General features: G+C 44.5%; 25 protein-coding genes across 35 annotated transcripts; 11 read left to right on the forward strand and 14 right to left on the reverse strand.

Moving 5' to 3' along the window:
• The first annotated feature begins 2,409 nt into the window (after nucleotides 1–2,409).
• LOC306973622 (saxitoxin and tetrodotoxin-binding protein 2-like) lies at nucleotides 2,410–7,700 on the forward strand. Its single transcript, XM_079570591.1, has 6 exons — nucleotides 2,410–2,579; nucleotides 2,763–2,905; nucleotides 4,630–4,724; nucleotides 6,936–7,064; nucleotides 7,415–7,528; nucleotides 7,614–7,700. The coding sequence occupies exons 1-6, from the start codon at nucleotides 2,460–2,462 to the stop codon at nucleotides 7,655–7,657; spliced, it is 645 nt and encodes a 214-aa protein (XP_079426717.1). The 5' UTR covers nucleotides 2,410–2,459; the 3' UTR covers nucleotides 7,658–7,700.
• A 13,147-nt stretch (nucleotides 7,701–20,847) lies between these two features.
• LOC306973614 (uncharacterized protein) lies at nucleotides 20,848–100,972 on the forward strand (the record flags this gene model as incomplete). The annotated part of the gene is made up of 26 exons (XM_079570581.1): nucleotides 20,848–20,955; nucleotides 21,024–21,166; nucleotides 24,528–24,613; nucleotides 24,854–24,982; nucleotides 27,141–27,257; nucleotides 27,328–27,383; nucleotides 27,454–27,599; nucleotides 28,443–28,528; nucleotides 28,613–28,741; nucleotides 33,831–33,956; nucleotides 65,683–65,738; nucleotides 65,842–65,987; nucleotides 66,829–66,914; nucleotides 66,999–67,127; nucleotides 67,575–67,700; nucleotides 86,874–86,929; nucleotides 87,514–87,659; nucleotides 88,042–88,127; nucleotides 88,212–88,340; nucleotides 88,484–88,609; nucleotides 99,499–99,554; nucleotides 99,625–99,770; nucleotides 100,229–100,314; nucleotides 100,399–100,527; nucleotides 100,671–100,796; nucleotides 100,890–100,972. 26 exons carry the CDS (start codon nucleotides 20,848–20,850, stop codon nucleotides 100,931–100,933), a joined length of 2,799 nt encoding a protein of 932 aa, XP_079426707.1. The 3' UTR covers nucleotides 100,934–100,972.
• Nucleotides 100,973–102,207: 1,235 nt separating this feature from the next.
• psmb4 (proteasome 20S subunit beta 4) lies at nucleotides 102,208–111,051 on the forward strand. Its single transcript, XM_079570590.1, has 8 exons — nucleotides 102,208–102,372; nucleotides 103,352–103,478; nucleotides 103,556–103,635; nucleotides 104,911–105,057; nucleotides 106,343–106,424; nucleotides 110,554–110,670; nucleotides 110,749–110,837; nucleotides 110,929–111,051. The coding sequence occupies exons 1-8, from the start codon at nucleotides 102,230–102,232 to the stop codon at nucleotides 110,939–110,941; spliced, it is 798 nt and encodes a 265-aa protein (XP_079426716.1). The 5' UTR covers nucleotides 102,208–102,229; the 3' UTR covers nucleotides 110,942–111,051.
• Nucleotides 111,052–111,816: 765 nt separating this feature from the next.
• rfx5 (regulatory factor X, 5) lies at nucleotides 111,817–125,587 on the forward strand. The gene is made up of 11 exons (XM_079570600.1): nucleotides 111,817–111,875; nucleotides 114,930–115,060; nucleotides 116,960–116,993; nucleotides 117,073–117,155; nucleotides 117,285–117,407; nucleotides 117,569–117,694; nucleotides 117,812–117,878; nucleotides 117,956–118,154; nucleotides 118,871–118,953; nucleotides 119,950–120,057; nucleotides 123,954–125,587. The coding sequence occupies exons 2-11, from the start codon at nucleotides 114,954–114,956 to the stop codon at nucleotides 124,938–124,940; spliced, it is 1,917 nt and encodes a 638-aa protein (XP_079426726.1). The 5' UTR covers nucleotides 111,817–111,875; nucleotides 114,930–114,953; the 3' UTR covers nucleotides 124,941–125,587.
• Nucleotides 117,903–316,683, reverse strand: LOC306973624 (uncharacterized protein). 3 transcript variants are annotated; one of them, XM_079570595.1, is made up of 6 exons: nucleotides 316,596–316,683; nucleotides 305,066–305,140; nucleotides 304,556–304,710; nucleotides 300,638–300,730; nucleotides 300,576–300,591; nucleotides 117,903–117,929 (listed from the first exon to the last, which is right to left on the reverse strand). In XM_079570595.1, the coding sequence occupies exons 1-4, from the start codon at nucleotides 316,636–316,638 to the stop codon at nucleotides 300,662–300,664; spliced, it is 342 nt and encodes a 113-aa protein (XP_079426721.1). In that variant the 5' UTR covers nucleotides 316,639–316,683; the 3' UTR covers nucleotides 117,903–117,929; nucleotides 300,576–300,591; nucleotides 300,638–300,661. The 3 variants fall into 3 exon arrangements, with proteins under 3 accessions (XP_079426721.1, XP_079426720.1, XP_079426719.1); XM_079570594.1 differs by lacking the exon at nucleotides 117,903–117,929 and having other exon boundaries at nucleotides 300,562–300,591; XM_079570593.1 differs by lacking the exons at nucleotides 117,903–117,929; nucleotides 300,576–300,591 and having other exon boundaries at nucleotides 300,618–300,730.
• LOC306973428 (uncharacterized protein) lies at nucleotides 134,515–141,261 on the reverse strand (the record flags this gene model as incomplete). The annotated part of the gene is made up of 3 exons (XM_079570351.1): nucleotides 141,008–141,261; nucleotides 139,562–139,657; nucleotides 134,515–135,626 (listed from the first exon to the last, which is right to left on the reverse strand). Exons 1-3 carry the CDS (start codon nucleotides 141,171–141,173, stop codon nucleotides 134,515–134,517), a joined length of 1,374 nt encoding a protein of 457 aa, XP_079426477.1. The 5' UTR covers nucleotides 141,174–141,261.
• On the reverse strand, nucleotides 144,097–146,436 carry LOC306973429 (uncharacterized protein; the record flags this gene model as incomplete). The annotated part of the gene is made up of 4 exons (XM_079570352.1): nucleotides 144,097–144,827; nucleotides 144,896–145,055; nucleotides 146,024–146,203; nucleotides 146,412–146,436. The coding sequence occupies 4 exons, from the start codon at nucleotides 146,434–146,436 to the stop codon at nucleotides 144,560–144,562; spliced, it is 633 nt and encodes a 210-aa protein (XP_079426478.1). The 3' UTR covers nucleotides 144,097–144,559.
• On the reverse strand, nucleotides 146,448–147,846 carry LOC306973430 (uncharacterized protein; the record flags this gene model as incomplete). The annotated part of the gene is made up of 2 exons (XM_079570353.1): nucleotides 147,673–147,846; nucleotides 146,448–146,665 (listed from the first exon to the last, which is right to left on the reverse strand). Exons 1-2 carry the CDS (start codon nucleotides 147,833–147,835, stop codon nucleotides 146,448–146,450), a joined length of 381 nt encoding a protein of 126 aa, XP_079426479.1. The 5' UTR covers nucleotides 147,836–147,846.
• LOC306973617 (uncharacterized protein) lies at nucleotides 151,502–172,085 on the reverse strand. 2 transcript variants are annotated; one of them, XM_079570585.1, is made up of 3 exons: nucleotides 171,900–172,085; nucleotides 157,076–157,189; nucleotides 151,502–154,007 (listed from the first exon to the last, which is right to left on the reverse strand). In XM_079570585.1, the coding sequence occupies exons 1-3, from the start codon at nucleotides 172,033–172,035 to the stop codon at nucleotides 151,963–151,965; spliced, it is 2,295 nt and encodes a 764-aa protein (XP_079426711.1). In that variant the 5' UTR covers nucleotides 172,036–172,085; the 3' UTR covers nucleotides 151,502–151,962. The 2 variants fall into 2 exon arrangements, with proteins under 2 accessions (XP_079426711.1, XP_079426710.1); XM_079570584.1 differs by having other exon boundaries at nucleotides 157,058–157,189.
• mindy1 (MINDY lysine 48 deubiquitinase 1) lies at nucleotides 175,215–189,420 on the reverse strand. 2 transcript variants are annotated; one of them, XM_079570587.1, is made up of 12 exons: nucleotides 189,323–189,420; nucleotides 184,341–184,602; nucleotides 182,123–182,329; nucleotides 181,680–182,050; nucleotides 180,312–180,369; nucleotides 180,169–180,239; nucleotides 178,947–179,105; nucleotides 178,768–178,870; nucleotides 178,118–178,260; nucleotides 177,852–178,025; nucleotides 176,775–176,921; nucleotides 175,215–175,462 (listed from the first exon to the last, which is right to left on the reverse strand). In XM_079570587.1, exons 2-12 carry the CDS (start codon nucleotides 184,444–184,446, stop codon nucleotides 175,394–175,396), a joined length of 1,608 nt encoding a protein of 535 aa, XP_079426713.1. In that variant the 5' UTR covers nucleotides 184,447–184,602; nucleotides 189,323–189,420; the 3' UTR covers nucleotides 175,215–175,393. The 2 variants fall into 2 exon arrangements, with proteins under 2 accessions (XP_079426713.1, XP_079426714.1); XM_079570588.1 differs by lacking the exon at nucleotides 189,323–189,420 and adding an exon at nucleotides 188,859–189,032.
• LOC306973618 (uncharacterized protein) lies at nucleotides 198,076–204,295 on the forward strand. Its single transcript, XM_079570586.1, has 4 exons — nucleotides 198,076–198,381; nucleotides 200,058–200,213; nucleotides 202,236–202,895; nucleotides 203,334–204,295. Exons 1-4 carry the CDS (start codon nucleotides 198,207–198,209, stop codon nucleotides 203,954–203,956), a joined length of 1,614 nt encoding a protein of 537 aa, XP_079426712.1. The 5' UTR covers nucleotides 198,076–198,206; the 3' UTR covers nucleotides 203,957–204,295.
• On the forward strand, nucleotides 206,597–216,452 carry bnipl (BCL2 interacting protein like). The gene is made up of 9 exons (XM_079570589.1): nucleotides 206,597–206,802; nucleotides 211,983–212,066; nucleotides 212,176–212,328; nucleotides 212,480–212,668; nucleotides 213,438–213,540; nucleotides 214,158–214,289; nucleotides 214,395–214,481; nucleotides 216,090–216,188; nucleotides 216,313–216,452. The coding sequence occupies exons 1-9, from the start codon at nucleotides 206,670–206,672 to the stop codon at nucleotides 216,329–216,331; spliced, it is 999 nt and encodes a 332-aa protein (XP_079426715.1). The 5' UTR covers nucleotides 206,597–206,669; the 3' UTR covers nucleotides 216,332–216,452.
• On the reverse strand, nucleotides 219,269–236,599 carry cdc42se1 (CDC42 small effector 1). Its single transcript, XM_079570598.1, has 4 exons — nucleotides 236,373–236,599; nucleotides 235,021–235,125; nucleotides 232,262–232,335; nucleotides 219,269–219,331 (listed from the first exon to the last, which is right to left on the reverse strand). The coding sequence occupies exons 1-3, from the start codon at nucleotides 236,502–236,504 to the stop codon at nucleotides 232,273–232,275; spliced, it is 300 nt and encodes a 99-aa protein (XP_079426724.1). The 5' UTR covers nucleotides 236,505–236,599; the 3' UTR covers nucleotides 219,269–219,331; nucleotides 232,262–232,272.
• On the forward strand, nucleotides 250,750–252,913 carry mllt11 (MLLT11 transcription factor 7 cofactor). Its single transcript, XM_079570599.1, has 2 exons — nucleotides 250,750–250,921; nucleotides 252,698–252,913. The coding sequence occupies exons 1-2, from the start codon at nucleotides 250,772–250,774 to the stop codon at nucleotides 252,785–252,787; spliced, it is 240 nt and encodes a 79-aa protein (XP_079426725.1). The 5' UTR covers nucleotides 250,750–250,771; the 3' UTR covers nucleotides 252,788–252,913.
• cart4 (cocaine- and amphetamine-regulated transcript 4) lies at nucleotides 265,832–271,161 on the reverse strand. Its single transcript, XM_079570597.1, has 4 exons — nucleotides 270,860–271,161; nucleotides 268,109–268,186; nucleotides 266,334–266,473; nucleotides 265,832–265,890 (listed from the first exon to the last, which is right to left on the reverse strand). The coding sequence occupies exons 1-3, from the start codon at nucleotides 270,986–270,988 to the stop codon at nucleotides 266,366–266,368; spliced, it is 315 nt and encodes a 104-aa protein (XP_079426723.1). The 5' UTR covers nucleotides 270,989–271,161; the 3' UTR covers nucleotides 265,832–265,890; nucleotides 266,334–266,365.
• LOC306973431 (uncharacterized protein) lies at nucleotides 288,753–299,808 on the reverse strand. Its single transcript, XM_079570354.1, has 2 exons — nucleotides 299,733–299,808; nucleotides 288,753–291,335 (listed from the first exon to the last, which is right to left on the reverse strand). The coding sequence occupies exons 1-2, from the start codon at nucleotides 299,735–299,737 to the stop codon at nucleotides 288,785–288,787; spliced, it is 2,556 nt and encodes an 851-aa protein (XP_079426480.1). The 5' UTR covers nucleotides 299,738–299,808; the 3' UTR covers nucleotides 288,753–288,784.
• A 13,338-nt stretch (nucleotides 316,684–330,021) lies between the features above and the next one.
• On the reverse strand, nucleotides 330,022–369,020 carry LOC306973380 (uncharacterized protein; the record flags this gene model as incomplete). Its single annotated transcript, XM_079570306.1, has 23 exons — nucleotides 368,096–369,020; nucleotides 366,686–366,746; nucleotides 365,574–365,723; nucleotides 363,321–363,470; nucleotides 363,037–363,122; nucleotides 361,253–361,402; nucleotides 359,900–360,246; nucleotides 359,383–359,522; nucleotides 359,059–359,159; nucleotides 357,632–357,778; nucleotides 357,112–357,246; nucleotides 356,812–356,886; nucleotides 356,644–356,732; nucleotides 355,962–356,096; nucleotides 354,348–354,416; nucleotides 353,919–354,058; nucleotides 353,520–353,674; nucleotides 353,161–353,441; nucleotides 352,975–353,083; nucleotides 351,337–351,639; nucleotides 348,848–349,042; nucleotides 333,528–333,652; nucleotides 330,022–330,814 (listed from the first exon to the last, which is right to left on the reverse strand). The coding sequence occupies exons 1-23, from the start codon at nucleotides 369,002–369,004 to the stop codon at nucleotides 330,022–330,024; spliced, it is 4,845 nt and encodes a 1,614-aa protein (XP_079426432.1). The 5' UTR covers nucleotides 369,005–369,020.
• A 4,529-nt stretch (nucleotides 369,021–373,549) lies between these two features.
• On the forward strand, nucleotides 373,550–382,848 carry vps45 (vacuolar protein sorting 45 homolog). The gene is made up of 15 exons (XM_079570648.1): nucleotides 373,550–373,786; nucleotides 374,560–374,694; nucleotides 374,768–374,828; nucleotides 374,960–375,039; nucleotides 375,108–375,176; nucleotides 376,489–376,626; nucleotides 377,271–377,381; nucleotides 377,458–377,592; nucleotides 377,663–377,776; nucleotides 378,975–379,142; nucleotides 379,702–379,860; nucleotides 380,693–380,800; nucleotides 380,881–381,002; nucleotides 381,208–381,339; nucleotides 382,660–382,848. The coding sequence occupies exons 1-15, from the start codon at nucleotides 373,694–373,696 to the stop codon at nucleotides 382,739–382,741; spliced, it is 1,707 nt and encodes a 568-aa protein (XP_079426774.1). The 5' UTR covers nucleotides 373,550–373,693; the 3' UTR covers nucleotides 382,742–382,848.
• A 798-nt stretch (nucleotides 382,849–383,646) lies between these two features.
• LOC306973612 (uncharacterized protein) lies at nucleotides 383,647–400,733 on the reverse strand. Of its 2 annotated transcripts, XM_079570577.1 has the most exons (10): nucleotides 400,247–400,733; nucleotides 397,653–397,817; nucleotides 396,103–396,710; nucleotides 393,956–394,153; nucleotides 393,549–393,830; nucleotides 392,643–392,978; nucleotides 391,480–391,872; nucleotides 389,680–389,944; nucleotides 384,720–384,961; nucleotides 383,647–384,567 (listed from the first exon to the last, which is right to left on the reverse strand). In XM_079570577.1, the coding sequence occupies exons 2-10, from the start codon at nucleotides 397,813–397,815 to the stop codon at nucleotides 383,809–383,811; spliced, it is 3,246 nt and encodes a 1,081-aa protein (XP_079426703.1). In that variant the 5' UTR covers nucleotides 397,816–397,817; nucleotides 400,247–400,733; the 3' UTR covers nucleotides 383,647–383,808. The 2 variants fall into 2 exon arrangements, with proteins under 2 accessions (XP_079426703.1, XP_079426704.1); XM_079570578.1 differs by lacking the exon at nucleotides 400,247–400,733 and having other exon boundaries at nucleotides 396,103–396,705; nucleotides 397,653–397,791.
• A 14,734-nt stretch (nucleotides 400,734–415,467) lies between these two features.
• On the reverse strand, nucleotides 415,468–433,570 carry LOC306973432 (uncharacterized protein; the record flags this gene model as incomplete). The annotated part of the gene is made up of 11 exons (XM_079570355.1): nucleotides 433,311–433,570; nucleotides 432,904–433,094; nucleotides 431,256–431,402; nucleotides 425,871–426,011; nucleotides 423,089–423,205; nucleotides 422,912–423,010; nucleotides 419,843–420,100; nucleotides 417,803–417,900; nucleotides 417,581–417,722; nucleotides 417,409–417,482; nucleotides 415,468–416,380 (listed from the first exon to the last, which is right to left on the reverse strand). The coding sequence occupies exons 2-11, from the start codon at nucleotides 432,928–432,930 to the stop codon at nucleotides 415,468–415,470; spliced, it is 2,016 nt and encodes a 671-aa protein (XP_079426481.1). The 5' UTR covers nucleotides 432,931–433,094; nucleotides 433,311–433,570.
• A 1,693-nt stretch (nucleotides 433,571–435,263) lies between these two features.
• Nucleotides 435,264–441,100, forward strand: LOC306974303 (GA-binding protein subunit beta-2-like). Of its 6 annotated transcripts, none has more exons than XM_079571494.1 (10): nucleotides 435,264–435,571; nucleotides 437,302–437,412; nucleotides 437,539–437,706; nucleotides 438,352–438,546; nucleotides 438,630–438,662; nucleotides 438,711–438,777; nucleotides 439,155–439,343; nucleotides 439,418–439,515; nucleotides 440,305–440,617; nucleotides 440,716–441,100. In XM_079571494.1, the coding sequence occupies exons 2-9, from the start codon at nucleotides 437,305–437,307 to the stop codon at nucleotides 440,569–440,571; spliced, it is 1,125 nt and encodes a 374-aa protein (XP_079427620.1). In that variant the 5' UTR covers nucleotides 435,264–435,571; nucleotides 437,302–437,304; the 3' UTR covers nucleotides 440,572–440,617; nucleotides 440,716–441,100. The 6 variants fall into 6 exon arrangements, with proteins under 6 accessions (XP_079427620.1, XP_079427621.1, XP_079427622.1 ...); XM_079571495.1 differs by having other exon boundaries at nucleotides 438,732–438,777; XM_079571496.1 differs by having other exon boundaries at nucleotides 438,732–438,777; nucleotides 439,155–439,328; nucleotides 440,716–441,099.
• Nucleotides 441,101–444,819: 3,719 nt separating this feature from the next.
• On the forward strand, nucleotides 444,820–449,663 carry LOC306973433 (uncharacterized protein). Its single transcript, XM_079570356.1, has 7 exons — nucleotides 444,820–445,129; nucleotides 445,640–445,714; nucleotides 446,266–446,331; nucleotides 446,401–446,580; nucleotides 448,379–448,444; nucleotides 448,523–449,218; nucleotides 449,299–449,663. The coding sequence occupies exons 1-7, from the start codon at nucleotides 444,970–444,972 to the stop codon at nucleotides 449,625–449,627; spliced, it is 1,572 nt and encodes a 523-aa protein (XP_079426482.1). The 5' UTR covers nucleotides 444,820–444,969; the 3' UTR covers nucleotides 449,628–449,663.
• Nucleotides 449,664–450,191: 528 nt separating this feature from the next.
• LOC306973715 (uncharacterized protein) lies at nucleotides 450,192–452,974 on the reverse strand (the record flags this gene model as incomplete). Its single annotated transcript, XM_079570718.1, has 3 exons — nucleotides 452,724–452,974; nucleotides 451,677–451,733; nucleotides 450,192–450,739 (listed from the first exon to the last, which is right to left on the reverse strand). Exons 1-3 carry the CDS (start codon nucleotides 452,899–452,901, stop codon nucleotides 450,192–450,194), a joined length of 783 nt encoding a protein of 260 aa, XP_079426844.1. The 5' UTR covers nucleotides 452,902–452,974.
• Nucleotides 452,975–455,899: 2,925 nt separating this feature from the next.
• On the reverse strand, nucleotides 455,900–466,129 carry lrp12 (low density lipoprotein receptor-related protein 12). Its single transcript, XM_079571446.1, has 13 exons — nucleotides 464,947–466,129; nucleotides 464,794–464,850; nucleotides 463,919–464,051; nucleotides 463,535–463,652; nucleotides 463,352–463,418; nucleotides 461,543–461,781; nucleotides 460,077–460,226; nucleotides 459,740–459,961; nucleotides 459,360–459,626; nucleotides 458,022–458,224; nucleotides 457,806–457,938; nucleotides 456,648–456,956; nucleotides 455,900–456,582 (listed from the first exon to the last, which is right to left on the reverse strand). The coding sequence occupies exons 1-13, from the start codon at nucleotides 465,029–465,031 to the stop codon at nucleotides 456,250–456,252; spliced, it is 2,316 nt and encodes a 771-aa protein (XP_079427572.1). The 5' UTR covers nucleotides 465,032–466,129; the 3' UTR covers nucleotides 455,900–456,249.
• An 858-nt stretch (nucleotides 466,130–466,987) lies between these two features.
• Nucleotides 466,988–484,142, forward strand: LOC306974270 (uncharacterized protein). Its single transcript, XM_079571448.1, has 2 exons — nucleotides 466,988–467,106; nucleotides 481,532–484,142. The coding sequence occupies exons 1-2, from the start codon at nucleotides 467,102–467,104 to the stop codon at nucleotides 484,068–484,070; spliced, it is 2,544 nt and encodes an 847-aa protein (XP_079427574.1). The 5' UTR covers nucleotides 466,988–467,101; the 3' UTR covers nucleotides 484,071–484,142.
• Nucleotides 484,143–487,976: the final 3,834 nt, after the last annotated feature.

Consider the following 487,976-nt stretch of genomic DNA (forward strand, 5'->3'; position numbering starts at 1 on the left):
TGAAGGTGTGAAAATGACCTTTGAAAAATATGTGGAGTTTCTGACTGACCACTGTCTTCTATGCTACTAAAAGAAGAGCCGTGTTTTCCCGAACAAAATCATCTTCATCATGACAACGCACCATGTCCTGCTGTAAAGAAAACCTCTGCATCACTGGCTGCTATGGGCATAAAAGGAGAGAAACTCATGATGTGGACCCCCTCCTCCCCTGACCTCAACCCTATTGAGAACCTTTGGAGCCTCAACAAAAAAAACTTCTATGAGGGTGGGAGGCAGTTTTCATCCAAACAGCAGCTCTGGGAGGTTATTCTAACATCCTGCAAAGAAATCCAAGCAGAAACTGTCCAAAAACTTACAATTTTAATGGATTTAAGAATTTTGAAGCCGCTATCACACAAGGGCTCCTATGTCAAAATATAACTTGACCTGTTAATATTTTTTTGATTGAAATAGCTTTTGATTTCAGTAAATATGACCTCCTAATGCTACAAATACAACAATTGACCATTTTCAGTTAATTACAAGCTTTAAAATGTATTGAAACGATGAGTTGCATAATCATTTGGAACAGTGGATTTTGAGGTTTTTACTATATTATCACTAGGAAATTTTTCCCACCACATTTAAATGATCCTCTACCAGTTAAAGACTTAAAAATTATGCTGACTCTCATTTGAGTTGACAATTTAGAAAATCTTAGAAAAATGGCTTTTGCATAATAATTTGGAACGCAGTGTATAGGCAATATAGGCGCGGCGCTTGTAGATCTTGCATTGTAATAGTCTACAACATTTTTGTACAACCTCAGAATAAAAACGTGTTGCAGTTCAGACAAGAAAAGTAAAATTAGCTACACAGCCGCTTTTCATTTTTGGAAACAGATTTCCCTCTGTTTATTCTCGCAACCTGACCACGACCCAAATATCATTACCAATATTTTTGGATGATTCGTAACCGCAGGTCACCGCAGACATCCACTCATCTCAGATCAACCGATCACCACTGGTTCCTACCCTCACCTATGGTCATGAGATCTGGGTAATGACCGAAAGGACAAGATCGCGGATACAGGCGGCCCAGGTATCTGTTTGGGATGCCTCCTGGCCGCCTCCCTCTGGAGGTGTTCCGAGCATGTCCTATTCACCTTATTCCGCCCCGCCCACTTTTGCCTCTTTTTGCTTTGTCTCGGCACTCCCGTTGTCCTGACACTTCCAATCGAACGCGAAGCCCGTTCATTTAAACGGAGAACAAGGGAAAATATTCTCCGCTCAAATCTGATGTTTAGTCGATTGATTTGTGTAAAATGTCCAATGTTCATTTGCACCGACATGTCAACTCTGCGCCGTTTCTCAGCGCGGCCGAAAAACGGCTTTGTTTTCATGTAGTGACTGATTTTATCTGGACTTCTCCAGCCCCGTATTAACAGATAGATTGATTGATTGATTTGAGATAGGAGAAAAGGGGCGGGCACAATTAATGGCGGCGCCCACGTGAGCCTCCAGAATAAGGTGAATTGGGAGGAGGAGCTTTGGACAGACCTAGGACAAGCTGGAGGGTCTAGGGCTGCATCTAAAAAGTACAAATAAGTCTAGGAACCTTCTTATCATTGTCATCGATCACCGGCCCCTTTCATTACCTTGATGGACAGTAGGGCTGGAGGGGAACTGTTTCAGGGACCATAGGGTCTCTTCTCTTGTTTGCAGATGAGGTTATCCTGTTGGCTTCATCAGGCCAGTGCTCTCAGTGTACACCTGAGTGTTTGTGTACTAACCATCTCTGATGACCTTCACTTCTTTTCCAGGGATAAATGAGGACACAACCTGGACAAGGGGTAGACCTCAACCCTGTACACCAGGACCTGGACGGAATCCAGACTTACCCAGGACTAACCCAACACCAATCATGAACTAATCAGGGACTTAATGTGACGCACACAAAATGTGCAATAACATTTTTTATGTTATTTTATAATCAGAGTATTTTTAGTTAGTAGAACTTCAGTTAACAAGGGACTTTATAATTGAATGTATTAATGTCTTTCTGTGATTCTGAGGTCATTGCAATATTGGGGTGCGCCACAAGGGGGCAATGTAGTGAGGAAACAGCGGAACCGCCAGGTGGGGTCCTTCTTGTCAACACGTTTGCGGCCTTCCCTCATACATGAAGCGAGGCTGCATCGAACAAAGCTCACTGCCTCTTGTCTCATCATTTCTTCCATTTATTCAGATGGTTCTTCTGGTGCGGGTCTGCCCCCTAGACCGGACCCGTAACATTAACCTGAACTGACCCTGGGCTAACCTAAAAATGAACCAGGACTAACTTTGGTCTATCCTTTGCTGGATCTGGTCCAACCCAGCCCTTGGTAAGTCGGTCAGTGACTCTGGCCCTTTGGACGGTCTCTTATTGGCGGTTGGGACAGATTTAAGAGCTGCGATTGGCTGGGTTCCCAGTTTGTCGAGATGAAGTCCACACTGAGAGTCCTGATTCCAGCCCTGCTCTTGGTCTGGGCCCAGGCCAACGACAAAGAGGCAGAATGTAAGGACCTCAAGAAGACCATCCACCCTGACCAACTACACAAGGTAAACCAGGACTGCAAAAGCTGTCTGCATAACATATACACACTGGAGAAAAACGTTTTTTAAAGGGAAATTTGGATGTATTTGGTCAAATGTACCACTTTAAATCAGTGCAACTTTAGGCAACTGTAATTGCTATTGCTTTGCTCTAATCCCAGTCTAACCAGTGTTGACCTGGTCCTGCAGGTGGAGGGGCATTGGGTCCTGGTCTGGGCGGTCAGTGATGGTCTGAAGGGTCAGGCTCTGATCCCAAACGTCACCAGCCAACACCTCACACTGCGTCTGCTTGACAACAAGACCCTCCACTATGACGAGAACAATGTCTACAGGTACTCAATCAGGACCCAATCAGGGCTAAACCAGTTTTTCTATAGCCCAAGGAGCTGCCTCACAGGGCTGCACAAACATTAAAATAATGTAACCAAAAAACAACAACAGGCCAATGTCCAAGCAACTGTAGTGTCCAGGATAATGTCCAAACAGATGTAATATCTAAGTAAACAGTAATGATAAAAAAAAAACAATACGAAAAAAAAAAAGAAACCTTGTGGAGAACAACAGGAGAGATCCACCTCCATGGACAGACTATATATTCATATAGGCCTGTACACAGTATAAAGATTCATATAGATATTCAGTGTTGGATTATTTTTAAACAAATGTAACTTGTATGTTAAATTGTTGCCTTGCCTCTTGGCCAGGACACTCTTGGAAAAAAAGATTTTTAATCTCCATGAGTTTTATCCTGGTTAAAAAAGGGTCAAATAAACAAATAGACCCAGGGCTGATGGGAGTCCCTCTGCAGACAGGGCTGAAGACAGACTATAGACAGACCCAGGGCTGATGGGAGTCCCTCTGCAGACAGGGCTGAAGACAGACTATAGACAGACCCAGGGCTGACGGGAGTCCCTCTGCAGACAGGGCTGACGGGAGTCCCTCTGCAGACAGGGCTGAAGACAGACTATAGACAGACCCAGGGCTGAAGACAGACTATAGACAGACCCAGGGCTGAAGACAGACTATAGACAGACCCAGGGCTGAAGACAGACTATAGACAGACCCAGGGCTGAAGACAGACTATAGACAGACCCAGGGCTGAAGACAGACTATAGACAGACCCAGGGCTGACGGGAGTCCCTCTGCAGACAGGGCTGAAGACAGACTATAGACAGACCCAGGGCTGACGGGAGTCCCTCTGCAGACAGGGCTGATGGGAGTCCCTCTGCAGACAGGGCTGAAGACAGACTATAGACAGACCCAGGGCTGATGGGAGTCCCTCTGCAGACAGGGCTGAAGTCAGACTATAGACAGACCCAGGGCTGACGGGAGTCCCTCTGCAGACAGGGCTGAAGACAGACTATAGACAGACCCAGGGCTGATGGGAGTCCCTCTGCAGACAGGGCTGAAGACAGACTATAGACAGACCCAGGGCTGACGGGAGTCCCTCTGCAGACAGGGCTGAAGACAGACTATAGACAGACCCAGGGCTGACGGGAGTCCCTCTGCAGACAGGGCTGAAGACAGACTATAGACAGACCCAGGGCTGACGGGAGTCCCTCTGCAGACAGGACTGAAGACTGTTGCAGAATGTCTTTGTTGGTGCTTCGGTTCTTGTTGTCCAGTCTCTGTTGGATAGGAGTTCCCTATCCCAATCCGTTCCCTATCTCCAGCCCTATGCACTTGGGACTGCGGGATACTGATGTCCGGTCGGTCAGTATCGCTGGAGCATCAGTAGGCCAGCAGCAGGGCATCTGAAACAGAGGCCGAAACCCAAAGGAAGTGGAAGGGGGGACACCATGTGAATAGCACTGATGAGGTCTGAGTTAATGCTGAGAACACTGACCCGCTGTCTGCATCAGGACCAGTTCAGCAGGGTCTGAGCCTGTGTGACACTGGATGATACAAACTAACACAGTGAAAGTGACTCTTCTTAAGACGGTGAGGTGTCTCTGTGATCGATGCAGTACATGTGTTGGTTTCTCTGGAACAGACTGAGGACACACACAGTGTACATGTGGGTTATAGGGCATTAACACAGAAGCTTGTGTTGCAGGGCTCAGAAGTGGAACTGCTCTCACTTTGTCCTGAACGCCACGGTCGTCGACGGCAACGATGAAGACGACTTCAAACTTGAGTCTGATGGAGGAAGTGAGTCACACGCCTCACACACCCAAACACCGGTGCTCTATGCACTATTATCAGTAACATAGGACTCAATAGATAATATAATATTCTTACGATTTATCAGGTGGGACACTGAATTTTAATAATGATCATTTTGAATGGTTCTGCGGCTGTTACATCACTTGCTGGGGCGCGGCAAACCATAATCTACTGCTAAGTCATACAAAGGTGGAGGTACTGTATGTACAATGGCGTAGCAAGAGATTTGATCACTATGTGCTCAGCATCATATTGGCCAAGTGGGACTGTGTATTTTTGTGGAGAATCGTGTTGGGTGTGTCTTGTTTTTTTATTTGTACTTCTTCATATATTTTTTTTTTTACAATCGCTCTAATTTGAAGTTTTTCATCAGCTTGTATTCCTGATTGAAGTTTTGAATGTCTTGTTTACTCTGAACTGTTGATTACCATTTAGCAACATTTCAACATTAAGTCACTCTTTGAAGTTTCTAAGTTCTTTAGATTATTCCTCGCTCACTTGCAACAAAAATCAGTATGATTAAGGCACTTTCATTATTCATCCACTGTTCTGTCCCACTTGTTTTTAGTCTTTACCAAAGCCCCAGGTTTGATATGACACAAACATGTCTGACAGCTCCTTATGCACCAACAGAACAGGCCGTATCACACACAGATCCATCATGGCCCTGTCACTATAGTTGTTCTAATTAGGGATGCACCGATACCAGTATCGGGTATCGGGCCGATACCACCTGCTTGTACTCATACTCGTACTCATTCATGAGGTCCCGATACCAGAAACCGATACCATTTGACGTGCGGCCAGCGCAGCTCCGAGGCGCAGCTACGAGGCGCAGCTCTCAGCTGAGGAGAGAAGAAGCAACAAACTGTAGAATTGTTTAGTGTAAATCCAATAATCCACATAGAGCTGACTTTATTCCAGACTGCGCTCTCTAAACCAGAGTCTGAGCTGGATTTAACCAGAGCTAATGTTGTTAGCGCTGCAGCGTCTGCAGTGTTTACAACATACAGGCTAACGTTGCTAACGCTAGCAGTTTTGGCCATTCTGACGCCGTTTTATGCCCAGGGGTTTATTCATCTGAAAAACTAACCCAGCGACTAAAAAGTCCTCAGAAAATCCAGATTAAAGACATACAGCATGTTTATATTGAGGGAAAATGAGCTGCAGCAGAACAATGAAAACGCTGTAGCTTCTCGCTAAGTTACTACAAACACACGAGAAAATCTACAGGAGCTGAAGTAAAGACGAAAAGAGACCATTTAAGAAACATCTCAATACTATTGTTAAATAAAAATACATACATGAATAAAGCACAGACATTGAGGAGCTTTTGGACATGGACTTTTCTGTCTATGATGGACAGTGCAATAAAAAATTTAAATTATATTGAATGAAAATACAATAAATAAATAAATGGCATCAGCACAATTCTAATATAACGGCTCTAAAATGTGTCGCCGACTTTACTTAAGGAAATGTACATGAGTAAATTTGCTAATTACAAACCAATCTGCTGTGAAAAAAGTAAGAATGTTGAAGAAAATGCCTTGTACTCGTATCGGTATTCGGTATCGGCGAGTACTTAAATCAAAGTACTCGTACTCGTATCGGTTTTAGAAAAAGTGGTATCGGTGCATCCCTAGTTTTAATGGTTAATATTATTCATAACCTCTTAAAGGAACAGGCCACCATTTTTCCACACTGAGATATGTTCTTACCTGAGTGTGGTACCTTCCATCTCCACCCCAAAGGAAATGTGTAACTTCTGTGAATAAAATAGATGTACTTTGTGTTTTGTAACTTAATTCTTCATAATGATTCCCTTTTCTTTGAAAATATTAAAGATGGTTTACTTCACACACCTCTTATTTGAAACAGGTCCTTAAGAGAAGCCATGAAGGCCAAACGTAGAACAAGAACATTCTCATCATGTGACCTCTGAAACATAAATCAAAGTTTTCCGCTCAAAGGGTTACTCAGTACTCAAGTAACATTATAGTACTTTTTTACGCTTGGGGAAATATTTGAACCACAACTTTTTACTTCAACTTGAGTGAAATGATTTTTAAGTAGCTCTTTTTTACTACAGTCTTCAGAAGGTACTTTGTTTGTATAAATATACTGTGAGTAAAGCTTTAGTTTCACACGTCTGTGAAGGCCTGTAAGTGGTCACTGTGCACTCTTGTTCTGAAGTTGCTGAGTTCGAGGGGAAGGAGGGCCCGCTCCCGGATAATGTGACCCTGTCATTCCATGCGAGCTGTGCCGAATGTCTGGTTATGGTCTACAGGAGCAACTACTGGGACAACTTCCTCCTCATCTACAGTGAGTAGCTAAACGGCTTTGAAACGTTTTATGATCGCTGCTCTCCATCGTCGGGTTGAAAGGTCGAAGGTTGTGATGGACGAGTGAAGTCATGTGACACTTCAAGGCTTTCCCGGCAAAAAGTCAAAGCTTCAGACCATTGTAATGCCCTAAGCAAGAATGTTAAATGGTAAAGCAATCTGGTCATCTCTGGTCAAAGGTTGTGATCTCTGTAACTCGAGCATCAAAATGATTTCCAAGTTTGAGGTGGCGTTCATGAGCCACCTCATTACGAGAGCACATGAAGGCAGCATTAGACGGGCTTTTCTCCCAGCTGGTTCAGACCTGTTTCAGACGTTGGTTCCTCTCAGGGCGTGAGGGCCATCACACAGACGTGGAGCCGAAGGAGAAGGAGTCACACCTGAAACGGGCCGAGTGCCTGGGCTTCCCCACAGAGCCGGCGTTTGTGTACGACGGACACTCAGGTCAGCATTTACAATCCTTTCCAGACATTTGACAGTTGACATTTAGGAAATCCTTTGACCTCTGTGGGGACATGTTGTGTTGCAGAGCTCTGTCAGAAGACGTCTCCTCCGGCAAACGCCGAGTCCTGAAGCTGGAAATAAAGCCTTTAAACTCCCACCTGTCTCATCTGTTCTGACTGAAAATACAAAAGACATTTAGACTCAGCATGTTCTTGGCGGAACAATTAAGAATGAAGAAGATCAAATGGTGAAGCTGAAGTGTGTATAACTTACACCAGAAGAGGGACCGTCTCCCAACTCAGGCTTTATCTCTGTTACTACAGCATCCATCATTATTATAAATGTAAATGAAAAGTAGAGAGTGCAGATCAGATACTTTCAGTGTCGAGTTCATTTGAACAGGGTCAGAGTTGAGGCCTGTTAAAAACCAAAGCTTATTAATGAAGCACTTCCGGCCTTCAGGCTTTAACAGCTGCGACAGTGGTCTGGACCAGAGTTTAGAGCCGTCAAGCCACGAAAAACAAAGACATACTGATATGTTTCTCATGTAAGTGGATCAAATGATTTGCTCAAGTCTAATCCAGATGCTTCAGAAATGTCCATGTTAAAAGAGAGTCAACATATTGGTGGGGCTATTGCACACTGTGTCCGGTGTACATGTTTTTACTATTAGATTCAATGGGAGGAAAAAGTATGTGATCCCTTTGGAATTTCTCACATTTCTGCCTAAAGAGGTCATAAAATATGGTCTGATTAAAACCACAAGAGTGAGTCCACAGTGTCTGCTTAAACTAACACCAGCAAAAGAATTACATCGTGTCATATTTCCATTGGCCAAAACATGTAAACATTCACAGGACAGGGAGGAATAAGTAAGTGAACCCCCTGGCTAAAGATCCTCTAAAAGCTAATTAGACAAATGTATGCAGACATTTCGAGTCAGGTGTGAGCCAGCCTGAGGTCCAGTCACTGAGGTGTGGCTTAAAGCTGCCACTGAAACACACACAGTAGTTAAGAAGTGTCTGATGTGCACCAGGCCTCGCTCAGAAGAGCTCTCTGAAGACCTGCCATCAAGAATGACTGATTTGTATCAAGCTGGAAAAGGTTACAGAACCATCTCTAAAAGTCTTGATGTTCATAAATCAACTACTAGGCAAAGCTTTACCTAAACTGAGCTCAAACTGCTACATAATGTCATTTAAACAGCAGACTATAACTTAACAATGCATTTACCCTCAGCACAATGATAAAAGAGCATAAAGATTTAAAATAACTATAAAAATGACAAATACAATGACAGGAGCAGTGTTAATGTCGTCGACTAAAATATTTAGTCTTAATTTTAGTCAAAGTGATATTTTTGACGACTAAAATTGGACTAAAACTAAATTAAAAGTTTCTCATGAGACTAAAACTGTGACTAAAATGTCCAGATATTTTAGTCGACTAAAATAAGACTAAATAAAAATGAAAAGGAGAGACTAAAATCATCCAAACTTCTATTGAGCGTCTGAAAGAGCCTCAGATCATGTAAATTCTCTGCTAAAGGATCAGCTCTGAGCTTTGTTCATGTGGAGCAGCTCCATGAAGCAGAGGAACAACATTAAATATGATTATAATGAATATTATCAATATAAGTCGACTACATTAGTCTTAATTTTACTCGACTAAATTGACATGAAATTTAGTCGACTAAAACTAGACTAAAATTTAAAAGTTTTTTTTTACTAAATCTTGACTAAAATGAAATTACATTTTAGTCAAAGACTAAAACTAAAACTAAACTAAAATATGTGTCAAATATGTCAAAATGAACACTGGACAGGAGGAGTTCAGCCGTCAGGTGAGGTCAGGACGTGGATCTGTCCGGACTGAACCGGGACTGACCTCTGAGCGGTTCAATAAAATCAATGTGTTTTTGTAGGTTAAATATTAACGGGCCCCGAGCCCTTCACCTGAGGCGCCCCTGAACTGTGACCCCCGAGCTTTTCAATCACTCCTCCTCACGCTTCGGTCCAGGCCACTGTCCAAGGTAAAGAACCGGCCAGTAGTGGATTTGTGCCAGTGGAGGCAGAATGACCGGAGCGATACAAGAGCACCACCTCATGATGTCATCAGGTGATGCCATCTGCAGCTTTAGGGGAAGAAAAGACGGCATCTTAACCTCTTAACCCCCACCGCAACCAAGCACCTTTTCTCCAGTAAAAACCTCTCGAAAAAGTGTCAAAAAAGCAACAAAAATGAGGATGAAAATGCAACAAATAAGCAATAAAAAAATGTCAAAAGATCCATTCAGATTAGTTTTACAGGTCTTAGCTTTCAAATGAGGTGCTACACTGGCCCATAGGCTGTAAGCTTTCAGATTTGGGTAAAGCTGAACAGGAGAAAGTGCACTAGGTTAAGCTGGGGTTAAGAGGTTAAAGACAGGAGCTGGGACTGACTGAGATAATAAACAGGCCTGTTTCATGCTATAAGAAAACTCCTGTTTGACTGAGTGGTTTCTCTCGATGCATGTATGTTTGTACTGTGATAAAAGCTGAGCTACAATCAACAAATCAAATACGAGCTCAGGCCTTGGTGTTTTCTAAATGTTGGGACACAGGATGGACAATGATTGGACAGCATCTTCACTGATAGACTCATACACTCCACTTCCCTCTACAAAACAAGCTTCTTAAAGCATTTGGTGACATTTGAGGTCAAAGCCATGGGACGTAGATCGTTACTGGCTGTGGCACCAGGTTTTTTAGGAATGGGTGTTATGTGGGATCATTTCCCCAAAGCTGGCACTTTCTGTATATTAAGAGAACTAGAGGACACCAAGCAGCTGCAAGTTCCTCCTTCACTCCGGTCAGCCTCCAGGATGTGGAGGACAACTGACATTGTTCCAACATCTCTGTTGTTTAAAAAGCCCAAAAAGTAGTGGCCAGCCAGGTGACGTCCTTTATGGAGCAGCACATCCCAATCTAGCTTTCAAAAATGAAACGGCTCTTAAGAGAAGATAATCCTTTACTGATCTCACATCTCGAGAAAATTCACTTAAATTCACCCCGGTGTGCAAAATAGACAGGAAATATGCAGATAGTTCAATAGTAAAAGAGAGTTATGGACAATGAGTAAAAGCAAAGGGGCAAAAATATAAAAAAAAATAAAACAAAAAAAAATGAGAATAAACTATAACAAGTAGAATATCAAGGTACAGAGAATATTGCATGTAGTATTTTCATTGTGGTCAGAGCCGGTGCTGGCCCTTCTGAGGCAGTAAGCAAAAATCCACTTGGGGGCCCTACAGTACTCATCCCAAGGCTATTCAACGAAGAGCGGATAGCTGTTCGTTGAATAGCACAGTGGAACTGTTCTCAGTAGTGCAGGCCCTGCCCCTGGGAGAACCACTATCCACTAAGCCACTGTCAGAGTTTTGGACCACACTGGTCTATTGTACCACACTTTTTAAAATGGCAAATGGTCACATTCTGTCACCTCTGGACCCTGACCCACTGTTTGGGAGCGTTTTGAAGCTTTTCGTTGTTGTAGCTGAGCCACCGGGGCAGATGCTGTGCCGGCCCAAAAACAACAACAAAAAAGAAGATGGTATGTCGGCCAAAGATGTAAGCAAGTCACTAGCTTGATTGTGAACTGGAGCTACAGCAGCTCTGGGACTTTTACAAAGACACACTTCAGTGTTTCTTTACCTAAACACCCAGGATTAAAGTGACGAGAAAACCTTTATCAGAGGCTGAATCTGCACTGGGAATGTGTTTGGGCCTCGAGGATGAATGTTGTAGCTACGAACACAAGCTGACGTGCGGCCAGAGCGTCAGTGACATTTGTGACAAGCGTCTGACTTCAGGTAAGCACATGTGTCTAACTACGGGCTTTAGGCGCCTTTTTGACGCCCGGGAAGCGTTTGGCTACCACAGAGTCATAAAAAGTCCTGAGCAGAGACCTGACAGACACTTTGGCCCATCTTGTAAAGGGCGTTTTTTCTGTTTATTGTTGAGGTGAACACCCAGGTGCTTGAAACTGTCCACCTCCTCCATGTCCTCCCCTGGATGTTCAGTGCTGTGTGCGGTAGTGGCTTCCTCCTGAAGTCGATCACCATCTCCTTACTGGTGTTCAAGCACAGGTGGTTGCGCTCACGTCAGTCCACAAAATCCATGATAACTGACCGGTACTCCAGGTCGTTCCCCTCAGCCCATGATAGCAGAGTCGTCGGAGAACTTCTGCCCTGAGGGCCCCGGTGCTGCAGACGACCACCTCAGACTCACAGCTGCGCAGTCGCACATACTGTGGTCGGTCCGTGAGGTAGTCGATGGTCCATGCAGTAAGATGTTCATCCACTCCTGCGTCCTCCAGCTTCCCCCGCAGCAGCGCCGGCCTGATGGTGTTGAAGGACGTGACCCTCACAGCGCTCCCGTCGGGCTCCAGGTGGGTGAGCGCCCTCTGCAGAAGGTAGACGACAGAGTACTCCACGCCGACGTGAGGCCTGTATGCAAACTGCAGCGGGTCCAGGGTGGAGCTCACCACAGAGCAGAGGTGGGTGAGGATGCAGGGGGGAGTCCATATGGTGGGGGCTGGATCGTGGGTGCAGGGGGGTTGAAGGCAGGTGAAGGTAGTCAGGGAGGGGGGCAGTGTCGCCTCTAGTGCCCACTATGCATTAAGGAACAGGCCCGTTTGGCTGATGTAGCCAATACAATCTGTGACAGGCAGAATGACCTTCCCTACGTTGTCACTTATACTATAAACATAAATATATTTAGTTTACATTCTCTGTAAAAGACACACACTAAGCGACACACAATCGTGAAGTGAAATGAATTGTCTTCAGACACTGGACAAAAAGCCCTAAAATCCGGGAAGATTTAACACAGTATATGTCCGTATTTGTCAAAGACCCGGAGAATATCCAGAGATATGCAAGACGTATCTTCGAGGTATGTGAACAGGAGTTTGATGAAGGTCAGAGAGACCGAAACGTCACTGTAATAAAAGCCACGTAAAAGAGAGAGCTTCTACTCATCAAGCACTATCTAAGATTAGCACAATAAGTATTTCAAAATGGATGGATGGAACACAGCTTCACTGGAGGATAATGTGTGTTCATAATGGAGGGTGTGAAATGGCACCAAGATCAGAACTAAGTGAAGTCTTTAGTTTAAATTAGGACATTTTTTCTATGTCATTTTTTTTAAATTCAACATTAACTTTCAGTTTTCTCATCCAACACATTTCCAGTGCTTGAAGCCTGCCACATGTGTTCAATACACTGCTAATCTTTCATGAGAAAAGGATGTTTATGTACTGTATGTGGTAAACAATGCATTACTTTGTAAAAAGTGTTGAAAATCACCTCTGTCTGGCTCTTCTCCCTCAACTGCAGTGGTGTCATCTCTTCTTCCCTGCACACCACTTCCTGTCTGCCAGTACCCTGTTAAAAGACAAATATGGTGAAGTTGTGGCTCATTAGACAGATAAATAGTATTTTGCATAGGGGGAAAGGAATCATTTTTGTACAGCACTTTTCACAGAACACACCCAAACGTACCCTCTCACCACCACCGTCAACTTACTCAAGCTACCATATATTTCCGCATGGTCTTCCAACCTGGTACAATCCCGCTCCAGCTGCTCAGCCTCTGACCCCTGGCTCGAACAGGCATTGTGAAAGTGGCATGGCCTGTACATAAGAATAATCATTACATTCTAAAAACACAACAAACAAGATTAAAAACTAAAGGCAGATGATCCAAACATCTGTTGGGACATTCATACTTTTCCCTCCCAATGCACGGCCTTAAAGGCCAGAAAGGCTGATTTAAAACAGTATGACAAAAATATGATTGAACTTCCTGTCCTAAATGGTCACATTTATACAGCGCCTTTCTACCTACTTTTGAAGCACTAAAAGCGCTTTACCTCAATGAATCACTCACCCATTCACATTCATACACCTGTGTATGCAGACACTGGAGGCAAGGTGGGGGAAGTGTTTTGCCCAACGACACGATGACAGTGCGCACCTGTCCGAATGGATCTAAACACATAAAACAAAACAGGCTGATACAGTATATAACAACCCTTTAGTTTTCTTGGCTGAAATTGACATCCACCCTGGTCCTCATCCATGTGTGGACAACATTCAGATCCTCCAAAACTTTTGTGGCAAAGCAAATATGGACATTATTAATAGTAAAAGCATAAACAGTAAATGATTACAAGATGCAAACGAGATTGAATGCAGCAAGAAAGTGCAATGTTTTTGGCACTTAGGAAATTAGGTAAGAAAATAATGAGTAATACTTATTATTACCAGGTTTGTGCTGGTTTGACACACACAGTCTGTCTCAGAGACACACACACCAAGCAGTGTAAATATTCACATTTTTGGGTGCAAACATTAATGTCTGGCACCAAATGCAGTATTAATATTACCATGTTGTTTTGTAAATGACATGACTCAGTCCAAATGATTAAAATAGACGGCGATGCAGCACAATTTAGTGGCAAACTAATTTTAACTATAACAAAAAAACAAAAAACGGTTAGCTTATCTTTAGCTCATTTATTAGAGTGTTTTGTCTGATTGCTAGCGACACAGAGCCAATATCCTCAGTGAAGTAAAATACTTACGTAAATGCCATCCATAGGTCGTTAGATAAAGCTAGCCAAAGTTTAAAGTCTACATGTTTGTAATCTAATGTCAGTTCAAATACAGCTGCTCTGTGATGCTCTCAGAGGTCTGTTAGTCCAAGAACACACCAGGCAGGTCCGGGATCACGTTATTGAGAAGTATAAAGCTGGGTTAGGTTCTAAAAACATTTAGAAGCTTTGAACATCTCTCAAAGTACAGTTAAATCCACCATCCAGGAACGGAAAGAGTCTGGCATCACTGCAAACCTACCAAGACCCGGCCGTCCTCCTAAACTTACTGACCGAACAAGGACAGCACTGACCACAGCTGTTGCCAAGAAGCCTATGATGACCCTGGATGCTCTCTGCAGTCCTCCGCAATCAAGTCAAGCTGTTATTAATTGAACGATAAGTCTATATAGTAATTATCGTGAATTATCGTTTTTTTAGTCATCAGTTATTCATGAGAATAAATACTATGATGAGAAAAGACAAAGGGAGTGAGAGATATTGTACATCGTGCCACAACCCAATTATACAATTTTTCCCGCTCAAACTTGGCTGTAAATACTGGGGCTAGCCCACAATTATAGCTTTGCCCGCTAGCCTGTTAGTTTATTTTCTCAACAAACTGAAAGCTGCAGACACAACACAGTCAGGACTTACCTGTACCATGTCATAAACCTCAGAAATGTGAGCCAAAAGGGATTTTGTAGACAACTGAGAGCAGCGAGGGAGATGTTTTCCATTAGTGTGTATTGGGGCCTCTGACCCAGTGCAAGGAAAGTTGCAAGTGTGTTTTTTTGGCCAGAGACACCATGGGTAGATGAAAGATCATCCCATTAAAGGAATAGGCCACCGTTTTTACATACTGAGATATGTTCTTACCTTAGCTTAGACAAGTTCATTTGTACCTTTCTGATCTTCCCCCGTGCCTTCAGTCACGTAAACACAGCACAGACGGCGTTAGCATTTAGCCTCTCCCTCTCTCCTCTATAGCTCCAAACTAGGTCAAGATAGAAGCTACCAAGCTCTTTCCCCTTTTTAATATGGTTATAAATGCTACACTACAAAGTATAATTACACAAAATTAAACAATGTGGATTTTCTATCGGATAAAAAGGGGAACTATATTGCAAGGCGTAATAATACCAGGAGTAGTTCGGCATCCGCACAGTAAAGTGAGGATATTTCTGTGCACCTGTTTATACACTGCTCACAAAAACTTAGGGCACACTCAAAAAACACAATGTAACTCCAAGTCAATGAAATTTCTGGGATATCAGACTGTCCAGTTAGGAAGCCACGCTTATTGTGAATCAGTTTCACTTGGTGTTGTGGAAATTAAACAGACAACAGGTGGAAATGAGCGGCAATTAGCAAGATCACTCCAAAAGAGGAATGGTTTTGCAGGTGGTGACCACAGACCATTTCCCTGTCTTCATCCTTTGTACTGTATTTTTGGAACACTTTTGCATTTGTCCAGTGTTCTCACCACTAGAGGCATCATGAGGAGCATCTACAACCCACAGAAGCTGCTCAGGGAGTGATGCTCATCCAAAATGGCACGTCCATTCATGCTGTGGCAAGAAGGTTTGCTGTGTCTCCCAGCGCAGTGTCCAGAGCATGGAGGAGATACCAGGAGACAGGCCAGTACACCAGGAGACCTGGGGGGGCGACCGAGGTCAACAACCCAGCAGCAGGACCGCTATCTGCTCATTTGTGCACGGAGAAACAGGAGAAGCACTGCCCGAGCCCTACAAAATGACCTCCAGAGGGCCACAAATGTGCATGTTGGTCCTCAAACGGTCAGAAACCCACTCCATGAGGGGGGTATGAGGGGGGTATGAGGGTGGTATGAGGGTGGTATGAGGGTGGTATGAGGGCGGTATGAGGGTGGTATGAGGGTGGTCTGAGGGTGGTATGAGGGGGGTATGAGGGTGGTATGAGGGGGGTATGAGGGTGGTATGAGGGGGGTATGAGGGGGGTATGAGGGCGTTGGGCCGGTGTTTACTGCCCAACACCGTGCAGCCCGATTGGCATTTGCCCGAGAACACAGCGATTGGCAGATTGGCCAATGGTGCCCTGTGCTCTTCACGGATGAGAGCAGGTTCACCCTGAGCACATGTGACAGACGTGACAGAGTCTGGAGACGCCCTGGAGAACGTTCTGCTGCTGCAACATCATCCAGCATGACCGGTTTGGTGGTGGGTCAGTGATGGTCTGGGGAGGCATTTCATTGGAGGGCCGCACAGCCCTCCATGTGCGAGCCAGAGGTTCCCTGACTGGCATTGGGGACCGGGATGAGATCCTCAGACCTATTGTAAGACCATATGCTGGTGCTGTGGGCCCTGGGTTCCTTCTGATGCCTGATAATGCCAGGCCACATGTGGCAAGAGTGTGTCAGCAGGTCCTGCATGATGAAGGTATTGATGTTCTGGACTGGCCTGCCCGTTCCCCAGACTTAAATCCAATAGAGCACATCTGGAACATCATGTCTCGGTCCATCCATCAACGCCACGTCGCACCACAGACTGTCCAGGAGCTGACTGATGCTCTAATCCAGGTCTGGGAGGAGATCCCTCAGGAGGACATCCGTGGTCTCATCAGGAGCATGCCCAGGCGCTGTAGGGAGTGCATTCAGGCACGTGGAGGCCACACACACGACTGAGGATGATACAGACTCGTTTGGAGGAATTTCTACAGAATTTGGATCAACCAGTGACCTGATTTGTCACTTTGATTTTGACCATAATTTTGGATCCAGACCTCCAGGGGCTGAGAATTTCATTTCCATTTATCATTCTTATGTTATTTTGTTCTCAACACATTGCCCTTCACTATGAATAAAGATTTTCATCCAAAAAATCAAATTGATTGACATTTAGGATGTGTTTTTTGAGTGTGCCCTAAGTTTTTGTGAGCAGTGTAGTATTAACCCCAGAGGAAGTACAGAAGTATTTATTGAGGTAAAAAAGTCACATAGTTCTGCTTTAAATGAAGTTTTGAACAAGTAAATAAATCTGGTTCTGAGGTCGGCCTGACTCTATGATGGTTCAGACTCAGCACTGTTTGGCTGCAGTGGAGCATTTCCACTGCAAAAGGACTGCAGTTGTTTCTCCCACAGATGAGAACAATGTGGACAAATAGTGCCTTTGGATGGAGGCTAGAGGCAAGGAGTAGAGGAAATTAGCAGCTAAAAGACGTGCTATGAAGGTAAGCTACATGCTAGCGGCTAAAAGCTGTCATCGGCTAAATCCCCTTTGGCAACAGCGGTTTCATGTTGTGAAATATTTAATCCACATGTCCAGCCTGTTTTAATGAGGGCGGTCCTCTCTCCTCTGGCCAATCAGAGGCCAGAGTCTTTTCACATCACTTTAGTGTTAAACTTGTACCTGGCTGACCTTGTTTGACCCGGGTCTGACCAGTGGAGACACTCGACTACACGGGTCAGACCTGGCACTGGGCTGGGCAGGAAGGGCCAGTGGAAAAGCTATTGTCATTTAGCTATTAACTAAAATATTGTAGCTTATTGTTTCCTTTATGTTTTTAATTTGGCCTAAATGCTTATTCACAAACTCAATGTGTAGGCTTACTTACATATCTACACATAGGCTACATGAAAAAAGAGTTGCCGTAAGAAGCCCCGGTGTAAAGGTTTTAAACTACCACCAATTTCAGGCTACCCCCCGGTAATTTGAAATCAGTTTCAAGTTACCCCCGGGGGTAAGATGAACGCGATTTCAAGCTACCTCCCCCTCTCAACTGCTTTCTTCATCCATAAGATACCTTACAGGAACCGCGGTTGGAGCCGTAACCTGAAGGATAGTGAAGTTTACGAACTAAAGCTAACCTTACCTTAGCCCAAACCTTAAGGATAGTGGAGTTTACGAACTAAAGCTAACCTTACCTTAGCCGTAACCTTAAGGATAGTGAAGTTTACAAACTAAAGCTAACCTTACCTTAGCCGTAACCTTAAGGATAGTGGAGTTTACAAACTAAAGCTAACCTTACCTTAGCCCTAACCTTAAGGATAGTGAAGTTTACAAACTGAAGCTAACCTTACCTTAGCCGTAACCTTAAGGATAGTGAAGTTTACAAACTAAAGCTAACCTTACCTTAGCCGTAACCTTAGGATAGTGGAGTTTACAAACTAAAGCTAACCTTACCTTAGCCCTAACCTTAAGGATAGTGAAGTTTACAAACTGAAGCTAACCTTACCTTAGCCGTAACCTTAAGGATAGTGGAGTTTACAAACTAAAGCTAACCTTACCTTAGCCCTAACCTTAAGGATAGTGGAGTTTATGAACTAAAGCTAACCTTACCTTAGCCCTAACCTTAAGGATAGTGGAGTTTACGAACTAAAGCTAACCTTACCTTAGCCCTAACCTTAAGGATAGTGGAGTTTACGAACTAAAGCTAACCTTACCTTAGCCCTAACCTTAAGGATAGTGGAGTTTACGAACTAAAGCTAACCTTACCTTAGCCCTATCCTTAAGGATAGTGGAGTTTACGAACTAAAGCTAACCTTACCTTAGCCCTAACCTTAAGGATAGTGAAGTTTACAAACTAAAGCTAACCTTACCTTAGCCGTAACCTTAAGGATAGTGAAGTTTACAAACTAAAGCTAACCTTACCTTAGCCGTAACCTTAGGATAGTGGAGTTTACAAACTAAAGCTAACCTTACCTTAGCCCTAACCTTAAGGATAGTGAAGTTTACAAACTGAAGCTAACCTTACCTTAGCCGTAACCTTAAGGATAGTGGAGTTTACAAACTAAAGCTAACCTTACCTTAGCCCTAACCTTAAGGATAGTGGAGTTTATGAACTAAAGCTAACCTTACCTTAGCCCTAACCTTAAGGATAGTGGAGTTTACGAACTAAAGCTAACCTTACCTTAGCCCTAACCTTAAGGATAGTGGAGTTTACGAACTAAAGCTAACCTTACCTTAGCCCTAACCTTAAGGATAGTGGAGTTTACGAACTAAAGCTAACCTTACCTTAGCCCTATCCTTAAGGATAGTGGAGTTTACGAACTAAAGCTAACCTTACCTTAGCCCTAAACTTAAGGATAGTGGAGTTTACGAACTAAAGCTAACCTTACCTTAGCCCTAAACTTAAGGATAGTGGAGTTTACGAACTAAAGCTAACCTTACCTTAGCCCTAAACTTAAGGATAGTGGAGTTTACGAACTAAAGCTAGCCTTACCAGATGAAAAGTTACGAGAGTTGTAGCTATTATTAGCAATTAACATCCGGGCATTTTCTATTTAACACAGCCGTGCCAAACAAACAATACATATTGCGGCGGGGGTAATCTGAAATCAGGGGGGGGTAACTTGAAATCAGTTTCAGGTTACCCTGGGGGTTCAAAGGGCTTTTTTATTCTCCCAGAGTCAGGTCTAAACACCGCACTTTTAGTAGATGGCGGTAATGCACCCTCACATTGGGTGCCATCTGCCACAAAAAGAAGGAGAATAAGAAGAAGGACTAAACAATGGTGGTTTGAACGAGGAGTCAATGAAGCAATTTTTGTGAAGAAAGTAAATCCCTCCGTGAACAGGAATGGCGGACTCAGATTTCACTTGTCTCTACTGTGCAGTAATCTCTTGTGGCCCGCACCTCGAGGGCTCTGTCATATTGATGAGGCTGCAAGGCAGGCCAGGACCGGTCAGCTCATTCAGCTGAGATTTAGGGTTGTTCAGACGGAAACTCAGATCTGAGGCGTGAGGTAGGTGTGTTTGTTTCGTTTGCACTCAGAACTACAAAGATGATTACCCACCGGTGAGAGTAACCGTTAACAGAGGGGAGGGACTGAGCCAAGCTAACTCCTCCCTGAGTATTTATCCGGGCTGCGAGCTGAGCTGAACCTCAGTGCGTTGACGAAGCCTTTTGGACGAGAGGCGAAACATTCGACACTTCAACTACAGAGTACAGAAGATGACTCAAGAACCTGTAAGTCCTGTACGATTGAGAGCCTACACAGACATTAGGACAATCACAAAAGATCATCTGCATAAAAATAACATGGTACATCTTTTGAAACAACCAGTAATTAGACCAAGTGGTAAAAGGTAGAGCAAAAACAAACAGGACCCACAACTGTGGATGGGTCAAATGCAGGGACTCATTTCTCTAGATTAATGATTTATAACTTCACTTAACTTACTCTGACAGGTTTTGTCATGAACATAAGACCTTGAGGACTGATCCAGAAAGTCCCATCTCTTTTTTTAAGCCAAATGATCAATATAAAGAAAGAAGAAGTCAAATCAAGTAGTAGTTCTGTGCCAGTTACACTTCACAAGAGTGTCAGTAATGCATGTAAGGGCTTTTGGACTGTAGATCTGATTTTGTTTTTGACTCTGATTTTAGTGCTGGCCTCAGCCCTCGGGTAGTTGGAAAGCAAATTCACATTTCTAAAGGGGTAGAAGGTTTGAGAATCATGAATGACCTAAACAGTCTTTGGGTTTTGCTGCTTCAATAGGTTTCTAGATGAGCAATTATTTGGACAGCCAATATTTGTTGATTCTATGTTTGATGATTTAGCGGTGCGCTTCCATGTCTGGCCTGAACCCATGACCTCAGAAAAGAACACCGTCAGACCCGGCTGTTGGTCCACCCCCTGATTGATCCGGCCTGTGGGCTATAAGTAAGTACTGCACTCGCCAGACTTCTGTCAGTGTCAAGATGAAGTCCCTGCTTGGAGTCCTCAGTCTGGTTCTAGTCCTGGTCTACAGCCAGGCCGATGAGCCAACAGTCTGCAACAAGACTCTGGGCCCAGAGGAGCTGCACAAGGTCAGTACCGGGGTTGGACTTGAACTAAACCGGGACTGGCCTTGGACTTTACCCGCTCTTGTGTGCAGGTGCATGGGGACTGGGTGCTGGTCTGGATGGTCTATGATATAAAGAGCGACGAGGAGGTGCCCTTGACAAACAGCTCCCACATGGAGGTCCGCGTCCAGCCCGACAATCACACCCTGGTCGTGCATGAGCGCAACGTCTACGCGTGCGTACTCCAGACTGACTAGTGCAACTGACTAGTAGTACTTTAGTAAATTTAATGGATTGACTTGATTTGGAAAAACACACACCTACAGTATCTATAAGGTCCCACAGCTGACAGAGCGTGTCAGAGCAGAGTCTAAGCCCTCAAGTCAAAGGAACTGTCTGTGGGCTCCGTGACAGGTTTATATCGAGGCACAGATCTGGGGAAGGGTACAGGAAATCGTTTCTAGCATGGACGGTCCCAAAGAACACAGAGGCCTTCATCATTTGTAAATGGAAGAAGTTCAAAACCACCAGGACTCATAGGTTCCCCAATTTCCTTAGAATAACTGGAGCCCTGTCAGAGTGACCATCAGGTTCTTGATCAGCTCTCTGACCAAAGCCCTTTCCTCCTGAATGCTCCGTTTGAGCAGACGGATAGTTCTTGGAAAAGTCCTGGTGGTTCTGAACTTTTTCCACTTACAAATGAGGGAGGCCACTGTGCGCTTCTGGACCCCCGACTTTTCTGTACCTTTGCCAGATCTGTGCCTGGGGGGAGGCTTATTAGATGCTTCTCTAGGTTACACATACATTCAATCCAGAAACCAACCAGATTCCCTAAAAAAAATGTGTCCTGGAGCGTTATAGAGGCCTCTCTGATGGAAAGCAAAGGTGCTGTGCTAACCACTGGGTCACTAAAAGGTTAAATACCCACTAAAAGATTTCTTTCCTGCATAAAAAGTTCCATCATGCACCTTTACCTTTTGACCTTAGCCTTAACTATTGTCAGCCCCATCTGACCTTTTTCCACTCATCTGTTGTGTGGAGAGTCCAACCATCTACTGTTATGCAACGATGGTGCAGTTGGTAGAGAGCGTCGTGATCGGAAGGCTGCGGGTTCGAATCCCAGCTCCTGAAGATGCCCACTGTCGTTGTGTCCTAGGGCAAGACACTTCACCCACCATCTGCGTACATTGGTGTATGAATGAGAGGGTGAGAGAATAAAGCGCTTTGGGCCTGACAAAGGTAGAAAAGTGCTATATAAGTTGAGTCCATTTACCATAATGCAGGGGGGTGTTTTGTATTCAGGTAAAATTTGGAAAATTAGAATATCGTTCAAAAGTTTGTTTATTTCTGTACTTCACCTTAAAAATATGAAACTAATATATGACATAGACTCATTACATGCAAAATGTCATGCCTTTATTTGTGATAATTTTGATGATTCTGACTTACAGCCTGTGAAAAAAAACCCAAATTCAAAATCTCAGAATATTAGAATTTTACATGAAATCAATGAAAAAAAGATTTTAAACAGACACGGTCCTCTGAACACTATAATCACGCATATGAAATAGTGCCTTTCTACCTACTTTTATGCACTCAAAGCGCTTTATACCAAGGAACCACTCACCCATGCACACTCTCATTCATTCACCAGTGTATGCAGACACTGGAGGCAAGGAGGGTGAAGTGTCTTGCCCAAGGACACAACGACAGTGTGCATCTGCAGGATTCGACCCTCCAATCCTACGATCATAGGATGACCCACTCTACTCTCTGCGCCACCGTTGCCCCAATATGTACTAATGCATAAGTACTTTTACTTGGTTTGGGCCCCTTTTACTTGAATTACTGACATGGCATGGAATAGCTGCATTCAGCTCTTCTGCATTGTTCGCTCTCATGTCTCTCTTCTTCACTGGCCAGTAAAGAAGGCAGTGTGGGCAGGTGCTAAGCCCTCCTGGAAAATTAAGTCAGCATGTCCATTGTCCATAAAGCTTCTCTGTTAAAGGAAGCATGAAGTTCTCCTGGTAGGCAGTTGCGTTGCCTCTGGACTTAATAAAGCAGAGTGGACCAACACCAGCAGATGACATGGCTCCCCAAATCATCACAGACTGTAGAAACTTCACACTAGACTTCAAGCATCTTGGATTGTGTGCTTCTCCTTTCTTCCTCCAGACGCTGGAACGCTGGTTTCCAAATGAGATGCAAAATGTTGCTCTGATCAGAAAAGAGAACTGTGGACCACTGAGTAACAGATCAGCTCGTCCTTTAGCCCACATAAGACGCTTCTGACGTTTGTAGGTCAGGTGTGGCTTAACAAGAGGAATCTTCCTTTTGAAGCCCATGTCCAGGATCTGTCGGTGTGTGAGGGCTCATGATGCACTGACTCCAGCCTTAGTCACTCCTTGTGAAGGCCCCCACACTTTTGAATGACCTTTTCCTGACAGTCCTCTCCAGACTGCGCTCATCTCTGCGGCTTGTGCTCATTTTTCTTTCACACTTTTTTCCTTTCACGCACTTTGAGAGCTGTTGGATGTTGAGAACTCTCAAATGGCCTGAACCTGAAGGAAACATTTACCACCAGCACCATATTTCTGCTTTCTGTGTAGGGTACTAGGGCCACCTAATGATGCCATCTCCACTGCGCTTCATACAGCCCTCACTCACCTCGAAACAAAGGACTCCTACGTTAGAATGCTGTTTTTAGACTTTAGCTCAGCATTCAACACTATAATCCCACAGCAGCTAATACACAAACTGCTCCACCTGGGGATCAACACATCACTGGACTTTCTGCTGGACTTTCTGATGCAGAGACCACAGGCTGTACGTGTCAACCAGAACCATCACACTGAACAATCTCTCTCTAAATGTGGAGAAGACAAAAGAGATTGTTGTGGACTTTCGAAGAGCACAGGTCCAGCATGCTCCTCTAACAATTAACGGTGCTGCAGTGGAGAGGGTGACCAGCACTAAGTTCCTGGGTGTGCACATCACAGAGAAGCTCTCCTGGACCATGCACACTACATCCCTGGTCAAGAAAAGTAATCAGCATCTCTACTTTCTCCGCAAGTTGATTCATTGAGGATGGACAACTACTGTACGACTGAGAGCCTACACAGACATACTTTCAAAAATGTTTGGTTTCATGTGGACATCACCCTCTTCTGGAGGAGTTTCCCCCGACATTTTCGAGTACCTCTGGAGGACAGCCATGTGACTAAAATAAGCCCGGGATGGAATCACAAAGCGTCTATCTAAAGAGTTTAGAATCTGCTTTCGGGAAACTGAGACAAACCTTTATCTGTTGCAGCTGAACCTGAGATCAGAAGCTCCACAGTCATGATTAGAGACATCGATCACTCAAATATTGGAGACAGAAGAAAAAAGAACCCTCAGCCTCTTGAGATTAGTTTATTACAGTAATCAAAACCTCAGTTGTGATTCGATATGGATAAACCTTGAAGCCCAAATGTGTATAGTATTAATAGCAGCATGTACAGTATATTGTAGCAGTGTTGTAAAGCAGGTTCATTCCTGTGACTTGTTTGTTCGTTTGCAGCGGCCATCTTGTTTCAAAGTGTTTGTGTTTTCAGCGGATCAAAATGTTTGACCTTCACCTTCAACCTGACCCTCCCCCAGAGCCACGAGGGACACAACCGTCTGGACATTTTGGGAGAAAGTGAGTTCGATGAGGCTCGGTTTGTTTGTGCAGGTGTGAGTGCGGGTCGTTCGGTTCACACAAACCCTCCTCAAATAAGTTCGGCAGGTCACCGGTGTGAGTGCACCTACATTATGAATGTAGTGTGAGAGAGAGGTTTGTGGTTGCAGAGGCCCATTACACCTCCATATGATGGATACTATAAAGTACCATGTTTTATAGATGCACTATTGTACTACAGATGTTATTCTTTGTTTTTAGCGGAGACCAAAGATGGAGTGGTGAAGCCGTACTCTGAGAAAGGCACCGCAGAGTTCTTCCCGACTTCAGACAACAGCATCGAGATGGTCTACATAAGCGAGATTTATGGATCAATCTATCTCGTATTCAGTGAGTCCTCTTTTGACCCACTTTAGACCTGCTTTATTTATTGAGCTTTGAATCAACCATGAGAGTTGCATTGAGATTACACTCTTCTATTATCTGAAGATAAATCTTCAAATCCAAACCGAGCTCACGCACTTTTTCCAAGTGTTTTTTTTAGGTTTGATCTGGAGTTTTTTTGTTATTGGACCAAGTCACATCAAGTTTTAGACATTTAGAGTAATTATGTACTATTATCCAGGTTTCAGAAGAAAGTTTCTGTAGCCAGATTTTGTCTTAATGTCTAAAACTGAGTGTGACATTACTTAAAATGCTTAAAGAAACTAAAACTAAAGTGATGTATTTTCTACCCCCTACTTGCTCCAGCAATGTCCCAATGTGTAGAATGACCCCAGACCTATTCACCACAACTGCTGCTAAAATCCTACACTGCAGTTTGGGTGCAAAGTGTCATCATTCTAGTCTCTTTAATGCTTGAACTATTTCTACTTCCGTTTCCTAAAAGGTGTGACAGGAAGGGTGATTTGAGGATGTTTTTTTTGTCTTCGTTAATAGCACAAGTTTTTAAACGGGGTTCAGAAAGTCTGCAGGACAATACTTAATAGGGTTGGGCGATGTCCCCTTAATTGGCCGTTGACGATGTTTACAGTGAACCATCGTGATGGACGATGATATCGTCCATTTTTCATTATAAAATATTTGTTTTAAAGACATTTACATAGCCTATATATATGCTGCATATTATTATTTATGCTAGGAAAATGTGAGATTGCAGGATAAATGGATCTAAACTAAACATGATCTGAACAGAGTCATGGAACACGACTTTTGCAAAAGAAATGCGTTCAAACTCGTGCGTAAAAGTCTGAGAGGAGAACGACTCATTCAGCGCGTGAACTCCAAGGCTCTTATCACACTAATACAAATGTAAATCGGAGCTTATTATTTGCACTTGCTCAACTTTGACGTAATGTTTAAGAAACAGTGGGTGAACGGGACAATATTTTGAAGTTTGCGTCGTAGCCTACATTTTTGAAGCCGCTCCACGCGCCGCCTGGTCCATGTGATCGTAACCTCGTACCTCCTGCACCGCCTCTTTCTCTCTCCTCTCTCTTTCTTCTCTCGTTCCTTCGTGAGAATAGTCCACGCGCTCAGCTAACTCCGATGTGAGAGCCATCTCATTTTAAAACGGTTTAAGTTTCAATACGCAGCAAAGCAAAACAAAACCACGCGCTGTTAAACTCTGAGCTGCAGAGAGAGAGAGAGAGAGAGAGAGAGAGAGAGAGAGAGAGCAGCTGCGTCTTTACGTTAATAATTACGGCTAACACATCGTGGCTTCTGGCAGGTACTGACACTAGCGCGCATATTAGTTACATCAGTGATTTAATTTGCAGTGCAATCCCTGTACAGTTTGAAGGTTTACAAGGCCCACAGAAGACCAGTGCGTGTTTTTGACAGGAGGGGGCGTGGCATCACGATGGTGGCTCTACATCGTGATGTTGCTCATCCATCGCCGATGGACGATGACATCGTCCATCGGCACAACCCTAATACTTAACATGTTTTCAATACAAGCACACTGTCAGCAAGAAACAAGGCAACGCAGTGATCAGCCTGTCTGTGGAAACTACACCTGTGAAAGCAACTTTATTAAAATAGGCAGTAAAAAGGTGTGAGCCCAAGACAGAACCCTGAGGAACTCCACTAGAACTCCCCGAAAGCTCTCCTAAGGGGCTGAGGAACGGACACACGTCTCTTACACTAAGATGCACATCTAAAACTCTGCAGGTCATTCATGTCTGAGCTGGCTACGAAAATTAACACAAAGGTCTGGCTATGGGAACAAGAGAAGACGTTAGTGCTGCTTTCCTGGAGTCTGTTGCTGGGTAAACCATAGAGATAAAAAGGAATAATAGCGATTGAACGTAACATATGCAGAAAGTTGGCAAGTCCAGGAAACCTTTTGTGGGCCTGCACAATGTATTTTTAGAACATGTTCAGACCTGGTTCAGACCTGGTTTCTCCCTTGGGGTAGGCACATAATAGCTTTATTGCTTCAGCCTAGTCCATTTTGAACCTTCATAATTGTAAAGTTATGATTTTGTAAAGATAAATGAATGTAAATTGCTAAAATAAACTAAACCAAACTAAACTTTGTCCTCAGGGAGAGAGGGACAGCACGTGGATGATCTGGAGAAGGATCATGAGGGGCACAGAGCGATGGCCAAGTGCCTGAAACTACATGGGGTGAACTTTGTGGAGTGGCAGTATAAACTAGCAGGTAACACTAAACTCAGTATCCACCGAAAACATTCAAAACATTTCCACTGACGTCTGTGTTTCTGTTTCAGATTTCTGCCACAAAAAGTCTGTGTTGCCAACTCTGGATTCAGATGAGCTGCACCAGGTTAGAGGCGGACATCTTGTTAAACACTGAACCAGGACTGAACCTGGACTGAACCTGGTCTTGTGTGCAGGTGGATGGGGACTGGGTGATGGTCTGGATAGGCTATAGAAAGATTCCAAATCAGGACAACCCATGGGCGAACCTCACCAGCGCCCACGTGGAGATGCGTGTTCAGCCTGACAATCACACCGTGGTCTACTACGAGCGCAATGCTATGTATGTGCTCCTGACCAACGACTTCATCTTTCGTCTTTGGGTCACTGTGATGTGATGTCGTTTATAGAAATCCTGCTGCTATAAACTGCTGCAGTTTGTCTGACAGTGATAAACAACTTTTCAAAATGATTTTGCGTAAAATATTAGGAATTTTCACATTAGCTTAGCCCTGCTTAGATGCTCATTTATGCTCTCTGTCGGAAACTTATCCAAAGACACATGTCTGACATGTCTGACTTTTTCTTTTGTAAATCAATTCGAATTTCCAACATTAATGCTATAAACGCCAGAAGAATGAGAAATAGAATTTTCTACACATTTTTTTTATTTCTTTTGCAAAGTCAAAGGTTTAAATCCATTTCATTCATATTTGGTAGCATTGCCTCTAAACTATATAACTTGGGGCAAATGTTTTGGATATCCTTCCACAATCTTCTCACAATAGTTGGCAGGACTTTTGGTCCATTCCATCTGGTTGTCCATTTGTAAGACCCATCTGTGCCCAAGCTTGTCTGGAGATGTTGCTCAAATACTTCCATAGAGTTCTTTCTTCATGATGTCATCTATTTTGTGAAGTGCACCAGTCCCTCCCGCAGCAAAACAGCCCCACAGCATGATGCTGCCCCCCGTCAATGTAAACTTCTGACTTTTGGAAAGCAACAAAATGTCTAAAAAATCTCTCATTCTTCAGGCATTTAGCAAATAGAAACATTTTTATAATTCTAATTGACCTAAAAAAAGTAAAAGTTAATTCTGGTTGAACACGAAAAGAGAAGGGAAGAAACCTTTGAACAGAATCACAGCTTCCTCTTTAGTGGAACTGACTAAACATGTTTTTTTCAGAGGAGGGAAATGCATTTCCTACAAGGAGAACCTGGTCCTTCCTCAGAACAGTGAGAGAATTCACCGCCTCCACATGGAGGGAGGGAGTGAGTTTGATCTACCTGAAAGCTTGTCTGAGGTTTTCTGGATGTGCTGTTGTACATGTTTAATGATGCTTCTGTGGTTTCCAGTGGAGAACACAGGCGGAGAGTGGAAACCGTACAATGACAACGCCACTGTTGAGTTCTTCCCGAGTTCAGCAAACACCATGGAGATGTTCTACAAAAGTGAAACTCAGGGAGATTTTCTGATCGCATTCCGTGAGTCCTGGCTCAGATTTGGTATAGTCCTGGTATAGTCCTGGTATAGTCCTGGTATAGTGCTGGTATAGTGCTGGTATAGTGCTGGTATAGTGCTGGTATAGTCCTGGTATAGTCCTGGTATAGTGCTGGTATAGTGCTGGTATAGTGCTGGTATAGTGCTGGTATAGTGCTGGTTTAGTCCTGGTATAGTGCTGGTATAGTGCTGGTATAGTGCTGGTATAGTGCTGGTATAGTCCTGGTATAGTGCTGGTATAGTCCTGGTATAGTTCTGGTATAGTGCTGGTATAGTCCTGGTATAGTGCTGGTATAGTGCTGGTATAGTTCTGGTATAGTGCTGGTATAGTCCTGGTATAGTTCTGGTATATTTCTGGTATAGTGCTGGTATAGTCCTGGTATAGTGCTGGTATAGTCCTGGTATAGTTCTGGTATAGTCCTGGTATAGTGCTGGTATAGTGCTGGTATAGTGTTGGTATAGTGCTGGTATAGTCCTGGTATAGTCCTGGTATAGTCCTGGTATAGTGCTGGTATAGTGCTGGTATAGTCCTGGTATAGTGCTGGTATAGTGCTGGTATAGTGCTGGTATAGTGCTGGTATAGTCCTGGTATAGTGCTGGTATAGTGCTGGTATAGTGCTGGTATAGTGTTGGTATAGTGCTGGTATAGTTCTGGTATAGTGCTGGTATAGTCCTGGTATAGTCCTGGTATAGTCCTGGTATAGTCCTGGTACAGTCCTGGTATAGTCCTGGTATAGTGCTGGTATAGTGTTGGTATAGTGCTGGTATAGTGCTGGTATAGTCCTGGTATAGTCCTGGTATAGTCCTGGTATAGTGTTGGTATAGTGCTGGTATAGTGCTGGTATAGTCCTGGTATAGTGCTGGTATAGTGCTGGTATAGTGCTGGTATAGTGCTGGTATAGTCCTGGTATAGTCCTGGTATAGTGCTGGTATAGTGCTGGTATAGTGCTGGTATAGTGCTGGTATAGTGCTGGTTTAGTCCTGGTATAGTGCTGGTATAGTGCTGGTATAGTGCTGGTATAGTGCTGGTATAGTCCTGGTATAGTGCTGGTATAGTCCTGGTATAGTTCTGGTATAGTGCTGGTATAGTCCTGGTATAGTGCTGGTATAGTCCTGGTATAGTTCTGGTATAGTGCTGGTATAGTCCTGGTATAGTTCTGGTATATTTCTGGTATAGTGCTGGTATAGTCCTGGTATAGTGCTGGTATAGTCCTGGTATAGTTCTGGTATAGTCCTGGTATAGTGCTGGTATAGTGCTGGTATAGTGTTGGTATAGTGCTGGTATAGTCCTGGTATAGTCCTGGTATAGTCCTGGTATAGTGCTGGTATAGTGCTGGTATAGTCCTGGTATAGTGCTGGTATAGTGCTGGTATAGTGCTGGTATAGTGCTGGTATAGTCCTGGTATAGTGCTGGTATAGTGCTGGTATAGTGCTGGTATAGTGTTGGTATAGTGCTGGTATAGTTCTGGTATAGTGCTGGTATAGTCCTGGTATAGTCCTGGTATAGTCCTGGTATAGTCCTGGTACAGTCCTGGTATAGTCCTGGTATAGTCCTGGTATAGTGCTGGTATAGTGTTGGTATAGTGCTGGTATAGTGCTGGTATAGTCCTGGTATAGTCCTGGTATAGTCCTGGTATAGTGTTGGTATAGTGCTGGTATAGTGCTGGTATAGTCCTGGTATAGTCCTGGTATAGTGCTGGTATAGTGCTGGTATAGTGCTGGTATAGTGCTGGTATAGTCCTGGTATAGTCCTGGTATAGTGCTGGTATAGTGCTGGTATAGTGCTGGTATAGTCCTGGTATAGTCCTGGTATAGTGCTGGTATAGTGCTGGTATAGTGCTGGTATAGTCCTGGTATAGTGCTGGTATAGTGCTGGTATAGTGCTGGTATAGTGTTGGTATAGTGCTGGTATAGTTCTGGTATAGTGCTGGTATAGTCCTGGTATAGTCCTGGTATAGTCCTGGTATAGTCCTGGTACAGTCCTGGTATAGTCCTGGTATAGTCCTGGTATAGTGCTGGTATAGTGTTGGTATAGTGCTGGTATAGTGCTGGTATAGTCCTGGTATAGTCCTGGTATAGTCCTGGTATAGTGTTGGTATAGTGCTGGTATAGTGCTGGTATAGTCCTGGTATAGTCCTGGTATAGTGCTGGTATAGTGCTGGTATAGTGCTGGTATAGTGCTGGTATAGTCCTGGTATAGTCCTGGTATAGTGCTGGTATAGTGCTGGTATAGTGCTGGTATAGTCCTGGTATAGTCCTGGTATAGTGCTGGTATAGTGCTGGTATAGTCCTGGTATAGTGCTGGTATAGTGCTGGTATAGTCCTGGTATAGTGCTGGTATAGTGCTGGTATAGTGCTGGTATAGTCCTGGTATAGTCCTGGTATAGTGCTGGTATAGTTCTGATATAGTGCTGGTATAGTCCTGGTATAGTCCTGGTATAGTCCTGGTATAGTGCTGGTATAGTTCTGATATAGTGCTGGTATAGTCCTGGTATAGTCCTGGTATAGTGCTGGTATAGTGCTGGTATAGTCCTGGTATAGTGCTGGTATAGTGCTGGTATAGTGCTGGTATAGTCCTGGTATAGTCCTGGTATAGTGCTGGTATAGTTCTGATATAGTGCTGGTATAGTGCTGGTATAGTGCTGGTATAGTCCTGGTATAGTCCTGGTATAGTGCTGGTATAGTGCTGGTATAGTGCTGGTATAGTGCTGATATAGTGCTGGTATAGTGCTGGTATAGTGCTGGTATAGTCCTGGTATAGTGCTGATATAGTGCTGGTATAGTGCTGGTATAGTGCTGGTATAGTCCTGGTATAGTCCTGGTATAGTGCTGGTATAGTGCTGGTATAGTGCTGGTATAGTCCTGGTATAGTCCTGGTATAGTGCTGGTATAGTGCTGGTATAGTCCTGGTATAGTGCTGGTATAGTGCTGGTATAGTCCTGGTATAGTGCTGGTATAGTGCTGGTATAGTGCTGGTATAGTCCTGGTATAGTCCTGGTATAGTGCTGGTATAGTTCTGATATAGTGCTGGTATAGTCCTGGTATAGTCCTGGTATAGTCCTGGTATAGTGCTGGTATAGTTCTGATATAGTGCTGGTATAGTCCTGGTATAGTCCTGGTATAGTGCTGGTATAGTGCTGGTATAGTCCTGGTATAGTGCTGGTATAGTCCTGGTTTAGTGCTGGTATAGTGCTGGTATAGTCCTGGTATAGTGCTGGTATAGTGCTGGTATAGTGCTGGTATAGTCCTGGTATAGTCCTGGTATAGTGCTGGTATAGTGCTGGTATAGTGCTGGTATAGTGCTGGTATAGTCCTGGTATAGTCCTGGTATAGTGCTGGTATAGTTCTGATATAGTGCTGGTATAGTCCTGGTATAGTCCTGGTATAGTGCTGGTATAGTGCTGGTATAGTCCTGGTATAGTGCTGGTATAGTGCTGGTATAGTGCTGGTATAGTCCTGGTATAGTCCTGGTATAGTGCTGGTATAGTTCTGATATAGTGCTGGTATAGTCCTGGTATAGTGCTGGTATAGTGCTGGTATAGTCCTGGTATAGTGCTGGTATAGTGTTGGTATAGTGCTGGTATAGTGCTGGTATAGTCCTGGTATAGTCCTGGTATAGTGCTGGTATAGTCCTGGTATAGTCCTGGTATAGTCCTGGTATAGTGTTGGTACAGTGCTGGTATAGTCCTGGTATAGTGCTGGTATAGTGCTGGTATAGTGCTGGTATAGTCCTGGTATAGTCCTGGTATAGTGCTGGTATAGTGCTGGTATAGTGCTGGTATAGTCCTGGTATAGTCCTGGTATAGTGCTGGTATAGTGCTGGTATAGTCCTGGTATAGTGCTGGTATAGTCCTGGTATAGTCCTGGTATAGTGCTGGTATAGTGCTGGTATAGTGCTGGTATAGTCCTGGTATAGTCCTGGTATAGTGCTGGTATAGTGCTGGTATAGTCCTGGTATAGTCCTGTTATAGTCCTGGTATAGTGCTGGTATAGTGTTGGTATAGTGCTGGTATAGTGCTGGTATAGTCCTGGTATAGTGCTGGTATAGTGCTGGTATAGTCCTGGTATAGTGCTGGTATAGTGCTGGTATAGTGCTGGTATAGTGTTGGTATAGTGCTGGTATAGTCCTGGTATAGTGCTGGTATAGTCCTGGTATAGTGCTGGTATAGTCCTGGTATAGTGCTGGTATAGTGTTGGTATAGTCCTGGTATAGTGCTGGTATAGTCCTGGTATAGTGCTGGTATAGTGCTGGTATAGTGCTGGTATAGTCCTGGTATAGTGCTGGTATAGTGCTGGTATAGTCCTGGTATAGTCCTGGTATAGTGCTGGTATAGTCCTGGTATAGTGCTGGTATAGTGCTGGTATAGTCCTGGTATAGTGCTGGTATAGTGCTGGTATAGTGCTGGTATAGTGCTGGTATAGTGCTGGTATAGTGTTGGTATAGTGTTGGTATAGTCCTGGTATAGTCCTGGTATAGTGCTGGTATAGTGCTGGTATAGTGCTGGTATAGTGCTGGTATAGTGCTGGTATAGTGCTGGTATAGTCCTGGTATAGTGCTGGTATAGTGCTGGTATAGTGCTGGTATAGAATCAGAATAGTTTTTATTGCCTGTAAACAGGTTCACAAACTTGGATTTTTTCTCGGTGAGGACGTGCAACATTAAACATAAAAACATATAAGACAGAGTTTAGATCAAGATGCGCAATAAAACTTTAAACTATAAGGCTTTAGGAGCATGCATAGAATATTAAAATAAATAAGATAAAACAAATAAGAGGTAAAATATGGTAGACGACAACAACTGTCATAGAACAAAAGGATTGGATTTACATATTGTGTAGGTGTATAAAGTCATACAGTGATAATAGAGCAGATTACAGTCTGTACTGGTTTAGTCCTGGTTTAGTCTTGGTATAGTCCTGGTATAGTCCTTGTATAGTCCTAGCATAGTCCTGGCACAGTCCTGATATAGTCCTGGTTTAGTCCTGGTATAGTCTTGGTTTAGTCCTGGTATAGTCCTGGTTTAGTCCTGGTATGGTCCTGGTTCAACTCTGGTTTGTGCCTGTTCCTCAGGGAGATTTGGACACCACACGAATGTGACGGATCTGAAGAATGATCATGAGGATTACAAAGCAAAGGCTAAATACTTCGGTCTGAGCGGGGAGAACTCCGTTGAGTGGAGCTACGACGGTGCGGCTGGTACTAAAACATTCACCTAAACAAACATACACTGAGGCATAATTATTATTACGCAAGTGAGTTTTCTGACCATATTGGGGGAGTTTCTGCGCATTTTAAAACTCCAAACTGTGTAAAACTGAAAAGGCTGTTGGATTGTCCCAGGTCATGGCAGTCTTTGTAACCAGAGGAACTGAGGTCAAAGCAGGTCCATGCTCTGAATGAGGGCCAGGATTATTCCCTCACACAAAATGGGAAGGAAGAGATTCTGAAAATCTCCTGATTGGAGGGATGCAGAGATTTTGAAATTTCCCCAAAACATATTGAGATGGGACACAGAACCTCAAACATTTTGTTGAAAATAGCCAACGGGGTCGTAAGAAGTTGACAAGAACAAAGACGTTCTTGTCAAGTATAAAGACGTCAGAAATCGATTTTCTATGCTGCCATTTTCAGCACCTGCAGGGTCCAGAAGTATAGTTCAGTGCTCAGAGACATTACAGAGAAAAGTGGAAACCCAACCACACCTAACTGCACAAATCACGCTGTCACTTCTATTTGGACGCTTGAAAGGCTTTCAATCAGATCACACGTGTCCACTTTAGATGGCGCTGCCAGTGTGCGATTCTGTAGAGAAAATCATTTCCTGATCATATACTTGTACTTTGGTGACAGTGGAATAGTTTTACCAGCCTACATTTCCCTGACACTTTCCTCTCTCCCTCTCCTGATATTATTTCAGTATGTGTTGGTTTGAGTGTGTGATAAAATCCCCTTTAAAACATGTTTGTAACCCAGTGCGTCCTTTATTGCCCGTTTTAATACGTTTATTGAAGCGTATAATTTCTCTGAACCGAATGCCTGGGCTCAGGAAAGGCATTTCAAACCACAGCTGCTGCTTGTCATGAAGATTTCCTTCTCTTCTCAGACACTGTTTCCGTTTGACTCTTCATGATGTAGTAGAGGTGGTTATGTTGCTCCAAATTCAGATGATCTATAGAGTTTTCTTGCATGTGTTTGCCCTCCTGCCTCCTCACGCCGCTGACTCACACCGCTCTTTTCACACACGCCGCCAGGCAACTTTAGACCGGGTCAGGAATGATCTAAAGATGAAGTCCATCCAGAGTCACTCTGATCTCATCAGTTCATTAAACCTTTGAAAACTGTCTTTAGATCATTCCTGACCCCGTCTAAACATTTCAGCTCATGTGTCGGTCAGTAGTGGTTGGGTTTCCACTTTTCTCTGCAGTGTCTCCTTATGCTTGCTTTTTCTCATGACAACGTTGCCTATTGACAACTAAACATTTGATGTTTATCTGTCCCGTCCCAAATTTGGGGAAATTTTGAGTCCTGCATCCCTCCAGCTTTTAACAAATAGTGACAATTGATGTATTTTCCTTCCCGTTCTGTGTGAGGGAAAACTGCTGCATAATAATTCTGCACTTGATTCAGAGCGTGGACCTGATTTGGAAACACTTCCTCTCATTACAAACTTCGTCAACACCCAGAACAGTTCAATCCAACAGCCTTTCAGTTTTACACAGCTTGGAGTTTGAAACAAACAAAAAGAACAATATGGCAAAAAAAACTAATTGTGCATACAGCGTGTGGAAAACATTCAAATCAATGATGGAAGAATTCAAAACATCTGTTTCTGTTTCAGGTTTCTGCGAGCCAGAGAAGGCTGAGTCTTGAACCAAGAAACTACACCCAAAATAAAGAGTTCCAAACACGCCTTGAGTCTCTCAGTGTTTAAGCCTCCGTAAAGAAATGTAAGAAAGTAGGCATTTGGTTTCCACATTTGTGAAAAAAAAAACAATCCCAGTAAGATTGTTATAGTCAGAGTAGCTCCTGAAGTAGATGTTCAGTGATACAGGTATGTCTACATGTCACTTTGTAAGAAAAAGTGCTAGAAGTCCTTATACCCTGGGGGTCGCGCCTCATTGAGGTGCAGGTAAACATCTGGCTGGTGCCACATTTCTGTGAGGCACATGAGGTCAATCTCCTTGTCGGTGATGTGAGCATGGATAATTAGGTGCTCCAACCTGCCTGGCTGTGCTGAGGCTTCCTTGTTGTGATTGATTGATTGATTGATTGATTGATTGATTGATTGATTGATTGATTGATTGATTGATTGATTGATTGATTGATTGATTGATTGATTGATTGATTGATTGATTGATTGATTGATTGATTGATTGATTGATTGATTGAACCAAATTCATGAACTGCCTCTAAAACCCTGAACTGTCACTCATAAAGGTGTTAATTTGAGTCCAAAGTGCCGTCATGCTAACCTGGCTAACGCCAGGCTGTGTTCGCTCAAATTATTTGGAGCCTGGGGACCATGGCCCAAATTTTCGCATGGATTTGGGAACCAATCACAGAACGAGGAGGGACGGCAAGATGATGACGTGCTATTCAGCAGACGGAAGCTTGTAGTTTATTTACGTATCCAACATGACAGCAGCAGACGCAAAGCTATCTTTCGACCAAGCTGTAGACCATGTTCTAAATAGTTTAGCTCGAAAGTTTATTTTAAAAGAAGAACAGTGTTTGGCTTTACAATCTTTCATCAGTACCAAGAAAGATGTTTTAGCCTTGCTTCCAACCGGATTTGGCAAAAGCCTAATCTACCAACTAGCCCCGTTAGTGGCTGAGGTAATGGGGTTTAGCAAACACCCGGTCGTTGGGGTGGTTTCACCATTGATAGCCTTGATGGAGGACCAGATAAAGGAGGCAGCAGAGCTTGGGATTTCTGCGGCACAGCTGGGTCCCGAGGCAGAAAATGCATCAAGAGTTGCCGGTACCAGGTGCCAAGTGCCAATGGGAGAACATGCTATCCACCGACATATACAGGATCCACCTGATGAGAAGTCCATCTGACCTATAAATGGTAAGTAGTATTTGTTAATATTATTGTCATTATGCCTGTACCTACTGTGGTTGTCACAATGTCACTGTGTGTTACTTTTCACTATCAATTTACAACTAAAGCTTCCGTGGCATAGCTTTCAGCTGTGTGCACACGGAGCATTCCCAATTAAAGATGTTGACGCTTGAGTGGGTATTATAACTAAACATGTGCAAGCGCAAACAATATCCAATGAAAATAACAATTTCTTCTTTCAAACAGGGGTAAGGCTGCGAAAGGACAGAAGGCCTTTAGGGAAAACTTTGCGAGGTTGGGAGAACTTCGAGCAATCGTAAAACCAGGTAGGTAAACCGTAACAATTAAGAGATCAATGTAACTTGTATGTGGTTCGACACAACGTTTCTAATACTTGGACACTGAAAACTTTGTTCATTATTCTTTTGACAAGCAACCAGCTTTATAATCATGGTTTTGGATCATCGCACCTCTCTCCCTATTGATTGTGCAGAGCTCTTAACTCACTGTCTGACATAAGACATTACAAAAAACACACATTGCAATAATCAAGTAATGCCTTGTTGTCACTTAAACATTGTTATTTTCGAAATACAGTTACAATATCATGCCGTGTATTCACCGTAAATAAACTATGCAGTGGTATGACTGTAATGCAAATGACTTCCATATTTCTGACTTATTGTATTTAATTTTTTTTTTTAGGAACACCGATATTGGCGTTGACTGCATCTGCGGATTTGCACTCAAGAGACATTGTCAGGAGACAGCTACACTTTCAAAATGAAAACAACATCATTGTTAGCCCCAATCGACCCAACATGAGACTGTCAGTAAGGCGACCTACAACTGATTCTCTGGACTGTTTGGACTGGCTGGTGAAGGACTTGAAAGAGAAAGGACTGGAGATGTTACCAATCACCATATACTGCCGGACAATAAACACACGAGTATTCCTCCACTTCAAGGCTGAACTTGGGGACAGTGCCTGGGTCAGTGAAGAGAAGAAAAATCTACTCATTGGGATGTTTCACAGCCATACTCTACCCGTGAACAAGAGCAGGGTACTTTCTTCATTGAATGGAGAAGGCAGCTGCAGAGTAACTGCGGCGACTACAGCGCTTGGAGTTGGCCTAAATTTCCCCAAGGTCTCCCATGTGGTCATGTATGGGTTAGCAGAGGACCAGAGGCCACTCTCCAGCAGGTTGGAAGAGCAGGCAGAGATGGCGCTCCCGCTCATGGTGTTCTTTATGCCAACAAACAGCTTGGCAACACAGACAAGGCAGTAAAGACAGTTCTTCAAGAAAGCCTAAATGGCTGTTTTAGGAAGGCACTATTTTGAGAAACAAGTGTCCAGTGTTGAACCAGGACATTCTTGCTGCACCTATTGCCATTCATTATGCAAGTGTCGCTCTGTAGCAAAACCCAATTACGAAATGCCTAAACAGATTTTAACACCTATCAGATGTAGACAAATCACATTGGATGAGCAGGGAGTGGTCAGAGAGCTTTTGGAGAAGTATAGGGACAGTCTAAGTCACCTGTACACAAATGCCTCATTCTGCACTGGTTTCAGCAATGTACTAATTCAGACAAGTCTTTCTGAAATATTTTTCATAACAGAAACTACCTGTGTTTGACATTAATCATGGCCAGGAAATCATACGAGTTGTTCACAAAGTATTTAAAGACTTTGATTTATGTGAGTTCCCAGACATTCCTGAAGAAACATATTTACCGCCAGATATTGACTTCACGGAGTACTTTGATGTTGCTGATGAGGATTTTGAAAATTCATTAAGTAGCATTGAGTCAGTCTTATCTATGCTTCAAATCTCAGATTAATTACTGAGCCACTGTAAATAACTGCTTTTGTAAATGTGTTTCATTTTGAATAAATATATTTTCTTAAACTTCATACATGCAGTTATGTGTCAATTAAAAAATCAGTAAGAAACACAGTCACAACAACTACATTAAGGCGTTAAATATATCTATAAAAACATATTTTTAAACGTCATACATGTGTAATGTGAATAAAACGTGAATTATTTTCAAAAAAACAAGTTAAAATAGACAGCACTATTAACACAATTGTCATTTGCTCAAGGTTTACAAAGGGACATTCATCGAGTTTGCTCATCATGCACTTCCACAGTGCCTTATGATCCAGCTTTGCCAATAGGTTCTTTCGGAAACCAGGGAGGGCAGCAGACTCTCGACCTCGTCTTTGTTTGAAAACCTCTGCTTCTTGCAGAGTGTCCACCAACGTGAGGATGCCTTTGGCCATGTCCACATGGCGATCACCACTTTGCCCAGATATGCCCAGCTCCATATCAGTGCCTGCCATCATTTCTTTTAAGACTCCTATAGACCTGCTTGTTCTGTCCGCAGAAGTCTCGTTCAGGTTAGGCTCCAGGCCCTTCAGGGAAGATTTCAGGAATCCATTCAAGAGCTCCAGATGTAAATCGAGTGGAATGTTTCTACCCTTGCCTCCCTTGGTGCTCCAAAATCTGTTCCACTTGAGACTGTGAGCAACTTGTGGAGACAATGTGGCATTCATTTGTACAGGAACTGGGTTTGTCTGCTTTTGAAGTGAGTGAATGTTCTTGGACAACCATCCATACGACAAGGGAACTTGCTCTTCAATATTGGTGTGGCTGATGGTTTACTTGCAGCCTCTGCAGCCTCTGTGATGTGAGGAAGAAGGACATATTTGTCCACGATTTCTGCAGTTACTCGGTTGAGCCATGTCCTCCTTGCTCCCGGAGAGGCCTCTGTAATGTTTTCCGGAATAAGGGACTTAAGACAATCTGTAAAGGAACAAACAAAATAGGGACTAAGTAATGCAGACATTTGCTATTGCCGATATTGAATCCGTGATCATGATGGTGCCAACATCACTGTGGGAGTTAACAGTTTATTTTACACCACAGGCAAAATTATGCATGACATAATAATCAGATTAATTTATTTCTAATTAATGGTTTACCTGTGACATGATCAAGGCCAAGATGCTCCATCACAGCAGCTAAGAGCAGAGCAGTCGTGTCCTTGATCACGAAGTGGGATGAGAAACTATGTCAATGTCGAGTAGGCCACATGCATCTTTTACTTGTGTCACAAAACGATCCCACTCGCTGCAGCTGCTTCACATCCTTTGTCAGGGAAATTCAGTGGTGGAACGTAAAGTAAAACATTTTCATAGTGACCTCTCTACGATGAAATGGTTTAGCCTCAGCTTAGACTTGTTTTTTGACCGAGTTCAATCTGTGTTTAGACCTGGTTTATTTCCTTTTTTTGATGCGAGTTAGTGGTTTAATCGTGTAGACCTTTTGTTTGATTCAAATGATTAAAAAAATCCTGCACATTAAACTCTTAAGTACTTTTACTTTTTACTTATAAAGTACATTTTACAATGCATACTTTTGAACTTCAACTTCAGTAAAAAAATCTTATCCGATACACACTTTTGGTCCTGTATCTAGACTTGTACTTAAGAATATCCACCACTGGGGGAATTGAGGAGATTAGACACTCACTCACTCCACAACAGTTAGTCTCTCTGTAGCCACTTCACATGCCGTGAGCTACACATGCACTCACTTACACTATGTTAAAATATGTTAGAATGTGAGTAAGCAATCAAACACCACATTCATACAGTCCATAGATGAAATTGTACCACACCATGCCAATGTCATAAACAGTATCCCCAGGAAGAGCACAGGTGAGTTCATGATGTCAGGACTGCGTTTCCCATCCCAGAACAAAGGACAGACAAGTTCATCAGAAACTGTGGGAAGCATTTAAGACACAAGAAACAACATACACAGTTATTGCTTTGCTGTTAAAGTGATTGAGGTGCTGAACAGTGTTCACAACCTCTCTTACAAAGACAATGTGTCAACTGTTACTATAACAATTAAAAAGTCTATAGTCCTGCCTCAACTTGGTCATTTTCATGAATAGAATGCCGTGGTCCTTGGCGGACTCTTTGAAGAAGATTTTGTGATGAATCTACATTTCAAATATACAAAACATATCCAAACATAAACAAGTGTAGTAACTGAAAGTCCATATATGCACTATTAAATTTTTTTTGCCAATAACCAAATAATCTAATGTATTTTTGGTTGTTTTTCACATGGTCTCTCACTTCAAATAGAAGTCGAATGGCACGCCAGTCCTCCAATTTGAAATACACCCCCTCCATTCGTTCCTCCTCAGTGTCTGCGTCTGCAAATCCCCACTGTGCATTACGGCCGTTAGCCTCTGTGAGACGGGCCCCTCCAATTAGCAAGTGTGGCCCCATCAGGGTCTTTGGGTCATAGTCATAGGCTTGTTCATAACAGAGTGTTACAGTTATTATGTTAAATTAACTTACTCTTGTTGTATTTATCTTAAGACTTCCACCAAGTCATTTCTCTTGTTCTCATCTTTGAAAAGAGGCCTAAGGGGAACTTCAGAGAGAGAAAATTGTAAATTAGAGATGTGTGCAAAATGTGTGAACAAAATGTAGCCACATTTGGATGTCCTGGTTGCATCTGACATCGGTTGATCGTGTTGACATTTCACTGGGATGTAGATGAGGAATGTGATGCACCACCGTCTCTCCAAAGCTTCAGAAACAGCCATGTGCTTGGTCATCATTCTAGTGGCAAGAACAATAAATTCACAGCGCATGAAAGCCTGGGTGCTCCGCTGTGGTAACTTCAGATTGTATTGTTGAAAGTCCGTTGTCGGTTTGATGTTGGAGATGTGCTGTGTAGCTATACGGTCTTTGACTGCAATGTGGTGTATCCAGTGTATACTTTTGTTGCTCCTATTGATGGACTGGTTGTGTGTATGCACAAAGAAATCCAGATTGTCCATGATTATTGAGTATGATGGCGGGCTGATGAGATGGCTGTCTTCCTGTCTGGGGGCTGGTGTGCTGTTTTCATCTGTATACATGCATGCCAGATGAAAAGAAATCAATCCATCTATGTACAACACATAAACTTATAAACTAATAATCAAACAAAGAATAACAGTAACTGTGTAAGTGTGTTTCATGTGGGGTACATTTCTCCCTTACCTGACAGAGGAAGGTCCTCCTGGCTTTGGGATGCTTCTACCAATTGTGTATCTGTGGCTTTAAAGCCACCTTGAAATTGTATAAACTCAGCCTCACAGCCAAGTGCCAACTCGTGTTGTTTCTTAAAGGGGGGGTATTGTGCAAAATCTACTTTTTCAAGCCTTACATCATGTTATTCTGTCATTCCCTCATTAAAAACATGCCTGAAGTGTTGCCTTGGCACATTCACGTATTTTTGAGTAATCTGTAAACACTCTGATGGCGGCCATTTTAGGGATAGGTTTGCCTGAGTCCTCCTAGGAACGCCCCCACCTCCTGGAGACGCCTCCGAGCTTTCGTCACCAGCCGAGTAACCAACCACTGCTCCTCAGCAGAACCCCCTCCCCACTGATGCCACAGACAGCGTGTGGAGGGGGCGTGTCTAAAGGCTCAGAGGTTCTTAAAGAGACAGAGGCCTATTTCAAGACATTCACTACAGCCATTTTGAGAGAGACATTTTATACAAGGCAGTTATTCTAATTTACTGCATTTACAGACCAACAGAAGGTTTGTCATCATTATAGTGTGATATAGACTGGTGCTATGGGACTGAAAAAAGCAGAATACCCCCTCTTTAACTCTAAACCTGAAAGAGTGAACAATATAAGACAGCTTATAAGCCTACACCTTTTCGGTTATGTTATGTTGAAGTATATTAAGTTCAATGTAAAATGCAGTACAGACAGACGAGGACCTGGAGTCTGTGGAGCAGCAAGTGATCCGTTTCATGACAAGTAAAGGAATCGAATTGGAAAGTGTGAACATTGAGGCCTGCCACCCGCTGCCTCGCAGAGACGCACTGAAACCAAGTATAATTCTAAGATTTGCAAATAGGAAACATAGAATTGCATTGCTCAAGCAGGGAAGGAAACTGAAAGGAAGGAATGTGCACATTAACGAGCACCTGACAAAAAAGAACGCAGACACTGCCAGACGGAAACAAAACAAGATACAAGCAACGTGGACATCCAACTGTCGAGTCTTCATCAAACTTAACGGACCGTCCGAACAGGCTAAAGTGCTTCAAATCAAGGAATGCTCCAAACTGGTCAACTACACATGAGGTAACACAAACCAAACATTCACATCATGACAGACAACACAACTAATGACTCATCTTCAGACAGTGAAGATCCAAGCGACATCCAGGAATCAGAGCTAGAAATATTCACAAGCCACTGAATATGCAACTTGATGTAGATCCAGACATACATTTTTACAAAAATATCTCCCATAACTGTAAATACTATCAGGACGAGCAGATCAATGTAGTAACAAAGGAAAAGCGCATGTCCATAATGCATCTAAATTGCCGTAGTTTATACACAAACTTTGATAATATAAAGGAATACGTAATTAAGTTTGACACAAAATTTGATGTAATCGCTTTATCTGAAACATGGATAAAGGAAAACAAATATGGATATTTTGAATTGGAGGACTATCAAATGTACAAACAAAATAGAAACAATAAAATTGGAGGAGGGGTTTCTCTCTATATGAAAAATGAACTAAAAGCCCAACTGGTCGAAAGTATGACAATAGCAGTGAATAATGTATTTGAATGTATCACAGCGGAGATCATTATGGACAAAAGGAAAAATATAACAATATCATGTATATACAAAGCGCCGGGTGCTGATATGGAAGTGTTCGATCGATTACATGGAACAGTAGTTTATAAATAAGTACCAGAAAGAAGTGTTTATCTGTGGGGACTTCAACATTGATCTTCTAAAAGTAAAATCCCACAGACCAACAGGAAAATGTATAGATACTATGTACAGCCTTTCTTTGTTTCCGATGATCACTCGTCCCACCAGGATTACTGCACTGTGCCACGTTAATCGATAATATATTTACAAATGTCTTGAAGCATAACAAGTGGAATACTGGTTAATGATATCAGCGACCATCTGTCAACAGACTGAAACAACCTAGATATGACCATAGTTAAAAAAGTAATATGTAACATAGCCAAGCCCTTCACTCATATTTGCAACACATCAATGCAATTTATAAATGTGGGGAGAGTCATCAATTAAATAACTACCGGCCAATATCTATACTACCTCAGTTATCCAAAATCCTGGAAAAATTGTTTGCCATACGGCTAAATGGATTCATTGAAAAACACAATCTACTTAATGATGGTCAATGCAGATTCAGAAACAATAGATCAACTGCTCTTGCTCTGGTGGATACTGTAGATAATATAACCGATAAAATTAAAGATAAAATGGATTGTGTTTATTCATAGACCTCAAAAAGGCCTTTGATACAGTTGATCACTGTATACTAAGGAAATTACTACAACTTGGGATAAGGGGAATCGCGTACAACTGGATAAAATCTTATTTAACTGACCGTCAGCAATATGTACAGATGGGAGAGCACATGTCAAGTCTGAGGAGAATCATTTGTGGAGTCCCACAAGGCTCAATATTAGGTCCAATAATGTTCCTGATATAAATAAATGATTTATGTAATGCATCATCAAAACTGAAATGTATACTATTCGCTGACGACACCACAATACTGTGCTCCTTTTGAGCCCAATTGAGATGAAATGTTTAAATAACTGTAAAAAATATGAATGTAAACAGCTCAAATAAACAGCCCAATCAATCAATCAATCAATCAATTCATGCTTGCTTTTGACCGAAAAGGCTATTAAAGAAGGTAGAAAAGGATTTAAGATCATTTAAACATTGAGGTTTATGGGGCGTGGTTTGAGTTCAGGCCTGTTCTTTGCATGTTGTCCATGTTTGGACCTGTTTGTTGTGGCCATCATTGTCTTTGTGTATTTTTTTACTCACTGCAAATTACTTTACTTTACTAAAGCATTTTATACTACTGCTACTAACTAAAACTAACACCCATAGAAAAGAACATTTCTTTACTCATACTTTTTGTATAACACTGTCTTTTGCCCTGCACTTGAGGGGCCCGCGGGCCGGGTTCGGGGCCCATTACAGTATCATTGCGTCGGACACGGGCCGGGCTCTGGCTTTCTTTTGCCCTGCCAATTAAAGCCATGTGGTGTGCAGATTTTTTTTAACCAACTTACTGGCGACATTTGAATGCAGCACCCGGGCGCTCTCCTCACTCCCTCTCTCCCTGCCCCGTCTCGACCCACCAACTCTGGCGAACTAAAAACAGTGGCCAACAAAAGGTCCGTGGCTCCGCTCCAGACGTGGCCACTGCTGGCACATCTGGCCCGCTCTGTGCCGACTGTCCCGGTCAGCAGCAGTGCAGCTGGACGGGTCATCGAGGACAGGGGGACTGGACTTGCCCCGGACCCTGTTGACGCTATTCTGTTTCTGCCTGTTACCAAGTAAACAGATTTGGTGCAGACGACTTTAAGCGGATCACTGTATCACAATGTAAGACAAGCTGTTATAGCTGGATATTTGATTGATTTTATTTTTGTAGCCTACATTTGGCTGCAAGTCAACTGTTCTGTTGCCGTGTGCACCGCAGAAGAAGTGTTTATTTACTCATACAATGTAGGTCAACTGTTGCAGCGCTGTTTAATCGGGGCAAGAGAGAGAGAGAGAAAAGTCAGGCCAGGCCGGGTTTGCTGATTCTGAAAATGTGTTGGGCCCAGAAATCAGGCCTGTGCAGGGCTCCATGCTCCTCTGCTCTTTAGGCTTCTTTTGTCTGCCCTCCACACCAGTCACAACAGCAGTCAGGAGCTACAGCGGACCATGGATGGTGAGGCTGCTGACGCGAGAATGTCAACATCAGACGGGGGAAGGAGACGCGGCGCTCCTGCAGACGACTTATCAACTGTTTTCAACAAAGAAACAGACTAAAAGCAGCGACTGAGAGAGAGGAGCTTCTGAAACAGGTGGAGGCGTCAGAACATGAGGAGAAACTTCAGTTGTTCAGCTAAACATGTGCTGCAAAAGCTACATTACTGCAGGACAAAAAGCACCTTTACCATATTTACCTTTAGGACACTGCAAAGCGAACACATTGTGTTAGTGTTTAAAACAACAGTAGCTCTCTCAGAGCTACATTATCATATCAATGAATTTAATCTTTATTAAGGACACATGTGCAAACACAAGATCCATAGTTAAATAAAAAATAAAGAATATGGAAATGTATTCAAATACTGCAAATAATGACAGCAACATTGACAGTAAAAAATATAAGCCCCATCAGTTCTAACTGTGGGTCACAAACAAGTCGGTAATTTCAAATTTAGAAGCTCAGCAAATGTTTGGCTGATTGGAAACCTGTAGAAGCTTAAACATGTGCAGATGGGTCATGTACAGTCTATTTGAAGTTATATCATAGCAATCAATAAAAAGTTGCCCGACCAACACAGGGTTTGCATTTTTGGCCCCCAGTCCACATGAGTGTGAGACCCCTGCTTTAGACGTAAGCTTCACTTACTCACTTACTCATGGGAAGGAGATGGACTAAACTTTTTAGGAACAATGTGAGAACATTTAAGAGGAAGAAAGGTCGGCCCATCACCTCTGGATAAATATATCTTGGACATTAGTATGTAAACTTGATAATGTTGTAGTTGTCGGTTGCTTTGTTTTTCTTTTGCTTTGTCTGGCAGTCTGTTGTTTTTGTTTGTTTTGTTCATTTTGTTTTATTTTATACATGTAAAATAACTAAAATCAATAAATAATATATAAAAAAGAAAAAAAGAAAGGTCGGTCCAGCTGTGATTGTATTTGTATTGACATCAAAGGCAAATTTTAAGCTGATGAGAAGAATAAACATTTGCGTTTGACAGAAGACTGAAGTTTGAACCGCTAAAGCCAAATAATAATCCCGCCTACGCTGGAATCTGATTGGCCAGCCCATCAGGGGGCTGCGGCAGTGTGTGGGAGTTCATTTGTTAAGAACAGTTCAAAGTCCTTTACCAAACAGGAATGTACCGTTTAAAAATGGAAATAAAGTGGAAATATCATTATGAAAATGCTATAGAAAGAAGAAATACTTTGTGGGTCTTTTCAGCCTGGATTTGAAATTCAGCAGAGTTGAGGCCTGTCTTAAAGTAACAGGCCACCGTTTACCTCCCCTGAGCTTAGACGGATTGATGTGTACCTGTCTGGTATTCACCCGTGCCCTCAGTCCCGTAAACACAGCACAGACGGCGTTAGCATTTAGCCGCTCCTCTCCTTTATGGACCCAAACGGGAGTGAAGTTAGAAGCAACCGAGCTCCTCCACGTTTTCCCTATTTAAATTAAAGCCTTTACCATCCAAGTTTAGTCACACAAAATCAAACATGGCAATTGTTCTAAGTGGATAAAAAGGGGAACTATATTGCAAGGTGTAGTAATTAGTTGTGGGGCTCGGTTGAAATGAAAAACAACAATTTTTTGCGCTAAAATTATTCAATACATAGATAGAAACATGAGTTCAACATAGGGCTGGGCGATATTATTATTATTATTATTATTATTATTATTATTATTATTATTTATTTATACAGGTGGTCTCTTGAGACTCAATGTCTCATTTGCAAGAGAGACCTGTTAAAACATACAAGGTAAATAACAGTTAACAATAAACAACAGTGGAACGATTAGACTATAACACAACACTAAAAAAATGTGTAAAACTTAAAAACAAGAGCAGTCACATGGAGGAAACTCCTTTACAAGGGATTTAAACTGATGGAAGGTCATGAGATGATCCACATAAAAGGTTTTCTGTGCCTCATTCCAGACATTTGGTGCGAAGTAGCAAAAGTCCTTCTTTCCCCATTCTGTCTTTACACGGTGAGACTCGAGAGTCAAAATGTCCTGAGACCTCAGCTGGTCAGCATCTGACCTGATATTTATAAGATTAAACAAATAATCAGGAAGGACACCAAGGAGAGCTTTATAAATAAACAGCAGACAGTGCTGCTCCCTCCTTCCTTCCTGCGTTTCCATCAAACAAAATGCGAATCTTTTCAAAATGCGCTAAAGCAAAGCGTATAACAGATGCGAATTTTACGTGTTTCCATCAAGCTGTTCTAGCGAATAACGGCACTGTTGTAACTATGGCAAACCAGAGCCAAAGATGGAGACCGGGCCACAATCTCATCCTCTGTCCACACAAACCTGTCCTTCTTATGCTGGGTTTACACATAACGGCGACCAGTCACGAATGCCACGAATCCACATTCGTGGCCGAGGATCACGAATGTGAGTGATTTGGGGGTAGAGGTTTCACGCGCCGCCACGAACTGTTGCGACCTGTTACTGCGTGTTACGATTAGCCTAATGGCACGAATTATTGCGCACGGTCACGAATATGCGTCCCGCACTGCTGCGCGCTGCTGCGTGTTATTGGGAATTGTCGCGTTCTGTCAAAAATCTGTCAAGAATTGGGCGAATGTGGACAAGATCGCTGCCGCGCACACCGGGTTGGAGGCGGAGCAGGGACGTCTCGCTCCGCCGTGCGCCCCTGACTCGTTGGGCTCAATAGCTGCACGACTTGGGCTGACTTTACTCCACAGAATAAGCATAAAAACACTACACTCACTGTGCACTCGATCTTCTGAGGATCCGTCGAACTTGCTGCTCTTAAACCTCTTTATCAATGATTCTCACTCGTCTGGTCAGTCTCAGCTCCAGTTGGAAACACTTTATAATCCACAAAAACTGGCCTGTCTCCACCTGCCCTGCGCCCATCGCCGCTTGCTTTACGTGTCTAAGGTTGTAAATAAGCCTTAACTTCTCCATGGTGTAGCTGCTGCAACCACGCGCTGTTGTTTTGGTGCGAGGCAGCGTGGGAGATGCATTCAGGGACCGCGGGAAAGGCGCACTTCTTACTGTCCCTTTTTCCCCACAAACGCGGGGAAAATCGTGACAAATATATAACAGTGGGCTTCTCCAGCGGGGGGGCAAAAGGGGTGGCAGGGACTGGCTCCCAAACATCAGGAGGAACGACCGCAGGAGGAGGAAAAGCCGGCACCTGAGGAGCGGCGGCAGCAGGTGCTGTCCCGGGCCTGGAGCGCGGACTGGCCGAGTGCGTGTGACTTTCCTTTTGCTGCTGCAGGTCCGAAAATGTACTTTTCGGCGTAGCTTGTGTTTCCATCAATTTTGTGCGTGAAAATAGTGATTCTGCTCAACAAATGCTGTACGAATGCTGTACGAATGCCCTCATGCTGAATTACGAAGCGCCACTCCTCATCACGAAAGGTAGCGCTCCGCTGCGAACTCCACGAACAGAGGGTGAATCGTGTCATGTCACGAACTGATGCGTTTTGTTAAGAATCCCATTAAAGCGCGTTAAACCCAGCATACACTGAGAAAAATAAAACATTGGCTTAATCTGCAAATTGTTTAGAAATCATTTACATCTGCATTTGACTAGTTGTTCATAATGATATATATTCATTAGTCCAACTATAAATGTTTCATCTGTAACTGTGAACATTTTAAATTGGTTCAACAAAAAAATGTTCGTAACTTGAATGTTCAAAGGTTAATTGAGTCAATTTAAAACTCTTCATTAGCAGATATGAGCCAATTTAATTTTTTTCATTGAACCAATGTACTTTTAATGGCTTAATCAATGCCATTTATTGATTTCATTTAAATTGATTAATTTCATTAAAACACAATTGGATTAATTTACTTTTTTATTGCCAAAGACATTGTATGTACAAATGCAAATTGCAATATTTTGTAATATGAGTAATGTAGGTACACACACATTTCATACTTTCTAATTTTTCAATTCTTGGCTCAAGGTTCAAAAACTGGTTAAACATTGAGAAAAAGTGTTAAAACTGTAGTATAATGTATTTAGCCACATGCATTTTCAAACACTTGCACAGCAAAACTGGATGAACAAGAATTTTCCAAAAAAACAACAACTGTGCAGCCAAGGTACAGCATACTAATCACTGCATCAGTCTCCCTGTGATCCGTGTTCATTTCTTGTTATCCAGTCCCATGAGTACCTTCAGGATGAATTCAACTGTGCGTTCACATTTCTTTGGGTACTTCATGTTGAGGCGTTATGAGTCCGAATTGCAAAGTCTTCAACCATTGAATGCAGATCTGTCACAATCTTCACGATGGGTGTTACGACGACTGCCATCGGCTCTTCCTCCACACGGAAATCTTGCTGAATCTGCAAAACATGAGGGGAATATCACATATTAGAATTGACAAATAATGTAGCCGGGTCTAAACCCGGCTAAACTAAGCCTTAACCAGGTCAAACAGAGTCTGAATGAGGCACTGGTATTTTAACTTTGTAATTACAGTATGAGGGTTTTGTAAATGACATTACTGCAGCTGTAGATAAAACTGAAAATACATGTATTAAAGGGGAGCTCTGAGAAAGTATGTAAGTAAGTATGTCCGCTCTCAAAATACCCAAATCAGTAATAAATGTGCACTTCATGTTAAACACAAACCAGAATCTTACAATATTTGAAATGTCGTTCACCTTCTCGTTCTATGAAAAAGCCTGATTTCCCTCATTTTGTAAACTAAAGATATAAAATAATACATTCCTATGGTATTTGTTAATTAAAATATAAAGAAGCATATACATACACCAATTTTAGACAAAAGGACTGGCTCCAGTATTTACATGATATTGATCTTTAGCAGGTATTGCACAGCACTACAAGAGAACTAATTTTAGTTTTTGGGTAAAATAAAAACATATTTCTCCTGCAACTCTAATATCTTCAGCTTTCAGTTCATTTTATAATATTTGTACAATACCCTTATTCATTTATTTGTTTCTTTGACAGGGACAGTTCAAGAAAACATTGCCAACTCAGTGGCCGATGTTATGTACACAACATCCAAAGGCTTATTTGCAGATGTTTTTCAAATGCATTATAGTACATGATTGGCTCTATATGGAGGGACTTCTGACTAGATTCTCCAAGAGTCGCTGCTCTTCCTCTCCCGTTATTTCCTCATCGTGGATTAGCAGTGTCTCGTCCAAATTAATGAAAAGCTTCCATGGACAGTGAATTACCCATGAACAGTTGAAGGTACATGTTAAAAACATAATATTGGATGTAAATACTTGACCGAAGAAAAAAGTTAGCCCTTAGCTTGAGCACAAAAACATCTACCACGATGGAACACTGTGTCCTTCAGTGAAGCCTTTACATCCAGTATGATGTTTATAACACTGACTGTCAGTAACTTACAGCCTGCCATGTAATCTAGAACTATTCATTTATTTGGATGAGACACTTTTAATCCTCCATAGGGAAATAATGGGAGAGGAAAGCAGTGCCTCCCAGAGAGTCCAGTCTGAAGTCACGTGTCACTTGTGTGAATAGAGCCCATTGTAAGCTCGCACACTTGTCAAAAAAGATCTATTTATTGGCTCTGATCAAATGTAAAACTACAAGATGCACATATGTTATGTAGGCCATTGATCAGGAACCCAGAGAACCAATAAAGAACCGATCAAATAGAGAAATGATTGATAGCACTGATGTTGCTCAAATCTGAACAGTTAAGTTTTGTAAATTATGTAAAATTGGCGGTTGTTAATACCATACCTAATATAATAAGATATTTTACAGTTAAGAGCACAAGCACTACAAAGACATGGTTATTTTCAAGCCCAGTCATACCTGATGTTCTTTAATGGCCGCGTCCACTGGAACAGCATCACTAACTTCAGTACACATGGTGTGTACCTGCATCCAGTGTACCGCTCATGGAAGCCTGTAAAATAATTATTGAACTGTAAACAAGTATGTACAGACATTGTAGTAATTTAAATATATATATATATATTCTTGAAAATGTGTTGGCACAATAAGGTTACATAACATTATGCCTTTCAAATAATGCATAGACCTACCTCCTCAAATGGAGATGACCAGCAAACAGGAGTCCTCGTCCTAGTGCTGGTGTGGGGGACGGCTCCTGTGCAGATGAGACACAGAAAAATACATTACTTAACTGTAAATGGTCTGTCATTTTTTCAGACTAAAATGCATATAGTCTTGTGAATTTAATAAATAAGTTACGAAAAAAAGTGCGACGCATATTAATGCTAAAATTATAAAAAGTACACAATAAAGAACAGCTGAACGTTAATTACATTTACTTGGTTCAGCTTTTTGAACAAACTGTTTTACAAATGACTTTTTTATGACAGTCACTTTTGGAAGTTGGGTCAAACATTTTCTGTCCTTTAATTGTAATTACAGGTCATATAATAGTGTTTCAACGCGATCTCCTCGTTTAGGGGCTCGTCTGTTGTTTATTATTCCATTAGGACTTTTATTTCTCAAACTCGTTGCTTCATGCGTGCTCACTTTGAGCTCCCTGTGGGGCAGCAGCAGCGGTGGAGGTGACCGGGGCGGAGGAGGCAGTGGGCGCGGTGATGTCGCTGCCGTTCGGAGGCGGCCAAGAGCGGAGTGGAGCTGAGCGAACAGGTGGAAGATGTTTCGTGTCGGGGCGCCTGTAGCCGCCGCATCACTCACCGACCCCGCGCACCTTTCCTCTCCCATGGCCCGGGAGAGCTGGCGCTGGGAACGTTCGGCCGCGCTCACTCGCTGTTTCCCCAGAGCCGCGCTCTAAAACCCTTTCCCCGCAGGCCGCGCTCACGTCCCGCGGTCTGTCCCTGTGCCACTCCTCTCTCCGCCCCACTCCAGCACTCACACTTGTTTCGCAAAATAAGCATGCACAACTTAAGCGCGAAGAGGAATAATAAAGAAAAAGAGTTCATGTTCTCTACAGGGACTTGGCTCCCGTCGTTCTCAGTGAAGAGACGAACAAAGACTCGATTCGTTCGTGAACGTCACATCACTGGTTTAAGCGCTTGCAAAACACGTTAAGGAATAATATTCATGTCAGCTTAAAGCACAGTAAAGGTAGATAGTATTTATTTTATGCGAGTTGCATTTCAAAGTCCAGGCGATGCAACAACACAAAATGGCGGCTGCGCTAACCCTCCTAAGTTAGTGTAATATCTAAATCATAAGGGTGCAATTGGTGTACCCAAAATAAAACCTTCAACCTAATACTCATAGCCTACAATATTTTAGAGATTTGATGCACAATCAATTTACTCAGTTTCAGTGCCAAAACATGTTCAATTAAAATTCAACTTCAGGAGAATTCTAGTTGACGCCTCTGTGCATACATACAGGACACATGTATTAAGTTTACAAGTCTAAATATGCTTTTAACTTACCTTTTCTCGCTGTAAAGTTCCAACAGTGGGTCTGGCCAGATCTTGAGTGAAAAGGTCTTGGCCACATTTGAAATCTGGAACACGTGGTGTGTCATCTTCTTCAGCGTTAATTGGTAGAGTCAAGTGCTGCGGTTGTCAGTGCTGCCCCCTGTGTTCGATGGCTCGACGAACGATTGTTCATTAGTTCAATTAACTTTTATAAATAACTGTCAATTTGCAATAGACCATTAGATGTACATACAAAAATGTATCAAAACACAATGTTCAATCTATATGGTTTTAATTGGACTAACCAATTTGATTTTCTTTATTTAAGCCAATAGCAAAGAATATATTGAATCAACAACAGCAGTGTTTCACTTTTTTCAGTGTAAGCAGCCATGTTACCATGGAAACGACGCTAGCACCAGCGTCTGTTTATTCGCTTCATGACATTTATTCGACAAACTGCGTTTCCATCTCGCAAAATACGCATCAACAGTTATGCGCACAAATCAAAAAACACCTCAAGCGAGCGGATAAACTTTTTATGCGAATTAAGAGTTTAAATGCGAAATTTGGTGTTTCCATCACTCGTAAATTATGCGCAACTTCGAAATGCGCATTTTAGTCCAGTGATGGAAACGCAGTAATAAGACAACAGTGGAACGATTAGACTATAACACAATACTAAGAAAATGTGTAAAACTTAAAAACAAGAGCAGACACATGGAGGAAACTCCTTTACAAGGGATTTAAACTGATGGAAGGTCATGAGATTATCCACATAAAAGGTTTTCTGTGCCTCATTCCAGACATTTTGGTGCGAAGTAGCAAAAGTCCTTCTTTCCCCATTCTGTCTTTACACGGTGAGACTCGAGAGTCAAAATGTCCTGAGACCTCAGCTGGTCAGCATCTGACCGGACATTTATAAGATTAAACAAATAATCAGGAAGGACACCAAGAAGAGCTTTGTAAATGAACAGCAGACAGTGCTGCTCCCTCCTGGCTTCTAGAGACTGCCAACCCACTTTAGCATAAAGATCACAGTGGTGGGTCCGATAACCATCTCCAGTGATGAATCTAATGGTTGAATGGAAAACTGCATTCAGAGGCTTCAACACAGATGCAGTGGAATGCATTTATATGACATCACCGTAATCCAAAATTGAAAGTAACGTAGCCTGGATTAACAGTTGTCTCTTGTTAGGGGGAGACAATTTTTGTTTCTGTAGAAAAAAGACAGCTTTGCTTTAAGTTTGTTCGTTAGCTCCTGGACATGTTTACTAATGAGAGCCTCTCATCGATCCAGATGCCAAGATATTTATAATATGGCACTTTCTCAATAATGGAACCGTCTAAAGCAGAGACTGACACGTTCTGTGACAGAACCGACCGTTTTCTAGAGAACAACGACAGAACCGACTGTTTTCTAGAGAACAACGACAGAACCGACCGTTTTCTAGAGAACAACGACAGAACCGACCGTTTTCTAGAGCAGTGGTTCTCAACCTTTTGGAGCCGCGACCCCCATTATAACAGATAAAGGGGTTTGTGACCCCCGCTCGGGTCACACCATGAGAAATAGGAACATTAGCCTACATAATTCTTTAAAAACAAAGAAAAAAAAAAAAATGGCTGAAATAAAATTCATCAAACTACGAACAAATAATGGCACTCTGGTAAAATAGCAAACACATGATACAATAAAACATTGCATTATATTTAAATTTTATCTAAGTGATCTGGCGACCCCCCAAATTTGTCTCGCGACCCCCTTGGGGGTCCCGACCCCCAGGTTGAGAACCACTGTTCTAGAGAACAACATGACGATATTAGACCGTCTTACGATCTCCAGAGCTGACGATCTGTCATTTTTGTGGGATCGTTGAATCGCAGTTTTAAGCTCTTCTGCACAGTTGACTCTTGACGGTCAGTGAAGCAAACCTACCCCGCTAACTTTCTGCTACGTAATGACGCACGCTAATGCGAGCGTTTAGCAGCGAGTCGCTCCCCTCCAGTCACAGGGAGTTCAGCTCCCCAATGGCCCTGTGAACGAAATGGTTCTTCAGTCGACTGGAACTGACCCGTGGATTCCGCAGTCTCCTCCCATGAAGAGCCTGTGATGGTGCGAAGGGTCCCTGGTGATTCTGACGGCTTTGCGTTTGAGACAGGTTGAGTACATCTCCTTAATAGAGGGGAGAGGGGATCCGCAGATCTGCTCCACTGCTTTCACGATGTTTTTTAATGTATAGATGTGGCCAAGTGAGGGCGATGGTGATATTTTTTATACAATTATGTTCGATCCATGACAACGCCACTGGTTAAACCAGAAACATTCTGTTCTATACACCAAAAGGCTACGCAGGTTCGTTGACTGAAGTGATAGAAACACACGATTACAGGACAGAAGTTTCGTTTCTTAGGTTAATTTATTTTCCGCTATATAAAACAGCATTTAAAATATCATTTCGACTTTGACAAAGTCAAAGGGTATAAACAAAAATACAATACAGCCCGTTAGTGAGTCCAGTGGTTACAGCTGTGCACCTAAGGCCAGTGCACACAGGAAAAGGGGGAGACTCCCGCCAGCAGAAGCCGAGACGTAGAGCGACAGCCGCAAATATCCCCGCGCCGCAGAGGACCACGATGCCTGCGCCACCATCTCGAGCTACTGCGCTCGACGCCCTCAGAAGCTCCGGTGCGCCTTACCGTGCCCAACAACAGTTGGAGCCCCAGTATCGCCGCCATGACGGCTGCGCCAGTGTGTGACGTCACGGGGTGAGGAAAGTGCGGATGAAGGAGTGGCCTTTTATAGGCAGGGAGGGGTACCGCACCCCGAGCTACCACATAGAGTTCGTTCTAAGTCTATTTTTGCTGTGTTGATTGTCACAAAGTAGAATAAATTAGTATATTCATTCAATCTTTTTTTCTTCAGTGCAATTTCAGTTATTTTTGCTACTATAAAAAAATCATGATAAAATCGAAATCGGGAGTTTATAACGTGTTTAAGTTCCTCCCCTAGTAGTAATATTACTACGCCTATACTACTATATTGCAAAAACAGTGGCCTATTCCTTTAAGGGAACGCATTTTACCCCCCACAAAAGAAAAAACAACCCTTGAACTAAATAATCCAATACATTAAGATGTGGGGGATCCCAGGGGGTTCTTACTGCATCTCTTTTTTATGTAGCCTATGTGTAAATACATGCAGTTTAGAGTAAGTAAGTAAGCCTACACACTGAGTTTGTGAATAAGCATTTTGGCTAATTTAAGCACATGAAGAATAAACATGCAAACAATATTAGTTTACACTGCGTTCCAAATTATTATGCAAATTTGATTTTTTTTTTTAAAAGGTAAAAAAAAAAAAACAGTAATAATGATTGATGGTATCGTGTCTCGGGGCTCTATGAATCACTGACATTAATCTCAGAGACCTGGGATGATTAGTTTTCAGGTTAAACCCAGTTAAGGGAAAAACTACTGAAAAAGGGTGTTCCACTTTATCAAGCAGATCATCATTTTCAAGCAATATGGGAAAGAAAAAAGATCTCTCTGCTGATGAAAAGCGTGAAATAGTTGAATGCCTTGGTCTAGGTATGAAAACCTTCGATATTTCATGAAAGATTAAGCGTAGTCATCATACTAATAAGAGATTTGTGGATGATTCAGAGCACACACAGGTTTGTGCAGATAAAGGCACAATATGGACGGGTTCTGCCAGACAAACACATCAGATTAAGAGAACAGATGCTACAAAGCAGCATACAGGTATTTGAAGCTGCTGGTGCCTCTGGAGTCTCCCGAACATCAAGGTGTAGGACCCTCCAGAGGCTGCAGTTGTGCATAAACCTTCTATCCGGTTAATTGAAGCTGAAGCAGAAACGGCTGCAGTGGCTCAGAAATACATGAGGACTCATTTTCAAACAGTCTTGTTCACTGATGAGGCCGTGTAGCCCTGGATGGTCAGATGGATGGAGTAGTGGATGGTTGGTGAATGGCCCCAATGTCCCAACAAGGCTGTGACGTCAGTAAGGAGGGGGCAGAGTCATGTTTTGGGCCAGAATCATGGGGAGAGAGCTGGTCGGCCCTTTTAGGCCCTTTGCGGATCCCTGAAGGTGTGAATATGACCTTTGAAAAATATGTGGACTTTCTGACTGACCACTGTCTTCTATGCTACAAAATGAAGAGCCGTGTTTTCCCGAACAAGATCATCTTCATCATGACAACGCACCATGTCCTGCTGTAAAGAAAACCTCTGCATCACTGGCTGCTAAGGGCATAAAAGGAGAGAAACTCATGATGTGGACCCCCTCCTCCCCTGACCTCAACCCTGTTGAGAACCTTTGGAGCCTCAACAAAAAATGCTTCTATGAGGGTGGGAGGCAGTTTTTATCCAAACAGCAGCTCTGGGAGGTTATTCTGACATCCTGCAAAGAAATCCAAGCAGAAACTGTCCAAAAACCCACAAGTTTAATGGATTTAAGAATTTTGAAGCTGCTCAAAGAAGGTCCTATGTTAAAATACAACTTGACCTGTTAATATTTTTTTTGATTGACATATCTTTTGATTTCAATAAATATGACCTCCTAATGCTACAAATTCAACAAATGACCATTTTCAGTTAATTACAAGCTTTAAAATGTATTGAAACAAGTTGCATAATAATTTGGAACAGTAGAGGTTTTTTTTACTATATTTATTTTTGAAAAAAATACTGTTATCACTAGGAAATTTTTTCAACCACATTTAAATGATCCTCGACCAGTTAAAGACTTGAACATTATGCTGACTCTCATTTGACTTGATAATTTAGAAAATCTTAGAAAAATGTCATTAGCATAATAATTTGGAACGCAGTGTATAGCTAAATGACCTGTGGACTCACAACTACTGCCTGATCGATTTGGATTTTAATGGTCAGATAACGATGCCGATATGAAGGGGGTTGACCTGGCCAATGGCCGATAATATAGGCCAATAGAGCCTATATCTAAACATGGCGACGTGTAAACAGTCAGCAACCTCCCTCTCTCTCGGTACGGCTGCATTTTTTGCCGTTTTCTGTGCTCCACATTATTTTACTGGATACTTTTGCACGACCATGCCGTGTTTTAGTAGGGATTGGTCGATTTTTTTTTGGAAAAGTGAAAAAAGAGCAGTTTATGAACTAAAGACATTTGAGACCGACACATTTCTTCTTCTGAAACAATCAAGAGGCACCAAGAGTCCCCGACACCTGCAGCACAGTGGAGGCGTCACCAGAGGCGCTGCAGGAAACAAAAAAAAAGGGACAAACAAGGAGGTATCCGGGCAAGACTCACAGCCAAGCCACACATGCCTTCTATCACTCCTATTGTTCTGGCGAATGTTCACTCACTGGAGAATACGATGGATTATATTTGCCTGCTACACTCTTCAGAAGATGGTGAAAGACTGTTGTGGGGCGGAGGGAGCTGCGCAGGAGGAAGAGGAGCAGTGCAGGACACCATGCTCTGAAACAGGGAGAAACCCAGGAGGCGCTGCACCGAGACTGAAGGCAGTACTCCGGTTTCCCCGACCTCCAAAACAACTTGCTGCTCAGGTCGGCCCACAGCGGCTCAGGACTAGCCCAACACCGAAGCCACATTTTGTTTTACAATTGCATAATGACAAATAAAGCACTTCCTTACTCTGCACTCTCTCTGTCTGTTTATTTTTGACACTGCAGAGTCAGAGCCTCCGGCCGCTCTGTGCTCTGTGCACGTACAGTCACTTACATTTCATAAGAGCTTCAGTAATGCATGTAAGGGCTTCTGTAGATTCACGTTTGTTTTTAGCCCAGTTTGGGCATGATCAAGGAACATGGGGCTTTCAGGCCAGTTTCAGCCAAATTTACTCTGATTTTAGTGCTTACACTGCAAAAAGTGGATTCTAAGCAAGTAAAAAATGTCTTACTTTAAGAAATAAGTTCTTATTTTTTCCCTAAAAAGTAAAGTCTTGCCGAGCAGTTTTTTCTTGAGAAAAATAAAATCTAGCCATTTCTTGTTCAGATATATTTGCTAAAAACATGCTAATTTTTCTTATAACAAGAAAGAAAAACTTTTTGAATCTTCTTCAGCTTTAGACAAAGAATATTTTTTCTTATTTTGAAGAAAAACTAAGATCACAACAACTCTTAATGTAAGAACTGATTCTCACAGAGAGATAATACATTCCATTCTTTAAAGTGGGCGGCTCGGTGGCACAGCGGTTAGAGCCTCAGCTTCACAGCTCGAAGGTCCTGGGTTCGATTCCCAACAGGACGGGGCCTTTCTGTGTGGAGCATGTTCTCCCCATGTCTGCCACTAAAAACATGTACAATAGGTGAATCCTCCAGCAGGTGATTCTGACCATCAGCCTGACTCCACATCATGGAGACGGGTCCTGGGGTGAGGGCAATATTTTCCTTAAATATTAGTATTTATTAAGAACATTTTGCTCAAAAATGTGTGTAGTTTAGAACATTTTACTTACATTTTACTAGCAACATTTAAGTAAAATACCCACAATTTCTCACTAAATAAGAATGTTTTCCTTAAGTTATTCCATTTTCTGAGGACATTTTGCTATTTCTAGCTATTTATTTGCTTAAATTTAGTGTTTCTTTCTTGTTTTATGATAAGAAAAATATTCTAGAAATAAGAATTCTTAGCAAAAAAAAAATGCTGACCCCATTGGCAGAATTTTTTCCTTAAAACAAGACAAAGTGTCATATTTTAAGATTTTTTTCCTTGTTTTTAGTTGGGCACTTTTTGCAGTGTATTTAAGTGGTAAAAGGTGTTAAAGGTTTGAGAATCATGAATGGATTTGGGTTCTAGTCTTTGGGTTTTGCTGTTTCCATTGCTTTCTCGTTTAGCAATTATTTGGACAGCCAATGTTTGTTGAATTTCTGTCTGATGATTTAGTGGAGCGCTTTCATGACTGGCCTGAATCCAAGACCTCAGAAAAACCCAGCCTGACCCGGCTGAGGAGCTGCCCTGTTGGTCCGCACAACCCCACCCCCTGATCGATCCGGTCTGTGGGCTATAAGTAAGAACTGCACTCGCCAGACTTCTGTCAGTGTCAAGATGAAGTCCCTGTTTGGAGTCCTCAGTCTGGTTCTAGTCCTGGTCTACAGCCAGGCCGATGAGCCAACAGTCTGCAGCAAGACTCTGGGCCCAGAGGAGCTGCACCAGGTCAGTACCAGGGTTGGACTTGAACTAAACCGGGACTGGACCTTAACTTGACTCGCTCTTGTGTGCAGGTGGATGGGGACTGGGTGCTGGTCTTCGCGGTCTATGATAAGGTGAGGAGTTATGTGGAGATGCCGAACATGACCAGCGTCCACATGGAGGTCCACGTCCAGCCCGACAATCACACCCTGGTCGTGCACGAACGCAACATCTACGAGTAAGTACTCCCGACTGACTAGTGCAACTGTTTGGGATTCTGGCTTTCAGCTCCGCACAGGTTTAAAGGCCATGTACTTTATTTCACTGACTGTCAAGTTGAAGATGTTTCTACAACTTGACCAGAGCCCACCTTTGGTAAATTTAATGGATTGATATGATTTGGAAAGACACATGCATATCTATAAGGCCCCATAGCAGGCAGAGCATGTCTGAGCAGAGACCAAACCCTAAATTCAAAGAAACTGTCTGTAGACTTCAAGACAGGTTTGTATTGAGGCACAGATCTGGGGAAGGGAAAAGGAAATTTGTTGCAGCATTCATGGTCCTGAAGAGCACAGTGGCCTTCATCATTCGCAATGAAAGAAGTTCAGAACCACCAGGACTCTTCCAAGAGCTGTCCGTCCGTTAAAAGTGAGCAATCAGGGGAGAAAGGCTGTGGTCAGGGAGGCGACCAAGAACCCGATGGTCACTCTGACAGAGCTCCAGTTATTCTGAGGAAATGGGAGAATCTTACAGACGGACAAGTATCTCTGCAGCACTCCACCATCAAAGGCCTTTATGACCACAAAAAACCTTATGACCTTAAACATTGCTTTTTCAGCCTCATCTGACCTTTTTCCACTCGTCTTTTCTGTAGAGTCTATGAGACTCAAGAAAGTCACTCAATTGGACTCAACCAACCTTATCTAATGCAGAGGGGTGTTTTGTATTAGATACCCACAAATGATCCCTCTGGCATCTTCCTCTTGCAAACCCAATGAAAGATGAGGGCACTGCAAAAGTAGTGTTTTGTCAGGATCCTCTTTCTGCTCGTATAGTAATAAATGCATGTGTGTTGTGTCAGTGTTGTAAAGCAGGTTCATTCCTGTGACTTTGTCGTTCATTTGCAGCTGCCATCTCGTTTCTGTGTTTTCAGGGGATCAAAATGTTTGACATACATCTTCAACCTGACCCTCCCCCAGAGCCACGAGGGACACAACCGTCTGGATATGTTGGGAGAAAGTGAGTTCAATGCGTCTGTGCCGGTGTGAGTGTGGGCCGTTTGGGCAGTGGGCCCCCCCTGTGACCGCACCCTACATTATGAATGTAGTTTTAGACAGTGGTTGGTGGATACAGAGGCCCATGGACACCTCCATAATGGATACTCTAAAGTACCGCATTTAATGGATGCACTGTTGTACTCAGATTTTGTGCCTCATTCATGTATATACATACTGTACATACACTCATCACACATATACACAACAGAACAATACATTATATGCTCTTCTATGTACAAAATATTACTCCCTCTGCATACTATGTAAAATAGACAAAAAAGTAACATAGTAATGATTAATTGCATAAATATTACAGTTACTCCAATGTAAATGCAGTCTAAATCTTTTGAAAAAACTGACATTGTGAATGTCTGAGATCAAGAATTGCAGAAATTAGTTCCATGTCATTTCTCTGTATCATTGTGTTCTCTGAAACAGATTTGTTCGACAGGCAGGTAACAAAAAGCGGCCTTCGGAATAATTATGAATGTCACTGAAAAAAGTACATTTATTATAAATAATTTCAAGTGCTTTTGAAATAATTACATTTTTAAAAGAATTTTATTAAGAGGATAAAAATAATGACATTAATACCTGTTCTGAAAAAAAAGTTTAGGAAAAGCTGAGCTGCTTTATTTTGTGCAACCTGTAATCTGTTTGTATTATTCTCCGTAGTTGTTGCCCAAATGATGGAAAATGAGTCCGGGTGACACAAAACTAACTTTTCCGTATTCTTATTGGTATGCATTTTGTGCAGTGCCAATTTGTGGCCATACTCCTGCCCATTTTATTCAATATTTGTTTTATCCTAGCATTCCAGGTCAGCCTGTCCACAGTCACGCCAAGCAACTTGGCCTCAGCCACTTGTTCAATAATCAAACCATATTGATAGGGTGAATTCAACCCATTTTTTTCTCCGTAATCTTACTTAAAATTGGCAGAACACTTATAGGTCTGCTATTTTTCCCAGAAAATGGTTCCTGATTGTTTTTGGGAAGAGGCACAATTTTAGCTTTGCCCAGTTAGCAGGAAAAACACATTGTAAACTTAAATTAATAATATAACATAAAGCCTGGAGGTTTATCTTTCATTGACTTTAATATGCTCTCTACTGTCGTCAGACTTATGCTCCGTCCACACCAAACTCGATTTGGGCGTCAAAAACACGCGTCACGCCCGTTGTTGGACGCCTGTGCTCATTCAAGTCAGACGCTCGTAACCAAGCGTCAAGACGCTCTCGACGCGCGTCAAGAGCGTCGTCGTGGAGCGCGTTGGGAGCCGTTGTCAGTTATCAACATGGATGACATAGAGATAGTGGCTTGGCTTTTATTGCTCCATAAAGCCGGACAACGTCGTCTACGGGCTCGTCGGCGCCGTGTCTGGATTCATGAGATCGTCCGAAGGCTTTCTCAGTTTGGCGAGTTTCACCATTTGGTCCAGGAGCTGCGCTCGCACGAGAGTCGCTTTCAACGGTACTTCCGCCGCTTTTAATCCTGGTGTTTAGATAAAGAAGCACTGATGTGTCTTTCTAAAAAATAAAAGTCCCAGAGCGGCTGTAGCTCCGGTTCACAAAGAAGCTACGTCCGTAACTTGTGACTTGTTGACATCTGTGGGGCTGGCGTAGAATCTGCCCCGGTGGCTTAGCTACAACGTACGTCACTATGGGGAGAAAGCTCCTGATTGGTCGACGCTCGCGAATTTCGCCAAAAAGTTCAACATTTCCCAACTCGAGCGTCGGCCGCGCTCGACGCCCTGGAGGCGCGTCAAACGCTCACCAAGCGCGAAAAACCTCAAAACGCGCCGCGGAGGAGGCGCGTGACGCGCTGCGGGACATCTTGACGCCCCCCGGAGGCGCGTCCTCCATGTATTTTAAATGTAAACCTGACGCTTTGGAGGCGCCAAAACGAGTTTGGTGTGGACGGAGCATTACTCTGTCAAATGTAAATGTACTTGATTTATTAAGCACAATTTTATCTTTAATTAATTGTCTTAAAAGATAAATCATGGTTTGACTTTGAAATCATGTCATTTTGTTAAATTTGAATTTCTTGGTAAAATAATCTCCTAAATAATTGGCTATATCAGCAGGTTTAGTCAAAAAGTGTCACCTACATCTAAAAATGTTGGCACAGATTTAGCTCTCCACCCTGTTCAGTGGTTTAATGTATTCCACCATTTATTTCTGTCTGATTTTACTTCCATTATGAATTTGTGTTCATAATAGATCCTCTTTTTTGTTCATCTAACCATGGAGAAGCTATATTTCTCACTGTCATTCGTCTTAATGGGGCCTGTTTGTCAACAATTGGCGTTAGTAAGTTTGTAAAGACCTCCAAAGCTAGATCAGGATCTGCTTGTGACCAGTCAATATTTCTCACATGGGCATGTTCATGAATGAGACCCATTGTTGTTTGTTTTTAGCGGAGACCAGAGATGGAGCGGAGACGCCGTACACTGAGAAAGCCACCGCAGAGTTCTTCCCGACTTCAGACAACAGCATCGAGATGGTCTACATCAGCGAGCTTTATGGATCAGTCTATCTCGCATTCAGTGAGTCCTCGTTTGTCCCAGTTTAGACCTGGTTCATTTATTGACCTTTTAATCAACCATGAGAGCTGAGATTACACTCTTCTATTATCTGGAGAATGGCCCTAATCTAAACTAAGCCCACCTACTTTATCCAATTTTTTTTTTTAATGTTTGATCTGGAGTTTCAGTTACTGGACCAAGTCGCATTTACATTTAGACATTCACAGTAATTATGTTTCTGTTAAGTTTCTGTAGCCAGTTTTTGTCTGAAAGTCTAAAACTGAGTGTGGCATTACTGCTTCAACTCTTTCTATTTCCGTTTCCTAAAAGGTGTGACAGGAAGGATGGTTTGAGGATTAGTTTTGTCTTTGTGAATAGCACACGTTTATCTTAAATTCGGGTTCAGAAAGTCTGCAGGACACACTGTCAGCAAGAAACAAGAACTCCACTGGAGCTCTCTTAAAGCTCTCCTAAGGGGCTGTTCATAGTTATGAAACGGCAGCGTCTCTTACACTAAGACGCACATGGTGTTCTCAGACCCCGGGACTAAAACTCTGTAGGTCATTTTCAGGGGCCGAACACACTGGCGACTTATTGTACGCTTATTGCACATGTGGAAAAATAGGATTGGTACAATTTTGAGGAATGCATCTTGTGCGTTGTCCCTGGAATGAACGTTCACTGTTTTATTCTCCGGTGAACGTCCATGAGCCAGAACAATAAAAGGCATGAGTGGCTTAGCTGTGAGTCTTCCCCGGATACCTCCTCATTTGTACCTTCCTTGTTTCCTGTAGCTCCTCTTATGACGCTCCCACTGTGCTGCAGGTGTGAGGGGCTGTTTCAGAAGCTCATAAGCTGCTGTTTGTTTACGTATAAAAAGCCGCTTTCTTCAGGACCATTATGGACTCTTTGCAGTAAAAACATCCACTGAGTCCCACAAAAACACAGCAAAGACGTACAAAAGTATCCTGTAAAACAATGTGGAGCACAGAGACCACAAATGCAGTTCGCAGAAAAAGGCAAAAAATGCAGCTGTACCAAGAGAGAGGGAGGTTGCTGCTTGTTTACACGTTGCCATGAGTGTGTGTGGGGTCTCACAGCCCCGGTCTGAACACTGATTCTAACTCAAAGTCGCAAATGATCATGTTTTCTGGTTTCCTAATGTACAATTAGTCAAACAACATTCTAAAATATTTTTTTATGTAAAAATGTTTTCTCCGTCTTGCACTTTTGTTGACACCTCAGTTACCAAAGATAGCAAGTTGGCGAATTCAGGAAACTTTTCGTTAGCATCAGATTTAGCTGATGTCAAATAGTTTGAAATGATTCATGTATGTACAGATCGATATTTAATTGAGATACACTTCCAATGGCCACGAAACCCCATCTTATAGTATGTTCAGTCCTGGTTTGTCTCTTGTCCTCAGGGAGAGAGGGACAGCACGTGGATGATCTGGAGAAGGATCATGAGGGGCACAGAGCGATGGCCAAGTGCCTGAATCTGCACGGGAACAACTCTGTGGAGTGGCACTATAAACTAGCAGGTAAAACTAAACTCAGTATCCACCGAAAACATTCAAAACATTTCCACTGACGTCTGTGTTTCTGTTTCAGATTTCTGCCACAAAAAGTCTGTGCTGCCAACTCTGGATTCAGACGAGCTGCACCAGGTTAGAGGCGGACATCTTGTTAAACACTGAACTCGGACTGAACCAGGACTGAACCAGGACTGAACCTGGACTGAACCTGGACTGAACCTGGTCTTGTGTGCAGGTGGATGGGGACTGGGTGATGGTCTGGATAGGCTATAGAAAGATTCCAAATCAGGACGACCCATGGGCGAACCTCACCAGCGCCCACGTGGAGATGCATGTTGAGCCTGACAATCACACCGTGGTCTACTACGAGCGCAATGCTATGTATGTACTCCTGACCAACTACTTCATCTTTCGTCTTTGGGTCACTGTGATGTGATCTACAGTATATCGTTTATAGAAATCCTGCTGCTAAAAACTGCTGCTGTTTGTCTGACAGTGATAAACAACTTTTCAAAATGATTTTGCATAAAATATTAGGAATTTTCACATTAGCTTAGCCCTGCTTAGATGCTCATTTATGCTCTCTGTCGGAAACTTATCCAAAGACACATGTCTGACATGTCTGACTTTTTCTTTTGTAAATCAATTCCAATTTCCTACATTATTGCTATTTGCTAAACGCCAGAAGAATGAGAAATAGAATTTTCTACACGTTTTTTTTATTTCTTTTGCAAAGTCAAAGGTTTAAATACATTTTATTCATATTTGGTAGCATTGCCTCTAAACTATATAACTTGGGGCAAATGTTTTGGATTTCCTTCCACAATCTTCTCACAATAGTTGGCAGAAGTTTTGGTCCATTCCATCTGGTTGTCCATTTGTAAGACCCATCTGTGCCCAAGCTTGTCTGGAGATGTTGCTCAAATATTTCCACATAGAGTTCTTTCTTCATGATGTCATCTATTTTGTGAAGTGCACCAGTCCCTCCCGCAGCAAAACAGCCCCACAGCATGATGCTGCCCCCCGTCAATGTAAACTTCTGACTTTTTGGAAAGCAACAAAATGTCTAAAAAATCTCTCATTCTTCTGGCATTTAGCAAATAGAAACATTTTTATAATTTTAATTGACCTAAAAAAGAAACACAAAAAGAGAAGGGAAGAAACCTTTGAACAGAATCACAGCTTCCTCTTTAGTGGAACTGACTAAACATGTTTTTTTCAGAGGAGAGAAATGCATTTCCTACAAGGAGAACCTGACTCTTCCTCAGAACAGCGAGAGAATTCACCGCCTCCACATGGAGGGAGGGAGTGAGTTTGATCTACCTGAAAGCTTGTCTGAGGTTTTATGGATGTGCTGTTATACATGTTTAATGATGCTTCTCTGGTTTCCAGTGGAGAACACAGGCGGAGAGTGGAAACCGTACAATGACACCGCCATTGCAGAGTTCTTCCCGAGTCCAGCAAACACCATGGAGATGCTCTACAAAAGTGAAACTCAGGGAGATTTCCTGATCGCATTCCGTGAGTCCTGGCTCAGATCTGGTATAGTCCTGGTATAGTCCTGGTATAGTGCTGGTATAGTGCTGGTTTAGTCCTGGTATAGTCCTGGTATAGTCCTGGTATAGTGCTGGTATAGTCCTGGTATAGTCCTGGTATAGTGCTGGTATAGTGCTGGTTTAGTCCTGGTATAGTCCTGGTATAGTGCTGGTATAGTGCTGGTTTAGTCCTGGTATAGTCCTGGTATAGTTCTGCTATAGTCCTGGTATAGTCTTGGTATAGTCCTTGTATAGTCCTGGTTTAGTCCTTGTATAGTCCTGGCATAGTCCTGGCACAGTCCTGATATAGTCCTGGTTTACTTGTGATATAGTCCTGGTTTAGTCCTGGTATAGTCCTGGTTTAGTCCTGGTGTAGTCCTGGTTTAGTCCTGGTATGGTCCTGGTTCACCTCTGGTTTGTGCCTGTTCCTCAGGGAGATTTGGACACCACACGAATGTGACGGATCTGAAGAATGATCATGAGGATTACAAAGCAAAGGCTAAATACTTCGGTCTGAGCGGGGAGAACTCCGTTGAGTGGAGCTACGACGGAGCGGCCGGTACTATAACATTCACCTAAACAAACATACACTGAGGCATAATTATGATTACGCAAGTGAGTTTTCTGACCATATTGGGGGAGTTTCTGCGCATTTTCAAACTCCAAACTGTGTAAAACTGAAAAGGCGTTTGGATTGTCCCAGGTCATGGCAGTCTTTGTAACCAGAGGAACTGAGGTCAAAGCAGGTCCATGCTCTGAATGAGGGCCAGGATTATTCCCTCACACAAAATAGGAAGGAAGAGATTCTGAAAATCTCCTGATTGGAGGGATGCAGAGATTTTGAAATTTCCCCAAAACATATTGAGATGGGACACAGAACCTCAAACATTTTGTTGAAAATAGCCAACGGGGTTGTAAGAAGTTGACAAGAACGAAGACTTGTCAACGTTCTTGTCAAGTATAAAGACGTCAGGAATTGATTATTTATGCTGCCATTTTCAGCACCTGCAGGGTCCAGAAGTATAGTTCAGTGCTCAGAGACATTGCAGAGAAAAGTGGAAACCCAACCACTATTGACTAAAGGTGCGTTCACACCAAACACGGCAAAGCATCAGGTTTATCCAGAATATCTTGCAACGAGTCACTTTCCGCGTGTGTTAACCTTTTGACGCGCCTCTAGGGCGTCCAGCGCGGCCCACGCTAGAGTTGGGAAACACTTTTTGGAGAAATTTGCGAGCGTCAACCAATTAGGAACTTTCTCCAACAGTGACGTACATTGTAGCTTCATAAGTTCATTAAACCTTTGAAAACTGTCTTTAGATCATTCCTGACCCCGTCTAAACATTTCAGCTGATGTGTCGGTCAGTAGTGGTTGGGTTTCCACTTTTCTCGGCAGTGTCTCCTTATGCTTGCTTTTTCTTCTCATGACAACGTTGCCTATAGACAACTAAACAGATCTTGTGACTGGCGCAGTCCGTGCGCAACTCTAAACGCAACGTGGTGCACGCGCGATCCTGCATGGGGCGCAGGTTTTGCGCTAAAGACTGCGGGAGAGGGCGTTATTTAAGAAAAAGAGGCGACTGAGGCCTGGTTCATTACAAGCAACAATTACAATGTTTACAATGTTGTTTACAATTGAAAACAAAAGCGAAATTGCCTTGAAAAGTCTGTTTGAGCGTCGGTTACGCACGGGTTTACTTTGATCAATGTGCACACCCCAAACACCAAAACAACAACAGTTTTCCATAAATAAACCACACATGCCTTCAGGTGCAACAACACCACGTCTAATCTGCGTTTCAAGGAGACTTTTCCATCGTGTGTCAGTCTTTACCTCCTGATGATGCTCCTTGTGCAGCCACAGTTCAGTCCAAAAGAAAGAAGCGCATTTTACAGGGCGCAGAGCAACTTTTTTTTTTTTTTTTTCAATTCAGCCGCTCCAAGTATCCTGCAGCTGCAGCGCAAATGTTCCAATATGCTACAGTTTTCTTGCAACTGCTGCATAACTCTGCAACTCCTCCACAGCCGATATGACAATTTCTGATCAATTAAATCCTTTACATTTCGTAACTTTGCGCATTCGAACGGTGTCCAGCTCTGTCCCCGCCCGCTCGTCTTGGATCTGCAGCGAGTGGCTGCAGCAGCGGAGGGACACTTTTATTTCTTTAATCTTCATTAAACATTGCGCTGCATTACGCATGTCACGCGTTTACAGGAGAAACCCCCCTCGCAACCCACCGCCTTCCGCAGGTCTGGGGAAAGCATGGGGAGGGGGCGGCACCACAACATCACAATGCGAGTCTGTCCCCCCCTCCTGTCCTGCCCTCTTTTTGCGCCAGGTATGAAACTGAAGATTGCAAGGAGCGCCACCGTCTGCGCAGTCGTCTGCTCTACAGCCTGCGCTATGAACCACAAGATCTGGCCCTTGATGTTTATCTGTCCCATCCCAAATTTTGCCGTTCTGTGTGAGGGAAAACAGCTGCATAATAATTCTGCACTTGATTCAGAGCGTGGACCTGATTTGGAAACACTTCCTCTCATTACAAACTTTGTCAACACCCGGAACAGTTCAATCCAACAGCCTTTCAGTTTTACACAGCTTGGAGTTTGAAACAAACAAAAAGAACAATATGGTAAAAAAAAAAAAAAACTGTACTAATTGTGCATACAGCGTGTGGAAAAACATTCAAATCAATTATAGAAGAATTCAAAACATCTGTTTCTGTTTCAGGTTTCTGCGAGCCAGAGAAGGCTGAGTCTTGAACCAAGAAACTACACCCAAAATAAAGAGTTCCAAACACGCCTTGAGTCTCTCAGTGTTTAAGCCTCCGTAAAGAAATGTAAGAAAGTAGGCATTTGGTTTCCACATCTGTGAAAAAAAAACCCATCCCTGTAAGATTGTTATAGTCAGAGTAGCTCCTGAAGTAGATGTTTGGTGATACAGGTATGTCTTTTATTTTATTTTATTTTTTTATCTTTATTTGAATTGGGACAGTGCACATTAATCAACATGTGTTTCTTCAACATGTAAATGTGCCGGAGTTAGCCATATAGGCTAATTTTCATCCGTAGTCCCAGTAGTATATCCGTAGTACATGTCACTTTGTAAGAAAAAGTGCTAGAAGTCCTTATACCCTGGGGGTCGCGCCTCATTGAGGTGCAGGTAAACATCTGGCTGGTGCCACATTTCTGTGAGGCACATGAGATCAATCTCCTTGTCGGTGATGTGAGAATGTGTCGCAGCAGATGCTTTACTTAAATAAAACTTTAGTTACTTTAATAATTAACACTGCCACCTTGGATTCTGGGCCCAAGGAACCACAAATATTTGCTTAAAAAGGTCACAGGTTCGATAGGAGCATGAAAGTGGACAGACAAAGCAAAAGTTATAATATAAAGTTGAAATTATTTTAGTTTTATAGGAAAGGCATTAATTTCAATTTATAAATCTAATTTAAAATCTTTTGTTATACACACACAACCGCATTCACACTCATTAATATCCACATCCACTCAAACAATGAATAAAATAAAACTAAACTTTATACAATAGTCTTACTGCACAATGTGGCGCTCAGAGCCAGGCTCCGCACAGTGGAGACCAGGATAGGAACGCAGTATTACAGCAGCCGTTGCGTATTCGGGCCACGCAGACGGCGATAGCCTTGTTACCTTGTTTGTGGAGGAGTGGTTCGTGAAACCAGCGGGGAGCGCACTCAGGTGCAGGAGCCCCTGGTCAGCTGAGTTCAGTTCAGTTCGTACACAGCTTTAACTTGTGCGCCGGGTGAGCGCTTACTTTAAAGGTCCTATATCCTGCTATTTTAGCCATTCCAACGTCAAGTATAGGCATTTATATGATATATTGTACCTCTACCATTATGGAGCACTCATTTTTGTGATAAATATAAGTGTTTTCTGGAGGTATTTTTCAAACCCGGAAGACAAAACACTTCGATTCAGTTAACTCCGCCCCCTCTCTCCGCACATATAACTTTACCGTAATATAAATAAACAGCAATAAGTGAAGTTACTTCAAGATGCAGTTATACGGAGTTGTCATCTGCAACACAGCTTCATAAATGGCTAACACACACAAGCTAATATGCTAACACACACAAGCTAATATGCTAACACACACAAGCTAACCTGCGTTTGGATTGACTCACCCTCTGGTCCATCACTGTTTACATTATGGGACTCGCATTGGTTATAAAAGTTAATCCACTTTGATTCTGGCGAAGGTTCACCAAACATCCATCAGAGACAGTCACAGAAAAACAATATTTTGGTGAAAGTCACTGAATCCCGGAGAAAAAAACAGCTGAGTGGCCTCTTCTTGAAAAAGGTTGAATAAACTCCCGTCCTCGTAGCCAAACGCGCTTCTTTTTCTCCGTCCGTGACATTATCGTTAGTTAAGAATAAAGAACAGATGTGTCCAGTTATAACGAGCTCCATCTTCAGCTGCAGCGCAAACATGACTGATCTGTTCAGACACGATGTGTTTGTTTTGGCCTCAGCTGACCTGGAAGCACCTCGGGCACGTCCTTTTTATTTTTTTTAATTATTTTTTTTATTTTTCTCTTTATTTCTCTCTTACGACAGAAATAATGAAAACGCTGTTTTACAAATTAATATCAGGCCATAAGCATAGAATTAACACATTACATTACAGACGTCGAGCACTTCCGTTCCGCTGTTACGACACAACTGAACACTCAGTCGTTCACCAGGAGAGGGAGGAGCAGCTGCTCAGAGAGCAGGATTCAGGAGGATTACTGAGAGCTGCGTGAATGAAGCCACAAACCACTCTGGGGGTGTTTTTGATAAGGAAATAGCATAACAACATGGCTAAAAGCTCCAAAAAGTCAATTTTGCATGATATAGAACCTTTAATCAAGCGACCAGCAGATCGAAGCGACCACGACCATATGAAAGGGGAGGTAGGAGCAGAATCCTATGAAAATATGACTTGTTTTAGAAGGAGAAGCACTGTGAGAACATACCGTCAACTGAAGCACTCATGACCCCTTTGCACAGCGCTACGCACAGCGAGGAAAAACCTCCACGCCACAGCCCACGGGGACGGCAGGTAGAGCACGCGCACGGCAGAGGCGTGAGCTCAGGAAGACGCCCACATGCTACAAACAACTAGCCTGGCTAACACCAGACTAAAATCACAAGTGATATTTAGTCTGGGCACCACCAATTCATTTTCTCGTAGGAGAGGTGTGGTTTACGATCGTCCATAGTCATATACCTGCTGTAAACCTTTGAGCTAAACTATTTTGAACACGGCCGAAAGCTTGATCGATCGAGAAATACCATCGTGTCTGCTGCTGTCATGTTGGATCCGTAAATAAACTTTTTCTTTTTTATCCGTAAATAAACTACAAGCTTCCGTATATCGAATAGCGCGTCATCATCTTGCCGTCCCTCCTCATTCTGTGATTGGTTTCCAAATCCAGGCGAAAATTTAGGACAGATCAAACTAGATTTAATGAATGAAAACCACACGTAAACTCACCAAGGACGCACACGGCGAGAGCGTGGTTCAGTTGCGCGGCCCCGCCTTGTGCAACTGAACGGCGTGTTTGGCGCGAGACGCCGGCCAAACGCAGCAGCTCCGTCCCCAGGCTAAGCTACGCGACGTCAGAGGCGAAACGGAGGGATGAAGGTGAGATGCGCCCCTGATATAGAGTCAGCTCTAGCGGTGATTGTTTGGCCAGCGGAAGTGCGTACTGCCACACATGGGTACTTCAACCTGCCTGGCCGTCCGGTCCTTGTAGGAGTTTCAGCTACTCAGTTACGTTTACTTGAAAGTACATGTACTGTCTTTTATTTCATTTTCCACAAAGGCTCAATCAGTAGTAGAAGAAACGTATTGTCCCCTTGGTAAAAATACACAAGGACAACAATGACCACAAAAGACAGATCCAAACATTGACAAAATGTAAAGAAAAAAACACGGCCCATCACCCTCATTATGTTAAAAACAACACACACTGACAGACCAGCTGTACAGAATAAAAAAGAAAAGTCACATATCGGCTACTTCATGATCTTTCCATCTTCTCTGTTTCATTGTAAAATGGCTTGTGGCACAAAAAAAATGGATGGTCCTGTTTTTAGACCGGGCGGGGCACCTGTGCCTTCGACCTGAGGGGAGCAGCTCAAAGTCTCTAAACAGAGGATGTTTTGAGTCCGATGGTATTTTATCTGCTTTATCTAGAGCTCGAGCTAGGGATGTCACGGTTACCGGTGTAGCGGTAAACCCCGGTAAAAATGTTGACGATAATAATTACCGTCCTGTTTTTGAAAAAATACATGGATTATGGATTATGGATTATGGCGCCCGCGGTTTAGGCTAAGTGTTGGCTAAGCTACAACCAAAACAAAACTTTCTCGAAGCTGGAATCATGTCCGACACGACAGCGCAGGATCTATCAAGCCTGAAGTCTGGGTATGTTTTGTGTATTTTAAGAAAGCTGAAGGACAGTTGATAGAGACAGTTTTCCTGTTTGAGGAGCGTGCAGGTAAAAGTGTCTCTAAAGCAGCAAAACTTCGAACCTCTGACTCACCTGCGTGACCGTCTCCCACAGCTCTATAGCAGTAAGCTAACGTTAGCGTTTTAGCTGAAATGCTGATGTGGGACTTTGGGTTGAGGGAGAATGTAACGAGTCGCTCCATAGTGCGGCTGCAGCGCCACCGCCAGCATAAGCCGTGTCCGGATACCTCCGCACAATGGCGCAATGCGTTACGGGGCTCCCAGTGGCAGATCGCAATAGATTCACTTTCCCCGCAATTTTATGAAATTAATAATGATGGCATTTTCCCAAATCTGCACAGTGAAATGTGGCATGGTGAGGAATGCAGGTCAATAGTTTGTCAACAACGCCACCTAGGATAGGCCGAGGACCCTGCACAAGGCAGACACAGGTTCGTTTTACCTTTTGTAAGTAGGGCAGAGACAAAACCTTTAATATAGAAATGTATATTTTTATTTAACAGTTAAAAGGCCAATGTTCTTTAAAATCGCACAATGGAACAAAATAAAGTCAACCCAAACAAAAATACAAAAACCATGCAACAAACAAATTGCAAAATAAATCAAACACCAGTTATATACAGTTAAAAATATACAATATGTACATGGAACTGTTCCCGTTGAACAGACGGGAACAGTTATGGGAACAACTGTGGGAAACTCGGTCGAAATAAATAAAACTCAAAAGGTTTTACCAAATTGTGTCATCCAAAGCAACAGGGTGGGAGGAATTTCGCTACTGGTAGCAGCGCGTAGATGGTGTGGGCCAAGGCGGTATCCCCAGCTGACGCGGGAGGTGCAGTTGGTCCCGCTATGGTGGAAACGCACCATGTAAGGACACCGTGGATTAGAATTTAAAAAAGAGGAGCCAGGCAGAAACCAGCAACTTACCAACAGGGAAAGCATCGGTCTCTAGACCCCGGCGGAGGCGCGCTCCCAGCCTCCGCAAACAACGTGCGCGATACGCACCACACTAAATAGGGAAGAAGGAATTAGGACGGGCAGGGCACGGCCAGACGGGTCAACAAGGCAAGACGTGCCGCTTACCCAAACGTCCCACGCTGATGGCACAACGAACCTTGTCGAAGCCTCTACGGGCCGCGGTGACACTGGGGAAGGAAGAACAACACTCGTAAGTGTCTGCCATGCACAGTACAGTGGCATGAGAAGCAACTATGTGCCAAACTCACCGGAGAGGAGTAAGCGGTGATTCCCAAAGCAGCAGCTGAATATGACAGCCGACCAGGCGTCAACATGCGCCAGAGCACTGGAAAGAGCACAGTTGAGCACCAAGTGTGCATGAATTGTGCATAACAGGCGGCATACAAAACTCACCAACGTAGAGTAAAAGCAGTAAGTACTGCACGGTGGCCACGGCGTGTGAAGCCACCGCAAACGCTTCCCAAGGCGCAACTTCGTGGACCCACAAAAAGACCAGCAAAGAGGCAAGAGGGATCTGATCCGCCAACCCAGGCCTAAATCACTTCGGGTCTCCACCCCACAATCAGTGCCAAGCCAGGTACGCGAGGAGGAGCGGGAGGAGGAGCACAAGGAGGAGCGCGAGGAGGAGCGCCCCCAAGAAACAGGTATGGGGAGGGCAGATGCCCTCCACACTGTCACAGAAAGCTCACTGGAAGGACACAAACTGAGAACAATTTTCCTGATATAGACGGTTTATCTAGTTCAAAAATATTCTTCTTCGTTTCTGGCGCTATAAATGTACATACATGTAATATCCTCGAAACGATCAGCAACACATCGTTATAGTTCCTTTACTTTGATGTGAAAAGTTGCACTTTTGATAAGACTGTTTTTTTTTTTTAAATGCAATAAGCACTATTAAACTTTTTTGAAACTATTTCAGTTTGTGTAGGACCATCAATGCTTTCTGAACATATTAACACACAAAAAGATACCGCGATAATACCGAAAACTGTGATAATTTTGGTCACAATAACCGTGAGGTAAAATTTTCACCGTGACAGCCCTAGCTCGAGCTAAATAAATGTCCTGCAGACCCTTCAGAGGAACGCCAAGGATTTTTCTTGCGACTGTACTTATTTTTCCCCGTGTGGCCCCGTACCAACAGACAATACAAAAAGTCAGAGCACTCACTCTCCACAAAAGTATTATAAAACATTGTCAACATGGTTTTATCCACCTGAAAGGACACCAGTTTCTTCACAAAATAGAGTCTCTGTTGACCCTTTTTTGTGATGTGGTCTGTATTTTTGTCCCACTTTAACTTGTTATCTAAGATCACACCCAGATACTTGTGCTCAGAAACGGAATCAATGACCTTGTGCTGTGTGTGGACTCCCGCCTGAAGTCGATGGTCAGACAGGGTCATGACGGTTGTATCATCAGCAAACTTCACCAGGTGCCTGCCAGGGTGGGAGATAAAGCACATTTGGGCAAGCCAGCTTCATTTTGGAGTAAGGTGCTGTGATGAAACTGAAATAGACTTATTTGGGCAAAACAAGGGGCGGAAAAAGAACACAGCATTCCAAGATAAACACTGGCTATCTAAAGTAACATTTGGCGGCAGTTCCGTCATGCTGTGGGGCTGTGTGGCCAGTGCAGGGACTGGGAATCTGGTTAAAGTTCAGGGTCACATGGATTCCACTTAATATCAACAGATTGTGGAGTAGAGAACGATGTCCAGAAATCACGGACAAAGAGAACTCTTTCTCCAACTCTTTCTTGCTTACATTTCTGGCAGTGAACTTTACAGAAGACATTCATACCATACAGCAGAACAACAACTCTGACAGATAACTTTATCATTCATCACAATGCTCCACTGTTAACTTTTCACTTTTTTCCGTTCCATCTTTTGTATATTGTACATTTGAATAATATTCTATTTTAGATATGGGTCGCTTTCAGTGTTGACATTTTGTTGCAGTGTTATCTCAGACATTTTTAATTGTAGCTTCAGCAGATGTGATTCCAGCCTCTGATTTTCTTCTACCTGTGTGTGGTTGTACGCACTTCCGCTGGCAAACCAATCACCGCTAGATCCGATGCTATATTAGGGGCGCATCTCACCTTCGACCTTCCCTTTCGCCTCTGACGTGACGTAGCTTAGCCTGGGGACGGAGCTGCTGCGTGTGGCCAGCGTCTCGTACCAAACACGCGATTCAGTTGCACAAGGCGTAAAGCCGCGCAACTGGACCACACTTTCGTCGTCTGCGTCTTTACATGTTGGCGTCTTCCTGGGCTCACACATCTGCCGTGCGCGTGCTCTACCTGCTGTCCCCGTGGGCTGTGGCGTGGGAGCATTTACTCGCTGTGCGCAAGCTGTGCGCAAGCTGTGCGCAAGCTGTGCGCAAGCTGTGCGCAAGCTGTGCGCAAGCTGTGCGCAAGCTGTGCGCAAGCTGTGCGCAAGCTGTGCGCAAGCTGTGCGCAAGCTGTGCGCAAGCTGTGCGCAAGCTGTGCGCAAGCTGTGCAATGCCGTCGTATTGAGAGAGGACCGGGCGAATCGTGTGAGGAATGCTTCAACTGACGGATCCTGTTCCTACTTCCCCTTTTTCATATGGTCGTGGTCGCTTCGATCTGCTGGTCGCTTGGTTAAAGTAAGCACCCATCCGGCGCACAAGTCAAAGCTGCGTACGAACTGAACTGAACTCACTGAACTCCCCGCTGGTCTCACAAACTCCTCCTCCACAAACAAGGTAACAAGGCTATCACCATCTGCGTGGCCCGAATACGCAACGGCTGCTGTAATACTTCGTTCCTATCCTGGTCTCCAAGTTGTGGAGCTTGGCCCAGAGCGCCACATTGTGCACTAGGATTATTAAATTTTGTTTTATTTTTATTCATTGTTTGAGTGGATGTGGATACGAATGAGTGTGAATGCGGTTGTGTCTGTTAACAAACGATTTTAAAGTAGTTATAAATTGAAAAAAATGCTTTTTCTATAAAACTAAAATAAATTCTATTTTATATAATAACCTTTGCTTTGTCTGTTCATTTTCATGCTCCCCTCGAACCTGTGACCTTGTAAACAAATAATTGTGGTTCCTTGGGCCCAGAATCCAAGGTGCCGTTGTTAATTATTAAAGTAGCTACATTTTTTATTCAAGTTAAGCCTCGGCTGCGACATGTGCATTAATTGTACCCCAAGGTACCTGCGGGGTGCCCCAAGGCTCAATTTTAGGGCCAATTTTGTTTTCATTGTACATGCTGCCACTGGGCTCAATTTTTAAGAAATACAACGTTCAGTTTCACTGCTTGCAGATGATGTACAGATCTACTTGCCTTTGGACCTTAAATGTAACTCATCTGCCACTTTATTGTCATGTCTTCAAGAGGTCAAAGACTGGATGTCGCTGAAATTTCTAAATTTGAATGAGGGAAAAGAGCCTGACCTCACTGGCTGTGCTCTTGGTCCACTTGCGTCCCACTGCTGTTCATCCGCCAAAAGTCTTGGATTTCATATTGACAGTTCATTTCAGTTTGAAAAACAGATCAATGCAGTAGCAAAAACTACTTGCCTTTAAACCAGTTTGAACAGGTTGTCCACGCATTGATGATGACTCAATTGGATTATTGTAATTCTTTGTATTTTGGTCTAAAGGTGAGTGCACACCAAACGCTTTTAGGGCGTCAAAAACGCGCCTAAAGCCCGTAGTTAGACACATGTGCTTACCTGAAGTCAGACACTTGTCACAAATGTCACTGACGCTCTGGCCGCACGACAGCGTGTGTTCGTAGCTACAACATTCATCCTCGAGGCCCAAACACATTCCCAGCACAGATTCAACCACAGAAATAAGTTTTCTTGTCGCCGCCTTTAATCCTGGGTGTTCAGGTAAAGAAACACTGATCTGTGTCTTTGTAAAAGTCCCAGAGCTGCTGTAGCTCCAGTTCACAATGAAGCTAAACCTCCGTGACATGTTTTCATTTTTTTTTTCTTGGCCGGTGTACAATGGAAACAGACGGCTTGTCGAGTTGCACTACTTCTCGTTGCTGCGCATGTGCAGAACTATCGAGTCATTTTACATTCTGCCATCGAGTTCCGCTTTTTCAGCAAATTTCATAAATTTTACTGTCGAATTAGGCAGTCTATTCTACATGCAATTAGTAAATGACGTAACTGCTAAAACAATTTGCCTTTAAATATCTGTCTGTTGAAAATATAGGCTTTAAAAACAAAAAAAGTACAAGTTTTGTCAATAATCAGAAAGCATGACTGTTTAAATGTAATAAAAGTTGCTGAGCAAAGAGTCGTCTGCTCTTTAGTTACGTAATATTATGCAAGACAAAGTTTACCAGCTGTTAATAACTCGTTTTTAATGAGAAACAAAGACATGTGCACATGCGCACTGATTCTGTCAGTGCAGCTTGACAAAGAAGTGTATTTTGACGTTACACCGGCATAGGATCTGCCCCGGTGGCTCAGCTACAACGTACGTCACTGTTGGGGAAAGCTCCTGATTGGTCGACGCTCGTAAATTTCTCCAAAAAGTTCAACATTTCCCAACTCTAGCGTGGGCTGCGCTGGACGCCCTGGAGGCGTCAAAAGCTTACCACGCACAGAAAGCTTCAAAACGCGCTGCACAGGAGGCGCATGACTCGCTGCGGGATATTTTGACGCTCCCTGAGGCGCGTCCTCCATGTATTTTCAATGTAAACCTGACACTTTGCCGCGTTTGGTGTGAACGCACCTTAAAGCAGTCATCGATTCACAGACTCCAAATGGTCCAAAATGAAGCTGCACGCCTGCTCTCAGGAGCCAAACCACATGGACACATCACTCTCACTGGTTACCTGTTGCTTTTAGAATCGACTTCAAAATTGTATTACTTGTTTTTAAATCCATCCATGCACTGGCACTGCCTTATTTATCTGAATTGTTGTCTTTGCCCCTCAGAGCTCTGCGATCCAATGTTTCCTGGATCGTCCAAGATCTCTTTAAAAAGTAAAGGAGATAAAGCTTTTGTTGCAATTAGGTCCCAGCACCCCACTGGAAGAGAGGGTTTTTTCCCTGTTTTTAATGAGGGTGGAACCATAGGCAGTTATTCATGTGCTTCCCAGTAAGTACAGAGTCCAAAAGAAAAAAAAAAGAGTCAAGGTTGGGATCGATCCAGCAACCTTTTTCCCGGATGGGAACCCTGCACTCAACCAATGAAGCTACCAAGCTGAGTGATCATCAGAGCTGATTTTGTATCATTTTGTAATTAGAGTAAATTGCCCAAAGATTTGTTGAGAGTATGCACCCTCGATATGTGAAGCAATATTTTGGTGAGACCCATATAGTACGAGGAACACAGAGAGAGGCGGACAGGAAACAGCCTAACTGAACTTCCTGTGATTGTACAGTCCAGAAAAAGCTGAATTTGCTGGCAAAAACGTCCAAATCATTTTGTGAATAAAGGGAGAAACTCTGACTGAGTCCAACATGCTGCCAGGCAAAGAACTCTGGCCATTTTCACGGAGGATGGGCGGGCCACTTACAAACCACTTAAAAGCCAATTTAAAGGCATTTTTGGCGATAGCGGCTGCCGTGCACACCATTAGGTCCAGGTCGGGAATGTGCACGCGCGCCGGATTGAGTCCGTCCCAATCGGACAAAGTCTGTGAAAGATATGAGGCTTTGAAATTTGCTGAAAATGGCCTCTCAGTTGCGGCCTTGACATGACCACGCCCAATAATGGAAAAAAAATTGAAATGATGATTTTGAAAGCCACATGGCTTTGGGACATTTTGGCCAAAATTTGAGACTTTTCATTGAAAACTCGGGGATCAGGGGCCAGAAGTTCAAGAGGTACGATTTTGAAGGTTTGAGGTTTGGGCCAAGATGGCCGACTTCCTGTAGCATTTAGGGCGGGGTCAAAATATGTCCTGACGTGGTCTATGTCCCCGGCCAATGTAAATTTTGTATGATGATTTTTTTTTGCGACCGGGCTCTCATTGACTCAATGCCTGCCTGTTTGAGGGCGCGACTGAGCCATCTTTTATTGTTTTCTCTCGTGGACCCCCCCCCCAAAAAAAAAAAAAAATTAGAGCTTGCGGAGCACTACTGTCTGACACCTGTTACTTGTGTATCGGTTCACGTTTGCTACGTGAATTCTTGCGTTTTCGTCCCCCGTTATTGATTTTGCGGACTGCGTGTCCGTTGCTCGGGCCTAATTATAAAAAACAATAACGCAGGCCACGGTGTGTGTGTGTGTGTGTGTGTGTGTGTGTGTGTGTGTGTGTTCAAAGTTCAATTGTAACAATTGTTAGGAAATAATATCTGCCATAGCACTAACTGGAATGCAAGGAAGATAACAACAAGTAAATATGATGACAGAGAAAGTACAGAGAGTACAAAGATGGCAACTAAGAAGTTACAGAAAGCGATGAGAAAGGAGAAAGTTAGCGCTCGCACGCCTAAACACGCTCACTGCACATACATTGTCACAATGTGGAGAACACCTCGAACCGACCTTGGGCGATTCGAGATGAACTCTGCAGACACACAGAAACAGATGCCCCCTTGCATGGGAGGTATCAGGGAGTCTATAAAAAGTGTAAGAGACAAAGCAGCGTCGGAGATCTCTCACATGGGGCCGCAGCGCTGTGTTGTCTCAACGTGGAACGACCTACTGCTCGTGAAGCGTAACTATTGTTTGTATTTACGTGTGATACCAATTCTCAATAATAATGAATGATTCTTATATCTGTTTAATGTCTTTATTTATCAACGGTATGATCCAAAAGAACCGGATGAATTGTTGGAGACGGGTAATACACGACTAGAAGGCTAAGAGATAATGTAACTAAAAGTCCAACACAATCAATACAATTGACCAAAACAATTGTATTTTTGGGGTCTGATAACTGCTTTTTAGATTAATATAGATTATTATTTCCACAGCCCTACTTTGTTCATTCTGTGTCTCGTGTTTTCATAGAAGGTTTCTTTAACCCCAGACCTCAGAAAAACCCAGTCTGACCCGGCTGAGGAGCTGCCCTATTGGTCCACTCAAACACCGCCCTCTGATTGATCCGGTCTGTGGGCTATAAGTAAGTACTGCACTCGCCAGACTTCTGTCAGTGTCAAGATGAAGTCCCTGCTCGGAGTCCTCAGTCTGGTTCTAGTCCTGGTCTACAGCCAGGCCGATGAGCCAACAGTCTGCAACAAGACTCTGGGCCCAGAGGAGCTGCACCAGGTCTGTATGAGGACTGGACCAGGACTAAACTAGAACTAAACCAGGACTGAAACAGGTCGAAACCAGAACTATACCACGACTGGACCAGGACTAAACCAGGACTTTACCCGCTCTTGTGTGCAGGTGCATGGGGACTGGGTGCTGGTCTGGAATGTCTATGATAAGGTGAAGGGCTATGAAGAGATGTCGAAGATAAACAGCTCCCACATTGAGATCCGCGTCCAGTCCGACAATCACACCCTGGTCGTGCACGAACGCAACATCTACGAGTAAGTACAAACTCGACACTGTAATCATTTGTTGAAATGTTTTGCATTTTCAGCAATATTCATGGTAAAATGCTAAAACTGCGCCACGTAACATACAATATAAACAGTGACCAGTCACTGCGGTCATACTTACAGTCAGGTCCATAAATATTGGGACATTGACTCAAATCTTCTGTTTTTGGCTTTAAAAAAACGGAAAAAAAATATTGATTTTAAATTAAACAAACAAAAATGTGCTTGAACTGCAGACTTTCAGCTTTCATTTGAGAGTATTTAGTAAAGGAATTACAAGCGTTTTTATGTGAGCCTCCCACTTTTCAGGGGACCATAAGTAACGGGACAAGTGTCTGCTCAGCTGTTCCATGTTCTGGTGTTTGCTCTTCCCTCATTATCACATTTATAAGGAACAGATGAGACGTCCAGAGTTCATTTCAAGTGTGATATTTGCTTTTTGGATACTGTTGCTGTTAATTATCAATATGAATTGAAGAGCTATAACCATCAGTGAAGCAAGCCATTATTAGGCTGAAAAATCCAAACAAACCCATTAGAGAGATAGCAAACATATAAGCCGTGGCTAAATCAACAGTTTGGAACATCATTAAAAAGAAAGAACACACAGAAAGACCTGGAAGACCAGGGATGACAAATGTGGTGGATAACTGAAGAATTGTTTCCCTGGTGAAGAAAACCTCTTTGATCTGACCTTTTTCACAGGTCAGATCAAAAACACTGTACAGGAGGTGGTGCATGTGAGTCAAAGTCAACAATCAAGAGAAGATTCACCAGAGAGAAAACAGATCATTAACCACAAGGTGAAACCACTGGTGAGCCTCGAACACAGCAGGCTGATTAGAGTTTGACAAAAAACATCTAAAAAGCCTTGACAGTTCTGAAACAACGTCCTAGGACAGATGAGACAAAGATCAACTTGTGCCAGAGTGATTTGAAGAGAAAAGTCTTGAAAAATAAAGGACCTGCTCATGATTGAAAACATCCACGTCCTCAGTGAAACATGGTGGTCAGTGTCATGGCCTGGGCTTGTCTGGGCCAATGGAACTGGTTCTCTTGTATTTGTTGATGATGTGACTGTTGACAAAAGCGGACGCCGCTTCACAGTGCAGATGGACAATGACCCCAAGCTGCTGCCAAAGCCACCAGAGAGTTTTTTTAAGGCAAAGAAGTGGAATGTTATTCAATGGCCAAGTCAATCACAATCAATGACCTGAATCTAACTGAGCAGCATTTCACCTTCTGAAGACAAAACTGAAGGGAAAATGTCCCTAGAACAAACAGGAACTGAAGACATTTACAGTGCAGGCCTGGGGATGAAAGCCAGCGTCTGTGATGTCAGTTACAGCCTTCGAGACTTCAGGCTGTAACTGACTGCAAAGGATTTGAAACCAAATATTAAAAAGGAAAGCTGAATGTCTGCAGTTTTGTTTGATTAAAAACATTTTGTGGTGGTTTATAGAGCCAAAAACATAAGAATTGAGTCGATGTCCCAATATTTCTGGATCTGACTGTAGGTGCAGAACAGTGCATTCATTCAAAGCACCAAACAATGTCAAAATTAACTTTTTTAATGCCTCAAAGAATATTCATAAGTCCAGTAATAATTGTAAACATGTGGCATTGCTATAATTTCCTTTTTTTGAGAATTTTAAAAGAAAAACGGCTTAATATCCAAGGCTTATGATACGCTATGCTAATATTAGCCACACTTCCAAACTTTACAGTTTTGACCAAATCGTTCCTTTCAACATGCTGGGGCAGCAATAGTCGTATCTGGGGTCGACATATTAGTCGGACGTCTCATTATTCCGAAAATGTTCCATTGAGTAAGGATTGAGAAATAAAATTAGGTTCAGGCAAGAATCCAGTGACCTTAAAGGAACTATACCTGATTTTACTTCTAGAAATGGAATGACATTTATCTTACCCTTTTTTAGTATAATATAGTAAACTCATACATTTGTGGGGAAATTTGATGAACTTTCGGGCTATTTTTCTCGCATTTTTGTGAAAATGATCCTGAAAAGTGACCCAGCAAGTTGTGAAATGTGCCGATAAACTTATCCCTGTAAAGAATTTGGATGCTACAAATATAATAGTAGTATATTACTAAGTTACGAATGAGTTTGGACCACAACTAACATTTTAGTTTTGTGGCTTCTGATTTCATTGCTTAGAATAAAAACATCAGGTAAAGGGCCTTTAAGGTGAGGGCCAGTGGTTGTATATGGCTCTGCTCCACAACACAGCTGGGTTAGGGATGTCGGACTAACGGCACCTCTGCTCAATGGGACATTTTCGGACTAATGGGTTGTCGGACCAATGACAACAGATGCATTAACTTTTAGAACATTATCCAGGGTTTACTAACATTCAGAGCTATTCAGTGCGAGGAAATGTTTTAGAATCCTCCTCTTGCAGACACAATGAAAGATGAGAAAGAAGATGATCTGACACCACAAAATAAAAAAAACTAACCTAGTGTTGGAGTGTGTGGACGACACCTTTGGGACCCGTAGCACCCACTTTTTCTATCCGCATTTAGCATTCAGCGGAGATGACACTTTTACGCACAAATGAATTTGTTTTATATGTATAGTAATATACATATAAAATATACATACTTTATATGTATAGTAATAAATGCTTGTGTATTGTAGTTGTAAGGTGTTGGAAAGCAGTTTTAGGTACCTGTTTTTAGAGGACTTCTCTTCTCTTCTCTGATTGTAATGATGCAATCATTACAATCAGATTGCTTGGAGCTCTGTGGGGTCTGTGGAGTCCATTCTAATTCATATAGTATAAGCCCATTCTAATTCTCATGGGCCTATACTTCTCTGTATAGGCCCATTAGAATTAGAATGCTTTATTTATTTATTCATTCATTTATTTATTCATTCATTTATTTATTCATTTTATTTTTTATATACAATATATATATATATATATATATATATATATATATATATATATATATATATATTTTTTTTTTTTTTTTTAAATCATTTTATCATTTCATTTCTTTATTTTTGTCAATGTAATCCATGTAATTTATTGCATCATTTGAGACTTTGTCATTCCTTTGCAGCAGCCTTCTTGCTTTAAAAGTGTGTTTGTGTTTTCAGTGGATCAAAATGTTTGTCCTACACCTTCAACCTGACCCTCCCCCAGATCCACGAGGGACACAACCATCTGGACTTGGTGGGACCAAGTGAGTTGAATGCGGCTCGGCCACTTTCGTTCTTCTCGGTTTGACAGAAACAGTTGTGCATGACGTGGTGAAAGTACAGTCTTATGAAAGCGTCGCTGCTCTTCGTTTCCTGATAAGTCCAAAAGAGATTTCAAAGGTTTCCTCAGCGGATCAGGAAGCAGCAGAGGCCGATGAACACGCTTTTGTCCTCCCTCCACCTCCATATAACGGAAACATGTGCCACATGTCATCATGTTCTTCCTCTTTGCTAATGTTTCCAGTGGAGACCAAAGATGGAGAGGTGAAGCCATACACTGAAAATGGCACCGCAGAGTTCTTGCCAAGTTCAGAAAAAAACACCATGAAGATGCTCTACAAAAGCGAGAAATATGGATCCGTCTATCTCGTATACAGTGAGTGGCTTTTTTCCTCATTTTTGTCGTAATGTCTTCAGTTATTTCCTCAACATGTGTCTTCAAACTGAGTATTACATGAGTTAAAGGAGTGACTGGAAGGATGTTCTGAGGATTGTTTTTGTCTTTGTGAATTGCATCAGTTTAGTTTCAATTGTGTTCAGAGACTGTGTGAAAGTCTGCTGGAATCCAAAAAACACATTTTTGCAATATGAACACATCTCAGCAAGAGATCGAGTAAACCAATAAAACGCAGTCAACAACTAACAGAGGAAACTGCATCTGTGTAATCCAGACCAACGATATTAAAAGACAGTAAAGAGATGTTAGCCCAGAGAACCCTGAGGAACTCCTCTGGAACTGTCCTCGGGCTCTGGGCCTGTTTACCCTGCTATGCATTCAAATTATGAATGATCCAGATGTCAGCCCATCGACCACAAAAAGGTGATATCAGAGCCTCATTAGAAATCTTTAATAAAGGTACAGCTCTTTTGAGATTATAATTAAAGGGTAAATAGTGCTTTTCTACCTTCGTCAGGCCCAAAGCGCTTTACAGTCAGGAACCAGTCTCCCATTCATTCACCAGTACACACAGACACTGGAGGCAAGTCGGTAAAGTGTCTTGCCCAAGGACACAACAATAAAACTAAAGGCTTATAAAGAAGTTTTACTTTTGAGAGCACACAAAGAATATTTAAAACAAAAATAAAATTTTTAATGGGTCTTATTATAGGATAAATTATGAATCTTTATATTAATGAGCAGAACTCTGAGCAGTTTTCTTCTTATGAAAGATTAGGAGACCTTTTATTATTTCCAATAAAATCGATTGAAATAGTTATCGTCAAAAATGAGTAAAAAACAAAAATCAAGCTTTTATTTTTTGTCCCTATCGGCCAGCCCTAGGTCTGGTTAAATCCTGGTTCAGTCCTGGTTTGTCTCTTGTCCTCAGGGAGAGAGGGACAGCACGTGGATGATCTGGAGAAGGATCATGAGGGGCACCGAGCGATGGCCAAGTGCCTGAATCTGCACGGGAACAACTCTATGGAGTGGCACTACCACGGAGCAGGTAACACTAAACTCAGTATCCACCGAAAACATTCAAAACATTTCCACTGACGTCTGTGTTTCTGTTTCAGATTTCTGCCACAAAAAGTCTGTGCTGCCAACTCTGGATTCAGACGAGCTGCACCAGGTTAGAGGCGGACATCTTGTTTTAGGAACAGGCCACCGTTTTTACATACTGAGATATGTTCTTACCTGAGCTTAGACGAGTTCATGTGTACCTGGTCTTCACGCGTGCCCTCAGTCACGTAAACACAGCACAGACGGCGTTAGCATTTAGCCTCTCCTCCTCTCCTCTATAGCTCCAAGCAAGGTGAAGATAGAAGCTACCAAGCTCTTCCATGTTTTCTATATTTATACTATATTGTAAGGCGTAATAATACCCGGAGTAGTTTGACATCCGCACAGTAAAGTGAAGATATTACTGTGCGGATTTCGAACTACTCCTGGTATTATTACGCCTTATAATGTAGTTCCCCCTTTTATCCGCTTAGAAAATCCACATTGTTTAATTTTGTGTAACTATACTTTATGGTGTAACACTTCACGTAACCATATTTAAATGGGGAAAACGTGGAAAAGCTTGGTAGCTTCTGTCTTCACCTCATTTGGAGATATAGAGGAGAGGAGGAGAGGTATGTATAAACGGTGGCCTATTCCTTTTTAAGGCCAGAACTAGGACTGAACTCGGCCTAAACCTGGTCTTGTGTGCAGGTGGATGGGGACTGGGTGATGGTCTGGATGGCCTATAGAAAGATTACGACCCATGACGACCCATGGGTGAACCTCACCAGCTCCCACATGGAGATACGTGTTCAGTCTGACAATCACACCGTGGTCTTTCACGAGCGCAATACTGTGTATGTACTCCTGACCAACGACTTTATCTTTGTGACTGGTCACTGTGATGTGATCTATATCCTTTTTTTATCTTTGCATTCATTAATGAGGATGTGTTTTTCATGGATGTATAAAGACCTGGATCGGCTGCTGTTTCATAAGGTTCTAATTTGGTGTAAAATATTATGAGTTATGAATGAAACATTTTCTCCCTTTCAAATATTTCAGTTGTGTGCCCCGCTTAAGTCCGGCGCCAGCAGAACAGTTACACTGATTGTTCTTTTCCAACCGTGTAGAGAGCGAGCAGAAGTGTGCATCTGAAATATGAGCCTTTGAACATGGGCTTCTGAACAGAATCACAGCTTCCTCTTTAGTGGAACTGATTAAACATGTTTTTTTCAGAGGAGGGAAATGCATTTCCTACAAGGGGAACCTGACTCTTCCTCAGAACAGCGAGAGAATTCACCAACTCCACATGGAGGGAGGGAGTGAGTTTGATCTACCTGAAAGCTTGTCTGAGGTTTTCTGGATGTGCTGTTGTACATGTTTAATGATGCTTCTGTGGTTTCCAGTGGAGAACACAGACGGAGAGTGGAAACCGAACAATGAGAGCGCCACTGCAGAGTTCTTCCCGAGTTCAGCAAACACCATGGAGATGTTCTACAAAAGTGAAAATTATGGACTTATCCTGATCATGTACCGTAAGTTCTGGTTCAGATCTGATTTAGTCCTGCAGGTTCAGTCTTTGTTCAGTCCTGGTTTATTTCCTGGTTTTGCGCTGGTTTAGTCGAGGTTCTGTCCAAGTATTGTCCTGGTTTAACTCTGGTTTGTGCCTGTTCCTCAGGGAAACATGGGAACCATACAGACGTGAAGGATCTGGAGAAGGATCATGATCAGCACAACGCAAAGGCTGAATACTTGGGTCTGAGCGGGGAGTCCTTCGATCAGTGGCACTACGACGGAGCGGCCGGTACTACTCCAATATTCACCCAAACAAACATATTCCAAAAACATATTCAAATCATTAAAACATCAGAATTAAACAAATCTGCTTCTCTTTCAGATTTCTGCAACATAAAGTCAGCACCGGAGAAGGCTGATTCTTGAACAAAGAAACTACTCCCAAATAAAGAGTTCTAAACACGCTCAGACTCTTTTTCTGTGTACGAGCCTCATTATAGAAATGTAAGAAAGTAGGCTTTTGGTTTCCACATTTGCAGTCGTGAAAACACAAATCATTACCAACGTTAGGGTTACAATGGTGTACATTTTTGTTGGTATAGTATAGGTGTTAATCTTGCTAAATTCTCTACATGTCACTTAAAGCAGTATTAAGTAACTCATGCCCCTAGAGGCCGTAAGCGCCACTGACAGAAAAGACAAAGGGATAGAGGGATATTGTTCATTGTGCCACAACTCAATAACACAATGGAGATCTTTTTTTTTTCACTCAAGCTTGGCTGTAAATACTGCTTAACTGACTCCCAACATATAAGACACACAGGCCTTGTAGAATGTGATGCTGGCAAAATGAAAGCATAAGCCTCAGTCCACTCATCCCGGAAGACGTGGTCCTCAGAGTCCACTTTTCTCATTTTTGACAACGCCATAATACATTCACGTCTCTCATGGTAAAGTGTGTGCGTCAAGTCGAAGTTTGTGAACCCTTTTGGACACAAGCTCTAGCAAAGGAGCCAAGGTAGACACTTTCGGCAAAAATATATATTATTTTATTCCAGTACTTTTAAACAAATCCGTTGGAGGTTCCGATAAAAGGGTCTCGGAGTCCAGACCTTTACCTCACTCCGCCAGTTGGGGACCCATGATCGAGATGGTGAAGAAGGTTGGACTGAGTACAGAGCCCTGGGGGCCCCACAGGTGACAGTATGGGGGTCTGGATTTTGCGCCCCCCAGAACGATGCACTGAGGTAGGAGTGAAACAGGTGAAGGGCAGTATCAGAGAGATCAATGTGGTGCTTGAGGCGGTGCAGGAGGATGTGGCGGCCGACTGTATGGAAGGAAGCAAAGAGGTTGAGAAGACAATTTGGGGTTTTTACAAGCTGTGAGCCATAATAATCAAATAAAAAAATAAAAACTCTTCCTCACCCTCCGCGGGCGGTCTCTTTTATTTTTTTATTTTTTCTCCTCCTGCTCGGGTCCTCTACTAGAGGCCTGGGAGCTTGAGGGTTCTGCGCAGTATCTTTGCAGTTCCTAGAACTGCACTTTTCTGGACCGAGATGCCTGATGTATTTCCTGGGATCTGCTGGAGCCACTCCTCCAGTTTGGGGGTCACTGCCCCGAGTGCCCCAACGACCACGGGCACCACTGATGCCTTTACCCTCCAGGTTTTCTCCAGCTCTTCTCTGAGCCCCTGGTATTTCTCTAGTTTCTCGTGTTCCTTTTTCCTGATGTTGAAGTCTTGGTGTTGCTATGTCGACCACAACGGCTCCTCTGCTCTTTGTCACCACCACAATGTCCGGTTGGTTCATTACCATTCTGTCCGTCTGTATCTGGAAGTCCCACAGGATCTTGGCTCGGTCATTCTCGACCACCTTTGGAGGTGTTTCCCACTTTGACCTTGGGGTTTCCAGCCCATACTCTGCACAGATGTTCCTGTACACTATACCAGCCACTTGGTTATGGCGCCCCATGTAAGCTTCCCCTGCAGCATCTTACACCCTGCAGTTATGTTCTTACACCCTGCAGTTATGTTCTTACACCCTGCAGTTATGTTCTTACACCTGCAGTTATGTTCTTACACCCTGCAGCATCTTACACCCTGCAGCTCTGTAAAGCTGGATTGTCTCATTGGCCTCTTTGCACAGTCTACACCTGGGGTCTTGTCTGGTGTGGTAGATCTGGGCCTCTACTGCTCTGGTGCTCAAGGCCTGCTCCTGTGCAGCCATGATGAGCCTCTGTGCTGTCCTTTAGTCCGACTCTGTCTAGCCATTGGTAGGATTATATATATATATATATATATATATACTGACTAATGCTAACACCACAACAAAATGGGTTGGATATAGTTACTTGAAAAGTGCCAGTCAGCATTAGTTTTTTTCCATAGTAATAGTGTTTATTGTTCATCATTTATTAATGGATTTGTTTGGGTACAGCACAGTCTCAGTCTCCTGTGTCTCATAACTGTACACAGAGAGTCAATGCAACATTACAGTCAACAGATATCGGCACAGTTACATTTGTTTAGTGTCTGTATGGCAGTTGGGAAAAAACGGTTCTTCAATCTGTCTGAGTTGGCTGACAAAGACCTGTAGCGCCTCCCAGAGGGCATGAGTGTGAACAGGCTGTGTGTGATCTGAGGTGAATTTCAACACTCATGTGATTTTGGATGATTTATTGATTCTATGTTGGAGCTTCGTGTGTTTTTGAATGACTGTCCAAGTTTCCAGTTACCAGACTATTATTGATGATGTGAAGATACTCTCAATAATGGCTGTATAAAACTGAAGGAGGTTGGTATGTCTGCATTACAGTTTTTCTCCATTGGTTTGGCTCATTTCTTGAAACAGAAATTAAATTCTCAAAACAACATGGACAAATCTCCAAATCACTTGGCAATTGTTCACAACAGAATTGAATTTCTCATTGATTTCATCAAATTGCAAATGTCTAAGTCCACGTGTCAATGTCAGTACATCTTTGCAGATGATTAAGTACATGTTAATCTACAATTAGCACAATTTCCAAGTGAATAGATCTTGTTGATCTAAACTGATTGTTGATTCTCAGTCTGATGGTTGTTGGCTCCAAAACGTGTCAGCGTCATTTAATTGTTTAAGTCGTCACATGCACAATAGTCTGTTCAACTGTCAAGATTAGTCATGAACACAATACCATGAATACCATATATGTTGTGAAACTCCAGCTTTATTTACAGCACAGTGTTTTTTGTTTGTGTGTGTTATCTCACAGTATGTTATGCTGAAGACACTTTCTTTTTAGTTATAGCAGACTTGCCTTGGGTTGTAGGTGAGTGCGTGTGGCAAAAGGAATCTGAGGCTCTGATGCAGTTGGTCTTCTTCAGAGCGTCTGAAGAAGACCAACTGCATCAGTCTAACGGTCGAACGTGCTTCGACCATTAGACCATTGACTTCTAAAGATTTTGAACCATTTTAGAACATTTGCTGAGACCCAGTGCAGCTCTCCTGACCCACCCACCTCTTACAAGTAACATTTTCTTTTTACTCTGATGTATGGAAGTGACTTTATTTGTGTGAATGATAATGTTTACAGTTTCCTTGGCAGGATGAGTGCAATGTGTGATGTCAAACCTTGGAGGCGACTCTAACCCTCTGATCCTATTTCTTTGTTGTTGTTGTTTTTTTGTTGTTTTTTCAGTTTTATACACAATTGTATTCTGTTTGCTAGAAAAAAAAGTGACAGTAACCATTGTCAATGGACGGGGCTAAGACTAAAAGGTGGACATGAGAAACATTTCAATGGTTTAGTTTCGTTTCGTTTATTTCAGTCAGTATCTTCACACAGACACGATTGACTACAAAACATGAAAACACTGAAACAATGACTGAAAAGGGTTTTGGCTGAAGTGAAACACTTATCTAAAGCCAAACCCTATTACAACTAAATAGCAGCTTAAAGCACCAAGCATACAGCAGTTTTAGCATCTGCAAGATGAGAACAAAATGATTATGTTTTTGTATAAATTGGTTACAAAGTTAATTCACACAAGTCACACATTAATCAATAGATTTGGCTCGAAGCAGTCAATTGTAATGTAAAGACACAATATAGAGAGTTTATATGTGAGTTAGCGCTAGTACCTTATAACTGCTAATTACATTAGATTTGAACATTTTTTTGAAAGCTGTTGAGTTTTTTAAGGTGTCATTCAGACTATTCCACACATTTACTCCTCTGACTGAGACACATCTGGCTTTGGTGTTTGTTCCAAATACACTTTTCTGATAAATATGAGTTCCTCTGAGATTATAGCCAGTCTCTCTGGGTTTAAACCTTTCTTGAATTCAGGAAGCTTATGGTTATGTACCTTATACATAACAATAGCTGTGCCAAGATCAACTAAGTTGGTCCTCTGCCAGCGTGACAAAACATCTAAACTATTAGGCCTGTAGGGCTTGCACAAGGCCACAGGGACAAAACATTTTGGGGGCCCTGACTGTTTAAATAGGGGGTATTATGCTTTTTCAAGCTTTACATCATGTTATTATGTCATTCCCTCATTAAAAACATGCCTGAAGTGTTGCCTTGGCACATTCACGTATTTTTGAGTAATCTGTAAAAACTCTGATGGCGGCCATTTTAGGGATAGGTTTGCCTGAGTCCTCCTAGGAACGCCCCCACCTCCAGGATACGCCTCCGAGCTTTCGTCACCAGCCGAGTAACCAACCACTGCTCCTCAGCAGAACCCCCTCCCCGCAGTGTCTAGCCCTAAGATGTAAACAGAGTCATCGTGGAGGATTAGCTTCATGTGTTGTGAACCGGAGCCACAGCAGACTTTTACAAAGACACACATCAGTGTTTCTGTTACCGAAACACCCAGGATTAAAACCGGTGACAAGAACACTTATTTCAGTGTCTGGTTCTGCGCTGGGCCTTGATGATGCACAGAGCCTCCGGAGAAAGCTAATGCTAAGCTAAACCTCGAGTCATCACGTGAAAACGAGAAATATGCACAAATAAAGTCAATAAAACCACCACACACATAAAGAACCGTTTAACAATGATCACACACGGAGCCTGGCTTGTTGATTTAGAAGTTTATTGCTCACATTTCATCTACAATGGGTCGTAGCCGAGTGGCTTTCTCCCGGAGCTAACAAGCTAGCCGCGACAAGAAAACGGGAAAATTCACTGAATACAAGCAGCATATTATGCATTGAAAACATCACTAAAACAGGCAACTGCTTGAAGCAGCCTTTATGATGATGTTATGGAGATGTTTAAAGCAGCATTAAGTTATACAAAGATTTCCCAAGATTTAAACATCTCCCGGGCACTGTTCAATCCATCATTCAGAAATGGAAAGAGTAAAGCACAACTGCCAACTTACCAAGACACGGTCGCCCATCTAAAATATTAGATCAAACAAGGAGAACACTGGTAAGATATACAACCAAGTGCCCCAAGATAACTCTGGAGGAGCTGTGAAGTCCTGCCGCTGAGCTGGGGGAATCTGTACATGGGACAACTATAAGTCGTATCTACACAAATCTGGCCTTCATGGACGAGTGGAAGAAGAAAGCCATTATTGAAAGAAGACCATAAGAAATCCCGTTTGAAGTTTGCTAGAAGTCATATGGAGGACACAGCTCCATGTGGAAGAAGGAGCTTTGGTCAGATGAGAGAAAAATGTAACTTTTTGGCCCAAACGTAAAACGTTATGTATGGAGCAAATCTGACACTGCTCATGGTCCTGAGTGCACCATCCCCAGTGTCAAATATACGGGGGGGGGGGGGGGGGAATCATGCTGTGGGGCTGCTTTTCCTCAGCGGGGACTGGGGAGATTGTAAGAATAGTTGAAGATGGATGGAGCCAAATACAGAGACATTTTGGAGGAAAACCTGCTGGAGTCACAAGAGAACTGAGGCTGGGGCGGAGATTCACCTTCAGCAGGACAATGACCCTAAACACAAAGATAAATCTACAATGGAATGGTTCAATAAAAACATATTAATGTGTTAGAATGGCCCAGTCAAAGTCCTGACCTAAATCCTATTGAAAATCTGTGGAATAATCTGAAAACTGCTGTTCACAAACGCTCTCCTTCTAATGTGACAGAGCTGGAGTTGTTTTGTAAAGATGAATGGGCTAAAATGTCAGTCTCTACATGTGCTAATCTTGTAGAGTCAAACCCCAAAAGACTTGTGCTGTTATTGCAGTAAAAGGGGGTTCCACAAAGTATTCATTCATGCTGTATGAATACTTATGCACGCCCCAATTTTCGGTTTTCTATTTTTTGAAAAATAACAGAATCATGTATCATTTTGCTTTCACTTCACAGTTGTCTGTTACTTGTGTGTGAACGTTCAGTAAAAGAATCAAAATAAAATCTTAATGTTTAGGGTTGTAAACATGACAAAATGTGCAAAAGTTCAAGGTGTATGAATACTTTCGAGAGGCAACTGTATCTCAAAAACAGTGGCCTGTTCCATAAACATCTACAAAGTAGCCAGCATTTCATTGCTTATTTTTTCATGTGTTTGTTGCTCTTTTGTTTCATTTCATCCTTGTTTTTGTCTCATTTTAGTCGCTATTTTGACTAAGCTTTAGATTTGGGTAAAACTGGATTGGTACAGGCGGGGGTTAAGCAGAGGGGACGGGAAGGCTCTGAGGTGGATGGTCGGGATTTATTAGTAGAAAATGTTTTGTCCCCGTGAGGAAACCTGCTGCTTCTGGTGGTAGGGGTGAAAGTGGGACCATTGCTGAGCGGTCGGTGGGGTAAACGGAAACAGCTGGAGATGTTTGCGTACGTGAGCGAGGAGCGTTATATTGTTGATCTCTGGTCTGAAGAAATCAATGAACCTGTCTGATTTTTATAGTCTATCTCTTTTAACTTTGTTAATATTCAACAATAATCCGTGTGCGTTAAAGTACTTCTGAACAGCTAAGATCATCCTGAAGCGACCCCGTGCCCTTACGCACAGTGTTATTATGGTTTAAATATTAATCCGAGCCGTGGACGTGCCTTGCCTTGTGTGACCGATGAGCCTTGACCTGCTGTCTCCAGCTCATCTACATAAAGGCGTGACTAAAATCAGTAGAATTTCAGATTTAAACAGGTTAGGTTCTCATCCAAATGTATTCTTTGATTATCCACTGCAGAAACAGCATTTTCTGTGTTGAGTTGGTCATAAGGAGCATGTTTTGTACTGATGGCAACAGATGTTAAACAGATGTAAATATACCGTACAAAAATATATAATATGTGAAAGTGACAAATGGTAAATAAGGTAAACCCGCTGGTTTCTCCTGGCACAGGTCAACTCAATACTGTCAAAACCTCTCTCAGTCCATGCGCTGCGCTTTGGATAAGTCATTAAAGCCAACGCACACCAAGACGCCATGAAACGCAGTTTCATCACATTTCTATAGAGAGGTGCGCTCTGTCGAGGGAAACACGGGTTTTTAGCCTTCTGCGGGGACACAGACAATGCTATGGACTGTAACAAACAGAGACTGCTCTGATCTTTGTTAAAAGTTACGAGAGACGCAGCGGAAAAAGACAAACCATCGTCAGAACTCCACCCTGGGAAGGTAAGCTTTCCGTCGCCAACTCGCTGTTAACCTGCAAAAAAAGAGCCACGTTTGCTCTCTCTCTTACAACACTGACCTGCGTTTGGCCTTTTCTGTCTGATAATGTGTTTGATAATGTGTTTAAAGCTGCACGGTTTGAGGAAAGCCTTTGAAGTGTCGTTACGCAGCGTCTTGGCACTTGGCACATGGTGCGCTACGTTGCGGTGCGCACGGCGCTGGCCTTTAAAAAACTCAGGGCTTGTCGGGACCCGTGAGGCTCCCCCGGCGCCCCTATGCAAGGCATATATTGCGTATGCCCTTTTTGCTCAAAAGAAAAACGTATGGTAAGTATTGCAAAATTTCACAAAAAACAAGCAAAAAAAAGATGTTGTTAGCATTTGGCCTCTCCCAGTATGTTCTTACAGCTCCAAACGGGTGAAGTTAGAAGCGACTTCCACGGGCACGCACAAAAACCAGACAGGTACACATCAACTAGTCTAAGCTCAGGTAAGAGCATATCTCAGTATGGAAAAACGGTGTTCCTTTGGGCAAAAGTTCCAGTGGACCCAGAAGTGGAGCAATGACATCATCACTCCATCATCATCATCATCATCAGATACAAATGTATAGATACTTGTGCTTGACTCACTGACAGGGGAGCACTGTTTGATGTTTTGAGAAAAGCCTGTTTGTCGCAGTTGAAGTTCAGAATCTCATCTGACATTAGTCCATGTGTGGATGCCTTTCAGCCCAGTTTAGCCAGATTTTAGTGTTTGACTAGGATCGTATGGGGTGAGATCTGTGCCTCCAACTGCATGTCAATTGGTGGACTTTGGAAGCAAATATTTCTTTTGAGAACCACTAACCAAAACAATTGCAGTTCTTGGGGTCTGTTAACTGCAAACATTCAAATTGCTCTCGGAAAAACCCAGCCTGACCCGGCTGAGGAGCTGCCCCGTTGGTCCGCACAAACCCACCCCCTGATTGATCCGGTCTGTGGGCTATAAGTAAGTACTGTACTCGCCAGACTTCTGTCAGTGTCAAGATGAAGTCCCTGCTCGGAGTCCTCAGTCTGGTTCTAGTCCTGGTCTACAGCCAGGCCGATGAGCCAACAGTCTGCAACAAGACTCTGGGCTCAGAGGAACTGCACCAGGTCTGTATGAGGACTGGACCAGGACTAAACTAGGACTAAACCAGGACTGAAACAGGACTAAACCAGGACTAAACCAGGAATGAAACAGGACTAAACCAGGACTGGACCAGGACTAAACCAGGACTGGACCAGGACTAAACTAGGACTAAACCAGGAATGAAACAGAACTAAACCAGGACTGGACCAGGACTAAACCAGGACTGTACCAGGACTGTACCAGGACTAAACCAGGACTAAACCAGGACTGGACCAGGACTAAACTAGGACTGGCCCTGGACTGAACCCGCTCTTGTGTGCAGGTGCATGGGGACTGGGTGCTGGTCTTCGCGGTCTATGATAAGGTGAAGGGCTATGAGGAGGAGATGCCGAACATGACCAGCTCCCACATAGAGATCCATGTCCAGCCCGACAATCACACCCTGGTCGCACATGAGCGCACCGTCTGCGCGTACGTACCCCAGACCGGCCATATGCTACTGTCCACATTTGACACATATGTTGCATATACGACTGTAGCTTTCTTTTAGTAAGTAAGTCACTTTTGTTTTTTATTCATTAATTGTTCGTAAGAGTAAATACTGTGCTAACAGAAAAGACAAAGGGAGAGAGGGATATTGTACATTGCACCACCACCCAGTTAGTGTTCAACTTTTCAAATTAATTCACAAGTTTATCAAGATATTTTGCAGAAAAATCGGAGACATTCACAACAGCGTTTTGCAGCATTAACTGCTTTCCTGTAGTTGCAGATTAGACGCTCACAACCCACACCTTAGTTAGTTAGTTAGCTAGTTAGTTAGTAACAGACACTGTTTAATCATTCCTGTGATTTTGATGAATATCAGACCACATTTATTGACCGATTTAAATGTGAGAATTTCCACACGGTGTTCTTACTGTTTCTCACCACTGTATACAACGGAGATATTTTTCTTGGCTGTAAACACTGGCCCACAGTTAGCTTTGCCCTATAGCCTGTTCTTCTTCTTCTGATCGTGATAAACCAAATAACAACGTTATTACGCAAAACATATTTATCGACAAACCGAAAGCTGTAGACAGAATAGTCGGGACAGTCAGGACTTACCTGTACTGCGTCATGAACCTCAGAAATGCAAACCAAAAGTTTGTAAATTAGACAACTGAGACCAGCGAGGGAGATGTTTTCCATAAGTGTGTATTGGGGCTTCCGGGTTGGTGGCAGGCAAAGTTGGATGTGTGGTTTTCTGACCAGAAACACCAGGGAGAGATGAAAGACATCCCTTTAAGGCTTGTATTAACTACCATCACATGTTACTCAAATCTACTTTTACGTCAGCTTTTTCGACCCCAAAGTCTCAATTGGACTCAACCAGCCTTCTCTAATGCACAGGGTGTTTTGCATTATACACAGCAAACAATCCTTCTGGAATCTTCCTCTTGCAGACACAATGAAAGATAAGGGAAATGCAAAAGTACTATTTTGTCCCCTCCCCTACAAAGATGTGTAGACATAGTTCATAGATCTGACCCCACAAAATCAATAAACCTAACCTAGAGTGGCACCTTTGGGACCAGTGGCAGCACTCACTTTTTCTATCCGGTGGCTTTCCTTCACAGCGGCCATCTTTTAAAAGTGTGTATGTGTTTTCAGAGGATTGAAATGTTTGTCCTTCACCTTTAACCTGACCCTCCCCCAGAGCCACGAGGGACACAACCGTCTGCAGATGGAGGGAACAAGTGAGTTCAATGAGGCTCTTAAATAAGTATGTGCAGACCACGGTTTGGATGGACAATGTGTCCTAACTGAGTAGATATTTCCCCATCCAGCTCGCTTCATTATGTTCGTAGTGTGAGAGAATGGCTTCTGTCCACCTCCAAATGACGGATACAATGAAGTACCACATTACTATTACCACACCGATGTCCTACAGATATTGTTCTTTGTTGTCAGTTGAGAACAGAGATGGAGTGTTGAAGCCCTACACTGAGGCACACACTGCAGAGTTCTTCCCAAGTTCAGAACACACCATGGAGATGCTCTACAAAAGCGAGAAACATGGAATTGTCTATCTCGTTTACAGTGAGTCCTGGGTTTTCTTCTACTTTTTGTCTTAATGTCTTCAGTTAATAGTTTAACATGTGCCTAAAACTGAGTCTGACATTAGTTAAAATGCCTGATATTTGAACCATTTCTGTTTCTGTTCCATATAACACTGTAACGAAAGAGGTTCTGAGGACTTTGTGAATGGCATAAGTTTAGTTTAAGCTGCGTTCATACACAGCTGTGTCTCTTGTCCTCAGGGAGAGAGGGACAGCACGTGGATGATCTGGAGAAGGATCATGAGGGACACAGAGCGATGGCCAAGTGCCTGAATCTGCACGGGGAGAACTTTGTGGAGTGGCACTACCACGGAGCAGGTAACACTAAACTCAGTATCCACCAAAAACATTCAAAACATTTCCACTGACGTCTGTGTTTCTGTTTCAGATTTCTGCCACAAAAAGTCTGTGTTGCCAACTCTGGATTCAGACGAGCTGCACCAGGTTAGTGGCGGACATCTTGTTAAACACTGAACTCGGACTGAACCAGGACTGAACCTGGTCTTGTGTGCAGGTGGATGGGGACTGGGTGATGGTCTGGATGGCCTATAAAAAGATTACGACCCATGACGACCCATGGGTGAACCTCACCAGCTCCCACATGGAGATGCGTGTTCAGTCTGACAATCACACCGTGGTCTTTCACGAGCGCAATACTGTGTATGTACTCCTGACCAACGACTTTATCTTTGTGACTGGTCACTGTGATGTGATCTATATCCTTTTTTCCTCTTTGCATTCATTAATGAGGATGTGTTTTTCATGGATGTATAAAGACCTGGATCGGCTGCTGCCCAGGCTTGTTGCCTCACTGATTAGAAACCACGCTGCTACAAACTTCATCTGTTTGTCTGACAGTGACCGACAAGTTTCATAAGGTTCTAATTTGGTGTAAAATATTATGAGTTATGAATGAAACTTTTTCTCCTTTTCAAATATTTCAGTTGTGTGCCCCGCTTAAGTCCGGCGCCAGCAGAACAGTTCCACTGATTGTTCTTTTCCAACCGTGTAGAGAGCGAGCAGAAGTGTGCATCTGAAATATGAGCCTTTGACCATGGGCTTCTGAACAGAATCACAGCTTCCTCTTTAGTGGAACTGACTAAACATGTTTTTTTCAGAGGAGGGAAATGCATTTCCTACAAGGGGAACCTGACTCTTCCTCAGAACAGCGAGAGAATTCACCAACTCCACATGGAGGGAGGGAGTGAGTTTGATCTACCTGAAAGCTTGTCTAAGGTTTTCTGGATGTGCTGTTATACATGTTTAATGATGCTTCTGTGGTTTCCAGTGCAGGACACAGACGGAGAGTGGAAACCGTACAATGACACCGCCACTGCAGAGTTCTTCCCGAGTTCAGCAAACACCATGGAGATGTTCTACAAAAGTGAAAATCATGGACATTTCCTGATCATGTACCGTAAGTTCTGGTTCAGATTTGATTTAGTCCTGCAGGTTCAGTCTCTGTTCAGTCCTTGTTTATTTCCTGGTGTTGCGCTGGTTTAGTCGAGGTTCTGTCCAAGTATTGTCCTGGTTTAACTCTGGTTTGTGCCTGTTCCTCAGGGAAACATGGGAACCATACAGACGTGAAGGATCTGGAGAAGGATCATGATCAGCACAACGCAAAGGCTGAATACTTGGGTCTGAGCGGGGAGTCCTTCGATCAGTGGCACTACGACGGAGCGGCCGGTACTACTCCAATATTCACCCAAACAAACATATTCCAAAAACATATTCAAATCATTAAAACATCAGAATTAAACAAATCTGCTTCTCTTTCAGATTTCTGCAACATAAAGTCAGCGCCGGAGAAGGCTGATTCTTGAACAAAGAAACTACTCCCAAATAAAGAGTTCTAAACACGCTCAGACTCTTTTTCTGTGTACGAGCCTCATTATAGAAATGTAAGGAAGTAGGCTTTTGGTTACCACATTTGCAGTCGTGAAAACACAAATCATTACCAACGTTAGGGTTATAATGGTGTACATTTTTGTTGGTATAGTATAGGTGTTAATCTTGCTAAATTCTCTACATGTCACTTAAAGCTGTACTCAGTAACTCATGCCCCTAGAGGCCGTAAGCGCCACTTCAGACAATGAGTAAAAAAAACTCAACATGCTACGATGTTGAGTTTTTTTTACTCATTGTCCGTGAGAGTAAATACTACCCTGACAGAAAAGACAAAGGGATAGAAGGACCATAGAAGGACCAAAATACTCACTGATGCGTATTGCGTATGTGCTACTGCACCGACCACCCAGACACATATTGATAACGCAACATGCACAATGACGTGAACTACTGTAGGCCTATGTTTGTTTACTTTCCAAAATACTAAGACACCCCATCAATATGTCTCCAGTCTATAAAGATTTATCTTATTGCTGGACATTTCAACTCTGTGCTGCTTCATGGCACTTCACGTACACAAATTCACTCACTGAACAGCCTCGCCAACACTCACCCTTAGCGTCCTGGTCCAGCCCGAAGCCTCTTCTTCTTCTTCTTCTTCTTTGGTTGTTTAACGGCAATCGTGCACTACCGCCACCCACCGGATGCCTTTATCACCCCTATCGAATGTACAATTCTAATAAAAGGAAACGTGGACAAAAAAAAAGATCCTCAACAGTGCTTTAGAAGTTTTCATTGACTATCTTTCATCCCTCTCTTGAAGCGACACTCTCCTCTCCAGACACATGATCGGGTCGGGGACAGGTCTCTCACCGTTGTCTGGGCCTACGGGCCTAACATCGGTGCAGAGTACCCGGCCTTCTTGGAGTCCCTGGGAGGGGTACTAGATGGTGCTCCAACTGGGGACTCCATTGTTCTACTGGGGGACTTCAACGCCCACGTGGGTAACGACAGTGAGACCTGGACGGGAGTGATTGAGAAGAACAGCCTCCCCGATCTGAAGCATGCACTGTCCCAATAAATGAAATTGTAACAACAACAACACCAACATAATCAAAATATAAATATAAATCACAATCAGAATAATAGTGGCTGTTAGTAATCTTTTTTTTCCAAATATAAATGAAATGAACATTTGTAAAATGTATTTGTTTACATGCGACGTATCCGCTGAACAAGAGGAACCTGCGTCACTTCCGGTCAGATCCAAGATGGAGTCGTGCGGAGGAAAGCTGAGTTTTTGGGAGAACGGGCCGAAGCCGGGGCAGTTTTATTCTTTCCCCGGGAACAGTGGCGGTGGCATGGCCGGGAGTGTTGGCTCTGGAGCGGCCTGTGGACCCGTCAGACACACGCTGTGAGTCTCACGCTCCAAATAATCTTAGAATGATATGTGGCTGCGACGCGGTGCTGCATCATCCTCACACAGACGGAAGCCGAGTCATGCTAAGCTAACGGCTAACTACACTTCTATAAGCTCTCAATTTAAAGACTAGCGACTGTTATGATCGGGGCTTACTCGTCTTAAGTTGTTATAAAATGCAAGGGTTTACTAAATCTCAGGGACATTTCTGGGAAAACAAGAAGAAAATGAAAAGCGAAACTAACCACCACATTAGGTCTGCCTTTCAGTTTACCCACATTGTTTGACAAGACTAGCTAATGCATGAGGCGTTGTGAAGAAAAGAAAAAAAACACTTTATCACAAATTATACATACAATTTCATTGAGATAGGGCTTTATATATTATATTATATTAATCACTAACAATACTAGATGCTGTTAACTCTCAGGCATAAACAATACAGTAAACCTTTGATCTAAAAGTGCATCATCGTATCCTAATATACCACACAGGCTGCAGTAAACATGAAGTATTAAATGTAACTCAATTTGCTACAGTTAAAAAATTGAGTTTTACAAAAATAGGGGGTAAATGCTAATACTCAGTACAGACGATGTTTATCATTATCTGTTAAAAAGTAATTATCGTGACAGCCCTACCTGTGTGCAGCTCTGATTTGACTTCAGCCACTGTTTCAGACCTCTGTTGAAGCTGTCCACGTAAGTCTGCAGTTTTAAGTCAGTGGGCAGAGAGTTCCACAGTCTGAATCCATTAAAGAAGGACTGTCCAAAAGATTTTCATGCGCTCTTTTAAACATGTAGCTCCTGTTCACCATCAATCACAAATATGCTTTTGCAATATACTGACGGACAAAACCAAGTGTATTCCCCTAAAATAGGATGAATATGGTGTTTGTAGGTCTTGTATTAGCCCACTTAGTCCTGCCATGAGTGGACTAATTCACTTGTCTTCCACGCCGTTTGTTCTGCAGTAACCCCATGGTGACGGGCACCTCGGTTTTGGGGGTGAAGTTTAACGGAGGAGTGATCATCGCGGCGGACATGTTGGGCTCCTACGGCTCTCTGGCTCGGTTCAGGAACATCTCTCGCCTCATGAAGGTAAATCTAACCTCTTCAGCTCTTCAAAACACGAGACCGCGTGCTAATGAGTGCATCCTTTGTGTCTGCACACACAGGTGAACAACAACACCATCCTGGGCGCGTCCGGAGACTACGCCGATTACCAGTACATGAAGCAGGTCATCGAGCAGATGGTGTAAGCTGCTTCTCTCTTTCAACGCTCAATAATCTACTCTGGCTTGTTTAGCAGCTCGACCTTTCTGTGTTGGGCATTGAAAAGAAAGTCATGTGTCCAAAGTTTCTAGACCAAAGCCATTTGACATTTATTGAAGTGTTAAGATTGAAAAGTTTATGAACTCAAAATGTAACCCAGTGCTGTGTAACTGTTACTGGAAAACAAAGCAGTGTGTGATTAAAAAAAAAAAAAAGCCTCCAAACACAAGTATTGAAAGTATTGTGACATAAAGTATCGATACTTGCTATTGCAGAAAAAAGTATTGCAATCCAAATCCAATCCGATATTTTCTCCCAGCCCTGGTGTAAAACCCCGCAGAGGCAGCCCTAATCGCTGCGTCCCTTTCACAGAGAAAGCTGCTTATGGCTAGGGCTGGGGACTTAAATTTTTATGAGAAGTACTTTAACAATACTTTTTCTAATACCTACGTAGATATTAAAATATTTGTCGTCTAGAACCAGAAAACGGAACAATATTGTCATAATTTATTTTTCACAGTCAAAGTGATATTTTTGCAGACTAAAATTGGACTAAAACTAAATTAAAAGTTTTTTAGGAGACTAAAACTGTGACTAAAATGTCCAGATATTTTTGTCGACTCAAAATAAGACTAAATGAAAATGAAAAGAAGAGACTAAAATCATCCAAACTTCCGCTGACGGTTTGAAAGAGCCTCAGATAATTTAAATTCTCTGCTGAAGGAACAGCTCTGAGCTTTGTTCATGTGGGAGAAGCTCCATGAAACGGAGGACCTTGATTAAATATGAACAAGAACAACAATATTAGAAAAATGTGTAAAAAGAAATTGGGGAAAAATGGGGCAAACATTGGGCAATTTTTTATTTTATTTTTATGTGGAAACTAAATGGGGAAGAAAACCTAGATGTTAAGATATACACAAAAAAAAGAAGGTACCTGCTTTTCAATACTTTTTTTTATACTGGTTGTAACTACATTTTTTGTCTGATACCAGCTTTGGATTCCAGGTTTTGTCTTTTTCTAATGAATTCACTTAAGTATAACCTTATTTACATGGAAATAAGCAAAGACTAAACCCGTGAACAGCTTATTTGACGCACGGAAAAGCTACCCATCCACAAAGTCCGTCTACTTCTGTCCAGGGCTGTAACAGAACACTGAACTGACATTACGGCTCAGTACAATTATCTGTCGGTTTAGTATTTCAAGAAAGAAGAAAAAAAGAAAGGTGTGTTGAGATGTCCTTGTGTTCCCCAGGATCGATGAGGAGCTCCTGGGCGACGGTCACTCCTACAGCCCCAAAGCCGTGCACTCGTGGCTCACCAGGGTCATGTACAACCGCCGCAGCCGCATGAACCCGCTGTGGAACACCGTGGTCATCGGGGGGCACTACAACGGAGAGAGGTAAGGGCATCTGAGGGAAACATCAAGGGGACTGGAGGCAGGGCTTTTTCGGTCACCGGTCACTGTGGTTCATGGTTTGCTAAAGTTACGAGCCACCAACGAGGAAAACTATGAAAACGTGTCAAACGTGTCAAAAATGTGACACAAATGCGGTGACTATATCTGTGAGCTCCAGTCAACAGGCTTTTAGATTTGGGTAAAGCCAAACTGGAGAAAACACGCTTGGCTAATATGGGGGGAAAGAGTGTCATAAACGCAGATGAAAACGCAAAAAAACCCATCACAAATCGAAGGAAAAGGGACCAAAACGGGACAAAAAAGACACAACGTGACGATGTGGTAACAACCTGGTCATAGCGGTCTTAGCTTTCAAATTAGGGATGTGCCTATCTTTTTTGAGCACCCGATCCGATGTTTTGACACTTCATGTTGCTGATCCGATACAGTTTTTTGTATTATTTTCTTATATAATATATATCATTATACAGTATATTATAGCCTATTGATGTTCCAGTAGTTTCACAATGTTTTTAAGAAGCAGGTGTTGTGCATGTTAGCGATAGTAGCCTAGCTTAGCAGTAGCATGAAGGCCGTGAATCTGTGGTCCTGGATCTGCTGTGGCTCCAGTCTGCAGTTTTACCAGTGGTATCAGACCCTACCAAGTCATCAAATCTGATCCAATACTCTCAAAATTCCCGGATCGGCTACCGATACCGAATATCGGATCAATACATCCCTAGGCTCGATAGGCAAGAAGCTTTCAGATTTGGGTAAAGACAAACTGGAGAAAATGTGCTCTGTTAAGAAGTTAACAATATAAAGCCGTAATTTAAAACCTGTCTCTGTTCATCATTTGGATTTAGTCGCTGAAAATATTGGCAATTTTATAGGAAAACATGTATTGGCAAACCTACATTTTTTCTCATATTTAGTACCAGTAACGTTCAAATTGATATCTCTAAATTTAAATCTTTCCCTGTTCACCGGCCTTGCCTCATCCTGATTAGAAGCCAGTGAAAACTAAACCAGCTATTGAAACTCTATGTAGGCTTACACTTGAATCAAAAGGAAACACTAGAATTGAAAAAGATGATTTTGCAGATGTTGGCACAACTTAACCGCTGTTAGCATAACATTAGCACTTAGCTTAGCTTTCCTCTGTTTTTTTTAGCCTTAATTCCATAAACTCCATCAAAAGGCAGCATTTGTCCACAAACCTTTGTTCTTCATATTCTCTAATGTTCTTTCAGAAATGTGTAATGCGTATGTCCCTCTCTGTCTGCAGTTTCCTGGGTTATGTGGACAAACTGGGCGTGGCTTACGAGGCCCCCACTGTGGCCACAGGATTCGGAGCTTACCTGGCTCAGGTGAGTCCACAGTTCAACCTGCCGAACCTTCAGGTCGCAAATCCAGCCATTTGAGAGGTCTATATCCAACTCGAGGTCCATATCCCAACTCGAGGTCCATATCCCAACTCGAGGTCCATATGCCGACTCGAGGTCCATATCCCAACTTGAGGCCCATATGCCGACTCGAGGTCCATATCCCAATTTGAGGCCCATATGCCGACTCGAGGTCCATATGCCGACTCGAGGTCCATATCCAACAGTCCATATCCCGACTCGAGGTCCATATCCCGACTCGAGGTCCATATCCAACAGTCTATATCCCGACTCGAGGTCCATATCCCGACTCGAGGTCCATATCCAACAGTCTATATCCCGACTCGAGGTCCATATCCAACAGTCTATATCCCGACTCGAGGTCCATATGCCGACTCGAGGTCCATATGCCGACTCGAGGTCCATATGCCGACTCGAGGTCCATATGCCGACTCGAGGTCCATATGCCGACTCGAGGTCCATATGTTGACTCGAGGTCCATATGCCGACTCGAGGTCCATATGTTGACTCGAGGTCCATATGCCGACTCGAGGTCCATATCCCAACTCGAGGTCCATATGCCGACCCGAGGGCCATATCCCGACTCGAGGTCCATATCCAACAGTCCATATCCCGACTCGAGGGCCATATCCCGACTTGAGGTCCATATCCAACAGTCCATATCCCGACCCGAGGTCCATATCCAACAGTCCATATCCCGACCCGAGGTCCATATCCAACAGTCCATATCCCGACTCGAGGTCCATATCCAACAGTCCATATCCCGACTCGAGGGCCATATCCCGACTTGAGGTCCATATGTTGACTCGAGGTCCATATCCAACAGTCCATATCCCGACTTGAGGTCCATATCCCGACTCGAGGTCCATATGTTGACTCGAGGTCCATATGCCGACTCGAGGTCCATATGCCGACTCGAGGTCCATATCCCAACTCGAGGTCCATATGCCGACCCGAGGGCCATATCCCGACTCGAGGTCCATATCCAACAGTCCATATCCCGACTCGAGGGCCATATCCCGACTTGAGGTCCATATCCAACAGTCCATATCCCGACCCGAGGTCCATATCCAACAGTCCATATCCCGACCCGAGGTCCATATCCAACAGTCCATATCCCGACTCGAGGTCCATATCCAACAGTCCATATCCCGACTCGAGGGCCATATCCCGACTTGAGGTCCATATCCAACAGTCCATATCCCGACCCGAGGTCCATATCCAACAGTCCATATCCCGACTCGAGGTCCATATCCAACAGTCCATATCCCGACTCGAGGGCCATATCCCGACTTGAGGTCCATATGTTGACTCGAGGTCCATATCCAACAGTCCATATCCCGACTTGAGGTCCATATCCCGACTCGAGGTCCATATGTTGACTCGAGGTCCATATGCCGACTCGAGGTCCATATGCCGACTCGAGGTCCATATCCCAACTCGAGGTCCATATGCCGACCCGAGGGCCATATCCCGACTCGAGGTCCATATCCAACAGTCCATATCCCGACTCGAGGGCCATATCCCGACTTGAGGTCCATATCCAACAGTCCATATCCCGACCCGAGGTCCATATCCAACAGTCCATATCCCGACTCGAGGTCCATATCCAACAGTCCATATCCCGACTCGAGGGCCATATCCCGACTTGAGGTCCATATGCCGACCCGAGGTCCATATCCAACAGTCCATATCCCGACTCGAGGTCCATATCCAACAGTCCATATCCCGACTCGAGTTCCATATCTCAACTCGAGTTCCATATCCAAACTCGAGGTCCATATGCCGACCCGAGGGCCATATCCCGACTCGAGGTCCATATCCAACAGTCCATATCCCGACTCAAGGTCCATATCCCAACTTGAGGTCCATATCCCGACTCGAGGTCCATATCCAACAGTCCATATCCCGACTCGAGGGCCATATCCCGACTTGAGGTCCATATGCCGACCCGAGGTCCATATCCCGACTCGAGGTCCATATCCCGACTCAAGGTCCATATCCAACGGTCCATAACCCGACTCGAGGTCCATATCCAACAGTCCATATCCCGACTCGATGTCCATATCCAACAGTCCATATCCCGACTCGAGGTCCATATCCAACAGTCCATATCCCGACTCGAGGTCCATATCCCAACTCAAGGTCCATATCCCAACTCAAGGTCCATATCCCGACTCGAGGTCCATATCCAACAGTCCATATCCCAACTCGACGTCCATATCCAACGGTCCATGTCCCAACTCGAGGTCCATATGCCGACTCGAGGGCCATATCCCAACTCGAGGTCCATATCCCGACTCGAGGGCCATATCCCAACAACAGTATTTCCTGTCTCAATGGGGTTCTATTTAGTGTTAGTGGTGCAGCTGAAGGCGAAACGTTCAACACGTACAGTACAGATCCGTTGTTCTTTATTAGGATCTCCATTGTCTCCGTAAAGTGTTGGCTAGTAGCCACCTTGATGATGAATGCTTCTGACCATGGTTACGTACGCATGCTGTATCCAAGACTAGGTGTTTTGCGTGTGGTCCATTGTCTTGGAGAACTTTGTCACCTAAAAATCACCTATAATACATCAGGATTTTTTAAAGAAACATTGTTTTACCTTTTTTTTTATACAACTGTTATACGCTGCTGTTCAGACTGAACTCTCGATCATGATTGGCCTCTATTGACTGAGAGCGGTGCAGTACTGCTACTGCTACCTCATTAATGTGCATGATGTCATCAAAAATGTGCATACCGGAATAATCTCGTCTGATGATCATAAGGTCGGGGGTTCAAATCCCAGCTCCTGCAGGTGCACACTGTTGTTGTGTCCTTGGGCAAGACACTTAATTTGGAGAATTTAACAGCCTATAGGCCAGGGTAACGCCTCATTTGAAAGCTAAGACCTGCAAAACTCATCTAAGCTTCTACCTTGTTTTTGTTACCCCGTTTTAGTGCTATTGCGTTTTTATCACAGGTTTTTTTTGTCACACTTTCATTTTTGAAGTGTTTTGGCCGCATTATTATCATTTTTTATGTGTGTGTAATGTAACTGTGATCAAGCCACAAAAATGACCAAACAAGTGAAAAGAGCAACAAAAACACAACCAAAAAGCACAAAAACGAAAATGAAAAAGAAGCTTAGATCAGTTCTTTGCTGTAAGCTACAGTCGAGAAGCTTTTCGATTTGGGTAAAGCCGATCTGTAGAAAATGCACTCCGTCAAGGCGGGGTTAAGCAGTTTTAAAGGAACGATGGCAGCTAATCAGAGATGTGGTAACTCTTGAACATGCTGTACAATGCATAAAGCTAAATTGAAGATGTATCTAAAAGTTTATAAACCGAAAAGTTCTAAAAGGGAAAAGTTTTTAGTGTTTTCTTTCTTGTATGAAATATCCCCGCGATGGTCGGTAGTTAGCGCATAGCCAATTAGCCTAGTTTTAAACTCTTAGCATTTGATTTTTTCAAAATGTCGATGCGAAATGTAAACGTGATTTTTATTCCTGGGGCTCATCAAAGGACCGGGACTGGTTTTTGAGACTGTTGAGCTCGATATCCAATCAGGAAACTGAACCTGATTGGATATCGAGCTCAACAGTCTCAACAACCAGTGTGCTACTGCGTGTGCGTCCTACATGCCATGCCTTTAACCTCTCAGCCCCCACTTTTCTTCAGCTTGACTTGAACTAAATTTTAAAGCTTCTTGGAGGGAAAAAAGTGTCAAAATAGCGACAAAAATGAGGATGAAAACACAGAAAAACAAGCGACAAAAAAGCATCAAAAGAGACGACTAAAGCGACACAAATGCTAAAACAGCGATTAGCAACAAATCAGGTGACAACAAAGCAAAATGGATGACAAAAAAGCGACAGAAATGAGATGCAAGGATGAAAACGCAGCCAAAAAAGCAACAAAAAAGGCGAAACAACAAAATGGGTCACTAAAAATGCAACGAAAAAGTGCAAAAGTTCAAATGGCGTTACCCTGGCCTATAGGCTGTAAGCTCCAGTTGAGAAGCTGTTGAATTTGGGCAAAGCTGAAGTGTGGAAAATGTGTTCGGTTCAGGTGGGAGACTACAACGCTCTAACTCTTGTTTGTTTCAGCCGTTGATGCGGGAGGTGGTGGAGAACAGGACGGACATCTCCAAACAGGAAGCACGAGATCTCATCGAGCGCTGCCTCAAAGTGCTCTACTACAGAGACGCCCGCTCCTACAACAGGGTCAGCTGCTCCTCCTGCCTCCTGCTGCTTCCTCCTGCTGCTGCCACCCTAAATCCACTGTCTATTTCTCCTCTTTAGTATGAAATCGCTATCGTGTCGGCGGAGGGAGTGGAGATCATCGGGCCGCTTTCATCTGAGACCAACTGGGACATCGCACACCTGGTCAGGTGAGGGTCAACGCTAAACTCTTTTTTTTTCCACTTCTCTCTGTGTGAAAACTTCTATTCGATGTTCTCATTTTTTGCATTTCTCCTTCAGTGGATTCGAGTGAAGCCCAGCCACGAAGACGGATTGAAATAAAAGAGCCCTCACATCCCTCTCCTGTAGTGTTCTTCAGATGTTCAATGTTTTTTTGTACAAATAAAATGCAATTAAATAACTGATATGAATGCAAGACTTTTCTTTTGAACGTTTCGCGACTTATATATTCTAACTGTGTTATGAAGGAAAGAGGATTTGATTGTTTCAGTTAAAAATCTATTGTAAAAGATGAAAAACCAATACATGGAAACGTTTATTTAATACGCTTTATCAAAAGTACTCTTGAACTGAAGTGTTTACAGCAGATGTTATTCTCAGTTGAGTGGTGTGATGGCACAGGTCCGATTGCCTAGATGTTCTCTAAAAATCATGAACTATAGGGTTCCTTCTGGGGCCAAAACTCCCCTGATAAACAGGTTCTAAATACATAGACAGAGTTACGCTTGTTTTAGGAATATTTAACAATCTCACTCAAGCTGGGTTCTTAACAATCTGCATAGCAAAGTTTATTTGCATTGCTTGTAATTTGAAAATGGGTGGAAGATTTTTTTTATCACCTATCAAAAAAACGGATTGATTGCAAGTCATACAATCGTGATTTCACAGTTGTCTTGATATTAACATTATCTGAACTGATATGAAGATTATAGATGATCGGAAAAGACCATAGACGTTGTTTTGGTAGTATGCCCAAAGAACAAAAGGCGTCGCCAGCTGCCGCGTGCCTGAGATGCTTTCACTTTGATGTTGCTAGGCAGATTAGAGCCGCCTGCGCGGTAACTGGGCAGACCAGCACGCAGCAGCCAATCACAATAATCCCTGCATGCCAGCGCCGTGACAGTTGGCCAATCGGGGCGCAGCGCGGGTTTGTAGTCAGGCAGACATAACAAAGCCGTCCAATCACAAAAAAATCTGAAGGGGATTTTTGCGCTATCTTGGCTCAGGTACTTTCTTTTTATTTTATAAATCAATTACAACAATATGACTCACAAAGGCGGCCACGTAGTAATAAAACCAACATTATTCAATCTGTGCGGGCCGTTCTAGCGCTTTAAACCCCGAGTGGGAACGTGTTATAAAGCTGTTTCAGAGCAGAGCTAGCCTCAGACAACAACTAGCCGCGGCTAAGCTAGTGTGCTACTTCCATGATTGTGACAGCGGCTCATAGCAGCGGTCTGACAGATGCGTAGTGCTTTTGGACCGGGACCGGGGAGCCAGAGGGCATATGCCGACTTCAGCTGCTGCCACGCCCGGTGCGCAGTCTTGGTCCCGGCCCGGTGCCTGTCATTAGCCCGCGTTAGCTTCATGGTTAGCCCCGTGGTTAGCCCGGAGCTTTGTTGTGACAGCTCCGGCCGGTGTGTAGTAAAAGCACATGAGCGGCGGGGTAAACACGGGCTCGGGGCGGACTCTCAGCGGGAGGAAGGCGGCTAAAGGCGGCTAGCTTCGTGTGGCTGGGTATAAATCCCAAAACTACTGGGACACATGTTTAAAGAACTGTGGTACATGTAAACCTGTAATTACACCGCAAAAAAGTACATGAAGCCAGGGCCTGTTCATGAATTTGATGACAGAGTAAACGTACACTTGGGGCCAATGTTTTTCTGCGCTTTTTCTGTGGGTTAAAAATGTGAAAACTAGCGCTTGGCTTGTGGTGATAAACAACTATTTTATGTTATTTTCAAATTGCAATTCAGCGAAGGACCACAGTCACCTTTGACCATCTTAAACACAAAAACTTAAAAACTAATCAAAGTTCAGTTTTATTCATGATTTACCAAATTTACCTTCATTTCAGGCTTGTTTCATGTTAAATTGATGGAAAAAACTTGAATTGTTAATTAACATCTGATTCAAGCTGTGTGTTGTTTGAGATTAACATTGGTAAAGCAGTGATATTTCTTGCAAGCATGAGCGTCACTAACCTTGTGTCACTGCATTCTCAGGTTTGTGACACCAGATATTTTTGTGAATACTGAACATAAAGACAAAGACAAACAAAACGTGACCAAAAGGTTCCACAGGACTCAAGTGGACTGCATTAGGGCCAAACCAGCCTCTCTTACTTTCTGTTTAATCATAAAGCAAGAGTCTGTTTTTTTATTTTTTTCAATTTGTATTAATTCAATCACAAATGCGAATTTGTACCACGTCACTGGAACGTGGACGACTCTCCCAAATTCTCATTCAGGAACTTTTAAACGCTTCTCTCGTGTAATGAAGTGATTTTAGACAGTCACCTGTTGATCTGGCGCTATTGCTCAGTTTTCTGTGTAACTTTTATTAGTTATTTTCTCATTTTCTGTCTCATTCCGAAAATGTCCCATTGAGTAGGGGTTGAAAAATGAAAATAGGTTCAGGCAAGAGTCCACTGATCTTAAAGAGGGGGTATTATGCTTTTTTCAATCACATAGCACCAGTCTATATTACACTACAATGATGACAAACCTTCTGTTGGTCTGTAAATGCAATAAATTAGAATAACTGCCTTGTATAAAATGTCTCTCTCAAAATGGCTGTAGTGAATGTCTTGAAATAGGCCTCTGTCTCTTTAAGAACCTCTGAGCCTTTAGACACGCCCCCTCCACACGCTGTCTGTGGCATCAGTGGGGAGGGGGTTCTGCTGAGGAGCAGTGGTTGGTTACTCGGCTGGTGACGAAAGCTCGGAGGCGTCTCCAGGAGGTGGGGGCGTTCCTAGGAGGACTCAGGCAAACCTATCCCTAAAATGGCCGCCATCAGAGTTTTTACAGATTACTCAAAAATACGTGAATGTGCCAAGGCAACACTTCAGGCATGTTTTTAATGAGGGAATGACATACAGTATTAACATGATGTAAAGCTTGAAAAAGTCGGTTTTGCATAATACCCCCCCTTTAAGGTTAGGGCCAGTGGTTTGTATATGGCTCTCTGATCCACAACACAACTGGGTTAGAGATGTCGGACTAATGGCACCTCTGCTCAATGGGACATTTTCAAAATAATGAGACGTCGGACTAATGGGTTGTTGGACCATGGCATGGCAGCACAGTGGCGCGCCGGTTAGCCCTCGTGCCTCACAGCTAACTGAGTCTTTCTGTGTGGAGTCCTCCACCAATAAAACATTTAAACATTCAAAAGACTAGGATGAATAAAGGCACCATGAGAGTGCAATTGTGGGACAACGGATGGAAACTAGCCCATCGCTACATTCCGGCGGGCGTGTTTACATGCATGAGTCTCCTGTATGTTCATTAACATGCACTGACTCGACCAAATTAACCAATAAAAAAAAGAACTCACAGTCATAACGCTAGGTCCCTGGTAACATTACTTTGTAATAGGGCTGTCAACATCATTCGCCATTAATCACATTAATTAATTTAATTATCCTATTTCAACAAAAAATATTTAAATTTTGTCCTTATATTCTGCTTCATGAAACTAAAAGTTTGCAGTTTCTGTCCAAAAGGTTCAGCACAAAAGAAAATGTCTCTAAAAAGTGAGTTCTCAATCCCAGGGTCTTCAGAAATGGCTGAAGATCCCGGTTCTCAGCTGTTGGGCTTTTCACATAAATATGAAACTGTGGATTTGGTCAATGAAATGCACAATCAGTAATCACATGCTTTAAATGTAAGTGTTTAATGTGGGATAAGTATTAAAAATGAATAGAATTATTAGAAAAAAATTAATCGTGATTAGTCGCATTTCACAAGTGCGATTAATGGCGATTAAAAAAATGAGTCTATTGACAGCTGTACTTTGTAAAGATGAGTGTGTTGTAAGTCAGGCCAGGCTGGGCCATACGTGACTCAACTGGACTAAACCAGGAAAATATCACAGGAGGCAAAGATCAAGATATAAATTCAATTTAATCATTCATTAGAAACCTGAGGGGCAATTTGTGACACAACCATACAGACCACAAATGTAAACTATAAAAGACAAACATTTATGCTTTACTCTAACCGGGACTGAAGACATGTTTCGGAGTCTTGCTATAATACCTCTGGTGTTTCGTGCAGATGGTGTGAGCAGGAGCGGGTCAAATGTCAGGGGAGGAGCACGCGGCCCCGCGGGGCGCGGTGGGTCTGGAGCCACCGGAGGGCGACACGGAGCCCAGCATGCTCCTGCAGAAACTCAAGAACAACATCTCGTAAGAAAAGATTGTGGACTTTAATTTTTTAACAAATGACTAACAAGAGCCAAACCAATCCCAGAGTCGAGGTGATCGATTATGTGTGATGTGAGATACAGCGGGAGGAAAGTGTAAATGAACGCTTTCTCACATTTAGACCTAAATTGGTCATATTATGTGGTCTGATCTTTATAATACCACCCAAACATTTTACATTGATTGATTTCTTATCATATTTTGAATGTCCATAAATGTAAACATTCACAGGACAGGGAGGAATAAGTGTGTACACCCCTTGAATCTCACTAAACTGCAACAGTTTTGTGAAGAGGAATGGTCCAAGATTCATCCTGATCGTTATGAATCTGAAAGCTGAATCCTTCATCTGAAAATGACTCTGATCTTTCCTTTAGCATTCATGTACATTATATAACTAATAAGCTTAACTGCTCGCTGAGAATACGATACCAATCAACTAACTGTTTTAAAGCACCGTATGAGTGGAATAACCTTCCAATTTCAATTTGCTCTTTGACTTAAGATACAGCCTTTATTGATCTCACAATGGAGAAATTGACTTGTCACATTCAGCTCTTAGAAACACTCTGCCTGTGCAAATAGGCAGAAAATGTGAGGAAAAATAAACAAAAAACAATTAAATAGTAAAATGGTGGTGTCATTTTACAAGGACTTTGTGGGGACAAAAGTATAAACAGTAAATGATAACTAAACAGACTAAAATGTTGAAGTCAGTATTAGCAGTGTGTTTATTCTGTTGTGGGATGAGTGAGACACCTTTGGAGAGTCTTGTATGAGTGAATGACTTGTGTTTGTATGAGTTATGCATTATATATTTTTGCACTTACCAGTATCGTAAACAAAGTTGTTGTTTTTTGTTTTCTGTTTTATTTGACTGCTGCTGCAAGGTCAATTTCTGTACCTGAACTCAAGGACCCCCTTGAAAATGAGATGGTTCATTTTAAGGGGTTATTCCTCTTCAATAAATAAATGTCAAATCATCTGCAACTACAGAAAAGCAGTTATTACAGCTAATACAGGGGTTCACTTACTTATTCCATGCTGTTGTGAATGACTCAGGTTTTTCTGCTAAATATCTTGATAAACTTGTGAGTTCATTTTTCCAGACCCTGAGGCAACACAACAGCCCCACATGATCCTCCTGCTCCAGACTTCACAGTGAGGAGAGGGTTGTGATGTTGGTGCTCTTCCATTTTTCCTCCACACATGACGTTGTGTTTTCCTCCCAAACTGTTCAACTTTGGTTTGCGAAAAAAGCTCTTGGATGCTCCACAGTTACTGGAAAAATATTCTATGAACTGATGAACCCAAAGTTGAAGTTTGGGCGGTAATACGTCATGTGTGGAGGAGAAATGGAACAGCACAAAACATCAGTCAAGATAGACTTGCTGTACGCCATTTTGAAGCACAGAACCTGGAGAATTCAGTTCGGATTTTTAAACTCTGCAATTGATTTTTGACAAAATGCAACATGCTAATGCTAACTACTGAATCACCTGAAGTAATAAAATAAAACTGGCCACTGCCGGAGTGGCCAAGTATTTATGTTTTTACAGGGTTATAGTCCAGGCATTTGGAGAAATATTGGTTCAAAATATCGGCCAATAAAAACACACATGAAAACTTGTCCTATGCCATGGTCTAGTATTCTGACTGGACTGTACACTGGACTGAGCACTGTTGGTCTACTCTCTATAGGCTTTAAAAATATGTTACAAAGTGTTACACATTTGGTTTATAACTTTTGGAAACTGGGCCGGTATTTTCTAGTTTCTTTTTCCAATTTATTCAGGGTAAAGTGTCATACTGAATCATCATACTCGTAAACCTCTGGTATCAGATCATTTGACATCGGTTAATACTGTAAATCTTTTTCAGGAAACAAGTCCAGACAAAAGTGGACCAGATCCTGGTACGTGCTCCTACTATTTCCACTGCTAATTTGATTTAAAGTTTGTAAATGTAACCATTGTTTACATCTTCTTGCTCAGACCGAGGTGCAGCGCTTCTCGGACAATGACAAGCTGTACCTGTACCTGCAGCTGCCCTCGGGGCCCAGCTCCGGAGACAAGAGGTGGGCTCCATGACTCAGCATTCTCTTCTTCACCAGGATTCAGACCTGTGTTTGTGTCCAAGGCTCAGTGTGAAACAGCGCTGTGATGTTCACTAATGCACAGAAATATTGTAATCTTTGTTTTTGTAGCGGAGGGGACTGCGGCTCCCTCAACACGGCTGACCAGCTCCACACCTGTAACTGGATCAGGAGCCACCTGGAAGAGCACTCTGACACCTGTCTGCCCAAGCAGGACGTCTACGAGACCTACAAGTGAGCGGACAGCCCGAGTTTAAGCCCTGGTTTAGTCCAGGTTTAGCTCTGATTTAGTCCAATAAACCAATAAATAGCTAAATGTTCAGGGGGTATAGTGGGGTCTAGTGTTCAGGGTGAAGAAGTTGGGCCTTGTTATTGACTTTTTCTTTTTTCTTCAGGCGTCACTGTGAAAACCTGCAGCACCGTCCACTCAGCGCCGCCAACTTTGGCAAAATCATCCGGGACATTTTCCCCAACATCAAAGCTCGGCGGTTAGGAGGGCGAGGACAGTCCAAATATCCTTCGTGTCAAACCTGCTTTCAGAGAAATCAGTGATTGTGCCATAAATAATCGGAATGTTCTGATCCATTATTCAGCATGGGCTTGTTCCTTAACGCTGTGGTGAATACGTACTGTTACAGTGGAATCAGGAGGAAGACTGTTCTGAATATGCCTCTGCTGCCAAACCTGGACCTCAAGAACGACCCAGTAAGTTCTTACTGCTTCACTTCAGTCGTGAGTAAGTCCTGGTTCAGTCCCGGTTCAGCCCTGTTTCTCTCCCTCAGTCGGAGCTGACGGAGCTGGTGCAGACCTATAAGCAGGAGGTGACGGAGGCGGCCTGTGAGCTCATCTGTGACTGGGCGCAGAAGATCCTAAAGCGCTCCTTCGACACTGTGGTGGAGATCGCTCGGTACCTGATCCAAGAGCACATCGTCAACCCCCGCTGTGCTCAGGCCGAGCTGGTGTCCAGCGCCGCACTCGCAGGTACTGTCCACCGGGGGACGCCGCTAACCTCACTCAGTCCTGGCTCAGTTTATTCTAGCCGTTCAGACACAGTTTTATTTGAAAAGAAATAGGAAGTTCACTAATTCTGGCTGAGTTTGCTAACCCAAACCCAATGTGTCACTGTAGGAACTTCTGCAGTTCTTTGCCTGGTCCAGACCAAGTTCAAGTTCATTTATTACTTCTATTGTGTTCATATTGTATTTTATTTTTGTATTTGAATATTAATTTAATATCTAAATGATACTATAAGGCCTTACACCGATGCATAAAAGAATTCAAGACGGCCATTCCCTGCCCTGAGGTACCCGTGGAGATGTATACAGAAGCATCAAGCTTTGTATTTCTCTATTACAGTTAAACTAGCCAATATACAGCACAGCAACATTTCAAAAAGTAGAAACGTCACTCCATTACAGCCTGACTATATAGCATGTTCTCCATACAGTTCAAATCTCTTTAGTGTGTGTTCCAGCGTCGCATCCTCTAAAGGAAGTCCTTCACTTTTCAAAGCTGCTTATCCCGGCTGGTGTTCGAGTGGACGAGCGCCGGGTGATGCTCTCACTTTGAAAGTCCAGAGCGCCTGTGCTATTGTATTCTCACAACGAGTTGTATTTGATGATTTCAAATGTTGAAGAATTGAAAGGCTGCTCACGGTTCAGAAGAAGGGTTGTAACATTGGCGTTATCTGTTTCCAGGAGGTCCGGCTAAACCCTACAAAGTGATAAAGAAGACTCCATCCATCTCTAAACCCGACTCAGACACGGGTTCAGAGCAGAAGGTAAAGCTCCTAGGCTCGGTATTTAAACTCCTGCTCCCAATAGTCCCGTTTTCAAACTTCGACCGAAGAAGCTTTAAACTGTTATATAGAAACACCATAGTTCAAATTCACTGACTCACAACACTTCCCTTATTAGGTTGGGACTCCCTGTCTGTTTCTATTGGCAGCTTTATACACCTGCTAGGATCCCATTCAGTTGATATGATCAACTCCCTTATCCCCATGCTGATCGATCCTGATGCAATGATTCAACTCAACTGATATTGATAACTTGACTGATATTCACAATAATTGTCGCCATAAAATGACATTTTCCTGCTACGTATTTATATCGTCAACATTTAGTTTTGAACATTAAAGGTGCATAATATACTGTTTAGACCTCTATTCCTCATGCCTCCCCATTAACTTAACTGACAACAGTCGAAAATATAATATTGCTTTGAGCCAGGCTTTTAGGCTGTTTTTTAGTAGAATTCCATATTACTGCGAGCCTTCTGGAGTCACCCTGAGTCACTAGGTGGTGGTTTCACAGCGATGTCATCCCACCATGAGGACCAAAGAGAAGTGCTTTCCTTGTCCTTTGAAGGAAACCTTCATATATATAGATATCATAGAATAAAGGCTAAATGTATCGTACGCACCTTTCTCGTTATTGCTAAAAAGTGGTGGAGATAAATGTCTTTGCACAATGTTTCAAAAACAGCGGGCTAAATGACAGCCCTACAGCACTGTCTGTTGGATTTTGGACTCTTTCTGGACAACTTTCTGTTTGAAATTGGAAATATTTGGGCTTATTATCATGAAGATTGGATGAGTCCTCTGTATTCAGAGTACTTGGCTTCTTTTCACCTCACTCTGCTTACGGGATGTCTATCATTAACCACAGTGCTCTGGCCAAACTAGTAAAAATATACTGAAAGGCAAAAACAGATTTCATCATCCATGTGTTGTTTGCCTTGTTTTTTTTAATTAGATTCGTTGTTATTTTTACAGAAAGATGGCAGCGACTCGTGCGCTTCATCGGTAAAGTGCGACCGCTTAAAACAATCGTCAGTTGAGCCGCAGCCCTCAGTGCGCCCTGCTGTGGGGCGCCGCCTGCAGGTACAGTACAGAACCGCAGCTGACCTGGTTTAGTCGCACTGAACTCTTCATCCCCACCGACCTCATATCTACTCCTCTGTGGAGATTTTCTTAGCATAACACAAGTTGAACTAAATATAGAAGTCTAGTGATTGCCAAAATGTCAAGGGATGGGTGATAGGTGCTTAATAGCAAGTGTAAAATGAAAAATGACTACACTATGTTCCAAATTATTATGCAAATTGTATTTTTGTGTCAAAAAGGTAAAAACATTTTATTATGAAACTCATGGATGGTTTTGTGTCTCAGGGCTCTTTGAATCACTGACATTAATCTCAGAGACCTGGGATAATTAGTTTTCAGGTTAAGCCCAGTTAAGGGAAAAACTACTGAAAAAGGGTGTTCCACTTTATTAAGCAGATCATCATTTTCAAGCAATATGGGAAAGAAAAAGGGTCTTTCTGCTGATGAAAAGCGTGAAATAGTTGAATGCCTTGGTCTAGGTATGAAAACCTTCGATATTTCATGAAAGATTAAGCATAATCATCGTACTGATAAGAGATTTGTGGCTGGTTCAGAGCACACGGGTTTCTGCCAGACAAACACATCAGATTAAGAGAACAGATGCTACAAAGCAGCAGACAGGTATTTGAAGCTGCTGGTGCCTCTGGAGTCTCCCGAACATCAAGGTGTAGGACCCTCCAGAGGCTGCAGTTGTGCATAAACCTTCTATCCGGCCTCCCCTGAACTGTTAATTGAAGCTGATGAACAGAAACGGCTGCTGTGGCTCAGAAATACATGAGGACTCATTTTCAAACCGTCTTGTTCACTGATGAGGCCGTGTAACCCTGGATGGTCAGATGGATGGAGTAGTGGATAGTTGGTGAATGGCCACAATGTCCCAACAAGGCTGTGACGTCAGTAAGGAGGGGGCGGAGTCATGTTTTGGGCCAGAGTCATGGGGAGAGAGCTGGTCGGCCCCTTTAGGCCCTTTTAGGCTCCCTGAAGGTGTGAAAATGACCTTTGAAAAATATGTGCAGTTTCTGACTGACCACTGTCTTCTATGCTACAAAATGAAGAGCCGTGCTTTCCCTAAAAAAATCCTCTTCATGCATGACAACGCACCATGTCCTGCTGTAAAGAAAACCTCTGCATCACTGGCTGCTATGGGCATAAAAGGAGAGAAACTCATGATGTGGACCCCCTCCTCCCCTGTCCTCAACCCTATTGAGAAGCTTTGGAGCCTCAACAAAAAAACGTCTCTGACGGTGGGAGGCAGTTTTCATCCAAACAGCAGCTCTGGGAGGCTATTCTAACATCCTGCAAAGAAATCCAAGCAGAAACTGTCCAAAAACTCACAAGTTTAATGGATTTAAGAATTTTGAAGCTGCTATCACACAAGGGCTCCTATAGTAAAATATAACTTGACCTGTTAATATTTTTTTGATTGAAATAGCTTTTGATTTCAGTAAATATGACCTCCTAATGCTGCAAATTCAACAAATGACCATTTTCAGTTAATTACAAGCTTTAAAATGTATTGAAACAAGTTGCATAATAATTTGGAACAGTGGATTTTGAGGTTTTTACTATATTTATTTTGGGAAAAAATACTGTTATCACTGGGAGATTTTTTCAACCACATTTAAATGATCCTCTACCAGGTAAAGACTTGAAAATGATGCTGACTCTCATTTGAGTTGACAATCTAGAAAATCAGAGAAAAATGTCATTTTCATATGTTATGTTATTTTGTGGGTATTAAAGGAGCTATATCATGCTATTTTAGCCATTCCAAAGTTAAGTATAGGCATTTATATGATATATTGTACCTCTACCACTATTGAGCACTCATTTTTGTGATAACTATAAGTGTTTTCTGGAGGTATTTTTCGAACCCGGAAGACACAACCTTCGATTCAGTTAACTCCGCCCCCTCTCTCCGCACATACAACTTTACCGTAATATAAATAAACAACAATAAGTGAAGTCACTTCACGATGCAGTTATACGGAGTTGACATCTGCAACACAGCTTCATAAATGGCTAACACACATGCTAATGGTTTTATTTATTTTTTTGGTAGGGACAGTGCAAGTTAATGAACAAGCCACACCGGATTGTAGCCTTAGGCTAATTTTCATCCGTCGTCCCCCATGCGCACTCTCAAACACACTCTCATACATCCTGACCTATTGTACATGTTTTTAGTGGTAGGGGAAACCGGAGTACCCGGAGGAAACCTACGCAGACACGGGGAGAACATGCAAACTCCACACAGAAAGGCCCCGTCCTTGGTGGGAATCGAACCCGGACCTTCTAGCTGTGAAGCACAAGCACTAACCGCTGTGCTACCGTGCTACCGTAATATGCTAACACACAAGCTAATATGCTAACCCGCGTTTGGATTGACTCACTGCTCTGGTCCATCGCTGTTTACATTGTGGGACTCGCGTTGGTTATAAAAGTTAATCCACTTTGATTCTGGCGAAGGTTCACCAAACATCCATCAGAGACAGTCACAGAAAAACACCATTTTGGTGATAGTCGCTGAATCCTGGAGAAAAAAACAGCTGAGTGGCCTCTTCCTGAAAAAGGTTGAATAAACTCCTCGTCCTTGTAGCCAAACGCGCTTCTTTTTCTCCGTGACATTATCGTTAGTTAAGAAGGAAGAACAGGTGTGTCCAGAGTAGGTAACGAGCTCCATCTTCAGCTGCAGCGCAAACATGACTGATCTGTTCAGACGCTCAGGGGATGTGTTTGTTTTGGCCACTGCTGACCTGGAAGCACCTCTGGCACATCCTTTTTTATTTTTTTAATTATTTATTTGATTTTATTTTTGACTCTTTGTTTCTCTCTTACGACAGAAATAATGAAAACGCTGTTTTACAAATTAAAATCAGGCTGTAAGCATAGAATTAAGACATTACATTACAGACGTCGAGCACTTCCGTTCCGCTGTTACGACACAACTGAACACTCAGTCGTTCACCAGGAGAGGGCGGAGCCTCAGAGAGCAGGATTCAGGAGGATTACTGAGAGCTGCGTGAATGAAGCCACAAACCACTCTGGGGGTGTTTTTGATAAGGAAATAGCATAACAACATGGCTAAAAGCTCTAAAAAGTCGATTTTGCATGATATAGGACCTTTAAGGGTCCTAAATTTGATGTGTGAATGCGAGAGTGCTGCATTAGAAAATGACTCTGCTGTTAGGGTGCTGAGGCCAAAATGTGGTATTACAGTGATGTCCCTCTGCTGTGTCAGGTGGAGGTGTTAAAGTCATAATGTGGTATTACAGTGATGTTCCTCTCCTGTCAGGTGGAGGTGTTAAAGTCATAATGTGGTATTACAGTGATGTCCCTCTCCTGTCAGGTGGAGGTGTTAAAGTCATAATGTGGTATTACAGTGATGTCCCTCTCCTGTCAGGTGGAGGTGTTAAAGTCATAATGTGGTATTACAGTGATGTTCCTCTCCTGTGTCAGGTGGAGGTGTTAAAGTCATAATGTGGTATTACAGTGATGTCCCTCTCCTGTCAGGTGGAGGTGTTAAAGTCATAATGTGGTATTACAGTGATGTCCCTCTCCTGTGTCAGGTGGAGGTGTTAAAGTCATAATGTGGTATTACAGTGATGTCCCTCTCCTGTCAGGTGGAGGTGTTAAAGTCATAATGTGGTATTACAGTGATGTCCCTCTCCTGTCAGGTGGAGGTGTTAAAGTCATAATGTGGTATTACAGTGATGTCCCTCTCCTGTCAGGTGGAGGTGTTAAAGTCATAATGTGGTATTACAGTGATGTCCCTCTCCTGTCAGGTGGAGGTGTTAAAGTCATAATGTGGTATTACAGTGATGTCCCTCTCCTGTCAGGTGGAGGTGTTAAAGTCATAATGTGGTATTACAGTGATGTCCCTCTCCTGTCAGGTGGAGGCGTTCATGAAGAAGCTGCCGACGATCCTGCCGCGCAGCTCAATCCCTGACAAACTCTCGGTGCGATCGTCGCCACCGTCTCTTGCTCCCAAAGATTCTGGGGCATCAGTGGGCGGGGCCTCAACAGTTGCTAACTCCGGAAATGTCGCTAACCCCGCTAACCCTCCTGCAGCTAATGCAGGGGGCGGGGTCAAGGTTATTGCCATGGCGGCGCTCCAGCAGCAGCAGGGGGCGCCTTTGCCGCTCATGATCCTGCCCCAGGGCTGCTTATCGTACGAGAGGGCGGAGAACATCACGGCCCCGCCCCCTAACCCCGCCGGCCCCCCTCCGCCCACGCAGCTCTGCCCGTCACCGGCCGCGTCGCACACTTCGGTCGTGCAGAAAGTCAAACGCCGTCTGGAGAATGCACCTCTTACTCTGAATACCGCTCCTCCTGTCAAGCGCAAACGAGGACGGCCCCGAAAACCTCGTCCAGAGGAGCTCACACCTCAAGTCTCGCAACTTCCTGCACAGGTCCCGCCCCCCATCATCACCTCGGTAACAGGCGGGGTCATCCAGAAGGCCACATCTGCAGCTAACATTGCCAACGTGGCCAGCCAGTCCTCCGGCGTGGTGGAGCTGCGGATCCAGGACCCGACCCTTGTCTTCAGTCACCTGCTTCCGGAGTCCCGGGGCAGCGTGGTGCTTTCTGCGCCGTTAGCCATCGAGGCAGATAAGCAGCAGCCCGTGCTGCTCCTGCAGAACCCCAACTGGGAGCTGCCCTCCAGACACATGGTCGAGGTCATACAGAAAGCACCGCGACCTGCAAACAGCGCTGCCAATCCAGTAACGACAAACCCAGCACTGTTAGCGGTGAATCCTGCCGCCATGAGCCCGGATCGAGAGGTGGAGCTGACGCTGACGCCCGTGGAGTTAGACCTGTCTGGAGCAAGCACCACGTCGAGCGACAGGCCAGATGAAGAGAAGCGTGAAGGCCGCTAAGCTTAGCTCTGCGCTCTAGACACTAATATTAGCAACGTGCTGAAGATGCTAATGTTAGCAGCAAGGTAAAGACGCTAATGTTGGCAACAAGCTAACAACGCTAGTGTTAGCAACATGATAAAGATGCTGAAGACACAAAACCGTTTTCTGTGAACTCACTATGACTGAGGTTTAGAATCAGGACTCGGGTTCAAATCAGTCACATAAAGGTCCTCAACTAACCAGGAAAATACTACTACTATTACTACTTCTCTGTGTACTTTATCATAGAGTGTCACTGCTAAAAAATAGGAATTGAAGTATCTTGACCTAAACCATCGTACTCTACTGCACATGAACTGTCTAATCTGATCCAGTACTGCTCCGAGCCTCTGACTCCAAGTACCAGTCCGATACCACAGGATGTCAATAAAAACCTCACGATAGCAGGCCTGCGCAAAGACGCCACGCCCCAGAGCACACAGCTCATTATGCAAAAAGTCAGCCAAAGTTCTGCTTCCTCTAAATATCACATAAAGACATCAAAGAGTACACAAATGTATGCTGTGGTTTGTAGACTTTGTAGTGTGTGCAGAGCCTCCGAAACAAAAGCATTAGCCACGGCACAGTGTACTCCAATAATGCAGCATGGCATCGGATTGGTATTGGTTCAGGTAATCACCGATACCAGAAATCGATAGTATCGGCATAAGCTCCGATTACGGGCACAACCCTTACGTGAACTGATTTGGGCCGAGCCACTTGTTAAACCTCAGTCGACTGGAGGGAGAAACCGTTTTGTGTTTCTGATGTTTGTTCGTGGGGGACAATGTTTTTTCTATTTTGTTGGAGACTGAAAATGATGGAGTTATATATTTAAATCCTACCACGTTTGGCGGAAATCCTTGTTTTGGACGAATGAAGCCGACGCCGTGTCTCTGTGAAGTCAGTTCTGTTCATCAGCACAGCCCCATTATCATATCTCATATGCAAATGTACGTATTCAGTCCTGGAGAAGGAATAGACCCAGGACTGAATCAGGTCCAGACCAGGACTGACCTGTGGACTACATTACCCAGGATTCATGTTGAAACAGCAGTGGCCTACACATGGTTTAAAATCATATTCATGAGCAGAACTGACTTGGAGTTTCTGTTTTTTGTTTTTTTTTGTTCTGTGATTTTGTTCTGTCCCTGAATGTTGCACAGATTCGGAGGAACTGGTTCAGACCGCCGCACAAATAATATCCACAAGATTTAAAATGACCAAACGAACTGACCTTTTGCACAACCCCGCCCCCAAAAACGCTCATTGTCCGATCATACCTCACAGCAACCGTCGCTATCCGGCATTCTCTGGACCTCCTGACATAGAAAATATAGAGAAGCGCAGTGTAAAAGTTCGACTTGGGTGTAAGGGCACAGAGGGCTTAAGCCTGAGCGGTCAGGGATAGGGCTGGGTACTGTTTAACGATACCAGTATGGTCAATACTACTGATATCGAAAGAATAAAAGGCATCATTTCTCCCAATTTGCCCCAAATTATTCCTTATTTTTCATACATGTCTTGACATTGGAGAATAGATACAGACGGCATCTCTGGAATCACTCATATACTCATATATATACTCATGTTTAAAAACAGTTTAGGGGGAAAACAATTTGGGGAAAAATCGAAACTTTCTCTAATTATCAAACTACTTTAACAAATGCTGAATTATGAATATAGTTTTCTACTAAATAAAGATACAAAGACATGGAGAGGAGCAAAGTGGTTCAACAGCCCATAAATACATAAATAACGGAGAATGCTAAACACAATGCTTCATGCTAGCATCATGCTAATGCTAATGGATAGCTAGCGCTGTGATAAAACATCCATATGGGCCTGATTTACACGTGACTTTGTTTATGTGTGATAAATAAGTTCATATTCCACCAGAAAATGGCTAGAAAGAGTCAAAGCCCCGCCCCCTTCTATGACGCGATGCCGTCTGTAAAATTGTGTTTTCTGGTTCTAGATCACAAATATTTTGGTAGCCTATCAATAAACGTATCATTCAGGTATCGGTATGACAAACCAAGTAGCCGATCGCTAACGTAGCGGTGCCCTCGTCACATCAGACGTGTGGGATAAAGAGGCGCACCAGCATTTGGTGCACTCGGTTTAGCTAGCTAGCTAACTTTACAATAATGCCCATGTTCTCGGAAGTGCAAGAGCATGACGGGTCCACTCGACTGGTTGGATTGCGGACAGCTCCAGGGATTTTTGTTTCTGATTTGACTTGAGGCCGGTGCGTTAGCCTCGATGGCTAGCTAACAGTGAGTAAGGGGGCGGGGTTTGAGCAAAAGGTCACGTGTTCTTGGCAGGGCGTTTGTGGATGTGTTTCGGCGGCGCGTCGTGGTTGGACGTGTTGGAGAGCGTTACGGGTTCGAGAGGCAGAAGCTCCTCTCGGTTTAAATCTCTGGTTCAGAAAAAGGGCAATAAGCTTCAGGTCGGATGGAGAACAAAAGATCCATTTATTTACAGCTAAAACAAAACATAAAATACAAGCAGATTTCAAAATAATATAAGAAGCTTTGTTCAAGATTCACTTTGAGAATTGAGTTTATTCGTTTGTTAAAACTTAAAGCACAAACAGAAAAACAAAACAAAATGATATTCATTTGAATTATCTTTGTAAGTGTGCATTTATCTGTTGTTCAATTTTAATTTGCACTAATTCCAGAAACACAATTAGCTTTTTTCTAAAGATCTAGCAGTTGATATTTGTTAAAAAAAAAAAGCAAACAAAAAAAAGAAAAGAAAAAACAACATATTTTATTCTCGTTCTGGGAAAAGCAGTGAATTGAATCTTCCTAGTTGTAAAGTCGCTCTATTTGAACGTTCCCAGTTTGTGTCTGTCAATGTTGAAATATTAGTGATTTTAAGAATGATTTCTGCTTTAAGATAAATCCAAACCAAACCTCAAAAAAAAATAAAAAATCCAATGTTTATTATATTAATATAAATTTATATTTTATTTTAACAACTGTTATGTTTTATTTGTTCGGAAATGCAGTTTAGAGACATGAGGTTTTTGAATAATGGTACAATAGGGAAAATGAAAGTAAGTTTGAACTGATCTATGAAACCAGGACTAGACCAGGATTTGACGAGGACTAGACCAGGACTGGACTGAACAGAGCAGAACTAAAGCAGGACTAAACTAGGACAAAAACTCGGGCTAACTTTGTAAGCCACGTGGGACTATACTTGACTAAAGTAGATCTGAATAGTTGAGGCTGTGGACTACATTACCCAGGGTTCTTAGTGACTGTTGGAGGCAGAGGTCGGGTTTGTGTGAATCACTGTGAAACTAAAGAAACGGGTCAAAGACAGAAACGGATCGGAGTTCGGGTCCTCCTTCCTCCCCTCGTCTCCTCTGGTCTCCTCTTCCCTCCTGTGGTCTCTTCCTTCCTCTGGTCTCTTCCTTCCTCTGGTCTCTTCCTTCCTCTCCTCTTCTCTCCTCCCCTCGTCTCCTCTCGTCTCCTCTTCCCTCCTCCCCTTTTTTCCTCTGGTCTCCTCTTCCCTCCACCTCTCGTCTCCTCTTCCCTCCTCTGGTCTCTTCCTTCCTCTGGTCTCCTCTTCCCTCCTCCCCTTATCTCCTCTGGTCTCCTCTTCCCTCCTCCCCTTATCTCCTCTGGTCTCCTCTTCCCTCCTCCTTTTCTCCTCTCGTCTCCTCTCCCCCCCTCCCCTTGTCTCCTCTCGTCTCCTCTTTCCTCCTCCTCTCGTCTCCTCTTCCCTCCTCACCCCCCTCGTCTCCTCCCTAATCTCCTCCTCTCGTGTCCTTCCCTCCTTCCCTCCTCTGGTCTCCTCTTCCCTCCTCTGGTCTCCTCTTCCCTCCTCTGGTCTCCTCTTCCCTCCTCTGGTCTCCCCTTCCCTCCTCTGGTCTCCTCTTCCCTCCTCTGGTCTCTTCCCTCCTCCTCTGGTCTCCCCTTCCCTCCTCTGGTCTCCTCTTCCCTCCTCTGGTCTCCTCTTCCCTCCTCTGGTCTCCTCTTCCCTCCTCTGGTCTCCTCTTCCCTCCTCTGGTCTCCCCTTCCCTCCTCTGGTCTCCTCTTCCCTCCTCTGGTCTCTTCCCTCCTCCTCTGGTCTCCCCTTCCCTCCTCTGGTCTCCTCTTCCCTCCTCTGGTCTCCTCTTCCCTCCTCTGGTCTCTTCCCTCCTCCTCTGGTCTCCCCTTCCCTCCTCTGGTCTCCTCTTCCCTCCTCTGGTCTCCTCTTCCCTCCTCCTCTGGTCTCCTCTTCCCTCCTCTGGTCTCTTCCCTCCTCTGGTCTCCTCTTCCCTCCTCTGGTCTCCTCTTCCCTCCTCTGGTCTCCTCTTCCCTCCTCTGGTCTCCTCTTCCCTCCTCTGGTCTCCTCTTCCCTCCTCTGGTCTCCCCTTCCCTCCTCTGGTCTCCTCTTCCCTCCTCTGGTCTCCTCTTCCCTCCTCCTCTGGTCTCCTCTTCCCTCCTCTGGTCTCTTCCCTCCTCTGGTCTCCTCTTCCCTCCTCTGGTCTCCCCTTCCCTCCTCTGGTCTCCTCTTCCCTCCTCTGGTCTCCTCTTCCCTCCTCTGGTCTCCTCTTCCCTCCTCTGGTCTCCTCTTCCCTCCTCTGGTCTCCTCTTCCCTCCTCTGGTCTCTTCCCTCCTCTGGTCTCCTCTTCCCTCCTCTGGTCTCTTCCCTCCTCTGGTCTCCTCTTCCCTCCTCTGGTCTCTTCCCTCCTCTGGTCTCCTCTTCCCTCCTCTGGTCTCTTCCCTCCTCTGGTCTCCTCTTCCCTCCTCTGGTCTCTTCCCTCCTCTGGTCTCCTCTTCCCTCCTCTGGTCTCTTCCCTCCTCTGGTCTCCTCTTCCCTCCTCTGGTCTCCTCTTCCCTCCTCTGGTCTCCTCTTCCCTCCTCTGGTCTCTTCCCTCCTCTGGTCTCCTCTTCCCTCCTCTGGTCTCTTCCCTCCTCTGGTCTCCTCTTCCCTCCTCTGGTCTCCTCTTCCCTCCTCTGGTCTCTTCCCTCCTCTGGTCTCCTCTTCCCTCCTCTGGTCTCCTCTTCCCTCCTCTGGTCTCTTCCCTCCTCTGGTCTCTTCCCTCCTCTGGTCTCTTCCCTCCTCTGGTCTCCTCTTCCCTCCTCTGGTCTCCTCTTCCCTCCTCTGGTCTCCCCTTCCCTCCTCTGGTCTCCCCTTCCCTCCTCTGGTCTCCTCTTCCCTCCTCTGGTCTCCCCTTCCCTCCTCTGGTCTCCTCTTCCCTCCTCTGGTCTCCTCTTCCCTCCTCTGGTCTCTTCCCTCCTCTGGTCTCCTCTTCCCTCCTCTGGTCTCCCCTTCCCTCCTCTGGTCTCCTCTTCCCTCCTCTGGTCTCCTCTTCCCTCCTCTGGTCTCTTCCCTCCTCTGGTCTCCTCTTCCCTCCTCTGGTCTCCCCTTCCCTCCTCTGGTCTCCTCTTCCCTCCTCTGGTCTCCTCTTCCCTCCTCTGGTCTCTTCCCTCCTCTGGTCTCCTCTTCCCTCCTCTGGTCTCCCCTTCCCTCCTCTGGTCTCCTCTTCCCTCCTCTGGTCTCCTCTTCCCTCCTCTGGTCTCTTCCCTCCTCTGGTCTCCTCTTCCCTCCTCTGGTCTCCTCTTCCCTCCTCTGGTCTCTTCCCTCCTCTGGTCTCTTCCCTCCTCTGGTCTCTTCCCTCCTCTTCCCTCCTCTCCCCCCTCGTCCCCTTGCTTCTTTGGGTGCAGTAGCTTATATTTGTTTCGTTTTGTGTAAGAACAGAACTCACTTTTCCAGCCGGACTCTCACTGTTAAACCTCCACAGACTCGACTCCCATATTTTCAGTTTGGAAAATGTCCAAATCCAAGCCACCTTTTTCTTGGTCCCGTTGGAGAAGTGAGTGAGAATATGGAGTCTCTTTAGGGACAAAATGGATGACGTACTATTCCTTTCTATGTACATTTGCTTTTCGAAACTTCCACCAATTGTACAAATGTCACGTTTGGTTCCCGGGGGCATGAACTGAACCGCAGTGTTTTGTCCTCAAAGAGCCTCCGTACCACGTTCAGCTCTGGATTTGTTTTGGATTTGTACAGTTTGCATGGTTTTGTGTCTGTTTTGGGAAAAGAACGGACAGCCTCGGCTTGCTTTGTGGTGTTTCGCACTTTATGGAGGATCAAAACCAGAGTCAAAGACGCACCTTCTGTTCTTGTGAGTTTCGTGTTCTTACTTTGTTCTGAGGCAAAAGTGGAGGTTCAGTGTAATATATTTTCATACGCATCAATAAAGCAAGACGCAAACACCCGTCTGTCTCATCGCCTTTTTGAAGGTCTGAACTGGGCCGGTAGGGATGGAATACAGGGGCTGGACTGGGACTGAAGAACAGCCCTGGACTCTGGTCAGCCTGGCCCAAATTACATACATATTTTAACCTCTTACCCCCCGCCTTAACCGAGAGCATTTTCTCCAGATCGGCTTTACCCAAATCAAAAGGCTTCTTGACTGGAGAGCGACACTGTAACGCCTCATTTGAAAGCTCAAATCTAGAAAAGTGACGGTAGCTTTTTGTCACGTTGTCGCTGCATTTTTGTCATGTTTTTGTTGCTTTTTCATTACTTTTTTGTGGCTTTTTGGCGTGTTTTCGTCACTTTTTCGTTGTGTTTTCGTCACTTTTTCGTTGTGTTTTCGTCTCTTGTTTTTCGGGGTGGGGGGTTTTTCATGTTGTTGTTTTTTCATCGCTTTTTTCATTGCTTTGTCGTCACATTTTCGTCACATTTTGTTGTGTTTTTGTCACTTTTTTGTTGCTTTTCCAGCACATTTTGGTTTTTGGATGCTTTTCTTTTAAGCTTTTAGATTTGGGTAAAGCTCGGTTTCGCTTGGGGGTAAGGGTAAGATAAAGTGAGAGGCCAGACCGGTGGCCCGAGAGCCAGTGGCCCCTCTGTGCTCCTCCAGAATGGACATGTGGCCAGTCCGCCCCTGATGGAGGACAAGTGCCTGTCCCATGGAGCAATTAGGACTTCAGACCAAAACACACTGTTCTGAATAACGAAAGATCTTTAAAAAAAAAAAAAAAAACTCTCTCGATCGGGTGTGGCGTTCATTGTCATGGCAAATGTGGCGGCCATCTTGTGATTGGCCAGTGAGGCTAATGCTAATAAGTTTGTCAAGTATGACATCTTCATCTCTTCCGGGTCCAAACTGAGAAACACAGCAAAAACACAAATCTATCTGAATCTCCTGCTGAAACAACAGAGAAAAGTCCCACTGTTTTACCCCTAATTAAAATAAAATATCTCACCATTTCTCACGGTAAATGAACATATTTTTAACTAGCCTTCATTGTGTATGGAAAAAAAAACAATTAGTTAAATAATGCCAGAAAAGCTTCACTAATGGAACTCCAGAGTTAAAGCAATATTTCTTTGTGATCAGATGTTTAGACAGAGCCTGTAGTCGGCTCTACAGCCGGTTACAATCAGATAAATCCCATTATAGTGAATTGGAGGTGGAGCAATGACATCATGCATAGATACAGACGGCGTCTCTGGAATCGCCCATATATTATAAATGGTCATGTTTGAAAACAGTTCAGGGGGAAAAAACTTTCTGTAGTTATTCAAAAAATACTTTAACAAATGCTGAATTATGAATGCAGCTTCCTACTAAGCAAAGATACAACGACATGGAGAGGAGCAAAGTGGTTCCACAGCCCATAAATACAAAAACAAACGAGGATCGTGCTAATGCTAATGCTAGCTAGCGCTAACTATGACTGCTGTTTTTTTTTTCTTTTTTCGCTTCTAATGAACAATCTGCTGTGAATAAACATCCATATGGACCCGATTTAGACTTGACTTTATTTGTTTGTGATAAATGAGGGCCACGCCCCCTTCTATGAGATGCCATCTCGTCATAGAAGGGGGCGTGGCCTCGCAGAGGGGGAAAATAGAATCTTTTGGGAAACACAATTTTTCACTCTTTTTAACCATTTTCTGGCAAAACATAAACTTCTTTATCACACACAAATAATACAACACACAAATACACATACAAATAAAGTCAAATCCATACGGATGTTTATTCACAGCAGATCGTCCAGTAGAAGTTGATGCTAAGTTGAAGCATCATCTTAGCATTCTTCGTTTTTTATGTATTTATGGGCTGCTGAACCACTTTGCTCCTCCCCGTGTCTTTGTATCTTTACTTAGTAGAAAACTATATTCAGAATTCAGCATTTGTTGAATTCAGATTTTTCTCTAAATTGTTTTCAAGCATAACCTATGTGGGCGATTCCAGACATGCTGTATCTGTATCTACAGGGTGCCTTCATGTTCTAGAAGTATATTTCAGTAGGCGGCGTTCACGATTTAAAATGTGATGTCATAATGTCAGGTGGGGGGCAGGGTCCACCAAAACTGAGAAATACCATATTTGTAAGAAATCTCCAAAACGAAAATGAGCAATTGGTTTTCCACATCAATATTTGACAGTGATTGGATTCACAAACATCACGCTCATGTTTTCTAATATCGTCCCCTTTTGGATGCTTTATGAGAACATTAGGTTGCATGTGCGGACTGAGGAGATAATGAACGTTGAGACGGTTTTTGTTTCACGTGGATTCTCCCAGGAATGACTGAGATATTAACTCAAAACTATGACAAAAAAAATCTGCAGTTACCATAGTTACCATAAACTTTTCAGTTGACCTCCACCTCAGTGTTAAAGGTGCTGATACATTTCTACAACTGTGATGACAAACGACAAAGACATTTCCAAAAAGCAAACGTTTCCCTGATTTGATCCATCCATCTTTCACCGGGACTGAATATATAAATGAAAAACAATCAACATATTTTTATGGATTTGTTTAATGAAGAATAAACAATTTAAATTGCATTCATGCCTCAATTTGAGCCACAAACGTCAGGCTAAAAATCAGAAGTTGGTATTTCCAAAAACACATTGGTGTAAGAACAGGGGGCGGTGCTTCTGGCGGGTCGCAATATGATCAATGAAAATGCTTTTGCCGATGTTTGGAGAGTTAACCAGATCAATGGAGTCTGGGGAGACGTACTGAATTTAGAGTTTGTTTTTGATTTGGGGTTGTTGTGACGCACCAGCTGAGCCACCGTTCTGGAGGATTTTGACAAACAGAACAATTCAAATAAATAACAGCTTCACACATTCCAAAAGCAAATGGAAACAAAACTAACACAAAAGTGTAACTCATCACTGGACGAGAGGTGTAAAAAACGTCACCAAAATGTTCCTGCCGATTTGGACGAAAAGGTAAATATGAACTTTAAAAACAGATTTTAAAAAACATACAGTTTAGACACTATTTCACAGTGTTTCATTACAAAAACCAACCGAAGAACGGGAATCTGTCCTGGGATGTTCATGTCGACGCTACAGATTTTTCCAACATCGATAGTGCCTTCATTTAGTCTTCAGGCCAGACGCTGCAGGTGACTGGGGAAAGCATATGTGAAGATTTCAATAAGTGCATGATCTTTTGCAAACGTCTGTCATAACGCTAAACTGTGCAGGTGCGGGGGGGGCTGTGGCCTTCTGTCCGGCCCACGTTACCCTCTCCCGCTGAGAGTCCGTTCCCAGAGCCGGGTTTCAGGAATCGTCAGAGGAGTCTTCGGTGTGGTCCGGGTCCGTGTCGCCCCCCTGCTCGTCCCTCCTCCTCTTTCTGGACAGCAGCGCGCTCTCTCCGGTTGCTCTGGCTTTGCGTTTCTTGCCCGTTGTCTCCGCGGCGTCCCGTTTGGGCGGCTCGCTCCGGTGCGTCCTCATGTGTCTGACCAGGAGGCTCTTTTGCTTGAACAGTTTGCCGCAGACCGGGCACGGCGAGCTCTCGTTGTGGGCTTTCATGTGCGACGCCAGCTTGTTCTGCGTGTCGAAGCTCCTCTTGCAGACGGCGCACGCCTGACTCGCTTTGCCGCTGCTCTCCTTCGGGGTTTTGCCGCTCTTTCTCCTGCTGCTGCGCTTGCGTTTCGGCTTCCTCCCGGTATCCGCCTGGTCCGCCTCCGCCCTCGCTCCGATGTTGAACGTCTTCCTCACGTTGTTGCTGATGATCCGCAGGTCCTTGTTCTGAGCCGAGCTTTCGGAGAACCGTTTCTCTACCAGTTTTTCCAAGTAGATCCTTGGCGTTTTGGCGGTCGTCCGCTCGCTGTCGCTGGGGTTGGAAGAGTCCTCGGTGGTTACGTCGTTGGTCGCTAAAGCACTCGCCCGCTTGACACTGTCGCCCGATTTTTGGCCTGAATTCAGCGTTGGGGGGACAGGGACTCGCAGCAGTTTCGGGGGGTGGTCCGGCGGGAAGGCCTCCTCTTCTTCAGACGAGTTCTCCGTTTCATCTGGACTTGGTCTCGGAGGTGAAAGTCCCTCGAACTCCCACTCCACATTGTCGTCCTCCTCCTCAAAGTCCTGGGGCAAAACCTGGGGCTGGTTCTGGGCCGGAGTCGGGTCCTGGTGGGCGTTCTGCTCTTGAATGTGCTCCTCCGGGTCGGGATTGGGGTTGAAGTCTTGGTCCTGGGGTATCAGGGGCGGGGTGATGCTCTGCTCCGTGGGCTCCTGCTTGATGAAGAGCAGCGTTAAAGCTTTGCTCTCGGGCAGCTCCTCTTTGACCCAGTCGCAGGGTAAGGGGGCGTTGATGACAGCAGCGGCCGGCTCTTCTTTGACCAGCGTTTGGGCGATGCTCACCAGAAGCTGCTCCTCCTTCACCGGGCCTTGGCCTGGGGTAAAAGAGAAACAGGATTATCACAATACTCACAATAATCCATTCATCCACAGCTCATGGATTATTGAAATAGCTGCTTTACTGATGGATGAGTCAAAAGTTTTGTTTTAACTTCCTAACCCCCGCCTTAACCAAGTGCATTTACTCCGGTTCGGCTTTACTCAAATCTAAAATCTCACATGCTATAGGCCAGAGTAGCGCCTCATTTCAAAGCTCAGACCTACAAGACTCATCTCAACGGAACATTTTCTGGCATTGTTGTCGCATTTTCTTTTTTGTGATCAAGTTTTTATTGAGTTGTGCGGGTTATCAGGTTTACATAACAATTCCACATGCAGCACAGATTTTTTATAGTTGACCTTCATGATGTTGTTTAGTGACCAACACACTCCGACCACAGCTCTGAGGGCCTGAAAGAACAGCTGAAATTATACTGAGAGTAGATTACACACAGGTGGCCTCTGTTTAACCGTTAGGCCAAGGAGTGAACATTCTGGAGTCATTAGGAATGTTATAAAGGCAACTTAATGCACTCAGAAAATGCTGTATGAATACTTATGCAAGCCCCACTTTTCGGTTTTCTATTTTTTGATAAATAACAGAATCATGTATCATTTTGCTTTCACTTCACAGTTGTCTGTTACTTGTGTGTGAACGTTCAGTAAAAAAATCTAAATAATATCTTTATGTTTAGGGTTGTAAACATGACAAAATGTGCAAAAGTTCAAGGTGTATGAATACTTTCGAGAGGCACTGTATAATTTAAGGAAATAAAGATACAGTAAGACAAGGCGGCACGGTAGCACAGCGGTTAGTGCTTGTGCTTCACAGCTAGAAGGTCCGGGTTCGATTCCCACCAAGGACGGGGCCTTTCTGTGTGGAGTTTGCATGTTCTCCCCGTGTCTGCGTAGGTTTCCTCCGGGTACTCCGGTTTCCCCTACCACTAAAAACATGTACAATAGGCCAGGAGGGCCTGGGGACGACGGATGAAAATTAGCCAAAGGCTACAATCCGGTGTGGCTTGTTCATTAACTTGCACTGTCCCTACCAAATAAACCATAAACAAACAACACCACACATAGATACTACACACTCACACATTCACTCACACCCCACATGTCCCACCCCTACTGTCCAGGCATGGTAACAAAAACAAAAAAGAATTGATCAAACACCACTGGTAGACAAGAGTGATAGACAGAACAAACATATTTGCTCATTTCCTCCGTCAGTGACATCTACACAAATAGCTTTGGATACACATAGTTATGCAACATTTATACTGTATTTGTAATACATATAATTATGTACTGTACTACAATCAAAGCATCAGGTTTCATACAGTAGCTGCATTTTGTGTAACAGGTTTGACCAACATGAGATATTTTGGCTTTTGGCGCCGTGGATCCGAGCTGCTGAGAGCTCCAACTGGACAATGTCTTTAAACGATGAGAGACGTTGCTCCACACTCAGGGCTTGTCTAAGTTTCCATCCACATGCTGTCATCTGTTTAGCAGCTGTGAGACCAGCTAGAATTTGGCGGCGTTCATTGATATTTCATTTAAGATTGGAAGTCTCATTCAGTAAGAGGAACCTCTGAGTGTGGGGCAATTCTCTTTCCATTAGGTTTGACAAAGCACCAGCAACATTTTCCCACAAACAGTGAACCTGGGGACACTCCCACACCATGTGAAGGAAAGTCCCAATGACCTTGTCTGAACAGAAGTCACAACAAGGATTGTCCTTAAGTTTCATCAGGTGCAATCTCCTAGGATAGAGAGAAGCCCCATGAATGAACTTGTAGTGGATCATTTGGTGGTTTGGGTTTCTCGAAGACAGAGACACATTGGACCAAATACTTGTCCAGTTCCACTCAGAGTGATCTTTTAGCTCTGTTTTCCACAAGTGTTCAGTAGGTAATTGTTTGTAAGAGGCTTTAGTGACAAGTGTACAGAGATCTGAAACAAGGCCATTGTTTTTTTCCCTGTGGTGAAGAGGGGATGGTTTTCTAAACGACATCCCCACGGGACGCCATGGGCACGCAGAGCTGCTCGTATTTGCAAGTTTAAAAAAAATGACGTTGCAGGTAATGTGAGATTTTCCTGCAAGTCTATGATTTCTCTTAGTCCGTTTTGGTCTGTTATTTTTCCGAGCGTGTGGACCCCCTGGCTTTCCCATGGAGAGAAGGAGGCTGTTTTTTGCCTATTAGCAATGAATAATTATGGAAAATTGGAGATTGTTGATAATAATTGTTTTTTATTTTCATGAATTGTTGTCGCATTTTCATCACTTTTCTGTAACTCTTTTGTAGCTTTTTTCAAGTTTTTGTTTGTCATTTTTGTTGCTATTTTGACGCTAGAAGTTTTTAGATTTGAGAAAAGCCAAACTGAGGAAAAAGTGCTGAGTTCAGGTGGGGATTAAGAGGTTGAAGAGTTTTGTGTGTCTGTGTCTCCACTCTTCCATAGTTTAAACCTGTTTGGAAAGAAACTTCCTCGCTCCTGTCCCCGATTAAGTCCCGGCCACCATCAGTGCAGTCTCCACAGGAGGTTCTTAGCTTTCAAATGAGGAATGCCCAGTTTACACAAACTCATGCTCATGTGCAGCTTTGAGCGGACCAAGATCAGCTGAAGAGATCAGACTTTAGTAGCTGGAGTCTTCTCCTCCTGCGTTCAGTCTGTCAGATGATACTTCTCAAACTCACAAATATCCCAACACACAAGCAGCTCCCGTTTGATCCTCGAGGTGCTCTCCTCTAATCTGACCAGCTTTTCAATAACGAGTAATCTGACGTGACGCTATTTCCAACGCAGTAATCACATTATCCAAGTCCCTGTACGTCACTATTTCGTAAAAAGATTCAGTTTTTCTTCTACGATATTGTGATTGAAATGACACGTTACACGTACTTTTACATACACTACTTTGAATAAGTATTTGTTTATTTAGGAGGGTCAATCATATATTTTCTATATTAGATCCTTAGAAAAATAAATTGTGACCTCTTGTACATGACAGTAGCTTCACCATTTGGCGTCTCGTACAGGCCGCTTTATAAAAACGTTCTTGATTTAGCTTTGAATTTTAAATGAGAAGGTAATGTTAGAATAAAAAAGCTAAAATGGGCATTTTACATTCAAACTAAAACAGCTTTATAATTGCAGCATTTTAAGCCTCTTCATAAACAGCAGCAGAGATGATAGTTTCAGCGTGATCTGAACTAAAGGCCTTGCAGGTGTACAGCTTATGTTATGGCCTGTATCAGAGCACATGGCTCAGTATTGTACAGTGAGTGTGACCCTCAGAGCGCCTCATCCCGGCTGTGGATCACACTCTGTCTGAGTCTCCTCTGTAAAAGCTAAATGAAGCTCTGCAAAGTAACAAGGAACCTTTCTCTGTCGTCATGTTTAGCAGCTGCTGAACATCCTCAGGGACTGTTTAGCTGGAGTAGCTTAGCGATAGCATTGAGCAGGAGCCGCAGCAGATTCAAGATCTGATACTCTCAAAACACCTGGATCAGCTCCCCTAATGAGTATCCCACTGCAATAGTTCTTTTGAACCGAGAACTGTCATATTCTCATCAGAGTTAAGTCATGTTGTTGGGGAATGATGGATCTGTGTGAGGGCTCCGGCCCGCTGGACTGATCTGTTACTACAACATAACTGTCTCTGATTACATGTTTGAGATGTTATGTTAGTTCACTTCACTATTGGACAAAGGAAATGACAGAAGAAGTCAACACTCCATAACATTCCATTGCACCGTCCTAGGTTAAATAAGAGGAAAACCTGAAAGCTGTCACATACTGTTGATGATCTGAATCCGCTCCGGCTCTGGAGGCTCCTCAGAGACCTGGCCCTCAGCTACAAAACAAACAGACGCTCCACAGTCAACTGGACAACATGTGACAACATCTCAGCCGTTAAACTCACCACTCAGAGTCTGAACAGCCACAATGTGTGGCACCTCAGGGGTCAGCTCAGGGGTCAGCTCAGGGGTCAGCTCAGGGGTCAGCTCAGGGGTCAGCTCTGGGAGCACTGCAAAGAGCAGACTAAATCAGGCTTAAACGTGGACTCAACAGGACTTTAACGGCACATCATGGACTCTCTGAGCTATAGCTCTATTTTATTGTGTTCACGTACCTTTTTTTGTTGCCAACTCTTGTAAAGTGTAACACAAGTGTAGGCCATTTATATTATTTATTATTACATGCTAACGGCGAGCTTCAAGAGGCGATTTGTCACTTAGTGGACAATCTGCGGTCAATCTGACTGTTAGTAAGGACACAATATGGACTTGACTTTCTTTGTTTGTGCTTAAAAGAGTCAAACAGACTGGGGCAGGTACCGTTAATCAATACAAGTATGGTATTGATACAATAATGTAGGTGTTACAGGTGTCGAAAGCAGTTCTGATGCCAGTTTCTGTCTGGAAAGTTTGCCCAATGTATTTTATGTTTTTTTGCCACAATTTCTTCAAATTAACCCCAATTTTTCCATACATTTCTCGACATTGGAGATGAACCCGATATTGTAAAATTGAATATATTCTAAACATTATTGTTCTGTTTTCTAATTCTAGACGACAAATATTAAAGGGGGGGTATTATGCAAAATCGACTTTTTCCAGCTTTCCATCATGTTATTCTGTCATTCCCTCATTAAAAACATACCTGAAGTGTTGCCTTGGCACATTCACGTATTTTTGAGTCATCTGTAAAAACTCTGATGGCGGCCATTTTAGGGATAGGTTTGCCTGAGTCCTCCTAGGAACGCCCCCACCTCCTGGAGACGCCTCCGAGCTTTCGTCACCAGCCGAGTAACCGACCACTGCTCCTCAGCAGAACCCCCTCCCCACTGATGCCACAGACAGCGTGTGGAGGGGGCGTGTCTAAAGGGTCAGAGGTTCTTAAAGAGACAGAGGCCTATTTCAAGACATTCACTACAGCCATTTTGAGAGAGACATTTTATACAAGGCAGTTATTCTAATTTACTGCATTTACAGACCAACAGAAGGTTTGTCATCATTGTAGTGTGATATAGACTGGTGCTGTGTGATTGAAAAAAGCAGAATACCCCCTCTTTAAGTGTAGGTCTCGAAAAAAGTGTTCAGGTATCGGTATCGAAAACCAAGTGCCGTTAAAGTACTGGTGTCTAAAAAAAACGAACAGTACCCAGGCCTGTGAAAGACTGACACAATCTCTAGCAGTTTATTGGAAATTGACTGGCAAATCAAAGAAAGACATTAGAATTGCCACTCTTTTTGCCCTGTTGCTATGCGGTTGCTAGGCTGTCGACGTCATGACGCCACATGCAGTGCGTCTCGCCTCCCCTCACATCTGAATACGCTGCTCTGACGACGATGTTGAAACACGGTACCTGGCGCCGGGGTGTAGAGCGCCCCCTGGAGTCTCTGCTCGTACGTAGAGACGAGACGCTCCTCATATTCTGAGATGGTTTTCTCCAAAAGCTCAAAGATCTCCTCCGCCGCCGCCTCCAGCCTCTGCTTCACCAGCTCCCTGAGCAGCACCGGGACACGACACATTTTACTCTTCCACTTCCACTTCAAGCCCCGTGAACGTCCTGTTTCAGACCCGAGCCGCTGCCCGGGGCTGGGCCGACACGTGTATCTGTCAAAAATATAAACAGATAAACGCAACTCGAGAACTGATGATGAGTGTGAGTGTTTTTGTTGGAGTCGCGGGCTGTTTATGCCGCCATTTTGTAAAGTCGGCGCCTTTGCATTTCACTTCCGCCGTCACTTCCGGTTCGACTTCAAAGAAAAATATAGGCTACACCTGTCACGTTCATAACCTTGTACAGAAGTATGAGGGGGAAAAGTAGCAAATTTTGAAACATGCAAATTTGTGAGAAAAAATCTGCACGAAAAAAGTCCTAAATTTGCTAGAAACAGCAGATTTGTGAGGGGAAAAAAGTTGAAAATTTGCCAGACTTGCCTGAAAAAAAAAAAAGAAGCTAATTTATGAGAAAAAAAGCAAAAAATAAACTTGTCAACATTGGTTATTTGTACTAGGGCTAGTTAGTATCACCACTCGAAGTATAGAGTTCAGCTGCTTTTATTTTGGAGGCTTAAAAAGTTATGCTCATAACCGAAACATCTTTGATTTTTTCAGCTCAATTATTTCCCCTCACAAATCTGCTATTTTTTGTTAGCAAGTTTATTACTTTTTCAGGCAGATATTTTTTTGTCATAATTTTTTTTATGAGATTTTTTTCATTTGGGGTTTTTACAAACTGAGCCATAATCATCAAAATGATAACAAATATCGCTATGTCCCTTTGCATGTCATGAATTGGAAAAGAATCACTATTGTTGCCCTCTGCGTTGTTGTTTTAGACCAAGCAGAGAGATGTTGAAAACTGTAATACCAAAATACCACAAGAGAAATGTAAAATGAGACACTAAACACTGATGAATTAGACCCAGTTCTTTTGCTCAGTGGTGGGAAGTATTAGACACTTGATCACAACAATGATCAACTTTAAACATATAAAAATGATGGGGTTCCATTGTATTATGGGGTTCCATAGTGTTTGAAACTAGCACTGTCTAGTAAAGTTTCTGTTCACTTTTTCTTGTCCGGTGTGCTGTTTATGCAAGCTATGCTACTATTTCCCCTCTTGCCAAGTCATGTGCAATTGGCACTTCTCCATTTACAGGCATCTTGGACAAACAACTTTAAAGGTCAGCGAGAGGCCAAAGTACTGAGCGAGCATATTACTATACTTATATTATTATACCCAGGCTGCTGTGTGCGCTCCGATCATTTTGAACAGCACAACAGTCTGGGGACCATGGCCGAAATGTTCGTATGGATTTGGGAACCAATCACAGAACGAGGAGGGACGGCAGCTGCTGTCATGTTTTTTAATCCAGCATGATAGCAGCGACTCCATATTTTGATCAAGCTTTAGACCGTGTTCTAAATAGTTTAGCTCGAAAGTTTACAGCAGGTACGTCATACGATGGCACGATTTAAACAGCTCTGGACCATCGTAAACCACACCTCTACTGTGAGAAAATGAATTGGTGGTCTCCAGACTAAATATCATTTGTGATATTTTGTCTGGCGATGCACCCCTGATGCACAGACACCACAGGAAAGCCACCATTTTACGCCACTGCTGCTTATTGGTTACCTTATCCACACACAAAAATACATCTTAAAAAATACACAGTGCAATTGATCAGGAATGCTCATAACAGTTTATTTTTTGAAAAGATTGGTGTTGACAAAACGCACAGTGCTGTCTTCATGAGTACTTGGATTATTTCAGATTAAGAAGGACGGTGAATCTGATTTAAATCTTTGACTTTGGCTTTATCTTGCACACACACAACATTGTCTTTGTACTGATAAAGAGAAGTTTTAATGTATCCCTCCAACACATGGAGGCACGGGGCACACAGCACATCACTGAAGGGTCTAAGCGCCCTGCAGGACAAAGAAAACACTCATCTGAAATAACCATACTGGTTTGTAATCTTACTCATGACACATGTTTTATTTTTGCGTTCACTTATATAGCCTTGCGATTGGCCTAGCTTTTATATTATCGTCTAAAAAATGGATTCTTTTGGGCATGTGAGAAGAAATGGGCACAGATTTAATTAATTAAGATTTGCATTTCATCAGAGGAAAGAGAATTGGAGATTCCTGAAGCATTTTGTTTCGCTAACTGCTGGTCAAAAAGTGAAGCTTTCAAAAAGTGCTTCACTGCGAGTCGTGTATCAGTCAAAGCTGCTCCGAGTGTTTCAGCGTCGCCTTGACGAGGAACTAAACCACAGATGTTTTCTGGTCCTTACTTTGGCGACGAAAACCACAAGTTCCCGTCCTGGAGCTGCCACCTTAACGTGGTGGAGGGTAGAAAATACTCTCAGCCATCGGCACCACGCGCTCAAGGACCCTCCTAAACCTTATAGGCACACGAATTAGCTCTCATTACAAAATGTTTAAATAGATAAAACCTCTACACCGCAAAAGGTTTCCTTCTCTTCCCGCGGGTCAGTCCTTTAAAGAGATGCAGTATTTGGTGCTGCATGGTGGCCATTCACCAACCATCCACTACTCCATCCATCTGACCATCCAGGGTCACACGGCCTCATCAGTGAACAAGACTGTTTGAAAATGAGTCTTCATGTATTTCTGAGCCACTGCAGCCGTTTCTGTTCATCAGCTTCAATGAACAGTTTAGGGGAGGCTGGATAGAAGGTTTATGCACAACTGCAGCCTCTGGAGGGTCCTACACCTTGATGTTCGGGAGACTCCAGAGGCACCAGCAGCTTCACATACCTGTTTGCTGCTTTGTAGCAGCTGTTCTCTTAATTGATGTATTTGTCAGAAACCGTCCTCATAAACGCTTTTCCTGTTCTTTACTAAGTCCTGCATTTGTGGCGCAGACACTTTCACCACATGAACGCAGTTAAATGGGAAATGACTCCTGTCGCACTCCCACAAAAAACTTCCTGTCCCATCTCAATCCCAGCGTGATGTGCAAAGAAAAATCTTCCCGTCCCGCTCCCGACAGAAACAGTCCCTGTCAATATTTTAAAATGTAGCTTTGAAGATGCACATTCAGGCTGATTTTGTCCCAGCACATGGTCATCCTCTAGTGTCCACTTCTAAAGCCTCTTTAGCCATGGTGAACTAGCCACTAGGTGCTTGTGGCTTACATGAGCGCGACGGTGTTGCTCCCTGAAGTCTGTGAAGAAATGGGATGTTGTAAATGTGTCAGGAAAGTTTGGAAAGACTTGGATACACAAAACTAACAAATCAAGATCTCCTCGCACCCCCTTTTTGAAACCATCGACCATCATCCGGAATGGAGGTTTTACGTCACGGATTCAGTGAGTGTGACGGACAATGATGAGGAAACCTTGGGACTTTCCTGTGAAAGGGTGGGAGCGTGTCATGTGGCGGCGTGGTGTGCCTCGTCCGCGGGCCTGCTCAGGTGGCCTTTGCCGGCGTGCATGGACAGGGCGTGGCGCCGCAGGTTGGACTTGTCGCTGTAGCGCTTGCCGCACTCGGAGCAGCAGAAGGTCTCCCCCAGGTGGATCTTCATGTGGTTGGCCATGCTGTCCTTGCGGTTGAACGTCTTCTGGCAGACGGGGCAGCTGAAGGGCCTCTCCCCCGTGTGGATGCGCAGGTGTGTCTCCAGGTTAAAGTGGGACTGGAACCTAAGGCGGACCACAGCGTCAGCTTTCAACACCGCTCTGGGGGTTCGAGTTAGTGTCAAGTGTTTTACCTGAGGCCGCAGAGGGGGCATTGGTGCGGTCGTTTCTGAGACAGGCCGTCGCCCCGTCGTTTACGCACTTTCCCCGGTGAGTCCTGGTGCGGCGCGGCGCCCCCCGGTGGACACAGAGGGAAAGCACAGTCCAGGGTTCGGTTCAAATCCAGCTCCTCGTCTGGAGGGAAGAAAAGGCATCACCCAATCAAGTTAGATACTGGTGTATAAAATCTGCAGTTGTGTTGCAGGCACAAATGATTTTTTTGTTTTTCTTTTAAAATAGATTTTTTTCCTTCTTTTTTTAATTGTTATATTGTTATCGTGATATTCCTCTTTATATAAGGATATACATCATACATTTCACTACAATGCACTGTGTGCCTCTGAAAAATGAAAAGTAAAATTTCTTATTTTTGTTTAGTTGATATGAATCAACTTTTAAAGCAGTACTAAGTAACTCTTGCCCCTAGAGGCCATAAGCGCAACTGCAGGTGTCGTAGCAAGTTACGATTTTATAACTTATTAATTGTCTTGGAGAGTAAATACTACGCTGACAGAAAAGGCGAAGGGAGAGAGGGTTACTGTGCATCCAATTACACAATGGAAATAATTTTTTTCACTCAAACTTGGCTGTAAATACTGTTTAAGTGGCGCTAGCCCGCAGATAGCTTCTTCTTCGTGATTACATTAGTGTGTATTGGTGGCTCCGGTCCGGTGGCAGTCAAGTTGCAAACATGGTTTTCTGGCCAGAGACACCAGGGGGAGATGAAAGACCCTCCAATCATCCCATAAACACTTGTATCACCCCCACAGGAAAAGGGTTTATTAAGGTTAACACATTACTTAGTACGGCTTTAAACTTTATATTAGGGATGTGCTGATCCGACACTGGTATCAGATATAATGCATTAGTCTTATATAGCGCTTCTACAGCCGAGCCAGGGAAAAAAATACAGTATCAGGCATCGGTTCCAAATATCCGATACTGAACCGATCCCTGCTTAGGCTGAAACCAATTTAAAACACAAACTGAAGCTCAGAGAATATGGCCGTGCTAGTCTCATTCTGAAGCTCTGAACCTGGAGAATGCAGCCGGTCAGTCCGTGCACAGAGCCTTTCCACTGCACCCGAGTAAAGTGAGCACACCTGTCCATACGTCCTGAGCCAGCCGCTCCTCTTTAGTGTGGGAGTGTCGGAGAACAGCGCCCCCTGCAGGAGGCAGAGGGACAGTCTGGATGTTTTGCAGTGGAGGGGTCCATGTCCCTCCGTCTTCAGTCTTCACAGAGACACCGCTCCCCTCCTCAGACTCGGGGACACTGGCCACACCTGTTTAAGCAAACATTCAGTTCAAATCCTTTCTTTCGATATATTGTAAATTTAGTCGACATATATGCTTATATAGTTCTTAATTAGATGTTATCTGAAACTACTCGTTTACAAATTAGTACAAAACAGAGGATTTTTTTTAATTATTTGCAGTAGGATGTTGTTTCCATTTGGCCTTTCAGTTCATTTCTATTCCGTTTTTATAAACGTCTGGAAATGTAGCCATGATTCATGACCAATTTATTTAGGTTTTAGTCACAAAAATGTAATGTCTGGAAACAGGCCAAACCAAAGCAGGCGATGTACCTGCTGCTGCACCGGGCTGTGTGCCGAGGGGGCTGCTGTTCCAGGGTGAGAGCGGCTCGTCTGTCTTCAGGCGGCTGCAGAGCGGCGTGTGGGTGACGTCCTGCTCCTCTTTAATGTGGGGGGCGTCACACTGGTCCTGCAGAGGAAACCCGCCGTCTGAGGGAGGAAAGCACATGCAGCATATTTATACAGCGAACCTCTTCACTGATACCAGCACACAAGAACAGCTGAAAGGTCGCACTGGAGAGTCAGTCTGCTCTTTAGGGCTGAAACGACTAATCGATTAATCGACGATTAATCGCTTATTTAAATAATCGACAACTATTTTAGAAATCGATTAATCGTTTTCTGTTTAACACAGACTCAAATGGAGCAAAAATTACATAAAAATGTAGCATTTTTGATGAAAACCTACTTTGTTTATATAGTTAGGGTCTGTGTAAATGTTTTCCATTGTAAATTTCATGAATAGAGCCTCCAACAAACATGTCTCTTTAGTTTACTCCATCAACACATCTTCAAGCAGCGCCACTTAAGCTACATGTGAGAATTTGTTTTGAAAAAATAACATTTTCCTACACCATTCACAGCCAAGCGATTACTCGATTAATCGTAAAAATAATCGATAGATTAATCGATTACAAAATAATCGTTAGTTGCAGCCCTACTGCTCTTGCACTACTCATTAAAGATTGAGTGTGAGTGTGAACTCTCTGATGAAGCAGATAGCCATTCTGCGAGCTTGGCACCTTTCCTTTCCATCCCGGTGGCCCCGATGATGCTTCAGGATAAATCTTATCTCCGGTTTTCTAGGGTTTCTGAGAGGTTTTTCAATCAGCAGTGAAAACCTAAAAAACTATTGATCCTGGAGCCTCTTACAGGCTGTCAGGACGGTGAGTAAAGGCGCTCAGCTAACCACATCCACGGGGTCACTGAAAGGTCAAATGCTGATTCATTTCAACTTTCTTTTTTTTCACAGTGCGCTTTTAGTGCAAACTATGGCTCTTGTGCAGTAGTTCTAAATACTTCACATACTACTTCACCTAATGAAACTGAACTTTTGAAAGAAAGACAGAGCATTAAAGGCGCACTGTGCAAATCCCCGATGCTCCATTTCTTCCTATACAACAGTAACTGGTTATGGGTAAAGAAGAGGCGCAGACCTGCGGTGTAGAGCGCCCCCTGTAGTTTCTGCTGCTCGTATTTCGAGACGAGATGCTCTTCATATTCTGAGATGGTTTTCTCCAAAAGCTCAAAGATCTCCTCCGCCGCAGCTGCCAGTCTCTGCTGCACCAGCTCCCTCAGCTGCACCGGGACACGACACATTTTACAGCTAGTAAAAGGAACCAGTCCTGGGTTTAATTCCTGGGTTAGTCCTGGTTTAAGTCCTGGGTTAGTCCTGGGTTCTGTTCCTCGTTCGGACTCGGAGTGTTGTTTCCAAAGACGCAGTGGAGGTTACTACTGCAGGTCAAAGCTTAATCATCTTTTAAATCTGTTTAATCACACATACTTTAGTCCAGGTGTAGACCCTGGGTTAGTCACAGGTTTTAGTCCCAGTGACCGGACTGTAGAGGTCCAGGAGTGGGTAAACGCCTGTGGTTGTTCCGCCTGTAGCCCGTACAAACCGGGCTAATGTTCAGTCTTCGGGTAAACCTCTGGGTCAGCTGTGGTCAGCAGTGGTCAGCAGTGGTCAGCTGTGGTCAGCTGGGGTCAGCTGGGGTCCGGCGGGTCCTCTTCACGCTGCTGATGTCTCACTTTAGCTTCACAAAGTCCTATATCCGTCCGTGTTTGGGTGTTTCAGTCAGATGTGGCGCTTCAGTGCGGAGGTTTGAGCCGCCATCTTGGATGTGTATCATGTGTATGTGCGACAGCGCGGAGAGCGCCCTCTGCCGCGCGGGAGGGACACGTCTGTCTTTAGTTGTTCTCATGGGGGTGCTTTACATTAGGGAAGAGGTGGGTAGAGTAGACAAAATATTTACTCAAGTAAGAGTACATATACTTCATTTTAATATTACTCAAGTAGAAGTAAAAAGTAATCAATCATATCAAATCAAAGTACTTTTTACTAACAGTAAAAAATACTATACTATTGCTTCATAAAGTTAACACTTAAAGTAAATTTAACTAAGTAATGGAGCTGGGACAAAATATCGGATCATATTGCAATACTTTCAATACTTGTGTTTGGAGGATTTTTTTATCCTGCACTCTCTTTTCCAGCACCAGCACTTTTTTACATTTTATGTTTGCACTTTTCAATCTTAAAGCAGCACTAAGTAACGTGTTTACCTTAATAAATCCTTCCCGTAGTCCCTGTGGGGGTAATACAAGTGTTTATGGGATGATTGGAGGGTCTTTCATCTCCCCCTGGTGTCTCTGGCCAGAAAACCATGTTTGCAACTTGACTGCCACCGGACCGGAGCCACCAATACACACTAATGGAATCACGAAGAAGAAGCTAACAGGCTAACGGGCAAAGCTAACTGCGGGCTAACGTCACTTTAAACAGTATTTACAGCCAACGAATATTTCCGTTGTATAATTGGGTGCACAGTAACCCTCTCTCCCTTCGCCTTTCCTGTCAGCGTAGTATTTACTCTCCAAGACAATTAATAAGTTAAAAAATCGTAACTTGCTACTACACCTGCAGTTGCGCTTATGGCCTCTAGGGGGAAGAGTTACTTAGTACTGCTTTAACACAATAAATTTGGTTTATAAACTTAAGGACACATTTCTTTTTACACATTTTCCCAATTACTTAGGATCGGCCCCTGACTGAGTATCGCGGATCAAATTGTGACTACACTGCGTTCCAAATTATTATGCAAATGACGTTTTTCTAAGATTTTCTAAATTGTCAACTCAAATGAGAGTCTGCATAATTTTCAAGTCTTTATCTGGTAGAGGATCAATTAAATGTGGTGGAAAAAAATTCCTAGTGATAATGGTATTTTTTTCAAAAATAAATATAGTAAAAACCTCAAAATCCACTGTTCCAAGTTATTATGCAACTCATCGTTTCAATACATTTTAAAGCTTGTAATTAACTGAAAATGGTCATGTGTTGTATTTGTAGCATTAGGAGGTCATATTTACTGAAATCAAAAGCTATTTCAATCAAAAAAATATTAACAGGTCAAGTTATATTTTAACATAGGAGCCCTTGTGTGATAGCAGCTTCAAAAGTCTTAAATCCATTAAAATTGCAAGTTTTTGGACAGTTTCTGCTTGGATTTCTTTGCGGGCTGTAAGAATAGCCTCCCAGAGCAGCTGTGTGGATGAAAACTGCCTCCCAACCTCATAGAAGTTTTTTTTGTTGAGGCTCCAAAGGTTCTCAATAGGGCTGAAGTCAGGGAGGAGGGGGTCCACATCATGAGTTTCTCTCCTTTTATGCCCATAGCAGCCAGTGATGCAGAGGTTTTCTTTACAGCAGGACATGGTGCGTTGTCATGATGAAGAGGATTTTGTTCGGGAAAGCACGGCTCTTCTTTTTGTAGCATAGAAGACAGTGGTCAGTCAGAAACTCCACATATTTTTCAAAGGTCATTTTCACACCTTCAGGGATCCTAAAAGGGCCTAAAGGGCCGACCAGCTCTCTCCCCATGACTCTGGCCCAAAACATGACTCCGCCACCTCTTTACTGACGTCACAGCCTTGTTGGGACATTGTGGTCATTCACCAACCATCCACTACTCCATTGAATTGATCATCCAGGGTTACACGGCCTCATCAGTGAACAAGACTGTTTGAAAATGAGTCCTCATGTATTTCTGAGCCCGTTGCAGCCGTTTCTGTTCATCAGCATTCAATTAACCGTTTAGGGGAGGCCCGGATAGAAGGTTTATGCACAACTGCAGCCTCTGGAGGGTCTTACATCTTGATGTTCGGGAGACTCCAGAGGCACCAGCAGCTTCAAATACCTGTCTGCTGCTTTGTAGCATCTGTTCTCGTAATCTGATGTGTTTGTCTGGCAGAAACCGTCCATATTGTGCCTTTGTCGGCACAAAACGGAGTGTGCTCTGAATCATCCACAAATCTCTTATCAGTATGATGATTACACTTAATCTTTCATGAAATATCGAAGGTTTTCATACCTAGACCAAGGCATTCAACTATTTCAAGCTTTTCATCAGCAGAAAGACCCTTTTTCTTAACCATATTGCTTGAAAATGATGATCTGCATAATAAAGTGGAACACCCTTTTTCAGTAGTTTTTCCCTTAACTGGGCTTAACCCGACAACTAATCATCCCAGGTCTCTGAGATTAATGTCAGTGATTCATAGAGCCCTGAGACATGATACCATCCACGAGTTTCATTATTTTTTTATTTTTTTTTACCTTTTTGACACAGAAATACAATTTGCATAATAATTTGGAACGCAGTGTAAAGTGTATCGTCCCAGCCCGACTGAGTACTACGCACCTCTGCTTTCAGGCCAACAAAAAGATCAAGATATCGAAGACCTAAAAAAATACATGATCAATTCCTTTTAAACTTTCAAGACCAGTGTTAAAAACATATTTCCATTTAGTTTTAGTATTTGTTTTTTTTAATGAAAAGTCCACAAACAAACTTTTCTTCCATAAGGCTCTTTCAAACGGTCATTGAAAATTCAGTGTTTTTGTCCCTTTTTTTTTTTTGAGGCAATTCGAGGAGGTTTTAAAAGTCTAATTAACAACTTATAACTTGGCTTTAGTTTCATTTCACAGAGCAAACTTCCTGGTAACTGTCCAACGTATCCAGAAAATCTCCGGGACCTTTTCACTTTTTGTCTGCTCTTTTTCAAATGTGAGCCTGTTGTCACTGAATGGTTTTATTGAAGTTTAGTTTTGTTACCGCCGACATGTTCAATCTAAACTTGCCAAGGACAAGGAGTTCTAAATTGACGGCAAATAAAAAGTCGAGGAACGGTTGGAGTCTGAACTTTATCACTCAAAATACAACCACAAATACATGAAATTATACCAAATTTGAAAATATTTAACAGGCAAAAGAACATCGTTAGCCCGATCTAAATGAGGAAAATTGGTGAATGTTTTCAAAAGATCTTCTATAGTAAGTTATTCCTCTGATCTGTGTCACTATAACTACAAAACAAACAAACCTTTCCGCTTGTTTCCATGCCCCGCCGCGCAGTTTTCACTACAAACAAACACAGCTGCACATGCTTCTTTTGGGACTCTTCCGTTGGATCAGATTTGCTCTCTGCATTTACTATCTGTTAGAGGTGTGTCGGAACCGATAACGTAATAACGGCCACGAACTTAATAAATGTGTCCGGTTTCAAAATGTAACAGGCCAATAACGTTGAACCAAACATAATAAGGAAATAAAAAGATCATCAACGGCTTTTTTCTTCCTAATAATGTCGTCTTAGTGTCAAATCCATGTTCACTTCTTTTCTTGCGCGTTTGACTCCACCCGTTTCTTCTCGTTCCCGGTCCATCGCCCTCATTTATCCAGATGCCCTTCCAGGTGCTGCCTCTGCTTCTTTCTCCCCACGAACCTGGCTCCGCAGATGAAGCACCTGTAGGGTGTCGTCTGGCCTGGGTGCGCCTTCTTCAGGTGCCTCTTCCAGTTGCTCCGGTGGCGAAACACGGTGGGGCAGTTGCCGCAGCGGAGCACGCTTTGATTGCTCCTCGGCGGCTCCTTCCCGGTCGCCGCCGCTTTGGTCTTTGCCCTGTGACACGCCCGGTGGCTGACCTCATCCCTCTCGTTCCAGAAGCTCCTGGGACAGCGCTTGCAGTTGAAAAGCCGGGCGAACGTCTCCACCTTGAGGCCGCGGAGGTCTTCCCCGCGGCCGATGTGCTTGGACCAAATGTGCTCCTCTCGTCTGATGTTTCTCGTGAACCTTCGCTTGCAGAAAGGACACTTCAGGCATTCTTTGTGGGAAACCAGATGCCTGCAGAAGCTGGGCCGGGAGTCGAACACCTTCTTACAGTGAGGGCACGGGAGCTCGTTCTTGTAGAGCCCATCGGGTTCTGACGACTCGCTGGAGGATGAGAGGAATGCTTCCTCAGAGTCCTGCATCTTCTCGGGGCTTGGGTGCTCTTCGGACTTGCTCATCTTTAGATCCATCTCCTCCGCTTCCAATTCCATCCTGCGTGCTTCCAGGTTGTTCTTCTCCTTGGCCTTCATGCTTTCTGGATGGATCAACAGGTGCGTCGCCAACAATCTCTCCGTCAAAAACCCAACCTTGCACAGCGGGCAGCTGAAAGCTTCGTCGTCCCTGCTTCCCTTGAGCGGTTTCTCACACGTAAACCGCCTCGTCTCTTGTGCCGCCGGTTGACTCTTCGGTTGGACGAGCAGAGTCTTGTGATGGTCCGTCCCCGGAGCTTTGGGTGGGTCTTTGTTTGGCCGCCTGTGCGCCGCAGAGACGTGAAAGCGCAGAGATGTCATCGTTTGAAACCTCTTGCCACAGATGGAGCATTTGTGTTCGTCTTTGTGTGTGAATTTGTGCTGTCTTAAGTCGAGCTCTGTGCAGTAAACCTGATGACAGATCGGACAGCGGTACTCCTTAGACAATAACTTCTCCACTTCTGGCACTTTATACACAGTGACCTTTAATTCTTTTGTTATTTTCCATTTGGGGTATTTGATGATTTGATGAACTTGGTTTCCTGACAGTGATACTGGTTGGACGTCTTTTTTAGCTTCATCAGATTCTAACCCTTTTGCATTCATCTTCTCTATCGAGAAGGTTTTCTCCAGGATTCCCGCCTCATTTGAAGCGCGACCCTCACGTTCCTCGACAGCTGTGTTTCCGCTCACGTTTTTGCCATTGTTGTGCATCTTTGTGTGTTGCTTCAACCCGTTAGTGGAGCTGAACGTGCGTCGACACGACGGACAGCTGTAAAGTTTCCTTCGCTCCGCTCGCTTCTTTAGCACTTCCTCGGTCGAGTGCAAAGCCATGTGGCGCCTCAGCGACGCCCTGGTGGCCGTACATGGACCGCAGACTGAGCAGCTGAAGGGTTTGGGAGTGTTCGCCGTTTGAGCCATGCATGGGTCGTTTGCTTCGTCCATAACGGGGCACATGTGGCCCGCCATGTGAACGTTGAGCTCCCTCGCCGTTGAGAACAGTTTATTGCAAACCAAGCACTGTATCCGTGCATGGGAACGGGCGGGAGGGGCAGAGGTGAGGGGTTCAGGGGAGGAGACAGGAGCAAAGGAGGAGAGAGGAGCAGAGGAGGAGAGAGGAGCAGGAGAAGAGAGAGGAGCAGGAGAAGAGAGAGGAGCAGGAGAAGAGAGAGGAGCAGGAGAAGAGAGAGGAGCAGGAGAAGAGAGAGGAGCAGGAGAAGAGAGAGGAGCAGGAGAAGAGAGAGGAGCAGGAGAAGAGAGAGGAGCAGGAGAAGAGAGAGGGACAAAGGAGGAGAGAGGTCCTTCAACTTTAGAGTCTGTTTGGGTCCAAACATCAGCTGCACATCTTTCCGAATGATATTCTAAAATCTTCAGCTCCATCACAGGATCCGTGTGCTCGCTTTTCGCAGGAATCAGATCTAAAAAACACAAATCATTCCCCATCAGATCCAAACTGTAACTTGAATAGTGTCAAAAGTTGAATCACAAAAGTAATCATGAGTCAGACGACTGCCTCCACGGGATGGGATGAGCTGCTAACCCTGCAGTTTGGAGCTCCAACATGTGTGGAGGACTGTGGCTGCCAGAACAATAAATATATAATTAAACAAAGAAATAAAATAAAGATCTAATTTGTGCATTTATTTATTTATTTATTTATTATTTATTCATTTCTGTATTTGTTTATTTTTGTATTGATTTATTTATTTCTGTATGCAAATCAGGGGGTGGGTCTTGAGGCCGCTGCTGTAAGCTCATTGGTTAATCTTTCTTCATACACACAGACTGATTTCAGGCGCCTTGTCCAGCACAGACACTGCCGAACATGAGCTCTGCTTCAGTGGCACAGATAGTAGAGCGGGTCGTCATGTGACCGGAGGATCGGCGGCTCGAATCCTGCAGGGGCACTCTGTCACAACGTCCATTATAATAAATGTATGCATTTCTTTGCAAATTTGATCTTTATTTTATTTATTCATTTATTTCTATATTTATGTATTGTTTTGGCAGCCCAGTCCTCCATAGCACAGGACCTGGCTGTAGGTAGAGGCAGGACCAGGTTTTATATCTCTAGTTTCAGTCGAACCTTTTACCCGGAGGCTTGTAATCATGACGACTCTTTCAATATGTAGCTTAGATCTAAATATCACAGACATATTTAGTCTGGGGACCACCAATTCATTTTCTGGTGGGAGAGGTGTGGTCCATAGCACGTGTCCATGCGTCTGCACGTCGCCACAGCCAATCGTATCAGATGACGTATGACGTACCCGCTGTAAACTTTCCAGCTAAACGATTGAGAACACGGCCTAAAGCTTGATCAAAATATAGAGTCGCTGCTGTCATGTTGAATCTGTAAATAAACTACAAACTACAAGCTTCCGCATGTGGAATAGCGCCTTGTTGTCCCTCCCCGTTCTGTGATTGGTCCCCAGGCTGTTGTGCAGTTCAATATGATTGGAGCACACACAGCAGCACGGGGGCTCCCAGGCTAGCTTAGATCAGTGGTTACATTAAAGCTGCACTAAGCTGTGTCTTTAGTAATTCAATAGGTGTCAGTATTGAACCCTGTTCTTTTTTTTCCTTTTTTTTTTTTTTTTGCGAGCTATTATTCAGGCATGAAAAAGGTGAGAAGTACAGTATATTCCTCTCTCAGGGAAATATTTTTAAAATCCATATCTTAAAGCAACAATCTGAAGTATTTTGAGATGCATTTTTGCCAAGCTTGGGAGAGCTGGAGAAAGTTCACTTTAGCCATGAGTCAAAAATATCATGGCCTCCTCACTTAGTGTTAAAGCTCTTTCATGTCAGCCTGTCACTGCTTTCAGAGTGGATTTTGGAAATCTTTGCTAATCATATTTTGTTTGGTTTTTATTTTTTTAAAGTTTAATTTTTAAATTCTTAGTGGAAAATGAAGCTACAGATATTCAATTGCATTTGTGTTAATTTGTTAATTTATCATGTGAAAAAAAAAATGTTTTAGGAGCTAATTTGTAGTTTAAAAAACTCTGCATTGTGACTTTATGCAAATGAGTGGCACCGCGGAGCAGAGAGGAGTTTGGAGCGACAGACGTTACACAAGGGAAACTCGCTTCGTAACCTCACACTGTGGCTGCTGCGGTCACTGTGCGGACCCGCTGGTTACCGGTGTGCAGGGCCTGTGCCAGGGCCATAAACAGCAGAGTTCAGCGCCTCAGACCTGGACACAGTCGGGCCGTGGGCGCGGGGGCGGAGCGGAGCGAGCGCGAGCTCCACCGTGGACCCGCCAGAGTTTAGACCCGCTGGTAAACTCTGACGGCGAGGTTTATATTCACTGATCCGCGGTCTTAAACCACAGATATAAGAAATCTGGCACCATAATGAACGAACGTAAATAGAACGGGAAAGCCGTTCACAGACACCAGAATGAACGCGTTCATGGTTTCGTTCATCAGGAGTAACACTGTGCGTTCAGTTCACGTTCGCCCAAAATATGAACGCGTTCATGAACTTTCGTTCAATGAACGCGTTCAGGTACATCACTGCCAGCCGAGTAACCAACCACTGCTCCTCAGCAGAACCCCCTCCCCACTGATGCCACAGACAGCGTGTGGAGGGGGCGTGTCTAAAGGCTCAGAGGTTCTTAAAGAGACAGAGGCCTATTTCAAGACATTCACTACAGCCATTTTGAGAGAGACATTTTATACAAGGCAGTTATTCTAATTTACTGCATTTACAGACCAACAGAAGGTTTGTCATCATTGTAGTGTGATATAGACTGGTGCTGTGTAATTGAAAAAAGCAGAACACCCCCTCTTTAATATTATCATGTTATTCGTAGTATTATCGTATTATTATCGTGCTCCTTTGAGACTTTTACGCAATAGTCTGAACGCATTTTTTGTTTAGTTTAGTTCTTTTAAGCTTGTAATCTCTTTCCTGACATAAATCATTGGTAAATTTAAACATCTAAAAATTGCACATAATGAGACATCAATGAATTAACGACGGATAAAAACAACTCAACAGATTTTTTTTATGACCCTGTCCGGCAAAATGACGGAGAGATGATCCTGAATGAAACCACTGGCTGAGATATTTGCATAATTACCTTAAATAAAACTAGTGAAGATTGAAATCTTATAGTGGAACACTTCACGTAACCATATTTAAATATAGAAAACGTGGAAGAGCTTGGTAGCTTCTATCTTCACCTGGTTTGGAGCTATAGTGGAGAGGAGGAGAGGCTAAATGCTAACGCCGTCTGCGCTGTGTTTACGTGACTGTGGACACGCGTGACGACCAGACAGGTACAAATGAACTCGTCTAAGCTCAGGTAAGAACATATCTCAGTATGTAAAAACGGTAGCCTGTTCCTTTAACACATACAACAGTTGTAAAAAATCAAGCTGTCAAGGGACCACTGTGCATGAATATATTCGGGCGTTCATTCAAATGACGCTGGTTTGTGAGTGAGTTGCAGAAGTACCGGGTTGGAGCCTTGTGCCTGCAGGGGGCGCCGCTGACTCTGGTGCTGAGATGAGCTCTTCTTTGTGTTCCCTTTTAATGTCCAGAAGCTCCGGGTACAACTCTGCGGCGCCACCAACGGCAGGGCGCGGGACTGCAGACACAAACAGTGAAAGGAGGGAAAACAAAAGTAAACTAAAGTTCACTTATTGATACAAACTAGGGCTGAATGATATGGACAAAGTCTCATATATCGATATTCACACCACATATCTCGATATATCTTTCAGCCCTAATACAAATGCATAATAATAGATTTAGAAACGGAGAAAGGGGGAAAAAAGAAAGAATAAACAGACTCTGTGGACAAGGACCAGATTTGTTTCCTTTCATCCAAGTAAAAGAACTTCAATTTAAGACATGGTTGAACTAATGATTGTGTAATATCTGGCTTATATTCATTTCAGTTATAATTTATGTCATTTCTTAGAGTAGTTGTATCATACAGTACTTTTGACTTCTTCTTCAGTAATATAAAATATAAGAAAAACAAATTACAGTCAATTAAAAACATCAACATAAAATGAATCAATTACAGTAAGAGGCAAGAGTGTAGATAAAATACTTTCAGTTATATGCCTTTTTAAGTCTTGTTTGGATTCACTCTGTCTTGAGCACTATTTCACTCTGTCTTGAGCACTATTTCACTCTGTCTTGAGCACTATTTTTAAGTCTTGAGTAGAAGTATTTTAAAGTAACATTAGTCTTACTTGAGTAAATATGTTGGCTCCTATACAGACAAGACGAGGAGCTAAAACATTTACTCAAGTAAGAGTAACTTTACGTATTAGTGACTTTACGAATAATCTGACCAAAATAATGACCCAAGTAAGAGTAAAAAGTACCTGTGGAAAATGCTACTCGAGTACAATACTGAGTAAAGTCTGATTTACAGTTTGAAATGATGAGAAACAAAACATGAAATACTGTGGAACGAGTAACTTTTTTTTAATTAAGAGTAATAGTATTCAAGTAGTGTTACCAGGGGCGTCGGACTGGGGGGGTAAAGGGTACCGAGTACCCAGGGCCCAGAGCAGGGTGGGGCCCTCAAAAATGCTGCAAAAAGCGTTATGTATTGTACTTTCTAAGTTTCCTCATAATTGATAAGATAAGAACTGAACATAATCGGGCTAAAATACAATGGTTGCTACACAGAATTTTGCACAAACAATAATGATTGTTATTATCTCAGGGCCGTGACGCCCCTTTAAAGAGCTTCTCACCCCCGCTGCTCGAGGCTTACGTCACTCACATTCTCTTTTCAAATCTCCCTCCAAATGGGCGTAGCCTGGAGGACTAAAGGGGACAGGCGGGGGGGTTAATGTTGGGCGGGTCTAGGCTATGATTGACACTTGACATTGGCAGTGACCAAGATGGAGGACGATCACAGCGACGTCAGCTCTACAGCTTCTGTGCGGTCTTGGGAGGTGGAGGACTTCTCTCCACCATCCTCACCGGAGGTTGAGAGAGAGGAGGCAGATAGCGGCCCTCAGCCCTATCAATTTGAGCCGCTAGCTCGCGAGCTAGCCCGCGCCACCGGGGGAGCCGATGCTGCGGAGGCTACGGAGGCAGCGGAGGCTGCGGAGGCAGCGCAGGGCCACAGAATGGGGCCTGTTTCTGAATGGTATATATATATATATTAGAGCGGAATAAAAAGTACGAACTGCTTGTTACAGGTCTTGAAAAGCTATCCTGTAGGGATCCGGATACCGAAATGCTAACCTGTCTGAATCGAACCTTTGACAAGAGTGGGCAATTATATAGCCTAACACATTCCCATACAATTTTAAAGTAACCCCTTTTGTTGCGGTCCTTTGCTTGACCTTTTTGTATTTGAATTTAATAAATGAACCCAGACCAAGATAAACTATATGTTGTGTTATTATATAGGTATAATATTGAAAACTCTGCCTCAATAGGTGCACCTGTGGTCACTGCACCTGTTTGTCCCCAAGGGAAAACGTGTGCTGCAAGGAGACCCCCAAGGTATTTTTGATAGAAATTATGTGCACAAAAGAAACATTAATTTAACACATTAACCCTACACTAAAGTCTTAGCCCTGATTTATTTATTTTAATTTTGCCTGTCAGGTTATGCGCAGATGTCAGCAGGTGGGTCATGCCACCTGCATAACCCAGCACCCCGGATTTGAGCCAGTGTCTCTAAATCCGTATGTTCTCCAAGCAGTGTATGCAACCTATGTGCAGCTGTTTGGAGACATGCCAGAGACCATGATCAACAGGTTAGTTTGAGTTAGAGTATGACAATGTGTTGGCTCATTAATTTAATAAAAACACACATGTATCATCTTTCTTACAGCTGTTACAGGCACCTGGCATACAGGAACTTTGTCCGGTGGTGCTGGGGTTATTTAGGGCAGCACATTCGTGTGGTCATCCCCTCCTGTGCGGTGACCAGGATCAGGCAGGAATTCCCAGAAGACGGGGAATATACTGGGTTCCTCCCGCCACTGGAATTTGTATAGTTGTATAGTTGTATAGTATTTTATTGTATATAGTTTTGCAGTTTTTGTTTTAAATATATGTGTTCTTAATCACCCCTCCTTGAACCGCCACCTTAACGTGGTGGAGGGGTTTGAGCACCCGAATGATCCTAGGAGCTCTGTTGTCGGGGGCTTCGTGCCCCTGGTAGGGTCTCCCATGGCAAACAGGTCCTAGGTGACGGGTCAGACAAAGAGCGGTTCAGAAGCCCCTTATGAGAGACCACCAGGCCCGGTTAGAACCATGAGGCCGTCCTTCCGTGGACCCACCACCTGCAGGAGAAGCCATAAGGGCTGGTGCAATGTGATTTGGGCAACTCCAACAGCTGCCCCCACGACCCGGCAACGGACAAGTGGAAGAAGATGGATGGATGTTCTTAATCAAATACAAATATCTGAAAAGACTTGCAGTTGTTAATTACTGGTCCATTAAAAAACATTTCTTGGTATCGATTTGAAATCATACTTTTATGCTTCACTTTTACAATCAATATCCATGCAGGCAGCTTTTTTACTACAGAGACAGCTTTGAGGTGCAAACAAGCATAAAGAAAAAAAGTTACATTTGATAACAAGTACTTATAACAGAAAAAAGTCCTTTATGTAAAATGAATAAAACATGTGCAAAGGAAACAAAGTAGACCTTGATTACATACAAATAAAAATAAAAAAAACATTCCTTGACTGTCCAAAAGATAAACTTACAAATTACTGTGATAATGAAGGTTGACTGTGGCTGATAAAGTGACACTGATGAAGTATTTGTAAATACAGAACACACATTGGCCTGCACACTCTGCACACAATCAAAACTTGACACATCTGAATTACATGTTCATAATGGACTTCATCATCACACCCTATTGTTCTATATGCGGTTGGCTACTGGTCCATCTGAGGTGCCGCACCCACCTCCCCTGCTCACTGAATGGTAATTATAATTGACTGGAATTTACGGATGGCTAAGGCCAGGCTAGCCCAAGACTAAATTTATTATTTTGATTGCAGCAAAACTACACCATTTGTCATATGCTCTCCTGTAGATACATGCAACAACAGATAATAGTTGCCTTTTCTGTTTTGCAAAAGCCTCAGGCAGGATATTCACGAAGATAGCATGTGCAAAGGAATCCATCATCATACTAGTCTGTTACAGCACTTGGCTGACAACTTTTTTCCTTCTCAAACACTGTTGGTCCTTATTGCCATTGACCACGCCAGATAAATCTGGAAAAAAACAAAAAAACAAAAAATTAGCATTAACAGTAATGTAATAATATTGTCATGCAAAATATAGAAGACAACACATCATTCCATTCTGGAAGGTCTTGTTACGCAGGACACTAATCGAGGTTAATAAAGGTTTGCAATGTGTACTTGCCATGTTTGAGCTTTGGGAAACTCCCAGCAGTTGTAGTGTGTGACCATGTTGTGCTTCCGTTGCACTGCAGCATCACAATTTGGGCCTAAAGAAGACAAACACAAAATGTAGTATTATTCACAAGTAAAATGTACACATTACACAAAATATTTTTATAACTTTATCTACTCATTACCTGGCCAACATTAATTTGATGACGATGATTTTGAATGTCAGGCAGTGGGATGCCACAAGGGTTGTGTGGTACAGATGGCTGATTTTCTCAACATCCACAAAAAATGTATGAATATAAAAATTTAAATTCCAAAAGTGAAACATTGTTATCTGTATTTTAAAAACACACATTTAAAAATTCTCACATTTCTCACCTTACACGACACCCGTTTGTCTGCTCCTTCAAAATGGGCACAAAGTGGTACAGGCACAGGTACTTTGTCAGAGTAGTCCTGATAGGGACGGGCCTCCTCTATCATGCTATTGAAAAGTAGATCCATCAGCTCTTCAATGTAGTCTAAAACACAACATTTATTTAAATCAACATTTATCCTAATAATACTTATGTGTCATGCTAATTTAAATAAATATGACATACATGAAGTAGGGTTGGTCTTCATGGCTCTCACTGTGTAGTCTCCACGTTTGAATTTTGGATACACTATGGCATACAGCAGCATATGTGACGATTTGCCTTTTTTAATCATAATCAATTTCACAAATAAACATTAACATGCAGTATCAATGTATTATTTTCTAAACATTTCAAAGCAATAAAATAACTCAAGTGAATATTTGTTGAACCTTTATGATTCATTACCTGGCCAGCATTCCTTTGAACAAGAAGCCCAGACTATTGAGAGAGAATCAGGCTATGGATGCCTCAGTATGCGAAGTGTGGTATTGTGGGCTCATTTTAGCTACATCTTTCAAATAACGTGGTGTAAACAAAATAGTAAGAGTCTCTCGCATGCTGCTGTGCCTACAAAGAATTATAAAGAATTACAAAGAATAATAAATTTATATCTGAAGTGTAAATACATCAATATAAATTAGATATTGGGAGGAGTAGTTGCAATTCCACATACTTGATTTTGGACGCACTCTTGCATCATCACCTGAGGAGGACTTTGATGGCGACCAGTAGAGATGGTTCATATAGATGGTTCACAACGCTTTTGTTCCAACTCGTCATTTCCTCCGTTCACCTTTTTTTGCCCAGCTCAGTTTTTTCCTATCCCTGGGACACCCAACACCCCAAGACAATAAAATATGTGTTTTAATACATGAGATATAAAATGAAATTACTGAAAAAATTAAACAATTACATGACTAAAATACACTTTGGTTAATGGTTAGCACTATAGCTTAGCACTATTCACCTTATTCTGGCCCGCCCACTTTTGCCACTTTTTGCTTTGTCTCGGCACTTCCGTTGTACAGACACTTCTGGTCGAGCGCGAAGCCCGTTCATTTAACGGAGAACGAGGGAAAATATTCTTCCCTAAAATCTGACATTTAGTAGATTGATTTGTGCAAAATGTCCAATGTTCATTTGCATCAACAAGTCAACACTGCACCGTTGCTCTGCGCTCGAAAAAAGGCTTTGTTTTCGTGTAGTGCATGCAGTCCCATGTTAACAGATAGGAGAAAAGGGGCTGGCACAATTAATGGCGGTGCCCATGCGAGCCCTCGGAATAAATAAGCTAGCTCTATAATCTACGTCATGTACTTGCCATACAAAATGACCAAATCCAAAATTTCTTAAAATCTGTATGCAGTACAGGTGCGTTGGTCACCTTATGTCTTCTTGAAGAATCTGGACCTGTGCCTGCTCACAGCCTCCTGTTTGTCTGGCCTCTCATATTGTGCACAGAGTGGTTCAGGCACAGGGACTTTTTCTGAATGCTCCTGATACAGGAGAGGATCCTCCACCACACTGTCAAAGAGCAGTGCCATCAGCTTGTCAATATAGACTGTAAACAAAGAATACAACGTTTGTCCTCGCTGACTTATAAGCATTGAACTCATTTTGTAAATGTGACATACATGAGGTAGGTTTCGTCTTCAGGGCTCTCACAGTGTAGTCTCCGTGTTTGTACTTTGGGTACACAATAGCATACCTAAGCACACCCTCTACTGTCGTTGCGTGAGACCTATTTGCATTCTCATTGTAATGCAATGCAGCAACTTGCAACCTGGGGAAAAAAAGTATATTTACATATATACACACAGAACATATATTTTAATACTTTCTGTAGGTATTACCGAGCGAACATTCCTTTGAAGGAGAAGCCCACACTTTTTGGGGAGAATCTGATAATCAGACTGTGGAAAGCCTCAAGGGTTGATGTGTGGTACACCGGACTAATTTTTTCCACATCCTTGACAAAGCGTGGGGCCAATAGAATGTCTGAGAGTCTCTCACACGCTGCTGTACCTACAGAGTAAAGCATTTTAAATAATGACATTTAGAATGGCAATGCTAGCCTGAAATCTAAAATACAATGGCCAAAGGGCCAGTATTGCTTGCTATACTTACTTGGTTTGAGCCACACTCTTGACCCTTCCCCAACCAGAGGCCCATGGAGGCACTGAGGGAACAGGACGTTGTCATGCGTGTGGACATTCTGCATGTGGTTCGCCACAGAAGTCCACTTGGCGACAGCCTCTTGTCCCGAGGAGGACGTAGAAGCTGACCAATAGAGGTGGTTTACCACGCTTTTCCTCCACTGGCCAGCGTCCTGGGTGCTCTTTCTCTTTCCCAGCTCATCCACTTTTTTCCCAATTCCTAGGTATTAAAATATATTGTTACTAAATGCACAATAACCATAATATTATACAGCATTACCAAAATGCATACCCTTTCCCATGTGCCATGGGTCAAAGTAGTGACGGATTTCCTTTCTTTCCTCCCGTAAAAACTTTTGCACGCCGGTGTGTCGGTCCGTCACAATGGCCTCCACATTGACACCCCTCTCTTCCAGCATGGTCAGACTCCGCACAAAGCCCTCCTTCTCCATGCGCACGCTGTTTCCAACCTCATTGCTCTAATAAGACAAAAAAAATAAGAATAAAGAATTCTATCATAATGCACAGTTATCCCAAATTACATATACATTTTTATTGTAATGTTTTACCTGGACTAGCTGGATGTCAATGACTTTGTTACACGTTAGATTCATCATGGTGTAACTGCCATACTTGGCTGAATGTCCTACACGAATGCAAGTTATACATTAGCTGACTTTTATTAATACTTCTGATAAATGTTTATGAAATGTATTTACCAGGTGAATCTGCCCGCATGTCCCCACCCAGTGACACAGAGCCGCTTTCAAGAGCCTCCCTGATGAGGTCATCCTGCTCCAGCTTCCACTGCCAGTTGACCGTAGGGATGAGGAACTTTGCCTGATGCCTATAGAAGCACTGCTCTGACAGGCCCTGAATATTGAAGGCCCCCAAGAACTATAAAATGAAAACATCTGTTATCAGCTGATAATATATGGAAAAATAATCCAAACAATTCAAATGTTTTTGTAGTACCTTTGAAATCTGCCTAAATGATGAGCCGGTGAACAGCACAGCAGCACAGAGCTGTAAGTTTCCAGCTGGGATGTTGTTCACCATGGGCTGACTGGACCACTGATTGGTAAACTCACAGCGAGGACACTGTTGCGTGACCCGAAGCAGTGTGCCGACTGTGATGGTGTCCACAGCACAGCGACTAGTGCAGACAGGACATCGCCTGAACAGCTCCAGCAGTTGGTCCTCGTGAACAATATATTTTTTGTCCTTGTGTGGAGGGACTTCAGCAGGAATGCTATATAAAAAAAAGAGGCATATGTCATCCCTCAAAAAAGTAGGACGCTGTATATATTTTTTCAATTAAAACTCTAGAATTTCTTTGTACCTTGAACAGTTCACAGTGCTGGCACTGTCATCAATGTGGAAGCTGGGGTCAGACGCTGACACCTCACACCTTCTCCTTTTTAAAGGTGTAGAGGCTGCTCTGGGACTGTCAGGGAGAGGGATTTCCATCAGGTCCCCTGTCCCACAACCGACGCTTGTGTAAGCGGTCCGGGCTTGAGTAGCTGTACAAAACACAAACAAAAAAAACACGTTTAAAATGGCAGTAATTACACAACTTGTGTCTAACTATAGAAAAAAAAACTAAAGTGGTGAGAGTACTGTTTAAAGGATAAATAGAGAGATCACCTTTGCTTCGCCTGCTCGGCTTCACATTGGCCTGGACACTTGCATGCCATGTAATGACTGGATCAGTCTGGCAACCAATTTCTCTGCTCACTTTTGGCTGAAAACATAAAAATAAATAATATTTATAAAGCGCACACTCACGTGACATGCACATAGATTGTAAACTTGTATTGATGATTTATAGGAAAACAACCTTGGATATACTTTAGAGTATGCCACCCTATAGCAGATAAACCAAATATTTGTATCAGGTTAATTCTGGCTACAGTCGCTACTAAAAACTTCCAAATGGTTTGGCATTTTGAATAGCTGCGTTCAAATAGGTGTAAACTTTGGTTCAGTTCAGAAAACTTGTCAACATGAACATAATTAGCAGAATTGATCCTACTTTGTGAACCTGTTCAACAACAATGGCAATAACAACTATACTGATTCTGAAACCACGTAAGAACAGCTCATATCTGTGACCACAATGACCACACGGTCCACCTGGAGTGGTCAGCCCTCTCCTCACTGACCACACGGTCCACCTGGAGTGGTCAGCCCTCTCCTCACTGACCACACGGTCCACCTGGAGTGGTCAGCCCTCTCCTCACTGACCACACGGTCCACCTGGAGTGGTCAGCCCTCTCCTCACTGACCGCAATCGAGCATCAAACGGGAGCATTCTAGCTATACGTTAGCTTAACATGCTAGCTTGTAGCTACTGTCAAAAGCTACAGTCATCGCAAAACTTAGATTAGTTTGGTGCTCACTGCTCAGACTCGTGCACATTTGCGCACAGTGTTGGCGTAACTTTGCAGACTGATGCATTAGCAGGCTGCCCCGGGCAGAGTAGACGCGCTTATAACCGGTGGCTGCTGTTCCTCAGCCACAGTGAGCGAGTGCGGGACACGTCGCCTGGAGCTGAGGCTGCACAGTCTATTTACACGCCATATTTTTTCAACATATCTACACGACTCATGTGATTGGTATTATCAGAGGCGAAAACGGCGAATTTGTTTGAGACACTACAATAACGATCTATTCTGACGTGCACATCAATATTCTATATACTGTACATGACTCAATCTGTGAGCAAAGTAGCTTCTACTGACAGAAATGACCGGGACAGAGTGAACCAAGTGCCTCTTTTTACAGCAGCTACAATCATTGCAATTATTACCAAATCCAAAATGGGTAAATCAGCATTATTTTTCTCACTCACCTCACATTGGCGCCCGAAATCGTCCTGTTGGCGGGGCAGCAGTGTCGGTGGGCTAAGGCTCAGTCGTGGAAGAGCAAGGGTGGGGACGGCCTCGCTCTTCAAACGCAGAAGACTAGCATAGCCCAGTTCAACCTCCATGAAGTTGGCGAAGGAATCGCGCGTAAAATGGTCTTTGCAAACTCCAGCCTGAGCAGGGAGTTCGCAGTTTTCCCCCAAGCCAATTGCGCGCGTCCACTGGCGCCTAATTTCTAAGTTCTGCGGAAACCTGTGCAAACCTACAGAACTGTGGCACCCCACTACGCTACACTTCCTCCCCATCCTAACACAGTACAATTAACACCTAACAATTAAATTATACACGATAGACCACTAAAAACAATACTAACAAACGCCCTAAGCTAAACTGAGCTAACTAATCTAACAATAAAAGCAACTAGTGACTACAACTACAACATTCAACAACTAACACTACTAAAACTATACAATTATCTATAATAAACAAGCTATCCTAATAAAATCTACCTAAATGCTATGATAACTAATCGCAAACCTGACAATCGATGAAAATATTCTCTCGCTATTCCAACTCCAACTCGCTACGGGGGCGTGAGCGAGACTGAGCCCTTTTATACCCCAGAGCGGCAGGGCCCGTGACATCATCTCTCGCCTCCTGACATCATCTCTCTCCCCTCCGCTAATTGGGTGCCGAATTCAAAAAATCAAATGCAGTACAGACAGTTCGCTGCAGATGGCGCCACACAGACGGTTTGGGACACAAAGACAGGATTTCAACAAATTTGCACTAAATTGTTAAAATAGTGACATATACACGTAGACAACACTATAAGATACCCATTTATACAACTTAGCTAGAAAAAAAAGTTGATTTTGGGGTTAGTTGTTCTTTAAACATGTGCCACATGGTTCAGCCCACACACCGGTGTTCAGCACCAGCTTCAGCTCAGCAGTGACTTGATGAGGTGGACTCTAATGTAAATGACACAGAGCTATGAGGAAAGACAGATATTAGTCTGGCCTCGCTCTATTGTGCTTTTATTTAACACTAGCCTGTTCTTGCGGAGCTGAGAGGAAACTTTCTGTCATAAATGACACTTAAACATGAGGTGAGGTGAGTCCTGCCTCTGAGACGAGGATGGTGCAGAGACAGAGACAGAGACAGAGCTCCTTCTCTCCTCGTTTTAACCTCTAAAGTTTCTCTTTCCTCATGTTTATTATAATTGAGCCTCATGCCAATACAGTGACAAAAGCCACAGGTCGCGCACGCCGTTTCCGCCGAATTAATGATGCTAATTATCCGCGCGCATTTGGAGACTCGCATTATAAATGCGCAGCTTTGGAGACGAGTTAACGTCCATCCATCCATCCATTTTCTTCCGCTTTATCCGGGGCCGGGTCGCGGGGGCAGCAGTCTCAGCAGAGATGCCCAAACTTCCCGATCCACACACACTTCCTCCAGCTGTTCTGGGGGGACCCCGAGGCGACACCAGGCCAGCTCGGAGACATAGTCCCACCACCGTGTCCTGGGTCTTCCACGAGGCCTTGTCCCACTAGGACATGCCTGGAACACCTCCCGCGGGAGGCGACCAGGAGGCATCCGAAACAGATGCCCGAGCCACCTCAGCTGGCTCCTTTCGACGTGGAGGAGCAGCGACTCTACTCCGAGCTCCTCCCGGGTAGCTGAGCTCCTCACCCGATCTCGGAGGGTGCGCCCAGCCACCCTGCGAAGGAAACTCATTTCGGCCGCTTGTATTCGCGATCTTGTCCTTTCGGTCATGACCCAAATCTCATGACCATAGGTGAGGGTGGGAACGTAGATCGATCGGTAAATCGAGAGCTTTGCCCTCCGACTCAGCTCCCTCTTCACCACGACAGACCGATACAGTGACCGCATCACTGCTGACGCTGCACCGATCCGTCTGTCGATCTCACGCTCCATCCGTCCCTCACTCGTGAACAAGACCCCGAGATACTTGAACTCCTCCACTTGAGGTAAGGACTCCCCACCGACCTGGAGAGGGGAAGCACCTTTTTCCGGTGGAGGACCATGGCCTCGGATTTGGAGGTGCTGATCCTCATCCCGGCCGCTACACACTCGGCTGCAAACCGCCCCAGTGCGTGCTGAAGGTCCTGGTTTGTTGAAGCCAACAGAACAACATCATCTGCAAACAGCAGAGATGAGACTCTGAGGCTCCCAAACCGGACACCCTCCGGCCCCTGGCTGCGCCGAGAAATTCTGTCCATAAAAGTAATGAACAGAACCGGTGACAAAGGGCAGCCCTGGCGGAGACCAACACGCACCGGGAACAGGTCTGACTTACTGCCGGCAATGCGAACCAAGCTCCTGCTGCGGTCATACAGGGAACGGACAGCCCTTAGCAGAGGGCCCCGGACCCCATACTCCCGGAGCACCCCCCACAGGGCACCACGAGGGACGCGGTCGAACGCTTTCTCCAAGTCCACAAAACACATGTGGACTGGTTGGGCGAACTCCCACGAACCCTCGAGCACCCGACGGAGGGTATAGAGCTGGTCCAGTGTGCCACGACCAGGACGAAAACCGCATTGTTCCTCCTGAATCCGAGGTTCAACTATCGGCCGGATCCTCCTCTCCAGCACCCTGGAGTAGACCTTACCGGGGAGGCTAAGGAGGGTGATTCCTCTGTAATTGGAACACACCCTCCGATCCCCCTTCTTAAAGAGAGGGACCACCACCCCGGTCTGCCAATCCAGGGGCACTGTCCCCGACCGCCACGCGATGTTGCAGAGACGTGTCAGCCAAGACAGTCCTACAACATCCAGAGACTTAAGGTACTCAGGGCGAATCTCATCCACCCCCGGAGCCTTGCCACCGAGGAGCTTTCTCACCACCTCGGTGACTTCAGCCCCGGTGATGGGCGAGCCCACCTCCGAGTCCCCAGCCTCTGCTTCCTCATCGGAAGACGTGACGGCGGGGTTGAGGAGGTCCTCGAAGTACTCCTTCCACCGCCCGACGACATCCCCAGTCGAGGTCAGCAGCCCCCCACCCGCACTGTACACAGTGTTGGTGAAGCACTGCTTCCCCCTCCTGAGGCGCCGGATGGTTTGCCAGAATTTCTTCGAGGCCGACCGATAGTCTTCCTCCATGGCCTCCCCGAACTCCTCCCAGACACGAGTTTTTGCCTCTGCGACCGCACGAGCTGCAGCACGCTTGGCCTGCCGGTACCTCTCAGCTGCCCCAGGAGTCCCACAAGCCAACAAGGCCAGGTAGGACTCCTTCTTCAGCTTGACGGCATCCCTTACTTCCGGGCGCCACCACCGGGTTCGGGGATTGCCGCCGCGACAGGCACCAGAGACCTTACGGCCACAACTACGAGCAGCCGCATCAACAATGGAGGAGGAGAACAGAGTCCACTCGGACTCCATGTCCCCCGCCTCCCCCGGAATCTGGGTGAAGCTCTTCCGGAGGTGGGAGTTGAAGACCCCACTGACAGAGGGATCCGCCAGTCGTTCCCAGCAGACCCTCACAACACGCTTGGGCCTGCCAGGTCTGACCGGCTTCCTCCCCTGCCAGCGGATCCAGCTCACCACCAGGTGGTGATCGGTTGACAGCTCCGCCCCTCTCTTCACCCGAGTGTCCGAGACACGCGGCCGGAGGTCAGACGACACAACTACAAAGTCGATCATCGACCTCCTGCCTAGGGTGTCCTGGTGCCACGTGCACTTATGGACACCCTTGTGCTCGAACATGGTGTTCGTTATGGACAAACCGTGACTAGCACAGAAGTCCAATAACAGAACACCACTCGGGTTCAGATCGGGGAGGCCGTTCCTCCCAATCACTCCCTCCCAGGTCTCACTGTCGTTACCCACGTGGGCGTTGAAGTCCCCCAGTAGAACAATGGAGTCCCCAGTCGGAGCACTATCTAGTACCCCTCCCAGGGACTCCAAGAAGGCCGGGTACTCTGCACCGATGTTGGGCCCGTAGGCCGAGACAACGGTGAGAGACCTGTCCCCGACCCGAAGGCGTAGGGACGCGACCCTCTCGTCCACCGGGGTGAACTCCAACACGTGACGGCTGAGCTGGGGGGATATGAGCAAACCCACCCCAGCCCGCCGTCTCTCCCCGCGGGCAACTCCAGAAAAATGGAGAGTCCAGCCTCTCTCCAGGAGTTGGGATCCGGAACCCAAGCTGTGCGTGGAGGTGAGCCCGACTATATCTAGTCGGTATCTCTCAACCTCCCGCACAAGCTCAGGCTCCTTCCCCCCCAGCGAGGTGACGTTCCATGTCCCGAACGCCAGAAGCTGTGCATGTGGACCAGGTCGTCGAGGCACCCGGCCTCGACTGCCACCCAGTCCTCTTAGCACCCGACCCCTACGGATCCCTCTGCGGGTGGTGGGTCCACAGGAGGGCGGGCCCACGTCGTCCCTTCGGGCTGTGCCCGGCCGGGCCCCGTGGGCAGAGGCCCGGCCACCAGACGCTCGCGTTCGGGCCCCAACCCCAGGTCTGGCTCCAGGGTGGGGCCCCGGCTGCGCCATGCCGGGCGACGTCTCGGTCCTTGATTGGTGTACGTCCATAGAAGTCTTGTAACGAGTTAACGTCGTTCTAGTGAAAGGTGGAGCTCGTGTCATTTAGTCTATTCCAACATAACTTTTTACAACAACAATTTACTGACTATACACTTAAAGGTAAAGGCTTCAAATATGGTGAGACTGAATCAGACTGAAGCCCTTGAGTTTCTTGTTCAGGCCTGTGGGCCACAGAGACATCCCATAGTATCATCATTTTTTTGTAAAATAGCATTTTAAAAGTCACACATGTGTTATTCTCAGCACAAATATCCCATGTCCCTGGTGCAGTCGTCCTGTTTAATGTGATGCTAATAATCATTATGCTCTACCTAAAACTAGCCATTTCAATTGGCCCAATGAAAGTAGATTATTCCAGCCTGATCTAAATATCTGTCACCACAGGATTAAAGGTTATTCAATTTCTGTAACTGAAGCCAAATCAGATGCAATTTCAAGTCAAACATTCAACAAAAACAAACAAACAAACAAACAAACAAACAAACAAACAAACAAACAAACCATGAACTAGAACCCATTGTATTGAATGTGTGTTTTTATATGAAGCACTTTTTTGGCCGACCCATTTTCCCCTTAGTTAAGGTATATATAATAAAGTTATAATAGAATATAAATGAACTGCACTGTCAAACCACTAAACCACTGTTATGTGGTCAAAGAACATAGAATATGAAATGTGAATTTTATATGGGGGGGGGTCCACCAAGATAGTTTGTACCCAGGGCCCAGAATGTGGTGCTACGCCCCTGAGTGTTACCACATGGTACTAAACGTCAGGTGCCATGTGGTAACACTACTCCAAGTACAATTACTTCAAAAGGTTACTCAAGTAAATGTGAGTACTGCAAGTTGAGCTCAGGGTCCGCGGTTTGAAATGAAAGTTTGAGCAAAGAGTGAAATGTTTAACGTTACGAACCCGGGGCCTGCGTGTCAGAGCGTCTCTGCTCCTCATAGTCCCAGAGCGTTTTCTCCAGAAGTTCGCAGATCTCCTCCGCCGCCGCAGACAGTCTCTGCCTCAGCAGCTCCCGCAGCTCCACCGGGACACGGGACATTCTACACTGCTTCCCCCGGGGTCAGTGCTCGGTTAGCGGACAGCAGAGCGCCACACACACCGGCGCTGCGGAGCCTGAGACAGACACGACCATACGACCCGCGCAGGGGAACAGAAGGAGGCGCCAAGACGGAGCCAGTTCCGGGATTCCAGGATCGATACCAAAGGATCGATACCGGCCCACGCGAATCAACTTTGGACCACCTGACGTAAATAGAACGTTCTGGAAGGACTTCTGTTGTTTTGTAGGATATCGATACCAAACGGCTACTTTTTAAGTATCGATATTGGGCAAAAAGTATCGATACTAATTTGCATATGTAAAAGGAAGGCGGGGCAGCAATTATCAACACAAAAGGATGATTTATTTCTTTGTTCTGAGCCAAAACAGTCACAACAGCAAAGGATTGAACTGAGCCGGGCTGATCATTCTGGCCTAGGTTCTGTTTGTCATTTAAGTGTTCATTTTAAATGTTGTTTAAGTATTTAATTTCACATTAGCCATAACCAGTTAAAGTAATATCATTTTAATTGACCAATTAATTATATAAAACAACCAGTTTTAGAAATGTATATTGATTGAAATACAGTCACCCATATGAACTGACCAGCATCGGCATCGACAAAAAAGACCCCAAAAGTATCGGTATCGTATCGATTCCAAAAAATGTGGTATTGCCCATCCCTATTGTTTTGTGTTTCTTCAGAAAGCATTTTGTTATTCATTTACTCATCCTTTTATCCACATTCTATCTGAACAAATGGGCCTGACCCAATTTTACACATTTTTACAGTGATACTCCCTCTTATGTGAAAATACAGTATTCATGAAATTGAAATCATTATATATTGTAATGGCGTATTTTGCATTTTTCTGTATATTTGCAATAAAATAATAATAAATGGAACGTAAATAAAATATGAATAATAATAAATTAAAAAAATAAAGAACTGCTCGCGTGGCTGTTAGCAGAAGAGTTAGTTAGAAATGAAAGCTTTGACTAAGAAAAATGCATAGATATAATGGGCCATATGCACAGTGACCCCACGTGATTCCGCCTGGACAGTCAGCCAGACGCTGTCCTTCCTGTCCAACATCTCTTCCCATTAAACATGAGCAGGTCCCACAGAAATGAAGCAATAGCTTAAGATTTGGTAAAGGACAGCGAGTAAAAGTTAAGATGTGACGGAGCAGTTTAAAAAATATTACATGAGACGTGAGGCCCCATTAGGCCCTTTTAGGCTCCCTGAAGGTGTGAAAATGATGTCTGAAAAATATGTGCAGTTTCTGACTGACCCCAACTCTATTAAGAACCTTTGGAGCATCAAAACATCTCTGAGGGTGGGAGGCAGTTTTCATCCAAACAGCAGCTCTGGGAGGCTATTCTAACATCCTGCAAAGAAATCCAAGCAGAAACTGTCCAAAAACTCACAAGTTTAATGGATTTAAGAATTTTGAAAGAAGGGCTCCCATGTTAAAATATAGCTTGACCTGTTAAGATGTTTTTGATTGAAATAGCTTTTGATTTCAGTGAATATGACCTCCTAATGCTAAATTCAACTATTTTCAATTCAATACAAGCTTTAAAATGTATTGAAACGATGAGTTGTATAATAATTTGAAACAGTAGATTTTGAGGTTTTTACTATATTTATTTTTTGAAAAATATACTGTTATCACTGGGAAATTTTTTCAACCACATTTAAATCAGTGGTTCTCAACCTGGGGGTCGGGACCCCCAAGGGGGTCGCGAGACGAATTTGGGGGGGTCGCCAGATCATGTAGATAAAATATACATACTTTTTTAGCGTATATTATAATATTTTATTGTCGCACGTGTGTGTGTGCCATTATATGTTCGTAATTTGATGAATATTATTTTAACCATTTGTTTTTTTCTTTGTTTTTTAAGAATTATGCAGGCCAATGTTCCGATTTCTCACGGTGTGACCCAGGCAGAGGGTCACGAACCCCTTTAACTGTTATAATAGGGGTTGCGGCTCCAAAAGGTTGAGAACCACTGATTTAAATGATCCTCTACCATTTAAAGGGACTACACGAAGTTTAAAAATGTTAAAATTAAGTATTTTCCTCCACCTACATGTTCCAGCAGTGTCCTAATGTGTAGAATGAGCCCAGACCAATGGCCGCTGGCTGCCCTGTTTTTTGACCACGACATTGGGGGCCGCCATTGCTGTAGTACCTCCATATCGCCACTGGTCCCCCATTCAAAAGCATTGGACTTTAGACACGTTAAAAACAACTTTAAAGCCTGGTCCCAAATTTTTTGGAATTATCTGGAGCTAGATATTCCTCCTGTGATAACGCTGGGCCAGGCTGGTTTTCGTAAGAAGATTTTTTGAAATCTCGTACTTAATGAGGGTCGGACTGTTAGCATTGGAGCAGCGCGAGCTACACATCACGCAAGGGCCGAGTCTACAGTGAAATTCCCGCCCTTATGTCCTTTTTAGGAACATGCTTCGTCAGAGCTCGGGAGGGGGAAGTCTGTAAATCGGCCATGATTTCCCCCACGAGCGTAGTCATTATGGTAAACGGGGAGGAGTGAGCAGAAGCTGTCCACATATGACCTGAGGTGGCAGTAGTGAGTATAAAATGGCGAACTTGCATCTAGCCCCTTTAAAGACTTTAAATTATGATGACTGTCATTTGAGTTGACAGTTTAGAAAATCACAGAAAAATGTCATTTAAAAAAAATAGGCACCAGTCCAATGCTATGCAATGTAAAACTAGCTCGTTTTGCCGCCACTATACGGAGGTACTGCAGCAATGGCGGCCCCTAGCGTCATGGTCGTGAATCTCTGCTACAAGCGGCCATTGGGGTGAGTCTTTATTATTGAATTTGTTTCCTTAAAAGGTACATTCAAATGTAATGAGCTTTACTGCTTACTTAAAAAACTCATTATCACAAAGGGTGAAGAAAAAATATAGATTTAAAAAACATTTCCTCTTTTTTGTGTTGTCAAGTACGGGTACTGTCTGTGGCGTCTGAGCTTGAGCACAGTGGAGAGGGTCTAGGACAGGGAGTAAAATAGTTGCTAAACTATAAAGTCAACCACTAACATACTCATTATTACTGTTCTCTCTTTGGAATCCTTTTGATGAAATGAAAAGTGAAAATGTGCCACCAACAGGACAGTGAAAACAGTTCCAAACAGTATTTAGATACCACTCTTTATTAGAAATCCTTTCAATGTGAAATCTTCCTGTGAACGGCTCCGGTTCGAGTCCTCAGAGCCTGTTGGCCGTCCTGTAAGCGCGGCGGTGTGCAGCTCATCTCTGCGCATATAAAGTAAGCACTTTTCAAAATAACTTAATTTTACCCAGAGTTCAACAGAAACTATAACAGAACACAGTCAGAGTCCTTCTCTCTCCTTCGCCCGCTGGTCGGCTGCGTCTGGCCCCGGACCTGGAAAACACGGAACCATTTAAACATCTGACCCTCTATTCATCCTCCCCTGCCTCTCCTCTTCCTCCTCTGACCCTCTATTCATCCTCCCCTGCCTCTCCTCTTCCTCCTCTGCTCCCTCTCCTCTTCCTCCCCTGCCTCTCCTCTTCCTCCTCTGCTCCCTCTCCTCTTCCTCCCGTGCCTCTCCTCTTCCTCCTCTGACCCTCTATTCATCCTCCCCTGCCTCTCCTCTTCCTCCTCTGACCCTCTATTCTTCCTCCCCTGCCTCTCCTCTTCCTCCCCTGCCTCTCCTCTTCCTCCTCTGACCCTCTATTCATCCTCCCCTGCCTCTCCTCTTCCTCCTCTGACCCTCTATTCATCCTCCCCTGCCTCTCCTCTTCCTCCTCTGACCCTCTATTCTTCCTCCCCTGCCTCTCCTCTTCCTCCCCTGCCTCTCCTCTTCCTCCTCTGACCCTCTATTCTTCCTCCCCTGCCTCTCCTCTTCCTCCCCTGCCTCTCCTCTTCCTCCTCTGACCCTCTATTCATCCTCCCCTGCCTCTCCTCTTCCTCCTCTGACCCTCTATTCATCCTCCCCTGCCTCTCCTCTTCCTCCCCTGCCTCTCCTCTTCCTCCCCTGCCTCTCCTCTTCCTCCTCTGACCCTCTATTCATCCTCCCCTGCCTCTCCTCTTCCTCCCCTGCCTCTCCTCTTCCTCCTCTGACCCTCTATTCTTCCTCCCCTGCCTCTCCTCTTCCTCCCCTGCCTCTCCTCTTCCTCCCCTGCCTCTCCTCTTCCTCCTCTGACCCTCTATTCATCCTCCCCTGCCTCTCCTCTTCCTCCCCTGCCTCTCCTCTTCCTCCTCTGACCCTCTATTCATCCTCCTCTGCTCCCTCTCCTCTTCCTCCCCTGCCCCCTCTCCTCTTCCCCCTCTGCTCCCTCTCCTCTTCCTCCCCTGCCTCTCCTCTTCCTCCTCTGCTCCCTCTCCTCTTCCTCCCCTGCCTCTCCTCTTCCTCCTCTGACCCTCTATTCATCCTCCCCTGCCTCTCCTCTTCCTCCTCTGCTCCCTCTCCTCTTCCTCCTCTGACCCTCTCCTCTTCCTCCTCTGCTCCCTCTCCTCTTCCTCCCCTGCCTCTTCCCTCTTGCTCCTCTGCTCCCTCTCCTCTTCCTCCCCTGCCTCTTCCCTCTTGCTCCTCTGCTCCCTCTCCTCTTCCTCCCCTGCCTCTCCTCTTCCTCCTCTGCTCCCTCTCCTCTTCCTCCCCTGCCTCTTCCCTCTTGCTCCTCTGTTGCATCCTCAGTCTCTGCTTTGATCCTTCCTCTCTAGTAGCAGTGTGTACCTGTGGTGTAGTAGTCGGTGCAGAACTCTGTTGTTGTTGTTGCTGTTGTTGATATTCTTCTTGCTGAAGTTGTCGGGCCAGTTCTGCGTCACTGAGAGAAACGGGGTCTCCCGTCTGCTGCTGCAAGGACACTGCCACCAGGTAATCCTGAAATACATAGAAATACACAAGAATACAGCATTGGCTCTGAACCAAAACTCTTTTGTATGTGTTGGGCCAAGACTGAAAACGCAGCTTCTACAAATGCATCAAAACAGGAAAATGGTGACAAAGAGGTTTTTAAACACAACAAATAAACAGACATTAAGGTGTACACACACGTGTAACCATTATTATTTAAATTGTCTCAAATAATAGCTCCTGACCTGACCCTCGGACTCGACAAGGTGTCCAGCCTTACTCGCTTGTTTCTCTTAATATTTGAAATATGTTTGAATAGTTTCGGGATCTCACCTGGTCAATCTGGCTCTGGGCCCCTGTGGTCTGGTTTGGGGATCTCACCTGGTCGATCTGGCTCTGGGCCCCTGTGGTCTGGTTTGGGGATCTCACCTGGTCGATCTGGCTCTGGGCCCCTATGGTCTGGTTTGGGGATCTCACCTGGTAGATCTGCCTCTGGGCCCCTGTGGTCTGGTTTGGGGATCTCACCTGGTCGATCTGGCTCTGGGCCCCTGTGGTCTGGTTTGGGGATCTCACCTGGTCGATCTACCTCTGGGTCCCTGTGGTCTGGTTTGGGGATCTCACCTGGTCGATCTGGCTCTGGGCCCCTGTGGTCTGGTTTGGGGATCTCACCTGGTAGATCTGCCTCTGGGCCCCTGTGGTCTGGTTTGGGGATCTCACCTGGTCGATCTGGCTCTGGGCCCCTGTGGTCTGGTTTGGGGATCTCACCTGGTCGATCTGGCTCTGGGCCCCTGTGGTCTGGTTTGGGGATCTCACCTGGTCGATCTGGCTCTGGGCCCCTGTGGTCTGGTTTGGGGATCTCACCTGGTCGATCTGGCTCTGGGCCCCTGTGGTCTGGTTTGGGGATCTCACCTGGTCGATCTGGCTCTGGGCCCCTGTGGTCTGGTTTGGGGATCTCACCTGGTCGATCTGGCTCTGGGCCCCTGTGGTCTGGTTATAGTCCGGGTTCTTTTGGAGCAGTCTGAAGTGGCTGTCGCAGAAGTTGCCGTCCCCCTCCACATTATGCAGTGACTCCCAGACCAGACGCTCCTCCGACAGAAAGCCCTGATCTGTGACCAACAGGTACAGGTGGCCCTGAAGGACAGGAGCAGACTGGGGTTAGACCTGCTTTAGACCTGGTTTAGACCTGGCCCAGCTCTGGCTCTGGCCTCCTCCTGGTTCAGTACCTGGTGTTTGATCATGGTACTGAAGTGGTTGTTCCTGAAGAACACAGAGATCTCCTGCTCATTGGCGGTGGTGGTGAGCTCACACAGACCGTGGTATGAGAGCTGGGACGCCGTGGACTCCAGGAACTGCTCTGCCACCAAACCTGAGAGAGGAGGACAGCGTCAGCACATCTGTGAACATCTGTGAACGTCTGCGAACGTCAGCAAACGTCTGCAAACGTCTGCAAACGTCTGCAAACTTGTTTTTATTTGTTCGGTTCCTGCTGTGACAGTGTGGTCTGTGATTGGATCCATATAAAACTTTGAGATTTGATTGGCTGTTAGCAAAGTTCAAGATGGCCGTGCTTTTGAATAGAAACAAAAAGTTGTCAGTTTTTTAAGTTGTCAAACATTCTGTTTCCGTTCGTCTTTGGATTCTTTCCACAAACAAATGGAGCCTGTCCACAAATAAAAGTACGGCATCTTGTATTCAGGACCTGTGCATAATATTTTTATGGTTTCTCCATCATTCAAAGAAGAGTTTTAGCCACACAATCATAAAACCTGCGCTAATTAGAATGAACAAGAATGTGAAAAGTTGTTTAGTGATAGTAATAGTATTAGTATTAACAGTAATAGTATTAGTAAAAGTGTTTGTCAAATCCTCTGACCTTCTGACACCTTGTTGTTGTCCGCTGAGTGTTTGCAGTCGATGATCTTTTCTACGAGCTGATTGTAGCTGAGTTTCCCCACAGCAGCCACGGTCTCCGGACTCTGAGGAGAGACCAGAGTTAGTCCTGGTCCAGTCCTGGTTCAGTCCTAGTGCGTCCCTGGTCAGGCCTGTTTGCACCTGCGGGTCGAGCAGCCAGCCGTGGTACAGGGGGATGTCCAGCAGGTCGAACACGATGCATTCAGGCGTGTACTCGAAGTCTGTGACTCCAGTGAAACGAACGTTCACGTCGAGCCCCGTGGAGAGTTTCGGCAGCACGGCCATGGCGTCGCTCATGTTCTGCAAATACAACACGAACCGTTAGGAAAATAAGAAGGGGAAAAACAGGGCCTTTAAAACAGAATCAGGCCAAATGGAACGACCATTACTATTTACAGTCATAGCTGTACTTAAAACATAACATGAAATAGTTTCTATTTGGCAACAATCCAACACAGATTAAAAAAGAAAGGTAAAAAGGTTGAAAACATAAAAAGACAAAACTTGGACAAATTGAAATTTCATGCACACACATTCCATTGCTCCCAGTTGTGCTGCTGTTCAGAAAAGTTTAGGTCGTTGGCCAAGATACAGAACAGAGATCCAACCTCTAAGCCTGACAGAAAACCTCTAGGTAAAGGTTTTTAGCCAAATCTTGTAAACAACAGTGTTAAAGCTGCCCTAAACTAACCCAAGTAGCAGAGGTATCAACAAACAGCTGAAGACGTCTTCAACTTTGTTCTTGTGAACAGTTTGGCTAATGCACTTTTATATATTCATTTGTTGCTTTTCGTATGTTTTACTGGCTTTTTAATGTGCACTTGTTTTAATCCACCAGGCCATCAGGAAGCTGAACTCCCTCCCATCCCTGCCCTCCCTGAGCTTCCACCCCACACCTGGGTTTGAGAGAACTTCTATTTCCATTCATATCAATGCATTGACAATGAAATTCTTTCCCAGTTTTGTTGTTAAAATGAGCAGTATTCCCCTTATTCCAGAAGTTTGCGTGGGCGCCGCTATGAATTGTGCCCGTCCCTTCACTCACATTAAGTTTACATAGGACTGGAGAAGTCAGTGCAGTGTTGACTTGTTGGTGCAAAGGAACATTGGACATTTTACACAAATCAATCTACTAAACATCAGATTTTAGCGGCCAACATCTCCCCTCGTTCTCCACTCCAAGTCAATACAATGGAAGTGCCGAGGCAAAAGAGGCAAAAGTGGGCGTGGTGGAATAAGGTGAATAAGCTGTACTGGTTTATTTGGTCAGTGTTGCCCCCCCACTCTCAAACACACTGGCATTCAACATGACCTGCTGCACATGAGGCACAAGCGCTACATCTTCCCATTTAGGAGCCGTTACCTGCTGAAAGTTGAGCTCCACCCCCACACCGCCGCTCTTCTCCCGGGGCGAGGCCGACAGCACACACTCACCTGAACATACACACAGGGCTGTGATTGGACCTGAGCAGAATGAATGCAGCTCACCGATTGGCTGAGACTTACCCAGGTGAGTCATGAGGTCCTCTGTGGTCACTACCTCAGTCTGTGCCGGCAGCTTTGCCTGAAAACACGAGACGGTCAGAGGGGGCAGAAGAGGGAGAGGAGAGGAGCAGAGGACGCAGAGGAGAGGAGAAGAGGAGGAGAGGGAGAAGAGGAGAGGAGGAGAGGAAGCAGAGGAGAGGAGCAGAGGAGGAGAGGGAGAAGAGGAGAGGAGGAGAGGAAGCAGAGGAGAGGAGCAGAGGAAGCAGAGGAGAAGAGGAGAGGAGGAGAGGGAGAAGAGGAGAGGAGGAGAGGGAGAAGAGGAGAGGGAGAAGAGGAGAGGAGGAGAGGAAGCAGAGGAGAGGAGCAGAGGACGCAGAGGAGAGGAGAAGAGGAGGAGAGGGAGAAGAGGAGAGGAGGAGAGGAAGCAGAGGAGAGGAGCAGAGGAAGCAGAGGAGAAGAGGAGAGGAGGAGAGGGAGAAGAGGAGAGGAGGAGAGGGAGAAGAGGAGAGGAGGAGAGGGAGAAGAGGAGAGGAGGAGAGGGAGTAGAGGAGAGGAGGAGAGGGAGAAGAGGAGAGGAGGAGAGGAGCAGAGGAGAGGAGGAGAGGGAGAAGAGGAGAGGAGGAGAGGGAGAAGAGGAGAGGAGGAGAGGGAGAAGAGGAGAGGAGGAGAGGGAGAAGAGGAGAGGAGGAGAGGGAGAAGAGGAGAGGAGGAGAGGGAGAAGAGGAAGCAGAGGAGAGGAGGAGAGGGAGAAGAGGAGAGGAGGAGAGGAAGCAGAGGAGAGGAGGAGAGGGAGAAGAGGAGAGGAGGAGAGGGAGAAGAGGAGAGGAGGAGAGGGAGAAGAGGAGAGGAGGAGAGGGAGAAGAGGAGAGGAGGAGAGGGAGAAGAGGAGAGGAGGAGAGGGAGAAGAGGAGAGGAGGAGAGGAAGCAGAGGAGAGGAGGAGAGGAAGCAGAGAGGAGGAGAGGGAGAAGAGGAGGAGAGGAGAGGAGCAGAGGAAGAAGAGGAGAGGAGGAGAGGAGGAGAGGAAGCAGAGGAGAGGAGGAGAGGAGGAGAGGGAGAAGAGGAGAGGAGGAGAGGGAGCAGAGGAGGAGGGGAGAGGAGCAGAGGAAGCAGAGGAGAGGAGGAGAGGGAGAAGAGGAGAGGCGAAGAGGGAGCAGAGGAGGAAGAAAGGGTCAGGTGGAGCAGAGGAGGAAGAGGAGAGGTTAAAGTAGGAAGAAGAGAGGTGGGAGAGGGTCAGATGAGTAAGAGGAAGGCGTCAGACGTAGCAGAGGAGAGGGTCAGAGGGAGCGGAGGAGGAAGGGGAGAGGGTCAGGTGGAGCAGAGGAGGGAGAGGAGAGGGTCGGATGGAGCAGAGAAGGAAGAGGAGAGGGTCAGATGAAGAGGAGTGGTACCTTCCAGCGCAGAAAGAGAGTGTTCATGATGGCCAGCAGGGGGCAGGGTCCGTTCTGGCTCTGGGTGACGATCGGCGTCTGTTTCTCTTTCCATGTGATCCACTTGACCAGGTAGAACTCCTGAGAGCCCGCTTCCGCAGCAGAGGGCGCACTGGGCGGGGCTTCTGCTGCAGGGGGAGGAGTCTCCACAGGGGGGGACGCGGTTGATGACACGGAGGGCGTGGATATGGCAACAGAGGGAGTGGCAACACTGGATAATGAAGACGAGAGAACTGCTGCTGATGTGGAGGGCAGGGCATCTGGTAATGCAGCGGCGGTGAGAGGGGCTGAGGTAGAGGGGGTGGAGGACGGTGCTGCCTTTCCCGTGAAATCTGAAACGGGAGATTTGCTTCAGTTTTAGAAGACGGAAAAATGGCGGTTTAAAGCAGGACGTTGGTTCCGACCTGTTTTGGAATCCGCTGCTCTCGGCGCGGGCAGCTCCGGGGAGGGCCCGCCCATTGTGGTGATGTCTTCCGTGGTGGTTACATCCTCCGTGATGTCATCATCTGTGATGGCGCCGTCGCTGAGGCTGGGGAAGGAGGCGGAGTCTGTGGAGTGGAGTTCGTCTGAAGGCGTCATGGCGGAGCTCTCCTCCACGCAGAGCCGCACCTCTGGGTCCACACGGTCAAAATACAAACTTACAGTGTCATGTGCACGAGGTCATTTAAATGTTTTGCCTCTCGTGGTAATCTTGTATATAATGAGCAACGGGCCTCTCACTGATATAACATTACTCATACCCCTCACATCGTATTTGCCAATATAAGTGAAAATAGTTTATTGTAACTCCCTCCAGGACCCACAGAACCTCAGACCTCTATTTTTATACATTATAGACAAACGTATGTAAAGAAGTGCACGTTGTCAGGTGACTCGCCCTCCTGCCCCTCGTCTCAGTTTGGAAATAGCTTCTAGTTTCCGTTGAAAGGATTTATAATGTTTTGGTCTTTTTGGGACTTCTATCCTCACTAGAGTTTTACCATTTCATTACCTAAATCTTCAGTGTGATCATTTGTTTGGTTTGTGAAGTTTATTTATGTCGCAGACACGACAGGAACCTCATTAACCTCATTTTAAAGCTGCCCAAAGTCATGACTGTTGGTGGAGTTGTGAACCCAGCTCTGCTCAGTTCATGATCTTTTTGTAAACTTCTGTCATAATGCTAAACTGTTAGCCGCTAACGGTTGCGGCGTCTTCTGCTTCGAACATTTGCGATCTCTTGTTCTCATGTTTGTGTTTACATGGTGCAGGGGGCATGTGGGGGTGAGGGCGGTGTTGGGGGGTGTGTTGCAAGGTTTCCTTCTGTGGTACAAAGTTGCTGCTGTAAAAAAAAGTCGCTTCAAAATTGTTTAGTAATTTTAGGAGCTGTCAATCGATTTTGTTTTTTCAAGCACGATTAATTACAATTGTGAAATTCGATTAATCGCGGTCAATTTTTTACTAATAATTATATTCATTCTTAACACTTGCCCAACATTAAACAGTTACATTTAAAAGCATTTGATTATTGATTCACATTTCATTAACCAAATATTCACAGTTTCATAATAACAGCTTATAACCGGGATTTCTTGGTCACTCGCCCAAGGCTTGATAAGTTACATTTTAGATGCATTTTCTTTGGTGCTGAACATTTTGGACAAAATCTGCAAATGTTTATGTTCATAAGGTAGAGTATAAGAACAAAATGATAATGACTGAAATAGGATAATTAGACAAGCCTTTTTGATGCATAAGTAGCTCTTTGTCGCTTTTGCTTCATAAAAATACCTCATTGTGTGAAAAGACTGGAGACTCCTGGCTTACATATGAAGTTAATACAAGTGCTTTGTCTTTCAGGTCATGTGTGTTTGGTCAAAACATATGATGCGATGCATTATAATCGTTGCAATTAATTATATTTTCGATGAGATTAATCGCTGTTAATTTTGACAGCCCTAGTAATGTTACAAATATTGCAGCATATTGTAAACGATAAGATTAAAGTGGTGAGTGCAATGAGGCGCTAGCTTTAATTTGGCAGAAACAACATGCAGCTATTGTCCTCTGTTTTGTGGCTTATATTGTTTAGTTCAAAGGCTTATTGTATTGCTAATGCGGCTACTGCATTGAATATTGAGAGCCGGTCTTGGCCCAAAAGTTCCGGGACGGTTTTTTCTGCCAGTCCAGCCCTGTTCTCATCCAAGAAGCTTCATCAGCACTACTGACCTTTGTGTGACAACAGGCTGTATAACATACCCTTCCAGTAAGAGGCGTTCAACTTGGTAGCAGCCATCTTTATTTTGGTTACAGCCTTCAGTATAAGGTTATTTAGCATATTTTAAATTCTATCTGATGTGAAGAAATGTTCATACAAGGTTAGCCTCTGATTAGCTAACAGATGTAGCACTAGCAGTTTGGTGCTGTCCAGACAAGAAGCTTTCAGATTTGGGTAAAGCTGCTCTGAAATGCATTAGCTTAGCAGTTAGCAGTCATTTATTGCTCTCTCAAATGTTAATACTCCTGGACTGGTTGAAAATGTGCATTGTATCGTGCACTGAATCTTATTTTCTAATCACAACTTGTAGATGATCCTAATGCTAACACTGTACCTATTGCTATGGGCCTTCGGCGGGCTCTCACCTGACTCCACCCTGGCCGTCGTCTGCTCCTCCCCCTTCGCACGGACAGGAAGTGCACGCGCTGTTTCGCCATGGAGACAGTCAGCTGACACCTCAGGGCTCTCCATGATTGGACGCCCTGTTCACCCCGCCTCCTTGTTTGAATGGTTTGGTTTGGTTGGTGGTGTTTGGATTTCGGAGGAGAAAGCAGGGGTCGGAATCGAAACGCGGAGATTAGCTTTCACCGGGACATAACCAGCGGAACAGCTGAAGGAAGGAAGAATCTAGAAAGGAAAAAGAAGAGAAGAGACAAACGTTTAATACAGAGCACAAAAGACGTCACGCTTTCAAACTGTTTTGACATTTCCTTTGAGGTCAGGTCACAACAAATACTGACAGTGAGACAAATCTCAATCTGGCAAAAGTCAGGAAAAAACAAGGACCTTATTAACTTATAAATAATCATAACAATGATAACGATGTGGAGATAAAGATTAGATTAACATTGAGCGGCTAAAAAGCTAAATACACTGTCTGCTTCATGGCAATCAAACATAAAAATGTATTATCGCTGCTCGCTTTGGTGTTGAAAGGTCAAAGGTTATCTCATCTCAGGAACGCGGGCATCAAAATGATCTCCCAGTTTCCCAGTGGAAAATACGAGATGAGGTGGTGTTCATTTTCTACTCGGCAACTGCTATTTACCACAATTACGAGAGCACGTGAAGGCAGCACTAGTTATCAGTCTGCAACACTCGAAGATGCTTTAGTCCACAACAAACCGAACTGAGCCCGCGACAGCAGAAATATTTCCCTCTGTCATCTCTGCAGCTGCTGGTGTGTACGGTTGCAAAGGTGCGGAAAATTCTCAGCCTTCATTATGTGCAACTTCTACAGAGGGATGATAGAGCATCCTCAGCTCCAACACCCATAGAAGAAGCGTGAGGACCATATTGTCAGGTCAAAACATAACAACATTCGACTTAATCCTCTTTCTACTGAGCACTGGGACAAACGGCAAAGTTTGATTGAATCCATCACACTGTGATGGAGTCTGTGTCTGACACACAGCTGCAATAAACAGAACAGACCTAAGTTATCCCCTTTAAAACAGGATAATATTGTAATACTGCACACACTTGGTGAATATACGCAAGATGGAACATGGAATTAGCCTGTTCCATTTAGTATCGACCACAACCTACAACACGGTCCTCTTCAAAGCCTGGTGTCAGACTTTCCCTCTCTGCTCTGATACATATTTCAGTGTATAATTGTGCATAATGTTTAAAGCTAGGATGAAAACATTCCTGTTTAGATCTGGTTTTCACTGCTAATTCCACATGTGAAATGTATTTGTACTTTCTATTTTGGGTTGAAATTGTATTTTCTAACATTGCATTTATGGAAAGCGCTTTAGTTCAGCAGGTGCTGTTGTAAAGCGCTTTACAAATAAAGATTGACTGATTGATTATTATCACTTTTTTTATGCTTCAGTTCATAACTGTAGAGAAACCGCCTTCAGTTGTGTTTATTCACATTAATTGACTTTATTCCCTTGGAAAATGTCCAACCCTACTTGTGAGTGGCGCCGCTGACGTCACACTGTTTGCTGAGCAATTTCACTGTCAAATGTCCATCTGTGCGTGTTAGGTCCCACTTTCAAAGGCTCCAACTGCTGCGTGTCAGACTACTTCTGTGGCCTGTGTTTGCAATATCAACAATGTAATAAGTAATGTTCCAAGTCAGTTAGAGAGCACAGTTTGCTCTTTTATTCATTAGCCTGTGGTGGACGTCACGTTAGCAACACTGGCATCAGAGCAAACAGATTTTATAGCCACAGACAGCAGCTGAGCAGTGGGGGACAACTAAATGGTTAAGTGCAGGAGAAATGTGAAAGTACAGTAGTCAGGTGATTTACTTCTAACGCCGGGCGCCGCCATGTTGATATTCTAACTCAGACTCACAAGATGTCCCCCGAGTGTCTGAGGAGAGATTCCATTCCACTTAAAATGTACAGGTCAGAACTCAGAAAATCCGGTCAAATAACAACAATACACCGCACTCTGACACAGGCAAGGCGGGTAAAATGTCTTGTTTATGGACAAAACAAGTGGAGAGGAGTCGGGATACAGGTTTGTCCCAAGACCGGTTTGGACAAGCACAAGTCTCACTAAACATGCCAATCCTCATCTGAAAGCTAAGCACCTCTAGAGTTACAGAGTGGTATGTGAAAAAAAAAACTATTCAGCTTGGGAACAATTCAGCAAAACTACCAGGTGACACCAGATAATATTGTTTTGTCAGGTGAAAATGTTCAAATGCTCAACGGTACTTAAAGTTCAGGACAATTTTTTTATTGGCAATATTTTCTAGTGATTGAAGGTAGATTTAATGATGATGATTAATAGTTTAAACAAGGGTTTGTCATTTAGAACAGTAGCTTTGTGTATGTATGTCGTATCTCGGGGTCTTGTTCACGGATGGAGCGTGAGATGGATAGACGGATCGGTGCGGCGTCAGCAGTGATGCGGTCACTGTATCGGTCTGTCGTGGTGAAGAGGGAGCTGAGTCTGGGGGCGGAGCTCTCGATTTACCGATCGATCTACGTTCCCACCCTCACCTATGGTCATGAGATCTGGGTAATGACCGAGAGGACAAGATCGCGAACACAAGCGGCCGAAATGAGCTTCCTTCACGGGGTGGCTGGGCAGTGGGCGCAGAACCTTTGACAACTGTGAAGACTACAAATCAATTGACTCCTGTTGCTGCACATGTCCCCAGACTCCTGATAATAAAACGCAAGTAAACTACCCATCTACATATCTTATCTTCCGTGTCCTTCCAGATGAAGGTAGAGATTTAGATGAATAAATAGAATAAACAGCTGTAAATGAATTTGCCATATTGTCATACCGTGATGCACATTTTTGTTCATATGGCCCTGCCCTAATGTTTAAATCAATAATGCCTCATATCTTTATGTACTAGTAATTCTGTACAATAGTAGGTCAGATACTGCAAGTCAAAAGACCAGCTGTATCTTCTTTGCCAGTTTGCACACATTTCTTTGAAGGATTGCAAAAATATCGTCTGAATATCGATATGGAAAAAAAAAATATCGTGATTCATGTTTGTCAATATCTCCCACCCTTAGTTCCAGGCATGTCCTATTGGGACAAGGCCTCGTAGAAGACCCAGGACATGCTGGAGGGACTATGTCTCCGAGCTGGCCTGGTGTGGCCTCGGGGTCCCCCCAGAACAGCTGGAGGAGGTGTGTGACTGGATCGGGAAGTCCGGGCATCTCTGCTGAGACTAGGGCTGCAACTAACGATTATTCTGTAATCGATTAATCTATCGACTATTTTTACGATTAATCGATTAGTCGCTTGGCTATGAATGGTGTAGGAAAAGTTTATTTTTTCTAATTTTTTATCACAAAAAGCTAAAGTGGAGCCGCTTGAGGACGTGTTGATGGAGTAAACGTAAAGTAAATGTTTGTTGGAGGCTCTTGGTGCTAATTCTGCTTCTGCTTGGATGAGACACAAACAGATGAACATGAAATTTACAATGTACAAAGTGTACTACATACACTTGCTATAAAAACAAAGTAGGTTTTCATCAAAAATACTACATTTTCATGTAATTTTTGCTCTATTTGAGTCTGTGGGAACCAGAAAACGATTAATCGATTACTAAAATAGTTGTCGACTATTTCAATAATCAATTAGTCGTCGATAAATTAAGTTGTTTCAGCCCTAGCTGAGACTGCTGCCCCCGCAACCCGGCCCCGGATAAAGCGGAAGAAAATGGATGGATGGAGCTTTGTGTATGTGACATTTTCCATAGAGGATAAACAAGTCAACAATATATTCTACATGACTTTTTTCTGGGTAAAGTATGCAATGACATGTTGAGTTCAGGATTGTGATGTCATATGTATCGCTAGGCTTTATGGGATTTGCAGCAACAATAAACTAAATGAGATATCAACATTTTAAATACTGTGGAGTTATAGTTCACATTACCAGCAGTGGCTCAGCAGCTGACAGACTTAATTCCACCTTTTAGCCTATAGTTTTTAGCTCCTGTTAATCTATGGAAAATGTTTGTTAGCGCCCACAAACACGGCAGATTTCCATGGTAAGTGAATTTTCCCAAACTCTAGAACTGACCAAACAAAAAACCTTATATCTGGAGGTCACAAACAAGACATAAATTCAATATTTAACCTTAAAGTTTTTGGTCACGTTATTTGCCACATTTTTGTCCCATATTTTATTTTATTTTTTTCATATTTTCACTGTTTTTTTTGGTCATGTTTTGGACGTCTTTTTGCAGTGTAATGTAGCTGTGATCAAGACACAAAAATGTGACCAAAAAATGTCAAATAAGCAACAAAAACACGATGAATACACAACCAATCAATCATAACAAGGGAGACGCTTTGAAGCTCCAGTCGAGAAGCGTTTAGATTTGGGTAAAGCTGGAGAAAATGTGCTCAGTTAAGGCGGGGGTTAAAATAAGAAGTCTTACATACCTAAAGCTCCAGACTTGTGCCGCGGATCCGAACCAAAGGCCCCGCAGGAGAGAATAACAACAGCCTGACCCGCCGTGCACGCGCGGACATTACCTGGAAAACATCTGTCAGCCGAGAGACAAGCCCCAACTTCCCCCGTGTTTGTGTGTTTGTTTGTTTCTTTTAGACGCTGAGTCAGGGGACAGAGTGGGGATTGTTCGGACCGAGGCTTTTATGGCACTATTCGGAATAAATTAACCGAAACAGGACGTGTCATTGTCCGCTGCTTCCTTCCCACAAACAAACTGCTCGGGCCAGAACTAAGCAGCTTTTCCAAACGATGCTTTATCGTTAGCCTAGCATTAGCGTTAGCCGAGCCCGTTTCAGCAAACAGGCGACCATTTAGAGACAACGTGGCGGACAAAAGGGGCACTCTGGCCCGGTTAAAGTAACACGAAGACCCCGGTTCGACGCCCCCGGCTTACCAGTCCCGGGCCCCCGTGATTCTCTGTGAATCTGCGTCGATCTGTCCGTGGAACAGCGCTACTGTTTACATTCCGCTGTCACTGCCCGGAACTACACAGGCGTCACGTCCGGGAGGTGGGGCTTCTGAGTTATAATATTTATATATATATATATTATTTAGATACATATATAAACCACTGCTATTGTCAGTAGTTAGCCCATAGCTGATTAGCAAAATCCAAGGCTTTGGTGGGCAACATGAATGTAGTTCTATAGTGTAGTTCTATGGTGTAGGTCTATGGTGTAGGTCTATGGTGTAGTTCTATGGTGTAGTTCTATGGTGTAGTCTCATGGTGTAGTTCTATGGTGTAGTTCTATGGTGTAGTTCTATGGTGTAGTTCTATGGTGTAGTTCTATGGTGTACTGCTATGGTGTAGTTCTATGGTGTAGTTCTATGGTGTAGTACTATGGTGTAGTTCTATGGTGTAGTGCTATGGTGTAGGTCTATGGTGTAGTACTATGGTGTAGTTCTATGGTGTAGTTCTATGGTGTAGTCCTATGGTGTAGTTCTATGGTGTAGTTCTATAGTGTAGTTCTATGGTGTAGTTCTATGGTGTAGGTCTATGGTGTAGTGCTATGGTGTAGGTCTATGGTGTAGTTCTATGGTGTAATTCTATGGTATAGTTCTATGGTGTAGTTCTATGGTGTAGTTCTATGGTGTAGTTCTATGGTGTAGGTCTATGGTGTAGTGCTATGGTGTAGGTCTATGGTGTAGTTCTATGGTGTAATTCTATGGTATAGTTCTATGGTGTAGTTCTATGGTGTAGTTCTATGGTGTAGTTCTATGGTGTAATGCTATGGTGTAGGTCTATGGTGTAGTTCTATGGTGTAGGTCTATGGTGTAGTTCTATGGTGTAGTTCTATGGTGTAGGTCTATGGTGTAGTGCTATTGTGTAGTTCTATGGTGTAGTTCTATGGTGTAGTTCTATGGTGTAGGTCTATGGTGTAGTTCTATGGTGTAGTTCTATGGTGTAGGTCTATGGTGTAGTTCTATGGTGTAGGTCTATGGTGTAGTTCTATGGTGTAGGTCTATGGTGTAGTTCTATGGTGTAGTTCTATGGTGTAGGTCTATTGTGTAGTTCTATGGTGTAGGTCTGTGGTGTAGTTCTATGGTGTAGGTCTATGGTGTAGTTCTATGGTGTAGGTCTATGGTGTAGTTCTATGGTGTAGTTCTATGGTGTAGGCCTATGGTGTAGTTCTATGGTGTAGGTCTATTGTGTAGTTCTATGGTGTAGGTCTGTGGTGTAGTTCTATGGTGTAGTTCTATGGTGTAGTTCTATGGTGTAGGTCTATGGTGTAGTTCTATGGTGTAGGTCTATGGTGTAGTTCTATGGTGTAGTTCTATGGTGTAGTTCTATGGTGTAGTTCTATGGTGTAGTTCTATGGTGAAGGGTATGGTGTAGGTCTATGGTGTAGTTCTATGGTGTAGGTCTATGGTGTAGGTCTATGGTGTAGGTCTATGGTGTAGTTCTATGGTGTAGGTCTATGGTGTAGGTCTATGGTGTAGGTCTATGGTGAAGGGTATGGTGTAGGTCTATGGTGTAGTTCTATGGTGTAGTTCTATGGTGTAGGTCTATGGTGTAGGTCTATGGTGTAGGTCTATGGTGTAGGTCTATGGTGTAGGTCTATGGTGTAGTTCTATGGTGTAGTTCTATGGTGTAGGTCTATGGTGTAGGTCTATGGTGTAGGTCTATGGTGTAGTTCTATGGTGTAGGTCTATGGTGTAGGTCTATGGTGTAGGTCTATAGTGTAGGTCTATGGTGTAGTTCTATGGTGTAGTTCTATGGTGTGGTTCTATGGTGTAGGTCTATGGTGTAGGACTATGGTGTAGGGCTATGGTGTAGGTCTATGGTGTAGTTCTATGGTGTAGGTCTATGGTGTAGGTCTATGGTGTAGGTCTATGGTGTAGGGCTATGGTGTAGGTCTATGGTGTAGTTCTATGGTGTAGGTCTATGGTGTAGTTCTATGGTGTAGGTCTATGGTGTAGGTCTATGGTGTAGGTCTATGGTGTAGTTCTATGGTGTAGTTCTATGGTGTAGGTCTATGGTGTAGGTCTATGGTGTAGGTCTATGGTGTAGTTCTATGGTGTAGGTCTATGGTGTAGGACTATGGTGTAGGTCTATGGTGTAGGTCTATGGTGTAGGTCTATGGTGTAGTTCTATGGTGTAGTTCTATGGTGTGGTTCTATGGTGTAGGTCTATGGTGTAGGACTATGGTGTAGGTCTATGGTGTAGGTCTATGGTGTAGGTCTATGGTGTAGGTCTATGGTGTAGTTCTATGGTGTAGTTCTATGGTGTAGGTCTATGGTGTAGGACTATGGTGTAGTTCTATGGTGTAGTTCTATGGTGTGGTTCTATGGTGTAGGTCTATGGTGTAGTTCTATGGTGTAGTTCTATGGTGTAGGTCTATGGTGTAGTTCTATGGTGTAGTTCTATGGTGTAGGGCTATGGTGTAGTTCTATGGTGTAGTTCTATGGTGTAGTTCTATGGTGTAGGTCTATGGTGTAGTTCTATGGTGTAGTTCTATGGTGTGGTTCTATGGTGTAGGTCTATGGTGTAGTTCTATGGTGTAGGGCTATGGTGTAGTTCTATGGTGTAGTTCTATGGTGTAGTTCTATGGTGTAGTTCTATGGTGTGGTTCTATGGTGTAGGTCTATGGTGTAGGACTATGGTGTAGGGCTATGGTGTAGGTCTATGGTGTAGTTCTATGGTGTAGGTCTATGGTGTAGGTCTATGGTGTAGGTCTATGGTGTAGGGCTATGGTGTAGGTCTATGGTGTAGTTCTATGGTGTAGGTCTATGGTGTAGTTCTATGGTGTAGGTCTATGGTGTAGGTCTATGGTGTAGGTCTATGGTGTAGTTCTATGGTGTAGTTCTATGGTGTAGGTCTATGGTGTAGGTCTATGGTGTAGGTCTATGGTGTAGTTCTATGGTGTAGGTCTATGGTGTAGGACTATGGTGTAGGTCTATGGTGTAGGTCTATGGTGTAGGTCTATGGTGTAGTTCTATGGTGTAGTTCTATGGTGTGGTTCTATGGTGTAGGTCTATGGTGTAGGACTATGGTGTAGGTCTATGGTGTAGGTCTATGGTGTAGGTCTATGGTGTAGGTCTATGGTGTAGTTCTATGGTGTAGTTCTATGGTGTAGGTCTATGGTGTAGGACTATGGTGTAGTTCTATGGTGTAGTTCTATGGTGTGGTTCTATGGTGTAGGTCTATGGTGTAGTTCTATGGTGTAGTTCTATGGTGTAGGTCTATGGTGTAGTTCTATGGTGTAGTTCTATGGTGTAGGGCTATGGTGTAGTTCTATGGTGTAGTTCTATGGTGTAGTTCTATGGTGTAGGTCTATGGTGTAGTTCTATGGTGTAGTTCTATGGTGTGGTTCTATGGTGTAGGTCTATGGTGTAGTTCTATGGTGTAGGGCTATGGTGTAGTTCTATGGTGTAGTTCTATGGTGTAGTTCTATGGTGTGGTTCTATGGTGTAGGTCTATGGTGTAGGTCTATGGTGTAGGTCTATGGTGTAGTTCTATGGTGTAGTTCTATGGTGGAGTTCTATGGTGTAGTTCTATGGTGTAGGTCTATGGTGTAGTTCTATGGTGTAGTTCTATGGTGTAGGGCTATGGTGTAGTTCTATGGTGTAGTTCTATGGTGTAGTTCTATGGTGTAGTTCTATGGTGTGGTTCTATGGTGTAGGTCTATGGTGTAGGTCTATGGTGTAGGTCTATGGTGTAGTTCTATGGTGTAGTTCTATGGTGGAGTTCTATGGTGTAGTTCTATGGTGTAGGTCTATGGTGTAGGTCTATGGTGTAGGTCTATGGTGTAGTTCTATGGTGTAGGTCTATGGTGTAGGTCTATGGTGTAGGTCTATGGTGTAGTTCTATGGTGTAGGTCTATGGTGTAGGTCTATGGTGTAGTTCTATGGTGTAGGTCTATGGTGTAGGTCTATGGTGTAGTTCTATGGTGTAGGTCTATGGTGTAGAACTATGGTGTAGGGCTATGGTGTAGGTCTATGGTGTAGTTCTATGGTGTAGGTCTATGGTGTAGGTCTATGGTGTAGTTCTATGGTGTAGTTCTATGGTGTAGGTCTATGGTGTAGTTCTATGGTGTAGGTCTATGGTGTAGGTCTATGGTGTAGTTCTATGGTGTAGGTCTATGGTGTAGGTCTATGGTGTAGGTCTATGGTGTAGTTCTATGGTGTAGGTCTATGGTGTAGTTCTATGGTGTAGGTCTATGGTGTAGGACTATGGTGTAAGGCTATGGTGTAGGTCTATGGTGTAGGTCTATGGTGTAGTTCTATGGTGTAGTTCTATGGTGTAGTTCTATGGTGTAGGTCTATGGTGTAGGTCTATGGTGTAGGTCTATGGTGTAGGTCTTTGGTGGAGTTCTATGGTGGAGTTCTATGGTGTAGGTCTATGGTGTAGTTCTATGGTGTAGATCTATGGTGTAGTTCTATGGGGCTATGGTGTAGGTCTATGGTGTAGGTCTATGGTGGAGTTCTATGGTGTAGTTCTATGGTGTAGGTCTATGGTGTAGTTCTATGGTGTCTAGATCTATGGTGTAGTTCTATGGGGCTATGGTGTAGGTCTATGGTGTAGTTCTATGGTGTAGGTCTATGGTGTAGTTCTATGGTGGGCCAAAACATTGTTCAGAAACTGAGCATTGCTCCCCTTGCTCTTTTCAGAGAGATTCATGTGACAGGTCTGGGGACCTAATCCCCCCAAAATATTGATCAGGTTTAACATTTGTCAATTTCTGTTTTCTTTCAAAAACGGTGCCTCATCAGAATCAGAATATTTTTCATTGCCATTGTTTTAGAATAGGTTAATAAACTAGGAATATTTCTCGGTGCAGACGTGCAAAACATAAAACACATAATTTAGCTATAAAACGTCAAACTATAAGGTTATAGGGGCATGCATAAAGAATATTAACATAAATAAGATCAAAATAAAAAGTAAAATATTGTAAGACGACAACATTTGACATAGAACAGTGAAATAAAGTGATAGCAGCAGATCTCAGTGTGGACACAACACAGTGCAACAGGGCAGATCACATCCATGAGTCTGTAACTGAGCTATCGGGTCTTGTTTTTGTTCACGAGTCTGATGGCGGAGGGGAAAAAACTGTTCAAGTGGCGGGATGTATGAGTCTGGATATACCGTAGCTCCTGCCTCATGAGTTCATTATATTCTGGAAAGTGAACCCAACCTAAAAACAGATGCAAGAACCTTACATTCTGTACTGAGTGTTAAAACAAATAATAAAAATGTAGACTTGCCATTCATTAGTGGCTATCTTTGCGATGTTATTGTTGTTATTCTTTGAATTGTCCCTCAATTTGATGTTCCAGCTTATGTTCTTGTTTGATTTGCGTCCTTGCGACACGTAAACAAGCAGCAACTTCCTCTCTCTTGGTACAGCTGCGTTTCTTTGCCTTTTTCTGCAAACCGCATTTGTGTTTTTTGTGTTTCACACTGTTTTGCTGGATGCTTTTGCATGTCTTTGCTGTGTTTTTGTAGCCTGGTAATCCCCCAGGCTGCTGTGTGCGCTCGAATCATTTGGAACTGCACAACAGCCTGGGGACCATGGCCAAAATGTTTGCATGGATATGGGACCAATCACAGAACGAGCAAGACGATGACACACTATTTAACATTCGGAAGCATTTTTTCAATATGAATAGTTTATATAGCTATTTAGTAAACTTAAATAGTTTATATAGCTATATATAAACTATTTACAGCAGGTACGTCATACGTCCTCTGATACGATTGGCTATGGCTCCTTGCAGACGCATGATAGACATTCGTAGCAGCCAATAAACAGCTATGGACGATCGTAAACCACACCTCTCCTACCAGAAAATGAATTGGTGGTCCCCAGACTAAATATCACTTGTGATATTTTGTCTGGCAATGGCCAAGCTAGTGTTTTTGTGGGGTTTGGCGGATTTTGTTTTACTGCAGAGAGTCCATTATGGTCCTGAGGAAAGCAGTTTTTTAAAGTAAACAAACAGCAGCTTATGAGCTAGAACATTTGGGCCCTACAAATGTCTTCTTCTGAAACACTGAAGAGGCACCAAAAGCCCCCCACACCTGCAGCACAGTGGAGGCTTCATAAGAGGACAGGAAACAAAAAGGGGCCAAACGAGGAGAAGATGGTGAAAGAGTGTTGTGGAGTGGAGGGAGCTGCACAGGAGGAGGAAGAGGAAGCAGTGCAGGACACCACGCTCTGAAGCAGGGACAAACCCAGGAGGCGCTTCACCGTTTCAGAGGATCAGAGGTGCACAAAAGGCACCCAGGTTTCCTCCGGGTGCAAGGGTTTCCCCGACCTCCAAAAACGTGCTGGTCAGGTCGGCCCACAGCGGCTCAGGACTAACCCAACACCTGAATGATAAGAATACCATGGTCTGGATGGACACTCGATTCTGATTGGCTGGAGGTTAAAAACGCTTCGAAATCAGACGGTTTACGCCCCTGTGTCGTCCATTTATTTCTGATCATGGACACCTCGTCGTTGATGAACAAATACTATATTTGAATGAACAAATATAGTATTTGTTCATTAAATTGAGGTTTAATTACTACACAGCTCACAAAAACGTAGGGCACACTCAAAAAACACAATGTAACTCCAAGTCAGTCAAATTTCTGGGATATCAGACTGTCCAGTTAGGAAGCCACGCTTATTGTGAATCAGTTTCACTTGGTGTTGTGGAAATTAAACAGACACAGGTGGAAATGAGAGGCAATTAGCAAGATCACTCCAAAAGAGGAATGGTTTTGCAGGTGTGACCACAGACCATTTCCCTGTCTTCATCCTTTGGACCGTATTTTTGGAACACTTTTGCATTTGTCCAGTGTTCTCACCACTAGAGGTATCATGAGGAGCATCTACAACCCACAGAAGCTGCTCAGGGAGTGATGCTCATCCAAAATGGCACGTCCATTCGTGCTGTGGCAAGAAGGTTTGCTGTGTCTCCCAGCGCAGTGTCCAGAGCATGGAGGAGATACCAGGAGACAGGCCAGTACACCAGGAGACCTGGGGGGGGCCGACCGAGGTCAACAACCCAGCAGCAGGACCGCTATCTGCTCGTTTGTGCACGGAGAGACAGGAGAAGCACTGCCCGAGCCCTACAAAATGACCTCCAGAGGGCCACAAATGTGCATGTTGGTCCTCAAACGGTCAGAAAGCGACTCCATGAGGGGGGTATGAGGGGGGTATGAGGGGGGTATGAGGGTGGTATGAGGGTGGTATGAGGGGGTATGAGGGGGGTATGAGGGGGGTATGAGGGGGGTATGAGGGCGTTGGGCCGGTGCTTACTGCCCAACACCGTGCAGCCCGATTGGCATTTGCCCGAGAACACAGCGATTGGCAGATTGGCCAATGGTGCCCTGTGCTCTTCACGGATGAGAGCAGGTTCACCCTGAGCACATGTGACAGACGTGACAGAGTCTGGAGACGCCCTGGAGAACGTTCTGCTGCTGCAACATCATCCAGCATGACCGGTTTGGTGGTGGGTCAGTGATGGTCTGGGGAGGCATTTCATTGGAGGGCCGCACAGCCCTCCATGTGCGAGCCAGAGGTTCCCTGACTGGCATTGGGGACCGGGATGAGATCCTCAGACCTATTGTAAGACCATATGCTGGTGCTGTGGGCCCTGGGTTCCTTCTGATGCCTGATAATGCCAGGCCACATGTGGCAAGAGTGTGTCAGCAGTTCCTGCATGATGAAGGTATTGATGTTCTGGACTGGCCTGCCCGTTCCCCAGACTTAAATCCTATAGAGCACATCTGGGACATCATGTCTCGGTCCATCCATCAACGCCACGTCGCACCACAGACTGTCCAGGAGCTACTGATGCTCTAATCCAGGTCTGGGAGGAGATCCCTCAGGAGGACATCCGTGGTCTCATCAGGAGCATGCCCAGGCGTTGTAGGGAGTGCATTCAGGCACGTGGAGGCCACACACACGACTGAGGATGATACAGACTCGTTTGGAGGAATTTCTACAGAATTTGGATCAACCAGTGACCTGATTTGTCACTTTGATTTTGACTATAATTTTGGATCCAGACCTCCAGGGGCTGAGAATTTGATTTCCATTTATCATTCTTGTGTTATTTTGTTCTCAACACATCGCCCTACACTATGAATAAAGATTTTCATCCGAAAAATCGAATTGATTGACATTTAGGATGTGTTTTTTGAGTGTGCCCTAAGTTTTTGTGAGCAGTGTATTTAGATTCAAATAGAAATATAATCTATATACTATAATAATAGCACTATTTTAATTTACTATAATTTTTTAATGTATGTTTTATGTAAGTTTGTTTTTTATATTAAAATATTTTTTTTGTGTAGTTTTCTCTTAGCTCCAGCAGGTGTCACTGCTCCGAGGCATTCGAGTTAGCTGCTCACGCTAAAGCTAAAATAAGATGCTAGCGTCTGTTGTACACTTTTACCTACATATATGTTTATGAATGATTAGCTGGGGGTGAATTCACAAGAAACTATGCACCTAATGTTGGTGTTTGCAGAAAACTAAAAGAAAATGATTTATTTATTCCTTCAACAGGAAGTGCCACCGGAAGTGAACACAACCCCGAGAGGTTAACAAAATGGCGGCGTAAACAATAAAATGTTGACGAGAGGAAAGACCGTTTCATCACTTCAACTGTCCACATAGAGCGGTGAAGTTCAGTTCAGGGTTGGGTTTACGTTGATAAAGGTTTGGCCGAGGACTGAGCTCAATCTGGACCAAAACAAAGGAAAGCTAGGCCCAGAAGTGACCATAAAACGAGATACAGAAGAAGACGACCGACATCAACGCACGGTGTGTAAAATGTGTCGTGTCCCGGTGCAGCTGAGGGAGCTGGTGAAGCAGAGACTGGTTGCGGCGGCGGAGGAGATCTTTGAGCTTTTGGAGAAAACCATCTCAGAATATGAGGAGCAGACCGAGAGACAGAGGACACTCCTGAAGCAACTGCTGCAGCCGAGAGTCCGCCTCAGCTGCTCGGGTTTGGACTTTTCCTCCTTCAGTCAGCGAGAGTTGTGTGCAGTGAAGTTTGGTGACGTGTGTCTGGTTTGGTTAAACCTAGCTGTAATCTACCTATTATTATGCACATATGTGGATGTTAACCTCTTAACTCCCGCCTGAACCAAGAGCATTTTCTCTGGTTCAGCTTTACCCAATACTAAAACTTCACTGCCTGTAGGTCAGAGTAACGCCTCATTTGAAAGCTCCATCCATCCATTTTCTTCCGCTTTATCCGGGGCCGGGTCGCGGGGGCAGCAGTCTCAGCAGAGATGCCCAGACTTCCCGATCCACACACACCTCCTCCAGCTGTTCTGGGGGGCCCCCGAGGCGACACCAGGCCAGCTCGGAGACATAGTCCCACCACCGTGTCCTGGGTCTTCCATGAAGCCTTGTCCCACTTGGACATGCCTGGAACACCTCCCGCGGGAGGCGACCAGGAGGCAAACAGATGCCCGAGCAACCTCAGCTGCTCCTTTCGACGTGAAGGAGCAGCGACTCTACTCTGAGCTCCTCCCGGGTAACTGAGTTCCTCACCCGATCTCGGAGGGTGCGCCCAGCCACCCTGCGAAGGAAGCTCATTTTGGCCGCTTATATCCGCGATCTTGTCCTTTCGGTCATGACCCAAATCTCATGACCATAGGTGAGGGTGGTGGGAGGGAACATTTCAAAGCTAAGACCTACAAATCTAGAAGGATCTTTTCCTCGCATTGTTGCCTCGCATTGTCACGTTTCGTTTTCATTGCTTTTTTGTCACTTTTCTGTTGCTCTTTCGTGACTTTTTTGTTCCATTTTTCCTCACACATTTTTGTCACTTTTTCGTCCCCTTTTTGTTGCTGTTTTGACACTTTTTCCAAGATGCTTATAGATGGTGTGCTGTTCTCTTTTTCCTCCACACATGTGTTCATAATGTTCAAAATAAAGACAAGCCAAGACATAAAAAGTGTGTCCAAACTTTGAATAGTTTGGGAGGAACACGCAACGTCATGTGTGGAGGACAAATGGAACAGCACCAACATCAACACCCTCTCCTCACTGTGAAGTCTGGAGCAGGAGAATCATGGTGTGGAGCTGTTTTGTTGCCTCAGGGCCTGGAGAACTTTCTATCATTAATGAATTCACAAATGTATCAAGGTATTTTGCTGAAAAAACTTCGGACACACACACAACAGAGTGGAATAAGTAAGTGAACCCTTGTATAAAATATCTGCTGATCCTTCTTTTGCAGCAGTAACTGCTTTCCTGTAGTTGCAGATCAGACATTCACATGGATCAGGATGAATCTTGGACCATTCCTCTTTACAAAACTGCTGCAGTTCAGTGAGATTCAGGCGGTGTACTTACTTATTCCTCACTGCCATGTAAACAGTAAAAATATGATAACGTAATTCTTCGGGTGGTTTTAGTTTAGGCAGACACTGTTTAATCATTATTGTGACTTTAATAAAGATCACATCACATTTTATGACCAATTTAGGTAAAAGTGTGAGAAATTCAAATCGGTGTACCCGCTTTTTTCTCCCACTGTATGAATAAATGCTGATCATCCAAATTGAATTGATTATTGGCATTTATATTTGAAAAGTACCATTAAAACAGACTATTTGGAATAGGCTATTTAAATTTGCCCTGAGCAACCATCTTTGATCTCTTCCACAGACCAGGAGGCTGTGGAGGCTGTGGAGAGTCCGTCTGAACCTCCTCACATTAAAGGGGAGCGTGACATCGTCAGGACACCGCTCTGCCTGAAGACAGACGAGGCGCTCTCAGCTCCTACATGGACCTCCAACACGAGCCCGCTCCAAACGCAGCCAGGTGCAGAATCCATTACACCGACTGAGGCCAAGGCAATCAGTCGACTTCTTTCTATGAACTGTGTTTCTACAAATAGCTCTCCCCCAATGTCAACTTAACCCTTGTGTTGCCTTCGCGGGTCATTTTGACCTGCTGGTATGTTCCGGGCATTTGGATGCAAGGTGACACAAGGGGGCGCCCTTCCAACCTTCTCAGTGGAAATGTGAGTTGACTTTCTTCAGAGTGAGACTTTAGGTCAGACACCATGAGTGACAGTAACATGACGCTAAATACAGTGAGCTCTTTGTTTCCAGTAAAAAGGCTGAGGCCTCATTGCTCTTCAGTCACAGACTGAGAAGTGAAGAAGGAAGTCATGGAGCTTCTGCTTTAGACAGAACTTCAGACTTCTGCTGCATGTAGGAGTCATATTACATCATATCAAATGTTGTAATCTGTAAAGCACTTTGTGATACCTTTCGATATGCGAAGGGCTTTATAAATAAAGATTGATTGATCATATTCTGAAACTCAAATCTGTAGTAAAAACATAATATATGGAAATAATTATTACAATTACAAAAAGAAAATTATTTGAAAATCATTTATCTAATCAAAAAAATAGTTTTATTTACTCTCATTCTAAAGAAAATAAAAAAAATAAAAAAACCCTAACCATTTGTATCTGCTGTAAAGTCATGTTGGTCCCAGTTCCTCTGAGTCGTGGTGGGTCCTGGTGGACCATGACAGATGTGGACAGGACTGTGGTAGATCTACTTTTACTTTGGAGAAAACAATTACTATAGTAATTGTTGAAAAAATGAACCTCCTTCTGTAACATCTGTCCACATCAGTCCTGCTGCACCATGACTCAGAGGAACAGGGTCAAACATGACATACAGCAGATACAAATGGTTAGGGTTTGTTTGGGTTTTCTTTTTTTAGAATGAGAGTAAATCAAAAAATGTTTTTGTTTTTATACAGCATTTTTGTAATTATTTTCCATATATTATGTTTTCACTACCGATTTGAGTTTCAGAATATGATCAATCAATCAACCTTTATTTATAAAGCACTTTGCATACCGAAAGGTATCACAAAGTGCTTTACAGATTACAACATTTGATATGATGTAATGTGACCGCTACATGCAGCAGAAGTCTGAATTTCTGTCTAAAGCAGAAGCTCCATGACTTCCTTCTTCACTTCTCAGTCTGTGACTGAAGAGCAATGAGGCCTCTGACTTTTTACTGGAAACAAAGAGCTCACTGTATTTAGCGTCATGTTACTGTCACTCATGGTGTCTGACCTAAAGTCTCACTCTGAAGAAAGTCAACTCACATTTACACTGAGAAGGTTGGAAGGGCGCCCCCTTGTGTCACCTTGCATCCAAATGCCCGGAACATGCCAGCGGGTCAAAAAGACCCGCGAAGGCCACACGAGGGTTAAAGCTGTGGTGAGCAACTCTGGTCCTTTGCACCTTTTGTTGAAAGGCTCAACATGAAGCACTGTCGGATCCCTTATATAGATAAAATCGACAAGATTTCATGGCCAAGAAGATCTGTAATACCGGTGTAGAAGCGATATAATTAACGTGCACTACAGCTTATTTTGACTGGCGTCAGGACGGAGAGTGAAGCTAATGCTACGCTCAGCTACAGCAGCATGAACATGACTGTGAAGACTTTAGGGATCAGGTGCTCAAACATTAAAATGAAATGAATTAATCTTCTCTATTGCTTGAGTAGATCATCTGGGCTTTGCAGCTTGGATGAATTTCGATGTACTAGTGATCCGTGGCATAGGGCTTAACATCAACAGGGCAGATAACCACCATGCAAATAATATCCCTTTCATCTGTGGCAGGTCAGGTCCATAAATATAATTTCTCACGTCTCAGACGAGCTCATCTACCGACATCTTCTTCAGCGTGTGTGCGTAACCGTGTGCTCTTGGTTGCCGTGGTACCGGTAGCAGGGAGAAGAGGGGGATGCTTTGAAAAAAGCAAACATTTTTTACAACGTAACACATATTTGGCTTTTCCAGGTGAGGCCGGTGTCCCCGAGTCTGAGGAGGGGGGTGGTGTCTCTGTGAAGGCTGAAGGCAGAGGGACATGGACCCCTCCACTGCACCACACCCACACTGTCCCTCTGCCTCCCCCAGGGGGCGCCCTACACCAACACACCCACACTGTCCCACTGCCTCTTCCAGGAGGCGCCCTACACCAACACTCCCACACTGTCCCTCTGCCTCCCCCAGGGGGCGCCCTACACCAACACTCCCACACTGTCCCTCTGCCTCCCCCAGGGGGCGCCCTACACCAACACTCCCACACTGTCCCTCTGCCTCCTACAGAGGGCGCTGTTCTCCAACACTCCCACACTGTCCCTCTGCCTCCCCCAGGGGGCGCCCTACACCAACACTCCCACACTGTCCCTCTGCCTCCCCCAGGGGGCGCCCTACACCAACACTCCCACACTGTCCCTCTGCCTCCTACAGAGGGCGCTGTTCTCCAACACTCCCACACTGTCCCTCTGCCTCCCCCAGGGGGCGCCCTACACCAACACTCCCACACTGTCCCTCTGCCTCCCCCAGGGGGCGCCCTACACCAACACTCCCACACTGTCCCTCTGCCTCCTACAGAGGGCGCTGTTCTCCAACACTCCCAGACTAAAGAGGAGCCGCAGCCCCAGGACGTATGGACAGGTGCGTTCACTTTGTCCCCTTCAGAACATATCATACAAAATAAAATAAGAAATATTCAGGTTGCTCTACTTCTGGGTCCGACAGAGCTTTAGTCACTATAAAGGGATTTTGCTGTAGAGCCGACTACAAGGCTCTTTCTAAACATACGTACATTTACTATGGATTTTCTTGAGAAAGCCTTTTCTGACAATAATTATTAGATTATTTTTTTCCATACAAACTTCAAGGCTTATTTTTTATATATATTTTTATCTCAGAGATTCAGATAAAGTTGCCTTTTTTGCATTGTTTATCAAGGGAACTCTCAACAGGTTGGACCTGGAAGTAGATTATTATTGTGTGTGATGTCACATTTAACAAATGTATTGTACATTCAGTTGTAAAAATGCCACTTAAGTGCATTTAATTACATTATTTTGCATCATTTTCTTTTTCCAGAGGAGTCGTTGGATTTGAACCAGTCCGCGGACAGCCCTGAGTCGCCCCATCCCCAGCATCAGCCTCAGCCCCATCATCAGCCCCATCCCCAGCCTCAGCATGAGCCCCATCTCCAGCGCCAGCCTCAGCATGAGCCTCAGCCCCATTATCAGCCCCATCCCCAGCCTCAGCATGAGCCCCATCCCCAGCGCCAGCCTCAGCCCATGCACCGTCCCGGTCCTTCAGCTGTAGTGACGTCCCTGTACCCCCCGGGGGTCGCTCTACCTCAGGCCCTGAGAAACCAGAAGCCTCAGAAGCGATTCCACTGCACCCTCTGCCCCAAAGCGTTTGCCTCTAACTTCCATTTGGTGAGCCACATGCGCGTGCACACCGGGGAGAGGCCCTTCGAGTGTCCCGTGTGCGAGAAGAGCTTCAGGGTGAAGGGGAACCTGGACCAGCACATGATGATCCACTACGACCTCAAGCCTTTCAGCTGCACCTTCTGCGGAAAAGCGTTCTCTCAGAAGTCCAACCTGAACAACCACCTGTGGGTGCACACCGGGGTCAAACCATTCAGCTGCTCAGTTTGTGGGAAACAGTACAGGCAGAGGTCCAGCCTGAGTCTGCACATGGCCTCACACTGAGGTCAGCAGGAGAACACTTTAAGCAGGTTCTCCCCACAGCTCCACCTTCAGGACCAGGTCCTAGGTTCGTAGTATGTCAGTGTTTTTCATAAAAACAGTACATGGGTTATTGATGCATGTAAATGACACCGCCCTGGTCTTTTTATATCCCAGTAAACCAAAGGTTTTGTGACAAATGGTTGCCAGGTCCACGGTTTTCCCGTAGAACCTTTTAAGCTATTCCACAGGTGAGAAAAACAGCAGGTTTTCACTGTGTTATTTTCTATGTAAAATAGTCAATATTTAGCTTATAGCAGAAATGAGCATTTCAAACAACAAACCCTGAAATCTACGGCTGTGAGAGCTCATAACCCTGAGCAGTTCTCTGACTGAATGATCCCTCTCTGATTCGCCCAGTGTTGAGTTCATTTCTTCAGGATCAACGCTGTAATGCTTGTTCACCACCAGATGGCGCCTACAATCCTGAAAGTGAGTGGCTACGTTTACATAGAGTGATGAGGCCCGAAACGTCACTTTTAATGGTGTAAGAAATAGATCAAAACAATTGGGCTCCAGCACGCAGGTTTCACTGTCTTTGGATGTGCGTGCCTATTTCCTTTTAGCCAATTACGGTTACATGGAGAACAACAATCTGATCATAATCTGATTTCTGGAGACAACAAAGAAGCCACACTAACAAAAGTATTTTTTGATTAAAATAAATAAATCAAGCACAAAAGTCATCCATGAAATAAATCTCTAATTTGTCGGTAGAGAAAGTACAGTGTGTCTAGTGGTTAAGGTGCTACACATATGCAGAATATTAGTCCATCCTCAGTGTTGCAAGTTCGAGTCCCAGCTCTGATTGTTTACTGTTCATCAATCATAATTCATTTTTAATAGAAGCTGAAGCACAGTTTGTGCTATTGGTCCTTTTCTTTAGTACTACAGTTACTACAGCAAGTATGAGCTGAGTGAGTTTTGGATTCTCCAATTTCTAAAGAGAATGTAAACACATCAGATCTGATTATTGAGTAATCTGATTCCTCTGACAGTGTAAATGTAGTCACGGACACACACTTTGAGGAATCATCTGCCCATCACTAAAAAGGGGCGGTCCCACATCGAACTCACTCACATTATAAAAAGCTAAACTGTATACAGCTGTATACAATATTTCTTACTTCATTTTCATCTTATTTTAATTAATGTCTGTTTATATTGTACATATTTTTTTATATATTCTATTGTTGTTATTTTTGTTAATAAAAACAAAGAATGAAACAGAGAAAGTCTGATCTGGTTTAGACTGCGGCCCAAATCCAAATTGAATTTGTAATCTACAAAGTGAAATACTGAATATTTCCTCAAATTATTGTTGAATAAACATTAAATAAGCCCATCCAAGAAGCAGATATTGTGAAAAAAGCTCATTGTCATTTTTGTTTTCATTCTTTTCCAGCATGTTAATATTGAAAGAAATGTCTACTCATGTACATTTGTTACAGTATCTGTACGAGTACTTCTACTGAAGAAAGAAGATTGAGCAGCATTAGTCCGTCTTGACCAGGGGGGTCCAAACTTGTTTCATGGAGGGCCAAACATTGAACGTGGGTACGTTTAAGAGAAAATGCACTAAGACTAGCCCAGGCCCAAACAAGGACTAAACTAGGACTAACCCTGGTCCTGGTCTAAACCAAGGACTAACCCTGGTCTAAACCAGCACTATCCCTGGTCCTGGTCTAAACCAGGACTAAGCCTGGTCTAAACCAGGACTAAGCCTGGTCGAAGCCGGTCTGGTCCGTGGGGCAGAAGAACCGGCTCGTGCGGGTTAATAATACTCTCGTGTCGTAATAAATGAATAGTTGCACAAATGCGCGCCACACCTGGACAGGTACGGGCACGCGCTGACGGTCACCATGGAAACGGGGCGTGTCTTTGTTCAGCGCGAGGCAGAGTCCACTTAGTCTGTCACCTGCTACTCCTCACGGCCAGGTACTACGACTGCTGGTACTACAACAAATACTACTAATACTGCTACTACGATTAAGTACTACTACTACTATCAACTACTACTGATACTACTACTACTACTACTACTACTACTATTACTACTTTTTGGAGGAAAGAAGATACTCCAGGTAAGTTCATTCCTTACGTTAAGAACTGTTTGAATCATTTGTGAATATTTCCTGTGAAGTTGTGGTTAAACTTGTTAAGTTTTGTCCTGGTTCAGTCCTGGTTCAGTCCTGGTTTAGTCCCCGTTAAGACTCTGTTTAGTCCTGGTTTAGTCCCCTTTAAGACTCTGTTTAGTCCTGGTTTTATTACTGAGTCATTATTGTTTTAGTCCTGGTATACAATCAGGAAGTGTTGCTGTTTCCTTGAGCCAATCATGAGTGTTTCTTTCCTTGCCCCTCCCCCGCCCTTATCCAAACAAAACCACCTGTAGTCAGTACTACGACTGTGTACCTGAGTGTGTAGAAGTATTTGTGCTGGCCATAGCAGTACTTTGTTTTGATATGAGAACTACAACACCATGCTCCTGTGAGTCTCTGAGCTGAGCCTCTGTCTTGTAGAGTGTCTTTCTTAAATAAACTGTCTTACAGAGACCACACTGGCCCCAGTCCTAATCATGTTTTAAACCACAGTGATGACCACAACCACAGAAGTGGCCACAGCCACAGAAGTGGCCACAGCTGCCCGGGGGCAGCCTGACGCACAAGTGTCCGGAATCATGGCTGACACAGCTCCACAGACTGCTGAGACAGACACAGCAGAAGAAGAGCTGGGAGGACCAACAGATGAAGAGAGTGGCGCCACACAAAGCAGAGAAGAGATGGAGAGCAGCGGCCCCTCACAGCGACCAGGTACAACAGGACTACTGCAGTACGAGGAGTGTACTATAGGAGCAGCCGTAGTCAGGGTTACGGTTAGCCTAAAACATAAATGTGCAAAAGTTCAGTTTAAGTTCTGATTTTCCTAATTTAAATCCATTTCGATTTACTAGCATGCTGTTAATTTAAAGTGAAATCTTGTATTGACTGTTGTATTCACATGTCATTACGGTCTTTCCTTTATAGTCAGGGGGAAAATGGTCAAATGTGACGCCTAAGGGCAGTTCTTTCTTATTTTTGGCAACATAGCTACTTATTACTTCATCATTACTTATTCCTTTCTTGTCTTCATGAATTATTTTGTAGATGTTGATGATAAAGTCAATGTCAATGATCATAAAGCAACGCAAGGTTCAATCTGAGCCGGTGGATTTTAGTACAAAATGACATTCTGCTTCCACTGTTTAGTTATTATCGTTATTATTATTCATATATATTCGTTATTATATCATATTCATATTTTTCATATTCATATTTCAACCATTTCTACACACTTGAGTTCATAGCGATGCCTTCTTATGTCACGTTCTCTTACATCCTCACAGCCCCGTTCACACCAGCTCTGATTTTCTACATTTGCAGCGGAGGGGTGTGCCTCCGGTAGTGCATTTACAAGGCAGTTAGGTACAGGATCAAGGGTTATAGGAACAGGCCACCGTTTTTCCATACTCCGATATCTTCTTACCTGAGCTTAGATGAGTTTATACGTACCTGTCTCTTCTAAGCTCAGGCAATAACATATCTCAGTTTGTCAAAACGGTGGCCTGTTCCTTTAACAGAACCGGTACCAACTGGCTCTCTTGCAATTTCCATCCCATCTCCTCTGGTTTTGGTAAAGTCGACTTGGTGATGTGTGCCTGGCACCGCACCATGTTCTGGTAATGTGACCTCAACAAATGGTATAAATGGTGTAAATGCGACACTTGTTGGGGGTCAGTCAGGGCTGCTAACTTTACCAAAGAACTCCACGTGAGCAAGGTGGAGGGATTCTTATGTAGTGCTATATAACTTCTCAGCAGATGCGATTTAGGAGGCCTCAAGCACTCCTTCCACAACAGTCTCAAGCAGGTCATCGTTTTTAACAAACTCCTTCCACGCTGTCTTTTTGGAATAACCAGAGATGACCCTGTGATAGCGTGGAAGTGCCTCTAAACATGTTTGGGGAAGGATGTGTCAAAACATCTCCCAAGGGGATGAACTTGGTCTTTTTTGTAGTGCCAGCCCACAACCATACATTGGTGGTGATTCTAGGAGTATCAAGACCTCTGTATCTCTAGCAGACACAGTAACGTTATCGACATACTCATTGAGATGAACTAAATGCAACACAATCCTTGTATCCGAAATCGCGATTTTTGAAATCAGCGCCCTTGGTAGAAGTAGCTATGTTGCCAAAAATATAGCCTGGACTTAGCCATCCATCAATAATCATTTCTCTACATGTTACGTCTGAAGAAGAAGAAGAAGAAGATCTTTATTTAGAGTCTGATCTCAGTGGCCGCGGTACATCGGTTGAATTTCAACCTACCATTCAGTGAGCGGGGGAGGCGGGGCTTGTAGGTGACGTAAAGCATTTGTGCTGCATTTGCTGGTTGTAGTTTGGCAATGGAGGCGGATACGAAAGTAATGGAAGCTCTTCAATCCGTTTTGGCTTGGAAATTAAAATTGAAGCCTTGGATTGAGCAAGGAATGTCTCCAAGAGTTATGATAGAGTCATGATAGAGTCATGATAGTTATGATAGAGTTATGATAGAGTTATGATAGAGTTATGATAGAGTCATGATAGAGTTATGATAGAGTCATGATAGAGTCATGATAGAGTTATGATAGAGTTATGATAGAGTCATGATAGAGTCATGATAGAGTCATGATAGAGTTATGATAGAGTCATGATAGAGTTATGATAGAGTTATGATAGAGTCATGATAGAGTTATGATAGAGTTATGACAGAGTTATGATAGAGTTATGATAGAGTTATGATAGAGTCATGATAGAGTTATGATAGAGTCATGATAGAGTTATGATAGAGTCATGATAGAGTCATGATAGAGTCATGATAGAGTCATGACAGAGTTATGATAGTGTTATGATAGAGTTATGATAGTTATGACAGAGTTATGATAGTTATGATAGAGTTATGACAGAGTTATGATAGAGTTATGATAGTTATGATAGAGTTATGATAGTGTTATGATAGAGTTATGATAGTTATGACAGAGTTATGATAGTTATGATAGAGTTATGACAGAGTTATGATAGAGTTATGATAGTGTTATGATAGAGTTATGATAGTTATGACAGAGTTATGATAGTTATGATAGAGTTATGACAGAGTTATGATAGAGTTATGATAGTTATGATAGAGTTATGATAGTTATGATAGAGTTATGACAGAGTTATGATAGAGTTATGATAGTGTTATGATAGTGTTATGATAGAGTTATGATAGTTATGACAGAGTTATGATAGTTATGATAGAGTTATGACAGAGTTATGATAGAGTCATGACAGAGTTATGATAGAGTTATGATAGTTATGATAGAGTCATGATAGAGTCATGACAGAGTTATGATAGAGTTATGATAGTTATGATAAAGTTATGATAGAGTCATGATAGTTATGATAGAGTTATGATAGTTATGATAGAGTCATGATAGAGTTATGATAGTGTTATGATAGAGTTATGATAGTTATGATAGAGTTATGATAGTTATGATAGAGTCATGATAGAGTTATGATAGTGTTATGATAGAGTTATGATAGAGCTATGATAGAGTTATGATAGAGTTATGATAGTTATGATAAAGTTATGATAGAGTCATGATAGTTATGATAGAGTTATGATAGTTATGATAGAGTCATGATAGAGTCATGATAGAGTTATGATAGTGTTATGATAGAGTTATGATAGAGCTATGATAGAGTTATGATAGAGTTATGATAGTTATGATAAAGTTATGATAGAGTCATGATAGTTATGATAGAGTCATGATAGAGTCATGATAGAGTTATGATAGTGTTATGATAGAGTTATGATAGAGCTATGATAGAGTTATGATAGAGTTATGATAGTTATGATAAAGTTATGATAGAGTTATGATAGAGTTATGATAGAGTTATGATAGTTATGATAAAGTTATGATAGAGTCATGATAGTTATGATAGAGTTATGATAGTTATGATAGAGTCATGATAGAGTTATGATAGTGTTATGATAGAGTTATGATAGTTATGATAGAGTTATGATAGTTATGATAGAGTCATGATAGAGTCATGATAGAGTCATGATAGTGTTATGATAGAGTTATGATAGAGTTATGATAGTGTTATGATAGAGTTATGATAGAGCTATGATAGAGTTATGACAGAGTTATGATAGAGTTATGATAGAGTTATGATAGAGTTATGATAGTTATGATAAAGTTATGATAGAGTCATGACAGAGTCATGATAGAGTCATGACAGAGTTATGATAGAGTTATGATAGAGTTATGATAGAGTTATGATAGAGTTATGATAGAGTTATGATAGTTATGATAGAGTTATGATAGAGTCATGATAGAGTCATGACAGAGTTATGATAGAGTTATGATAGAGTTATGATAGTTATGATAAAGTTATGATAGAGTCATGATAGTTATGATAGAGTTATGATAGTTATGATAGAGTCATGATAGAGTTATGATAGAGTTATGATAGTGTTATGATAGTGTTATGATAGAGTTATGATAGTTATGATAGAGTTATGATAGAGTCATGATAGAGTCATGACAGAGTTATGATAGAGTTATGATAGAGTTATGATAGAGTTATGATAGAGTTATGATAGTTATGATAGAGTTATGATAGAGTCATGATAGAGTCATGACAGAGTTATGATAGAGTTATGATAGAGTTATGATAGTTATGATAAAGTTATGATAGAGTCATGATAGTTATGATAGAGTTATGATAGTTATGATAGAGTCATGATAGAGTTATGATAGAGTTATGATAGTGTTATGATAGTGTTATGATAGAGTTATGATAGTTATGATAGAGTTATGATAGAGTCATGATAGAGTCATGACAGAGTTATGATAGAGTTATGATAGAGTTATGATAGTTATGATAAAGTTATGATAGAGTCATGATAGTTATGATAGAGTTATGATAGTTATGATAGAGTCATGATAGAGTTATGATAGAGTTATGATAGTGTTATGATAGTGTTATGATAGAGTTATGATAGTTATGATAGAGTTATGATAGAGTCATGATAGAGTCATGACAGAGTTATGATAGAGTCATGACAGAGTTATGATAGAGTTATGATAGAGTTATGATAGTTATGATAAAGTTATGATAGAGTCATGATAGTTATGATAGAGTTATGATAGAGTTATGATAGAGTTATGATAGAGTTATGATAGAGTTATGATAGAGTTATGATAGAGTCATGATAGTTATGATAGAGTTATGATAGAGTTATGATAGAGTCATGATAGTTATGATAGAGTTATGATAGAGTTATGACAGAGTTATGATAGAGTCATGACAGACTTATTATAGAGTTATGATAGTTATGATAGTGTTATGATAGAGTCATAATAAAGTTATGATAGTTATAGAGTTATGATAGAGTTATGATAGAGTTATGATAGAGTTATGATAGAGTTACGATAGTGTTATGATAGAGTTATGATAGAGTTATGATAGAGTTAGGATAGAGTTATGATAGTGTTATGATAGAGTTATGATAGAGTTATGATAGAGCTGTGACAGAGTTATGATAGAGTTATGATAGAGTTATTATAGAGTTATGATAGAGTGATGATAGAGTTATGATAGAGTTATGATAGCTGCTTCACTCACTCGAGGGCATTACATGTGTCACGACCAAACGGTAGCAAAAATCAGATCCAGTGGTTTCAAAGGAGTTCACCTCCCACCTGATAACGGAGCTCAATTGTGAAGGTCCAGACCCTTGTACGAAATGCAATGAGTACCAGAAACCAGGCTACCAAAAATCCGATTTTTTTGTTTTTTAAGTTTCTCCCCCAACTATTAGATAGATTGTTCATTTTCAAAAGTAAAACATCAAGAGAATGTTTATGATTTATATGATTTAAATGAGCAGGTGGGTGTGACCTGTCCCTGTCTCCGCCCACAGCTCCGCCCTCCTCTCTGCCGCTGTCCAACAACAAAACCAGGAAGAAGAAAGTCCTGAGCGCTCCGGCACTCAGCCTGTCACTCGGTCAGTCCTGCTTTAGTCCTAGTCCAGTCCCGGTCTGGTCGTGGCTCAGTCTCGGTCTAGTCCTGGCTCAGTCCTGGTCCAGTCCTGACTCAGTCTCACTCTCTTGCAGGCGGGGGCTCAGTCTTGTCTGAAGACCTGTCTGCGGTCTTGTCTCCGTCGGTGGAGGAGTTGGAACTGGACCTCGAGGCTTTAGAGACGCCCTCGGACTCAGAGTCTCTGGTGTTCCCACTGCCTGACCTGGACCTGGACCCGGATCTGGAGGGTGAGCTCTCAAGAAGGTCTGGGGTTCGATTCCCAGTCGATTTCTATTCTGTTTATAACATAAAGACGTACACGTAACCGTCAATAAGAGCCATGATAACCTGAAAGTAGCTGCTGGTTCCTGTGTGTCAGATGCCCTCCCTGTGTTGCAGAGGACATGCGGCGCCTGGGCGTGGGCTCATGTCTGGCCCCCACAAGACGCCGGCGCTCTTTGGGGTTGGAGCCTGAGGACACGGTGGACAGCGTGGGCAGCAGGTGGCGCTCTTTCACCTCCAATGGTCAGAAGATTCAGGTCAACATGAGCCTCATCCAGGATTACGTCCGGGTCATCTCCCACGGAGGTCAGACCTGAGGAGACCTTAGTGGTCCGGGGTTAGTCCTGGGTTAGTCTGGGCCGGGGTTAGTCAAAGCTTAGCCCAGAGGGTCATACGACAAAGCTGGTTGTGTTATTACAAAGCGTGTTATAAGTCAGTTAAGTTAACCCTGGGTCTGAGGCTTGTGAGGCGTTCATGTGAAACAGGAAGCGTCAGTGCCAAGTGGCCAATCACAGCAGAGACACAGATCATCTGAATATATAAATATAATATTTCTATCCCTAAACGAATATATTCTACAGCGCCATGAACCGCACAGCGCTTAAGGAGAATGTTCACATTTGTGAACAATCTTTAATGCAACAGAAATAAGCCTTTTTCATGTAGTCATCTACAATATGCGTCAACGACATACGGTGTATGTATAGTAAACGTTACACCACGATGTCACGACTTTAATCAAATCCATATGCACTTTCAAATAAAGACCTGCTGCTGCTCAAGATGCTTCCTCCTCTTCCCTTTCTTCTCCTCACTCCCTCCACACACTGCAGAGGTTGTCTCCTCTCATTGGTCGTTGGCCGTCTTAGTATCTAGGCTTGAACTTAACCTGGTCCAGAGCATGTTTCCATAGAGATCTACCCTGTTGCAAAGTTATATAGCTTTGTAGAACCACAAAACCAGGGTTAACCCTCTAATGCAGCTTTGTAGGGTGGTGGAATTTAAGATGAATGCTTTTACTTTAGTTCTCAGTTTAATATGAAGGATTGATTCCTGTATGTTTTGTTGTTGTCAGGTTACTATGGGAACGGGGAGAATGACATCATTGTTTTCTCTTCCTGTTATCTACCTGAAAACTCCATCAGCGAATACCAGCAGGTCATGGATCACTTGTTCAGGTGAGTACCTACTGTCCAGGTGAATCTGGGCCTGCAGACACTAGACGCTTTATCAAAGAACAGCTGAAAGTTCTCAACTCTTTTTCAATGAATGAATGAATGAACGAACGAACAGCTGAAAGGTCTAAACCATTTTGAATGTATGATTAGGGGAAAGATCCCACCTCTTTAAAGTGCATATTACAGACACAATTTCTGCTCAAACATAGTGATCACGATTATATTTAAGAATTTGTTAAAAATGTGTCTTCCTTATTGGACACTGACAGGAAGTGACACAGATAGAGGTAAACAATTTGAAACTGTTGCTGTGCCGACCATGTTATGTCAATGGGAAATAAGTAGCTTAAAAATATTTTTTTTTTGCACATTCCCTCATTTATTTGCTGCTTCACTAAAATAAAATGATAATTATTACAACAGATGTAATCCATCCTATAAAAAGTCACATTTTCAAAAGCATTAAAACCTGTCAAAGGCACTTTACGTGTGAACAGGGGAAAGATCTAAACTCTTCTTTTTCAATTAATGAACTGCTTTTTCTGCTTCTTTGTAGTGCTGGGAGGTGCAGTAGTAATTGTACTGCAGCGGTAGCAGTAACTGTACCTGTATTGCAGATATGTGATGGGCACGTTGGAGCTGATGGTGTCTCAGAACTATCTGGTGGTGTATCTTTGTGCTGGAGCTCAGAAGAACCAGGTCCCAACGATTAGCTGGCTCCGAGAGTGTTATACCTCCATAGACCGCAGGTGAGACCCAAGTGGAGCCATTTTGATCTCGGTTTCAGCCGCGTCGCTTAGTGGATTTGATCACGGAGTTGTTCTTGCACTTGACCCAGTTGTTGTTTGACCCAGACTCAGGAAAAATCTGAAGGGATTCCTGGTGGTTCATCCGACCTGGTTCATAAAAGCTCTCATCACCATCATCAAACCCTTCATCAGGTCTGATCCTTCACAATAAAACACCATCATCAAACCCTTCATCAGGTCTGATCCTTCACAATAAAACACCATCATCAAACCCTTCATCAGGTCTGATCCTTCACAATAAAACACCATCATCACACCCTTCATCAGGTCTGACCCTTCACAGTAAAACACCATCATCAAACCCTTCATTGGGTCTGTCCCTTCACAATAAAATACTATTATCAGGTCTGATCCTTCACAATAAAACACCATCACCACCTCCTTTATCAGGTCTGATCCTTCACAATAAAACACCATCACCACCTCCTTTATCAGGTCTGATCCTTCACAATAAAACACCATAATCACCTCCTTTATCAGGTCTGATCCTTCACAATAAAACACCATCATCAAACCCTTCATCAGGTCTGATCCTTCACAATAAAACACCATCATCAAACCCTTCATCAGGTCTGATCCTTCACAATAAAACACCATAATCACCTCCTTTATCAGGTCTGATCCTTCACAATAAAATATTATCATCACCTCCTTTATCCGGTCTGATCCTTCACAATAAAACACCATAATCAGGTCTGATCCTTCACAATAAAATATTATCATCACCCCCTTCATCAGGTCTGATCCTTCACAATAAAACACCATCATCAAACCCTTCATCAGGTCTGATCCTTCACAATAAAACACCATAATCACCTCCTTTATCAGGTCTGATCCTTCACAATAAAATATTATCATCACCTCCTTTATCCGGTCTGATCCTTCACAATAAAACACCATAATCAGGTCTGATCCTTCACAATAAAATATTATCATCACCCCCTTCATCAGGTCTGATCCTTCACAATAAAACACCATCATCAAACCCTTCATTGGGTCTGACCCTTCACAATAAAACACCATCATCAAACCCTTCATCGGGTCTGATCCTTCACAATAAAACACCATCATCAAACCCTTCATCAGGTCTGATCCTTCACAATAAAACACCATCATCAAACCCTTCATTGGGTCTGACCCTTCTCAATAAAACACCATCATCAAACCCTTCATTGGGTCTGTCCCTTCACAATAAAATACTATTATCAGGTCTGATCCTTCACAATAAAACACCATCACCACCCCCTTTATCAGGTCTGATCCTTCACAATAAAATATTATCATCAAATCCTTCATTGGGTCTGACCCTTCACAATAAAATACTATAATCAGGTCTGATCCTTCACAATAAAACACCATCACCACCCCCTTTATCAGGTCTGATCCTTCACAATAAAATATTATCATCAAATCCTTCATTGGGTCTGACCCTTCACAATAAAATACTATAATCAGGTCTGATCCTTCACAATAAAACACCATCACCACCCCCTTTATCAGGTCTGACCCTTCTCAATAAAACACCATCATCAAACCCTTCATTGGGTCTGTCCCTTCACAATAAAATACTATAATCAGGTCTGATCCTTCACAAAAAAACACCATCATCACACTCTTCATCCGGTCTGACCCTTCATAATAAAACACCATCATCACACTCTTCATCATGTCTGACCCTTCATAATAAAGCACTATCAGGTCTGCCCCTTCACAATAAAAGCAGGATGCTTCTCTGTTCAGCTCGAAGTTCAGTCGAAAGCTGCGGTTCGTGGACACTCTGCTGGAGCTGTCTGCGCTGGTGCCCACGGAGAACGCCCAGATCCCAGACTGCGTCAAAGAGTGAGTCCTGACCGCTTTGATTTAGTCCTCGTCTGGTCCGGGTTTAGTCCTCATCTTTTTCTTCATGTCCAGCACCACTTCTGTGTTTTCAGGGTTGATTTACATGTTCTCGTTTCTGTCCCAGGTTCGACCAAAGCTTGTGATGACCAAGACACGACTCCCTTTCGCACTTTTATTCTTTTTTATTTATATCGATCAAATGTGTTTCTACAGCAACAGTATTCACACAAAAATGCTGAAGAAAATAATTTATTCTGTCTTTGTCTCTTATTTTGGCGGGTATTTGTATTGTGACATGTTTAAAAATGAATGATTTTATCGGAGTGTGGTTTCGTCTTTTTTTTTTACATTTTTGCCGATATTAGAAAAAGGCTAACCACTCTGCCACAGAAGACATTTATTTGAATATATTAAACACATTTGAATCAGTTCATTTCGTCACAAACAAGTCAACGATATAGATTCAGTCAACATTTAATACATTTTTGAACAAGGAAAGAGCTTTGCCAAAAAGAACAAAAACGTTTGGGGGAACAGACAGGATGGTGTAGGTGACCTCTGAGTGAGAGGGTCAGCGAGGTCAGTCCGGGGTTAACCCTGGTTTCCCGGGGCTACAGTAGGGCAGATCTTTATGTTTTCATGTCCTTCACACTGGGATCTCCAAACAGAAGTTCTCCAGCCCCGTCAGGGTCGCTCGCCAACACGCTTGACAAGTTACATTTGATTTTTCTTTTGTTCTGAACAAGAGAGGTCTCCGAGAGGTCTCCGAGAGGTCTCTGAGGGGTCTCTGAGGGGTCTCCGAGAGGTGGTCTCCAAGAGGTCTACGCAGTCTCAAGCAGCTTTGACAATGTGTTGTGGGACGTTTCTGTGACGTCCCTGCAATGTCTCCGAGACCTGTCAAATACCAAGGAGATCTCAGAGACCATGCAGAGACCACATAGAGACCATGCAGAGACCAGATGGAGACCAGATGGAGACCACCTAGAGACCAGATGGAGACCACATGGAGACCAGATTGAGACCACATAGAGACCAGATTGAGACCACATGGAGACCAGATGGAGACCACATAGAGACCAGATGGAGACCACATGGAGACCAGATTGAGACCACATGGAGACCAGATTGAGACCACATAGAGACCAGATGGAGACCACATGGAGACCAGATGGAGACCACATAGAGACCACATAGAGACCAGATGGAGACCAGATGGAGACCACATAGAGACCAGATGGAGACCAGATGGAGACCACATAGAGACCAGATGGAGACCACATGGAGACCAGATGGAGACCACATAGAGACCAGATGGAGACCAGATGGAGACCACATAGAGACCAGATGGAGACCAGATGGAGACCACATAGAGACCAGATGGAGACCACATAGAGACCAGATGGAGACCACATAGAGACCAGATGGAGACCAGATGGAGACCACATAGAGACCAGATGGAGACCACATGGAGACCACATAGAGACCAGATGGAGACCAGATGGAGACCAGATTGAGACCACATAGAGACCAGATGGAGACCAGATGGAGACCACATAGAGGCCACATAGAGACCAGATGGAGACCACATGGAGACCAGATGGAGACCACATAGAGACCAGATGGAGACCAGATGGAGACCACATAGAGGCCACATAGAGACCAGATGGAGACCACATGGAGACCAGATGGAGACCACATAGAGACCACATAGAGACCAGATGGAGACCACATAGAGACCACATAGAGACCAGATGGAGACCACATAGAGACCACATAGAGACCAGATGGAGACCACATGGAGACCTGTTCAAGCCTCTATCGCATCTCCGCTGAAATCGAACATGTTTGTTTTCACCTGGAGACTCGCTTCATCTCCAGGGGACGTCTCAGAGACATCTCCTTGACGAGCCGAGTCTCCAGGCCCTTCAGCGCTCGTATTTCACAACTAAAAGGTCCCAGGTTCGATTCCCACCTGGACGGGGCCTTCCTGTGTGGAGTTTGAGAGTGTGTGGGGGACAACGGATGGAAACATGCCCTGTCCCGACCAAAGAAAGCAAAAACAAACCAATAATAAGAACATTTGGAACAGAACAGGCAAACCAGCTGGGTAAAAAAGAGAAAGCACAAGGACAAAATTCAAGTCATTATTCATATTTTTGTTGAAGTATCTTGAATACTGAATAAACAAAAGTGTCTTTGAAGCACAAGTCACCGCCTTAGCAACATACATACATATACTGAGCACATTTTCTCCAGTTCAGCTTTACCCAAATCTAGAAGCTTCCTGACTGGAGCCGACAGGTGGGTTTAAGGAGGAGGCGCTTCGGGTAGTGTCTTAAAGAGTTCCTTTATGGATTTTACAAAGTAGTGACATCATGTGCAAACGGTTATGGGTAGGGCCGGGTACCCGTGACGTTTGTTTCGATACCAGTATGTTAACGATACATTTTCCGATACTTGTACTGAAATATTTGTCATCGAGAACCAGAAAACAGAATAACAATGTGTGGAAGCTCTGCAAATTTACAACATGGGTTCACTTTCACGGGTTTTCAATACGGGAAATTGGGAAAAGATCGTGGAAAAATGTTTGGATTTTGATATGAAGATGAACTGTGTCTGGTTGCTCCACATGGGGGCGCTCTCAGCTCTCCAGAGAAACCCGGGGTGAGCTCCAGCTGATGAGAAGCTCTGGATGTTTTACCTCTTACCCAGAGACGCTCATGTGTGGGTTAGGATAAGCTCAGATAAGCTTTAGTCCTGTCTACTCCCCCGAAATGGACTCAAGCTACTTTTACAAATCAAGAAATTCATCCAAAAACTGGACTGGTCGTAATATAATAATAATAACAATAATAATAATAAAAATATTACTATTCTATCAAATTGAAATGTGAAATTCTGTATAAAAAGGCGTACAAATGGACATCAGTCTGGATTATCCGCGACAACAACAGGGGTGAAATGCATGATGGGAGCTGGAGTTCTCGGGCTGGTCGCTGGTGAGAAATGCATGATGGGAGCTTGAGTTCTCGGGCTGGTCGCTGGTGAGAAACGCATGACGGGAGCTGGAGTTCTCCTCGTTCCTCTGGGATTTGTAGTTTTCCACTGTTGTAGTTCTTCCTGAGACAAACCTCCTGGGGCTGAAACAGATCATGAAAGACTTGTTTAACGTGGGAAGTTTTCCACGGGAATCAACTGGAATTTTGTGAGAATAAACAGGGAATTAACACAACTGAAGGTGGCTTCTTTACAGACGGATGTAAACTGAAGCATAAACACAGGATTTGATCGTTATACACTGACATATCAATCACAGCAGAGATGAAACGTCTATACCAGGGCATGAACAGGACAGTGTTTTGGCCGATACAAAGAGGAGCTTTAGGAAACAGAACACTCATTCCATGTTTGGATCCATCAGTGGTAATAGACTTACCATTGTAATACAGCTGTGCAGCTTTTACAATATTATATGGTCTATAATGGAGGTCTGTTCTGTTTAACCTCTTAACTCCCGCCTGAACTGAGAAGATCTTTTTCCTCACGTCATCAGATTTTTTTTTCCATCATTTTTTTGTTGGGTAGTCAACTTTTTTGTCATTTTTGGGGTCTTTTTTGGTACAAATTTTGTAATTTTTTTGTCAAATTTTTATGACATTTTCTATTTTTTTGTAACATTTTGTCACATTTTTGTCATTTTTTGTCACATTTTTTATCCAATTTTTTATCAATTTTTTGTCATTCTTTTGTCACATTGTTGTCATTTTTTTGTCACATTTTTGTCATTTTTTTGTCACATTTTTGTCATTTTTTTGTCACATTTTTGCCACTTTTTCATCACTTTTTTATCAATTTTTTGTCATTTTTTGTCACATTTTTTCGTCATTTTTTTTATCAAATTTTTGTCAATTTTTTGTCACATTTTTGTTATTTTTTCGTCGCTTTTTTATCACATTTTTGTCATTTTTTGTCACATTTTTTCGTCAATTTTTTATCACATTTTTGTCACATTTTTGTTATTTTTTTGTCACATTTTTGTTATTTTTCGATCAATTTTTTGCCACTTTTTCGTCACTTTTTTATCAAATTTTTGTCATTCTTTTGTCACATTTTTGTCATTTTTTGCCACATTTGTGTTATTTTTCGTCAATTTTTTGTCACATTTTTGTCATTTTTTGTCACATTTTTGCCACTTTTTCGTCGGTTTTTAATCGCATTTTTGTCATTTTTTGTCACATTTTTTCGTCAATTTTTTATCAAATTTTTGTCATTCTTTTGTCACTTTTTGCCACTTTTTCATCACTTTTTTATCATTTTTATGTCTTTTTTTGTCACATTTTTGTTATTTTTCGATCCATTTTTTGCCACTTTTTCGTCACTTTTTTATCAAATTTTTGTCATTTTTTGCCACACTTTTGTTATTTTTCGTCAATTTTTTGTCACATTTTTGTCATTTTTTGTCACATTTTTGCCACTTTTTTAATCAATTTTTGGTCACATTTTTGCCACTTTTTCGTCGCTTTTTTATCGCATTTTTGTCATTTTTTGTCAAATTTTTTCGTCAATTTTTTATCAAATTTTTGTCATTCTTTTGTCACATTTTTGATATTTTTCGATCAATTTTTTGTCACATTTTTGTCATTTTTTTGTCACATTTTTGACACTTTTTCATCCATTTTTTATCAAATTTTTGTCATTTTTTTGTCACATTTTTGTCATTTTTTTGTCACATTTTTGCCACTTTTTCGTCACTTTTTTGTCAATGTTTTCTCACTTCTTAGTCACATTTCCATCATTGTTTTCGTCTCAGTTTTGTTGCTTTTTTCCAGAAACTTTTGGATTGGGGTAAAGCCAAACTGAAGAATATGTGCTCGGTTCAGGTGGGAGTTAAGGGGTTAATGCAGCTCTGTGTCAGACACAGGCCCCGCCCACTGCTCCTATTGGCCAGTGTCTGTCATGAACTGAGTGAGCGAGAGGTGAATTTAACCAATCACAGTGTGAGAAAACAGAATCATGATGTCAAACCTTGCTGTTTTGTCCCTGCCCTTATTAGAAAGAGGAGTAAGCTGAATGTAGCAGGATGATATGGTCCTCACATCTCTTGTGTGTGACATCACTCAAATACATGATTTATGGTTCAAAAGCATCATTAATGAATAACTAATAGTTCACTAATAGTTTATTCAACAAAAGATACAAACATATGCAACAACACCAGCCCACCCGCCGCCTCCGCTCAGCTGACTCCAACCACCTCACTCCCATCGCCCGCACTAACCGCCGGACCTTCGCCATCGCCGCCCCCACTCTCTGGAACTCAGTCCCACAGCCCATTAGAAACTCTGACTCACTACCAACCTTCAAATCAGTATCAAAACCCACCTGTTCAAACTAGCTTTCTCCTAAACCCCATTTTTGTTTTGTTTTATCCCTCATGTAAGCGCTATACAAGTCTGATGTATTATTATTATTATTAAATATATGTTTTTTCAGCCATTTTTCTATTTAAAATGTTGAAAGTCTATTGAAAGTTTCAAAAAATTTCCGGAAATGTATTTGCAACCCTAAGGTGGTCACACAGCGTCTAATCCAAGTCAAGTTATGAACATCCAATGGACTTTCTGATGCAGTTCATAATAAGAATAACAGCATTAAACACATTGAACCTGTTCATTTAGTCCATGAAGAAAGATACAGATTTGATACAGAGTCCAGAGCATGCCATGGATGTATTGTGGACAAACATTCTTAATCTGCCATCAAGGTTGTTTTAATGAGGAGCACGTTTTACTTCTCCCCTCAAGAGGCTTCATCAGCAACTAATGACCTTTTAGGGTGTACCCATTTACTGTCACAAAGAGACACACGCAGTACCCAGAGCAGGGGTGCTCTAGGTATGGGTCTTCATGGGCCTAAACCATCAGTGCGGTCCAGACGGTGGACTCAACCCCCCTGTCTGGGAAACACTTACACAAAACCAACTGACGCCTGCACCTGACTGCTCATTTTCATGATTCCGCAGAGATTTAGACTGCTGTAACGGACTGTACTGGAGGTTCACACTACGGTGCAGCTCGGGACAGTATCTGAGAGCGGCTGGAATCAACTCCCCTTTTTCATGATTACAGCTGCTTCACCTTGAAATCAACTGCGTCCTCTGTTTACTCTCTCCCCCAAGTCCAGACCACAACTACAACTGCACCGCCAGCTGATTGGTATATTCAGTCTACTGCTTGAAGGTCATACCACCCCCTAGCGGCCAGGGGCGACTCCAGAAGGTTCAACTATGCAGGGAAACCAATGGGCACTTTACACGTCTCAAAATCTACTTAAAAGCCCGGCTCCAAAGACATTTATTGTTTCTAAAAAATACAGTTTATTCCCATGACAACACGGAGAAAAATATTATAAACCATGCTGGTTTTATGTTATATCTATTTTTAAAGTTGTAGCTGTGGGCTCAGATTGACAGATTGTGGAGGTTTGTTGCTGGATTCTCTCTCGAATAGATAACATTATCACATCACACCAGGGGGCGTGGCCTCACAGAGAGGGAAGGAAGTACGTTTTGGGAAACACCATTTTCCATCAGAAAACTAGAATATCATTCAAAAGTTCATTTATTTCTGTAAATCAACTTAAAATGTGAAACTAATACATGATATAAACTCATTACATGCAGTGACATACTGTATATCATACCTTTGCTATACTTTTGATGATTATGGCTTACAGTCCATTTTTCAAATATTCTAATTTTAGGAGATTTTTAATTTGGGGTTTTTACAAGCTGAGCCATAATAATCAAAATAATAACAAAGAAAGGCTAAATATGTCACTTTGCATGTAACGAATCTGTAATGTATTAGTTTCCCAGTTTCAATTGAATAACAGAAATGAATGCACTTTAACGGTATTGTAATTTTCAGAGTTTTCAGAGTTTCGAATGAATGACAGACAGTGTGAATGTGTAACTGGTTCCTTAATGTAAAGCTCTTTACAAGTTGAGTCGTTTAACATTTACCTTCAGGCTGTTTGAAACTTCACTTGCACATGATTGTGTTGGTGCTTCAGTGTTTATGCGAAGTCGCAATAATAAAGTTTGTCCACAAGAGGTCAGTGTTCAGACAGAATGAAACAGCTCTGAGACTTCAAACCTTGCCAGACTCTTTTGCCAGGAAAGCCTTGAAGTGTTACAAGGCTTCACTCGCCCATCACTCATTCTCCCCATCTTTGTTTTGTTTGAACTTGACCATCTCTGGGATTATGAGCTAACGACTTCCACATTCTACAGGGGAGTCATTCACTTCCCGTCACCGTCTTAATTAACAAGAAATGATTAGCAGCTAAAAACACTGTTACTTCAGCAGGTGAATGACTCACTTGTAGAATGTGGAAGTCGTTAGCGTATATCCCCATTCCAGAGATGCCGCCTGTATCTATAGAGTAATCAATGTACGTGGGGAGAAGTGAGCAATGATGGTCTATACCAGGGGTGCCCAAAGTGGGGCCCGCGGGCCAAAAAACAATTCTGTGGCTTCCGGTTTATGGCTTTAAGGGAGTAGACGCGTGACGAGCGAGCTCCGGCAGAATTTAAGACTTTTATTACCTTCAGACCCCACACTAACCAAAAATTTGCGCCTACTGTTTACGCTAAAGATTCCTACCTTTTACCGAAGCCAAGTACGGATAAAAACAACCTTTCGAAATGCCACCTCCCAGGAAAACCGCAGATAAGGACGGAGCTAATGCTAAGGACGGAGCTAATGCTAACGGTGCTGCTGCTACTGCTAGCTTGACGATAGATGCCATATCCGCCCTACTCCAGAAACACCGTGAAGAGTTGTCTGCTGAGTTTAAGGCATCACTCACAGGGATTGAGACCAAGCTGGATCAGACCAAACTGTTGGCAGACGACCACGACCAACGCGTCTCCTCCTTGGAACTAGCCACGGATGACCTTAGTCAGCGCGTAGCGGATATCGAAGCTACATGTTCACTTCTACGCGAGGAGAACGACAAGCTCAAGGCTAAAGTTGTCGAATTAGAAAACCGAGGCCGAAGATCAAATATACGCATCATTGGCCTAGCTGAGTCCACAGAGACTGGACGCCCAACGGAGTTTTTCTCTCAGTTGCTCCAGGAGGTTATCGGGAAAAACATCCTTCCTAACCCGCCAGAGATCGACAGAGCCCACCGCACGCTAGCCCCCAAACCCGGTCCGGGGCAGTGGCCGCGGCCAGTCATTCTATGCCTCCACTGGTACCAAACGAAGGAGGCTCTCATCAGGGAAGCCCGCCGCAAAGGGAGATTCGACTTCCATGGCCAGCAGATTCGCATTGTGGAGGACTACAGCGCGGAAGTGATGAGTCAACGAGTGAAATACAAGGACGTGATGGCGGAGCTTTACAAAAGGGGGTTTAAACCTGCTTTGCTCTACCCAGCTCGTCTTCGCATAACCTTGCCGGGGGGAGCCAAGAAGCGGATAAACTCTGTGGCTGAAGCACAGAAGTTTATTGATGATCACCCGGGTCGCCAACTACACGATGTAGAAGTGGAGTGACTGACGCGTATTTCCACCGGACTGAGTCGTTGTGGATACCAGCTCAAGTACCGGTGAAGCATATTGTTTACTGTTTTGACAATTTAAATTTCACCGCTTTAACCATAAGTGACTGTTTTTAGTTATAAGCATTTTGGCATTGTTTTGCACTGTTCTCTTACATTGAAGGTCTGTTTAAGGCAAATGGCCCATTACAATAGCATTTCGGACTTTTATTGGGACAATATTTACTGTATCTGACATGTTTACTTCTATGGCTTATATAACTTTTCTCTGACACGTTTTTTTGTTTGGTGTGTGTGTGTGGGGGGGTTAATATTCTAATTTTGCTTATTGCTGGAGCTGCAGCTTGAATTATGTTTATCACTGGGGAGGCGAGTTTAAGTAGTCAGTTGGTTTATAGAGCTTGCTGCTTTTTTATTTATTTTTTACTACTGCAGCTGTCTTTTTTCGGGTGGGGTGGGAGGGGAGGACTGTCACTGCCAATGATCCTGTTGCATTTTGCAACTTTTTGGAAAAGTGCTGGACACTTTGCTTATTTAATGCTATCATTAAGCCACCATGACCTGTTCTATTTTTACGCTTTTATTCATGCTGTACAATGAACGGCCTTAATTTTGTGAGCTGGAATGTTAAGGGATTAAATCATCCTGTTAAACGAAAGAAGGTTTTTTCACACCTAAAGCAGCTTAAGGCCAAAATTGCTTTTTTGCAAGAAACCCATATTCGGAACTCAGATTCAAGTCGTTTGATGCGTTGGTCTGGCCAATGTTTTAATTCTTCATTTCAGGGCAAATCTCGAGGGGTCTCAATATTTATTAATCATGATGTTTCATTCGAACCACATGATGTGTCGTCGGATAACTATGGTCGTTATGTAATTGTTTCAGGCAAACTGTATAACACACTTGTGGTCCTGGTAAATGTATACGCCCCAAATGTGGATGATGCCAGTTTCTTCAATCGATTGTTTTCATTGCTACCAGACTTGAATGCTTATAACCTTATACTTGGGGGTGATCTTAACTGCTGGTTGGATCCAGCCTTGGACAGATCCTCTAACAATCCTGCCACGGCAAGTAGGTCGGCCTGCGCTATCAATGGTTTTCTTTGTGATTTTGGTGTATGCGACATTTGGCGTTTTTTACACCCAAGTACCAAAGAGTTTTCCTTCTTCTCACCAGTCCACCATACGTATTCCAGAATTGATTATTTCCTTGTTAATAATCAACTTCTGCCCTTGGTCAGCACCTGTGAATACCATCCAATCGTAATATCGGATCACGCACCTTTAACTTTCTCCCTGCTGATTCCTGACATTCCTCCTGGGTGTAGGCAGTGGCGTTTTAACTCCACTTTGCTGTCCGATGCAGAGTTTGTTAAGTTTATAGAGAACGAAATAACTTTTTTTCTTGACACAAATACTAATCCAGATATTTCCTATAAAACTTTGTGGGATGCACTTAAAGCGTACCTACGTGGGCAGATTATTGCTTACACTGTCCGAATGAAACGCAAATCAATACAGGAGCAAAATGAACTTATCCGTCAAATTGGAGAATTAGATAAACAATATGCTCAAAATAAATGCCCTGGTCTATATAAAAAGAGAGTCGAGCTAAAAACTAGGTTCGACCTGCTCACTACTTACCGTGTTGAACAGCTTTTATTAAGGAATAAAACTATGTTTTATACCTATGGAGACAAGTCTGATAAACTATTAGCCAATCAACTTAAGAGTTCTAGGTCCAAGCAATCTATTTTGGGGATACAGCTGAGCAGTGGTGAGATTACGTCTGACCCCTTGAAAATCAACACAGCTTTTAGAGAGTTCTATACAAAACTTTACACCTCGGAGACATTTGTAACTGCTGATACAATTAATTGTTTTCTTGATAACCTCAATATTCCCCAACTTTCCACAGATTCTGCTAAAAGGTTAGAGGATCCAATTTCTCAATTAGAAATCGTAAAGGCCATAACATCTATGCAGTCAAACAAATGTCCAGGCCCTGACGGATTTCCGTCAGAATTTTTTTAAAAGTTTTCTCATGCACTCTCGCCGCTGCTTGGCTCTGTCCTCTCAGAGTCTTGTAACTTAGGTCCACTTCCTGAATCCTTTACTGAGGCATGTATCACGTTAATTGCGAAGAAAGGTAAAGACCCAACCAGCTGTGCTTCATACAGGCCCATATCCCTCCTGAACACAGATGCAAAAATCCTGGCTAAAGTACTAGCTCTCAGGCTGGAAAATCTCCTTCCCTCCATTATATCAAAAGACCAAACTGGTTTTATTAAAAATAGGCAGTCATTTTACAATATTAGACGCCTTTTTGACATCCTATATACTGCACAGGAGGATAGGCCAGAATGCATCGTTTCTATCGATGCAGAGAAGGCATTTGACCGTGTCGAATGGCCGTACCTATTTGCCGTACTGAACAAATTTGGCTTTGGGCCTTCATTTACCTTATGGATCAAATTACTCTACTCTCACCCTAAAGCCATGATCCGTACCAATGGCCAGCGATCAAAACCTTTCCGTTTATATCGCGGCACCCGCCAAGGATGCCCCTTGAGTCCTATGCTTTTCGACCTAGCTATAGAACCTCTTGCTATAGCTCTTCGCACCTGTGACGGCATGTCTGGTATTTGGAGAGGAGGGGTAGAACATAGGGTCTCCCTCTATGCGGACGATCTTTTGCTTTATATTTCAAACCCAGGGGAATCACTCCCCACTGCTTTAACACTGATAAGTCAGTTTGGTACCCTTTCAGGTTATAAACTAAACGTCAGCAAGAGTGAGTTATTTCCTATAAATGAAAAAGCAAGGGCTCTAGATTTTTCAAACTTGAACTTTAAGGTTGAGCACAATAAGTTTACATATCTTGGGGTTACAGTTACCAAAAGGTACAAAGATTTGTTTGGAGAAAACTTTGCTGTTCTCTTGGATCAGACCAGGCAACTGACATCACAGTGGTCACCCTTATCATTATCTTTAGTTGGCCGTGTGAATTCTGTTAAAATGGTTATTCTGCCAAAATTCCTGTATCTTTTTCAAACACTGCCAATTTTTCTTCCCTGCTCTTTTTTTCAACAGCTTGACTCAATAATATCTTCCTACTTATGGCAAGGCAAGCGACCACGCTTAAGTAAAACTTATCTCCAGAAGTCCAAATCTACCGGTGGTCTTGCTTTGCCAAACTTTCGGTTTTATTATTGGGCAGCCCATCTGAGATGTCTAGTTCATTGGTCCTTCTATTACGAACAGCCTGAGCGTCCTGACTGGGTTGCATTGGAGTGTTCTTCAAACGCCTCTTCTCTTCTGGCTAGTGTGGGCTCTGCCCTACCTTTACCCTCCATTAGTCAATTTAATAACCCTTTGGTTAAACATACTCTGAAAATCTGGGGTCAATTTAGGAAACAGTTTGGCCTTGGCGGCTTTTCGCTTTGGAGTCCTATGTTAAATCCATCCATCCATCCATCCATTTTCTTCCGCTTTATCCGGGGCCGGGTCGCGGGGGCAGCAGTCTCAGCAGAGATGCCCAAACTTCCCGATCCACACACACCTCCTCCAGCTGTTCTGGGGGGACCCCGAGGCGACACCAGGCCAGCTCGGAGACATAGTCCCACCACCGTGTCCTGGGCCTTCCACGAGGCCTTGTCCCACTAGGACATGCCTGGAACACCTCCCGCGGGAGGCGACCAGGAGGCATCCGAAACAGATGCCCGAGCCACCTCAGCTGGCTCCTTTCGACGTGAAGGAGCAGCGACTCTACTCCGAGCTCCTCCCGGGTAACTGAGCTCCTCACCCGATCTCGGAGGGTGCGCCCAGCCACCCTGCGAAGGAAACTCATTTCGGCCGCTTGTATTCGCGATCTTGTCCTTTCGGTCATTACCCAGATCTCATGACCATAGGTGAGGGTGGGAACGTAGATCGATCGGTAAATCGAGAGCTTTGCCCTCCGACTCAGCTCCCTCTTCACCACGACAGACCGATACAGCGACCGCATCACTGCTGACGCCGCACCGATCCGTCTATCGATCTCACGCTCCTTCCGTCCCTCACTCGTGAACAAGATCCCGAGATACTTGAACTCCTCCACTTGAGGCAAGGACTCCCCACCGACCTGAAGAGGGGAAGCCACCTTTTTCCGGTGGAGAACCATGGCCTCGGATTTGGAGGTGCTGATCCTCATCCCGGCCGCTACACACTCGGCTGCAAACCGCCCCAGTGCGTGCTGAAGGTCCTGGTTCGTTGAAGCCATCAGAACAACATCGTCCGCAAACAGCAGAGATGAGACTCTGAGGCTCCCAAACCGGACACCCTCCGGCCCCTGGCTGCGCCTAGAAATTCTGTCCATAAAAGTAATGAACAGAACCGGTGACAAAGGGCAGCCCTGGCGGAGACCAACACGCACCGGGAACAGGTCTGACTTACTGCCGGCAATGCGAACCAAGCTCCTGCTGCGGTCATACAGGGAACGGACAGCCCTTAGCAGAGGGCCCCGGACCCCATACTCCCGGAGCACCCCCCACAGGGCACCACGAGGGACGCGGTCGAACGCTTTCTCCAGATCCACAAAACACATGTGGACTGGTTGGGCGAACTCCCACGAACCCTCGAGTACCCGATGAAGGGTATAGAGTTGGTCCAGTGTGCCACGACCAGGACGAAAACCGCATTGTTCCTCCTGGATCCGAGGTTCAACTATCGGCCGGATCCTCCTCTCCAGCACCCCGGAATAGACCTTACCGGGGAGGCTAAGGAGGGTGATTCCTCTGTAATTGGAACACACCCTCCGATCCCCCTTTTTAAAGAGAGGGACCACCACCCCGGTCTGCCAATCCAGAGGCACTGTCCCCGACCGCCACGCGATGTTGCAGAGACGTGTCAGCCAAGACAGTCCTACAACATCCAGAGACTTAAGGTACTCAGGGCGAATCTCATCCACCCCCGGAGCCTTGCCACCAAGGAGCTTTCTCACCACCTTGGTGACTTCAGCCCCGGTGATGGGCGAGCCCACCTCCGAGTCCCCAGCCTCTGCTTCCTCATTGGAAGACGTGACGACGGGATTGAGGAGGTCCTCGAAGTACTCCTTCCACCGCCCGACGACATCCCCAGTCGAGGTCAGCAGCCCCCCACCCGCACTGTAAACAGTGTTGGTGAAGCACTGCTTCCCCCTCCTGAGGCGCCGGATGGTTTGCCAGAATCTCTTCGAGGCCGACCGATAGTCTTCCTCCATGGCCTCCCCGAACTCCTCCCAGACCCGAGTTTTTGCCTCTGCGACCGCACGAGCCGCAGCACGCTTGGCCTGCCGGTACCTCTCAGCTGCCTCAGGAGTCCCACATGCCAACAAGGCCAGGTAGGACTCCTTCTTCAGCTTGACGGCATCCCTTACTTCCGGGCACCACCACCGGGTTCTGGGATTTCCGCCGCGACAGGCACCAGAGACCTTACGGCCACAACTACGAGCAGCCGCATCGACAATGGAGGAGGAGAACAGAGTCCACTCTGACTCCATGTCCCCCGCCTCCCCCGGAATCTGGGTGAAGCTCTTCCGGAGGTGGGAGCTGAAGACCCCACTGACAGAGGGATCCACCAGACGTTCCCAGCAGACCCTCACAACACGTTTGGGCCTATGTTAAATCAACTCTTTAAACCTTCTACAATGGACATTGGCTATCAGAGATGGCATCAGAAGGGTATCACTCGTTTTAAACATTTGCTCAAAGATGGCATCATTGCATCTTTTTTAGAACTGAGAGAGAAATTTAACCTTTTACAATCTGACTTTTTCCGTTATCTTCAGATTAGACATTTCCTTAAGCCATATCTGTCTAACTCTGCAATTACTCCACAAACAGCTACACTTGACAAAATTCTGTCATCAAAGCCAACCAAAGGACTAATTTCTAGGTTATATAATACAATGCTTGAACTTAAAACCCCCTTGATAGACAAATTTAAAAAAGCTTGGGAGGAGGATTTGGGCGTCAGTATGACCGAAGATGCTTGGGCTGGTGCACTCAAACTAGTCCACGATTCCTCTTTCTGTGCTCGCCACAGGTTAATTCAATTTAAAATTGTACACAGGGCACATATTTCCAAGTCCAGACTGTCTGCAATGTACCCTGAGATCAGCCCACTGTGCACCAGATGTAAACGGATGGAGGCCTCCCTCAGTCACATGTTCTGGTCTTGTTCGCACTTAAGCAACTTTTGGGGGACCATTTTCAGCACATTATCTCAACTACTGAGCTTTAGGCTCGAACCAAATCCTGTATTAGCCCTTTTTGGGGTTTTTGAAAATCAAACATGTCTCAGCGCCAACAAAAGACAGTCACTAGTCTTTGCTTTGCTTTTGGCACGCCGTGCCATTTTACTTAAATGGAAGGAGGCCTCCCCTCCGTCACACGCACAGTGGCTGCAAGATGTCATGTCCTGCTTAAAATTGGAAAAGATAAGATGTTCGCTAAAATAAACGCCTGGTGCCTTTGAGGATACTTGGGGCCCACTCTTACTTGCATTCCCAGCTCTGTGATATTGTACTTGTACTTTACAGTGCCTTCATTTGTTGGAATAGGTCTTGGTGTGACGCCATTGTTTTGGCAGTAATGGTGGGGGTTTTATTTTTTTTATTTATTTATTTTTTTGTTTTGGCCGGGGATTTTGTTTTTAATATACCATTTTTGTACCAAACACATGTGCATATGTTTCATCTTTTTAATATGTTAAAATTCAATAAAAATATTCTTGATTAAAAAAAAAAAAAAAAAAACAATTCTGTTGGCCCGCCAGAGAGTGACCTACTTTTGCGCCTCATCTGGTTAATGCTAACTCTCTCCCATTCATTCTCAATGGCAAATATGGATGCAGTACACTTTTTGTCCACCAGCGTGAAATTGGGGGCGCTGTTTCACTCCTTTCGCAAAGTTCAGGAGACTGTTCTGGTGTCTTGGTGTTTATCAAATCACAGCATCAACTTCCCCATTTTTCCAACTTTTTTTTTGCAAAGGTTGTTGACATATGACTTATAAAAGAATTGATGCTGAACTGACACTTTCAAAATGATATAATATTGCATTTTCTTTGACTTCAAGAAATGAATGAGGTAAAGTCACTGTAGGTACTGCAGGTGCAGGTGGTGTTGTTGTTAACATTTTGCACTATATTGCTACAATAATTGATTTTGTACTAAAACTTGGCTTTTGTAGCATGTTAATTGCATAGATAAAATTAAATGCAAAGGTATACCAAAAAAGAACATAAAGTAACTTTTATTATTTGCAGTTATATGTTTCACGCTTGACATCGCTGTGTTTGGCCCACGACCCTTAGGCACTTTTTCATTTTGGCCCCTCTGGTCTGTACATTTAAGTCTAAATTATGCACCTGACAAAACATCAGTCTTTAACATTCACACAACCCAGTACAGATGACAAATGAAGCCCTTCACTCACACACTCTCACACGCACGCACACACACACACACACACCTCTCACCTGTGTCAGCGCTATAAGAGGCTGCTGCGGCCGTTCACTCCTTTGACTCTCATCTGCTCCTTTACTGAGCCCATCTGCAACACAAACACACAGCGTTTCATAACTCAGGGTTAGGTCAGAGACAGGAAGTGAGTCTAAGGCACTTCCTGTCAAGCGCAGGCCCCAGAGGCTTATGTGAAATGTGTTGGGGGGACTTCCTAAGGCAAGTGGCTAATTTTAACTTCAGAGAGAAGTGGGCTGTGTCTGCCCACCCTCCCCTCGCTTACCACACCATAGGAGACTTCTTTTACTCCTTAAATACATCCTCTCAGTTGTAGTCTTAGTTTGTTAAACATTTAAGGTTAATAAAGTGATTAAGAACATGTCAGAAAGTTTATTTTGCTCTGTTTGCCTAAGTTATTCTATAGTTCAAAATAGTTCAGAATTGTGGTCTCTAGTGACCATCGACGTGTAAACAGTTGTACGGTGTGTAAAGGTGGTACCAGTGTTATGGTGACAATACGTTTGTTAAGTGTGACATCACACACAATAATACAAAATACAAAATGTTTAGGTCAATTAGAATTAAAAAATATATGTCAGAAGAATGAGAGATAGAATTTTTATGAAGGGGGGGCAGCATCATGCTGTGGGGTTGTTTTGCTGTGGGAGGTACTGGTGCACTTCACAAAATATGAGATCATGAAGAAAGAACACTATGTGGAAATATTGGAGCAACATCAAGACATCAGCAGGAAGTTAAAGTGGCTTAAGGAAAACAAAGTCAATGTTTGAAGTGGTCATCACAAAGTCCTGATCTCAGTCCAGTTGAAAATGTATGGGCAGAGCTTGTGGAGGGAAATCAGAAACGCTTGACCCAAGTTATACAGTTTAAAGGCAATTCTACCAAATATTAATGAAATGTATGGAAATCTTTGGTTTTGTAAAAAGTATTGTAAAACCATGTAGAAACCTATATCTCCATTTTTGGGGAATTTAGCAAAAATAAATATTTTTTAAAATTCTAATTGACCTGAAAAAACTGCATATCTATGCTACCACTTATGTAGCATTGTCTCTGCACCTTACAGGCAGCAATACTACAATAAACTCAACTCAAAACACCATTATAGAGAATAGGGCTACACTTCCATTGGACCCGTACATTGAGCGATGACATCACCACTTAACAGTCCCGTCATACAGTGTGTAAAGGTGGTACCGGTGTTATGGTGTCAGTTGTAGGGTGTGTATAGGTGGTACCAGTGTTATATTGACAGTTGTACGGTGTGTAAAGGTGGTACCGGTGTTATGGTGTCAGTTGTACGGTGTGTAAAGGTGGTACCGGTGTTTTGGTGTCAGTTGTACGGTGTGTAAAGGTGGTACCGGTGTTATATTGACAGTTGTACGGTGTGTAAAGGTGGTACCGGTGTTATATTGACAGTTGTACGGTGTGTAAAGGTGGTACTGGTGTTATGGTGTCAGTTGTACGGTGTGTAAAGGTGGTACCGGTGTTATATTGACAGTTGTACAGTGTGTAAAGGTGGTACTGGTGTTATGGTGTCAGTTGTAGGGTGTGTAAAGGTGGTACCAGTGTTATGGTGACAGTTGTACGGTGTGTAAAGGTGGTACCAGTGTTATATTGACAGTTGTACGGTGTGTAAAGGTGGTACCAGTGTTATGGTGTCAGTTGTACGGTGTGTAAAGGTGGTACCGGTGTTATGGTGACAGTTGTACGGTGTGTAAAGGTGGTACTGGTGTTATATTGACAGTTGTACGGTGTGTAAAGGTGGTACCAGTGTTATGGTGACAGTTGTACGGTGTGTAAAGGTGGTACCGGTGTTATGGTGACAGTTGTACGGTGTGTAAAGGTGGTACCAGTGTTATGGTGACAGTTGTACAGTGTGTAAAGGTGGTACTGGTGTTATGGTGTCAGTTGTACGGTGTGTAAAGGTGGTACCGGTGTTATGGTGACAGTTGTACGGTGTGTAAAGGTGGTACCAGTGTTATGGTGTCAGTTGTACGGTGTGTAAAGGTGGTACCGGTGTTATGGTGTCAGTTGTACGGTGTGTAAAGGTGGTACCGGTGTTATGGTGTCAGTTGTACGGTGTGTAAAGGTGGTACCGGTGTTATGGTGTCAGTTGTACGGTGTGTAAAGGTGGTACCGGTGTTATATTGACAGTTGTACGGTGTGTAAAGGTGGTACCGGTGTTATAGTGTCAGTTGTACGGTGTGTAAAGGTGGTACCGGTGTTATAGTGTCAGTTGTACGGTGTGTAAAGGTGGTACCAGTGTTATATTGACAGTTGTACGGTGTGTATAGGTGGTACCAGTGTTATGGTGTCGGTTGTACGGTGTGTAAAGGTGGTACCGGTGTTATAGTGTCAGTTGTACGGTGTGTAAAGGTGGTACCAGTGTTATATTGACAGTTGTACGGTGTGTAAAGGTGGTACCGGTGTTGTATTGACAGTTGTACGGTGTGTAAAGGTGGTACCGGTGTTATATTGACAGTTGTACGGTGTGTAAAGGTGGTACCGGTGTTATGGTGTGAGTTGTACGGTGTGTAAAGGTGGTACCAGTGTTATATTGACAGTTGTACGGTGTGTAAAGGTGGTACCAGTGTTATATTGACAGTTGTACGGTGTGTGAAGGTGGTACCAGTGTTATATTGACAGTTGTACGGTGTGTGAAGGTGGTACCAGTGTTATATTGACAGTTGTACGGTCTGTAAAGGTGGTACCAGTGTTATATTGACAGTTGTACGGTGTGTAAAGGTGGTACCGGTGTTATGGTGTCGGTGGCGTCCCCAGACCCGATGTGTGTCAGGTGGATGAAGTTGGTGGGTTCTCCGATCATACTGCGGTCGATCCTCCTGCGCTTCCTCTTCTGAAAAACAAAACTCGGGTGGTAACAGTAGTAGTAGTAGTGGTAATTGTAGTAGTCGTTGTTGTATGGTAGTAGTAGTAGTAGTAGTAGTAGTAGCAGTAGTAGTGTAGTCCTGTGTTTTCTGCCAACATTGTGTTTCCATAGTAACGTGTAATTTTGTGTTTATGGTGAGTCAGTGCTGGAGATTTCACAATTAAAGCCTCGGGATAAGGAGACGAGGAGAGAGGAGACAAGGGGAGAGGAGAGAAGGAGGGAAGAGACAAGGAGAGAGGAGACAAGGAGAGAGGAGATAAGGAGAGAGGAGATAAGGAGGGAAGAGACAAGGAGGGAGGAGACAAGGAGAGAGGAGACAAGGAGGGAAGAGACAAGGAGAGAGGAGATAAGGAGAGAGGAGATAAGGAGGGAAGAGACAAGGAGGGAAGAGACAAGGAGAGAGGAGACAAGGAGAGAGGAGATAAGGAGAGAGGAGATAAGGAGGGAAGAGACAAGGAGGGAGGAGACAAGGAGAGAGGAGACAAGGAGAGAGGAGATAAGGAGAGAGGAGATAAGGAGGGAAGAGACAAGGAGGGAAGAGACAAGGAGGGAAGAGACAAGGAGAGAGGAGATAAGGAGAGAAGAGACGAGGAGGGAAGAGACGAGGAGGGAAGAGACGAGGAGGGAAGAGACGAGGAGAGAGGAGACAAGGAGGGAAGAGACAAGAAGATGAGGAGAGAGGAGACAAGGAGACAAGGAGAGAGGAGACAAGGAGATGAGGAGAGAGGCGACAAGGGGACGAGGAGACAAGGGGAGAGGAGACAAGGAGGCAAGGAGAGAGGAGACAAGGGGAGAGGAGACAAGGAGACGAGGAGAGAGGAGACAAGGAGAGAGGAGACAAGGAGAGAGGAGACAAGGAGACGAGGAGACAAGGAGAGAGGAGACAAGGAGACAAGGAGACGAGGAGAGAGGAGACAAGGAGACGAGGAGACGAGGAGACAAGGAGACGAGGAGACGAGGAGACAAGGAGACAGGACACAAGGAAAGAGGACGGAGGAGTCTGGCGGTGATGTAATCATGGTGTGATGTAATCAGTGGATAATCTTCAGTTTAATCTGGCTCTGGATTCAATCAGACTTCACTAAAACTGGCCCAAACCTGAACCTCCAGCTCCGTCCTGTTTGTTATTCATCGTTTCTACTTCTCAGGACAGTTTTTTCAGTCTCCACGTGTACGAGCACCAGTGAAGCTGCACAGAGGGACAGTGGACTCACCGGGGGGGGTTTGGCGATGACGCAGCAGCTCATCTTGTGCCAGAAGTCGCTCATGTCGCCGCGCTCTGCCGCTGCTCGCTGATTGGCCGAGTGGGAGAGCGTTGCACCCTGGGAACTGTAGTGCTCAGGCATCAAGAGTCAAGACATGGAGGTCCAGAGAAAGTGTCGAGAAAGTGTCCCAAGAAGAACTCTTTGCCTCGGTGGGAAAAACTCCCCTCAGGTTGAAGTTTCAATACGCAACGTAGTGAAAGAGCACTCCGAGGTCCAGCTGAGGTAGTCCTACAAGGAGAAGGTCCACATGGAGTTCAGTCAGTGCACGGGCGAAGCTCCAAAGCAGCTTCGGGAACGTCCAGAGTCAGTAGAACTGTCACCCCGGAGTCAGACCTGAGGAGAGAGAGGTCCATCAGTCTCACAGTCTGTCCAAGCAACATCTGATCTACAGTGACCCACAGGAACCTCTGATCTACAGTGACCCACAGGAACCTCTGATCTACAGTGACCCACAGGAACATCTGATCTACAGAGACCCACAGGAACATCTGATCTACAGTGACCCACAGGAACATCTGATCTACAGTGACCCACAGGAACATCTGATCTACAGTGACCCACAGGAACCTCTGATCTACAGTGACCCACAGGAACATCTGATCTACAGTGACACACAGGAACCTCTGATCTACAGTGACCCACAGGAACATCTGATCTACAGTGACCCACAGGAACCTCTGATCTACAGTGACCCACAGGAACCTCTGATCTACAGTGACCCACAGGAACCTCTGATCTACAGTGACCCACAGGAACCTCTGATCTACAGTGACCCACAGGAACCTCTGATCTACAGTGACCCACAGGAACATCTGATCTACAGTGACCCACAGGAACATCTGATCTACAGTGACCCACAGGAACCTCTGATCTACAGTGACCCACAGGAACCTCTGATCTACAGTGACCCACAGGAACCTCTGATCTACAGTGACCCACAGGAACCTCTGATCTACAGTGACCCACAGGAACCTCTGATCTACAGTGACCCACAGGAACATCTGATCTACAGTGACCCACAGGAACATCTGATCTACAGTGACCCACAGGAACCTCTGATCTACAGTGACCCACAGGAACCTCTGATCTACAGTGACCCACAGCAACATCTGATCTACTAATGCTGTTCAGCTCAGCTACTGTTTCCACTATTACCAGTGCCACATGGGGACTGAGCGAGGACCAAACCAGGACCAGGTTTTACGGCCTAGAGACCCGTTGGAGACTTGAGTTGACACTAGTCACGGAGATGTGAGACCTGTCGGACAACGAGGAGATCTCAAAGAGTTGTGGAGCCTCTTTGAGATCAACACAGAACAGCATGAATGGATCTACAGTGAGCAGCAGATCTGAGCAACACATGGTGCAAATGGATAGAACCAGTTTAGCTTAGACATGGTTTAGTCCAGGTTTAGTCCAGGTTTAGTCCAGGTTTAGTCCAGGTTTAGTCCAGGTTTAGTCCAGGTTTAGTCCAGGTTTAGTCCTGGTTTAGTCCTGGTTCAGTCCTGGTTCAGTCCTGGTTTAATCCTGGCTCAGTCCAGGTTTAGTCCAGGTGTTGTCCTGGTTCAGTCCTGGTTTAATCCTGGTTTAGTCCAGGTTTAGTCCAGGTTTAGTCCAGGTTTAGTCCTGGTTTAGTCCAGGTTTAGTCCAGGTTTAGTCCTGGTTATCGTGGGATCATCTTCATTGTGTTTTGTGTACAGCGAGATGTAACATGTTGAATTCCTGTCTATGTCGGAGCCTGTTCATGGGGGTTACATCAGAGAAACACACGCAGAGACAGAGACATGAGGACAGAGACATGAGGACAGAGACACCAGGACAGAGACATGAGGACAGAGACATGAGGACAGAGACACCAGGACAGAGACACCAGGACAGAGACATGAGGACAGAGACACCAGGACAGAGACATGAGGACAGAGACACCAGGACAGAGACACCAGGACAGAGACATGAGGACAGAGACACCAGGACAGAGACATGAGGACAGAGACATGAGGACAGAGACATGACGACAGAGACATGAGGACAGAGACACCAGGACAGAGACACCAGGACAGAGACACCAGGACAGAGACATGAGGACAGAGACACCAGGACAGAGACACCAGGACAGAGACATGAGGACAGAGACACCAGGACAGAGACATGAGGACAGAGACACCAGGACAGAGACATGAGGACAGAGACACCAGGACAGAGACACCAGGACAGAGACACCAGGACAGAGACATGAGGACAGAGACACCAGGACAGAGACATGAGGACAGAGACATGAGGACAGAGACATGACGACAGAGACATGAGGACAGAGACACCAGGACAGAGACACCAGGACAGAGACACCAGGACAGAGACATGAGGACAGAGACACCAGGACAGAGACATGAGGACAGAGACATGAGGACAGAGACACCAGGACAGAGACACCAGGACAGAGACATGAGGACAGAGACACCAGGACAGAGACATGAGGACAGAGACATGAGGACAGAGACATGACGACAGAGACATGAGGACAGAGACATGAGGACAGAAACACCAGGACAGAGACATGAGGACAGAGACACCAGGACAGAGACACCAGGACAGAGACATGAGGACAGAGACATGAGGACAGAGACATGAGGACAGAGACACACGAGGACAGAGACACCAGAGACATGAGGACAGAGACACCAGGACAGAGACACCAGGACAGAGACACCAGGACAGAGACACCAGGACAGAGACACCAGGACAGAGACATGAGGACAGAGACACCAGGACAGAGACATGAGGACAGAGACACCAGGACAGAGACATGACAGAGACATGAGGACAGAGACATGAGGACAGTGACATGAGGACAGAGACACCAGGACAGAGACATGAGGACAGAGACATGAGGACAGAGACATGAGGACAGAGACACCAGGACAGAGACATGAGGACAGAGACACCAGGACAGAGACATGAGGACAGAGACATGAGGACAGAGACATGAGGACAGAGATATGACAGAGACACCAGGACAGAGACACCAGGACAGAGACATGAGGACAGAGACATGAGGACAGAGACATGAGGACAGTGACATGAGGACAGAGACATGAGGACAGTGACATGAGGACAGAGACATGAGGACAGAGACACCAGGACAGAGACACCAGGACAGAGACATGAGGACAGAGACACCAGGACAGAGACATGAGGACAGAGACACGAGGACAGAGACATGAGGACAGAGACATGAGGACAGAGACATGAGGACAGAGACACCAGGACAGAGACATGAGGACAGAGACATGAGGACAGAGACATGAGGACAGAGACATGAGGACAGAGACACCAGGACAGAGACATGAGGACAGAGACATGAGGACAGAGACATGAGGACAGAGACACCAGGACAGAGACACCAGGACAGAGACATGAGGACAGAGACATGAGGACAGAGACATGAGGACAGAGACATGAGGACAGAGACACCAGGACAGAGACACCAGGACAGAGACATGAGGACAGAGACATGAGGACAGAGACATGACAGAGACACCAGGACAGAGACATGAGGACAGAGACACCAGGACAGAGACACCAGGACAGAGACACCAGGACAGAGACACCAGGACAGAGACATGAGGAACTAGGGCTGTCACGATAATGACTATATTGACTAATCCTTCACTAAACAACAGACATGACACTTTTTGGGTTATATTTCCGTCATCTGTACATTTCTGTGAAAAGTTGGATTTCTTAAACTCAAGCACATTATATTTCCTGTTTCTTGCAGCTTGTGGTATTTTAAGATTTAGTACTTTTTGAACTTTTTTTTTACTGTCATTTTTATGCTTTAGAGTTGACCGTGTGTGTCCATTCAGGTCAGACATGTCCCACTGAAACCCACTAACAGATCATCTCCATTAGTGAGGCGTTTGTGAGAAATGAGGAGAATGTGGTCCCTCTGCGTCTGACTGACCTGGGATCAGCTGAGCCTGACTCACCGCAGCATCAGACTCACATCAGCTGATCCTGGTCCACCTCGTGACATCATCAGGGGGAACAGTGTTGGGATTCTTGGGGAGAAGGACAACAAAATCTGAAGTCCTTTTGATCGAAGCAGGAAAAGATCACGATAAATGATATTATTGAAGAAACACTAATTCAATTTTCAGCTTTTGGGCCAAATTAACATAAACTTTCACCTGGAAACAAAACTACTCTTCACAAAAACATTGATTATTGACTGAATGTTTCCCACAGATTGATTTGGAATTTGTCATTTCAAGGGCCATTGTTTAATATCCATTTCCTAACCTGATTTACTGAGCTTTGAAGGCGATATTTTTCCACATATTCCACAAGTTCCAAAATCCCTCTGCAAGTCTTTGTAACTAATAATTAAAGGTACATTATGCAACTTCTTACGGCAAAGAAAATGTGATATTTGTGCGTACTTGAGCTTGTAGTGACCCGGCGGCGGGTGGTTATGAGTGGTTACTTTCCGTCACGATATGTTCTTACCTGAGCTTAGACGAGTACCTGTCTGGTCTTTGTGCCCGTTTAAGAGCGTGGTAGCTTCAAACTTGACCCCGTTTGGAGCTATAGGGGTCTGTAGGGAATATGCTGGGAGAGGCTAAATGCTAACAACACCTTTGGTCGTTTTGCGTGACTGAGGGCACGCACAAAGACCAGACAGGTACGTATCAACTCGTCTAAGCTCAGGCAAGAACAGATATGGAGAAACTGTGGCCTGTTCCTTTAATGCCACAGAAACTAACTGTAAAGCTTGAAAAAAAAAAAAGGGGGGTGGGTGGGGGGGTTGTAGCTCAGACAGCAGCACTGAAAGGTCTGACCCTCACCCTCCTCAGCTCTTCCAAAGTGTCTTGCCAAAGGGAAGAGAGAAGGGAAATGGTCCAACTCTTAGGCCGACTATTTCCACTAACAACGAACAAAAGACCCTCTGTGAGACAGGACCAGGACCGGAGCAGGGCCGGAACAGGACCAGACCAGGACCAGGACCAGGACCGGAGCAGGACCAGGACCAGGACCAGGACCAGGACCAGGACCAGGACCAGGACCAGGACCAGGACCGTGTGTCACGCTTTGTGCTTTTCATAAAAGACTAAACGAACTTTGACCCGTCACTCTGGACCTGCCTGTTAATATTCAAACGGAGGCTCTGTGGTTCTCAAACTACACAGTGGCAGAGTGGTTAGCTTTCCTCCCTCACAGCGATAAGGTCCCAGGTTTGATTCCCAGACCGAGACCCCCGCCGATGTCTCTATCCACATTCCAAGTGTCGGATCAGACTCTTTGAAAACGGTTTCAGGACGACTGTAATTCTACACCGACAAAAAAAAAGTGAAAAAAATGGATGGATGTTTTTGATACCAGTAGTACCTAAACCTTTTCCTGGTACCGTCCTGGTATCGTTTCACAGTACCCGCCCAGCCATACTTTTCTTGTAGATCTCGTATCGAGCCATCTCCAGCACATCCCAAAGATCCTCAATGGAGTCAAAGATCTGGCCGATCCATCTCGCTGATCCTCTCTCCGTGAATCCTGCCATCGCCATCTTGGAATATGCCCGTGATGGAACAACCTGGTCATTCAGGATGTTTAGGTCGGCTCATAGTGTTTCTGATCAGAACACTTGCTTTACATCCAGGTAAAGGATGCTTCGTGTTGTTTGGTCAGACAAAGGTGAGGTCACTCATCTCTCATTGGTCAAACGTGGCTGGGTCCAGTAAACAAACCAGTCTGGCATCAAACACATGGAAGCATCCAAAGGAGGCACTGGAAAAATGCTATTGGTCCAGGGACAGCATTAAAGGAAGTGACTTGGTTGTTTGAGCTCAATTTTTTTTTTTTCCCACTCATTTTTTTCCCAATCTTAAAGGGACACTGCGTAACATTTGGACTATACCGTTGTCATCAACACAAAACATGCTCCTATTGACCAGCTGGACACAGACAATGCTATTACTGCAGTGGACAATCACAGAACCGAACCTATTGAAAGATAAAATTCGACTGCCTTTAGTCACATCTCCATGGCAACAAGCTGAAGACGTACCCACTCCCGGTACAGTTACAGACTTAGGAGAGCTGAGCCGTTTGTTTGTACATTTATGAAGTGTTTTTTTCAATTAGGAAAATATCTGTCATAGACACAGACGGCATCTCGTCATAAAAGGGGGCGTGGCTTCGCCGAGGGGGAAAATAGAGTCTTTACAGAAACACAATTTCCACTCTTTTTAGTCATTTTCTGGTGGAATATGAACTTATTTATCACATAAGTTAAGTCAAGTGTAAATCAGGCCCATGTGGATATTTTCTCACAGCAGATTGTTCAGTAGAAGTGAAAAAACGGCAGTTGTAGCTAGCACTAGCTAACCGTTAGCATTAGCCCGATGCTAACATGAAGCATCAGGTTAGCATTCTCGGTTATTTATGTATTTATGGGCTATTGAACCACTTTACTCCACTCCGTGTCTTTGTATCTTTATTTAGTTGAAACTATATTCATAATTCAGCAAGTAGTTTTTGAATAATTAGAGAAAGTTTAGATTTTTTCAAAATTGTTTTCCCCCTTAGCTGTTTTCAAACGTGACCATATATGGGCGATTCCAGAGACGCCGTCTGTATCTATAAAATAAATGCTTTTATGTATAATTTATTTATTGGGTAAAATTCTACGCAGTGTGGCTTTATTCCTTTGCCCTCCATTTTTTTCTTATTTTTGCTCCAATTTCTTTTCCCATTTTGTTTCCCTCCTAAATAATGTGGAGGAAATATCACTCATGTTTTCCATTCCATTCCATCCCATTATCGCTCTGATTTCTGATTTTCGACGACAAATCTTTTCGAGGTAAAAAATCATTCAAGTATCGGTGATGAAAACTTAAGCGATGGTATAAAAGGATAATGTTTCATATTCACATTAAATGTTCACAAAATGCCACAGAAACTAACCCTAGGCTTAAAGATGTCAGTAAAGCTCGGTTTGAAAAGTACTTAATCTTAATGGCCATATGTCCATTCTGGAAGAGCACAGAAGGGCCACTGGCTCTAGGCCCACCGGTCCCGCCTCAACCGAGCTTTACCCAAATCTAAAAGCTAAAAGAAATGCATCAAAATAGCGAGAAAAAGAGGATGAAAAGTCAACAAAAACATGAGAAAAACACACACACAAAAAACTACAAAAACGTGAGAAAAACACAACAGAAAATGATAGAAAAAATGATTAAAAAAACAACATAAATATGACAAAAATGTGGCGACGTGATGAAAAGTTTCCATCACTTTTGTAGGTCTTAGCTTTCAAATGAGGCGTTACATTGTTGCTCTCCAGGCGAGAAGCTTTTAGATTTGGGTATAAAAAAGTATAAAAAAACATGAATCTAAAAGGAATTCCGTGGAGTATGGCGTACCACAAGGTTCAATTTTGGGACCATTATTATTCATATTAATGATTTTGCTTCTGTTTCCACAACCACCTTTCCCGCTCTTTTTGCTGATGATTCCAATCAAAATAATAATAATAAAAAGTCGACCTGGGGAAAATGCACTCGTTATTGTTGTGGGGGGTCAGAGGTTAAAATATGTATTTGTGGAAGTGTCACAATCACGCTAATTTGGGCCAGGCTGGTCAGAGCCCAGGGCTGTTTTTCAGTCCCAGTCCGCCCCTGTTGATATGTATTGTCAAAACAAGAAGACTAAACAAATAAAATACCAAATCAGTGTCAAATCACAACAGAAGCTGAGTGGATTCCCGTGATGTGTTGATGTGGAGCCTGTAATGTTTAAAGTGCGGTGTGAGGAGCGGAGGAGGAAACGCAGTCACTCGTTCTAAAATAGTCATGAAGTCAATGCGAGCAGCTGCGCCGTGATAACTCTGCTCCGCATTATCAGTCTGTGTAAACGCTCTTCATGGTTCCTCTGTCCTGCTCCGGTGTGATCGCGGCTTAAGACTCTCAGGTTTTAGTCCGTTTGCTTTTTCCCCCCCTTCTGCTTATTAATCCTGCCTCTGTCCCAGTTTAGTCCTGCCTGTTTTAGTCCTTAGTTTACGACTTTCCTTGGTTCTGGTTCAGTCCTTGTTTCATGATTTAGTCCTGCTTCTTCTTTTTTTTTTCCTTTTTTTTTTCTTGCTCATTGTAAATTCCTCCACTCTTTGCCCTCCTCGCTTCCTCCTTGTGCCTCCTCGCTCCTTCTCGTTTCCTACTCCCCTCAAATGGAATCAAAGACAAATCTGAAGAAACATGATTGAAAAAGAAAAGAAAAAACTCACCTTAACCCGCGGCTGTGCGTGTCCCAGTCCGACTTCAGCCCCTCGGTCCCGGTTTAGTCCCTAGTTTTTTGGACCAGTTTAATCCCGGTCCGGTGCTTGTTTAGACCTCGATGGATTAGGCCGGGTTTGGGTCTTGGTTGGGACCCGGTTCGGTGCGGGTTTAAACACGGTTTCAGACCCGGCTTGGACCTGGGTTAGTCTTCGCTTTGGTCCGGGACTTGAGGCGTGTCTTTTCCGCCGTTTCCTCTCTCCTAAATGTGCCGTAATGTCACGGACCGGCCGCCAGGCGGAGCCAGAGAGCTGTCGATGCACTTTTTAGCTTTCATTTTTAGTTTTAGCCTACTGATATTATTATTACTATTATTATTATTGTTATTGTTGTTATTTTATTATTTTATTTTATTTTATTTTAATTATGTTATTATTATTATTATATCATTTTTATTATTCTATTATTATTATTATTATTATTATTATTATTATTATTATTATTATTATTATTATATGTTTTTTAATTATTTTATTTTATTTTTATTTTTATTATTATTATTAATATTATTATTTTTTTATTATTATTTTTATTTTATTTTTATTTTTATTATTGATAATATTATTATTTTATTTATTATTATTATTATTAATATTAATAGTATTTTATTATTATTATTATCATTATTATTATTAGGCTTTTTTTATTAGTAGAGCGTTTTCTTCCCGTTTTACAGTGAAGCATACATTTCACTAATATTAATTATTTATATATATATATAATCATTTTTTGTGACACAGCTATAGCGTTTATGTGCTCGGCCGGTCCTGACGTTAATAATTTATTTTATTTTTCATCTTTTTTATTTTTACTTTTTTTCGGCTAATTATTGAATTATTTAGCCTACTTTTATTCCTTTGTTATGTGGGCCTATTGATTCAATATCATTTATTTTTATTTATTTCATTCATTTAATTTGATCCTAAATATAACATACGGTCTCTCACCGGTCGAAAAGATCAACAAAAAACAAATAAAATAGAAATAGCTGTAAATGAATTTGAAATGAAGGGCGTTGGTCCGGATCGTCAAGTGTTCCGCACCGAACAAACCCCCGCTGCAGAATCCTCCTGCGCAATCACGGCGCGTTCAAAAACACGGTCAAGAAACGAGACATTTTAAGATAAAACACGATTGGGTCATTTGATAGAGATATGCGCTTTAATGGCGTGAGGGAAATGTGACGGATATAAGGTGGAAAAGGGCTAAACATTAGAAATTAAACCTTTTCAGTTTTATTCTGAAGGCGAAACAAGAAAAGGCTTCTCTCGTCTCAAAAAACTTGACGCACGCGCAGTGAGGAGTGAACCTGCCGCAGAATAAACCCGAACCAGGACTAAATCAGGACTAAACCAGGACTAACGGAACCCAGGACCAGAGCCGCGTTACCCCCGTGAATCCGGTGTAAAGGTGCGTAATTGTCTCCGTTTGATCCGGGGCCTGTGCCGGGTTTATGATGAAACCGCTAAATGCCGGCTCATGCGCGTGCAGTGGGGGCGCACCGGGACTAACCCAGATCTGAACCAGGTCTGACTGAACACATACAAGACCTTCTCTCACCCCCAGTCTCAGGTGTGTTAGTGGAAGACCGCGCTGGGCCCGGTGAGGACTGGTTCAGTGGGCTCGTGGGCGCAGCAGCAGCGGGCCTGAACCTGCTGTGTCATGGTTCTAACCGGGTTATAAATAAGATATGCACAGAAATATCCGAGCTGTGACGGAGCGGACGGGACCAGGGCCAGGACCAGGACCGGGACCGGGACCGGGACCGGGACCGGGACCAGGGCCAGGGCCAGGGCCAGGGCCAGGGCCAGGGCCAGGGCCAGGGCCAGGGCCAGGATCAGGCTCTGTGGTGTCGTTTAACAAGAGTGTTCTTTAACAACAGGCTACGATATGGAACTGACTCACGTGACCCTTCAAATCAACTGTCAAAGTTTTAATAACCTCCTGTCTCCTGGTTTCCTCTGTCCTCATCTCCTCTATCCTCATCTCCTCTGTCCTTACTCCTTGTCTCTTCCCTCCTTGCCTCCTCTCTCTTCATCTCCTCTCTCCTTGCTTCCTTTCTCCTTGTCTCCTCCCTCCTTGTCTCCTCCCTCCTTGTCTCCTCTCTCCTTGTCTCCTCTCTTCTTGTCTCCTCCCTCCTTGTCTCCTCCCTCCTTGTCTCCTCCCTCCTTGTCCCCTCTCTCTTCTTGTCTCCTCTCTCCTTGTCTCCTCCCTCCTTGTCTCCTCTCTCCTTGTCTCCTCTCTCTTCATCTCCTCTCTCCTTGCTTCCTTTCTCCTTGTCTCCTCCCTCCTCGTCTCCTCCCTCCTTGTCTCCTCTCTCCTTGTCTCCTCTCTCCTCGTCTCCTCCCTCCTTGTCTCCTCTCTCTCCTTGTCTCCTCCCTCCTTGTCTCCTCTCTCCTTGTCTCCTCTCTCTTCATCTCCTCTCTCCTTGCTTCCTTTCTCCTTGTCTCCTCCCTCCTCGTCTCCTCCCTCCTTGTCTCCTCTCTCCTTGTCTCCTCTCTCCTTTTCTCCTCCCTCCTTGTCTCCTCTCTCTTCTTGTCTCCTCTCTCCTTGTCTCCTCTCTTCTTGTCTCCTCCCTCCTTGTCTCCTCTCTCCTCGTCTCCTCCCTCCTTGTCTCCTCTCTCCTTGTCTCCTCCCTCCTTGTCTCCTCTCTCTTCTTGTCTCCTCTCTCTTCATCTCCTCTCTCCTTGCTTCCTTTCTCCTTGTCTCCTTGTCTCCTCCCTCCTCGTCTCCTCCCTCCTTGTCTCCTCTCTTCTTGTCTCCTCCCTCCTTGTCTCCTCTCTCCTTGTCTCCTCTCTTCTTGTCTCCTCCCTCCTTGTCTCCTCCCTCCTCGTCTCCTCCCTCCTTGTCTCCTCCCTCCTCGTCTCCTCCCTCCTTGTCTCTTCCCTCCTTGTCTCCTCCCTCCTTGTCTCCTCTCTCCTTGTCTCCTCCCTCCTTGTCTCCTCTCTCCTTGTCTCCTCCCTCCTTGTCTCCTTGTCTCCTCTCTCCTTGTCTCTTCCCTCCTTGTCTCCTCTCTCCTTGTCTCCTCCCTCCTTGTCTCCTCTCTCCTTGTCTCCTCCCTCCTTGTCTCCTTGTCTCCTCTCTCCTTGTCTCTTCCCTCCTTGTCTCCTCTCTCCTTGTCTCCTCCCTCCTTGTCTCCTCTCTCCTTGTCTCCTCTCTCCTTGTCTCCTCTCTCCTTGTCTCTTCCCTCCTTGTCTCCTCTCTCCTTGTCTCCTCCCTCCTTGTCTCCTCTCTCCTTGTCTCCTCCCTCCTTGTCTCCTTGTCTCCTCCCTCCTTGTCTCCTCCCTCCTTGTCTCCTCTCTCCTTGTCTCCTCCCTCCTTGTCTCCTTGTCTCCTCTCTCCTTGTCTCTTCCCTCCTTGTCTCCTCTCTCCTTGTCTCCTCCCTCCTTGTCTCCTCTCTCCTTGTCTCCTCCCTCCTTGTCTCCTTGTCTCCTCTCTCCTTGTCTCCTCCCTCCTTGTCTCTTCCCTCCTTGTCTCCTCTCTCCTTGTCTCCTCCCTCCTTGTCTCCTCTCTCCTTGTCTCTTCCCTCCTTGTCTCCTCCCTCCTTGTCTCTTCCCTCCTTGTCTCCTCTCTCCTTGTCTCCTCCCTCCTTGTCTCCTCTCTCCTTGTCTCTTCCCTCCTTGTCTCCTCTCTCCTTGTCTCCTCCCTCCTTGTCTCCTCTCTCCTTGTCTCTTCCCTCCTTGTCTCCTCCCTCCTTGTCTCTTCCCTCCTTGTCTCCTCTCTCCTTGTCTCCTCCCTCCTTGTCTCCTTGTCTCCTCCCTCCTTGTCTCTTCCCTCCTTGTCTCCTCTCTCCTTGTCTCCTCTCTCCTTGTCTCCTCCCTCCTTGTCTCCTCTCTCCTTGTCTCCTCCCTCCTTGTCTCCTCTCTCCTTGTCTCCTCCCTCCTTGTCTCCTCTCTCCTTGTCTCCTCCCTCCTTGTCTCCTCTCTCCTTGTCTCCTCTCTCCTTGTCTCCTTCCTCCTTGTCTCCTCTCTCCTTGTCTCCTCTCTCCTTGTCTCCTTGTCTCCTCTCTCCTTGTCTCTTCCCTCCTTGTCTCCTCTCTCCTTGTCTCCTCTCTCCTTGTCTCCTTGTCTCCTCTCTCCTTGTCTCTTCCCTCCTTGTCTCCTCTCTCCTTGTCTCTTCCCTCCTTGTCTCCTCTCTCCTTGTCTCCTCTCTCCTTGTCTCCTCTCTCCTTGTCTCCTCCCTCCTTGTCTCCTCCCTCCTTGTCTCCTCTCTCCTTGTCTCCTCCCTCCTTGTCTCCTCTCTCCTTGTCTCTTCCCTCCTTGTCTCCTCCCTCCTTGTCTCTTCCCTCCTTGTCTCCTCCCTCCTTGTCTCCTCTCTCCTTGTCTCTTCCCTCCTTGTCTCCTCCCTCCTTGTCTCTTCCCTCCTTGTCTCCTCTCTCCTTGTCTCCTCCCTCCTTGTCTCCTCTCTCCTTGTCTCTTCCCTCCTTGTCTCCTCCCTCCTTGTCTCTTCCCTCCTTGTCTCCTCTCTCCTTGTCTCCTCCCTCCTTGTCTCCTCTCTCCTCGTCTCCTCCCTCCTTGTCTCTTCCCTCCTCGTCTCCTCCCTCCTTGTCTCTTCCCTCCTTGTCTCTTCCCTCCTTGTCTCCTCTCTCCTTGTCTCCTCCCTCCTTGTCTCTTCCCTCCTTGTCTCCTCTCTCCTTGTCTCCTCCTTCCTTGTCTCCTCTCTCCTTGTCTCTTCCCTCCTTGTCTCCTCCCTCCTTGTCTCTTCCCTCCTTGTCTCCTCTCTCCTTGTCTCCTCCCTCCTTGTCTCCTCTCTCCTTGTCTCTTCCCTCTTTGTCTCCTCTCTCCTTGTCTCCTCCCTCCTTGTCTCCTCTCTCCTTGTCTCTTCCCTCCTTGTCTCCTCTCTCCTCGTCTCCTCTCTCTTCATCTCCTCTCTCCTTGCTTCCTTTCTCCTTGCTTCCTCTCTCCTTGTCTCCTCCCTCCTTGTCTCCTCTCTCCTTGCTTCCTCTCTCCTTGTCTCCTCTCTCCTTGTCTCCTCTCTCCTTGTCTCCTCCCTCCTTGTCTCCTCTCTCCTTGTCTCTTCCCTCCTTGTCTCCTCTCTCCTCGTCTCCTCCCTCCTTGTCTCCTCTCTCCTTGTCTCCTCTCTCTTCATCTCCTCTCTCCTTGCTTCCTTTCTCCTTGCTTCCTCTCTCCTTGTCTCCTCTCTCCTTGTCTCCTCTCTCCTTGCTTCCTCTCTCCTTGCTTCTTCTCTCCTTGCCTCCTCTCTCCTTGTCTCCTCTCTCCTTGCTTCCTCTCTCCTTGTCTCCTCTCTCCTTGCTTCCTCTCTCCTTGTCTCCTCTCTCCTTGCTTCCTCTCTCCTTGTCTCCTCTCTCCTTGTCTCCTCTCTCCTTGCTTCCTCTCTCCTTGCTTCTTCTCTCCTTGCCTCCTCTCTCCTTGCCTCCTCTCTCCTTGTCTCCTCTCTCCTTGCTTCCTCTCTCCTTGTCTCCTCCCTCCTTGCCTCCTCTCTCCTTGTCTCCTCTCTCCTTGCTTCCTCTCTCCTTGTCTCCTCCCTCCTTGCCTCCTCTCTCCTTGTCTCCTCTCTCCTTGTCTCCTCTCTCCTTGCCTCCTCCCTCCTTGCCTCCTCTCTCCTTGTCTCCTCTCTCCTTGCTTCCTCCCTCCTTGCCTCCTCTCTCCTTGCCTCCTCTCTCCTTGTCTCCTCTCTCCTTGCTTCCTCTCTCCTTGTCTCCTCCCTCCTTGCCTCCTCTCTCCTTGTCTCCTCTCTCCTTGCCTCCTCTCTCCTTGTCTCCTCTCTCCTTGCTTCCTCTCTCCTTGTCTCCTCCCTCCTTGCCTCCTCTCTCCTTGTCTCCTCTCTCCTTGCTTCCTCTCTCCTTGTTTCCTTGTAAGTGCTACGTCTCAGAGTCAGTTTCAACAGAAATATCTCTGGCCTCAAACTCGAAGTAAACAAACAGATCAGGTTCACCCTCGGGTCAGAGCCAGGATCAGGTCAGAGCCAGGATGCCGGGCGGGACTACATAGCTTGAGGACTATTGTACATGTTTTAGATTGATGGGGTTCCTTGCTGAGGCTCTGTTGTCTTGTGTTCCAGATGCAGAACACTGAGTTCAATTCCTTCCTGTACTGGAGGCAGCCAATCGCGGAGCTCGATCTGTCTGAGCTGTGTGAGCTGGAAGTGACGGACAACAAGCCGACCAATGAGAATGCAGCGCTGGAGAAGGCGGGGCTAGAGGAGACCCCGGTTAGTATTGGTTAGGTTAGGATTGATTGGTTCATACACATACACCTGGGGACGTCTCCAGCTCGTCTCCATGGAGATGTTGACTAAAGTCAGCAGAATTTGACAGGTTAAGTCCTCATCCAAATCCATTCTTTGGTTCCCCACTGCAGACATAGCCTTTTCTGTGTCGAGCTGGGAGGATGTTTTGTACTGATGGCAACAGACTAGTCCAAAATGTTACGCAGTGTGCCTTTAACCTCTTACCCCCCACCTTAAGCGAACACATTTTCTCCAGTTCAGCTTTACCCAAATCTAAACGCTTTGACCTACAAAACTCATCATGTTGTTGGGTTTTCATCTTTGTTTTTTGGGGCTTCTTTTCAAGAAGCTTTTAGATTTGGTTAAAGCCAAACTAGAGAACAAGTGCTTGGTTTAGGTGTGGGTTAAGAGGTTAACAGCATTACATAATCTAAACTGGCTGTTTTATTCTATCAGGTGATCCAATCTGGATTTCTGTCCCAGCTCTGATTAGTTGACGTTAGCATTAGCATACTTTTGCTAGCTGCTGCATTTTGCGCAGTGATTAAAAAAACATGTGCGGAGGCTAACACTCAGAGAAAATAATTCTGTTTAGTCGGTGAAAGCTTTGAAACTGTTGAGAGCCTGTCGGATATCCGTAGCCGATATCTGATATCGTATTTTTTACAGTATCGGCTCCGATATCCGATGCATCCGTAGTTGACGATTCTGTTAATGAAGATAATACTGTGCATACTTTTAATAGTAATGATGAGTCGTTAGTCAGACAATATCCAGAATAAAATAGATGCCATGTTTAATTAAAGGGTCCGGACGTCACCTGCATACCCTCTATACTTCCCTTATATAAACTACATACCCTCTATACTTCCCTTTTATAAACTACATACCCTCTATACTTCCCTTATATAAACTACATACCCTCTATACTTCCCTTATATAAACTACATACCCTCTATACTTGTCTTATATAAACTACATACCCTCTATACTTCCCTTATATAAACTACATACCCTCTATACTCCCCTTATATAAACTACATACCCTCTATACTTCCCTTATATAAACTACATACCCTCTATACTTCCCTTATATAAACTACATACCCTCTATACTTCCCTTATATAAACTACATACCCTCTGTACTTCCCTTATATAAACTACATACCCTCTATACTTCCCTTATATAAACTACATACCCTCTATACTTCCCTTATATAAACTACATACCCTCTATACTTCCCTTATATAAACTACATACCCTCTATACTCCCCTTATATAAACTACATACCCTCTGTACTTCCCTTATATAAACTACATACCCTCTATACTCCCCTTATATAAACTACATACCCTCTATACTTACCTTATATAAACTACATACCCTCTATACTTACCTTATATAAACTACATACCCTCTATACTTACCTTATATAAACTACATACCCTCTATACGTACCTTATATAAACTACATACCCTCTATACTTCCCTTATATAAACTACATACCCTCTATACTTACCGTATATAAACTACATACCCTCTATACTTCCCTTATATAAACTACATACCCTCTATACTTCCCTTATATAAACTACATACCCTCTGTACTTCCCTTATATAAACTACATACCCTCTATACTTCCCTTATATAAACTACATACCCTCTATACTTGTCTTATATAAACTACATCACTCAGACAAACATGAAGCCTCTGTGTCTTGACCTTCTTCTCTTGTGTCCGTGTTGCGTTCAGGAGCTGGGGGAGTTCTCGTCCTTTAACTTCTGGAGGGCTCCTCTGGTGAACGTGGACGCTCTGATCCACGACCTGGACCTGCTGCTGTGAACGCCCCCCACGACCCCCGCGACCCCTCCCCGACCCCCAGCCCTGACCCCGAGACCAGTCCTGCCGCCGGATCCGCGTCATCGCTCGACCTGGAACCAGACCCGTGGGGGGGGGGGGGTGCGCTGCGTTCATGCCATCTCGTAAACTCAAGGCAAAAAAAAGAAACACAAATAAGTGACACAAACTCTGACCTGTAGTCTTTCAGATGTGGTTAACCTCTTAACTCCCACCTGAACGGATCCAATTTTCTCCAGTTTGGCTTTACCCTAATCAAAAAGCTTCTTGGGGAAAAAAGCACCAAAACAGCCACAAAAAAGAGGGGGAAAAAAGGATGTAAATGTGACAAAAATTCAACAAAAATGTGACAAAAATTCAACAAAAATGTGACAAAAATTCAACAAAGATGTGACAAAAATGTGATAAAAACTCAACAAAAAATGTGATAAAAACTCAACAAAAAAATGGCAAAAATTCAACAAAAATGTGACAAATATTCAACAAAAATGTGATAAAAACTCAACCAAAAAGTGACAAAAATTCAACAAAAATGTGACAAAAACTTAACAAAAAAATGGCAAAAATTCAACAAAAATGTGACAAAAACTCAACAAAAAAATTTTGATTAAAAAAAAAAAAAACATAAAAAAGGTGACAACACAGCAACAACGCGAGGAAAAAGATCAGTTTTGTGGGTCTTAGCTTTCAAATGAGCCAAAGAGGACAGAATGCATTTGGTTCAAGTGGGTGGTAAAAGGTTAAAGCTGAACTGGAGAAAATGCACTCGGTTTTAACAGCAACAATTATAGGCATTTGTTTTTTGTAAAAAACATATTGCTTCTCAAGAAAGTCCCAGAAAATGTATAAAAAAGAAAAAAAAATCCAAGACTTTTGTACTTTTCAAACCCTTCCGCTCCAGTGTCCAGGCAGCAAATCCCAACCGTATTTTGTGTTCGAGGCCGTTTTCCTGCGTCGGAGGTCGGAACGTCTGAGTTTCCCAGATCGCATGAACGCAGCAGCAGTGCATGGCTTCGATGGTTTTAGGCTGATGTGCGGCGCGCTGACATTTCTGATGGTTTTATAAATGTACGAATGACGAAAGGCGTGGGTTCAGAGGTCATGTGGTCGACCGTCCACCGGTGGATCATGTTAAAGTATTTTTGTAACTGAACATTAGGATGGTGATGAGAATGTCGTCCTCGTGAGCTCACAGAGGTCATGTTTGCAGATGTTTTTACTGACATCCCTTGGAGCGAAGGTCATCATCACAGCTCGCTGAAAAGGTTTCACACACTTGGAATACATGGGAAAAGTACTTTTAAAGGATATTAAAGAGACACAACTCAGCACATCAGCTCTGTTAAAAAGGCCAGGCTTTTGTTTGGAACAGTGCTTCAGACAGTGCAGGGATATTAACATGCTATCCTCCCGCCAAGGATGTCACAGAAAAACCATCTCGAGCTCTATTTGTTGTGTATTATTGTAAGGTGTCAAAAGAGCGACGTTTTCTGATCCGGGGGCAGAACTCCATCCGACACCGGTGCCAAAAAAAACACCGCCATTTTGTCTGTTTTAAGTTTAACTGGTTTAAACTTTGTTGTTTGGAAGCAAAAACGTCTGAAAGGGACGTCTCTGTCGAATGCTTAATATTATTTATGTCATATTTTATTTAACTCCAAGCATGAGGTTCAAATGTCTGTGCCTTGTTCATGAAGATTATGATTTCACGTTGTGTTGTTGTCAATAAAAATAAAAGATTGTCCATTGAAATCATCTTTCCTGTCTTTTTGTAGCTGCAGTTGCAGTCTGTGCTCCACTAGAGGGCGGACTCCCCCTCCTCTGCTCCATCCAAAAGGGTCGAATCATTTTGGGGCCACATGAGGAACCTAGTTAGAGGGCCGCACCAACAATAACTAGAACTTGATTATGCTCAACTTTCTCTCATTTAAAAGGCACTCATTTCAATTCAGTCCAACTTTATTACGGACTCAAGGCACTAAATCAGTGGTTCTCAACCTTTTGGAGCCGCGACCCCCATTATAACAGTTAAAGGGTTCGTGACCCCCCGCCCAGGTCACACCATGAACAATAGGAACATTAGCCAATACATCATTCTTAAAAAAAACAAAGAAAAAAAACAAATGGCTAAAATAAAATTCATCAAACTACGAACATATAATGGCACTAGAATAGCACACACATGCAACAATAAAATATTATAATATACGCTAATAAATACATGTATATTTTATCCCCCTTGCGGGTCCCAACCACCAGGTTGAGAACCACTGCACTAAATGATATCTGGCACTTGCTTGATGGTCATTGTAAGTACTATTGCAAAAAAAACTAAATAGACTGATGTAAAGTGATAGTAAGGTGAACAAAAGGGCAGATAGACACAGACAGCATCGCGTCATAGAAGGGGGCGTGGCCTCGCCAAGGGGGAAAACACAATTTTTTGGGAAACAAAATTTGTTGTTTGTTTGTTTTTGACTCTTTTTAGCCATTTTCTGGCGGAATATTAACTTATTTATCCCATACAAATAAAGGCAAGTCTAAATTGGGTCCATACGGATGTTTATTCACAGCAGATTGTTCAGTAGAAGCAAAAAAACGGCAGTCATGGCTAGCGCTAGGCTAGCGTTGGCATTAGCATGATGCTAACTTGAAGCATCACATTAGCATTCACCGGTAGTTATGTATTTATGGGCTGTTGAACTACTTTGCTCCTATGACAGGCTATAAAGTTTATCCTGACTAGGAGTGTTGTCTTTCATTTACTCGTCACCACTTTGCTCCTCTCCATGTCTTTGTATTTTTACTCAGTAGAAAACTATATTCATATTTCAGCATTTGTTAAAGCAGTTTTTGTAGTTAGCATTTGTAGTAGTTTTCCCCTCAACTGTTTTCAAACCATGACCGTATGGGCTCTATGCACAGTGACCATGTGACCGCCGCCTGGCAGTAAACCCTGTCCACTCTCTCATTAGAGATCAGCAGGTCCCACAGGAATGAAGCTCAAGATCTGGCAAAAAATTTGGTTTTCTGATGTGACTGGAGCAGGTTAAAAAATATTATGTGAGACCAGAGGTTACATGAACCAAAAATTCTCCGTCATTTACGGAATATTTTAAGCTTTGACGGAAAATTCTGAAGGCCGTCCATCATTAGGAAGGATTGAAAATCAAGTGATTAAAATGTGTTCATCAGAGCGCGGGGCTCTCTCTAAACGCAGCTTCACTCTTTCACACCGCGTCGTGTCGTCTTGGATGAACAAGTTCATCTAGCTAACCAGCTAACTTTTTGGGCGCTAACAACAACTAGGGGAAGAAAACCACGAAGCAAACGTGGTTAAAGGCTAATAATATCGTAATAATATCGTAATAATATCGTAATAATATCGTTCTCATCTGGAGCCGCTCTTTAACTCTAACTCATGTCAGGACGAGCTCATGGATTTCTCTCCCTCGCTCTTTCCCTCAGCGTGTGCGTTTCTGTGTTGTGTTTATTTGCATTTTTGTCGCTCTCCTGACACTTTTAGATTAGGGTAAAGTGGAACTGGAGAAAACGTGCTCGGTTAAGGTGCCTTTGAGTTCAGGTCACGTGTGGCCGAGTGACCTCCTTTTGGTTGTGGGCAGAGCTAAAGCTACACACCAGTGTTAATTTTGACAACATATTTTAATTTAGTTTTAGTCTTAGTCTTTTGACGAAAATGTAATTTGATTTTAGTCTAGTTTTAGTCAAAAAAATATCTTCGATTTTAGTCTAGTTTTAGTCGACTAAAATTGCAAGTAATTTTAGTCGACTAAATTTAAGACTAATTTAGTCGACTTTGCTTTTATAATATGTATTCTAATCATATTTAATAAAGCTCTTCTGCTTCATGGAGCTGCTCCACATGAACAAAGCTCAGAGCTGATCCTTTGGCAGAGAATTTACATGATCTGAGGCTCTTTCAGACGCTCAATACAAGTTTGGATGATTTTAGTCTCTCCTTTTCATTTTTATTTAGTCTTATTTTAGTCGACTAAAATATCTGGACATTTTAGTCATAGTTTTAGTCTCATGAGAAAATTTAAATTTAGTTTTAGTCCAATTTTAGTCGTCAAAAATATCACTTTGACTAAAATTAAGACTAAATATTTTAGTCGACGAAATTAACACTGCTACACACTGGTGTGAAAGTCGCTCATTCACAAAATGGCGGCTTGCAGGTCCAACGCCATTTTACCGACATATCAGTAGTTCTTACTCTTAAAGCCTCACCACGTAGAGTTTTACACAAATACAAATGAAATACAAGGCCTGACATTACAGCTGAAGAGGGAATGTTTAAAATGTAGAGATACAGTGCCTCTCGTAAGTATTCATACACCTTGAACTTTTGCACATTTTGTCATGTTTACAACCCTAAACATAAAGATTTCATCTTGATTTTTTTACTGAACGTTCACACACAAGTAACAGACAACTGTGAAGTGAAAGCAAAATGATACATGATTCTGTTATTTTTCAAAAAATAGAAAAGTGAAAAGTGGGACTTGCATAAGTATTCATACAGCATTTTCTGAGTGCATTAAATTGCCTTTATAACATTCCTAATGACTCCAGAATGTTCACACCTTGGCCTAACAGTTAAATAGAGGCCACCTGTGTGTGATCTACTCTCAGTATAATTTCAGCTGTTCTGTGAGGGCCTCTGAGCTGTGGTCGGAGTGTATTGGTCACTAAACAACATCATGAAGGTCAAGGAGCACCAGAGAGGTCAGGGATAAAGCTGTGGACAAGTTTAAAGCAGCGTTAAGTTATACAAAGATTTCCCAAGATTTAAACATCTCCCGGAGCAACTGTTCAATCCATCATTCAGAAATGGAAAAAGTAAAGCACCACTGCCAACTTACCAAGACACGGCTGTTCACGTAAACTAACAGACCGAACAAAGAGAGCACTGGTGAGAAATGCAACCAAGTGCCCCAAGATAACTCTGGAGGAGCTGAAGTCCTGCCGCTGAGCTGGGGGAAACTGTACATGGGACAACTATAAGTCGTATCTACACAAATCTGGCCTTCATGGACGAGTGGAAGAAGAAAGCCATTATTGAAAGGAGAACATAAGAAATCCCGTTTGAAGTTTGCTAGAAGTCATATGGAGGACACAGCTCCATGTGGAAGAAGGAGCTTTGGTCAGATGAGACAAAAATTGAACTTTTTGGCCCAAATGCAAAACGTTATGTATGGAGCAAACCTGACACTGCTCATCGTCCTGAGTGCACCATCCCCAGTGTCAAACATACGGGGGGGAGCATCATGCTGTGGGGCTGCTTTTCCTCAGCGGGGACTGGGGAGATTGTAAGAATAGTTGTGAAGATGGATGGAGCCAAATACAGGGACATTTTGGAGGAAAACCTGCTGGAGTCAGCAAGAGAACTGAGGCTGGGGCGGAGATTCACCTTCAGCAGGACAATGACCCGAAGCACAAAGCTAAATCTTCAATGGAATGGTTCAATAAAAACATATTAATGTGTTAGAATGGCCCAGTCAAAGTCCTGACCTAAATCCTATTGAAAATCTGTGGAATAATCTGAAAACTGCTGTTCTCCTTCTAATGTGACAGAGCTTGAGTTGTTTTTTAAAGATGAATGGGCTAAAATGTCAGTCTCTACATGTGCAAATCTTGTAGAGTCAGACCCCAAAAGACTTGTGCTGTTATTGCAGCAAAAGGGGGTTCCAGAAAGTATTCATTCATGCTGTATGAATACTTATGCACGCCCCACTTTTCACTTTTCTATTTTTTGAAAAATAACAGAATCATGTATCATTTTGCTTTCACTTCACAGTTGTCTGTTACTTGTGTGTGAACGTTAAGTAAAAAAACTTTTAAACCATTCCTTTGTTTGTGGAGAGAATCCAAGTGTTTGAGGACACACACAGCTGGTAAAACCTGCCCAGGATCCTCAGCTCGCCCCCCCCCTCCGCCCGCTCTTTGCTCTAAATGCCACACCGTCGTCTGATCCTATCAATAAATGAGTAAAGTTCCTCTGAGTCACGGCGCTGCGCTCTGATTGGCTGCGCTTCCACAGTGTTCAAACGGTTCAGACGTCATTAATGATGTTTGTCATGTTGGCGTGGACATGTGGACAGCTCAGTGGGCTCTGCCTGAGGGGGGGGTTATATTAGTGACATCAGGGACATGTCTCCTGCTGTGGGACGAACGCGGGGACAGAGAAAACACTCCTGATCAGATTCTTCTATGTTTGTGAAGCGCATACATCAATTATCATGGCAGGTGTGTGTGCTTTACTGTGCTTACACGCTGGTATAACTCTGGCGTAAAGTGAAACACATTTCTGTGATTCCTCATGTAAAAGCTCTAACCTCCAGAGAGAGAGTGGCTTATGTTCATTTCCAAACTGTTTTAGCCTTAGGACGTGGCAGCCTAAAGTGTGCGGGGCATAGTGCTGATTATAGGCATTCTGTTGGCCATAAGTGAGGCGTCGCCCAGTGGGTCAGAGACTGACCCCATACAAGATGAAGTTGTCCTATATCACGTAAAATCAACTTTTTGGAGCTTTCAGCCATGTTGTTTTGCTATTTCCTGATAAAAAACACCCCCAGAGTGTTTTTTGGCTTCATTCTCCCAGTTCTCAGCAATCCTCCTGAATCCTGCTCTCTCTCAGCTGCTCCGCCCTCTGCTGGAAAACCACTGAGTACAGGAAGGGCACAACTTCTGTAAGTGCCTCGGGTCAGCGCTGCCCCTGCGGAGAAAACAAACGCACCCCCTGAGCGTCTGAACAGGTGTCATGTTTGCTCTGAAAGCTGTGAAGAAGGAGCTCTTTCTAACCTACTCTGGACACGCCTGTTCTTTTTTCTCACCTAACGATAATGTCGCGGAGGAAAAAAAACGCATTTGGCAACAAGGACTTTATTCAACCTGCCAAAGAAGTTGTTTTTTCTCTCCGGGATTCAAGCGACTCTCACCAAAATAGTGTTTTTCTGTGACTGTCTCTGATGGATGTTTGGTGAACCTTCACCAGAATCAAAGTGGATTCACTTTTATAACCAACGCGAGTCCCATGATGTAAACACCTGATGGAGCGGCCCGGACAGAGCCTGGCTAACGCCACAAGTGATGTTTAGTCTGGGGACCGCCAATTCATTTTCTGGAAGGAGAGGTGTGGTTTACGATGGTCCATAGCCGTTTATTGTCTATCATGTGTCTGCGCGTAGCCACAGCCAATAGCTTGTGTGTTGGCGTGTGTGTAACTGTGTGTTAGTGTGTGTGTTAGCGCGTGTGTAACTGTGTGTTAGTGTGTGTGTTAGCGCGTGTGTAACTGTGTGTTAGTGTGTGTGTTAGCTTGTGTGTTAGTGTGTGTGTTGGCGTGTGTGTTACTGTGTGTGTTAGCGCGTGTGTAACTGTGTGTTAGTGTGTGTGTTAGCTTGTGTGTTAGTGTGTGTGTGTGTTAGCTTGTGTGCAAGTGTGTGTGTTAGCTTGTGTGCAAGTGTGTGTGTTAGCTTGTGTGCTAGTGTGTGTGTTAGTGTGTGTGTTAGCTTGTGTGTTAGCTTGTGTGTTAGCGTGTGTGCTAGTGTGTGTGTTAGCTTGTGTGTTAGCTTGTGTGTTAGCTTGTGTGCTAGCGTGTGTGTTAGCACACATGCTAGCTTGTTTACAAAGCTGTGTTGCAGATGTCAACTCCTTATAACTACACTAGCTGAGACCCGGCCTTCGGCCGGGCCTCGCTAGTCTCCACATTTGATATTCTGAGATTATGAGTGATTACAAAGAAATGTCCAACCCGTCACACAGTTCAGCTGTAGACCAGTGGTTCCCAACCCATTCCAAAAACTATGGCCACTACAAATGTTTAAAATAATGAATGCTAAAAATAATTTCAAACAAACTGCAATTGGAGTGTTTGATGCACCCGTACTGCTTTCTTATAAACTACATCGACAATATGTTCACTAAACTCAGGGAATAGAAATCAAGAGACAGTGGAATAATTATGGATAAATATTAGGGGTTCAGCTCTAACGGTTTAGTTCACGGTGCAGGACCGGTGGTTTGGTGCATCCCGGTAGTGCACAATCCAAAAAATAATGAGTAGGTTTTGAAATGAAATAGCCTAATGATCGTTGTTAGACAGTATTTATAACCTTACAATAAAATTGGCAATGCTTTCAAAGCTGCTTTAGAATAAAATGTACCTCTGGGCTCACAATACGTGAAAGCAAAATAGAAAACAAATGGTACAGCAGCAAAGTTAAAAAAAAGAAAAAAACTACGCAGTGCAGGCCATGCGCTCATTAAGTGGTAGTTTCATTTTCGCTTTTACGCACACGGAGGATACATCAGTCGGAGCAGCGCGTGTGATTAGAGGCTCCTGTTTGAGCAGGTTTTGGGCAATGTTTTGCGTGTATTTTTTTTCGGAGACAAAGCTTTGGAGACGGATATGGCCAGGATTGGATCTTACGCATTTGTCTGCGCCTCTGACATTAGGCAACACTGGATCTATAATGAACCACAGCCTCGGTCACTGCAGGAGAGACTTAAAGAAAGACCCGCAGATGTGTTTTGGAGGATGTATCTGTACCTGTGCGGAGCGTCTGCAGGTTAGCGGTGAGTGACGATGACACACATCGCCCTGTTTGGATGCGCGCGCGCACACATACACGTGCGCACGCACACACATTCACGCGCGCGCACACGCAAGCACACGCGCGTGCACACACACACACACACACACACCGCCCTGTTTGGATGCGCGTACACGCACGGCAGTCAGATCTCGTGCACTCGCGTTGTTGTGACGGCAGGTTGTCCTCGGACAGCAGCACCGCGGTCCATATGGACCCGTGGTCAATGCCCGCGGGCGGTGGGACCGTCACGTGGGGGCCGGCCGCGGATGTAATAATAATAATAAGAGTAATAATGCATTAGTCTTATATAGCGCTTTTCCAGACGCTCAAAGTTGCTGAACAATTTGATGCATTATTCATTCACCCCATACTCGGTGATGATAAGCGAGGCACCCAGTCTGCGCACATCAGCCCCCACCACCAACCACGCACACACTCACTACTGTCGCCAGGCTTCCTGGTGTTCCCAAACGGTCTCCCATCCCAGTCCTAACCAGGCCCTTCCCTGCTTAGCTTCCGAGGAACGGTCTCCCATCCCAGTCCTAACCAGGCCCGTCCCTGCTTAGCTTCAAAGTCGATATGGGAAATAAACATGGCGGCGCCCAGGCGGCGGCCATTGAGATTGCGATTTCTATTATAGATTGTGAAGTTCACTTATTGCTGTTGTGTTTTTATTTCTACTACTGTTCCCTCTGTGACGTTGTCTCTCGTTTAGAAGGTTCGGTCAGGATGTGTCCAAACTCATTTCTTAGCATCTCACTTCTTCACAGGGACATGTTTATCAGCACATTTCACACCATAGGGTCACTTTTCAGGGTCACTCGTCTGTAAGTTCATGAAATTGACACAAATGCTTTACAGTTAGATGTTTCTTTGAGTTTACAATATCCAAAGGAGGATAAATAAAAAGTCCAGTGCCTTTAATACAGGTGTGATATGATGTGACAGCCTCCAGCAGCAGCTGCTGGTCAGTAAACCAACAAATATCAGCCAAACCTAAACATTACAATGGCAAATGAGAGGATGTGTCTTTTCTACGGAGCCCACCAGGGGACATCATGAGAAAATCAGTTATTGTGTTATTTTGCAATGCTTTGCAATAAAACTCCATTATTAATGCGAAATAACATAATCATATTTGGGGAGAGAATGAAGCTGCGACTCACTCTCATCCTCCACACAACATGGAGCATGAAAGGGGGAATCTAACTGATCTTTATTTTGAATCGGGTTTAAAATACAGAGAAATAAGATTATTGCAGGCAACAGACATAGTGTTAATGGGCTAAATGAAAGACTTCTAAAGAGGATTTTGCAGCAAAGGGGGCACTCAAGTGCAAGGAATCCTCCAACCTGGCACCTCTGGGTGAGTTCATAAGCACACAATTTGGTTCTGGACAGTTTCACGGATTCCGGTGGATGTACGCCAAGTGCAGAGTGAGAATCCTCAGGGAATGAGATCCAAAAGGTTTGTCCAGAAGGAAGGCCAGGAGACTTCAAAGAAGAAACTACTTTTCAGAGGACGTTCGGAGCCAAACACACTGGTGATGTATCGCACACCGCTTAATGCCTGGAAAAATAGGATTGGTTCTATTTTGAGGAATTCCTCTTGTGCGTTGCCCCTGGAGTCTTTTTGGGGTCAAGTTGAAGAATTAATAAGTTCAGCATTTATAGACTTAGTATAGACTTGAGTGCTGGTAATCTCCAGGCCAAAAGAGTGCAACGATCCAGGGGCAAAGGTGGTGATGGTCGTTTTCATACTCAGACAGGCCAAACCTTTTATTACAGCCAACGCTTCCTGACGGGATGGATGGAACCGCTGGAGCTTTTCGGGACAAACCTGGGGCCTGTCCACATGCTTGTGGCTAAGATGGGTAAGATACCCAAATATGATTGTGTTATTTCACAATAAATATTGCGTTTACTTTTATTGCAAAGCTTTGCGAAAAAACGCAATAATTAATATTCTTGTTATGTCCCCTGGCAGGCTCCGTACACTTCCTATTTATAACTAAAGGCATTTCTAATATCACACGCACATAAACCTTTGATTCTGTATCGTCAAAAAACAGCAATTTATCTCAAAAGCAAAATCCCTAAAAAAGAAAAAAAAAATGTCAGAAATAGAGAGCAGATTTATGAAGACGTTTTATTAAACAAAATCATGGTGTTCACAAACAGCACAAATGAAACGAGGACACCTTTAACATTGGAAACATTTATGTATTGTTTTCAGCAGTGGTCCTGTATGAGAAGAGCGCCCCCTTGGAGGAGCCGAGTTTAGTGGACAGTTCTTTATGAATCTTCAAAAAAGAAACAAAAATGAACAGTTACGGTGTCTGTAGCCTCGTTAGCTCGACTGTGGAGTCCGTAGCATAACTAGCATTAGCGTGATTAGCCGTTGCTATTGTTGTCAGCTGTAACAGTTTCGTCTGTGACCAGCAGGAGTAAGATGGCGGTCAGTAGGTTTGGTCAGTGTGAGTGTATGTGGACAGTAGTAAGATGGCGGTCAGTAGGTTTGGTCAGTGTGAGTGTATGTGGACAGTAGTAAGATGGCGGTCAGTAGGTTTGGTCAGTGTGAGTGTATGTGGACAGTAGTAAGATGGCGTCAGTAGGTTTGGTCAGTGTCAGTGTATGTGGACAGTAGTAAGATGGCGTCAGTAGGTTTGGTCAGTGTCAGTGTATGTGGACAGTAGTAAGATGGCGTCAGTAGGTTTGGTCAGTGTGAGTGTATGTTTGGTCAGTGTGAGTGTATGTGGACAGTAGTAAGATGGCGGTCAGTAGGTTTGGTCAGTGTGAGTGTATGTGGACAGTAGTAAGATGGCGTCAGTAGGTTTGGTCAGTGTGAGTGTATGTGGACAGTAGTAAGATGGCGTCAGTAGGTTTGGTCAGTGTGAGTGTATGTGGACAGTAGTAAGATGGCGTCAGTAGGTTTGGTCAGTGTGAGTGTATGTGGACAGTAGTAAGATGGCGTCAGTAGGTTTGGTCAGTGTGAGTGTATGTGGACAGTAGTAAGATGGCGTCAGTAGGTTTGGTCAGTGTGAGTGTATGTGGACAGTAGTAAGATGGCGTCAGTAGGTTTGGTCAGTGTGAGTGTATGTGGACAGTAGTAAGATGGCGTCAGTAGGTTTGGTCAGTGTGAGTGTATGTGGACAGTAGTAAGATGGCGTCAGTAGGTTTGGTCAGTGTGAGTGTATGTAGACAGTAGTAAGATGGCGGTCAGTAGGTTTGGTCAGTGTGAGTGTATGTGGACAGTAGTAAGATGGCGTCAGTAGGTTTGGTCAGTGTGAGTGTATGTGGACAGTAGTAAGATGGCGTCAGTAGGTTTGGTCAGTGTGAGTGTATGTGGACAGTAGTAAGATGGCGTCAGTAGGTTTGGTCAGTGTGTGTGAGTGTATGTGGACAGTAGTAAGATGGCGTCAGTAGGTTTGGTCAGTGTGAGTGTATGTGGACAGTAGTAAGATGGGTCAGTAGGTTTGGTCAGTGTGAGTGTATGTGGACAGTAGTAAGATGGCGGTCAGTAGGTTTGGTCAGTGTGAGTGTATGTGGACAGTAGTAAGATGGCGTCAGTAGGTTTGGTCAGTGTGAGTGTATGTGGACAGTAGTAAGATGGCGTCAGTAGGTTTGGTCAGTGTGAGTGTATGTGGACAGTAGTAAGATGGCGTCAGTAGGTTTGGTCAGTGTGTGTGAGTGTATGTGGACAGTAGTAAGATGGGTCAGTAGGTTTGGTCAGTGTGAGTGTATGTGGACAGTAGTAAGATGGCGTCAGTAGGTTTGGTCAGTGTGTGTGTAGGTTTGGTCAGTGTGAGTGTATGTGGACAGTAGTAAGATGGCGTCAGTAGGTTTGGTCAGTGTGTGTGAGTGTATGTGGACAGTAGTAAGATGGCGGTCAGTAGGTTTGGTCAGTGTGAGTGTATGTGGACAGTAGTAAGATGGCGTCAGTAGGTTTGGTCAGTGTGTGTGTAGGTTTGGTCAGTGTGAGTGTATGTGGACAGTAGTAAGATGGCGTCAGTAGGTTTGGTCAGTGTGAGTGTATGTGGACAGGAGTAAGATGGCGGTCAGTAGGTTTGGTCAGTGTGAGTGTATGTGGACAGTAGTAAGATGGCGTCAGTAGGTTTGGTCAGTGTGAGTGTATGTGGACAGTAGTAAGATGGCGTCAGTAGGTTTGGTCAGTGTGAGTGTATGTGGACAGTAGTAAGATGGCGTCAGTAGGTTTGGTCAGTGTGAGTGTATGTGGACAGGAGTAAGATGGCGGTCAGTAGGTTTGGTCAGTGTGAGTGTATGTGGACAGTAGTAAGATGGCGTCAGTAGGTTTGGTCAGTGTGAGTGTATGTGGACAGTAGTAAGATGGCGTCAGTAGGTTTGGTCAGTGTGAGTGTATGTGGACAGTAGTAAGATGGCGTCAGTAGGTTTGGTCAGTGTGAGTGTATGTGGACAGTAGTAAGATGGCGGTCAGTAGGTTTGGTCAGTGTGAGTGTATGTGGACAGTAGTAAGATGGCGTCAGTAGGTTTGGTCAGTGTGAGTGTATGTGGACAGTAGTAAGATGGCGTCAGTAGGTTTGGTCAGTGTGTGTGAGTGTATGTGGACAGTAGTAAGATGGCATCAGTAGGTTTGGTCAGTGTGTGTGAGTGTATGTGGACAGTAGTAAGATGGCGTCAGTAGGTTTGGTCAGTGTGAGTGTATGTAGACAGTAGTAAGATGGCGTCAGTAGGTTTGGTCAGTGTGTGTATGTGGACAGTAGTAAGATGGCGTCAGTAGGTTTGGTCAGTGTGAGTGTATGTAGACAGTAGTAAGATGGCGTCAGTAGGTTTGGTCAGTGTGTGTATGTGGACAGTAGTAAGATGGCGTCAGTAGGTTTGGTCAGTGTGAGTGTATGTAGACAGTAGTAAGATGGCGTCAGTAGGTTTGGTCAGTGAGTGTATGTGGACAGTAGTAAGATGGCGGTCAGTAGCAGCGCAGGAAGAAGCTGTTGCAGGCCGTTCCTCGCAGACAGTCACAGAGTCGTCCGATCCGTGGGCCGTGCTTCAGAGCGCAGCGCTCTCCCACGTCACACTGACACAGGAACACAAAGTCAATCCTTCAGTTTACATACATACACTTGTGTACACATGGGACATGACTGTGTATTAGACTAGTCTCTGTATTAGACTGTCTAGTTTCCCAATAATAATAATATATTTTTTTTAAAAACGCAAAAACAAGTTTTTCCATTTTTGTCATTCAATGTGTTAAGTCTATGACGCCTAAAACTGTAAAAACATATGAAAAACTGCAATATCAAAAAGCTCCATTTTCTTTCCAGATTTGACATAAGGTCAGTCAAAATCATCAGAAAATCATGAAATAGCTACAAAAAATAAAGAAACATCAAAACAGTATCAACTAAATAAGTGGTGTTTCCCATTTGATCACATTGCACTGGGTTAAAAGGGCCAGTCACAAGATGGCCGCCTGAATTGCCATTCATTCCAACATGTTACTGGTCAGGTCCTATCTAGAGTTTATTAAAGATCTTTGGCACCAACATTTACACAAACATGCATACATTTGCTCATGTGTAGCACACGCAAAAGCAGAGTCACACACGCGTGTTTTAGTCATGCAACACTCTCTCATTTACATATCAGATTTGGGTAATACATTTGGGGCAACATGCCATTTCCCAGCATGCACTTGCTGTTTAGCGTCTGTCTTGATAACTGGCCCCCGGTGTGTTGAGCGTACATATGAATATAGATTAAATTATATAATACTTTGGGGTAGGGCTGCAACTAATGATTGTTTTGGTAATCAATTAATATATTGATTATTTTTTCGATTAATTGCTTGGCTATGAAAGTTGTATGTTTACTTTATTAACATAAAGTTGGACATGTTGCAGTAAACTTAAAGTGAAAGTTTGTTGACGGCTCGTGCTAGACACAGACGGATATTTATGAAATTTATAATATACAAAGCACTACATATCCTAACTTTAAAAGTACATTGTAATGTTATTTTTGCTCTATTTGAGTCTGTGTTCACTAGAAAACAATAAATCAGTTACTAAAATAGTTGTCAACTATTTCAATAATCAATGAGTTTGGGATTGATTGAGTTGTTTCAGCCCTGCTTTAGGGGTCGTGTACGGAGCGTTTGCTCAGGTGAGCAGCACATGCTAAAGTGGAGCAGCAGAGTCAGTTAAGCACTTTTACTCACACCACATTGTGCTACGTGTCAGATTTGGGGCCCTAATACTGTGATACAGGAAACAGCACAGGGTAAATGAGGAGCAACATCCCAACAAAATAGCTTATTTTATTTTTCAGCTGGCCCCCTGCCTTGATAAATGACCCCCTTTGTCTAAGTATCTGTTACTAATCGGGCTAAAGAAAGGCTAAGCCGGGCTAACGCAGGGCTAAAGCGGGCTACAGAGGGATTAAAGTAAGACTAAGACCCCAGACTCCCTGGCCATGTTTTCTGCGTGTTTATGACCCTGCTCTGCATAAACGTATGGCCTTTATGACGTGTTTACATAGATTTCATTGAAGGTGAACAGGAGCGACACACTGAGCTGTGCGTCAGTGCTGTTTATCACACGTGCATTAAGCTCTGTGCCATACGTCACCAGTGTGTTTGGCCCCTAAAGCAGAGCGACCGCGGGGCCTCAGCGGGACTGTAGATATATATACAGATAAAGAGACTGACCCGGGGGATGACACTGGCCTTCTTCTGCACCGACAGCTCTCTGTCTGCATCATCCAGGAACTCATCCAGGACATTCACCTGAAACACAAACATTCATATTAATTCAGTTAGTCACTCACTGAGAAACCTCTGTCCCTCAGTCTGCGGTCAGAGAAGGAACCTCTGTCCCTCAGTCTGCGGTTGGAGACGGAACCTCTGTCCCTCAGTCTACGGTCGGAGAAGGAACCTCTGTCCCTCAGTCTGTGGTCGGAGACGGAACCTCTGTCCCTCAGTCTGCGGTTGGAGACGGAACCTCTGTCCCTGAGTCTGCGGTTGGAGACGGAACCTCTGTCCCTCAGTCTGCGGTCGGAGATGGAACCTCTGTCCCTCATTCTGCGGTCAGAGAAGGAACCTCTGTCCCTCAGTCTGCGGTCGGAGAAGGAACCTCTGTCCCTCAGTCTGCGGTTGGAGACGGAACCTCTGTCCCTCAGTCTACGGTCGGAGAAGGAACCTCTGTCCCTCAGTCTGCGGTTGGAGACGGAACCTCTGTCCCTCAGTCTACGGTCGGAGAAGGAACCTCTGTCCCTCAGTCTGTGGTCGGAGACGGAACCTCTGTCCCTCAGTCTGCGGTCGGAGAAGGAACCTCTGTCCCTCAGTCTGCGGTTGGAGACGGAACCTCTGTCCCTGAGTCTGCGGTTGGAGATGGAACCTCTGTCCCTCAGTCTGCGGTCGGAGATGGAACCTCTGTCCCTCATTCTGCGGTCAGAGAAGGAACCTCTGTCCCTCAGTCTGCGGTCGGAGAAGGAACCTCTGTCCCTCAGTCTGCGGTTGGAGACGGAACCTCTGTCCCTCAGTCTGCGGTCGGAGACGGAACCTCTGTCCCTCAGTCTGCGGTCGGAGAAGGAACCTCTGTCCCTCAGTCTGCGGTCAGAGAAGGAACCTCTGTCCCTCAGTCTGCGGTCAGAGAAGGAACCTCTGTCCCTCAGTCTGCGGTCAGAGAAGGAACCTCTGTCCCTCAGTCTGCGGTCGGAGAAGGAACCTCTGTCCCTCAGTCTGCGGTCGGAGACGGAACCTCTGTCCCTCAGTCTGCGGTCGGAGACGGAACCTCTGTCCCTCAGTCTGCGGTCGGAGAAGGAACCTCTGTCCCTCAGTCTGCGGTCGGAGACGGAACCTCTGTCCCTCAGTCTGCGGTCGGAGAAGGAACCTCTGTCCCTCAGTCTGCGGTTGGAGACGGAACCTCTGTCCCTCAGTCTGCGGTCGGAGACGGAACCTCTGTCCCTCAGTCTGCGGTCGGAGAAGGAACCTCTGTCCCTCAGTCTGCGGTCAGAGAAGGAACCTCTGTCCCTCAGTCTGCGGTCAGAGAAGGAACCTCTGTCCCTCAGTCTGCGGTCGGAGAAGGAACCTCTGTCCCTCAGTCTGCGGTCAGAGAAGGAACCTCTGTCCCTCAGTCTGCGGTCAGAGAAGGAACCTCTGTCCCTCAGTCTGCGGTCGGAGAAGGAACCTCTGTCCCTCAGTCTGCGGTCGGAGAAGGAACCTCTGTCCCTCAGTCTGCGGTCGGAGACAGAACCTCTGTCCCTCAGTCTGCGGTCGGAGACGGAACCTCTGTCCCTCAGTCTGCGGTCGGAGAAGGAACCTCTGTCCCTCAGTCTGCGGTCGGAGACAGAACCTCTGTCCCTCAGTCTGCGGTCGGAGAAGGAACCTCTGTCCCTCAGTCTGCGGTCGGAGAAGGAACCTCTGTCCCTCAGTCTGCGGTCGGAGACAGAACCTCTGTCCCTCAGTCTGCGGTCGGAGACGGAACCTCTGTCCCTCAGTCTGCGGTCAGAGAAGGAACCTCTGTCCCTCAGTCTGCGGTCGGAGAAGGAACCTCTGTCCCTCAGTCTGCGGTCGGAGACGGAACCTCTGTCCCTCAGTCTGCGGTCGGAGACGGAACCTCTGTCCCTCAGTCTGCGGTCGGAGAAGGAACCTCTGTCCCTCAGTCTGCGGTCGGAGACGGAACCTCTGTCCCTCAGTCTGCGGTCGGAGACGGAACCTCTGTCCCTCAGTCTGCGGTCGGAGAAGGAGAACCCCCTTTTGTCAGGATGTTTGTCTCATCTGTGTGATTCTGCTGTGCCCTTTGAGACAGAGACAGCTCAGACCTTTCACTATCTCCTCATCTTCCCTCGTCAGACTCTGCACTGAGCACACTCACTGCAGGACCCTGTCCTGAACAGCTGCAAGACCCTGTCCTGAACAGCTGCAAGACCCTGTCCTTAACAGCTGCAAGACACTGTCCTTAACAGCTGCAAGACCCTGTCCTTAACAGCTGCAAGACCCTGTCAGAACAGCTGCAAGACCCTGTCCTGCACAGCTGCAAGACCCTGTCCTGCACAGCTGCAGGACCCTGTCCTTAACAGCTGCAAGACCCTGTCAGAACAGCTGCAGGACCTTGTCCTTAACAGCTGCAAGACCCGGTCAGAACATCTGCAGGACCCTGTCCCAACAGTTGGAGGGTTTCGTCAGTCTCATGGACAATAATGCTTTAAGACAAATCTGCACAGTAAAAAAAAAAAAAGTATATATAATGTGTACACTGACATTACAACCAAGTTCTTGTTTGAATAGTCCTGGTTCAGTGCTAGTTCAGTCTTAGTTTAGTCCTGGTTCAGTCTTAGTTTAGTCCTGGTTCAGTAATAGTTTACTCCTGGTTCAGTACTAGTTTTGTCCTGGTTCAGTCTTAGTTTAGTCCAGTTTAGTCCTAGTTTAGTCCCAGTTTAGTTCTTAGTTCAGACTCACCAGTTCGGTTTGACTCATCCCCAGGACCGTTCCCACGGAGTTCTCGTCTTCCTGTGCCCGTGACCTTTGGCCTTGGCAGAGCACGGACAGACAGACGGACAGCATCACGGCCACGCGCACGGTCTCCATGGCAACACCGGCCCAAAACCAATAATCACACGATTTACTTCCAAATTTCCCCAAATCTCCAAAAACCTTGCTCAGGTTTTTCCCTCACCAACACTGAGGAGACAAAGGTTAGCGTCAGATTCAATGTAAAGTGAATGGAGTGGCTAACGAGAAGCTACAGGTGATTTAGCCTGGTCTGGGCAGGATTTGAGGACTCTTTGGAGGGTCCAGGGGTTTTATAGGCCAACTCTGACACAAGGGGCGGGGTTTGAGCGTTAAGAAGGGGCGGGGTTTGCATAGTGTTGACATAAACAGGAGGCGACGTCTCTCTCCCTCTCTCTCTCCCTCTCTCTCCTTGAATATGAATTCTCTTTGGGAGGGGGAGAGGGTGTGAGGATGGACAGTGGGGACAAAGATGAAGAAAGGAAGAGCTGTGGATCTGAACCAGAGCAGAAGTCAAAGGTCAGAGGTCGAGGCTAAGAGCTGGCTCAATATTTAACACCAACAAATGAGCTCTGACTGATTGAGGTCTGACTCAGTGTCGACGTGGTCCCGGTTCATAATCATTTATGTTTAAAAAGAGATACAGCATCAGTTGAACTTTCAGAGCCAGGCTAATGGTCAGAAACACCTGGCCAGAGGATGAGCCTATTGTACATGTTTTACTGGTATGGGAAACCGGAGGAAGCCTACACAGACGCGGGGAAAACATGCAAACACTACACGGAAAGGCCCCGTCCAGGTGGGAATTGAACCCGGACCTTCAACCGCTGTACTGCCGCGCCATAATCCAATGTTCTATCAGCATTTCAATGAAAATTGAAGCCAGGCGCACTACTAAAGAATGGCATTATATCAATTCTGTGGTTTCTCCATCATTAATATATTATATGATGATGTTTTGAGGCCATTGGAGGTGTGTCCCCCAAAAAGGAGAAATGTAGCTGAATTTCAGTTAGCATTTAGCTCACAGGACACTTTCAGACGCTAGTTTGTATTTAAAGTTAAACCTCCAAAGGTCATGGCATGAAAGATTTCTAACACGACTTTGACCTAAATGTGGTCGATGTTTGACAGCAGCTGAAAACATGTGGATCAGTCTTAAAGCAGTACTCAGTAACTTGTTTACATTAATAAATCCTTCCCATAGTCCCTCTAGGGGTAATACAAGTGTTAATGGGATGATTGGGGGGTCTTTCATCTCCCCCTGTTGCACAATTGCAACTTCGCAGCCTATGGGTCGGAGTCACCAAGACACACTATTCCCGAGGAAGAAGCTAACGTGCTAACGGGCAAAGCTAACTGTGGGTTAGCGCCACTTAAACAGTATTTACAGCCACGTTTGAGTTAAAAAAAAAAAAATCCATTGTGTGATTGGATGCACAATATTCCTCTGTCCCTTTGTATTTTCTGTCATTGTAGTATTTACTCTCACGGACGATTAATGAGTAAAAAATACTTGCTACTACACCGGCAGTGGCGCCAATGGCCTCTAGGGGCATGAGTTGCTTAGTACTGCTTTAATGTGTGAGGTTCGATGGCTAATGCTAACGGCCATAGGGAAAAATACATTGAGCAGGCTAATGCTAACAAACTCTGAAAAGTCTCTCGGGTTAGCCAACTTGCTAACTCCGCATATGTTATGATCAAACGCCTCCTTTTTATTTCTATGGGCACCGCCCTTTCAGTTTAATTTAAACCCGTTTTAAGTTATTGCTGCTACACAGTAATGAGTTACTAAAGAGTTTGGTGTTTACGTCATTTGCTCCATTAATTAAGTCTAGCTAACTTTACTGGTTCACCACCTGACATCAACACAACTACATGCCTCCGGTTTTTATGGTTCATTGGCAACAGAGAAACAGGATGCTATTTTTTTCTGTGAATTATGGTGCTTTTTTTAACAGAACAAATAAGGCCCGGGAATTGAATTGAACCCGGCACCTTCTTGCTGCCTGTTATGTTTAAGCTCAACACCAATGATCTGGACGGGGCCCGTTCGACAGAGGTAGATGCCACACTTATCTCTCGGCCTCTTTCGTCCTGCTTTAGGGAGAAGACCGCGGAGTCTCCATCAGTGACAGGTCCCACTGACTGAAAAAGTCAATCAATCAATCAAACTTATTTAAAAAGCGATTTTCATACTGAAAGGCATCACAAAGTGCTTTACAGACAAAATAAATAGATTAGTCAGTTAAAAGCTAAGCTAAAAAGGTGGGTCTTGAGCTGCTCTTAAAAACATTTTCGTTCTCTGCAGCCCTGAGCTCCTCCTCAGCCCTGAGCTCCTCCTCAGGTGGTTCCAGAGGCGAGGGCTGTAATATTGGAAAGACGTCTCACCATGAGTCTTTTTGTTGACTTTAGGAGTAACTAGGAGACCCCTGCCGGAGGAGCGAAGGGGCCGTGAAGGTTCGTAAGGTAAAAGCAGTTCTGAAAGATAAGAAGGACCAAGACCATTAAGACATTTAAAAAACATTAAAAGAACTTTAAGATCGATCCTGAAACACACGGGGATCCAATGCAGGACACGAGCTGCGGAAGTTTGTAAAAGTTGTAAACCTGATATCCTCTTTTTGGGAAGACCAGAATTGAGTCATCTCAAAGTCAGACCGCAGGAAACATATACCGTGGGAACCAAATGTCTTAGACCAGGGGTGTCAAACTCATTTTGGGTCGCGGGCCGAAATTCAGCTCCCACGGCGGGTCGCGGGCCACATATAAGAGAGAAAATGTTTCCAATAAATGAATTATAATAAGCTGTGATTTGATCAAAGCCCCAACTTGACTGTAGCTTCATCAATAACAACGGCCTACACTTGTATTGCACTTTACAAGCCTGTGTCACAAGTTCCTGAAAGTGCAGTCATTATTCATTCACTTGGTGGTGGTAAACTGTTATTGAAGCCACAGCCGCCCTGGGGCAGACTGTCCATTTACCACGTGGCTATATAATGTGTTGTTCATATCCTGAGCTCTTATTATGTCAGTGCCCTCTGCTGGACACGTGTGGAACTCTATCCTTTTATTTATTTATTTAATGCCCCCTAGTGGCTAGAATGAGCATTCTGGTTATTCTTTAAAATTCATAACTCCGCACAGTAATGGACTTACTTTTTTTTTTTACATACTTTGGAATTCATGCTCTACAGGGGACGATTAAATCATCTCGCGGGCCGGATCAGGCCCGCATAAAAAGACACAAATGCATTTTTTTCTCACTGTATGACATGAAACCAGAATTAACTTTTCTTTTTTAAGTCAATTACAATTTGAAAAAAATAGTTTCTATTTGCTAAATTGCAGAAGAATGACCAATAGAATTTTCTTTACGGTTCTATATTACTTTTTCCATGCCAAATATTTGTATAGCATTGCCTTTAAACTGTATAACTTGGGTCAAAAGTTTTGGATTTCCTTCCACAAGTAACTGAGCCACATTTGTAGCCACCTTGTGTGTCTATGCCTTTTCAGCTCTGCCCATACATTTTCAACTGGACTGAGATCAGGACTTTGTGATGACCACTTCAAAACATTCACTTTGTTTTCCTTGAGCCGCTTTGTAACCAGTTTGCTTTGGGTCATTGTCCGTTTGTAAGACCCATCTGTGCCCAAGCTTGTCTGGAGATGTTGCTCCAATATTTCCACATAGAGTTCTTTCTTCATGATGTCATCTATTTTGTGAAGTGCACCAGTCCCTCCCACAGCAGAACAGCCCCACAGCATGATGCTGCCCCTTCATCTCTGGGACACAGACCCCGCCTTCTTCCTGATCTGTATGATGGCTGGTCATTTCCATCATTGTTTTAACCAAAGAACCTGAACCTTCAAGTGTCTTGAAATTACACCCAAGGATGAACCAGGCTGCTTCTAAGGTCATGACATCATCATCAGGGCTTTCCCAAATAGTTTAAAGGTATAGTCATCTTAGTGCACATTTCTGTAGAAAGAAACAACAAATGTCTAAGAAAAATCTACCTCTGATTCTTCTGGCATTTAGCAAATAGAAAATAAATAAAAATGCAAATGTGTCTTTTTATATGTGTAAACATCTGGCTCCCACCGTACATACGCTCCACAGCGTCTTTCTGCTGCTCCTGTGTGGACTGAACTCCTGGGGTCAGGCAGTCCGGGTTCAGATCTGTCTTAATATGGTTTGCACTGATTGTCTTGAAAACAGCTGCTGTCTTCGTTGTTTCATTCTGAAAGGACAGATTAGACGCAGACGTTTAAAATGCTCTCAACAGAAATGGCTTACTCCATAGTTGTCTTACTCCATTGCATACCAGACAAGACAATGAAGGATCAGAGGAAGAGATGGAGAAGGTATGGAGGGTGGAGGATCAGAGCAAGAGATGGAAAAAGCCCAAACTGGAGGAGTGGCAACAGCAGATCCAGTTAGACATTGAAGTCAATTAAAGTGTCTTTCTAGGATCAGTAGACCCTGGGCTGATCATTAGCACCTCTCCCACAGGACTGTTCTGCTCCTGAGGAGGGGTCGTCACGGGGTCGTCACGGGGGTCAGGACGGTCTCCTGACACACAGGTGAGCGACATCATCCATTCAACTCATGTCACGCCGTCCAATCAGAGAGCAACAGGTGGACCGAAGGGGTCAAAGGTTAAAGCAACACATATTTGTCTGAAAGTATCTGGATCATGTTTCCCGAACAGTTAAAGTCGTCAATCTAACGATCTGTAGATTCAGAAACACTTACTTTAACAGACTAAAGGCAAGTTCATGTCCAAGCAAAAAATATATTTGAAGAAGTTCAAAAACTTGATCAGTTACGTAGATAACAGATTTGAAGTATTTTAAATTACATTTTTTACAAACACACACATGGACATCAACAAGTATCCATTTATAGCAGTAATAGTAGAAGTGAGAGTAGTAGTAGTAGTAGCAGATGTAGTAGTAGTAGTAGTAGTGTATTTGCAGTAGTAGTAGTGATAGCAGCAGTGGGGACAAGGCGTCTCCTTGGAATATGCCACATTTGATGGAGACTTGTGCAAGTGTTGCCATTGGCTTCAAGTGGTTTTCCACAACCTCATCGAGTTTGCAATGAAGGCTCTTAGAGTCCTGTAGATGTTGTATAGCTCCAGGCATTCAATGATCCAATAAAAAAAAAAAAAAACTCTTCCTCACCCTCCGCGGGCGGTCTCTTTTTCCTCCAAGCTCGGGTCCTCTACCAGAGGCCTGGGAGCTTGAGGGTTCTGCGCAGTATCTTTTCTTTTCTGGACCGAGATGTCTGATGTATTTCCTGGGATCTGCTGGAGCCACTCCTCCAGTTTGGGGGTCACTGCCCCGAGTGCCCCAACGACCACGGGCACCACTGATGCTTCACCCTCCAGGTTTTCTCCAGCTCTTCTCTGAGCCCCTGGTATTTCTCTAGTTTCTCGTGTTCCTTTTTCCTGATGTTGAAGTCTTGGTATTGCTATGTCGACCACAACGGCTCCTCTGCTCTTTGTCACCACCACGATGTCCATTTTGTCCGTCTGTATCTGGACGTCCCACAGGATCTTGGCTCGGTCGTTCTCGACCACCTTTGGAGGTGTTTCCCACTTTGACCTTGGGGTTTCCAGCCCATACTCTGCACAGATGTTCCTGTACACTATACCAGCCACTTGGTTATGGCGCTCCATGTAGGCTTTCCCTGCAGCATCTTACACCTGCAGTTATGTAAAGCTGGATTGTCTCATTGGCCTCTTTGCCTCTCATTTTTTTTCCTAAACTTATTTTTCATTTAACAGTACCCAGAACTAGTCTGAGCAGTAGGAACTACTGTATGTCCATATGGAGACTCCACAAGCTACAAAGGACGTGCTTACCATCGAGGCATACAAGTTGTACACAAAGTTGCCGGCTTCAATGCTCTGGTTTGGAATGTTTTATATAGTGTTTTTATAGTGTTTTATATAGTGTTTTTTATGGTGTTTTAAATAGTGCTTTTTATAATGTTTTTTATATTGTTTTTTTTTATCATGTTTTTGTGGACTGTAGGCCTCTGGACACCCCTGGTCCTCTCTGACTCCCGCCCGTGAGCAGCCATCTAAAGGAAACTGTGGGGACACAGGGCTGGGGGAGGATGAGGGAGGCGTGGGGGTGAGGCAGTGTGTGATGCAGTTCCTCTGATCTGAAATGGAAACCATTGAACTGTCCCCCGTCTCATCTGTGAGTCTAAATGTCTCCAAATGTCTCCGGGGGCCGACATTTGGACGAGGTCAGAGCGGAGAGACGCGGCGTATGCAAAACGCAGACCCTGAATAGAGGAACACGCATTCATCTTCCAAAGGTGAACACATCAGCGTTATCTCCAGGGCCAGCGCGCTTCCTGATCGCCGTCTGTCCGTGACGCAAACCCGCACCGTCCACAACTCCCACCACATTTCAATATCCAAGAGGCTGTGTTCACGCTTCAGAGTTTGATACAGAGAGAAAACAGCTTTCAGTAGATATGTCCAAACAGATTCATCAGTATTTGGACGGGATTGACTTTTGGACGCCTTTCAGAGAAAATAAGTGGACCTTAGTTCAAAGGCGCTGACAGAGGAGACGTTGAACTTTGAAAACAGTTTTTGTTTCATGAGGATTGTCCCAGTGATGATATTATTAACCCAAAACTAAGACAGTGGACTCTCTGCTTTAGACGAGAGCAACTCAGGCCGTGTTTCTTGGAGAATTTGGTTGTTTTTCTAAATTTCTGACATTTTATGAGTTTGAAGATGTTTCCAGCGTCCAGTCAAAATATTACAAAAAGTCAATCAATCAAATCAATCAAAACCTTCTTCATAAAGCGCCTTTCATACACAAGTGCATTTAACTGCACGCAACTGCATTTAAAAAGACATTAAACATTCGCCAGTCCAACTCTCCCAATATTTACAGGTATCACAGTCGTCTCATACACACACTTACACCCCCTGCCCGTCCCTCGACACCAGGCTGCCCAAACAGGGGCCCGTGGGCCAAATTTTACCTACTTTTGCGTGTGGTTAATACCATAGACTGTTAAAAAAAATGGATGTTTTCTGCTCACTCCTCCCCGTTTACCATAATGACCACGGCCGTGAGGGAAATCATGGAGGATTTACAGACTCCTCCCCCTCCCCAGCTCTGACGAAGCATGTTCCTAAAAAGGACATACGGGCGGGATTTTCACCGTAGACTCGGCTCTTGCGTGACGTGTAGCTCGCGCTGCTCCAATGCTAACAGTCCGACCCTCGTTAAATACGAGATTTCTAAAATTCATTTTACGAAAACCAGCCTGGTTTCATATCTAGCCTAGTCTAGTGTTGACAAAATTGAAACCAGGCGTTAAAGTTGTTTTTAACGTGTCTAAACCACAATGCTTTTCAATGGGGGCCTAGTGGCGATGTGGAGGTACTACAGCAATGGCGGCCCCCAGGGTCGTGGTCATAAAGCAGAGCGGCCAGCGGCCATTGGGTAATACTAACTCTCTTCCATTCATCCTCAATGGTAAATAAGGATGCAGTACACTTTTTGGCCTAATTGGGGGCGCTGTTTCACTCCTTTCACAAAGTTAAGGATACAATGTTGTGGTGTCTTGGTATTTATCAATCACAGAGTGTTGTTTGCAACTTTCACAGTTTTCCAACTTTTATTGCAAAGGTTGTTAACGTCAACAACAGTACATGTTAAAAAATGACTTATAAAAGAGTTGATGCTTAACTGACACTTTCAAAATGATCTAATGGTATTTTCTTTGAGTGAACGAATGAGGTAAATCACTGTAGGTGCTGTAGATACAGGTGTTTTATTTATATAGCATGTTATTTGCATAGATAGAATCAAATGCAAATGTAGGCTATCGAAACACACACACACACACGCACGCACGCACGCACGCACGCACGCACGCACGCACGCACACACACACACACACACAAAAAGCAAGTCCATAAGGCTGGGTAATAAAAAAGTCATCAATAGTTACAACAGTTTCACAGTTGTAATCCCGTTGCATTCCTCTGATAGTTAAAGGTGCATTCTGTAACTTTTTATCCGGAAAGTGAAGTTGATATCAGTGTGTATTTGACTGTCAGTGAAACAGTGGCTGTATGTGTGGCAGAGTGCCAGCAGGCGGGCACTGTGCCTCTGTGACGTTGCATCATCGAGCGCGCAACAATAACAGAAGCACGTTGTGCGTGTTCATCGAGGAAATGGTTATTTTTGCAAGAAAGATATATAAAAGATAAAAGTATAAATGCCACGGGAAATCTAACGGCGCCTGACAATCACACGTTTACAAGAGTCTCTACATCGGCAGCAGCGAAAAGCTCCTCACAGCAGCAGCCAGGGGAGAGAAACAGTTCTGTCACGGGTCTAAAGCTGAGTGAACACAGATATCCTTTTGTCTTATAGGATTTTTAGATGTTACATTGCAAGACATGGTGATTGTAAAATGAACGAGTCTGCACGGGCCTGGGCCTGTGGTTCAAAGTCTGAAGTCTGTCGTAGCATTTCAGGCTATGGATGAACTGGAGGCGCTAACTCTGTTTATGAGAGAAACTGGTGGAAAGTCAAACGCAGTCTGGTAATAGCAGGTGTTGATGCTTTTGGCTCTGGCGATGCTGCTCGTGTTATATTTTGTTGGCATTGTTGTTCACAGAGGTTGTAGCGAGAGGATATGAGGCGCTCTGTGTTCAAAGTCTAAAACATATAAACACTACAGTGTCTGTGTGTGAGACGTGACGGTCAGAATCCTGCAGTGACACCCTGGTGACTTTAGGTAACTTGTCATGTGACAGCGGCCCTTTATTTTTCCTGTCCTACTCACTGACAGGCTGTAAAAGCTGTATTTGGGGGCTTCTTAAGGTTAAAGGTCCCACCAGCACTGGCTCTAACTGAAAATAAACTGAAGATTATGCTGTAACTAAAATATATACACAGCTCTTTATCTTAGCTGTTTGTTGCACTTTTGTGAGTGTAACAACCACTGTTTGATTGAAGTGATTTTATAAATACAATCCAGAGCAATGCCTTCTGTTGTATTTATGTTCAGTTACTTGTAATAATTATTGCTTAATTTGCTGAAAATCCAATGTTAAAAGTATCGAATATCGCTCGAATCGTATCGGTCCCAAAAAAATGATATATCGTTTTAAATCGAATCGTTTGGCCTCAAATCGATACGTATCATATCGGTCAAAAAACGTATCGTTACACCCCTATATAGCGACATAGAGGACACCGTGATTGAAAGTCAAGGCACCATAACCATGTACATACAGTACAAATACAAACTTTATTTTCTGCCTAATAACTTTCCTAATACACCTTTAAAAGCACTGATTTCCCTCATGGATGACTTTCAAGCACCAAATCAGACTGCAGATGGAGTTCCCTTCTATATTTACCGCTGACAGAGCTGCTGATGGACCTGCTGATGGACCTGCTGATGGACCTCCTGATGATCCAGGCCACGTCTCGGTGATAATCAATCATCCGGAGCATATTTAGAAAGCTCCGCAGGCGGCTCCAGCTGAGTGTGAATCTGGCTCCGGACATGGCAGCAGACGCTTCACATCTGCATCAAACTCAGAGTCCGTCAACCGGGACAACGACGGGGCCGCAGGACGTTTGTGAACCACATGAAGGGAATCAAATGGAACTTTATTGGTCTCACACTGGAGGAATGTGTGTCACTTCAGTCACGCAGTACGATCCTGTTCACTGTGGCTGTTTCTTCTTCTACTAAAGTGCTCCGGCTGTATTTCCAGCTGGATGTGATTCTCTTCTCATCGACTCTGATCGTTTAAAAAAAAAAACATACCTATAACAACAATGCAGAACAAATGTCCCTATGGAGATTAATAAAGTATAACTTGGATCTACACTGACTTCTTACTACAGACTACTACAACTCGTTTTGCTTCAATGAAAGTTCCATATAATACAGCATTTGTTTCCCCCACTTCTAATGTGAGCCAAAGATGCCATCTGTGTCCACAGTGTGATCAATGTCCATCCATCCATTTTCTCCCGCTTTATCCAGGGCCGGGTCGCGGAGGCAGCAGTCTGAGCAGACATGCCCAGACTTCCCGATCCACGCACACCTCCTGCAGCTGTTCACCAGGCCAGCTCGGAGACATAGTCCCACCAGCGTGTCCTGGGTCTTCCACAGGGCCAGGAGGCATCCCAGCTGGCTCCTCTCGACGTGAAGGAGCAGCGACTCTACCCCGAGCTCCTCCCGGGTAACTGAGCTCCTCACCCGATCTCGAAGGGTGCGCCCAGCCACCATTTGTATCCGCGATTTTTGTTCTTGCATTCTTTCGGTCAGTACCCAGATCTCATGACCATAGGTGAGGGTGCAGATCCATTGGTAAATCGAGAGCTTTGCCCCGACTCAGCTCCCTCTTCACCACAACAGTCTGATACGACGCCGCACCGATCGCCATCCGCTCCCGAGACACTTGAGGCAAGAACTCCCCATTGAAAATCATTATGAAAACACAGACTTTTGCGGGAGATAAATATTGGAAGAAATGTTATCAATAGACGGGCAACAGGGTGAATGGTTCCTTGATGGAAAGCGTTTTAGTGCCTTAAGAGTGTGTTGTGATGTGTTAAAAGCCTTATATCTGACATTTGTTTCATTTTGTAGAGTACATAGAGTAACATTCTTTTAGCCCCATAAGTAAGTATCGTAAATTCTCTAAAACTGGCCTGTATTCCATTAGCGGCCGGGTCTCCGACAGAGGCCGGGTCTCCGACAGGGGCCGGGTCTCCGACAGGGGCCGGGTCTCCGACAGGGGCCGGGTCTAACAGAGGCCGGGTCTCCGACAGGGGCCGGGTCTCCGACAGAGGCCGGGTGTCCGACAGTGGCCGGGTCTCTGACAGGGGCCGGGTTCGCGGCTGGCGTTGGCAAATTAAAGCCGGTCTCTAAAACAGGCCGGAGCTTTTATTAGAAACTATCGCAGTAGAAATATTCCCCATGTTAGGAATTTGTCTCATACTCGTGTAAATGAAAACTCACGTGCAGGAAGTAACAAACGGGAACCCGGGCTGAGGGGGACGCTGCGGAGGAGCTGATCCGAGCGTAACTTTGTGTCATGATTTGTCTTTGTTCCTCTGTTTTGGTATGTTTTGTCTAGTCCTGTGTTTTATTTGACATGTGTTCTGTCCTTGTGATTTCGCTTTACTTCCCTCATTACCTGCCTGCCCCGCCCTGATGTGTTTCACCTGTGCCCCGTTTCCTCTTGTATTTACACCCCTGTGTTTCCCTTGTCCTTTGTCGCGTCATTGTCTACGTCAGCCCCGGTCCGTTTTAGTTTTGTCTCTGGATTTTGTTATTTTGGTTTGCATCATTCATTAAACATCACATTTTCTTCGCACCACCTCCTACCATGACACTTTGACACAGATTTAGCCACTTTTCAAACCTCCTGTGACGACCCTCCAGGGTTTTATTAAAGTCTCCATCACGTCTTCAAAGCACGTCCAGCTGCCACAAACGCTCCGTCTAAACTCAACTTTACACCAGATAACAACAAATAATCCAAGTCCGCAGTAAAAACGAAAGTAGAGAAATCTGGCATTGACATTAACGTTCCGCTAACAGCAGCGAAACACTTCCTGTTGTCCCGACAAAATAAACGGCGTCAATGCTCCAGCCGCTGGGAGTGTTTGAAATGTTCATTAATAAATGAACCTAATATCATAGGTTCAAATGGAAACAAATCTGTTTTTTCTTTATGTTCCTGGTCGTCCATTTTGCTCAAATAGAAATAAAGGCCTGTCTCTAATTGTGGCCTGGTTCCAATAAAGGCCTGGTCCTCGATGTGCTTGAGTAAATAAAGGCCCCGGCCTATATTAGAGCATTTACGGCATGTTAAAAAAAAAAAACTCCACATATTTTTCAGAGTCTAATAATGACTTAGACTCATGATGTAAAATGACAGGCAGGCAATGTTCATATTACAGAGGTTTCTTTATTTTGCTAGCATGTTACTATAAGTTAAGACATCAGTTTGTTGATTTCCATCACAGGGCGGCACAATTAGTTCACGTTTATGCTAAGTTCAGAACCAATCGTCCATAACTTCAGTTGATTTTCCAGTACGAGCTTTTTGTTACTTCAGTACACAAGACGTAGTAGTCACCATTCATTTGATAGGACAAGACAAGACAGCAGCTGTTTCAATGCCTGAAGCAGCACAGATATGAAGGGCACATTTTAGGCACTATTTAAATAAAGTTACATATCGGTCTTAAATAAAAAGTTACCCGCTAACAAAACGAGGGGATGCTAGGCTGCCAACAGTGGATGGAGCTTTAGACTGACGCTACACCGAGCTACCACAGCTGTGACAAGAATACGGCATGAGTATGTTTTGAAAGGTTGTGCTAAGCTAAAAGGCTAGCTGCCGCGCTGACCTCCCACACGAGCATCGGAAGGTTGGACGATGAAACCAGCGCACCAGGTACCAGCGGCACCGACATGCTGAAGCAGCGGAGATGCTCTGCATTAGGACTCATTTAGCATTAGACGCATTCATTCATGGTTGATGTTACCTGCGCAGACATGACAGAGCGCTCGAACCGGATGGCCCGGAGACCAGGGGGCGGAAGTGAGAGGTCAGAGGGCACAAAACCTAAACCACGCACTATTATATATACACTGCTCACAAAAACTTAGGGCACACTCAAAAAACACAATGTAACTCCAAGTCAGTCAAATTTCTGGGATATCAGACTGTCCAGTTAGGAAGCCACGCTTATTGTGAATCAGTTTCACTTGGTGTTGTGGAAATTAAACAGACACAGGTGGAAATGAGCGGCAATTAGCAAGATCACTCCAAAAGAGGAATGGTTTTGCAGGTGGTGACCACAGACCATTTCCCTGTCTTCATCCTTTGGACCGTATTTTTGGAACACTTTTGCATTTGTCCAGTGTTCTCACCACTAGAGGCATCATGAGGAGCATCTACAACCCACAGAAGCTGCTCAGGGAGTGATGCTCATCCAAAATGGCAAGTCCAGTCGTGCTGTGACAAGAAGGTTTGCTGTGTCTCCCAGCGCAGTGTCCAGAGCATGGAGGAGATACCAGGAGACAGGCCAGTACTCCAGGAGACCTGGGGGGGCGACCGAGGTCAACAACCCAGCAGCAGGACCGCTATCTGCTCATTTGTGCACGGAGAACCAGGAGAAGCACTGCCCGAGCCCTACAAAATGACCTCCAGAGGGCCACAAATGTGCATGTTGGTCCTCAAACGGTCACAAACCAACTCCATGAGGGTGGTATGAGGGCCCGATGTCCACAAGTTGGGCCGGTGCCCTGGGCTCTTCACGGATGAGAGCAGGTTCACCCTGAGCACATGTGACAGACGTGACAGAGTCTGGAGACGCCCTGGAGAACGTTCTGCTGCTGCAACATCATCCAGCATGACCGGTTTGGTGGTGGGTCAGTGATGGTCTGGGGAGGCATTTCATTGGAGGGCCGCACAGCCCTCCATGTGCGAGCCAGAGGTTCCCTGACTGGCATTGGGGACCGGGATGAGATCATCAGACCTATTGTAAGACCATATGCTGGTGCTGTGGGCCCTGGGTTCCTTCTGCTCGACCTGACTGCGGCGTTTGACACCGTGGACCACGCAGTTCTCCTCTCCCGGCTGGCGGAGCGTGTTGGTGTTCAGGGCACGGCCCTGCAGTGGTTCAGGTCTTACCTGACTGACCGGAGCTTTGCTGTCATGATCGATGACTGTTCTTCATCCTCTACCCCGCTGTCATCTGGGGTGCCACAGGGTTCCATCCTTGGCCCGGTCCTGTTCTCACTTTACATGCTGCGGCTCGGGTCCATCATTGCCAGACACAATTTATCATTCCATCTTTATGCTGACGATGTCCAGATCTATTTACCAGTATTCCCTAACACTGCCTCTGCTCTTGACTCCCTCCATAGCTGCTTTTCGGACATTAAACAATGGCTCGCGCAGAACTTCCTCCACCTCAACGAAACTAAATCTGAATTTATTATTTTTGGTTCCAAGGATGTTCCTCAGATTCAGTCGAGGGTTGTGGGTCCAGTCCGAGATGCCGTCAGGAACCTGGGAGTCATCTTTGACCGAGAACTAAACTTCAAACAACAGATAAATGCTGTGGTCAAGGCCAGCTTTTTCCAGCTGCGCCTTTTGACCAAGGTGAAGCCTTTTCTCTCACGCCAAGACCTTGAGAAGGCGACCCACGCGTTTATCAGTTCTCGGTTGGTCTACTGCAACGCTCTCTACTCTGGCCTCCCACAGTCGTCACTCCACCGGTTACAGTTAGTGCAGAATGCAGCAGCCCGTCTTCTCACCGGTTCATCCAGACACAGCCACATCACTCCCGTCCGCTCCTCCTTGCACTGGCTCCCGGTTCGTTTTCGGATTGATTTTAAAATGTTAACGCTTGTTTTTAAAGCCCTCCATGGTCTCGCTCCTTTATATCTGACTGAGTTGTTGACCATACATCGCCCCAGCAGAACTCTCCGGTCTGCCGATCAGATGGTTCTGGACGTGCCCAGGTCCCGGTACAAACAGTGGGGTGATCGTTCCTTTGTTGTTGCCACGCGCCTAAACTGTGGAACAGCCTGCCCCTCAGTCTGCGTGTTCTCACGGACCTGTCCCTTTTTAAATCCAGATTAAAGACTCATCTCTTCAAACTTGCTTTTAATACTTAGAGCACACTGAATTGTGTCTAGGTTGTAATTTTTTGGTGTTTTTAAATGTGTTTTATCTTTCTGTGAAGCACTTTGGTCCTCCTGGTGTTGCTGTAAAGTGTTATATAAATAAACTTTGATTGATTGATTGATTCTGATGCCTGATAATGCTAGGCCACATGTGGCAAGAGTGTGTCAGCAGGTCCTGCATGATGAAGGTATTGATGTTCTGGACTGGCCTGCCTGTTCCCCAGACTTAAATCCAATAGAGCACATCTGGGACATCATGTCTCGGTCCATCCATCAACGCCACGTCGCACCACAGACTGTCCAGGAGCTGACTGATGCTCTAATCCAGGTCTGGGAGGAGATCCCTCAGGAGGACATCCGTGGTCTCATCAGGAGCATGCCCAGGCGTTGTAGGGAGTGCATTCAGGCACGTGGAGGCCACACACACGACTGAGGATGATACAGACTCGTTTGGAGGAATTTCTACAGAATTTGGATCAACCAGTGACCTGATTTGTCACTTTGATTTTGACTATAATTTTGGATCCAGACCTCCAGGGGCTGAGAATTTGATTTCCATTTATCATTCTTATGTTATTATGTTCTCAACACATTGCCCTTCACTATGAATACAGATTTTCATCCGAAAAATCGAATTGATTGACATTTAGGATGTTTTTCGAGTGTGCCCTAAGTTTTTGTGAGCAGTGTATATCGGTGGTACATCCCGTGTAGGGGCTTGTCCTCCCAGGTACCGTCATGGGAGCACAAACCCCTACACGGCATGTACCACCGAAACATAACTGAAGTGGTGGACATCAAGAAATCCTACCAATGGCTAGACAGAGCCGGACTAAAGGACAGCACAGAGGCTCATCATGGCTGCACAGGAGCAGGCCTTGAGCACCAGAGCAACAGAGGCCCAGATCTATCACACCAGACAAGACCCCAAAGGGCCCAATGAGACAATCCAGCTTAACATAACTGCAGGGTGTAAAATGCTGGCAGGGAAAGCTTACATGGAGCGCCATAACCAAGTGGCTGGTACAGTATAGTGTACAGGAACATCTGTGCAGAGTATGGGCTGGAAACCCCAAGGTCAAAGTGGGAAACACCTCCAAAAATGGTTGAGAATGACCGAGCCAAGATCCTGTGGGACTTCCAGATACAGACGGACAAAATGGTAATGGCGAACCAACCGGACATTGTGGTGGTGACAAAGAGCAGAGGAAAGCTGTTGTGATCGACATAGCAATACCAAGACTTCAACATCAGGAAAAAGGAACACGAGAAACTAGAGAAATACCAGGGGCTCAGAGAAGAGCTGGAGAAAACCTGGAGGGTGAAGGCATCAGTGGTGCCCGTGGTCGTTGGGGCACTCGGGGCAGTGACCCCCAACAGCAGATCCCAGGAAAAACATCAGACATCTAATTAGCAGTGATCAGCTTTGAAGAGGTCAGGACACATCGATACTAGGGAGTGAGCAGGTTGTTAGAGACGCTCTACTTCAAAGGTGTTAACTCACAGGTGAGAGTACCGGTAGTTTCTGGGGAGGAGCCGGGCCTACCCCAACTCCTCCCTTTTGGTCTTTATCTGGGCTGCGAGCTGAACAGAACTTTAGTTCGCTGACGAAGCCTTTTGGATGAGAGGTGAAACGTTCGAGACTCCAACTGAATGAACATCAGACATCTCGGTCCAGAAAAGTGCAGTTCTAGGAACAGCAAAGATACTGCGCAGAACCCTCAAGCTCCCAGGACTCTGGTAGAGGACCCGAGCAGGAGGAGAAAGAGGCCGCCCGCGGAGGGTGAGGAAGGATCGGTGCAGCTCTAGACTCAACAAAGAAGGTTTGTCCCCGTTGTGTTGCCATACAGAGGGGAATTCAAGACACATTTTCATTCAAATGTATTTTTCCAGACACTTGTTTGAATGGATTGCACTTTGAATAGTTACGTTTTGTTTTGTTTTTTAATTTTGGTGAAATAGGTAAACCCCTCTTTGTCACATATTGACTATTTGGTTGACCTAGGGCTGGGCGATATGGCGATATTTTTTTTTACAAACTTTTGACGATGATGATTTTAATCGATTTAATTGGAAATAAACCTAAGAAGGTCTCCAGATCTTTCATATGAAGAAAACTGCTCAGAGTCCTGCTCATTAATATTAGGATTTATAATACAGCCTACACTCAGACCCATTAAAATGTTTTATTTCTGTTTAAAACAACCGTCTCTACGGAGACCATTGACTGTAAAAATAATAGACATCGTCTGTTCACTCCTCCCCGTTTGCCATAATAACCAAGTTCAAAAGGGACTCAATGGCGTATTTATAGACTCTTCCTTCCCTTCTCCAATCGAGCATGTTCCTAAAAAGGGAACAAGGGCGGGATCTTCACTGTAGACTCGGCCCTCGCGGGGCGTGTAGCTCGGTCGCCCGCGCCATAAGCTCTAATGCTAACGGTCAATCAAAGTCCGGCCCTCATTAATGTGCAAGATTTCTAAAACCTGCCTGGTTTCTTTAATTGTAACTAACCCAGCGTTATCACTAGCTGTAGAAAGTTTAACAAAATTAGAAACCAGGCTTTAAAGTTGTTTAAAACGTGTGTAAAGCCCAATGCTTTCTACAGTAATGGATAAATAACTAGCTTGTTCTGCCGGAAGCACCACTGCAATGGCAGCCCCTAGTGTAGTGACCATGAAGCAGCGCAACCAGCGGCCATTGGTGGAGACTATGGGGAAAGAGGCGGAGTTAAATGGTGCTGTCACCGCCTTGTCTCCATTCTGAGTGGGAGAAGTAAAGCGAGGACCAGACCCGGGCAAACTTTGTTTTAGCGGAGGAAAACACAACACACGGCCTTTGTGAAGCAGCAGAGTGGGTTAGGAAGTCGCTGGGTTCTCCTCTGGTGTCATTTCCGAAAACAGTCGCTACGAGTGGTCTGAAACGCTGCTAAATAGGCAGCACAGCGCACGTGGTGTTACGATTGTGCCATTTTCCACATGGTTAATTTAATTAATTTGATTTATCGCCTAGCCCTAGGTTTACCACATACACAACATCAACATTTCTCCAAATTATTACTTTTACAGCATGCCTTCATGGGGCACAAAGAATGTCGGGCCTTTGAGAAACGGTTTACAATCAATGCATGAACATTAAATCTCGGGAGTTCTCCGCAGGAAGTCGTTGACCTGAGCGCGCAGATTCGGGTCGCACACGCGCCTGTCCTTGTTCTTCTGTAAAATTTGAATGCTGTTGGAGCGCCAGTATGACTTGACTGGGATCTCTGCTGCCCTCAGGTGGTACAGCGTGGACGTGTAGGAGTCGTTCATTTTGAAGTAGAGAAACTTGGCGTAGCTGTTGTACAGTATTTGTTTGGACGTTGGCTCCAGGTCGCGGCGGAGCAGCTCGCTGTAGAGGAGCTCGGCGTCGGCGAGGCTGAGGTTGTACTTGGCGTAGACGTCAGCGAGGTCAATCTCCGTCCTGAAGCAGGAGTCTGGGTACAGAGAGATGACCTCGCGGAGCAGAGCCGCTGTGCTCTTGATCAGCTCCTGACTCACCGTCGCCCTCTGGTGGATCCTCCACATGTAGCACATGGCGAGGCAGGCCTTCAGGAAGCGGCTGTCGGGGCGTTTGTCCAGAGCTTTAGTGGCCAGATCCACCGCGGCCTGGACCGACACGGCTCTGCGGTACAGCTGCAGCAGAGGCTTCATGTGTCTGTGCATTCTGTCGGGACGCCCCAGGACCTTATCCACCAGAGCCTCGGCCTCAGGGCCCACCTCCTGACCGCTCCTCACGCGCAGCTCCAGGTACTCCATCCTCAGCAGCAGGTTCTCAGGGTCTCGCTCTGAGGCGTCTCTCAGCTGCGTCAGGAAGTCACTGCTCTTGTTCTGAGCGTAGAACGAAGCCAGGACATGAGTGCTGAGCCACTCCACTCGCTCCTCCTCCTCCTCCAGGGCCTTCTGGAACAGCCGCGCTGCCAGATCATGGTTCCTCCAGACCTCCATGTGAGTCCAGGCCTTTTCAGCGTAGACCTCAGGGAGCAGGTGGTCCCTCTCTGTGGGGTACTCCCTGCTCAGCTCCTCCACTCTCTGCAGGTACTCCTGGCTCCGGTCAGGCTCTCCTCTCTCGTGGTGAAGCCAGGCCAGGTCGCTATAGTTGACAAGGAGCGCGGGGCCCCTGAGGGCCTCAGAGGCGGAGTTGAAGAGGCTCAGGGCCTCATCAGAGCGCCCCAGTCGGGTCTGGAGGAATCCCAGCAGGTTGTAGATTTGTCCCTTCCAGGGGTTGCTCTCATCGGGGAGGAGGTCCTCGAGGTGGTCCCTGATGGAGAACAGGAGCTCCCGGCTGCGCTCCAGCTCCCAGGTGAAGTGGCACTGCAGCTCCTCGAGGTGGGCGCTCAGGGAGGACTGCTGGATCTCCGCTTTGATCGAGTCTCTGCCTCTCCTTTTTAATTTCTTTATGGCCTTTACACTGTTGTCTTTGAAGAAGGACTCATAATCGATGAGAGTGGCCTTCCTGTGGTACTCTAAGCATCCGGGGATGTCCTTCAGGTCGCACTGAAGGTGTTTGGCGTAGCGGTGGTAGAGCATCTGTGTTCCTGGTGGCTCCAAGCGCCTCTGCAGCAGTGTTTGGTACATCTCACCAGCTTTGGTGCGGTCATATTTACCATAAAGATCTGCCAGGTCGATCTCCTTCACCAGCGCCGTATGGGGGTACAACAATATCACCTCCTTCAGCAGAGCCACGCCTTTCTCCAGTAGGTGGCGCTTTGAAGCTCCGTCTCTCTGAAACAAGACTCTCCACTTGTAGCAGAGTGCGGCGCAGCGCTTCACAAAGCGACTGTCGGGGTGTTTCTCCAGAGCCTCCTCTGCCCAGTAGATGGCCACGTCCAGGGCTTTTGTTAAGCGGTAGAACCTCAGTGCAGGCTTCAGCCCGCTGTAGCTGCTGTGGGCGCTCTCTATGATGCGGGACATCAGTGCGGCCACCTCCTCCTCCTCCACGTGCTCCTTTCTCTTCACTCGCTGACTGAGATTCTCTGCACTCAGGTACATGTTCTCTGGATCCTCCTCATGAGCTCTCTGCACCTTCAGCAGCGCCTCTGGGGGAACCCCGGTCGGGCAGTGTTTGTGGGCACTCATGAGGGCGATGGCCTGAGAGCTGCGCCACTCCACACGCTCCGGCTGCTCCTCCAGCGCACGATCAAACAGCTCTGCGGCTTCTAGCTGCTGCGGATCAAACTTCATCAGAGTCCAGGCCTTCTCCGCGAGCACCTCAGGGAGCAGCGGGTCCTCTGAGGGGTCTGTGGGGTGGCCCCTCTCTGTGGGGTGGTCCCTCTCTGTGGGCCGGTCCCTCTCTGAGGGGCACTCCCTGCTCAGCTCCTCCACTCTCTGCAGGTACTCCTGGCTCAGGACAGGCTCTCCTCTCTCGTGGTGAAGCCAGGCCAGGTCGCTGTAGTGAACGAGGAGCTCGGGGCCCCTGAGGGCCTCAGAGGCGGAGCTGAAGAGGCTCAGGGCCTCATCAGAGCGCCCCAGTCGGGTCTGGAGGAAGCCCAGCAGGTTGTAGATGTGTCCTCTCCAGGGGTTACTCTCATCGGGGCAGATATCGAGGAGTTTCTCCCGGAGCTGTAGAAGTGTGACATGATTGGAGCTCAGGCCCCAGGTGAAGTGGCACTGCAGCGCCCGCAGGTGGCGCTCTGAGGGAGGTGCACTGTGGAAGGAACAGGGACAATTAGCAGAAGGGACTTTAACCCTAACTTAAAGGAAAAAAGGAAAAGTAGATACAGTAATTAGGCATTCTACAGAACGACTACGGGCTTCAGGAGAAGTAGAGAACAAGAGTCACGACTAATTTAGGACTAAACAGGCTATGTGTGGCTCTTTAAAACCTATGTGTGGCTCTTTAAAACCTATGTGTGGCTCTTTAAAACCTATGTGTGGCTCTTTAAAACCTATGTGTGGCTCTTTAAAACCTATATGTGGCTCTTTAAAACCTATGTGTGGCTCTTTAAAACCTATGTGTGGCTCTTTAAAACCTATATGTGGCTCTTTAAAACCTATGTGTGGCTCTTTAAAACCTATGTGTGGCTCTTTAAAACCTATATGTGGCTCTTTAAAACCTATATGTGGCTCTTTAAAACCTATATGTGGCTCTTTAAAACCTATGTGTGGCTCTTTAAAACCTATATGTGGCTCTTTAAAACCTATATGTGGCTCTTTAAAACCTATGTGTGGCTCTTTAAAACCTATATGTGGCTCTTTAAAACCTATGTGTGGCTCTTTAAAACCTATATGTGGCTCTTTAAAGACTCTGCACGGCTCTTTACAGTGTTTTTAAGTGATGAGTCATTCAGCATTGCGTACAAAATGGTGTTGGTGTATGTGTGATGTACGGTAGAGGCCGCGCACCTAGAGACGGAAGCCGTCACCACCACGCACTCTACCAATCGACATTAAAGATGGCGGCTGTCACCATCTACGATCATATAGTCCATCTCCCATTATAAGCATTTTTTAAAGACATTTATAGCCTTGCCGGATGAAAGGATCTAAACTAACCCTGATCTGAACAGAGACATGGAACAGAAATGTGTTAAAGGAATAGGCCACAGTTTTTACATATTGAGATTTGTTCTTACCTTACTATAGACGAGTTCTTTTGTACCTGTCTGGTCGTCACGTGTGTCCTCAGTCACGTAAACACAGCGCAGACGGCGTTAGCATTTAGCCTCTCCCTCTCTCCACTATAGCTCCAAAACAGGTCAAGATAGAAGCTACCAAGCTCTTCCACGTTTTCTATATTTAAATATGGTTACGTGAAGTGTTCCACTACAAAGCATAATTACCCTTTTATCCACTTAGAAAATCCACATTGTTTAATTTTGTGTAATTATACAAAACGTGGAAGAGCTTGGTAGCTTCTATCTTCACCTTGTTTGGAGCTATAGAGGAGAGAGGGAGAGGCTAAATGCTAACGCCGTCTGTGCTGTGTTTACATGACTGAGGGCACGCGTCTAAGCTAAGGCAAGAACATATATCTCAGTTTGTATAAACGGTGCCTTTTCCTTTTAAAACTCGTGAGGACGACTTATTCAATTTTAACGCAATGTTTAAGAAACAGTGGGTGAACAGGACAATATTTAGAAGTTTACGTTGTAGTTTTTGAAGCCGCTCCACGCGCCGCCCGGTCCGTCGTAACCTCGTACCCTCCTCTTTCTCTCCTCTCTTGGTCCTTCGTGAGAATATCCAAACCCATGCGCTCTCAGCTAGCTCTGATGTGAGGTCCATCGCGTCATTTTAAAACTGTTTAGCTTCCAGACGAAGGAAAGTCCTTCCTATTGGCCGACATCACGCTCATGTTTGTGAATATTGTCACCTCTTTTGGACGCCTTTCAGAGAAAATAATAAGACATGAGTTCATATGTGCTGACAGAGGAGACAATGAACTTTGAAACAGTTGCCGTTTCATGTGGATTCTTCCAGTAATGACTGAGATAGTAACCAAAAACGAAGACAAAAAAATCTGCAATTCGCCAGTTACCACAGTTACCATAGTTACCATAGTTACTGCCAGTTGCCCTCCAGCTCAGTTTTAAACCTTAGGCTCTTCAGATGCTGTGATGTCACGTGAACGTAACCTATTCTGTTTAAGCCCCGGGGACTATGGGTACTTTAAGGTGGGCCTGCACATTAGTTATATTTGTGATTTAATTTATTGTGCAATCCCTGCAGAGTGTGTGTTTACAAAGCCCACAGAAGATCAGTGAGTGTTTCTGACAGGAGGGGGCGGGGCATCACTGGATGGAGGCTCTACATGAAAAGCGCTTTACAAATAAAGACTGATTGATTGAGCGAGGATTATACGCAATGTGGCAATGTAATTCATGCTGTTAAAAACTGTTTTCCAGCGCTGTTTAGTTAAAGTGTACTGTACACCTCCTGACTTGGAGTAGGATGTAGGATTTAGGTGCACACCTCACGTATAGGCCTACGCTTTGATTTCGCCGTACGCAAGTCTGACAACTTCAGAAAGCATGAAGGGACTGACACTATTTCTGATAAAAGTCATATGATTTCGAAAATATTTCAATATACTAGTACCTTTAATTCATTTATTTATTATAATAGTATTGAAGAGGAGATATTCTGCTTTTTTCAGTCACATAGCACCAGTCTATATCACACAATGATGAGCAAACCTTCTGTTGGTCTGTAAATGCAGTAAATTAGAATAACTGCCTTGTATAAAATGTCTCTCTCAAAATGGCTGTAGTGAATGTCTTGAAATAGGCCTCTGTCTCTTTAAGAACCTCTGACCCTTTCGGACACGCCCCCTCCACACGCTGTCTGTGGCATCAGTGGGGAGGGGGTTCTGCTGAGGAGCAGTGGTTGGTTACTCGGCTGGTGACGAAAGCTCGGAGGCGTCTCCAGGAGGTGGGGGCGTTCCTAGGAGGACTCAGGCAAACCTATCCCTAAAATGGCCGCCATCAGAGTTTTTACAGATTACTCAAAACTATGTGAATGTGCTTGAAAAAGTCCATTTTGCATAAGGCAAGGCAAGGCAAGTTTATTTGTAGAGCACAATTCATACACAAGGCAATTCAAAGTGCTTCACAGTTGCATAAATATAAGAAAACAAATACAATCAATAAAAACATCAACATAAAATTAATCAATTACAGTAAGAGGCAAGAGTGCAGATAAGATTCTTTCAGTTATATGCATTTTTAAGTCTTGTTTAGATTTGCTCTGTCTTGAGAACTATTTTAAGTCTTGTTTTGACTCGCTCTGTCTTGAGCACTATATAATACCCCCCCCTTTAATAAAAAATTTATGAGCTTTGTTGTGTGTGGATGTCGTAGCTCTTTATAACTTTTATTTGGTTTGAAATGGGATGTTAAAGGCTGCAGAGCTCTAACCTGGCTAACACCAGACCGCTGCGTGCGCTCGAATTATTTCGAACTGCACAACAGCCTGGGGACCATGGCCGAAATTTTTGCATGGATTTGGGAACCAATCCCAGAGCGAGGAGGGCCGAGCTTGTAGTTTATTTACGGATAAAAAAAAAAAAAGTTTATTTACGGATCCAACATGACAGCAGCAGACACAATGGTATTTTTTGATCAAGCTTTAAACCTTGTTCTAAATAGTTTAGCTCAAAAGTTTACAGCGGGTACGTCATACGTCATCTGATACGATGATACGATTGGCTGTGGCCTCGTGCAGACGCATGATAGACATTCGTAGCGCCCAATAAACGACTATGGACGATCATAAACCACACCTCTCCTACCAGAAAATGAATTGGTGTTCCCCAGACTAAATATCACTTGTGATTTTAGTCTGGTGTTAGCCAGGCTAGCAGAGCTCTGGACTCTCTTGTATTTTATATGAGCCTGAACAGTAAAGGAAGTTTCTGTAAAGACTGACTATGAAAATGTTTTTGTAGAGATGTTTGACTTTTAGAAACACACAGCTATTACAAAAAAGCTACTCTAAGAATCTCCATCAATGTTGTATATCATCACACTTTTACTAAGGGATACAGTACAATTCAGTGCAATACAGCAGCTGTAAAACTTTATTTCTGTCTGCTTGTTTGGTTTCTGTGAATGATTGTTTTTGACGTGGACTTTTTTCACCTGCAGAGTCTGTGAGTCTATTCACCGTATTCCGCCCCGCCCACTTTTGCCACTTTTTGCGTTGTCTCGGCACCTCGTTGTCCAGACACTTCCGGTCGAGCGCGAAGCGCGAATGTTAACGGAGAACGAGGGAAAATATTCTCCGCTCAAATCTGATGTTTAGTCGATTGATTTGTGTATAATGTCCGATGTTCATTTGCACCGACATGTCGACACTGCACCGTTTTCCCTGAAAACGGCTTTGTTTTCGTGTAGTGACTGATTTTATGTGGACTTCTCCAGCCCCATGTTGATAGGAGAAAAGAGGCGGGCACAATTCATGGCGGCGCCCACGCGAGCCTCCGGAATAAGGTGAATAGTGTGACACTGAATAACCCTGAAGTTTAGCCAGGGGCGGAGCTAGACACTCCAATCATCAGGGGCTTAGCCCATAAAAAATTTTGGGTCGTGGACTGAAATCCACCTGCAATGGTGCATATATTTTCAAAACAGAAAATACAATAAAATAATAATGAGCAGTTTTTTAACAAACCCTGCAGGACTGTAGCCTCATAATAATAATGATGGCTTACACTTGTATTTTTTTATAGAAGTCTGTGCAAGCCGGACCACAGCCAGGGTTTCAGAAGTAATAAGATGAAATCATATCTATGTGGGGGGTCTGGGGGGGGGGTAATTTTGACTTTCACAGATGTAATTTAGTGCAATTTGGTGTATTTTAGATGAACATATTCTATTTTAATCTCTTGTTATACAATGATAAAAAAAATAGGCTAGATTTTTATTACTTTACTCTTAAAATACACAATTTTAAAACACTCACAATTTTAAGCTGGTAATACTTTTATTAATTTAATAATATTAATTCATTGCTGTATATAAATCTAAAGTCTAAAGGAAAAATAACAGAAATTCATCACAAGGATTTTTTTTAACAAGGACTCACTCGCGACAGTATTAGATCAAGCCAGATATAGACCAGGACTAAACCAGGATTCATTCAGAACAGAATCAGAACCATCAATAAAAAAAGCAAATAGCAGGACAAATGGCTCATATGAACATGGACTAAGCTAAAGTTGCACAGATTCTGTCCTAAACTAAGACAGACGGTACAAAATAAAGTCTAATTATTTTCTCAGAGCCACGTTTGAATCTGTGCATGTTGTGGAGGGCTGAAAAAACAATATCAACAGGTAAGCTAGATTTTTGGACAAGGTAAACTTGTGGTTTTAGTTGTAATTATGTCCACTTCTGAATGTGTTTGAAAATGATCAATTATCAGTTTGAACCCTGCCTGCAGTTAGGGAACCACCACTAAACTACTGGACTACTTTTAGGTTGGTGTTTGCTTCAGAACCATTAACCTAGGCCAGTACTGCAACTTGCACCAGATACTTCCAATGTATAGACACTTTATAGACACTTTCCCTTTTGACAATTGAACCCACTTTTCCCACTGTCACTGAACAAACTGCAGGGCTCTGAAGCTGCAGGCACTTTTTGCAGTGTCCTGTATCATGTCAGTAATCCAAACTAAAAACAAGCACTGAGCAGGCAGGTCTTGTCTGACTATTTCTTCTTCTTCTCCTCTTTCTCTCCTCTGCCTCTCCTCCTCCTCCTCTCCTCTGCCTCTCCTCCTCCTCTCCTCCTCCTCTCCTCCGCCTCTCTTCTGCCTCTCCTCCTCCTCCTCTCCTCTGCCTCTCCTCTGCCTCTCCCTCCTCCTCTCCTCCTCTGCCTCTCCTCCTCCTCTCCTCCTCCTCTCCTCCGCCTCTCCTCCTCTGCCTCTCCTCCTCCTCTCCTCCTCCTCCTCTCCTCCGCCTCTCCTCCTCCTCTCTTCTGCCTCTCCTCCTCCTCCTCTCCTCCGCCTCTCCTCCTCCTCTCCTCTGCCTCTCCTCCTCTCCTCTGCCTCTCCTCCTCCTCTCCTCCTCTCTTCTGCCTCTCCTCCTCCTCCTCTCCTCTGCCTCTCCTCCTCCTCTCCTCTGCCTCTCCTCCTCTGCCTCTCCTCCTCCTCTGCCCCTCCTCCTCCTCTCCTCTGCCTCTCCTCTGCCTCTCCCTCCTCCTCTCCTCTCCTCCTCCTCTGCCTCTCCTCCTCCTCTCCTCTGCCTCTCCTCTCCTCTGCCCCTCCTCCTCTCCTCTGCCTCTCCCTCCTCCTCTCCTCTCCTCCTCCTCTGCCTCTCCCTCCTCCTCTCCTCTCCTCCTCCTCTGCCTCTCCTCCTCCTCTCCCTCCTCCTCTCCTCCTCTGCCTCTCCTCCTCCTCTGCCTCTTGTGCCTCTCCTCCTCCACCTCTCCTCTGCCTCTCCTCCTCCTCCTCTCCTCCGCCTCTCCTCCTCTGCCTCTCCCTCCTCCTCTCCTCCTCTGCCTCTCCTCCTCCTCTCCTCCTCCTCCTCTCCTCTGCCTCTCCTCCTCCTCTCCTCCTCTCCTCCGCCTCTCCTCCTTCCCCTCTCCTCCGCCTCTCCTCCTCCTCCTCTCCTTTGCCTCTCCTTTGCCTCTCCTCCTCCTCCTCCTCTCCTTTGCCTCTCCTCCTCTGCCTCTCCTCCTCCTCTGCCCCTCCTCCTCTCCCTCTCCCTCCTCCTCTCCCTCCTCCTCTCCTCCTCTGCCTCAATTCCTCCTCTGCCTCTTGTGCCTCTCCTCCTCCTCTCCTCCTCCTCCTCTCCTCCTCCTCCTCTCCTCCGCCTCTCCTCCTCCTCTCCGCCTCTCCTCCGCCTCTCCTCCTCTCCTCCGCCTCTCCTCCTCTCCTCTGCCTCTCCTCCTCCTCCTCTCCTCTGCCTCTCCTCCTCTCCTCTGCCTCTCCTCCTCCTCTCCTCCTCTCTTCTGCCTCTCCTCCTCCTCCTCTTCTCTGCCTCTCCTCCTCCTCTCCTCTGCCTCTCCTCCTCTCCTCTGCCTCTCCTCCTCCTCTCCTCTGCCTCTCCTTTGCCTCTCCTCCTCTGCCTCTCCTCCTCCTCTGCCTCTCCTCCTCCTCTGCCTCCCCTTCTCTCCTCTGCCCCCCTCCTCTCCCTCCTCCTCTCCTCCTCCGCCTCTCCTCCTCCTCTCCTCCTCCTCCTCTGCCCCCCTCCTCTCCTCTGCCTCTCCTCCTCCTCTCCTCCTCCTCCTCCTCTCCTCTGCCTCTCCTCCTCATCTCTTCTGCCTCTCCTCCTCTCCTCTGCCTCTCCTCCTCTCCTCCTCTCCTCCGCCTCTCCTCCTTCCCCTCTCCTCCTCCTCTCCTTTGCCTCTCCTCTGCCTCTCCTTTGCCTCTCCTCCTCCTCCTCTCCTTTGCCTCTCCTCCTCTGCCTCTCCTCCTCCTCTGCCCCTCCTCCTCTCCTCTGCCTCTCCCTCCTCCTCTCCTCTGCCTCTCCTCCTCCTCTCCTTTGCCTCTCCTCCTCTGCCTCTCCTCCTCCTCTGCCCCTCCTCCTCTCCTCTGCCTCTCCCTCCTCCTCTCCTCTGCCTCTCCTCCTCCTCTCCCTCCTCCTCTCCTCCTCTGCCTCAATTCCTCCTCTGCCTCTTGTGCCTCTCCTCCTCCTCTCCTCCTCCTCCTCTCCTCCGCCTCTCCTCCTCCTCTCCTCCTCCTCCTCTCCTCCTCCTCTCCTCCTCCTCTCCCTCCTCCTCTCCGCCTCTCCTCCGCCTCTCCTCCTCTCCTCCTCCTCCTCTCCTCTGCCTCTCCTCCTCTCCTCTGCCTCTCCTCCTCTCCTCCGCCTCTCCTCCTCCTCCTCTCCTCCTCTCCTCCGCCTCTCCTCCTCTCCTCTGCCTCTCCTCCTCCTCCTCTCCTCTGCCTCTCCTCCTCTCCTCTGCCTCTCCTCCTCCTCTCCTCCTCTCTTCTGCCTCTCCTCCTCCTCTGCCCCCCCTTCTCTCCTCTGCCCCCCCTCCTCTCCCTCCTCCTCTCCTCCTCCGCCTCTCCTCCTCCTCTCCTTCCTCCTCCTCTGCCCCCCTCCTCTCCTCTGCCTCTCCTCCTCCTCTCCTCCTCTCCTCCTCCTCTCCTCTTCTGCCTCTTCTCCTCCTCCTCCTCTCCTCCTCTCTTCCTCCTCCTCCTCTCCTCCGCCTCTCCTCCTCACATCTTCTCTTCTGCCTCTCCTCCTCCTCTCCTCTGCGTCTCCCTCCTCCTCCTCTCCTCCTCTGCCTCTTCTCCTCCTCTTCTCCTCCTCCTCAACTCCTCCTCTCCTCCTCTGCCCCTTCTCCTCCTCTCGTCCTCCGAGTTCTGCTCCGAACAGGGCGCGCGCGGGGTGCGGTAACACACGTGTGCGCGCGCGCGTCTAAAGTCCGACTGACAGACAAACAGGAGAAGTTCAGGGAAGGGTAATAATTACAGCGTTATGTTGCTGCATTTGTTTTTTTTCTTCTCATATTGAACGAACGGGTAGGAATGTGTTTATAGCTTGCGGCCAAAAAAAAACAAAAACTTTCCTCTTTCACGGTTTCACTTTGCACAAACTGCTTTTATTTCAGATGTTCTATAGTCTAAACCGGGACTAAACCAGAACTCAGTCACTCACCTCATTCTGAATCCACGCTACAGCCAGAAGACTCCGGGATCACCTTAGTCCGGGGTCAGACCTTGTTCTAGCTTTGTCCAAGCGAGAATGTCATTTTCAATTACAGGGAAAACGAAACTTACCTGCAGGGCGTGTGCCAGGAGGAGGAGGGGAGGGATTAGGTAAGTATGTCTCCAAAAGCATGTGACACAATAGGAAAAGTGTTTTCAAAGTAAGCAACAGGCCTATTTATCATTATTTATTTATTATTTCAACTGTGCCCCCCCAGACACAGGAACACTTTCGACGTTTTTGCTTTATTTATAAAACAGTAGGACAGAGGGGCAGAGTGCAGTGTCATCAAAGTGCTGCTTCAGTATTTACACATTCATTACAACAATTTCAAAAAGCAAACATACATTCACATTCATTAAATATTCATTATTTAATTAATACAAAGACAGGAGTAAACCAGGCCTGGTCCCGGGGCGGAGGGAAGTGGGTTTACGGCGCCCTCTACAGGAGATTAAAGGAAGTACAGCACATTTAACGACAGGCCGAGCAGCACTTCCTGTTTAACTGATAGTTTACAGTTCACTCCAAACTGGTTTAACCCCAGGATCTTGGAAACGTCTGATCCGACAAAACAAAAATGTCCTCGACAACTGTGACCTCAGGGAAATGTTTTGTGACTGTGAGTAAATGAACATTTAATTGTTTTTGGCGCCATCGCATCGTGTGACCCTCAGATCTGGGACATGATTGTGGAATCAACAAATTAAATCTATTTATGCTTTGGCTCAGTCCTGGTCTAGCCCTGGTTCAGTCTTGGTTTAGCCACGTTTTTCCCCCTGGTTTAGTCCTGGTTCACTCCTGGTTTAGTCCTGGTTTAGCCCTGTTTTTATTTCCTGGTCTAGTCCTGGTTCAGTCCTGGTTCAGTCCCGGTCCTGTCAGAGGGGGTGTATCCATGGTGCGTTCAGGATCATCACAGTCAGAGTCCACAGCAGCGCTCGGACATCCTGCAGACAGTGAACACAACAGTTAAATACTGCGGTACTTCAGTGGGTCTGGTGGAGGTGGTCCTCTCTGGACCCACCCTGACCAGGCACTCACTTAGGAGTCTTGGTTAGATGGGCAGTGGGCAAAAGTTTTTTTCATAAATGTTTACTTTTACAATGTACTGAAACAAATGTTTCTGCTCTTCTAGGGGGAAATATCAAGTGTAGATCAAAATTAATGTTTGACAATTGGATTCTCATGGTCAAAAATGTACAATGTACAGAAAACATGGTGGCCATTTTGTTTTGTTTTCCAAGTGGATATCATACTTTGTGCTAAATGTAGTACTTGTATCACAAAGTGAATAATTATGTCACTAATCTGCTCCACTATTGGGCCGTGAGACGGAAGAATCCCATCTGAGCTAACAGCTAGCTCCGATCGATCACATGAAAACAATACAGTCAATAAAGCAATCAGCTGTAAAGCAGCCTCACCTGAGCTGTGCTTGTTAAATTTAGGCTATAGGGCCGTATATCTTAGCATAGAAAACATCATAGCCCTTAGCTGCTAGCACTAGCAAACACAAATAACTGGCCTCTGTTCAGGAGTGGTAGGGTGGATCTGAGCGTCAGCACTGGGGCAGACATAGTGTCGTCCATAGGTGTGTTAAAGATGTAAAACAGCAGAGTTAGCCCCAAACAGCAGGTCGGTCTGAATGCACGTCGGGCTAATCGGGGCTAACTGGGCTAACTGTCTGCTAGCAACAAACATGAGCAGCTAAAGGTCAACCAGAAATGGTGCACATATTGTCAACCCCCTGTTTAGCATTGTCCGACTATAGATGGTTTTCCGTTGACGTCACACTCCCGCACAGTTCCATATGGCGCCATCTTGTGTGTCTAGGGTCTAATTGTTTGTGTTACGGATCATTGATAATATGGTGAAGAAATAGTGCTCACACCTGTGTTGTGTGGGGCTGATCCCGACACGACGAAGAGAAAACGTCTCAATATCCCAAAACTAATTCATCACTAAGGAACAGAAACACAAAAACTTTCGTACGAGAGATTTAAACTATGGCCGCCGACCGCTCGTCCCGAGTGTCGGGTCTGACTTTACGGGGCAGCCTGTGCTCATTCCGCTCTGTGTCTGTGTCTGAGTCTCATGCCTTGGCTGATGTTCCCTGGTTCTGCCAGGGTCAGTCAGCTTTTATCTGACAGATAAAAGAGATAAAGTGGCGTCAAACAGATTTGACAACGGGGCTAGCTGCTAGCATGAAATAAAGCAAGTCTACGATGAGCTCGTAGACTTGTATTAGTTCATGCTGCTGCCAAACGCAAACCAGGGACAGTTAGCAGCTAGCAGAGAAATGAGACTCGGACAAATCCCGGAGGAAGCCCAGGCCGTCCCCATGAAGTGAGACCCGGCGAGAGCGAGGCGATAGCGAGGCGAGAGCGAGTCGGCCGGGGAGGCGAGAGCGAGGCGACAGCGAGGCGAGGGCGAGAGCGAGAGCGAGGCGAGAGCGAGGCGAGAGCGAGGCGAGAGCGAGGCGAGAGCGAGTCGCCGCTGCTACTCTCTTGGTTCATCAGGAGGTAAACGCAGCACAGATCGGCGCTGATACACATTATAAATACAGCCATTCCTCATTGTTTAACAGCTCACATGACGGCTGTGTGTTTGGTTCGATGGACACGTTTAAGTGCACGCTAAGGCCTACGTGTTTTACTGTAATGATCACCGTGCATGTGTACATCACCATGATGATGTTAGCCTCCCCATCACATGGCTCATTGTGAGTGAAAAAACACATTAGCAACTACAGAACGGCCGTCGTGGACACAATTATTCATTAAATGTGCATGCGAGTCGCGCATAAACATTGTCAAACGCCACACAAAATGGCGGCGCGGCGCAGAGGATCATGGGAACGGAAAACCATCTATACTTGACATGTAAAGTACTTAAGTCCTGGGTCAGTCCTGCTGTAGTCCTGGGTCAGTCCTGCTGTAGTCCTGGGTCAGTCCTGGGTCAGTCCTGGGTCAGTCCTGCTGTAGTCCTGGGTCAGTCCTGCTGTAGTCCTGGGTCAGTCCTGGGTCAGTCCTGCTGTAGTCCTGGGTCAGTCCTGGGTCAGTCCTGGGTCAGTCCTGGACCTGCTTTAGTTTTCCATCTGCAGTGTTGCCTGGTCATTTAAGGTTACATTCACTTGCTTGATAACATCATTGTGTTTTTCTTTGTCATAAATATTGTAGATGATCAGATGGATCTGTCACATAAACATGTCGGGAGTATTTCACAACCTGAGACTGCAGCCAAGTCACTACACAGACAGGATATATGGGGGAGACTCACTACACACTACACAGACAGGAAATATGGGAGGGAATGGTGGGAAATGGATTACAGAAACCTGTTCCCACCAGTGTGAGGACCAGTTTCTAACAGAAATGTGTAGTGCAAAGATGCTACTTGAAGAACATCTATTTGCTTCCTGCAGTAATGATTTGTTAAATGGAGATATTCCAGTGGAGGAGGTGAAGAAAGCCATTGAAAAGATGAAACCACATAAAGCTGTGGGAGTGGATGGTTCCTCCGTTGTTGAATCCTCTGTACAGGTTGGTATTGTTTCTCCTGAATAACCGGCTCTGTGACGGGTGGACGAGCAGAATGGAAGTGCATAGATCACATATATGAACTGTCTGCTGTTCCAGCTCGCATGCAGGACGGCAAAGGTACCTTTGTATGTTTTGTTGATTTCAAAAAAGCTTTTGATTGGTTTAACAGAGACCTTTTGGAATATAAGCTCCTTAAGTGTGGTATTGGTGGTAATTTCTGTAAATCCATTAAAGCTTTGTATAAGCAGCCAGCAGCCTGTGCTCCATTAGGTGTGAAACAAGGAGATTTGCAAAAAAATGTTAGATATCTTGAGTGATTGGTACTAAATGGAGACCTGATATAAATGGTCTAACTATAGAAGGCCTTACGTTTGTCAAACATTGCTGATGTATTCTTTTTTTTTGTTTTTCACAAGAATATGATGTACCTGATGGTAAAAGAGTACGAGCAGATTCTGCTCTGGGTACAGTTGTCAGTCTCACTATATTCACTCAGCTGTGTGACTCAGTGGTGGTTCTCAGCTGCAGGACTATGGGGTTTTCAGGAGGCTGCAGAGAGCAGCTCTGTCCAAAGCAGAGCTATGAGGTATTTCCTTGGCGTAAGTTCAGCCTAAGGCAGCCATAGAGGGAGACCTGGGCTGGGCACCCTGTGTGGTGAAACAATGGGTCGAAATGTTAAGACTTTGGAACCGTCTTGTTCAGTTACCTGAGGATAGACTCACTGGGAAAGTCTTTAATTGGGACAAAACTCATAAATGCCCTTGGTCTCTGGAGGTCCTTCAAATATTTACAAACAAACCACAGGCAGATGCTATCGGATCATTACAAGGAGCCTTGGAAAATGTAATTGTTAAGCAAACCTAAATTGAGAACTTGCCTTCAGATTAAAGAATGTTTTGAGATTTATGTTAAATGTAGTTTCAAAAGGACAGAGGTCTGTGAGCTGAGCTCAGAGCAGGAGTCCCTAACCCTGACCCTGAAGGTCATAATCCTAATCTCTTTTGTCTGGCAGAAGGTGATATGTTGAGTTGGTTATTTAGAAATGTTTTTTTTTGCTTGGCAACATATGTGGACAATGAGATTGAAAGCTTTGTATCCAGATTCTTCATTTTTCTGTGAAATGTTTGTTATATTGTTTATAGTGTCTTATAAGCCCATGTGGGCTGGGCACATGTGTGTGTGACATTTAAATACAACTGCACAGACAGGATATAAGGGGGAGGGACTCACCACACAGACAGGAGGGGCTGCGGCTGCTCTGACTCCGCCCCTGGGTGTGGTTGCTAAGGGCGTTTCCAAGGTAACCGCCTCCTCCTCCTCTCCATCGAGATCAAACGAGTCACTGGAGTTCAGGAACTCCTCCAACTCATCGTTACTCGCATTACCTGCAAAAAGTCCTGGGTTAGACCTTGGGTAGTCCTGGTTTAGTCCTGGTTTAGTCCTGGTTCAGTCCTGGTTTAGTCCTGGTTTAGTCCTGGTTTAGTCCTGGTTTAGTCCTGGTTTAGTCCTGGTTTAGTCCTGGTTTAGTCCTGGTTCAGTCCTGGTTTAGTCCTGGTTTAGTCCTGGTTTAGTCCTGGTTTAGTCCTGGTTTAGTCCTGGTCTAGTCTTGGTTCAGTCCTGGTTTAGTCCTGGTTTAGTCCTGGTTTAGTCCTGGTTTAGTCCTGCTCTAGTCTTGGTTCAGTCCCTGTTTAGTCCTGGTTCTGACCTGGTTTTAGACCCGGTGTAAGTCTGAGTACTCACTGTAGAAGCTGTAGTAGATGGTGGAGTTGTAGTCGTAGTCTGGAGTCGGAGTGAAGAAGCCCCGCCCCTCGCAGCCTGAAACAGAAGAGTCAGATGCCCTGTCACGCTCCTGTGTCAGAGGAAGTGCCAGAGGAGCAGCGTGTGGGGGTTCAGCGTGTCTGATGACGTTTCATTGTAGTAACTCACTGCAGTTACAGGACAAATCTCTCAACTTTCCCCCTGAGCCGACCGGCGACCGGCCTGGGCCGATTGCAGTCAGATTAGAGCAGCACAAACTGGGCTATCAGGCTGTCAGACAAAACGCCAACATGTCATATTGACAAGAGTCCAATCTTAAGCCTGGTTGGATTAGTCTTCACTTGTAAACTTAGTGAATGTTCACAGACAGAGGCAGCAGAAACTCGTAAAGTCACAGGACAGTCCAAGGGAAATGGGGACAACATCCACAGTGCTGGAATGAGTACACGATTATACGGCCAAACTATCACTTTCTTCAGCAGTCAAAGGAAAGCAGACGATCAGTCCGCTTATATGACCTTTGGCCCTTCACTCCTGCATTGAAGTAGTAGTCGCAGTAGTAGCTGGTGCCGTGCAGTTGTAAAGGGACGGGCCACAGGGTTCGCATCATTCTGTTTTCTTGCATATATATTTATTCATTAACATTCACTGTCCCAATAAGAAAAATAAAGTAGTTCTATCTTCAAAAAAAGTAGGAACAGTCCTCCTTGGTTGCCCATTGTAAACGTCCCTTTGTCCCACTGACCGGACAGATGAGCAGCTGAACTTGTGGTGAGATCAAGTGCACATTTGAAACAAAAGTGCTGCTACACAGGTCCCTAGAGCTTAAAGGAACAGGCCACCGTGTTTGCACTCTGAGATTTGTTCTTACTTTAGCTTAGAAGAGTTGATGCGTAACCGCCTGGTCTTTGTGCGTGCGCTAAGTCACGCAAATGTTGTTAGCATTTAGCCTCTCCTAGCATAGGGTGAAGTTAGAATCAGTTTAAATACAGTTACGTGAAAAGTTACACAAAATTAAACTTGTCGATTTTCTAGGCGGATAAAAGAGGGGCTCTATATTGTGAGGCGTAATAACACAGCAGCACTTCAACCCACGCAGTAAAGTCGAAGTGCTCCTAAGGTGTTATTACGCCTTACAATATAGTGCCCCTCTTTTATCCGCTTAGAAAATCCACATGTTTATTTACCTAGTAACCAGACTTGGAACGTTTCACGTAACTGTATTTAAAGAGTAACTTAACACCAAATCCACTTTTTTTTGCTGATAAACGGTCTAAATGGTTGTTGAATAGAGTTAACTACATGTCCCAGTCAATATGTTGACATTTGGTGCAAACTTGTTCAAAATCTCACATTAGTGTCTAAAACCGCATGGTTAACGCCCCTACTGGTTTCACGCAGCAACTACATTTGATATTTTGTGGTTGGAGGAGAGTGTGTCCACGGCGTCCACAAAACGTCATCAGTTCTGCCCGTGGTTCTGCCTCTGTGCCTCTGTGGCCCCGCCCACACACGCCTCCGCCTCCGCCTCCGTCACGTAGCAACCAGGACACGCGTCGCGCAGTCAAACCAGTAGATGGCGCCCCTGCGATGCTCACACTTCGGCTGAGGTGGTGTAGAGGAATAAATCCCTTAGAAAAGCTACCGTGCGATGCTCTCTCTGTTCGCAGTCACTGACAGCGAGCGAGTATCTACCAGCGGCGATCTTTTTTCTTTTTTTTTTTCGTAGGATAGTTGCTACTAGTGATGCGCGGGTTGCGGGTTCCACCGTCGTCTTTACAGCAGGTTTTTGGCGTAAATATACGTCGGATTTTCATAAAACAAGCAGCGTTTTGCAGCTTGTGATCCAGAGAACGCTTTTGTGGAGCTCATGTCTCCCATTTTCCAACGTATGTGCGACTGTGTGTGACTTCGCGTTAGGCCGACCTGTGCTCTCTTCCTCTCTCCCTCTTGCCCAGCGCTCTTCGGAGGGAGAGAGAGAGAGAGCGCGCGATGACACGCCGGTACTGTTCATACGGATCATATTTGTAACGTGTAATATTTATTGGTTGCGGGTGCGGGGCGGGTTGTAAAAATAGAACAAAGTTGCGGGGCGGGCTGGGTCGGGTTAGAACCTGCTCCAAATGCGGGACCCGCGGGTTGAAAAAAACCCTGACCCGCATCACTAGTTGCTACATCAAGCAATCACAAGTCATGAGAGTGCACCAACTCTCCTACGAAAAAATAAACCTTGCGCACAGTGGTGACAGCGGTAACAGCAGTCTGTCAGTCCTGTCAGATCCAGGGGCTTGGTCTGAGACTGTCAACAGAGCAGACCCCGCCCACACACTCACCCCCCTCGTCTCCCCCAAAGCCTCCGAGACCACCCCTTTCTCAGCACTTTTTGACTTCTGTTTGTGGGTGGGGAAAGGCTCTGCCACGCCCGTTTAGTTGCACTTTAAATAGGGAAAACGTGGAACAGCTTGGTCGCTTCTAACTTCACCCCAGTTTGGAGACCAGACAGTTACGCATCAACTCGTCTAAGCGAAGGTAAGGACATATCTCAGTGTGGACAAACAGTGGCCTATTCCTTTAATGTTGCTCCACGGACCATCAAGAAAGACTGTGAGGTGAAGCCAGAAGCTCTAAAATCATCTGCTACCAGTGTTCGAGTGAAGGCTCTGCGTCAAAGAGCAAAGGGTTGGAGAAGGGTTGGTCACCCGGAGGATCCGAGGATTTCGAAGGCTACATTTGATTGGAAGCCGTAACGGAGATAATCTGGAAGGTGGACAATGGAAGCAGTGGATGAAGCAGCAGTGGCAGAAGCTCACGTTCACGAGGTCTGGATCTGGACCAGGAAAAATTCTTGGACCAGGACCGAGAACAGACCCGGATCGCCGAGATAAAGACGCCGCTCCAGACCAACCGTAGATCATGAAACCCATAACTCACGACAGTTTCACCTCGGCCAGAAGAAACAAAGCTTGTGTTTTACTCTGACAGGACTGGCTGAAGACCCAGGACCAGACCAGGACGCAACTGCATGAACGCACAGTCCAGCACGGTTCACCGGACAGACGTATATCTCCTCTGAGTGCTCTTTCACCACATTCTGGAGCAGACGCTTAGCCGTGCCTCGGCCGTTTCCCCCCAGACTTAAGACAAATGTCTCCTGGAGGACACACAAGGACGCGGTGCAGAGGACGTACAGGAGAAGGAGACATCGCAGAGATTTATATTACGGTCCATGGGTCAGTGGGAGAGAACAGTGGACGGTTCAAGTCTCTTAGTGCAAGGCAGCTCCGGTGAGGAGAGAGGAGAGAGGGGGAGGAGAACAGGCCCAGTCGTTCATGTTCTGATGTCTCTCTGGGGGTTGCTCGGAGACTTACTGCTGTCCCTCAGAGGAGACAGGTTTGGGTTTGGCTTGTCCCGCTGAGACTAGAAGGAGACAGGGGTTAGAACAACAGAGGGACGTGTCCACAGGTTTATGATCCTCACGCAGGAGTGTAAACGTGAGCACACGCAGATCATTCTTCCCAATGTCCTCTGAAGTTGAAGTATGAGACACAGATTTTGTGAACCATTCAAAGAGTTGAATGCAGATTGTTCTTTTGTAGAGGATTTTCTTTTCCTGTAGGTGTTTTGAGACAGATGTGGGACCAAATCTCCGCTCCCACCCAGAACAGACCTGTGACTATCTGGGATTTAAAGGAACAGGCCACCGTTTTTCCACACTGAGATATGTTCTTACCTGAGATTAGACGAGTTGATGTGTACCTGTCTGGTCTTTATGTGTGCGCTCAGTCACGCAAAACGACCAAAGATGTTGTTAGCATTTGGCCTCTCCCAATGTATTCCTATGGCTCCAAACGGGGGTGAAGTTGGAAGCTACCACACTCTTCCACAGGCACAAACAAAGACCAGACAGGTACGGATCAACTCGTCTAAGCTCAGGTGAGAACATTCCTCAGTGTGGAAGAACGGTGGCCTGTTCCTTTAAGAGTTCGTCTTGTGAAACTATAAATAAACGACACATTTGACCTGATTCACTGCTCCGCCAACAAACGCGGAATCATTAAAAAAATCCCGCACAATTCTGCGGCAACACCACAAACCTGGCAACCCTGTCACAAGGTGAAAGGGGGGGGAGAGAAGGGAGAGACATTCAGCAAATTGTGAGAGGCAGGACTCAAACCCCCAACATGAAAAGAAATACCTTTAAACAATATTTCAACAAACTTTGACTTAAATAATGATAATGGCTGACATTTGTTTTGCACTTTACAAGCCTGTAAGGTTCCCCAAAGCGCCACAATGCAGTCACTATTCATCCGCTTCATACTCCGAAGGTGGTAGCTGCTAATGTAGCCACAGCCGCCTTTGGGGCAGGCTGACAGAAATGAGGCTGCCAATCTGTGCCATTGGTCCCTTCCACTGTGGCAGCTGTGCCTCTGTCAGTCTGCCTCAATGTCAGCCCTGGACAGTAGTAGTAGTAGTAGTAGTATAGTAGTAGTAGTAGTAGTAGTAGTAGTAGTAGTAGTAGTAGTATAGTAGTAGTAGTAGTAGTAGTAGTAGTAGTAGTAGTAGTATAGTAGTAGTAGTAGTAGTATAGTAGTAGTAGTAGTAGTAGTATAGTAGTAGTAGTAGTAGTAGTAGTAGTAGTATAGTAGTAGTAGTAGTATAGTAGTAGTAGTAGTAGTATAGTAGTAGTAGTAGTAGTAGTAGTAGTAGTATAGTAGTAGTAGTAGTAGTAGTAGTAGTAGTAGTAGTAGTATAGTAGTAGTAGTAGTAGTAGTAGTATAGTAGTAGTAGTAGTAGTAGTAGTAGTAGTAGTAGTATAGTAGTAGTAGTAGTAGTAGTAGTAGTAGTAGTAGTAGTAGTAGTAGTAGTAGTAGTAGTAGTAGTAGTAGTAGTAGTATAGTAGTAGTAGTAGTAGTAGTAGTAGTAGTAGTATAGTAGTAGTAGTAGTAGTATAGTAGTAGTAGTAGTAGTAGTAGTATAGTAGTAGTAGTAGTAGTAGTAGTATAGTAGTAGTAGTAGTAGTAGTAGTAGTAGTAGTAGTAGTAGTAGTAGTAGTATAGTAGTAGTAGTAGTAGTAGTAGTAGTAGTAGTAGTAGTAGTATAGTAGTAGTAGTAGTAGTAGTATAGTAGTAGTAGTAGTAGTAGTAGAAGTAGTAGTAGTAGTAGTAGTAGTAGTAGTAGTAGTAGTAGTGGTAGTAGTAGTAGTAGTAGTAGTAGTAGTAGTAGTAGTAGTGGTAGTAGTAGTAGTAGTAGTGGTAGTAGTAGTAGTAGTAGTAGTAGTAGTAGTAGTAGTAGTAGTAGTAGTAGTAGTAGTGGTAGTAGTAGTAGTAGTAGTAGTAGTATAGTAGTAGAGTGGTAGTAGTAGTAGTAGTAGTAGTAGTAGTAGTAGTAGTATAGTAGTAGTAGTAGTAGTAGTGGTAGTAGTAGTAGTAGTAGTGGTAGTAGTAGTAGTAGTAGTAGTAGTAGTAGTAGTAGTAGTAGTAGTAGTAGTGGTAGTAGTAGTAGTAGTAGTAGTAGTATAGTAGTAGAGTGGTAGTAGTAGTAGTAGTAGTAGTAGTAGTAGTAGTATAGTAGTAGTAGTATAGTAGTAGTGATGGCTGATGGGAAACGTGTGGGCGTCTGACATGAGCCACTGTACAGATAATAAACACCGGCCAATCCCAGGACAGGAAATTAAACAACTGTCAATCACACAGGGGCGGGACTAAAGAAACACGGGCCAATCACAAACCAAAACACATTGAGCTGTCAGTCACAGTGAGAGACGGCGTGAGCCAATCAGAGCCCGGGAAATCAAAACAAAGAAGGAACTGTCAATCACGGTCATCTGAGGCGGAGCAAAGGCCGACCTGCGGCCAATCACCGCACAGGAAATGAAGGATGATCCTGTCAATCAAGAACAGCTGTGAGAGGCGGGATCATGAGCTGTCAATCAGCGTGTGGAGAAAAAACATACTCAACGGGTGCATTTCAGGGGCAAAGCCATTGAATATTAGGAGATAGGAACTAGGAGGCAGGAGTTTGGATGTAAGAGCTAGGATGCAGGAATTAGGATTTAGAATGTAGAAGTTAGGATGTTGGTGTTAGGATGCAGGAGGTAGGATGTGAGAGTTAGGAGTCAGGATGCAGGAATTAGGAGTTAGAATGTAGAAGTTATGTTGGTGTTAGGATGCAGACGTTAAGATGCAGGAGGTAGGAGTTAGGATGCAGGAGGTAGGAGTTAGGATGCAGGAGTTAGGAGTTAGGATGCAGGAGTTAGGAGGTAGGAGTTAGGAGGTATTAGTTAGGATGCAGGAGTTAGGATGCAGGAGTTAGGATGCAGACGTTAAGATGCAGGAGGTAGGAGTTAGGAGGTATTAGTTAGGATGCAGGAGTTAGGATGCAGACGTTAAGATGCAGGAGGTAGGAGTTAGGATGCAGGAGTTAGGAGTTAGGATGCAGGAGTTAGGATGCAGGAGTTAGGAGTTAGGATGCAGGAGGTAGGAGTTAGGAGGCAGGATGCAGGAGGTAGGAGTTAGGAGCCAGTGGAAGCAGGAAGTGCAGCAGCTGGTTCTTGGATCAGACTCAGCTGGAGACGCACAACATTCACACGACACACTTCAACAGAACACACCACTATTACAACACACAAGACTACCACACACATGTACCACACACACGTACTACACATGTACCACACACATGTACAACTACACACACACGTACTACACATGTACTTAATACATGTACAACAACTACACACACGTGCACAGCCCCAAACAGGGCCGAACCCCAGGGTTCACACATGGAGGAAGAGCAGACTTAGTAGTTACAGCTCTGGATGAGTGAGTGAGTGAGTGAGTGAGTGAGAGAGAGAGAGAGAGAGAGAGAGAGAGAGTGAGTGAGTGAGTGAGTGAGTGAGTGAGTGAGTGAGTGAGTGAGTGAGTGAGTGAGTGAGTGAGTGAGTGAGTGAGAGAGAGAGAGAGAGAGAGAGAGAGAGAGAGTGAGTGAGTGAGTGAGTGAGTGAGTGAGTGAGTGAGTGAGTGAGTGAGTGAGTGAGTGAGTGAGTGAGAGAGAGAGAGAGAGAGAGAGAGAGAGAGAGAGAGAGAGTGAGTGAGTGAGTGAGTGAGTGAGAGAGAGAGAGAGAGAGAGAGAGAGAGAGAGAGAGAGAGAGAGAGAGAGAGAGTGAGTGAGTGAGTGAGTGAGTGAGTGAGTGAGTGAGTGAGTGAGTGAGTGAGTGAGAGAGAGAGAGAGAGAGAGAGAGAGAGAGTGAGTGAGTGAGTGAGTGAGTGAGTGAGTGAGTGAGTGAGTGCTCGGTCGGTCGAGGGGCCGATGGCGCAGATTGACCAGCCGCTTTCGTCAGTCTACCCCAGGGCAGCTGTGGCTACAATAGCATAATGCAATGTAAAGCGTCTTTGAGTGTCCAGAAGAGCGCTACATCAACCCCATGCATTATTATTATTATTATTATTATTATTAATAATAAAAATAATGACAATAACAATAAGACTTTGACACTACAGTAATGGCAGATTCAGCCTCACACACTTGAACACTTGTGCACACTGAGCTCTACTGTCCCGTCCCTGACCAGAGCAGCTAACACCAGCTCTGTGCTGACCACAGGAGGGCAACGTACTGGAGCAAGATCATATTGACATTTGTGTTTGGAAGAAGATGTGCAAATTTACAATATCGATATGAACAAAAAGGTTACAAAAACTGCTTGTTAAAAAATACAAATAAAATACACTTGAGTGTTTTTTTTCCTCTGCACTTTTTGAAGTTTGTTTGAGACAAAAATGTTTTTGAGAAACAGATCAATGATGTCGACACATTCTGATGGTTTATAAACATAAACATTATTTTTTGTCATTATCGTCCAGCCCTCATGAGCAGCTCTGAGTCTGAGCTAACCGGACACAGTACAGAGTACTACTACAGAGTACTACTACAGAGTACTCCTACAGAGGACTACTACAGAGGACTACTACAGAGTACTACTACAGAGTACTACTACAGAGTACTACTACAGAGGACTACTACAGAGTACTACTACAGAGTACTACTACAGAGGACTACTACAGAGGACTACTACAGAGTACTACTACAGAGTACTACTACAGAGGACTACTACAGAGGACTACTACAGAGTACTACTACAGAGTACTACTACAGAGGACTACTACAGAGTACTACTACAGAGTACTACTACAGAGGACTACTACAGAGGACTACTACAGAGTACTACTACAGAGGACTACTACAGAGGACTACTACAGAGTACTACTACAGAGTACTACTACAGAGTACTACTACAGAGGACTACTACAGAGTACTACTACAGAGTACTACTACAGAGTACTACTACAGAGGACTACTACAGAGTACTACTACAGAGGACTACTACAGAGGACTACTACAGAGGACTACTACAGAGTACTACTACAGAGTACTACTACAGAGGACTACTACAGAGTACTACTATAGAGTACTACTACAGAGGACTACTACAGAGTACTACTATAGAGTACTACTACAGAGTACTACTACAGAGGACTACTACAGAGGACTACTATAGAGTACTACTACAGAGTACTACTACAGAGGACTACTACAGAGTACTACTACAGAGTACTCCTACAGAGTACTCCTACAGAGTACTTAAGTACTACTTAAACTCTGAATTATTACTTCAAAAAAACACTGGCCGTGATGAATGAGCATTGATCTCCCGGGACACACACGACACACTTCCTGTGCCATGACTCAGTCACAGGATGAGGAGGCTCAGCTCCTCTGACCCTGCAGCTGATGAAGATGAAGATGATGATCAAATATAAACATTAATGAAGGGCAGAGGTGCTCAGACAGATTTAGGATCTTTTTTTACTCTGACACTAAAATTAAAATGTTAAGGGGGAAAAGAAGAAGAAGAAGAAGAAGAAGAAGAAGAAGAAGAAGAAGAAGAAGAAGAAGAGGAAGAAGCAGACGAAGAAGAAGGCTTGAAGAAGAGGAAAAAGAAGAGGAAGAAGGAGAAGTATAAGAAGAGGAAGAAGCAGATGAAGCAGACGTTGAAGAAGAGAAAAAAGAAGAGGAAGAGGAAGAAGAAAAAGAAGAAGGAGAAGAAGAAGAGGAAGAAGGAGAAGTATAAGAAGAGGAAGAAGAGGAAGAAGGAGAAGAGGAAGAAGAAGAAGAGGAAGAAGCAGACGAAGAAGAAGGCGTTGAAGAAGGAGAAGAAGAAGAGGAAGAAGGAGAAGTATAAGAAGAGGAAGAAGAGGAAGAAGAGGAAGAAGAGGAAGAAGGAGAAGAGGAAGAAGAAGAAGAGGAAGAAGCAGACGAAGAAGAAGGCGTTGAAGAAGGAGAAGAAGAAGAGGAAGAAGGAGAAGTATAAGAAGAGGAAGAAGAGGAAGAAGAGGAAGAAGAGGAAGAAGGAGAAGAGGAAGAAGAAGAAGAGGAAGAAGCAGACGAAGAAGAAGGCGTTGAAGAAGGAGAAGAAGAAGAGGAAGACGAAGTGGAGGAGGAAGAAGAATGGCGTGTGTCATAACTCTGCCCCAGCACTGACCCTGCCAGACTGAGCTGTGGACATGTCAGAAACAGGAAGTGAAGAGCTGGAGGTCAGGGGTCAAGATGGTCATGAAGAGCTCCTTTGATTTGGCCCAAACTCAGACACACGAACATCTTCATGATGAAGATCTCACTTGTGGAAGTGAATGTGGTTCATGTTGTTCCATCTGCTCCGATGCTGATGCTTGGGTTCAGAGTCGGAGTACCCGTCCAGCCAATAGGTAGCGTTCACGATTTAGAATGTGATGATGTCATAATGTCAGATGGAGGGCGGGGCCAATGCAACTCTAAGGGAGAAATGCAGTTTTTGGAAGAAATCTCCAAAACGAAAATTGACAAATGTTTTTCCTCTTCAGTATTTGATCGTGATTGGATTCACAAACCTGTGATATTATTATTTTGTCTGAAAGTCCTTTCTATTGGACAACATCATGGTCATGTTTTCGCATATTGTCACCACTTTTTGACATTTTTTGGAGATAATAATTGTACATTAGTTCATATGTGCTGACAGAGGAGACGATGAACTTTGTGACAGTTTGTGTTTCATGTGGATTCCTCCAGTAATGACTGAGATATGAGCCAAAAAACAAAGACATAAAAATATGCATTTTGTCAGTTACCATCGTTACCATAGTAACCGTCAGTTGACCTCCACCTCAATGTTAAACTATAGGCTCTTTAGAATGTTGTGATGTCACGTGAACGCTACCTATAAAAACAACAACAAGGCCTGTCAAATCTTCCAAACCGATGGCAGGTCATTCATTATGCAAATGAAACGTCGTCTGTGTGACTGACCAGTGTCGGTGTCAGAACAACCCTAAACGTAGCATGAGGGGAACATGGTAACTATGGCGACAGATCGTATTCTTGTTTGTTTGTTGTCTTTCTCTGACTGTACAGAGGTCATTAGCATAAGAGCTGCTGCACCACTAGGCCACCACATGCTGCAGACTGGTGCATCATGGGAACTGTAGTCCCTCCAAAGTCTCCCACAGAGGCACAGAGGTGCAGTTAGCGCTCCTGCTGCACAGTTAGAGGGTCCCTGGTTCAATCCTTTCTGTGTGGAGTTTGCATGTTCTCCCCGGGTCATTTTCTCTCTCCCACTAAAACATGTACAATAGGCCAGGATGAATGAGAGTGTGTGTGAGTGTGTGAGTGTGGGACGACGGAGGGAAATCAGCCCATGGCTCCAATCCAGTGGTGTGTTCATTCACACGCACTAACCACTATATAAATACCAGCCTTCATCTTCACTTGAAGAGGGTTTAACGAGGAGACTCTCACTCGTCCAGGTCTCCGCTCAAAAACGACACGACCGTCTCTCAACAGCTCACCCAGAAACACAAGCAGAAACATTCCACTGAAGCGTGAAAAACATCTGCACTTTGTTTGGCTGAGGGTGAAAGTGAGGATTCAATAAAAGCAGGAGCTGGAGCGCGATCATGTTCCCTCTGTGGACGTTATGTGTAAACTTCTGTCATCTCTTTTCTCAAACATTATGCTGGTGCTCCATGTGGATTTAAAACTGCAAATACAAATGCATTTGCAAAACAACAAAAGACGGAAAAGTTCGGCCCGAGAACAACCGTGACACAGTCCAAAATCTGAAACTGTAGCCACAAAATCTAAATCTGAAACTTTATCTCAAACTTTTCCTCACAAAATACTGACACTTTTCCCCTACTAAAATCAGAAACTTAGAAAAAAAAGACTTATTTCCACAAAAATGCAAAATGTGAAACTCTTCTCGCTCCACATTTCGTAGTGGTAGTAGTAGTAGTAGTAGTAGTAGTAGCAATAGTAGTTCAAAGTTACACATCCACACCATTGTCACAAGTCTGTTCTCCAACTCACTCTTTAGGAGTTTCCACAGAGGTAGGAGAGAAAGAAAAAGTACTCGTCATAAGAGGATGACTAGTACTGTAGTGACTGAAGTACTGAAGTATTCCAAAGTACTCACCCGTCGAGAGAGACAGGAGACCGACCAGGACACACAGGAACATGCTTCAGCTCCAGCCTACACACTACTGAGGAGAGGAGGCAAGGACCCGCACGAGGAGCGAGGAGGAGGGAGGAGACCAGGGGGGGGGGAGGGAGGAGACGAGGGGGGGGGGGGGGAGACGAGGGGGGGAGGGGGGAGACGAGGGGGGGAGGGAGGAGACCAGGGGGGGAGGGAGGAGACTAGGAGAGGAGGGGGGAGACGAGGGGGGGAAGGAGGAGACGAGGGGGGAGGGAGGAGACTAGGAGAGGAGGGAGGAGACGAGGGGGGGAGGGGGGAGACCAGGGGGGAGGAGACGAGGGGGGAGGGAGGAGACGAGGGGGGGAGGAGACGAGGGGGGGAGGGAGGAGACGAGGGAGGGGGGAGGAGACCAGGGGGGGGAGACGAGGGGGGAGGGAGGAGACGAGGGGGGGAGGGGGGAGACCAGGGGGGGGAAGGAGGAGACTAGGAGAGGAGGGAGGAGACCAGGGGGGGGAGACGAGGGGGGAGGGAGGAGACGAGGGGAGGAGGGAGGAGACCAGGGGGGGGGGGAGGAGACGAGGGGGGGAAGGAGGAGACGAGGGGGGGAGACTAGGAGAGGAGGGAGGAGACGAGGGGAGGAGGGAGGAGACCGGGGGGGGGAGGAGACGAGGGGAGGAGGGAGGAGACTAGGGGGGGAAGGAGGAGACTAGGGGGGGAAGGAGGAGACTAGGGGGGGAAGGAGGAGACGAGGGGGGGAAGTAGGAGACGAGGGGGGGAAGGAAGAGACGAGGGAGGAGGGAGGAGACCGGGGGGGGGGGGAGACGAGGGGGGGAGGGAGGAGACCGGGGGGGGGGGAGACGAGGGGGGGAGGGAGGAGACTAGGAGAGGAGGGGGGAGACGAGGGGGGAGGGGGGAAGAGACCAGGGAGGAGTGGAGAAGGGGAGAAGAAGAGGGAGGTGAAAAAAGGAGGAGAGGAGGAGAGAGGGAGGGAGGGAGGGAGGAGATGAGGGGAGGAGTGGGGAAGGGGAGAAGAGGCGGATGGGGAAAGGAGGAAGAAGAGGCGGGGAGCGGGTAGGGGTGCGCGGTGGGGGAGCGGGTGTGTGTGTGTGTGTGGGGGGGGGGGGTTCCCTGAGTGGACCTCGGTGCAGTTCACATACATACCTGCGTGTGACCCGTAGGAGGAAGGGGGAGAGTTCAGCTCGGCGGATGGAGGTGTTCTTCAGGTACAGTCTGAAGCCGGCGGAACAGGCCCCGTCCAGATCATTGCGGTGGAGCAAAGACACAGACGCAGAACACTTCTCAGCTTTCACGATCCAAACTGTGGTCCACAAAGATCCCCCACAGCTCCGGAAACACGAGGAACAAAAACAGTTGAGTCGTGAGTAAAAACCTCAGCTCAGGAATGAAGGCTCTCTGTCTGGGAGACTCTTATTAATTATTTAACAGAGGCGACGGCTTTTATTTTTACACGTTCCAGCGCATTTGGATGAAGAGCTGCTCTCAGGTGTGACCATGCAGCTGTCCAGATCTGATAAAGCCCTTCACGCAGATAAAGAACCCACATCCTGAGCGCCTGCATGCTCCTCGGAGAACATGCACGAGGTCGCCGAGGTCACACGCTTCTACCACAGCTTCATTCCATCTGAGGTTCAGCAAAAGACCTCACAGGCGTTATCGACGTCCACACTTGTGTCATGGTTATTGTGAAATGTTGAATCATTTGAGTCGCGGATACATTATCGCTTTACAGATGTGTTTTTTTAACCTCTTAACTCCCGCCTCAACCGAGAGGATCTTTTTCCTCACATCATCAGATTTTTTTCCATCTTTTTTTTGTTGGGTATTCAACTCATTTTAGTAACTTTTTTGTCATTTTTTTGTCATTTTTTGTCACATTTTTGTCATTTTTTTGTCAATTTTTGATTACATTTTTGTTGCATTTTTTGTCTTTTTTTTCAAATTTTTGTCATTTTTTTGTCAAAATTTTATCACATTTTTGTCATTTTTTTGTCACATTATTGTCATTTTTTGTCACATTTTTGTCACATTTTTGTCATTTTTTCGTAAATTTTTTATCATTTTTTTTGTCATTTTTTTGTCACATTTTAGCAATCTTTTGTCTAATATTTTATCACATTTTTGTCATTTTTTTGTCACATTGTTTTCATTTTTTCGTCAATTTTTTATCAATTTTTTGTCTTTTTTAGTCCAATTTTGGTCATTTTTTTGTCAATTTTTGATCACATTTTTGTTGCATTTTTTGTCTTTTTTTTCAATTTTTTGTCATTTTTTGGTCAAAATTTTATCACATTTTTGTCATTTTTTTGTCACATTTTTGTCATTTTTTGTCACATTTTTGTCATTTTTTGTCACATTTTTTTATCAATTTTTTGTCATTTTTTTGTCACATTTTAGCAATTTTTTGTCGAATTTTTTATGACATTTTTGTCATTTTTTGGTCATTTTTTGGTAATTTATTTTGTCCAATTTTTGTCACATTTTTGTCATTTTTTTGTCACATTTTTTTCATTTTTTTGTCATTTTTTTTTTAAATCTTTTTTTGTCTTTTTTTGGTCAATTTTTTGTAATTTTTTTGTCCAATTTTTGTCATTTTTTGGTCATTTTTGTCACATTTTTTCGTCCATTTTTTGTCCATTTCTTGTGACATTTTTGCCACTTTTTCATCAGTTTTTCGTCACTTTTTTGTCACTTCATTTCCATCATTGTTTTCGTCTCAGTTTTGTCGCTATTTTAAAAGCTTTTTTTTTCCAGAAGCTTTTGGACTGGGGTAAAGCCAAACTGGAGACAATGTGCTCGGTTCAGGTGGGAGTTAAGGATCATGTGCACTTCGGGACAACTTTATTGCCTCCTTTGTCCTGATGTGATCTTGATCTGGGCCTGGTGGGACTCGGAAGGTCAGCGCCTCTGTCATCTCGCTGACCAGAGCAACCTTTCCCTTTTGTCCGTGCGCCGCTCTGACATCTGGAGCTGTTTAAAGCAGGGCCAGCGCACATGTTTACTACAATGCCGCTATTTTTAGAGAGACACTCTGGAGGAAAACTGTAGCCAGGAGAGCGAGGGAGAGATTATAGTGTAAGTGGAGTGAGGAGGAGATTGGAGTGAGGCAGTGGAAGCGAGGGAGGGGTTTGGTCCAGGTCCAGGTCCAGGGTCCCACCGTGAGGAGCTGCAGCTGGTTCCACTCCCGAAGAACACGGAGGGGCAGATTGAGTTTTCCCATGTCCGTGTGAGAACAGGAGAGACTTTTAGCTTTAGTTTAAGCTTTCATTTTTATCTCAAGCTTTCAGCTGTTCCACCCCGCACACTCCGACCCTCTCCTCTGCCCCCTCTGTTCTCGCACTCGCCGCAAATTCAGGAGGGGGTGGCGACGGGGTTTTTGTCCTCTGAAGAAAACAAGGTCATTAGCATCCGTTAGCTCTAGTTAGCATCACAGTCAAAGCGGCATTAGTAACATTAGCCTCTCGTTAGCATGTGTGAGGGTTTAAACGTCCACGCCGCGGGGGGAGTGTGAGTGAAAATGGAGCTCAAGCTGACGTCAGGGTCGGGGCTCGCCAGAGACGGGCTCCACGAACTCGCTACACGGGAAAAAGGCCAGGTATTGTGTGTTTTATGAGGCCTTAGGTGTGGGCTAAATATGCATCATTTTCATTCCAAAGAGAGTCAAAGAGAATAATGATGTGGCATTGACTCTCTTTTGGACACAACCTTTTGCACTTCCTGTTTAGCGAATGTTAGCTAGGCCCGGCAAGAAATGGAGATATTTCAGGATTTTTGACATGGGGCCTCATTTCCTAGTTATCTTAAGTGTTTTTTTTGTAATTCATGCCGTTCTTATATTTGAAGAGTTACGTGGCGCTAGGCTAGTGCTAGGCTAGTGCATTTCTATGGTATCAGCTAGCCTGTACTAAAAACAGTGTGACCCGCTCCACAGAGCACCTGAGGCAAATCACTTATAACACCAGACTAACCATATATATGTCTGTGTCGATTAATTTGAACCATTTTGGATTTAAAATAACTTAAATTTGAGCAGCATCAGCCTCGTGGTTGTATAAGCTACGCAGCGGCGGAGTGATCTGCTAGAAAATAGTCCCTCAAAATGCAATCATTCATGTGATGCAGGTCAGTTATATTCCAAACATTACTCTATGGACACAGACATGTATATGGTTAGTCTGGTGTTATAAGTGATTTGCCTCAGGTGCTCTGTGGAGCGGGTCACACTGTTTTTAATGCAGGCTAGCTGATACCATAGAAATGCACTAGCCTAGCACTAGCTTAGCGCCACAAAACTTTTCAAACATAAGAACTGCATGAATTACAAAAAAAAATACCGCCAGAAATCAGCAACACTCTGGATAACTAGGAAATGAGGCCCTATGTCAAAAATCCTGAAATATCCCTTTAACACGTACAGAGGGGGAGGAGTGTGTGTTTGTGACCAGCGCGATATCGTCCAGATCGAGGCTAAATGGGTTACAATGTGCAATGGAGGAATGTATTTAAAGTATGCTACAAAGGGGATGCTACAACTATCGGGGCTAAAGCACCCGTCACTCCTGAAATGGTAAAAACCTTGGAGCCTTAAATGCAGCCAGCACATTTCTGTGGACCGGGCTGCTCTTGCACCTCAGGGTGACAGTCGTGGTTAGCGCTCGTCCTGGGTCACATTCTTGCATGTTCTCCACCGTGTCTGCGTAGGTTTCCTCTGGGTAAGCCGGCTTCCCCTACCACTAAAAACATGTACAATAGGTGAAGCCTCCAGCCCAGGTGACACTGAGCTGATCCACATCTGGAGCGGGCGCCCACATTACTTTTCTATGGTAGCGACCATTGGAATAAAAAGGAGAAGCGGCGTTTCCTAACGTATGCGGACAGTTAGCATGTTGGCTAGTTCGAGAGACTTTTCCTTCTAGCCCTTAGCATTAGCCAACAAACATGGCAAAGTATGAACAATCCAGATGTTTTCACCATCAAACCACATTTCGGTCGAAGCCTCGTTAGAAATGATCTATCAGTGGACAGACCTTACGACACTTTACTTTTGATACAAATGATCATAGTGTCCTCTGAGCTAATGCTAACTCAAATTCAGTTAACTCGGTCAGTTGCTATTGTAGCCACAGCCGCCTTGGGGCAGACTCACCATTTACCACATGGCTATAATGTGTTGTTTATACCCTGATCTCTTATTATGCAGTGCCCTCTGCTGGACACGTGTGGAATTCTGTCCTTTTTTTATTTATTTAGGGGGCAGACTCCGCACAGGAATGGGCCAGAGACTTACTTTAAATCATCTTGCGGGCCGCATCTGGCCCACAGGTCTTGTGGTCGACACATGTGGCTTTTATGATAGTTAAAGGTTACTGTAGGCAGGGAAAGGTTTTAAAATGTGCTTTTCTTATTAGTCAATCCTTTCTCTCTGTTCTTCTGTGCCACAGAGATGTTGAGCTTTGTGTCAGTGTCTGTTTCTCATGGATAGCCCCAGCACTGACAGATATTCAAACACGTGACTGTGGGATCTGCTGTGGCAGACAGTGGAGCTGAAGTGGGAGATTAATGTTGCAGAGTGTAAACTGTTATTACTGAAAACACCGCGTTTCCCACGATGCACCTCTCAAACTGTGTGCAGATTAAAGGATGAGACGAAGAGGCGTTTCCTGGAAACAACAAACAGACCAAGCAGATACTTTTCAGGCCTGGTTTTTGTTTTATTTACGTGGCAACGCAAGTTTATTTGGAAAACATGCACAATACACAAAGTTATTGAAAGTGCAGTACAGAACGAGGACATATGTAACAGAGCACATGAATCACACTTAAGAGGGCAGCGTTTAGGATGACGTAATGTCAATTCTCTCCGTCCCCCTCACTGCCACTGACGCTCTCTGACCCCTAATGCAAGCAGCGCTCACTAACGGCTCCAAAAACATTACAGTGAGCACAGTCAGCATCATCTTCTAAAAGTCTTTAACTGTTAGAGGATCATTTAAATGTGGTTGAGTAGTAAAAAACTCAAAATCTGCTGCTCCAAATTATTATGCAACTCATCGTTTCAATACATTTTAAAGCTCGTATTTAACTAAAAAATGGTCATTTATTGAATTTGTAGCATTAGGAGGTCATATTTACTGAAATCAAAAGATATTTCAGTCAAAAACACCTTAACAGGTCGAGTTATATTTTACCATAGGAGCCCTTGTGTGATAGCAGTTTCAAAATTCTTAAATCCATTAAACTTGTGAGTTTTTGGACAGTTTCTGCTTGGATTTCTTTGCAGGATGTCAGAATAACCTCCCAGAGCTGCTGTTTGGATGAAAACTGCCTCCCACCCTCATAGAAGTTTTTTTTGTTGAGGCTCCAAAGGTTCTCAATAGGGTTGAGGTCAGGGGAGGAGGGGGTCCACATCATGAGTTTCTCTCCTTTTCTGCCCATAGCAGACAGTGATGCAGAGGTTTTCTTTACAGCAGGACATGGTGCGTTGTCATGTGTGAAGAGGATTTTGTTCGGGAAAACACGGCTCTTCTTTTTGTAGCATAGAAGACAGTGGTCAGTCAGAAACTCCACTTATTTTCAAATGTCATTTTCACACTATCTGGGATCCTAAAGGGGCCTAAAGGGGCCGACCAGCTCTCTCCCCATGATTCTGGCCCAAAACATGACTCCGCCCCCTCCTTACTGACGTCACAGCCTTGTTTGGACATGGTGGCCATTCACCAACTATCCACTACTCCATCCATCTGACCATCCAGGGTTACACGGCCTCATCAGTGAACAAGACTGTTTGAAAATAAGTCTTCATGTATTTCTGAGCCACTGCAGTCGTTTCTGTTCATCAGCTTTAACCGTTTAGGGAAGGCCCGGATAGAAGATTTATGCACAACTGCAGCCTCTGGAGGGTCCTACACCTTGATGTTCGGGGACTCCAGAGGCACCAGCAGCTTCAAATACCTGTTTTTGTAGCAGCTCTTCTATTCATCTGATGTGTTTGTCTGGCAGAAACCGTCCTTATTGTGCCTTTATCTGCACAAACCTGTGCAGATCGAAGGTTTTCACACCTAGACCAAGGCATTCAACAATATCACGCTTTTCATCAGCAGAGAGATCCTTTTTCTTTTTCCTTATTACTTGAAAATGATCTGCTTAATAATGTGGAACATCCTTTTTCAGTAGTTTTTCCCTTAACTGGGCTTAACCTGAATTTTTTTTGTTTTTTTTTTACCTTTTTGACACTGAAATACAATTTGCATAATCCCTTGGAGCGGTGTATTGATATAATTGCTGTAATTTATCCTATTAATTGATGGGGAAAAAATCGACATCATAGTCGATTACATAAATATTCTATACCTGCAGCACTAGATGAGAGTGAGTCTGGACCTCCTGAACCACTGGGACCTCCACATGGCTTCACTGCCTCCGCGCTGTTTCCTTATTCTGTACATTCAAAAAGAGTCACACCCAAAGCGCTTCACACATGAACGGGAGGGGGTCCATTCACTCCATGCTGATAAGCTACATTTGTAGCCACAGTTTCCCCTGGGGCAGACTGATAGAAGCGAGGCTGCTCACATTTGCACCAACCACTCACACATAGGCATTGGGTGAAGTGTCTTGCCCAAGGACACGACGACAGTCTGCACCTGCAAGAGCCGGGATTCGAACCTCTGACCTTCCGATCATGAGACGACCTGCTCTACCATGTGCACCACTGTCGCCTTATTTAAAAATAAGGGAACAAAATAATCATGGAGTAAAGCTGGGAGTAGAGAGGGAGACTTACTTACTTACACTGTTGTGGTCCCATAATGTCCTTCTATTCCTTTTAGAGACTTTATTTTAAAGAGTTATTTTTAATGAGGATGACATTAAATGAATCACTTCCTAAAGCCTCGCCCTGGTTTAGGACCTCTCGCTCTTTCTGGACCTGGAACAGACTCAATATGATTTAAGAGGCCATCCATCCTATGTAGATGTTACATGGGGCCCCACAGAGTCATTGTGGATTCTTTCTTTGAATCACATCTTCGATCGGACTGTTAAGAGCTGAGATGTGATGTCATAACTCATTATATAGGACTGCAGGGGTGGGGCTTTTCTATTTTATTTTCTATCTATTTTCTGTTCAGTTGTAACTAATAGTTTGACTAGTCAATAAACAAAGTTGGAGGGAAAGGACTCACTGATGATTAGAAAACCTTGGTGCAGTGATGTTACAATGTTACAAAACAGTCCTTTCCTTTAAGCTCATGGAGGATCTGCAGCGTCAGCATTTGTGAGTTCCATTACACTCTCAAAACCACCAGAAAAAGGGAACTCTCTTCTGAAACTCCACAGTTTGTTCTTGTTCCGAGAAATGTTGGCCATTCCACGGAAAACATCCAACTGTCTGAGTGACCCCACACTTTTGGTGTTTGGATCCATCATTTTCCTCCTCAGTTATAGGCTTTTTTTTTTTTAGCCTCTTGTTTTTATTCCTAGTATGTTGCGTTTAGGGTTGCAAGATTGTGGGAATTTTCCATGTCGGATATTTTCCATGGGAACAAATGTGAAATATTAGGAATAAATCAGACTGAAGGTTATTCTTTAAGGGTGCAGTTCATAGTTTATTTATCCCAGCAAAATGTCATGTTGTTTCATGTTCATGCTCACTACTGCCACCTCAGGTCTCACGCGTCACTGCAGTCTCCATATTAAGCTCGTGCATGACGGCACTTCTGACCTGAAGTAACAGCTTTCTGAGTGACAGTGCAGGATTTTAGAGGCAGTTGTGGTGAACAGGTCTGAGCTCATTCTACACATTAGGACATGGAGGAACATGTAGGGGGAGGAAAATAAATGGTTTTAATGGAACCAGGATAAAATATATATATATATATAGTGAAACGTACGTAAAGTAAAAGATTATACAGAGTGAAGTGCTCAATTCATGTATTTCATAGGTGTATTTTATTAAAAGTCAAGTTCATGGTAAAATATGTTATTACACAATAGTATTTCATTTATTTTACTGTACATGTGAAAAGTGTATTTTAAAGAGGGGGTATTATGCTTTTTTCAGCCACATAGCACCAGTCTATAGGACACTACAATGATGACCAAACCTTCTGTTGGTCTGTAAATGCAGTAAATTAGAATAACTGCCTTGTATAAAATTGCTCTTTCAAAATGGCGAGAACAAATGACTTGAATAAGGCCCCTGTCTCTTTAAGAACCTCTGACCCTTTCCGACACGCCCCCTCCACACGCTGTCTGTGGCATCACAACAACACTCCGCTTGTCTCAACAGTATTGAAACTACGATCGGTGCATTTTAATTTTTATTGTTGGAAAGGAGCTACTGTTTATCACTTTGTGAACAATGGCCACACAGGATATTATTTGGAGACGAACCTTCCACACCGGACGCTTGGAAGGGGCTCTTGCCTGAAAAATAACTGCTGTTTGGAGGCTCTCTCTTTGCATCTGCCATGCCCTATGGATCTCTAACTATACCCCCATGGACGACACCAGGATCTGCAGGAGCCCATACGATTCAAAAGACGGACATTATCTGTGCAGGTGGACAGTGGTTTTTCGAGGTTACCCGTTAGCTTGTTATAATCGACTACAGCTCATTGTTGATGAAAAGTCTGCAATAAACCACAAATGTGTAAAGCCAGGCTCATTGTGTGATCATCGTAAAGGCTGCTTCGAGTAGTTGCTGCTTTATTGACGTTATTTGTGCATAATATGCTGCCTGTTTTCAATGAATGTTGTGAAGGTGAAGGTTGTTAGCTTGTCGCGGCTAATAGTGCCTTAGCTCCGGGAGAAACCACTCGGCTACGACTCACTGTAGATGAAATGTGAGCAACAAACTACGAAATCAACAAGCCCGGCTCCGTGTGTGATCATCATAAAGGCTGCTTCAAGCAGTTGCCTGTTTTAGTGACGTTTTCAATGCATAATATGCTGCTTGTATTCAGTGAATTTTCCCCGTTAGCTTATCGCGGCTAGCTTGTTAGCTCCGGGAGAAAACCACTCGGCTACGACTCACTGTAGATGAAATGTGAGCAGTAAACTACACAATCAACAAGCCAGGCTCCGTGTGTGATCATCATAAAGGCTGCTTCAAGCAGTTGCCTGTTTAGTGACGTTTTCAATGCATAATATGCTACTTGTATTCAGTGAATTTTCCCGTTAGCTTGTCGCGGCTAGCTTGTTAGCTCCGGGAGAAAACCACTCGGCTATGACCCATTGTAGATGAAATGTGAGCAATAAACTTCCAAATCAACAAGCCCGGCTCCGTGTGTGATCATTGTTAAACGGTTCTTTATGTGTGTGGTGGTTTTATTGACTTTATGTGTGCATATTTCTCGTTTTCACGTGATGACTCGAGGTTTAGCTTAGCATTAGCTTTCTCCGGAGGCTCTGTGCATCATCAAGGCCCAGCGCAGAACCAGACACTGAAATAAGCGTTCTTGTCACCGGTTTTAATCCTGGGTGTTTCGGTAACAGAAACACTGATGTGTGTCTTTGTAAAAGTCTCAGAGCTGCTGTGGCTCCTGTTCACAACACATGAAGCTAATCCTCCATGATGACTCTGTTTACATCTTAGGGCTAGACACTGCGGGGAGGGGGTTCTGCTGAGGGGCAGTGGTTGGTTACTCGGCTGGTGACGAAAGGTTGGAGGCGTATCCTGGAGGTCGAGGGCGTTTCCTGAAGGAATCAGGCGTTTTATCCCTAAAATGGCCGCCATCAGAGTTTCTACAGATTACTCGAAAATACGTGAATGTGCTAAGGCAACACTTCAGGCATGTTTTTAATGAGGGAATGACTTAATAACATGATGTAAAGCTTGAAAAAGTCCATTTTGCATAATACCCCCCCTTTAAGGTAACAAAGGTTCTCGTGGAACAAGGTGAGAGAGTAACCGGTTAGATCTGGTTCAGCGAGGACGCTGAGCTCCGGGACTGTGTTTTTACCGCTTATTACTTCGTATTAGAGTCGAGGCTCAGCCCGTTCACTACAAGGACTACTGTAGGCTGCCGTTTTGCTAACCTCGAGGGACGTAGAAGCTAGCAGTAGATCGCTACCGGACCGGACAATGAAGTACGGACCCCAGATGGTCAATGTGAGTGCCCACGTCGCCCCATTACCAGGACCAATCTAGTGGGATTAACACATTTACACAAGGTACTCTGCATGTGTTTATTTTTGCTCTCTGACCCGTGTTGTTTTTGGGTCTCCACGCTCACGAGCATCGATACAGGCCTGCAACGTAGGGTGGCTTAGGACTAGTTCATTAGCCAGTCTATTTTCACTGTTTGTTTGCCCTGTGAGAGTGGGGGGTTCATCTCGGTGCGGTTGGGATATTGCTGCGCTATTAAAGGAACAGGCCACACTGAGATATGTTCTTTACCTGAGCTTAGACGAGTTGATGCGTACCTGTCTGGTCTTTGTGCGTGCGCTCAGTCACGCACAAAGACCAAAGATGTTGTTAGCATTTGGCCTCTCCCAGTATATTCCTATAGCTCCAAATGGGGTGAAGTTAGAAGCGACCAAGCTTTTCCACGGGCACAAAGACCAGACAGGTACGTATCAACTCATCTAAGCTCAGGTAAGAACAGATCTCAGTGTGGAAGAACTGTGGCCTGTTCCCTTAAAGAGGGGTATTATGCTTTTTTCAGTCACACCAGTCTATATCACACTACAATGATGTCGAAACCTTCTGTTGGTCTGTAAATGCAGTAAATTAGAATAACTGCCTTGTATAAAATGTCTCTCTCAAAATGGCTGTAGTGAATGTCTTGAAATAGGCCTCTGTCTCTTTAAGAACCTCTGACCCTTTCCGACACGCCCCCTCCACACGCTGTCTGTGGCATCAGTGGGGAGGGGGTTCTGCTGAGGAGCAGTGGTTGGTTACTCGGCTGGTGACCAAAGCTCGGAGGCGTCTCAGGAGGTGGGGGCGTTCCTAGGAGGACTCAGGCAAACCTATCCCTAAAATGGCCGCCATCAGAGTTTTTACAGATTACTCAGAAATACGTGAATGTGCCAAGGCAACACTTCAGGCATGTTTTTAATGAGGGAATGACATAATAACATGATGGAAAGCTTGAAAAAGTCCATTTTGCATAATACCCCCCCTTTAATCAAATACCTGCTACTTTTTTTTCTTTTTGTAATTAAAGTGTTAATACTTTTTTAATACTTTACCTTATGTTTGATGTTAATTTACTTCTAAATCAGTCGCTTAAGTCTACATTAACATTTTTAAACTCCGTAAGTCCCTTTAAATATGAAATCTACATGAAATAATCCTTTTTTTATGGGGGGCGTGGCATGTGCAGGGGGGTCTTCGAGGGAAAAGGCTGGGGAGCACTGGTCTGCGATAGTGAATGACAGGTTAGGGACCAGGGAGGTTATTTACTTGTAATAGCTCATAAGCTCAGAACATGAAATAGTCGGACGTAGTTCTAAGAGTCAGTGCATGAGTCAGTGTGCAGTGTGTTCTTTAGTTTAAGGGCCTCCACTGTACCGTGACACAGCCCTCTAATGGTGCTAAGATCAGACATTCTACTGATGACACTTTTCATTTCAAAGTTGGGTGAAATTGTTGGGTGTGTGTTGCTGCTCTCTGGTGTAAAACAAAGGCCTCGCCCACCACTCTCTCAGGACCTGTGGTGTATATTTGACAAAGTGTAAGCCGTCTCCTGACTGGTGGCCAGGAGCAGGGCTGGGTACGACTCGTTTATTTCCGATACCACTCCGGAGTAAATGTCCGTTCCTATTGTGTGGATGCACTTATGTTTTTCCCACTGGCCGGACAGATGCTGTACATCTGTGATCTGGGTCACAGAGGTCAGGGGTCATGAGTGAGGTCACAAGGCTTCTTCTCAGCATGTGGACATGCCCCAGAGCATGATGGGAAAGTGTGTGCTCTCACAGACTGAAGCCTCAGGAGGATCAGGGCCCAGAGCGACCCCACAGCCGGGTTTAAGGTTCAGGAAAAACGAAGAGGCGGCAAAATGTCTTCTCAAGCATCTGTTTATTCTCCTCATTTCCATTCCTTACATTTACAAACTTGTTTTCCTTTAAGACTCACCAAATTCCCAGTGTTTTTGGGTTATGATAAAAAAAAAAAAACATAAACAACATATGGCCCAGTAGCTTTAGTCTAGTGAGATTTGGCAAAATCGTTATTGCAATTTGTCCCATTTTTGTGCAGCCCTCGTTAAAGGGATCATATGCAGCAGTCTTTCCACTTTGTCACAACAGAAAGGTGCACATTGTTCTCCAAACAAAACATACAGAACACACCGGTTTAGGAACAAGGCTGGTGTGTGTGGAGGTTTGAAAGTCATTCAAATCCTGCAAAAGATTCATCGCTTTCTGCTTCAAAAACTTTCAGAGTCTCAAGGGTCTTTGACTAGAGACCCTCCTGGACCTCTGATTGGCCTTCTGACTCCAGTCCCGCCTCCTCCGTCACCCCCTGGACCTCTGATTGGCCTTCTGACTCCAGTCCTGCTTCCTCCGTCACCCCCTGGACCTCTGATTGGCCCTCCGACTCCAGTCCCGCCTCCTCAGTCTCCTCCTGGACCTCTGATTGGCCCTCTGACTCCAGTCCCGCCTCCTCCGTCACCCCCTGGACCTCTGATTGGCCTTCTGACTCCAGTCCTGCCTCCTCCGTCCCCTCCTGGACCATTGATTGGCCCTCTGACTCCAGTCCTGGCTCCTCCGTCCCCTCCTGGACCTCTGATTGGCCCTCTGACTCCAGTCCTGCCTCCTGTGTTCCCTCCTGGACCTCTGATTGGCCCTCCGACTCCAGTCCCGCCTCCTCCGTCCCCTCCTGGACCTCTGATTGGCCCTCTGACTCCAGTCCGGCCTCCTCCGTCCCCTCCTGGACCTCTGATTGGTCTACCTCCATGACCTCAGGCCCATTAACCTGCTCCTGAAGATGTGATTGGCTCTCAGTCCGTAATCCCACCATTGTTTCTGTCAGACGCTCTGATTGGTTCTTTTCAGTCCTCTCGCGCTCCTGTCCGTCCCTCCATTGGCCCTCTGCTTGGAGCCCCTCCTCCTCGCACTCCTCTGCCCCCTCTGATTGGCCGACAGTAGACACAGGGGGCGCTGTTTGGATCAGGGCCTGGTGCAGCGACTGGTTTAGAGCGTGATGTGAGACCTCCGCTGTTTTATACCTGATCCCCATGCAGAGGAACGACCTGCGGCCACACAGAAACACAGTCAAGACACAGATTGGTTAAAAACACCCTTTTTCCTCCTCCTACTTTTATCTTCTAAAGGTCACTCTGGTTGTAATCTGGATGTTTGAAAGGTTTTCAACCAGCTCCTGCTCATGCTGCTTCAAGCACCACTTTTCCTGCAGGTAGGACTTGAGCCACTGCTTCAGCGTCAGTCTGAGAAAGCCTCTGTGCATGAACAGTGCGTGGGGAAAAACCCAATGTTCTTCCTGATTCTTTCATTGTGCTTTGGCGACACTTAACACCAACCTCGCCCCGCTGTCATCATCCCTCCTGGAGAGGCCGCCCCCGACACGGTCTCTCCCTCCCGGGCCTTATTACCCCCTGCCCCACAAACCCAAACATCATATTCTTGAGGCCTATTCCATATTATTTCAACAACACACGTGTGCAGCGCCCGTCTGTCCAGCCTCATCTAACACTTAATGTGCCTACACTGTTCTTCTGTGTTAAATTGTTTTCTTTTTTTTTAAATCATGTTTTACACGTATTTGTACATGAGTAATAGATTATTACAAAATGCCAGGAAAAAGCAGAATATGTCTCTTAACCTCCGAACCGGGCGTATTTTGTCCAGTTTGGCGTTACTCTACGGCGGGTGTGGTTGATTCCTGAGTATTGTCAATGTAAATGTGCACATGTGCGGGTGATGGGCGTGTTAGATCGGTGGGAATCAACGGCGATGTACGTCAGCTGGTCAGAGCGGCGTGAACGCAGCGAGAGGCAAACACACATTCAACTAAACTGTACAGATCTGAATCTGGAGCAACACAATCACCTCGCACCACGGAAACAGCGTCTGCAAAGAGGAAACCTTCAAGCCTTTCCCGAGCGCAGGCCCACACAAGGCTGTAAAGTCTCCAGTCAAGAAGCTTTTAGATTCGGATAAAGCTGGACTGGAGATAATGAGCTCAGTGAAGGTGGGGGGTAAGAGGTTAAAGAGAAATCGACTCCTAAAGCCGTATCAGTGTAGTCTTCTCTCAGGTGTTAATGCTGCTGGACCGGTTTCAAAAGCACATGTGACGTGACCCCGTTGGAGAGGTCAGGGAGGGTTCGGCCTGTTGACCCTGAGTGACCACCTGAGAGCGGCTGAAGTTTATTTCTGAATCTAAAACACAATGGAGCGTGAGTCACGTCCTGAGCTGAGGTCAGCACATCTGTTAAGTCCTGTTTGTCTGAGCAGGTGCCCGTTAGAGCAGAGGGCAGCTCTGACCGGGACAGGACTAAATACTACTCTGTGGGCTTCAGTGATGAAAGGGGGTGAAGAGCGCGGAGAGACACTCGGCAAATTGTCAGAGCTGAGACTAGGGATGTCATGATTCTAAATTTTGGATTCATGATTATGGTGAGGAAAATAAATGTGTTTATATGATTACTGAACTTAAAAAAATACAGTTTCTCAAATCCTTTACAATTCTGAAACGGGACATTATTAAAGGAATAGGCCACCGTTTTTACATACTGAGATATGTTCTTACCTTAGCTTTGACGAGTTCTTTAGGACCTGTCTGATCTTCCCCCGTGCCTTCAGTCACGTAAACACAGCGCAGACGGCGTTAGCATTTAGCCTCTCCCTCTCTCCTCTATAGCTCCAAAACAGGTCAAGACAGAAGCTACCAAGCTCTTCCACGTTTTCCCTATTTAAATATGGTTACGTGAAGTGGAGTAGTAGGAGTAGGAGTAGTTCGAAATCCGCTAGGCTAAATGCTAACGCCGTCTGCGCTGTGTTTACGTGACTGAAGGCACGGGTGAAGATCAGACAGGTCCTAAAGAACTCGTCAAAGCTAAGGTAAGAACATATCTCAGTATGTAAAAACGGTGGACTATTCCTTTAAATGAAATTGGCTCATTGAGTTGCCTTGTGCACGAAATGCGCAGCATTAATAAAGTTGCCTTGCCATTGACATTTATACAGTGCTGCGAGACTTCAGAGCAGTAGCAGCTAGTTAGTATAGACACTTTTGCTTAGCTTTAGGAAGCAGGTCGCCTAAATGAACATTTATTCATGGCATTACAAGAAAAAGTGAATTTTAGAGAGACGCGCAATTTCTCTGATGGAAACACATTTATTGTCATGTTAAACATAATTGAACATTCAGCCCCTGTCATCTTTTATTTTCATATAAAATAATGGCAAGGCAATGAATTCACTATAATTACAAATCAGCTGATTTCACAGTTTCTCTTTAGTGAAGCGCAGCTGCACATGGTTCTTTTGGGACTCTTCCTGTGGTAACATTTACTCTGCCACTGACTTCATGTGTTTTGGGCTGGATTGAACACCGGGCTGTTTCTTCAGCCGTGACCACGGTGTGCTAATACACTACAGCGTGAGGTCCTGACATGTGTACGATCGATCTATCATGAGACGTAAATTAAAGGAAAAAAACAAAAAACAGTTCATCTTGACATCCCGAGCTGAGACTCAAACCTAAGACGCAGAGGACTAAACCGTGTTCTTCCAGATGTTGTATTGTAGTTGTCTGTAGAGTGGTGCATTATGTAATATTTTCGATGTAGTTTGAATGGAAACGTTGTAGGCAGCACTATCAGCTGCACATCACTCACCCACTGCACTACATCTGTGTCCTTACACTCCTGTACTCTGGTGAACTTCAGACATGGGCCCAGTGAGAGTGGAGGAGTGTACTGCAGTAGTATTTACTGCACTGACCTGTGGATGAAGGTCTTGTCGGTGTTGAGGATGTGGCTGACCTCGCTGAACCAACAGGCCAGAGTCAGGATCAGGTCAGACTCGTTGCAGTCTGGACTCTGAGAGACCAACTGGGACCAGCGCACCTTCAACACAAGAGCCAACTGTTATTGTCAAGCACTTAACTCAAATACACCTCAACTCATTGAGGGTCACGGGATGATTTCAAGACAATATTTTTTACATTTCTAACATTGAATAGGATGTATTTTTGATTAAAAACATCATGTTTAGGTGCAAGTTAAGCCAAACAACAACATACAGTGTCCAAACATCATTCAATCAGATCTTTTAATTTTACACCTTAAATTATTATAAATGCTGATTACACTTTAAGAAGATTGTTCTGAGATGTCTGTTGAGTGTTTTTGGGGGTCGTTTGGGAACCCCTGAACTAAACCACTTCAACAAACAAAACCCGTGTGGCACGCTGGCGCCATCGTCAGGGAGAGGCAGAGACTGCAGCTCTTCTGATGAGAAGGTGATGAGCTGGAGATCCGATCACTCCAGGGCCGGTTCGTCTACAGGGCCCGAGGTCATGCAGGTCCAACTGTTGAACCCTCTCCCCAGGAGGAAGCTCAGCTAATGTGACAAGATCTAGATTCTTTTCACATTAGCTTACTTTATATAGCCCTTATAGCTTTACTTTAGGGATGCACGATAATATCGGCCACCAATAATTATCTGCATTTTTAACGCCATCCCCGATAAGCCGATAAAAAAACTCCAGCCGATAATTAGGCCCGATAATTATAAGCTCAAATTGCATTGAATCTGCGGCTCCAGCTCGCTGCCTTTTTTTTTGTTATTTTATTTTTTTAATGCTTTTATAGTATGATCCCCCGGAGTGGGGGGGCACGGGGGAAGTGGGTTATGTTACATCATTAAAAAATAAATAAATAAGTAAATAAATAAATAAATAAATAAATAAAATAAAAACAATAATAATAATAATAATAGTAGAAAAAAACAACAACAAAACAACCACAAAAAATAAAAATAAAAAAATAAATAAAAAAAATACATATATATATATATATATATATATACATATACATACATACATACACACACATATACATACATATACACATACATACATATACACACATATACACATATATACACACACACATATAATAATAGTAATAATAAAAATAATAATAGTAATAATATCCTCCGACAGCAAGTAAAGATAAAAGTAATTACATTTAGGCACCGGACTAGCAGACTGTAATATGTATGATATAAGTTATCCAAAAAACAAACATCAAAACAGCAGGAAAAAATAAAAAGATAAAATAGACCCAAAAATTAATTTAGTAAATAATAGTAAAAATAATAGTAATAGTAATAATAACAATAACAGTAATAATAAAGAGACAGAAAAAAACCAAAAAAAAAAACAAAACAAAAAATCACTAAATAAAAAATACAATGAATAAGTGATAGAAATGCCACACAAGAAGAAAAAAAATAAATAAATAAAAAACTAGCAGCATAAGAGTAACAAGCTACCAAACAAAAGTGGCAAAAATATGAATAAACAGACAGAAAAATTTATAAATATAGTAAGCTAAAAAAAAGTGGCAAAAACACAGCAATAGGGTGGCTAAAGAATAACAAAAAGGCCATAGAAGACTGGTAAACATATGTCAAAAACACAACAAGGGATTGGCCAAGAACTTAACAGAAATCGTTGATAAATGTGACGACAAAAAAACAACAACCAAAAAATAAAAAAATAAAAAAAAGGGGCAAAAAAATTGATGGAAAAAAATGAGGAGAAAGTGTGCTCGGTTCGGAGAGTAATAAAAAAAATAAAAAATAAAAACAATTAAATAAAAATTTAAAAAAAATAGTAGTAAAGAAATAAATAAAAATTTAATAAACATAAATAAAAAATAATAATAATAAACAAGATTTTTGGTGCTTAGTACATTGTTGTAGTCTTCAACAGGTCACCTATGGTCGCATATGGTGGTCACATGGTCACAGAGTCGGAGTTAAGAAAAAGGTCCCCAGAGATCCTCAAAAAGATCCAGCCTGTTTTTTACAGAGTACGTTTGGAACTCCAAATGTCGAGTATCTTGCAAAATTTGTTCGAACATAAAAAATGTTGGTGGTCTATCATGATTCCAACAAAGTAAAATACATTTCCTTGCTAGATATACAATAATTCCCAGTTGATTCTGTGTTACTGAGCTAATTTGTCTATCCGGTTCTATACCAAACAGGCATCTTATTGTTGATTTATCTAGGGGTCTTTTAATCGTTTTAACCATAAAGTCATGCACAGAGTTCCAAAACTCAGTTAGGTGTTTGCATTCCCAAAACATATGAAGAAAGGACCCTGTTTGTGTTTTACATCGATTACATTTTGAAGATAGATTTGGGAACATTCTACTCAGTCGTAGAGGAGTTAAGTATACTCTGTGCATTAGGGTGCATCAAAAAATATTTTTTTTGAATTTTGATATGGCTGGGTGCCAAAAGTGTTCCAATGTATGTTTTAACAACACATGCAAAATATTTTTCCAATACAACAAGGTTTAGGGGTGCCAACTCACATGTGTTTCTGTGGATAAAGGGGCAATGGTGCTAACCGGTCACCATAGAGCTCTGAGGTAATTTATAAGGTATTTATAAGTTTGTGTTGGGTATGTGTACTCTTATTACATATCATTACCATATCTGCAGTTGTTTCTTTGTATAATGAAATTATTTAGTTAAATCTAGTCATATTTAGAGGTATTTCGTGCTCACTACATCTAAGGTTAGCTTGCTAGCAACAGTTAGCTAGATAAGCTAAGTTACGCTAAGTTCCCTTTATTAATGTCTGTAGAGGAATTTGTTCTCTGCATTTGACCCATCCTCCATTTTAATAGGTAGGGAATACCGGAGTACCCGAAGGAAACCTGTGCAAACACGGGAAGAACATGCAACCTCCACACAGTCCCTCGGTGGGAATCGAACCCGGACATAAATATGTTAGCAAAGCTATCACGCTAATCATCAACGGTAATTTAGAGAAAATATCATGTTCAGAGTATTGGGGTCTCATATTTATTGAGTGTAGCAATGTAGCTGTTCAATTCACATTAATTCATTTGTGAGTGCAGTTACTCTGATAGTGATGTTATTGTAGATTCTCATTGTTATGATGAATTTGTCTATGTAGAGCTTAGATATGAGGCTTATGCTTGTATAATACATCATATTTGAGTGATGTTAGGTATGCTAATGTAACAGTAAATTATTGTATTCCACTTGATACTGGTGTTAATCGTGGGGCAGCGCCCTCTAGTGGCGGCAAACTCTATAAATAGTGGGGGCGACGTGAGCTCGGCACCATTCTGTCAATGCGCAGCCGAGGTAAGGTCACGGTTGTTGGGGTGTCTGTTTAAGTTGTATTTTTACATTTAATCATCATTTGTATGAATGTCGTATGATAGTAGAATTATTAAGGACATGTTTTAGTTATATAATTTCTACATTTTTATTTGATTATTTGTTAAACCACCACTAACGGTGTATAACGTGTACCCCCCCCCACTAGCTGCTATGAGTGTTGGTGTTCCAGGTTCAAGGCTGACCAGCCGTTTTTGTCTGTTGCACAGGTACATTTATTTATTTTTACATTTATTGTATTTATTTGACCATTCTGTCAATGCGCAGCCGAGCTGCTATGAGTGTTGGTGTTCCAGGTTCAAGGCTGACCAGCCGTTTTTGTCTGTTGCACAGATAAAGAACCCTTGTAAAACAACCCCGTCTCCTGACCGTTACTAAATAACACAACGCAGAGTCATCCACGTTACACTGGTGCCGTGACCGTTTTCTGTGACAACATCGAGCGGAGGTTAGCCTGTGGACACCGCGACGCAAAAGCCGCCCGGCAGTTACATCCAGGATCCAGCGGGACTTGCCAGCGCCAACTGCCCGCCCCCTACGCATCAACTCGGGGCCGCTCGGGCTGCTCGCTTCGGCCAACGTCTGGATCGTGCGTCAACTGGAGCGCGCGCCCTCGGAGCTACGCAGTACGCACCCGCCCTCCACGCATCAACCCGGTGCCGCTCGCGCTGCTCGCTTCGGCCAACGTCTGGGCAGCGCGTCAACTGGAGCCAACTGGAGCGCGCGCCCACGGAGCTACGCAGTACGCACGGACTCGTTGCAGCTCAGAAGAGGTGGCAGTGATCTGCATCGGTCCTTGATGCTCTCAGGTTTTACCATTGATGAGGTTAAATGGTATTTGCGCTAATACTGAATGACTTTATTTTATATGTGGCTTTGATACAATGAACTTTTTTTTTCCTTCTCCCCTACAATTCTGAGTGTGATTTGGGCCAATTTTGAGAACTATTTTAGTTTCACCTCAAGTTTTGTTTTGTGAAGTTTTATATTGAATCATGGAAAGTACTCCTGTTGGAAGAGGGAGGGGGCTTCCAGTCTACACCTCTAAGCCTTTAGCTAGTCTAGGCAGAGGTGCTCTTTTATTTTATCCAGAAGCATCCACACCAAAGCTGAGCAATGGTTTAAAACAACCTGGCAATGTTTCTTCTGTGAACCCAAACTGTAATGTGCGCCCTGATGCACAGGGAAATGAGGGTGTAAGTGAAAAGCTGCTAACTGATATAGCATCACACATTGGGCTTTCAATTGGTGAGAGTATTGCATCCTGCATTGAGTCACGTCTGAGTACTGCGCCTAGTGCAGTTGGGGCATCGTTAAATGACCCTTCCCTACTGAATGTCATTGTACGCCAGGACGTTAAAGAGCCTGTGAGTTTTAAAGGGGATGGTAATGACACATGTTCTGTTCAGGAGTGGGAGGTTATGATGCTGTCATATATGAAGAAAAGGGGCATCCCTGTGTCTGATCAAGCTGATGAGGTGCTGTTGAAGCTCACAGGGAGGGCGCGTGAAGTGGTTAAAGTGGGCATACGTTGTAAGCGTGTGTTGACCCTGACTGACGGCCCAGAGCCCATTTTTGAGATGTTAAAGCAGCACTTCAGTGACACACTGACCTCTAGTTTACCATTAGCTGACTTTTATGCGACAAAACCCCTCTCTGGTGAACAACCCCTTGACTACTGGCTAAGACTAAACAGAGCCCTAGAGGTGACTGAGGACTCTTTGAAAAGACAAAATAAAACTTTTGACTATCTATCCCGTGATTTGGCTGCCATGTTCATTCAGAACTGTCCTGATACTGAACTGTCACTCATTTTCAAGTGCAGACCACTGCAAGAATGGACTGTCGCTGATATTCATGACAAGTTGGTTGAGCACTGTAGAGACCATAAGCAGGCATCTAAGCAGAAAATAAACACTGTCTTGTGTTCGCAGCGCCAGGAGGTTGCTGCTCCTGCCCAGAGTGTGAATCCCACTAATGCAAAACCGTCACAAGCTGCTGTTGTGTCGCCGCCGTCTGCACAGCAGGCAGAGGGTTCACCTGACCGCCTGGACAGAGTACTTGCCCTGCTCGAACGTGTACTTGCTCAACAATCACAGCAGCCCAGATATGTCAGTAAGTACAATGCACGCGGCCAGCCCTCCAAAGTCAAGTCCCTAGCGCCCTGTGCCGTGTGCAGTGATAATGGCCACACTACTCAGTATCACTGCAAGTCCGAACGTCTGTGCTTCACCTGTTTTGCACCTGACCACACGCGCGCGGAGTGCCCAAATGCTGTCAGTGTTGTTAAGTCCACAGCGCAGCAGCAGGAAAACTAGCTGGCCTGCATGTGGGAGGGGCAAGTGTTAGGCCTAAAAATGATTCCCCTAATGTTAATGTGAGTGATGAAGAGGAGTTTATCTATCAAAGTATTTGCAAAGAAAGAGAAATGGGACGCACACCCATAGTTCAAAATGTTCAGAGACTTCAGCAGCATGATCAACTATTCTATGAGAATGTAACACTGAGTGGGAAAGTAAAAGTCTCTGCTTTACTAGACAGCGGTTCGATGGCCTGTACTCTAAGTGCTAGTCTAGTCCCTCAGTTGTTGCAGCAAGGTGTTATAGACCCCACCCTTGGTGAAACGGACGCTGTATTAATTGGATGTGGCGGGTCCAGAACTCTACCTGTGGGTGTGTGTGATCTCACAATGGAAATCTATGGCTGCAGTGTAATTGTCCCGACTCTTGTTGTCAATGGCCAGAGCGAAGATCTGATTGTTGGCAGTAACCTGTTACGGTACGTGATCAGTAGACTGAAAAGGGATTTCCAGAGCCAATGCCCTTCAGAGCTCACCTGCGGGAGTGATGCAGAACGGAGACTGTTGAGTTTAATGGCAGGAGTGGAAACTGAGAATGTCTTGGATGTGATCGGAACTCTCAAACTCAGGAAAGCTGTTACTCTGGAGCCTATGACAGAGCACCTAGTGTGGGCAAAGATGCAGTACGTGGACAAACAGTTGGCTGGTAGTGAAGTTATTGTTGAGCCAACAAGTGCTAAATCCAGTCCGAGAACAGTCATAGTCGGTAGAGCTGTTGCACTTTTAAGAGCTGATGGCTGGCTGCCTCTCAAAGTAATAAACCCGTCCCACAAATATGTCACTCTCAAACGTAATGCTAAGATAGCTGACGTCTCTTTGTGTGAATCAGTGGAGAAGTTTGGTGCTCAGTCTGTTCAGCAACAGGTACAGATTCAAAGTGCTAGATCAAATGTGCCCAGTCTTGTTTCAGATACCTCCACTTTACCGGACTGTCCCCAATTTAAGTCGCTGTGTCCTGACTCTAGTTCTCTCCAGTCTAAGTTAAGTGAGCTGGGTCTGTCAGACATTGATGTTGAGTCATGTCAAGTTTCCCCTGAGTACAAAGCTAAGCTTGCTGAGCTCATTGTGGAGTACGAGTCAATTTTCTCCAGAGACAAACTAGACTGTGGCAAGGCTACTGGTTATCTGCACCGTATCAGAGTCCTAGATGAAAAGCCTTTTCGGCTCCCATGCAGGCGCATACCACCAACGCAGTATGAAAAACTAAGACAGGCCTTGGATGAAATGGAGGAGCGTGAGATTATAAGAAAGTCCAGCAGTGAATTCGCGTCACCCCTCGTGCTAGTCTCAAAGAGATCAGGAGACTTGAGAATATGCAATGATTTCCGCTGGCTCAATGCGCGCACAGTAAAGGATGCGCATCCGCTCCCTCACCCTGCCGATGCCCTAGCTGCTCTAGGTGGTAATGCCTTCTTCTCAACTATGGACTTGACCTCAGGATACTACAATGTGGAAGTGCATGAGGAGGACAAGAAATATACAGCTTTTTCATCACCATTCGGATTGTACGAGTACAATAGGATGCCGCAGGGCCTTTGCAATAGTCCGGCAACGTTCATGAGGATGATGTTGAGCATCTTTGGCGACCAGAACTTTATGAGTCTTTTATGCTATCTGGATGATGTTTTAGTGTTCGCCCCAAATGAAGATCTGGCCCTCGAACGTTTGCAAATGGTGTTTGATAGGCTCCAGTGCCACAACCTTAAACTCGCACCAAAGAAATGCAACTTCCTGCGACGCTCCGTTAAGTTCCTTGGTCATATCATTAGTGCCAATGGTATCCAGTCTGACCATGATAAAGTTGCTGCCATAACCTCCTTAAAAGAGTCAGACCTTATGGAGGATGGCACTTCAGTCCCCTCACAGCGTAAAGTCCGCTCCTTTCTTGGTATGGTTGTATATTACCAGCAGTTTATTGAGAATTGTTCAGCCATAGCCAAGCCGCTGTTCCGACTCACGTCAGGGTCCAAAGGTCCACGTGGAGCTGGTAGAAAACGCCACCAGACTCGTAAAAAGTTAAGAACTGACGACTGGACTGATGAATGTAAGCTGGCTTTTCACAAACTGAAACAGGCCTTATTAGACCAAGTCGTTTTGGCGCATCCGAACTTTAACGACCACTTTTTGCTCTCAGTTGACGCCTCCACAGATGGTTTAGGTGCTGTCTTGTCGCAAGTTCCTCCTGGTGGCACAACAGCAAGGCCAATCGCATTCGCAAGTAAATCCCTCACTTACGCCCAGTCAAAGTATCCTGCGCACAGATTAGAGTTTTTTGCATTAAAGTGGGCAGTGTGCGATAAATTCCACCACTGGCTGAGAGGTCATAAGTTTACCGTGTGGACGGACAATAATCCATTGACATACATTTTGTCCAAAGCTCGTCTAGATGCGTGTGAGCAGCGGTGGATTTCTAAACTTGCGCCTTTCCAGTTCGATATAAAATACATCCCTGGTCCCCGAAATGTAGTAGCTGACGCCTTAAGCAGAGAGCCGTTCGTACAGTCCAGTGCATCCCACCGTTTAACAAGGGTACCATATAATGAGTTACTTGCTGAGGCTGCTGCTGTCGGTGCTAATGGCGTTCAAGATGCTTTTCGGTGGTCTGCTAACCCACCTGACATGACATCCGAGTGTGGCCAACCTGTTGTTCAAGGTGTGGCAGTTGCTAGGTCTGGCTCGTTATCATCGCTAGAGGTCGCTGCTGTGCTTAATGAACTTAAAAGCCGCGATTCAGACTTGTGCCCACACGCGTTGCTCCTGCCCCAGTTCACGCAGTCAGTCATGTTGCCCCCACAAATTGACTCTCAGGTTCTCTCCCACAATGAATTAAAGGACAAACAGAGAAATGATACAGATCTGAGCAAAGTCATTTTCTATGTGGAAAGAGGAAGGAGACCATCAAGGAGGGAACGTGCAAAGGAATCTGCTGGTGCAAACAAAATATTGCGGGACTGGGAGAAACTAACTATGAGAGATGGAGTACTATACCGTGTGACAAAGGATCCAGTCAATAAAAGAAAAACATACCTGTTTGTTGTCCCCCTCTCATTGCGCCACAAAGTGCTCAAAGGTGTTCATGATGAGGCTGGCCACCAGGGGCAGCAAAGGACTTTGTACTTAACAAGACAGAGGTTTCACTGGCTAGGGCTCTCTCGGGATGTTATGGACTATGTTAAACACTGCAGGCGCTGTGTAGTAAGCAAAACCCCTGAGCCTGAAGCCAGAGCGCCTTTAGAAAATATTAGAACCTCTGAGCCTCTTGAACTTGTCAGTATTGATTTCTGGACAGCTGAAGATTCTGCTAATAGGTCCCTTGATGTGCTTGTTGCAACAGACCATTTCACTAAAATGGCGCACGCCTTCTTGTGTCCTAACCAGTCAGCCAAAGCAGTCGCCCATCAGCTGTGGAACAACTACTTCAGTGTCTATGGATTTCCAAAACGTTTGCATTCTGATCAGGGAGCCAATTTCGAGAGTGCTCTGATAGCGGAATTACTACATGTTGCAGGCGTGCAAAAATCGCACACTACTCCCTATCATCCAATGGGTAACGGCTCGTGTGAAAGGATGAACCGTACTATTGGCAACATGATTCGAGCACTTCCACCAAGAGCAAAACATCGTTGGCCCCAAGCTCTAAAATCACTGACGTTTGCATACAACTGTACTATACACGAGACAACAGGCTATGCCCCATTCCTGCTCATGTTTGGGAGAGTTCCGCGCCTGCCAGTGGACGTTATGTTTGGCTCTGTGCTCAAGGATCCGGAGGTTGTGGACTATGACTGCTATGTTGAATCCTTGCGTCAAAACATGAGAGAGGCAATGGCAGTAGCACAGTCCACAGCAACAAAACAACTTCAGCGCCACACTGAACTGTACAATAAGAACGTGCGCGGTGCTCCTGTTGAAGTGGATGATCGTGTGTTATTGGCCAACAAAGGTGAACGTGGCAAAAGAAAGCTCGCTGATCGCTGGGAGAATAAAATCTATGTGGTGGTGGAGAAAAATGATGAGAGCCACACATTTAAGATTCAAAACCCGACAAATGGACAGATGAAAGTCGTACATCGCAATCTGATAATGCCAGTGAACTTTTTGCCCTTACCTGAAACCGAACTAAATAGCCAAGAGGAACAAATATTGTCCCCCGTATCGAGTTCAGTGGACCTCAGTAGGTCTACAGTCACTGATGTATCCTCAGAATCGGCAGAGTTTAGAACCAGAGCATGGGTGTCGGAGTTGCCATCAAATACGGGCAGTGTGACAAATGTGGAGGATGCTGTCCCGGACAATGTCCCTTTGAATGAGCCAGAGAGTGGTTCTGTGGACTCTAGCCTCGCACAAACCCCTGTCCCACACCCTGACCCAGAGACTACTGTGAACCCTGACTCTGACATGCCTATCGTCCCCACTGTGACTTCAGTTAACGCAGTAACTGACCATAGATCTAGAGCTGGACGTTTACTGAGACCAGTGACTCGACTTATTCAGATGATGCACCAAAAATCTGTTTCAGTCCTGTAATTTTTTTTTCGGGACTTTAGTAGTTTTCAGTACCCATTTTTTTTGGGGAGAGTTTTGCAACATTTTGGTGATGTTGCCATTTTGAGTTTGTACTGTTTGTTGTACAAGCGTGATTTTTGTTTTATGTACTTTGAGGTGTACCTGCAGTTACATTTACAGAATATGTAAGTGGGCATATTCTATTTACCCTATGTGTGTAGATGGGTTTTGGCCATTCCGGTCTCACACTGATCCCTCGGGGATAGTTTTTCGCTGGGTTTTGTAGCTGTGTCAGGTGCTCAACATAACCTCGCTAGTACGGTTGGGAACTAGAGTGCTTTATATGTTTCCTGTACACATAAGTATGGATTTTACACGCTGTTTTTTTTTGTACCCTGTGCAGTGCTGGTCTATTTTGTTTTTTTTTGTTATGGGTCAAGTGGAATTCAGCAGAGGGGAATGTAACAGTAAATTATTGTATTCCACTTGATACTGGTGTTAATCGTGGGGCAGCGCCCTCTAGTGGCGGCAAACTCTATAAATAGTGGGGGCGACGTGAGCTCGGCACCATTCTGTCAATGCGCAGCCGAGGTAAGGTCACGGTTGTTGGGGTGTCTGTTTAAGTTGTATTTTTACATTTAATCATCATTTGTATGAATGTCGTATGATAGTAGAATTATTAAGGACATGTTTTAGTTATATAATTTCTACATTTTTATTTGATTATTTGTTAAACCACCACTAACGGTGTATAACGTGTACCCCCCCCCACTAGCTGCTATGAGTGTTGGTGTTCCAGGTTCAAGGCTGACCAGCCGTTTTTGTCTGTTGCACAGGTACATTTATTTATTTTTACATTTATTGTATTTATTTGACCATTCTGTCAATGCGCAGCCGAGCTGCTATGAGTGTTGGTGTTCCAGGTTCAAGGCTGACCAGCCGTTTTTGTCTGTTGCACAGATAAAGAACCCTTGTAAAACAACCCCGTCTCCTGACCGTTACTAAATAACACAACGCAGAGTCATCCACGTTACATGTTAGGTATGAGGCTTATGCTTGTATAATACATCATATTTGAGTGATGTTATATATTGGGTATGTGTACTCTTATTACATATCATTACCATATCTGCAGTTGTTTCTTTGTATAATGAAATTATTTAGTTAAATCTAGTCATATTTAGAGGTATTTCGTGCTCACTACATCTAAGGTTAGCTTGCTAGCAACAGTTAGCTAGATAAGCTAAGTTACGCTAAGTTCCCTTTATTAATGTCTGTAGAGGAATTTGTTCTCTGCATTTGACCCATCCTCCATTTTAATAGGTAGGGAATACCGGAGTACCCGAAGGAAACCTGTGCAAACACGGGAAGAACATGCAACCTCCACACAGTCCCTCGGTGGGAATCGAACCCGGACATAAATATGTTAGCAAAGCTATCACGCTAATCATCAACGGTAATTTAGAGAAAATATCATGTTCAGAGTATTGGGGTCTCATATTTATTGAGTGTAGCAATGTAGCTGTTCAATTCACATTAATTCATTTGTGAGTGCAGTTACTCTGATAGTGATGTTATTGTAGATTCTCATTGTTATGATGAATTTGTCTATGTAGAGCTTAGATATGAGGCTTATGCTTGTATAATACATCATATTTGAGTGATGTTAGGTATGCTAAGATATCCAATCCTATATTGTCCTTGTATCATTTCATTCTCAGGCACTCTACAACACAACAAACGGGTGGCACGGTAGTACAGTGGCTAGTGTTCGTGCTTCACAGCTAGAAGGTCTTGGGTTCGATTCCCACCCGTATGGGGTCTGTGTGGAGTTTGAATGTTCTCCCTCTCCGTGTCTGCATAGGTTTCCTCCGGGTACTCCGGTTTCCCCTACCACTAAGAACATGTATAATAGGTGAATCCTTCAGCCAAGTGATTCTGACCGTCAGCCTGGCTCCACATGGCGGTGCTGCTGTTGCTCCTTACGGGCTGCCCCAGGGGCACTGAAAGATGGGTCAAATGCAGAGGACAAATTTCCCTACGTGACAATACCGTATACAAACAAACAAACAAAACCCCAGGATCCAGCTAAGATGCTGCCCTCACCAAGTGGTCCAAGCCAGACTAGCAGTCGCAGCCTGGTCTTTGTTCTGGGCCCTAGCAGCACCAGTGAGGATGGCATCATCACCGGCGTTAAGCTGTCAGATCTTGCAATGCATGCTTGCCAAGCGGAGGGTGTCCATTTTGGGAGCCTCAAAATCAGGACCTTCAGCGTGCTCTGGGCAGCTGAGTGTGAAGTGGCCGTGGATCAGCACCTCCAAATCCGAGGGCATGAAAAAGGTGCTTCAGCAGTGATGTGGTCGCTGTATTAGACTGTTGTGGTGAAGAGGGAGCTGAGCTCTCCATTTACCGATCGATCTAGGTTCCCACTCACTATGCTCATGAGATCTGGGTAATGACCAAAAGGACAAGATCGCGAATGCAGGCGGCCCAATTGAGCTCCGCAGGGTGGCTGGGTGCTACTTTCAAGATAGGGTGAGGAGCTCAGTTACCCGGGAGTCCTATTGGGAGGAGGCCCCGACCCAGGACACGCTCGAGGGACTATGTCTCTGAGCTGGCCTGGTGTCACCTATGGGTCCCCCAAGAACATCTGGAGGAGGTCTGTGTGGATCGGGGAGTCTGGGCATCTCTTCTCTGTCCATTGACTCCACGACCCGGCTCCGGATAAAGTGGAAGAAAATGGATGGATGGATTTTCCACTAGGGTTTGTTTTTTTAAGTGTCTCACAATTCAATGGGCGAGGAAAGCCCTTCTCTATGGTCCTCATGGAGCTGACATTGCTGTAGTACCACCCTCTGGTGACCAGGGGTGGTAAACAGGATTCTGTTTGGGACTTCAGACCACCCTAGAACAGCTTAAAAGCCTAGCAAAGATTTATATATTTTTTTCTATAACTCGCTATGACCCATGTGACAACGCGACATATTTTAAGGAACAGGCTTCAGAGAAGCATCCATGTAAGTTTCACAGATGACTCGGGACCAAAACTATGAGTGGGGCTGAATGGAACACCAGCTATCTCTTGTATATTATATCTATGGTAACAATAAAGTCAATTAGAAGACAACAAAAAATGTGAAGCATCATCCATTCCAACATGGCGCCCAAAACATTTTGTTTTGGATCTAACATGTCTGTCTGTGATTTCCATTAGGTGTTTGGACCAGAATTACACAACATATAAAACAGATTTTAAACAAACTTGATACAGGCTAGCCAACCTAGAAACACTAAAATGTTGGTGTGGATCCAACCCACAAGGAAGGTTCACAGGCCATGCGAGGATGTCCCATTGTCCTCCATTCATTTGACTATAAGCTGTTGTAAATGAAGAATCTAGAAAAGTAAATTCTAAGAAATTCCCAAAGTTTCCCAAAGGACAGACACACTAATGTTGCTTGAATTACCCTATAGAACATGTTTCTGTAAAAAATGTAACCTTATTTTACCTTTCTGTGTCAACCTTTTGGAAAATAGACTAAAAATTGCGCATTTTTCAATATTTTACAGAAGTTCATGTGCTAGTTGGTACCCCTAAATCTCAATGGATTTCCACAAAACTTTGCAAAAGTCATTTGTATATGAATAGGAACAAAATGCAATGCCAGCCATTTGATATTTTGGAATAAAAATTTCACCATGTAAATTTGATGCACCCTACTGTGCATGAATTTATAGGTCTGCTCTGTTATTTTGTTGCATGACATTTTTAAAAATATATTTTTACAGATATTGTTCCATTGCTGTTCGTTAAAATCTACATTCAAATCCTTCTGCCATACATTTCTCAGCGTAGCAAAAGATGAACCCTGATATTCTATGAAACATTTATAGATTTTGGATGGAGCTCGCTGCCTTTTGCCCCGCTCGTCCTGCAGCCCGGAGCTGCTGCAGACTCAGGACAGCACATTTACAGCAGCAAATATACGCTCTCCACGGCCGACTTCTGCACGGTTTTAGCTGAAAAATACGACCAGTATTCCAGCGAAACAGCTGTGCAGGCGCTCTCCGTGAAGGAAGAGCTTTTTGACTTTTTACATCGAAGATACTTCAACATTAGCACAGAGCGGGCCCTAAACACATGTATTATCTTCGTATTTCTGATAAAAGAAACACGATAGCCCCGCGATTGAAGCGCTATGAACAAGAGGAGTTTTACATTGATGAAATGAGCCACGCTGCTTGTCACAAATGCATAAATGAGCCCAATGCAGGAGAGAGTCTTGTTTTTGTGCTGTAGTATCGTACTATTAGTCAGAATCTGTCACAGATTTGGCATCACTTCTCTCTCATGTCAGAGACGCCTCTAGACTCAGTGAAATACTGTAATACTGTCTATATTCCAGTATTGTAAATAAGAATTCATTAGTATGATGATACTAGTAAGGACGTAGAAGTGGTGAGATGTGACACAGATGAACAGAGTCAGACCTGCTCAGATGATGGAACTGTAAAAAACCAGAGCTTTAGAAAAAGGTGGAGACTCAAACCCAAAGCAAAACTCATTATTTGATTTATATTTATACACCTGTACATTTGTTGATAGAGTTCATACATTTTGGGCAGAACTGTGAACTGTTACAGTGAGTTCTTGTCACAAAATGAAGTGCAAATATATATATATACACAATTATCAGTGTCATTATTGGTTATCGGAATCAGGACATGTGGAAAAATCGGTTATCGGTTCATATTGGCATTATCCTGCATCACTACTTTATTTTTGATGTTAATACTAGTTAATGTTTCAAGTTGCACCAAATAATGCCTGTTTTTTCAATATGCCTTCACTGATCAGATGAAGAATAGGTTCTATTGCTATTGTCAGTCCTTCCAGTAAATACCACCAAGACAGCAAGACGCTTCCTGGTCCTAAAATTGAGAAATGATCCGGTCGACCTCTAAGAAGTAGTAGTAGTACTAGTAGTAGTAGCAGCAGTATTACCTTGAGGAACTCCCTGACCACCGGCGCCACACACTGGTCAAGGGGTTGAACTAAGAAGCTGCAGCCCTGAGGGATGTACACGAGCTCTGTGTTCGAGCGCCGCAGAGGCTCTGTGAAGTCTGGAGTCATGTGACCGCAGTGCTCATCCAATAGGACCAGAGAGGGGGCGGAGTCTCGCAGATGAGGAAGCCAAACCTGAGAAATACGGAAAAGACAGTTAGTCAGACACTGGTCAGAACAATCACCACCAGAGATCCACCAGGCCTTCACTGGTGAATATGAAACTGCCTTCAGGGGGCGCTGCAGAGCTCCTTTCATCAGCAAACTCCCACATGGGGTTTAGGATGTTTTATATTTATGTGATCATACTAACGCTTGGTTCCTCTAACGGTCCAGACAGATGTGAGTGCATCATCGTACTGGCATTTACAGTAGGAGTCACAAGACCACTATGAGACCATTCACCATGAAAACAGTTGTTTGAAATGTGTCGGAGTCTGAGGGTCTGACTAGACTTTGGCACCAGGTGAAAGTGGTCCGCTTTGATTGAATTCAAAGACTTTATTTGTAACTCATTTGACATGAATCGAAATAGTTCATTCTCTCATCCTTGTTGTGGAGCGGGGGGTGGGGGGTAAGGGGTGGGGAGCACAGTGAGGGCTTCCTGATAGCCTGGTGTATGAAACTGTTCTTCAGTCAACTGGACGTGGCCCGTGGCTTCTGCAGTCTCCTCCCTGAAGGCATTGCTTTGAAGAGACTGTGATGGGAGTACATGTCCTTAACCTCTTACCTCCCGCCTTTAACCGAGCACATTTTCTCTCGTTCACTTTTACCCAAATCCAAAAGCTTCTGGACTGAAGCTTACAGCCTACAGGCCAATTTAACGCCTCATTTGAAAGCTAAGCCCTAGTTTATTTTGTTTTGTTTATTTATTGTTTTTAGACACGTTGTTTTTGTGGTTTTTCTCTGCGTTTTCATTAGTCTTTTGTCACTTTTTTCATGCTTTTTCGTCACTCTTAATGCGAGACACTGCAGGTGAATAGGGGAAAAAAATAAATGTAGAGATTTCAATTTGAATCTTTTGCTGAACATTACAGATATAAATATGAGAACAAAATGTATTGCACTTTTTCTGTCATTTTATGTTTTCACATAAAAATAAGGCATTTTGAGCATTAAAATGGCCAAAATTGCCTATATTTTGGGCAACGAAATCAAAATAATGAATTGAGCCAGATTACATTTTATGGTTTTATTTTATTGACATATTAGTAACTAAGATTTTTTCAGAGGGGATTTTGGATATTTTGTTTAGTTTTTCAATAAACTAATCATCAGTGAAAAAATCTGTAAAAACTCAAATTCCGCCTGTTTTTTTGGTTTCAAAGCTGAATAAATCAGGCTAGGAATTAGATATTAAAAAATCCCTCTGAAAAAACCTTCAAAATCTTGTTGTGTCTCAGCCTGTAAAGTTTGGAGTCTGTGGGAGCTTCTATAAGGGCTCAGGCTCTGCCCGAGTGCGGCTTCTCTCATTCAGAGAAAACCAGCCCTGAAGTTTTGTAGCGAGTGCGCATGCTCGGCCCGTTCTTCTGCATTTCCGCTCCAGCGTCTCGTAGGAGGAAAAACACCATATTTGGGTGGAAGCGTCATCACGGGGCCCCTAAGCAGGACACGTGAATGTAAAATCTGTCAATATTTATGAATGAAAACCCACGGGAAAGACGGCCTTTCTACGCGGCGCAGCAGCTACTTCCAGGTTGCCCATGCAGGATTATTCTCTGACATGAAAACTAAGATGTAAAGGGAGGAAATAGATAAAAATCTCCAATTCGACCACTGCGCGAAAAATCAATACTTTCACCTGCCGTGTCTCGCTTTAAAAGGGACTACACAGAGTTTAAAAATGTTAAAACTAAGTATTTTCCTCCCCCGACATGTTCCAGCCATGTCCTCATGTGTAGAATGAGCCCAGACCTGTTCACCACAACTGCCTCTAAAATCCTGCAGTGTCACTCAGAAAGGTGTTAATTCGGGTCCGAAGTGCCGTCATGCACGAGAAGCATATGGAGGAGGTGGCAGTAGTGAGTATAAAATGACCAACTTGTATCTAGCCCCTTTAAGTCGTGTATTTTTGTTGCTCTTTAGCCACTTTTTTGCTTTTAGATTTGGGTAACGTTAAACTTGAAAAAATGTGCTCTGTCCAGGTGGGGGTTAAGAGGTTAATGGAGGAAAGAGGGGCGCCACAGATCTTCCCATGATGCGCTGGAGTAGCAATACTTTCATAGTGGTTAAAGAAACAGTCACATATATGACCACTTTAGAGCTCTGAATGTACATCATCGTAATGAATGGACCTGGAAGGACCAGATGGATTGATCTTTATTTAACCAGGATAGTAGATAGATAGATGGATGCTTATGTGTGATCTTATGTTGTCTAGTAATGCTTCAGACACCTGATTGTGTCAGATGCCCTCCCGATGCCTGTACCTGCTCGGTCCACAGCTGTGCCCTCTCTCCCGGGCTGTAGCCCCCGTCTCTGGCATGGAGTATGATGTTGGTGGGGAAGCCGTGAGGCAGCGGAGGCAGGTCTTTGTTATAAAACAGCATCGGCGGAAGCAGCGATCCTTCATAGGTGCCGCACAGCAGCACCTCCACCAGAGGGAGCTCCTCTCTGCTGCCCCACACTCTCAGAGCGTCAGGGGCCAGGGAGGAGAGCGTCGTGGTGTCCATGAACACTGGGAATTCATCCAAACAGCAGAACCGAGGGGGAAGGAGGGCGAGGGAGCTCACCTGAAGAGAGAGCCGGACAGTCAGGAACACAACTGGAAGCATGGATGTAAAACAAACAAAACTAGAAATGCAATGGCTGCGCCATTGCGATTGACTGCGGAATTGCGGGAAGCGAATGCAGAAATTGCATAAACTGTTCAAATTGCATAAATTGCTTAATTTGCATAATCTATTTTGCATAAACTGGTAAAATGCATAAAATGTCATGTTGCATAAGCTGTATAAACTGCATGAAGTGGTAAAATGCATGAATGGGTTAATTTGCATAAATTATGTAAATTGCATAAACGCTTTAAAATCCATAAATCCTAAATGGCATAAACTCTAAAGTTGCATAAACACTTTAAAATGCATAAAGTGGTTAATTTGCATAAATTGTTAATATTGCATAAACTTTTAAATTCCATAAACTGGTCAAACTGTTGAAATGGCCTCAGTGCTTGATTGGCAGAAGCTGCACAAATGGCTGAAAGGCCTGGAGTCTCCCCATTGGCTGGATTCGCACATACACACTAATGGGCCAGGTCCACATACACACCAATGCAAACATTTCAAACTCTCGTATAAAAAAACTGGAAAACTGCAGAAGGCCAATTTTTTCTCAAAACCCACAAGTTGCAGAAGCTGAACATGCACAAAGTGCAGAAATTGCATAAAATGCAGAAAAAAGTGCAGAAAAGCATGGATTTGCGGCAGCCCCATTATAAGTCAATGGGAAAAATCTCCGACATTTTGGCCGATTGCGGAAAAAACGTAAGTTGCAGAAGTCCCAAAAGTAATAGCACCCTTCTCCTCAACATGCGGAACATTTTGATGCATAACTTGCATAAATTGCACAAAGTATGAAGGTGCTGAAAGCTGGAGAAAATCGGGAAAAAGATGGAAGAGGAATAATAATAAAGAACATGAAAACCAATAATTGACTGCGGAAGAATTTCACAGTCAATTAATAATAATAAAGAACATGAAAACCAATCAATAACAGAACATGAGATTCTTTTCATTCAAACTGCATCGACATAGCAGTTTTGTTGTATAATTTTCACGTCACTTTTGAACGAAACACATAAATAAAAAATATGTAGAGCCATTTGAGCCCACCGGTGGTAATGATGCCTCTGATTGGACCCCCCCCACCCCTTATTTTGCATTATTGGCGTTAACCTAATGTTAACCCAAAAAAAAAAAAAAGAAGCAAAAAACATCCATGACATAAAAATGTATAATAATTACCATGAAATCAGCCCTTTTTGAAAGCTAAGCCATTTGTTTTACACGGCCCTCTCTATCAAAAAATCCCTTTCAGAACAGAAAGGATGTCCAGTTTGGGCGTACCTTGTCCCAGGTGCTGGTGACCACAGAGTAGCCGATATCACGCAGCTCTTTGCTTCTGGTTTCAACTCCAAGATCATGCCTCAACAAGAAGTCCACAGCCCAGTTCAACCTGAAACGTGAGTGGTTAGAGCGGGTTAAGTCGTGCTTAGTCCTTTATCTAGTCGTAATTCAGTCCAGTGTTCAGACCTGGCTTGGAGGGGGGCCTTTGTTCCCAGAGTCCGGCGGCACAGATCCAAAATGGCCTCCAGTGTCACGACGTGGTTCTGCTCGCGCTCGGTGAGGACCCAGCGAGCCCCGGCCGTCGTGTCCCAACACCACCTGCGATTGGTCAGAGTCTTCCTCTGCTCGCGCGCCCATTGCCCGATCAGAGACGGCATGACTCCAAAGAGCTTCGAGGCGGACACGGCGCCATGAAGCAACGAATGGAGCAGCACGGAGAGCCGCGAGACCGCGAGAGGAGCAGCGGGCTGAGGAGAGAGGAGAGACCAGACCGGGGTGAGACCAGAAACCAGACCAGGGCTAACGATCGGGCTCCAATGTTTTACCTTTGCAAGAGGGTGGGAGGAGCCTCTCACAGTGATCGTCATGGCAGCAAGTGAGGACAGGCGGGCGGGTCGGTCCAGGGTGGTGATGGACAGGTGGGAGGAGCTTAGGCGTTCAATGGAGACGAACCCTCCCCTGCCCACGACAGAACTCGGATCTGAAACACAGGATAAAAAGATGAGGGAGAACATCTGGACAACGCAGAAAACAGGCTTAACTTTTCACACCAACCTTCTAATCTCCTTCAAGGTTGGGTGAAGGTCTTAACTCTTAATCAAACTAGTTTTCCTGTGACCACAGTGTGCTACAGATATCTAACCCATGTTTTAGCTTACTCTGCCTAACCCTAGTGCCAACTCTGTAGTGAGACAGCCCTCCCTCTGCCCCTCTCAGTTCGTTACCTTCCTCCTCGTACAGCTCCTCCTCGGCCCTGTCGGTCAGCAGACAGGTGTGCTTGGTCTTGTTGGACAGATGTCGGGCCATAGCATCCCCGGTTTGGCAGGAGAACCCACAGGTCAGACATTCCAGATTGCAGTCCAGTCTGAAACAGGTAAAACAGGTGAAATGAAGGTGGCAGCAGAAGTCCCCAAAGACTTCGACAAACATGTTCTGAAATGAATAGGATTCTTCTGTTTATTTAACAGTTCATAAATCAGTCATTTCTCTAATATTACAACATTTGAGAGTTAGTTTAGCAGAAGTCAAAAATATTTTACGTGAATGCAAAACAAGACTCAATTTTGCACAAGTAGCAGTACAAATAAGTATAAGTATAAGCAGCAGATGTTCAGAAGTTCAGGTTGTAATTGGCAGATGACGGGTGTGTTCACCTGGGACTGGAAGCGAAAACTTGCGGGTACAGCGGGCAACTCCTCTTTCCTGAGTGGTTACTATGGACACACATGAAGTTTATTAAATATGTCGAAAAGCTAGCGACAAGTTAGCAGTAATGTAGTTAGCGTTAGTGGTACTGGATCACTTGGTTGGCGTAGGTGGTTAGCGTAAGTGGCCGCACTCTATCATGTGGTTAGTGTAGTTAAAGTTCGTACTGGATCATGTGGTTAGCATAGATAGTTAGAGTTCGAGTTCGTACTGGATCATGTGGCTAGCATAGGTAGTTAGAGTTCGAGTTCGTACTGGATCATGTGGCTAGCATAGGTAGTTAGAGTTCGAGTTCGTACTGGATCATGTGGCTAGCATAGGTAGTTAGTGTTCGTACTGGATCATGTGGCTAGCATAGGTAGTTAGTGTTCGTACTGGATCATGTGGTTAGCATAGGTAGTTAGTGTTCGTACTGGATCATGTGGTTAGCATAGGTAGTTAGTGTTCGTACTGGATCATGTGGCTAGCATAGGTAGTTAGTGTTCGTACTGGATCATGTGGTTAGCATAGGTAGTTAGCGTTAGAGTTCGTACTGGATCATGTGGTTAGCATAGGTAGTTAGTGTTCGTGTTCATACTGGATCATGTGGTTGGTGTAGGTAGTTAGTGTTAGAGTTCGTACTGGATCATGTGGTTAGCATAGGTAGTTAGTGTTAGAGTTCGTACTGGATCATGTGGTTAGCATAGGTAGTTAGTGTTCGTGTTCATACTGGATCATGTGGTTGGTGTAGGTAGTTAGTGTTAGAGTTCGTACTGGATCATGTGGTTAGCATAGGTAGTTAGTGTTCGTACTGGATCATGTGGTTAGCATAGGTAGTTAGTGTTCGTGTTCATACTGGATCATGTGGTTGGTGTAGGTAGTTAGCGTTAGAGTTCGTACTGGATCATGTGGTTAGCATAGGTAGTTAGTGTTAGAGTTCATACTGGATCATGTGGTTGGTGTAGGTAGTTAGTGTTAGAGTTCATACTGGATCATGTGGTTAGCATAGGTAGTTAGTGTTCGTACTGGATCATGTGGTTAGCATAGGTAGTTAGTGTTCGTGTTCATACTGGATCATGTGGTTGGTGTAGGTAGTTAGTGTTAGAGTTCGTACTGGATCATGTGGTTAGCATAGGTAGCTAGAGTTAGTGTTCATACTGGATCATGTGGTTGGTGTAGGTAGTTAGCGTAAGAGTTCGTACTGGATCATGTGGTTAGCATAGGTAGTTAGTGTTAGAGTTCGTACTGGATCATGTGGTTAGCATAGGTAGCTAGAGTTAGTGTTCATACTGGATCATGTGGTTGGTGTAGGTAGTTAGCGTAAGAGTTCGTACTGGATCATGTGGTTAGCATAGGTAGTTAGTGTTCATACTGGCTCATGTGGTTGGTGTAAGTACTTTAGTATTTGTACTGGATCATGTGGTTGATGTAGGTAGTTAGCGTTAGTATTCGTACTCGATCATGTGGTTGTTGTAGGTAGTTAGAGGTTTGTACTGGATCATGTGGTTGGTGTAGGTAGTTAGAGTTAGAGGTTTGTACTGGATCTTGTGGTTGGTGTAGGTAGTTAGCGTTAGTGTTCGTACTCGATCATGTGGTTGGCGTAGGCACGGGAGCAGCAGGTTTGGAAATGGCAGCGAGCGCAGGTCACTCTAGTTGGAAAATGAGACTGGAAATCCTGGAACCCAGAGAGGCACTCCACACATTGGCTGCTTTCAGGGCTGAGGAAAACACATACAAGCGTCAGCAAAAACATGTAATACTACCAATGATGTTAGAGCAACTACTAATACTGCTACTGCTTCAGCAAAAGTACTGCTATAAAGGTTTTATTACTACTAGTATTACTGCCACCACCACCTACTGGCACTAGTGGTCATTTATTCTAATTTGTGTATTGCAACCACTGCCATTATTGTGTTTGTACAATATGACGTTTTTTTTTTTTTCTTTCAATCTTTCTTTCTGTGTCTGTGATGCCTATTGGCCAAGTTGCCATTCCAAAACAGGATTGGTTCTTAATTGAATGAAATACCTATGTGTTCTGCGAGACTACTAACTCCACATTGTTGCCAATGCCAGAATAGAATGAACACTCGATTCTTTTAAAGTGTAGAGTTTTTTATTTACAGTTTCAACAAAACTATGCATTTCATAAACTGAAGCTCAAGGGGCATCAAGATCAGCAAAATAAATCATAAAAAAATGTAAAGAGGCAGTTGTTTTTTTGTGTGGTGATAAATCAGTCAGTCCTGTTTTCAGCTTTACCTGTGGAGCTGAGCAAGGAGCTGCCCCAGACTCTCCACAGCTGACCTCTTACAGGCCTTCTGCTGCTTCGGGTGGACTTTCAGCACAGTCTGAAACACACCACATGCTTTTACCAAACATTTCAGGCCATAAAAAAAACAATGGAGGATACTATAAAATGAGACCTACTTTAGTGAGAGTTGCAATGGGCTTCGTCTGCATCGGAGACTCCGTAGGAGCCACTTGGAACGTCCTCACAGACACCTGCAAAAAAACAATCAATGAACCTGTTCCATCTGAGAAAGCTACAGTGGGACAAAATATGGTAAGACTTAAAGCACGAACAGACAGGGCTTATTCTGTCAAGCAAAGTCGGGGATCTTTTGGACCTGATTTAACTCAAGTCCAGGGTTGTCGAAGCTCAATGAAAAAGTTTTAGTTGACACACAGGGGCATAAGAGGATGGGAGGGCATCAGGTTCAGCCTCACCGTGGTGCCTGGTCTCAGTCCGCTGAGTTGGGCGGGTCTCACGTGTGTGCCGTGGTGCTGCTCCTGATGGTCCTGTCTATCTTTGGCCACATGAAAGTGGAGTCTGCAGCGGTCACAGCTGTATACCTGCTTCCTCTGGAAACACACAACCATATCAAGGGCTGCACAATATAAAGCAAACTTTATTTTATTCAGTGATATTAACTTGAAACTTCTGTAGATGTAAATGTGAAGTAAATGTATTGGAATGTTCTGTCATTTTATGTTTCATACAAAAACTTTTTTGCATTAAAATGGCCAGAATGGATAGATCCTGATACAAAGATTTTTCAGAGTGGATTATTTGAGATTATAATGGCATTAATAAACAAATAATATATATATATTTTTTAAATGAAGCCTGACCCGACCCAAACCCGATGCGTGACCCATGGGCCAGGGTCGCGCTAGAGCAGAGAATCTAAACTCTAGTGCTGGCTAAGACCTGGTTAAGAGCTGGTTTACCTCTGTCTAGTCTTACCAGGTGCCTGGCCACATGCTGCTGGTAGCTGCGCTCCATCTTAAACACTCGCAGACAGTACTGACACAGGAAGTGCCTGGTGTTTGCGTGAACCTCCTCAAAATGTCTCCAGGTCTGAGAGAAGAATGACGAGCGGAACCCACACAGCTGAAAAACAGGGCATCCCCACATTGTGTCAGCTCTCATTCATCCAGTCGTTTTCCATCATCAATTATCTACAATGTTTCTCCAGTGAAACTAGTTTGATCACTAGTTTGATGAATATATTGGTATTAGTTTTAAACACAGTTGCAGTGTGGTCATAGAAATAAAAAGGAGAAGCGTCATTTGTTCCTGACGCATGCGGACAGTTAGCAAATAAGCTAGGCCGGTAGGCTTTTCAGATTCTCTTAGCATGCTCAATGTATTTTCCCTATAGCTGTTAGCATTAGCTACCAAACATCTCAAATTATGAACAATTCCGATGTTTTCAGCTGTTGTCAATCCATCGACCACATTAAGGGGAGGCCAAAGCCTTGTTAAGAATAATTAAGGGTTGTACAGACCTTTGGAGATTTACCTTAGATACAAATCAGTGTCTAAAAGCGTCAAGAGTTAAATGCTAATTGCTAAACCACATTCACAATTCTGCTTTTTGTGGGTCGGATTCACTTATGCACATCCAATGGTTATTTTATGATATGTACATGATTAAGAAACCACAGAAAAGTATAAAAACACTGTGAAACATGTCACACTTCACTGTACTGTAGCCGCCTTCACTTTTCATACGTAGCGTTCGTTAGCGTTATGGTTTGAAGCAGGAGCTTTACGGTTCAGGATCCGAGCAAAGACTCTTGTGTAGTTTGGGACTGTTTAAATCCATCACTACGAGACGCAGGGAATTACCTTTCACAGGTATAAACTATAGTTTCAAGTTTATATTGTTATTTTGGCTGTTTGTTACAATCAGATTGGGTTAAAATTTGTTTGCCAAAACTGATAACCAATGTTTTATGATCATAATTATTCCTCCTTTCTCATGAGCTAATTTTGATTAACTATAAAATATAACATGTTCCATCCATTAAACAAAATAACGTAGCAGTCATGTTGATGTGAAGGCTGCCATCTACTGTTTGTATAGGTCAATTACATCCTGATTCAACATCATAAAAAAAAGTTTCAAATGTGCCAAGAAAAGTGTAAAAATATCAAACTGGGATTAAAAGCAATTCTTAATCCTCATGATCAGACTTAAATTTGTTGTTATGACGGGTTTTATCAGAAAAATACCAGACTTCATTATGTCAGTTCCACTACATTACATTGGTTGGCTTAATAACATACACCAGACCAAGATGGTGGCGTGCCGTCCAAACTTCGACAATGGTACGAAGCCACTAAGGCCATGTCTCCTTTTTATTTCTATAGTGGTGGTTACGTACCGCGCAGGCGTAGGGCATCTCTCCGGGCTTGTGAAAATCCTTCATGTGCAGCAGAAGAGACACTTCATCCTCAAATTCAATCTCACAGATCCGACACACCACTGAAAGCAAACATGTGCATCTGAACATTAGGAGAAAATGGTGATTTAACCTATTGTCAAGTCAACAGTAGTTTGGAGTCTGGACTTTAAGAATAGAATGGAAACTAGTTTGTGGTAAAAGGTGCTGCAGACATCATTTAATGTTTATGTTGAGGTTTATTTTGTAGCGCCTTATGAGCCATCTTTGTAAAATCCAAATCCATTTTAACCTGAGTGGACTAACCTCTGGACGAGCAGCTGTCAGGGCCATGAACCACCTCCAGATGGTGCTGTAGTTTGAGTGAAGAGAAGAACTGACGGAAACAGTGAGGACAATAGCCCCTAAAATGCTCCTTCATGTGATCCCTGGTGTGCTGCATCATGCTGAAACACAAGGTTAGGCCAGAGTTAGACCTGGGTTAGTCTGAGAGTCTGAGGGCGTTTCACACTGGCTCTGGTTAGGTCAACCCCAGAGTGAAACAGCCGAGAGAGACCCGTTTCAGCAGGTCTCAGAGCGGCTTCTCTCGCACTTTATCGGCCGCCTTGACACGACGGTCACTCCGCTTCTTGTGTGATGTGCAGGCAGCGGACTCTGAGGCAGACCAGTTTTGCTGTCATTCCTCTTATTTGAGAAGAATGGACTCATTTTTAAACGTCCTGTCACACGCTGCATGACAGGACGTTTGGATCGCTTCCAACATGTGTGAAAACGCCCTTGGACTGTAGTCTTGGTTCAGTAGTAATAGGAGTAGTCTCAGTACCTGACATTGTTGGGCAGAACCTGTGCACAGTGCATACAGCGGTACGTGGTGACGAGTCGCACTTGCTCTACAGCGCCCTCTCCTTCTGCACAGCCGTAGTAAAAGTCCTCCAGGCGAATGACCAGCCTCCCCACAGCGCCGCCTACAGTCACCTCTGCGCCACCGCCAGGGGAGGAGACTTCAGAGCGCACCAGAGCGCCAGGGCTGGGAGAGGGGCGGGGCCTCGGCACACCTGGACTCACAGAGGGGCGGGGCCTTGACAATCCTGGGCTCACAGAGGGGCGGGGCTCAGACAGGAAGTGCTCCGTTGCTCTCAGGGGCTTCTGCAGAGAGGACAGGTTTTTACTCTGAAAGACACAGGAAGTCGCCCAAACCTGGTTAAAATGGGAAGCTGAATGACAGACTCATTTGTACTCATTATGCAAAGTGACGTCATGCCTTTGTTTGTTATCATTTTGATTATTAAGGCTCACCGCTTGTAAAAACCCCAAATCAAAAATCTCAGAACATTTGACTATTTTAAAAATGGACTGTAAGCCATAGTCATCAGAACATCATTACTCCTGAGCTGCAGGGACAACAGATCCACATCAGGAACCACTTTCTTTCAGCTAAACCTTTCTAAACACACTGTGCTGTTTGTCAGAGTGAAGGTCGGTTACATAGTGAGAGCGCTCACTTTTTCTACGCTCAATCTTTGATCTGCTCCTCCGGAGCTGCCATCTACAGCCTGGAGTTTAGTAAACATTACAACAGCACGTAACTTCAGGCTCTGCGGGGCTTTCACTAAAGGTAAATAGCCGATGTGTTTCTTGTTGTCACTGCTTTTCTCTTTATCTAAGGTAATTTATTTATATCTGGAGACAAAAAGTACAGAAAATTGGCACCACCTCCAACCGGAGCTTTTCAGTCAGTACCAAGTGAGTCCTAGTGACAAATCAATATTTAAGATATATCGAGTTAACAAAATCTAAAGCAGATGTTTAAAAAGGTTTATCTTAAACTGAGCACTTTATTTTATTATCTCTTTATACATAAATGCTGCCCTCAGAAAAATATTGACCTATTTTATTCTATAAGCTATTTTATTGAAGATATTTTTTTTTTTTAAATGTACACCTTACGGAGCTTTGTGATAGTGTTTACATTTAATAGCGAGTTTTCAATAAAAATATTCAATCTAAATATATCAGGATGTGAGTTTTGGTCCATATCGCCAAGAGCCCTATCTATAGGTAGCATTTACATCTGAAGTTTGTAATTCTGCCTACTCCCTAGTGTCTGCCCTGGGAAGTTAGTGTCACAGTCCGGCCACAGAGCCCACTGGAGGATGGTCGAGCACGTGTGACTCACAGCAGCGTAGGAGTGGAAGGGCTGGGGCTTCGACACTCTCCGTTTCTGGTTTATGAGGTTGAGTTTCTCTTTGAGCCGGGACTTGACCCTCTCGTCTTTCCTCCTCAGCTTCAGGATCTGTAGGGCGGAGCTAATGTCCGAGCTGCACATCTGTCGAAAGCAGAAACGCGACAGTCAGGCTTTGTTAGAGCTTGAGAGAGATTGCTTAGTGACAGTGGAAAATTCAAACACCTGTGCACTGTCATATATACCCGCCCACCAATGGAGCTTATTGGACACAGGTGAAATGTCGGCTTTAAGTTAAAACAATAATCCGGCTGAATGGACTGATTTGACTTGCAATTATCTGAGTATCTTATCTTGTTTTGCAAAGTTCAGCAGCTCCGTAACAAAACAAATCAAAGGACACAAAACAAAATTTCAAACTAGATTTTGACACTGAAAGTAAAACTCAATACTCTATACAGACTTTGATACCACCGCATAAAAAGTTAAAATTCCCTTTTACTATATGGAAACTTTTGTCTCTTTTTCCATCTGTGCTTTTTACATTACATTACAGAACAATTCAACAACATAATAATTTATTTGGTTTTATTATGTTCTTGAAAATCATTGTTAAAAGATCCAATTTGTCTCGAATTAAACGCTTTGCAACTTCATCTACAATATTCATAGTCAAATGCTAAAACTATGTATCAACAATATAAACTATTAACAGACTGGATTTGGCCCATAATGTTCAATAGTGTCGTTAAATAGTGTTGTTTTAGTGCAGAACAGTGCAGAGCGCCAAACAGTGTTGAAACTGGCCTTTAAAATTCCTCAGAATAGATCCGGGAGTCAAATACAAACAGCAAACCTGTGACTGTACAGCTGGCATTGGTATCATTTTATTTTGTTGAGAAGTTTAAGAGAAAAACGGCTTAATGTTCAATGTTACCTGATACATGTAAACAAATGGACGCTGCTAAGCAAAGCCATAGAAATAAATGGGCCGCTAAGCTACTGTTGGCCAATATCCCAAATCCTACTTATTCATCCAAACGGCTGTTTCTTTTAACACGGTCTAAGCAGCAATAATCAGATCCTACACTCCCACAATGGATGCTTCTAGTTTTAGAATGTTATTCAGGGTTTAAGTGAGTTTCCTTCCTGCTGCGCACTGGGAGCAGGAGGATGAGGGTCGCTCTCTGTGTGCAGTCCGGAGGAAATACAGAAAGTATCCATAACATCTCAAATGAAGATCTAGCTTTGATGCCACTTTTAGTATCACAGAATGTATTTTTTTGACAACCCTAATACACACACAGGACAGACATGAAAAACAATTGTCCACTCGTCTCTCCACACACTGATTTTGTGTGTAACGCTCCTCATTTAGTTTGATGGACTGAAGAGCAAAGGAGTATTCAGTTTTCAGAACATGGCTGTTGTCTGAAACGATGTTCTGTTAGAGTACACAGCCTCATGCTGTCCATCCAGAGGCTGTCCTACAATCTTTCAACCGATTTAATCGATCGCAGTGACAGAAAGACATGTGTACCACACAGTGTTACAGCACTGCAGGACAAACTGCTAAATACAAGAACACGTTTATAGAGCTCTGAACCACAAGGTTAGTCGCTTCTTTTCACACGGTCCCACGTTGAAAGGAGATGTGAAAAGGATACATTATGATCTGAATGACTGAAGTCTAAGAGATTTGCTACACTTCAGCACTAGCAGCCATTTTAAATAAACTATACAGCCTTAAACATTGGAATTGAAATGATTGGACTCACACAGACAAAGCCTCGGAGCTCGGGCACAGGTTTGTATGGGCTCATGCAGACGGTGCAGTTGGGAGGTCGTCTGTTGCTCACTTCACCTGAAACAAAATGCACAATGTTGACCCTTAAATATACAACAACTGTAGCCACTGAAGGAGGTTAATGCAGCATATGTCATTTGGTTGTGACATAATCTGCTCTTATTTTGTGTAAACCCATGGGAGTGATGGGTCTTCAGTGTGGTTGTGTGGTCTTTGGTTTGTTTGTTGTGTTGCATGTTTGTGTTAAAGTCGTACCTTTCTGGACAAAAGCAGCGACAGCATCAGCTTTGGACTTCTCTGGGCGGGGTCTTGGTAAAGTCACATGTGGGCGGGGTTTGGGTTTGGGGGGTGGGCGGATCTTCGGTGGAGGGGGCAGGGTCTTCTTTTGAGGGGGTTCTCTAGCGACTGCAACAACAGAACACATATGTTTTTAAGAACAAGTGATTCAAGCGAAACAAAGCTCTCAGTCTGAAAACAAAGGCAAGGATTTGGAATATACAGTATGATATGACTTTAGCATCACTCTCTTTTCTCTCAACACATGGCACACTCCAGAGACAATACTGCTGTCCAACCACTAAAACATTTAATCGCGAATAATCTCATGAATGTCATAGTTACTTTTATCTATTCTAAATGTCACTAATAATCCTAATAATACTCCTATCAAGTTCAGAAAGGAAGCAAACATTTACCTGTCAAATGAATTGTTCTGATAATATTTGGCTAAGTTAAAGTCCAGACAGCAGGTTTAACAAGTGTGTTGACCAGTTGAGCACTTGTGCCAGCCCGGTGCAGTTTCCCCAAACTCACGCTACATCAGCTTCATCAAAACTGATGTTCCTTATAGGGATGCACCAATACCACTTTTTCTAAAACCGATACGAGTACGAGTACTTTGATTTAAGTACTTGCCGATACCGAATACCGATACAAGTACAAGGCATTTTCTTCAACATTCTTACTTTTGTCACAGCAGATTTGTTTGTAATTAGTTAATTTACTCATGAACATTTCCTTAGCTAAAGTAGGCGACACATTTAAGAGTAGTTATATTAGAATTGTGCTGATGCCATTTATTTATTTATTGTATTTTTATTCAATATAATTAGACAGTAAAGCCCATGTCCTAAAGCTCCCAATGCCTGTGCTTTATTCATGTATGTATTTTTATTTAACAATAGTATTGAGATGTTCCTTAAATGGTCTCTTTTCGTCTTTACTTCAGCTCCTGTAGATTTTCTCGTGTGTTTGTAGTAACTTAGCGAGTAGCTACAGTGTTTTCATTGTTCTGCTGCAGCTCATTTTCCCTCAATATAAACATGCTGTAAGTCTTTAATTTGGATTTTCTGAGGACTTTTTAGTCGCTGGGTTAGTTTTTCAGATGAATAAAGCCCTGGGCATAAAACGGCGACAGAATGACCAAAACTGCTAGCCGCGAGTTAGCAACGTTAGCCTGTATGTTGTAAACACTGCAGACGCTGCAGCTCTAACAACATTAGCTCTGGTTAAATCCAGCTCAGACTCTGGTTTAGAGAGCGCAGTCTGTAATAAAGTCAGCTCTATGTGGATTATTGGATTTACACTAAACAATTCTCCAGTTTGTTGGTCAAATCTGTCAGTCCGTCCAGTGATCAGCGTCTTGACTTTGTAGTTTAACCGTTTTCACCGGTTTACAGAGCCATGTTTACATGTCAGCCGCTCTGAGGTGATGTAGCGGAGCCTCATAAACACAGCTGCACAAAGCGGAGCGACAAGATACTGGCGCGGATAATGACAAAAAATATAGTTATTTACGGAAAATGAGTCAGATTTAACTGTTTCCCTTGGGCCCAGTCTAAACTTTAAGTAAATGTGCCCTGCTCATGTGCACATGGAGCTGTATCTTGTCATCCACATACCAAGCACTCACGAGGCTAAACTACGGCACCGTAGGCCTGATATGTGACTGTCTGCACCTGCTTTTTCATTCTAGTTTCACCTGTGGTTTGTCTTTTGAGACTTCAGTTAGTTTTTTAGTTGAGACTCTTGCTCTGGTATATAACTAGTTCCCTTTCTGGTTCAATTTGGTTTACTTAAAAGGCCTTTTTCTTTTTTTTGGGCAGTGATGATGACGAGGAGCTCAGACCTGCATCACGTGACTGTGGTATGGTGGTAATCCGGTTACCGCCCCAGTGTTAGCAAAATGAACCAAGTGCCATTTCTCTGACTCGCGGTCACATGATGCGGGTCTGTTTGACTGACAGGCCGCAGCAGAGCAAATTCAGACTTATTAGAGATCAACTTAGTTGGTACCCTGGGACCTACCTGCAGGTAAGAGCCAGCCGATCAAGGTCCTTCAACAACGTTTCCAACGTTTTCACACTGAAGCGTCACGTTTAATCTCATTCATTATTGCAATTCAAGAAAACACCCAGCGGTCAGCAACAACAGGCAGCTCTAAACCAGCACTAAACAAACAGGTCTAAGCAAGTTTCTTATGTAAATCAGAATTAAACCGGGCCCCACCTGTGAGGAAGGGGCGGGGCAGTCTGATGGATGGGCGGGGCGCATCCGGGAAGACGACGGGGGCGGGGGTCTTGGTCAGGTGCACAGACGTTAGCCTGGACTTCGAGCCGGAGGGATGAGCGCGAAGTGACAGCTCCAGACCCCCCTCCACTGCAGAGGACAGACTATTCAGAACCAAGTAGGACAGCAGAGCAGTAGTACTGTAGTAGTACTGTAGTAGTAGTAGTAGTAGTAGTAGTAGTAGTAGTAGTAGTAGTAGTAGTAGTAGTAGTAGTAATGGTACAGTGGACAGCCAAATAGGTAGTTAATTGAAATGTCATTTATTTTTCTTTAGTCGGGACAGTGCATGTTACTGATACAACACATGGGACTCATGCATGTAAACATGGCACGCTGGATTGTAGCCACACGCGTATTTGCAAATTGTGGAAAAAAATGGCGGGGGAAATGGGGGGAAACTGTAAAAATACTAGTTATAAAAATGGGGGGGGGGGGGGGGGGTTGGGGCAAGAAAAAAAAAATTGTTGAAAGGAAAAATGGAGCAAACATAGGAAGCAAAAATTAAGAAGTAGGGGGAAATGTATTTGCCCCTAGACTAATCAAAAGATACATGATTTGTTTTGTTTTTTTAGTACATAACCTTTTTCCCAATACCAGACTGGTCTCATTTAACAGGACCCAGCCCTAGTGCTAACCACTGTGCCACCGGGCAGTGAGGTGCTCTACTTCCTGTCATTAACAGCAGTGGTAGTTAAAGGAGTTACACCTGATTGTACAAAGAAACAGGGTCACTCAAATTTCAAATGTCTATTTTCTGGTCCAAACTCGTCTCAAACTTTCCTAATGCATTTACCACATCAACATTCGTCACAGGGACTGAGTTTAAAGCAGGTTTCACAACTTTCAGAGAGGAAAACTGTCACTTCACTGTAAAAATGCCTACTCGCCTGACATTCTATGACTGTTTAAAAGGCTTTAAAAATCAGTGTTTTTTGGATAAATGTCTGCTTTTACCATATACTAAAGGACTAAACTAATTTTATTCCAATAACAGAAAATTAAAAAATCAAGGAGAGCTCCTTTAAGTGAACTGTTAGTGAAAGTGTACAAACCTCCAGGCAGCATAGGGATGAGTTTCCCGTTTAGCCTGAAGCCCAGAGGAGGCACCGATGGCTGAAACACACAACATCAAGTACCACAACGTAAAGTACAAGCATTAGAGTAAAGTACGCAGTAAGCAAACCACACTTCTTAAGGCGAGACACTGCAGGTGAATAGGGGAAAAAAATAAATGTAGAAATGTCAATTTGAAACTTTTGCTGAACATCACAGATATAAATATGAGAACAAAATGTATTGCACTTTTTTCTGTCATTTTATGTTATATTTTGAGCATTAAAATTGGCAAAATTGCCTGTATTTTGGGCAACGAAATCAAAATAATGAATTGAGCCAGATTAAATGTTATGGTTTTATTTTATTGACATATTAGTAACTAAGATTTTTTCAGAGGGGATTTTGGATATTTTGTTTAGTTTTTCAATAAACTAATCATCAGTGAAAAAATCTGTAAAAACTCAAATTTCACCTGTTTTTTTGGTTTCAAAGCTGAATAAATCAGGCTAGGAATTAGATATTAAAAAATCCCTCTGAAAAAACCTTCAAAATCTTGTTGTGTCTCAGCCTGTAAAGTGTGGAGTCTGTGGGAGCTTCTATAAGGGCTCAGGCTCTGCCCGAGTGCGGCTTCTCTCATTCAGAGAAAACCAGCCCTGAAGTTTTGTAGCGAGTGCGCATGCTCGGCCCGTTCTTCCACTTTTCCGCTCCAGCGTCTCGTAGGAGGAAAAACACCATATTTGGGTGAAAGCGTCATCACGGGGCCCCTTAGCAGGACACGTGGATGTCAAATCTGTCAATATTTATGAATGAAAACCCGCGGGAAAGACGGCCTTTCTACGCGGCGCAGCAGCTACTTCCGGGTCGCCCCCACCTCACAGACAAAACATCATAAAATAAAGAACATCATTTTTATATCTGACATGAAAACTAAGATGTAAAGGGAGGAAAATAGCTAAAAATCTCCACTTCGACCACTGCGTATCTCGTCTTAAGGGAAAACATCATCACTTAAACATAATGGTAAAGGGACAGTTTGGTCTTTGACATAGAAACCAAGATGAAACCTTTGCTGTGGATTACTGACAGAAATGAGGGGGAAAAAATAGTTTCATTTCGAAATAAGACATTTTATGCATAAGAATGGCCAATTTATTTTGTTCATATATTTGTTACTATGACTTTTTTCAGAAAGAAGCTCCAGTCACAACACCATCATGAGAAAACTCCCCTGAAAGACAGGGCACTGCTTTATTCACCATCCTATGATTTACTTTTGTGGCGACAGATTGTGTGACTTGTTGGTTTGGTTTGGGAGAGACATTTTCAGCCTGACGTATAAAACATGTCCATATTTGAGAAGAGAGTGAGCAGCTGATTCCTCTAAAGAGAAGGATGGAGAGCGTTACCTTGAGGGGGGTGGTCTTCGGGGGAGGACTCAAGGGGCGGACCGCGTCAGGAGGGAGGGGAACCCGAACCAGGCGTGGGTCTGTAGACTCTGCAGGTTTATCTTTTCCTGGAGCCGCCCGGGCCTCACTGGTCACAGAGGACTTCATCTGGACTGGGACTGGAGCCGGGGTTGGGAATGACATATTCATCTGCTTCTTGGCAAATCCGGGACTTCGGAGCGGGTTTGCAACCGGATCTGGGTTTTTAAGCGGACTGAGGACTCGATTCTGGACTAAACCAGGAGTTTGGACCAGATTAGGTACTGGAACAGAGTTTATGATTGGACTGAGGACGATACCGGGACTCTGGACTTTGTTTTGGACTACACCTGGATGCTGGATGAGACTTTGGACCGACGCCGTGAGGTGGATGTTGCTGGGGGCCGTGGAGGGAACCAGGACTGTCCCATGACCCTGACTCTGCAGAGGGATCCGGACATGGGTCTGGCCCGAGTTCTGAACCAGAGCCTTTAACAGGGCCATGGCTGGGACTCGGACCACTATGGACTGGGCTGGAGTCTGCTCTGGACCTGAAGGCTTGGTCAGGACTATTGTTTGGTTATGATCAAGGTTTTTAATCTGCACCGGATAAGAGACATCCGTTGGACCCAACCCAGGACTTTGGGCTGAATCATTGCCCAGATTTGGGAGCTTAGAGCCAGGACTGGGCAGTGACACGTTGACTGGATTCATGGCGGGGTTAGTTTGGAACTCAGCTGGACTCTGGACCGGGTGTTTAGAGGTAGCTAGGACAGGACCCCCCGTTTGGTCTGTAGTTGGGTCTTTCTCAGTTTGTGGAGCATGGTGGCGAGTCTGGACTGGACTCTGGGCCGAATCGTTGACTGGAGCAGGATTTGGATCTGGGTTCATCTCTGAGTCTGTAGGTTTATCTGAAACAAACACATAAATATTGATATAAAACTTCACAACTTCTCAACTTTACATTGTCATCATTGGGCCCCCTCAGCCCTACAGAATCAGCAGCTGCTAATACTATCCTAGTAAAACCTTTTTAGTATCTAACCTAGTCCCACGCGGAGCCAGGCATCACGCAGACTGGTCAGCACTGATCATGTGGTCCAAGAGCGGAAAAGCTTCTCCTCACCAAGCGCCAAATACATGGAAATGATGAGACATGAGGCGCGGGGAATGACCACTGCCGAAAATAATTCACCCTCTCATGAATGATTAGTTCAGCTTAACCTCTTAACCCCCGCCTGCACCAAGCACATTTTCTCTAAAAGCTTCATGGGGGAAAAAAAGCGTCAAAATAGGCGAAAACAAGGATGAAAATAAAACCAAAAAGTGTAAAAAATGCAACAAAAAAAACAGATTAAACAAGTGACAAAAACATGATCAAAAAGTGATGAAAGCGAGAAACATTATAAGTGACAAAAACGGGCCGGAAAAGCAACAACACAATTGAAAAGCGACAAAAATATGTGACAAAAAGCGTGTCAAAAGCAGAACAAAAAAAACATTAAAAATGGTATGAAGAAGGCAATAAAAAATGACAAAAAGATAAAACAAAAAATAACACATTTTATGTAAATGTATGGTTTTCTTACAAAACTAAGGCATTTTATGACTTAAAATAGTAAAACACCCCAGATTTCCTTTACTTTGCAGCGTCATAATAGATGACGTGTGTCGCATCAGAAACCAGGCATCGCAATCATTTTGATACTCAACTCAGTTACAGGAAAAAACAGGTTTGACTCAAAGACGGTTATGTGAAGACCAGATTTGGTGCTGATTGGTTTAAACAAAATACTCTTAACCTCTTACCCCACGCTTGAACCGAGTGCATTTTCTCCGGTTAAGCTTTACTCAAATCTAAAAGCTTCTCGACCGGAGCTCACAGCCTATACGTTTGTTAAGTGGTGACGTCACAGCTCTACTTCTGGGGTCGTAGATGTGTGAGAAACTACAAAAAAGTATTATTTACTAAAATCAGTCCTTCCGGTTTAGTGGAGATAAATGCTAGCGGCGGAGCAGCTACGCTAACCCCGGAAGTACCGACTATACATTAATAATAATACTTTTTTAGCAGTAGGTGCTGCATTTTTGGCTAATGAGTCTGAGAATTAAGTATGTTCAGTCACTCCCCGTTGACTTTCAGAAATATTGATTGGAGCATTAAAGAGTTTTTAATGGGGTTTTTCTCGCATATTAGCTGGTATGCTATGACCCGGAAGCGGAAGTCGTGACGTCACACTGTGCCGGCGATTTTTCACTTTCTTTTTCATCTAATTTTTACCACTATTTTGCTGAGTTTTAGTCACTTTTTTCTGCAATTGCATTGCTTTGTCATCACCTTTGTGTTAATGTTTTGCTTCTCTTTTGTGGCACTTTTTATACTTTTTTGTTGTGTTATCATCCTTATTTTCTTCTCGTTTTTTTCTCTAGAAGCTTTTAGATTTGGGTAAAGCCAAACTGGGAAGAAAATGTGTTCGATTTAGGTGGGTTGTATCACAATACATATCGTATCGGGCCTACTGTATCCTGATATGTATTGGATTGCAACAAAACTGCATCGTCTCAGCTCTAGCCTCAGCAAGATTGTAAAAGAAAAAACGGGCCCTACACTTTTAGAACATCAGCACCACATGTGTGTCCATTTCTGACCGCTCCCTTCTCGGGCTTCAAAATCGCACCCAAAGCCCCAGTTGGAAGCTTGTGCTTATTGAAGTCAGACGCTTGTCACAGTGTCACCGAGCGTCAAGGCGCTCTGGCTGTGTGTCAGCTCAGAGTGTTACATCTTGGAAGCAGCTCTTGCCTGAAAAATAACTGCTGTTTTGCTACTGCCATGTCCTAGCCTGGCTATCGCTGCAAGTGATATTTAGTCTGAGGACCAGCAATTCATTTTCTCGTAGGAAAAGTGTGGTTTACGATTGTCCAAAGCCGCTTATTGGGTGCTACGAATTTCGATCATGCGTCTGCACGTAGCCATAGCCAATCGTATCAATTGTATCAGATGACGCATGACTTACCCGCTGTAAACTTTCGAGGTAAACTAGAACACGGTCTAAAGCTTGATCAAAATATGCCGTCACGTCTGCTGCTGTTATATTGGATCCGTAAATAAACTTTTTTTTTTAATCCATAAACAATCCTCCATTGTTTACATCTGCAGCATAGGATCTGCGGCGCTGGTGGCTCGCTCCAACATCACTGCTGGTCAAAGCTCAATAACTCTAGTGTCGGTCGCATTGGTGGCGCTGGGCATGTGTCAAAAGCTTCCCACGCATGAAAAGCTTCAAAACACTCTGCAACACGATGCACTGTGTGATCTCTCGACGCGTCCCTCGTGTATTTTCAATGTAAACCTGACGCTTTGGAAGCTTTCGACGCTTCTGGTGTGAAACCGCCATTACAGCTTCATCTCTGCCGCCATTCATCATGTTACACACGGGTGCTGAATATTTCACTAATTGACAATGAATAAGCATGGGAAACAGGCAGGTGCCCTGTTGTTATAGCCTGGAAATCTAAGGCTCGCTAGTGGACAAAACATTTGAAAAAAAATAGTATTGTAAAGGGTGAGTTTCATATTTTATTAACATTAAAACTACAATGTTAAAGTGATAGTCTGTAAGATTGTGAAATGAGGAGAGAGAGAAGGAGGTCTCAAAAGTAAAGAAACCAGCTCCCTCCCCATCACCACCTGATTGGACCTGACAGGCTGGTTCACAGGAAAGCTCGTCTCATTGGTCAAATGGGAGCGACATGAGAAAAAAATATAATTAATTTAAAATAGCTTGTGTTAGTCAAACTGCAGGCCCAGATGGTCAATTTATTACATTTGTAAAACATTTAAAGGGACTATAAGGATTTTAAAAATGCTAAAAGGATGTGTTTTCCTCCCCCCACATGTTCCAGCCATGTCCTAACATGTAGAATGAGCTCAGACCTGTTCACCACAACTGCCTCTAAAATCCTGCACTGTTACTCACAAAGGTGTTAATTCGGTCCGAAGTGCCGTCATGCACGAGCTTAATATAGAAGCTGCAGTTACACATATGACCTGAGGTGGCAGTAGTGAGCACAAAAATGACCAACTTGCACCTAGTCTCTTTAAACTTAAAGCCGATCACTTCAGTGGAAAGGCACCTGTAAACGTACTTATCACCGTGACTGACAGTCACATTTTCAAGTTGTTTACTTCCATTTGTCTGATTCACAGATTAATTATCCATCAAAACAACATATATTTAACGTGTTGCAAACTCACACAGATGAGAGCACCCTGCAGCTGAAGTTCAAACTTCACAGAGACGTTTTTCAACAGGAGCAAGTCTTAAACTCCCCCGTTTTTTCTCCAACAAATAGCTTACACTTTCCATACTGTTTTATGCTGTATGTTTTATGTAAATAAATATACTGAAGCTGCCTGAGGTAAACACTAACAGGATATTAGCATGCTAAGCTAAGTGGATGTGAAATGAACATTAACTTGCATGTATTACGTAACAGCTGAACAGAACATGTAAAATAAAGGTTTTAAACTGTTTACAGTTAATTAGCTGCATCTTAAGTTCGGTTTTAAGGCGAATAGCTCAGTGTTTTTGATGCACTGAGTTGTGTACTGTTGTTAGCTCCTCAGTTAGCCCTGGGCTGCAGACATAAAGTCACAGCTAACATGTAGCTAACTTATTAAACTCACAAATACCTCCTTCTAACGAGTGTCCCCGCGTGTACTCACCTTGTGTGTAATCCGGTTACGATTTAATCATTTTCTTCCCTTTGATTGTCACTTTAGATCGCACTAGCAGTTGTCTGGTGAAACATGCTGCTCTCAGTGCAGCTAGCGTTAGCTTTAGCTTTAGCCGGGCTCCACGCCAAGAGAGGCGCATACGGTCGTATCCCTCCGCTCATCTGCGGCCACATGCGCAAGGATACATTGATTTCGACTTCGACATTTGAAACGAAACTCTACATTTTTCTCTAAAATTATCAACACTACGGTGTGATTTGACGAAATACACCACCACGTCGTTAAACGGTGTAAAATAAAACCTCGAATATTATCATACGGTTGTTAATACTAGCTATGTCTGAAGGCTAACCTGGGCTAATATGCTTACCTGCTGCAATATAGATCCATGTGAATTTGTCTTCATGAATGCGTGAATCGTGTTTGTTATATCTATGTATTTACGCACAGTGATTTGACTCGGTAAAACAACGACCTTATTCTTGATTCTGTTAAAATACTTCTAAAATTCAGTGGATAATTCACTTAATAAATAGCTGAAAAAACTGATATGTAAACACGAATAATTTATCTGATATGGAAACATGTATGATTTATCTAAAGCACGTTCTTTCATTTTTATTTGAGGATTTGTGAAATAATTTAACTTTGGCCAAAAAAAACGTAAAGGAACCACGTGCGTAATGACATCACGAGACCGGAAGGAAGTGCTGTACTGTTTTTGTCAGAAGCGTCTCTGCTGGATTGTTGAATGATTGCGTAGTCTGCAGGAAAACATTTATACTCAGATTAACGTTTGTTTATTCAGATTTCACTCTGTGGAGCAGCGTCGGAGCCCAGCCATGAACGTGACGCTCGCCGTGAAGCAGTACGTCTCTAAAATGATAGAGACCAGCGGCTCCGGGATGAAGGTTCTGCTTATGGACCGAGAGACGGTGAGAGGCGAGCGGGGATAGGGGACCGACAGGCCGGGGGACAGGACTGGGAGATCAGGGAGGGAGAGGGGAAGGGACACTGGCTAATGGATTGTTTTCATTGTGCTTCACTTGGAGGGAAGTGGGTTAACTTGAGTAAACAGTGCTTCAGACAGTGCAGTTATGTTACCTACTAGCCTTCACAGCAATGGAGCTTGCTGGTGTTTAGAAAAGGTTAACCAAGTTTCTCCAGTTCAGCTTTACCCAAATCTAACAGCTTCTTGACTGGAGCTTACAGCATATAGGCCAGAGTAGCACCTCATTTGAAAGCTAAGACCTACAAAACTGATTGGGACTTTTTTGTTGCGTTGTCATTGCGTTTTTGTCTGGTTTTGTGGGGGGGTTGGTCGTTTTGTAGGGTTATTATTTGTGTTTTTGTCATGTCAATATCTCCCCTTTTGTCACTTTATAGTCATGTTTTTGTCGTTCTTTTGTTAAATTTTTTTCACACATTTTTGTTGTTTTTCATCCTTGTTTTCAATTGTCAAATCTTGTAATATAGATATGTTTTGTTGTTTTGTTTTTAATGTCACAAGATTACATTTTTTGTAAATATGTCATACACATGGCCCATTTGTGTCCCAAAAACGTGTTCAAATGAAATACTGGTTTAACTGGTAACAATTGGTATTTTACATAGAGCATGTCTTTGTTTTATTTTGTTCTCAGCAAGATCATCAGAAAGCAGACTACTCTTGGAATGGACGTTTTATTTGTTTATTGTGTTTCTTCAGACCAGTGTGGTGAGCGTGGTTTACTCCCAGTCTGAGATCCTGCAGAGGGAGGTCTACCTGTTTGAGAGGATCGAGTCCCAAAACCGAGAGCCCATGAAGCACCTGAAGGCCCTGTGCTTCCTCCGCCCAACCAAGGTACGCCTTAGGTCCTCCTGACCAGAGTCCTGGCTTAGCTCAGAGCTAACCTCCTACGCAATCGTATTTTCAGGAGAATGTGGAGCTGCTGGTTCAGGAGCTGAGGAAACCCAAGTACAGCGTCTACTTCATCTGTGAGGACTATTACTTACTCCATACCCTTCGTTTAGTCCCCAGATCTAAACGTGATGAATCTTTGACCGGGCTTTTAGAACTCACTTTAAATCTGTTTTAGACTTGGTTTTATTTCTCTTTGTCCTTCCAGTTTTCAGTAATGTGATCAGTAAGAGTGAGATCAAGGCTCTGGCTGAAGCAGACGAACAGGAAGTGGTGGCAGAGGTCCAGGTGAGTCTGGAGGTCAGCTGAGGTCAGCTGAGGTTATTACTTATGGCAAACGTTTCCTCTTCGTGCAGGAGTTTTACGGAGACTTCATCGCTGTGAACCCTCATCTGTTTTCCCTGAACCTGACTGGTGTGTGCAGGGTGAGTACAATTCCTCACTTCCGAAATACGCAAACACGGGGGAAATACTGCAGGTTGGGCCATAAACATGAAGTGTTTTCCAGCATTTGAAGCCCCGTTAAACCCCACAGTGACAGACAAATTATACACGTCCTTCTGGCGTCTAAAGGCCTTCCCAGTTCTTTTGGATTACTTTGAAGGGCTGAGTTGTGCCCGGAGCACATGGCTACTTAACATGCTTGAACGTACTTACGTACTTACAGCTACCAGAGCTGCAACTCTGCTTTAAAGGCTACATGGATGCACTTTCCTTTCAATAATGATGTTTTTAGCAGCCGCAGAGCCTCCTGAGTGTGCGTTGCGCATGTTAGCACTAGCCATGTTGTCATTAGCGAGTGTGTTGCGATTAGCCTGTGTATTAATGAAACCAAAGTTATAGCTGGACTACAGAGATGGTAATTCTACTTGTAGACAGTTCTGGCACATTTACACTGATGGTTATTTCTCAGCTTCCAGTTTCTCGCTCGTGTTTGCGCATGCGCAGCTGGCCTCAACATTGAAATGTCACGTATTTGGGACAGTAACACTCCCTTTTAACCCCCTTTTATGGCTCAAACCGCTGGGTTATTTTGACATGAACTTTGTTTTTAAAGCGGACATATCCTGTATCGTTGACTTATGGACCTGCTTTTTAGCTTTTATTTTTCACACATTCCATTATCAGCATGGAATGTGTTGGTCTTTATCTGGTTGTGTAGTTGCAGCTCACTCTGAAATTATCCATGTTTAAAGTAGTAGTAATTTGAACCGATAACCCAATCATTTCCAGACAACCAATACTGATAACCGATAATGACACAGATAATTATGTATATATATTTGCACTCTATTTTGTGACAAGAAATGAATGTAACAGCTAACAGTTCTAGTCCAGAGGCGTGTCCTGTGCTGCTGTAACCTGCCGCTGACATGAGAGAAGTGATGTCAAATCCGGGTCTGTGATAGATTCATGTTTGCATTGCACATGAAGTAGATAAGAAAACACCAAAGCAAGACATTCCTGCATTGGGCTAGTTCGTGCACGTGTGTGGCGGCTCATTTCATCAATGTATAACTCGTCTCATTCATATCGCTTCGATCGTGCAGCTATCGTCTTTATTTTGTCAGAAATACAAAGATAATACATCGGCTAAGGACCCTCTGTTTTACTTGAGCGCAAGTATTTTCAAACGGCTATTGATAATTAATCCACTGGCAAATGTGCACTTTAAATGCTTTGTTTTGAAACATATATGGGCCGTTGGTGGTTAAGCGCTGTGTGTTTTGTTGGCAGGGCCGCAGTTGGGAGCCCTCCATGCTGCAGCGCTGCACTCAGGGACTCACCGCAGTCCTTCTGTCCCTCAAGAAGTGTCCCATGATCCGGTACCAGCTGTCCTCCGACCTGTCCAAGAGACTGGCCGAGAGCGTCAAGGTAAAACACGCTTTACACTGACGACGATCACACAAGAACACACCGTCAAACCAACAGGCAACACACAACCACTACATAAGTCTCGCAAGAGCCTCCAGACCAAGACCCAACGCAAAACCTGCCCTCTCACAGGTCCATGAGCCTGAACAGGCTGTGTGAGTTCTTTCTTCATGATGTCATCTATTTTGTGAAGAGCACCAGTCCCTCCCACAGCAAAACAGCCCTACAGCATGATGCTGCCCCCCGTATTTCACAGTTGGGATGGTGTGCTCAGGCTTTTTCCTCCAAACTTGACGATGGACATTATGGCTATAATCAAACCTCAGAATATGTCTGAAAAAAATAAAGTTTTTATCCTTTTTCATTTGCAAACTCCAATCTGTCTTTTTTATGTTTCTTTTGGAGTAAGGCAGAGTCCCTCTCAGCCGATGTCAGACAGTGTGGAAAAATATGCAAATGTGCCTTTTTTTTAAGTGTATGTAAACATCTGGTTCCCGCTGTAAGTCTCGAGTGAGCCTCCCATTTCCTCAACTCTAAATAACCCGGTCCAAATGACTACTGCTGCCATATCCTAGAGTGTTGGAGGGTGGTTCTTTTGTTTGTAAAGTTAGTGCTTTAAAATGCAGTCTCTGTTTCCATCACAGCAAATCATCACCAAAGAGTACGAACTCTTCGACTTTCGGAAAACAGAGGTCCCTCCTCTTCTGCTCATTCTGGACCGAAGCGACGACGCCATCACACCTTTACTCAACCAGGTACCCCCCAATCAGGACGCCCCGTCAGCCACTCCTCTGTCCCCCAGTGTTTCACTTAACATGTTTCTCTGCTCAGTGGACGTACCAGGCGATGGTGCACGAGCTCCTGGGCCTGAACAATAACCGGATCGACCTTTCCAGAGTCCCAGGGGTCAACAAAGACCTGAAGGAGGTGGTTCTGTCTGCGGACAACGACGAGTTCTACGCAAACGTACGAAACACGCTCAGATATACTGTCCTGTACGCTCCGTGTACCTCCTAAATCTGTCTGTCTCCTGTAGAACTTGTATCTGAACTTTGGAGAAATCGGCACCAACATCAAGAACCTGATGGAGGACTTCCAGAAGAAACGGCCTAAAGGACAACAGAAGCTGGAGTCCATCTCAGACATGAAGGTAACTTCAAGGTTAACGCTGGGTAAATGTGGATTTATTGCACACACTGATCTGGACCTTGTTAAGTTTCTCATGAAATATGAAGTATGGCCCGACCGTTAAACATGTATTATTATAGTAAAGGTTTCAATCAGAAATATATCTAATAGAGGTCGACCCATATGGGTTTGTTTGAGGTCGACGTCGATCTGCACCAACCATATTTTGGCCAATTAAAAAAAGGTCTGGTCTATAATCTGGTGTATGAAGTTTTTAAATGTGTCAGTGTTGAACTGCGACAGCAGGGGGTGCTGTATGAGGAGCATAGGGCTGATTTATTGAGGACATTCATGTTTAGTCAGTACTTCAGAGGGAGGTCGTTTGAAAGACAAAAATCAGCAGCTTGCGAAACAAAAAGGGGAAGTTTCAATCTCTTATGGTTCTGAAATTATAAGCAAAAGTCTACAACATAAAATATCACTTTAGGTTCTGGATATATTGGCCTTTTTATCAATAGCCGATGTTATATATCAGGCCCTAATATGAAGTCAGTTCTCTGACCGATCAGGGGCTATGACGAGGAGGGAGGAGCAAGAAGGACAAAGACACAGATTTGGAAATACACTTTTAGAACGTAAAGAAAAGCCTTTTAGACGCTGATTGTGATGTGTGCCAGTGCTGCGTGGAGCATTTCCTGAAACTATTGTTTTTTTAGCTCGCTGTATGTGCAGTCCGGGTTTTAGGATGAGGCAGTGGTTCACTTCAGGTGGTGAAATAGGAGTAGAGTCCGGTTGGTGAAAGATATGGAGCTGCGGTGCGTAATGAATGGATGTCTGCCTTAGACTGGGCCTCAGCGCGGCCTCTGCAGCAGTTGTTGAGCTTGTCGCTCGGAGCCGGCGATTTCCTCAAACTAACTTCCCTCGCTGCATTCCCCCTCTGTACGGCAGGTACAGACCGAGTGTGGTGGTGCGTAATGTTTGATTTCTATAAATACCACCTTTGGCGCAGAACAGTTCGTAGGGAAGGTTTTGGCCTCCTTTTGTCCATACGTGAGCTTTATAAATGAGGCCCCAGGTCAGGAAGTCGTGTGCATATTTCAACTGAACACTCCAGCTCTGAGACTGAGTATAATATAATCTGTTGTCATATATACTATAATACTATAATCTGGGATTGAGAGTGACTGAACCAGGTGTAACCGGTGTGTTCCTGTGGGCAGGCGTTTGTGGAGACGTACCCTCAGTTTAAGAAGATGTCGGGGACCGTGTCCAAACATGTGACGGTGGTCGGGGAGCTGTCCCGGCTGGTCTCAGAGCGGGTCCTGATGGAGGTGTCTGAGGTGGAGCAGGAGCTGGCCTGTCAGGGCGACCACGGCAACGCATCACAGGTATAAACTCTCTACACAGGCCTGTCTGCGTCACCACGGCAACGCATCACAGGTACACACTGAATCAAACTCGCTACTTTGAACGCGTTTCATTCAGACATTCAGTGACTAAAGGGGCTGTACTTTGAGGTCGGAGCAACACAGAGCCTTTAAAGCAGTAAAAAGTAAAGTAACTTGTTTACTCTAATAAATCCTTTCCGTAGTCCCTCTGGGGTAATACAAGTGTTAATGGGATGATTGGGGGGTCTTTCATCTCCCTCTGGTGTCTCTGGACAGAAAACGTCATCATGAAGAAGAAGCTAACAGGCCGACATTATTTACAGCCAAGTTTGAGTGAAGTATATAATCTCCATTGTGTAATTGGATGTACAGTATCCCTCTGTCCCTTTGTCTTTTCGGTCAGCGTAGTATTTACTCTCACAGACTCATAAATTTAAAAATCGTAACTTGCTACAACACCCGCAGTTGTGCTTATGGCCTCTAGGGGCTAAGAATTACTTAGTACTGCATGGACGTTGTGAGGGCAGTTGCGTGAGCGCCCTCTCCTGTTGTGTTTCAGATGGTGCGTCGAATGCTGCAGAACCCACGAGTGTCGGAGCTGGACGCGGTTCGCCTCGTGATGCTTTACGCCCTGAGATACGAGCGCCACACTAACACCATCCTACCCGCCCTGAAGGGGGAGCTGGAGAGGCGGGGCACCAGTGAACACCTCAAACAGGTGAGTCAACATAGAGATGGGCAATATATCATCTTCAGCAGCCATTCGCAATGTCTGGGTCATTATTCGCTACTTGCGCAATACCATGATGCATTGCGCCTTGGGGGGATTCACTGCTGTAAACAATATGGCGGTGCGAGCTGTCATCGAAGAGACTATTATTAATCTTCCAAATACCATTAAAAAAAATTCCACTAAACCAAAGCTCATGAAAATCTGTGCCTTTTTATCTATTGATTTTCACAGCAGTTGTTTTCCATCATTGTTCGACTATAGCTTCACTCGCACTCAAAGGCCTCCAGGTCATGGTGCAAAGCATTATGGGTCATGTGCAAGTAGTGAATTCAAATATAATGTAGCAAATAAATGTAAATTTCTTTTCAAAATACTTATTTACAAAGTACTTGTTTTGTAGTCATGCTTTGGGGCCCCGATGTAGTGCCTCTGAGGAACTCTAGGGGGCCCCGACCCCACTTCGGGAACCAGTGGTCTACAAGATAACATTGAAATGATCAGCAATTTCAATGTTATCTCCATTGTGGAAGAAAAGTGGGGGGAAAAGTGAGGTGGTAAAAAAGGGAAAATATATACAAATATAGAGGGGTGATAAAAATGTAAAGAAAGATCAATAAATAAATTGGAGAAAAATGGGGAAAAGAAGTGAAGAAAAATGTTTCCTCTGCCCTTTTGTAGTTTGATTTGTTTGATGGTTTTCAGAAATATGGCTTCATCGTCCCCAAAAACATTGAGATATTCCCATTTTAGGTAAACGTGCCCCCTGTCCTCCTGTGTCATCATTCAGCATTTGGTGGATTCTCTTTTCCATATACAGATGGTTTCCCGCGTGGTGGACTTTGGTGGGAAGCGCGTCAGAGGAAGTGACCTCATCACCGCCAATGACGCCGTCGCCATCACCAAACAGTTCTTCAAGGGACTCAAGGTATGACGACGCCCGAATGTAGCGTCTGTGCCCGCGGACCCGTCTCCACTCACGCCCTGTTGTCCGCTGTGTGTTTCCAGGGCGTGGAAAACGTTTACACTCAGCACCAGCCTCTGCTGCAGGACACTCTGGACCAGCTCATCAAAGGCCGACTCAAGGACAGCCAGTTCCCTTACCTGGGCCCCAGCAGCCTCCGGGACAGGTGACACACACACTGGGATAATTGCTCGACTCTGGAATGGTTCGAGTTAGCATAATCTTTCACTTTCTCTAGATTTACATTGTTTTCTCCAATCCGTGTGGTCGCCCGACTCGACCCTGTCTGATCAACATGTACTCTTGTAGTTCTCCCGTGTCCTGTTGTACATGTTTGCCCTGACGTTACCGTGTGGTTGTTTTGCGCGCAGGCCTCAGGACATCATCGTGTTTGTGATCGGAGGCGCCACCTACGAAGAGGCTTTGAGTGTTTATAACCTGAACAGAACCAGCCCCGGAGTCCGCATCGTCCTGGGGGGCAGCCACATACACAATACGAAGAGGTAACTACTACTACTACTACTACTACTACTACTCAGTCATGCATTTTGCCTGTGCATATGACTGAAAGTATTTTATCTGCACTCTTGCCTTTTACTGTAATTGATACATTTTATGTTGATGTTTTTATTGGTTTTATCTGTTTTCTTGTAATTTTATGCAACTGTGAAGCACTTTGAATTGTCTTGTGTTTGAATAAGCCGAATGCCCGTCTCCACTGTGCATGTCTGGGTCAATTAGGGTCTTTATTTCGGCCCAAACAAAACCACTCCACCATTGAAATGTGTGAGCGAGTCCAGGTAGTGGAGAGTGAACACTGAAGTATATTGAGCCATAACCGTGACCCATAAGGCTGACGGGCATTTGTTTAAAGACTTTGAGTCTCAAGTGACATTCATGCAAATATTTATGTTGTCAATATATTAATATTACTGGTATACTATAGCCTGGCTAACACCAGACTAAAATCACAAGTGATATTTAGTCTGGGGACCACCAATTCATTTTCTGGTAGGAGAGGTGTGGTTTACGATCGTCCATAGTCGTTTATTGGGCTGAATGTCTATCATGCGTCTGCACGAGGCCACAGCCAATCGTATCATCGTATGAGATGACGTACGACGTACCCGCTGTAAACTTTCCAGCTAAACTATTTAGAACTCGGCCTAAAGCTTGATCGAAAAATACCATCGCGTCTGCTGCTGTCATGTTTGATCCGTAAATAAACTTTTTCTTTTTATCCATAAATAAACTACAAGCTTCCGTATATCGAATAGCTCGTCCCTCTTCGTTCTGTGATTGGTTCCCAAATCCATGCGAAAATTTCAGCCATGGTCCCCAGGCAGCTGTGCAGTTCCAAATGATTCGAGCGCACACAGCGGTCTGGTGTTAGCCAGGTTAGGTATACTACAGGCCGGGTAGAAAAAACACTTTCTCCCCATTTTGACCTTTTATTTTAGTTTTTTTATAAACACATTTTTCTCAACTTTCCCCCATTTTTTTCCACCATGTCTCCACATTTCTTGACATATTGTGAATTTGTATATCATATGTCTACTAGAACACAGCGCAGGAACAGGACTGCTCTGAGGTTCGGATTTAGCTACATTTCAGCACGCTATAACTATAACTTTCACAAGTTCCATTCCACTACATAAAAAATAAAGCAAGTTACTTTTTAATGTCATTCAAACAGGCATTAAATGAAACGAATAAATAAGTCAGTTACAGATGAGAATGAACTCAGAACACCTGGATGCGTTGTTGGGGATGTAAAAATGCGTGAAAACCCCGTCATTTTGTCGTTGTTTCTCCGTTTGCAGTTTCCTGGAGGAGGTGATGGCGGCGACGGGTCAAGGGTCAGAGCGGTCACAAGGCGGGAGTCGTCACAGCAACAGACGCTAACTCTCTCTCGGCCAATCAGGACGCAGACACATTCCCTCCCACCGTTCGTTTTTATTTATGTTTTCTGTGTGAACGCTTCGTGTATGAAAAGTTTATGGACTAAACTGTGAAAAATAAATGATTTTATCTGATAACGAAACAGCCTTTTATGTAAAGCTGTAACATCCACGTCACTGTCGGCTCCAAGGCCTCGTGTGAAGTGTTTAGTCTGAGCGGAGCATCATGGGTGGATTTATGGGGCCATTTACAAGAGACATTTCAATCAAACCATATTTCACCATTTCAGTGATTTATTTAGAGCAGCTCATTTCTTTACATCGACAAATGTACAGGATACAAAAGGCTTAACAACAGTGAGCAAAGAAACAACAGGAAGCAGAAACATATGTACAGAAATGACGGATAATGTATCGCGAGTCTCCACTTGAATATAAAGTCAGGATTCTGCGGTGACTTGACCTGAGGGGGACCCAGTGACAGCAGACTCTGGATTCCTCTGGGTTAGAGTTATTCTCCTTTTAAATGCAATATTTATATTTCAAACTGCAGACACTCATTTTTCAGTTCTACAAATCATATTGAAGAAACGATGTATTGAAAAATACAGATTATTTCTCTGGGAAATGTTTCAAATACTGAACCTCAAATGTTTTTATCCGGACGTGAAGCTTATGCGAAGTGTTGAGCTGAGTCAGTGTTTAGCCTTTTACGAACACTCACGATCAGGGAACGGACTCATAAACTCTGTGCCTCCTCCGTGTGTTTGTGCTTCACTTCTCTGTTTGGTTACGGTCCGCCCCAGACCAGGGATGTTATATCAGCGTTCTCTGTCACAATGACGGTCGAGGACTTTGCTGATTTACTCCAGTTGGCCTTGAGGAGCTGTTAAAGCTCCTCTCTCTCGTTGGTTCATATGCAGAACCCACAGGCTTTTTCGACGTGTGTGGAACATCAGCAGGAGAGGTCACAGATAAACCTGGTTGTAAAAGTCTTTTGTGAACGTGCAGCTCAACCAGGTCTAGCGCTCTGAGGTGAAGGCGTGGGTTCAGAGGTCACTCAGAGGTCACTCACAGAGTAAAGCTCCTCTGGCAGCTGGGACAGTGGATCTGCTTCTCTCCGCTCTCGGGGCTGATGAAGCTGCTGCAGGGGAACAGACAGTCAGGACAGGTGTGGCTCTGTGGCGACAGCTCCGCCCCCAATGCGGGCGCCGCCTCTGCCCGTGGCGCCTGCGCCCCGGCCGTAAGCAGCCCGTCCCCCGCGTGGTGCGCCTTGACGTGCGCCCGCAGCCGGTCGCTGCGGCTGAAGTCTTTGCTGCACAGGCTGCACTGGTAGGGCTTGTCCTCGTTGTGGATGCGCAGGTGGCGTTTCAGGTCGTTCTTCCGGCGCAGGAACTTTCCACAGACCGGGCACTTGAAGGACGAAGGCTGCTTGTGGTTCTCCGCGATGTGGCTCGTCAAGCTGGTCTTTTTGGTGTAGGTTTTTCCACAGAAGTGACAGGCCAGCGCCTCCTGCTGCCCGGGGGCAGAGTGTGCAGATGGGGTGATGGGTGCAGAGGGAGTGGGCAGAGGAGGGGCGGGGTCAGGAGGGTCCTCTGGGTGTGCAGAGGCAGCCAGGGGCTCAGGGGGCAGAGGGACATTGGGCACTGGCGCAGGCAGCTGCTTGGAGTGGGTGCGCAGGTGCCCTCTCAGGTGTGTGTTTCGGCTGAAGCCTTTTCCGCAGATGGGACAGACATGGCGTTTCTCTCCAGCGTGCAGCGCCAGGTGAGCCTTCAGGTCGCCGCGGCGCAGACTCTTGTTACAGATGGCACAGCTCACATACTCCCCGTCCTAAGCACAAAACCAGAAGGTTAGAGGTTTCACTCGAGTCATAACTGATCAAAGCAGGACTCGTTAGGACAGTAACTGGACAAGAGTTTTATTTTTGGAAAAAGGGCATTTATAAACAGATCAGAATGAAGATCCTTCGCTCCATGAGGCACCTTGTGTGTGAGGACATGGTCAATCAACTCTTGTCTCTCCGTGAAAGGCTCTGCGCAGAAGGAGCAGCTGAAAGGTCTGTCCTGGCTGCGCTGGTTCAGCTCCTTGCAGGTGCTCAGGTGGCGTTGGAAGTGCAGAGAGCGCATGAAGCCCTGACCACAGCTGTCACAGATGATGACCGGAGACAGGTCGCGCTTTGCACCCTCCGGAGCTTCCTCCAGCAGAGCCTCGTCCACCACGCCACCTGCAGGAGGGAGGGGGAGGATGTTTCAATACTAATAAAGTAGAGACTTTTTACAAACAGCTGGTATGTCGGAGTACTCCAAATATTTGAGTAAAGACATTCTACACTGTGATGTGCGTGGGTCTGGTTTACTGTGATGTGCGTGAGTCTGGTTTACTGTGATGTGCGTGGGTCTGGTTTACTGTGATGTGCGTGGGTCTGGTTTACTGTGATGTGCGTGAGTCTGGTTTACTGTGATGTGCGTGAGTCTGGTTTACTGTGATGTGCGTGGGTCTGGTTTACTGTGATGTGCGTGAGTCTGGTTTACTGTGATGTGCGTGAGTCTGGTTTACTGTGATGTGCGTGGGTCTGGTTTACTGTGATGTGCGTGGGTCTGGTTTACTGTGATGTGCGTGGGTCTGGTTTACTGTGATGTGCGTGAGTCTGGTTTACTGTGATGTGCGTGAGTCTGGTTTACTGTGATGTGCGTGGGTCTGGTTTACTGTGTTGTGCTTGGTTCTGGTTTACTGTGATGTGCGTGAGTCTGGTTTACTGTGTTGTGCTTGGTTCTGGTTTACTGTGATGTGCGTGAGTCTGGTTTACTGTGATGTGCGTGAGTCTGGTTTACTGTGATGTGCTTGGTTCTGGTTTACTGTGATGTGCGTGAGTCTGGTTTACTGTGATGTGCTTGGTTCTGGTTTACTGTGATGTGCGTGAGTCTGGTTTAACTGTGATGTGCGTGGGTCTGGTTTACTGTGATGTGCGTGGTTCTGGTTTACTGTGATGTGCGTGAGTCTGGTTTACTGTGATGTGCTTGGTTCTGGTTTACTGTGATGTGCGTGAGTCTGGTTTAACTGTGATGTGCGTGGGTCTGGTTTACTGTGATGTGCGTGGGTCTGGTTTACTGTGATGTGCGTGAGTCTGGTTTACTGTGATGTGCGTGGGTCTGGTTTACTGTGATGTGCGTGGGTCTGGTTTACTGTGATGTGCGTGGGTCTGGTTTACTGTGATGTGCGTGAGTCTGGTTTACTGTGATGTGCTTGGGTCTGGTTTACTGTGATGTGCGTGGGTCTGGTTTACTGTGTTGTGCGTGGTTCTGGTTTACTGTGATGTGCGTGGTTCTGGTTTACTGTGATGTGCGTGAGTCTGGTTTACTGTGTTGTGCGTGGTTCTGGTTTACTGTGATGTGCGTGGTTCTGGTTTACTGTAATGTGCGTGGTTCTGGTTTACTGTGATGTACGTGAGTCTGGTTTACTGTGATGTGCGTGAGTCTGGTTTACTGTGATGTGCGTGAGTCTGGTTTACTGTGATGTGCGTGGGTCTGGTTTACTGTGATGTGCGTGGGTCTGGTTTACTGTGATGTGCGTGGGTCTGGTTTACTGTGATGTGCGTGGGTCTGGTTTACTGTGATGTGCGTGGGTCTGGTTTACTGTGTTGTGCGTGGGTCTGGTTTACTGTGATGTGCGTGGGTCTGGTTTACTGTGATGTGCGTGGGTCTGGTTTACTGTGATGTGCGTGGGTCTGGTTTACTGTAATGTGCGTGGTTCTGGTTTACTGTGATGTGCGTGGGTCTGGTTTACTGTGATGTGCGTGAGTCTGGTTTACTGTGATGTGCTTGGGTCTGGTTTACTGTGATGTGCTTGGGTCTGGTTTACTGTGATGTGCGTGGTTCTGGTTTACTGTGATGTGCGTGGGTCTGGTTTACTGTGATGTGCGTGGTTCTGGTTTACTGTGATGTGCGTGGGTCTGGTTTACTGTGTTGTGCGTGGGTCTGGTTTACTGTGTTGTGCGTGGGTCTGGTTTACTGTGATGTGCGTGGGTCTGGTTTACTGTGATGTGCGTGAGTCTGGTTTACTGTGATGTGCGTGGGTCTGGTTAACTGTGATGTGCGTGGGTCTGGTTTACTGTGATGTGCGTGAGTCTGGTTTACTGTGATGTGCGTGGGTCTGGTTAACTGTGATGTGCGTGAGTCTGGTTTACTGTGATGTGCGTGGGTCTGGTTTACTGTGATGTGCGCGGGTCTGGTTTACTGTGATGTGCGTGGGTCTGGTTTACTGTGATGTGCGTGGGTCTGGTTTACTGTGATGTGCGTGGGTCTGGTTTACTGTGATGTGCGCGGGTCTGGTTTACTGTGATGTGCGTGGGTCTGGTTTACTGTGATGTGCGTGGGTCTGGTTTACTGTGATGTGCGTGGGTCTGGTTTACTGTGATGTGCGTGGGTCTGGTTTACTGTGATGTGCGTGAGTCTGGTTTACTGTGATGTGCGCGGGTCTGGTTTACTGTGATGTGCGCGGGTCTGGTTTACTGTGATGTGCGTGGGTCTGGTTTACTGTGATGTGCGTGGGTCTGGTTTACTGTGATGTGCGTGGGTCTGGTTTACTGTGATGTGCGTGGGTCTGGTTTACTGTGATGTGCGTGGGTCTGGTTTACTGTGATGTGCGTGGGTCTGGTTAACTGTGATGTGCGTGGGTCTGGTTTACTGTGATGTGCGTGGGTCTGGTTTACTGTGATGTGCGTGAGTCTGGTTTACTGTGATGTGCGTGGGTCTGGTTAACTGTGATGTGCGTGAGTCTGGTTTACTGTGATGTGCGTGGGTCTGGTTTACTGTGATGTGCGCGGGTCTGGTTTACTGTGATGTGCGCGGGTCTGGTTTACTGTGATGTGCGTGGGTCTGGTTTACTGTGATGTGCGTGGGTCTGGTTTACTGTGATGTGCGCGGGTCTGGTTTACTGTGATGTGCGCGGGTCTGGTTTACTGTGATGTGCGTGGTTCTGGTTTACTGTGATGTGCGTGGGTCTGGTTTACTGTGATGTGCGTGGGTCTGGTTTACTGTGATGTGCGTGGTTCTGGTTTACTGTGATGTGCGTGGGTCTGGTTTACTGTGATGTGCGTGAGTCTGGTTTACTGTGATGTGCGTGGGTCTGGTTTACTGTGATGTGCGTGAGTCTGGTTTACTGTGATGTGTGCGGGTCTGGTTTACTGTGATGTGCGTGGGTCTGGTTTACTGTGATGTGCGTGGGTCTGGTTTACTGTGATGTGCGTGGGTCTGGTTTACTGTGATGTGCGTGGGTCTGGTTTACTGTGATGTGCGTGGGTCTGGTTTACTGTGATGTGCGTGGGTCTGGTTTACTGTGATGTGCGTGGGTCTGGTTTACTGTGATGTGCGTGGGTCTGGTTTACTGTGATGTGCGTGGGTCTGGTTTACTGTGATGTGCGTGAGTCTGGTTTACTGTGATGTGCGTGAGTCTGGTTTACTGTGATGTGCGTGGGTCTGGTTAACTGTGATGTGCGTGAGTCTGGTTTACTGTGATGTGCGTCAGTCTGGTTTACTGTGATGTGCGTGAGTCTGGTTTACTGTGATGTGCGTGAGTCTGGTTTACTGTGATGTGCGTGGGTCTGGTTAACTGTGATGTGCGTGGGTCTGGTTAACTGTGATGTGCGTGAGTCTGGTTTACTGTGATGTGCGTGGTTCTGGTTTACTGTGATGTGCGTGAGTCTGGTTTACTGTGATGTGCGTGGGTCTGGTTTACTGTGATGTGCTTGGTTCTGGTTTACTGTGATGTGCGTGAGTCTGGTTTACTGTGATGTGCGTGAGTCTTGTTTACTGTGATGTGCGTGAGTCTGGTTTACTGTGATGTGCGTGGGTCTGGTTTACTGTGATGTGCGTGGTTCTGGTTTACTGTGATGTGCGTGGGTCTGGTTTACTGTGATGTGCGTGAGTCTGGTTTACTGTGATGTGCGTGGGTCTGGTTTACTGTGATGTGCGTGGGTCTGGTTTACTGTGATGTGCGTGAGTCTGGTTTACTGTAATGTGCGTGGGTCTGGTTTACTGTGTTGTGCGTGAGTCTGGTTTACTGTGATGTGCGTGAGTCTGGTTTACTGTGATGTGCGTGGGTCTGGTTTACTGTGATGTGCGTGGGTCTGGTTTACTGTGATGTGCGTGGGTCTGGTTTACTGTGATGTGCGTGAGTCTGGTTTACTGTGATGTGCGTGGGTCTGGTTTACTGTGATGTGCTTGGTTCTGGTTTACTGTGATGTGCGTGGTTCTGGTTTACTGTGATGTGCGTGAGTCTGGTTTACTGTGATGTGCGTGAGTCTGGGTTACTGTGATGTGCGTGAGTCTGGTTTACTGTGATGTGCGTGGGTCTGGTTTACTGTGATGTGCGTGAGTCTGGTTTACTGTGATGTGCGTGAGTCTGGTTTACTGTGATGTGCGTGGGTCTGGTTTACTGTGATGTGCGTGAGTCTGGTTTACTGTGATGTGCGTGAGTCTGGTTTGCTGTGATGTGCGTGGGTCTGGTTTACTGTGATGTGCGTGGGTCTGGTTTACTGTGATGTGCGTGGGTCTGGTTTACTGTGATGTGCTTGGTTCTGGTTTACTGTGATGTGCGTGAGTCTGGTTTACTGTGTTGTGCGTGTTTCTGGTTTACTGTGATGTGCGTGAGTCTGGTTTACTGTGATGTGCGTGGGTCTGGTTTACTGTGATGTGCGTGGGTCTGGTTTACTGTGATGTGCGTGGTTCTGGTTTACTGTGATGTGCGTGGGTCTGGTTTACTGTGTTGTGCGTGGGTCTGGTTTACTGTGATGTGCGTGGTTCTGGTTTACTGTGATGTGCGTGAGTCTGGTTTACTGTGATGTGCGTGGTTCTGGTTTACTGTGATGTGCGTGGGTCTGGTTTACTGTGATGTGCGTGGTTCTGGTTTACTGTGATGTGCGTACTGAAAACACGTTTGTTGTACCTGCGATGTGCGTGCGCAGGTGTAGCCTCAGGGCGTTCCTTCGGGCGAAGCCACGGTCACAAACACGACACACAAATGGTTTGACCCCGTCATGAAGCATCATGTGTCTTCGGACGTCGCCCTGCTGCCTGAAGCGCCGGCCACAGACTGAGCAGCTGAAAGGTCTGACGCCTGAGTGGATGAACATGTGGTACTTGAGCACCGTCATGGTCTTAAAGCCCTGACCGCACACGGAGCAGACGTGCAGCGGTTTGGACAGAGCACCCTGGGGAGGGGAAGAAAACATTATTAAGTTACGTTTTAAAACCACAGGAGACCTGTCCTTTCAGTAAAATGTCCTCCCCCTGTTCCTTCTTCAGCTAACTGATTCTTTTCTGTTATAAAGCTTAAAGAGACTAGATGCAAGTTGGTCATTTTATGGTCACTACTGCCACCTCAGGTCGTATGCGTAACTGCAGTCTCTATATTAAGCTAGTGCATGACGGCACTTCAGACCCGAATTAACACCTTTTTGGGCGACAGTGCAGGATTTTAGAGTCAGTTGTGGTGAACAGGTCATTCTACCCATTAGGACATTATTGGAACATGTAGGGGGAGGAAAATACTTAGTTTTAATATTTTAAAACTCTGTATAGTCCCTTTAATGCTAGTTGTGCAGCTTAACCCTTAACATTTTGGACTATACTACCCAGGGACTGTAGGTGGAAATTAGCACAAGTGCTATAACCTGGTACAATGCATCTCTCCCTTTGAGGTTAATGTATATTGTACACTGTCCCTGTTCAAATAAATAAATAAACTAAACATAAACTAAACTAAACTGTTGCGGCAAAACAAAACATGCTCCTAATGACACCGAAAATGCTGTTATTGCAGTGTGTAATAAAAGAATGGATTTGGCCATTTGCCTTTCGTCACATCTCCATGGAGACGAGCTGGAGACGTACCCACTCCCAGTAAAGTTTACAGTCATATCTTAGGAGGGGTGAGCCTCAAATGTTTGTATGTACATTTATGAGGTATTTTTCAATGATGAAAATATCGGTCATAAAATAAATGCTTGTATTTAAATTTTATTTATTGGGTAAAATTCACTTTTTTGTGCTTTTGGACTTTTATTTTTTGCTTACATTTTTTCATGCCAATTGAGTAACATTTTTCCAGGGGGTGTATTTTTGGTGACCTAATATAATTTTATGACATTTGTTTTTTTACCCCCATGTAAACACTCATGGAAAAAAAACTAACGGTACTTTGAGGGAGCTTTGGCACAAAAATGTGCTTTTAGAGAGCTATAAATCAATAAAGGAACAATATTTTTTATTATTTTGAAGGTCTGACTCTCCTCTTTTCATACATATAAAAATACTATTACTTTTTTACTTTTACTTACTACCCTTTAATTGCCAACTTTCTTCCCCAAAGCTACTATAGTGCATGTTCTAAAAAGTCTTTTCAAACTTAAAAAAAAAAAATCGCCACTATGTAAACAAATCCCCCAGCCAGACCAGAAATTCACCATTTTGCATTTAAAATAAAAAAATTACATGTGTTTTTGGAACATGCGCTATGATAACTTTTCGACAGAGTTGGCAATGGGTTAAACATTTTAAAAACTTATAATACTTGTATGTATGAAAAGAGGACAGTCAGACCATCAAAATAAAAATTTAAGTTTTGAAAAATATCAATTCTTCATTGAATTATAGCTCTCTAAAGCTCCCACAGCCTAACTGTTTTAAAGGTGAGATTAAGAGTGAAACAATGTTTACATGAGGTGAGTGGGTGTGGTCCCCGTACCTCCTCCGCGCTCTGCTCATGCGTCTTCATGTGCGTCTTCAGAGCCAGCGTGCGGATGAACCTCCTCCCACAGACCTTGCAGCTGAACGGCTTCTCTCCAGAGTGAACCATCATGTGCTGCCGTATCTCGGCGCTGGTGCGGCCCAGGCCCTTGCCGCAGATCAGGCAGGCCCCGGTGACGTCATCAGTGTGCGTCGCCATGTGTTCGGTCAGGAGGGACGGCTCGTAGAAGGTTTCGTTGCAGAATTTGCAGCGTGTCGCCGTTTCAGCCTCCGGCTCCTCCCCCTCTTCTCTCTCCTCCTGCTTCACCGTCACCACGCTGACTTCTTCAGGAGCTTCTACAGCGGCTTCTGCAGGAGCCTCGTCGCTGTGCAGCGCCTCCTGTGGGTCACCCTGCCACAGTGACACATTTTACACCATGACGCCACTACAAAAAACAAGGGTGTAGTTTAACCTGAGCTAAGGAGCAGAACGGATGGTGGTACCTGGGTGCAGAGCTTGGCGTGGTGGTGTGAGTGGTACCTGAGGGCAGAGCTTGGTGTGGTGTTGTGAGTGGTACCTGAGGGCAGAGCTTGGTGTGGTGGTGTTGTGAGTGGTACCTGGGTACAGAGCTTGGTGTGGTGTTGTGAGTGGTACCTGAGGGCAGAGCTTGGCGTGGTGGTGTGAGTGGTACCTGGGTGCAGAGCTTGGCATAGTGGTGGTGTGAGTGGTACCTGGGTGCAGAGCTTGGCGTGGTGGTGGTGGTGTGAGTGGTACCTGGGTGCAGAGCTTGGCGTGGTGGTGGTGGTGTGAGTGGTACCTGGGTACAGAGCTTGGTGTGGTGGTGTGAGTGGTACCTGAGGGCAGAGCTTGGCGTGGTGGTGTGAGTGGTACCTGGGTGCAGAGCTTGGCATAGTGGTGGTGTGAGTGGTACCTGGGTGCAGAGCTTGGCGTGGTGGTGGTGGTGTGAGTGGTACCTGGGTGCAGAGCTTGGCGTGGTGGTGTGAGTGGTACCTGGGTGCAGAGCTTGGCGTGGTGGTGTGAGTGGTACCTGGGTGCAGAGCTTGGTGGTGTGAGTGGTACCTGGGTGCAGAGCTTGGCGTGGTGGTGTGAGTGGTACCTGGGTGCAGAGCTTGGTGGTGTGAGTGGTACCTGGGTGCAGAGCTTGGTGGTGTGAGTGGTACCTGGGTGCAGAGCTTGGCGTGGTGGCGCAGGGTGAACTTGCGGTTGAACTTCATGCCACAGTTGTGGCAGCTGAAGGGCTTCTCTCCAGAATGGATCATCATGTGGCGCCTCACGTCGTTGCGCTTGGTGCCAATGTTCTTGCAGCAGATCAGACAGGTGCCGGGCGGGTCGGACAGGTGTGTGGTCAGGTGGTCTGTCAGCAGGCCCTTCCTGAAGAAAGCCTTTTCACAAAGAGAGCAGCCAAAAGTGCCCTCTTCATCATCCTCCTCCTCAGGAGGCTTCTCCGGAGACGCTTTGACCAGAGGCACCGCACTGCTGCAGATCTGCACATGCACCTGAGGAGCAGAAAAAACAGGTCTAAACCAAGACTAATCCAGGCCATAACCAGAGTAAAACCAGGACTAAACCAGGACTTAACTAGGGCTAATATAGCTCTACACCAGGACTAAAGAAAGGCTAAACCAGGGCTTTATCCGAATGTCCACACTATTCCCTATATAGTGACTATATAGTGGACACAGCATTTTGTAGGGGTGTCCGAATGTCCAGAGATAAAGTAATGCTCTCAAAATATCCCACAATGCATTCTGAAAAGCGACAGCGACAGGTCTTTGAAATAAACACAGCTTTATCGCCAAAATAAATTATTCCCGGAGTTTAGCAAACTTATACCACCTGTTGTGCACACATTCTGCAAGCGTCTGGACACCAGGCTGACTTTTTGTTTGGCAGATAAATAACAGTACATCAAAAACACTGATGTTTTCATTTAGTCTTTTGAGTAGCTGGGGCCGTGGGCTTTTTTTGGCTTTTCTCTTCAAAAGTGATCATCTTGATCATGAGAATGTGCTCCGATCACCTAGTCGTGCCTTCTCTAACTCGCCTAAAGCAGCTGAGACTCAGACCTGCAGGGTGGAGTTCCTGTTGAAGCTCTTGCCGCAGCCGTGGCAGCTGAAGGGCTTCTCTCCGGAGTGGATCATCATGTGCCTCCTCACATCGTTCTTGGAGCGCTGGATGGCCTTGTGGCAGATGAGGCAGGTGCCCGCGGTCTCGCTGATTATCACGTGGTTGGTCATGTGATCGGTGAGGTGTGTGGGGGAGTCGAAGGCCTGGGTGCAGAGAGAGCACCGGAACGTCGCCGCTTCCGCACGGGCGATCTTCAACATCTGCTGGGTCTCCTCACACACCTGCGGCACATGAACGTGAACACGACCCACAAAAGATCACCGAGTGCTACAAACATGTTCTGATCCAGTACATGTGGAACGTCTGGGTGTTAGTTTAGATGTTCCTCCTGGTCACTGGTGGTTACCTGAAGGTGTTGTCGTAGCGTGAACTTGCGGCTAAAGCTCTTGCCGCAGGTCTTACAGGTGAAGGGTTTCTCTCCGGTGTGGAGCATCATGTGACGCAGCACGTTGTTGGAGTTGGATTTCACCGGTTGAGCACACACCTGGCAGTGCGGGGGATCTCCACTCACGTGCACCACCATGTGGATGGACAGGAGAGAGCGCTGCGGACGAGACATCAACATGGGTAAGGTTAAAAAGGACATTGTACAGTGTAAATATGACAGCTTTACCGTAACTTATATTGTACTGGAAGTATCATTCATTAATTGTACTGGAGTATAAGTCATTAATTGATTAATTAATTGTCATTTTGCCAATTTTTTCCCAAGGTGCTGGAAAAGATTGCAGCTAATGTCTTTCTTGCAGTTCAATGACAAACTGCATCCACTGCAATTCGGATTCTGGCCCCAATATTCGACTGAAGCGGCCAATTGCTATTTATTGAACAACTTAAACTAGTAACTGACAAAGGCCAAATAGTTGGTCTTTTTAGATTTAACAAAGGCCCATTGAATCATAAGGCACTTTTGCAGAAATTATTCAGGTTGAATTTGGACAAAACAACACTACAGTGGTTCAAGGTATATTTGGAACATAGACAACAATGTGTAATAATTAAAAATGAAAATTCATCCTTTGCGACATTGAAAACAGGCGTCCCACATGGATCAATATTTGGGCCTCTCCTTTTTATACTGTGTATTAAGGACAGATTTACTTAACATCTCTTTGGGCGCTGGTTTCCAAATGCACAGCTGCAGCAACACCATAACTCTGTGTCAGCATTTATCACTCTATCACTTTATATCACTTCATCACTTTATACACCATATGTAAATCCAGTCCTGTTGTTCTATGTCAATTGTTGTCGTCTACCATATTTTACTTCTTATTTTTTAATCTTATTTATTTGAATATTCTTATGCATGCCTTATAGTTTAAAGTGTATAGCTTATTTTTATCTAAACCCTAACCCTCTCTGTTATGTTTCTATGTTTAATGTTGCACATCTCACCAAGAAAAAATTGTGAACCTGAAACAATGGCAATAAAAACTATTCTGATTCTGAGTATGGTTTCAAAACTCAGGACTAACCCTAAATGTGAGTAAGACAGTGTCAGTTTGTTTTGCTTCCAGGTCACATCTCCTGGAAGAACTGCATCTGACAATTGGTCAATTGGTCAAAACATACCCGGGTCAAAGAAGTTCAATATCTGGGCCTAATCTTGGAATCCCATTTATCGTTTGAAAGTCATGTCAAAGATCACAAGAACAGCCAGGGCAAACGTTTACAGCTTTAGAATCCTACAGGACTGTTTACCATTTCATCCGGCAAATGTATTTGTGCAGCAAAGATTTTCTCTCATCTCAGTTACTGTTTAACCTCCTGGTCACAGGCAACAGCCTCAACAATCAGGCCTTTACAACAGAGCATTCAAAATACGAGATAAAACATCTGTCAGAACGCACCACTGTAGAGGATTTCAGAGGTCAAACTTCCTTCACTTTGAACATTTCATAAAGTGATTTAAAATTATTTGTAATTTCAAATGAATGGAGAAATGTTTGCACAACCGAGGCCTTGATGTGCTCAGACGGTTCACAGTCCCACTTTGACCCGTGGGCGCCATCACACGAGGAGCTGCTAATGGAAATGTGGAGGTGCCTTTTGGAAAAAAGACCTTTGGACAGTCGGCCTTTACTGTCAGGTCTGGAACTCCTCATCTCCTGAGCTGAAACAGAACTTAGATCTGAGGGCTTGTAAGAATGAACTAAAGCGTGTTTTAAAAAGAGACCAAGTGTGAAACCATTTTAAGATTGCACTCAAATGCACTTCCTTTGTGTAAAGTCAGACTGAAATGAATGTGGCTGTAAATGTATTTTCTGTGTTAGCCTTGGCTGTAAATGTATTTTCTGTGTTAGCCTTGGCTGTAAAGGTTGCAGTGTGGTACATGTTGATTGTTCACACTTATGAAATAAATACAATTCAAACACCAAGATATTTCATAATACATTTGACCTTTGCTTGACGGCTGTGGGCTGATTTGAACATATGACACAGACTGATCTGGAGCGTGCTGAAGGCCCGCACTGCTACATGAGCACTCACTGTGGGGAGGTCCATGGCACACACGGAGCAGGTGAAGCTGCCCTCGTCTGCTGCCGTTTCTCCGCTCGGACGGTTCCTGTTGAGACACTTAAGCTGGTGCTTCTGCAGCGCGTGGCGGCGGCTGAAGAGTTTGCCGCACTTCTCACAGAAAAACGGCTTCTCTCCGGAGTGGGTCATCATGTGGCGCCGCAGGTCGCCCTGGTTCTGCAGCCGGGTGCCACAGATCAGGCAGTGCATGGGGTTCCCAGACACGTGCCCCGTGAGGTGCTCTGTCAGCTTAGGCCGGGTCGGGCAGCCCTGCTGGCACAGCGGGCAGGAGAACAGCGCGGGGGGCAGCTTCAGGTCTAAACCCCCAGGTCTGACAGGGTTCAGGTCTAAAGCAGGTCCTGGTCTTAGATCTAAGCCAGCGCTGAAAGGACTGAGGTCTAAGCCAGGTCTAACACAGTCCTGGTCAAAATCAGGACTAAGAAGGCTCAGGTCCAAACCAGGTCTAATATGTTCCTGGTCCACACCAGGACTCAGGTCAGGTCTGGGGTCCAAGGAGGGCTCTGTGGGCTCAGAGTCCGAGAGGCCGGTCTGCAGTGGGGTCCATCGTGCCGTCCACTGCCCTGAGGAGAGACCAGAGGTCAGCTGAATATGGTACTTGAGAGGAAACTTTACCCTGATCTCCCAGATAGGGCTTCATTCTGATTCATTGTGACAGACATTTCAAATTCAACTGCAAATAACCACAAATTAATGCTTTCCTCTCCACCGCCATTTAACACAAAATAGCTGCCATTTTATTCTTTTAAGTCCAAGCTCCATACAATGCTTCTACCACATGAGGCTACAGACTTGTCCAGAACTGAGACTGACCATAGATCTAATCACAGAAATTACTGCACAGCACTAGTTCCAAAAGTGTAATTGCTGGTAACAGAGAATCAAAGATGTTGCAAATGAAGTATTTAGAACTCAGCTAAATGTAACATGACAAGCTGCAATAAATATGTATTTGAACTTATGATTAACTCATTGACTGCCAATGGCGTCTATAGATGTCAATTAAAATCCAAATGTTGACTGCCAATGACGTCTATAGACGTGAATTAAGTTTTTCAATGGGAACAGCTACAGCAAAGCCTTGAGCATGTCTGGTGTTAAAATCTTAGTTGTAGTGCTGCCACCTAGTGACTCAATAAAAGAACTTGTAGTTCTAGGCGGCAGCATTGCTCTTTCGTTTTCTCAGCTTTTTGGTCAGACAACAGCATTTTGGGTGTTTTCACCTATTTTCTTACGAACAATAACTAAAGAATGGAAAGAGGTACAAACAAACATTTTTTTAAATGAAAGAAGAGAATCTAATCTTAGTTTTGGTGGGTTTCGTGTTGACATAGACCTAGACTTGAATTTTCTGTGGGTCTTGAAAAAACAGTCAAAATCCTGAAAAACAGTCTCTGGCAGTGGGGAGCTCTCTGATTTGAAAATGGCTGGCAGTCAATGAGTTAAGAAAAGTACAGTTTGGCGTCAGCTTTGTATATTTATCACACCAAGAGCGCAGCCTGTACCTGTGCACTTCGGGTCATAGGGGGCGCTCTCGTCCTCTTCCTCTTTGATATCACTGCTCCCCTGCTCCTCCTCATTACAGCTGTAGGGGGAGCTCTGCCCTGCTGCCTCTTCTAGCCGATAGATGGCGTTCTCCTCCGGCTCCTCCTTCAGAGCGAACTCCATTTCTACAAAACAAACCCGATCATCAGAGGGATTTCTAATGTATGAATAAGGTTTTATGGTTGTCCACATGAAACAAAACTGGCACAAATGCAGCACCAACTAACCAAGGTTAAATTATTTTCTCACTATAACCTCAAAAGGTGTTGTACTGGCTTCACCAGCACTTATTTAGGGAAAAGGGCATGAATTTTGACAATTAGTTCAGTTCTAGGGATCAGAGCCGATCCTGTATCGATTCCAAATATCCAAAACTGAACCGATACCTGTTTGGCATTTTGAAAACACTACTTTCACCAACTAAATGTATATGAATATGCTGTGCCTCATTTTAAAGCTCTGAACCTGGCTTTCAATCACCGAGTTACTTTCACTCTGCTCTAACACACTTTGGATCGCCGAGCAAAATTCCTTTGATAATGCTAATCACAAAACGAGTGTTGCCACAGATTACTTGAAAGGTAATATGATAACAGATTCCTAATTACTCCTTTAAAAAGTAACTTAGTTACTTTACTGATTACTTGAAAGTAACCAAGTTATATTGCAATTTACTTAATTAGTGTTTGGGTCTTGAAACTGGACAATGCGTATGGTCATATATTGCTCCAAGCAAGTGAGCAGGTTTGGCATCATTATTGGGACTGGGGAATAAAAAAAATAATAAGGCGACTAAACATGTAAATGTGGCACACATGAATGAGCTCCATAAACAGACTGTAACCCAGGTACAAATGAAAATCTCTGCGAAGATTTGACCGATTAACACCAAACAAAAAGTGTTGGATTGCCGTGCTCTTTCTGAGCCTCAAGTACCCACATCTGTGTGAAGTTTTTGTGAAAGTTCACACAATGAGAAGATATCCACACGTCCCCATCCAAACCTACACCGACGTGTCACATTACAACAGACGAGGGCAGCAGGATTCACAAATATTTGTACATCATCGCAGCTTCTTTGAGTTTTTCAGGGTAAAGGATCCGACAAAGATTTGAGATGGTACAATGGTGTTTAATGAGATGTTCTAGCAACTGGTTTGGCCTGTTCCCATCAATCCAAAAGTGTTCCTGAAACTACTCATTTGCAAATCCAGTGGCAGCGGCTGTGCAGTGTTCATAGCATTTCTGACAGTGCTTAAAGGCGCACTGTGCAACTTTTAAAGTGGAAAAAAAAAACCTCAGCGGCTTTATAGGAGCAGCACGGCACCTTTGCTTTCCCTCATAGTGGCCTTAATGACACTCCAGGATCAGTTGTTGTTTCACTTCAAGAGTTGCATAGTGCACCTTTAAGCACTGTCGGAAATGCCATGAACACTGCACAGCCGCTGCCACCCGAGTCACAGCCCGCGAATGTAGGTGCTCGGAAAGGCAAATGTGTGACATATTGGTGAGGACTGTCCCTGCGGGGCCACGTCCACGACTCCAAGAGAAACGGCAGAAGCGTAACCGCAAAAAGGGCCAGTGAGCATTAACATTACTGAGAGTCCTTTCAGACTAAGCGCAAATTGGTTTTAGCCATTGGATCTGGCAAAGTGTGGAGCTCATTCTACAGGTTCACCTCAGGGACACATAGAGGTCCTGTTGACTAATATTTACAAGAAAAAGCCCCACTAGTCCCGGTACAGGGAGAATCTTATGGGACTTTGCTGTTGGAGATTTACTGCAAACAGTGCCTCGCCCGGACATTAGCAAACACTGGACATGGACATCTCACATCATTCTAAACATTCTGTAGAGTACTTTTCCACAGGCATCAGCCCCTCCAAACCTCATCCATTATTCAGCCCCTCCGCAGTCACTGGGGCGGGGGGGGGGGGGAGGTGGGGGAGTGACCTACTTCCTCTGCAGCTGCCCCGAGGCAAACTAACAAAGACGTGGCAGCCATCTTGGGCATCCATGTGCACAAACATCGAACAATGAAACTACGTCCAAAAACCCGATCGTTTCCCCCGCGAAGGTGTCGCGCGGGGCCGGCACGAGTCCGCGCGTTTCGCTCGGGTCGCGTCAATTCTGCTCCATATATTTTTAGATGAGGAATTCCAGTCCGACCTCAGGCGCACAGTCGCAGCCTTCAGTCAAATGACAAAACGATCATTCTGAGCCAGATACAACCATGGAATAACGCAGCTTCACCGCATTTATTAACGTGCAGGGGTTTTTTTTGTATTAAGTTTACTCGCTTCAAATGTAAGGCGAGCAGATGTCCCGTGTCAATAGGCGCATTGATCATGACATTGTTTTTGATTAATACGGATCCACTACTTAACAATAAATAAATAATAATAATATCGTTTTCGGTTTACAGATGAGACCGTCGAATTCCAATGCCGAATCTGGAATTAATCAAAACCAATCCAAACTTTATCCCCTCATTTGCAATCCTGAATTGTGACCCTGGTGTACCCGAATCGTCCCGTCCCCCCCCCCGTGTTACCCCTGGGTGTAGCCCCGCTTTCGCCTCGGTTTAATCCAGCTCCTGCGGCTCCTGTCGGTGGTGGTCCCCGGGTGCGGAGCCGCCTGCGCCGCCGTTCTCTGGGCTTTTCAGCCTGTCCAGCCCGAGCTGCCGTCCGCTCCACGACCCTCCTCCCAAACAGCTGGAGCAGCGAACCCCACCGCACAGCCGCCTTTTCATCCGCTCCTTCAGGCTCCGCGCCCCCTTCGTGTTTTTTTTTTTTACCCCGGGGTCCTGGTCCCTTTTCAACCCGGTTCAGTCGCTTTTACATCGGAACCAACCCGGGCCAGAACCGGGACTCGGAGCGGGAGCGCTCTGAGCACAAACCGCTGCGGTACCGTTAGCAACATTAGCTACAGAGGTGTCACCAAAAAGTTCATTATGAGTTTAAACTTCTGCTGTGGCGAAAACACGAGCGGGACGGGTTTGTTCAAATGTGTTGAATGTGTAAAAGTTGGCAAAGTTAGTGAAAAGTTGAATCTCGTTTAAAAACTTGTAGTGATATTTAAAAACATGTTAGCATTTAGCGGCTAATCGTGTACACTTCCGTTAGCTGCCCGGCTAGGAGCAGCAGCGCCCCCTGCAGAGACGGAGGGAGTTTCCCCACACATGTATCAATAAAAAGCGTTTTTTTTATGCATAAAGCAATACGTTCCTGAAGTAAATGTACAATCAACATCAAGTCAAAGATCAAGACAGACTTAACTCTTGGCAAGACTGCACACATATATCTTTTCAGTTTAAGAGATTAAAAAAAAGACCATAAAGAGCTTGAAAAGTGTATTAATGTGTTCAATGTGTGTCCTTTTTGTTAAAATAAAATAATAAAGACTTATTATTTTCTGTCTGTATTCATGTAGTCTTTCATTTATTTCTGCATAGTCAGCGCTTTATTATTACCGCCTACATTATTCTTTTCTTGATTTCTCTCACCACATGCAAATTAATTAATTAATAGCGGGCTGGGATAGTTAGACTTGTGCACTGGGGGTCACCTAAATTCTATTCTCTGAGCGACTATACTAGTTTAATAACTATTATATATATTTTTACTTCAGTATTTGGGCAGCAAAAAATAATTATAAAGACTTTTTCTGTTAGTGTTAACCCAAAAATAGCATGTTGATTAAATATATGATATTTATGTAATTGCAGTGATATTTTAATAATTATCGCCAATGTATTTATTCATTCATTTATTGCTTTATTCATTATTTTTGGCAGTTTTGGTCCACAGACATCTGTATATTTGTGTGAATTATCAGATGAGGAAAGGTTCAAACATTTGTTCAAGTATAAGCCTTTTTATTTGGCTCAGTTTCTGTTCATCGCTTGGCTTCAGTGTAAGAAGACTCTTTGTTTCATGTATTTGGATGACTGCCAACTTTTCATTTTTGTGTCTTATAAGCCCACATGGATTGGCCACAAAAAAGGCTAAGTAAATCAACTGAAAAGGTAACATTAACTTTAAATTCCCATCCAGGACCGGCTCATTTGAATCTTACTGCTACTCCAGAGCGGCCTCTCCTGTACCAGGCGCTCCTTCTGATACCATCTCCAGTGTGCTGATGAAAACTAACCACTCTGCCATCAGGAGAACAATCTACCACTATTTAGTTCAAAGAAGAATTTTCTTCAAGCGAGTCACAGTTCAGGGTATCTCAGTCAACACTGTAACCTATTTATTTATTTATTTATTTATTTATTTATTTATTTATTTATTTATTTATTTATTTATTTATTTATTTATTTATTTAAGTGTAGGAGGAGGGTGCAGATATATTTAGTATTTTCACCTTTTTACTTGAATAATTCTTTCAATCACTACATAATACTTCTAGTAAAATTGTTTTTAATAGGCTTTTAGTAGTAGTAGTAATAGTTACTATAGTATTGTGGTGCAGTGTCCAGCAGATGGCGCTGAAGACTGCACATGAGCCTGACTGTGAACGTGAGTCTGTGCTGTTTGTAATGAGGATATGGACCAGGCTTGTTGTAGTTGGCCAATGCTCTGCCCTTACAGGAATAAGGTCCTAGGTTCAATTCCCAGTTTTACTTAGTCTCCCTGAGTGTGGGTGACTTCCTCTGTCAACCTCAATCTCAAACTGTTCTTTTCTTCTCTCATAAAGCCACACTGCGGAATATTCCACAAGAAGAGCTATAAAACTCAAACATATAGTTGTTTTTAGAGGTAATTTTCAACACTGAAAACATGTCAAATGAAATCTTTACAGCACCAGTGTCAAGAGGTCCAGTAGGTTATCTATAACACTTTGCATAGGTATATATATCAATAAGATGTGCAAATCTAAATCTACAGTGGCTTGCATATTTAGATTTGCAAGCCACTGTATAACTTTAACTTTTCGACATTTTGCCATACTCTTGACCATAAATTGATTGAAATTTTACATGAGAGACACACACTAAGTGACACACAATCGTGAAGTGAAATGAAATTAAAATCATACATGATTTAGAAAAAAAAAAAAGATAAATAAAAAACTGAAAAGTGGGAACTAATAGTCGTTCTGTGGACAGTTTCCCCCACCTGAGCTGTAGCTCTCTGCAGTTCATCCAGGGTCATCATACAACTTCTGAAGACAATTGTTTGCACCAAAAGGAAAGGGGGGGCCGGTACTTTTGCACATCACACTTTTCAAAATTATGTATACATTTCACTTCACAATTGTGTGTCACTTAGTGTGTGTCTTTCACATACAATTTCAATTAAATATATTAATGTTTACGGTCCATAGCGTGGCAAAATGTCGAAAAGTTAAAGAGGGGCCCACACTTATGCACACCACACCTTTTGTTTTTAAATTCAAAATGCTAAAAAAGCAGTGATTATTAAGATTTATTGACATACATATTTTTGGCAATCAGACCCCGGCTGTAGAGATCGATATATGGATTAAAGTAATGGGTAAGTTAGAGTTAAGGGTATCTTCCCCTGGAGCCTGGACACTCGCTGTGGTGAGGGAAACCGATGAAGGATGTATCAGGGTGAAGCCGTGGATGGAGTTTGCATGTTCTCCCCGTGTCTGCGCAGGTTTCCCCTGGTTTCCCCTACCACTAAAAACATGTGTAATAGGTGAATCCTCCTGCCAGATGTTTGTGACCACCATCCTGGGTCCCTGGGCACAGCACTGCCGCTGCCCACTGCTCCCTATAGGTCGTCCAGGGGCATCAAAGGATGGGTCAGCTGCAGAGGAATGGCCCTGTGAGCCTTAAAGCTGGTTATGGTGGTTTTCTTTAGATACAGTTATACCGACAAATGCTTTGTAAACAAAAAGAGGAATTTTGCCGTTTGTTTTCCATTGCTGCTTCCCCAGAGCCTTACAGCGGCGAGTGAATATGACGAACATCTGGGTAATGTCCTGTGGTTTGAGAGGTTAGACGTAACTACTAACCAGTAACTACTTCTTATAATGTAAAATAAAAAAAACATCGCTATTAAACTCTGTGCGCTTTGTCAGAAACAGGGCAGTGCTTCATTCGTATGTTTTCTTCATGCTCTACGTTCATGGAGACTGGTTACGCCATAGTTTCTTTGTTGGTTTGGTTTGGGAGAGACATTTTCGCCTTGACGCTGTGTTTTGGTGACGTGTGCTTAAGGGCAGGCGGGCTGTGAACCGGAAATAAATGACTCGTTTGAAGTCGTTTTAAGTCAATATTGCCCCTCACCATGTTTAAAGTGTTAAACAATGTTGTATGTGTGGAATAGATTATTACAAAATGCAAGAAATAAAGCAGAATATGAGTCCTTTAAAACAACTACTGTGCTGTCTATGTGTGTGTGTGTGTGTGTGTGTGTGTGTGTGTGTGTGTGTGCATGTACGTGTGTGTGTGTGTGTGTGCGTGCGTGTGTTTGTGTGTGTGTGTAATAGGTGCTAAATGTGGTGTGTTCCAGTCTGGTGTGGGCTCTGAGTCACTGCTGCTCATTTCTGAACTGACACACAAACAGCAGATTGAACGCACTCATGCAAAGGGAACACAGTACACACACACACACACACACACACACACACACACACGCACACACGCACACACACACACTGGCTTATGACACATTTACACACATTAAGCTCATGTTAAATACAGTTAGACAGCTAGTTGGAGAGTGCACCGCTCGGATGTGTCCTACATGTGCTGACCCTCATTCCACTACACACTACATTACCCACAATCACTCCCTTTTCTCATTTGCTGGTTTACGTTTTCATCAAGTACTTTATTTTCCCATCATACACTAATGATTTTTAAAATTAGACTAAAGACCCTCCGTTTGAGACCATTAAAGTCTTGATTTGAACAGTCGGTGAACAAAGTGCCTTGCTCAGGGGCGCTGAATGCCATCATACCCTCTGCCCCCTCTGCCCCAGTCCATCCTCTGAGGTGAGTCTGCGTCTCCAGATCGGCCCAGTCTTTGTTCTTCACAGCAACGGACCTAAAAATACACCCGGCGTGACATAAGCTCCACATGAATGTTTAATGCAGACTGACTCAGCAGGACCAGGACCAAGCCAGGACTGTACCGGGACTATACCTGGACTATTGTGCATGTTTTATGGATGTGGGCGTGGAGCGATTGGCAGATTTCTGTTGTATCCAGCCCTCTGATTGGTTGCTTTGTACATGAGTGCTGCTCTGTGATTGGCTGGCCATGAATATTTCATCAGAGCATGTGTTTCAGCATAAATTATTAACTCTGAGTCTGTACTTCATTATTCACACTCAGTTTGGCAGTGTTAACGCTGCTGCACTAACACTGCTGAACCACACACACTACAACCACGCCCTGCCTCATGTTCCCTACACCCTACACACTACAGCCACAAACGCCCAGCCTCATGTTCCCTACACTCTACACACTACAGCCACAAACACCCAGCCTCATGTTCCCTACACTCTACACACTACAGCCACAAACGCCCAGCCTCATGTTCCCTACACCCTACACACTACAGCCACAAACGCCCTGCCCCATGTTCCCTACACCCTACACACTACAGCCACAAACGCCCTGCCTCATGATCCCTACACCCTACACTCTACAGCCACAAACGCCCAGCCTCATGTTCCCTACACTCTACACACTACAGCCACAAACACCAAGCCTCATGTTCCCTACACCCTTCACACTACAGCCACAAACACCCTGCCCCATGTTCCCTACACTCTACACACTACAGCTACAAACACCCTGCCCCATGTTCCCTACACCCTTCACTCTACAGCCACAAACACCCTGCCCCATGTTCCCTACACTCTACACACTACAGCCACAAACACCCTGCCCCATGTTCCCTACACTCTACACACTACAGCCACAAACACCCTGCCCCATGTTCCCTACACTCTACACTCTACAGCCACAAACGCCCAGCCTCATGTTCCCCACACTCTACACACTACAGCCACAAACACCCTGCCCCATGTTCCCTACACCCTACACACTACAGCCACAAACACCCAGCCTCATGTTCCCTACACCCTTCACACTACAGCCACAAACGCCCTGCCCCATGTTCCCTACACCCTACACACTACAGCCACAAACGCCCTGCCCCATGTTCCCTACACCCTACACACTACAGCCACAAACGCCCAGCCTCATGTTCCCTTCACCCTACACTCTACAGCCACAAACACCCTGCCCCATGTTCCCTACACCCTACACTCTACAGCCACAAACGCCCTGCCCCATGTTCCCTACACCCTACACTCTACAGCCACAAACGCCCTGCCCCATGTTCCCTACACCCTACACACTACAGCCACAAACACCCTGCCTCATGTTCCCTACACCCTTCACACTACAGCCAACACACCCTTCACACTACAACAAACCCTACACACTACAGCCACAAACGCCCTGCCCCATGTTCCCTACACCCTACACACTACGGCCACAAACGCCCTGCCCCATGTTCCCTACACCCTACACACTAGAGCCACAAACGCTCTGCCCCATGTTCCCTACACCCTACACACTAGAGCCACAAACGCTCTGCCCCATGTTCCCTACACCCTACACTCTACAGCCACAAACGCCCTGCCCCATGTTCCCTACACCCTACACACTAGAGCCACAAACGCTCTGCCCCATGTTCCCTACACCCTACACACTACAGCCACAAACGCCCTGCCCCATGTTCCCTACACCCTACACTCTACAGCCACAAACACCCAGCCCCATGTTCCCTACACCCTACACACTAGAGCCACAAACGCTCTGCCCCATGTTCCCTACACCCTACACACTTCAGCCACAAACACCAAGCCTCATGTTCCCTACACCCTACACTCTACAGCCACAAACACCCAGCCTCATGTTCCCTACACCCTACACACTTCAGCCACAAACGCCCAGCCTCATGTTCCCTACACCCTACACACTTCAGCCACAAACGCCCTGCCTCATGTTCCCTACACCCTACACACTTCAGCCACAAACGCCCTGCCTCATGTTCCCTACACTCTACACACTACAGCCACAAACACCCAGCCTCATGTTCCCTACACTCTACAGCCACAAACGCCCTGCCACATGTTCCCTACACCCTACACACTACAGCCACAAACGCCCTGCCTCATGTTCCCTACACCCTACACACTACAGCCACAAACGCCCTGCCTCATGTTCCCTACACCCTACACACTTCAGCCACAAACGCCCTGCCTCATGCTCCCTACACCCTACACACTACAGCCACAAACGCCCTGCCTCATGTTCCCTACATCATACACTCTAGAGCCACAAACGCCCAGCCTCATGTTCCCTACACTCTACACACTACAGCCACAAACACCCAGCCTCATGTTCCCTACACCCTACACACTAGAGCCACAAACGCTCTGCCCCATGTTCCCTACACCCTACACACTAGAGCCACAAACGCTCTGCCCCATGTTCCCTACACCCTACACTCTACAGCCACAAACGCCCTGCCCCATGTTCCCTACACCCTACACACTAGAGCCACAAACGCTCTGCCCCATGTTCCCTACACCCTACACACTACAGCCACAAACGCCCTGCCCCATGTTCCCTACACCCTACACTCTACAGCCACAAACACCCAGCCCCATGTTCCCTACACCCTACACACTAGAGCCACAAACGCTCTGCCCCATGTTCCCTACACCCTACACACTTCAGCCACAAACACCAAGCCTCATGTTCCCTACACCCTACACTCTACAGCCACAAACACCCAGCCTCATGTTCCCTACACCCTACACACTTCAGCCACAAACACCAAGCCTCATGTTCCCTACACCCTACACTCTACAGCCACAAACACCCAGCCTCATGTTCCCTACACCCTACACACTTCAGCCACAAACGCCCAGCCTCATGTTCCCTACACCCTACACACTTCAGCCACAAACGCCCTGCCTCATGTTCCCTACACCCTACACACTACAGCCACAAACGCCCTGCCCCATGTTCCCTACACCCTACACTCTACAGCCACAAACACCCAGCCCCATGTTCCCTACACCCTACACACTAGAGCCACAAACGCTCTGCCCCATGTTCCCTACACCCTACACACTTCAGCCACAAACACCAAGCCTCATGTTCCCTACACCCTACACTCTACAGCCACAAACACCCAGCCTCATGTTCCCTACACCCTACACACTTCAGCCACAAACACCAAGCCTCATGTTCCCTACACCCTACACTCTACAGCCACAAACACCCAGCCCCATGTTCCCTACACCCTACACACTAGAGCCACAAACGCTCTGCCCCATGTTCCCTACACCCTACACACTTCAGCCACAAACACCAAGCCTCATGTTCCCTACACCCTACACTCTACAGCCACAAACACCCAGCCTCATGTTCCCTACACCCTACACACTTCAGCCACAAACGCCCAGCCTCATGTTCCCTACACCCTACACACTTCAGCCACAAACGCCCTGCCTCATGTTCCCTACACCCTACACACTTCAGCCACAAACGCCCTGCCTCATGTTCCCTACACTCTACACACTACAGCCACAAACACCCAGCCTCATGTTCCCTACACTCTACAGCCACAAACGCCCTGCCACATGTTCCCTACACCCTACACACTACAGCCACAAACGCCCTGCCTCATGTTCCCTACACCCTACACACTACAGCCACAAACGCCCTGCCTCATGTTCCCTACACCCTACACACTTCAGCCACAAACGCCCTGCCTCATGCTCCCTACACCCTACACACTACAGCCACAAACGCCCTGCCTCATGTTCCCTACATCATACACTCTAGAGCCACAAACGCCCAGCCTCATGTTCCCTACACTCTACACACTACAGCCACAAACACCCAGCCTCATGTTCCCTACACCCTACACACTACAGCCACAAACGCCCAGCCTCATGTTCCCTTCACCCTACACTCTACAGCCACAAACACCCTGCCCCATGTTCCCTACACCCTACACTCTACAGCCACAAACGCCCTGCCTCATGTTCCCTACACCCTACACACTACAGCCACAAACGCCCTGCCTCATGTTCCCTACACCCTACACACTTCAGCCACAAACGCTCTGCCCCATGTTCCCTACACACTGTTCTCTACAGCCACAAACCCGTTGTTCATGTGGAAAAAGAAGACCTTTATTTCTATAGCACCTTTCACAGACATAGTCACAGAGCACTTTAACATTCAGTCCATACTCGGTGGTGTTCAGTTTCCTCTGGGACTGACAGAAACGCTGTCTCGACTGCACACACCTGCACACATCTGCACACATCTGCACACATCTGCACACATCTGCACACATCTGCGCCAGCGGTTCGTCTGACCACCACCAGGCATTCAAGCACACACATCATTCATCCTGATCTATGTGGAGGTTGTTAGTGTGTGTTTGCGTGTATATGCACACATGTAAGGGTGTGTATGTGCGCGTGGGGGTGTAGGGGTGTGTATATGCGCACATGTAAGGGTGTGTATGTGCGCGTGGGGGTGTAGGGGTGTGTATATGTGCACATGTCAGGGTGTGTATGTGCGCGTGGGGGTGTAGGGGTGTGTATATGCACACATGTAAGGGTGTGTATGTGCGCGTGGGGGTGTGCGGCTGTGTATATGCGCACATGTAAGGGTGTGTATGTGCGTGTGGGGGTGTAGGGGTGTGTATATGTGCACATGTCAGGGTGTGTATGTGCGCGTGGGGGTGTAGGGGTGTGTATATGTGCACATGTCAGGGTGTGTATGTGCGCGTGGGGGTGTAGGGGTGTGTATATGCACACATGTAAGGGTGTGTATGTGCGCGTGGGGGTGTGCGGCTGTGTATATGCGCACATGTAAGGGTGTGTATGTGCGTGTGGGGGTGTAGGGGTGTGTATATGTGCACATGTCAGGGTGTGTATGTGCGCGTGGGGGTGTAGGGGTGTGTATAAGCGCACATGTAAGGGTGTGTATGTGCGTGTGGGGGTGTAGGGGTGTGTATATGTGCACATGTCAGGGTGTGTATGTGGGCGTGGGGGTGTACGAGTGTGTATATGTGCACATGTCAGGGTGTGTATGTGCGCGTGGGGGTGTAGGGGTGTGTATATGTGCACATGTAAGGGTGTGTATGTGCGCGTGGGGGTGTACGGGTGTGTATATGTGCACATGTCAGGGTGTGTTTGTGCGCGTGCGGGTGTAGGGGTGTGTATATGTGCACATGTCAGGGTGTGTATGTGCGCGTGGGGGTGTAGGGGTGTGTATATGTGCACATGTAAGGGTGTGTATGTGCGTGTGGGGGTGTACGAGTGTGTATATGTGCACATGTCAGGGTGTGTATGTGCGCGTGGGGGTGTACGAGTGTGTATATGTGCACATGTCAGGGTGTGTATGTGCGTGTGGGGGTGTGCGGGTGTGTATATGTGCACATGTAAGGGTGTGTATGTGCGTGTGGGGGTGTAGGGGTGTGTATATGTGCACATGTAAGGGTGTGTATGTGCGTGTGGGGGTGTGCGGGTGTGTATATGGGCACATCTAATGGTGTGTATGTGCGCGTGGGGGTGTAGGGGTGTGTATATGTGCACATGTAAGGGTGTGTATGTGCGCGTGGGGGTGTACGAGTGTGTATATGTGCACATGTAAGGGTGTGTATGTGCGCGTGGGGGTGTAGGGGTGTGTATATGTGCACATGTAAGGGTGTGTATGTGCGCGTGGGGGTGTAGGGGTGTGTATATGTGCACATGTAAGGGTGTGTATGTGCGTGTGGGGGTGTAGGGGTGTGTGTAGCCGTGTGAAGGAGCTGCACTGACTCAGAGCCCTGAAGCATTCGTCTATGAACCTGACCTGGATTCACTATAGGTTCAAACCTGGTTCAGTCCTGCGGTACTTCCACTTGGTCCTGGTTTATATTTGAATTAGTCCTGCTTTAATCCCGGTTTAGCTCTTTGTCCTTGTTTATTCCTGGCCTTGCTGAGTAAACCCAGTGTTAAATATTCATGTGAAGCTGATGTCACACTCACTCCACAGACCTACCACACCGACGTGTCCTCCAATAGGTGAGACAACAAACAACGAATCATTATGGACTCATGTTTTATCATACGTGCAATGATCTGGTCTGGAGGAAACTCTCGTGAACCCCTCACTCTACCAGTGTGGTAAAGGTTTTCAACAGTACGACTGGACTGGGGTGTTTAGAGTTGAAGACGTTTCTTCTCTGATCCAAGAAGCTTCTTCAGCTCAGGTGGTTTGTCATGGTCTCGAACTGGATTTAAAAGTAAGGCATGTAGGAATATGTCCAAAATATGTCATAAACGTCCCTTTATCTGCTAAGTAAATATGATAAGGGTGTTGCTGATAACAATTGTCATGTGGATTTCAACCATCTGACATGATTTTAAAGTGATTAGTAAAATAAACTCCATGTCCATGCCGTGACTGCAGGTTTCATCGTCCCGGAGTTTGACTGATCTACTGAAGGTTCTCCGTGTTCGAATGTTCCTGATGTCAGGTGGAACTCTTAGTTGGTGTGGGCTGCCCTCACTGAAACGTTTCCACTGACCAAAAGTAACTGTTTTCTGACAGGAACTGCAGACTATTTGGTATAAGGCTCTCACAGAATGGAGTCAGACAGTTGTTTTGACCTGTACGGCCCCTTTTCTGTAATCCCCCATCTGTTCTCTATTTTGTCATGTCTTTACTAAAGAGTTTTTTGTAACTGCACCTAAGGTCTCCTTGGATTTCATTGTTGGCGTGTTTTTGGATTGGGAATTTTGGACGCCTCCTGCAGAGGGGGCGGAGCCAGAGCAGGCAGTGTTCTAAATCAGAAAGAACATTGATTCAGACCTTTTCCGATCTTAATTCAAAATTCGGCATTCAAGTCCTAAAATAGTGGTGTAGTCAGGACTTAGGACTCTTTTTCAAACGCTAGTCACCTTATTGTGGAGGTTTGCGTGGGAATTGTGCCCGCCCCTTCACTCGTATTAGTTTACATAGGACTGGAGAAGTCAAGCTAAAATCAGTTACTACTCAAACACAAAGCCATTTTACATCTACAAAACATCAGATTTCAGCGCGTGAACATTTCCCATCGTTCTCACCTTAAAGGAACAGGCCACAGTTTTTCCATACTGAGATATGTTCTTACCTGAGCGTAGACGAGTTGTTGCGTACCTGTCTGGTCTTTGTGTGTGTTTTGTTAGCATTTGGCCTCTCAGAGCATATTCCTATATAGCTCCAAACAAGGGTGAAGTTAGAAGCGACCGAGCTCTTCCACGGGCACAAAGGCCAGACAGGTACGTATCAACTCGTCTAAGCACAGGTAAGAACATAATCTCAGGGTGGCCTGTTCCTTTAATGAATAGGTTTCACTCTCTTCCGGAAGAGTCAAGACAAAGGAAGTACCGATTCGTGGAAAAAAGAGGCAAAAGTGGGTGGGGCGGAATAAGGTGCCACTAGGTTTTGATTAAGTCTACTCTCCAAACGCTGCTGTATTGTTAGCTACCACTGGCTTTCTCCTCGGCCAAACGTACCACCTTGTAAGTCAGGGGTAGGCAACGTCAGGCCCGGGGGCCAAAACCGGCCCTCCATCACCAAACTCTGGCCCTCGAGATGATTTTGAGAAATATTATGACCCAAATCAGAGATCAAATGCCTGTTAAAGTACGCTAGAAATGTTAAAAATACTGTCAATTCCTTAAAATGTCTTGGCAGAGCACCCTTTAGGCCATAATCCTAAAAGAATACTCATCTAAAGGAAGAAATGACTTAAATCTACTTGAATTAAGAGATTACATCTAAAGTGTGAGTAGATTTGGTCTGGCCTTAGAGCAGATAAAACCTATTCTTGCCAATGGAACAAGTCATTTTTTTCTTAATTCAGATTATTTTGTATAATTTCAAGTAAATAATAACATTTTTTTTTTTACAGTAAAAGTTACTTGCCTGATTTCCAGTGGGATTTCTATTTGTTCCATTGGCATTAGCGTTTTTATCTGATCTTAGATTAGTTCAAACCGAAAAAAAAAAAAAAAAAACTTTATTCAAGTGATTTTAAGTAATTTATCTAATTTAAGATGGACACTTTTACAGTGTATATGATGTACAACACTGGCATAATTATGTAGAAAGTGATGTTTTACGTCAATTGCTTCAGTTGGAGGGTCCGGCCCTTGGTCTTTTGACGATGAAGAAAACCGGCCCTCCACCGAGCAAACTCGCCGACCCCTGTTGTAAGTTATTATTATGAAGACTTTATTTTCCCTCAAATCAATACAACGTAGGCGGGTCTGCAGGAGGCTGATAATCGACCATTGACCAGTTTACCCCCCCCCCCCCCCCTTTGCTCCCTTCCGCCAAACAATCACTCTCACACAATCACTCGAGTTTCACTTTTTATTCAGAATAATTCATTATTGCGTCGCAGCGGTGGCATCAGCCGTCGCCGGGAAGAATTCATTTTTACAAACATTTGAAAAATCTACAAAATAGTTTCACAGTGTTGTACCCACAATGCACCACAGCACGGATAGTTACGGTAAACGAACGGCAAAACTCATCGACTTAAATAGAGTAACCAGAAATATCATCATCATCATCATACGGAATATAAATACGAAAGTGCAGACGACACGAGAACCAACAGAAGACTGATCGATAGTGCAAGTTTCATTTTCAAAAGGGCATGTCTAGACCTGATTAGTCCTGGTTTAGACCTGATTTAGACCTGGTTTAGTCCCATGAGTACTTAGCCATGAGACTTGTAAAAACATAAATAATTACAACATCAAACTAGTATTTGATGGTCAGACGGACACACAGTGCAGGAGGAAGACTCGGAGCTTATTGCTGCAAAGGAGAATCCTGACGAGGAAAAACACGAATATTACAAAATTCCTGAAAGATCTCAATTTGACTTTTAAAATGTACAACAAACATCTGTAAAAATTTAGAAAATGATTGCATTTTTATAAAAGTTGTGCTCGAAAAAAGACCTGAAATTTGTCCAGCGTTTTTTTCCGCCGAAGCTTCATGCATTTGTTCTGCTGTAAACGTCGGCGCCTTGGCGGAGGTCGGTGCACGGGCAAGAAGAATCATGCGACTTATTGTCTCTGTCTGAACTTTACACAGAGTGTGTTAATGTTTGTTTGAGGGCTGGGAGGCTGACGAGAGAGATTCAATGCTGCTGACGCCAGTTAGTGAGCTGGCGACTGCGGGAAACTTCAGAATTCTGGAGCCCGTTCATATAATAATCCATTGGAACTCATAGACGGCATCTCTGGAATCGCCCATGAATGGTCATGTTTGAAGCTGCCAGAGGGGGAAACAAACCTTCTCCCATGACTCCAAAACTACTTTAATAGATGCTGAATTATGACTATTTTTTTCTATTATATAACGATACAGAGATGTGTAAAAGAACCAGCCCATAATTACACACAAATAATGAAGAATGCTAACCATCAATCTAACTCTAGCTTCATGCTACATATGCTAACATGAGCTTTGGCTGCCGTTTTTTTCACTTCTACTGGACAAAAACTAAAAATACATGTTTTACCAGAAAATGGCAAAAAATAAATAAAAAATGTGATTCCTATAGCAAGTCTCAGGCCCCCCTCGGCTAGGGCGTGCCCTCTTGTGTGATACGTTACTGTCTGTAGCTATCTATGTCCAGCTCTGGCGGCCATGTTGAGACTGCCAATTTTTTCAGTCATTGACTTTGATAATCTGATCTTTATAGATGTGTTCCCAATGTACCAAACCGATGGAAAAATATCATGGAAAGAATCATTTTTAATTTTGTTCATAAAAGCAGCATTTTTACATTTGGTGTAAAATAAATGAATGTATTTATGATGGATATATCCATACAATATCCTATTTCCATTACTGACACACAAACATACTGTCATTTTGAGACCATTGCAGTATTTTTGGAGTTTATTATCATACTGGTCTTACAAAGACAGATGGACTACTGTGTGATTAGGACTCCAAAATGATTAATTATTCATCAAATTTTCTGCCCCTTTTCACATTACTCTGGCATTACCAAAGGTTTAGCATGGCCGCCACCTTTGCCATGGCAATGATGTCATATCTAGAGTTTTATTAAAGCGCTTTGACATTTTTCCTATAGCCGTTACTGAATGTACAGACCTTTGGAGATTTCTTGTAGATAATAATTGCCATGTAAAAGTGTATAAGAACTAAATTCTAAATCATATTAGGTTAAGTTTCTTGATTTTTCTCGAGTTAGAAACACATCTAGTGGCCTCTAAACCTCCTCTTTTGGTGCATTAATGATGGAGAAACCACAAAAATGATATACTTTTGTATAAAGACTGGCTTCACCAATCATTTGTTTGTGTTTGTGTTTCATAACAAAGGAGAACTCCGGGAAGCCAAAAAGGCGAAGATAACAGAGGGCATATAGGATTGATTAGTACGAGGCTAACCACTCTGCTACAGTTATATTCATCAGCGATGCCCAAAAGAGAATGCTCTGGAAGCTCGGACAGCTTCCCAGTAAAATGTAACTCTGTGAGGAATGGAAGCATCAGCCAGGGCAGTCTTTGGTCAGTGCTTCACAAATGAAGCACAATAAAACAGGTTTCAATTCATCATCACAGGACTCACTTTTCAGCCCTGCTTTGGACCTGCTTTGTGTCTGACTGAGACATTTTGCTCCAAACTAGAAACTGTCCCGAAGACTGAGACCCTCAGTCTCACCTCATGAGTCTGCATCAAGAGACCCCGCCCCTTCAGGTGAGCTCCCCTCCTGCCCCGCCCTGGACTCCACCTCTTCAGGTGTGCTCTCCTCCGGCCCCGCCTCCTCAGGTGTGCTCTCCTCCGGTGTGCTCTCCTCCGGCCCCGCCCCCTCATGTGTGCTCTCCTCCAGCCCCGCCCCTGACTCCGCCTCCGCAGGTGTCTGAGTTAGCGTAGTCTCACTCTCAGTCCTGCTCTCGGTTTGGGGGTTGTGTTTGGACAGGTCCTGGTCTGCTTGGTCTGGGTCCTGGTCCGGCCCCTGGTCCTGCTCCCTGTAGGTCTTGCGTCTCTGTCGCCTCAGCGTCTGGCTCTGCAGTTCTCTCACCTCCTTCAGGACCTCCTGCGCCTGTCGCCAGGAGCACAGCGCCTCCTGCAGGAGACGCTCCGCCTCGGCGCGCTGCTCCAGCACCCCCTGAGCCTGCTCTGAGGAGTCCAGGTCCTGGTCTTTATGGAGAGCCTGTTCAGGTTCCTGCTCTGACTCCTCCTCTAAGACCTCCTCCAGGTCCTGGTGTAGCTCCTGGACATCCTCAAATGGCTCGGGCTCCAAACCCTGCTCAGGGCCTGGTTTTTGCTCCAGATCTGGGCCAGTTCTGTTCGGACTGTGGACCTCTGAGGGGTCGGGTTGGTCCACCTTTGGTGAAGCAGGGATGTTTTTGTGGTATTTGGACTGGCTTTGGGTGTGGGGTCTGGGAGAGGAGTCCGTCTGGGTTCTGAGTAGAGGGGACTGTGAGGTCTGGTCTCTCAGACTGGGGCTGTGGTTGGACTGGGCCTGCTCTCTGGGTTTGGCAGAGTCCGTGCTGGTCTTCACCTTGCTCTTCTTGGTCTTGGTTTGAGGAGAGTCTTTGGTCTGGACTCGAGGAGATCCGGTCCCTCCAGACCTGAACAAAAACACAAGGTCAGACACAAACCTTCCAACCTGCAGGAAACCTAGAGCGAACACATTTTACACCGGCCACAAAACAATCAGTTGAAGATGTTCAAGTACATGCTGCCTTGATGAGTTACCTACTCGATTTTTAAAGTGCTTTTAGCTTCTAAAGAGTGGTTATGTAATGTACTTACATTATAACACTTAGCTGTATCTATCAAAGGCCATGAAAAAATGAGCTTTATTTAACAAGGAGTTAACTCACTGAGATTAAAAATCTCTTTTTAAAGAGTGTCCTGACCAAGAGGCAGCAATTTCAAAGAATCCAACATTGAATAATTAAATCAAGATAATACACACAGATAAAACATCTACAGGAAAAATACTTTGTTTCAAGATTTGTCAGTAGTGATTTGGAATTTTTAGGCAAAGTCTTTTTTTCTTAGAAATTTGTGAACAAAAGGCTTGCAGAATTTCCCCAAGCCAATAGTGTTTTTGACGTGTTCCAGTCGGGCTCCTCGACCCTGCCACACTCCGGAGACATCTTTAACGAAGGTGATGAACAGCATCAGGCTGAATTCGGGGGCAGGCAAGGTCACAGTTTTGGTTCCGCTGGACAAGAGTGCTGTGCTTGACACAGTGGCCCATGGGAACTTACTAGAGCGACTCGGAAAGGCTCTGGAGTGGTTCAGGTCCTACCTTAAAGACAGCAAACACTTCGAATTTGGTAACTCAGGCTGAATGGCCGTGACCTGTGGGGTCCCCCAGGGGTCGATCCTGGGACCCCTCTTGTTCAATCTGTACATGCTTCCATTAGTTCAATGACTACGTGGAAATGACGTGTCCAATCACAATCACGCAGATGAGATCTACATGGGCCTCTAGATTCACTGCCATCATAATAAACTGATTAGTGTGTGGATGTAAAACAACACAATAACAAAGAGAGACTGTCACTGGTCCAGTAGTCACATTTCACTAGTCATACTTTGGGAGCGACTTAAACCAAGCAGGTTCTCAGCCCGGCTCTGGACTCACCTGGATTTGGACTGGGTCTTGGGCGAGTTCTTGTGAGTTGTTCGTTCTCGCTGCGTCTTGGTTTTCTGCAGTTCCTGAAGGAAAGAGACATGTGTCAGACCTTTCAGCTGTTTTAGGACATGAACAACTGAAAGCTCAGGAGTGCAAGAGGACGGGAGGGCATCTGGCGGACCTGCAGCCTCATCTCCTCCAGCAGTTCTTGGGCTCTCTGCATCCTCTGGGCGATGAGGCTCTGTAGCTGACCCACAGGGGGCTGGTCTTCAGACGGACAGCGCTTCAGAGCGGACCGCAGCTCCGACCGGATCAGAGCAGGTCTGCAACCACAGCAGAGGGTTAGATTGGGACAGGACCGTTACTGGATCGGAGGACCTGAACCAGACCACAGGGGCAGTACCTGGAGCTCAGAACTTCATCCATCGACGCGCAGCGGTTCCTTCCCTGAGAACTGAGCTTCTTCCCGGGCTGAGGAGTCCGGCTCTGGCCCTTAAAGACCTGAAAGAACTAAATGTTTGAGGCCAGGACTAAACTAGGCCTACACCAGATCTGAACCTGAAGGCTGTTTCATAACACGAGCTCACTCCGTTCATTTGACCAAGTCTGGCTTACTTTCTTTCATTTGGATTACACAAACCAGGCTCACTCTTAGTCTGACCCTGGGAAGTTGGGCAGAGAACTAAGTCATTACATTTGGTGCAACATGCAAAACAAACAGCTGTAAGCTATTCTCCAGCTTGAACACACTATTTTACACTTGTTTTGATGAATGACCCTTACTGTACCCACCCGATCAAAATCAAACCCGGCCTGAAAAAAATGACTCTCAACTTGCCGATCCGACCCAATCGGCAAGTTGAGAGACCTCCTCGTTTCCTGAGGAGCAGAAACTTTACTTTTACTCTCTTAAGTTTAGTAAGAAGGAGGGCTGGGCAATCAATCAAATTTTAATCTAATCGTAATTTAAATAAAGGTCGATCACGATAATCGCGTGGTGCGTTTTAATCGAGGAGAATTGGTCGGTCCTGTCGCATTCTGGAAAAAAATTATGGACGCGCAACGCTGCAGCGCCTGTCAGGCCAAACAAACAGGAGGCTCAGGACGGCACATGCGGAAGCCAGAGGAGAGGACCTGGTGATTTTACGTGTGAAATCAGCTACAAAGTTGTGCTAACTCGTCTAAAGGGAAAAACAGAAACACGTGAGGAGCCTCAGAGGACCAGGACGCACACGGGGATGAAGAGTTTAAACCTTTGAAGAAGGATTAGCTGGAATTCAAACAGTGATTTGTACTTCTGAGAGTCTTTTTTTTACAAAAAAAAATGCGCTGTTTACTCGTATTTATTTATGTATATATTTATGTATGTGTATATATTTTGCGTTTGTGTGTGAGGGGATGCTGTACTGTGAGGCTAGAAGAAGGTGAGTTCGCTGCAGCTTTCAGCATCTGTTTACATGCTAGTCCAGGAAAGACCACATTTATCGTTTTTTTTCTTTTAAACAAAAAAATTGAATCAAAAATTGAGATCGCCCAGCCCTAGAAACAAGCTGTTGCCTTGTTATTTAACTGTGCCTGGCTTCTTACTGCTGCATTATTGTCATCATGTGCCTGTCACGCATGTGCTTAAACACTACATCTAACACTAACATCGACATCTAAACTCAGCGCAAGGTGACAACAAAACATGCTAATGAAAAAAAACTGAACATTCGACAAAACATAGCCTACTTTGAGTGGCATTTATGGATAAGAAGAATGCACTTTATGTTGTAAGCCAGGAATAGGCCACGTCAGGCCCGGGGGCCAAATCCGGCCCTCCAGTACAGAACATGTAGCCCCTCCAAGAGGATTTTGAGATATATTATTATGCAAATCAGATATCAAATACATGTTAAGTACTCTAAAAATGCGGATACTACTGTGTTTAAGATTTCCAAGCAGAGCACCCTATTATGTCGTATGTGATGGACAGCACTGGCATTTGTAGAAAATATTACTATATGTACTTAATGTTATGTATTACTTTATGTATTATGGCAGCAGTCGGGAGGTTCGGCCCTTGGTGTTCTGACTATTAAGAAGATCGTCCCTCCACTAAACAAACGAGCCTACCCCTGCTGTAAGCCAGCAATGTAAGGGACAATAATATGTGCGCTTTCTAACCCGACCCTGCACTCAAAGTTTGCCGTGTATTTCCGGGGGAGGACGGGGCAGCAGCTCCCGCTTCAGTAGAAGTCAGACCCAGGGCTGAGTGAGAGGCGGCCGGGGGGACAGATGCAGCCGCCCCCCGCAGAAGCGCTGGATGCAACAACAATGCGCAGTATGTGGTGTGATGGGGATCACACCAGGCCCGGATTAAGGATGGCTTTGTAAGACAGGTTTATGAAACAGCCCTCTGGACTAAACCAGGTCTAAACCAGAACCAGGACAGACCCCGTACCTGCATGTGGCTGCGGTTCTTCAGGGCCTTGCTGGACTCCCCGCGGCCCCAGTTCCTCTCGCTGGCTCTGGGCAGGGACCCGGTCTTGACTCGAGTTTCTCTGGAGCTGGGTCTGAGTTTGGACACGTCCGTCCCCGCTCTCTGCCGGCCCCCCACCACTCTGCAGTCCACCTGCAGGCCCCTCTCCCATGATCCTTTGGTGCTGAGGTCCTCCTCCGTCACCAGGTCCAGAGTGAGACAACCCTGAGACGAGGACGCCTGCGGACACAGGGCATCATGGGAAATCATGCTGCAACGACTGAGACTCACTAAATTCTCCACAGTTGGTCCGAGTGGAGATGGATTATCCTGAGGGGCTGTGCATGTGTCATGTTCAAGAGCTGATTATGAGACAGAAACCAGAGTTATACAGTGGGTTGAGGTTCAGGACGTAATGACAGAACTTATAAAAGATGTCAAATATTGAATAATGTGAGCTCTTCTGTTAGTCCCAAGAGTATTCAAACCACATATTAACATCAATCTACCAGTTGCCCCAAAAACACTTTTTCTGTGTTTATTTCCCATTTACTAATATTACACACAATACACAAACTATCCACCAGGTTCCCACGGCCTTGCTGGTTTGCACTCGGTGTCAAAGTTTTGTGAGCGGAAGGGTATTGTCTCTCTAATGTTCTCTGTCCTGGGACACTGGGATGCACTCATGATGCTGATTACTGCTGGACTCTGAAAAGTGAGTCAGTTCAAGCCCTGAATTTTGAACAATGATGGCGTAGTATGTAATTTTTGCCTGTAAAGTCACCACTGATCAACTTTTGGAACATTTATTGTATGAAATATGTTAAATAGAAAATTGTTTTCTATATTACTGTGAGAGCCAATGCAGTTGAAAGGCTAAAATATGTTTAAAGTTAAAGAAACTAGATGCAAGTTGGTCATTTTTATGGTCACTACTGCCACTTCAGGTCTTATGCGTAACTGCAGTCTCTATGTTAAGCTCGTGCATGACGGCACTTTGGACCCGAATTAACACCTTTCTGAGTGACAGGATTTTAGAGGCAGTTGTGGTGAACAGGTCTGAGCTCATTCTACACATTAGGACATGGAGGAACATATGGGGAGGAAAATACATAAAAGTTAAAATTCCAAATATCAAATTAAATTTTGGTTAAAGGTTGACCAAAACTCTATTTTGTAAAGCTAAGGTTAAGGCCTTAAGTTTAAAAGAGAAATACTAAAATGTTAAAAGAGAAAATTTCACAAAACCAGTGAAAACTAAATACATTCATAAAGTTCAAAATTTGGATTAAGGTAAAGAAGCTTGGTAAAAATCTAAGACACACTCCCTTTATTTAGACGCCTCTGATGTCGCTAGGTAATTTTGAGAAGAGCAATGGATTTTCCCCCCCCTATTTTTAAATTCAACTATATAATTTCACATGCCGCAAGAGGGCACTGCAGGCTAATCGAGCAGCAGGAAGAAAGTTTGGAGTGAGCGAGAAAGCGGAGGTTACACTTTAAACTGCAATGAAGTAAACAAAAGGAAGCTGGGCTAAAAGCTCGATGGCCACAGCTAGAGGAGCGAGTTTGCAAATGAGAGCTTGAAAAACGTGCTGCCGGGAGAGGCTTGTCAACGGTGCAGTTACGCCTCCGTGTCCGGGTTTCCAAGGCAATTGTTCAGAAGTGACACCGAGGATGAAGATTTCAATTGATTTAGTGATTTAGTGGATTATAGATGGAGAGTTTGGTTTGTTCTTTATGCTATAGTTATCTGAACTGTTTATGTGACGTTTACATACCAGACCCCTACCGTAAATGCTCTAATATAGGCCGGGGCCTTTATTTACTCAAGGGCATCTAGGACCAGGCCTTTATTGGAACCAGGCCACAATTAGAGACAGGCCTTTATTTCTATTTGAGCAAAACGGACGACCAGGAAAACGTAGAAAAACGAGATTTGTGTCCATTTGCACCTAAAATGAGGTTCATTTATTAATTAACTTTGCAAACCCTCTCCCAGCGGCTGGAACATTGACGCCTTTTATTTTGTCGGGACAACAGGAAGTGTTTCGTTGCTGTTAGCGGAGCTTTGACATCAATGTCACTGCAGGTTTCTGTTTCGTTTTTACCTTGGACCGGATTATTTGTTGTTATCTTGTGTAAAAGGCGAGTTTAGACGGAGCGTTTGTGTTTGTGATCGATCATGAGACTGACCCGAGAGAAGACGAGACGCTCGCGCTGATGGGAGGAGTTATTTTGAGGCGTGGGACTGACCTGCACACGGAGCAGCTGGACGTGCTTTGAAGACGTGATGGTGACTTTATTAAAACCCTGGAGGGTCACACGACATTTGTTGCCCTGTTTCCAAATATAGTCACAGGAGGTTTGAAAAGTGGCTAAATCTGTGTCAAAGTTACGCTCGGATCAGCTCCTCCGCAGCGTCCCGGGTTCCTGTTTGTTTACTTCCTGCACGTCAGTTATCATTTACACGAGTATGAGAAAAATTCCTAACATGGGGAATATTTCTACCGCTACAGTTTCTAATAAAAGCCCCGGCCTGTTTTAGAGACCGGCTTTAGTTTGCCTCCGCCAGCCACGAACTCGGCCTCTGTTAGAGACCCGGACGCTAATGGAATTACAGGCCAGTATTAGAGAAATTACGGTATTTAGTTTGTTGTTTATGCTTCATGTAGCTAACCATCAATGTGTTATGTTAGCATACCGTACGCCTATTAAGCCTGTTGTTTTTGTCTCCATTACGCATTTTTTGGCTAGTGCGTCCTATACTCCGGAGCGACTTATAGTCCGGAAAATACGGTATACATTTTAGACACCTCACAAAAAGTGTTTGTTGCAACCTAAACCTAGAAATCATTTATCTTCACTGCATGGACTTCCCCCTGTCCCCCACCCTTAAGTTGGCTTTAGAAAACAATATTCTGGGCTGGCCTCACTCTCTGCTGTAGCTGAGCGGGCACTGCTTGGTCAGGATCACAAATGTCACGTGGTATGCGAGCAGAGCAGCGCTTGTGCACGTGTCCCGTTTGATCTGTGGGCGTGACGTACCACGGCCAGCAGGTGTCCCCGCGAGGGCAGCCTCCGTCCTGGCGGGACCCGGACTCGCTCTCTGGTCGGATGAACCAACGCTCCGTCCTCCAGCGCCACCTGCAGGAGACAGAGTGAGACTCCAGCTCCCACGATGCACTGGGGCAGACTATAGCTCTAACAACAGTCCGGTCTTACCTGGTCCAGGACGGGGTCTTTGTTCCGGGTCTTGGTGCGGCTGATGGCGGCGTTCAGGGCCTGGACCCAGGACTCCTTCTCTTCAGGACTCAGAGCCAGGAACACCAGACTGTGGACCTGAAACACACCGGGACTTTGACTGAGCGAGAAAAAAGAGAAAATGATCTGAAGAAGGCTGCCGGAGTGTGTGATGCTGCTTTTCTCTGTATTTTAGGGTGACACACATCTGTCCAGAGACGACAGAAAACAACCCTCAGCTCATTCACCTCTTTACCTCCACCTGAGCCGAGCACATGTTCTCCAGTTATTATCCAGGCATTACCCCAATCTAAAAGCTTCTCGAACAAAGCGTCAAAAACACAATTAAAAAGTGATGAAATAAACAAAAACATGACTAAAAAGCAAGGGGAAAAAAGACAAAAACGCCACAAAGTTACGATCAGTTTTGTAGGTCTAAGCTTTCAAATGAGAAGTCGAGTCGAGAAGCTTTTAGGTTTGGGTAAAGCCGAACTGGAGAAAATGTGCTCGGTTTAGGCGGGGGGCGAGACCAAGGCAGACCTGAACCATTACCGGGACGCATGAGCCCGCTCACTTTTGACTTTTGATCAGGAGAGGGACTCAAGCTGCCCCCTCCGCATTCTCATCATCTTTCCTCCCTCGCGCTGCAGCCTCATGCACTTTCATCGAGCATTCACATCGTTTCTCCGCTGTCACAAGACTCCAAACTGCTGTGTCTGTCCCGACAGAAGGAGAATACCTGTATACTGACCGTCCCGCTCTGAGAAACATGACCAAAACACCAACACGTGTTTAACAAAGACAGGGTTCTAGTCTGGTACCGGCCTGTAGATGGACAAGGCTTGGGGACCTCTGTTTTAAACCATCATTAAAAAAAAAAAAAAAAATTAGATTTAATGCCAGTTTAAATCCAATGCACCTTGTTTAATGACTTTCAGTGCTTTTAAATGCTGCACAGAGTAGCATAGCATAGTATTAGCAGTATTAATAACACTCACAGTAATGGCTGTGTGGCCGTGTCTAAAGAGGGTGTTCATAGTAGTGTATTTGACAATGCAAGTGTGGGACTTCCATTCTAGTGGGCGTGTTTACATGCATGTTTACATAAATGAGTCATGTATGTTCATTACCATGCACTGTCCGACCAAATGAACAATGAACAATCCTACAAAACGTTTTGCTGCCCCTCAGCCTCCTCACCCTCCCATATATGAGCGGTTAAGGTTAGAGTTAAAGGGATATTTCAGGATTTTTGACACAGGGCCTCATTTCCTAGATATCCAGAGTGTTGCTGGTACCTGGAGATATTTTTTTTTGTAATTCATGCAGTTCTTATATTTGAAGAGTTTCGTGGCGCTAGGCTAGTGCAAGGCTAGCGCATTTCTATGGTATCAGCTAGCCTGCATTAAAAACAGTGTGACCCGCTCCACAGAGCACCTGAGGCAAATCACTTATAACACCAGACTAACCATATAAATGTCTGTGTCCATAGAATCATTTTTTGCAATATAACTGACCTGCATCACATGAGTGATCGCATTTTGAGGGACCATTTTCTAGCAGATCACTCCGCCGCTGCGTAGGTTATACAACGAAGCTGATGCTGCTCAAATATAAGTTATTTTAAATGGAAAATGGTTAAAATTATTCTATGGACACAGACATGTACATGGTTAGTCTGGCGTTATAAGTGATTTGCCTCAGGTGCTCTGTGGAGCGGGTCACACTGTTTTTAATGCAGGCTAGCTGATACCATAGAAATGCTAGCTTATACCAGTGGTTCTCAACCTGGGGGTCGGGACCCCCAAGGGGGTCGCGAGACAAATTTGGGGGGTCCCCAGATTATTTAGATAAAACATACATAGTTTTATTAGCAAAATATTCTAATGTTTTATTGTAGCATGTGTTTGCTATTTTACCAGAGTGCCATTATTTGTTCGTATTTTGATTAATTTTTTTTCAGCCATTTGTTTTTTTTCTTTGTTTTTTGAGAATTGTGTAGGCTAAAGTTCCTATTTTTCACGGTGTGACCCGGGCGGGGGGTCACGAACCCCTTTACCTGTTATAATGGGGGTCGCGGCTCCAAAAGGTTGAGAACCACTGGCTTATACAACCACGAAGCTGCTCAAATATAAGGTATTTTAAATGCAAAATGGTTAAAATTACTCTATAGACACAGACATTTATATGGTTAGTCTGGTGTTATAAGTGATTTGCCTCAGGTGCTCTGTGGAGCAGGTCACACTGTTTTAAATGCAGGCTAGCTGACATCGTAGAAATGCGCTAGCCTTGCATTAGCCTAGCACCACGAAACTCTTCAAATATAAGAACTGCATGAATTACAAAACAATATCTCCAGGTACCAGCAACACTCTGGATAACTAGGAAATGAGGCGCTATGTCTAAAATCCTCAGCATTTGAGTCATCCTTTGACACCATTGGTTCGACACTTCAAGAGCAAGGGGGACCCATCTCCAGATGTGGGGCCAGGCTGATGTTCATGAATCACTTGGCTGGAGGATTCACCTATTGTACATGTTTTTAGTGGAAGGGGAAACCAGAGGAAACCTATGCAGACACGGGGGAGAACATAAACAGAAAGGCCTCGAAGACTCAAACACGGCCTGGATCCACGCCGTGTTTCAACAGCACTGGGTCTTCACCAGGTATCGTCTATAATATCTGAGGTCACCACGGACAACATCTCTGAGGACGCTGCGTGGACGGGCAGCACACGGTCAGCTCTAAAGTGGTCGTACTCACAGCATTGGCCGTGTGGCTCCGGCGCACCAGGGTGAAGCGGCTGTGGCTCTTCTTACTGCGGCTCTTCTCTTTCTTCAGCTCCTCGCAGCGGTCGAAGTTGGACATCTCCAACACGTGCTGTGCTCCACGCTCATCCTTCACCTGAGAGAGAGAGAGGAGGATCTAAACATCTCCAACACGTGCTGCTCTCTACGCTCATCCTTCACCTGAGAGAGAGAGGAGGATCTAAACATCTCCAACACGTGCTGCTCTCTACACTCATCCTTCAGCTGAGAGAGAGGAGGATCTAAACATCTCCAACACGTGCTGCGCTCTACACTCATCCTTCACCTGAGAGAGAGAGGAGGATCTAAACATCTCCAACACGTGCTGCGCTCTACACTCATCCTTCACCTGAGAGAGAGGAGGATCTAAACATCTCCAACACGTGCTGTTCTCCACGCTCATCCTTCACCTGAGAGAGAGGAGGATCTAAACATCTCCAACACGTGCTGTGCTCCACGCTCATCCTTCACCTGAGAGAGAGGAGGATCTAAACATCTCCAACACGTGCTGTTCTCCACGCTCATCCTTCACCTGAGAGAGAGGAGGATCTAAACATCTCCAACACGTGCTGTGCTCCACGCTCATCCTTCACCTGAGAGAGAGAGGAGGATCTAAACATCTCCAACACGTGCTGCTCTCTACGCTCATCCTTCACCTGAGAGAGAGAGAGGAGGATCTAAACATCTCCAACACGTGCTGCGCTCCACGCTCATCCTTCACCTGAGAGAGAGGAGGATCTAAACATCTCCAACACGTGCTGCTCTCTACACTCATCCTTCACCTGAGAGAGAGAGGAGGATCTAAACATCTCCAACACGTGCTGCTCTCTACGCTCATCCTTCACCTGAGAGAGAGGAGGATCTAAACATCTCCAACACGTGCTGCTCTCTACACTCATCCTTCACCTGAGAGAGAGAGAGAGAGGATCTAAACATCTCCAACACGTGCTGTGCTCTACGCTCATCCTTCACCTGAGAGAGAGAGGAGGATCTAAACATCTCCAACACGTGCTGCTCTCTACACTCATCCTTCACCTGAGAGAGAGAGAGAGAGGATCTAAACATCTCCAACACGTGCTGTGCTCTACGCTCATCCTTCACCTGAGAGAGAGAGGAGGATCTAAACATCTCCAACACGTGCTGTGCTTTACGCTCATCCTTCACCTGAGAGAGAGAGGAGGATCTAAACATCTCCAACACGTGCTGCTCTTTACGCTCATCCTTCACCTGAGAGAGAGAGGAGGATCTAAACATCTCCAACACGTGCTGTGCTCTACGCTCATCCTTCACCTGAGAGAGAGAGGAGGATCTAAACATCTCCAACACGTGCTGTGCTCCATGCTCATCCTTCACCTGAGAAAGAGAGGAGGATCTAAACATCTCCAACACGTGCTGCTCTCTACGCTCATCCTTCACCTGAGAGAGAGGAGGATCTAAACATCTCCAACATGTGCTGCTCTCTACACTCATCCTTCACCTGAGAGAGAGGAGGATCTAAACATCTCCAACATGTGCTGCTCTCTACGCTCATCCTTCACCTGAGAGAGAGAGGAGGATCTAAACATCTCCAACACGTGCTGCTCTCTACGCTCATCCTTCACCTGAGAGAGAGGAGGATCTAAACATCTCCAACACGTGCTGTGCTCCACGCTCATCCTTCACCTGAGAGAGAGAGGAGGATCTAAACATCTCCAACACGTGCTGTGCTCCACGCTCATCCTTCACCTGAGAGAGAGGAGGATCTAAACATCTCCAACACGTGCTGTGCTCTACGCTCATCCTTCACCTGAGAGAGAGAGGAGGATCTAAACATCTCCAACACGTGCTGCTCTCTACGCTCATCCTTCACCTGAGAGAGAGGAGGATCTAAACATCTCCAACATGTGCTGCTCTCTACACTCATCCTTCACCTGAGAGAGAGGAGGATCTAAACATCTCCAACATGTGCTGCTCTCTACGCTCATCCTTCACCTGAGAGAGAGAGGAGGATCTAAACATCTCCAACACGTGCTGCTCTCTACGCTCATCCTTCACCTGAGAGAGAGGAGGATCTAAACATCTCCAACACGTGCTGTGCTCCACGCTCATCCTTCACCTGAGAGAGAGAGGAGGATCTAAACATCTCCAACACGTGCTGTGCTCCACGCTCATCCTTCACCTGAGAGAGAGGAGGATCTAAACATCTCCAACACGTGCTGTGCTCCACGCTCATCCTTCACCTGAGAGAGAGAGGAGGATCTAAACATCTCCAACACGTGCTGCTCTCTACGCTCATCCTTCACCTGAGAGAGAGAGGAGGATCTAAACATCTCCAACACGTGCTGTGCTCCACGCTCATCCTTCACCTGAGAGAGAGGAGGATCTAAACATCTCCAACACGTGCTGTGCTCTACGCTCATCCTTCACCTGAGAGAGAGAGAGGAGGATCTAAACATCTCCAACAGCCCAGGACCCTCTGGCTGTGAGGCTACAGTGCTCCCCACTCCCCACACTGGTCAGGTGGTTTGTGTGTGAGAAAGTGAATGCAGGAGAGCACAAACGAAGGCATTATGAACAGTGCACTGAGCAGCTCTAATAATAACCGAGGCTCCGGGCTCCATCCAGCTCTGATTCATCTCCCATCGACACAGCAGCCCCAGGGGGAGGCGTCTGGGGAGAAGCACTAACCTTGGATGATAATGACGCCGTTTGTGTGACTGGGCAAATGTGTGATTGGCCTTCAGTGAGTGATGGACCTCTTCTATCTGAGGGGACTTTCTATACACCTGTCAGTCTAATGTAATGCTTTGTAATGACCAGATACTATATTTTCATGCCACAAACGCAGGGATAAATCAGCACATAATTCACCTCTTACCACCCGCCTAAACCAAATGCATTCTGTCCTCTTTTGGCTGTGTAACGCCTCATTTGAAAGCTAAGACCCACAAAACTGATCTTTTTCCCGCATTGTTGCTGTCACCTTTTTAATGTTTTTTTTTCTTTCTTTTTTTTTTCATTTTTGTCACATTTTTGTTGAGTTTTTGTCACATTTTTGTTGAGTTTTTGTCACATTTTTGTTGAGTTTTTGTCACATTTTTGTTGAGTTTTTGTCACATTTTTGTTGAATTTTTGTCACATTTTTGTTGAGTTTTTGTCACATTTTTGTTGAATTTTTGATGAATTTTTGTCCCTTTTTGGTTGAGTTTTTGTCACATTTTTGTTGAGTTTTTGATGAATTTGTGTCACATTTTTGTTGAATTTTTGATGAATTTTTGTCACTTTTTGGTTGAGTTTTTGTCACATTTTTGGTGAATTTTTGATGAATTTTTGTCACTTTTTGGTTGAGTTTTTGTCACATTTTTGGTGAATTTTTGTCACATTTTTGTTGAGTTTTTTCACATTTTTGCTGAGTTTTTGTCACATTTTTGTTGAATTTTTGTCACTTTTTGTTGAGTTTTTGTGACATTTTTGTTGAATTTTTGTGACATTTTGGTTGAGCTTTTTGTCACTTTTTGTTGAATTTGTGTCACATTTTTGTTGAGTTTTTGTCACATTTTTGTCGAATTTTTGTTGAATTTTTGTTGAGTTTTTGTCACTTTTTGTTGAATTTTTGTTGAGTTTTTGTCACATTTTTGTTGAGTTTTTGTCACATTTTGTTGAGTTTTTGTCACTTTTTGGTTGAGTTTTTGTCACATTTTTGTTGAGTTTTTGATGAATTTGTGTCACATTTTTGTTGAATTTTTGATGAATTTGTGTCACTTTTTGGTTGAGTTTTTGTCACATTTTTGGTGAATTTTTGATGAATTTTTGTCACTTTTTGGTTGAGTTTTTGTCACATTTTTGTTGAGTTTTTGATGAATTTGTGTCACATTTTTGTTGAATTTTTGATGAATTTTTGTCACTTTTTGGTTGAGTTTTTGTCACATTTTTGGTGAATTTTTGATGAATTTTTGTCACTTTTTGGTTGAGTTTTTGTCACATTTTTGGTGAATTTTTGTCACATTTTTGTTGAGTTTTTTCACATTTTTGTTGAGTTTTTGTCACATTTTTGTTGAATTTTTGTCACTTTTTGTTGAGTTTTTGTGACATTTTTGTTGAATTTTTGTGACATTTTGGTTGAGCTTTTTGTCACTTTTTGTTGAATTTGTGTCACATTTTTGTTGAGTTTTTGTCACATTTTTGTCGAATTTTTGTTGAATTTTTGTTGAGTTTTTGTCACTTTTTGTTGAATTTTTGTTGAGTTTTTGTCACATTTTTGTTGAGTTTTTGTCACATTTTGTTGAGTTTTTGTCACTTTTTGGTTGAGTTTTTGTCACATTTTTGTTGAGTTTTTGATGAATTTGTGTCACATTTTTGTTGAATTTTTGATGAATTTGTGTCACTTTTTGGTTGAGTTTTTGTCACATTTTTGGTGAATTTTTGATGAATTTTTGTCACTTTTTGGTTGAGTTTTTGTCACATTTTTGGTGAATTTTTGTCACATTTTTGTTGAGTTTTTTCACATTTTTGTTGAGTTTTTGTGACATTTTTGTTGAATTTTTGTGACATTTTGGTTGAGCTTTTTGTCACTTTTTGTTGAATTTGTGTCACATTTTTGTTGAGTTTTTGTCACATTTTTGTCGAATTTTTGTTGAATTTTTGTTGAGTTTTTGTCACTTTTTGTTGAATTTTTGTTGAGTTTTTGTCACATTTTTGTTGAGTTTTTGTCACATTTTGTTGAGTTTTTGTCACTTTTTGGTTGAGCTTTTTGTCACCTTTTGTCACATTTTTGTCACATTTTTATTGAATGTTTGTCACATTTTTGTCGCGTTTACATCCTTGTTTTCATTTTTTGTGGCTGTTTTGGTGCTTTTTTCCCAAGACGCTTTTTGATTAGGGTAAAGCCAAACTGTAGAAAATAGGATCTGTTCAGGTGGGAGTTAAGAGGTTAAAGGTGCATTATGCAACTTAAAAAAATAATAAAAGTTGATATTTGTGCGACCCGGCGGCTGTATGAGTGGTCCGCATGGCGCCTTTACCTTCCATCACAGTGGTCTCTAAAACGCTCCAGGATCGATTGTTCTGTAGGTTTTCTGGTGAGGCTCCGTCAGCAGAGAAAACCTTCCAAACAGTTGATCCTGGAGCGTCATCATCACCGTGATGGAAGGTTAAGGCGCCATGCGGACCACTCATACAGCTGCTGGGCCACGACAAGGCATAAGAACTCGCCTGCTTCACCTTTAAGATCTGCAAACATTGGACAAAAAGATTGATTGATTGATTGATTGATTGATTGATTGATTGATTGATTGATTGATTGATTGATTGATTGATTGATTGATTGGACGAGGGGAGGTGTCGGGGGGGTTTGGGGAGGTACCTCACGGGCGCTGACCCACAGCCGCTCTCCGCGCAGGAACAGGAAGCGATTCTTCCAGATCTCTCGGAACAGGCCCCGCCCACAGAACTGTCGGACCCAGCCCACTTTGTCGGGAGCAGGACCCGCCGGCGCCGCCTCCTGGGCCGCCTGAGGACACACAGGTGTAACGTATCATAAAAGAAAGTGTACAGCAGCGAGGAGAAAGAGGAGAGGGTCAGAGGGAGCAGAGGAGGGAGAGGAGAGGGTCAGAGGGAGCAGAGGAGGGAGAGGAGAGGGTCAGAGGGAGCAGAGGAGGGAGAGGAGGGGGTCAGAGGGAGCAGAGGAGGGAGAGGAGAGGGTCAGAGGGAGCAGAGGAGGGGGAGGAGAGGGTCAGAGGGAGCAGAGGAGGGAGAGGAGAGGGTCAGAGGGAGCAGAGGAGGAAGAGGAGGGGGTCAGAGGGAGCAGAGGAGGAAGAGGAGAGGGCCAGAAGGAGCAGAGGAGGGAGAGGAGAGGGTCAGATGGAGCAGAGGAGGGAGAGGAGAGGGTCAGAAGGAGCAGAGGAGGAAGAGGAGAGGGTCAGATGAAGCAGAGGAGGGAGAGGAGAGGGTCAGAGGGAGCAGAGGAGGAAGAGGAGAGGGTCAGATGAAGCAGAGGAGGGAGAGGAGAGGGTCAGAGGGAGCAGAGGAGGAAGAGGAGAGGGTCAGAGGGAGCAGAGGAGGGAGAGGAGAGGGTCAGAAGGAGCAGAGGAGGGAGAGGAGGGGGTCAGAGGGAGCAGAGGAGGGAGAGGAGAGGGTCAGAAGGAGCAGAGGAGGGAGAGGAGAGGGTCAGAGGGAGCAGAGGAGGAAGAGGAGAGGGTCAGAGGGAGCAGAGGAGGGAGAGGAGAGGGTCAGAAGGAGCAGAGGAGGGAGAGGAGAGGGTCAGAGGGAGCAGAGGAGGAAGAGGAGAGGGTCAGAGGGAGCAGAGGAGGGAGAGGAGAGGGTCAGAAGGAGCAGAGGAGGGAGAGGAGAGGGCCAGGTGGAGGAGAGGAGGGAGAGGAGAGGGTCAGAAGGAGCAGAGGAGGAAGAGGAGAGGGTCAGAGGGAGCAGAGGAGGAAGAGGAGAGGGTCAGAGGGAGCAGAGGAGGGAGAGGAGAGGGTCAGAGGGAGCAGAGGAGGAAGAGGAGAGGGTCAGAGGGAGCAGAGGAGGGAGAGGAGAGGGTCAGAAGGAGCAGAGGAGGGAGAGGAGAGGGCCAGGTGGAGGAGAGGAGGGAGAGGAGAGTGTCAGATGAAGGGGAGGAGGTAGAGGAGAGGTGGTGGAGTTGTCTGCTCTCTCTGACCTACTTTTGTTACATAAGAGCTGCAGCTGCACTGACTGTACAGCAGACTCTTCTGTTCCCGCTGCATTTCTCTCTCATTAGTCCTGGCCTGGTTTGTAATGAATGTAAACCTGTTAACACGGTTTAAATCCACTATTGTTTTATAAGCTACAATGTGTTAGATCTATAGGACAAACTAACTCAGGAGGTCTGAATGCGCCACAGTCCTGGGCCAGTTCCCCCGTGACTTAAGAGGGATTTCAGTCCGCGGAGTTAAACCCAGAGACGGGCTCGGTGAGGAGGGATTTAACGGGCGGCGCTCCAGGGTGAATCCGCTCCGAGAGACACGAGAGGCGGATAAAAAGAGGACGCTTACCCGCCTGCTCTGCCCGCTCTTCTTCATCTCCCTCCTCCTCCTCCTCCAGAACTACGGAGGCTCGCGGGAATATCCAACCGACCCAGAGCAGCTTCTCCCCGGCTCCGGCCTGCTGCACCTGCACCCCCCCTTTTCCTCTGGAGGTCCAGCCCGGCCTCGCCCTCACCCTCTCCCCGGTCTGTGAGCTGCTCCTGCGGGGCAAAACAAATCCAATTATGCCCGTGGCACTTTTTTTTTTTTTTTTTTTTTTTTTAACAAACAAAGAACACTATTCGTCTGTTTCAAATAAACTACTGTAATTTATTTAATCTATTGAAAATACATGATAACAATAAATAAATGTTAGCTTCAATCTCCACTCAAATACGATCTAAAACAGTGAGACTAAAGGAACACCGCTCCCTCACCCCCAGCCTCCGGCAGAGATTAGTCCGTCTCGCTGCAGCTCTCCCCGGCCTCTCCGTGGGCTCCTCCAGATCGACGCAGATAGTCCTGCCTCACCCCAGGATACTGCAGGATGTTGGGCGGGTCAAAGGCTGTCGTGTGTCGGCCGCAGCATCGCCCCTCTTCGGTGTGATGCGCGGTCGAGGGTCGGTCCGTGTTTCGGTCTGAACGGAGACAGATGCTCTCAGTCTCCCTGCGTGAGCCTCTCTCTCAGCGCCCTCTACAGGCGGCTGCGTGTGACAGCCTGGGAAATAGAGAGGCCCACAATCAAACTGACCTGTGCATTAAGGTAGCCTACAATATAGGCTATGCATCATAAACAAACAATCAGACATTATATCACTTAAAACTTACAATAACTAAACAAATATTAAATCAGACAATCTCGTCATAATTAATAAGTATGGTATAGGCCTATAACAAGAGAGTTTATATTGGCAATTGTATACAGCCTACTGTAAATCTTTAAATATCAATAATATGAGTAGGCTTATATCTCTGTAGTTTTGTTTCATGTTGCACGCTTGCACCAAAGAAAATCCCAGGGTTGTGAACCTGTTCACTGACAGTGGCGATAAATCTATTCTGATTCTTTTCAGTTTGGGGAAAATGGACTGGTGACACAGGTCCGGGCCGGGGATCTGCAATATTTTCACTCTGTGAGCTACTTTAAACCAAAAAACTGGTCCCTGAAACTGATGTAACACTATGTTAATGTCTCTTACATTTCTAGAAAGTGAAGGTGTGTAAAACTGTAATGCCCTTTTATTCATCATTTATTTTATTTAAAAGACAAATAAATTGGTCCACAGGCAGCTCTCCGCTCTGGTGCGCTCGCGTATCCGCCCACAGGCGCCTGAGCCCGGGCAGAGCGCAGGCCACGCCCCCGGAGGAAGGATCCACGTCCACCTCCGGGCCGCCATGTTTGAATCACAAAAACAACGAAACACTTTGTAAACCGGACAGCTGCAGGAGAAACACCCGTGACATGGTTAAAACAGTAAAGTCTGAGTTTTCACTGCAGCGAGATTATTCAGAACATTTTACAAAGTTCTAAACGTAATTGTCATGTTTGTGCGCTGCTAACAGCTACATGCTAACACCAGAGTAAAGCAAACAAAGCAAACAGGGAAGCATCCGGTATCACACTCCATAATAAAAGCTCTGAGATAGTTCATTGGTTCTTCTGGCACAAACTTTATTCAACACATTTACAAGAAAAGACATGGTTTGCATTTCATTAAAGTTAGAACTTTTACATTAAAACACGTGGTCAATTACTGGGTAAAATTACCAATGCACAAATCATTTCATATAAACTCTGAACATAAAGATATTGCGTAAACTTCTTCCCACCCACCAGAACCAAGGGCATTTTCTCCAGTTGGGCTTTACCCAAATCTACAAGCTTCTCGGCAGGAGAGCAGCAATGTAATGGTTTATTTGAAAGCTAAGACCTACAATACTGATTGTAACTTTTTTATCACGTTGTCACTTCGTTTTTGTGACAATTTTTGTCGCGTTTTTGTCACGTTTCTGTCAAGTTATTTTTCCACTCTTTTCTCACTTCTTTGACACTTTTCTGTTACTTTTTTGTTGCATTTCCAGCACTTTTTTGTGAGTTTACATCACGTTTTTGTCGCATTTTCAGCACGGTTTGTCACATTTTTATCCTTGCTTTCGTTACTTTTTTTATTTTATTTTTCAAGCTTTTAGATTTGGGTAGAGCCAAACTGGAGCTAATGTGCTCAGTGCAGGTGTTAAAATATATGGCACTTACCAATGATAAAGTGACATTTCTATTACACAACATTGAATTTGTCAGGGTAATAGATCACAGTTCTTCCAACAGTCACCCATACTTGCGTTTGAAAAATGAATATTTCTCAGTCTTGCACCAAAAGAAGTCTCATTCCAGGCTTTTGTTATGAAAGGGTCGCTTCCTGGCGCGCAGCTCCGCGCGCAGCCGCTCCTTGACGCAGTGCACTCCGCGGAGCTGCAGCGGCGCAGAAAGCTTTGTTTTGGCGCACTGTACAACTATTCTGGCGCATTCACAGACTTTTCTCTGTGTCCACGAACAGACACGAAGAGAGTGAATTATCCCCGGAGTTAGCATACTTCACAAACTGGTGACACGCGGAACATTTTGAACGCGTTTGGCCTCGGAGCTAACGCGCTAACAGTAGCATCGGCGGGACCCCAGACATTATTCAAGCTGGATACGGTGAGTAGAGCTCCAGTGTGGCCTGTTCTGGTTCTCTCAGCCCTCCGCGGCCTCTTCACGGATACAACTACTGCATTACACCCCAAGAATACCCATAAACTACCCGTGTTCCTCGCTTTAAACCCGCTCAATAGGCTGCAGACGCGACCGTGCGCTCAGACTGTAACCGGATGTGGAAGTAGTTTTTTCTCGCGTCGCTGTAAAATAGGAAATTTCTCCGTGACTTCCCCCGGAAAACCAACAACTTAATATCAAACGGTTTCCTGTCGGTGCCTCGGAGCGTGTTTACGTGGTACCGGGGATGTTAGGGTGGGTTTTAACGGGGGATTAGGGGCCGCGGACTCTGCGGGAGGACGTGGCACATGGCGGAGACTGTTCGCTCCGGGAGAGAAAATGGCGGAGGCGGAGAACTCGTCCCTGTCCGTTTGCGCCGCAGCCTGGGACCCTGAGCCCGTTATCGGACATAAAGGCGGGCTGAAGTCCCCCAGGTCTGCCCCTGCTGTCACGCCACTTTATTACACACATTCAAAACAGGTCAAAAGCCCGACAGGACTGTAGTAAATAATAACAGCATACACTGGTATTGCACTTTACAAGCCTGTGTCACAAGTTTCTCAAAGTACACTGTAGTCATTATTCATTTACTCCACTCTCCGTGTGCTGCTGCTATTGTAGCCACAGCCACCCTGGGGCAGACTGACCACTTACCATGTGGCTATTATTTGTTGTTTATATTCTATCTCTATTATGGCAGTGCCCTCTGCTGGACACGTGTGGAATGAGCACAATGGTTATTTCCATCATAAGTCCACACAGAAATGGGCTCGAGATTTACTTTTTTTTGGACATACTCAGGGCTACTTGTGCTCTACAAGTCAGGAGCCGGACTTCACGTGTCTAGTTTAGACCAGTTTTGTGGATTTTAAATGAGGCATTACACTGGCCTACAAGCTGTCAGCTCTCCAGTCAAGAAGGTTTTAGATTTGGGTAAAGCTGGAGACAATGTGCTCAGTTATGGCGGGGTTATGGGGTTAACGAGCTAATTTAGTGATGATCCTTTCACAGTGGACCTGCACATGTACAATTCTATTCACTTACAGTAAGTGATTTGTCTCTGCGGCTGCCCCCCTATGCCTCCTCCTGAAGGTGGGGGTCCTCAGGGGGACAGGTCCATCACGCTCCCTCAGCCTCAGATTAACGGTGAAGCTTCCTCGTGCTGCTCGTCGAGCGGAGCAGCACATGTGCAGAACTACCGGCTCATCTTACGTTCAGCCCCATCGAGCTTCTTCACCAAATAATTTCATTTACCTTTGTCCAAAATAGGCGTTTATTCTGTAGTGAATTAGTAAATGAGGTAACGAAAACTATTTACTGTTAAGATAAAAATCTAGGTTTAAAAAGTAAAAAAGGTCAAGTTTTGTCATTAATCAAACAGCAGGAGCGTTAACGTGTGTAAAAGTTGCTGATGGAATATACTTATGTTCTCTAATTCTGAAATATTATCTAAAACTAATGAATAGCTCTTTTCTTTGAGAAACTAAGACACATGAGCATTGACACTTTTAGCTCGGCTCCAGGGCACACCGGCCAAAGTCCAGTCAGAAATCACGTCGCTTCTGTATGTAGTCCAGTACTGTGATGTTACAGCAAATCTCTGCTGGGTCTGTGTGTTACAGATGTTACAGATGTGTAATGATTATCATTGCTGTATTATATTTTGTGTCTTATAGCAAATGTCTCTGGTGGACCTGGGGAAGCGCCTCCTGGAGGCCGCCCGGAAAGGTCACGATGATGAAGTGCGAAACCTCATGGCCAACGGCGCCCCCTTCACCACAGACTGGGTACTACTCCCCTCACAGTCATGTTATTGATTGGTTTCTGAAGTTCACCTCTCCTCAGTGTGACGCCTCACACCTGATCCTCTGTGTGGCAGCTTCTCGGTGGTAACTGTGTGTGTGTGATTGCAGCTGGGCACCTCTCCTCTGCACTTAGCGGCGCAGTTCGGGCACTACTCGACGGCAGACGTGCTGCTCAGGGCCGGAGTGAGTCGAGACGCTCGGACCAAAGTGGACAGAACGCCTCTGCACATGGCGGCGTCTGAGGGCCACACCGTCATCGTGGAGCTGCTGGTCCGGGTGAGGCCTGAGAGAGAGTAATGTGTTGTGTGTGTGACAGCAATGTGTTTGGGAAGAGCTGATGTCAATAGGTGGCGTTCACGTGACATTACAACATTCTAAATAGCCTAAAATGGAGGTGGAGCAACTGAAAGTTCGATGTTGGTAACTATGGTAACTGGCAAATGGCAGATTGCTTTGTCTCAGTTTTTGGCGAATATCTCAGGAATTACTGGGAGAATCCACATGAAACACAAACTGTCTCAAAGTTCATTGTCTTCTCTGTCAGCACTTAAACTAATGTTATTTTCTCTGAAAGGCAAGAGACAATATTCACAAACATGAGCGTGATGTTGCCAGTAGAAAGGACTTTCAGCCATAAAAATAATATGTCAGGTTTGTGAATCCAATCACTGGCAAATACTGATGAGGAAAAACATTTGGACATTTTCGTTTTGGAGATTTCTTACAAAAACTGCCTTTGTCCCATAGAGTTGTATTGGCCCCGCCCTCCACCTGACACTATGACATCATCACATAAGGAAATGTGTTCTAAGTTTCAGTTGAATAGCAGTACTGAATTATTTAGAAGGATATTCCAGACGTTTATTACTCTCATGTCAGGCAGCCCTCGTGTTCACTGAGCTTGTCCTCTTGGCTCCTCAGAGCGGTGCGGACATCAACGCTAAAGACATGCTGAAGATGACGGCGCTGCACTGGGCGGCGCAGCACGGCCACCACACTGTGGCCGAGACACTGATCAAACACGGAGCAGACGTTCACTCGCTCAGCAAGTTCGACAAGACGCCGTTCGACATCGCAGCCGACATACAGAACACTGAGCTCATGCTCCTACTGCAGGTCAGAGTCCAGAGGTTCATCTTCACTCCTGCTTTAGCCCTCAGCTCGTCCTGGGTCATGTTGAGTCCACTCTGTACTTTCAGGAGGGCATGCAGAACCAGGTAAACATGAACCAGGTGAGTGTGAACATGGATAACAGCAATCAGCCGCAATTCATCATCCAGGGTTTACCTGCGTCCATCCAGGGAGGAGTGGTCAACCTGGCCGAGCTGCTCAACAAGGCCAACGCAGGTCAGTGTCATGGTCACAGCAGAACTCGTGTAGATTTACAGGTTAGACCAAAGTACCAGTGGATAAACACAAGGATCTGTGGGGTGTGGGGTGTAAAGTTTAGCACAATAAATGAAGTTCTAAATGGGACTATTTTATTATTTAAAAAAAGTAAAACACAAAGTGGAATTTGTATTTCAGTAATGAAATTTAAGCATCAGTGTGTTGACTTTGTTCAGTATTGTATTCACTCTGCTGATCAAATGAGGCACTTTCTGCCTTTAGGCCCAGGCCGAGGCTCAGGAGGGACATTTCATCAGATAGTTTATGGATGGACATCTCTACACACTAGTGTGACCTGTATCATCCATGTGACTGTGGGTTTGATTTGGTTTCAGGGGAGTCTGAGGAGGCGATGGCCGCATCAGCTCTGGACTCCAACGTCCAGCACGCCGTGGTCAACGAGGGCGGTCAGAGGGTCATCACCATAGTAACTGACCAACATGGCAACCTGCAAACAACGGGCACGGTGACACAACCGTTCTTCGTCACTATGCAGCATGGACAGCAAAGTGAGAACTCTATAAGTGCGCTCAAACACAAGCAGCTTCCCCCTGTGAATGCCCAGTCTGATGTTAACTCTGTACGTCTGCTTCATCAGTGCTGGTGCCGGCCAACACTGTGACGGAGGAGGTGGTTTCTGAAGAACCTCCCACGAGAAAACGCAAACTGGACCCCACCCCCGAGCTCCCAGAGACGGTACGATTATACCAGGGCTCTAAAAGCACATGCCTGACCTTCTTCAGGATATATTTACATGGGGCAGCACTAAATCAGATGATACTTGCCCTGAAACGGTTCTATAGGACAACAGTGTCCGGTAAGGGCGTCTCCGAGATTTGCGTAAAGTATCGGAGAACAATAGTGGGGCAAAACCCAGAGGTTTTAAAGAGAACCGCGCAGCAGCAGTAGCTCCTCCTTTAGCGAACACTCGAGAAACCAAGTTTGTCTGTACACAGCATGTCTGATTTGGTTACCAGCTCTAGGAGAACAAAATCAATTACTTTCACCTGAATTTCACACATTTTATAGGGCTGGGCAATTCATCTAATTTTAATCTAATTGTGATTTAAATAAAGGCCAATCACGATAATGGCATGGTGCGTTTTAATGGAAATATGGACGGCATAATGCTGCAGGCCTGTCAAGGCAATCCCAGGGCTCACTTTATTCTATAAAAATGGCAAGTATTTCTCTCACAGTTCTGATACAATGCAGTCTAACACAGTTCCTCTCATCAGAAGATTGACTCTTAAATGTTTGAAACCTGTGGGACAGTGGTACCTGTGTGTGGCAGTGGTACCCGTGTGTGGCAGTGGTACCCGTGTGTGGCAGTGGTACCCGTGTGTGGCAGTGGTACCTGTGTGTGGCAGTGGTACCCGTGTGTGCCCTCCACAACCCCTTTTACACTTGTCCATTCCTGACTCTAACCTCATCCATGTCCATGGTAACCCTGGAGTCCGTGTGACATGTGTGTTGTTGTTGCAGGAGCTGCTGCAGAGGCAGCTGCTGGAGGCCAACAGGAAGGCACAGGAGTACAGAACACAGCTGCTGCGAAAGGAGCAGGAGGCCGAGGAGTACCGCATCAAACTAGAGGCCATGTCCCAGAACCAGGGCTCCAACCAGGGAGCTAACGACGCTAACGCTAACGGCCAGCAGGAAGAGGTGGAGGGCGAGGAGGAAGTGGTCGGAATCATCATGACGGACGAGGGGGAGGGGCAGGAAGTCACGCTGGTGACGGGGACCGCTGAGTGACCGAGCCAGGACCAGAACACCTCGGAGAGACCCGGATCAGACCCATGTCAGTCCTGGTTCAGACCCGGGTTAGTCCTGCCTTATTTCCAGTTAGTTTCTTCCTGGTGGATGATGGTAAGACTAAAGACATTAGTTCTTGCTCAGAATTACGTCCGGACTAAAGTCTGACCATCTTAAACCCGGTCTAAACCTGGTATAGCCCTGGACCACAGCCCTCCATTTGAGTAAGATGGCCGACCTTCCTCCTGACCCTGTGATATGGATGTTTTAGATCTTTTAAAGCAGGCTGTGACCGCTCCTCCTCTTTTGCTTCGTTTTCATTCTTTGGACTCTTTTGTTCCTTTGGCCGACGGCAGGAGGTATTTTTGTATGTAAATATAAAGCTGTATTTTTGTAACTAGCAATGATGATGACTGCATTAGAGCAACATAAACTGTTTTTGGAAAATCTCTGCATTTTGTTTGAATAATTCTACTCCCACCGTTCTCTAAAGTGCCATCTCTGAAAAAAGCATCATTTTCATAATACATTTTGTATTGATCTAAATTAGTTATAAATATTGATGGAGGAGGAAAACTCTGGGAACAATTCAGCTTCACTTGACTTGTTCTTCCACATGATTTTGAAAATATCGTAATGTGACAAAGATTGGGAGTGGAAGACGATGAGGATTCAGTGTTCTCATGACTATATGTTAAAAAATAAGGAGGAAATAGCCATAAAGAAGCACAAACCCTAAGAGTCTGCTGTAATGATGAAATGCCCGTGTTTCTGTCAAAATGCACTCTTGTTATTTAACCAGGTAAGTCCTACTGAGATTCAGAATATTTTTCAGGGAAGTCCCAATTGTACCTGACTTTAGTGGGAAACTGGAGCACTGGGAGGAAACCCAGGCAGACACAGGGCGACCAGGCCAACTTCCACAGAACACAACAGAGTGCTAATACAAAACAGTTTTACTTTATGTAAGAATAGATTTAATCTTTCATTTTTAGCCTGATGCAAAAACGATTGTGACAAAAAACAAGTACATGTCCTTTTTGTTTTTGTTTTGATGTTTATAGTTTTGTTTTTTTGTTTTGTTTTTTTTACATAAAATTGTTAATGGGAAACACTAAAATGAAAAAAAAAAAAGATACTTTGTGATGTTTAGTGTCATTTTCACCTAAATCTGGTGGTTCCATTTCAAACGTAGACCTGGTTCCACGACGGTGAGGCGGATTCACCGTGAGTGCGCCCTCTGCTGGTAGGAGCGGATCCACGACTGTTTGTTCATATTTTACGTTTTATAATTATTAGGGTTAGTTTAGGGTCGTTAGGGTTAGAATAAGATTAGGGTTAAGGTTAGGTTAGGGTTGTTTAGGAACAAAAATAACAAGCAATTCCTGTGCTGATATGTAATATTTATCAATGAACAGAAGCATCTAGGTACACGTCTCAAATGTGTTCATAACCAGGTTATTATTATTTTAATGAAAACATTAGAAAAAGTCAGTTACAACCTCGTCACGCGCGTTAAGTACAACATCATCTTCCTAAAAGCTGATCGGGAGAGGACGCACTATCACGCTGGATTCACTTTTCATTCATTTTTATGGCTCAGTGCAAACTGATTTTCAGCAGGTTAATATACTGTCCCAGGAACACACTGGCGTGAGGCTATAGTGTCCGTCACTAGTGGTCACAACGATAGTCATCGGCCAGATGTTTCAACACAGTCTTTTTACACAGTCCAGGTGACTGTATGGTTCTCATGGTGAGGGGGATCCTGTTCCAGGCCCTGGTGAGCTCACAGAAAAAGGAACTGTGTCCGTAGTGAGGTATGGGTAAGATTTGGTTTGTAGTGGATCTGGTTGGACGCTTGGATCGAGAGCTGGGTCTTGGGACCAGAGCCGACAGTGAGGCCGATGGGCAGTTGATAAGCAGATGGACGTAGAGCTTAATCCCATGGCTCAGAGCATAGTTCTGGAAAGGCCCCACACTGTGATAGAGCAGTGCAGTGGTGGGTCCAACCAGGGAGCCTGTGGTGGATCTTGTATGCTCTATTGTAGAGTCTACCCACAGGTTCCAGTATTTCCTTAGTTGTGAGCATCCAGATTGGGAGACAGTAGGACAGGGTGGAGAGTTTGATGACATGCAGGTATGTCCTTGAGACGGATAACAACAAACATGCTCTGATCTTACCATAAACAAAGTTTTTGGTTTCACTTTTTAGTGAGGTTTTGCATGAGGACACTGTATGTAAGGTGAAAGTCAAGGATTACCCCCAAGTATTTATAGTTTGCTGCAGTTAAGAGTTTTTGGTTTGCAACGACAAGGGGGTTGGAGATGGACAGCTGTGTCCGTGGTGAGTGGAAGTACATGCCTTCTGTTTTCTTAATGCTGATAGCCTCTGTGTTTGGGCCAGATACAAAATCACCGTATCGTCTGCATAGAGCAGTGTTGTGAGTGGTTTACTGCATTCGGGAGATCATTTATATAAATGAGGAACAGCAGGGGGCCCAGAATGCTGCCTTGTGGTACTCACAGCAGGCTAGATTTTACTGACCATATCTTTACGAGCTGTGTTGTGAGAATTGATCAAATCTTGAGAGTGAAGTTATTTTGGAGAATTGGGTGATGGACCGTGTTGAAATCTACACTGCACCCATGGCGTGTCCCTTGTTCAGGGTACGGTAGATCTGTCTCGGCTCCGGGTCTGCAACTTTCCCCTACTCACTTTCCCCCGCTCCTGGAGTCAAATGAGCCACAAGACCAACATCTTTAAAACCAAATATTTCAGATGGATTTTGAATGTGGGCCTATGTAAATAGTCACATTTTGTATATACTACCCCTCCTAGAACCTCCACCTTAAAGGGACTATACAGAGTTTAAAAATGTTAAAATTAAGTATTTTCCTCTCCCTACATGTTCCTCCATCTCCTAATGTGTAGAATGAGCTCAGACCTGTTCACCACAACTGCCTCTAAAATCCTGCACTGTCACTCAAAAAGGTGTTAATTCGGGTCCGAAGTGACGTCATGCACGAGCTTAATATAGAAGCTGCAGTTACACGTGTGACCTGAGGTGGCAGTAGTGAGTAGAAAATGGCTAACTTGCATCTAGCCCCTTTAACGTGGTGGAGGGGTTTGAGCACCCGAATGATCCTGGAGCTCTGTTGTCGGGGGCTTTGTGCCCCTGGTAGGGTCTCCCATGGCAAACAGGTCCTCAGACAGAGAGCGGTTCAGAAGCCCCTTATGAGAGACCAACAACAGGCCCGGTTAATCATGAGGCCGTCCTGCTGTGGACCCACCACCTACAGGAGGAGCCATAAGGGGCTGGTGCAGTGTGATTCCACCACCCGGCAACGGACAACTGGAAGAAGATGGATGGATGGATGGATATACTGTAGACCTATATTATACTGTTTTACACAATAACCACCAAAGCAAAAAGTGGCTCATTTGACCATCTTATGCTGCCTTCATGTGCTCTGGTAAAAGATGATCCTTTCCAGATGTGAAATGGAAAGTACGAGTGCATTGTGTTCGAGTGCTTTTGTGTGGTAGTAAAGTGAAACATGAAAAAAAAAAAAACACCACAGAAACAAAGAAACGTCTACACACTTCTGAACTACTGCTACTTTGTATCAGCTTATTATCGGAAACAAAACAAAACAGATATCTGCTTTTTTGCAAGACGATTCGTGTGGAAAAAGAGACAATATTGAAATTGAGAAGCTAGTGCATTGTGTCGGCTTCATTACAATCAGCTTAAAGACATATTATCGTTGCTCTCTGTTGTGTTGAAAGGTCAAAGGTTATATCATCTCGGGAACTCGGGGATCAACATTATATATATAGTTTCCCAGTGTAAAATGCGAGATGAGGTGGTGTTCATGTGCAAATTCACACTCGACGAATGGTATTTACCATAATTACGAGACCACATGAAGGCATGTCGCCCCACCCACTGCCCAAAAGCTGTGCTCGCTACATCCGCCACTGTTCACATCCGCGGTTTCTTCAAAATAAAACACAAACCGTAAAATAGTGCTGGGAATTTGGAGTTAATTTAAACCTACGCTTTTTTCTGATCACAATTTTCGAAAGTTACAAATAAAAGGCAATTTTACAGCTGTTCCTCGTGTGTGATTCTCTCGTTTTATATTAAAGGCACATTTAAACTTGTTAGTCTTCCGCCGCTTAGCTAATGTTTACTTCCCGCCTTGTGTCGGTTAGCTCGGTCCAGCTCGGGATAGAGTGTTTGTCCACTTACAGCTGTTTCTACGTTTGTTTTCTAGCCTGGTTTTACGGTTCTCCGCTACATTAAGCCCGCCTTTGGCCTCACTCCGCCCGGGCATTTAGCTGTGGTTCCTGTGGGTCGGTCTGTGGCTGGTTTGTCCCCGGGTCGGAGCATGTCTGTGGCGGCCGCTCTCCGGTCGCTGCTTCGGGACCGGCTGGCCGCGGCTATGGACCAGGTTATGGACCAGGTCCTGACCCAGGTCCTGCAGGAGCTGGACCGGGCTCTGGAGGACTTCGAGGCGGACAAGGCACCAGAGGAGCCGCTGAGGAGAGGCACGTGTCAGTCATGGATGAGTTTAGCCTCCGTGTGTCCTGCTTTAGTTGTGGTTCACTTTTAATAACAGAGTAAAATGGAACGACGTGTTGAAAATGGGCTCTTGTCCCACTAAAGGGAGGATCGCTGCTGTTGTTTATTTCCGCCTTTTTCACCGGATGTCTTGGTGACTGGGGGGCAAACAGCAGATTTATCCGAGCTTGAAGAGCTGTTTATTGTTGCTGTTTTACGGCACCGATCTTTTCACAGATGCGGTGCTCTGTTTGTGAACGATGTTTTGATCCACCGCAGTCCTATTAACATGTATTTAATACATGTGCGTTGCCCACCAGTGACTCGGACGTGACGACACGGCGACCCCCTCATTTTGATTTGTGCAATTTCTGTCATCATCTTGTCAAAAATATCTCACTTCCGATCCTAATGTTTACCTCTCGAGCAGATATAGGCCTACCAGAAACAGGGCTGACCACTGGTATGGCATCTGGCTTAAAGTGTGTTCTCTGCAGTGTGTTCTACAGGTGTCCAGTTCCCGGTACCTCGGGTCAAACAGGAGCCACAGAGGGACAGCCTCTCTGACCCAGGTACTAAGGATATATATGATACCCTGCAGGTGTTCAGGTACAGACTGTGTCGGACCCTGCAGGTGTTCAGGTATAGACTGTGTCGGACCCTGCAGGTGTTCAGGTCCAGACTGTGTCGGACCCTGCAGGTGTTCAGGTATAGACTGTGTCGGACCCTGCAGGTGTTCAGGTCCAGACTGTGTCGGACCCTGCAGGTGTTCAGGTCCAGACTGTGTCGGGCCCTGCAGGTGTTCAGGTCCAGACTGTGTCGGACCCTGCAGGTGTTCAGGTCCAGACTGTGTCGGACCCTGCAGGTGTTCAAGTCCAGACTGTGTCGGACCCTGCAGGTGTTCAGGTCCAGACTGTGTCAGGCCCTGCAGGTGTCCGGGTACAGACTGTGTCAGGCCCTGCAGGTGTCCGGGTACAGACTGTGTCAGGCCCTGCATGTGTTCAGGTCCAGACTGTGTCAGGTCCAGACTGTGTCAGGCCCTGTTGGTGTCCGGGTCCAGACTGTGTCAGGCCCTGGTGCTTCAGTGTGAACATAGCTTTACTCATGTGTTTGTTTGTTGCAGATCCGCAGCCCCCAGACTCTCCTGAGGTGGAATGGGAGCCCACAGACGAGGGGTGCTCTCTCTCAGGTACAGCATTTACATCTGCTTTACAGTCACACCCTGAAAATAAACCTTTCTTTTTCTGTGAATCTTCAGCTGCTGCTCAAGTGGAGGAGTTTAACGAGATTCAAATCAACTGTGTAACTTCGTTAAACACCCTCACCGGCCCGGACACCTGCAAGGGCCTGGGCTCCAACTTTGGAGTAAAGCTGGAAAAGGACACTGAAAAATGTGACCTGCAACAGTCTGATTCTATCACCTCCTGCAGAGGTTTAGGTAAACACTCCCTGTTCAGTGTATAGCAGTTGTGGGGTGATTATGTTTACAATGCGTTGCTATGGTTACTGCCCTACTGTGCGATTGTCCATGTTAACAAACTACAGTGGGAACCAGATGTTTACATACACACATAAAAAGACAAATTTGCAATTTTTTACTCACGGTCTGACATGAAACTAGAATGAACTTTTACTGTTTTAGATCAATTAGAAATTTAATAATTAACCAAAAGTTTACATATATTTCATTAATATTTGTATAGCATTGCCTTTTTACTATATACTGTAACTTGGGTCAAACGTTTTGGATTTCCTTCCACAGGTTTCTCACAATAGTTGGGAGGAATTTTGGTCCATTCCTCCAAACAGAGCTGGTGTAACTGAGTCACATTTGTAACCACCTTGGTGCACATGCCTTTACAGCTCTGCCCATACATTTTCAACTGGACTGAGATCAGGACTTCGTGATGACCACTTCAAAACATTGACTTTGTTTTCCTTAAGCAGCTTTGTAACCAGTTTGCCAGTTTGCTTTGGATCATTGTCCATTTGGAAGATCCATCTATTCTGTGCCCAAGCTTTGACTTCCTGGCTGATGTCTTGATGTTGCTCCAATATTTCCACATAGAGTTCTTTCTTCATGATGTCATCTATTTTTGTGAAGTCACCAGTCTCTCACGCAGCAAAACAACCCCACAGCATGATGCTGCCCCCCCGTATTTCACAGTTGGGATGGTGTTCTCAGGCTTTTTCCTACAAATGTGACGGTCATTATGGCCAAACAATTCTATTTTTTTGTTTTGTTGTCACACAGGATATGTCGTCAAAAATTAAGGTCTTTATCCTTTATTTATTTGCTTTATTTGCTGGACATTTCCATCATTGTTTTAACCAATGAACCTGGAACCTTCAAGTGTCTTGACATTGCACAAGGATGAACCAGACTTCTAAGGTCATGACATCGTCATCTGGGCTTTCCCAAATTGTTTAAAGGTATAGTCATCTTAGTGTATGTAAACTTCTGACTTGTAGAAAGTAACAGAAATTCTAACATGGGTGTTGTCACGGCACAGCTTCTACGCTGTGCGTCTTGCTGATGGAGACACGCAGGTGCACGACGGGGAGGAACAAGTACAAATCTCAAGGCATCCATCCATCCATCCATTTTCTTCCGCTTTATCCGGGGCCGGGTCGCGGGGGCAGCAGTCTCAGCAGAGATGCCCAAACTTCCCGATCCACACACACCTCCTCCAGCTGTTCTGGGGGGACCCCGAGGCGACACCAGGCCAGCTCGGAGACATAGTCCCACCACCGTGTCCTGGGCCTTCCACGAGGCCTTGTCCCACTAGGACATGCCTGGAACACCTCCCGCGGGAGGCGACCAGGCCTCGGGTCGGGTTTGCAGGAATCTCAAGGCAAATAGCCTTTATTTGTCCCAGTGACCAGCTCATTCTGAACATCAGACTCTGCTTTGAAATGCGCTGGTTTAAGCTTTGTTAAAGTGAAGATAAATTATACGCAGGACATAAGAATCTTGGCACGTACACCGCACATTAGCTCGTAAATTTAAATGTATGTGTTAGATACAAAGCCACTGACTGCCTGTGTAAGCGTGTTTATACAGGCAGATTTTTTTTTTTTTATTCTGTGGTGCATCGACACAAATGAGTCTGTGTAAGAAACACTGTTATGTAAACGTCTGGTTCCCACTGTATATTCTGTATCTTCATCTTTCAGTACAAGGAAAGCTGTGCTCGTGTCGATGTAGCTCCAACAATGTCCTCCTTGTGTTTCAGGACCTGGGGCCCCAGAGCCTCCTCGGGTCAAACAGGAGCCCACAGACAGGGGGCGCTCTCTCTCAGGTACAGCTCTTGCCTCTGGTTTACAGTTCACACCAAAGATGCACCAGACAATTCACTTCTGTCGCTGTCGATCTTTAGGTTCCGTAAACGCTGAGGAGTTTACCGACATTCAAAGTGGCCGTGTGACTTTAAGCGCCTTCACGAGTCCAAACGCCTGCAAGGACCCTCCCCTGAGCTCCCTCGATACGGAGGGGAAACGCTCGAACCAGCAGCAATCTGACAAAGTGGAAACCAACCCACCAGAGCAAAATGTCAACGCCCACAGTTCTCCTGATGTTTTTACTTTGAAAGTTCCCATGATTAAACTACATCCTCTTTACCCAAAAGACAACTCCAAAGACAAGAAAATAGCTTCAAAAAAACGAAAACCAAGGAAAGTGAAACAAAAGGATACAAGTGTGAAGTACATGTGCCTCTGCGGGAAACTCTTCACCAAAGAGGCCTTGGAAAGTCACCAAATGTTGTGTCCCTCCACAGCGGCGGCGGCGGCGCAGCCGAGCCACGGCAGGAAGAGGCGGCACTGCGAGGCTTTCACCGGGGGGGGGAGAGGACAGGAAAGACTAGGTTTTTATACTGGGAAGAGCAAAGCTTCAGGATACGAGGGAAGTGGAGAGATGACGGAGGACTTTCAAATTAAAACGGAAAGAAGTTGTAAAGACGAAGGGAATTTGAGGTACTTCAGAGAGACTTTTCTTAATAAATCCAAAACAAACAATCCAAACGAGAAGGTTTGTGTGACGGATGAAGCCAGAGCCCACGTTGATGCGCAGGAAGGTGAGTCACCGTGCTGACCGTTTTCACAGATTTGCTTTTTTAAGACCGTGGATATATGGTTTCTCTCGTGGCCCCTGCAGGTGCTCCTCTGGACTCGGACGACACGGGCGAGGTCAGTGAGACGGGCGCGGCGTTCTCCTGTGACGTGTGTGGGCTGGGCTTCTCATGGCTGCCACGTTTGTACCAACACCGAAAAACCCACGTGGTTACTGGAGCTTACTGGTGCCCAGACTGTGGGCGCACCTTCAGGAGGCTCCTGGACCTCCGGGCTCACCTGTGTGTCCAGACCGGAGAGAGACCGTACAGCTGTGCAGTCTGCAAGGAGGCCTTCTTCCTCAGGATCCAGCTGCAGATGCACATGTCGCAACACAAGAAAAAAGGGCCCCAACCAGGACTAAGCCAAGACTAAACTAAGACCAATACGTTTTTGCAGAAATGCACGTGTTCTTATTTTACACTGAACAACTTTATTTTTTGAATGAGTGATTTTTTTTTTTTTTTCTTTCTGAAAAGTCAAATAAACAAAATAATTTGATGTCAGTCTCATTGAGTTTTCATGAAGTATAGGCTCAGCTCCATGTTGTATGTGTTAAAGGCACAGTGGTCATCGCAAGTGTGTCCGCAGGTGTGGTCATCGCAGGTGTGTCCGCAGGTGTGGTCATCGCAGGTGTGTCCGCAGGTGTGGTCATCGCAGGTGTGGTCATCGCAGGTGTGTCCGCAGGTGTGTCCGCAGGTGTGGTCATCGCAGGTGTGGTCATCGCAGGTGTGTCCGCAGGTGTGGTCATCGCAGGTGTGTCCGCAGGTGTGGTCATCGCAGGTGTGGTCATCGCAGGTGTGTCCGCAGGTGTGGTCATCGCAGGCGTGTCCGCAGGTGTGGTCATCGCAGGTGTGTCCGCAGGTGTGGTCATCGCAGGTGTGGTCATCGCAGGTGTGTCCGCAGGTGTGGTCATCGCAGGCGTGTCCGCAGGTGTGGTCATCGCAGGTGTGTCCGCAGGTGCTCCATCAGCCGCCCTGACTCTGTGAACGCGTCTCCACAGATGGAGCAGATCGTCTCCTGTGACGTCCCATCAAAGGCGTCGTCCTCAAAGCTCCAGGCCTCACCGTCCTCAGAGTCCTCCTCAGCCGTGCTCAGGGACAGGTGCAGAGACATGTGCTCCAACAGCGCCCCCACCTGGCTGAAGTCCTGCCCGCACACAGAGCAGCAAAACCCGGCCTCGCCCCGCTCCAGCGCCCCCTGGATGCTCTGGAGGTCCTGGGTGTAGTTGTGCTCCAGGAGGAGGACGTCGCTGGAGCTCTGCCCACACAAGGAGCACCGCGGCGGGGCATGGAGTGCCGGCGCAGGGGGGGTTGTCAGGCGGTCCTGGGCCCCGAGTGACGAGCCGCATTGGGGGCAGTACAGGAATGCCTCAGCCTGGTGGAGGTTCTGGCTTAGCTCCTGTTTTAAGTCCGGGACTGGGGGCTCTGGCCTGGGCTGGATCTCCTGCTCCTCTGGCTCCATTTTCACACAAACAACGTTCAACTCTGAAAAACAGCAGAACCAGGTGAGACCAGTGGTGACGTGACACACCCGTATAACCACTAGAGAGCTCTACATCATGGAGATGGGTCCACGGGCGCGGCACTGCCATCGACCACTGCTCCTTACGGGTCGCCCCAGCGGCATCGAAGGATGAGTTAAATGCAGAGGAGAGATTTCCCAACAGGGACAATAATGTAAACAAACAAACAAACAAACAAACCATATAGCCACTACCAAGTCATTTGTGCAGTTTTTGTGCTTTCTGTCCGATTAGACCAGCCCAAACTTCACATCTATTTCCTCCCCTGAAAACGAGAGCGGGGACCGGCATCTCATCCCTCTCGCTCTGCCTCTACCCGACAGACGGTTCCCTCTAAGCTGCTCGCTCCACTGTAATCAACAGTATATGTGACGGGCAAATTGGAGGGTCTTCAGCACATATAATTGGCCATCCCCTGTGTAGAATACAGTATACTCACTAGAAAACTGAAGACCCTTTCAGTTCACACAACAACAGCCGGACCCCAGTCCTTCTGTATCGAAACATCTGCCACAAATCCACACTTTTCCCTGATCTTCACTCTGCGTCAGTGATGAGGTTCATTATCAAACCACAGCACACAATCTGCTCCATCCTATAAGAACTGTAGTTCCTATAAGAACTGTAGTTCCCACAGTGCCGCCCTCAGGCTTCTTGTTTTATTGCCACACATCGTCAGAGAGAGTCATTTACTGCAATTTCAATAATTCCACATAATTAAAACCTCAAAAATGATCATTTATGGTGAGGCTGAGCTGGAATGACGGTTCCAAGCCTCAATAAAGGTGCGGGGAATGGTTTAAACCGCTCTTAAATACACGCCGCTGAATGTTCGAATGCTTTGACCACCCACCTGTGGAGGCCGGGAGGGCATCTGACACACACAGGGGTTTTGTTACCTGGCATTTCCGGCTCCTGTTTGACCTGGACCGGCTCCAACTTCACATTCACTGGAACTACAACAGAAGAGTGGCATGATTTCATTATTTTGCCGTTATTACCATTGCAGTGACCACAGTAAATTAGGTCATACCTGAAAACAACACAATAACGAGATAGATCAGATGTAAAAGCTGCTAATCCTTATAGAACTATAGTGTGTGTGGAAAGTAATTCAGCCCTAATTTATAATCTACACCTATAAGCTGGTTACGATGGGGTAAACGGTAGCTGCTGCTAAAAAGTAAACAATTATATGGTTCATAGTGGAGGCAACTTGACCAAAATCATCCAAATGAGTCCAGACTTCGACCTCTTAACTCCCGCCTGAACCGAGAGCATTTTCTCCAGTTCAGCTTTACCCAAATCCTGTAGGCCAGTGTAACACCTCATTTGAAAGCTAAGACCTACAAAACTAAATTGATCTTTTTCCTCACATCGTCAGATTTTTTTTCATCACTATTTTTGTTGGGCAGTCGTCTCATTTCTGTCAAATTTTCGTGACTTTTTCGTCAAATTCTTTGTAGTTTTTTTTATTTTTGGTCAAAATCTTTTCACTTTTTCGTCCATTTTTCCGTCAAATTTTTCTCACTTTATTGTCAAATTTTTCTCGTTTTTTTGTAAATTTTTTGTCCATTTTTTCCACATTTTCATCCCTGTTTTAGTCTCAGTTTTGTCGCTATTTTCACACCTTTTTTCCAGAAGCTTTTGGATTGGGGTAAAGCTGGAGAAAATGTGCTCGGTTCAGGTGGGAGTTAAGGGGTTAAAAACAACCGAGAGCACTACTTAGTGACATCACAAGGTGGAACAAAGTGTTTTGAGCAAGTGAAAGAGACGGACTGAATATGAAGCCACCCAGAGAATGAAGAAAAAAAAACCTCAAAAGTGCGATAACTAAGTGCAGCAAATGAAACGCTTCCGCCACTTTGTCATGTAAACACACATTTGGACCGAATGCTCCGGTTCTGTCCCGTCTCACTCGGGCGGACTTTCGGAGGCGGCCGTACCTGGATCCTCGCCGCCGCTGCGGATCAGCTCCATCAGGTCCAGAGCCGCGGAGTCCAGGCGCTGCTCCAGCACGGCGCGGACCCCGGGCTCCAGCGGCGGACAGTCCGAGTCCAGAACCGCCCGGAGCCGAGCCCGGACCGCGCCCCTCAGCCGCTCCAGCCCGCCCTCAGACCACATCACACACGGACCGGGACCGACCCAGAGCTAAGCCACGAGCCGAACCAGCATCCGAAGCCTCGCGCTAAACTCTTCCCTCGTGTCTTTTCCGGTCAGCGTTTGTTTACAGTGTCTTTGCGGTCCAGGGTTTTGCTGCCCCCTGTCGCTGCGGAGGTCGAAACGCGTTTCACTCGAAGTCTTTACGACAGGGGGAGGCAACGTCAGGCCCGGGGTCCAAATCCGGCCCTCCGGCACAGAACCTCTGGCCCCCAATATGATTTCGAGAAATATTATTATGCAAATATGGGATCAAAAACCTGTTAAAGTACTCTAAAAATGCAAGAAATTGTGTTTTTATAGAGTTTTTTTTTTTTTAAATATCCTTGCAGAACATCCCACTTGGTCATAATGTAAAACAGTGATTCTCAACTGGTGGGTCGGGACTCCAAAGTGGGTCGCGAGCCTGTAGGGAACTTTTTTTTCAATATTTCCCATCTGAAACTACACGGAATCACATTGGAGTCTGTTAAAATGCATGTTATTGGGTTGTTTTGATCAAATCTTTGGCTTGTTCAATAAAAAAATGTGCGGTAAATACAACATTTTATAAATTTAGTTTTATTTGGGTCGCAGCTCGGAGAACCACAGATGTAAAACATTGACATTTGCAGACAATGGTTCTTTTTCGGCCCTCCGTGACGCAAAGTTGCCGCCCCCCTGCTTTACGACGTTACGACCGGACTTTGTTGTCGTCACAGAGCCTTGAAAAGGATGTCGTAGCTCAATTCTTCATCCATTTTCCTTTTCGTGCAGTGTTGGGCAAGTTACTTTAAAATGACAACATATTCTAAATTAGAAGTTACAGCTTTAACCTCTTACCCGCCGCCTGAACCGAGCTCATTTTCTCCAGTTCGGCTTTACCCAAATCTAAAGGCTTCTCTGTTGCGTCTTCATCCTACATTTTGTCGTTATTTTTGAAACTATGTCTAAATAATGTTTGTATCACATAATATGTTTAAAAAATGTAACTCTACTTTTGGCAAAACACACACTGAAAACAGTAAACAAAGATTTCCTTTTCTATCTCATTCTCTTGTGTTTTGTTTGGATGACGATACGACTGCAGGTCTTAGTGTTTGGTGCCGCCCATTTTATTTGGACAGTTTGGTATTTTTTTCCTTTGTACATCAATACAAACTATTTAAATACACTTGTACCTTGAGTTACTTCAATTGTAATGACTAATATATTCCCGTATTCTGTTTAATACATGTTATATTCCTTAGTTACTGAAAGAAGTAATATTGTAGCACATTACTTTTGTAATACCAACACTGTTTTTGTGGTAGTTAGTTTGTCTTCTGAGGACATAGCGTGCACATTGATTATCTCTCCTGATTTGTTCACAGCTTTGTTTTTACCCTAATGTTAAAAACGCTGTCTGATACGTCTGTATTGTAGCACTTTGGCCAGAAAGAAAGAAAACACATCAACAAAGCTTAACGTGCAGGAAAATACAAGTACTTTAGCTTTGTCATTCAAGATACATTAACTCTGTGGACTAGCCATGTAGCATGTGTGCAAAAAAAAAATGCAGGTTCATAAAATATAGCTGAATGAATAAAGGAAAAACATGAAGCTACAGTTGTATGATCATCACGGTGGATGTGGGCCACACTGTCGAGAGTCATCCAAGTGAAGAGCACAGAGCCTAAAACACAACCCTGCGGAGCACGGGCGCAGTTCTCTCCTGTGCTTTGGTTTAAAGCCATTTTCATTTCCTCTTTATGTAACCAGGAGAAGTCCACCTGACCCTATCATGCATGTTTTAGGTAGGGGAAACTGGAACACTCAAATACTAAGTGCAGTTGTTCCCTGGGACAGTGGGATCTTTAAACTGTACAAATGAACCGACCAAAGGGCGACAGTGGAATTGTTTTTAATTCTCAGGGGTTTTTTTGACCCAAAGGAAAATAAATCATGCAGAAAAAAAAACAACTACAACAAAACAAGAAACAACAAAGAGGAACAGGTCCAGAATAAATACTCCGGCCCAGGATAAGGAGCAGCTGAATGGTCCGGATCGAGTTCAAGGAAAGCTGCAGGGCCTGGACCGGTTCTATGTGGTTCTGGTTCTGATGGTTCTCAGTAGAAAAATCAAGAAACTCGCAAATTTCAGATGGAAATGATAATAGACCGATTTGAACATTTCCCTAAAACACTGCAGAGGGTCAACATAATCTAACACTATTTACCCGCCTCTGATTCACTGAAGAAAGTTCGACAAATCCGTTTTCCCCCGGCGAAGTGCGTCGATTCAGTGAAATGCAGTGGTTCCTTGGGCTGAGAACCGTTATATCAGTAAGCGGAGGTACCGGTATAAAAATTTAAGTATCGAAAGCATATTCATATTGTGAATACAACTATCTTCCAAACATGGTTGTTCTGTTTTCTGGTTCTAGATGACAAATACTTTAGCATAGGTATGGGAAGGTATCGTTATCGAAAACCAAGTATTATTAAAGGGATATTTCAGGATTTTTGACATAGGGCCTCATTTCCAAGTTATCCAGAGTGTTGTTGATTTCTGGAGATTTTTTTTTTTACTTCATGCAGTCCTTATATTTGAGGAGTTTAGTGGTGCTAGGCTAGTGCATGTCTCTGGTCAGTCACAGTCTGACCCGAGCACAGAGCACCTGAGGCCAATCATTTATAACTCCAGACTAACCATATAAATGTCTGTGTCCATAGAATACATTTTTGAAATACAACTGACCTTGAACCACGTGAATTAGCACATTTTGAGGGACTATTTTTTATCAGATCACTCCGCCGCTGCGTAGCTTATACAACCACGAAGCTGATGCTGCTCAATTTTTAAGTTCTTTAAATGCAAAATGGTTATAATTATTATCACCTGACAAAAAACACTTTAAAAGTCCTAGGACGACTACACAGAGATACACATCCATAAAGAATTGACTTTGACATCTTTTAGTCTGGAATAATTCCGAGAGGTAAGCTCTCAATGAATGAACCGGTTGGATTTGATTAGATTTTTGTTCAGATTTTGCTGGACGTCTGAGAACCGCAAGAACCACATGTACCGTTTGACTCTGTGAACGAGGGACACGCGAGGGACAGTCCCCAGTTTGTGCTTCGGAAACCGAGCCGCCGTTCCATCTGTCACATGATCAAAGTCTGGTACCGCTATTGGACTGCTCCGTGTGCTCCGCATCCAGCTGGCCGCTTTATCTGGGACGGAGTGGGAAGTGTGACCCTGACGTGGAGCGGTCGGTTTGGTGCAGAGGAGGGAAAGTGAGTGGAGGGTACAGAGGAGGATGGATGCAGTGCTCCTGGGCAGGTTTTCTACAGCAGCAGTAGTTCGTCGTCGCTGCTCTCTCGGCTTTGGTCCTGGGTCAGACTCTGGCTGAGGTCCGGATCCTGGCTCGGGTCCCGGTTTTGTCGGGGAGCGGAGCAGGCGTCCGCGGCGGCCGTGTGGACTTTGCCGCAGCGGTCGCAGGTTCCATTCCCGCGCTGATGCTGAGGCCCGTCGCCGCCGCCGTGGTGGTTCTCGGACCCGTTGCCGCGCTGTCGGGGAGGCTGGTCCTCGCCGCGGTGACGGTCAGGGTTGAGGAGCCGCTGCAGGTTGGAGGCGAGTCGCTGTAGAGTCGCCGTGGAGACGGAGCTCGTGTCCAGAGGCTGCAGAGAGACCGCACCAAAATGAGAATGGAGAAGAGGGGAAGGACAGGGAGATTTGGACGTACCCGACTGAGCCGTGGTGCTGCTGCTGTTGCTGCTGCTGCTGCTGTTGTGGTGGTGGTTGTTTCCATGGGAACCTTCTGTGTTGCCCCGCCCACAGCGCCCTCCGGTTCCGCCTCCTGCAGAAGAGGCTCTGCTCCCTCAGAGCCATCGCCGTTGAGACGCCCCGCCTCCAGCTCCGAGGACACAAGTGCCACTGACGAGCGGCGGCGCGAGGAGAACCACCGCCCCCAAGAGGAGCGGCGAGAGAAGCGCAGCGAGGGGAAGCCGAGCTGAGAGCGCACAGCCAGGCGCAGATTCTCCAGGACAGACGCCTGAACACAACACACACACACACACACACACACACACACACAAACACACACACACACACACACACACACACACACACACACACACACACACACACACACACACACACACACAACCTTTGGATTTAGATTGATTTCTATTTCACTTTCTTGTCATTTCAATTTAGAATAGTTTTCTCCTTTTAAAGGCTAAAAAAAGAGAAGAACTGGTACTTTATTGTTTTTTTTTATGTTTATAGAAGGTAACATCACAACATGCACATGGAAGTGTTTTCCAAAAAGAATCCAATTGTTTTTTAGCTACAGAAGCACAAAGATGCAGCTCTGCAGTTCTGTACATTCTCTCTTCCAACAAAGGGAACACACTGTGCTCTTGGAAACACATGGAGATGATTCAATTCATGCACGGATCAAATTCAGAGATACCAACACTGCAACTCGAGCTGGGCCATATGGTGTCATGCACGGTTACACTGCTGTAATTTGTAAAAGCGCTGTGGACATAATATAATCACGCGCACGCAGAGAATGCAGCTAAAGCTACGCTCAGCTACAGCAGCAGAAACGTGACGGTGAAGACTTTAGGAGCTGCCGTTTTAAACATGTAATGACTGAAGCTTCTCTGTTGCTTGAGTAGATCATCTTTTCAAGGAAAGGCTCGGGCGCTAGCGTTCCTTAGCATGGTGCTAACGACAACACAGCAAAGAAAAGCACCGTATAAAAGTGGTTAAAGCGAATATCTGTTTCATCTGTGGCGTCTTCATCCTGATCTCACACAAGTCTCAGACGAGCTCATCTATCGCCAAATACACAGTGCAGTACTACACAGACTATTACTACAGGAGGCTTTACCTGACTACCAGAGCAGACGGGGAAGTCCTCCACAGGGGGGATCAGACCCTGGGCAATCAGCTGACCATAGGAGGGTGGAGCCTCTCTCCTAAGAAGCTCGGCCTCCACGCGGGACAGCTGCGTCTCGAACGACCTGTGACCAATCAGAGCGCTGGGTTCAGTGTCCATAGAGCAGTTGCTGTGCGTTGAGGTTAGCGCGCGTTAGCCTCGGCGTACCTGCGTTCGAACATGCGCAGAGAGTAGAGTTTGCAGGTGCAGCCCAGAGCGATGACCAACAGGAGGCCGCAGATGAGCGAGCCGATCACAGCGGCCGTGATGACCCGCGTGGGCACCGTCACCGGGCAGGACTCCTCATCACTGCCGTCGCCGCAGTCGTCCTGAGCGTCACACACCCACGACTCGAACACACACCGGTTATTCTGGAAAACAAATCCGTACATGAGAGAGGGAGGAAGGAGGGGAGGTCAGGGGTTGTGTGTTTTAATTGGATTGGGAGAAAAGTTTTGTCCAAGGTTAAACATTCACGCATTTATCTTCAAGGGTAGGCCCGGCTCCTCCCCTAACGCCTCCCTTTGGTCTTTATCTAGGCTGCGGGCTGAACGGAACATTAGCTCACTGACGAAGCCTCTTGGATGAGCAGCGAAACGTGCGAGACTCCAACCACTGAGTACAGAAGACAACTCGAATACTTTCACTGAAGATGGACAACTCCTGTACGACTGAGAGCTTACACATTCACTAATTTAGTTACATTTTAGTCTTGTTTTGGTCCTGAGGTAGTGTTTATTTAACCCCTTAACTCCCACCTGAACGGATCCCATTTTCTCCAGTTTGGCTTTACCCTAATCAAAAAGCTTCTTTGGAAAAAAGCACCAAAACAGCCACAAAAAATGAGAAGAAAACATGGATGTAAACGCAACAAAAATGTCACAAAAACTCAACCAAAAAATGACAAAAAAACTCAACCAAAAAATGACAAAAACTTTTGTGGGTCTTAGTTGGTCATTTTTATGCTCTACTACTACTACTACTACTGCCACCTCAGGTCTTACACGCAACTGCAATCTCTTTATTAGGCTCGTGCATGACAGAACTTCGGACTTTTTGAGTGAAACAGTCACATTTTAGAGGCAGTTGTGGTGAACAGGTCTGAGCTCATTCTACATGTTAGGACATGGCTGGAACATGTAGGGGAAGAAAGAAATACTTCATTTTAACATTTTTAAACTCTGTATAGTCCCTTCAAGTATCAGGGGGTTCGGAGGCATTTTCTTGCCATAAGCAAAGTGTACATTTTATACAGATTATGTGGATCTGTAAATTAGATCGTTTCTACGTCATTTACCATCATTTATTGTTCCAAATAAAAGGCTACGAGTTCTCTCCGACTACAGTGCTCATTATGGAAACAGCAGAAAGAATCCAGTGCATCAGATTCTCTCCACTAATGAGCCTCCTAAGGTTTCTAAGACTGCGGGACCATAAATGAGGGAATGTCTCCTGATAAGTTGGTATTGTGCAGTGTTTGGCAGCTCTCTAGTATAAGGGCCGCACCTTGCAGTGGAAGTTGCCCGGCTGGCAGCTGAAGCAGTTCTTCTCGTCGGAGCCATTGGGACAGCGGTTCTGGTAGTTGCAGCGGTCTGATCGGGGGTAACAGGCACCGTTCCGGGAGCAGGGGAATTCGTTCTGCTGGCACCACGAGCAGTTGGCCTCGTCGCGGCCGTTGGGGCAGTGCCAGTAGCCGTCGCAGCGATTGGACGAACTGTAGCAGCCGAAACTGTCCCCGCAGGGCAGCTCCCAGGGCAGGCAGAAACCTTCCACCTGGGAAACAGAGGATACCGCCTTAAACACAGACTATAGAAGCAAACAAGGGAAACCTGCAGTTGTATCAGTATACTCAATAGTAGTATCTGTAATAGTGGCCGCAGTAGTACCTGGTACGTAGCGTTGAAGCCTCTGGCCGCGTTGATCTTGTCTGCGTAGAAGTGCACCCTCAGCTGGCCGGAGGAGGACACGACTGCCACAGGAGCTCTGGAGTCCAGCGCCGTCAGGACCCGGAGCAGACGCCGGGGGTTCTCGTCCAGACCATCGAAGACCTTCACAAAGTCCCCAAAGCCGGTCCCATCCAGCTTGAAGTCCGTGAAGCGCAGGATCACCTGAGAGAGAGGCGATTTAGACCTGGTTCAGACCTGGTTCAGACCTGGCTCAGACCTGGCTCAGTCCTGGTTCAGTCCTGGTACAGTCCTGGTACAGTCCTAGCACAGCTCTTACCTTGCGGTGGTCCCCCGTGTCGATGACCCAGGTGCAGTTGGACCCGGGGGGGTAGAAGTCAGGGTAGTTGGGAGAACTGAAGGAACCGAAGAAGTTCTTGAGACGTTCTCCACAGAAAGGAACGTCACAGTCCACCTCATCACTCAGGTCCTGGCCGGAGAGACAGCAGAGTTAGACTCAGGATAGACCTTTGGGTGAGACCCGAGCCCTACACTACGAGGTAACTTAACCCTGGTCGTTTAGGATGAACAAATGCTTATCCTGGGGAAGATCTTGGGTTGTGTAATGTGTGACAAATATTACAAATAAAAAAACGTCGTACAGACAAAGACGAGCTGCGAGAGACATGTCACTGCAGCTATGATCTCCTGTCATCAACAAAAGACAACACCAGCACCAGAGAAGGCAACCGAGGCCGGGCATGAACAGGCCACACCCCGCACTTGCATGGGAATCAACTCTGAGAACCTCTGCTAAAAACACCGATTTTGAAACTCCTTATGACAAACAAGACTAGTCATAGCTTCGATTCACTCTCTGTTCCGTGGGGCAGTGGAGACGAGTGCAGGCTAAAGACTGTATATTCTCCACGCCCTGCAATGTGACAAGCTGAAATATTTTATTCATCTTAACGGGGGCGTAACAAAAAATAATTGAGAATCACTGCTCAAAAACTGACATGTCTGTCTTACCGCCATGTTTTGTAATCCTTACAATCACTATATACACCTACACATCTGTGAATACAATCCTACTGTTCAATGTCAAATTGTTGCTGTCTTGCCATGTTTACTTTTACATGCCCCTATAGCATTCCTAGTTTGTGAACCTGTTCTCAAACAATGGCAATAAAAACTACTCTGATTCTCCTTGTATAAGTGCAAATGCCTACTCACAAAAATAGTTCTAACTTGCTGTCCCTAAGAAAGCCAATGTAAAAGGCAATATTTAGTCAATAGTTTAATATTAAATCCCGATGACAATATTTTCACTGTAATCGACGATGCATCTAAAAAAACAATGATGATGAAAACTTTGCTGAAATCATTAAATTAAAGTCTGCACGTCCGTGTTGCGCCTGAGGTCCGTACAGTGTACAGAAGCATTGGAATGAAGAGTGTCTTTGTTCATGACTGTAGTGTCAGTGCTCACTAAAGTGTCTGAGGAGGGGTGTGGTGAGGATCAGGGCAGTGACTCAGGTAAAATGTTCAGTCGCACGAGTGAACATTTTAGGCACATACAGTGCTGAGCCCAGGTCAGAACAGGCACAAGATGAAGAGGATCTTCAATCACATTTGGAAGTTTTTGTATTGCAAAATGAATGTACTTCATTGTTCCTGAACTTCCTTCTGCTCCTTTTGGACATCATCATCATCATCATCATCATCATATATTTCCTGTCTATGTGTGGTATACACAGTCAGCCCCTGCCCCGCCCCCATAAGGTGGTGTGCTCCGTTCAGTACCTGACAGTCGATGCTCCCGTCACAGCGCAGGCTCTGAGGTAAACAGGTGTAGATGCGAGTGTATCTGGAGACACAGGGGAACTGGCTGAAGGAGCAGGGCGTGAAGGAGTCCATGCACAGCTCCTCATCTGAGCCGTCTCCACATTCATCCTGAGAGTTACACCTCCACGACTCCGGGACACAGCGCCCGGACGAGCAGTGGAACTGGTCAGGGGCGCAGGACGCAGAGGAGGGACGGCCTGGACAGGATACATGTGAAAGTTTAGATCTAGAATAAAACTGGACAGTGCCATCGTAATCCATTGGAAATATTGTCCAGCTCTGGCGGCCATGTTGTGACTGTCCACACGACTCAGAGGCTCGTGTAAACTAACAGACTCTACTTCTCTTGGTCATTTTTTTCATGGACTTTGATCAGGTAACTTTTATACATGTTTCCCTCATCTAACATCCACGTTTGACGATAGAAATAGGGAAATACCTTTACATTTTGCACATTCAAATTTCAACTAATCTATATATTAATGAATGGATATATTCATTCAGTATGTTGACGGTAATGTACAGAGCAGTGTTTGTGGTTATTGTTCATACTTTGCTAACATTAGGTCCCAACACAGACTGATGGACTTCTTTGGGTTAAAAAGACTTCAAAATCACCACAATTTCATTTTGACGGCCAAATCTGCACCTCCTTTCACATTACTTTAATTCAAATTACAGTGTTTCTACAGGCCGAAGCAAGTAAAACTTAATGCTTTTTGATACCATTTGTTTTATTTACAAATACCATATTACAATGCCACAAATGCAGAAAAAAATCTGCACATATTTAATTCCTTAAAGGATCTATACCTGATTGTACTTCTAGAAATGGCATTTATTTGACCCTCTTTTAGGAAAACTCATACATTTGTGGGGAAAACACTGCATCAAATTATAAAACATGTGTATCAATTTGATGAACTTTCAGGCAATTTTCTCTCGCATTTTTGTGAAAATTGTCAAATGTGCCGATAAACTTGTTAGGAAAGTTAAGAATGAGTTTGGACCACAAGTAACATTTTAATTTAGTGGGTTCTGATTTCATTGCTTAGAATAAAAATAAAAAAAATCAGGTATAGGGCCTTTAAGATTTGAAAGAGAACGAGCGAAAGTGTCCTTTCAGCCAAAACTGCAACTTAATGTTAGTCATAGCTTTACAATAAATATACATTTAATCCCAGTTTGAATCCAATTTAATGCTTTTTAGTGGCATTTAAGGCCTTGATTTTGGCAATTCATTAAATGACTTTTTTCTTTAATGCATGGCAAATTCTGAACCTCCTTTTACATTACTTTAATTTGAATTTGGTTTTTAGAACAATCGGCTCAAACGTCCTGTCTAGAGTTTTATTAATGACCTGAGAGACGAGCAGCTTTTTGTATGATTTTCCATACACTTTGTGTGTATGGAAATCTCCAGATGTGTGTTTTAGAATGTTAATAGCAATTTATTTCACCTTGTCTTCCTAAAACTGGCACTTGGCAGGTGTAAAACTAGCCGTAATACTAGCCACAAACATTATCAGTTAAACCAAGTCAAAATGAGAGAAACAAACCCCTGTCATTTACACTTTAAGCCTTTTATAACGCGTCTCGTCAGTGAAGCCGTTTGCTGTGGTTCTAAGTTGTTTTTCAGAGAACAGTCTGACAGAATGATGTTTGAGCGTAATCCAGATTAACAGAGTTACATAACTTCATCTCCCACAATGCTCCGCTCTGTTTACACAGCTGCGGCTCCCCCTGGAGGTGAGCCGGAGGTATTACCTGAGCTGTACTCCAGCCTGAAGCCCTTGGCGCTGACCGCACCATCCGAGTGGAAATGTACGGACACCTGCAACAAAACACACGGTTAGAGAGGACTGTAATGTAGTGGTAGTAGCAATAAGGGCTCCTTGTTCCTACTGGTGGTAAAAGCAGTAGTAGTAGTAGTAGTCGCAGTAACAGTACCTGGTTGCTGGTGGAGGTATACGGAGCTGGTCTGCTGGACCCACACAGCCGGAGTCCGTCGATGAGCAGATAATCGGAGGAGCAGCGCTGAGATGACTGCAGCGAGAAGTCCAGGAAACTACAGGGAACAGAGGAAGACTGTGAGCTGTGGCTAAAGTGCTGGCGCTACAACTAATATGTCACTCTTGCAGCTTGTAACTGAGCTGTGCAGACAAAAACAAATTAAATCTCACCCTGCTTAATGTCCCTAATCTAGATGCCCCAAAAGGAGGGTGTCACATGCTCCATTTTTGTAAATTAAATGTTTATGTTTTGAGAGTAGCTTTGCTCTGGAGCCAGCAGAAGTAGTAGTAGTTGCAGTCTTGTCTTGTCTTGTCTTTTCACCTGATAGTGACTGTGTCCCCGGGCCGTGCTCTGATGTTCCAGCTGCAGTTGAGTTTAGACGGATACTGAAACGGCCATCCAGGGCTGGACACCAGACCGGAGGAGGACCGGAGCTGGACCACCTCACTGCAGACTGAGGAGAGAGGCGGGTTAGACCGGGACGAATTAGGACTTAACCGGGAATACACTAGGGCTAAACTTGGACTTAAAGGCCCTACGTATACTTGATTTTTCTGCATTAATTATTACAAACAATGAAAGAGGGAGCCACAAAATGAAAATGTTAGCATGTTGAGAGCTCGCGCAGACATTAGCATGTTGTTGTTCATTCCAAACTTTCCTCACATATTAGTAGCATCTCACACTTCACAGGGACGAGTTTATGAACAGTTTACAACTTGCAGCTATATCTTATGTAACCATTTCAACACAGTACAATCTATTAAAATGAGGGGGGAAAATGTGAGGCTTAAAAAGAGACTAAATCGAGGCTAAAATTGAATAAAATTAGGAAAATCATACATAAACATAAAAGTTTAAAGCTTTTATGTTGCTTTGCGTTTTTGTTTTGACCTGTGTTAGCGATATAAGATGCGTACATCTGATTTAGCGATACATCATGGCTTCTTGCGATCTGGATTTTATTGTGTCGCCCAAATTTGATATAACCATTCTTTTAAATAAACTAGTGCTATATACTAAAGACGAGGTCCTGAGCTTCACCATTTCACTACAAACTTCCAACCATAAAATAATGAAATATAAGGATTCAACTGTATGGAAAATGGATGAAAGGCACGATCTACAGGTTTAAAGGCACACTTAAATGTAATTGGAACAATTTAGAGCCGGTTCTCCACACTGTTGGTACTGACCGTTGGTGATCCCAGATACGTAGACATTTTCATCCCTTTGAGACGCAACCACGCAGCCTGGAAAACAACACAATGATGTTCAAACGCCGAACCACCAAAAGAAGTAAAACCTCTCCATTCCAGTTCGTCTCGTGCCCAGGTGTGTGGTCTCACCTGACAGCAGCACGAGCAGGTGAACTCCCGCCGATAGTGCCATGTTGCAGTGATGAAGAGGACGGTGATGAAGTGTCAAGGTCATCAAATTGCTGTGGACCACATCTACACGGCCCAGCTCAATCCGCAAACAATACAGCCAAAAACAGTGCAGCGTGCGCACCAAAACACGCCGGACACAAGGGAATGAGCGCGTCTGTACCCGGTATGACAATAACACCAAATCTGAAACTTTAGTCTAACAACAAGTTTACTTAATGCGACAAAAAATACATGTATAAATAAGTTAAATAAAATAAATAGTTTATGTAAAAAATATAGGTTTAACAAAACAAAGAATAACAGCTCTACTCTCACCAACTAAAGTGAAGCCAAAATAATTTAGTACCAAACTAATGAGGCCCTTGCAACTTTTGTCTACCCACGGTTTACCACAATATCTCTGTGGGTTTAAAGCCTTGATCAAGGAATTAACTAATAATTTAAATCATAAACGAACATAGTGACAAATAGCAAAGTAAGGCTGAAAGAGGGACAGTACAAGGCTCAAAGGAGATGCTAAATCGTCTCTTTTTTGGGGGGGAAATGACTAAATATTCAAATAATACAACGCGTACTGGAATTTATAGTAAACTGTAAACTGACTTTGAAAATGTTTTGAAAACGACAACAAAGATCTGTCCAGAAATGGGAGGGATGGACGGAGCTTTGGTTACAGCATCCAAACATGGGCAGTGCTAACGTTAGCTTATTGTGAAAATAAATACTATTTTACGTTTTAGGACGATTAACAGCTACTGAATAACACTGCAATACAAACAAGCTAAGCCCATACTGCGCCCGAGGCCTGGACTAATGACTATTTCTGCATAACGCGTTTATATCATGACAGTAACTTTGGCACATAACAATGGTCCGTGGCTAACAACATGCTAACGATGCTAGCGCGCTACTGCTCGGAGAAAATCCGCAGAAATGAGGTATAAACCGGGAGTCCCGTGCCCGAGCGGCCCAGTGCGAGCCCCGGGAGAGGTGTCACAGTCCCGTGTTCGGTTTTGGTGACGAGCCACTGTTTTTCAGAGACATGTCCGCGGCTTGAGGGGATCCAAGCGGGGGGGTTCTTGGTGTTAGCCGTTAGCCGTTAGCTCAATTCTAAACAACAGAACAGCTGCAGCGGATAAACCCCGCCCCCAGCTCACACAGACTCCGCCCACTTCAGGGACAGCTTTTTCATTACACTCCCACTCACGTGTCGGGGTCCGACATAAAAAAAATCCCATGGTTCGTTCGACATGCCGTTGTGGCTCATCATTAAACATTTTTATTTATATATATATATATATACATATATATATATATATATATATATATCAGTAACATGTGTAACATATATGTATCAGTAACAGGCTTGTTTTGTATGTGACTTGCAATATCCCTGTCCAATAAATCAATTTAAAAAAATGTATTTGGACAAGTCAAACCATTATTGTTCCTACTCTCATAGCTCGATGTTTCTAATAATTATGTAATTAAAATAATCACAAATTCCTTTGAATACTTTTTGATTGATCAAGGGGCCATAATGTCCCAGACTTTGGGAATATCTGAGGTAGCCTGTCAAAGCTGCAAACATATCCATAATAAAAATGTGTTCTAAAAAAAAATCCAGTTATTTTTTGCTACGTGTTATTTCACCAGATAAAAATGCGTGAAAAGGTTTCAGTTTGTCACATGCACAGAGTCTGAGGCCGCGCTGAGCCAAACAGCTGTACAGCTGCGCAGCACGCGACACGTAGCTTTTATGACTATGTTCGAAGAGAAGCGATTAACGGCTTTTGTGTTTTACACGTTATATCTTACACCTATTTTCTCTTTTTTTATTAGGGAAAGTTTTCCTGGGTGCACGAGCCCCAGGTGTTCTCATGAGAGGAGGAAAAAGTACTTTCGATACTGTGTTGTGCTACTACCGTAAGTTACCGACAAAACGCGCCACAGCTTTCCCCGTGCGGGCCACATTACCATGGACTGTGAACATGCGGACCACATTACAGCGGTTTGCAACCGCCCCTGCTGGTAAGTTTCGTTTCCCCTGAAGTCAGGACTGACCCAGGACTGAGCTGATACCGGAGTCTTGTGGCTGTAGCTCGGATTCAGAATGAGGTGAGTGACTGCGTTGGTTCTGGTTAAGCTCAGTTCAGACTATAGTGTGGGAGATGGACCTATATTGGACCGGTCCCGAAATTGGACCACCACTCGTTCTCCTTTCCATAAATAGTTAGCACATCAATTTGCGATCAAAATGACGTGCGACGTGATATTACGTCTGCCTGAGATGATTGAGGGCGAGAATGATCAAAATGAGCAAATGGTGACAAAAAAGTGAGTGTGACCGCAAACTGTAGGTGAACTGGCTCGGACGGCCTGTGCGGGCTGTTTGACATATAAGTAACGAATACAATGAAGAATGATGACTCATATGTACACGGTTGCTAACATACACATCCGAGAACTCAAGAGGGTGCAGGTGTACAATCGAAACACACTACTTGTCGACTCGCACCTCCCAGCGCTTCTGCGCATGCGCTGAGTAATCTATAGTCAGTGTGAATTGACAGGGTTATGCGTCGAGTTGGACAGATCTATGGAATTAGGCTGAAATTTGCAATTGTATTACGCAGATACACCTTATACAAACATGGATAAATGCTTAATAACATTTGTATCACTTAATATGCCACTTTTGCCTGTGTATCTTCCCCCCCCCCCCCCCCCCCCCCCCCCTCATTATATTACGCAGTTACACCTTATACAAACGTGAATAAATGCTCAATAAAATCACTTAATATGCCACTTTTACAAATTATAGCATTCATCAGCAGTACTCAGTACTGGACGGACAGTAATTATATATAATTTATTCAGGGCACGTTTCCTTGTAGATTCGTCAGTATTATAACGTGAAATTATGTAACACCATCAATAGAAAAGGGAATCAAATTAGGATTCTTCAATGACCACCTTTTTATTACTGGGTTTCTACAGGCAGTAGCAACTCAAATTGTATGCTTTTTAATTACATTTTTATGTACTATATTTTAATACTACATATACAGAATAAAATATCGCTACATTGCCCATTTAAGATTTACAAACTTTTTAGCCCCCCCAAAAAAGGCAGCTGCACATGTTTTAGACCATAATTGTGGTATTTTAGTCAACTTGCCATGCAAAACTTTTGGCTAAAAGTCTTTCAATGGGCCAACATCAAGCACAATGTTATTCAAATGTTTTGTCATTGCTTTTGGACACCTTCATAGTTCACATGCATTGTTAGAGAAGCCATTGGACATTAGAACAGTTTGTGTTTCATTGGGATAAGCCCCATATTTACAGAGATATTAACAATACAATAGATACATTTTGATGGTTAGCAGTTACAACAGAAATGTTCTGATGTCATGTGAAAGCTGTAATGCGTTAATTTATGTACTATACACATGTTTGACTTTTTTTTGGCATTTTTTGCACATAAACACTTCATTTCCATGGCTGCAGAGGACATGAGCAGACCTCTTGCACACAGAGCACTGCACCTGGTCAGAAATTACAAAATCATGAAGAGCATAGAACAAAAAGAACTTCAAATACTACTATGACAAAGGTCACCTTTTCAACTTCCTGCTAGATGAAGCAGTGTTAAGAAAATGTTGATAAATATAGTAAAAAATAGTTCGGTATGAGTTTAAAAACCTCCAGTTTTTGAAAATTGTGTTCTTATATCGACCCTCATTTGAAAGTGGGTCTATCAGAACTAGTGCCTTCTGCTGACCACCACAAGAATCCAGTGCGCTCCCACATTGACAGGACACAGCCACTGATCCTCCCCAGGAAATTTCATCTGATTGGGAATTAAGAAACTTTTTGGTGACAAACATAACACACAAGTTATGAATCAAATTTACCTTTACATCTGTTTGCATCCTTCCACGCACAAAAAGACTTGCGGCAACTACTGCATTAAGATGATAAAAAACTTTCTGTGAAAAACAATGGTAAATCTAATACGTCGCAATTGCTATTAACTTTATAAAAACAGTCAATGCAATACAAATTTTATAAAAATCAACATACCTGGTGTTTTTCGTGCAGCACATGGATATATGCATCAAGGACCTGCATAGCAGACAATACAATTTGGAACATGAACAAAGAAATGGTCATTTAAATACAAAAAAAAAGTCTTACTTCATCTGAGAGCCAATTTCCACCAGCAAGTGTCCTAAAGGACTTGTCAAAGAGCTTAAAAGGGCCAGCAACAGCTTCCACAAAACCTTCATCTTGTGAAGCCCAGATTGATTGGACTGAAAGTAAAAACAACTGTTAGAAACTGACATAGATAAACCAAAGAACTTTCGAAGACGATTGATTGCAATGTGTTGCACAAGGGAACCCTGTTCCGAAATGAGCTTCACACAGTCGTTTTACATATCTATTGTATTTCTTTGTATCTTTCCTATAATTCTGTACCTTTCCAGCCAGTTCCAAAGTGCCTCCTTCAATGCTTTAAACATTTCTACATAAGCATTATTAGGTGTCAAAGTTCATATTATTAAGTGCATACTATTAAGTTTTAGCATCTATGATTTATACTGTACTGTTCTGAAAAAAAGTATGTTTAATACTTCATACAATGTCAAATGTCATAATACTTTTTGTCATTTTGAATCACTAAAATGTGTAAACCTCCTTTTTGAATTGGTCCCTTATTGAGTGTTGGAAGTCATGAAACAAAGAATCCTTTCAAATGCTCTCAAAGAGGCGAATTAGGATAGAAAGTAGGAAAGCAACAGCATGCAAGAATATGCACAATGTTTCAAACATATAGTTTCAACTGGCCAGACCCTTAACATGAACTCGGGTAGGCTGAACAAACGACCCAACAGGTCAAACTTTTTTACATTACAGCCTCGCTCTTGTATGTCTTTGCTTTTGCATGCATCTTGTGGATGCTACAGGGTGATTAGTAGACAAACAGTTACATGCAATATAACCAAGTCCAATGTCCAACAATGACCATTCACTGACATTAAAGACAGATTATGAAGTTGCAAGATCAGATGATATTAGTAAGGACAAAATAAGTAATGTACAAACATTTTCTTTCACACTAAAATGACTTTTACCATTAATTGGCGAGGAGGGGCATACATAATGATGGAAGGCCTTGTTGGCTGTTCCTCCAGGTGCGGACTAAAAGGAGAATTCAGAACATAAAAATATGTACATCAAGTATCAGTTCACAAGTAATTTCACAAGCTTAAAACACAAAAAGATTTTGGTACATTCTCAACAAGCTTATTAAAATTAGTAGGGGCCTTTGATGTTAATTATATTTGTTGTCATTTGTTTTTGTTTATGTTTGGGCACAGTGCATCTATATTTTGTTTGACCACTGGAGGGCAGGGTGTAGGCACAGATCAAACCACTGTTTTATGTATTTTAAGAAAGGCAAGAACGAATAGGAGCTTCTCAAAAAGTCTGCACTACAAGTAGAGAAAAACACATCTGCTCCAAGTACCGTTTGTTTGGAGGGCCAACCATGTCAGGATCTCGCTTGTATGGTTTGACATGATCGATGTTGTATCTGTTCTTCAGAACAACCACATCAGCATTGACCAGTAACACGTTTTTTCCACTTATTTCATGGATTGTGTAAGGCCGTGTAAAGTCTGGCTCAAGTCGTCCTATAAGTAAAAAAAAAAAAAAAAGTATAGCGATCACTAACATAAGACTGTACAAAGTAAATCTAAGTAAAATAGAAAAAAATAAAATGCTCACCTTCCTTGCGTCCCTGCTTCCTTAAATTAAAGAAGAGCACCTCCTGTCCCACACTGTATTGGAATCCTTTGTATTTCTTTAATTTTCTTTTCCCATAGGCCAAACTCTGCCTTAGTTGTGCTTTTGAAATGTTGTCCTTGACTATTTTAAAACTTGTGTCCAACCCGTCATGGTTCATGGTGACAAACTCCTCCACATCCTCCTCCTCAGGAAGAACAATGGAAAGCTGAAAAGAAAGACATGACTTCAGTAGATAATCTACATTAAATGACCTGTTGCGTGAACCAAGCTCACTGGGACATCCACAGGGACCTCTGCGGGGAACACAGCCTCCCTGCCATACATCAGTTTGAACGGAGTGTGTTTTGTGGAGCTTTGGGGCTTCGATCGAAGTGAAAACAAAGTAGCCTCCAAGTAGATGTCCCAATTGTTTTGCCGATCATTGACCACCTTCATCAGAGCTCTGCGAAAGAGAGAGAATGTCATCATTTGGTGAATACAAAGTACTAGTAATAAAATAAAGAGATTTTAATGTAAAAGCCTTTTGTTGTAACAGGTTAGACACTGAAACAATATTTAATATTTAAAAAAAAATAACTTGCTGCTTTATGTTGTGATTTGTTTTTTCATCCAGACCATTTGCCTGAGGATGATAAGCTGCTGTTACGCTCCTCTCAATGTGCATGAGGTCACAAAGAGTGGTGTTAAGCTAAAAACAAGTACATTAATTTAGTCCATTAAATGTGAAAATAATTCATAAAAACGCTGTATACCTCATTGACAAATTCACGTCCCTGATCGGAGAGGATACGTTTTGGGCACCCTAACTGATAAATGATTGAACACAACTTCTGCGCAACTTCAGCAGCAGATTTAGTTTTCAAAGGGTATGCTTCGACCCATTTTGAAAAATAATCTGTTGCTGTGAGAATATGTTGGTAGCCATCTGGGGTAGTGGGCAGACCCCCCGTCAAATCAATTCCCACCAACTCCCACATCGCAGACACCTAAGAAGTTAAACAATTAAACAATATATTTATGATGTGAATACTGCAGTAGCGAGACAGAAAATGTACTTTTATGTTTTGCAGAGGCACCATAGCTGCCAAAGGCTTCCCCTCACGCTGACATTTGTCACATTCCGATACCTTTAAAAAAACAAAATATCAACAACCACATGTAATAACATTACATTTCATTATGAAATATATCTTTAATCATACCCATTTGTCAATTTGGACAGTCATGCCATGCCAGTAAAATCTGGAGCACAGGGCATGACGCGTTTTTATTATGCCTGTGTTTTTCTTTAAAAAGCTTCCACGTCTCCTCTCGATCTTTAATCGCTCTTCTGTTTTTATAGAAAAGCTCTCCATCTGAAGAAAACAAATAAATCCAAATTAATGTAAACAAATACATTGTGAAATAATGTTTCAATTAAACAATATACTTACTCTTAACAGTAAATTTCTTAGCATATCTTTTTAAGTTTACTTTCTGGCCTTTAGAACAGCCGTCTGAGTATGTCTTTTCAGTTAAAAATTGGAAAATTTCGTTCCACTTATTCTCCATCTTTGGTCAGTTCAATTCAATATAAATGTGCAAAGAAATCAAAAAAGGGTGAGGCAGAATGCGATGTCAAAAGAGCGGGCAGGGGTCAAAACCAGTGTGTCAATCAGCGGAGCAAACAATCAAAAAGGGCTGAGGCAAAAAAAGGGCAGGTGTCAAAAACCAAGAATCAATAAGCAGGATGTAATGAAAAGAGGATAGAGAGCTGGCAAGGCAAGACAATCTGGCACTGTAATGGATAAAAAAAGGACACATTGTTATTATGACTAGTGAAAAGAAATTGATGACCAAAATATAGAAAAATAATTTCATCATAACCGTTTATCAAATCTAAATGTGTGAGTATTTACACAAATGATGAGGATGTATAGTAGCTGCGTGCACTGACTGCTCAGATCGACGATCAAAACTCGACAGGTTGTTTTGCCTATTGATCAATTATAATTGCAATTCAAAGCTATGTTCAAATTATGGCCTGGAAATATGGGGAAACAATTATAAATCCAATACTCATCCTATTTTCCTCCTCCAAAAAAAGGCAATAAGAATTATCACTAAAGCAGATTTCTATGCACCAACGAACCCTATCTTTGTAGAGCTAAGCCGACTGAAAATCCATGATCTTGTTGATCTAAATACATTAGTAATAGTGCACAAAGCATTTAACAATCTTCTCCCTCCTCCAGGAGCTTTTTGAACACAGAAAAAGTCAGTATAACCTCCGAGGAACTGCTATTTTCAAAAAAGCAAAAGCGAAAAAGAATAAAAAGAGTCGCTGTATTTCTGTAAGAGGTGTTAATCTGTGGAACGACCTGGAAGATCAGTTAAAACTGTCCCAAACAGTCAAAACTTTCAAAAAGTTGTTTAAAGCTACTAAAATTCAAGAATATATAAGCTTAGGATGAATAAAGTAAGAAAAATAAATACAAAATAATAATGATGACATGATTTAGTTTCAACTAATTTAACTTAAAACAAATGTATGTAACATATTTGTTGGAATATTGAAATTTATGTTACTAACTTCAGATACTTGTTTATTTCTCTTCTGTTTAACACTTGATATTGTTCATTATTAATGTTTGTGTTTTGTTTTTCTTTTTCTCTCGTGGAAGTTTGTAAACTGGGTTAGGCGTTATAAGTTTTCACTTCAGCCTAAACCCTTTCGGTCGTGTTGTTCACAAAGAATTGGAAATGTTTTTACGTTTAAAGGAATGAATGAACTGACCGAATAAACTACTACTACTACTAAAGCAGAGAATGACGATAGTCGTCGAAATGAAGGCTACAATTGTGTAGATTTGTTAAAGTAGTATGTTTACTTTAGTTTATTTGTTTATTTGAGCAGTTGACATTCTGCTCATGGAGTGGGCCGAAGCAAAACACCACCCTATGCTAAAGTTTTAACTCGATGGAAATCACTTGGTTAGACTGCACATAAAGCTTTCAGTCAGCGGAATTATATTGCGGCGATTAAGCTACATAAAGACATTAGCTTGACCTACGACATGTGCGCCGCATAGATTATTTTTTATGAAACCAAATATCACCGTAGAACATTTACGCGGTATTAGTTCAGTTCAGTTCAGTTCAAGTTTTTTATTCAGCCATGGTGTTATTACAGACACAATAATAACAACAACAACAGCAAAAGCTAAATATTCAATGCTGAATAGGAGCATGAGGAAGACATTGTCTTATAAATTTCATGCCCCTTTTTTTTTCTCCAAAATCTGAGCTGACTCTGAACAGATGGCTCACCGGTTTTTGATGTGTGTTAGCCTATATCAAGGTACAAATAATACTTTACATCTAAATCAATAACTGTTTCAAATTCAACATTGGTTCTTATGTTTCGTTGCTTTCGTATTTTCCAAGTACTTTTTTTTTATACATTTGATTGAATTGAGTGATTGTGTTACATGATTTTTGAACAATGTCCAAAGAATTCCATAAACTGATCCCTTTTACAAGAAACCCCTTTTGTTTTTGTGAAGTGTGTGAAAATGGAACCCAGAAATTGCCCTTTCTTCTGTTGTTACTATCTGTAATTAACACAAATTTGTTTTGAATATGTATTGGCACCAACTTATTTTTTACTCTCCACATAATTTGTAGTATTTTAAATTTGACCAATTCATTAAATTTCAAGGTCTGCAGTTTTATAAACAGTTTGTTTGTGTGATCTCGTGGACCTTTGAGAGTCACAATTCTTATAGCTTTCTTCTGGAGTAAGAACAACCTTTCTGTATAACTGGTGCATGCATTTCCCCACATTTCAATACAGTATGTTATATAAGGAACTATTAAGGCTGAGTATAAAAGCTGTAATGAAGCCTCATCCAACGTGTGTTTAACCTTATATAGGATACCAATATTTTTACTAACTTTACCTTTGATGTGGTCAATATGAGGCTTCCAGCAAAGTTTGCTGTCTAGGATAACCCCAAAAAATTTGATTTCTGAGACACATTCAATATTTACATCTTCAATAACTAGTTTTGTACATGCATTTTTCTTATTTCCAAACACCATATAATTTGTCTTATCCCAGTTTAAGAACAATTTATTATAATCAAACCATGTCTTTAATACTGTCATTTCCCTTTCGATATTGGCCATTAATTCATTTAAATCTGTTCCAGACTTGAACACAGTTGTGTCATCAGCAAACAACAAAAAATTAATGTCCTTGGAAGCCTCAAAGATATCATTAATAAATAATATAAAAAGTTTAGGGCCAATTACTGAACCCTGGGGGATTCCACATACAACAGTTCTACAGTCCGAGTTATAGTGTTTAAATTGAACATATTGGTTTCTGTTACTTAAGTAGCTTTCAAGCCATTTGTATATCTGACCCCTTAGTCCGTAGTGTTGTAGTTTTTTCAACAATAGGTTATGGTTGACAGTGTCAAACGCTTTCTGTAAGTCCAGAAATATGCTGACCAGGTACTGCTTCTTGTCTATTGCAGCAAGAATTTCTTCAGTCAAGTGAATTAGTGCAACAGAGGTTGATCTATTGGATCGGAATCCATATTGGTAATCAAAAAGTAAATCCTTTTTTTCCAAAAATAAATCTAATTTATGCGTAAACCATTTTTCAGCAATTTTAGAAAACTGTGAGAGTATTGAAACAGGTCGATAATTATTAAACTCATGTTTATCTCCTTTTTTAAAAATAGGTATTATTTTCGCCGTCTTCATTTTTTGAGGGAAAACCCCTGAACTAAAAGAAAGATTGAAAATATAAATTAGAGGTTGAAGGATACAATCAATCGTTTTTTTTAAAATGATCATGTCTATTCCATCACCATCACAAGAAGTCTTCGTTTTGCACTTTCTCACAATATCTAAAATTTCTGATTCAGTGATGTCATTGATAAACATTGACTGTAGGATTCTACTGCCTCCTGTTGCACTATTACACCACGCCGCATGATTGGATTTTTCAAGTCTTTTCGCAATATTAGGTCCGACATTGACAAAGAAGGAATTAAACTCATTTGCGATATCTGTTCCATTATTAATAACCTTTCCGTTGTGTTCAAAATACTCAGGTAGATTTTTGCTCTGAGAATTTGGTTTCATAACCTTGTTTAGGATTTTCCAAGTTTCTTTAATATTAGTCTTATATTCATATAATTTGTTTTTATAGTAGTCTTTTTTGGCCTGTCTCATTATAGTTGTTAACTTATTCTTATATCTTTTGTATTTAATTTCATGATTTTTGGACTTGTATTTAATAAAGTCTCGGTATAGTTTGTTTTTCTTTTTACAGGCCTTTTGTAACCCACTGGTTATCCATGGTTTTTTATCAAACTTATTCACTTTTCCCGTTTTTAAGGGACAATTTTTATTGTAGAGGGTTAGAAATGTATTCAGAAAAACCTCATAGGCATTGTTGACGTCCTCTACAAAAACTTTACTCCAATCTTGGTTGATCAGATCCTTCCTAAATGAGCCTATTTCCTTCTCCGTCCGCATGCGAGTGTATTTAATTGCCTCAACATGTTTAGTTTTCTTGCCTGTTTTTAGGTCACAGACCATAAAAACTGGTAAGTGGTCGCTGATATCACATAATAGCAGACCACTGTGGAATGTGATGTCAGTATTATTGATAAAAATGTTATCGATCAATGTTGAAGTTGTCTGTGTCACTCTACTGGGTTGGGATATCACTGGAAACATACATCTACTATACATTTCATTTAGAAGATCATGAGTTGCTGTTTGGCGTTGAGGATTCATTAAGTCAACATTAATATCACCACATAACCACATGGTCTTGTTAAACATTGTACAATCCACAAGTTCAGTGAGTTTATCTTTAAATACTTCTACATTTGAGCCCTGTGCTCTGTAAACACAGGCTATAGTAATTTGTTGCTTTGCTTCCAACTCAATCTCCACTGCCACACATTCTAGAAGACCTTCAATAGCCACAGACATCCTTTCAACAATCTTACATGAGTATGTTTCTTTGACACACAATGCCACACCTCCTCCTCGTTTTCCCGGTCTGTCAACATGATACAGATTATATCCATCAATCCCCAAATCATGACCTTTAACAGCGTTTAACCATGTCTCAGAGAAAGCAATAATATCAAACTGACTTTTTAATGTATTTAAATAATCTATAATTTTATTGAGGTTTGTATAAAGACTTCTGCAATTAAAGTGAACAAGTGAAAAATTATTATCCAGTTTAACAGTTGAGTTGAATTCGTCCTCACTGTAGTATTTGCACGGAATTAAATTATGGTGGCGCACATACCTTTCTGAGTCCAGATCTCCATCCAAATCATATATTTTATATTCCCCATTTTCACTCATCACCCATGGGTTCATTTCTTGAGCCATTAGTCATTAATGAAATGTTCAAACATAAGTGCACAAGGCCAAAACTCAGTGCGTAACAGTTCAATTTTTCTTGGTGAACCGGTGCCTTTAAAGTAAAAACTTGCAGTCTGTACCTTGTGCGCGCGTTCATTTCTTTGTTTCCTATTACATTGCACTTTCTATAGGCTATAGTTATATATCAAAATCTAGCAATTATTCTCCCAACCATCTTTATTTTAGTCATCAAATTACACCAGTATAGTAAAATTGTATGCAAAGAAAATAACTCACGTTCGGGTCCGAAGATGGAAAGAGCGGCAGAGGGTTGCGCATGCGCTGAAGAGCTAGACAGTTCCAATCGACAGGCAGCGGTCACGCGCTTGCACAGAAGCACTAAAAAGTGCAATTCGACAAAGAAGTGCATCTCGACGTTACACCGGCTCTCTCCTCTCTCTTCTCCAGCACGATGTAGGCTGAGTTCTGACTGTTACTCCCTCAGAGTTAATCAAGGCTCAAGTCATCCTTTGGTTTCCACAGACATTTATTTGGTTATCATGTCTTCACATGCCTTAATGCCATCACAATGCCAGTACAATGCCGTCAGAACTAAAAAGTAAAGACAACAAAACTTAAAATAATGTCACAGATAATCACAAAATATCACACAGCTTCAATAAAATACCTCATTGGCCGCTTAAACTCCAAGGAAATAAAGTTCAAATCTTAATTGGCTTCTCTCTCGGACTCTGCTTCATGTGGGTGCCGGTGGCCTCATGTTGCTCTGTGCCACCCCTATGCTGTCCCCGTAGCAACTCAAATTAAAGCTGAACCAAAAAATACGTTCTCCCCTATTTTACATAGTTTTAAGAAATGAAAAACCAATGAAATATAAATATGAATTATGAACTGTATTGTCTTATATGAATTATTTGTCCTTTTTAATTAACAATAAAATTATGAAATGAAATATTTAAATCTGCCTTGACTGCAGCTACATGCATAATAATTTGGAACGCAGTGTACAGCAGACCTGGACAAACTGGCCCGCAAGGCAATTTAATCCGGTCCGCAGCTCATTTTCCATAAAAGTATACTTTGTTCGGTATTTTCTGCAGTGCAATCGCCCCCCTTTTCCCTTAGGCAGGCGCGATTCAGCCCATTACCTGGTCAACCTGGCGAGTTTTTCCACAGCGGAGGCCAGTGCCAAACTGGTCTGACCAGGTATAAGTTTTGGGACCGACCTCTGGCTGTGTTCGCACAGCTGAGCAAGAGGCGCGTTGTTTGAGCATCACTGGGGTCTTGGTGAAGACTTTTGTAGACCTGTTTTGGCCTAGTTTACATGTGGCTTAGGCCCGAGTTGGTCTTACAGAAAATGATAGTCCTTACCTGGTTCATCTGTACCCAGACTCAGCACTACGTCCATTACCTCATCGTGTGTGTGTGTGTGTGTGTGTGTGTGTGTGTGTGTGTGTGTGTGTTGGCTGCGTGTGTGGCTATGGGGAGGGGGGTGGGGTGAGCAGTGTTGTCTGTTTGGAAGAGTGGGTGGGCGGGAACTGCTTTTAATCTGTAAAGCACTTTGTGTTACAACTTTGTATGAAAAGCGCTTTATAAATAAAGTTTTGATTGATTGATTGAGTCCTACTAAATAACAGTATCACCTATTCAAAATACACAATTCAGTGCAATGTACAAGAGGACAAAAATGAGCAGAATAAGTAAGGATGAAACAACTCGTAGCCGTGCATTAGACGGTTATAATGCACGACGCGGAGTCAAGAACACCACGACGCGCAGCGGAGTGTTACCCATCATGCTCACTGCAGCACGCAGTGAGCATGATGGGTAATAATAATCCAGTGAGAAATTAATGAAATCTTTAAAGGGATTCTTTCATCCCTTCCCAAATATAAGGAAGGAATTTAGAGAACCTGACATACAACACATTGTTGACGGTCCCTAATTATCAGTGCATAGATACAGACGACATCTCTGGAATCGCCCAAATATGGTCATGTTGAAAACAGTTAAGGGGGAAACAATAGGCTATTGCTGGGTTGCAGGTGACATCACAACATTCTAAAGGCCTATACTATCATATAGAGGAAAAATTATTTTGTCTTTGAGGAAATTTTTGGTCTTGTACAGAGAGCTCATGGACCCAGTGACTGATATTAATGATAATTTTTCTAATCCATACATTTTCTTTTGAGCTACGACTTGTGAAAGTGTAATGCTGTGAATAGGAAAAACGGACTCCTGCCCAGGGGCGTAGCACCAAATTCTGGGCCCTAGGTACAAACTATCTTTTTGGACCCCCCTCATATTTCTTGTTCTCTAGATTAGTCCTGGATACTTAGTTCATTGTTTTGTTTTTGTTTGTTGTGTACTCGATGTTTGACTTGAAATTTCATCTGGATTGGCTTCAGTTACAGAAATTGAATAACCTTCAGTCCCGGTAGTGATATAGATATTTAAATTGGTGGTGGAATATTCTGCGTAATGATTATTAGCAGACCATATTAAACAGGACGACTGCACCAGGGACAGAGGATATTTGTGCTGGGAATAACAAATGTGTGACTTTAAAGAAGGCATTAAAATGCTATTTTGCAAAAAAGAAATATTATGTTGTCTCATGAACAAAAAAGTTCAAGGGCTTCAGCCTCATTTAGTCTCGCACCATATTTGAAGCCGGCTGAACCATTTGGCACATTTTTAAATTCATCCATCATTATTGTTTGTGCAAAATTCTGTCTAGCAACCGTTGTATTTCAGCCCGGTTGTTCAATTCTTATAGTATCAATTATGAGGAAACTTTGAAAGTACAATACAGAACGCTTTGTGCAGCACTTTTCAGGGCCCCCACCCTGCTCTGGGCCCTGGGTACACAGTACCCTTTACCCCCCCAGTCCGACACCCCTGCTCCTGCCCCCCGCTGGGTCCGATGACATTATCATGTTCTAGAACCTGCAACCCAGCAATATGCACAGTTTCCCCACGTGACGTCTTCCTGGACAGTCAGCCAGACGCAGCACTTCCTGTCGCTGGTCGTTTACGTTCACAATTAGCAGGTTCCCACACAAAAATAGCGATAGCTCAGGATCTGGTTAAGGACAACGAGTTACTGATGGAGTCACAGCAACGTGTTACAAACATCATGTTCGCTGTGAATCCAGCACCCAAAGGAAACGCCAGCTGTCGTAAGGGGCGGAGCTTTTATCTTAGAGCTAAAGGCTAGTGTTGAAAAATGATAATATAACATGTAAACAAGTAAATACTATTTAAACTAACAGGACGATTCTTTTTTGCGCAGGCTCGTTCTAAACTTTGCGCTAGTTTTATTTTTTATTTTGTGTTAGCCGTGTTAGCCTCAAGACAAAAACATCCACCGTTATGAACACGGAGGTTTCCTCCAGTGAAGTCGTGGCGTCTCACGTAATATTTTCTAACCTGCTCCGTCACATCTGAACTTTTACTCGCTGTCCTTTACCAAATCTTAAGCTATTGCTTCATTTCTGTGGGACCTGCTAATTTTTAATGGGAAGAGATAACAGACAGGAAGGACAGCCTCTGGCTGACTGTCCAGGCGGAAATCACGTGGGGTCACTGTGCATATAGCCTATTTGGAGAAAAAGCTAAACTTTCTCTAACTATTATAAAACTACAAATGCTGAATTATGAATATAGTTTTCTACTAAATAAAGATACAAAGACATGGAGAGAGGAAAAGTGGTTCAACAGCTCATAAATACATAAATAATGGAGAATGCTAACATGATGCTACATGTTAGCATCGTGCTAATGCTAGCGCTAGCTACGACTGTCGTTTTTTTCGCTTCTACTAAACAGTCTGCTGTGAATAAACATCCATATGGACCCGATTTACACTTAACTTTATTTGTATGTGATAAATAAGCCTGAAAATGGTTAAAAAGCGTAAAAACTGTGTTTCCCTGAAGATTCTATTTCCCCCCTCGGCGAAGCCACGGCCCCTTATATGACGCGCTGCCGTCTGTATATACTGGCCTAGCTTATAACGGTAATAATCATCCAAAAGCTACACTTCAGAGGAAGTACAATGCACTGTTGACGGGCCCTAAGCATCAGTGCATTGGCCTACCGTATTAGTGGTAATGACAACAAAACAGTGCAGCAGCTAGCTTGACCGGCATTTTGCGGGTGACGGCTCACTTGACTACAGTCTTTAAAGAGCCGCACAGAGCCAAATTACTGTATCTACTCTGCCTGTTATTTGCATAAAAATATTCTTGTTTTATTGTTGTTATATTATTGTTATTGTTGCTTGTGCTAATTGTCCCTGTTCCTTCCACAGTGCACCTCCCTCAGAGCGCCACCTGCGGGCGCTGCAGTGCCACTTCACCTGGGGCCTGAGCTCCAATCATGTTACGTTGCTACAGCTCCGGGACACACTCCTCGATATCTGCCCCGATGAGAGTAACCCTTGGAAGGGACACATCTACAACCTGCTGGGCTTCCTCCAGACCCGACTGGGGCGCTCTGATGAGGCCCTGAACCTCTTCAGCTCCGCCTCTGAAGCCCTCAGAGGCCCCGAGCTCCTCGTTCACTACAGCGACCTGGCCTGGCTTCACCACGAGAGAGGAGAGCCCGCCCTGTGTCAGGAGTACTTGCAGAGGGTGGTGGAGCTGAGCAGGGAGTACCCCACTGAGAGGGACCGGCCCACAGAAACAGAGCGGGACCACCCCACAGACCCCACAGAGGAGCCACTGCTCCCCGAGGTGCTGGCGGAGAAGGCCTGGACTCTGATGAAGTTTGATCCGCAGCAGCTAGAAGCCGCAGAGCTGTTTGATCGTGCGCTGGAGGAGCAGCCGGAGCGTGTGGAGTGGCGCAGCTCTCAGGCCATCGCCCTCATGAGCGCCCACAAACACTGCCCGACCGGGGTTCCCCCAGAGGCGCTGCTGAAGGTGCAGAGAGCTCATGAGGAGGATCCAGGGAACATGTACCTGAGTGTGGTGTACCTATATCAGCGAGTGAAGAGAAAGGAGTATGTGGAGGAGGAGGAGGTGGCCGCGCTGATGCCACGTATCATAAAGAGCGCCCACAGCAGCTACAGCGGCCTGAAGCCTGCAATGATGTACTACCGCTTAACAAACGCCCTGGACGTGGGCATCTACTGGGCAGATGAGGCTCTGGAGAAACACCCCGACAGTCGCTATGTGAAGTGCTGCGCCGCACTCTGCTACAAGTGGAGAGCCCTGTCTCAGAAAGATGAACCGCCAAAGCGCCACCTACTGGAGAAAGGCGTGTCTCTACTGAAGGAGATGTTCTTGTTGTACCCCTACCCCGCGCTGGTGAAGGAGATCGACCTGGCAGATCTTTATGGTAAATATGACCGCGCCAAAGCTGGTGAGATGTACCAAACACTGCTGCAGAGGCGCTTGGAGCCACACGAAACACAGATGCTGTACAACCGCTACGCCAAACACCTCCAGTGTGACCTGAGGGACAGCCCCGGATGCTTAGAGTACCACAGGAAGGCCACTCTCATCGATTATGAGTCCTTCTTCAAAGACAACAGTGTAAAGGCCATAAAGAAATTAAAAAGGAGAGGCAGAGACTCGATCAAAGCGGAGCTCCAGCAGTCCTCCCTGAGCGCCCACCTCGAGGAGCTGCAGTGCCACTTCACCTGGGAGCTGGAGCGCAGCCGGGAGCTCCTGTTCTCCATCAGGGACCACCTCGAGGACCTCCTCCCCGATGAGAGCAACCCTTGGAAGGGACACATCTACAACCTGCTGGGATTCCTCCAGACCCAACTGGGGCGCTCTGATGAGGCCCTGAGCCTCTTCAACTCCGCCTCTGAGGCCCTCAGGGGCCCCGCGCTCCTCGTTCACTACAGCGACCTGGCCTGGCTTCACCACGAGAGAGGAGAGCCTGACCGGAGCCAGGAGTACCTGCAGAGAGTGGAGGAGCTGAGCAGGGAGTACCCCACAGAGAGGGACCACCTGCTCCCTGAGGTCTATGCTGAAAAGGCCTGGACTCAGATGGAGGTCTGGAGAAACTACGGCCTGGCAGCGCGGCTGTTCCAGAAGGCCCTGGAGGAGGAGGAGGAGCGAGTGGAGTGGCTCAGCGCTCATGTCCTGGCTTCGTTCTACGCTCAGAACAAGAGCAGGGACTTCCTGAAGCAGCTGAGAGACGCCTCAGAGCGAGACCCTGAGAACCTGCTGCTGAGGGCGGAGTACCTGGAGCTGTGTGCGAGGAGGGGTCAGGAGGTGGGCCCTGAGGCCGAGGCTCTGGTGGATAAGGTCCTGCGGCGTCCCGACAGAATGCACAGACACATGAAGCCTCTCCTGCAGCTGTACCGCAGAGCCGTGTCGGTCCAGGCCGCGGTGGATCTGGCCACTAAAGCTCTGGACAAACGCCCCGACAGCCGCTTCCTGAAGGCCTGCCTCGCCATGTGCTACATGTGGAGGTTCCAGCAGAGGGCGGCGGTGAGTCAGGAGCTGATCAAGAGCACAGCGGCTCTGCTCCGCGAGGTCATCTCTCTGTACCCAGACTCCTGCTTCAGGACGGAGATTGACCTCGCTGACGTCTACGCCCAGTCCAACCTCAGCCTCGCCGACGCCGAGCTCCTCTACAGCGAGCTGCTCCGCCGCGACCTGGAGCCAACGTCCAAACAAAAACTGTACAACAGCTACGCCAAGTTTCTCTACTTCCAAATGAACGACTGGCACAAGTCCACGCAGTACCACCTGAGGGCAGCAGAGATCCCAGTCAAGTCGTACTGTCGCTCCAACAGCATTAAAACATTACAGAAGAACAAGGACAGGCGCGTGCGTGACCCGAATCTGCGCGCTCAGGTCAACGACTTCCTGCGGAGTATTGCCGAGATTTAATGTTCATGCATTTGATTTTGAAACTTTACTTCAAGGCCCAACTTTTAGGAATGGATATTGTAACATATCCATCCATGCTACTCCTCTTAACGATACAGTACTTTAACAATAGCCTACTCTCATCTGTACTTTCAAAGTCAAAACAATAGTTTTATAGCCTATGTATAGATATAGGGCGGTAGAGCCTGGAGGGAGGCTACTGTATATAGACTGTATAGCCTAGGCCTATACAGATGAAACTCAGAAAATTTGAATATTGTGAAAAAGTTAATTTATTTCTGTAATTCAACTTAAAATGTGAAACTAATATCTGATATAGACTGCGCTCATCCCTGTGACTTGTGCACCTTTTTCTTCCACACTTTTCGCTTCCACTTAACCTTTTATTAAAGTGCATTGATCCAGCACTTTGAGAAAATCCAACATGTTTTGCTTTGACCTTTTGAGGCTTTTGTAAATGATGGTTTTCTGCACAACTCTCAGGTCAGCAGTCTTCCCAGTGAGGGGGTCCAGCCTAGCCTGGTTTTACCATACCCTATACTCATTGCATTTCGTACAAAGGTCTGGACCTTCACAATTGTGCTCCGTTATCAGGTGGGAGGGAGGAGCTCCTTTGAAACGATTGGATCTGATTTTCGCTAGCGTTTGGTCGTAACATATGTAATGCACCCGAGTGAGTGAAGCAGCTATTATAACTCTATCATAACTCTATCATAACTCTATCATAACACTATCATCACTCTATCATAACTCTATCATAACACTATCATAACACTATCATAACTCTATCATAACTCTATCATAACACTATCATAACTCTATCATAACTCTATCATAACTCTATCATAACACTATCATAACACTATCATAACACTATCATAACTCTATCATAACACTATCATAACACTATCATAACACTATCATAACTCTATCATAACTCTATCATAACTCTATCATAACACTATCATAACACTATCATAACTCTATCATCACTCTATCATAACACTATCATAACTCTATCATAACACTATCATAACTCTATCATAACTCTATCATAACACTATCATAACACTATCATAACTCTATCATCACTCTATCATAACACTATCATAACTCTATCATAACACTATCATAACACTATCATAACTCTATCATAACACTATCATAACACTATCATAACACTATCATAACTCTATCATAACACTATCATAACACTATCATAACTCTATCATAACTCTATCATAACACTATCATAACACTATCATAACTATCATAACACTATCATAACTCTATCATAACACTATCATAACTCTATCATAACACTATCATAACTCTATCATAACACTATCATAACACTATCATAACTCTATCATAACTCTATCATAACTCTATCATAACACTATCATAACACTATCATAACTCTATCATAACACTATCATAACACTATCATAACACTATCATAACTCTATCATAACTCAATCATAACACTATCATAACACTATCATAACTATCATAACACTATCATAACTCTATCATAACACTATCATAACACTATCATAACTCTATCATAACTCTATCATAACACTATCATAACACTATCATAACTCTATCATAACACTATCATAACTCTATCATAACTCTATCATAACACTATCATAACACTATCATAACTCTATCATAACACTATCATAACTCTATCATAACACTATCATAACTATCATAACACTATCATAACTCTATCATAACTCTATCATAACACTATCATAACACTATCATAACTATCATAACACTATCATAACTCTATCATAACACTATCATAACACTATCATAACTATCATAACACTATCATAACTCTATCATAACACTATCATAACTATCATAACACTATCATAACTCTATCATAACTCTATCATAACACTATCATAACACTATCATAACTCTATCATAACACTATCATAACTATCATAACACTATCATAACACTATCATAACTCTATCATAACTCTATCATAACACTATCATAACTCTATCATAACACTATCATAACTATCATAACACTATCATAACTCTATCATAACTCTATCATAACACTATCATAACACTATCATAACTATCATAACACTATCATAACTCTATCATAACACTATCATAACACTATCATAACTATCATAACACTATCATAACACTATCATAACACTATCATAACTCTATCATAACACTATCATAACTATCATAACTCTATCATAACACTATCATAACTCTATCATAACTCTATCATAACACTATCATAACTCTATCATTGTCATGATCTGCTTTCTGTTGCCCTGTTTTGGTTTGTTTTCTTGTGTTTATGTCCTTGGTGTTTTATTTTATTATAATTGTAATTATTTTTATTTCTACCCCTGTGCTTCCATTGTTATTTGTCAGTTCATTGCCTTTATGTCCGTGTTTGTGAGTTGGGTTTTCAGTTGCTCCTGCTTTACTTTTGTTTTTTGTCAGTTTCTTGTTTGGATTTTTTGCACATATTAAATCAGTTCCGTTGCAGTCTGCATTTTGGGCCATTTCTTTCTTCATTTTGCTTTAAACCGTGACAGAATGAACTGACCAAACCAGGCCCAAGCAACTGCACTCTCGTTTTGGCACCGCACGGCATGGCAGTAGGACAACTTCAGGCTAAGAGCAAGCTCACCTGTTCCTCTCCCTGTCCCTGACCCGGACCCACCGCTATAGACACATTCTCCGTCTGGGGTGGGCTCCCTCTGACCCGGACCCGCCGCTGGACATATTCTCCGTCTGGGGTGGGTTCCTCCTGACCCGGACCCGCCGCTGGACACATTCTCCGTCTGGGGTGGGTTCCTCCTGACCCGGACCCGCCGCTGGACATATTCTCCGTCTGGGGTGGGTTCCTCCTGCCGAAGTCCCTGAGCCACCGCTGGACAGATTTCTTCATCCAGGGTGGCCCCTCCCTGCACCTACTCTTGACCAGAGATCATCTCGACCACTTTCTGTTCCTGCTCCGCGTCTGTCATCTGCTGGACCTCCAGGACCTGCCTCTGCCATCCGTTGCCCACGCACTCACCTGTGTACTGTTCCCTCCTCCTGGCCCCCTCCGCCCTCCCGGGGTTTGTGTTTTTTGGTGTGTGGGACGGCTCCCAGATGTCTTGTGGGGGGGGGGTACTGTCATGGTCTGCTTTCTGTTGCTCTGTATTGGTTTGTTTTCTTGTGTTTATGTCCTCTTGGTGTTTTATTTTGACATGTCTTTTTGGTCTGTTGTGATTTTCTGTTGGACTTCCCTCTTGTTATCTGCCGGCCCCGCCCAAATGTGTCTCACCTGTGCCGCATTTCCTCTTGTATTTCTACCCCTGTGTTTCCATTGTTCTTTGTCAGTTCGTTGCCTTCATGTCCACGTCTGTGAGTTTGTTTTTCGGTTGCTCCTGTTTTATTTGGAGTTTTTGTCAGTGTCTTGTTTGGACACTGAGTTCTCCCTCGTGGGTTTTAGCAGCTGAAGTCTGAGCAAAACAAACGGACAGACTGGACTACAAACACGGATAAACACTAACAAACAAACGTCTCAAAGAAAACATTACATTTAATAAAAGGAATATTGCACCAAAAGTATTCTCAAGTCCTTATGACTATCTGATGCTGATGGTGTTCACGCATTGTGGTTCTTAGACATGTCATTTTCCAACACATAATTAGTTAGTGTGACTTTCCTTAAGTGGAGATTTGTGAAGATTCCAAACCGCACTGCTATGATTGGGACAAATGAAATAGATTTTTAGGATTTGCATTGTTTTTTGTTTTTTCGGTTTTCATACAAAGAATTATATCCTTAATTTCTGTTTGACTTCATGAGATTATTGTTGCTAAATGAAAGTACATTGTTTAAGATGTTTGTATTGAA

Source organism: Gobius niger, assembly GCF_951799975.1.
Source record: "Gobius niger genome assembly, chromosome: 14".
NCBI lineage: Eukaryota > Metazoa > Chordata > Actinopteri > Gobiiformes > Gobiidae > Gobius > Gobius niger.

What these genes read in the sequence shown, in the direction of transcription:
- LOC306973622 (XM_079570591.1), top strand. Translation starts at nt 2,460, where the DNA reads ATGAAGTCCACACTGAGAGTCCTGATTCCAGCCCTGCTCTTGGTCTGG. An exon ending in ACCCTGACCAACTACACAAG is followed by an intron (nt 2,580 to 2,762) that starts GTAAACCAGGAC and finishes CTGGTCCTGCAG; the next exon opens with GTGGAGGGGCATTGGGTCCT. An exon ending in TGTGTACGACGGACACTCAG is followed by an intron (nt 7,529 to 7,613) that starts GTCAGCATTTAC and finishes GTTGTGTTGCAG; the next exon opens with AGCTCTGTCAGAAGACGTCT.
- LOC306974303 (XM_079571497.1), top strand. Translation starts at nt 437,305, where the DNA reads ATGTCTCTGGTGGACCTGGGGAAGCGCCTCCTGGAGGCCGCCCGGAAA. An exon ending in TCGTGGAGCTGCTGGTCCGG is followed by an intron (nt 437,707 to 438,351) that starts GTGAGGCCTGAG and finishes TTGGCTCCTCAG; the next exon opens with AGCGGTGCGGACATCAACGC. An exon ending in AGCTCATGCTCCTACTGCAG is followed by an intron (nt 438,547 to 438,629) that starts GTCAGAGTCCAG and finishes CTGTACTTTCAG; the next exon opens with GAGGGCATGCAGAACCAGGT.
- mllt11 (XM_079570599.1), top strand. Translation starts at nt 250,772, where the DNA reads ATGCAGAACACTGAGTTCAATTCCTTCCTGTACTGGAGGCAGCCAATC. An exon ending in CGGGGCTAGAGGAGACCCCG is followed by an intron (nt 250,922 to 252,697) that starts GTTAGTATTGGT and finishes TGTTGCGTTCAG; the next exon opens with GAGCTGGGGGAGTTCTCGTC.
- cdc42se1 (XM_079570598.1), bottom strand. Translation starts at nt 236,504, where the DNA reads ATGCCTGAGCACTACAGTTCCCAGGGTGCAACGCTCTCCCACTCGGCC. An exon ending in TCATCGCCAAACCCCCCCCG is followed by an intron (nt 235,126 to 236,372) that starts GTGAGTCCACTG and finishes TTTGTTTTTCAG; the next exon opens with AAGAGGAAGCGCAGGAGGAT. An exon ending in CCACCGACACCATAACACCG is followed by an intron (nt 232,336 to 235,020) that starts GTACCACCTTTA and finishes TTTGTGTTGCAG; the next exon opens with ATGGGCTCAGTAAAGGAGCA.
- LOC306973617 (XM_079570584.1), bottom strand. Translation starts at nt 172,035, where the DNA reads ATGTCCCGTGTCCCGGTGGAGCTGCGGGAGCTGCTGAGGCAGAGACTG. An exon ending in CTCTGACACGCAGGCCCCGG is followed by an intron (nt 157,190 to 171,899) that starts GTTCGTAACGTT and finishes TTGTGTCTGCAG; the next exon opens with TCCCGCGCCCTGCCGTTGGT. An exon ending in AGGCACAAGGCTCCAACCCG is followed by an intron (nt 154,008 to 157,057) that starts GTACTTCTGCAA and finishes TGTGTTTTTTAG; the next exon opens with ATCTGATTCCTGCGAAAAGC.
- LOC306973612 (XM_079570577.1), bottom strand. Translation starts at nt 397,815, where the DNA reads ATGGAGTTCGCTCTGAAGGAGGAGCCGGAGGAGAACGCCATCTATCGG. An exon ending in ACAGGAACTCCACCCTGCAG is followed by an intron (nt 392,979 to 393,548) that starts GTCTGAGTCTCA and finishes TCTGCTCCTCAG; the next exon opens with GTGCATGTGCAGATCTGCAG. An exon ending in ACGCCAAGCTCTGCACCCAG is followed by an intron (nt 391,873 to 392,642) that starts GTACCACTCACA and finishes TCACTGTGGCAG; the next exon opens with GGTGACCCACAGGAGGCGCT.
- mindy1 (XM_079570587.1), bottom strand. Translation starts at nt 184,446, where the DNA reads ATGGAGAGCCCTGAGGTGTCAGCTGACTGTCTCCATGGCGAAACAGCG. An exon ending in GTACCATGATCAAACACCAG is followed by an intron (nt 178,026 to 178,117) that starts GTACTGAACCAG and finishes CCTGTCCTTCAG; the next exon opens with GGCCACCTGTACCTGTTGGT. An exon ending in CACCGACTACTACACCACAG is followed by an intron (nt 175,463 to 176,774) that starts GTACACACTGCT and finishes CGTGTTTTCCAG; the next exon opens with GTCCGGGGCCAGACGCAGCC.
- psmb4 (XM_079570590.1), top strand. Translation starts at nt 102,230, where the DNA reads ATGGAGTCGTGCGGAGGAAAGCTGAGTTTTTGGGAGAACGGGCCGAAG. An exon ending in GGACCCGTCAGACACACGCT is followed by an intron (nt 102,373 to 103,351) that starts GTGAGTCTCACG and finishes TTTGTTCTGCAG; the next exon opens with TAACCCCATGGTGACGGGCA. An exon ending in ACATCTCTCGCCTCATGAAG is followed by an intron (nt 103,479 to 103,555) that starts GTAAATCTAACC and finishes CTGCACACACAG; the next exon opens with GTGAACAACAACACCATCCT.
- vps45 (XM_079570648.1), top strand. Translation starts at nt 373,694, where the DNA reads ATGAACGTGACGCTCGCCGTGAAGCAGTACGTCTCTAAAATGATAGAG. An exon ending in GTACAGCGTCTACTTCATCT is followed by an intron (nt 374,829 to 374,959) that starts GTGAGGACTATT and finishes TTGTCCTTCCAG; the next exon opens with TTTTCAGTAATGTGATCAGT. An exon ending in ACCTGACTGGTGTGTGCAGG is followed by an intron (nt 375,177 to 376,488) that starts GTGAGTACAATT and finishes TTTTGTTGGCAG; the next exon opens with GGCCGCAGTTGGGAGCCCTC.
- rfx5 (XM_079570600.1), top strand. Translation starts at nt 114,954, where the DNA reads ATGTCAGGGGAGGAGCACGCGGCCCCGCGGGGCGCGGTGGGTCTGGAG. An exon ending in GACGTCTACGAGACCTACAA is followed by an intron (nt 117,408 to 117,568) that starts GTGAGCGGACAG and finishes TTTTTTCTTCAG; the next exon opens with GCGTCACTGTGAAAACCTGC. An exon ending in GGACAGTCCAAATATCCTTC is followed by an intron (nt 117,695 to 117,811) that starts GTGTCAAACCTG and finishes GTACTGTTACAG; the next exon opens with TGGAATCAGGAGGAAGACTG.
- bnipl (XM_079570589.1), top strand. Translation starts at nt 206,670, where the DNA reads ATGGCTGACACAGCTCCACAGACTGCTGAGACAGACACAGCAGAAGAA. An exon ending in CCGGGTCATCTCCCACGGAG is followed by an intron (nt 212,669 to 213,437) that starts GTCAGACCTGAG and finishes TGTTGTTGTCAG; the next exon opens with GTTACTATGGGAACGGGGAG. An exon ending in ATCATCAAACCCTTCATCAG is followed by an intron (nt 214,482 to 216,089) that starts GTCTGATCCTTC and finishes TTCTCTGTTCAG; the next exon opens with CTCGAAGTTCAGTCGAAAGC.
- LOC306973624 (XM_079570595.1), bottom strand. Translation starts at nt 316,638, where the DNA reads ATGTTCCTGTGTGTCCTGGTCGGTCTCCTGTCTCTCTCGACGG. An exon ending in TCTCCTGTCTCTCTCGACGG is followed by an intron (nt 305,141 to 316,595) that starts GTGAGTACTTTG and finishes CTTCTGTTTCAG; the next exon opens with GCTGCGAGGGGCGGGGCTTC. An exon ending in CATCTACTACAGCTTCTACA is followed by an intron (nt 304,711 to 305,065) that starts GTGAGTACTCAG and finishes GACTTTTTGCAG; the next exon opens with GTAATGCGAGTAACGATGAG.
- LOC306973433 (XM_079570356.1), top strand. Translation starts at nt 444,970, where the DNA reads ATGTCTGTGGCGGCCGCTCTCCGGTCGCTGCTTCGGGACCGGCTGGCC. An exon ending in CGAGGGGTGCTCTCTCTCAG is followed by an intron (nt 446,332 to 446,400) that starts GTACAGCATTTA and finishes GTGAATCTTCAG; the next exon opens with CTGCTGCTCAAGTGGAGGAG. An exon ending in CAGGGGGCGCTCTCTCTCAG is followed by an intron (nt 448,445 to 448,522) that starts GTACAGCTCTTG and finishes GTCGATCTTTAG; the next exon opens with GTTCCGTAAACGCTGAGGAG.
- lrp12 (XM_079571446.1), bottom strand. Translation starts at nt 465,031, where the DNA reads ATGACCTTGACACTTCATCACCGTCCTCTTCATCACTGCAACATGGCA. An exon ending in ATACCTCCACCAGCAACCAG is followed by an intron (nt 463,419 to 463,534) that starts GTACTGTTACTG and finishes GTTTTGTTGCAG; the next exon opens with GTGTCCGTACATTTCCACTC. An exon ending in CCGTCTGCTCTGGTAGTCAG is followed by an intron (nt 456,957 to 457,805) that starts GTAAAGCCTCCT and finishes TGTTGTGTTCAG; the next exon opens with GCGTCTGTCCTGGAGAATCT.
- cart4 (XM_079570597.1), bottom strand. Translation starts at nt 270,988, where the DNA reads ATGGAGACCGTGCGCGTGGCCGTGATGCTGTCCGTCTGTCTGTCCGTG. An exon ending in GGATGAGTCAAACCGAACTG is followed by an intron (nt 268,187 to 270,859) that starts GTGAGTCTGAAC and finishes TTTGTGTTTCAG; the next exon opens with GTGAATGTCCTGGATGAGTT. An exon ending in AGGCCAGTGTCATCCCCCGG is followed by an intron (nt 266,474 to 268,108) that starts GTCAGTCTCTTT and finishes TTCCTGTGTCAG; the next exon opens with TGTGACGTGGGAGAGCGCTG.
- LOC306973618 (XM_079570586.1), top strand. Translation starts at nt 198,207, where the DNA reads ATGTGTCGTGTCCCGGTGCAGCTGAGGGAGCTGGTGAAGCAGAGACTG. An exon ending in CCCGCTCCAAACGCAGCCAG is followed by an intron (nt 200,214 to 202,235) that starts GTGCAGAATCCA and finishes TGGCTTTTCCAG; the next exon opens with GTGAGGCCGGTGTCCCCGAG. An exon ending in GCCCCAGGACGTATGGACAG is followed by an intron (nt 202,896 to 203,333) that starts GTGCGTTCACTT and finishes TTCTTTTTCCAG; the next exon opens with AGGAGTCGTTGGATTTGAAC.